Genomic DNA, 576,716 nt, shown 5'->3' on the forward strand with positions numbered 1-576,716 from the left:
TTGTCTATATTACACAACATATAAATTACTATTATCTGTTTTCGTCAACATTTATTTTGAAAGCTTATTTGTTTATCTGGTTATTTATTTATGTATTTAGTTAATAATTTTTTGCGCATGTGCCCGGGTCCTCGTGGGCTACAGAATGTAAAAAAAAAAAAAGCTATTCGTTTCACAAGAAGTGTAAGTGTTGTATTCTACTGTAGGTGCTGGGAATGATGAGTATATAAAACACCATAATGTGGACGGAATGCATTGGTGCTTGTGTGAAGTTTGTGCAGAAATTTGACTGTCTATTGCTGGAAAATTCGACATTTACACATTGCTGTAAGACGTTAATGAATGCAAATAAAACTGTAAATGCAAATAAATAAGTAAAAACCATGTTATACTTTTTCTTGAAGTAACTACATGTGTCCAGTAGGGGTCAGTACAGGCTTCTTTTTTAATACTTGGTAGCTGCTTTTAAATGTACCTCAAGTTTCTGTAAATCTATAATTACAATGTTTTGATATTGTGTAGGAATAATAATAATAATAATAATAATAATAATAAAAAGTGCCTTTCCCTACCAAAGTAATATAGCAATAAATTGACTAAAATATGCTAGGCTACAATAGACACAGTGTGAGGTAGGAATACACACAGCACAAGACATCACAGGGCACCAAGTAAACACACATACACACACATAATAAGCAAATATAGGGCAATTTAGATTAGCCACTTCAACTTTGTGGCACGTTTTTAGAAGTTGGGAGTCAACCAGAGAACTGGGAGTTAGTTCACTATGCCGAAATGGGTTGAACAGCAAAACAAATAAATGGTAACCCAGGAACCAGAGACCCTGAAAGTGTGAATGTTACCCCGTGTGCCACATTGCACATGTAAATTAGCAAATTATCAATTTAGCAATATTGCTCAGGCAAAACAGCTCCCAAAAAGGCACAGCTAGCAGAGAAGTGTGTGCATTTTGGTTTGCAACACTCAAACTAAATAGCAGCCTGTAGTAAGTATGTTATGAATTCAGTGTCACAAACTATTTTAAGTAGCAGACAAATAAAGTGATTCAGTAAAAGGTCCCAGTTCAATTATACTAAATATCAGCACTCAGGACTGCCACTTATCCAAGTGCAGCTTATCCAGCTGCATTTTTTTGTTTCCCTTCTTCTACCCATCCCGAGGCATACGGAGACTGTGCCGGCTCCAGTGGCATCCGGAGATGGACCAGCTCCAGCCGGGTTCTGCTTTGTGAGGATTGGGGTATTCAAAGCAGCGCTGTGGACGACAACAACCTCCTCATTGACTTACATAATATTCTACGCATGCTATATTGGCATCACACAATTGTCCCCCAAATGAGGATGGGTTCCCTTTTGAGTCTGGTTCCTCTCAAGGTTTCTTCCTCATACCATCTAAGGGAGTTTTTCCTTGCCACAGTCACCTCAGTCACCTCAGGCTTGCTCACTTGGGATAACATCTAGGACTGTTTGTCTGTTTGTCTGTTTATATGTTTGTTGTTTTCTTATGTTGTTTCTCATGTAAAGCTGCCTAAATGCTGTTTGTTAAAAGCGCTATACAAATAAAATAGAATAGAATTGAATTGAATTGAATTGAATTTTTTTTGGTAATGCACTGGTAAAATTTAATAAACTGAAAGTGACTCAAAGTCATATATTAAAAAGTAAATAAAAACTATTGTAAAATAATAATAATAATAATAATAATAATAATAATAATAATAATAATAATAATAGTGGTAAAGCCACTGGAACAAATTCTAAATATGGTGAGCAATCATGCAATACTCATGCTTAATATGTGCACTGTATTTTGTAATATCAGCTGCAGTGTTTTGTAGTGTAATCGATCTATTACATTTTAGGTATTCCATCAGACAAAACATTACATTATTGGAGAAAAGTCTGAAGAAAGTCCGCAAGCATGATTATGCCAGTCACTGGAATAGCCTTTATCAGCCCTTAACCCTTTACCAGCTTCAGGAAACTAAGTATCTTAACACCAGCATTATTTATTTTATTACATGGTCAAGACTGGTAAACCATTCATCTGATCAAAAGTAGTCACCAGGTGTATTTTTGTACCAATACATACAATCTACATTTAATGACTAAAGCTTTAATAATTAGGATGTCATTCTGAATATAATCATATAACACAAAAATATAATGCTTAAGCACCAAATAGCATGCAGCACAAAGGCCTGAATATGAACTAGATTTATAAATACAACTGATATGACATTATCATGTTTAGTGCCAAAGCAAAGGAGTCTAAGTACTGCACTTTGAAGTGCAGAGAGATTAAACAAGACAGGTTAAAAAACAGAGAGATAAACTTGTCCAGCTGGTGAGATAGATGAAGATCCTCCATTAATTAAACATTTTTCAATGATTATCTGCTTTGATAGCACTTATCTCACGAGTCCCTGGAGCAATAGTGCAAACAGAAGTACTTTAAAGATAGAACAACCGACATTTATGTATGGCTCAGTGTTCAGTGCTTGATCTGCTGAATGGAACATTTTCTTCTAATTCAGGAACAATTTTGATAACCTTAAACTAATTATTATTATGATCAACAACAATAACAACAACAACAACAACAACAATAATATTAAAGAGAAGAAGAAGAAGAAGAAGAAGAAGAAGAAGAAGAAGAAGAAGAAGAAGAATTGGTTCATCCACAAACTTGATAAGGTCAGGTATAAACACGCTGAGCAATACTTTACAAGCAGTGAGATCATGAAAGTCTCATTGTAAAGGGTGTATGTGAGATTAGGAACAAGTGTGCATGATTAAAAGTTCAGGGACTGTGAATGTAAGTTTTTGTGTTCTTGAAGGTGAAATTTGCAGTTTAATCCATTGCATTACAATGCAGGATCTCACAGTGAAACTTGTTGCTTATTGCTTTTCTTTTGGTGTCATGGGAGTAAGGATCTTTTGTGCTGATTAAAATTGGTAACTCAACAAAGATTTCTCCTTGTACAAATTGTCAGGAACAGCTGGACAGTGAACCTTGGAAGCCTGCTTCTTTGTGTGTCTTTTGTTACGCCCTTCCTATTGTTCCTATCCTGATTGTGTCACCTGTATCCCATTAGCCCTAATGTCTACCCCTATAAATAGGGATCCTTGTGTTTGTTTCCTTGTCCATGATTGTTATCTGTGCTGTGGTTTCTGTTGGGGTTTTTGTTTGCTAGGTTCCATGTCCAAGCTAAGGTCTAGGGTTTGGTTTGGTTTGGTTTGTTTAGTTTAGTTAACCACGCCATGTCTAGTGTTACGTTTGTTTCCCTATGGTGCGTCTTAAATGTAATAAAAGCAGTGCTTCGCTGAATCCTGCGCATGGGTCTCATTACACCGTGTGCTGGCGTGCGCACACACACCACGGGCGTCTGGGGTCGAGCCCCGCATAGGGCGGGGGTCCCAGACATTACACAAATACTGAAATGAAACCGTTATATAAAGAATGACCTGCAAAATATCAACTTCATTAACAGCAGTCAATAAGTAGGCATTATTTTCTTCTTGAAGTGCCTATAGTATCACTGCTGCTGAATCTGAAAATGATTTAAGTAGTAAAACCCACTAAAATGTATACATACGGTGGTTTAGGTTATTTTCCAGTCCAGGCTAGCACTACTTCTGTATGCAAGCAGCAGAGATACAGGTGATCTGGCTGAGAGTTCAAATCTGTGGTCCATTTGGGACAGCAGATCTTCTCTGGGAGGAAGCGTTCGGGCATGTATCCTCTAACGGTGAAAGCAGAAGTGCAGACTAAAATTTTGCTCATGCATCTTGAGGCCAAGTTACTGAAATCTGTCAAAGTGGGAAAAGAAGGTGAAAAGGAGATGGTGAGATCAGTTGTGCACTAGTGCCTCCTGTCCTAGCAGGCTGTCTGGCTTTGTGAGGGAGATCTGTAGTTGGCAATGTGCTGACTTGCCATTGGCAAAGAGGTCCACCTGCACCTTGCCAAACCTTTCCCAGAGAAAGCTGCTCAACCTTGTGCCACCCTGATGGTTGATGTAGTTGACAGTCAGAACTTTGTCTGTTAGAACCAGCATGCGGGGATGTCATAACTGGGAAGAAGAACTTGGGGCAGATGGACCACCAACATATTCAGCTAGTTGTTGTGCTCTGATTTTACACACATCTTGTGGCACAACACTGCTCCCTAGTCTGTATGTGAATGTCCATGATAGTAAAACACCCCCCATAACCTTTTTTTTTTAGATCTCCTCTGGCACCTTTTGATGTGATTAACATTTTCAGGGTATCTAAGACTTGCAGTGATGACTTGGTACGGCAACTTTTCAAGACAAATGTCTACACCTGTGTGTTGATTATGTTGCATTTATACACTTTATGCCTTGCACTGAGCTGGTGCTTTGCTGAGCATCCTGCTGGGTCTGTATGTGAAGAGTTATCATTAGTGAAATAAGCTTTAGTTTTTCTTATTGTTGTGAAATACCAAAGTCATAGTGGAAAATACAATTAGCCTTTTAACTTTACTGTAATTACATACATGTTTATGGATGCTTGACAATGCTTAATTCAACTTACTTTTGTTTAGTTTTACAGCAACTATATATATATTAATATGTTGATATTTGTATGTTTATTATTATTATTATTATTATTATTAAACATTTCTCAAGTACAGTTTTAAACTACACAGTCCTACACAGTTCACCTATGCAGATGAGCATCTGGACTTCAGAGGATCTGGATGGTGAAATAAAATTCTCCGATATTTTAACTTGTTCTTGCTGGATGCCCAGTGGGAGGTTGACGGTGGTGGCAAGTGATCAAAACGTGAGTGTTTGATCCACTTCTACAGCATCAGTCCAGTCTGTTGCTCAGGCCAGTAGTAAGCAGGCACAGTCTGTTGTTATTATATTATATTGATGTTAAATCACAAGTATTGTTTAAATCACAATACATTGATTAAACACATTTGATCAGATATCAACACAGTGCACACTAACACTAGTTATATTTGCTAGTAGCACAGGTGACCTGGCTTGAAGTACCAAATCCCGCCATTCCTCATGTCACTGTTGAGAAGTTGGTGCTTTTCTCTGAAAAAGGAAAAATCATCAAGTTCTTCATGTGGCACAAACTGGTGTTGTACTGAATGTTCAATGTTTAGAGAGTGAAAAGCAAGAGAGACAGGACAGTTCTGCAGTGTAGGGTGCTGCAGTGTTGCTCTCTAGCCTTCCAACTGTGCCTGGTGGTCAGACCAAAGAATGATAGAATCTATCTATCTATCTATCTATCTATCTATCTATCTATCTATCTATCTATCTATCTATCTATCTATCTATCTATCTATCTATCTATCTATTTACAATATCTATTACTTTTTTCCTGACTCTGATGTTTGACATGAATATAGGCTTTATGATTTTATGCATTTGGCTGCTGCCACGTAATTGGCTGATTAGATATTTGCATGAAACAGCAAGAGTACAAGTGATCCTTTTAGCACAGCTTGTGAGAGCATGTTATAACTCGTATATTAGTATATTTTTGTATATTTTGGGGTGAAGTTCCAGGATTAAATAACTTACCCAACTATGAGTTTTTCAAAGTACAGTCAAGATCATCCAAAGCCTCAGATATGCCAACTAGTGCATTACCATTCAGGAAAAAGACTGCATGAGCTTAGGCTGTGGAATATTTAGTCTGGAAATATCACATTGCAATTTGTTACAGATCATCATTGACCTGTCATTTAGTGATGAGGAACTAGATCCAATCAAATTTAATAAAGAAATACTTGGCAGAAAATTGTACACCAATTTTTGAAAGCTTTCACCTATGCGTACGCAACATTTTAGAAACAGCGTGAAATGCGGGCTATGTAAGAAATTACAACAACATGCTCTAGTCTCCACTTCAGCTCAAATTAAATTTGGTACATCAGATTTTCTTACACAGTTTGTGAAAAGGCCAACAGATGCTGAGTAAGAACAAATCTGCTATCCTAAATGAACACAACATTTTCATTCCCTAATGCACATAAAACAAAAGAGGTGTGTTGTCTCCGAGACTGCTGGAAAATGTCTAATGATTTGTTAGAGCATGTCCTGCACTGCTCAACAAGGCAGAGTAGAATGGTTTCTAATTAACCAGTTCATATCTTTACCCAGCAGATGAGCAGAACATTCACAACGTCATGCCTCAATAGTGTGAATAGCTGAGACCAGTAAAAGGATAGATTTTAGCAAGCTCTTTTAATGTTATTGGTATCAAGTTTCTCACATAACGTCCACTTTAAGTTCCACTAAATTCTTTTTTTTTTTCTCGGCACCTTTGTCGACCTTACTTATCATTGAATGTGGTACCTCATATTACCTCATGTTTAATAAGTATGAGGTCATTTACCTTGACCATTTATAGATAATTGTGGGTGGTATCTAGGTGAAAAGAAGGGGCTAATTTACCTTCTCGCATGTTCAAGAAGATGTGATTTATAGGCTAAAGTGGAAATGGAGTGCATGTGTGCATATGCAAGAATTTATTAATCTTTTGTGTACACATTATTTCTTGTTCTTTTTTTCTACTCACACACATTTTTTACTCTGGAATCGATGCAGGGTTTTATAAATGAGGCCCCAATTCTCCCAGGTTTAACCGGACAGTTCAGGATCTGTATGTGCTCCTGTTTTTATGCTTGATCAAAAAAGGAGCATTATATATATACACACGACTATATTATATATAAGAGTATGTGACATTCCCATGACTGTTTTGTGCAAAGCACAATTTTAAACAAATGTAAAATGTTCTATACTGTATATTCTTTACTACTTCTTTACTTTCATGTAAAAAACAAACAAAAAGTTACACAGTTCAGAGCATTTTATGTTAGGAACATTAATAATTAAATGTTCATTCTGTTAAAAAATGATTACCTGTACAAAAATAAAAAATTCACAGATTCACTGTCTGTTTCTTCACCATAATTTGAAAGTCTTACGATGTGTGTATGTAGAAATGTATATGACCTACATTGCAACTATTATTTAATTTTATATAGATCTCTTATGTTTTTTTGTTTGTAATTTGCATTTCATTTATTGCGCAACGTGCAGAGGGCACCATGCTCGTTTATTTAGTCAGATACTCATTCACATGTACCCATATCCACCTACTGGCATATTTTGAAAGTTGGAAGAAAAGAGATCCACATAGACACATAGAGAACATGTGAAACTCCATAAAGTAACCTGAGCTCAGGACTGAACTGGGACCATGGAGCTGTGCGGTAGCAATGCTGAGGTGAAACAGTGATGTCATTAAATGCTTTGGCATGTTTTGTCAGTGGCCTAAAGGGAGGAGAGAGGATGTATGTGTTGTCCCTGTTTGATCCATGCAATGCTGTCATGTGGAGGCAAGCTGGTCAAGCTCTTTTGGCACCCAGATTTCTTAATGCACACCTCACTGCTTCAGTGGCCCTCAGAAAGAAAGCAAGGCCACAGAACAGTGCCATCTGTCAAACAGACAACCAGAGAAATTAAATCATCTACTCTGCAAAAAGATGCAGAAAGGAGCTGTTTGAGTGATGAAAATGCCATTCAGCTCTCAGTGCATAAAGAGTGGATAGAAAATGTCGATACATCCTTGTTAAAATCACAGGTGTTTGTGAGGTAAACCAAGATCTGTTTCCATGTTTAATATTATTTAGCAACCAAGGTGAAAGACAATAATGTTTTTTGAGGAAAAAGAAAATAAAAAAACCCAACAAAACTAGTTGCACAAATGTACAGAACTCTTAACTAATACAGCACTCAGTGTTTTTAAGTATCAATCTACAAACCTAGCACATCTTCATTTGGCAGTTTTATTCCACTCTTAATTGCAAAACTGCTCCCGATCTATCAAACTGCAAGTTGATCTCCTCTGTGCACAGCTCTCAAGTCATTCCACAGGTCTTCAATAGAATTTAGACCTGGGCTCTGAACAAGCCATACCAAAACATTGTTTTCTTCCTGATCCATTCCATTGTTGACTTGGATTTGCAGTTTGAGTCATTATTACTTTAATGGATGTGGTAGCTTAGTGGTTATGGCATTGGATTACTGATCAGAAGGCTGTGAGTTTAAATCCCAGGTCCACCAAGCTGCCACTGCTGGGTCCTTGAGCAACCCTCAATTACTTGGTTGTATAAAAAATAAATAAATTGTAAGTTGTTCCTGATAAGGGCATCTTCCAAATGTTGTAAATTGTTCTTTATCTTCCTCTGTATACCATTGCAAGATTCATGCCAAAAATAAGCTGTTTGGAGCTATTCATGATTCCCCCATTTCCAGCTGAAGAGAAGAAGCTCCATAGCCTGATGCTGCCAACACCATGCTACCCTGTGGGTATTGTGTTCTGTGGCTGATAAGTTGCCTTGTTTTTGAAGCAAACATAAGTTTTAGAATTGCATCCAAAGAATTCTACCTCTGTCACATTTTACCACGTGGTTTGGGGTGATTTAGGTGGGCCTTGATGTTGTTTTTTGGATGGTTGTGTACAATGGTGTTAAGCCAAATCACTTCATTGGTGCCAGATTTGATAATAATTACTTTTAAACATGAGTTTGAATGTGATTGGTTAATTCTGAGTACAGTCACATGACAGCGTGTGCACACTTGTGCAACCAGGTTATTGTTTGCTATGTTACATTAAATGTGGAAAAAGATCTTGATTTCATTTTTTAACACTTTTTTAGCACCACAAAAAACCTGCAATTTTATCAGTTTTATCATTTTATATCCACTCTAAGGTTCTGAAAGCATGTGAACACAAGCAATAACAAGTCTGATGAAATGTCTGGTGTCTGGTGAAATGTTATGAGAGCGCATGGTTCAGGTTAAGACTGTGGTTTAGATCCCTTTCTGACATAAAAAATGTTTTTATTCTTATACAGAGGACTGATTTGCCTTATGCTTGTAGAGAACATTTCTGAAAAAGTAAATCTATATGTTCAACCAAAAAATGTGAAAATAGAAAATAAAATTATAATACTAGTTATAGTGTATAGTGTCTGTAATAAATACTGCTATCACACATCCATCTTTCCCTGGGACCATCTCACTGAGCTCTCATGGGATTGTCACTGGTTCTGGTTCATCTGGTTTTCAAAATAATGCAAATACATACACAGGTACAGTATCATTCTGTTTCACACCTTCTGATGGTGAAAATCACATGAATAAAGTACGTCACAGTGTCATGAGGAATCAACCCACTGTAGGACTGCTGCCACATGCATGCCATGTGGAGGCCAGTTTAATGTAGTAAAACCTCAAGAGGGTGCAAGGCAAGTGATGCCTTGGAAACAGCAGTGCAAACTACCAGGAGTTGGCATGTATTGGCCACTCCAGGAAATTTGCTTCATTGATTTTAAGGAGCAGAACAGCTTCAGAAAGTGGCAAGTCATGGTATGACCCAATTGGCAAACAGCTCTAGCTTCATGCCAGTGAACTATCAGGCCTGATTCAGTGCTAGCTCTTTTCTGCATTAATGAGTTCACCTTGAGGCTGAGCATCTAATGTGAGTGAGGACTATGCATGTGCCCTGAATGCCTTGCTCCCTGGTGAGGGCGCTTAGAAGGCAGTCATCTAAATAAGGCAATAATCCTTATGCCTCTGCTGAGCTCTGATCCCTTTTACTGACCCCATACTACTGCTAGGACTCCAATTCTCATGTAGGGGGATGTTGTAGCTTAGTGGTTAAGAAGTTGGACTACCAATTGGAAGGTTATAAGTTCACATCTCAGGTTCACCAAGCTGTCACTGCTGTGCCTTTAAACAAGGCCCTTAACCCTTTATTTCACAGTTGTGGATTAAATGTAAGTCACTCTGGATAAGGGCTTCTGACAGAAATCTAAAATGTAAATGTAAGAATAATGAAGATCTGGGGGATTTTGCAAATCTCTGGGGGAATCCAGTGCTCATGGTAAAAGTAGAGATTTCGTGGGTGTGGGTATGGGTGTGGGTGGCAGATCTCTGGGGAACTTCAATGCTTTTATTAGAATGGTGGAGGGGTATGATTTGGTTGAATGGCTTCCTGGATATGAACATGAACAGTAAGCGCCAATATGTGTATTTGTGACAGGCTCAGAGAGATTGTGTGTATGGTGAGGGAAACTCACTCAACCATGATATCAACACATATGCATTGCCTCACTAGTCAACTATTCAGTAATACTCAGAGATGTGATATCTGCCCATGGTGGAAGAATAAGTGGTGAGTGCTGACACTGTGGAATAACACAGAACAGTCATAGTTAACTCCTGAACTGCACAGTAAAAAAAATAATTAAGGAACAGCAATGTTAACAAGAGAAACAAACTGGGAAAGTTTATTATTATTTAAGTCTATCACCAGGATACCTGTAGCTCTGAGTCTCTTATGCATATACATATGATCCAACATGAATATGAGAGAAAAAAATGGACATTACAACTGACACCAACATTCTGCCTAACATTGAGGGTTTAGTTTATTTATTTTAAATGTGAAAGCTGGTGGTGATAGCATTGCGTAGCACTATTTGTCCTCTGTAAAAAAAATAAAAATAAAAAATAAAAAAATAAAAAAAATAAAAAGGGCAATAAATTACATGTCTCTGAGAAATGACAGTAGTTAAGATTCAGGAGCCTTAAAAATCTGTAACACATCAAATTAGTTTTGTAAATCCATGATTATTGCTTTTTTTATTGTTTTGCCGCATGTTGAACCATAGTGAACGAAACTGCAATGTAAATGAAAACTATTATTAACATCACCTGCAATTTAAATATGCTTAATATTTCAATAAATATTTTGTTTGTATGCAGTCTCATTATATTTCCTTCCCATCTCAGTGTCATTAGCTTCTTATCGCTGCTTTAACCATGATAAGTCAGTGATTTAATGTAGCCACATATTTCCTTTCTTCATTAAGATAGAGAGATTGGAAATAAGAGTCTGTAGGGCTCAATTAGCATAGCCTTTTATAATCTGCTTTTTCTTGTCCTCTCTTTATAGCCATGCAAGACCAGTTCCATCTATTTTTCCAGAGAATTCAGTCCTCCTTTAGTAGCTGAGTCCCCATTGCATGACGGCCCTCATACATCTGCTTATCCAATCTTGTGTCCTGGGAACTGGAATGTCTGTTCCAGTCACTGTTGCTTTTCGATTTTTCCTATTCTACTTGAGGCTGAGGAATTTGGCTTAGCCATGTCCTTAACTCTGGGCCGTTCTCCAAACTAATATAGATCAGTGTCGTTATGGCTTTAGCCACAACCAGAGTGACCCTGTTCAGTGGCTCCTGAGGCATTGTAATTAACTTGAATTCTGTCTGTTCCAGTACAGATTTAATATGATTCATGACTGAAAGTATATAGTTTATGCATGCTCATATTCAAATCCAAAATGTCAAAAAGAATTAAAAGTATTTTCTGTGTTTCTGGGTTAACAAAGCACAGAAACTTTAGCTTTTGTAGCAGTAATTAGAATTTGCCTGGAATATATTTTTGGGAAGGTTTTCTACTAAAATACACTTGACCAAACATCCACTGATTCATCTTGGGTCTCATCTTATTATAGTATTATGTAAGACTGTATTCTGAGTCCTTTCACTCTTGCTGTGTACTATTAATTTGAAATAAAACATAGTGCTAATGAGACACTTTATTTGCTAGCCTGTCCCTTGCAGGCAGTGTTAGATATATGTACAGTGTACTGGAATCCAATATTAATGTGCTATTTTAGCAGGGTCAGCCTTAGTGCCAAGAACTTTTTAAATGCTGCATTCTTGATTAATCATCTGATGCAAAAATATATTGAATCTTTCTTAACTGTATTGTCTCCCTGAGCTCTACCTCATTAATCTGTTTCAATTCAGATAAGATTATGTTTCTTCTTGTTCAGGTGTCCTTAAATGCTCCGCAATTTAAATGTAAACTCTTGGGCTATACATAACTAAACTAAATATTAAGTGATGCAGTGATTTTCAGAGTTTTATTGTTTTCAGTTATCTGTCTGAGTATTATTAATTAAAATGTCTGCACTTGGGGCAGCATGGTGGCTAAGTGGTTTGCACTGTTGCCTCACAGCAAGAAGGTCCTGGGTTTAAATCCTGGGTTTGAACAGGCAGGGGCCTTTCTTTGTGGATGGATGGATATCTGCACTTGCATATGCCTGAAATTTCTGACAGATTGTTACATTGCTTTATAGTAACTATGAACTGGTGAGTGGTATTAAATTCTCATCAGATCACATCCAAAGCACAGACCCCTGGCATTACAACTGGCATCATTCCCAGCCATAAGACAGCTTGTCAGCTTTTGCCTGTTGCTTTGATAAATTATAATCTTTCAGTATAGTAAATATTTGCTATGGATATTATGTGGGCCTCTGTGTAGGAACAAAAAATAAAATGTAAACAACTGTTATACCAGTGTGAAGACTTTTTTTTTTTGGTTTACAGTGTACCTTTCTATTATAACTAATATGTCCAGGTAATGTTGGAGAGTGGCACAAAACACTTTCACACAGAAGCAAAATAATATTTATACAAATATTCTGTGTTTATTTTTTACATTACCTTCAGTATGAGGTACATTTCATTAGTTACATTAACAACAGGGCTAGAAAAACTGCTGAGAAATTATATTTGAATTATATTACAAATTATTACACATCATTAGTTACATTAACAACAGGGGTAGAAATAGTGCTGAGAAATTATACCTGAGCTAAAATTTAGGCAAAGTGCCACATTTTTCTTAGTTAAATGTGGAAGTATCCAGCCAAAAAATTAACTCAATTGAAAGTCCAAAAGTTGCTCATTTAAAAAGTATTTAAGGGAAAAGGAAAAATGTTCCAGCTGATGAAATTAATACATTCAATCATTTCACTGGATGCTTTAAAATAAAATGCAAATAAAATGTGCGGAATCCCAGGATAGTCTCGAACACAGTGTTAGAAATGTACAGTGTAATGAAATCCAATATTAATGTGTGATGATCTACATTTTATCTAGTGTCCTTAAATGCTCCACAACTAAACTCTTGGGCAATACAAAACTAAATGTTAAGTGGTGTAGTGATTTTCACAGATGGACCTGGATTTCCGAGGCAGCAGGATAATGATGAAGATGAAGAGGTTTTTTAATGTAATTTGAAGAAAAATATTAATCCCATGAAACAATACTTAAAGTGGTAGATACTTTCACACCTTATGTTTTGGATATAGAATATGATTTGTCTTGAATATGATTTTTTTCTTGTGATGGAAAACCAGTGATAATTCATGTTTTATGAGAAGTAGCTTTTTAACATGACTTCAAGTACAGCTTTGCTGGTTCCTGGTTAAATGCTTGATATCTGATGTCCAACATTACCTGAATCCACTCTCATTTATTTTCACAAAGGCCATTCAGACTTTGTGAATGAATTTCGCTTTACGTGAAATAAATCATGAATGGGAACTAAAACAATGAATGAGCGCGTGCATAGGTGAGTGACCCTTGCACGTGAACAAACGTGAATGAGGGTGCGGGTCAAGGAAAAAGAAAAGAAAAGAAAAGAAAAGAAAAGAAAAGAAAAGAAAAGAAAAGAAAAGAAAAGAAAAGTGAATGTTCAGTTCTCGTCCACGGCGGGGCAGCGTTTCTACACATTGACGAGTCACGGCATTAAGAGAGAATTGAACTCGTCGCCCGAATTATCAAATGTGAATTCGCTCCAAAGCTATAAAAGTGCGTGCGCACGTGCTGCCTCGCGACCGACGCACCGGACGCAAGGAGGCTTAATTCACGCTCTTTTCCAGCCAGTCCAAACTAGACTACTCGAAAAGTTTTGCAATGGCGCCAACACCTGTAAGTGATGCTGAAAAGTGAGGTTTAAAATGAACACAAATGGCAGCATATTAGCGAACAGTTCCACGCTGCCCCCTCACGAGCTCACACTCGGCCGTCCTCGTTGGCTTTCTAGCACTCTGGGGAGCGTGCTCATCTTCACCATCGTGGTCGACATACTGGGCAACCTGCTGGTTATTTTCTCCGTGTACAGGAATAAGAAGCTCAGAAACGCAGGTAAGCCTTTTCTTCAAGGATGCTTTCCAAACATCTCCCTCACAGCATCACATTTCTGCACGTGCAACTTGCATGCATGGCAAGCCATAATTCGGATATATTTTATTACGCAAAAATACAACAGATGCACGTGAAATATTGCTAAGTATTAAGTATTGTAAATAAGTATTGTTTTTTGTTTTTTTTTATCTTGTGGGCTATATTTATAGTAAATTATCATTTTAATTCAGTTCTGTTGAATAGACGAGAAGCTCGAATTAAAAACGACAATTTGTGTTGCATTCAAATAAATGAAACTTAAAGTAGTGCACTGATAAAAATTGATGCACTAAACCATTTCCAGCCCATCAGCATGATTATTTTCAAAAGCAAGTGTGCTGAAAAGCAAAACTGTGCACGTCTTAACCTGTATATTTAATTCAGATGGAAATAATGCACACATTTGAACTAAGTAAATTTATTGCACACTATTAAAGGGTATCTAGCTCAGTGCTTGACTGTACTATAATTATTACACCAGACACACCAGTTACAAGCGGTGAAGCTGTGACTGTGATCAGAGGACTCTGACAGTGCCACTTTAAATATTAATGACGCCTTACCAAAGACAAGATCAGACAATCATTTGCTGTGATAATGCCATATAAACACTTATACACACTCTGTATGTTGCTATATATATATATATATATATATATATGTATTATATATGTATTATATATGTATTATATATACAAAATTAAAAAGTAAATTATTCAAAGTAAATTAAAATGGTAACACTTTGCAGTATGTGAACTGAAGATGCACTAATAATAATCACTCACCATTTCATCTCAACCAGTTGTTTTGTGTCATGCTCCATCTTTTTCTCTTCAATTCCCACTCTAGTACTAGTATGTGCTCTGGGGTCCTGCTCCTTTACCCACAAGGGTAACAGTGTTTTATAAGAATATTTTCTGGTGTTTTAGTCTTGGATAGAGCGTGTTTGATTTAATTTGTTTGATTTACATGTTAATCAATATATTAAATAACAATCATGAATTCAGAGGACTTGTCATAGTTAAGGTTAGCTGTTCAATTAGTAGAAGTAGCAATTAAAACATTACCTTAAAAACCTATACTGTAGTGAAAGTCCTTTTATTAACAAAGGAAAACATAATCTTAAATTAGATCTTAAATATAATATTATTTTTTAAACAATAGCATTCATTTCATAAAATGTGAAGGAAACACTAGGAATCGACTGCCTTGTGCTGCTTCTTTGTGCTTTCATTTATATCAAGATGTTTTTATTGTTGCATTTCATTTAATTTCACTGTATTGTTTGGGAGTCACACCCCACAGCTTAGAGGCTTCAGGTAATTGGCTCAATATCAAACAGAACTGAAATAGCCAGTTACTCTCCCACAAGTGGACAGAGTGCTTATCGCCAGTGACATACTGTCCCATATGCCACTATCATCTGCCAGGAGAGAGAACGCCGTATGCTGCTGCTGTACTTCAAAACTTAGTTGCACGAAAGTAAAGACTACCGAACACAGAATCCGTAAATGAAATTTTGCCCGTAATGTAACTCCATTAACTCCATTACTTGATCTGTGTGTGTGTGTGTGTGTGTGTGTGTAGTAAGTGATATCGTGAGAGGATCAGTGTGGAATCGTTCTCATTCGAAACTGACGCCAGTGACAATGTATTTAATGCATGAATGACTGCTTAATAGTGTATTGTTTACCATGTAGCATTGTTATGTCTGGGCATAAATTACCATTGGAACAGAATTTCTTGCATTTCTGTTAGTGTAAGTGCACAAAAGGAACCTTTTTGGAATGTATTCTGCAGTGTGACCTCCCACTGGGTGCAGTGCAATGCCTACTTTGATTAGTGGGTCACGGTTAACCCACTAATTGTTCTATTACCCTCCTACCATGTAATTCATTATGCTTCTCTCTACTGAGGAAATGTCCCATGGCCTAATGTATAGTCGTCTGACCCACTGGGAATTTCTTATGGCACGGCTGTTTCAAATAATTTCAAACACAGACCATAAAATACAATCACAACACACACATACTGTACTTGCACTGTACAGTAGACACTGAAAGTTCCAAAACATACCTACATACACAAAATATTTACAGTGCATTTTCCTTCAGTTGTGGAACACAGCAGTTTTCTCTCTCCCTCGACACAGATATTCCAATTCAACCAGAAAGACTCAATCCCCTGTGACATCACTGTCTGTTTGGATTATTCAGAGCAAGTGCTCCCTCCTGGCCTGTAGCACTGATTTAAACACACTCAGCATTCCCTGCAGCACCCTACAGCCAATACAACTCATGAGCAGTTAAACATGATGTTCATCTCCGTCGACGGCTTTGTATGTAGGCAGATTGTGGAACGTATGCTGTCCTGGATGAAGTGGGGTTTTTTTCCAAGAAAATTTGCTTCTGTAATTATTTTTGAAAATCTCTGGCGCACTGAATTTCTCTTACTCTTGTTCTCTCACTGTTTTATTCTCACTTAGTGGCCCTGACATGGCTTGCAAGCCCGAGGCAGTTTTATTAAGTCAAGCTCACTGTTCATTCAAGGGGAACTCTTTGCAGCACATTATGTATTATGTCAGTATTATGTTTGTAGCGGACATTACGTAGTTGGGATAAGAGTCAGAATATTCCTTTGTACATGCTTTATTTAAAATGATGCTGATTATTCAATATTGTTATGGAGACAATGAGTGCAGGTATTTGTGGCCTGCAAATAATCTATTGTATAAGAAGCACAATGGTTCATGTTGTAGGTTTATGCTGTTAAATTATAAAAAGAGAATATAGTTCATGTTTCTGTCCTCATTTCTTCTTATCTTGCCTTGTGGCTTGCCTTTGGCGTTCTTTCGTAGTAAAAGAAAAAAAAAAATCTTGCTGAATTTTGTCAACTCATACGTTGTGGTTTTGTGCACTGAGACATTCTGCTCTGTTGTGGTGCTGCTTGTTAACATCTTGTATGGAAACTTGTGGAAAAAGCTCCTGACTCTGCTAGAAAGTGCTAAGGCTAAGGGCCAAGAAACTTTCTCCTGTTGAATCCAGAGCTAATATGATACATCTTCCAGAGGCTGGTTTAAATTTATCTGACATCTGGTGAAGCTGTCTTTAAACTTGGTGCTATGAAAATTCACTAAAAATTACATGTCGCCTCTCTTTCCTGAAAAAGGTCCTAATTTCTACAGAGACAGTTTCATTTTGTTGGTTATTGCCTGGGTTCTCTATTTTTCACGATTGCCACAGTTGAAACTCCATATGATCAAGTCACAATAATTGTTACGATATTATTAGATCAGTTGAAATACACAGTTAGGGCACAGTATTAGGTTGCTGATAGGTTGGTTGTCCTCATGATGACTCCATCCGCAGGACTTTGCACATGCACGTCTTCCATGTCTTGTTTACTTTGCACTCTGTACACTTTATACTTGCACAGAATCTTTTCTTTCTTTCTGCATGTTCTTATAACTCATGTCATAGGCTGCTGGAAGGATTCACAGAGTAAGAATCTTATTGTATGGTGTAACAGACTGTTTCCTGTACATATGACAATAAACTCTTGAATCTTGAATAATTGAAGCTAGTGTCACAAAACTTTCCCAAACGGCATTCAGTTTATTTGCCTTGCAATATATAAAAAACCCTTCAAAATGTCACTGCTCAGGCTTAATTCTGGAAAACAGCCATGAACAAAAAAAAAAATCTGGTTTTGATCACAACTGTGTTTTTTCTTCTAGTAACATTCTTTGAAATCTCTTTATTAATAATGCATAAATGTATTTTACTAAAACGGTGTGGAAATGTTTTTATTTGTTTTTTTCATACCTTGCCTTAGCGTCTTCCTGCAGAGATAGCTTCAGGTTACAAACAGCAGTAAAAACAGTGTCTACTGCAAGATATCTGCAACCTTCCTAGCCAAGTGTGCTTTTCCCCTGATTTGATTAGAATGTAGGAGAAATACATGCTTATAGTGAAACAGAATTCGGTGTACGATCAGATCAGCTGCTGTCCAACTGCACCTGCTTCATCACATTGTCATCAAAACAGAAGGATGTTTAAATACACTGTACACAGACTAGGAAGCTTGAATATATGTTAAAAAGGTGTAACATTAATAGCGAGAAATAATGAACAAAACTGATAACAGAGACAGATAGAACCAGTGTTATTTCACCACCTACATGAGTGCAGAGATCAGTGCTGTAATGATACAGCTTGTGTCTATACATCAGGAGTGATGGTGGTGCTGGTGATGAGGCAGACACTGATGTGGATGATGGTAATAGTTGAAGTGATAATGAACATTTACTATTGTAAATCTTACACTGTGAAGGCCATCATCATCAAGTGGAGAAAATGTTACACCACAATGATATTACCATGAATAGACTGTCTCTCCAAACCTGATGAAAGAACAAGAAGGACTCTTAATCAGGGAGGCATGAAGAGACCAAGGGCAACATTACAGTTGCAGAACTATTCTTGTATTTACATGCTACAGTGGAAGGGCTGGAGTGCTAGATGGAAGCTGTTTCTTCCAAAAAAAAAAAAAAATGAACACCCCTCCACCCCCCTAATCCAAGCCCACCTACATTTGCCAAACCATGTGTCTGATGAGAACACAATAACATTGGGAAGTATAAAGCTGCTGTGACTGGACAGTCCACCAATACGCCATATTTGTAATTTACGTTCTGCTTTCTTACACTCTCGGCTAAGTGCCTGCATGCAGTCTTTCATCCATTTCAGGGATTTGGACCTAGTTTGTCCGGTCTTAAATAGAGCAACACAGTGTGTGATGCTAGAACAAAATGCAAAAGGGTTTCTGTTTCTCTGATGGTGAGAGGTGAGGAGATGCAGCTACAATAGAGACTGCCTGAGAAATGTTTAAGCTTTTTTTAATTATTATTCATCATAAGATTATTACTCATCAAGATGATCCCAATAAATTCTTGGCCAAATTCTATAACACCTAGTGTGATGACATGCTCTCAATATCAGTGTGAGTTACAATGCTGAAATTTTACTGTCAATTCATGTGATCCATGCTCATGTATAAAGTAGGGTCACACAAAAAAACAAACATTTCACATTGGACTGTATTTGTAGCTTCTGCTTGAATTTTGTGTGATCTTACTGTATGTTGTCCCCATACTGCTTTTAGGTGAGCAAAATTGTGCATCTTGCCTTTTATCTTCAGCTGTGTTTTATCACAGTAGCAGCTGGTGAGTTTTATGCATCCTAAGATCTCAGTTCTGAACTCATGACCAAAGAAATGTTTTACAGTGTATAATGTAACCTGGGAAGGATCTGATAAGCATGTTATGAGGGAATTATTCATTTACTAGTGGCATTCTAGGACTATAGGTTTTATTATCATGAACGTGATGAATTAATCAATGCATTTTTCACTGACATGCATTCCATGATTACTAACAGACTATAGTCCAGTGTCCAGATGTACTGAGTCAAGTGCATTAGACAGCATTAACATATAGAGCTTTTTGTATAAAATAGGATAGGAGCCCATTGAGATGTGTTTATATTATGCATACCTACTGGGTTATTGTTATTTAAAGAGTAGAGTGTATAAATGAATCCTTGTGATCTGCTGCTGAATTTTGACTCTTAAGGGCTTTTCACACAGGGCTTAATCCTGGGTTATCGTTCTTTCCACTTTTCTCAATTTCCCTTTTAACCCTGGGTAGAGAAACATTTTAAACTCGTAAATTTTTGGCTTGCCTTCTTCCCATAGTGCATCCTGGTGCCATGTATTCCCCAGGTAAGTGACACACATGCACCTAGCTGTGAAACTGATGTCAAAGAAAACATAATTCATCAGATCAGGCCATCTTCTTTCATTGATTCTATTCTGATGCTTTCTGTAGGTGCTTTTGGCTATGGACAGTGATCAGCATATTCACTCTGACAGGTCTGCGGCTATGCAACATCAACATTTACATCATTTGGCAGATGCCCTTATCCGTAGCACCTTACATTTATCTCATTTATACAACTGAGTAGTTGATGGTTAAGGACCTCAAACTCACAAGATTCCAAGCAGTGGTCCAACACCTTTGTCATTGAGCTACCTCAGCCCATACAGGACTTAAAGATCTGTTGCTAAAATCCTGGTGCAAGATCGCCCAGCACGCTTTCAGAGGTCTTGTGGAGTCTGTAACTCAGTGGGTCAGAGATATTTTAGCAGCACAAGGGGGACCTACACATATGTAGTATACAGTGTATATGTTGTATACAGTGGAGTCAGAGGAATTTTCTCTTATTAAAAGTGGAAAGTTTTAAAACGGTAACATTCAAAAAAAAGTAAATGTTTTTTTAGTTCTAGGTCACTATTTAAATGTAAGCAAATCAGTGATATTGAACATGTTAATTGCTTTGTACAGAAGGTCAGATTATCCTCATGATTGATCTCTTCTGTTGAAGCATGGGTTCAGACAACACTGATGGATTTGATCTAAAATGGATCATAAGGTTTTACACAAACTTGTGGAGTTCATACCAGCTCGGGTGCAAACTGTCATAAAAGCACAAAAGGGGACAAACCAAATACTAACTCTGAAATTCCTGTAAATATTCCAGAGATTCTACTTCTCACTTAAGTTCTTAGACGTATTTTCACTAATGGTATGGAGTATGGAACATCCCTTTCAAAAACCATAAGCATTAATACTGAGGTTTAATATTAGTAATGGGCTTTCCAATAGATTTTGGATGGGGATGTTCTGGAGATTTGCCCATTCAGCCACAAGATAGCAAGAGGTCAGACACTGATGTCATGTGAACAACCGTCATCCCAATTCATCCCATAGGTGTTCAGTGGGGTTGAGGTCAGGACACTGTGCAAACCACTGAGTTCATCCTCACTAGCCTTGTCAAACCATGTATTTGTCAGCTGGGTCTTCTAATTCCAGTAAGGGAAAATCTGTAATGCTATAGCCATACTGAGCAATTTAGGGAAGGTGTGAGGGTCAGCTGTCCACATACTTTTGGCCACAGAGTATATTGCAGTATTCTCAGCATGTCAAATGTCTAATGTAAAACTGGCTAGAAAACTTACAGGCCTGGTCAAAGAGCTTTTCTTTAAACATATTGTAAGTTCAGCAGGAAAGTAACTGACACCCTAATATGTAGCACTGGTGCTAAAAATGTACTGGTGTCATTATAACACATTTGAGAATTACCTTCAAGTATAAAAGATAAAAGTGACAGTTACTAGTGTTAGTTGCCTAACTAGAATTGGTAAGAATTATGGAGTAACCATTTCTAACCTTTCAACTACTCGGATTTAGATTTTTGCATTTTTCCTTAGTGTCCCGGTTATACCAAAACAATATGATATATTCAGTATATTCAGTGTTTTACTGAGAAAAACTGTTACAAAACATGCTGAACTTTACTTTAAACTTTTACTTTACTGAACTGAACTTTAAAAAAAAATGAACAGCGGCATAATTTTAGCAATTTAGGAAACTCCAATCGACATCTGTACAGACTGTTCCCAATGTAACTTAGCTGAAAATGTTTTTAAGGGTAAAAAAGGAAGGATACATATTTGTGGATACACACAGCTGTAGTTTGCAGTTACTTAAGGCCAGGGCCTAGGTTTTGCTGCATTTATACTACAAATTGTATGCTTTTTAAATAGTTCATTGTCAAGTAACAGAGAGTAGTCATTCCTTCGCAAGATAGTGATGTCCACAGAAAGGCTTTAGGGCCTTTTGGGTGTTCTAGACTGTTCATCCCTCTGGCTGAAGAGAGAACACTTCAGCCCAAAAGCAGAAGTTTGAGCTGCTGTTTTGTTCTTCTGCTCTAATAATTGCTTCCAGCGTCAAGCTAAATCCACAAAGTCATGAAGCCATTTACATACCATACCAGGAATCATATCATCCGATCTGCCATCTATCAGCAAGCTTTAGCTCAATCATCGTTTAAACCACCATAGCTCAATGCTTTAAAGCTCAGAATATAAAAATATTTTTTCTTCTTGTACAAAGAAAGCAGCAAGCGTGCCTTGAACTAGTGGAAAAAGCATGAATGATATTTTGAAATACTTGAAAGCTTGTGTTCCCCCTGTGCCTCCCGGCAATAAGATGCCGCACGCAGAGGACAGAGTCACGCAGGCTTAGTGCTAATGAGGGAAGACAGATGGGAGAAAGGGTTCCATGTCACTATTGCTCAGGTCATGCTACACGCTTCTCAGTCTAACTGACTGCAAAAATATTATTTTCAAAAGGATTTAAAATGAGTTAAATTTGTTGAATACATCCAAAGTGCTGTGAGGGTGAAAGAGCTGACAAAACGAGCACTGCAATGTTTCTAAATGAACCATATCACAACTCTCTCCTGAGACGGACCCCGAAGTTCAGAACGTTCCTCAAAGGAGAACGAAACATCACATGACAAAAGCAGGTGCAACCCAAATGCTTTTAATAGAGAAAGCAGCTGACAGACTTAGGAAAGGTATGACTTAATTAAAAAGTGGTGAAGGTCATTCTATTAAAATGCATTGGCATCATTGATGAAATAGACATCTATAACAAGTCTTAACCTTGAGTTTTGAAATATCTTTTTAGCTTTTTTTTTTTTTTTGCTAGCTCATATTTTTCATTGATGTGGTCATTTTTGGTCTCTTCTGTTTTTTGGGGTTTTTTTTTCTCTTTTTTATGTTTTTGCTTTTAAAATTTCAACCAACAGGTTTGTTTGTTTATTTATTTATTTATTTACTTGCTTATTAATTTACTTATTCATTTATTTGTTTATTCCCATTTTTGCATTTGCAGCTTCATTAATGTCAAATCATTACAATGTTTTTAAAGAGCACAAGGTAAAATAAGACAAAAAGCATGTATAACTATGAAATAGGGAACGATCTGAAATGAGATGTGATACTTGAAAAAATAAAACTATACTTAATCACTCATTCCTCCAGCGTAGTAAAACATTCAGATATCAGGTTTGTATATAAATCTCATTTCAAGCTATTCTCTTCTCTTATATAATAAAAATATTTTTATCTTTGTGCAAAGGCTTTAGAAAAGATTAAGTCTGTTTAAATATTAAAGTGTATTGCATTCTGTTTTACTATACTATTTTTCACAAATATTGCATAGGCATAATCATTTTACATATTTACATAATTTTCTCATACTTCTCTCAATGAGAAATCAGGCTGAAATTTCCCTATATTTGTTTTGCAGGGAATATATTTGTGGTGAGCCTGGCAGTGGCAGACCTAGTCGTGGCAGTTTATCCCTACCCACTGGTGCTGATGTCTATTTTCAACAATGGATGGAACCTGGGTTTTGTACATTGCCAAATCAGTGGCTTTCTGATGGGCCTAAGTGTCATTGGGTCCATATTTAATATCACCGGCATTGCTCTAAACCGGTACTGTTACATTTGTCACAGCCTCAAGTATGACAAGCTCTACAGCGACAAAAACTCCCTTTGCTACGTCATCCTAATATGGATCCTAACTGTTGTCGCTATTGTGCCAAACTTCTTCGTGGGCTCGCTGCAGTATGACCCCCGAGTGTACTCGTGCACATTCGCGCAATCAGCCAGTTCGGCCTATACCATTGCCGTGGTCTTCTTTCACTTCATCCTTCCCATACTGGTCGTCACCTATTGCTACATGAGGATCTGGATTCTGGTCATTCAGGTGCGGAGACGTGTCAAGCCCGAGTTCCGACCCAAACTTACGCCACATACAGTGAGGAATTTTGTCACCATGTTTGTAGTGTTCGTGCTTTTCGCCATCTGTTGGGCACCGCTTAACTTTATCGGCCTGGCCGTTGCCGTGAACCCTGAGCGGGTGGCGCCTCTCATCCCGGAGTGGCTCTTTGTATTCAGTTATTTCATGGCCTACTTTAACAGCTGCCTTAATGCCATTGTGTATGGACTTCTCAATCAGAACTTTAGACAAGAGTACAAAAAAATCATCATCTCATTTTGCACTGCTAGGATGTTCTACCCAGACAGCTCTAATGACGCTGTAGACAGGATGAAAAGCAAGCCATCCGCTTTAATGTCAAACAACAACCAAGTGAAAGTTGACTCAGTGTAAACACTTGAAGGTTTAAGTCAAGATGAGCAAGACATACTCCAAATACCCCTCTGCACCCCTTGGGACTGTAAATGGTACTATATACATATAATAAACCTATAAACAATGTATTCAGGCATACAGGGCGTATGGATTTTCTTTAACAGATTCTTTTTTAAATGGTGCATTGCAGATATCCTGTCTCATGTTTACATTTCATAATGGGGAAAGACGGATTTATTTATTGTGACAGTTTTTATTGATATTTTACGGCTATCATTTTGTTCCCAAATGTCACCTCAAAGTAACATAAAAAAAATTTTGATTTAACATATTATAATTGTACATATTGCATTTGACATTTGATAACGGTCTTTGCCCACGGTCAAAATACAAAGAGGTTGTCTACAGCACATGAAAACCCCCTTTTAAGCCCTGGAGCTTAATATATAATTGCTGTTTGGCACTAAACAGTCAGCAAGGTTATGTTACTTTGCGGAATACAAATATATTTTGACTCCATTGATGGATTGGTGAACAAATTGCACTGTATGTTTTTGATTGGGAATTTCTATATTTTTATAACCTTCTTGTATGTGGCATAGTATACAGGGTGATTCAAAAGTGTTAGTGCCATTTTTGTGGTGTCAGTGTCAAAAGACACTGTAATACTCTAGTCGAACCATCCATGTGCAAACTCAAGCTGGTAGCAACTTCACCAAAAATGACAACAGTACTGTAAAGAAAACTGTAAAGAAAACTGCTGCCAGTATGCTTTAACATTGTTTAATTTTTTTTTTTTTAATCAACCTGTACATGAAGAAGAACGTTTAAAAAATCGAAAGCTTGACAAGAGGATGAAGTAAAAGTGCTGGAAATATTTATCATGGAAGGCTGAATAGGTAATGCAAAATTTCAGGTCATATGGAGAATTGCTGTGAGCAAAATAAACCTGGTGATAATGATCTGTTTGTATTTGTGCATGCTCCAAATTCTGTGTGCAAAACACCTTTATTGTGTCACTTTGCTGTCAGACATTTTATACATCACTTTTGTTTTCAACATAAAGCAAAATGACTGAACATATTTGTTTGTCTGTCTTTGAGATGTCACATGAGTCTTTTACTGAAATAAGCCTAGTGCTGCCTGTACACACAGGGTATTTATTTTCATATTCTCTCTCAAGATTTTTTAAAAATACAATTGTGAATGTAGGATTACAAATTTATGACGATTATCCCATTTATTATGTTGCCACATTCTCGGGTATTGTCATATTTTCAGAAACTGCAATCCAGCTTTGCGGGTTTTTTTTGTTTTTGTTTTTTTGCTCCAAGTCTAATCTGGCAGACAAGAAAAACTTTAAAATACTTTGGATCATCTGAGGAGAAACCGATTTCTGGGCCAAATGATCTGTTTTACGTATTTTCTTATCACAATGATGCCTCCAGTAGGTTTGCCGGATATCTGTCAGCAATAGAATCAGACGTTGAGGTAGGTTTCTATCCATGCACGATTCTTTCATAGAATGATTCATCTTGTGCATCCTGACCATACACAGTGTACAATCGCTGAGCTATTTTTAAGTGCAAGTTGCTGTGTCCATGCCCACAGATGTTGTTTCTATGCTTAGAGCTGAATGTGTCTCTAAGTCTGTGGAAGCTGAAATAAATGCATTTTGTGTTTGAACAGCTCTGATAAATAATCCTGTTTCCTTTCATTGCCTACCCATTCACTCTTTTCTTCCCTTAGGCATCTAATGTACCTTGTCATCCTTTATCTTATTCCTAAAGAATATGAAAAAAAAAATGTAAATAGCGTCTAAAATGATGAGGTGCAGATACCAGGTAACACTGCTATTAATGGCCATGAGCTGTGCACAGTAAAAAAACATAAACCATTTTGCCCATGAGGTTAGGATACATTCCTCAGGTCTGCAAGCATGGATAAGAAAAATTGGTACTGTAACATTTCACCTAAATCAACAACATTGACATTTACAGTATTTGGCAGATGCCCTTATCCAGAGCGCTTTACATACATCTTATTTTATCCAACTGGGCAGTTAAGGGGTAAGGGCCTTGCTCAGGGACCCAGGGGTGGCAGCATGCAAGTGGAGAGATTTGAGCACACAACCTTCCGCTCTGTCGTTCAAGGTCCTTACCACCGAGATACTACCCCCAAGATACCACTGATCAACCCTACTGGTAGGTTCAGTTCAGAGCTTTATGTTTAAGTGTGACAAAGAAATAAACTGATTGGGCCCATCCACTGATAAATCAAATCCCCCTAGAATGTGCCTCAGAACTGAAATTGTGATAGAATGGGTGCATATGTCACCCAGATCCATTAAGAAGGTTAGTGGAAAAGCTTTGTTGGCAGTCCTTAGCACAAGTTGTGGAGAGATTTGTCAAAGCTTATCCTATCTGTGCCCTGTTTCGCACCACATGACAAGAACCCTTAGGTGTTCTAGAACCTCTACCCATCCCACATCAACCGTGGTCACACATTGCAGTAGATTTCATCACTGGAAATCTCCCAAGGTGATACCACAATACTAGCAATCGTTGATGAATTTTCTAAAGCATGCCATGTAATACCTCTCCTCCAAGCTCCCTACAACCATGGAGACAAAATTTTGTCCAATTCACCACACATGTATTGCAGACATTTTGCACACAATTAAATGTCAGTCTGTTGTCATGGTTCTATGCCTAATCCAATGTCCAAGTTATAAAAATTCCAAGTAAAAGAAGAAGCCTTTATTATAGTTACATATACATACAGCAGATTTCTTTGCAGATCAGAGTGCAGGATCAGCCATGATAAAGCACCCCTGGAGCAGAGAGAAAATTAAGGGCCTTGCTCAGGGGCCCTACACTGGCAGCTTGGCAGTCCTGGGGCTTCAACTCCAATCACTGCCCCAAAAGGATTTTTGCATATCCCATCTTATTAGGAAGGTAGGGTCAAAGCGCAGGGTCAGCCACTGTGCAGTATCCCGGGAGCAGGTAGGATTAAGGGCCTTGCTCAGGGGCCCAGCAACAGCAGCTCAGAGGCTTCAACCCAGACCTGCTGATCAGTGACCCAGCACCTTAACCGCTGAGCCACATCACTTACTTGTTCAATGTTTGACAAATTGGTCTGGAGAACTCTTGGATGTCCCACAGTGAATGAATGGATGGGAAGAAGCAACAGTGGAGAAGGAAGAAGGAAGCAGTGCATGTCTGCCTGCAGAGAGCCATCTGCACACAGAAGAACCAGACAGACAGACATCACTGCCTTCACCCACCCAACTGAAACCTGGACAAATGCTCTGCCTCTCCACATGAACATGAAACTGAAGTTATGTTCTCAAAATGTAAGTCCTTTGTCAGTTGTCCTTTTAATGAAAGACAAGTGAATTCAGTAGCATATAGGTTGGAACTGGTACCTGCAGGATAGCCCTCACTTTCCCAGTGCCTGCTGTTCCATCTACTGAAAACCAGATGACCGATAATGTGCCACATGTGTCTTGATTCAAGGCAATACTGCAACTGCCCCTTTGCAGAAGTGATCTGGCTCTTTGTTTTAATCCTCCACTGAGTCCTGTTCTTTGCAACAGCATGTTCTATTAGCTGAAGCAAGCTGGTTCAAGGTCTTTGTCAAAAATACCATAGCGATTCCTTTCCCAAACAGTGGAATACCAATTACCTAATTAAATAACAAATTACCAAAATAATAAGAGGTAAGTATTGCTCCCTTACCTTTGTGAGAAATCCAATACAATCAGAAAAGTTATTTTTATATCAGGTACTCTACATCGCTTTGCATAAGATGCTATTCAAATTATTCTAGCAAGCAGGTTTTATAGGATGGACTTCCTAAGTATTCATATACTGTAAAGGTGACTTTCTAAAGTAAGGGGTAAGGGATTTTATTTAATTATTTAGTCACAGGACTCAGCTTTAATAAATCACAGGACTTTAGAGTTAATAGATCACACTTAGCTTTGTCAGGTCAGAGAGTCATTTATAGTAAGAAAAAACGAATTAAACAGTTAAGATAATTTTTCATCCTCTAATTTCATCGCTCGTTTGCATCATTACCTAGGTGTGATGCTAGATGTTTAGCTAGAGAACTGGCCATTGGACTAGTGAACAGTTTGTAATGTATTTGTTATTGATGTAATGTAACTAGTTTATATTGAACAGCAGTGAGTTTTCCAAGGTGTCTGCTCACCCCGTGTGTGTTTATTGCTCTGTGGTTTAGCTAGCTTGTTAACACTCTCTGACACATACTTAATAACAGGCTGGAAAAAAAATTAGATAATACAATACACAGAGAACATAATTAAAATACAAGCCAGACATTTGTCTTGAACATTGTTTTGTTCTCTGCATTGAATTTTAGAAGATATACTTTATACTGTACACACGTGCTTTAGCAGTGCTAACATGAACAGCTGTTCACACATTCCCCTGTGCACCTTATGTACATCTCTATATATAGAGATATACTGTATACACTATATAGAACGTCAAAGCTTTATTTCCCGGTTCTGTAGGCTTCTATGTATATACTTGTAAATTATTTTATTAATTAATGGCAGAATTTCTGGGACATGTACAATATTTGTCACTGTACGTAGAGATGATAAACAGAAGGATGAGCCCTGTTAGTTTCTGGGTAAAATTTTTTTATTATTGTCATGATTGTTGTCATTATCTGTATCTCAAAACCAAAAACTATGACCATACACTAATCAGAAAGATCCTGAATATTGAAAACACTTTACGTTTAAATGCTACATAAGAGGGGTTTGAAGTACAGGCACTAAACATAACAGGGAAATCGGTTAGTTTTGATTCTCAAAGGTTTTGTGAAGAAGCTAGAAATATTAACCATTCAAAAAAGCTGAAGGTAAATTCAGATAAAACATCAACAAAAAAACCCAAACAAACAGATTGGAGTCACTTTTTGCTATTTCATATCCAATTTCATATCCAATTTCATGTCTAATTTCATATCTAATTGCTCTTATCTACCAGGTGTTAATGTGTGGTGCAGGAGTGATGGTGGCACAGCACAGCAGATTTGCAGCTGAGGTACACTGATTATAGTGGTTTCTATAAACCTGCACAGGATCTTTACTCAATGGTTTGACAAAGTCTGTTGTTTGTGTGTCTTGTGTGTGAGGGGAAATTAAGGTAGTGTATGTGTGTGGTCTGTTCATTTAAAAGAGATCTGTTAAAAAGTATGAAATTTCATACTCTAACTTTAAACCAAAAGACTTTGAAAAACAAAAGAAACAGTTTCCTAGTCTGCTTTAGAACTGAAAAACATTATTGTACCATCATATGATTTTGCATTTGGCCAGAGAGAGAGGTTTCATAATACGCAAGTCTGTTTTTATATACTTATTTAATCTCCTACTGAGTCTATGAAAGCAACAAACTGATAATCTGATATGACCTACGTTGTTGTTTCAGATTAGTACCAATTTACCATAATTCCTCCCTTTAGCACCTTATGTTTATCATCAAAACACACCCATCCTTTTCATTTTGCTCCTTCACTCCTTATTTCTGTGGTGTAAAGTCAGTAATATACATAATTTGTTTATATTGGCTTTGTACATTTTAATTGAAATGAGAGAAACCTGAATATTACATTTGACTAATATAAACAAAATTACATTTTGGATATAATAATATGTGTACAAAAATGGCATATAGACCTGAGGTTGTTCTATCAGTTTTCCCTTATCTCTAGTGTTTTCTCAGTAAACATGGCTTCCAGAGTGTGATAATATGATACATATTTGAGATGTTCTGCATATTTGCAATTCTGATCATGACAACAAAGCATCACCAAAGTGTCTAACATCCAGCAAGGCTGTATCTCAGATTCTTTTGACCTCTGATATGAAATGTGACATGAAAGGTTTGAGTAAATGCTATAATAAAGTTCTGCATTTAGGCTTATTCTATGCTCCTGTGTCATCTGCTTTGTAGAAAACTTCACACCTGAATTATACAGAGAGTCAGCATGTGAAGGGCAAATATAGCATGTGGCTTTTTGGGCAAAGCAGTGCCCCTGTAGTACCACTGCGCACACCTGCACCAATTACCTTACTCTCCTCAAGGCATTTTATACATGAATCATCTCATGGTTCAATCATCTCATGGTCTCATCTACAAACACTTAGCATGCTCAGATGTTTAGCAGGCTAATCATTCTCCACAAGGGAGAGCTATTACTCAGGTAGCATTTAGGTGTATCCTTATTAAACGTAAAGTAGTGCTATGCACCCTTCAGCACCATGATCTGCAAAATGCACTCACAAATATTTGCCCTCACAAAATGTTTATGTAGGCAAAAAAAGATGCAAAACTATCAATACGATATGATGACATGCTGTAATTGTTTTTCCTTTTCTCATTTTCTTCTTCTTCTTCTTGACTGATATTGCTCACTTTGCCTAACCAGTTACTTACAGCATTCGCTGAATGCATGCCTATACAGGGACCTTTGATATCATTAATGTTTCCAAAAGAGCTTTTTTGTTTAAAATTTTACATTTCTGGCATTTGGCAGATGCTGTTACCCAGAGCAACATACAAAAGTCTCTATCAATGAATACATTAACACTGGTTCAATAGATCACAGACTTAGGGTGCCATCAGCCTTAAAATTGTGTTGGGAGTTTTTTATATAACAATACATAAAGCAAACAGGGAAAATAAGAGCTAGTTTAAGTGTTTCAGGAAGAGGTAGGTCTTCATCCGTCGTTTGAAGACAGCCAGTGAGCTGTTTGGACATATAGGGGAAGTTCATTCCACCACCTCAGTGCCAGAACTGGCATGACAAGAGACTGAACTAAAAATGACAAAAGACTGAACAAGCACCTGAGCAGCCTATGTGTATAAAAATGGCTGAATCCTTCTGATGCTGTAGAGAAGAACCCGACACAACCATGTCACATTAGCAATATGGGAGAAAAAGAACAGTTGATTGTCTATGGATACCCCAAGGTTGTGAGCAGTAGCTGAAGGGGAGATCAGAGAGTTATGCTGGGATATTGCAAGATCCTGGCCTGGGGATGAATCACCTGGGGTGACCAGCTGTTTTGCTGGGAATGAGTTTCATCTGATGAGCCATTATTTATCATGATAGGTCCCCCAGACAAGCCGAGATCTGAGCAGAAGCCGTTGTATCTGAGGGAGGGAAGGAGAAGACAAGTTGAGTGTCATCAGCATAGCAGTGGTAAGAGAACAAATGTGAGGATATAACTTTGCCAAGAGAGTGAGTATAGATGGAGAAAAGGGAAAGGCCAAGTACCGAGCCTTGTGGGGCAGCAGTGGAGAGTCTGTGTGGAGCAGATGTCAATCCCCTCCATGTTACCTGATATGAGTGACCATCCAGGTAAGAAGCAAACCATTCCCATGCTGTTCCTCAAATTCCAAACCCCTGAAAGTGGACAAGAGAGTCTTGTGGTTGATTATGTCAGATATTGCCAAAAGGTCAAGGAGGATGAGGACAGATAACAGCTTTGCTGATCTAGCAGCATATAGTTTCTCAGTGACAGCCAAAAGGGTAGTCTTCTCTTCTTTGTGTACAGATACGCTTTGTTAACATGCAGAGAAAAATCTCATCTTAATTTTATACTGGTTTGCAGCAGTTATAGCTGCAGTGCACATCAGTCTGTGGTGTAAATGATGAAATCTAATGTCAGAATAACAGTATTTAAACACATTAACACTGCATATTAGTGGTTAAAGCCAGTTGTATGTGATATTAATGGAGGTTTGGCACAAGGTGCTGCTTCAGGTGTGCATTGACCCGGAGTTGCTTAGTGACCAGAGTGGAACTGCACACATCGCGTTCCCAGAGCAATATGTACACTTCTGTACTACACACCTGTATATACTGTACACTACACAACACACTAATCAAACCATTCCTCAACCACTGCAGAGTGGGAACATCCCACAATAGCTGCTGTTTTGGAGACATGTCAAGTTGCTCAGATCCGTACTCTTGTCCATTTTACATGTTTTTAACACATCAACTTCAAGAACTGACTATTCACATGCTGCCTAATGAAATAAATCCCACTTCTTGACAGGAGCCACTGTAACAAGATAATCACTGTTATTCAAGTTTCTGATATGGCTGATCAGTGTATAGCCTGTGTTTGTGTGTCTCTGTGTGTGTGTGTGTGTGTGAGTGTACAATCTCAGCTGTAAATGTGTAAATGAATATTTGCACCTGCAGTTTAAGAAGACATCAGAGGAAGAGACTGTGGGCAGTGGAGGTGTGATATGAGCTGATATAAGACAAAGATGAAGATTACCTAAGAGAAATTGTTGTTTAGATCAAATATAAATAAAGTAATATGTAGGTTAAGTATGCTGTTTAAACCAGTCAAACTTTCTGTATAGAAATTGTCTTTGTTATGTAGATCTATAGTTTCCATTTGTTGTTTGTTTTAGACAGGTCAAGCAGTAAGGATGGATAGACATCAGAATTCCACTGATAGTCTAAAAGTTGGTAAATAATGTATGTGAACAGAAGAACAAGATTTTTTTTTCGTTTATTGTGTAGTAATCAGCCTTATTAAAGAAAAAAAAAACATTGATTAATGTCCTTGTAATTGACTGTGCCAGACATCAGCTTTTAATATATGGTTACAATCTTCAAATTCTAGGAAATTCTATTGATCACAATCACAATCATACAAGATCCGGCATTTCGTTGCTATGTACCTGTACTTCGCAATACAATAAAGTTATCTATCTGTCTATGCAGTGACCTTTTTACGAGTGTCTGTTTTTATGAAAGATACAATCTTATAGAATAGGGTCAAAAAGGGGGGAATTAAAAAAATTAAAATACAATGGAATAAAATGAAATAAAATAGACACAAATAAAAAATGGGTAAAACAAGAGAAGATGAAGTGGAAATAGTTGTGCAGAATAGAGAACCAAGTGAAATAAAGTGGCATTAGCTGAACAGTGGAAAAATAAAAATACAAAATAATACACATAAAAAATGCAGCATATGAAACAATACAGTTTGAAATGTGGTGGTATGAATATAGGAGGATTGTTATGAGTAACTATTATGAATAAAGTGTATGCATATAATTATCTGCAGTTTTTTGTGGATGAAAGTGTAAAGCATGCTGTGCAAAAGAGCTAATTTATGCAAAAATACAATACTAGATGATAGCCAGTGTGAGACAATGTACAATGTTTCATGTACTCAAAACAGAGTTAGCCTTTTAGACACAAGTATTATTGATGTCTTTCTGTCATTTTTGTTCATTTTGAGCAGATCAGGCAGTGAGGCTGAACTCAGCAGATAGTCCACATCTAAAAAAAGAAACACAAGGTTACACTGGGACTTCCTGCCAAAGTAGCCTGACAGCCACCAAGGTCTATTCTGCCCTATTAAATATATGAAGTATTTTATTTAGTGTTAAATCTATAATGAACTCAGAAATTATGCTGACTTTTGTTCAGGAGCTCTTGGTTGCACAATTCCACTTGACTATAAACAGTTGTAGGAAGGACATTATTTATAATCACACTCTCCAGTGTCACCCAAATGAGGATGAGTCTGGTTCCTCTCAAGGTTTATTCCTCATCTCATCTCAGGGAGTTTTTCCTTGGCACTTGCCTCAGGCTTGCTCATTAGGGATAAATATACATTAAATTGTAAACTTTATCATGTAATGTTTATTCAATATTTTTATATTTCTGTACAGCTGCTTTGAGACAATGTCTGTTGTTAAAAGTACTATACAAATAAAATTGAATTTATTAAGCCATTTTGACAAACACAGAGAGGGAGGCAGGGTTGTAGTGAAAGTGGTGGCTGAGTAGATCTTCCCTGTCCTGGTGGCTGACTGTAGTAACGTCAAACTGACAAAAACAGCAGCAAGAGGAGGAGAAAAACCTAATAACTTTACTTCATTTGATATATTCACACTGGTTTTCTTAGTAATCAGCTAATCCTGAGATTAACTCAGATGTGTAGATTGTTATTAAACAATGAAGACACCAGTGTGAATATTTTCCATTCCATTCCATTGTCTGTACCACTTATCTGATCTATCCTCGGGTCACGGGGAGCCTGTGCCTATCTCAGGCATCATGGCAGGATACACACTGGACAGAGTGCCAACCTATCGCAGGGCACACACACATGAATTTGCTCACGCAATCACACACACTACGGGCAATTTAGAGACTCCAGTCAACCTAGTAGCATGTCTTGGGACTGTGGGAGGAAACCGGAGCACCCAGAGAAAACCCACCAAGCACGGGGAGAACATGCAAACTCCACACACACAGTGAGCAGGATTGAGACTCAAACCCAGGATGCTGGAGGTGTGAGTCAAATGTGCTAACCACTAAGCCACTAAGGACTCTTTGGGCTGAGCCGCTCATATCTTAAAATCCTAGTCAGGAAACTTTGAATGTAATGTAATTATTGGTATATTGTGTTGTGGTTATGAACATAAACGTATGGTTACATGTAGTTAGTAGATAGTGTAGTTAGTAGTAGAACATTTACTGTAGGATGAGGCAGGTGCCATTCTAAAGATTCATGGAATTAGATTTCTGGAAAATTCTGATCAAGAACATAGTGTATTAGGTATTAGGAATGTTTCATCACATAGAGTAGACACCTACATAACTAACATCAATCCAAATTCACACTGTAACCTTGACACCATGAGCGAACATCAACAGTGAACTAGCAATACTTTTATACTTCACAAGTTACACACCACACCTTACTTTTTATTTTTCACAAATTTTACTTTTCACACACCACACTTTACATTTAACTTTTCACAAATTTTACTTTCACACATCACATTACACCATTGAGTTTGGATAATGATAAGTTTCATGATTATAACTTTGTTGATAAGCAAATTTGATCATCAGGATCCACTCTATGGAACCACTCATATTGTAAAGTTCAATATTAAGGTTGCATAGTTTAATATTCATTTACAGTAATCTTAATTTCATTTTAATTGGTAAGACAAGTAGACTTTTATCTTAGAGAGTGCTAAAGCCTTAGACATGATCATTTAACACAGAAGCAGAAGATACAGTATAATAAGTATAAATCCAGCCCTGTTTTTGAAGACAAATGCCATTATTTTTTCATAAGCAGGCCTAGATATGAACCTGTTCATTTCTTTTTGATCTTCTGGAGGAATTTGTTTCTCTAAAAGCCAACTGTTTCTTCTTTCAGTTCCAGCCTGAGACAACGTTTTACTATGTGCCTGCCACAATTACACCTCACTTCATCCTCATCCCAGTCTACTTCTACCCTGTGTACAACCCTGTCCTGTCACCCTACTTCTACACTTAACTCATAAGAGACTGATGAAAAACAATGCTTCCTCCCATCTCCCCGACCTTCTTGACATGGCCAGACAATTCTGGCTGAAACAAAGCGCAGAATTATAAGGTACAAAAAACCCTACAGTAAATGCTTAACATTATTATAATGGCATTTTCACACATTATCTCTCAGAGCTCCACAATTTAACTCCAACTTTTCAACAGATTAGAATTTAGGATCCCAGTGATTATGGCCAAGGCATCACCATTGACAAGCTTCTGGGAGGAAAAGCCATGTCTCCACAGAAGACCATGTCTCCACCTGAAACTGTGGCTCTACCTGAGACTCTTCTCTCCCTTTACTCAAACAATGTAGATCTTATCTAATCAGATAAAACCCCCTCAGTTAAGAAATTCTAGCACATATTTATATTTTTCAGTTACTACTAGTGCTGTCTGAGACTTTTATCCAGATTTAAATGGTTTAAATGGTCCACCCTTCCGAAGCCTGCCTTTAATAAAGCACTCATTTAAAGTTCCACAATGAGTTTAGTTTCATAATTTAATTGCTGTTCTATGTTTGTCTGTGGCAATAACTGCAATTAAACTGTAATAAACCTTCAGTTGTTCATCTCAAAATATCTTATCCAACCACTACAATATCCATCCAACTATGTACATGGTGGTGTGTAAGAAAAACTGTGACTTTGTTAAAGCAGGCAACTCAAATTCTATTTTTTTGGCATCTATCATGTGAAACTGTCTAAACAGCACAAAAGCTGACTGAACAGCACAAGATCTGACTGAATGTCACAAGATCTGTCAAATCAGATTTCATGTTTTCTTTCCCTGTCATTTGGTGAATTGTGCTTTTTTTGTGAAATCTGTGACAAGAACAACTACGTTACCAAAAACCAGCCTTGAGGAAGGTCAGAGGAAGAGTGCAAATGAAATGGTGGCTTGAGTCCTTATTTAAGTGGTGATGCCATGTATCATTCTTCCTTTATGATTCCTCTTCTAACTGTTGTAGGCTACTTGTGTTAACAACAAACATGTCAAACATGCTTACTTCTGTTTTGGTTTTCAAGACTGCAGCAGATGTTATGCCATGTGCCTTCTCCAGCCTGTGTAGTGGAGCTTAATTCACTCTGTACTGAAGTAAATACACTAAAGGTTCATATGGTGGCTCTAACAAATACCTAAGACTGGATTCTTCTTTCTTCACCAAACACTTTAGAAGCCCCTGAATCACAGACATATGACTCCCATGACCAGCTACCTTGTTACAGTGACCCTTAGGCTTATGAGTTGATCCTGGCCCACCATCCATCTTCAGTGACCCATCAGCATGCAAGTTTCAGCTCTGGGTCTTTAACAGATGTTCCACGCCCAAAGGCTTCTTTTAGCATAGTATCTTAGAATTGTCTCTTATCATTGTCTCTTTTCCAACCTTTAATACAAACATAAGATTAGTGTAGATGACAAGTAAAAAAGAACCTAAAGAACTGCAAATACAAGCAGTTGGTTGGGTTTAGCATGGAGAAAATCAATAAAGTAGATGCACAATTTTGTTTTTGGTTTCATGGAATGAAAAAGTGCCACAAATGCAGTTGTGACATGAAAGTAAAGTGGCTTGCTATCTCAAGGGTACCTAGAAATGAGTCTATACTAGGGAGTGAATCTAAGAAACATGCTATATAATGCACCTTAATACTGAAGTCAGCAAGAACTCAAGCTTATCCCTTGAGAACCTTTGACATATACAATAAGAGAAAGTTTGTGATCTATAGTAAATCAATGTCTTATGGTAATATAGCATTTTTTAAAAATATTTCTGCTTGACTGAATAGGCATATAAAATGCTGTGAAACATGCATGTTGGATGCATATCACCTTCTAAACAGACAAGTACTGCATGATATATTAATTGGCTGTGTTAATAGGAACCCACACTCTGCCTGCAGGCGTATTCTATTTACATCTCTACTATATTTACAACCCTCTCTCACATCCAAAGCTCTTGACTTAAGATGGAAAACCCTGTACTGTTGTATGATCCTGCCCTGCTGACAGCAAAACATTTAAGACTTAAATTTGTTTAAAAAAAATTAATACAATTCTGTGAAAATGTGTGCCATTAGACATTATTTGAAGGGAATTATCACGAGCTATAAAATCAGGAAAAGCAGGAGCTTCAGGTAGTGACTCAGTTAGAGATTTTATCTTATCCACTAATCTGCACACTAGATAAAGATTATATTTTGGTACACTAATCACACAGAGCAGGGTTTTATCTTATCATGTTTCCTCTTCATTAAGAAGATTTGTGTCAACTTGATGCACCCTGAAGAATGAAAGTGATATCTGAGAATATGCCTCATGCCTCCGTGAGTGCTGTTAGCATACAGTATCCTATATGGTTGAACTGTATGTAGACACCTGACCATCATGTTTTTGTACATTACATTCCAGATTTAGTCATAGTTATAATAATTTCCAATCTTCCCAGAAGGTTTTCCATTAGGATTTGAAACATAGCTGTATGGTTTTGCCCAAATAGTCAGGTTTGAAAAGGAGTCATGCAGTGAAGTTGGCATTTCTGTTCACCCCAATAGGTGGGTTAAGGTTAGGGTTCTGTGCACCTACCTGTGTGTACATTAGCAATGTCATGCCAACAGGTTTGGGCCACAGTTCCAGTGAAGGCAAATTGTAGAACTTTAGCATGTAAAAGCATACAGTTGTGTGTTTACAACTTTGTGGCAACAGTTTGGGTAAGGCTTACATGTAGTCAAGATTCTACAAACTGCCATACAGTGTATCTGTATCTGTATTTTTATAATACAGTGTGAAATTAAACTCTGCACAACCTAATCTCGTTGCAAAGGTTTTTAAAGTAACAGTTGTTCTCTGTGAACCTATTATTCTTTGTTTTATTCTTTATTCTTAATCTGAATTAAACAAAATCAGACCTAGTGTTGTGGGGAAAATGCAAATTGTTTTGGAGGTATATCTGAAAAGTGTTCAAATTATGTTTTCAGGAATCCAGCATGTGGGAATCTTGGTAACAGAGAGTAGGAAAAAATATGTGTCTCACAGCAAGAACATTCAGCGTGTTTATTTGGGTGCTCCTATTTTTTTTTTTTTCCAAAGTCTTTAGATGCTGCATCACTTATGGGAGGTGTTTTCATGAGGTTAAAGCCATTCAGGAAAAGTAAGTTCAGTCAAGCATCAGATGTATGTGAATCACTGAGGGAGGAGAAATACAGAGTTAAGAGGGAGGAGGGTTAAAAAAAAAGGAGTGATGTAAAAGAGAAAGACACCAGAGGCAAACAGCTAAGAATAACGTGATTCTGGGCTGCTTGGCTGACATATTCCCGGCTGGAAGAAGAAGCATTTAGGTCTATGTGAAGTCAGCAAGCATTAACCTCACTAAACTCACAACGACAACTGCACCAGTGTGGGCGTTTAAAACATTGGGATCATTAGCTTGGACTGAAACCTAGCTGATTCCTCTATTACCTAAGAGAGAACAGATCTTGCCCTGGCTTAGCAGAGATTACAAAACAGCCCTTAAACATACTGTATAAAACTTACTCTGTAATATATATATATATATATATATGTATGTATCTTTATACATATCAATCATTTGAGTCCTGGAAATGTATAATCTAATACGATATAATATACATGTAGCTCTGATATTCAAAGAGTTACTGTAAGTTTTTTTAGTTTTTTTAGGGATCAAATCCATCACCCATGCTTTGCCTTCCACAAAGTCTGTATGTGTTTTGACCCTTACATGTGAACTGTGCTTTAATACCTTGCTTTATGCTTTAATGCTTTTAGTATTTAATCCCCTGCCTTTCCCAGATTGCTTTGTGTTCTTCTCATGTAGTGCAACATTTTATCACTGAAAATCCAATGCAATGGCATATGTGGAGTCAAAGAGGAGATTTAAATTTTCACAGACATGGATTTAACATATTATTTCCAGTCCTTCAAATGGCAGTATGCGGTGCTATTTATAACCACTGTTCATGGGATGCAGTGATGACACACGTGAGGCTTACATTTTTTTTTGCTGGAGAGAATGTCAGAAGTGATGAACTGGTTCCATAATTAAAAAAAACAAAACAAACTTTAAATATCCCCTACTTAGTGCCTTTCCAGATATTATTTAACAAATTGCCCCTTTTTAATACACAAGCCTGATAAAAAAAGGAAATTATTAATCTACCAGCTTGTGAGTGATCACCCATTAGAGTTTATTGTTCTACTTGGGAAAAAAATGTACTTGGGATAAAATGAGGGCACATATTGAAGATACTGCTCTTGGAAAATTGCTTTGTGTGATTACTGAAATGCACTTATGAAAACTCACAAAAGGATTTTAATTATGGTGGAAAATCACACTGATATTAAAGATGGAGGTTAAATGGGCACGCCTTCTCTTTCATCAATCATTGAAACGAGGGTGTCATGGGCTTGACCCTGTGATATCACTCTTTGCCTGGCCATAATGAGCCAAACTGGATCTGCACTGTGCTAACTAGGGCAAACAAAGTCTATAAGTCAGAGACAACTGCAGTCTTCTGGAGCTGATGCATTCAACTAGAAAGTAAATCGAACTGGTTTGTGGCAAAGTCAAGACATGAGGTTTTAAATTATGTGAATGAGTGAAATCCAGACTAGAAAATTGGTACAAAAATATAATGCTGATTAAACATAGTCTAATGCCTTGTATGCAGTTCTATCTCATAAAAGTAGCATTAGAATATTCAACTTTAAGTGAAGAATAAATAAAAGCATTGTTAAATTTCTCTAAAGCTATACAGTGGAGGAGTTCTACAGCTGTCAAAGCATATTCTTCAGCAATGCAGACTATTATATTTACATGGAGCAAAAAACCCCCAAAAAACATTAAACCCACTGACAGGTGAAGTGTATCACAATGATTATCTCATTACAACTGCACCTGTAAGGGGTGGAATATATTAAGCAGCATGTGAACAGGCAGTTCTCGAAGTTGATGTGTTGGAAGCAGGAAAAATAGGAAAGCAAAAAGATCTGAACAACTTTGACAAGCGCCAGATTGTGATAGCTAGTCAACCGGGTCAGAGCATCTGTCAAAACAGCAGGACTTGTGTGGTGTTCCAGCTATGCAGTGATTAGTACCTAACAACTTGGTTGCAGACCAGGTACACACCTTCATGGCAATGATATTCTCTAATGGCAGTGGCCTTTTTCAGCAGGATAATGAGCTCTGCCACATTGCAAAACATGTTCAAGAATGGTTTGAGGAACATGACAAGGTGTTGACCTCAAAATTCCCCAGAAATCAAGCTGATCCAACTTCTGACGGATGTGCTGGACAAACAAGTCCATGGAGGCCCCACGTCTCAACTTACAGACTTAAAGGATCTGTTGGTAACAAGAGCTGTTTGGAGGCAGATAATATAATATTAATAATATTAGACAGGTAGTTTTAAAGTTGTGGCTGATCTGTGTATAAATAGATTTTTGCTTTCTAAAATAATTAAATGAAATATATTGAGCTGTATACTCAGTTATCTTGTGCCACCAGCGAAGTGATCTATGCCAAACAGTAAGGAACTTGTATTTTTGGCTCGTACAAGATTATAGAAAATTATCTTTAGTGGAAAAAAAATGGAATTAATAACATGGATCATGAGGTGTTTTAGGATATTGTGTAATTCAGTATTTTGCATATTGGCAGCATGAACCAGAATGCATACTGGACATATTGGACAAAGTTCACAAATACACACATTAAAATATTTCTGTGCATTTATTTACTACATTTACTACATTACTACATGCTGCAGGGCGCTCAATGTGAGGACAGCATGTGTGAGAGCTGCGGGTTCATGGGACATGCACCAACTCATGGCATAAAGCCAGCCATGCTCACCCATGCAGGCTGATCGAACAGTTTACAAGAGTCCCAACTGCCATAAAGCCTCTAGGGGTTGCAACAAAATGAAAATACACGTTTCACATTGGATAGGCTGATGTAATGCCCTGTAAATTTATCATTTGTAATGGGGGAAAAAAATCTGTTTAGTCGATTGAGTTTCAGATAATGATTTTTCTGCTTGTTTTCAGTGCAGATTTCATACACTTAGCCCTTTAAGTCTTTATATTTCCTAGCTAATTTAAGTTTACCATGTTCACCCATGAATGTGAACCTTATGATCATTATGGAGCAAAATACACTGTCATGCAGAATTATCATAAAAAGTCAAATATTTCATCATTGTTTTATGTCCAAAATTCATGCAATGATTAGCATTGAAGAAAGCCTTTATTTGTCATATATACATTATTGCTCAGTGAATTTCTTTTCTTTGCATGTCCCAGCTTATGAAGTTGGGGTCAGAGCGCAGGGTTAAGAGGAGTAGAGAGTGTTAAGGGTCTTAGTCAAGGGCCCAACAGTGGCAGCTTGCTGTTTAGAATGTTGGGATCGTTAGCTTGGACTGAAAACTAGCTGATTCCTCTGTTACCTAGAGAGAACAGATCTTCCCTAGGCTTTGGCTTAGCATTGATTAAAATAATGTAGGGAAAAAAATATATAAATGAAAAGTCCTGGAAATCTATTGAATCGAATATAATACAGCTCTGATATTCAAAGAGATACTGGAAGCCGTGATCAACTTGAATAAGGCTGTAATTACACTCTTTAAGGTGTCAGATCAGAGTTAAGCAGTAACTATAAATGTTTTTTAAGGATTTAGTCCAATCCACAAAGTCTGTATTTGTTTTGACCCTTAAATGTGAACTGTGTATTACCTTGCTTTATGATTCAATACATTTTTTTTTAACTCTTCAGGATTCTCTTCAGAATTTTTTTGCTGAAGCCAAAATTATTCTATAGTGTAACATAATGTAATGACATTGGCATGGTGTTATATTGTTTATGGTAGTTGCAGTGTTTTATTGGTCTAATATCTGCCAACGAATATATGCATGCTCTCATGTCACTCCAAACAAAAGCAGGTTTTTGAAAGATTAAACATTTTATCACAAAACAAAATATACAAACATATATATATATGCTTGCAAAATGTGAAATGTCGTCATTGGGACATTACACATAAGCACTATGCATGTCTCTGCAATTGCAAAGCTTTAGTGCAAGCAAAGATACACAGATCAGAGAAGAAAACAGGTCTTCAGTTGATGTAGCAGTGAACACAGCCACACTGGCACTACTGGAAATCTGGAAAAAAAAATTGTGAACACATTAACTCTTAATTGCAGAGATATATTACCAGAAAAAAATATTAATCTCTACACAAATGTTACCAAATTCTTCCTTTTCCTTGGTCAGAAAACCTAGTATTCAGAGTGATATTCTTATTGTAGTCTGTTTGCTTCATTCTCAATGAACAGCCCTTCACCAGTGAGTCTTTCACAGCAGAGAGCACACTGTCTGTCACGTTTTCCCTAATCATTTGGAAAAGCCCTGGAGTCTCAACTGTGCTTTGCCTGCTTCCCGCTGGTGCATGTGTGTCCTTAACCTGCCACTACTGATTGTGTTTCATAAGAGGAGGCATGCACTTCCATTCTGTCAACTTCTGTGGTAAGGTTTGCTGAAGGCAAAAGACTGAACCCATTGAGATCTAATTATTAAAAATATGAATGTAAAAACCTGGGATATAAAATGGTAGATATTTTATTTTATTGTGTGTGCACATATTGCATTATGTGTTATAGTGATACTGACAGTGCATGTCCTAATGTAGAAAATTGGTTTAATGTGGGCTGCACAGACACACACACACACAAATGTGTGTGAACAGATTTAGCTGTAGAGGCAGGTGAAATGCTAACTTTATGTTGATTGCACTATATAGTGCCAGTGCCACTTAAAGGTTTTTCATCCACATTAAAGCATTCATAATCTAATTTCATAGTTAATTTCTTCTCCATTTCATCCCATATATGCTCTATAGGGTTTAAGTAAGGGCTCTGGGAGGGCCATTCTAAGACTTAATTTTTTTTTCTTAGCTATCTTTTCCTTTTTTCCCCAAATGGCAGCTGGTATGCTTTGGATCATTATCCTGCTGAAAAATCCACGTCTGTTGGTTGAATAATTTCCTTTCTGACTCCATCAAGTTTGCATTCTTAATGCCTTGTACACTTCTGAGTGAACATGTGGTGTGATATATGATGCCAATTGATAAAGATTTTGACCTTTTTTGAATAGATCTACATTGCTCCAATATAATTGTCATGTAATTGACTTATAATAAGCATATAACACAATAGTAATTGTTCAGTAAATATAAGTGTTAAAAATACAATTGAAGTCATAGTACCATTTATTTAAAAAAAAATTAGATAGGGTTATGACAGGAATGAATACAACAATCAATACCATGTGTATGATTTTATTCTTCTAAATTAAGCCATGTGGCTCTTGTATATCCCCTCACGTGAGCTGTCAGCCAGGTTTAATGTTATCATTACCTTTCCAGCATCTGTGATTAGACCTAGGTAAAGTATGCCTTGGGCACATATGCACTTTGACCTTCCCGACGGTGAGCATACATGATTTGGAGTTCCATGCATGCAATATAACACAGTCTTAATGCACATATTATGTAATTACACAAATTGTGAAAATATACTTACATACAATTAATCATCTTGGCACATATCATAAATTAAAATGTTTATTCATACATGTTTATTTTTAATAGCATGATGTATTATCACTGAAATACACACTGTAATGTTATGTGATGTGCTAGAAATCTTTCAGTGTGGGGTAATACTGGAGACTTTCTACTGAGCTGAAAGCACATTGTAAACACTAAATCCACATAAGTATCTTTTTCTAGAGAAGCAATACTTTCTTATTTCAATACTTTCAAGTATTTTATATAAGATGAAAGACTTCTTCCTAGCGTAATGCTAATAAGAGGGAGTTTATTTCCCTGTAATGTACATGGACATTGAGAAGGATCTGCATAACTTAGCATAGTCTCAGATTAGTTAAACCTTCTCCTTGTCAGGCAGCAGAAACGGAAGCATATGCAGGTAAACTTTAGCTTTATTTATCAACCTTGTCGGATAATCCAAAATGTAAGACAAGAATGCGGTCAAAAAACAGGTAAAGGTCAGGCAATGAACAAACAACATTAATTAGACTAGGCTAAGACAAAAAAAAAACATAAAAATCAAAACAAGAGACAGTGACAATAGCAATGCTTTGCGCTGACTGGATAAACACAGAGCATATATAGGGGTTGGACAATGAATCTGAAACGCCTGGTTTTAGACCACAATAATTCATTAGTATGGTGTAGGGCCTCCTTTCGCGGCCAATACAGCATCAATTCATCTTGGGAATGACAGATACAAGTCCTGCACAGTGGCCAGAGGGATTTTGAGCCATTCTTCTTGCAGAATAGTGGCCAGGTCACTACGTGATGCTGGTGGAGGAAAACGTTTCCTGACTCTCTCCTCCAAAACACCCCAAAGTGGCTCAATAATATTTAGATCTGGTGACTGTGCAGGCCATGGGAGATGTTCAACTTCACTTTCATGTTCATCAAACCACTCTGTCACCAGTCTTGCTGTGTGTATTGGTGCATTATCATCCTGATACACGGCACCGCCTTCAGGATACAATGTTTGATCCACTGGGTGCACATGGTCCTCCAGAATGGTTCGGTGGTCCTTGGCAGTGACGCGCCCATCTAGCACAAGTATTGGGCCTAGGGAATGCCATGATATTGCAGCCCAAACCATCACTGATCCACCCCCATGCTTCACTCTGGGCATGCAACAGTCTGGGTGGTACGCTTCTTTGGGGCTTCTCCACACCGTAACTCTCCCGGATGTGGGAAAGACAGTGAAGGTGGACTCATCAGAGAACAATACATGTTTCACATTGTCCACAGCCCAAGATTTTCGCTGCTGGCACCATTGAAACCGACGTTTGGCATTGGCACGAGTGACCAAAGGTTTGGCTATAGCAGCCTGGCCATGTACATTGACCCTGTGGAGCTCCCAATGGACAGTTTTGGTGGAAACAGGAGAATTGAGGTGCACGTTTAATTCTGCAGTGAGTTGGGCAGTTGTGGTTTTATGTTTTTTGGATACAATCCGGGTTAGCACCCGGACATCCCTTTCAGACAGCTTCCTCTTGCGTCCACAGTTACTCCTGTTGGATGTGGTTCGTCCTTCTTGGTGATATGCTGACATTACCCTGGATACCGTGGCTCTTGATACATCACAAAGACTTGCTGTCTTAGTCACAGATGCGCCAGCGAGACGTGCACCAACAATTTGTCCTCTTTTGAACTCTGATATGTCACCCATAATGTTGTGTACATTGCAATATTTTAAGCAAAACTGTGCTATTACTCTGCTAATTAAACCTTCACACTCTGCTCTTACTGGTGGAATGTGCAATCAATGAAGATTGGCCACCAGGCTGGTCAAATTTAGCCTTGAAACCTCCAACACTAAATTGGCCAGTGTTTCAGTTTCATTGTCCAACCCCTGTACTTCACAATGTGTCAGTATATACTGTGTGGCTGTGATAGTTTGATTGAGTTCAGGTGTGTGTGTGATCAGTGGTCTGGTGAACATGAACATGACAGTCTCTGTAATTGCTGGTTTACCTCTACCTTTGGGAGTTCTTCTTAGGTATCCTGTTAGGTTGTGTGCATGGAACTCTTGGCATAACATGGGATTGAACCTGTTGTAGGATCGAACTGCTGTCATAATTCTCTGTGCATGCAGTCAGTGCAGAAGCAGGTAAGGTGGTTGCAATCTGCTAGCCGAGCTGATATGTTGGTGCAGAGCTGAGCTAGCTAAGCACTAACCATAGCTATTTGCTGTTGCTGCTCTCCAATAATGCATCTCCATGCCACCAACGCCTGGAACCACTCCAGAACACCTGCTGCACCTGTGTGTAGGCGAAGTACTCTGTCAAGCAGCAGATACAGACGCAAATGCAGGTAAAAAGTGGTTTTGTTCGTCAACCTTGCAGGATAATCCAAAACAAAAGACAAGAGTGTGGACAAAAACAGGCCACGGTCAGGTGATGAACAGACAAAAACGTGAAAACCAAAACAAGATCTAAAAACCAGCTAGATAGTGACAATAGACTTGGTATCAACTTTAATGGTTGGGATGAAAGTCCTAATATACTGCTTAGCAGAGATTGTGCGGTAGATGTACAACTTCTATCCTAGACAACTTCACTGTTAAAGGTTAGAAAATCAATGCATGAATAAATATTTCATTGGTTTTAATAAATCAAAATTAATATTGTTCTATATGTGAGGGGTAAGTAATGTACCTCCTTGTACGTAGTGCAGTTATTTCTGGATGAAGTGACCTGGATTCTATATTTTAAATATAATTTAACAATGGGTGACTAAAATTACTTTATCCGCAGTAAATTGGCCCATAATGCTCTGGGGGTATGTAGAAAAAAAGAGACCAGAAAGAGATGGCCTAATGGACAACAGGAACAATATGTGTGAGACTGATTCATTGACTGGGAGTGACCGATAAGGAATTTAGGGAGACTGAAATTTTCATTTACTATAAATTTGTCTACTTCAGCTAAATGTGTCTACTTTAGCTATATATTATAACACTCACAGGCTTTTAAACCCTCTGAGAAGATTAGGAAAGGTGTTGGGTATTCAGTGCAGTGAGATAGCATGGCCTATAGAAGTTTCATTTAACTGTGCGATTCCTAGCAATTCAGGTTACTCTCTCTGTGGAGTTTAGCATATTTTCCCTGTGTCTATGTGGGTTTCCTTCCACTATCCAAAAACATGCTAGTAGATGGATTGGCTATTGGTAAATTCCCTCAGATGTAATAAAATATGAATTAATTAGAATGTCTGTGTGTGAATTAATTAGAATGTCCTCCAATGGACTGATAATCCATATCTGTCATACATAGAAGCACTTATAAAAACAGTATAAATAATAAAGTTTAGTGAGTTTTGAAAGACTGGCAAACAAATGAAACATGACCAAGACATTTTCTCTAATTCGACACTTTTCACACTAAAAAACTTAACTGGATATTATGAGAATGAATTATGTGCTCCATTTTTTTTTTCTAAAACTGAACTGTCTGAATCATCTTTCCCAGGAAGACTACTGTAATATTTTCTGCTGGTTTATGACCTGGCTTTATGTTTTCAAGCAAACATCTGATCAATCTCTTTCAATCTACATGAGTGCTGTGTTAGTATTATCATTAATCTCATGTAAGAGGCACTGACCTCTAACTAATGTATGAATGTCATTTACTATATTTCATTCTGTCATCAACATAGAGAGGTGATAAAGCAAGAATTTATTCATCAATAACCCAAAAAAAATCCTAGTATAAGAGCATTAAAACTGCCATTAGTGCAGTTGTGTCAGTTGTGTTTCAGGGTATTGTGAATGCGCCTTGCAGTAGGCTTGTTAAAAATGTAGGTTGCTTATATATTTGCATGATTTATTAATATGCATCAAGACAAAAGCAGTTGCACTTGCAGTTATGTCCAGTTTTCTGCTGCACAGGAGTGGGGACTATATTACTCTGACGGGATTATGTAACGTGGAAGCTGGAAACACTTACACATGACAATAAATAGAGCATATGCAAGATGAGTGCAAGAAACAGCTGTACATGTGGTGCTCTCTCTCAATTAGCTTGCATATCATGACCTCTGGCATGTTTGCCTTTGGGACCAGCCCCAGAATTTTACCAAACATGACATTCATGAGCTTCATCCGTATTTTTCTCTCCTGTTTTACCTCCATTAACTCCCTTTAGCTATCTCTCTTTATTACTCTCTCTCTCTCTGTTTCAAGCTTTCAACAAAGTCCTATTTTATATCTCTAGACACATCATTAGTGAGAACAAATACTGTGCACTCAGGCATCTTTAATACAGTTCTCTGTGTGTGTAGAGTAGATTATTCATAAAAATGCCTCATTTAAGTCCTGTGCTTAATTCTGCAGTCTTCTCATTTAAAGATGGATCAAGTTACCACATGATTAACCTAATTAAATTGCCTTTGTGTTAGTCAACATTGTAAGCTGAGTCAAAGAGTGGCATCTGAACCTAAATCTAAAATATAATATCCTTTCACACATGTGGCTTGGGGGTGTATAATTCTGGATGCTTGCAAAACTGAAACTCATGTAAGCAGATCCTGCGTAGTTCATCATATCTGCATGCCTTAATACAAATGATTTTTACATATTTGTAAGACGTTTGCTCCAGGCCTACAGATCGATTCCACCCCCAGTTTCATCCCAGTATTTGCTCTGTGCTAAACTGATATTTTCTCCATCCATCTGCACTAATCTGGCCAAAACATCTCAGAAGGAGTTCTCATCATACTGAATCATACTGAATCTTCATTCAGAAAATCACATTTAAAAAGATTAAAAGATTAAAGAGTTGAATGCTTCAAGTTGTAGCTTCTTGAATTTTTATACAAAATGACAAGGGAATGACACGACTAAATCTGTCAAAAGCTGTTACACCATAAAAAGACAACTGAGGACTGACCGGGAATTCCTCTGGCTGTAGGACTGGACTGAATGTATGATAATAATAATATACACACCCTAGTTACACAACAACACACATCTGCTGAAATGGATAGTTTTGGTTCTAAAATCAGATTATTAATATACTGTAAAATCCTTGAAGCATACATATTAAATGCATCAGGTTTTAAACCAACAAAACGGTTACACTTAAGCAATTGTTTTGTATATAGAATACCATGTGCAATGACTGTCTCTTACATTGCTTAGCAACCAAAGTACAATACCTTGCTATGCTTGTGCTTATATGTGTTAATCATGGGCAAGAGCATTCTTAGGCTCGACAAGAAGCAAAAGCTATGGGAAAGCCAAATGTGTGTGGTTGAAAGGGAGGCCTCCCATTCCTGTATTTTGCCTAGGACCCCTAAAGAACCTAATCCACTGCTGTCTAAGATAACACTTCTGTATATACTGTATAATTTACATTGATAACTGTATGTATTAATTCTCTATTTATTGGGGATATATTAGGATTTAGAATTCAGGACAGTCCTACAATATAGGTACAGTACTGTTCGTTTTCTGTGTTATTAGGTCGATAGCTCAACAAAGGTTTCCCCCACTCTTAAAAGTCAACAGATTCCTTGGGGATTGTAAATGACCCACAATATGTTGTGCTGTGTCATATTAGCATTATATAATTAAATTAATGTAGAATAATATTCGTTTTATGTATGAGAATATTCTCTGACCAAAAAACCCCCAAACCAAACAATGCTGTTTGCTTAAGTATAGCTCCTGTGCTCTGGAAGCATCAAGTTTAGAAGATATTCTCCAAGATATAGAACTAGCAAGGACACAACTGGCTTACAATGGGCCTCTACATGCAATCATTAAAAAAGTTGGATAAAAAATAAAAGATCTTTTCTGGCTAAAAGATAAATTAATCTATTTATCCTGTGAAGGTTTAATGATTAGATGGAGCTTTCTGGCCAATTTTCAAACTGTAGAATTAGTATAATAAGAACTTAGTACTGTAGAACTTAATAAAATCATTTTCTTCCCAGGAGTGAAGTATGGAGGTGGCAGCATCATGATGTGGGAGTGCTTTTCCTCAGTAGAGACTGAGCATCTTGTTAAAATTGAAGGATTGAAGCATGTTGCAAACTATAAGAAGATACTACTGCAAGACAACCTGTATTAGTCTGCTAAAAAACACACACACACAAGCTTGCGAGAAACTTCACCTTCCAGCAGAACAATGATCCCATGTACAAGGCTAAAACAACACAGGATTGGTTGAGCAACAAAAGTTGCCTGATGTAACTCTTTTCACTTCAGATTTAGATGGCAACAAGGGAGGTCCTATTTCACGTTTCTTATCTCTCACCATCCAGTCCCTTTAAATCTACTCTGCTGGGCAGAGGATTATCTCTTTGATCCGCTCTTTACTCCTTATCCGCCAAACTGACTCCTTCATACTAACCTTGCTCTATGTAATGCCTGTGGAATGAGTGCAGGAATGACAGAGCAAGTAGAAAATGCATAAATTAATAGCATTTCACTGTTGTTCTGCACACACCAACAGCATCTACACATTCACAGTAGCTCAAATTGATTGTTGCTGTTAAGTAAATTGAGAAATATGAATTGAAACAATCTACATTGCTAAGTTCACTCAGGGATATAGTCATGAGATCAGCCAAGAATGTTAACAAGCTGTAAAAAATAATATTACTGATGAAAGCTCCATAACTGAGGTATTGAATTAAAAAGATGATAAATGGCACTAACACATTTCTGCAACCCAGTATCAGGAACATGGTATGTGCATTTTTGGGTTCTGCAAAGTAGTACTGCAAATTTCTTTCTAACAGCTCTGTAGACTATCATACTTGACCAGGATGGACCAGCACAGCATGCAAACCTGGCATAAATATTAAATATCTTTTAAATATTTCGACATGTTTTAATGTTTATCATTTGTAGGTGCAAATTATGTTTATTGAGACCAAAGCTTAATTAAACAGATAAATTGGCAACAATTACCTGTACATTTGGGAGTTTTCTGGGATTTATATTTATGGCATTTGGTACCTTAGTGGTTATTACTGATAACTGGATTACTGATCAAAAGATTGTGAGTTTGAATTCCAGGTCCACCAAGCTGCCACTGCTGTGCCCTTGAGTAAGGCCGTTAACCCTCAATTGCTCAGTTGTATAAAATGTAAGTCACTCTGGATAAGGGTGTCTACCAAATGCCAAACATGTAAATGGTAGATTTCCCTTATCCAAAGGAACTTTCTGATTTTCTTGAAAATCTCTATCTATGAAAGAATATCATCAATCTAAAAAAATCTGTTGGGAGTTAATATAGCAAAAAAAATGACTGACAGAGTGTTTAAGTACTTCAGGAAGATGTAGGTCTTTAGACGTCATTTGAAGACAGCCAGTGACTAAGGTGTTCAGACATCTAGAGGTAGATCATTCCATGACCTAGGTACCAGAACAGAGAATAGTGCTGGTGCCTTCCTTGTACCCTAGTAGATGGTGGGACCAGTTGAACAGTGCTAGAAGAATGGAGGGAGTGTTGTGCAGTGCAGGGTGTGATAAGTGCATTGAGGCAAGTGGGTGCTGGTCTGTTTTTAGCTTTGTAGGCAAGCATCAGTGTTTTAAATCTAATGTGGGTAGCTACAAGAAGCCAGTGGAGGGAGCTTAGCAAAGGGGTGGTGTGGGAGAAGGATGAAAACAAGTCATGGAACTGCATTTTGGATAATTTGCAGAGGTTGAAAAGTGCACAGAAGTAGACCTGCCAAGAGTGAGTTGCTGTTGTCCAGTCTGTGTGGATAGCAACTGACAAATTCTTCTGATATTGTAAAGGAGAAATTGACATGAGTGTGTCAGATTAGCAAAATGTGAGAAAGACAGTTGATTGTCTTACCCCAAGGTAGGTTGAAGGTGAAATCAGTGAGTTGTCTAGGGGAGATCTGTCCTTTGAATTGTCCTTTACTTTATCAGAAGGATTTGTCCATTTCCATCCACATTCAGATAGAAAAACTTAGGACACACAGATCTTGTCATATTGGACAGAGGATATTTATGAATAGCAATTTTCAGGTCTTTCAACAGTTCATTGGGTTCACATCTGGGTTTTAACAGTGCCATTCTGTTCCTTGGTTTTGTATGCTTGGGATCATTGCCCTGTTGGATGGTAAACCTCCTCTCTAATCTCATGTCTCTTGAGATGACTGGAACATGTTTTAGGATTGTCCTGTATTTAACTCCATGCATAATGCCCTTAGCTGTATCCCGTTTCCCAGTCCCTGTTGCTCGAAAGCGTCACCACTTGAAGATTCTGGTTAACCTCTCATATTTCATACTGATGCCAGACTGCTTCAGTGGCTGCTCCTTTGTGCCAGCACCAACAGTGAAATTGAAAACAGAAATGGGGTATGATTTTATGTGTGTAGAAAATTATAAAATGTAATCAATTTAACCTCAACTCCTTACAATTTTTGCTATCAATTTAACTCTTCTTATTGTATAAGTAACTATATAAATAACCACTTACCTTATTGTATGCATCTAAACAGAGATACACTCATATTGGGCTCGGGTCTCTATCATTAAGCATTTAATGTCTTGGGCAGGAAGAAATTTATGTTAAATCTATAATGAATTCATAAATTATGCTGATGTCATACTAATAGGTTGCCCAAAAACTACTGCTTGCACAATTCCTCTTAACTATAAACAGTTGTAGAAATTATTTAACCTCAGATGAGGATGGGTTCCCTTTTGAGTCTGGTTCCTCTCAAAGTTTCTTCCTCATATTTTCTCAGGGAATTTTTCCTTGCCACTGTTACCTCAGACTTGCTCATTAGGGATAAATATTAACTTAAATTTAAAACTTTGTAATTTTTATTCAGAATTTCTTATATTTCTGTAAAGCTGCTTTGAGACAATGTCCATTAAAATTGATTTAAATTGAATTGAATTGATTACAAATATTTGCTTCAACCCCTGCACCATGTGTCATGAAATATCAGTAGTGGAAGCAACCAATACTAAAAGAAAATAACAGACAGCAGTGCTAAACAGAGCAGAACATTAAGGGCATCTCAGAGATCGATTGGCCTGGCAGAATTAAAATTCTTTGGTAAGTTTTAGGATGAAAGCTTTTAAAATTTGAAGTTCCACCAGAACTTTTTTTTTTTTCTAAGTCCTATTAAACCTTTTTCCAGCACGCTGGCATCCCATTCCATTGTCAGAATAGAAATCAACTCATCCGACATTTTCAATCAGTGCTAACGAATGAATTATTTTATAATCACAAGTCTGATATAAAATTTGTCAGGACACTGTTGGCTATCAAAGACGTTTTTACTTCTGTTAAGAAACCTTACACAGAATTTTAATTGCTGAAGATAAAGCCTTCAAATTTTACATGATTAAGTACATAGGGTATTTCGGTATACAATTGATTCAAACTCACCATTTACTTTAGAGACATACACTAACATTTGTTTTGGAACTTGTCTATGTATATATTACCCATAGTACACTAGATAAAACAGTAATACCTTTGGACTGTAAATTCCCACTTCAGTACCTCTGAGTGTGACATGGCTACGAAATCCAATGATGAATACTGGCACCTTGAAACATGTGGAATTTTCATTTATTTTTTTTTTTTTGTTTAACTTCTGGAAAAAAGAGCTGATTTCAGCAAAATAGTGAGTAAATGCTTGCCTTTTCTGCTATAAGTGTTAACATCTTTTGATTTCTCATACTGTACAAATCATTACAGATGAACCTTCCAGTAACTAGCATAAGTGACAGTAATAGCCAGTGTTGGAAAAAGGGTGTTTCCTGGCAGATTTGTTAAATTAATATTGTATAATTGTGCAAAGTGTGATATTTTATTACTGAACATACAGTGGAAATGTTATTATGGAGATTTGGGACAACTTGTGCCATTAATGGCTGTATTAACAATCAGGCTAATCTAAACCAGTGGCTGAAACTGCAGTGTTCTAAACACAGGCAAAACCAAAACAGGAATGCACCTATTTTTCTAACAGTTGTACAGTTTTCACTATCTACCGAAAGAGAATGAACAAAGAAGAACATGGGTGAGGAATTGAAAGTTAAAGAGCACTCCCAGAACTCTGCATGTGTGTTAATTTTTTTGGCAAGAAACCAAAACAAAATAATCCTACGCTCTGGGTAGGCTAGTGATGCTGGAAAGAAACAATGAGTCCCTTGAGAGGGTTTATGATGATGATGATGTTTTGAGATGAGTTTCAATATAAAGAATATGCCTGTACATGCGCTATGAGCTATTTTGTTTTAAAAGTCCTTTTTTGCTGCTGATACAGAGTGCCTAAGCTTTTATTCACGGTATGTGTAATGAAGCAGTTTTACATTCTGCTATTATTTCCTCTACAAATAAAATAATTGTACAGTTCAGTTGTGTGTGTGTATTGCATAATGAGAACACTTGCATTAAAGGTCGGAATCAACAGAATAAATGAAGAAGTTGTATATGTTACTGTGAAGCAAGGGGATGACTATATTATCCAATCTGAGATTTCAAACCCACGTTATTTACTTTCTTTAATACCATCCATCCATTGTCTATACCCATTTATTCCTAATTAGGGTCACAGAGGTCTGCTGGAGCCTATCCCAGTGAACATAGGCAGGGGTACACCCTGGACAGGTTGTCAGTCCATCGCAGGGCCACATATAGACAGACAACCTCACACATTCACTCCTATGGGCAATTTAGAATTACCAATCAACCTGATGTACATGTTTTTGGACTGTGGGAGGAAACCGGAGTACCCAGAGTAAACCCACACAGGCACGGGGAGAACATGCAAACTCCACACAGAAAGGCCCCTGCCTGTTCGAACCCGGGGCTCGAACCCAGGACCTTCTTGCGGCAAGGCAACAGTACTAACCACTAAGCCACCATACTGCCCCTCTTTAATACCAATCACCATTTAGCAACATTTAGCTTAGCGGTTATCTTTAATGGGGCCAACTGGATATCAACAAGCAATAGAAAATTGCACACATAATTCATGTAAAGAGGAGTGAGGTGGATAAATAAAATAAAAGTATGATTTGTTCATTAACAAACATAATAAAAGAATGACGTGTTGTTCATTAATTAAAAATCAGGATATGCAAGGGAAAGAGGCAACGATGCAACAGGGACAGGGACAAGACATGAATCAAAACAAAAGCACATGGATATGTAAACAAACAAAGAACACAGTGGAACAGAAGCTGGGGTGAAATAGGGCGCTGTAACGCTGTGGGCTGGTGTACATGCTGCGCAGCTTGGCTCACAGCACGAGGGGGAGATTTGTGACAGCTGCATTACCCCACTCTGTTGTTGATTTTTATGCTTGCATCTAGCATAAAATCTGTGCCAAATCAAATATGCAGACCAGATGATCCGCTGTGTTGACCCCTAACAGCGAGCAGTTCGAAAGAACAACAACAGCAACTTATTATAGCCTGGAGTAGAAAAAATCATTAAAGGTATAGTGCAATCATTTAAAAGGTATAAAATAAAATGTAGTGTCCTTTCATATATCTGAGTGGGGAAAAAGGTAGTTACTGATCAGCTATTAGATTAGTTAAGTTGTTGATGAGGTTTGTGGTAGTAGTGGGGAAACAACAATTAAATACAAATTCCTGCAGCGGCAAAAACATTGCTGACATTTCTGCTGAGAAGCCTGATGCTATAAACACTCACACTGTCTGAACAGCTGTTACTTTCCTGAGCCCTCAACATGAACCCAATAGCTCAGTTGGGGGAAATTAATATAAAGTGTTTTAATGGGTAATTTGATGACATCTTAATTTATTTGTTTTATAATCAAATACATGAACATACTAAGCATGAGTCTGCATGCAACATAAACTGATTAAGGTATTTCCATAGTAATTCCTAAAAAAAAAATTTATTAAAAAAATAAACTGATTGGCTTTTACTACACAAAAACAGCAGGACAATATGAAGAAAAGCTTGGTGACTTTGTTTTACCATAAAGAACTGCTATAACTTACTAAATGACAGACAGATTTGATCACAAAAGACTGCTTATATAACAGATCTGACATCAACACATTCTAATGAAAATAAATAAGTAGGGAAAATATGAGTTTATTATTCAGTCAAATTTCCTGTAGCCTGGTAGGTCCTTATTTTATCTAAATATTTTAAAATAAGAACATTAGTAAATCTTAAATCATTGTCAGTATATCAGAAGAGAATTAGGTTTTCTTTTCTCGACCTTAAAACGGGCATGTTATTAAAAGTAAGACTGATAAAGTTTTCTTTTCAAATGATCTATTGACTTGTTGTATTTACCATGAATATCACTGACATTTATAAACCTCAGTACAGAGTGTCCCAAAAGTCTAATAACATAGCATTTTTGCAAATTAAAATTTTGCAAAATAACATTCAAATTATTTATTAATTTTAGATAACCTTTACAATTTGATCTGTAATAAAACATTTATTTATTTGTTTGTTTGTTTGTTTGTTTGTTTGTTTGTTTGTTTGTTTGTTCGTTTCTTCCTTCCTTCCTTCCTTCCTTCATTTAAGAAGGTATTTGACATCATTCTCATGACTGGATCAGAAATCTGTTGCAAAATTGTAATGGACTTTAAAAGGAAACATGACAAATACATCACACACGACACTGCCGACAAACTGGGAGCCGAAGTTGAAAGAGACGACTCTGTGTGTGTTTAGAAATTGCAAGAAAGGGGGATGAGAAGGATGCTCTGTAAATAGTTACATTTTGCACAAAGTGTTTATTTTTTGAAACACTAAAAAATGGGACACCCTGTCGATACTGTATCTAACAACAATTAGACTCGCTTCATCATCAAAATTTATTTAGCTTGGTGTAGTAAATATATTTTTGAATGTAAACAGTTAACCACATGTTTCTTCAACAGTTTCTGTTTTCACCTCTGTATGTTCTCCTCTTCAGTATGTGACTCACTGCTCTGTACTGTAATGTGTTTGGCTTGACATAAAAATGAGACTAGACAACGGGAGTTGTGCAGATCTGAAACTTCTTTTTCGCATCCTGCTGCAAATTGAAACACAATACCTGATACCATGACAACTCAAGGGGAACAAATTGTATATAAGGTTATTCAGTTTTTATTTATTAGTATTTGGGGCAGTAGTGGCTCAAGTTGTTGAGGCTCTGGGTTGTTGAGCAGGGTTCAAGCCCCAGCATCACAAAGCTCCACTGTTGGGTAATTGAGCAAGGCCTTTAACCCTTCCTGCTCCAGGGGTGCTGTATCATAGCTGCCCCTGTGCTCTGACTCTAACTTCCTCAGCTGGGATATGTAAAGAAAATAATTCTACTATGCTGAATGATGTATGTGTGGTGATAGTAAAGGCTTCTTGCCCTCAGGTTCTTTATAAGGTGGAAACAACTAAAAATATAGTATTCATTTGTAATTTTTTAATTGAACCACCTAGCCTTTTATTCACAATATCTTAATGGCTAAAAAAAAACCCTTTTACAATAATACAAAAATATTTGCAATATTAAAATTCACAAAATACAGTGAATCTTTGGTCAAGATGTGTCCCCTCAACCCCCAGCCCAACAATCGGTCAAAAGATCTTTTTTCTTAAACCTTTTTAAAGCTTAAAATCTTATTTCATAAACCTTCATATAGCTTAAAATTTTATTTCTTAAACCTTCTTAAAGATTAGCAAACTTCTAAAATCATAGTTTTGCACACAAACAACTAGCAGACAAGTTGAGTATGTTAACCAAATCTCATAACATTATCATTCTGTATTGATCACTTCACTACAAGGACTAGCAATCATTGCAAACTATTCATTGATCATTACATTATGATGAAAACACTCCATCTTAAATCTCTGGTGTCTGCTTTTTGCAACAGAACCCTGGTGTTTACCAGGAAAGCAGTAGCATTTACACATACATCAATAAGGTGCTGATATTAAGGAGACAAAGGATGGAGATCTGTTTGGTGCTTACACACAGAGGCCTACTTTTAAAATCAAGGCAAGCCAGAGCCTCAAACTGTCTCAGCATGGATGTTGTAGGTATTATTTATTAATTAATTTTTTATTACTCCAAACAAGTCTTTACTAATTTATATGAAATTCTTCAGAAAATTAAGAAAGGCTGCATTCAAGTTGGGAACACGTACACTCATTTCACCTCTGAGAAAGCCAGCCTTTAATATGATTGAAATTGCTTTCCTTTATTTTGGTATGAAAAGGTTTAAGACCTTAGTGTCTATAGAGACTCAATTTGCTTAATTTGTCTGCCATTAACAGAACTCATGACAGTTTTGTACAGTTTGGATTCGGGCTTTACTTTCCAACACTTAATTTACTGTGATAATTTTCTACATAAGTAAGTACATGAGTAAGTGCAGCTTTGGAGAGGTCAAAGGCAGACATCAAACCATGATGCACAGATTCAACCAAGACAGAAAAAAGGAGCAAAGTGAGTTCACTTTTAAAAGATGACCCCTTCACATCTAATCTTTTTTCCCCCGTCTCTTTCAACAGTTCAGCTCCTTCAAAAAGATTCTATTTTTTGTTTCTGTATTTCTTTCTCTAAACTCACTGCCTTTTGGTCAAAACGGTTCAAGTGCTAAAGGAGAATGCAAGATATAACCTTTTCTCCACAGACGTCTGCTTCGTTTTGTTTCGATTTGTTCAGTGTTTAAGATAAATAATGATTTTTATATTTTATATTTTATATTATTCACCCCAATGCTAGGCCGTTTTTTAAAAATCTGTTATTCATTTTAATCAGTCCATAGATACTGCTATGAGTCATGAGTTTTGTATAAATGAATGCAAATGCAGGGAGTTTAATAATAAAAAAGTCACAAACATTGGAAGAGTCAAAATAATAAGTGCATTTAACAAAAAAAAAAACAGTTGGTTTGTACAAGCAAGTATTACTTATTATTAATATCATTTCTAATCCTAATTCTATTCTTTTTTTTATTTTATTTTCCACATTTGCATTGATTATCTTACAAATATTAGATCTAACATTTAAACTACACCACAGAAATACAGTGGCGAACAAAATTAGAGCTTGTAAACACTTGTTTTATTTTCCAAAATATAGATAATCTTCATCGATCAAAATTTGAAGGAATATTAGCTGTGGGTTATATCACTGTTCTACTAGCATCTTTTACAAAATACCAAGGTATGCCAACAAAAAACTTTATGATGTGGAAAATAAAGTATGGATATTAGTGAAGCATAACTATTGCAGCATGAAAGATGATCACAACAAAATATTTTGAGGGTTGCAGCTGTCAAAAATTAATAGGAAGCGTAGAGGCCCTTCCTTTGAATGACAGCTCATCTGCGACCACACACTGCTTTGGTGTTATCATGGTCCACTCTTCTTCCAGTCTTTTCCACAGGTCGCTTTCTTAGCAATAACTTTGTAGCCAAGGAATTTCCAGATTATTTTTGATCAGGTTTTAAATCAGGGCTGAACATTTCTTAAGGAACCGCTTTATCTGTTTTACTGTGTGACAGTAGCACTGTCTTAGATGAAAACTGCGGTGCTGATTGGGAGATGCTAGCAGGCTAGGAACTGCATGTTGCGGAAGGAAAAATCATCCCCCTAACCATGACACTTCCTTCTCCACCTTTCACTGACTACTTCTCACACTTTATCTTTCCCCAATTTCACGCCAAACATCTCACTGGATCCAAATAAATGAAACTTGCCCTCATCACTAAAGTGAACTTTGGAGCAGTTCTCCTCTGCATGGCAAGGTTAAAGCAAAATTCCTATTTCCCTATCAGCCCACAGTATTAATGCAAGACAATGCCCCTGTCATGCTAATAGAACAGTGGTTTACCTACAGCTAATATTCCTTTATTTTTTGAGCGATAGATTAACAAAATTTCAGAAAAAATCAGGTGTTCTCTAATTTTTATATCTACTTACTTCATCTATAAAGAAACAGATGATGGTACTTATACTTTATAAATATTCATTACTCATTCCAAATTTCGCACAGCTCTGTCAACATCTGAAAATGGAGTGTCAGCTTAGGACCCCAGCAACAAATAAATTGCTAAAAATTCTACTATATATAGTATGAGAGTCTTATTTGACTCTCTAGCAGAATAATGTTGGGGAAGACATGGCTGCATCTCCCTCCTTCAGAAGCCTGTCAGCTTCGCTCTACTCAAAATACTGATTGTAGTACGTATTTTTTTTTTTTAGAAGAAGGGGATTTGACATCTGCCCGTATTTATTAGATAACACTCAGCTCTCTTTCTGCCAGGGCAGGTGTCGGTACAGCCGTGTGATGAGGCACTCTATTTGAAGAATGGCACACTTAATACCTACCGTTATCTCTGGTAATCTCCTGTGTCTGTCACTTACCTATTGCAAATAAGAGCACATGGTCACCTTCCCACCACACATCATAGACAGCTGTCACTATCGGGCATGCTTGTGTGCATGCTGACTGTGTTTACTTGCCATAAATGACGACACTTTGTTGTCATTTTCAGATGATGTCAGTAACTGAGGATGTGCTGCAATGACAGGAAGAACATCAAAACAACCAGGAACCTAGAAATGTTCTGGATTTCAATAGGAAAGAATTTTATTTTAGTGTGTTTGTTTTCAAAGAAATTTTATACTAGACAACAAAGAATGCTTTGCAGCAGAAAAACAAAATTAATCCTGCATGTAGTGAGTGTAATTATTTCATTGCTTGATTTCTATCAGCGATTGTTTTCTTGTCAATGAAAACATGTTAGTAATATTGTGCATAAATGTCATCAGCTGGGGAGCTGCAACAACTGGCTTGCTTAATTTCATTTTTTTAATTTTATTTCCACTCTCATTAACAGACACATCCTATTTGGAACACCTTTATACCTACACATTCCTGCAATTATTCAATCAGTTAATCATGTGGCAATAGTGAGGCAATAGCCGGATGATTTAACAGGCAGAAATGCCTTGTTGTTGATGAAAAAGGACAGAGAAGAATAGTCATACTTATGGTCAAACACTGTCTTTATCCAGTTTTGTCCAAGAAACCTGGGCCGACTGTAGCCTCAGATTCCTGCTGACAGGAGAGGAATCTGATGTGGCCCATGAACCTCAAGGTTCAATATGTTCTGAGATGCTTTTCTGCTCATCACAGTTGTAAAGAGAGGTTATGTCACAAGCAAACAACCGTTTAAAAGACACATCTCTGCATCTTGTAAATAAATAAGTATATATATTGTACATGAATTTCACAATGAATGTATGCAGGTTGATTTGCGTTGGTATATGTGGGTATTTTATATTTGTATGGGGCAATATAAATAATGAGATCTTATCCCTGTGTCTGTGTCTTGATAAGGTGAGTGCATGCTTGAATTAAAATAGGCTAAAAATTCTCCCTGTATTAATGGATTTTGAGAGGAAGATGAAAGACCAACACGGTCACGGAAAAAAAGATCTTTTTCACTTTATTTTGCCTTGCATTTTGGATTGTTGTCTTTTTATTAGATACAGCCACATTTCATTTTTGACTTATTGAAATTATTTTAGTACATATTGTATGATCAATAATCTTGAGCTTTAGCAAACTTTATGAGAAAAAATAAGAAAACTCAAATAAAGAACTTCAGGCAGTTTGAAATTATATTACCTCTTCTCAATATTTTTATAGCAGGGGTGGTAAATATCACCTTAAGCCAATTTAATCAGTTTTTATTTACCAGTTTTTTAATTTTATTTTGTTTAGCTATTCTACTGTTGTTGTTGTTTTTTTTTTTAATTATCCATAGTGTAACTTTTACATATCAGGTACAGAAAACTTTATTCATCTTTTGAGTAGTGAGTTCAGGTTTATCTTGCTGACCTGCCCTCATATCATTAACCTGATCAGGGAGGTGACGAGGCGCAACACTGCCTCTGTGTGGAGGAGCTACCATGCCTGCTTTCCCTCAGCATCCTGAGCTCCAGCTACAGTATTTTTGTCTTATGATATGAAACTTAACTGAAGTTCTGTAGTATTTGATATTTGACTTTGTTGAGAGGGAAAAAAATCTGTTCGAACCTCTTACACACACTATACCAATCTTGTAATAATAATAATAATAATAATAATAATAGCTTAAAGCATGTTTTTTGTTAATTGTGTTTATCTCTAGGCATTGAAACTTGTTAATTGACAATTGTATGCAAGTTCCTTGTGCTGACCTACTCTAATGAATACACAGTGAATTCTGTGACTTTTGAGCTGAGCTTTTATTGTCCTGTTACCTTCTATCAATTTAATCCATTTATAGACTCATGCTTAAGGACATATTGAAGAGTAACAACAGCAAGAATATTCATGTTGAATTTGCTTTATTTTTTAAAATCTGTGGTATATTCAATATATATATATATATATATATATATATATATATATATATATATATATATATATATTACAGCTGACCTTCACAAAAAGATATTAAAATACACAGTGAATTATTTTAGAATGAAATCCACATGGAAAAAATGGAACTAATACTGGAAACTCTGCTATAGGAAAAGCAAAAGATGAATATCAGAATAGAAGGTAATACCCACAATCTATTTAGTCAAGATTTGCTCCTGCCAGACGTTTATTTTTATCTACAGAAAGCCAATCTTGCAACTGGACCAATAATGCCAATGCCAATTGCTAGATTGTTTGGCTCATACACAGCTGATCTAAGGAGGAGAGGAATTTAGAAGTTAGCAGTTTGTTTAGTATTGAAACTCTGCTGGAAATCATTCCCAGAAGTTATAACAGTGACAATACAGTGATTTGCCAGCACACTGAGCTAATAAACAGGTATCTCCGAATAAAATACTAAATTGACAGTTTATTCTGCACTATAGGATCGATGTCTGGAAGAGAAATCACAGATTTACATTAATGTGCTTGGTCTATATTAATTACTTAGTAACAGCTAATTCACAGGCACTTGAATGGTATAAACAATCTAAGACTAAGGATAAATAGATTTTGTGCTTTTATTTTAAAAAGAAATACATATAATTGCTGATATGGTGTTTTCTGCAGTGAGGTGTTTATAAAACGTTTATGGAAGCAGTTTCAGGAGTCAGCACTTTTGGAATGCTCAGTAAGCAATGCCTAAGACAGGAGAGTCTTAAGGACGACTCTGCACTTATATATATATTTTGGATTGTCTTGTCGTATTAACTTCAAAATAAATAAAAAGAAGACGAACTAACTTGTCTTGTGGCTATTTTAAAACATTAAATTAAAATATGACTTTTTTTTTTAAATTAATAGTAATAATAAAAATGACTAGGGGCATACTTTCCTGTGGGAGTGGGGTTGGGGCTTGTGCCGACCTCCCCCCAATAATCACACCTAACAATTACAACCTTATATTTATACCATGATCAACAGAAACATAAGTAGAAATCACTTACGTTTAAATAACATTATTGGTGTTTGGAATCAATTGTGAGGTAATAAATAAATCAGATAAAATACTAAATGTCCCTCTTCGTTGCACAACACAGTGCATGATTATGGCTGTTTGACTGGTGTAATCTAGCTAATGATACTCCATATATATTACCATATATATACTATATAGACTATCCATATAACAAGTTAGTGAAAAACTTATATAGTGTTAAAAATGTTATAGTGCCTAGTGTCATTTTTATTTTATAAACTTTTATTTTAGTAGTTCCCATTGTTATTAATAACAAAAAGGTTCACACTGGACATCATGCTGTCTTTTGTTCACAGATGACCCAGTGCCTTTTTTATGTTATTATTTGGATGGATGGATGGATGGATGGATGGATGGATGGATGGATGGATAGATAGATACTTTATAGATCCCATGAAGGAAATTCTTGTTCTTCTAAATGTTCTGAGGTAATGTGAAACTTCAATATAATCAATGCATCCAGTGTGAACCTCCTCAAATCACTGCTAGGCAACTCATCCCCCTATTCATTCTTTTTACTTCCTGTTTCCATCCTGGATTTTTCCACTGGTACTGGCCCAAGTGAAAATCTTTAATGGCTATGTTTGGACAAAGATAAATAGATAGATAGTTGGACAGATACCTAGAGAGATATGATGTAATGACACTGCAGATATAACAAAGGTGATTATTTTTCAAATTTATTTATTTATTTTATTTTATTAAAAAAAATTGGGAAGCATACCCATGCACGTCAACCCCGCCAATGTTCAAAACTAAGTATATGCCACGAAAATGGCCCACTCCTTCACACACTGTCAGTGAAAGTTTTGCTACAGTATAACAGATGTCCCCCAAATTCTTCATTTAGATAATAACAATGATATTGAACAAATGTTTACAATCTTTAATAGTATCATTTAGTATTATTAATTGTTATATTCATCTGATACATTCAATACTTTTTTTTTTTTAAAGAATTGTCTGTGTTAACTCATGGATATACAGTGTGCCATAGAAAAGAGTACACACTTCTCACTGTAGGATACTGAGAGCATGGAAACTGTAAATTTCTACTGGATGCAGTGAAGTACACAAAGAAGTGACCCCAAGTCTACAGAAGTACAAAAGATTTCCTATGACATACATTTTGTTTATGCAGACAAACAACAGGCAAAATCTCTGTACCTCATTCCCGAAGAACCAACCAAGTTTCATACAAGACAAGGCTCGGGTTTAGTTGGTCCTCTTGTCTAGTTGGATCCAGATGCCCTTCTCCGGACGGAGTATGAGCTCCCCCAGGGGTCTCAGCTCTTCCCGACTCTGACATGCCTTCACATCAAAGTGACGCAACACGGTGGCAAGAACCACCTTCTCTTCCATCATAGCAAAGCGCTGGCCTGGACACACACACACACACACAGGAGAAATGTGTCATGTGCTATATTTCTACTTCACATAATATACCACTGTAATCTTTGTATTCTGATCCAGTTCAGTGCCCGAAGGCAACAGACATAGGGCCAATGATTCATCTCTGATGGGATATCACATCTCTCTCTTTCTCTCTTATCTCCCTCTTTCTCTGTCTCTCTTGCACATGCAGTGATGCTTTTGAGTGGCCAGTGGGCTGAAACTGCCAGCACCACTTGATGAGAGACACTCTGTCTCAGTCAACAGTAGAAGACAGGTCAGTGGTCTCTGGAGATTAATGCAGGAGGGAAGTTAGCAGCTCCTCGGTTTGAGCCGGCCATGCTAAATGTGTGATTGATTCTGGGTGGGTTGTAGAACGCACGTCCATGAATTGCAGTGTAATGGTGCTGGGACACAATATCATAACAAGTGGTCTTGCTAATAGGATGTGACCTGCCCGATAAAACAAAATAACCCTGACCCAGAAATTTAGCACCCTGAAGTTTTTCAGTTCTTCATTAAGAGTTGTGGAAGTGGTTGACAAATCTGAGGGTCACACGCGTTTTTAATGTGATTGGATTATGCTTCAGCACATGTCTAATCTCTTACCAATGCAGTTCCGAGCACCGGCAGAGAATGGGATGTATGCGTATGGGTGTCTTCCTGTGCTGTTCTCTGGAAGGAAGCGCTCAGGTCTGAACTCCTCAGGCTCCGGAAAGAAACGAGGATCGCGATGGAGAGCATATGGGATGATCACAGCATTTACACCTTCTGGAACTTTGAAACCATCTACAGAAAAATAGTAGAACCATACATCAATCTGTGATTAAAACAAGTCAGCACTATGTGACAGTGAATAATTCCTAAATGTCAAAAAACACAAAATGTTTATACGATTTTTAAAAACCATGCTCATTAACTGTACTTCTATTTAGCTTCACACAGAGTGTGATGTAGCTGAAGCAGCTGAATGTTTTCCCTCAGGTAGATAAAAAGGTTGGAGTGGCTTACAATCTGACTCAGGAAGAGAGAACATCTGCTGCTGTGGCAGTGATTCAAATGATCCACATTTTCAGGGCACCAAATGATATGATGATAATGCAATATACACTATATTGCCAAAAGTATTCGCTCACCTGCCTTGACTCGCATATGAACTTAAGTGACATCCCATTCCTAATCCATAGGGTTCAATATGACGTTGGTCCACCCTTTGCAGCTATAACAGCTTCAACTCTTCTGGGGAGGCTGTCCACAAGGTTTAGGAGTGTGTTTATGGGAATTTTTGACCATTCTTCCAGAAGCGCATTTGTGAGGTCACACACTGATGTTGGACGAGAAGGCCTGGCTCTCAGTCTCCGCTCTAATTCATCCCAAAGGTGTTCTATCGGGTTGAGGTCAGGACTCTGTGCAGGCCAGGCAAGTTCATCCACACCAGACTCTGTCATCCATGTCTTTATGGACCTTGCTTTGTGCACTGGTGCACAGTCATGTTGGAAGAGGAAGGGGCCAGCTCCAAACTGTTCCCACAAAGTTGGGAGCATGGAATTGTCCAAAATGTCTTGGTATGCTGAAGCATTCAGAGTTCCTTTCACTGGAACTAAGGGGCCAAGCCCAGCTCCTGAAAAACAACCCCACACCATAATCCCCCCTCCACCAAACTTTACACTTGGCACAATGCAGTCAGACAAGTACCGTTCTGGCAACCGCCAAACCCAGACTCGTCCATCAGACTGCCAGATGGAGAAGCGCGATTCGTCACTCCAGAGAACGCATCTCCACTGCTCTAGAGTCCAGTGGCGGCGTGCTTTACATCACTGCATCCAACGCTTTGCATTGCACTTGGTGATGTATGGCTTGGATGCAGCTGTTCGGCCATGGAAACCCATTCCATGAAGCTCTCTGCGCACTGTTCTTGAGCTAATCTGAAGGCCAGTAGCGATTGACTCTGCAGAAAGTTGGCGACCTCTTCGCACTATGCGCCTCAGCATCCGCTGACCCCGCTCCGTCAGTTTACGTGGCCTACCACTTCGTGGCTGAGTTGCTGTCGTTCCCAAACATTTCCACGTTCTTATAATACTGCTGACAGTTGACTGTGGAATATTTAGGAGCGAGGAAATTTCACGACTGGATTTGTTGCACAGGTGGCATCCTATCACAGTTCCACGCTGGAATTCACTGAGCTCCTGAGAGCGACCCAGTCTTTCACAAATGTTTGTAAAAACAGTCTGCATGCCTAGGTGCTTGATTTTATACACCTGTGGCCATGGAAGTGATTGGAACACCTGATTCTGATTATTTGGATGGGTGAGCGAATACTTTTGGCAATATAGTGTAGCTTACTGATGTGACAGTCCTCGCAGATGCTGCGTGCAAACAGTGGCACTGCAGGGAAGATTCGCAGACTTTCCTTGATGACACACTCCAGGTACCGCAGTCTTTTTAGGTCCTCCACTCCCACGTGACGCTGTGATGAACCTGTCCGACAGTGCAGAGAGAGAGAGAGAGAGAGAGAGAGAGAGAGGCAAGTTTACAAATCAGTATCTTGTAAAGTAAAATCTTAGGGTTAGGGTATAAGCTGCAAAAGCTGAAAAAGGTCACAGTGCTTATATTCACCTTATTTGGATTAGCAAGTATAACAAGGCAAAATGTGTTAACATTCTTAATATTCCATCTTAAATTTTTAAACATTTCTTCTCTTATTTGAATTCTTTCCATCAGCATGTGAAGTGAGTTTGCATGTCACTGCCATAAATATATATTTTTTTATTTCTAATAATGATCTGTTCAATTATTACTACTACTACTATTACTACTACTAATAAACATTTATGATAGTTACCACACACTTTCCATCAACCTGTGATGGTTCTTCTGTGATAAGGTCTATGAACATTGTTTTTATAGCTACTAATGGAATAGAAGATAAATGTTTAAGCAGTGTTACCAAACACCTCCTGTAGCTCAGCCTGTACTTTCTTCTGGACCTCTGGATGAGAGCCTATCAGATGTAAAGCCCAGTTCATGGAAGCTGCAGTGGTGTCATGCCCCTATTGAAGGTACCAGAAATGGTTGGTATCAGGCACAAGCTTGTCCACTTCTAAGGTTTAGTGTAGAGTGTTTTGCTCACACCTCAAACATGAAGGTGTCCACTTCCTCCTGAATGTCCTCATGGCTCATCGCAGCACCAGCATCATCTCTTGTTTTCAACAGCATGTCCAAGAAGGCCCTTCTCTTTCTCAGGCCATGGTCAGACTCACTGTCAGATCCTTCACTCACATGCTCTGTTCTCTCTTTGATCACCTTCAAAACACAAACGACACAAAAGACTCGAAAACAGACCGAGATTTTGGGTCAAAGTCTCTCAGCTATATTTAAAAGGTTTCTAAAGCTTTGCTGCTTTGACTCCAAGAAATTGGTGTGATCTTATTTTATCATGTATCTTTATCATGTATTTGAGATATGTTGTATGAATAGATTGCTCAAATATATTATTTGAAAATATTATAATAATTATATTATAATAATATATAATTGCATTATTTGTAACGTGAGTGTGTTGGAACTGGTGTTCCCCCTACACTAATTCAGCCAGTCATGTGGCAGCAGAGCAAAGTAAAAAAAACAATTAAAAAAAAAACAATGCATGGGCTTTTCTCCATGTGTAGTCTGTTTAGATCTTAAACATGCTTTATTCTACAATACTGCCTTATTGGTTTTGTCAGATATATATCTGTTTGTATCTGTTGTATATACAATGATCACCTGGCCATACTGTTTTCTTGTCACTGGTTAAAAGACAAATCCCTGCACTTGCATCATCTTCTCTGTTAGTGAAACCCTACAGTAAAAGTCCATCCCACATGTTTTTAGTCATCACTCATTTTATATGTTTGTTTTTCAATTGTTTTTCCAATAGGTGGAAATGTTAGAAACTTGTATCAGTCTGCAGAACAGATCAGGAGCTGAGAGTGATACAAGAACACACTGACACAAGTTTCTGATGTTTCCACCTATTGAAAAGCAGTTGGAAAACAGACAGTATTACGAGCAAAATGTCTAAAAAATGTGGGGTGGAGTTGTATTGTTTGCGATGACTAGCAGACAATTTGATGCAAGTGCAGGGCTTCATCTAACCAGTAACAAGAAAACAGAATGTCTAGGTGATAACCATATATCGTGATACACAGATGTATATCTCAGAAATGATTTTATCACAGTAAATCATAACATGAGAAAGTCACTTACACCCACAGTGAAGGAGTGTAAAAGCTTGAGTCTTTTTGCATGCTCTTTACCCTCTCCAAAAATATTATAAATCCAGTCAGGCCACCACCATGGTGCTCTCTGTCTCCGGGTGATGATGTCACTCATCCTGCAGGAAGTTTAAGTAAAGTTTTGATTAAATTTTATGGAGTGTAAATATATACCCCCACTGAACGGTATGCATTTTTCTCCAGCATAATTCACTAATCATGTACTAATCTGCCATTCACACACTTCCTGAAATATCTTGGAATTCTCTCTCTCTCTCTCTCTCTCCTTTCTCACATGCATACTTAAGCAGTCTTGCTTGTGCAATTCCAAGTATAAACTCTTTACTTTCATTCATGAAAAATACAAGATTTTAAATACTGCTTAATCTTGTCTTTCTGATGATCACTATTTGTCTAGTTTTTATTATGATTTTGTATTAGCCCTTGTCTGCCTTGTCATTTTCATTAAACATCTTTCGCTTACATAGCCGCATCATTCTTTAGCTTGATTGTTATGAGTATGTTTCCTCAAAGACAGAATCTACTTTTGCTTATTCAGTCACGTCAACATTTGTATTGTGTCTGTAACTTATTTGTTTTCTTAAAAAAATGTCCACTGACCCTTGTTTGTGACAGGGTTTAGCCTGAACCAAAAGCTAAATAATTTTCTCTAAATTGGATGTATGGGAGATCCTAAAATTCTACATATTGTAGAGTTACACCTACAGTACAGGTGACACCCCCCCCCCCCAAAAAAAACAAAAAAACATTGCTACCACTATATCTAAAAACTGCAGCCTCGCCTTTACTCCATACATTCAAAAGACAGGGACCACTGAACAGATATAATCACTCCAGTGCTTAATACAGTCATACCATTTCTACACACTACAATGTCAGTATTATAATTAGTCAATAATCAGTAAATAATTTTATTTCTACAAAATACACCTATATAGTAGATGGTACGTATTAATGAATATAATTATGTGAATACTTACTTATACACAGTCTGGACATATTCTGAGTCAGCATTACTCTGTGCATAGATTCTTTTGCCCATTGCTGTTTCTGTTTTATGTGGAAAAATATACACATACAATATTAAATTTACTCTTATCTGTAATTAGCAGTTAAGAGTTTAATGTCAACAAAATGACTGGTGATTCAAAGGTATTAGAATGACAGACAGTAAACAAAAAAAAGTATATATATATACACCAACCGCATATAATATCCAAGGCACAAAGCGTAATGTAGCTGAAGCAGTTAAATGGTTCTCCGTCTACATGTTTCAGCATCTTCTGGATCAAAATTTCACTCTGTTCATTCATCACCTCGAGGAAGTCAGTGAGGATAGAGAAGTGAAATGTTGGGGTCAGCATTTTGCGTCGATTGCGCCACTTGTCTCCTGTGCTGTAACATGTGGTGAGCAAATCATAAAATTCTCATCAATATTTGGATCATTTTTAATGGTTGTTGATAATGGCTGTTGCGTTTTAGTTGTGACTATACAAGGATAGCAAGTTGTACAAGATTAATAAAACATCTAATACCACTTCACACTACTTATAGCATATCAGACCCTTTCCAAGAGATTTTGGTCTCAAAGTAAAGATCACTATAGAGGATAGACCCAGGTTCAGTTTCACCTCCCAGCCTTACTACTGGAGTTCAGTATGTGGTCTGGTTTCTCTCCGGTGGAATAAGTTTCTCTCCAATTTGACCGGCTCCACCCCTCTTTTTCTTTATAAAGTCTTTTCTCTGCACTTACTTTGTAATGGTTATGTTTTGAAATACTTTGTAAAACCTTGGGTATTTATAGGTTTAAAACCCTGCATTAGACTCTAGTCTTTTGTAACGTCATAGATGGCCATAGCATGTGTACAAACTAGCAACAGTGTCAGCATTAGTATCTCTGGATCAGAGACAAACTGAAATGTAAATTAACTGAGGTAAAACCATGATGGTAATGTCAGCCATGAATAAATGCATGCAATTCAAAGTGAACAGGTGCTTTTGTATCTGTACCTGGTGAGTAAGCCCGTGCCAAGCCAAGGGTGCAGAAATCTATAAGGATAAGATTTATCTAGATGCTTGGAATTGCTGAGGACAGCCTAGATGAAAAAATAAACAAAAAAAGCAACCTCATGTAAACAAGACAACAATGTTCTTGCCAAATGCTCCAACACTGGCACTTTCCCAGCATCACATAGAGTGACCCAATAAACATGAGTCATCATATTTTGTTGCCAGAAGAGCAGGTATTGTAACTATTGCTGTAATTATACACACCTCAATTGTCTCTGCATGAAATAAAACCAGGAAGGGGATGGGTCCCACCCAGACCTTCACGAGAGGCCTGTGTCTGTTTTCATTAGTCCCCTCAATAATCTGGTTGAAAAAATCTTTAAATAGCATACAAATATAAAAAATGCGATGCACCACTTCTTTGTATTGCATACAACAATAAAACTCTGTTCTGTAAGGAAACATAACAAAATAAAAACACGGTTACGACATGCTTACCTCCTGTATTGGCTTTGAACTGCAAAGCATTCCCAATGAATGGGAAAGCGCCTTCCATTCCAGGAATTGGCTTCATCTCCCTCCATTTATGTATGTAGCTTTTAATTGGAGAATGTAACGTATACATCAGAAGAATAAGCAGGATGATGAAGGTTATGCTCCCCAGAGTGTATAATCCGAACAGAATTTCCATTTTGCAGTAATGAAAATGGCATCAGTGAATGTTCAGAAAAGGTGGATGGATCCCTCTCACATGAACTTCAGACCTTCTCTGATTCACAAACAAAACAAAAGCTTATCGGGTCATGCTGGGGGTTTTTTTATGGCCTCCAGCTAAATCATTGACAGGAGAAGACCTGCTATGGCAGGCCAGAAACTGATAGGAATAAAAATACAGGAATATGGAGTACACTGCTTCTACTGTATGTTTGCTTATGAATGGTAAATATTGAAGTTACTGCCATTCTGCTAGAAACAGTCTAGATTTTATTTTATGGCTAACCAGTGAAAAAAGTACTATCTATCTATCTATCTATCTATCTATCTATCTATCTATCTATCTATCTATCTATCTATCTATCTATCTATCTATCTATCTATCTATCTATCTATCTATCTATCTGTCTATCTGTCTATCTATCTGTGATCTATAGTGATTTCTTCACTTTGTTCCAGGGGTTTATTTAACTAAGTATCTCTGAATAAAACAACATACAATAAACTGTTCCACAGCTACAGTAAAAATAGATTTATTGCTCTACATATCATACAGTCATTTTCATGTATACATTGACTTGGCATTTAACACAGGCAATATTTGTAATTCCTAATACAAAATAATTGAAAACATAAATGCTAAGCCATATGTTCATTTTTAATGTTGTCAGCATAATTTAGCAATAATCTGTGTATTTCCTATTTTATATAAAATTACTGTGAAAGTGGCCATGTAACAAGACATTCTGTTTGTGCAAGTAACATATACACTGTAAAGCACCAAAGTATTTTATTCTTCCACACTGTTACAGTCAGTGATGAGTTGCACTCTTTGCAGTGTCCTTCAACAGTGTAAACAACTGTTGAACTGTAAACATCTTTAACTGTGTTGTGGCATTACCACATGGAACTTCTTCCTCCCGTGTAGCGGAAACCGACTCAATGCCTTCCGGGCACCTGAGGAACGGTAAGACAAATTTGTATTTGTTTACTGATGAATCAAAGAACCATGCAGTGCTCTCGATTTGTTGTGTGTTTGTCCTTGAGCTCTCCTCATTACAAACATTAATTAATCCCAGGAACTCACAAACAAAGCAATATTTCATCTCATGCATTATTCCAAAAAGGTTTGTCATACTTACAAGGCCCTCTTGCATTTTGGATTACTTACGATTTGGTTGGAAAGAGTGCACTGTATAAATTATTTCTTTGGAGATTAAAATTCAGTCCTACTCCCCTCCTGCCTGAACTAGTTTGAGCTAAAACATTTACAATCAGGATCGCAAGAGACATGTCACATTAGATTTAACAGGATTTACTTATGCAACTAGCATAACAGTGTGATACGTGGCTCTGTTGTCCAGCATACTGAATTGGGTATTGACCTTAGCTGTGGGTAAGCCTGTTTAAATGGATCAAAATTAGAAATCAATATACTTAATGAATGTGGTTGATTTCCTCCCACAAACTGAAATCTTCCTGAATTTCAGGTGACCCCACAAACTGGTAAGCCATTTCAGGACAGGGAGAGGAGACCTCAACTGAAAAAGTGTGATACTGCAGATACTGCTGATCAATGATGGGACACTTTGAGGACCACTTTAACCCGATAAATATCTGTGGTGTTTTCAGGTCCATCTCATGGACTAAGGTTCCTAAGGAATTTTAAAGGCAGCCAGAGATTTTTAGAAAAGCCTAGTATCGTTATGTTACATCTCTTCATTGTTGCATGTAGATCTAGCCTCTAAAATCAGCACATCCTGGTCTGATCCCAAGATCCCAAGACCTGGTCTACTCAAAAAAAAAAAAAAGAATGGTGTATTTCCTTTAGGTGAGGGGAAAGACCTTGCTCTTATTGGAGAACCTGAGGATCTTATGAAGAAATAGATTGAGAGATTGACAAATGGATTGTATTCACAGCAGGAATGCTGGAGTCTCTTTACCGAGCTTTGGTGATGAAGATAATGCTCACGTGAGGTTTTCTGTTCATCTCTGTCTGCGCTTATTGTCATTGGCTAGGGTTAGTGACTGAATGAATAAATGAGGTTCTTCTACAGGGTTGCTGGGCATACTATCTATGATAGCATTAAGAGGCAATCTGGCAAAGCCTTGAGAAAGAAACCAAAAAACATGGTTCAGGTACCTTAAAAAAGGATGCCCCTGATCAGCTCCTGCTACAGCTGTATTAGGTATGTCACATTGGATGGATACAGCATCACATGACCCTAGTAATGACACTGATGAGAATATATCTCATGGCATTGAGAACATCTGGGGAACCCCCAGAAGGAGAAGCTGGAATCTGTGGCTATGAGTCTGGGCTGACCTTCTCAGTCTGTTTGTACTGCAACTCCCAGCAGGATAAGGAAGTACGAATGTACAAGGTAAACGTATAGGATGTACAACAAAAGTATAAGGAAAACGAATGAATGAACATCCCACAATTTATGCTGACCATCTGTAATTATAGACTGTTTGCATTACAGTCATTGCTTCCTATTATATCCAGAGTGTTGCTTTAGAAAACCAGAAACTGCCAACATCCAAATATGTGTTGCTTAACCATAAATAATAATTCATTAATTTTCAACGAATTATTATTGCTGTATATTTACCTATTGATCCAAGTACAGTAACGTTCCCCCCCTCCCCATCAGAGGAAGACAGAAGATGCGTGCGTCTCTTTGGTGGTGCGGCAGAGTCAGAAAAACCATTTGCTGTAGAAGAGGTAATTCCCATGCTGAAGCCTGTTACACCCATAGGTGTTCCTTCACCTGAGATACAAATTAAACATACAATTTAGTAATACTTCAGACATAATCTCTGATCACAATGACCGTAGAGACACATCTATTCTAAAAGATTTAAAAAATGAACAATAGTTCTTCATGAGTTATAATGTTAGAATGTGCATGGATTTGGGTTGTGATGAACTATTGTAAAATAATAAACTTGTTATAAAATGATAACCCTAGTATTACATAAGACTTTATAATACATCCGTGCATACACAATAAACACTTATAATACAATAAACTGTACAGTCCCTGTTTTTTTTTCTTTTTTCTATGTGTTATACACTGAAGAGATTTTGGTTTGAGATCAAATGATGAATATAATCACAATTTCAACTTTCATTTCTTTCATTTGCATCTAGATGTGTTAATCAGCTTAGAACTACTGACTGAGACCACCAATTTTTTTTAGGTGATCAAAAGTATTGGAAGAGTCATTTATCTTTTGGTCTACAACTTACATGTTTTCAGAGTATAGCAAAACCTAAAGTATTAGACTTGCCATCCCAATACTTTTGGAGAGGACTGTATGCATTTCATTTCATTGTTTGTACCACTTATCCGATCTATTCTCGGGTCATAGGCATCAAGACAGAGTGCCAACCCATCGCAGGGAACACACACACTCATTCACTATGGCAATTTAGAGACTTCAATCAGCCTAGTAGCATGTCTTTGGACTGTGGGAGGAAACCGGAGCACACCCACCAAGCACGGGAAGAACATGCAAACTCCACACACACACAGTGAGCGGGAACAAGACTCGAACCCAGGAGGTGTGAGGCAAACGTGCTAACCACTAAGCCACCGTGCCGTCCTTGTAAGCATTATTAATCTAAATTAACAGTAATACACATGTAACCTTACTCTCACTCAGTTACCTGTTTTGGAGAAGTTCCCTGTGAAAAGGCTTCTCCCTGTCCTCATACTAAAAGCAAAATCCATAGCTGTGTAAGAACTTTTCATGGGTGTGTCTGACTGCAGAATGTAAGAAGAAATAGATTGTTTATACAACAGCACTGTACTTTAACAACACACTAATGTAATGCCAGAGGATCAGTGAACACTTATACTGCTGCAATTATAAACGCTCTACAACAACTCATTGTGAGCCCATCTCCATAACACCTGCTATAACATTCTTATCTTTATCTCTCTCTTTACAGACAGTTGAGCAATTGCAGCTTTTGCAATGCTGTTCTGATTCAGCATTGTGAATATGTGAAAATGTGGAAAAAGAGGAGCTATAATTTTTCTTAACAATACATTATATGGCCAAAAGTGTGTGGACAATATGAGTGTTTGAACATTCTAGATTTAGTTTAGTTTAGACTTTCCCCTAGATTTTGGAGCATGTCTGTGGGGATTTTAGCCTAGGTCAATGTTCCAGTTCATCCCCAAGTTATTCATTGCTAAGTGCTAAGCAATGCTAAGTCAGGGCTAAGTGCAGGCAGCTCTTTTGCAGGTTTTTCCAATCTAACCTCTGCAAACCATGCGGTCATGGACCTCACTTTTTGAGTAGGGGCATAGTTATGCTGGGATAGGTTAAGCCCCTTAGTTCAAGTAAAGGGAAACTATAATGCTACAGCATAAAAAGACATACATAATTGTGTTCTTCTAACTTTGAGGCAGCAGTTTGGGGAAAGCCCACATATGGGTGTGATGGTCAGGTGTTCAGAAATATATTTGCCCATACAGTGTAACAGTAGAGTAAGAAATATATTTTGGACATATGGTGTTCCTCCCTACATTTCAGTATAAGACAGACTTACGCTAAAGGCAATAAAGTTGTTCTGGTGGCTCATGATGGCCCAACACCTTATTAAATGTGAGCTCTACAAACAGCTCCTTGAAGGACTCTTACTCTGAACGTGTGGTTAGTGTTGGGGCGGGATAGGGACTCCAGCAGTAAAGTAGGCTCTTTCAGAGGTGGAAGGCTGGACACTGGGTGCACTGCACCACCTTTAATGATACGACCCCTGAGCTAGAAAACATGAGTGTCATGTCACACTGTCATTCATGCCATTTCATAAACATTACTAAGCATTTAACTTTTTATTTGTACATAGAGTTATGTAGCATCAGCACTAAATACAATATATGCAAATTTAATGCATTTGGTAATTGGGAGATGTGTGTCACAGCATTTAAAAAAAACAAAAACAAGCAAGCAATTGGCCATCCCTGCCTATGTATGTTACCTGTGTATGTCTCAGAGCAGGAATGTTAGAATCTTGCTCTACAGAGTCAGAAGAATGGATGAGAGGAAGTCTGTGGTTCTGAACTGCACTCACAGGTGGAGTGAGCAGGTCCTCAGTGACGGTGGATCTGCAGCACAAATACAAAATCGCCAATTAACAGAAGTGTGCTTACTCCCGATATGTCTGAGGATGCTCCGAGCTAGCCCTATGATCATTCTGGGTGATGAAAAAGTAAAAAGTGTGACATTTAATAAAGGGCAATTGTTGTTTAAGGCGACAATTTATCAACCTTTGTCTGTGAATACACAGACCCTCAGAAGAGCCTCTACGGTGTAATTCTCACTGCCCTCACATTGCACATTTCATTATGTATTAAGCCTGCTTCTGACCACACAGACAAAAAATAAAATGGAGAGCCTAAATAAACACAAATATCTGCTACAGCAAAGTATTTTTGTTTGGTAACTTAAGCTCCCACTAGCTAGCAAACTTAAGAATTGATTAATATCTTCTGGTTTCGTAAGACTGTAGGTAAATCTGGGATTATGACTAACAGTCTGGTTCCTCGCAGGGAGCTTTGTGCTGGGAAGCTGTGACGCAAAAGAGCTCTGCCGGCGAGTCTGGGAAGAATCCGCTGGCCAGAGGGTTTGTGGGAGTGTGTGCTTATTCCACTCGGGGCCTTCAGGGTAGTGAGTGTTGTGCTTCCGTCGTCTGAGTCATATCTGAGTAACAGAATCAACACAAAGCAGAAAAAAATAACTAAAAATATGTGTTGGCAAAATGTAACTTTTGGTAAATATGAAATAAATAAATTGAATAGATTTGGTAAATATAGAATACCTAAATCTGAACCCCTCTGACTAAGTGAAATATAATACTGCAATTTTTAACTGAGTGCAGCTAGATTTTGAGTGTGGTATACCAGCTAGGTACAATATAGAATAGAATTTGTCCTAGAAATAATACAACACTGTACATATTAGGAGGCAATATGCATTATATAATTGCATCTGCTTATGAAATCAGAATAGTCCTAAAAGCATTACAGTCAGAGGTATACAGAAGAGCAGTGTTCAACTGTTATTATGCATTTGATTGGTTTTGAAAGTGCTGCAATGATTTTGTGTGACAGACTTACAGTGACCTTTCGCCATATCCTTGCTGTCTCTGCTGCAAAGGCTTTGCTTGGATTGTCATTACACCATTTAAATTGGACTTAAAGACATTTGAGTCCTAAAATGAGAGAGTGCATTTATAAGCACAGAACTGTATTGCTCACATGAGAGCATTATGTATTTCTGGTTTGTGTTTTGATGGAGGTTTTTTTGTTTTTTTACCTGCCCATTATAGGTGTTTGGCCACAGTAACATGCTCCTGCTATTAGGGCCTCTGCTCGGAGAAATGTGACTTCCCCTTGAAGGAAGATGTGATGAAGGTTCAATGAAGATTTGGCTTGAGCTCTCCAGCGTCCATCTTTGTATTGCGCCGTCTGACGCCAAAAGGATATAATGAAGAAGGGAAACCCTTTTACAGCAATCGTAAGTACTAACAAATAGTAATTTTGAATTCACAAAAAATAAAAAAATAAAAAAATAAATAAACATAAAAGATACAGCACAGATCCAAAGAAGTTCAAACAGACTGCTATATGTAATATTCACTTTGTGCGCACACATTACATCACTCAAGATCACTTGATCCTCTATATAATACTCTTGTTACACTGAGCCTTTGTAAATATTTAATCATGAGCGTAGTTGTCCTTAATTTCAAATAAATTACTTAATGCTTTTCTTTTCTTTCTTTCGGCTTGGATTGTGTCTTCTATTATTGTAAACGTGGTACCAAATTAAGGATGAATTAAGGATTGCCCTCGCTGTGCTTCCTGAAATTAATGGAAACGGAATGAATGAAGTACTAGCATACAAATGTGAACATGTCTGTCAGTTTGAATTAGAATTCTCAGACCCACCAGAATGTTGCTTCTCCCAGTGTTTGCGCAATAGCTCTTCCAGTAAGCTCACTACCTCCCGCCATACGTCATCAAACAGCTCGTCAGCCACGGCATCACGGATGCAGGCGTTGGGGGAAAGACACGGTACACCATCCCAGGAGGTAATGGCAGAGGTCCTCTTATGATCCGTTCCCTCGTTGTCCCTGACAAATAAGAGCCATGCAACACTCTTCATCCTCAATGTCTAACATACAATATGTTTGTAGGCAGTATTAATAATTCATTTTTAAATCATGCAATTTTAAAGTTTGACTCAGGTTATATCATTTATTTCATACAGTCATTGTTACAATCCTGTTGTCTTTAACTGCACAGACACCTGTCATCAGCAGGATTCCAAAGTGTAAAGGTTTTGCGTGTCTATGTTAAAAGCCAGTGGCATAGGTCAATGCCACATCTATTTCTATGTACACTATGAGGAAAAAAAACGTTCCTGTTATTTGGTCAATCACAACAACGCACTGAATGCATTAATAACAATTATAGTTTGATTTAATTACAGGAATTCTCCAAATCACACAATATTTTGGTACTTTTCTCCATATTAGATTTTACTGTATATTAGAAATCATTATTAAAGATTATTTCATAATATTATTCACATATTTAATGTAGTTCCTTGTTCAACTCAACACTCATCTTAGACTAAATTATCTGCTAATTGTATGATTAGGTGCTGGTTATTCTGTATGTTGAACACAGTAAGACCACTTTAGGTAGCTCTAATTCTTAACCATCCAAAGAACCCATCAGGAAGCTTTTTAAAAATGTATGCGCACGAATTTGATGTAGAAAAAAAGAGATCATCTATGATCATAAGGAATTTTTCAGTTGGTCCATGTGAAGAAACCGTCTGTTTATTTATTTATTTATTTATTTATTTATTTATTTATTTATTTATTTATTTATTTATTTAAAAGAACTTGATTTCACTTTAGGAAATGGCTTTCTTACTTACTTTTGCTTCTTTACTTACTTATTTTCTACAGAGTGCACAGTGAATGCATAAAAATGCATACATAAAGATAATGTGACAAAAACAAAACAAAACAAGAAGACAAGACTTTTGTTTGGCTTACGTTTCTCTCCAATCATAAGCTAGAAACTCTTCTATCCTGCCCTCTACCTCGTAGATCTCCTCTTCTTGTGGGATAAGAGAGCTTGATAGCTCAGAAATAGGCAACCCGGAGTAGACAGACTGATCAGACCAGGATCCCGGGGCGAGTCTGTGGCCTTCCACACATAGACTACAGAAAGTGAGAAAAAGAGGGAGCAGAATGAGACAAAGGATGAGAGAGAGAGAGCGCGAGAGAGAGAGAGAGAGAGAGAGAGAGAGAGAGAAAGAGAGAGAGAAAGAGAGAGAGAGAGAGAGAGAGAGATAGAGCACTCATAATAACTAGGCCAGACTGATAAATGCAGCACTTATAGGCATTTTTTTGCAATCTCATCCCATTACTCCAAAAAACACTGAATATTTTAAATCAGGTGTGGAACTTTCTGCTAGAGGGCCGGTATGTGCCAGTGCACGTAAAATAAAAACATGATTTACGTTGTAAATCATGGAGTCAGTTGATTCTAGGGATAGAGAAAACAGCCCTGAAACCAGTCAATAACCTGAATCCATGAATCAAAGGCTAACACATTAGAAATGAAATGAGTGAAATGAAAAGTCAAACAAAGAAATGTAAAGAATCTTTTTAAAAGTTTAGTAGCTTTAGTGGCAAAAGTTGAAGGCATACAGTGGCAAAGAGAATGGAATATTAAATACTAACACAGTGTTGATGGTATTTAGGTTAGTGTCATGGGGCACATGAGCATATTATTGTTTTCATGTAAATGGTGGCAGATAAACATATCATCAGATATACACTACCAGTCAAAAGTCTGGACACACCTTCTAATTTCATGGTCCTTTCCTGATGTTTATTTCTTTCTACATTGTAAAACAATGCTGAAGTCGGCCGAAATACACAATAATGTCCTTTGAACAGTTGATATTGAGATATGTTCTAATCTGAGGTGCTGTTAATTGGTGATTTCTGAGGCTGGTAACTCTAAATGAACTTCCCCTCTGCAGCAGAGGTAAGTTTTGGTCTTGCTTTACTGGGATGGTCTTCATGTGAGCCAGTTTCATCATGGTGCTTGATGGGTTTTGCAAATGCCCTTGACAATACTGTTCTTGCGGGAACTATTCCAGATCACCTGACCTTCGTGTCTTAAAATAACAACTGACTTTTTTGTTGTCATTACATATGGATTACTTAAGTCCATGTGTGTTATTTCATAGTTTTGAAATCTCCAGTATTGTTCTAGAATGTAGAAAATAAATCCCTAAACAAAAAACATTGCATTAAAAGGTGTGTCCAAACTTTTGACTGGTAGTGTACATTTACTTGAAGTCCTTTTGAATAGGCTCAACATGATGAAACTACATGATGAATAACTGGCATAAATTCAACCTAGAAGCAGCTTTTTAATCATTTTAATGTTGGTTCTGAGATACTAATTACAACAAACCATCATTTTTTTAACTAGCATAAATTTTGGGCGAATTGTCAAATTTGTAGAAATAAATAACAAAAGGCCTGAATGTAGAACTTCACATCACAAGAAGTCTGTGGCAAACTCTCCAAGCGTGGAAATGTCCAGGCTGTGTTCTTAATCTGGTCATTCCCCGCTCTGCAGCACGTGCCAGCCTGATCCATCTGTCTTATCTGTCTGCTAGTGGCCTTGTGCCTACCAGAGCCAGCCATCATTACTCTCTGCTATCACAATCTCCAACAGAGCCAGTCATCACTCTCATTCACTTAAACACAGTATGTCACTCTCCAACAACAACTCTGATGGGCCTTCTATACTGGAATCTGATACCAGTCAATTAGCACAGTGCCATTTAAAATTCACTGCTTATCCACAAGTTAAATAAACATTCATAACATATAACATTATATGCTTGGATTATTTTTTATAATAAACATGAATTAATTACATTCATCCAAACAAATGTTTTTTTTATATACATTTAGACACATATTTATGTTTACATTTTTATCATTTGGCAGACACCCTTATCCAGAGCAACTTACAATTTATTTATTTATATACCTGAGGCAAGGGAGGGGTTAAGGGCCTTGCTCAGGGGTCCAGAGGTGGCAGTAGGGTGGACCTGGGATTTGAACTCATAACCTTTCTATCAGTAGTCTAATACTTTATCCACTAAGCTACCTCATCCCCCATATGTCTTTCAAATTCAGCTCTCACTGACACTTTGCAGGGAAATAATCTAGCCACTGAGTGGAATCCTGTGTCAAAATCAAATATACAGATTGGATGATCCGCTGTGGTGACCACACACAAAGATTCTCAAGCATGTGCAAGCAAGCTTATTTTCTGAAAAAATAAGAAAGTAATATGTAAAGGATATTTTTCTTAAATGAATGTTAGAATAAATATTATTTAGGTGCTGAGGGTTATGGTGGATCCAGAGCATTCCAGCATCACTCAGTACAAAACACACATGCCAAAATATCAAAGGTTGCTCTCTCTCTCTCTCTCTGTCTCTCTCTCTCTCTGTCTCTCTCACACCCACACACACACACATTCATTTATTCATTCATTCATGCCTAGGAGCAATGTAGAGAAGCCATTTTAACTGCCATCTGGTTTTTAGTAGATTTGAGGAAATTCCTTTGAGGAACATTTCAGATAAATCACAAAAGTCCCAATAGTCTAGGGAAAGTGGACATGTGTCTGTAAGTCTTAATCAGTCTAATTTTACATGTTGTTAGCAAACATGTTGTCTTTCTCATTATAATAGTCTAGTGTGTTTGGACTAGTAGATAAGTGAGAGCTTACTCGCTATGGTTGTCTCTTGTATCCAGGCATGGAGGTGACACTGCTGTCCTAGTGCTTGTGGGTCTCCAGTGCACATACTGAATTCCCTCTTGCTTGGGAGGCTCCAACTGATTGCCTAAAATCCTGCGACAAAAACAAATACATAAATGTTTGTTTATCTAGCCACTGTAATTTTTTTTATTCTTAGGTTTGTGTACATGCACAGCTTCATTCATTTATTCATCTATAGTAACAGCTTTACAGCATTATCCTTTGGACAGTGGGACAGGAGGAAAACCTGGAAGAAACCTATATAGACATTTAAAAAACCTCAGACAGACAAAAGAGTTTAGAATCAAACCCTACAGTATATTTAGGTTGTGTCCCATAACCATTTCTGTGCTGATTTGAAAGTATGTTTGAGGACGTCATACTACTGACTATGGACAGGACAGAAACGTCTGACTATGGCATCCAGGTTTTGGATTGAAATATTCTACTAGTTATCAGAATAATGATTACCAATGATCCATCCTATTAAATTTCCTAATTTCTTATTTGCAGTTTACTTTCAGCAAACATTCCAATTTGATTCTGACCACAATATAATTCTTTTTTTCCTAAAAAAAATTATTTATTTATTTTAAATATACTTTATGGACATCAGTGATTCTGAGTTCACTAATTGTCATGATCTCGCAATGGGGTGCCAATAATTTTGGAGTTGACAGTATTTCTCTCAATTAGAGTGAGGCTTTTAAGAATACATACCATTAGTCATGTTATAAAGACAGAAAAACAGAAGCAGATACAGGTGCTGAGGTACTGAGGACATGTAGAGGTGTGTGTGTGTACCTGAGGTGGGGGGAGTGTGTGTTCCACTCCTCACACTCCTTGCGTAGAGACTCTGATTTACTGCACACTTTACCTTCATACAGCAGTTCATCCAGGGCACTAAAGAGCTGCCGTACATGCTGAGTATTCTCACGGTCAAACTCCTGCATGAACAGTGCAGAATATAACACACACCTTCAACCTAGTGGACTAGTAATATACTCATAATCAGTTCATATATATTCATTCAGTTATATTCAGTTCGTATATAGTCATATTCCCCACACAAAATGATTTCTTCAGCTGAGAATATTGCTATTGTTTTTGTCTTCCATTTGGTTGCAGGTTTTAGGGGTAGGGAGAAATTCTAGGCAATGTTGGTGCTCACCCAAGATAAAGAGTGTCCAATTTGGATGCCAGCATATGGACAGCTGTCTTCTACTTCAGAACTGTGTGTATTTTTCTTGGCAAAGACAATCGCGTAATGTTGTACTGGCAAGTGTTTCATGTTTGAGAAACAACTCTGTCTGCCTTTCAGTGATGCATGCATGACTAAAACTGATCTTTTTGTGACAGTGTTAATAATAAACTTGTCAATTATCTAGAAACGCTGCATACAGGAATGCTTTAAACTAGTAGACAAATCATGTACTTAGCTCTTGACATGTATAGTCGGACCCAGTGAAATGATGCGATCAAGATACGACTGAGATGTAAACTTTTAGCTTCAACTCAAAAGGTTTAACAAAAATAAGACCCTCCAGGATTTAGCGATTTTTTTTTGCAGAAATGAACACAAAATCATATAAACTCAGTGATATTCAAAAAAGCTTGTAATTTTTCAGAATTCCCTCAGATTTTCCTCAGATTTGGGCCAAGACATGTCATGTGACATCATTACACGTTATAATAGAAAGTAAGTACATGTGTCTTCACTGCTAGTAGTTAAAAGGATGAAGTCTGTGCTTGCAATTTCACCAATTCAAGCAATTTCCTGCACAAAAAAACTTTTAAAAGGTTTTAAAAAAGTTTAAACCATTTTTTTTGGTTTAAACAGTTAACATCCTGGAGAAATCAAGCCTGGCACTGAAAAGTATTAGCATTAAAACTTGAAACTTAATGGATTTTTGTTTTTGGACAAAATTAATTAGACCAATTAAAAGTAATTGGACAAAATTTCATTATTAAAAATATCAGGATCATTTTCTTGAATAAACCCTTGAATTGAAGCGGAAAGTCTACACTTCAATCACATCTTGACTGCTTCAATTCAGATGCACCGTGGTGGTGCACAGCAGCACAGTTACAAACAGTTGCATCACTGTCCAAATACTTATGAACCGGACTGTATATCCAGTTAATCGAAACGATCAACTGTGTAGCTGATATATAACAGGATCAAAACTAGCTTATATTTTAGAATAGCCTTTTGTTTTTGTGTTTAATATGCCTCAACCTCAAAACAAATATCCAGCTTATTAGCCTTTAGATCTACATGATGATGCTGGAATTGAATGCAGATCAGAGCTGCTTGATGGAGGAGAGGTGTTTACCCTTTTTGGTTGCTTACTAATTCACATATTGAACAGCGCTGGGATATACTGAGCAACAGATGCTATCAACATTCTTACATCGTATCTCCAGGAGTAGATGGAGCTGTGTTCAGTGGAGAAGCCTGTGGCATAGCCAGCGCTGCATGAGCACGTTGTGTGAAGGCTCATTGGGCTACAGTCGCCAATGAAGCTCTGAGAACACACTGAGACACTGAAACACAACAGGGCCATAAACGGCCTAATTACAGCACTGCTTGCTTGATGACATTTATTTGGGCATGAAGCTAAAACTGTATTACGCTAGTCATGAAAGAAACACAATATGTCTGTCTTCTACTCTGGTGAAAGCTGAGAGAATGCAAGTCTATTTAGACATGGACAAATTACCTTTGGTCATTCGATAGGCCTTTGTTAGCACCTCTGGTGAGTTGGACGGGGCCTGAACAACTGTATTTGTTTGGTTCTCTGAGAAGCTTTTTTCTAGAGCATAAAACACAGACAGGAACATAAATAATAATACATACAATGGATCAGGTTTATATCCAAGTGACAAAGTTAAGCATTGCTTTGCTAAAATTACAGCACAGAGTATAGTTTTCACTTAAAAATATAAATTGTTATGCCAATAATTTGGTATGGGTTACAGTGTTCTGCTCCAAGTTTTCACTCTGACAAAGCTACTTCTCACTCAGCTGATTGCTGTAACATGAATAATTCAGATATAAGAAGAACAAAATACAAAATGCTGACATGCGAGACATGGAGTGTTGCATGTTTCACAATGACATGTGGCTGCCAGTGAAACACATGGCATTAATGTTGTAAAAAAAAAAAAAAAGTAAATATCTAAAATGTAATGCCACACTAATCTCAAAGGAATTTCTTAAGCATTTGGAATTGTAAAAAAATAACTCCCCCGACTTTCCACAATTGAAGGTGCTCTGAAATTCCATAAATGCACCAACTTACCCGATAACAATGAGTCCTACATCCCTGCCAGACCGCTTTGTCCTGCAGCAGTCTGTGTAAACGTGAGTGGGCAGAGAGCGCAAACTGGGTACTGAAGTAGAATACCCAAAACTACCCAATGCTGCATTCATGGATGCCACTCACTATAATGCCAGGGGACAGAATGCATTTACAGGCAGCATCCTCACCAGTCCATCCACATCAACCCTCAGAGTCTGAAGGAGGATCCGTTTACCTGTCTGCTCTCTCGGCTTGAAAAGGTCAAAGCAAACCCTAGGGTTAAAGACAGTCTCATCCAGCTCAGAAACGTGTCTTTGCCCTGCTGTGCTGTCTCTCTATGTCAAAGTCCTTCCTCTTGTGTCCCAGCCTTCACACATGTCATCTGTGGTCCATTAACAAACAATGCTCTTTCCTGCTACTCTCAGTGCTGCTCTTTTATACTACAGCTGATCCAGGCTTAAATAATTTGACATGACTTTGTGGTTCTTTGGGAGTTTTCATCTGTCCACTCTTTCTCCCTCCCTCCCTCCCTTTCTATCTATCTATCTGCCCTCCCTCCCTCCCTCCCTCCATCCCTCCCTCCCGCCTTCTTTTTATATTTGCATCCCGGCATGACCCTAATACACTGCCATGAAATGCAGATATGTGGCCTCTGTTGTCACATAAAATACCTACTAAATTAGGTTAAACATTTTTTTAACTGATAAAGCAAAGCTAATTTATAGCATTGAACATACACCAAGGACACAAAGTAAGTCGAATAGCGGGCAAGTAAAAATCACAATGTGAACCTAGTGCAAAGACGGATGAATGAATCTCTATTGAATGCAGTTCTGTTGAGTTTAAGGGGATAAGGAATTCCAAAACCGGATAATACCTGAGTTTAAGATTTCATGTCCAAACTTTCGCCCAAAAGAATGCCTGATCACTCTGCTATTAAGACACTGAGAGCTGTCTCTCCTTGCTACTGACATTCAAGATAGCATTAGTTCACCCTATACCCCTAGACAAAAAGGGCTTGGAAATGTTTTCCGTTTTATGTTTAGCCATTTTAGATTATTTATTAGGCTCCAGTTTTTATATACAACAATTATATGTGTATAATTAATTAACCATTAATGGTTTTTGGCTTGTGCCTGTGCGAGATCCTTTAAATTATCCACTTTACAAAGCAACTATCCAAATGAGAAACCTTTTTCTTATTGTCTAATGATGACAAAAAACCATGGGAACTAAATGTTGGCAGATTGCTCACAGCCTACAAAATTATTAATCAATCTGCTGAACTTTCGCACTAAAACGTGACACAGAAGCAACATGGCAGCCAAGAAAGAGTGAAAAGAAAACTAATTAGCAGTAGAGTTCAGGCTTTAACGGGTGATGGAGGCTGAAGAGTAACCTTTGGTACTGGTGAGAGATCATGTTTCCCCTAGAGAGCAAACAGCAAATAATTTCAGCAGTTTGCTTGCCAGGCCTTTATGAAACATGCATGACCTTCAGGTAAGCCACAAGAGGCAGCTGACTGATGTGAATTCAGTTTATCATCAGCCTTTTACCACCAAAAACAAAGGTGCTGTGATTGAACAGAACAGATATGTTGTAAACTCTCAGCTTATTTTCAGAGACTCAGGTTTGACACGACTGAAAGAAAGCAAACAGGTTAATGTAGATTCTTTCTGTTGGTGCACTGTGGGCCATTCTAGATAGTGACTTCGATTTGTCTCATTCTGGGTCATTGTGGCTCAAATATTTGGGTCAAAAATAAAAACTCACCATTCAACATTCACACCATTAAAGGTTAAGTGAGTAGAATTAGACAATCATATGTATACATTTTATCAAAATCCTCTAAGCATCGACCAATTACTTATTCTGATTAAATCAAAGCACAACCAGCCACATTTTCCCCCAGAGCTGTGGCCCTCATTAACCACAGAAGAGCCTTGGGTTTTTAGCCTGAAATTACCACTCTCAATAATTCATCACCAATTAAAGCAAAAAACAAACATTTTGTACCATTATGTACCAATTATCATCACCATTCTGAATAATTCATCAACACATCAAACAAAATAAATCATCTATACTATTATGCACTAATTGTCACTATAAAAATGGAGTATGGATCAGAAGGTCATGAGTTCAAATCCCAGCATCACTAAGCTGCTATTGCTGGGCTGCTGAGCGATGTATAAAATGAGATAAATTTATCGGGATAACGGCATTTGCAAAATGCCATAAATGTAAATTTGTATATATAATGTATATAAAATGCATATTTTTTTCCTGTACGTGGACACATCACACATATGCGGACCTTCCTTAAACTGTTAACATTTATAATGTCTTTGCATTACAATTACAATTTTAGTTCCCTTTACTGGAAAGCTGTTCCAGTATAAAAATGCCCCTGTGCACAAAGCCAGGTCCATAAAGACTTTACTTTATTTGGGTTGGTGTGGAAGAACTTGAGTGTCATGTTGAACTGAAGTCCTGAACTTAACCTCGCTAAACACCTTTGGAAAGTAATGAAATGCCGACTGTATGCCAGGCCTCCTCTCCTGACATCGATGCCTGATCTCACTAATGATCTAGTGCCAGAATAAGCCCAAATATCCTCACAGCCATGTTCCAAGACCTTCTGGAAAGCCTTCCCAGAAGAGAGGAGGCTGTTAAATACAGCAAAAGATCTGGAATGGGATGTTTAACAAGCACATATGGGTGTAACAGTTAGGTCTCCATAACTTTGACCATATAGTGTATCTACATTATTTTTGTATTTCTATTCCATTGCTCTTTTTTTTTTCATTTAACCATTAAATTATACAATATATCTTAGTTTATTCCTGTCTCTTGTACCACACATTATATGTGAAAGCAGTATTTGTATGTGCAACAGACCAGGCAACAAAACAAACAAAGCAATTGATTCTAGATAACTCATTTAATACATATTGGTTTATGTAATATTTTACTTCTTTGGGCACTGACTTTATCACGCTCCTTTACGAAGTTTGATATGTTATGTATTGTTTTTAATAACTTACAAACATTTACTGACCCAGTGTGATGGAAATCGATCAAAGTTATGTGTTAAAGACGAACAACTTTGAGTTTGCAGATATAATCATGAACTCCTAATAAATGTGCTATGAAGCGTTGGATTTTTATGAAAGATTCAAACAAATATTTATTATTTACTTATCCTTGATTGAATCCTTGGCTCAAAGAAGCAGACTTGTGAAAGGATGTTCATATTCTTCATCTTCAACATATTAGTTATATAGAAAAATGATAACTGAAGCCTGCCCAGGTTTCCAAAGAAGGCCTTAATTTGGACCAAAGGTGAAACTAAATGCGGGTGTAGATGTAGCAATTAGATATGCTAGGAAAGACAATACGCACATTCACTCATTAGGCTTGCATGTGATGTGCAGAACTGCCCAGGAAAAGTCTTGGCTAAAATATAACAGAATTACAATAAGGAAAATATACAATATATAAAAGTTAGATTTTCTTCCTATCCGTTACGTCACAAGTCACTCAAACAAACAAAACATTTGGTTCAACTAATAAAGCACTTAATGCACATGATTCTTCTTCATCAACACCTTCTTTCAAAAAGTGTTTATTCTGTATATCTAACCTCAAGCTGCTGTCTTGGCTCGAGATCATGGTGTCTGGCTCCTTCCTCACTGTCTTCCCCGGAAATGTCCGGTTAAGCTGAAACTGATGCTTTTCCAAGTTGGAGCCGGAACTTCTGGCCAAGGAGCTAAAGCACTTGGAGGCAATAAAGGCGCTCTGTGGCGCTGGGATGTGCTCCACTGTCACTTGCATTTAAAAAGTTTCCACATGTAAAGATCTGTGGTCATGAGCCATAACAACCGACTGCCAAAGAAAAAAAAAAGGTAGCTAAGGACGCTTAAAGTCAGAACCTGCCCTCCATGCGTCACTCACCGAGTTCCTCAACGACCGAAGATGTTTCTGTGGAGCTGTAAATGGCGGTATCTGATTGGTTCTGCTGGTTTCCGTCGCCTGTCTGTCAAGAAATGTCCCTCCCAAACCTGTACAACTTGACACGCTCGATAAGCGCACGCCAGGGAATCGGTTCCTTTGAATCATCCAGGTGACTCGAGTTTCGATTCAGAGTAAAGGATCTGTGAACGATGTGGTCTTTTTTAAACGAGACACTAAAGTGACTCCAAAGCCAAAGCAATACATTTTCATAACTGACCTAACAAACAGTTATTTTACAGGTAGTTATTATTATTATTATTATTATTATTATTATTATCATAATGATACTCATGAAACTCATGACTGTTTGTAGTTATAGTAGTATTCTCTCTCTCTCTCTCTCTCTCTCTCTCTCTGGGGTTATTGTGCAAGAGTGGAGGGTGTTATAACAGCAAAGGGGTGATTATTAATGCAGATGGTTTTGGAATGGGATGTTCAAGGGCAGAATGGGGTATTCGCCATTGGCCTCCCTATTTAGCAAATATGGCATTGATATCAGCCACTGAAAAACCTACAGTATATCTGCCAAACACTAGCCTCAAGCTGCAAGGATATTTCCAGACTCTCCATGCAGTCCAGCAATGGGATCAGAGAGTAAATTAGCAAAAGTGATGGGATGTAAGGTATTCACAGGAAATACCGCTATGAATCGATTTACTTCTATATAATTTTAAGACATTGTTGCAGGCCTTGGCTTGATGAGCATGTGCATGAGAGCATAACACCACCCCTGGTCATTTTTACTGTTCATAACAACCATTTTGGCATGACGTGTCATTGCAGAGCCCCCAAATTAGGTGAGATCAGTGTATGCACCATAACACTGATTTTCTTCTTACTTGCGTGTGTACAGTACATTGATAAATACCAATAACTCGTAAACTAAGCATGCTTATAGCAAAGCATCTTTGTACAGATATACAGAATTACATGATGCCTCCCAAATTCTATGAAAGGCAAAGGTCACAGAGAGCTGAAAATGTAAATTGTGAGGAACTCCTTCTAAAGGTACAATAATGCAGCTCAACCATTGCAGCACTTTACCTCAGCTTTTCTTCCAATGTTTAGGTCATTGCCAGTTCCCATCCACTAGCTAGACACAGCTAAATTATTTATAATTTTGATTCTTCCAGTACACTAAGGACAATGTGTTGACGCATGTGTTGGATAGAACAACAAAGTTGCAGTGGCATTAAATCAATAATCAATAATGCCCAGCTGGTCAAAGCACAAATTTCACCAACAGAAGGAGCAAGCTGTTTGAACTGAGCTCTCAGCATGGTCTTCTATAATTAAACATATCAATCAACTATCTAATGGTGTAAATGAAGTGATGGAGCAGGCGTTCCCCTATGAGGAACTGCTCAAAATTGTGACAGAGCACATTCTTAAAGTCTAGTAATGCAGCTCAGCCACTGCACCATTTCTCTTATTGCAGTTAGATGTCTTACTATATTTGCTTTCATTTATGGATTTGTTTTGGATCACTTTCTTGCAAATCAATAATGTAAAATGATTGAGTAGCATAAAAGTTTAATTGAAATAAATAAAGGCAGCGTGATCCTTATGCAAAATTGCAGTTACTCATAAATGTTACATGATCTGAAGCTGATCAGTCACGAGAAAAACATTCTAAAGTTTTATAAAGGCATAAAGTAATGCAAACAACTCAGAAGACTTTATTTTCTCCTTTTAATCATCACATCTAAACCAAATATAACCCACACTGTGTGATGAAGTCTTCACAAATGAGACCAATGCTGACAAAAAAAAAATAGCCTACAGTAACTACCTACGGACTGTGCTTTTCAGCTTCTGTAAGATGAAGTGACAACAGCAGACATGCTCATGCTCAAAGTGCACTCATCACATCCAGACTGCTACAATATAATGACAATTTTTTTTCCAAAGTTGGACTGATCAATGGCTCTAAATCTGTATATGTATATCTACTGTGGTCCTCCTCATTAGTAGAATGTAGAAAGCAGTCAGAAAACCTCTCCCTCGCCAGCCAGATATTCTCATTACAAAGCTAAGAACACAACATTATAACACGCATTAAAATATGATACACAGCATACGGGATGTAATACCTAACATACGCCAGTAGTTACAAGATGTAATTAATTATACTGTAAATTTGGCTGGGTTGAAAATGCTCCATGCACCCTGTGTCACTTTAACCCAGGGTTAATCATGTGATGACTGATCATCTCATATTTAATGCTTTCTTGAAATATTGTCATTATTTCCAATCATTTTTCTTATAAGGAACTTTTGGGACACAAAAAGTACATTGTACTTCTTAAAGACTTTCATTTAGTCATTTGTTCTTTTTCTTAAATAAACTTGGAAGCAGAAGAAGGATTAAGTGATAATGTGGGGAAGAGTGCTTATTTGTTTCGTAGATACCAGGCCAATAATTAAACACAACCTTTGCAAAATCACAATATAATGGCTCAGATTGAAAGGTAGTGTTTCCACACCGCTGGCAGTCCATTTTACACAATATTTCCAGGAGAGCTTAGCATATTGATCGTTTAAGAGTAATTGTTATTATAAGACTGTATTATTGCAGGTGCTCTGTACTAATATTTATAGCACAAATCGAAATGTTTCACTCCTGAACATTGAAAATTGAGTCAGGAGAGAGTGTGATATCAGAGACAGCCATGTCCAGTTTTTTTTTTTTGTCTTTTTCTTTAAATTTTAATTTTCAAATAAAATAATTGTCAAATAAATGTAGATGTGTTAATCCACTGGTTTGAGGTCCATTTAGAACTAAAGGACAACAAACCTGGAGCATGGAGCTTTAGTCTCATAATTATGTGTGTGTGTGTGTGCGTGCATGTGCTTGTCTGTGCTAGATCAGTGTCTCCTTACTACTTCTCTTACACCTGTGCTTCAAATACAGTCTGCTGGTGTCATGTCACTCAGGAGATGAACAAAGCCTTTCAGGTGAAAATGACACTTGCTATATCTGTTTAAAACCGCTTAGGCGGTATTTTACATTTTCAGTTGGTTACACACTTGTTCATGTCACTGTTAAATTTTTAGGTTCTAAGACAATTATAGTGTGCATTATTGTACAGTTGAGGTCATGAGTTCACATCCCCCTTGCTGAATCTGCAAAATCATAATAATTTAAAAGAAATATGAGGCACCTGTCTGCTATTTCACATAACAGATGTTTACATATAGTCCACAAGACTATATGTTATATAAATAATAACTGAATTTACACAAATGAACCAGTTCGAAATTTACCCCTCAATTCTTAGTACTGTGTGTTGTTACCTGGATAATCGACGACTGTTGGTATGTTTTGTTATAATTCTTCATGAGTCCCTTGGTTGTTCTGAGCAGTTAACCTGCCCTCTGCCTCTTCAGAAAACTCCTCCAGATCCTACAAATTCTTTGTTTTTCCAGCATCTTCTGCATATTTGACCCCTTTCTACTTCTTTTTACACTGAGAACAACTGAGGGGCTCTTACACAACTATTACAAAAGGTACAAACATTCGCTGATGCTCAAGAAGCAACATAATACATATGAGCCAGGGGGGTGTAACTTATGAACTGTATTTTATTTAGGCTTGTCTTGTGGATAGACACTGTAACAACAAGAATTCTTTCTTTCCTTATTCTTTTTTCTTTATTTTTAGTGATATTGTGATAATGACTCATGAGTGACTTGCTTTGGAATTACAACCAAAATTCTAGATTGAAAATAAATTATTAATTTAAAATAAATATTTAAGTATAGCTTTAGAATTCCTTTAATGTCTTTAAGAATTTTATCAATTCTGTGAAGAAGAAAAAAAAACATAACCCGGTTATTTAGTAACAAAGGGCATTGCGGTACTTCTGCTGTAATATTTAAAGTAATGCCATGCAGTAGGTTTTAATGAGGCCATATTAAAAATACAAAACTTCCTCTGGCAGTGGTTTAACAGCTTCGAGCCCTCTCCAAGCCAAACCTATGGTGCAGAACGCCCTAGAAAGACGCACACTATGTTCTTTTTAATTATACAGCTTCATGCTGACTGAGATTTTAGTTATTCTGTCATTGAGAGTATACAACCTCAGAAGAAACCAAGACCAGAAGAGATACGCAAGAGGAATGTCATAATCTTCACATATATATCCCCCTTTTGCTGCCAAAACAGCCCTGACCCGTTGAGGCATAGACTCCACTAGATCCCTGAAGGTGCTGTGGTATCTGGCACCATGATGTTACCAGCAGATCCTTTAAGTCCTCTAAGTTGTGAGGTGTGGCCTCCATGGATCGGACTTCTTTGATCAGCACATCCCACAGATGCTCGATTAGATTGAGATCTGGGGGATTTGGAGGCCAAGAGCCACACCTTAACCTTGTTTTTGTCCTCATCAAACCATTCCTGAACCATTTTTGTTTTGTGGCACAGTGCATTATACTGCTAAAAGAGGCCACAGCCATCAGGGAATACCGTTTCCATGAAAGAGTGTACATTGTCTGCAACAATGCTTAGGTAAGTGGTACGTGTCAAAGTAACATCCACATGGATGGCAGGACCTAGGATTCCCAGCAGAACATTGCCCAAAGCATGACACAGCCTCTGCCGGCTTGCCTTCCTCCCATATTGCATCCTGGTGCCATGTGTTCCCCAGGTAAGTGATTACGGCAGTGCACAGGGGTCAGCTTGGGCACCCTGACTGGTCTGCAGCTATGCAACCTCATATGCAAGAAACTGTGATGCACTGTGTATTCTGACACCTTTCTATCAGAACCAGCATTAACTTCTTCAGCAATTTGAGCAACAGTAGCTTGTCTTGTGGATCGGACCACACGGGCCAGCCTTCACTCCCCATGTGCTTCAATGAGCCTTGGCCACCCATGGCCCTGTCGCTGGTTCACCACTGTTGTTTACTTGGACCACTTTTGATAGATACTGACCACTGCAGTCCGGGAAGAGCTGCAAGAGTTATGTGTGTCATTCTTCTCTTTCTTCTGGACCAGCATCTTATCACAGTGCTTGTATTTCAAATATAATTATTTCTATTTCTTTTTATTTCATAAGTCCTATGACATATGAACTTGCATTTGAAATACAAGAAATGTCTAAAACATTTAATACTGGTTAGTTATTTTTATTAACATTTGTCTGTACTCTGTCTTTGTGTGTGTGTGCGTGTGTGTGTGTGGCTGAATTTAGACCAGAGCTCATTCCCTATGTCCCCTCACACACCAATTTCACTACAAAGCACACATCTGAAGCTCCCTTGGTAGGAACTAAGGTCATGACTTAGCAGAAATTTCTTGTCTGCATGGATGCCCAAGTGGCTTTTTCTGAGCAGCCTGTTTAGAGAAGACATTGGATTACAGGATTATCTTTTATGCCTTCCATCCCACACACAGCTGCTGGAGACACTGTGAATGCAAAGCAAAATAAACCGTACTTTGGCCTCATGAGTTGGCATTCAACACTCTGACATGTAAGTCATGCCAATAATAGCTTGCAAATTTATTTGTTTAGTGATATCATTAACAACCAATAGCTTGAGGGTTTTTTTTGGGGGGGGATTGTTTAGAGCAATTATATGTGTCGGTGATGACTGATCTAAAGTAAAAACTACTCATTTAAACTCATTTAAAGTTATATTTTATTTACTGCTGATTGTGAGCTGTCATGTGGACATGATATCATGTGTTGAACTGGGGCTTAAGGACACCTCAAGTTTCCAAGAAGGAATTCCTGCTTGGGGGGGCATTTACATTTGGTGATGTGTTTAGTTGAAAACAGCAGTAGACATGGACAAGCAAGAAATTTTGCCTAACATGCATCTGTAGGAAGTCACCACTAGGGTGAGCCACAGTATCGGAAACATAAATCAAAACCTTCCTGCTGTGCATGAACCTAACAACTAACTTTAATGCTAACTAACAAGATCTAGTTTTCTGACTTCTAGTTTTCTGATATTTTTAGCTCATTTAAAATAATACAAAGGCAAATAATCTTCATTCAGCTTGCATTATTAGGAATAAATCCTCACACTGTAACAGTTGAGTATGTGTGTTGGCTTGGCTGACAGCATGACTGGGGTGTGAAACACACACACACACACACACACACAGATGTCCCTCAACACTGTGAACACGAAGTTACTACTTACACAAATGTGCAACATTGGTGTAAGTGATTCCTTCATCTGCTTGTCGTTGTAATGTGTTTACATTACACAGGCATTCACTTATTGCTACTTCAGCTGGGGTCTCAGAAGCGCCTGCAAGGGCCGTAACTGTTTATTTGGATGCAGAGTAAATCTAATGGATGCCTTGAAATATGCAATGTTTTCAATTGTCTGTATACATGATTCAGGGCTATATGTACTATGTGGTTGTTTGTGTGTTAATTAAAGCTGGCACTGTTACATCTTAAGTTATTGACTTGTAAAGTTATTACCTCAAGAGCTATATCTTAAACAACACACCAAGAAACAAATGTGCTATTCATTTGAGTTAATTACTGAAAAAAACTGCAATTCATAAATGTTTATATAAGGTAGCTTTTGATTTCGATAATTTGGATTCAAAATAACACAATACGCAAAAAAGAAAAAAGAAAAAAGCATGGTCCTCATATTGCGTAATACAGACACAACTATACAAAACCATTACCTTGATTTGTCTTGATGTGTAACAGTTTTGGTACAAGTTACCACCATGCACCTACGATATACAGATAAGTCTCTTAGGGCCATTACAGGGAGCTCTTGTGTTTAAGGTGCTTTGGTGCCAAGCTTATTTATGAAAGCAGGTATAAATAGAGCAAGAGGATAGAGTGTGCTTAGGGTTGTGGGTTAGGGGCTGTGAATCCTGGGAGATGGAGAGATGAGAGATCTGGCGTCGCCTTAGGAGGGCCTGTGTTGAGAGGTATTCAAAGGTCATGTTGAAAGTGATAGGGCCATAATTCAAGCCCCTCATCCAGACATCACCCAGCTCTCGGTTGATGCCACTTTACATCTTTGTTAAACATAGGCAGTAACCATGAGAGGTGTGATGTAATCCAAATGAATCAGATGAACCTATACTTAGCTTAACTGCTCTCAGGTCATTATGATGTATTGATATATATTTATTCTTTTGCCCGTATATCCTACTTGAATTTGGTGTTTATTATTCTGTTTATTATTTATTATTCTGTTAATTTAATACAGTATGTGCCATGTATTCAATTTGGTAATAATTTTAGGAAAAAATGTTTAAGGAAACTATTAATTAATCCACAGTGTTGTATTATTTGTCTAATTTTAATTAGCTTCAGTTTCATTTCTTTCATTTCTTTAATTTTAATTTCATGCTCATTTGCTTTAGAAGAATAGTTAGTGCAATTAAAATGAATTATTCCTGCCTGCAGACACTGAGCACTTATAACCTTCACAGATATATTCAGTCGGTCTGCTTTGATTTAATGCCGATTACCCAGCCTACCCTTCTACCTCTGAGCTGTGATTGGTCCGCTGCTGTGCTAATCCCAGACAGCTTATCGTATTTGTAAAACATGAGACACAAAGAGCACGTTTGTTCCATTGGCTGGAAGGCTCTGTCTGGTGCTGCATGCTAGAGGATGCTTCTCATGACTGAAAATCAACTCATCTCCAGCTTGCACTCAAATCTGTGTCAGACTGCAGCATCATAGAGCAGTCGGCAGGCAATTAGGTCTGTGTGGAAGCTTGGGGGAGCTTCGTCCTCAAGTGAAGGTTAAACACAAAGGAGAGAGATTGGCAGTGGCAGGGTAAGAAGGAAAAGACAAGCAGGCATCTCAGATTGGATAGATGGCCAAAGAGCACTTGAGGTGACAGACACGTGTTTGGGATAGCAGCAGAGAGGCTGATATGATTCCCCATGCAGAGAAGATAACCAGAGGGCTTTGGATTTATCTGTGACTTTGGGTTTGTGTCCATTTGTGTGTCCCTGTGCCAGAACTAACAGCTCTTAATGACATTACACAGCCAGAATGCCATCATATGAAGGTAAGTGCAAATTAAACGTGGGCTTTAAGTCTATAAGTTCTTTGATTATTTTTTTCCTTTTGTAATTTTATTATTAATTATAAAATTATTATTATTATTATTATTATTATTATTATTATTATTATTATTATTTAGAAATTAAGGATCATAATTATATCAAATAAGCTCATAATTTGTATAATTAAATTGTGATTCCCCACAATTTTCATAAAAAGCACAATGTAATAAACCAAATACATACTCTAAAATAGTAGACTTTATTTAAAAAAATGTAAATTTAACAGAAATTAATAGGAATTACTTATATAGCTTGTTAAAGAAATAATTTTTCCTTGTATATCACTTAATACAAATAAATTGACATATAAATTAACATAAATTGATAAAAAAAAGTAAGCATAATCCATACCATTTTCATTAAAATAATTGCTGAACTAATCAATGTTGTTGCCTACTGTATGTCACACACAGGGCCACATACTGGCTTTGTAATTTCTGAATTATTGTTCAGGCTAAAACATAATTACCAAGAGCTGCATTGACACAAGATTATCCTGTCAGCATAGATAATTATTGTTGCATGAATCAGTTGAGATATAGATTTCTGTTGGTTTAGCATTTATGTTTCTGGACAACTTAATTTACATTTCAAAGTAAATACCACTGAAGGATTCTCATTCCTTGTGCCAAGTTTAAGCTTACACTGTCTTTAAATAAGTACTGTTTAATACTGTGTAGTCATCAATAAACCAGTTCTGTATGATTATATGCTGACTGTTAACTTGCGTGAATAATGTTTTTATGATACATGACTTGAAGAAATTCTACCAGCACGAGTGCACAGGCAAGCTGTAGTGAGTGTATACAGATAAAGAAGTGTAGAAAGAGTGTAAGAATTTTTTGAGATTACAGATTATTGGGTTGCTAATACCAGGTTAGACAACGTTTCCTTTCTCCAAATAGGCACATTGTGAGTTGCTAGAACCTTGCTGTTACTGATGTCCTCTATAACAGCCATCCAAGCTTTTGTGTGCAGGTGTAGCCCACAGTAACCATATACCTACCTTTTGTTAAGTTTTCTGAATAGATAAATAGTTTAGGCTTAGAATGATCTGAAATAAAGCAGTCACATTGTGACCTATACATTTAATGTTTCACATTCGTGCTTTATACATTTATTTAAATTATTACCTGCACCAAATAATATCTATTAAGGAATAAGGCTACCTCTATGTGTCAGCCACACATCCTGTGTGTTTTATCCAGCTCCAAAAGTGAATTTTCCTAAATTTAGATTTTCTTGAATACCATTTTAGTGAATTGCCCACTCACTGTTTTGTCTCATTCATAGAACACAGCGTGAAACAGAGGCCTTTTTGTCACATTGACAAAATCCCAAAGTTTGAAGGACAAGCTCTTAACTTGTTTGTTTGCTCCTGCTGTGCTGATAACAATCGTACAGTACACAAAACTCTGTACTCTTGATATATTTCCTTTTAGGCTGCAAAATGTCATATTTATTTTGATTGCTGTGTCTTGAAGAAAAATTCACTGTATATGTGCCTTTTTATGGTGGGCACAAACAGTTCAGTTCCAATTTCTGCGCACACACACACACACACACACACACACAGAGTCTGGACCTCCTGTTCCAGCATTTTCTAGTTAACTTACACAATAAGTTTGTTTAGTTTTATTCTTTAGAATTTATTTTAAATTAGAATTATATATGATGTATTCTCTAGACAAAGTAAATACTATGTACTACATAGTTTTTCATTGTGCTACTTCAAACACTCTGAGGTCACATTAGAGTGACCTCAGCAATTTGTGCAGTTGCAAAAACATACTAATATTCATTTGATAACTTTGTAATAGGTCAGAAGCAGAGTGATGATGTGTGTGTAACTCAATAGCCTCCCCAGATACAATTACAAATTCACTCGGTCCTGATTCCTGTGAACTCTAGGGCTTGGTGTGTCTTTGCGACCATTGTGCAATAGGAGTATGGACAAATATGACCTGTTTTCCCCAGCCTGTGGCTTCAGAACAACTGTTCTTGTCTCCTGTGTCATTGTACTCAAGTAGATTCCAGTTTCGCCCAAGTGGGTGTGTTAGTGGGAAAATATAAAAGAAGAATGGCATGGAAGCCACTCTTTAGTAGACAGAGGCTTCTCTGTCCTCAGGTAAATCTATCCTTTTAGGGGGTCCCCCAGCGATCAGGAGCGACAGGCCTTCATTGGGTCAGGGTAGCAATGCTTTCCTGCACCTCTAATCAGAGATCCTTTTCTTACTGTGAACTCCAAAGAACAATGAATGGAATCCTGTTGGACGTGTTGGTTGATATTCTAGTTTTGGTTAACTGTGAAAGTGAACTTTAATGTGTCTCAATTCCATAGTACCTGTTTCAATATCAAAATAGTAAAAACAGGAAGTTGCAGTGGAATTTTTCCTGAGTGTCCTTACAGAATTCCAGGATAAGAAGGAAAAAAAAACAAGGTCCTGTACAATTTCCCTGTTCAATGACACTTGATTTACCAGTTAATTGCTTGTTTTATCAGGTGTGTTGGACCAGTGAATCTGTGCTGGACTTCAGAATCAATAACCTCTAGAATAGACCATTATGTTTTCTGGCAATGTAAAACTCGGTCAGTTACAGTTACACATATCTCTAATAGTTTGACACATTTGTGTATCTCAGGCATCATTAAGTAGTATTTCCCAAAGGAATAGAGCAAATGTAGGGCATCATACAAAAAAAAGAAGGATAAAAGGATACTATACATAGTGCTGGTAGTACTCTATATTTGGCCATAAGAGTCAAGGTGCTATTCACATAATAATGTGATGAGCTGCACACAAGTAGTATAATGCTGAGGTTGAACCCACCTGTACACAGACCAAAATATCTCTATGTTTATCCCTTATATGTATGTGATATTACATCAGGCTACTAAGTTGGCCTATTTGTCTCTACCAGGTGTTTGTGCTCCTCAGTAAATCCTAAAAAGAGAACAAATATTTCTTTTGAACCAGATTAAGAGTGGCATTCTTATGATCTTAAAGAGCTGAATAAAGCTTTTAAGCTGAATTCTGAGCACTAAGTAAACATGCTCTGCTTTGGGGAAATAACAATTTTATGGTTAACCACTTAAACTCACAGGACCTTTTTACATACCACCCTCTATCTACATACCTTTTCTATAGTTTCACTGTACTCACTATAGTTACGGCATAACTACTATGGAGACTTATTGATGCGAGTGAAATGCATATATGTGTTAAATCTCAGCTTTTTAACTTTATGTTTCATATTTATGATGATTGATTGTGCAGGTCTCACAAACCCTTAGCATAAACAAGTATGTTTCTAATACTGGCCATTATCCACCACTCAGTTTTCTTATCAGCCATGTCTAGTCTTCTTATCAACTGTGTCTCTTTGTGTAATTATGCCCCTCTTTGGTAGCACAGTGAAGTAGTAATGGGTTGTTGACAGTTATGTTAAATTTAGATATGCAGCTGAAATTATCGAGCCCAGAGTGCTCCTCTGTTAAATGCTGTGCAGTTTGTTTTTAGATGGAGTTCACAGTACTTTAACAAAGCACATATATGGATTTCATATATCAGTATTTGTGTGTTGCAGATGTGACAAAGTGAATTAACATTTAATTACATATTTAATTACAAAAGTTCTCTATTTGTTTAGCCTAATAATTTTTAATATCGATTACAATGCAGGAAATAAAAAAATCCACTGTAATAATAATACTTATGCCAAGATTAAGTTTAAAAAAGCCCTTCCTTGTACAATACTTACCAAATGAATAAATCTAAAGCCACTTGCTATTGATTTTCATCAATATTAAGTCATAAGTCATTCCTGACTGTAAATGGGTCAAGCTGCTTCCATTTAGATTAAGAATTTTTGATATGGCTTTTGATAAACCAAAAATATCTCATTTTAGCTAGTTTGAGTGAAAATTTCTCATTAATATAAATCAGTAGACATTGGTTGCTTCAGACAGGTCAAGCTTGTCAAAGCAATCTAGCCAATACCATTATACCAGCTACATATTTTGTACATGCATATTGTACATGAGTAACAAAGTTAAAATACACACTCATTTTACCTGGTGGATGGCAACGATAGGAATTAAAATATGGTGTAACCAGACAATATAATGTAAAGAGACATGACACAGATAATTATGAAGCCAAGGGGAAGAAACGAGTAGGTATGATATGACCTCCAAACAGTGGTGATGGTAGCTGAAGTGGTTAAGGCTCTGGGTCATTTCAGGGTCAGATCAGGGTTCCAGCCCCAGCACTGCCAAGTTGCCACTACTGGGCCCTTGAGCAACCCCCCCTGCTCCAGGGGCACTGCATCATGGCTGACCCTGCGCTCTGACCCCAACCCCTAAGGATGGGATATGTGAAAAAAGAATTTCCCTGTGCAGTAATGTATAGGTGACAAATAAAGACAACTTAACATTTCTGTAAGAATAGCCTTATTGGTTTCCAAATCTTGTTAAAAGTGGATCATTTATCCTTTAATATAAACCTCATTTTTTCCAGGTGCAGTAGTTGCTTATGTTTACCTTAATATTTACTGCTACACAGGAATAGAATTAAACAAGGATATTCTGAATCCTATGTTATACTAACAAACAAATATATACTGTATATTTAATAATATATTAAATATATTTAATAGATGTTTTATTTTAAAAAAAACAATATTAAACGCCTCTCATTTAATAAACGGCGTTCCAGCATACTAAATAACATAGGCATACCATTAGATGTGTACTATTCTTGCATACTGCTTAGTAGGCTCCTCGTGAGTACGCATTCCTGTGTGCGGTGTACTGCGCCATCTCCGAGCGCGCGACAAGCCAAGCGCGCTGTTGGACATCTCTATGGCAACCAGGATCCTCTTTACGCCAATGAGAATGTTTCTCAGTAGCGTTAAAGCCAGGCGGGGTCGCCATGCCGCCTCATTGATGCTCGTTTCTGCTCCTCAGCAGGAAAACACGCGGGAGACTGAATACTAATCAGAAGGAGGATGTTTCGGAGAGCTGTAGTCGGTTAGCTGTTAGCTCCAGCACCCGGACATTGTACATAAACGTGCTGAATCCCAGCTCCATTTGCGCGCGACGGTGTCAGTATTGCGCGTTTTAATTCTGATCAAACAAACAACAACAAAAAAAAAGATAGGAGACAGAAGTATCTGGAGGATATGGACCTGTGGGGTTACTCAGATTTTTTGGATCTTGTTTAAGGTAGGTGAAATAAATGAACGATGAAGATTTTTTTTTTCTTTCTGCAACACACCTGGTTATGCGTATAACGCTGCGTGTGAATGAGACAAGCATCCTGTCAACAAAACACAAACAAAAAGTGAATGACGAAAGCAGTTTATTTATACTGGATGTTTGTACAGATAAGCTCCAGCAGGGGTTGTTTAAACATTAACCAGCAAAAGGTTGCTGAGCAACTGTCATTAATGTGTAACAAACCGTGTAGATCATCCGGCTGCTGCAGGTTCCAGGAGTCTATAAAGCTCCAACATCAAGCACGAGGGGGATACAGTCATGCAGCTGAGTGACGTCACGAGCGAGCTGCATTGACAGCCGGTACATTTCGCTTATGTACTCGACACACAGCATGGGGAATTGAGGGGGATACTGTACAGATTTGCTTTAAAGTGCTGAAATATCTGAATATCGTATAAAATAACACATAACCTGATATTTTTGCTCTTTTGGCTGATGTAGGATCTAAAAGCCTTAACCAGTAAGCCACCACTAACTAACTTGCCCTGAGTTAACTTCATGAAAATATTGCATTGAATTACAGCAAGCTAGTGATGGTGTCTCATCTAAGTCACGGATGAGTACGTCGTGTCTTCAAATCCCTGCACCAAATGACTTTTTTGATCTTTGAGCAAGACCCTTCAATCGGTTGTATCCTGCGTCAACCAAATACACTGGGTGTATTTATTTTGCACTGGATGTGTTATTTTGCACTGTAAATATGTAAATATATATTGTACATTGCAAATATGTCTTACTGTCTGTTGTTACTCAGGTTGCCGGTAAATTTTTTTTGTAAAATCCACAGCAATTATTCTTCACAGTGAAGAGAAAAGCACGATAGTCAATGACGTGAACCACATGAACGTGTGGGTTTCCTCCAGTTCTCTGATTTCCTCCTCTCCTTAAAAACATGCCAGTGGATTGGCTACTCTAAATTGCCCTAGGTGTTAAATAGTGTGTGTGTCCATGGATATGCTCTGGATTTATTGCCGTCCCAAGCAGGATAGTAGCCAGCTGCTACTGAAGATAAATGAATAAATAATGTGAACATGTGGCTGCTAAAGTGCTTTAACACTGTTTAAACTGATAAGCTGATAATCCTTACAAAAACAACATAAGACATTTGTTTATGTATTTAGATAAAAGCGTGCAAAATCGTAATATTGTCATGGAAGAAAAATAGAACTCAGTGGGAAGTTTAGTTAAATCACTTATAATAAGAAGAAATCGAAAAACATTTTTAAAAAAACTTTCTAAAGCATGCAGTTGTAGTTATAGTTTTTTGGTGGGAAGAGTAATATCTTAAAAAGTGAGGTGTAAGAGGAGACACAATGTGGGATTCACTGACAAAATGCAAATCCGGGTAAACAATAGCAGATGTTTTGGGAGAACATATGAAGTTGACCTTGTGATGCAACACAAATGAGCCTGTTTAAGGAAACATTGTTTAAATGTTGTTTTTATTTGATTTATCAGTATATTTAATAATATTAATTTTAAAACGGCATAATTATGTTGGTGTTAGCATATGTTTATTATCCGTGTGTCTTTTTCAATCAACCGAGTGAATCTAGTTTCCTTCTAGTTACATGGGTGCATGTCCATTTTTGGACAGAGGCATAGGTGCGTATCAGACCCTATCGGTATCAGTTTTAAGGGATGGTCTGGCGTAACTCTGAAACTATCTCTGGTATGAGAATATGAGTGATGTTAGCTTTGCAGGATGGTTTTCTTTGGCTCAGGCTTGTGCTGACACCTTCAGTCATGTGCATTTTCTGAGCTCCTGTGGGATGCTTTCTTTTCTGTTTAATAGGTTACCAGGTGACTGATCTCCTCCGTAAATAGTTAAAATCCTTGTGTTACAAACTGCTTAATATGACATCATGCACCTTGCGATGAAGATCGATTCTCAAACATATCTAAGGAGTATGAGTTCAACATTTTCTTCAGGATTTCTCTGCAGACATTTGGAATTTTTACTTTGTTTTGAAATGTTTGCAGCATGACATGTGCATGATGGACACTCCTGTGACCGAAGGTTGACGCTTCCATGATAAATGAGAACTGTCATCGCAAACAAACTTTAGAAGCAAAAATAGAGTTCACGTCATAAATGGTACCAGAGCTGAGCACAGTTTCTCCTTGTTTTGCAAATGTGAGCCCTTGACTTTGTTTGCTTTTTTTCATATCTATTATTATGTTACACACTTTTCTGTGTTTGCTCCCTCAGAGGTTAAACTGGGAGATACTGTGATCAGAAAAAGAAAAAAAAAAAGCATTTTTGCCTTAGTATAAATGGGAACTCTTCATACTGTAGATGATGATTGATTTTGGCTAACTTGTCAGTTATCATTAGTGTTTTCAGCTCGTACACAGCATGTGGCATGCCGAGGCCCCAGCTGAGCTCAGATGTTTGTCCTCCTTCTGTGCACTTTAAGTGTTGTCACTTTCCCTTCCTGAGGCACGGAGTAACTTTCAAGCCTCCAGACATGCATGTCTCCATCTGAAAATAGCTCAAACCGCAGGGCTTGAGCTCTGGAGCGGGGGGCTTACTTTCTCACCTCTTCTGCCTCTAGAAACGGACAGCAGCCTACCAGTTTAACGCTGGAAATCTCAGAGTCCACCTAGGCTGAAGAGGAAGAAAGGGAAGTGAAGCTTGCTGCCTGGCAGCACTGATGTCTGTCAGCTCTAACGCATATCTTGGCTCGCTTTTAATGCCTGGTAAGCAGTTTGTCATCTCTGCCTTTCATACTGGCATGCAGGTGAATATGAGTGTTTAGAGGAGGCTGAAAGGATTCATAACAGTCTTATCCTCATATTGATTCCTTATTTATATTCTGTCATGGAATAAGAAAGAGCACTTCTTCATAGACAAGATCTGATATTTCTCAGACTTTAAGCAACTTATAATTTTTATTTGAACACAATAATAGTGTTAGTGTTGATAACAGGGTGTTAATCATTATTTTATCTTATTATGTGAAAACATTTTCCATGTTTTGTTTGTTTAGAACAAAAAAAAATTATTTAGTACTCATTCTAATTTTTAGCCAGAATAACATTTTTAGATCAGACCATCAAGATTTTAATTCACACCTTTAGTTTTTTCTTTCTTCATTTATTTTTGTTCTTGATAGACTTAAAGGGGTATTTAAGTCATTGCGATCTTTAAAATGTACCCTTTTAAAGCATGTCTGCAGAAAGCACAGCTGCTTCTTGCCACAAGTGGTGTAACTTCTTGTTTAGGGCGTGATTTTTACAACTTGACAACTGTTGGCGTTTTGCGGAAAGGTTTCTGTATCATATGTGGTGTGAAAAGAACAGAAATTGCAGTTTACGTAACTAAATTAGGCGACTAACTTCAGAAGATTGCAAAGATGTGGCTATATTTATCTGGAAAAAATGGTTCTGAAACACTGGTAAGAAGTGAAGTAATTTTATATCGTCAATTTTTTGTGTTTTCTTGCTTGTTGGGAAAAGTTGCTTGCCAGCTAGTTTATAGAGTAAGATATATAAGTCTAATGTCTGTTATGTTGCTCGATTATTACTACTAGCTTTGACAACAGAAGCCTGTTAACTAATCCAAGAAAAGAAAGTATTTTGTTCATTCTTGCATTTAAAGTAATATGTTTGGAGGGCCCATGAAAAAGGCCTCCATGTGTTCAGAAAAGTTACAGTAGAAAGCCAGATGCTCCAAAATTGCTTTAAACCCTAGTTTAACCTAAAATGAGTCATTTTGAGAATGCTGTTGTTATGTTTTCCAAAGGTTTTCTGTCCAAAAAGAAATATGAGGTTTGATTGGTTTGATTGAGGCAGTTCCACATATCAGTTTTTAGTAGCCATCAAGTCTTCTTCTCCTGATCAGAGGTTTGCATGAGATTTGGGCAGGGTTTGCCTGAAACAAAGGCATGTTTTAGTTAGAGTGATTCTGAAACACATTTTTCTTATAGCGCACAAGCTAACACAGGCTATATCTTTTTATATTTATTATTGCTTCTGTTGATGTTGTACCTGGTACTCATTTTTTTCATTAAAATTAGTAGCATGAAACAAGCTAACCCATGTGACTTTACGTGCATGTATACATATAGTGTGTACACAGATACCCTGTTTGAACTTGGTTGTTTCATGTGTTGTTTCATTTTATTAAGAATTGGTTTTACATTCATATTGGGATCATCCACATAAATATACAGGTTGAAATATACCAAAATGTATTTTTAACAAATCTAAATTTAGTTCAAACCACTTCAGGAGATCAGGTATTATACATCCAGCTTCCCAAGCCATGTAATAATGAACTTGGTGCATAACTACTGAAGACACCATTTACACCTGTTAAAGCATTAAAAACAGATGTTTTTGGTCTGGTAGCTATCATTTGAATAAAACAACTGGAAATGAACTCTACAGGAAGATGGTAGTCAAATTTAATGAGCTAATTTGCATATAGTCAAAAATATTTACAGGAGGCATACCATATACAAGGATATGGGAAGATAGTATAAATGGGGTCAAAGATCTGGAAGCATGACAGAATGTTTAAAGAATATTTTTTGCTAGAAGAACATTTTCTTTCAAAATGTTTTGATGTTCTCATTTCCCCAAACGATGTGCATTTTCAGATTTATATCTGAAACGTATGTCTTATTTCTGCAATTCAATTTGTATTTTCCACACTGAACTATAAAGCCCTAAATATTTGACTATCAATGTATTTATTACTCAGTCAGTTATACAGCTTTAGTAATGGATTTATTCTGGGCAGCAGAGTTAGTAGATCTGGAGTGTATTGTTCATGAGGCAGGAATATGGCCTGGATTGAACTGCAGTTTATTACAGGATACAATGCACACAACCGTTCACACATCAGGACAATTTAGAGCAGCCATGCATGTTTTTGAGAGTGGAGAAGTAGAGACAACAGAAGAAATTGCCACAGACACAAGGAGAACTGATTACATTGAGCTTATTTTACATTTTTGGTAGCTACTCAGGTCACTCAGTACATTGTTAACTGTGTGCAAATCAGCCAAAGTATAGAGAAAAAAGGACGGGTGTAGCTGGTAACTACTTTAAGATGCTAGCAACGTGTTAGCCAAACTCTCTGCTAGCCTGCTTAGCTGGTGGAGTATGTGGGATGAAGAGAAAAACATCCAGTGTAAAAATTGTGCAAAATGTGTCTCTCATCATATGATGAACACACAGTCAGATCCTTAAATATTAAGACATTGACAAAGTTTCATCTATTTGTCTAACACTGCATATTTGATTTGAAACTTAATGATGTATATGAGTTCAGTGCACATTTTCAGCCTTTAATTTGAGTATATTTCCATCCATTACTACTACTGAAGAACATTTCGTACACCCACAAGTGTTAAATATGTACATACAAAAGACCACAAGTGACTAACAGGCATTATGTACCCAGGTATCATTCCACATAATGCATGCAATGTTGAGATAAAGCATACTCATCAATTACACAACAGGTTACCAGTAGCTCAGATTGTGGACACAAACTTTTAGCAAGGGCTTTATCATTTATGACTTGTAAATCCATATTCTATAAATGTTTATCCATAGTTTTTGGCCTCTGTTCTTCCGTTAAGTCAGAGTCAGTGAATATTTTCGAGGAACTAGTGGCAATAGATAGAGAGAGAAATTTGTATTTCTTATCTCTTAGGAAACTTTTATTGCTTGTCTCCTATAATAATTCTGTGTCAGGGTAGCAAATAAGGCTTCAACAACATGAAGTATTTTTAAATATTTTAAATATAGTTTGTTTGACTGCCAGTCAGTCCAGTAACATTTCAGAATAGCTGCACACAAAATTCATTTGTAATATAAATTAACATTTATTTGCCAAACAAATGAGCAAGGCAAAAGAGGAGATTGTAACACTAATTAACTCATTTGTAATTTAAGCAATGCCACATTGGGGTCTCGACCCCCTAGTTTGGGACCCTGTGCTAAGGGCCATGTCATGTTCATGTAGTCTGAAATGCACACATTGAGAATGAGAAAGGGACTCATGCATGTTGGTGGTTGTTATATCAAGTACTGTGTTATTAGAATATATCTGCATGCTATAGTGCTGCAGTATGTAGGTGTTAGTAGGGTGAAATTTAACAATAGTGTTAGCAAAATTAGTGAGCAATAACTAGCTTCCTGTACCACTAACTAAGATAACATGCTTCTGATTGTTGACTGCTGGTAGGAGATGTACAGAACTACTTGGTATTCTTTGAATGCTGATATCATGCCATGTCTTGTCACTGGACTCGCTTCCAAAACAAAGGTCAGCTCTCCTCCAAAGATCAAATGTTTAGTGAATAGTTCATTTTATTTCTAGTTAATAGACTGTTCTTGATCATTCGACATCTGTTGCCAACCAAACAAAAGAAGCTGCAAATGTCAATTACATTTATTTTTATATATTTGCCACAAAGTACAGATCTGGAAGTGACACCTTTCATAAATGTTAAGTAGTTTGTAGGCATTTCTTCTTGCCTGTGTCTACTTGGTGGTTTAATTTATTCCTCATGTACAGCACCATCCTGAGCTTTTCTCTCAGAGGTAAATAACACCAAAGCCCAAAATTGATAGTTTAGTTTAATGTGATGTGTGAGCTGTGAAGCGTTTTGGGAATTTGTTCTACTATCTAAATGCCACAGTAATACTCTGGCAGTGCGCTCAGGTATATTAATGACCGCCCAAGTATACACATTTTATTTATTCATTCCTTCCAAGAAATTAATGATCCTTGTTTCTAATTTGGCAGAGCAGCAGTAACTGATGAGCTGACTCATCCACCACATTCAGGCATCATGTATAATTTATTCCAACATTTCCTTGTTCTAGTTGTTGGTGATTGAGTATGAGTTCTGTAGTAATGAACTAACACTCATTATATATGTGGTCAAATCCAAACCTCTGGTATTGTTTCAGCTCCTTTAGATAAGATGTCTGGGGGTGAGAGAGGGAAAGAGCTGAAAGGGATAGGAAGTAGTAGTTGTAAATGAAGTAGCCTTTCTCACTTCTAAAATTCATTGTATCTGTTCCGGATACATGGCCCTGTAATGGACTGGCGACCTGTCCAGGGTGTACCCCTGCCTTTCACCCTATGTGCACTGGGATAGGCTCCGGCAGATTCCCGTGACCCTAATTAGAAATAAAGTGGGTATAGAAGATGAATGAATGAATGTTCTGCATAGACCTTACCTGCAAAATATAAGTGTAAACAACACTCTAGGACATTTCCCCCTTCAGTCCACTGACCTCCAACCAAGTGTTTTTCAGATCTGTGGGAAACAGTGAATTCTGTAAGCATTAAATACCACAACCTAATGAGATTAAAGAAAGGCAGTGAAGTGGCACGAGAATCCAGTCATGTTTTTATCATGCTGCTAAATAAACAGCCAAATAAAGGAATGTCCCTGTTAGAAACATGTGCTTGAAAATGATAACATGTGCTCAAATTAACTCTCATGTGTTGCAGAGTGAACATACTTGAGCATGTAATAAAAATGCTACCCCAAGAAAGAATCCAGCAGACATCATATCACTTGCTTTGAATATCTTGTACATTTCAGGGAAGTGCTTGTTATGTGTGAAGAAATGTTTGCTTCACGTACTGCACAGACACTTTGTGCTGTTGATTAGTTTGGTAAAAAGCACAGCAGCAGAGCATAACATTTTCTTATTCATTTTAAAGTCACATGTTGTCCTGTCCTTAGTCTGTGTAACCTATGTTTTTTAAAAGTAGCACAGGAGCATCATCTTTAATCTAGTTACAATCTTCTGGGATCTGTTCTCAAGACACCTTTCCTTCTCTAACATGATAACTCAACCACTTCATACCCCGTACTAAGCTTCTGGCACATTTCTTTCCTTAATAATGCTGCTCCCACTTCCCAGAATCATTACTGAGACCGTAGTTACTTCAGAAGCACGTTTGTGTTTGAGATGAAGCTGGATCTGACCGTTCTGTTTATGAGAACAGGAGAACCTGTAAAATGTATGTAGCCAAATAAGTGACTTTGCATGTGACTCAGTAGGCTGCTTTTAATTAACCCCAAACCTATTTATAAAGTTCCTTAAAAGAAATCTTATCTGAGAGTGCTGCAATCAGCTTTCACAGTGGCCCAAACATAACTCAGTGTCGCGCCATGCTTTGAATTCCATACAGAAATAAATAACACTATCAGAGCCAAGCTTGACTTTTCTCAGAAGCTCTTGAGATCCATGTGTGCGGCTGTGTGTGATTGAGGCAGATTGTCGAGCTGAGGGAGGCTCAGTGACTTACACTCAAGCTGTTTGAATGTTAAGTGGCTGTCTCTGAGATTCCGAGGCTCTCCACGGTGTTGGCTAGTCCCGCACAGCCCTTCACTAGCACCTGCCCACTCTGCCAGCTGGACCTCTCAGACTTGGCATGTATACCCACCTTCTCCTAGCCCAGCAGCCAAACAGCGCCCAGCTGGAGCCGGGCTCTCACTTTCTCACCCAACCCTACAGACAGCAGTCATAGTGATATTTGCACAAAATCTGCTGCATCACGAGGAGAGGTTTCACAAGCCTCTATCTTAAGTAGCTGAATCAAAAGGCGTGTAGTTTGCAGGGTCACTTAACCCCTACAGCGAGACCGCAGACTGCCAGTCCACAAACACAATCATGCCATATTCGGATATTTACAGTTCCTGTGTATTAGAACTGTCTTCTAATAGTATATTGATGATCTTAAATAGCAGATTCAAGAATTTACAGCCGTTGTTTATGATAAAGCCGAGCGGAACATAATGTCACCTATTCTCTTAAAGCTTCTTTATTTGAAAACTCTTGTGTTTATTTACACGGTCAGAAAAAGGGTACCATATGAAGGCTATGATTTCCACTCTTGAGACAACCATTAGATGTTTATCAATATCATTAGATCTGCTACAATATGGTTTGATTTTATCGTCTATTTGATTTTAATTTTAACGAGGAAAGAGACCAACATTACTTATCTGTAATAACATGCTGTTAATCTGTGAATGATGATTCACAGCTCTATTTTAAGTACCAGAGTTATGGGCTACATCACCTTATTATCCTATTTCCTATAGGCTTCCAGTCCAAATCAGTTTAAAAAAAAGTACCAGAGTTTATTATTATTTTTTTGCACACTAGTCTTCTGTCCTTTGATATTTGATAATAATTGGTTAATAATTATTGTGGATAATAATCACTTTGTATTTATTGCCTCAAGTAATTCCAATCATTGCCTTTTAATTTGATTCATCGGTCCAAATCATGTTAAATCTACCCCATGTCGTAAGTCATTGTTTTTTACACAGAAAGGTGCATGTGCTGTATCTTTAAATCTTTACTTTAAAAGGCAGTTATGGTCCAATTATCTAACTTATTTTTTTCTTAAACGTTCATTACATCTGCTGATCCAGGTGAAAGTCTGGAAAGTTTGGAAGTCTGTAGAATTGAACAAATAGTCTTTTAGAGTTTTCTGTCCAAAGGCAAAATATGAATCATTTTATTTGTATGTGAATATTAAAACAATTATTCCTAAAAGTCTTGGTAACAGCTGCACAAATCACCCAGTATACAGAATAGCACAGAAAAAAAGCGATATTCTAGCTATTAAATCATTGCACAACAAATGTTTCTCAGAGTTTCTTTTAATATCATTTTGATTGAGAAGCTGCTTTTTTTTTAAAACCTCACAGGCCATCTCATGTCCTCGCAAAAATGTTAATATAAATAGCTCAACTCCAAATCCCAGATGAGAAGAAGATTCTTCCTATTTTGGCTTTAGTAAGCAACATGGCAAGGATGCTGAGCTCTTTTTGGCTTTTGACAGTGAGCACGGTTCGGTGTCTTGTGTTGTTTAACTGTGTTGTGTGATAGGCAACACTTTCTCATTGTAAACATTGCATATGTTTTCATGAGAACATCCCGGGCAAGGAATTTATTAAAACAGCAGTACCAGGTAGGACTATTTTGTGTTGCAGAACATATGATATGGCTAGAATTAGTTTATGAAGAATATAAAAAAAGGCTTGTAAATGCTACAGGATACATAACATGCATGCAAATATATTTGTCTTATTTGTTGTTTTAATTGATATTTGTTATCTGTATATAGTCTTTTGTTCTTGTAATACATAATAAAAGGGCATATCACCTTTATGGCAACATCTGCATAATCACACTAATAACATATACTGTAAGTATTATGGTCATCATATCAGCATTAACTGAGGTAGAGTCCATGTCTTATGTATATATTTACATATGCAAACACAGTTCTTGATAAGCACTGTTGGTAGATGGAATGATTAAGTCTTGCTAGTTGACTTGTTTTGTAGGATTTCAATACAGATATATGAAATATACAGCAGTCTGTAAGTTGTTATATGTATCAGTATGTTTTTGTTATTGCTTCTGTGTAATTAAGCCTAGGGACTGGTCATTTTTCCAAATGCCATCACAGCCCGTAGGGTAGTCTGTGAGGGAGTCTGGAGCTACAAATATTGTTGTTTGGGAAATAATAGGAAGTATACTTTTGTACTTAGCAAATAAAACATGTTTTAATGCTTGAGCATTGATGGTGCATGTTGTGATGTTGTAGATAGTGTGGCATGTCACCATGAGGTATTTAGTCCAGTATCAACACTTAGCTGATTGTCAATGAGGTGTGAGGTATGACTTTCACTCGTCTCCTGCCAAGAGCAATCAGGTCTGAGGGGGGTTCAGTTTCCTGTCTCTCCAATACACTGTAGTCATAAATCAGTCTAAACATAAGCTGCTCTCAACAAGAGACAATACTGCTTATGAGGAACCAGCTATGCTCGCAATGCTTTCTGCTACTGTAGCTCAGTAATCTCAATGCCTGCTCACGCCTGTCACAGTTATTACATAACAGTCTAATCTAATATCTGAGCCGGCTGGGATTATTTGATTTGACTGTGTAATTAATTGTATGTAGTCAGAAAACATGACACTCATTCTCAACAGATTTTCTGATCGAATCAAAGGGCTACAACGTTATATAGTAAGCATTATGAGCGATTTGTAACTGTCTTGTTATGCGACATGGGGATTTACTGCAGCTGTAAAGTAACCACTATGACTGAAGATGAAATAATTTATTACAGGTGTACAAAATAGGATATTATTTGTTTTTTATAGACAGAATTTTAGTGTTTATGTTTATCTTAGTCTTATACTAATGTTATAATTATTTTATTAAAATAGTAAAAAGTCAACAGAATATAGTTAATCACAATTATATGTAGGACAGTTAAGTGTCAGACAAAAGTGGTTTACATTTAATTATTGACTTTAATATCTTACCAGCGTACTTGGTGTCATGGTTTCTCACAAGGCATTCGAGTGTTTAAAAGAAGCCACAGCCGAGCGCTTTCGTCGCGGTCATACGTGTGGCTTCTTGGGTGGCTGTCCTCTTCCCATCCCAGCTGTTCTGTCGCCACAAGTCTGCCCTCTTGAAACCCAACTCCATAATCTCCTCTTCATTTATTGCTGACAGGCCCTTGCAACTTTTGATTTACCCCATGTCCGGCAGTGTGACAGGCAAATGTGTCCCCTGTGTTTTTCAGCTCCGATTTATGGGCCACGCCGGGTTGAAGATTTGTTTTGGGCTTGACATTCAAGCTCTCATTTAATGATCGAAAGATGAGACGGTGCCATATTTTTATTAAGGGTCAAAATAAATATATAGAGCTCTTTAATCCAAGATTGGAAATAGTACGTAAATTTGTTATCTAGGATGGTTTAACTTGACGATATGGATGAGGATGGTCATGCATCAGTGACTCTAAATATTTCATAATATCATCCTGTATGGCATTTGATCTCCACGATAACATGTGCAGTGCTGTTTCCTAGATAGACTGACAGGTTGGGCAGGTGCCTGTGTATACAGACACGCAGGTGTACGTATGAATTACTTACATATGGCTGTTTATTTATTAAGATTTACACTCACACTTTTTACCTCTGCGTGTGTTCGATGGTTAGGTAATAGTATAACGTAATGAAATGACTTCCCCACATAGACTCTCCTAGAAATATTACGCTTATACTAAAATAAACTAGATATTTTAGGAACAGGGTCATGAGAGCTGTCAATCTGTCACCCAAAAGTGATCAATCTAGGACAAACTGAATTGGAGTAATATTTCTCGAGGTCACTCAGCACTGAATGTGCCTATAGTGCATGTTTTTCACGTATTCAGTCAGGTGTTAAGCTGTAACATGCCAAAAGAGGTTATAAATGTCTTTCACAGTGTGTTTGTGTGCGTGTGTATTTTGAAACCGAGCAGCATGTTTCAGAGCAGAAATGCTGGGCTTGTATTACCTTTCACATGGGAGCTCACTGACAGGGGGACTGAACAGCCACATGGAGCGAGGACTTGCTGCCCCACCTCACAGTCATGAAACCGAGAGGCTCACAGAGCTCTTTATGATCAATGTCAAATTATCAATATCTACTGTGCGGCTGGTGCCATGTTTATTTGCTTAAACTTTTTATTATAGCACATTAATGGACTCTGTGGTTTTTTCAGGACCGTGTGATTTTAAGACCACACTAGAGGAAGATTTCTTCAACATGAATACAGGTATGATGAAGACTTCAGAAAGGATGTTAGCATGAAAATGAATAGCTTAAGGGTTATAATTGTTTACCAGCACTTAAGAGACCTTAGGCTTATAGGATCTCATATAATTGGGATCCATTTGTAGCATCTGTTAGGATTCTTTATGTAAAAAATATATAAATTTGTTAAAATTTCACAAACAATTACAAAAAATTATTTTCAAATTGTTTTTTTTGCCTAAAGAGAAAGGTTTTAGGAGAAAATAAAGCAGAGAGAAGTGCTTAATTCATCTGCCACCCATGTCATTATGCAGTGTTTCTGAGAATTGGTTTTCTAGCATGCTTTCGCACTTTCAGCTCAGGGTTGAGTGTGCAGTGCTCCTTGTTAATATGCAGGTTTATTTCTTTACTTTTTTAATAATAAAATAAAAGCTAAATAACTTCAGTGCTAGACTGACACTGAGCACCTAGCCCTTCATGAGATATAGAACCTGGTGTAGGATTCAGGAGGGAAACCGCCAGGCACTGTCTGGCACTGTTAGCACCCCACCCTGTCTCCCTCCAAAGCAACGTTTCTCACACTAGTCAGCCTGATGCCCTGCTTCAGTTTCTTTACGCAGACTCAATCACAAATCACTGACATATTGATCATTCATAGTAGGGATGCAATGCAATCATATTTTAATTGTGTTCATTAGTCAAGCATAATCTGTTGTGATATTGATGAGCTTTTAGCTAATTGTCTAGTGTTAGCAGTGTTTATTGTCTTTAGTGCATTTAATTACCATCTCCACACTCATATAATGCAATCATGTAATTGTCTTCAGGTATAGAACTTAAGTTACTTACATGCTAATGGTTTATACCTGTATGTTTCACAGTCATTCTAGCTAGCACGCAGCCGTATGTTCGGGGATCATAGCATTTAATCGGAGACCTTATCGGCAGCTGGACAGATCGGTTTTCTAAACCAGTGGACAGAAGTTTAAAGATTTTCGAAACATTTTGGGTCATAACTTATCTGTCACTTAATCAAAAGCTTTGCATGCAGATGCAGTTGAAGAAAACATATCATGCTTGCCTGTTGTTTCATTGTGATTTTTGTTTTTGATGCATGTGCTTTGGCTCCACACGACATATTTGTATGTGTGTGATGCCACGCTTCTCACAGACAGCGGAGGACGAGCGCACAAGAGCACCACGCTCTCACTCACACTAACCCCCATGAAGAGAATCCAGAGTTCCCCAAATCTGTGTGGGCTTGCAGGTACTCTTTTAACCCGCTGCAAACTCACACACACACACACACACACACCACTTTGCTTCAAAAACTAACAAATAGACATATATGGGATGAGTTTTCCTAAAACATTATATCACAATAATCTAAATCCACTCTTTAATCTTTAACCTTTAGAGGTAAATTATTACTTGTTTATAATGGAGAGGTTTCTCAATTCTGTCACTAGAAAAGAGATAAATTTCTGTATCACAGTCTAACAAGGGCATTCCCGAAGAGCTCCTGACCATGCTGTCTTATATAATTGCTGCCTTTTGGTCCCTTATATGTGAGATCAGTGTCTGCATATAAATTGACCACCTCTGGCCAAGAGTCAGTCTATGTTTAATCAACAGTCAGGAATTCCTCTTCACTCGATAAGCATCATTCACTCCTGTCTCCTGCTTTCTCTCACTCCATCTAACCAGCACTCAGCATGGTTTGTTTTTGGTTTCAGAAGCTGCAACTCTTCCTCCCCATTACTTAAAAGGAAACAGACTTTCACGGGAGCTGGATTGTTGCCATATTTGTGCCGCTCCATGGCAACAATTGTGCAGCCTGTTGCTTTTTTCCCTCCCTGTTTTTGCAGCCGTGTTTCATTTGTTGGTGACCCTTTTTGTTTAAGTGACTTTATGGACTATGACCTCACACACACAGTCTTCATTGTTTAATTATTCTGCCTGTAAGGCTGAGAGAAGAGTTAAGGGTCATGAATATGCTCGGTAGCCTAGCTTTAGATGAGAGCAAGTTAAGTTTAAAAAAGTATTTGGATGTGTAACCTCACCAAGATTAATGTCTTGGTTTGGCTTTACATTCTGATCTGAATATTTGTTTTACTTTACTCAGTTTTACTTGATCTGGAATAAGAATCATCACTTTATCCAGTCCATCTAAATATCTTCCTCTCGCATGTTCTCCTACTGTGAGCTGGGGCAGTGGTCTGGAACATAGCCAGTAATTATATCTGATGAGCTACACAATATTCACTCACAATGGACACTGATGACTGTTATAGAGCTTTAGCCATCTGTGCAGGTGCTGCATAACGTCTCATCTTTGACTGTAATTTATTGCCGTGTTCAATAAATGACAGGTAGAAGGTTTGTATGTGTATTTTACAAGCATCTCAGACACCTAATTGAGACTTTTTATTATGGTGTAGGCACAGAATCTCCAGTGACAGATTCAGGTAAAGCATTTTATCTATTTTATTTTCTTAATAACTATATTCATAACTCCAGAATAAACAACAATTAGTTTATATGTGCATCATGATGATTACAGCAAGCTAAAATGTACCTTTTGGTGCTAATATATTGTTTTTTTATGTGGAATCTTCCAGATATGTGGTGGAACTACAGTACTGGAGATGCTCTAAGAAATGGCAACATGGCCAGTTCCTCTTTGGCAGCTAAAGGGTACAGAAGTGTTAGGCCGAACCTGCAGGATAAGAAGTCGCCCACACCGGTAGGTTTCCACTCTCAACATGTACCAGGAAGTTGTTTTTTTTTTTCCTTCCGCAGGACATGCTTGTGGAAATGGAGCGGACAAGCGTCACTAAATTTATTGTTCTCATTTGGGCAAAGGTAGCAAACAGATACATGTCTCGACTTGCGCCTAACACCACGGTTAAATTTATACCGCTATTATTAATTACTGTTTTGCTCTCAGTTACGATGCACATTACATGAGAGATGGAGTTGCTTATTGGTGAATTGCAAATCTGGAATGATGAAGGCCCCTTTTTCATCATCACAGAAAGTAGGATTGTGGTGTTAGCTATATATTATATTTTAATAGATAAAATTCTGACCATTGGCACAAGCAGCAACCTGGTGATAGGAGAGAGGCATAGTTATAAAATGTGGTCAGCTTGAATGATGCATCATCAAAAAGTGTTATGTGATATTTGATCCAATCAACTTTTTTAATTCCTTTTAAAAACTTGATAATGATTGTTTTTATATTGTCTAAGTACTTATCATATTTACCCATTGTTCTATTTAATTTGTGGATTTTTTTTAGACATTTTATTGATCCAAGTTAAATGCATAATGTTTTGACTACCAACTGACAAATTTAATACACATTTAAGCTGTGTGTTTTAATTTGTTATGGATAAAATAATTTAACTAGAGGTTAAATACTATAATAATAATAATAATAATAATAATAATAATAATAATAATAATAAAAATAATTGAATAGTCTACTACTAATAATTAGATAATTATTCCAGCACATTGATGCACATACTGTATTCAAGCCATTTTCCCCACATAAGCAGGTTTTTTTTTTTACTGGAAATTCTTGTGAATAAATATGTTTACCTCATAATTTAGCTCATACTTTTTTTTCTGTTGTCTTATTTCTTGCTTGTTTGCATGTTTTTATGGCTATACAGGGCCTCGCTCCTCACAGAGAGAGCTCTCAGCTGCATCCTCCTGACTGTAATCCAGGAACATTTAGCCTCCATAATTATCCCACACAATGTCATGATGGCGCACTGCTCATAACACACAACTCATTCTCCAGGGGAGCGATATCTGCAAGCTCAGAGCAGAGCTACAGAGGCAACCAGTTCTCTGACTCTGACACCACTGCCTCGGGAGAGCCTCCCAGCTTTAGCAATTTCCCCAATGTATGTGGCCCTGAGAAACCTAACATGCATCCATCGCCCTTAGATCACCTTAACTCACACTCCCTGGATAGGCAGAAAAAGAGACATGTAGCCTCTCTGACCATTTGCATTACACCACGGCATCAGACAGAAGGCAGATACACACAGACTCTGTCTCTCAGCCCCCATACTCCACCCAAAAGGAAGGACCCTCTGGATTCCAGAACAGTCTTTTACTCTTCACTGCCCCCTGCAGTCCAACAAGTGGTATTCATCATGTTTATATTCATAGTTGCTGTTCCGCCATTATAACAACATCCAGCATATTTTTACTTCACCATGACAAAGTACTAATGTCATTCAGTTTTGTCAGTATCACACATCTGAAGTCATTTGGATTTTGTTTTATTTGTTTTTTATCTTTCATTTTGGTTCATGTTCACACAGCATGTACAAGGCATTTTCATACTTATAATAATTATTATCCTTATTTTATGTTCATGCCATTAATCACAAGTGCAAAATTCAAAACATATCTTTCCTAAGGCTGTAATATTATGGTCTGATTATTTTTTCTGCAATACGATGATTAAAATACATGTTCTTTTATCCATCTAGCAGTCAACTATTTTTGATTTTTCTCCTGAAGCAGATGACATTTCAGCTTCATTGTCTAATACACGGCAATCATCTCCATCAAACTACCACTTTCTTCCACTGTTTCTGCCACTAAATCTCACCTCCCACTATCCTCTGTGTCAGGCCTACCCAGGACCAGTGCTGGCCACCCGCTTGCCCTCTAACAGGCCACACTTCTCCACTGACTACACCTGCTCTCAGGCCTCTGAGCACCAGTCACATCCTCTTTCCCACGGGCTTGCCTATTCCAACTTGGATCCATATCCAGTTCCGAGTGTCTGTTCCTCTCGTGCTCAGAGCCTGTCTTCTATAGCCATGCTGGAGGAGCTGAGAACATGTGGAGTAGACTCGGAGGGAGGTTCTGAGACCCCTTCACCCACCCACTGCCAGCTGAGCAGTTCCACTGACAACATGGCGATAGACATCCCTACAGCTAGCACTGCGAATGTAACTATTCCCCGGGGCCTGGATCTCTGAACAGCTCTCTCAATCTGTCCTACAGCTTTCTTTCTGTTCTGTATTGGATCTCACTGCTTTTACCTACTCTGCTCAACCAATGTCTAAAGCTTCACTCACTTGACCATAGTGTTAAACAACGTGTTCCTATTTCAAACATTCTCAACATTACTACATTCTTTGCTTCCTTTGTGTCCTTTCCCCTCTTTTCTTCATCCCTTCCATTTGTTTTTCAGTTATTTTTTGTACTTTTCTCACACTTTCTCTTTGACCTTTCTCTCCATGTCTTATTCTTTTTGATTGGTTAGTGCCCTTCCTCCATCCATTGCTCTTTCTCCCTCCCCATTCACTCTCTACTGCCTTCTTTTATTCAGAATTCAAAGGCTTAATCCACAGACACCAACCACCCTGTGATTCACATTGACTGGTTTTACCGCCTTTGGCCTCTGGAATGTTTGTGTGTGGAACAATACTAATGATAGTCTAGTTCCAGACCCACATTTACTTTTTCTCAGAACTCTGGTAACTGCAATTGCCTTTCAGCTGCTACTAATCTCGTAGTTCACTCCAGTGCTAGGATTCTTAAGTGAAAGCGATTACTTTGTGGGGAGATCTTGGGTTTGGGTACAGGATGAGATCATGGTGGTATTGTGATTGTGCCTAAACAATGCCAGTGTAGGGGGAAATAGCTGTAGCAAAAGCATACCACACCCTGCTTCCTCTCTGCAGTCTTATTCTTTGTCTTTAACACTTTGTGTTTATCCCTTTGACGTAAATATTTCCTGATTACAGCCTTGACAACATATTAAACAATACAGCTAAAAGTAATTTGTTAAACCTTTTCATCTCCTAATTTTTTACACTTATTTCTCACACCACTGATAACCCAGTGTTTTGTTTCTTCTTTCTTACATCTGACTTTCTCATTTTTCACCTCAGGGTTTTGCTATTGATGTATTGAAACCTTCATACTTAAAACACATAATCACAATATGGTCCAGTAATGCTATAGTGATGAATGCCTTTTCATTGTGTTTCATTAATAAGATCTGGGTATTTTTTTTCTTTTTTCCCCCTCTATTACCCAGGGCCAAGGAACAGTAAATGGAAGTGTTGGTGTGACTGCAGGCCTAAAGAGTCACCTCCACAGACCCTTTTCCCCTTCCACATACCCTCCTCTTCCCTCTTTCAGCCCTACTCTCACAGCCATGCAGCAGGGCCGGAGCACTCGTAAGTACAAGCTACAGACAAACTGGAATTTGCTAAAGTGTTTAGAAATGTTTTTATCCCTGTAACACTGTTCAGCCATGTTTATCCTTTAATCCTGAAAATCTGAAACCGACTTTTAATCACATGAAAATATTTATCTGGCTAAAGTGAAAGTATCTGAGGGTTTTATATTAGAAATGTATGCAGCAAAGGAAAGGTGAAAGTTTCACCTCTCATACTCTTTATTAAGTCACGCGTGTAGCGTGTCAAGCTGTAATGCATAGCTAATGAGCGTGAGTCTGCCGCCACAGTTCAGTTTAGCGGCACAAGTGACACTTCCTTGTTCAGTTAAATTGGATGATCTCTCTAATCCCAAGTGGCAAGTGAGATCTGTGTTAGGAAGTGTTTGAAAGTAGATAAAGGAGGATTAACACGATTTCCATACATATTGAGGCTTCATCAAAAATGCAGTGAATTTGTTGTTTGTGAATGTCTTATATCTATTCCGGTAAATAAATTGTTGCACTGTTTGCATTGATTCCTGAGAATGACAGCTTGTCTGACCTCGTCTTTTCCCTTGCAGCCTCTGAGTCCATTTCTCCAGTCTATGCTACTGTGGGATTAGTAACTTCTATGAATGCACCAGATGATGAGAGGAGAGGTACAGTGGGCAAAGCTCCCAATTACTCAGGCTTTGGCCCTGTGGATGAGTCTGGAGATCCCATTGCAACCAGGACTGTAAGCACAACATAGCACATTAGTGTTATGTCTTGTGAATTTATAAACACATATATAGACAGATAGATATTATATAGTCAAATTTTTGCACCCTTACATTTTTGCATCATTGCCTCATATGAAAGTATTTCAGACTGGTAGGGAATCTTGTGTATATCCTCAGGGAAGCAGACAACAGCATTATTGAGCAGCCAGACAGTAGTGTTATTTTTCTCATCCCAACATAAAATTGGCATCTATATTTTTCATCAGACTCACATTTTATCACCAACCATTTTATTGAGTACAGAGCAAAAACATCTGAGAAACTTCTGTTTTGTTTGTTGTTACCCTAGACTGTGGACAGACCAAAAGACTGGTACAAGAATATGTTCAAGCAGATTCACATGGTGCATAAACCAGGTGGGGTGGAAACTTTTACAAACTGTATTCAATTACATTGATAGTTCTAATCAGAAAAATACCATGAAGCATTTATAGTGTTTACATAAACATATTGTAACTGTTAAGATTAGATTCTCCAGTGATTGTCCAGTGTCCGCTCTTAATCCAGCATTATCAGCTACTTTACTGTTTTCACGTGAAATAAAATCTGTATGATCCTATTAATATTTTAAAATATACTCTGTGACCTTTATTACGTCTATAATAAAGCATGCAATAGATGAATAAGCTTTAAGTGAATCCCAGTCAGTGTAGGGCATCTGCTCTTGCCATGTGTTTATGGCTCCAGCTTCTTAAAATCAGTCTGCAGTAAGAGGAATTGATAAAATTTTAAATGGTGCAACATGAAAAGAGCTTCACTCAGCAGACTGTGGATTAGAGCTGAATCATTCCAGGAGCCTGATTGTGCAGAATATTGTCCTGGGGATTACAGAGGTCAAAGGGGCATGACTACTGATCTCCCTGAGCTTTAAATTAGGTTTATGTTAAGTCTCGTAGTGCTAGAAAAATGGGAACATTTGCTTGAGTAATATTATTAAGATCTGACTAATCATCTTTGTTTCTCTCTGTTTTTACAGAGTTTGAATATTCTTCTTCCCATACGGTCACTCAACCTACTATAGACAACGGTGTGTGTCCTGTTCACTTTCTCTAAAATTATACAATCATAAGTAATTCTTCATGATTAGCAAGAGGTACTGCTAACACATTTTGTAATTATCAATAAAGAAGAATGACTACTTTTGTCCACAGCAAAATTCCTAGTGTTGCATTAATATGTGTATTTATTTATTTCAAAATTCATTCAGTTTGCTTATTTTAATATATTTTCAATTGGATTTTTATTTTTGCTATGTTTTTACAGAGAAGCATAGTCCAAATAATAATGTCCAGGCACACCCTGCACCTAAGAGCACTACATACAGACCCATAACTAAGAGCATCTCTGATAATGGCACATGCGGATTCAGAACATCCAGCTCCTCTTCCCTGCCAACTTCGTCATCAGCTCAGCCAATGTCTCACAACCGTAATATCCACCAGAGTGGCAGCAGCACTCCAGACATGTGAGATCCAGCCTCATTCTCTGTGTCTCATACTGTTCAACAGTATGTGTGGATTTGTCCAGTGTAATGTTGATTCTGGGATGAGACTAAGGCATAACTGTGGCTAGTCTCCAGAATGTGTATTATGCATCTAAGACATAAGCCTGAAGTAGTTGTAGCATATATACAATAGACACCTGCCAAAGTCTCAGGCTTTTACAAAACTGGGGTTGTTATATGATATCTTTTAAAAGCATTTTATTCTTCTCTTATGCTCTTAGAAATCAGTGGGGTCCTCCAGATAGAAAAGTGGACACTCGCAAATACAGAGCCGAGCCCAGGAGTATCTTTGACTACGAGCCAGGGAAATCCTCTATTCTAGATCAAGAGAAAGCAGTAAGTGTACTCTGTTTTTTTTCCTCTTTGTGTAGCACTGCAAACAATTTCAGTGGTGTTGCCAGTATTTTTATGTTATTATAGCTTTTAATGCAAGAGTGTATACAGACAATACAGAGCCCAGAAAAAGCTTGTAATATCTAGAAATTCTAATAATGTTAAGACACTGTGATCCTAACAGGTATTGTTAAATAAATCAACCTTAAATGTGTCAAATGCATCAACAGTGGCAGAGACCATTAGTAATGTTAATTTTACACCATCTGTTGGTAACATCTAATGGCAAATACTGAAATACATTTTCCATTAACCTTGATAAAGAGTATTTGGAGGGACACCATGAATAACAGAATACTTGAGCATTCCTTAGTTACATTGATAATTGTTTCTCTTTTTTGTTTGGAATCTCTCAATAAAACACCAAGTAGGCACTAAACAGTGGTTTCTTCACTCTCTCTAGTGTTCTATATGTTCAAATGGACAGGTGTTTAACTAATATGCAGTTAATTTTCTAAAACACTGTTTCTATTTGATAACTACTGATTAAACAGAATGTCAGACAGTCTATCAATATGTATCCCTGAGTCAGAGTTAGAATATCAGGAGACTCAAGCTGGATACGCAAGGTTAATACCTACACCCAGGGGCGGACTTAACCAATAAGCGAGGTAAGCAGCCGCTTAGGAATTAGGGAGCCCTGACCAATACCAATAAGCCTATATAAATCATATAGTACTTATTACTTTCCTATCATATATTGTATGGTCTGTCTATAACCATTAAGATTTTAACGTTATTATTACATCCCCCCCCACCCCCCAATATTCATGAATAGTGGAACGTTCCTATCGTACTGCACATGTGCGAGATTCCCATACCTGGAATCACTTAGGGCCCCCAAATCACTACATCCGCCCCTGCCTACACCCCTTAATTTTTTTCACCTGTCATTATAGCTCAGCGACTGAAACAAGTAAAAACAGGCTGTTGTTGTGTGAGACATTGTGATATTTCTCCAACTATCTAACACTGTTGGGGTTATTTCATATGAGCAGATGATTTCAGTTTATTTGCAGTGTAACCTATATCTACTATCAGTACATTGTTGCCATCTACTGGATATAATTGGATCTGCAATAACATATCCATAAAAATGATTCGTTTTTCTGTTTTTTTAAAGTGGTATTTGGGAACTTGATTAGAAACTTGCTTTTCAGGCCTGCCTTTATTATTTTAAATAATTTCTAATAGTTTTTTTAATACGTTTATGGGTTTGTATTATTAGTAAATTAATAACTTTCCAGTGGTTACTATTATTAAATGCAAAAGGAGGACAGTGTAGTTATTGGAAAAAGGTCTCTTACTGCTCTCTGTTGGAGTGGGAAGGTTACTGCAGCTGACTTAAACTACAACACATCATCCCATTTTTCGTTGTATTTTTGAAAATAATATTTAGGATATTGTTGAAATAATGCACTGGCCTGAAAAAAGTATTCATATTTCACTGTTTCTATCTTGTCAAAACCATTCCTTATGTTGACACTTGCATGTCTATGGCCATTACTCCTTGTCATTCCTGTTCCCTCTCTCATCCCTCTCCTCTTTTTTCCACTTTTATCCATTCTACAACCAGATGAATAACTTAACACCAGAAGAGCTAGCTTTAGAGAATGAGCCCTGGTATAAGTTCTTTTCAGAGCTGGAGTTTGGACGGCCGGTAAGTGAGGGGTGTAGTTGTGTGTGTTTCGTTTGATGCTGCTAGCATGGCACATACATTGGGAAGCTTGTTGGCTTCCACAGTAGTTGCCTTACTGCTGTGGTCAGGTCTGGAATGACTGGTTGGAATGAGCAGAAGCATTTAGGGAAGCTTCTTGATAATGAGTGAAAATTAACCCAAGGCTCGTTTAACTGTAACTTGACCAGTTCTGCTCCGACCTTCCAACATTTTAGCCTTGTGTCACCAAGTGCCTCTCGTTTTCACACATCCAGCTCTGCGGTCTTTAGCACATGCAAATGGAATGTTTGATTTTGAGACCACTTGCATGATGACATTGCTTTGGTGAAAGGTGTAAGGGCTAATTGTAGTGACCAGTAGTTAGTACTGTGTGTAGTGATGCTAATCGTGTGCTGATGTATAGTGGCATGCCATCTGATTCTTCTACTACAGTCAGATAATTACTTCCTCCTTTTTTTTCCTTTCATTTCTGGCTCACCTCAACTCCTTCTGCTCTTTCTTCCTCCTCTGGGTCAAGCCTCCTAAAAAACGCCTGGATTATGATCCGGAGAGTGCTCTCCGAATACGTAATGAGGTAATGAGGGTGTGGGGAAGAGAATGAGTGATAAAAAAATGATTGAAAGAAATAAGAGATGGGAAAATAAGTAGTGATGCAACAGAAAATCCTTCAACCTTTTGTTAGGAGCTCACTAGTTTAAATCCCAGTGATGCCACAGCTATTTGGGGCAGGGGGTTCAAGAAGGTAAAATTGGCCTTGCTTTCTGGGTGCGAGAGATGGAATTACTTTCCCCCCTGTCAATCAGTGTAACACTAACCACTCGTAGCTGTCTGTGAGCTCAAGTAAACCGAAGAGGCCAGGTAGAGCTTTCCTCCTGGTATGTTCAGCTCCCCTGTGATATAGCTTTTTGACCTTCATCTACCCTGGCTGGTAGCTGTCATATGATAGGAGAGAATAGAGATAATAGTTGGGAATGCAAAATGACCATGAAAATGAGGTAAAAAATTGTTTTAAAAAATAAGAAAGAGATTTCTGTATATATGAGAAAAAAAATCATACAGTAAGACATCAGTTCATGTTACATCATTTTTCATCACCAATTCATCGTTCTCTGTCAAAAACTTTTTTCTTTTCTTTTTGTTAAAACCATCTTATTAGAAACAAGATGTATAACAAATGAGCTTTGGTTATATACATAAAAATGTCTCAGTGTACATAGTTCATGACTTCCTGTGCTAGGTGTTTTGTTGTGAGACAAGAGAACTAGTTGGAGTAGTACTAGGATGTGGGCATGCTTCATTAAGGATCAAATGACATCCCATTTCACATAGGCTATGTGTATAAAATTAGCCTCTTGCCACTTCTATCAGTTAAAAATAGTCAGCCTGTTTATCTGTGTTTTCACTTATGTTTACAACTCACATATGTGTGTAGATAAGGCGAACTTTCTGAGTAATCTTATATCTTTATAATAAAAATTCTTAACAATTATTTAATACTGAATAGTGAGAAACATGTGAGACAATGGTACCGCTGTCTTGAGCAAAGTTCTTGGGTGCGCACAATTACACTTATGTTTGGAAGACTGCTCTAAACCTATACAGAGAGCTATTTAAAAAATTGTAGTAGGGCTTCACAGCCCTATTAAGAGCTTGTCTGCGAGATATCTGTCACTCGCTCCTGTTATTTATGTTGACTGGCCACAAATGTGTCATAGCAAGTGGACATTCCTACCACCACACAGAGGCTACTTTTAAAGCTTGTTAAAAAAATAGATGACCAGCTCCCACAGACAGAGAGAATTACTCCAGTTGCACCTCCTCAGAGCTTCAGTAGAAGGGAAAATGGTTATTTACTCCAGCCATGTGCACAAGGAATTCCCTGCATCATTTGACATTGAAACACTTGTAAGTTTTCTGCATTCAGCTGCTCTGCAAGTGGCTTTTCTTCTCACGCACAACTGTGCCTGATGTTCCCTTTTGGAAAGAAAGCAAATATGTCATTTGGGAAAGGACGGGAAATATGGCATTTGAGGCATCTTGTTCAGCTTTATTCAGTGTACTGGGAATTAATTGGATCTACGAGATTACACAATTAAAGGAATCCTTTTACTCTGTATTCTCTGTTTTAGACCTTTCTTTATCAGCCTTCTGCTGACAGGAGCTTTGAACGGCCCTCGAGGTAAGTCGTTTTTTCCACCTACTCTACACCTCAGATAAGAAATATGAAGACGTGTCTTTGCTTGGATTAAGATAAAAATGACTATGCTTTTACATGTAGTGTTGATTGTTTATATACAGGAATTGTAAAGTTCACTGTAATCATTCTGAAAGAGTAGGACAGCTAAAAAAGCTTTGTCCTTGTGGACTGTCAAGATGACATCAATCAGTGTCCCCTGACCCACCAACCACCCGTTCTGACCTGGCCACAACCTTTCCTCACTGTTTCCTCTATATATTATGTCTTAGAACAATAACTTTTGGTGACATTCTGGTTTCTGGTTATTTTATGGTTTCTGGTTTTGATTTGATTCTAGTGTTATTTTGAAGCTGGATGTTTAATGACTGCTAGGAGGATATTAAGCCAGGGTGTTATCTGGCTAGTGTAGTCTTACAGATGTTTAATGCTACAATTCATATTTCTGGTAAGAAACAATCAATCATCTAAGATTGAATCTCCCAGCATCTTCTTCACACCAGAATGCTATGATCTTTACCTAATATAATCAATATTGCACTGTTTCATGTGTAGTGTGAAAAATGAGAAATAGAATAAAAAATCTGCTTAATGGTTAATTTAAGGTAAAAAAAAAATTGCAAATTATTTACAATATTAGCAATTTAATAACAGTTACATGCATTTAAATACAATGTGTAAAGTTGACAAAACCTGTGACAACAGAAGCTATACATTTTTTTAAGAGCTAATCAACAAATTAGCTAACACAAGTAGCTAACAGAAAACAGTCTGTTTTGGGTGCCATTTGGATCCATGGTCAAGGAAAAAATGTATATTATAGCCTAAAATACTTTGGAAAAGTACCTATTTTAAGTACATGACCTTTTTCCTTACCATTTTTAGTTCTGCCAGCGATAACAGGACGAGAAGGAAGTCAGAGCCCACGGCCTCCCAGTCTCGGACTCAAAGCTCAATAAGCTCCACCCAGAGCATCGGAAAAACAGCTAAGATTCATCCTCCTGACCTTCCTGAACCAACCAGGACCAGGAGCACCCAGAGAAAGTCCTTAAACACCCCTTCCACTTCCTCCTTATCGAGGTCAAAAGGTAGACATCACAGACAGTACTAGGCAAAAGCTTAAGTTTCATTTTTGCCTCGTGTGAGTGCATTGCAAAAAAAATAATGATTGCATGAGTCAGATTTATTATGTCTTTTTGGTTAAAGTTTGCACTGTTTGAATTATGTTTGATATAGAAATGTAAGCCTTACAGCAGGAAACCTTTTGTTGCAGCAATGCATAGAGAATATGTTTGAAAGGTGTGCTGCTTTAGCAAGCACGCAACCATTCTACTCTGCTAAAAGTCATGTTACCTTCTTCTCATGTCTCCCTCTTGTCATGCTGCTCATGGTGGATATATAAAGGTGGGGATATTAGCACACTGCACTCAGCACATTTAAATGGTCAAAATCCAAGCCATGATACCTCATTTGAAGTAGTGGACAATGATACCTCACATGTTTCGGTAGCCACATTTCGAAATGATGCAAAAATTGAAGACAAAATCAATCTATTTGCCTCAGAAGACTTAAAGAATGGCTGGCAATCAGAATCAGAGAGTCTTGAGCTCTCTCCTAAGACTAGATCCTGGAGCTATGATGATCTCCTTTCTGAGGGTCAGGATAAAGGAATGGGAAAATGGCCCATTGTTTCTGTGATGCAAAATGGAGAACAAAAAGTTTTTCCTCCCAATGACAATGCGAATTCTGAGGAATGCCGAGAGCGCAGCCGGCACTACTCAGCCCATACTGCGTCAGGTTTCCTCAAACTGTACAAGAAGATGCACCACATCAACCGGCAAGAGCTTAGCAATTCACATGTTTGCTCGGTCAAAGCCAGGATTCAGAATTACGAGCGTGAGCAGCACAAGAACCATTGTTTGAGCAACAATGGTTCCAACAGTGAGATACCTCATGATATGGTACACAACAGGATCTCTGAATTTGAGAGTTTAATCCAAAAATCCAAATCCATGCCAAACCTAGAAAGTGATTGCCAGAACACAGGTCCTTTAAGGAGGATTACCAACCAAAACCGCAGCTACTCCATTGAGTCCTTGCTGGATGAAGAGTCACCAGCCAGAAAAACTCCAGAGGGAGAACCACAGTACCACAAGATTCTTGCTAATCTACCAATTCACATCCAAGGGTCCAACAACCACATGAAATGCACTGCTGTCCAGCAAGAGTTCTCAGATAGTGACCATGATGCTGTTGTGTCTGATGTTTCTGACTTTATACAAATTGAGGGCTCATCCAACTGCAGTGAGACTGAATTTGACCACTGCTCTTTCACATCCTCTGAAAGCTTCTGTGGATCAGGCCGTCATCAGCGCTACAACAGGCAACTAGTAAGCTCCTGCAAAGGCATGTGCCCAGCCTCCTTCACACGCTTTACTACCCTGATCAAACATGAGAGAGCCAAGAAAGACCAACGGCACTGCCTGCATATGGAGGAGTCTGACATTGGCCTCAGCAAACTGGCCTTTCTGGTAAGCCCAGTGCCTTTCCGTAGAAAGAAGAACTCCCACATACCAAAATCCAAGCGGTGCATGTACAGAGCTCTTGACTCAGCCCTGAAGGACATTTATGACCATATTTGCACTGAAAAACGCAAGGGCAGCCTTCCAGAAAACAGCATCCTCCACAGGCTTCTAGCAGAGCTGCTACCTGAAGTTCCTGAGAGGAAGTCCTCTCTTCAGGCTCTGGATCAATCCAGTCCAGCCCAGCTTTCCCCTTGTCATGCTCTGCCTGATGACATGTACATCCAGGACCAGCCAGAATACTCTTATGTGACCTGCAGTGCGTCCTGCCACAACACAGACAACAACCAGAAGAACCATAATACTCCAAGAAACACTCAAGGTGGATTCAATTGATCAGTCAATGTTCCCATATTCTCTTTTGTGTTTGGGCTGTCATTCCTCCAATCACCCTCCATGCCCCGCACTCAAATATTCTACGTGTTTTTGTGAATGTGTTCTGTAGTAAAAATCTTTTGTCATTTTTCATTGGATGTCTCATTAAACCATGATTTCACATGATTTAGATTTTTTTGTATAATAATTTACTTTGTGTGGTAGTAATGATATCTTTTCAATGGACCTCCTCTTTATATGGGCCTTTCCTGAAAAAATGGAAAGGTGAAGATTGTAGTATAAACTCTTTATGCTGGACTGCCACTGTCTAGCTGACCTGTGATTGGTTTCTTTTTCGTATGGCATGCATGCTATATAATATATTTACATTGGCACAGGGCAGAGTAAATCTTTCCACAGTCTTTAAATAAACCTAATGGACATGATGTCCTATTTACTTTTGAAAGGAGCCAAGAGCTTTTAAATGACTACTCCCCTGAGTATAGAGCCATGCAAGCATTTGGCAGTGAGAAATCCTTACCATGTGAGACATGCATAAATGCATTTGTTCCATGCATAGGATCTGTTTCCAGTGCTAGACTCTAAATCTGTCTGAGTTGACTGGTACAAGTTGTTCAAAGTAGATCAAAGAGATTAGAGCAATAAAGGAAGATCGGATTTATGTCTTTGTTTGTTTGTTTTTTTTGTCGTTTGTGTATTAGTGAATTAGCTTCTTTCTTTTAAATCATTTGTTATATCGTTTCTGTACTTATTCTATGGAAAAACACCAACTTCACCAGTCCATATATTCTGCATGGAATTGTAGTAAGTTTTCAGCCGGGCAGAACTGAATTTCGTCTTCCTCATTGTTTTGCTTCTCTCTTCTCTCAAGATCAAGACACATCCAGAGGTTATTCCTACCCTGACGTAGGCCGACAAACTCCACAGAGCAGGAGGCCTACACCTGAAGTCAGAGAGGTGAGTAGCTGAACATCAACTTCTGAAAACAGAAGCTCAAAGTCACCACCCTATAATTTTTGGTCTGATAATTTACTTATAATTTAATCTAGTTTAATCAGTTAGATTAATTACACTGCAACAAAAGCAATCAGCCAGCCTTACATTTGTTTCTCAGAAGTACAGCTGAATGCATTCCTGGAAAGAGTGAGTAAAAACAGCTCTTGTGGTGATATATGTGGAGTGATGAGACAAAACCAGTCCTTTAGAGCCTGTGACTTTAATAATTGTTTAAATAAATTTGCACACTGTAGGGTCTTTAAAGATGAATACTTATGGATGTGCCATACTTTCTTTTTTTTTTTTTTTAACAGATTACACTGATCATTTAGTTCACTCCTGTAAGGCATGTCGATGCTTTTCAATATCATCTGTAATGAATAAGCGGAGGTTCATACTGCAGGATTTGGACATTTTGAAGTATATTTTCTGGAACTGTTTTAGCAGGATAAGGTGAACAGTGGGATTATATGTGACCTAGAAGTGGAATCTTCCTCAGCAGTGGTGACCTGGGCCATAGGGTCATCTAGGACCACCTTAGAAAATCTACATTTATTATCACCATTAAAAAATAATCAACATTTCTTTACTTTTTATAAAGTAAATGTGTTTAAGTCTCAGAACAGATGCAGTGCTTGTGACAGGAGGAGTAACAATGGGAGTTCATTGGTTTATAATGGATGATGGTTTTAAAAAAGACAAATCTGCTGTCTTTACTGGCATGTCCAGAAGGGTTTTCTGGAGTTTCTAATATCAGTCATCTGTAAAATCAAACTGTTTCACCTCCTACAGCCTCAAACTGCAGAAGCAAATTGCTTGCATAACTGCTAAAGGACTTTTGTCCAAAACTTCCTGTTTCTCTGTATACTTTGCATGTCAACATTGAACTGTACTGCAGTTAATTAGAGAGATATTTGTATATGATAAACAAAAAATACCTGTAGCAGGTTTTGCCTAGATGCTTAAAACCAGACAATATTCTCATAAAACTGTATGAACTGTATGACTACAAAGCAAAGGGTCACACCAAATTTGCACTTTATTTAGTTAAGTGCTGTCTACCACTCTTTACAGTAGATTTACATCTTAGTTTTCATTCCTGAAGGCATATACAGACTAATGTACTGTAGATATAGAAAACTATACTTGCTATCCATGTATTTATGTAGTGTGAAAGGTTAAATTCGTAAGTCATGGATTACAGGAAATACACATCAGTATGTTAATCCATGTGCCTCTCTTATCTTACAGAAACTGCCAGCCAGAGCTATATACGATTTTAAGGCACTGACAGCGAAGTAAGAAATGTTCAGAATTCTGTGTTTTTACAAAATTTACATATTTAAGTTTACAAATTTAAGTTTACAAAAAACCAAAAGCAAAAATGATTTATTATGAACTATTTTACTATGACTTAATCCTCTCTATCATAAACTAACTTTGTTTATGTAAAATCTATACAGAGAGCTTTCATTCAATAAAGGAGAGATTGTATACATCACACGGCAGATAGATAATAACTGGTATGAAGGAGAACACCATGGGAAAGTGGGCATCTTTCCTATTTCTTATGTGGAGGTTTGTAAAATTCATGCAAAACCTGAGCCCATGTCAATACCTATTTTGAATTGTGCATGCAGATTAACTCTATGCTTCTTGTGCTGTCTTTGTGTGTTATAGAAAATCTCGCCATCAGACAGACAACAGCCTGTAAGGCCACCTCCTCCTGCCCAGAGTACAGAGATTGGAGAAGCTGTGGCTCGCTACAACTTCAGCGCAGACACTAATGTGGAGCTTTCTTTAAGAAAGGCAAGGCTCAGTCACTGTTGTAGAATATGAACTAGCTGTTTCTCAGCTAGTAAATATTGGAGAACTTCCAGATGGTTGTTTCTGATTTTTAGCCTGTTGAAAACCTGTGGTCTCATGTAAGGAGTACAGCTGCAGAAAATCAAAGAATATCAAGTCATCTCAAAAGTCCTGCCTGCATAGTGGAGTGTTTAAGATCCATATATAAGAGTATCCAACCTTTTTAGAAGTTCTAGGTAGAGGCTCAGTGCTGTTATTCTCTCTAGACAAGACTTCATCAAATATTAGTTGAGGGATTGCAGCTACTTTTAAAACCCATTATTTGCAGAAGTACCGTGTTTGCACTACTTAACACTAAATATCCCATTACATTTATTCTGGAAATATCATTTTTATGACGGGTGTCAGTAATTCAGCAGCCAGTTGTATTTAACATAACATTATGTAATGCACATATGAAGTTACTGCACAACATTTGTTTTATTCATTATTGTGTGCATCTATTAAGGAGATTAGATTTTCTACCCTTCCATATTCAGAATTTGTGTGGGAGTTCCATAATGAAAGCAATGTCTCTCAATTATTTGTGATTCTGACCTTGGACTTGGAGGAAATTTGTCTTGTGCGATATCTGAGCCAGGAGCAGTATTAAATCCAGCATCGCTGTCAGATACCTGACGGAACCCTGAAATTTATATTTTAGGCTGTAAATACACTATGGAAAAAAAGCATAGAATGCCATTCAAGGACAATATTAAAACATAAATATGACTATTAATTAATAAACCAAATATAAAAAAAACTAGTTATGGAAAAATTATAAACACTTACTTAACCTGTGTTATAAATAGAGGATTGCTTGGTAAGCTTATCCTTTATAGCGTGGATACATTTTCTTTACAAGTGAGCAGATCAAATGAGCCACAGTGCTGGCTTTATTTTATTCATTCAAGAACTCAAATAGTGAACGAAAAGAAAGATGAAACATCCCATATCCCATGCACGCATTATGACTTGCCAGAAGTCTAGTGGCCATGTTAAACTGTGCATGATATTTATTATAAGCTGACAAATAATAATGAATAATTTAAAGGCTTGCCATCTTTTTATTACATTGTATTGTCTCCAACTCTGAATTCAGCCTTATGTGAAGGCTGCCTCATTCTCTTCCAGGGTGAGCGTGTTATAGTGCTGCGCCAAGTGGACCAGAACTGGTTTGCAGGAAAGATCCCTGGGACAAACAAACATGGCATCTTTCCAGTGTCTTATGTAGACATCATCAAGAAATCACCTATAAAAAGTCCTAGCCAGTCACCAGGAGTTGCACATAGTTCCTCCAGCGACCGAATGAACAGCAGGGTAAGTATATGAGTAGACAACACATATGGGCTGTATGGGAACATTCAAAACTATGAACTGAGATAAGATAATGAGTAAAAAATATTTTCTCTTACTCATTAACTTTCAAAGCAGACAGCATTGGCAATGGTCACAATTCAAACGCCTGAAATTGTGACAAAAATAACAGGTCACAAAGTTGATTCAGTAGTGTTCTTATAACCAGAAATAATGGGACCTTGTTTGGCTGAGTGTCAAATACTTCTTTAAAGCAGTCCTGTAGATTAGCTCTGTGTTAACTGTTATTTAGCATAAAGCAGTGGACACTTGACCCTCTGCTCCCCTGACCTGTGTTAAGACAGGCTGAGCTTAGCCCAGATAAATTATCCAGCCTGTGCAATTATTATCTCAGGCTAGTTATGGGCTGCAAAGGTCAAGTGATACTTCTGCATGTAGGTTCTGATTTGGTTTCTGTATCTTTCACTTAGCTCTTTCTAAAGAAAGAGATGGTAGTGACACTGTCAGGGTACACGGTCTTCCCGAACTGAAAGTACAAATTCAGAGTAAAAAGCATCTCGGCTTTGGTGACATATTATATACATTTGTTCTAATGCCAAACACACTACCATAACAGTGTCAGTGCTGTGCTGACAATGATTCACTACCCAAATAATATCTCAGCGGTTGTGCACCAGTGGTTCCTTTCATTTGACAGGATAAAGAGGTTCTGACAAGTTGCACAAAGCAACAAATGGGCTGCAGTCCATCCATCAATGAAATGTCCTGGAAATGATCCACCATAAGACTGTATAAGACTACGCTGTAGCAGACAGACAGACAAAAGTGCAGGTTTTCTGCTTTTATGAACTCAGTGTAGCAGACAGACTACACACAGGCAATACTCAGGCCAGGCGATCATCAAACAGACTTAAACTAGACAAGTCTAAATCAGTAAGCAGGCACTAATCAAGACAGGCAGATAACAAATACTTGACCTTATCCCAGACATGATGCTGGAACGAGACTAAGCAAAGTAATGCTGAGAGTTCAGGTTATTTAAAGAGAGCAAATAGATGTCATTAGTAATCAGGTGCTATGGTGCTTGAATGACATGTGTTGGTATTATGGGAGCTGTCAGGAACATAAGGAGATGCAGATGTGTTGTATTATCATATTGTAATTTTTATTTGTTTGTTTTTTAGATAGGCTGTTTGTTTTACTGGTTTTGATGACTTTAACCTTTAAGCAAAGGGCATGCCTGGTGGTCATGTTTGACTGTTTTATTTTTTATTTTCCAATCACTCTTTATCACTCGGACAGCTGTTATCTATTAGCAGAGATTTCAAAGGCAGTGATGGTTGTTTTTGTTGGTCATGTCTTCTTATTTAAAATAGCAGGCAGCACATTTTTTCACATGAGGTAGAAACTATTGCATTTTTATAATCTAATGCTGGAGGGCACTATAATTTATTAATAGTGATGCAATGTGCATATACAGTAATGCAGTGTAAACATCACAGGGCCAGGAGGGTCACTCTGATGTGTTGACATGCTTTATTCCCTTCTGAATTCATGTTGTTTTCAGAAAAGAAAAAAAAAAAATGCTATTTTATGATTCATATTTCATCCATCCTTTACCTTTTCCTTTCTGCTACTTCAGTCTGTGCTTTCACTTTCCTCTTTCTCTCTCTGTTTTTTTCTAAGCCATCATCTGCACACCTCATGACCTGCTCTCCCTCGTCCACTACCCGCCAGCCCACATCACCCTCCCTCAGCTCCCAGAGAGCAGCTCATCTCCAGGCAGTGACTGGCGAGTGGCTCGCCCTCACCCTCGGTCTGTCTCCCTCAGGCACTCCTGCCCCTACACCTCCCCCTTTACCCTCTAATTTTCAGCTAGATTATGAAAGGCTGGACTCCCCTGCTGCCACTGCTCTGGGCCCCTTCCCTTCCCTCACGCCCCGCACCCTCACCTCTCCACTCAAAGAGGGTCACTTTGTTCCTATAAGCTCTCCAAAATCGTACATGTCACCTGAGCCCAGTCCCTCACCTCAGGCCTACCTCACTTCAGCCTCTTTTACCCCTTCCCCTATCTCCCCTACTTTTGACTCCAGCCCCAAGTGTGGCAGTGTAATTGAAGTGAACACAAGTCTCAAGCCTGGTCTGCTTGAGAAAGAGCTACGTTTTTTAGATAGCTGTGGCTTTGAGAAGTTGGACTCACCAAGATCTTGCTGCCCAATTGATCTGGTTGTGTATGAGCCTGATGATCAACCATCATCCTCAAAGTACCCCTTATCCTCCAGAGAAACTGAGGAGGATGTTTGTGAAGAGCTTGTGTCCATCATCCAGGCCTGTCAGGCAGAGCGCCCCATTGTGGAGACAGCAGATTTTTATAGGCAAGAGCTGACTGCTTCAGAAGATTTACCCAAACTGTTCATAGAGGAGGATCCAGGTGAAGACAGCAGGGCTTATTCAGACTCCCAGCCATCAAATACCTTCACTCCAGTTCGCCCGGTTTGTAGTCTGATGTCAGATCATGAGGTAGTGTCCAGTTTGGTTGTGTGATTTGGTTAGTGTGTCTGTACTAATAAGAGCAGAAAGTAATCTTGACTAACCCATACTTATTTGAAGTATTTACTTAATCAGTGATTGCTAGATGCTGGATTTTTCGCTTAATATTCCCTGAATTAAAGTTCATAGTTTCTTTCTGTTAGCAGGCCGAAAGTCCCCCTATGAGTCCATCATCCCCTATCTCTTCAAAGCCTTTGATTTCCACATCCCCTACATTTCCCAAGTTCTCCTCCCCCCGCTCCACCCCTCCACTCCCCGGGGTGTCTCATTCCCCTCCTCCTTCCTCCAAACAGCTCCGCTCCTCCAAGGTCAAGGTAAAGAGGAAATGCTCGACAGTAACTTTCATCAAAAACCTCCTCTACCCACAATGTCAATAACTCAGACACTAACAAGCCCCGATTAAAGTGTTGTATGTGTATCTACTCCTATGCAGTATATTGGAATTAAATTTATTGTTATAGGCTGCAGCTACTGTATGGTACGTCTGTACCACCAAACCAATTCCACACTAGTCATCACAAGTTTATGGTTTTCATTTCATATCCGTTTCGTTATTGGTTCAACTTGCCCCAGTACACCTTTATTAGCTTTATAGGCATCCTCCGTAAAAAAAAAAAGTGTTCACTTGCAAGGAAATTAACTGGCCATAGTGCACAGAGACTGTAGAGTATGATGTGGTAGACAGATGTGCACATAGGTGCACATAGAGCCTTATTCAGAGTTGGTGACTTAAGTCCAATAGCAATGTCAATATTTATAATATGGGTTCTGGGTTCTGCAGGTGATTCCATTAATTTTCTGGGTGGCCATTTCAGATAATTCAAATGACCTGGCTGTAATTTCCACACCTCTGAGGTTTCCAGATTTTTCTGAGTAGCCGTGTTCTGAGTAGCATTTGCCTTTAAGCCCCCCAAAATGAGGGAAAGCAGCTAAAAAATATTTAACTGAGTGCTAAATTGACTTCTGAAAAATGTGGCCTTCATTCTATTTGGAAGTAACAAAAATATAAAACATTAAAAAAAAAGCATAAGCCATTTGATTGGCAATTATTTTGCATTATATTTGTTTATATCGTCCACTGACAGCTAAATGTCCTCACAGTTTAATGTAGCCAATCAAAATAATATGTGTACAAGATGCAGGGAAATTTTTATGCTTTTGTACAATTCTGAGAGGTCAAATGAATAAAATGCGTAATTCATTTTTTATCAATTTCTTGAAGTGTTGTTCATAATTGTATCCATTAAAGAAAGGGATGTTTTTTTGTAATTAATTAATTAATAGTGTCATATGTATGTATTTCATATTGGCCTCCAATGGCATTCTATAGTTTGTTGAGTGCATTTACAGCCCAAAAATCTTCATGAATTTCAGCATTGTGTTTTGCACTTACATCAGTCTGCCAGAGAGTAGTGCAGGACTTTATGCTGTTTCTTAGTTGAGCTGGTATTGCGCAAGAAAAATGTGCTTAGAATTTCAGACACACATCTGTTTTTGGCTTATCAACAACCTGATCACTGAACTACTGAATAGGTTTTTTGTCTGTAGTTAGCTCTGAGGTCTGAGTGCTTATGTGAGCAATGTCAGTACTAACGTCTCACTATGCGTGCATAACTGAATATGGCTCATAATGTGTAAGCATTATGAAAAAAAGAAATGTACACAGATTACTTATTCAGTCTCTGCATGCACACTTACAATGATTACATAATCTACATAATGGCCATATACCAAAAACTGATTTGTTCTTTAATTTAAAATCGAGTGCATTTATTACGTAAAGTTTTCTAGTTAACCAGACCATTGCCCCTGCAATATGTACCGCATATTTCTCTCTCTGTTTATTTCTGTGTGGGTGGTGTGTGTGTGTCAACCCTGATGGAAGACTCTTCTGGCTCTGGTTCTTACAGCCTGTGTTAAGGCATGATGTTGTGGTTGTCGGTAAGCCCCCCCGTAGCCCTGTGATGTCTAGGAGGTCCTGTGGATCGCCTGTTAGAGGGCAAAACTATTCACCGTCCCATAGGGTACGAAAACATGTGCAAAGCCGTGTCTAAACCTACGCACAGTGCTTGTCATGTCAGACCATATACATGCAGTATACGTCTTCTAATATTTCTGTGTGTTATCTATAACTAATTGCATTGACTTGGGTTATTTCTATGAATCAAATTAACAAGTGTTGTGCACTGACACTGGATTTTGCTTTCATGCATGATAAAGAGAGCTATGTCTAGAATTAATTGCCCATCTGTTTCACTACAATTTAAAATACTAGCAAGTCTATAAATGCAGTAATATAAATAATATTTATTTGAAGGTTATTTGAACGTGTGCTTTCTACCCAACGTTGACAATAATAGCACAGTTCAGCAAGTTTCACAAAATGTGCTAAATAAAGATGTACCAGTTCTATTAGGCATGCACTTTTTTCCTTTTAATAAATTGTCAGGTTAAAAATATTGAATCAGGAGTAAATAAGCAATTACTACTGCAACAATATGTGTTTATTGCGCATGTTGTGTTTGTGTGTATGTAGATTTTGTTGCACGAGCATCAAGATGGTTGTATGGTCAGAAGATGCAAGCTGCTGCAGTCTGCCAGTGTGTGACCTGGATGTGTCTGCGCATTACAAATAGCCATAAGCTGAGCAGCTGAAATGTGCATAAGGGCCTCTTCTGCTGTGTAGTGAGATGAACAATGAGTACACGTGCTTAGCCTATCTGGGATTGCTTGTAGGAATGTCCAATGATTTTTCCTGTGTACACAGCTTAAGCAAGGTGTTCTCCCCAGAGCTAGACAAGTGGCTCATTCCCCCAAAGTCCAGCCAGACAAGGGGAGTACAGTCCTCATTTCTGGGATCTCAAACACGAGTGCAGAGGGTTGACTAGAAAAATCAGTGGATATGTTACCACAGTCTGGTGCAATGCTTAGAAACAACCCTGGTGGACCTCGATTTGATGTGTATATGAACTTTCAGTGCTGTTGTTCTTCTGTCTCTCCAAATGAATTGATAGAATGTTCATTCTTTGTATTCATATACACATTTAATCCAGGCAGGCCTTTCTATATGAGTTACTGTGCGCTCCAGTGCATTCCGTATTATCAGCTGGGAATATCATTCAGTAAAGTGTGCAACATGCATCATGTTTATATCAGGCCTGTTTTGTTTTTTTTTCTCAGCGTCCAACACAGGATTCTCTGGAAGGTGGTGGAGAACCGTAAGTGTTTTATTCTTTCATACTAATATCCGAGGATGCCTAATGGAAATATATCCATTTCTTGTTCTGTTTAATTTCCCTGAAGTCCAATTGTCTTATATCACTTTAATATCGTAATTGTTGACATTTTCTTACTAAATATAACTGTTTCAGGTTTCAGGCCCTGTATACTTACATGCCACGCAACGAGGATGAGCTGGAACTGAAAGAAGGAGACATTGTCGATGTGATGGAGAAATGTGATGATGGCTGGTTTGTAGGTATGAACACTGCACCACTAGATGGCACTGTTCTCTAAGTAATATGTACTGGCTTGAGACTCTGCTCTTTAAAGGAATAAAATAATAATCTGTTCGTCAAACTCTGTAGGTTATTTCCTTTCAACAAGGGCACTTCACACATTAATTTATAATGTTTTCAGGGACGTCCAGGAAGACCAATTTTTTTGGAACCTTCCCCGGAAACTATGTGAAGAAGCTCTAAGCTGAACTTCTCTCTCTGTTCGTCTGTACCCTTCTGCTGAAGCCACAAAGAGTAGATGGAGAATGTCGCCTGTTTGTCAGCATCATAATATTACCATCAGCCCAAAACTGCATGAGAAACGTGTGTGAAAACTAGTCTCATTGGTCTTGGAGTGGATTATTACACCTTGTACATTAGCTGAAGGACTGGAATCCCTCAGTTCTCAAACAATCATATATAAACATGGAATTGCATCAAAGACTTCAAAAGATGGCTTTTTGGATTGCCTATATTTTTAACATTATTTTTCATTAAAAAACAATCGGCATGCCGGCCTTTTAGTAAAGATGACGAATTTCAAAGGAAAGAATTAACAAAGTGCCCTATTTATCTTTATTTATTGAGAGGCATATATATTTTTTCTTGTTTTTGGGGTACATTGGAAGGTTTAGAAAATAGATTAGGAATGTTGTGTTGTTATGGAGACAAGGACGTGCCCCTGCTAATCTGAACCTGCAGTCTGATCTAATCTACATCTAGATTGACCAGTATTGCAGTGTCATGCTGAGTCTTCACTACACCTAGCACATGCACATACAACATGGTTCAGAATAAACGCCCTCACATTTTCGATGGTTTCTGTCCCTCCGGCATTCCTATAAATATATGAAGGATTTTCTAAATGCTTATCACATTTTTTAGGTCAGAGAATGTCATGTTTTATACAATGCAAAAGTCATTAACATTGATTTTTTTTTTTTTTTTTGAGAATAACAGTTCGCACTGCATAGCTGTTGTTTTTGCATTGTAATGGTATCATTTAATTGAACCACAATAATGCCTACTGCCTAATGCTAATATTTAATGCCATATGATCATGCACACTGTAATCTTTTATTTATAACTCAACATGATATAGCTTGTATGTAATATGGCCTTTTAATATATATGAATCTGAGTGAAATGTGTATTTTAAAAAAAAAAGAAATCTATTATTTTAATCCATTCATTCAATAAGTGCTATTCTCTTTCAAAAATTATTATATATTTTGTTAAATTTTATTCTTCAATACGTGTTTTGTTCAGGCTTTAAGAAATTACAATTCATTTTTTAATTTTTTTTTTTTTCCAAATTCTACCCAGAAGCTAAATCTCCCCATCACAGGACTGAGGAGGGTGGAGTAAACATGTACTTCCTCAGAGACACATGAATCCATCGTATCTTTTCAAACTGTTACTCATAGAGCATTAAAAGGTAGCTTAATACACTTTGGAGGAAAGCACTATCTACCTTGTAATCAATACATGAGCTCATAGATATCCACGATCACCTAGTGTCGCTCTGAATTACAGGAGAGAGACAGTAATGCCATCTCTTCCACCTTGAGAGCGTGGACAATTTGATTCTCTTGACTCACGAATAGCTGTGGTATCATAGGGAGCTGGAGGACAGGCAAAAGCTTTTCTGTTGCATCACTCTGGAGTCCCCCAAACCTTATGGTTTGTCTCAAGCACAAAATTCATCCAAAAGCACCTGCGTTATCTGTGTTGTCATGCATTAGTTTACCAGCTTCTTCATAAAGCATTAAACAATCAGTGCAAGATTCCAATCAAATCTACAGTATGTAAAAGTCTAAAAATGTCTCCAGTGACCTCATGAAAATAATAATGACACTGTTCTACTGTGGAGAGGAAGAGACTTAGCACTAAATGGAGCTATAGCTTCATGATCACTGACCTCAACAAGTATTAAAGTTACCCAGTAACCACTGCAGTGCTTTGTGTTGGTGTCTTAGTTACATGAGAACCGTGCGCTTATTTAAACTAGATCCCTAGTCTTCCACCTTTAAGTAGCAGAAGTGAGGTATAGTTGCTGTTATATTGTACTCGGTGAATAACTCTACCCATGTCCTTTATGCAATTCAGTGTAGAATATAACACAAAACTATGTATATCTGTCCAGGAAATGAAGTGTCCAAGTGTTAACTGTGTAAAAGATGGAAATATATAGAAGAATTAATTTGACACTATGTTTAAACGGACTGTAAGGCATAAAGATGCAAATCAACAATAACCAGATGAATCAAATCAATGTGATTGAATTATAAAGACTATCATGTTCAAGTTTTGTCATACTAATATTGATTAACTGAACACTTAACAAATGTGCAGTATTTTTTTCATACTGTGATTATCTGATGCTCAGTAAATTAAAAAGATGTAATTAGATCAGTGTTGAGATGCCAAATATGTACACTACAGGCCAACTGCGTGAAAGCAACACCAGCAATGTAAATCTTAAAACATTTCCTTTTACATGGTGAAAAAAATATGTGTATTAACTTGGATGAAAAGAGTTGGCTGGATGCCTGCAGCAGTTGTGTACGGCTGAATTCAAAAGGTTTTATATCTAGCAAAAAAAAATGGGCTCCTTTTGCTTGACTGATTTCAGACATCCTTTTATGAAGTTTCATCATGTATGTTGCTGGTATAACATTCCAAGCCTTTGTAAATCCTTTCTAAATCATTTTTGACATGTTTTTCTAACTGAGCAGTCGGACTGGAGGATACCTTAGTAAATGTATAATAAACATCATATTATGTTGGTTAAGAATTCATTAAAAAAAAAAAAAATCACAGCTTGTTTCCACACTTTTGGCCTGTAGTATGTATATATATATATGTGTGTGTGTATATACTGTAGTTAAAGATCACAGTGTCTTCCCATCTGTGGACAGTATATGCAGACGTCCACCAGGACATCATCTCTAAAAGCAATCTCTTCAACCCAAGGCCAATGTTTATTTTTATATTTCTTTCTTGTTTCTCTCTGTGGAACTGTACATTTAATAAATAGTCGCTAATCTAAAAATGTTCTCAGTGTGATTTCTTCACTTACAGCTTGAGCTCATATGAACAGCAGCTGCAGCTACACTGGGGTTTTTCGGTTAAAGGAAGACCTGCAGCAACTATGTAGTTTAGTGAACTTACAATCACAACTTCATTATAATTCACAGCCCAAGGCTTTTTCATCTGCTCAGGATGACTACACAGTTAATAAGGAAATGTCTAGACTGAAATATATAACTAAATGTTAATTCCGAACAGATTCATCTGAGGTCCAATCCAGGCTGAACAAATTAAAAATGTACATATGTATTTTTTAGTTAGAGCTCCAGTCATGCATTACCAGTATCTGGTAGTGTTGAGCGGTGTTTTAAGCCCTTGCTATTAATAGCCTCACTCCTTCCTATAGTTGTCCACTCACCACCATGGCAACCCCATAAACAGAGAGTTGTGGGGAGCAGCCTGGGTTTCCTCTTGCTGAGAAGGAATCAGAGGCATCTGTTGTCCCGATGGGATGCCAAAGCTTATATCCACACTTGGAGCTTTTTTACTGTAGGCTTTTTAATATGAAGCAAATCCTGCCAGCGTTCTATTCATCACTCAATAATGATAGCTGAGAAGTGAACTTTAGCTTAGCCTCACTGCTGCTTTAAACCCAAGCTAATACAGCTGAATGAAGGCATATGCAAACAGCAGAATGTCCAGAACAATTTTAGAGAGTGGAGGCACATAATTAGTCATGGGGGCCACCAATCACAGATTAAGAGCTCACTTAGGCTTAGCTATTTTGTATAGCAACAAAAACAAAATTAACTCAGCTTTGTAGAGCAACATTTCCTAAACTCTCTTGTGATACAAAATGAAACTTCTTACCAGGTTTCCTCTCTACTCAGTTATCACACAGCCTTCCGCCTACGTTTACAAGCCAATATTAAACATTTTATATGCAAGAACGTTAATTCTGCATAGCACATAAGACTAAATCTAGTGTTGCTAGTCATTGAATCTACAGGTTAAAATGCATTATATGTGGAATATTGTATTTTACTGAGCTCCAGTTGGCCATGTTTCAAATCATTCTTTTTCAAGCATTCATATTAGTGTCTCACTATGGGACATGTTGACTCATGTTGTCAACCAGAAGTAATATGTCCAGCAAAGAAATGTGCATTCCAGAGGCAGGACTTATGATGCAACATCATCTGTCCAGTCTAAAACCTGTTCTCACTCTCTGATGACGAGCGCAACATGTTGATTGGATAAATTGTTCAGAAGAGTGAAGCCAACCACTCAGTCAGTGAACGTTACCATTGTCATTTCCCAAGAGAGCATTCATCTGGTGTCCAAACAGTAGACTTAGCCAGCTTGCTACTACAATATGAAAGAAAAGCATGCTTGATGGAGGACATCTGTGTGTAAAACTTTGAAAGCTCCATGGGATTTAGCTTAGTGCTAGAGGAACTTTATTTAAATTTTTTATGCTTTTGCTGAAAATGGTTCTATTACTGGCACTGGTCTTAGCAGAGTGTGTCAGTAAGCATGTGTGATATTTCTTTTGGACAATGCTAAGCTTTTACTAAAATGTAATCCTTCATTGATACTAAAGTTGTCTGCATATGGCTGCTATTATAATGTATCATGGGCTGTGCCTCGTGAAATAACACTGTTCACAAAGAATATTGGAAGTTGTTGTTACACAGGGATGCAGCTCCCCATGTGTGTTTATGTGTATTCCACTTAGAGAATAACCCAAGTGGCCTTGAGCCTTGTGCCTTGTTTTGGGGAATATAGACAGAGAATATTTAGCAATGAGTACTGGACATCTAAGTAAGATTTTATAAATGTGATGTGACTAAGCACACAATGGTGCATTGTGTTTTGCGTGGGCTCACAAACAAACATGTTGGTTTGATCAGCTACATTTGGCATCAGTCTGTGAAAGAAGCCTGAACAGCAATTCACTGGTTTCAATATCTCATAGCAGGATACCGAAATTAATGTTTTCATTTTGTATTGTTACACTTCTTAACGGCTATTTAAACACCCAACCAAACAACTGTCTAGAATGTATCTGTATGCTGTGGAATGTCTTTCCCTCCAAGAAGCTCGAACCTGTTGCAGCATGCCAATGTCCCCATACACACAACAAGGACTATAAAGAAACAGTTTGCCAAGATTGGAGTGAAAGAACTCGAGTGGTCTGCACAGAACCCTGACCTCAACCACTTTGAATACTTTTGGGATTAACTGAGACTGCAACAGCAAACCAGGCCTCCTTGTCCAACACAAGCTACCAAGACTGAATAGATGACTTTGCAGCATACATGGCATGCTTTATTTCTTCTGAAGGACACTACAAAAGGGTGTGTCCCATACTGAGATACATCACTTACGTTATCAGAGAATCAGTGTTGTAATCAGTGGCTTATGGGAAATTTGCACTTACAAGTTGAACATGTGACTTCCCATTCTTTAGTTGCGCACTCTGCCAGGTCCTCATGGAAAAATCTGTCTAAATGTTTTCTGTTTCGTTCAGCAAAGTTTAGTTTTATGCAACTGCTGCATCCATGTTGCATTTAGCTAAATAGGCAAAGGTGATTCACAAAGGGACTGACTTAAAATTCATCATAACAAACGCGTTGTCAGTATGAGATGGTGACAGAAATGTTTAGAATATGTTGCATAAAAATGTTATTTTAGCATCTAATGGAATTTAAAAAAACAAACAAACAAACCCAACAACAACAACATACTTATCAGGCGAATAAAACTCAAAATTGTTTGTCCTAGCATCATCCTTCCTCAGAGAGAGGAATACACTTGTTCAGTACTATAGTCTGGAGGCTCAACCAAATAAGGAGTTGTTCAAGTCTGAAACACAATCAAGGAGATCTCTATTCATAAACAGAACAGCCACCCTTTAATGTTTCATACGCAGTAAAGATGGCCCTCTCTTGTCATAAAGTACAGAGCGACTCTTGATTTATTTTGTTGAAACTTGGGTTTCATTTGATGAGCTAAAGGGAGTTTTCCATGGATAATATCATTCAAACAGATTATATACATAAGGATGTCTTAAGATAAATGGCGAGTTTGAGGTCTTATGTGGTTGCTCCGGGATGGAAACCACATGTAAGATCATGCAGGAATGATGAATAGGTAAAAATGTCTCTCAGGTGCTATGTGATACCTGCATACTGTTACTGTGGCATGCAGCCTTTGAAAGAGGAGCTCATGCTTCGCTCCAGGTGTTCCATCTGCCAGTTCTGAACCCAGAGCAGTTGCATGATCCGTCTACTGAAAGCCAGTAGCTTCCTTATTTCTGACACTTTCAAGCTTGCGCTGAACAGCTGAGGTGGCAGGCTGATGCTTTGCCTGATCTTCTCTGTAGGCCAAGTCTCTGACTCATGCCATATCTTTGATATGGTGAGTGATGCATGAGTGATGTTCCTGTCAGTTCTACACAGATGTCTGTCTGAAAGAGAGAGAAGAAAACTCTAGTGTAGACGCTGGAGTGTCATGTAGTAGCGTGAGAGAGAGAGTAAGGGGAGTGAGTGGATGAGTAGCAAGATAAATTGGGAGAAAGAGAGGGAGAGTGTGTGTGAGAGAGAGAGGGAGAGTGTGAGAGAGAGGAGAGAGAACATGCTGTAGTGCACTACCTCAGACCTTCAGTTTGCTGCATGATCTCACTCTGAGAGGTGGGGCATCCTGGTATCCACCTCACACTGACTGACACACACATAAAAGGGATTTAGGCACAGGCACTGACTGCCAATCAGTGGTGGTGTGTCTAGATACAGAGAAACAGCTGATTCTTGCAGTCGTGCAGCTGCTTCTCCTGCTGCCCTGTCCTTGGGTAAAGAAGGTAAAGACAAGAACAAAAAGAGGAGCCAGAAAACAAGCAGAACAAAGTAGAGACATGCCGCAGAACGTGCTACTGCAAGGGCCTGCCCCATGGGGATTTCGACTGTGTGGTGGCAAAGATTTCAACCAACCTCTAACCATCACCAGGGTGAGTGATAATAAGCGGACACTTTGCTACAGTCTGAGCTTCATCACACACTCCAGCAGGGGTTGAGAGGCTTACAGAGATAGGAATGTCTTAGATGTGCTGGGCAGCAGAGGCACAGGCAGGAGAAATAAGTGGGTTGAACTGAAAAACAATACAGCTTTTCTCTTTAAGTCCTGGACATGACACAACTCAGGAGTGTGAAGCCAGAGGGATACATATGGAGTATATGAAATATGTTTATGTAACGCATTGTATATATGCTATATGTACTGTTAGATGTTTTTACAGACTATTAACTTTGTTTTATGGAGCAAAGGAATTTGCACTCTTACACTCGAGTGATGTCTGTGGCATTATAATATCCCACATTAGGGGAATGATAAAATACAGTATGGTAAAATAAGAATATCTAAAAGTTTAGATTATATTGAAAGAACAATCACAAAATGTTAAAATCTTCTAGCAGTTGCATCAGCCAGATGTTTGAATATATGGACAGCAGGGTTATGTCAATTTTTTTAAGCCTGCAGTGTTTAACATATGATACCTATATCATATAAAACCTATGTTGCTTAGATTTCAGCTGATGAATCAGTCACTGATGGCTCCACTAATTTATTTATTTTTTATAAATATAAGCTTTTCTGGTTGGTTTTCATAACATTTATTACCCTGGAAATGTGTGAATTGCCAACACTCATGGTACTGCTAAATATAGGAAAGAACTATATCACTGCACCAGAGTAATGCTCTCTCTCTCTCTCTCTCTCTCTCTCTATGAGAACCACTGACATCATTTTACTGTAGCTTATTAAATAATGAATTAATAATTGTGCCTTCATCTAAACTTAGCCCTACCTTTAACATCAATAATCAAAAGGGTTTTGTTTTTGCTTCACAAGGTCAGATATTCCTGTCCTATTCTTGAAGGCATATTTGGTCCCCACTAAAAAAAGTAAAATCATGCCTCGCACACACACCCACCCACCCACCCACCTACACACACACACACACACACACACACACACACACACACTCGTACAATCTGGCTCCAGTCTTCTTCTCCACACCTGTTGCTTGGTGATTTGTTGGTCCCTCAAACCCACAGCCTCTTAACCATCTGCTGAAGGAGGAAATCCATGAAAGGTCAAAGGTTAACTAAGTGGTAGTAGATACAGTTACTCCGGGGGAAAAAATAACGTCATCTTGTTCGTTCACTTGAGGAATTTACAGTTATTCCTGAGTAACTCCTTGCAGCTCTGAATCTGTATAACTGTGTAATCAGTCTTGGCATTCTGCAGTTGACAGACAATTGCTGTTACTCAATGTAGATTAGTAAGGTATTACATTTACATCAATTTAGTGTGAGTTGAATCATTCTGTTTAATATTGCAACATAAAGTTGCAGCATGCTGTTAGCACTGACATAATGTACATGCAATATGTTGTGAAATCTGCTATATAACCCTAATAAACTAAGTGGTACTGAACAGCAAACCTATATTTTGCTTGTTTCTAGCATTTTCTTTGTTGTTGTTGTTTAAACTAGCTTTATATCAGGCTCCTGGTCCTATTGGCCAGGGGTTACTTTATTATATCGCTATTTTTTTTCATCATCAACTGCTGCACTGAACTGAGCTACTATAGCAAATGATTGAATTCTGTGATAATTATTGTATGAGGCTGTGTAACCCTGTGTTCATGATGATAGAGCTTTATGTTTGAGGATAGCTGCAGTTTAATGGAATAGCTTAATAATTTGTCGCCATAGTTCAGACGCATTCTGTTAAAACTCTCATCTCATGTGTCAGCTGGTGATTTTTTTATACCTCCTACACAATGCACCATTCATAGGCTTTGATGGACTAACGGTGTATGAAGACTGCATAATGAATAGTATAATGAAAAGTGACTGAGGCAGCATGAGACCTGGTTTTCATTCATGCACTTTGTCCAAGTTTAGCATTGCTCTTGAATTATAGCTAGGGAATACTAATTATAGATCTCTGATTAAATCATAAACGATAAGCCCCGAACGGTGGCCCAGTTGCGACATTTTATAAACTGTGTACTGAAAAACAGCAGCAGGTAACCATAAGATTCTATTATGCGATAGAATAATAGAGTCTGTTTCTGTCTGCGGTTGGTTAGACTGACGCTTTCAGCAGACAGAATTAGTGATGTAATTCTTCCAGTCTAATGCTTTTCCTTGCAGTATTTACTGACAGTCAAGTGGAAGATCAGATTCAAAGAAAACAGTATTCAGAAGGATTACGATGCGAGTTAGCTGTGAGTCAGAACTGTAAGAAGCCGACTTAACATAATCACAGATATAATACTATAATACAAATGAAAGTCTAATTTACACAGCTGTGTTGCTTCTTTCTACAAAATACACCAAGCAAAGTGGTTTTTAACACTGATGCCTGTGTGATGACATCATGGCAACCCTCAACTGTGTGTAGGCAGCGACGTTACTGCTGCTTTCTTCCTATATCAACCTACACAAAAGACATTTTGTGCAAGGAAAGAAAAAAAAAGAGAGGAAATTATATGACAACCATAAGTCTGTGACAAATTCATCCTGTGCCATGATGACGGTTTAAAATGTAGCATGTTCTGAACCTTTATGTTGTATTTCCTTCATTGTTTTAGAAGTCTGAAGTCAGAACCCAGACAACAGGTGCTCCCTACAAACAAAATAGGCCCCTGTGTTTGTCTATGGTATTTACAGTCCAGCCTTGCTAGCAGCTGCTCTATATCCTCATTTGCATCTGAGAAATCTGTGTTGGTCATTTGCTAAAGTGGTGTCATGGGATCAATCTGATTTTCGTTGTTTGTTCTAAAGTGCTGTTGGTGCACATTTCTACTGCAATTATCCTTACTTTCAGCTAGCACAATAGAGCCAGGTGTTTGCAATAAAGTGTTTAACAATGGAGCATTCAGTCAACATCCTACCTTCAATACAGCAAAAGGCTTTGCTTATAACAGCCTGCCTCATCAAAATCTCTGGTCTGGTGAGCAGATGATGGTAGGCCTGTTTTACGTGATGCTGTCTTCAGCTAATAAATCAAGAGATCAAAATAAAAACCTCAAAAATGTTCAAGACATTAACACCAACAACAAGAAACCAAACCCTCTGGTCTTTAATAGTTGCCAAGATTTAAATCCCTCTGGGGAGAGGCACAGAGCTGAAAGATGATAGGGAGTAGGATCTTATCAATCCGGATTAGTCCTTGCCTCAGGTAGAAGCCCAACACATCAGACAAATGAGATAAATGTCTGCAGGGGGAGAAAAATACCTGGGAAATGAGCTGGTCAGGGATAAGAAGAGTGAAGGATGAGACAAGTAAGGAATGATGTCAGGATCCATTAATGAAGCAGAGACAGATCTGCTAGAGTGCAGTGAATGCCATAGAGGTTAGATCAGTGAGCCACCAATGGGCTGAGCTGTGGGTGATACTACACTTCAATTGACACATGCACTTCACTATTTATAGACGACTTTCTGCATGGAAGAGTCAAGTGATAACTATAGAATTCTGTTCATGAGTTCTTTCTTATAAGAACCTCATCAACAGAATCATGGCTTTTTCCCAGATTATAACCTGATGGTGAGGCTTTGCAACTTTTAAGTTCACCATTAAACACTGTTTTTAGGTGACTCCTGGCAGTAAGGCCTCGCAAGTCAACCTGTGCCCAGGAGATGTCATCCTGGCTATTGAAGGAGTCCCAACCGAGGGAATGACTCACGCTGAGGCTCAAAACAAGATAAAAGACTCCAGTAGTCAGCTCTGCCTCAAAATAGAGAGGTGAGGATGATAACAGCATTACATTAAAGACTTACTTTTTTTTTTTGAAGATACCATTATCACTTTGATTCAGAGCGAAACTCCAGGTTTGTGTCAGGTTACAATCTATACCTTTCCTGTTATTATTCCACACCTGTTTTATTGGATCATGTGCTAAAAGGTACCAAAAGTAAGAAAAGTTGATGATGGCTAATGTATGATGGTACAGTCAGGGTTTGATAGATATAATAAAGTCCTTGTTGCCCTTTTTGATGTTTGCTGATGCAGGTTAGAACCTGGAGGCTATTAAACTTCTTCCAAATTGATCAAATCGTGTCACATTTTTATCAGACTAGATATACACTGTATGTCTTGCAGGCCTGAAACCAAACTCTGGTCACCACAAGTGATGGAGGAAGGCAAAGCACACCCATTCAAAGTCAACCTGGAAGCAGATCAACAAGTAAGATTAACAAGAAAGGCCACATGCACAGTCATGCTTTTCTGCTTTCATGTGTAACAGAGGCTTCTCTGTGTATTTCTTCTTGAATATTTAAGTACATAGATTGATTGCCATTGCTCTGATTTATTTGATGGAAAGGAGTGCTTCTTGATTTACAAGCAGTGTAGTTTTACTCTTGGCTAAGAGAACCCACAAAAAAATCTTAACTGCCTGGATATTTCCTTCAACCATGGCTAACAATCTGCTTCTAGACAGATCCATACTTGTGTTGTGGATGCATGCTTTTTCTATCAATTTCTTTTTACAACCACTCATTTTCTCTCATTTCCAGACTTTTATCACCTCTAAGCAAAAACCTGACTTTTCCCCATCTTTTTGTCATTTCCCCTTCAATTTGTTTGGAAATTGCTTCAAAACTAAATCATAGATTAGAAACAGGTGAAAAAATGAGACTTTTTAAAGTGAACAGTATGTCTTTTGGGCTGTCAAAGCTGCACCAGCATGATTGCCCACCTCAGACTAATGAAATCCAGACACACACCATTGTGTATTGTCAGCGGCATATAAAACAAACATGGACCATACAAAATATTTAGAATTCCAGTCCAGTTTATAGCTATGGCTATCTTAGTGTTAGCAATGACAGCCATGGGGGGAAAAGAAAGCTGTATAGAGTACAGAAGCCACAGTAAGGCACAGTATGCAGCACTTGAGTTTTTCTTTATATCCCTGAGCATCAAATGTTCTGACATTTGATTGAATTTGCTGGGATGCCAACTCCTGGGAAGATTGTCAACTGTCTTGAAGGCTTTCCATTTGTAAACAGTCCTCACTGTAGAATGGTGAATTTCAAATAGTTTGGAGATGGCCTTATAACCCTCTCCAACAAAAATTCCTGAGGTCATGGCACACGTCCTTTTTATTGCGATAATGTACATACAGGAAAGCTCTAGAAATTGTCAGACGTTCTTCTATTATAGAGATAGTCACAGTTCTTTAATAAGAAATATTGGGCATTTCATTGATAACATTTCAGTGCTAATTACTCTCTTAATAATTGCAGAAGTTGGAAGGGAATACTTATTTTTCTCCACCTGGTTTCTGAATGGTGGTCTACTTTTTGTGAAAAAATGACTACATACTGAAAACTTTTGTTGATGTTGTCAACAGAAATTCTTAGTTTGTTTATAGAAGAAAAAAACAATTGCTAGAATTGAAGCAGGGTGTACTTTCTTTTTGCCATGACTGTATTTCTTTCTACTATAAAATGTATCACCAGGACTGTGTGTAATCTATAAGCTTTGCAAGTCTTTCTACTCATCAGAGAAAAATCAGATGAACGAGTTAAGTATTAATAATCTAAACTTCACTAACAATGTGATTACATTAGGTGATACTAAAATGATTTATTCAGACTAAGACTAAAAAAGAAATGAACATTCACAATGATTATATACCTTAGTGATTATGCACCATGCGTCATTATTTCTCATACATAAATGGTGGACAGAATAAGGGTTTATCCTTAATCGAAAAGGGAATAAAAGACAGGATGGTACAGTGGATAGCTCTTATTCTCTCCTTAAACTTAAGTACTGTCTTATACTGTAGCTCCAGTGTCCATAGATTTTAATAAGTATGTGAATGTGTGTGTATGGTACCGTAGCCAATTGGCTTCAGATCCATCATGACCATAAATGAATGAATGAATGAATAAGAGGTATGTGAAGAGAATTAATATCTTAAAGTGGAAGAAATATCAATTCTTATGTGGTTGTTATTCTAAAAGCTGAATAAAAAACAAAACATGATCATGAATATCAGCAAAAACTTGTAAAAGGAAACTGTGCACTGTTATGTTGTGATTTTGCCTTAAAAATGTATGGTCTGTTAAATGCTTCAGCATGCAGTGTGTGTATGTGTCCAAACGTACAGGAATTTAAGCCAATAGGCACAGGCCATAACAGAAAAGCACAGCCGTTTGTGGCTGCTGCCAACCTGGATGACAAAAGGCAGGTGGTGAGCTCTTCTTACAACAGTCCCATAGGCCTCTACTCTAAGGGCAACATCGAGGATGCCCTGCATGGACAAATCCGTGGCCTGGTGCATGACAGGCCCAATGGGTGAGTGACAGTCAGACTATCAGCAGCTATTGAAAGAACCTCACTAATCTGTCTTCATCCTGGATTAACCTGCTTGAACTCTAACACGTGTCTGTGTTATAATACATCTTCTGCTGGGACAGAAGTTCTCCTAGGTCCTGCTAGATAGCTGAGGTCCATCCAATCCAGGTTCACAGCAAATAAGCAATTCAAGGTGTGTCACATTTATGCTGTTTGGATTGGAGAGAGGAAAATAAAACAAAAAAGGAAGTGCATTTCATATCCAAGGTATAGCTCTGGTTTACCCAGTTAGCTTCAACTGAGTTTGCTTAGTAGAACAGTAGATCACTAAACCAGGTATGTCAATGTTAGACCTAGAAGGGCTTCTGCTCTCTTTCTGTCAACCTCTAACTGGCTCTCTAAACTCTCCTTCCTCCCTTCTTATGTCTTGCAGGACCTTGGCTATTTCGAACACAAGTTTAATGTCAGGCCAAAGCCCTTCACACCCGGGGGTCAAAGCAGGTTATTAGACTATTACTAGATTCATTCACCTGTTTCTGTAATGAGAAACAACATCAAATTCAAATATTCGGTTCAACTGTAATCCAACAATAGTTGTCAGATTCAGACACTGTATTATATTGAACAACATATTTACCAGTAGAAGTTAAAGCCTTCATTTTCTAACCTTCTTTTTCATTATTTCCTGTCATTTTGGTCCTTCTCCTCCTGCTGCTCCTTGCTGTCCCTTTGACCAACACTATTTCCAACTGGGCTTTCTATAACCTGACTTCAGAGATAACACATCTCAGAGGGTGACGCCAAATGTAGTTCAGGGGACTGCACCAGTTACTAAACGCAGTCAGATTGAAGCCCTGGCTCGTTCCACTCAGTATAACTCCCCCATTAACCTGTACTCAGATCCCAGTCTATCAGAAGCTCTACAGCACACTCAGTTATCTGCTGTAGCTGATAAACCAGCAACCAGGTAACCCATGCTTGGTTACACTTCCCATCACCACAACTTAACCAACTTACACATCAACAATAAACACCATACTGATAAATTCTATGCATTTTTGTACTTTAATGATGTGTTTTTGGAAACTAACATGTCTGTATTTAGTAGTGTTTGGGACACTGAATACATATTATTGAAGTCCCTTATACTGCAGTAGTCTCTACCTGAAACATTAGTGTGCTTTTTGTCCTTTTTGTTCTCAGTGGAAAACCCCTGACGTCCATTGAGGACTCTGATGTGTACCGAATGTTGCAGGAAGATCATGAAACTCCTCATGAGCCTCGCCAGTCCGGCTCCTTCAAGGCCCTGCAGGGCTACATAGAGAGTGACGGTCAGTTACTAGAACTATGTATGAATGATACAATCTATAATCTCTTGTTGCTTTTTCATCTCTTGGGTATATTGCTGCCTCACAGCTCCAGGGTTCCTGGTTCATTCCTGAGCTTGGGTTACTACCTGTGTAGGGTTTCTTCTGCATGTTCTCCATATGTCACAGTGTCGGTTTTTGTCCCACTGTCCAAAAGTCTAGTAGGTGGATTGTCTATTCTAAATTGCCTGAATATGTGAATGTGCGTACCTGGTGTCCTGCGATGGACAGGTGTCCCATTTGGGATGAATTGATGTCTCTTGCCCAGTGTTCAAGTTCCTCTGTGATCCTTACCAAGATAAAGTGGTCACTGAAGATAAATGAATGATATAAATGGATGAAATAAATGTTGAGTATCACCTGAGTGTGTCACAGATTGTGATATTTTAAAAGACTTATGTGAGATCTCATCATTCATAAAAACCTATGGGAATTTTTGACAGGTACAAAGCCTTTGGTAACAAGAAGTGTCAAAGCTCCAGTGACAAAGCCCCAAGCAGCTTCGGCCACGCTACAGAAACTGCCACTTTGTGACAAATGTGGCAATGGCATTGTGTGAGTCCAGCCTCAAATATTCCAGTATGAATCCAACCTAGTGCATGAAACCATAGAGTAATAAATACAAGGCTCTGTATAACCTCCAATCCCTCCATAGTACAACACCATTTTGAGATGCAGTTGTAAATTCTAAGCTGAGATGTAATTTCTAACATAAACCCAAACATATGGCTGTTTGACAGAGGTACAGTGGTCAAAGCCCGGGACAAGTTCCGCCACCCTGCGTGCTTCGTGTGTGCTGACTGTGGCATGAACCTGAAGCAGAAAGGATACTTCTTTGTGGAGAACCAGCTGTATTGTGAGACTCACGCTCGACTCCGAATGAGACCTCCAGAGGGACATGATCTGGTCACCGTGTACCCTAATGCTTAAAAGACACTACCGCTCCAGTCTTCACTGCCTATTGATGCTGCAACCCGTCAAAGCATGTAGGAAAGATTGTCGCTTGTTGAATGCTGGTCTGGCATGTCTGCTCTAAGGGAAATATTTACATTTTGTTGCTAGATGAGTTCTCTTTAACATAGAAGAGAATACTTGCTTGACAGATTCAGTGCCTCAGTTAGGTGCCTAATGAGAAACCAACATAGTGTCAATTTTTGCAGTTCTGTTAGAATGACAAACCTGCTTCTTTCAGGAGTAACATTATGATTTTGTTAAGATGATGTTATTTGTTCGAAAATCTGAGTGACACAAATTCAAAATATGGCATCAAATATTCACACGGTCTTATTTATTTGTTCCAGCTTTTTTTTTTAAACATTGTAACTAGTATTTATTACCATTAACATTAATAGATTCATGTAATTGCCAGAGTAAGAAAAACAAAACTCCACAATGACCTTCAAAAAGCCGGAGTTAAAAAGGTTTGATATGTGAAAATGGACTCTATACACTATCTTTGTAGCCATATTATCTTTTAATAATTACTTAAACATAAATGTCCTCTCTCCCATGTGCAACACCATTTAATAAATTCTTTCAGTTGAGACGGATTCTGCACCGCATCTGTTATTTTCATGACTATTACTATTTTATAATAAAGATACTGAGATTTGTTGTTACCACTTCCTTCAAATAATTATACCTAGCAGAGTTCATTTATAATCTAGTCTAATGGCTGTTTATATAACTGGAGGTTGCAAGCCCTTAAATAAGTTATTTAGCTACTAGACTTGCTGCACTACATAGCTCTGTCCAAATGGGAATTTCAGGTTTAATATGTTAATTAAATTCACCAAAACATTTAAGGTAGTTAATTGTAGTAGTCGTTTTTATTATATGATTGATGAAAGCATTGATGAGCATTTAGTCAAATGATAAACATAGACAAGGCAGGGCAATATTACACTCAGCTTCCTTGTACATGTTTTGCACATGAACATGTTATGGTATACAATCTAACTGCAGTGAGCTCTGTCCCCTTGCCCTGCTTTGTTGCCCTCTTTTTTAAACTGACGACATACTTCAGAATCTAATCATGATGAGAAGACAAATGAGGTTTGAAAGAAAGGTATGACAGGTATGGTTTATGGTACACCTGCAGCCACAATAACATTCTTGTCTGACATTAATTAAATTATACTTGCATTAGTACATTGCCAGAAGACTGAAGAATTTATATACAGATTCCAGTATCGTCATCAAATGGCTTGGACCAGACATTGCCACTTAATATGCCATTATAGAGGGGACTTGATTGTAGTTGGTGGAGTTCACAAACCTGTAAACAGAGTAGTAAAATTGTCTATAGTTTATGATCCTGCCTTAGGCTGACATCCGGCAAAGATCAGACTAGATAAGGAGCTAGTTTTACAGAATGCAGTGATTAAAACAGTCAATCTTCCTAACAATGCCTAAAAACTAGTCGAGTGTGAAGAATAAGTACATTTTCGCGTTTTAAAATTTAATGGCATGGGCTAAACTCATTTTTATTCTGCATATCATGCTTGTTTTAGCAGGAGTCTTACCTGTTCACATTGAGAGAGAGAATGCTCTTCACTGGAGTGCTCTTTGGGCCAGGCGATGGGTGAAAGATTTTCAATCCCTTATTTGCGCTCACAGGATCTAACTTCGACTTCTTAATGATGTAGGGGTCTGTGGAATGGGACGGGTAGGGATCGAATGTTCCCGCTTTCATTCCTCCAGTCTAATATAATGTGTAGAGAAATAAATTAATCTATCAGTAACCACTAAAAAGAATGTATTGGAGTTTGAACCTTGCATATATCATGTCTTACGCTTTTGCTGGGAGACGATGGTTTGAATGGCACAGCAAAGTGTGTCTTTTTTTCCCCTGGCATGTTTGAAAGTGGATGAGGTTTATTAAGCTTGTAAGGATTGCTATCGAAACATTCCTGTGGATGAAGGTTCAAACGAAATGGCCCCCCTTTCATCTTAGATTTGTGAGTTGCCATTTCACGCTGGAAAACAGATTATCCCTCTTTCATTCACAATGCAGAAGTATGCTGAACGGTTCTCAAAAAGCAACATTACATTAAAAAAAATGCATAATTGTATACCTTTAGCAGCTCTCTCACTCGGTCATAGGGGTCAGAAGAATACAATTCCAATTTGGACAGTGTAACATCAGGAAAGCTATTGAACAGATGGGAATATAACTCAGTCTCAGTTCCCGTTATGTCTGAATAGAAAGCACTCTCCTCAGGCTTTTACTGTAGTGGAATTAAAAATAGTTAAGCGAATGTCCCATGAGAGGAAACTCCCTAAGCAACAGCGCTGAGCTTTAACTCCCAGTCTTTCATCCTAAATCACATCCATGCAGTTATGAGAAAATGGTCTGTGCCTGAGATATCCTCAAGAGAAAAAATGTCATTTTAACAGTACATGGAGTCAAGACAGTATAAGAACACACAGAACAAGTAAATTTCTTTATATAAGTGCACACACACAAAAGTAAAATCATGCCAGTAGGAATGACAAAGTCATTACTGACCCATATCCACTTCCTTTCTTAGCTGGACTGGTGTATATGTTCTTGCCTGGAGATTTGTATGCCTTCTTGGGAATCTCCAGGGAACTCATAGCCTTTACAGGACCTCCAAGTGTTCCATAGTAGCTGCCAACACCTGAGCTGCACAGCATTAACAAATATAAATAACTTATTTGGATGAAACAATAAATTGTCCAATTAGAGGATTTTTTTTCTTAAAAACAAAAGACTGCACTATAGATTAATATTCATTTGTTCTAAAATGCACCTGATCTTTCAAGTTTAATTCTTTTTGTTTTAAGTATTATGTGGTAATGTGGTAGTATGAGAACATGGGCAGAATGTGGTTTATCCTCATTAAGATCATGACGATACCTTGGCTGGAGCTCAGTATTTGGGCCAGACTCCAGAGCCGTGAGGCCCATGATGGAATGGAAATTCTGAGTGTTGGATCTTCTCAGTGAAAATGACCATTACATCACATTGGCCTCTGAGGCCTCACATTCATGTCACTGTCATGAGTCTAACTGCTGCTTCGGGTAAACTTTTAATGAGTCTACCACCGTGAGGTAGTATGCATTTAAATGTCTAAGAGCCCCTTTTCCATCAGCCAATGCCAAAGGTGGCTGCTAAAACATTTTTATCTAATGAAATGTCTCACAAAAAGTGGAACGCAATCGGATCCTGTAGGTTACTTCAGCCTAATAGCTACATTATCCATTCTGCCCTCCAAACACTGAAAAGAAATTGGACAAACTTTTTTTTTTCTCTTACAATTTCTTTTCTCCGCTGCTGGGTAAAAACGCCTTCGCTAAGTTCTTCTTTGCCTGCTGAATCTGGTGCTGCCTCCGGATTTTGATAAGGTCCGTCAGTGCCTCATTCTCAAAGATCCGCTTGAACTGAGTGTCAAAGTAGCCAGCCTGGAGTGCTGATTTCTTCTTTGGCCCACTGACCAACATCTGTTTATTTTTATATGCAGCTTCATTAAATGGACCTTTCAAGAAAACATAAGTGGAATACAAACGGTTCCTCTAATAAAAAAAACCATGAATAAAAGTTCAAATTCAGGTCTAAGAAATATCACAATGTTTAGTCATATACAGTTCCAGCACGCAATTGTCTTACAGTGAGATTTATTGAAAGAGTATTTAGACCTACGATAAATTAAGGGTTTGTATTTGTCCCCAATAGAGACGTAACCCATTTCCTTGAAGAGCCCAACTCGCTCCATGTCAGACTTTGCATCAGGCATGTTTCCAAACTTCTGCAGGAATTTCCTGTAAAAAAAAGTGCTATATACATAGAAATGAAACATATTATAACATAGTAGTTAAAGCATTTTTAAAATAATCCAATTACATATTGAATTGAATGGCATACATACATTACTTGAAATCCCTACTCCCTGACTACCAATAGAAATAAAAAAGTTAGTCAAAACCTACTTTTAATGTCCACGAATCTTGTTTACTACGTTATATACCGTGTTGGTCGTCTGTATTAGGTTGTTACTTGTGTGTTTTCGTGGTTGTGAAGGTATTTGTGTACTTTTGTCTCCTTGGTACCGAGTGTAAGCTAACCGCTAGCCATCACCCTGAGCTGAGGTGTCACAGCGGTCAGATACTATAACACACACACACACACAAATGGCACCTGGAAACTAGCAATGGCGTTAAAAGTCCTTTAGTTAAGGCAAATAATACGGTGGGGCTGGTAGAGATCCTGGGTCTGGTAGTTACACAGTGGTTTAAAGCCACCATTAATTGTGGTGTACAAAACTATAGTCCTCTGGTCCAGATCTTTACAAAATAACTCATCACACTCCATATCTGGGTAAGGTTATTGAAAGTTTATTGAAAACCAGTAAACATGCACATGGGGAAACAAGATTGCATTGACCAAAAACCAAATGTAACGTTAATGTAACATTAACATTTCGCACACTATATAAGTTGTTAGAGCTGCTCTTGGTCAGTTGTTAGAACAGCTCTGATCAGGCGAATTCACCCCGTTCAGCTCATCCATAGTGACCGCGACCACCTGAAAAGAGAGTGACCAAAAGGCTATTTCTATTTCACTAAACACTAATATGCAACCAGATGAATGGATTTCTTCTGTTTACATTTTGATGTTGAGGGTCGTGATAGTTACAGATGTCCTCCGGGAAGGCGGCGCGGATCAGCTGCTTCACTTCAGCCGGATAAACATACGTGGGTTTGTTCAGCTTCCCGCATCCAACACCGTGATGCAGCTGACCGCGGAGTGGACACAAGTGTTTATTTAGGATCAGAAAAAAAAAAAAAGTAGCTCTTTGGTGTTGGGATAAACATCGCAGGATTTTAAGTTTGAGCTTATTGTCAATTGCGCATGCGTTGGTGGTTAACAGCAGACATACAGCGCATATAATTACTGTATATACAAGTCAAATCCTGCACAATAAATGCTCATGAATGAAGTTCAAACATTCTGGTAATCTTTAATATTAACAACAGAACATTATTTAATTAATAACATTTCATTGGCTAGCTGCTAACAGTCCATAAACAAGATTTTAATCAGTAAGAATGATGATTTTCATGTTTTACTGCTAGCTACATGTTCAGGTAAGAGCTAATGAAGGTTTATTGCAGGAATATGAAAAAAAGGAAGACAGATATTCGTTTTAGTAATTATGACAGGAATATCAGAGAGCTGCATTTTCTTTCCGACGCCTAATGGTAAAATTAGGTGCTACATATATCAGTAGGTTTATCATGTTATTGAAGCACATCCTCATCCACGCAGAAATTGATTGCTAGCTATTCCACTGGATGTAGTGTATTTGCAGAACCGCGTTGTAAAGCACTGTTGCTCCTTTTCTTACTAGTGTCCTGTGGATGAGGCGGTAGGCTCTCCTCCGCCTGGCCGGGTCACTCTTCAGCCTGGACGCGGCGTGCAGTAATGGCGCCACCCAGAGAGGAACACTGTGCAGTGAGCACACAAACCGACAACCACACCAAGCACAAAGCGTGAAGGACAGACTCCATGTTTAATTCATCTCCAAGGCTTTACACAAGTTTATGAGGCAACAGTTGCTTAATGACAGACAACATTCGTGTGTGTATAGAATTGACGTTAAAAGCAGCGTTCAGTGTCATAATAAAAAGTGATTTGTGACATGGTCATAGCCGGTTATTACCTGAAAGAAGAACACAGAGCAAAGTAAATGTCCATCTTTCTGATGTCCGTCATTGTGACAACAGAAATAAACAGCCGGCTTCTCCGAAAGCACTATATATCAGAGATTTTTAAGTGTTCCTCAGAGTAGACGTTTGTGCGCATGCGCGTTGACATACAAAATAATAATAATAATAATATTCTAATATAATATTCTTTTTAAACACCTGAATTTAAATGAATTTTACAGTCTGTATGGTTTGAGTACAAAGTCCGCAACTGAAAACATTAATTTATTATTACAAATTCCTGAGTTATTACAATTCAAGGATTTATTTATTTATTTATTTATGACTAGGTATAACTTTACTGATAAATAGCTACAGTTTGTCTAAGCTAAAAATGGATTACTCTCTTGTGAGAGGAATGTTGTCCAGTTGTCACTAAAACTACTTGATTAGATGTACTGGACAGCTGTGCTTTGTACTGGAGAGCAGCATCATTTCCCTTCCTTCTCTGACCATTCCTTATAACCTCCTGCATAGTTCCGTGCACTGTAGAGTAAACACAGACACACAGACACCAAATTAAAGAAGGAAATAAAAATTTCAGTTGAAATAAGGTTTTCTGCTATGACCCGACCCCTGTGTCTACACCCTGGCTGTATTAGCTGCAAAAACAATAACGTACTTGGTGAAGCCAAGGTTTCTGGCTTTCTCTGTAGCAACTCCTCCACGTCGCCCCATTTGACAGTGAAACACCAGATCATGGCTATCCAGCTGGGGCTTCGGGACACCAAATTTCTCCTGAAAATCCTGTGTGTCGAGAGAGAATTCCTTTTCCACATCTTCCACTGCAAGACACAGTAAGGACAATAAGGACATGGCAGAGTTATGGGTTAATAAGAGAATAACATCATATTATATTAAAGGACAAATCTACCCTGAAACGCATGAAATATGTTTACTTTGAAATGTTGTGATCGGTTCAGCTAGGGTGAAGGCTAACACGTGCGTCCTCCGAGACACGTGAAGCCAACTAACCGCACCTTCCAAGCTGCTGCTCATGTTGTGTCACGGGTGCGTAACACACTTGGAGGAAAGAACCTATCCAGGCCTGTTTGCATGCATGAACCTACAGTCACCCATGATTGGCTATTTCACAGATCTATGAAGGATAGGGTGAAAGAAGAACTAAAAACAGTCACCTCAGAATTGCATGACAAAATAAATCTTGGGCACCACTGAAGATCAGTGTTAAATTTAAAGCTTTTATTATTATATGCTTTTAACTTTCCTGTAATTATTAAAAGCAGTGGTGGTATTGTGCAGTGTTATAGGTCGTTGCTCTGTAACTCACCTGGGATATGGATAGAGCCTGGGATATATCCTCTGTCTACTTCATCTTTGGAGCGCACATCTACAAGCAGAAGGTCTTTATTCTTCTCTTTGAGGGCTTTGAGATCACAGTAGGAGATTTCCTTATCTAGAAACGTATAACAAAAGCATCACATGCCATGTCTTGCTTAGCTGCAGAGCAGTGGCTCTCAAAGCGATTTTTTATTTAATTTTGTTACAGTTGTGGATACTAAAACGACGATATTTATGATCATTGTTGACTTAACTAAATTGGTTTAATCCAAACTTCAATAACTCATTAACAAGCAGGTCGATAAATAATGTATTAATAATTGGATCTCTCTATAAATAACTGTTTTGTCTGTTTATAGTTCAAGAATAATAAGCTCTACATAATTGGCTAATAAATAGTCCAAATATACACCAACCAGGCACCCCACAAGAGCTGCAGTTTTGGAGATGCTCTGATCCAGTCGTCTAACCATCACAATTTGGCCCTTTATCAAACTCGCTCAAATCCTTACGCTTGTCCATTTTTCCTGCTTCTAACACATCAACTTTGAGGACAAAATGTTGACTTGCTGCCTAATATATCCCACCCACTAACAGGTGCCATGATGAGGAGATAATCAGTGTTATTCATTTCACCTGTCAGTGCTCATAATGTTATGCCTGATCGGTGTAATTAGGTACATTTAAACAACTGGCAAAAGACGTTTGTAATGTAAATCTGTATCAAAGCACATCCGGCTTTTGCTGTTGTTGTTTTGTTTTACAGTTAAAAGAGATCTTTGGCTGTTAAAAGTCTGCAAACGCCTGCTACTGTTTGGCATGACCAGCCTGAAAAACAGGAAACTTTTTAATAGACATTTGTTATACAATATTCAAAAATCTACACAGTGTCTCAGGTATGCGCTTATTATACCCAGCAGAAATCTGACTGAATGGTTATTCATCAGTTGATGAAACTTTAATGTGAGGAGTGCATTATAGTAAAAATAAATAAATAAGTAAGTAAATAAATAAATCAGTGATTTCACTACAAATATAAAACCGCATTCAAGAGCTGGTGGAAATGTGCAAGTCATTATTTAGTGACGTCACTAATCTTCAGGGATCTCTGTAACACCATGGGAAAACAACAGAAGAAAAACAATACTTACTGCAGAATAAAATAACCAACAAATAACCATTAAAAAGTAACACGGGCCATTAAAGCTACAATTGAACTAAAATCAATAATGTACACTAGATATAACCCTGAACAGACTGAAGGATACAGTCAGTATTCCGAAGATTTCATCTGAAGCCTTAATCATTAAACGAGTATCAGCGCCGGTAAAACACTGCGCTAATTTAATTCTCTGCACGGATTTACTTTACAAAAGTCAGATTTGTGCTGGTGAAAATAAAATCTATTCAAAGTTGTAGAATATACTGACCTGTATTTGCCATATTGACCCTCTAACTTGCTCGACAGCCAACAGTTGAATGTATGTACTATACTTCCTCGTTGCTGTATTCATATACGGGTAGGCGTGTCACAAACGGCGGCCGTCCAATAGCAAATGGCCTTATATTAATATGCAAAATTGTCACCGTCCTTCAACACCATACGCAGCTGTGTATAAAATAAAAGTCCCAGACGACAGTTTAGAGCTCTATACTACAAAAAATACACTCCAAAGTTTTAAAAATCTCAACTTCAGATATAAAGACAGGGCTTCAATATTATAAATGTCTCCAATCGGTCTTTTTTTTTTTTTTTTTTGCAAAATGATCTGATTGTGTGCTTTTATTAGACTTTGCGTGTAATTGTAGTGTAGGTACTGTGTCTATAGAGTGGAGCAACAAATTATTATTATTATTATTATTTATTTATTTTTTCAAATATAAGTCTATCATCATGTTTTTGAATGCTTTTACTTTCCCTCTTCAACAACTTTACCTTCACTTTCTTGAAAGGGAGAAAGCAATTAATTTTTCATGTCGAAGGACTTGTTGCACTTAGTATTTAATTTCATAAAAGTTTCCCCTAATAATTTCCTAGAGAGCCAAAGATATGGAGTATGTATGTATACACATTGTTATTATTATTATTATTATTATTATATACACCAACCAGGCATAACCTTATAACCACCTGCCTACTATTGTGTTGGTTCCCCTTTTGCTGCCAAAACAGCCCTGACCCATCATGCACTGTGTATTCTGACACCTTTCTATCAGAACCAGCATTAACTTCAGCAATTTGAGCAGCAGTAGCTCGTCTCTTGGATCGGATCACACGGGCCAGCCTTCGCTCCCCATGTGCATCAACGAGCTTTGGCTGCCCATGACCCTGTCACCGGTTCATCACTGTTCCTTCCTTGGACTACTTTTGATAGATACTGACCACTGCAGACCGGGAACACCCCACAAGAGCTGCAGTTTTGGCCCAATTAGGCCCTTGTCAAACTCGCTCAAATCCTTACGCTTGCCCATTTTTCCTGCTTCTAACACATCAGCTTTGAGGACAAAATGTTCACTTGCTGCCTAATATATCCCACCCACTAACAGGTGCCTTTATGAGGAGATAATCAGTGTTACTCACTTCACCTGTCAATGATCATAATGTTACGCCTGATCGGTGTAGATGATTTATACAACAGTTGCTTCTGGTCCACTAATTTGTTTCGTTTTGCAGCATTCCAAAAGTGCTTATATTTAGTACAACTGCACTGGGACATTTCACTGTTTCTATCACTCCACTCATCTGTGTTCGCCACATAAAATCCCAATAGCTAGTTCAGTAGTTTATAATGTTTATAACATTATACAACTTTATAATGTTGATCATACAGTGAGTTAGAAAGTGAGTGTAGCTACACGAGGATCTGTTACTGCTAGGGAAGCAAAAATATAACCAAAACATTATCCAAAATGTCAGTTACTCAATATTAATTTTTTTGCTTAACTGTTGTATAGAAGCAATATTGCACTCTCAACACCTTTCTATCAGAACCAGCAGTAACATCTTCGGCAATTTGAGCAACAGTAGCTCGTCTGTTGGATCAAACCACATGGGCCAGCCTTTGCTCCCTGCCGTGCACCAATGAGCCTTGGCCGCCCATGACCCTGTCGCCAGTTCATCAGTGTTCCTTCCTTGGACCACTTTTGATAGGTACTGACCACTGCAGACCGGGAACACCCCACAAGAGCTGAAGTTTTGGAGATGCTCTGATCCAGTGGTCTAACCATCACAATTTGACCCTTGTCAGACTCGCACAAATCCTTACACTAGTCCATTTTCCTGCTTCTAACACATCAACTTTGAGGACAAAATGTTGACTTGCTGCCTAATATATCCCACCCACTGACAGGTGCCACGATGAGGAGATCATCAGTGTTATTCACTTCACCTGTCAGTGCTCATAAAGTTATGCCTGATCGGTGTACACACAGTAACATTATGTTTATGCCATATAGACTGAAATTTCATTGTGCATTAAGCTTTAAGTGATTTAACTTCAACCAGAGTCAGATCAGACTACAATTATATCTACAATTAGGTTTATTCCACACCTTTTTAAATGCTATACCTAGGCATGCACCGCAATCAAATGTATTTATTTAATTGTTTGTTTGGTTTGGTTACAACTCTTCAGAGCTGGAGTAAATTCCAGTATACAGAAATGCAACAGACAAATCAAACTCACATGAAGTAAACCTTTTATTGATAAGGTCTCAGAGAAGACTTGCTTAAGTGTACGAATCCCTCAATACTGATTTGGTACATAATGACATCCATAATGAGTCTCTTCACAGTGGATAGAATCCATTTCTACGGTTTTGGGTTCTAGTACAGCAACTTTGCATAAAAACAAACCTAATCAAACAAAACATCAAACTGGGGATCAATACTGTTTATCTGGAATATTGGAGTGCCACAAATCCTAGCGTCTTTATACCAGCTATAGGTTTGCACATTACAAGCCACCTTTTGTTAGAAATATAAAATGTGATATTATGAACAATATTCTACTGCATAAAGGAAAATCTATACACTGTACATAGAGATATTTCGAAAAAAGCAAGTTTCACAGTTTTAAACTTTATTTAAAGTATAAACAATTTTGAACACTTTACATAAATTATTTTTGTCTATGACTAATTTGCTTAAGCAACTCAAAATTAATATAAAAACTTAATGAACATTTCATACATATTTTACAAAAGAAAATACTCTGTTTTCTTGGCTAAAAATGGTGACGTCTTCATGATTGTCGTAGAGTACTAAGAATAATAAATACATAAATAAAAAGAAGGAACATAAAATAAAAATAAATAATTTCTTACACTAGTTACAGTTAAGCAGTTAATCTTGATAGCATGAATGTTTCGTTCTTTTATTTTTTTTCTGATGTTTCTGTACAGAAGTGCCCAGGTGAGAGTCTCACAAATCTACTGCAACTGAGATGTACAAAACTATCTCGTCTAAAGCCCACTCGGAACATCAGTTTTATCCGACACATATCACAGATATTATTCTAATCTTCCAGTGACAAAACAAAACTATGCTGGACATTGACCTTATGCAAATATAGCCATAGTTTTTTCATTGTTTAAAAAACAAACAAAGAAAAAAAAAAAACCTCAAAATCAAACAAAACAAACAATTGTCCATTGTTGGAGATCTGCTTTCTTGAAGGAGCGTAAAGTAGTTTGTGGATGGGACTTGCCGCAGTCGCAGATGGCAGTCCTGTTATTGATAACGTGAGGCCTGAGACTGATATGACTGATAATCCACTTTGTGGATGTTGCTCAGTTCCAGTGTAGTGACTAGGCCTCGTAACAATGCGAGAGAAGCGTCCTCTCTGCAATCTGGATCACACAGGAACATGTAGTACCATCTGGCACCAATGTCCTCTCCGAACCCAAAAAATATGGGTAAAAATAGTATTTCTTTTTTAAAAAGGGGATTTTTTTCATATTAACAGCCGATCTGTTTTATTTGCAGTGCACAAAAACAAAGACAAAGTTCTTGCAAATTATTTTTTGCCCATGGCAGTAACAATAATATTCTTTTTAAAAGTCCCTGCAGCGTTCAGAGTTACCCCTTAAGTTTATTTATTCTCCGTGGGTAAAGGAGATATAGGTCAAAGGAGAATAGGGGTGAGACAAAGAGTGGTGCAGAGAAAGAGAGAATGAAGAATGCAGAAGATAAGAATGCGCTCTTAGTTCTGTTACCTCTTGCCCATCTCATTCTGTCTGAGGAACTGGATGTTGGTGCTGCTGTCAGCCAGTTCAGGGTATTGCTCCACGGGTAGCACATAGTAACCGTCATAGCCCTGAACTCTCCCTGTGGAGAGCAGCTGCTGCCTCTCACCCTCGGTCCACAGGCGACTCCCTTCTTTACCATCCCGTGTCCTCTGCTGCTCTCGCAGCCAGGCGCCTGCAAGTGCCCGCTGGCGTGCCAGCTCTAGCAGCCGGGCGCGCTCCTCGTCCAGGGTGTCCTGTGCCAGGCCGTAGCGCACGCTCAGGGACAGCGCCGATGACCGCAGCTCTACAGTGACGCCACGCCGTGAGCGTCCGCTCACAGTGACATTGATACCGGCTCCCTCCAGCACTCTGCGCCCGTTGTTGAGGCCAAGCGCAAGCAGGTCTGCATCAGCTGAGCCAATCTTCACAAAGAAGTGGCAGTCACGGCCGTCCTGCACATAATGCGTTCCCTCCAGGTACACGGCACTGTTGAGGACTAAAGCCACCTTCTTGCTGTCGTCACTGGCCGTACTAGAGACACCCGTCACTACACGACCCTCTTTCACAGCCAGCATCACGCCCCGCCCAATGATGGACGGCACTGTGCCAAACCAGTGACCGAGTTTATCACGCTTGCTCTGTCGATCTTTATTGAGCAGCTGACCTTCTAAAGCCATGAAAGCCTGGCTGTGCCTCTCAGCCTCCTGTTGAACTCCAGACATCAGCTGCAGGGAAAAGTAGATGGCTGGAGTTTAGTTGCAAGGATATGGATAATTACATAAAACAAGCATTCCAAACATCTAAGGACAGTTGTTCAAATAAATATTTATGAGAAACATTTCGTAGTATGCTTTCATTAATTAATCAAAGTGTGTACATAATAAATTTTCTAAATTTGTTTAACTTATCCTTGATGAAATAAGAGAATGTGTGCTTATCTGTTATTATGGTAGTCAGTATAGCTTAAAGTAAACATGGAGGTGCCTCAATATTCATTTACATTTATAAGACAGAGAAAATATTAATCACCAAAATAAGTTGTAGAATTTACATTTACTGATGGAATTTGTCATTGTGTGTGGGTTTTGCTTTGGCAGATCTCTACATATTTACAGGGAACACAGTGAAATGTGCTGAATCTGTTGTCTCCTATACATTACAAGTGCAGTGTAGGTTATGTTGAAGATCACTATAGCATTTTTCTCAGGGATATGATACTCATGTTTGACTGTGGCATTTACTTGAAAACTCACCTGGCCATTTTCACACTCCTGACTAGCTTGGAGCTCATATGGAGGATCCACAAAGTATAACATGTGTTTAGGAAACCCAGGGATGATGTTACTGAGCTGGAAACCGAACATCACCAGCCAACTCTTTACATCTGAGCAAGAAACATAAAAACCTTGTGATTTTAATTGACAAAAACTCAATTCAAAAGACTGATATTAAGCAAGTCTCATTTTGTGTCATCCCCATCAGTGAGTGTGAATCTCACCCTGCTGTCAGACCAGACACTTACCTGTGACATAATTTTTCACATCCAGCATATCGCTGAGAGGATTATTGTTCTTGAACATGTACATGTTAAACGGAGCCAGGTCCTTGCTGATCTTCTGCCACATGGTATAATCAGGTGATGTCCATCTGGCCGCTAATACATCATAGTCCCTCTGTGTGAAGTGCACTAGCTTGGTCAGCAAATCATAGAGGCCACCGTGGAATCCGATTACCAGCTGGAACTCAGGATTGGAGTCGTGGTACACCTCACCGTAGGCCGTGTACTGCACCTGCTTGATCATCTGCCCGTTGCTGCTAAAGACAGCCAGTGGTGTTCCTGTGTTGTCCGAGGCGATATAGTACTCTTCACCACTGCTCACCTCCATGGCGAACAGATGGCCTTGCAGGTCATAATAAAGTGAGGTGATTTCTGAGCTTGAGTGGTTGAACACATGTGTGACTCGTACCGGATTGTTCAGGTCAGCATAGAAAAACTGCAGGTGCTGGCCCAGACTGTTCTTGGTGGAAACTCGTCTTCCCAGGCCGTCATAGCGGTACTGCACACTCCATCCTCCTCCTACACGGCTATAAGCTCTCATCAACTGTCCTTTGGAATTATAGTCAAAGATGTCTGAGCCCCTCTGGCTGAGAAAGCCATCCTCGTCTACCTTGTACTGCACGTCGCCCAGGCGTGTGATTCGGTCACGCAGGTCGTAACGTAGTGGCATGAGACGGGCACTGTTGCCAGGGTTCAGTAGGTGTAGATTGCCATTAAGATCATAGCTATAGCGCCAGGTGGACCAGTCATTCACCTTGACCCCGCTGAGTTGCCCATCACCATCATACTCATAGCGGTATTGTGTTGTGTTGGCATATGGCCCAATCTTCAGCTCGCGTTTGATCACGCGACCCATGTTGTCATACTGCACCGTCATCCAGTACATGAGTGAGCGGAAGATTTCATACTGCACCTCTTTTATACGGCCATGTGCATCAAAGTGTTTGCTGAGTGTCATTACAGCTGTGGTGATGATCTGATTGATGTCGTAATAAATGACACCAAACTTGCCAAAATGCTCCACCTTGCCAGAAATCTCATCATAGCGGTACAAGTCCACAGGTAGTGGTGTCTCACTGATGACTGGCTTCATGCTGGCTATTCGGAAACTGTTGTCGTGGTAGGTGTAGTCAAAGCGGGCATTCACCATGCCTTCCTCAGAGAAGCGGTAGATCTGTTTGTCCACTAGAGGTCCCATCTTACGATATCTTATAGTGCAAGAGAAGCCTCCATTCTGCAGATTGACCATCTTGAGTACACCAGTTGTTTCATCATAGCCAAAAGTGACAGCAGTGCTGTCATACAAAATCTCAGAGAGCTTGGCCAGTTTACCATATTTGTAAAGGACACGGCGTCCCATACCCAGGAAGTATGTGGCCTGAGGGCGGCCATCTTCACTGAAGTCATAGATGATAGAGGCATTGCTTTCAGGGGGGTTATAAGTGTTTCGGATATAGCCTATAGAAACATGGGTAAACATTGTGTGACGAGCCACGCTAGGCATAGTGACCGCGGTGATACGATCAGATGGATCAAATTCGAAGATGTACTGCCTCTGACTCTGCAGGAGCAGCACCATGGACTGTATAAAGAAAAATACAAGATTTACTGAAATCATTATTTATATAAATAATATGAAATCTCAAAACAGTTTATAGCAACCATTTGAAATACCACAGTGCATCTAGTATACACTATTATAATATGTATACAATATGTAATTTGCCATTTGTTAACATAGAGCTGATCTGAAAATGCATTGAAGTGATTTGAAAATAAAGTGATTTGAAATTGCACTCTCAAGCCTGAGCAGCTACAGACACACTCACCTTGTCCAGGTAGCTGTAGCTCCACACCTTGCCATCAACAAATGTGCGGGAAAGGATGCGTCCTTGTTGGTCAAACTCCGTCCTCTCACTCATACTGCCGCGGTGCAGGCCCACCAGCCGTCCCGTGGAGGAATAGGACACGTTTACCACAGCAAGACTGCTGCTGGGCTGCCAAATAGCAGGTCTGCCCTGAGCATCATAAGTGATCCTTAGAGTGAATTTCCTGTGGTCATCATAAATCTTCTCTGTCCGTGTGTTCCTGTCAAAGTCGATGGAGAGCAGGTTGCGTCCATGGGCCTGAAAAACAGACATGGTAGCAATGGGTAATTCTTTGTTGCTGCTGACACATGCCTCTGGACATAGCTGTCCACATCAATTGAGCATGTTTGATGCAATCCAAGCAGTACATCAGCTTTACTCACTCTTAGTTTTCTGCCAAACACAGTGACCTTGCCCTTGGTTAGCTCCTTGCGCAGTCGCCACTCTATGGAGTTGAGTCCATTGTCAGTGGGCAGAGTGATGTTTCTGCGGCCGATGGTAGGGCTTACTGAACCGGCCAGAATGTGAGGTTCTGTGTGATAGCTGATACCCATCCCATTAGCATAGACCACTCTCAGCGTGCCGTTGTTACACAGCTGGTAGCTGTTCCGTACTTGATCTGCAGAGTAAACAGAGTACCACAGATTTCAGTCAAAGTAATGTGGCATTTCATTTCCCAATAAATAAATTGTTGACTATAAATAACATTTGTAAATGGATTTCCTATTTGGTTATGTTTGTTGAAATATTTTTTTTCATCTAATTGAAAATTCTAATAGTCTATTAGAAATACTCTTCTGTACATGAAATGCATTCATTAGACTGACTGAATGTTATATAAACATGCTGACTTTTGCTTATCTGTTTTACTCAGTTATTGAGTAAATTAAGAGGTGGAAGTAGGGTTTTAATGAGAAATCTGTGTGAACAGATGTCGAGCAGGAAACAGCTGGAGATTTTAATGATTCTCAACTTCAGGTAGCTGAAAGTTCTCATCTTTCTCTACCCTCTTGGGCTATCTCCTTAATTAAACTTGTACATTTTCCCTCTCCAAGCTCCTAGAATGCACTCTAATGGTATTACTTTAGGCTCTGTCTCATCTGGTGTATGGGTCAGGGAAAATTGGCCCAATTGCTCCTCTCGGTGTGAAACTCTTAATAATATATTGGTCTAGCAAGCCAGAGGCATAGGAGACAAAGGGCTTCTATTTTAACTGAGAGGTACAAAAGTTGTATGACACTGCAAATATACTGTCAGATAGTTTAGTGCATACTATCAATTGCATAATTTTTTATACAAATCTTATTTCAATCAAAGCTCACATATACTGCATGAAAAACAGGAGATTAAAGCATGTTACCTGGCTCATTTTACTTCACAAGAACATTATCAGTACACACACACCTTGGACTACAGTGTAGGATGCCTCTACCGATGAAAGATTGGTAATGACAGTGATGTCATCATCTCTGTTTGAGCTCTCAATGTCAATGTTAATGGATTTCTCGATCTCTCTATGTAGGCTTGTGACCATTCCGGTTGGATAGGTCATGTTGGTAAGCCTCCCCTCGCTGTCATACCTGCAGGCACAACAAGAAGTTCACAAACTAAACTTAACAAAAACAATTCTGAAATAAACAGTGGAACCACAATCAAACTCTGTGATTTTTTTATGACTTTGAAAGCTTCAGCAGGCTGTTTCTCATGTAAATGCATCATTGCATCATTTGGGTCTGACTGAAGCACAGCAGACCCTGTGTGAGTATGACTGTTCTGTCACATGAAAGCAGGCATCTGTTGCTCTCATGTGAACTTGTAGGGTAATATCAGAGATCAAAAGATTTGAAAGCATATCTTATGGCGAGGGTCTCTCTATTGGCTGACATGTCCCTAGCTTGCTCTCTCATTTTTTTTTCTCTCTCTCCATGTCTGTCTAGAATTCCACAGAGGCAGTGTTTAAAGCGTATCACAGATCTGTTCCAGACTAACTGATGTCTGTTTCAGTGGAGTGCAGTGGCGGCAACACAGTTTCCCTGTTCTTTTTTCTTTTCTTTTTTCTTTTTTTTTGTACGCATGTGCAATTACATAGGCAGACAGCAGATGGAAGCAGTGTTCCACATAATTCCCATTATGTAGGGACGATCCTGAATACAAATATTTACACATCCTGATTTCACACAGTCATAGGGGAATAGACACGTCATGCAAAACTCCACAACCCATTTTTATTCAGAGGAAATTTAATCCGGACCTTATTAAAATGCTCGAGTTCTTAGGTGTGTTTCTAAACACTATACTGAAAAGAAGATTTAAACTAAATGATGCTTTAGATGCTCACACACACTCACACACATTCACTCCCTCACTTACTCATAAAATGTGGTCCATCCTGTCTCGTCAGCCTTACTGGCCAGCAGGCCTGTGCTGCCACTGTAGCTGAGTTGTACAATCTCCTGGTCAGCAGTGGAGATGGAGCGCAGATTGCCTTCTATATCCAACCCCAGTGTTAACACCTTGTTGTCAGGCAGTAGCTGGAGTCTAACTGTGCTAGCTCCACCCAGACCACCACCCTCCCTGTGCACTAGCACAGTGTTGTTACAGTTATCCACCACAGCAGCAAGCTCTCCCTCAGGCGTGTAGCTGAAGTTGTAGAGACTCATTCCACTGACGAGACTGATGGTCTGCAGGTGAAGTCCCTCCTCACTGAACACATAGAGCTCCTGTTCTCGTGGTGATGCCACCTCATATTGGCCAACTGGGTTTGGGCCAGGGCGGTTAGCGTGCACAGCTCGAATGCGGATGTTGTTGAGGTCAGCGATGTAAAGTGTGCCGTCAGGAGCCACTGCTAGTGAAGTGGGAGCATTGAGGCTGGCATCAGTGGCGTAGCCTTCATCGCCAGCAAAGCAGTTGCAGTTGACGTCGTTCTTGCAGTCGCACTCAGAGGTGGCACCAGCCAGCAGTGAGATCTCACCATTGGCACTGACTTGGCGCACTCGGTTGATTTTTTTCTCATCGCTCTCAGCAATATACAGCACGCCAGAATGGGAGACAGCAATGGCAGTGGCACTCTCCAGTGCTGAGTGAATAGCCAGCCTGCTGAGGGAGTAGTCGATTCCTGGAACCTGGCAGTGCATGGGCCGCCCAGCCACAATGCTTACTTGATGGTTTTCAGTGATGCGTAGGATGACATTGTTCTCTAAAACGTATAAGGAATTGTCCATAGGGTTGACTGCCAGGTCAGTGGGCCACTCCAAACGCACCTGAAACAGAGCAGCAGTCAGGGTACAAATAGATACCCATTTTCAAACATTTTTCAGGACTTGCAGTTAGTAGCCTACCAACTAGAATTCATAATATGTCTTTTAGTCAAGCTTCAAATCAGATGCTTTCTGATCAGCTAAAACTGTTTCATTTTAAGCTCATTGAAAACCTAGAGCCAGTTCACTACTCAAAGGCGTAAGCAAGAAAAAAGGCACTTCTTCCTTGAGGATTTGTGTGATCCCCTAGCATGCAAGGATTAGTCCTTTTGCGCACCTGGCTGACGTCCATGCTGGTGTCACAGCTGAGTGGCCGTACAGCAGTGAGATCATTAGCCCCCAGCAGTGTGGAGATGATGCCATTCTGGTCCACCTTCCTGATCATGGTAGCATCCACAAAGAACATCAGCCCGTTTTTGTCAACTGCAATACCTAAGCCAGAGTAAAGAAGAGAAACGGTCTGCCAAAGATTCTTTTTTTTTTCCAAATGTGCCATCAGTCGTTTTAAATGTTAGACCCTCCTCTCCCATTTCCGCTCCAGCAATAATATCCATCCATCAAATGTCACCTTCATCGGAGCATATCGGTTCACATATGGGGGCGGAAGATGAAATAGACCAAAATAGCTTTCAGAGACATTGAGACAATGAGAAACAAATAGAGGAACCTGTGTAGGTGTCTGACGGAGGAGGTCAAAGCTGCTTTTTAGCAGTGTTATGACTGAACTGAGAGGCAGAATGACAGGAAGACAGACCCAAAGAGAGCAAATGCAGGGTACAGTAGATGCAAGAATGCCTCTGCAGATGCTTCACTGCTCACAGTCTTCTGGGAATCAGGAATCAGGCCTCTGTAGTCTGCTACCCTCTCTATTCATGATTCCATATCGAAGACGAAAAATGTGACAGTGTGACATTTCTGACAGTTTGGTGTCAAGTTTCCTTTTTTACAATCCATCACAGGATTTCACTATAAGGGCCGTATTCAGATTTGGCAATGCGAGTTCAACAAATATGTCAATATTTAAACGGAAAAATTCTCCCTGTTCGCTTACCCAGTGCATAGCTCAGGCCTGCATGGTTGCCAGATATTTTTTTTTTGTTGAGAGCTTTTGGGACATTTTATTGGCTGTGTCAAGCATACTGCCTTTCAGGACAAGCATTACACAATGTGGACTGACAAAGCAGATTGCATTAGGTCCTGTGCTGTCAATTGCAACAATGTGCCAAGCAAGAAATAATAAAATGAAGAGACAATACAAATACAGTTTACACTGTACTGTGTTAATATTGTGTTCATATACAAATGAGAAGAATCAATGATTCAAATAAACACCTAATAGCCTAATATACTGTGAATATATTAAGGCTGCTTGTCATCACCGGGACGAGGCAAAGATAGTAGTTTATCATGCAATCATCACGATATTTCAAATTTGACAATATGAGTTTCACGCACATTAATTGGCTGCAAGGCACTTAATAGCACTTGATACGGCACATCCTAATTTCTTCATGATGAACTAGAAATAGTTTCATATTTTGTAATTACAGCTGCATGAAGCAAGAAGCTAAGGCAGAAGTGAAAACGCACAAGTTTCTGAATCATTAATCGAATCAGGAGAAGAGTTATTAATTTCTTATTCCGTGTGTCACTGTTGTAATTTAGACACATTACTTAATATGACAACATGAAACTGAGCCCATGTGCATGAGGTGGTGTGTGTGTTTATTTCATGCTTGAATTATTATTCGGAATTATTATTATTATTATTATTATAATTAAAAATAAATTGTCCACATGGTGTGTGCAGATGTTAAAAGAAGCTTGATGTTCAAGCTTAAATGGATAAGCTGTAGTGAGATATGAGGTTTAAATAATGATGTGCACAGTTTCAGTGTTAACTCCTCACTATGTGCACATAGACTCTGCATATGGTACATAATGTAGTTATATTAACTGTGATTTAATATTTCATATTTCACAATCACTATTCTTTCCCACTTTATACTGTGATGGATTGTATTATTGTAACACACACTAAATTGTCCAGACTACCATCATTTCCTGTACCATACATGTAACATATGTTTCATAAAAAAAACTCCATGCAATTAGTGCATTTTAAATAAATAAATATGATGGGTATTCTAGTTTACTGCTCCTCCTCTTTAATATCTGTCTACAGCTCTTATTGTTAGTAAAATGGTTAAAGCCCAAGTTAGCGGGAAGATCAACTTATCCTCGAAAGGCGGCAAAACCTATGAGGCTGCACAGGCTGCTGATTCCCAACAGCCAGCCTAAAGTTGAATTAATAGCTTAAGCTTGAATGTTCACTTTCATTGAAACAAGGACTCTATTATACATGTTAGATGTCAGAGGCAAGAGAACCAAGATAAATGTATTATCACCTCTGCCTGCTGCGTAATTGAATTTACCGAGTTTTTCTTCTTTTCTTTACTCTTTACCTTTTGGGCTCATAAGAGTAGCCTCCACGGCTTTCCCTCCATCCCCGCAGCGCTCGTCAAAGGGAAGACACTGTTCTCCTGTTCCTGCTACCACCTCGGCATTGTCAGCCAGAAGCCGCCCCCCAGTGAGAGAGCGCACTTTGTAAATCCTTCGAGAGTTTGTGTCCGAGATGAACAGAGCCCCTGTAACTGGATCTACAGCCAGGAAGTACTTGTGTGTTGGATTGTTGCTATGGGAAATAATGAAGATAAGGTTAACAGCAGATTTAATTTATACAAATTATTCAAGGATCAGCATTTAAGTTAGAAGCCAAGGCTCACCTGTGTCGAAAATCCTTATTCCTTTGGGACAGAAAATGGAAGATGAGAAAATGAAATTCCGACATGTGCAACAGTATGGTATTAAAAACTATATGCAAGTAATAGATGAAATCCTCTTAGTATACCTGAGTTCTAGCACACGGGTAGTATTGAGAGACGGATACACCCTGCGCACAAAATTCAGGTCACCCACGTACAGGCTGCCGTCGATACCTGCTGCCAGTGCGACTGGTGCCAACAGTTTATTCCCATCTGCCAATCCGTTACAGCTCGGACACGAGATACTCCGCCGACGCCCATTACCCATAATGCTGGTTATGACTGGAGGCTGTTGGCAAACAAAGACATTCTCCCCACAGCCTTTATGAAGGATCCCTAGAATGTAAAAGAAAGCAGAATGTGTAAAAATTTAATAGTAAAAAGAAAAAAAAGTGTGTTCCGAAAGTCAGTTTCAATAAAAGCAGTTTATAAGCGTTGTGTTTTCACTGCTGCAGCCACGTTGTGAAAATGCGCATTAGGTTATTGATTGACTCAACATTGCACTCCACAAAAAAAGCACCCAGACTTATACATTTAACTCATACCATGTGGTGGTAGAAACAAATCTAATTTTGTACTGCCAGAATTCAAAGCAATTGCAATTATTTACTAGGTTAAATCATAGACCTAAGTACTACCCTAGATGTTAAAAACACAGAAGAATGTATGAGGAGTGAGCAGGATTGAACACAGTTAGAAAGTGTGCTAGAAAGCAGGGCATACCACTGCGCAGATTGAGGATGTGGTGTTTGTCAAAAGACCATCCTCCAAGGTTAGAGGGCTCAAGTTCATACCCCTGCAGCACCGCCGTCCTCTTCTCCCATAACACCAGACTAGGACATGTCTCGTACTCATAACCCACGGAGACTGCGAAGAGAATATATATAGAGAGGAAGAAAGCGATGGAGGGAGCAAAGAGGAGAGGAACATAGCCAGTGCATGTCACTCTTTAGACATTAAAACCACATTTAATTGATTAAGTGTCAAGGAGCACATTAAAGATGAATCATGTGAAAATGAAGCTAGCTGAAAGAGAGGGAGGGAAGACAAGTCCTACACTTTCAAATCCGCACAATGAGAAACGACATAAAAACAGGTAGCTATTTAAACTATTTAACCAGGTAAAATCTCAAGCAACAAGCAGATAAAGCAAACATAGAAAACATTCAACAAAGCATGAATAAAAAACCCAACAACTTACACTACATGGGTAAAAGATAATACTAGGTGAGGCACCCAGTCTCATCCTAAAAGCAATAATCCTTCTAAACTATATCTCATTGAAACATTATGATATAAAATTAAGAAACGTTTTGATTTCTACAGTAAGAATTTACACATTTTGAATCAAATATTCTATTTAAAGTCCTTTCATTAGTGTAAAATAAGATTTTCCATAACCCATTCCAGCTCCAGTGCAGTACTTCTTCTTCTCCTTCATTTTTTATTTTTTATTTTTGAAATGATTAGAATAAACGGATATTATCACTGATGGTGCCTGGATAATGCCTCGCTCTTTGAACACAGCCCACAGTCTGCCTCACTCACGGACTATTAGCTCACAATAGACTATTTGTATTCACCGGCATTCATGTGCATCTGATTGCGCCTACTGTATCTAATGTTCTTTCACATGACTGATTTTTTAAAAAGACTTTGGTTGTCCCACAATATTGATTCGAATACTGACACATACAGTTGTTTTGAAACAACTTTTTTTGTCTTTCTCCCGTAGTAGAGAGAAGATATTCCTGTCACCTCTTTCTGAGTCTATAACTGCGTCTGTTACCTGGCATGGGCGTGTGAGGGAGAGCAGAGAGACGAAATAAGGAAATAACAACTAATTAACTTTCTTAACCGTTTATGTAAATGATAAAAAATGATTAAATAAATGAACAGCTTGAATTATTTGTCAGAATTCATAATCAGAAATTCTAGGATTTTAAATATCTAAACCTCAGTATTGATCCATTAGATTCACATTTCTGGCATTTGGCATTTCTGGCATTAGGCCCAGCAGTGGCAGCTTAGTGGACCTAGGATTCGAACTCATGACTAGTCTTCCAACAACTTAACCACTAAGCTACCACATCCCTATCCACCCCTCCCCAATAAGAACCCAGCTGCACACACTGTAATAATAAGATGCCGAACACAACTGTAACATTTTAGATATGTTTATATAAATCTATTAAAGACATTTCTGCATGTGAATTTGCCATGATTTGGTATATAGCTACAATGAGATGATGGGAGAGGCAGAGTAAATAGAGCCAAGCAGATAAAGGGGGTGGAGTTGCTATCATGCACACCAAATCAGTGACGGAGTCCGATACTCAGCAATTTCCTCCCGGCACTGACAGCAGCATGGATACCTGAAGCCATTGCCCAAAGTCAGTGCTGACAAGAGCTATACACAGAGTGCTCTCTTATATCACACTGACTCCTCGGTTAACATGGCTGAGCATCGATCTTGTATATCTTATTTGTTAAAAAAAACACTCTATGTGAGCCAATATTAGATAGATATATTCTACTATATTTGAACCTAAATATTTACTCACCCACTGCCTCAGAAAGGCCATAGACTCGCTGGCCATAAGCATCTGTCTTATCCCATATGAAGGTGTAGGCCAAGTTGGGTGAGGCATGGAACCACTTTTGAAAGAGGTGACCTTCCACAGCCACCATCAAGTGCACCTTGATCAGACTGAGCGGCACCACCGCCTGGGTCATGGTGATCTTTAGCAGTGAGCGGTAGCCTGCTCCCCGTGAGCTCAGGTGACACAGTTTCAGATTGGTTCCTGGTATCTCAATCAGTTCATGAAGAACCTGGAGAACATAAAGGTCTGAGTTAGCAGTTAATAGAAATTGGTGGAATTTCTCCCTCAGGGATAATGAAAAATAGATTAAGCTCAGCAAAAATGGAAAAGCATGATGGAAAAGAAAACATGATAGGATAAAGGAAATGAAACTAGGAAGGAACTAAATTTTAATCAGATTCAGAAGTAGCTCATTTAGGAAAAAAAGTACTCTAGTTAAAATGTAATATCTGTACCCTGTAGTCTCTGCAATGTCATAAGCTGCTACTCGAGAGAAGCCTGGTTAACTGATGTGCAATGTAATGTCTGAATGAGTAAAGGGAAAGTAAAGAACAGAGAAAAACTCTGGAAGAAAAAAAACATGCTTTTATTCTATAACCTTGGCAAAAAAAAAATAGAGAACATGACCCAGAACATTTTGTGGAACCTTGTTCTGACCTGAGTTTCAGGGATAATGGACCTTTCTCCAGGTCGTGAGCTAAAGAACGAAGACAGGGGTGAAGCCACCACAACTGGATCGGGCCTCACAAAACCACTCAGGTCACAGCCTGGGATTGTGTTCTCCTCGGTTTTCATCATGAGCGTGTCCATGGCATAGAAGCTGTTCCATGGTAGCCACACTGTGCGCTCTTGGCTCAGGAACGGCGCACGCTCGAAATGCAGCGTGAGAGAAGCGCCTCCGTTAGCGATGAGGTCAAAACTGTGGGAAAGAGCCGAGAAGAGGAAAATGTGGAGCGAGAAGAAAAACATAATTACTTGTGCTGTACACATTATTGATAGCGCTATTATACTCGAAATGATTTTACAAGTCAAAACGCCAGTTTTCTGGGGGGAATAATTAATTTCATTGATAAATTACAGCCATTTCAGCAGAAAAGCTCTGGGTTTACATGACCCCAAATAAATGTAATAAACATTTGTTCTGTATTTGTTTTTAATGCAGTGGTATACATCAACAGCACTTCAAGCTGTAATAAACAACAGCGTAGACAGATTTAACAATGTCATAAGTGAGCTAAACTTCTAAAAATGAAGCGGGTGGAAGGAAACTATTAAAGCCAGTTTGTGGTTGCTGATGGAGAAGTTTAAGTGTTATGGCTTTGAAGTCACTCACGTTCCATCCTGGCGTGTTAGGGTATATCCATAGTGAGGGTACTTAACAAAGGACACATTGACCCCCACCAGGGGGGTTCCATCTGTTGTCAGAACCTGGCCTCTTATCAGGGATGCCAGACTAGAAAAGACAAAGTGCATCTAACTGGTAAACATCTTTAAACAAGAAAATATGAACAAAAAAAACCTCTGTCCATTGCAATAGGTCAAAATCGATCAATGACACAGAATCCCTCCTAAACAATACAATGCATTTAGAGTAAACCTGCTGACGTACCTGGCATTGAAAGGGTTTTCTCCCTGAATGATATGCGTGCTATCCCGACCCACCAGCATGTTGACACGTTCATAGAAGGATCGAACCTTCTGCACTGGCAGCTGGCTCTGCTGGATCACCTGCAATGGGTCTCGAGAGCCACGACACAGCGGGCTGTTCTGACATGGGCTCTGAATACAGCAATCTGGGTCCATGCAGTCTGTCAGACCGTCTACAAGAAGAGAGAACAAACGCAGAGAGTCACATGCATTATAATCATTCCTTGTTCCACCTTGTCCTTAAAAATATGAACGAATGATTACTTTTCTTCTGAGTCCTCCAAACACAATAGTACTAAAGCATTTTTTAAAAGATTTTCTGCTGCTCAGTTACAGCAGCTTTATATTCCATCATATAATCGGTGGTGTTTCTCTGATGTTTTTAGTTAACTTAATAAAGATGATAGCTAAAGTTATGCACTCGCAAACAATGTACATTTTCGGTTCCAGCAATCATTTTTTAAAGCCAGATGATTTTCTGTTGCCGTTTACCCTTCATGAATCAAGAGAGAGAGCGGGAGAGACAAAGGTGAATACATAAGGTGAGCCCAGAAAAAGGCACCTTGGGTCAGAGAAAACATTTATCTCTTTATCTGCATCCCACTGAGACAAGCTGTCCACTCAAAGTCACTCTGACCCTTGAGTGGGGAGACTTTCAAGGCCACCTTAACACACCCCTATATAACACAGTGCTACACCACAACCTACATGTAAATGATCTTAAATTTTCTTGTTTGACCTCTTTTACTCAAAGTGGAACTGTACAAAATTGTCAAAACAATGTCTGGAACTCTGTGTGCTTGGTTCAGTTTCTCTAACGTTGTTGTCCTTTGGCTGCTCCCTGTTTGGGGTCGCCACAGCGGATCATCCGATCCGTATATTTCATTTTGGCACAGGTTTTACATCAGATACCCTTCCTGACACAACCCTCACATTTTATTCGAGCTTGGGACTGGCACTTAGAGCTAACCCCTCAGTGAGTGGGTTGGTTCTCTGCCCAGGAATCGAACCCGGGCCACGGTGTTGAGAGTGTGGGATCGATTCAATTTCTTCAATAAAACATAAATACTATATATTAATGTGATTATGTTCAGGGCATCTCAGCCTAAGGGTTTACAAGGTGAAATAAAAGTGACTGAAAATGAAGGGCCCTGAAAAATCTAATGTTCAAATAGTTTTAGTTTCTGACTCCTTTATTAGTATAGTTTATTCCTCTACCATCTTTTATTCCTGCCTCCACACTGCCATGATTCCCAGGTGAAATCTGAAAATGTACAAAAAAATCTAAGCTAAATAAAATAAGGAAAAAGGTTAAATGTTTATCTTGTGTACACTGAGCTAAAATATTTTTTATACTGAAGAGCTTGGATTATTTCACTATTTATTTCCCAAATGATGGCTGCCACAATACATGACTCCGGTGTGATTGGTTTGGGACTAGACACAACATCAGTTTTGAAATTCTTGGATCCTGGATAATATGAAAACAGAGACCTGGAACTGAGAAAAGTGAAATGCCTATATAGCTTGTTTAAGACATTTTTATAATGCACATTTTACAGCCAATACTGCTCTGTTGCCAATTTTGTAATTCCTTTTGACATGTGCAAGTTTATAGAAAAGAACCTGACAGAGTACATTTTGGCTAGGGACCCTCAATGCTGGCACATAGCTCTGACATTTTCTTCAGAAGCATCTTCTTAAACCACGAAAGGTGTTAGGTCTTGGTGTTTTCTAATAAAGGCTGGCATGAATGCTCACTTGAGAGCTTTCAAGTCTTGATTAGCCTGTTTTGTCTAATCCAGTTTTTGGATGCACTCCACACAATCAGGTTGATGGGGTAAATATGGCACAAAAGTTTCTAAAAAGTAAGTAGGTGCAACCTAGAAAGCACTGAAGATTAGTTAGTTATTCTGGAACAGCACATCAGAGTTGTCCTTGTAGACTTCCTCTCTCTTGACGGTTTACTTCAGGGATGCAACTTGGGGTACATGGAGATGTATTTTTTAGCCTTCACTCCAAATGATTTTCCATTAACCTCTGCAAAACAAGTTGAATTTGTTCTTCTAGTGAACTGGATTATATAAAGATATTGTGCATCTAAGTGCTGAGAAATCTGCTGAATACATCTCTGAGGAAGACATTTATGAATGCATGGAATATAGAAGAAAATTGTGTGTGTGTCTTGTGGGGGTTCTGGTTTTGTGAATATGGTAGATATCTTCATTTGTTCTGTCGCAATCTGCTGTCTTGGCATTGCTGAGCTGCATGGGATCGGGGTTGAATATGTTGCTGGGACGTGAATAGGAGCATGCTTTCTTCTCCCCGGGGGCAGTTTATAAAGATTAATTGCAAAGTCAATGAGAAAGTGCAAAGACAAGTGATTGTCTCTATAGGCTACTTCAGTGACTACTTCTGAGACCTTGGCTAAAAATGATGATGAGAGCTGGGTTGTCCCACCACCTGCAGCCAGTATAGTGAACTCCAAGGTGAACTCTGCCATGGTGTACTGTCCCTGCTTGCAAGTTAATAGGTGCTCACCTGCCTCTTTGCCCTTGGGTGATGACTGAAGACATTGCAAAATAAGTTAACTAAACAATCCTATGAGACAGCTTGCCATGAATCTGTGTAACCTCCTGCATCCTTTCTTGCGGTGAAGTCGTCTGTCAGACAGAGGGATGCGAGCACTAAAGCTATTACTCTAGCTGGGAATCATGGTAGTGTAATTCGACTACTGAGTGAAGAGGCAAAGGTGCCACACGCATCTGCCGTCATCCAGGCATGCCTAATTCCAGTATCACTGCTTATAGTTTTAAAAAAATGGAAAAGCAGACAATGTATTTATATTTACTGTTAAAAATGACTTTTGTTAATATATATTTTGTAATGCTGGCTTGTTGGTGTTGTCTGACCTCCTTCGTTGTCTTTGTTGTCTGCACAGGAGGTTTCCATGGCGACATTGCACCCAGTGCCCCTCCAGCCTGTCTTGCACTCACAGTGCCAGCTGTTCTGTCCCATGGTGCACTGCCCGTTGCCATTGCACAGGTTAGGACATCCGTCTGCAAAAGAGGTAGGGCACAGGGAAAAGGAGAGAGGGAGGGACAGAGGGTACAGTTGGAGTAAGAGTAAAATAAGCCACTAAATGTTAAAAAATGTTAAGTCGGGTCACTGGTTGACATGTTCTATAGTGCCTAAGGGCATGCAGTAACATGCACACTCACACACATGCAATGTAGACATAAACACACTTGCAGCACTCCCTTGAGTTCGTGTTGATTTGGGAATATTTGATAAGAACACATATAGGAGCTCCCAGTGGGTTAATTTGGGGGAGATGATTTGATTCCAGTGGCTTGCGCACACAGCTCTCCATGTGCGAATGTGATTAGGAGAAGCTAGAGACAGATCAGATCAGATTAGAAGACTTGTGTGTATCTAGGTGAGAGTGTGTGCATGGTAGTAGGCAGATTTAGCAAGAGAGATGAGTGGGAGCGAGGTGACAGAGTAGGTGAGAGCCTTGGGTTATGTGATGAGCTACATGTAAGAGTGGGAATAAATTTGTGTGAGTGATTTTGTCAAATGTATGCCAGAGGCTGAGATATGCCTTAGAATTAAGTTTAGAGTTCCTACTTAATAACTTCATAAAACATTTATAAGATATATATATATATATATATATATATATATATATATATATATATATATATATATATATATATATATATATATATATATATATATATATATATATATGTATATATATATATGTATAACTTCATAACATGTGAAACTCCAATTGGTGTTTCCGTAAAGTGAGAAGAGATGCATTTTTTTATTTTGAGGGTTTATAAATAACTAAAACAAATTATATTTGAACGTTTGTAGGTGTGAGAAATAAAAGACACCAAAAGAAAGTCAGATAGGCAAGATATTTTCTTATTTTCTTTATGAAGGTCCAAAATTACCGTGAAAACAAACCTGTCACAGCTGTTTGATGTGAGGTCACTGCATGTATTTGTGGATACTCTGGGGAGAGTTTGTGTATATATATCTGACAGCTGAGCACACCGTCCCTTGAAAAGGGCAAACTCCATATTCCTGCTGCTTTACCAGGACATAATTAAGCACCCTGGAGTTAAGGCCTGTCATTTCCTCATAATCTGGCACTTTGGTAATTAAAACAAGAAATATTTTGCCCAACAGTGACAAGATTTAATGCTAAGAATGATGTATTACCAATTATATTCTAATATACACCAAAACATTCAGGCATGGAGGAAACTGATTCTCGGTTTTTATTACTGTAAGAGGATTATCACACATGTCAGTGTGAGTTCAACCATGCTTAGGCTAAAAGCCCAAAGATTAACCTTAAACTGTTAACACCTTAGCATGTCGGTGATTTCACTGTTGGTCACCATGAAGATATGGCCTTTTGCAACAGGCCAGTATCTTTTATCATATGGTCATTAGTTGTGCCTGATTTGGCACAGGTGACATTTCAATAGATTTGTGGTAAGGGAGGACATTATGTGCAAAAGAGCATGAAAAACCTTGAATGCACTAAAGCCCATTTACCCTTCATGAATCAAATGTGATGCGGCTTTAATTAATACAATTTTCGACATCTGTGGTCCTTGAGATGCCACATTAACAGCCCACTATGCATTGATTGTCACACAATATTCAGTTGAGAGAAAAGTCACTTAGAAATGATTGCTTTTTAAATTAAGTTGCCATTTTAGACAGCCAAATACTTATGAAGCACCAAGACAGCAGAATCTATAGTGGCCATTGATCTTTTTCCTTGGGCAGGACTCAGCATTGCCCCTCTTTTATGCCAAAGGCCAGTCAATTCTCCCCGCAGTACCTAGAATAAAGTGGGGCTTCACAAAGTATTAAGACACCAAGCTAAAGTAATGTGATTGGACATCATTGTAATCCCTTGAAAAAGGAGGTGAAATTGCCTTGGGTTATGGGTCAGTACACATTCTCAGAGAAGGAGAGATGAAGGTGGAGGCAAGGCAGAGAAAATCCCTGTATGTAGTTAGAAGCCAGGTAGACTATGATGTATACTACACAAAGTAACTAAAGGAAAGAAAGCAAGGGGAAGGGAAAGAAAGAAAGAAAGAAAGAAAGAAAGAAAGAAAGAAAGAAAGGAAAAAAAACAGAAACAAAGAACAGAAGGAAGAAAGAAAGAAAGAAAGAAAGAAAGAAAGAAAGAAAGAAAGAAAGAAAGAAAGAAAGAAAGAAAGAAAGAAAGAAAGGTCTGTGAATGTGTGGTGAAAGAAACAGACCGGGAGGGAAAACCTGTTCTCCACCACATTCCACAATCTGCTTGTGTGCAGCTCTATCCCCTTTAAAGGTCATAAAACTAAAGGTTAGATTCATAAATCCTTGAAACTATCCTTAGGATGGGACTGATAAAAATCAAATAGTGAGAGAACCTATAAAATACCTTCCACTAGGACTGGCCTCATGGTTGTACTACCACAAAGTCAAATTTCTCCCTAAACTTCTCATAGACGGATACTACCAGAAGGTTAGCTCATATAGTCTACTGCTTTAATGCCACATAGAAGAGAGGTATGGAGAAATGTATATCTGAGAGCTGTCTGTATTCATTAACACAGATATGAAACACTTCTGGGACAGCTAATAAATAACGGCACAGTGTAAATGATATTTTTCTTGTTCAATTGTCTTATGCATGTCAAATGTAAATCTAATTCCCGAGCTTCGATTAAACATTGATGGACAAATTGAGAAATGCACATTTGTCTTGCATGCCTCTTCATCCCCAGTGAGCATGGCTTACACATGTGGTCCAATCATGCATTTGATCAAGTGTAAGCCACGTTCCCCTGGAGTGCACCAGCATGTAAAGTCAATGTGCACACTGAACAAGTTACTGCAATCAGCCTTTTTCACACTATTTCCTCTTCCCATTCTTTTAATTAATTTTGCATTAGGGATGTGCTTTTATTTCTATTACAATTATATGGTAATGCATGATATTTTGGGATAATATACCAGGAAGAATTCAGCACAGCGTTTTCTCCTTTGTCTAATTTAAATATTAAAAGGCCCCACTGATGCATCCTAATGGGGTGATTACTAAAGGTCCATCCCATACCCCATAGATGATTCTTACACTCTGCTGGAGTGCAACACACTCCAGTCCCCCGATTAGTAGATGCTGAGACAAAGTCATTACAATGTCTTGCTATGGCCCTATGCCCTGCAAGCAAAAATATTGCAGAAAAATTCTGCACCATCTCCCTGCCCTCAAAACTCTGCACCAGTGGCTCATGAAATTCAACAATTACCTCAGGATCTTTGCTTTCCCTGGTGCCTTTAACCTCAGCTATAGTCCACCAATTCCAGCCGTTGCAAATCTGTGGCACATGTGCCAGCCCCACCTTGGTTTGTTTTCTCTAATTCAGCTGTTTTTGTTTGAGCTCTACTCTGTAGGGCAAATTTATAAAATAAAAGACTTGTCCTCTCATGTTTTTTATGAGAGAACACTATAGCAGGTTCACACAGACTGCTAAGAGTAGATGGACCCTGAAGAGACACATCATCTTTGATTTCTATTACTCTGCCAGAGATGAACTGTCAGTGACCGCTGAGTCCTTTTCTTGCACTTTGTCTTTTGATGAGTACCACGGGGAGACAAATATGAATCCTGGAATCCTGGAAACACTAATGGGTAGGTAGAAACTGTATTCTTTGGGCTTACACTACCATTGTCGATGTACCGGACCACTGGAAAGTCACCAGTGGTTATTTGAAAGGGATCTGAAGCTTCTATTGAATAAAAGCTTAAATCCATTTGCATTAGAAAATCTCACACATCACAGAAAGATAGAGAAAGAACTGAGACTTTATAATCTTCGTTGATATAATAAACTGGTACAAGAAAACACGGACGTGAAGAAACACACACACCTGTTCTACACAGCTAGGCGCTCTACTGTACACCACCAAAATCTAGTCTACAGGACACACTGTGAGAAGCACACAGTCTCTACACAGCCAAGCTGTCAGGAGAAGTGCTTGCGGCCAGTGCTACGGTGCAGCTAGCACTAGGACATAGTGCGGACGAGGTACAATACCTTCTTTAGTCTCATCCCAATAGTCTGCAATAGAGAGAGCACGCAAAGAGGGGGGAACAAGAGGGCGAAGTGAGAGGCAGGAGACATGCACACATGCAGTTATTTTGGAATATATGAGAGATTTCTGTAGCGATGCCACTTGGCTTTGAAAAGGATTTAAGGGACCATATATGGAACTTGATGGCTGACTGTTTCAGAGGAGGTATGATGACAATAGCCAGACAAGTTCTCTGTAAAACTGTAGGGGGGAATGAACTAAAATCAAGAGATGTTCAGACAGGTAAGTCTTCGTTTGAGACACTAGTGTCATCCTTCGAGTGACAGACTCTCTCTTTCTCTCTCTCTCTCTCTCTGTCTGGCTCAGACATGTATGCACACATACACACTCACATACAAACGTACACTCACACCGAGACTTCCAGACACTGACAGAAAGACATGCTCATGCTCATAGATTTTTTTTTTCTCTTTTCATGAGAGAGAAGTCAGAGGCAAGCTAAAGGTGTGATTGTTTTTTAGGAGAAGACATCTGGAGCTTCTATTATGTGACTCAACACACCTGTCTGCGTCGTTTGGCATGTAAAAGCAAATTCATCTCTCAATCAAACAAAACACAGTTTGAAAGCTTCCCAATTCCTCCAATCCAATTTTACCAAACTTCCAAATAGACTGGATGAAATACTCTGGAATATACCAGCAGACTTTGGATTGTGTCTCTTTTTTGGCATTAAAATGGCTTAAAGCAAACTCCCCTCAACATATTATATATCTTCCACTTTAAAACTCTGACTCTCTATTCTTTTTATGTAGGTTTTCTGTGTAAGTCTCAAATTGGACTGTGTAATTGGGCTGTTTTAATGTATTATTCCTTTTCATTTTGTTTGAGTCCTATTCCTACACAGATTCTCATTATGTATAAGAGAAAGTGAGAGACTCAACAGTATAACTTTTAATCCAGCTTTCTTCTATCAGTCAGAAACCCAGTGTACTGTACAACTTTAAACCTGTGGATTTCAATGTCAGATCTATGGGAACCATTTCTGTTTTCCATGCTCTGGCAGCCCTTATCCAGACCACAAGGGGCTTGCTATTGAGATGACGAGCTGCTTCAGATGAGCGCAAATGCTGGAGATTTTATGGCAATTACCTTTTTCTAGCTGATTACTGTGTTTCTTTTGTACTAAAGAAGGGCCTTGTCCCTCCCAATGCTCTGTTGCTTTGAATGAATGAGACAAGACAGGCACAGTGTCTAATGAGAGTGGATGTGTGTGTATAAATGGACAGAGGGAAGCTCTGACTATATACTTACCGATGGTGCAGTGCTCTCCATTCCATCCCTGGTGACACTCGCACTTGCCGTCCTTGCAGGTGCCATGTTTTACACACAGGGGACTGCAGACACGCTGATCACATGCATCCCCTGTCCAGCCCTCTTCACAGCGGCATGAGCCACCCATACACACGCCGTGAGTCCCGCAGTCCACTGAGCACACCTCTGTAGACACAGAAGACATATTATATTTATAAGTAAAAATACTTTAAACAGCCACAACAAAAAGCAATTTTCAACTCATTATTCGACAATGTCTTCTTTCTATGTCTGCGTAGATTCAACTGCTATTTATCAGGCCTCTCAGTCTTTACAAATGAAATACTAACTCCATTTATTTTTCATACTCATTTTCAAGGAGGTATTCAGCTAAATATCTCAACAATCTGATGACATATGTGTGGAAGTTGATCATGAGAACTTAGCATTTCTGGTCCAGCTCCTAATTAAGTTGAAATAAATACTACCTCAGACTGGGTACTTTAACATTTATGCAACATCCTGCAGAGACCCACAAGGCTAAATCATGAGACCCTCATTTCTTAATCTAAACATGCTGCCCAAAGCTAGTAGAATTAACAAGCAGATTTGCTTTCATCAGTATGCAGCTCTATCTGTCTTTAGCATCAAATGCTTACAGGATGATCAGCTTCTTGTTTGATCACATTATCCACTACAAGTTTGACCTATCAGTATCTAACCTTCCCTTTAATTCTGCTCCTAAGTCAAAATGTTCACATTTCTCATGCCAGAATCCTCACATGCTTGAGAATAAAGGATCACATTACACAAGTCTCTTTGTTGGTTAACTGTATGCTGATTTAAGAATTTCTAGACGATTCTTGTATTAGTTTTAAAAAGCTATTCATATTCTTGCCAACCTTCTTTTGAATATTATATAGACTGTATGCTTCCAAAAGATCAACAGGTAGAGCATGTGCAATTTGTAGATCATTCCAGAAAAGAAAAGCGGACATTGAGATTTTAGTTACCCCTGAAATAATCTCCCTGCAAATTTTCCCGCTGTCACTTCTCTTATTAATTCTTCAAATAAATTATTCTTATATTTCACTGTGATACACTTGCTCCACTTTGTAGGCTACATATAAGTAAATATCACTATTCAAAACTGCAATCCTAACACTGAGACAACCGAAATTTCAGATATTAAGAAAAATAGTATCATGGGTGGCTTATATATTATTAACGTCTTATTTTAATGCAAAAAAATGCAAAAGCAGAAGCTGATACTCACCAGTGGAGCAGTCTGGGCCCATCCAGTTAGAATCACAGCTACACAGGCCTGTGTCAGGAATGAAGGCACCGTGACCGTGACACTGATCAGGACACTGGGCTCTGGGCAGCTCACAGTGTGTTCCTCCCCAGCCTGGTTTACAGTGGCACTCACCACTCACACAGATCCCATTATTGGAGCAGGAAGGGTCCAGACAGTCCACTGCACACAAACACACCACAGAGTACTAATGTTGTAAAAGAGAATGACGCATTAGATTGTATCAACATTAAATGAGCATTGATTTGGAAAATACTATAAATGAGTCATGACCTGTATGCAGTAAGTAAAATACTAATAAGCACATGAGAAAGGCGTAGCGAAGTGGACTTGAGTCTGGGGGGTTTGTGACTATAACACGCACACACAAACACACACACAACCTTTCATCTGAGCATGAAAAATCAATATCCTTCACAGTGTAGGTCTGTGAATCAGCCTTTCCTCTCAAATGCTTTTCTCATCTCCCCCTCTTTCCTTCCCCAATCTATCTCCTTCACTAGTCCTTCTGAATGGTCTAGCCTGCTCTTTGCCCACTACCTTGGGATGTTCGAGAGAAACTGACACTGACTGCTAAGTTGCCAAGGTGATCAGACTGCTTAAATAGAGTGAAATTTATTTGACAATTTAGCTGCCCTTAGCCCCAGTTTGGTTGTATCACCTCCTGTCTTTACGACACCGTCTCACCCTTCACTTTCATACCACAAAGTCATTTGTGGAAGGCTGTTCTTTTTAGGCTGCAGAAATGGTGCATCACGTTTATTGATTTTTGTGCTTCTGCCACTCCAGATAAATTGTCTGAGCAACTATATTGTGATGAAAATCTGACATGAGGGAAGAAAGAGAGAGAAAAATGTGCTGTAAAAAAGGAATAAGTGCCAACCTTGTACTCGAAACAAACTCCAGCTCTTTTCATTGCTGATGTGCTCTCTCTGTCTCTAAGATGATGTGCCTGCCCTCCTCTCAACCCAATATTTCCTCTTACCTTCACCTATTTTTGTATGTAAGCCTCTCTGGCACAATTTTCTTGTCAAACACCTTGTTCTTCCGTTCCATCTCTCACCTATCCGCTCAACAAAAAATCATTCTCGTGAGAATTTCATTTTTGAAATTAATTGTGTTCGCAAACTAAGTGGTACACTTATAGAATATTTAAAATACTCATTGATGCCTTGGAGCGGATTTTGTGGCTAATGGTCCAGGTGTTCTTCTAAAGAGTTTTTAATGGCATAAACATACATGCCAATCAACCAAAAAAAAAAAAAAAAAAACGCTTGTGGGAAGACAAATCAATGTTTAGAGTGTGGATTTATGAACACCAATAAAAAAAATTGAGAGATTCATTCTCTGGGAATTTGTACCCTAGTGAAAACTTGTACTACTTATGAAAACACACACACACACACACACCTTCAGCACAGTTCTCTCCCTTGTAACCCAATGAACAAACACAGGTGCCTTCCTTGCAGGTTCCATGGCCGCCACACTGAGGATCAATGCACTGATTTATAGGAATGTCACACTCGGGTCCCTTCCATCCACTGTAGCACGTACATGAGCCTTTTTCATACTGTCCGTTACCACTGCAGAGCACTGGACATGCAGCTGTGAGAGAGAGAGAGAGAGAGAGAGAGAGAAAGAGAGAGAGAGAGAGAGAGATTACAACTGTAAATAGATTACAAAGAGCTCATAGACTCCATTGATGACAGATGGAGAAAAAGACTTGATTGCAGCATACATGTGTCTGTGGGAACAGAGGATATGAAGAACAAAGAAATAATGCGCATGAACAGCCTGCATGCATGACAGCAAAAGAACAGCAGGGAAGCATTCTGACACATTTTTATGGACTTGCTTATGATTGTGGCACACATTTATTTGAATTCATTCATCTTTAGTAACCGATGAGCCCAGTCAGGGTCACAGGGGTAGTGAGTACCAGGTGGGAATTCACCCTGCAGGAGACACCAGTCCATTACTCGACATCCTGTACAGTCCTGGTGTCACAAACCGATACACACAGACATGCTCTCTCACACACTCATTCACACCCAGGGACAATTTAGCATAGCCAATTCACCTAGCAGCATGCCTTTGGAAGGAAGCTGGTGTACCTAGAGAACATGTACAGAAACTCTACATAGACAGTAAATGTGGACCCTGTAGCTGTGCTGTCTTTATTTTAATTTCCCCTCTTAAATTATTAAGCACAATAGGCAAAAATGTACAACCAGATTCAGTCATTTCCACTCCTTCATTGCTATGTCCCTTCATGGTTCACCCCGTTCTCAGTTTGTTCCTGATTAATTAATGGATTTTAGCCTGATGTTACATTGTCTCTATGAAGAGTTTTATCACACCTTCTATGTCGCAAGTCCAAGATTTGTTTTGCTTTCTGGTTACGAGATCTATGTTTCCTGGCTATGACTCATGCTCCTGTTTCCTGTTCATGGATTACACCCAGGTTATTTCTGCCAGGCTGTACTTTTACCTGGCCTACAGACCTTGATGACGATGATGTATGGAAATGCCTAAATAATACACACGTGGAATACATGTGCTTATATCCTGCCTCATCTCACTGTATGTCATGGCTTCAAGAACAAAGAAAAACATGAATAATGTTTACTCTATAATCTACGAAATCTGAATAATCTCTTGTTAAAAGACAAAATGTAATAATGCAATATGAAGCACACTGCTTTTGTGTGTGGATGACTATAATTGGTTGGGACTTGTGAATAGTGTGTATGTAAGCGAATACGAGTCTCTCGCTATGTGTGTCAGTGTGTGCTCATTAATGAGTTGTGATGGATGAGTGTAGGGATGGGAGAACAGATGTGCTCATTGGTTTTTGTCTCATTTATAAGTCTGCAACCATAAAGAGTGAACTCCTTCATCTCAAACACCCCTGACGACAACACACACACACCCACACACATACACAGACACAATGCACAGTGCAGCGGTCCACCAGCCTGTTCCAAGCTGTGGCGTTGAGATGGTTGCCTCTGGTGATGCATTTGCAATTTACTTTAATGAATGCTGCTCAAACATGTCCCCCAGTGGCATTTGACAACAGCTGACTGTGGCAGATTCACCATCAGCTATGTCCCCCAACTACATTACCCTTAAACCCTGACTTAGATCTGTGCATCTCTCACTGGTGTAATCTCTAACTTTTTATTCGAGCATTCGGGGTGAAAGAGGAATCTGATAGCATACAATGTTATCACCACACACACTCACATGCAAATCTGCAAAGGCAGAGGGGAATGAAGAGAAATAGAGATGAATATATGTGTAGCTATGCAGTGAGAAGAGGAGGGAGGTCACTGCTTAGAAAGCAGAGCAGGAGATGGCAGGAGGGTTAAGATGAAGAAAACTGTAATGAAACAAAATGTAATCTAACAGTGAGGTAACTAAACTATTAATCACAAGGCTCCCAGGTGAACAATGGGAGATATTGGCTTGCATGAACTCACATCCATCATCGCAATGCCTTAGAGACGCCTGCGCACGCAACCATGCCCCCCCAACACACACACACACACAGAAAGAGATATGTCCGATAACAGGAACTGTTCTTAACACTAGTTGAAATAGAATGTGTTTATTACTTTTAGTAGCTGGTGTCAGTATACAAATTTTGTGAATGCACAGAAGAGATACTATCTAAAGAGATATGCTCTTTTTTTTTAAACAAACACACTTTCAGTGCTGCTCAGAAAGTTCCAAAGGTTGTAAGGGATGGAGCAGTGGGACCAATGCTCATCTGTGAGACATACAGTGAATTAAAAATCCTCTCAGGTCAGGGGTTAAATTAGGCAGTTGTACACAGGGGCAACATCCTGGCACTGTTGGTAAATGTAAATGCCAACCCTAGTTTATCGCTCTGAAAGGCAGTCCCTAGATACATTTTATCTATTTGATGGATGTGGGCTATGCTACTAACCCCAGTCCTTCCCCTGCTCATGTTCCATAATCGCTGCAGTCCCTGTTTACAGGCTTTGTATGCTTATAGCTATAATTGGAGTGAGGCATGAATACTCTATGGACAGGATAGCACTTCACCATAGGACACACACACACAATTTGAATTTGAGTCTCAAATCCACCTCCTGGCATGTTTTAAGAGGCAGGAGGAAACCCACACAGAGGCGGGGAAGAGCATGCAAAACTCTACACAGACAGTAAACACGAGATTGGGATCAAACTGAGAACCCTAGAGCTGTGAGGCGGCAATGCTACCCACTGCACAACAAGGCTGACAATTTACCTCAGATCAAGGTAATTCGTGATGTCTAAGCTATTGTTAACAGCTATGTATAGATTTGCTTATTGACGGAAAGTGTGCTCATTTTGCTGGTTTAAAAGCGTTACTGTATCATGTGTCATTGCCGGAATATAATCAGAAAATATTTCGATATTTTTTTGATGCCAGACTGAATAAAAAAACAAAATTGAACGCCTATGCTCTGGACATGCAACTGCAGTTTGTTAAATGAAACCCTTAGGAAAGAAAAAGATATATCAAGAACTTTAATATGATACCAGTGTTGAGAACCCCAAATAATAACATCCATGGCAGAAACACAGCTCCCCCTAATTTCCTCATGCTGACTGTGTTTTAATATAGGAAATGTTTCATCATGGTCTCCCTCTCTTATTTATAGCCCAAATCAACAAAACAAATGCTCACTTCTTTTTTCCTTTTATGATTATTAATGCTGCGTTCTACTTTATGTCTCAGCTCCTTTCTCCCCTCATGTTTCCTCCTTTTCACTGTCTTGCTCTAGTCTTTGTTATCGCAGGCCCTTATAAAAACCACTGAACACACTATTTCCTCTGTACATATCCTTGTTTCTTCTTTGACTCTAGCATGTACCAGGGGATTGGAAGCTTTCCCCTGCCAGTCTCCGTGTGTACACTTATGACAGAGGTCAGCACGTAAATTGGAAGGTCTCCTACCTTTCGAGCAGTCCATGCCATGGAAGCCGGGGAAGCAGTGACACACTCCTGACACACATTCGCCGTTTCCATGGCAATTCCTCGGGCACTCTTGCACAGAGTCTGTGAAAGGGAGGACACTTGTCTGAGAAATGGCGGTTATGACAGGAAAGACGACTGAGGTGGGTGAAAGGAACCGCCTATTACACTTATCCGGTTCTTGTTCATCTTTCCAACTCATCTCTACCTCGTCCTTCATAATCCGAAAATAGATAGAAACTAGTTTTATACTTTTATGTTCCAAGGTCACATATGTGCAGCTCTGAGCCTTCTTTGTTAAGTGAGCATCCCTGAAAATTCATGACACTGATAATATTCCATCGGGTTTTGATGAATCTTGGTGAGGTGGACTGAACAAAAAGAACGTGTCACGTGTGAGTGCATGCTTTAGGCCATGGACAATTATTCTGAAGTTGATTTGAAGACTGATTTCTCCAGTGTGTCTCAAATGTCATTTTAAGCCTCTGTCAGCATTTGTCTATGCTCTTGTACCCCAAGGGTCAAATAAACAAAGGGCCCAAGGCTGAAAATTAGATTGAATCACTCCCCCCCTCTCTATCTCTCAGGGCCCTGCATCATTATTGTTACATCCAATTCAAACCTCAAAGCATTTAATTAGCCATGTTCAGCAGCACAACTGATGTTCATAATGTTAATTGGTGTGATATCACTTATTACAGTTATCTATTCATGTGTGAATAATATTTCTGTGTGTGCAAGGTGTGCATCTCTCTCAAAGTTAAAAGGCTGTGAAGTATTTAATTTATTTAAATGCTTGACATTATCTTGGTATTAATGATGAAAAATGCATTAGAGGCATGCTCCTTACGCCAAGACTGCACTCCGAACAATGTGAGTGATATAATCTGTTAGTTTAAGATGTTTCTCCATCTACCTTATCACATTTCTTGATGATTTCTGTTTAGTCCTGATGGCTGAGCTCTGTTCATCCAAATCTACAACAATGTTTTATTACACCGTGATTTAAATGGCGGATGCTTAAATGGTGGATTTTTTTCTGTGAGGAAAAGTTTTCTTTGCATTTTTTATTTGTAACAGTCATAGGCAAAGTTTGAAGTTCAGGACAGAGGGCTTTGTGTTAACATTTAACTTCATTTTTTGTCTCTTATTAACTTTTGTCTTGTTAAGAAAGCTGCTCTAATGTCAGAAACTGTTAAAAACAGGGAAATAAATGAAACATATAAATCCCATTATTTATTTTATAATCATAGTCAGATACTGGGAATGTTATTCAAATGTCTACAATAATTTTCTGGTATTTCTTTAGTGCCTTAGTGTTTTTGTCACATCCATGGATGACACAGTCTCTGTTTCCCACAGCTCACCCCACCCTACAAGCCTGACCACACTGGATTCACCTTCCCAGCAATCACCTGCACTTCCTCGTTCCCACTCACCATCCTTCTAGTTGTTTTTTAAACCTGTGGTTTATTACTGTGTTCTGTTTAGCACTGTTTCAGTTTGTATTTTGAGTTAATCGTTTAGATTCATGCCTAGCCTGTGTTTATCTGTTTAGCCAACCTGTGCCTGTTCTAACCCAGCTTTTTTACATAATTTTGGATATTCCAGTGTAGCTGTACCTAATATAATGACCCATTTCTAATAAACTGACCTGCATTTTCCATGAAATTAAATGTAACTATAAACAAATAAAATGTGTGCCATTTATTAATTGATAAAAATGTAATCATTGTCATATTACTGTGGTATAAAGGGAATGATACTCTTGGGCTATGATGTTATTGGAAAAATAATTCCTTGCTCAAAATTGCTTCAACCCAAACAGGTGTGTTCTAAACTGACCGTTGTATTGGACATTCTTTCAGCCTTTCCCTGTAGCACTAAACCCCTGCGAGAAGGGTAGAAAATTCAGAGATGCAACACGCCTCTACCTCTTTGCCTTTCCTCTACTACTCTTCAAACCTCTCTGGACTCTCTAAATGGAAGTGGAAAACAACTCTGAGTGAATTTATTGGCCAGTGGGAGATAAAGGCACTAAGAGTGAGTGACTCTGTGTGCGTGTGTGTGAGTGAGTGAATGTGAGGCTGACTGACCTAATATAGCTGTGCTGAAGGACACAGACTCTTTCTCCTTGCCATCATTGTAAAAGGCCAGGTGCCATGTGCCTGGATCCAGATACTGCACAAACACGGCTTCGTTCAGAACCACCGTCTGGATACTGCGGCGCTCTCGAGGAGACTCCACCACGCTCCATTTCTCCTTCCCGTCTAAGCGCTCCATATAGTCATACTGCAGAGAGAGAGAGAGAGAGAGAGAGAGAGAGAGAGAGAATATAACCAAAGTTGGGAGCTATGGCTATATAGCAGCACTGTAAAGTGATGACTAATTATTTAATCAACTAAAAAAATGTAAAAAATCTGATCCAGACTTTAAATCCTTGAAACTTGTGTGTAAACCTGACACTATGACCTGTAGTGTGACCTGAGTGCACACACACACATCCATATACAAAAATCACTGAAAAGGCATTACCTGTGCGTGAGATGGGGGCAAACCTTTGCGGATATATACCCCGAAAAGTGCATCTTTTCCCAGGGAAATGTTGAATTTGAGAAACTGGGGCTGGCTGAGATGAAGCAGGGATCTCCAGAACACCCCTGGTGGCACCTCCTGGGTCACACGCCTGCCTACTTCCAGATTTCCTGTATCTATGCTGCTGTTTCGAAATGCACCGGGCCCTATGATAAACAGAAATGTGGAAAAATTAACCTTTCTCCTCCCTTATGGGAGAATAACAGAGAACAAAAAAGAGAGCTTTCTCTATTTTTCTCAGAAATAATGCAATCTCAGACTCAGATCTGACACAAAATGGATGAAAAAGAACAAGCTTCCACCCAGTGCTGGATGTCTGGAGCTCCGCCTCACCGTACAGTGAAAACAAAAACGTAAGAGATGAAGAAAGGAATGGGCTTATAGTTTATTTTAAAGGTTTTTTAAGTTAGCATAACAACTGCTGTGTTCTCTTGTACAGAGGATCAGGGCTACATCATGCATGGAGTATTTTTATAGGGAGTTTCATCATTATAGGAGATTAGAGCCAGAGCAGAATCTCCAGTGCACCATGATCCTGTACATAGTGTCACGCTAACTGATTTACTTAATCATAGCGCATTTCAAACTTTCAATATAGGCTGAAGGATATGGCTGAAGTCAATATGGTATAGCTAAGTGGGGATCATTTGTTCACTCACAACTACAAGATAAACTGATAAACTGATCAAAATCAACTCCAAAATGTTGGTGTACTTAAAACTACTGTGGTTTTTAGCATCGTTATTAAATGTGGCAATACACTGTGTATAAAAATCAAACCAAGAAAATGAATCAGTTTCAAACCAATCAGTTTTTGATGAATCCATAGAGAACAGCAGCTCCGGACAGGAAAAGCAGGAAACAGGAAATGACATACTCTGGAAACTACAGTATCTGCCTCTCAGTCCTCCCTCTATCGCTCTTGTCCATCTCCTCTGAGACTCCATCAAAGTTTAAAGAGAGCTCTGAGATGATAAGAGCATGTATATTCTCCAGCCTGAGGCCTGTAGCGCACGTCAACCAAACACCAAACACAGTCCCTGTTTACCCTCTTAATGACACATGCTGTTATCCACTTCTGGTTTAATGGAAAACTCTCTCTCTCTCTCTCTCTCTCTCTCTTTCTCTCTCTCTCTCTCTCTCTCTCTTTCTCTCGCTCAATCTATCACTCTTTTTGTTGCTCCCAATGATGGCTGAGTGTAAATGGATGCAGCATGCAGCCGACTCTCATTCTCTCTTTTGCTTTTGTGTGAGAGAGAACACACACACACACACACAATCCTGCTGTAATCAGGTCAGTTCGACGCAGGAGACCACTGGCCTGACAGAGTAAAGCTGTGAAAAATGGCAAAGGAATAAAGAACAATGAAAACACAATCAGGAAAAAGTGGCTATCACAAGAGTGGAGTGAGCCACTGCTCATTAATACAGGGCAGCAGAGAGCAGGGCGAGAAATGGAGCAATGGTGGGAGTAAAAAAAAAAAAAAGCCGGGAGTTGGGTCACGAAGAAGGAGACTCCTCGGGGATGGTTCGGTGGTGCTATGCTGGAACAATAGTCCAGCTCTATTTTCTAGGAAAGTATTCTTTAGTTAGGGCACAGTCAAATAACACAGAAGAGTTATCTCAGATCAGACATTAAAGTTGACTAGGAAAAAAGAAAATGAACAAAAGCACACAACATTGATTTACCCTGAACAAAGAGAAACATGAAAAGCCACAGTAATAGAGAAATCCAGCAAAGCAGAGAGAAACAGATTAAATACAGCATAGAGGAGAACAAAAGCATCGTTAAACAGCCTAGATCAATCAGAAAACAGAGAAATAAGAAATGCCTGAAATGCATATTCATAAAGTGCACATGTGCAGGTGTGAGTAGGCCTGATGCAACCATGTTGAAAGGTGGAGATTTGAAGCTCTTGAAATGGAGTGCATTTTTTCCAGCCCACACTTTAATCAGAGAGGAGAGCACTTCCAACTCATCACACACTCACTCGGATAGCAGTGTGTGGAGAGGGAGAATGAATGTACAGCTGAATAGAGGGGGGAAGAGAGAGATTCATGCTCGACACGGCTATGAAGTTAAGCGCTTGAAGATTATGATTGGGGAAACTGTTCAGCTGTCTTTTCGCATAAGAGGGAATGTATTGTGACGGAAAATGTGTGTGAGCGTGTGAAATGTGTGTGTGTGTGTGTGTGTGTGTGGGTGAGAGAGAGAGAGAGAGAGAGAGAGAGAGACTGTAAGACTGGGGTGCGATTGTAGAGCTCCAGGTGAGTGAGTGTCTGTTTGACTAAATCTTAGAGCAACACTATACTCTTCAATGTGTGATGTCTGTCAAGATCGGGAGATATTTTATAAGAGACTTGAAAGAAATTTTGAACCTGTGTGAACAGTCTGGGATTATCTCGAGCACACTGTACCAACACACCTCTGTTCTTCTCAGACAACCTGCAGATGTACCAGAGCCGAAGCTGAAGGAATTAAATATAAAAAAAGACAATGTGGATGAAAAGGATGAAAGAGAATGTGGCTTTGTGTGTGAGAAAGAGTGGCTGAGACAGGCAATGAGAAAGCTAGAGGGAACGTGAGAGAGAGAGAGAGAGAGAGAGAGAGAGAGAGAGAGAGAGCTTACTCGGTAGCTTCGATTAAATGCTTTGCAGGTCAGTATGAGAGTCTAAGAGAGCAGAAATTGTTAATAAAAGACATGTGCTGCACTGTCAAAGAAGTCCAAGTCTACTTGGTCACATGACAGAGCCTTTGGTCTGTTTACTCTCTAAACTCTTAAACGTACCACTCGTTCCCACCTAAATACTGCCTGGTTGAGTGTATGGACCACAATCCTGACACTTCAGAGACTGTGCTGCTTACCTCTGCCTCCAGAGGGCCCTGTGGTATCATCGTTGGTGCCAGGCATGCCTGCTGTGCCCAAGCCATGGCTCAGCACGGGAGCTTCCACAGGCTTCAGCTGCCAGGTCAACCCCAACAGGTTTAAAGCTGCAAGTTTGAGGGAAAGAAGAACAGAGCAAAAAAGAAAAGGAAACGTGTCAGTGAAAACAGGACTGAGGACAAAACTCCTACCCCAGGGGTGTCCGACTCCAGTCCTGGAGGGTAGCAAGCACTGCAGAGTTTAGCTTTCTTTCTACCTCATTTAACACATTTGATTCTACTCATAAGCTAATTCCCACAGCTTGCATGGTCTGAAGCTGCTGTGTTAGAAGGCAAACACAAACCTCTATAGGACCGATTCCCTCCAGGATGCGAGTTCGATACGCCTGGTCTGCGCCAATACTTTTTGTGAGTATTGCATTCTGAAGGTGTTCGTGAAAGATAGAAAGCAACACGAAGTGTGGAGCTTAATATCTGGAGGCTTGTGAATCAGATCTCAACAGAGACTGGATGACAAACACATGTGATGGTTGAACGACTTCTTGACAGAAACTTTTGATTATACATTTAGTGGGACTAATGGGACTGCTTTAGTCTCTGTTCAGACTTAAACACATTTGCTATTTCGCTAACTATTTTTAATTCTCCCAGCACAGTCTTGGCTTTTGTATGAAAATTCCTCCATGTTTTCCAGCACAATCTTTCCCATCAGCTCTACGTCTGGCATCTTCACTCAACATTTACGTTGAATTAGATTTAGTAATATATGGTTTGTAATATTGTATTTGTTAAACATTAAGTCAACAGGATTCAAGAAATAAGATATCTGAAACTTTTTTCTCAGAATCTGAGGTGGCAAGGTTGGCACCTGTGGCTCGGGCAATGGCGGAAGTTATGTTTCACACGTCTAATCCTCACCCATTTAGAAATCTTTGCAAATCTGTCTTTGTAAGGAGAATGACAATTATGACTCTCCGCTCTGTATTATTTTCCGCTTGCAGATGTTGGGAAAATAGACGGTAATTGGCACTTTTCACAAAATGCCTCAACGCTCATTTTTTTTGTGGAGGAAATCAGGGACCGGTGGGAGGCAGCGAGAGAGAGAGAGAGAGAGAGAGAGATGAGCAAAACAACAACTAAACCTAAAAAGAAACAAAGTATCTGAAAGACGGGAGATAAAAATAGACTTCCTCACACAACAAGAAACTTGAAGACACCTCTTTTTGTGTAAGAGCTGACACCATTTTGGGTACGCAGTAAGCGACAGGCAAAAAGCAGGCAGTTTCTCTTTCTTCCCTTTCCTTCATTACTCACTCTGAAGCCATTTGATTTGTTTGAGGCCCGAGTTCAGTCAGTAGCTCCGCATCTCCTCAGCTTCTTCTTTCAACTGCTGCCAAGTAACTTTAGCAGAAAGGCATGGAAAGACAAAGCTAACTTCCCTAAATGCACCAAAGCGCCACAGAAAGTAGACACACCGCCAGGCTGATTGTGGGTCTTTGGTCTGAATTTCTGTCTCCAGCTCCTCCTCCTTAATTAAAGCAGAATTGCTTCTGAGAAAATGTCCTTCAGCATCTCTGTCTTTCTCACTGTTGACATCATTCGCAATAATAATAAAAAAAAAAAACGTGTGGGTCTCAAGAAAAAAACGAAAACACAGCGAATGACGGTTTGTGTGTGTTTTACTGACAAATATCATGTAATGGGTAATAGGCGATGGAAATGCAGGGATACTCTACCAGCTGTGCCACACTGAGACAGCTCCACTGACAAATCTCTACAGAATACCAACAGGTTTTATTGTGACAGGGTTAGTAGAGTGAGGTGAAAGATTAAACCATTTTCTTGCAAATCTTTTTCCTTCTATTTGCTCAGTTAGTTGTTTGCTTTCACACACACACACACACACACACGCAAATACATGCACGCAAATACATGCACGCAAATACATGCACGAATCCAAGCTCCAGCCCCATCTCCCCCACAGTGATGGCATGGATAGCAGGCTGTGTGTTAATGACTCCCGCCCCTTTGCTCACCTTCATTCTGCTTGCCTATCACACCTAAATCTCATCCCAGAAAATCAATTTTCTCTCTTGTCAAATTCCATCTCTCCTCTGTCTGTGCCTCGGAGAGAACAGCCCCCCCCACACACACACACCACCCCCCCTTTGTCACTCTCAGCTGAAGGAAAGAGCTGACACACATAGAGAGTTTGCAGATATACTGCACAAGCTTTCTGCTTCTCGCTTCTCGGTCGTTCAGTCTCTCATTTCACTGATGCACTTTTCTCTTTCTCTTGCCCTTCTCTTCTCCCCCCCTCTTCCTGTATCACTCCATCATGCTCTTGTTCTGCTGAAGATACAGGTTAAATGGAAAATATATTATCAGTGGATGAATTAGGAAATGAATCAGTAACACGCGATGAGCTGCATCCGTGGCGGCATAGAGCGATCAGACACAGACGAATTAACTGCAGTTTAGACACTTTGGCTCTGTACTAAGTTAATATACACTGTAGTTAAGTTATATATCAGTTATATGTGTGTGCGCGTGTGTGTGTGTGTGCGTCTGCCTTTGCAGTGTCAGTAGATGGCAGTGTTGAGTTGAAGCCACGCTGTGGGATGCAACAGGCGATAGGTGAAAATTAGGGAGTGAAAATGATAAAAAAATAAATAAATAAAAATAATAGAAAGCTAGGAAAAGATAGTTTGAGGCACCCTTGTGTCAAGCTATAATGCACACACCCTCAGACACACACACACACACACATTTTGAGATAAATTGTTCTTGAACATATTACACGGCACGTCTTAACTATAAAATGTACCCTATTTAAAAATTTTGCACATTTTATGTAATCCTCATGTATAATTCAGTGAGTATAGTTCATGGGTGTGTGTATGTGTGTGTATGTGTGTATTAGACGATACAGCAGCAGATGGGAGACTTTACGAGTGTTGACTGTGAGCCGAATCCTGCGGTTTACCGAGCACACTCGCCATCAAGGATGTGAGAGGGAGAAACAGATATGCCGTGCGTGAGTGCATGAGAGTGTGTGTGTCTTGGCCGGATCGCCGTATGACAATGCCATGGCAGGTGTTTGCATCTGGAGTGAAAGACAAAGGCTGGCTGGATGGCTGGAAATCTGGCATCCTTTCCAAAAGGTTACAGTGGTCAGAGAGAGAGACACAGACAGACAGACAAACAGAGAGAGCGCGAGAGAGATCGATGTGGAAAGCGATAGAGAGAGGGAACTGTTGTGGTATTGTGTGGTTTGATACACATGAGATGACAGAGAGGGCTGCTTCCTGGAGAAGGCTCTCTGGATCTCCCTTTAGGAAAAGGGAGATTCAGAGTAACCTGCTGCCTGTAGCTGGGGTTATATATGTGTGTGTATGTGTGTGTGAGAGAGAGAGAGAGAGAGAGAGAGAATATGTACACATTGAGTGCTGAGAAAATGCCCATCTGTGATTGAACTGCACCTGTCATCGCCGGTTAGACCCCTATGTCCAGATCATGTAGCCACAAAAATGCAAACACACCCAGGTGGCTGGTGGCTAATAGTGGAACAGACCCATATGCCTGCGTCCAGTGCTGTTGTTGGCGGTCTGTTTCTATGCTGATGAGAGCAAATCATGTGCAAGAGGATCCCAGGGTCCAACTCCACACTGAGCGGGAGCTAAAAATAATAGCACGGAGAGCCAATGCTGGCCTCGCACTCTGCCACACACACACGTGCACATGCTGAAACCGTCAGGAGGCTCTTCTACTCAACCAACACCAGCTGGATGCATTTCGGAGAGTTAAACACAATGTGTTCACGATAAATGTTACAGTGAGGGGAAGGACAAATTCTTCAAATTTGCAATCTAATTTCTGCACTTAAATTTAGTACAGGGGGACCTGCGAGAGACCGGCACGTGTGACTGCTGAAGATGGATGAACGGATTCGCATTTTGTATTTGAATTATAATGAGCCTGTTAATGCATGAGGTGAAGTTTTTGTGATGCTTTTAACCAAAGAAAACCACAGAAAGGTAATACGTTAAAACATTATCATCCATTTCAATGATTCAGAGTCATTCTTGTATATTTACCCAGAGTAAAGTTTATTTCTATCTAATTCACAGTGAGACTGAATCTAAAAATATTTCCACTTCACTAACTATGCTCACTACATGTAGTATAATATAACATATATAAAGCCATTACAAGACTGATGGAGCTTCATCACAGTATCAGTGACTCTAATAACTGACTCTTTATTACTGTTACAATTTAAACTGTTTAATTAAATCAATAATTATAGTTATAATTAATTACAATTTATCCATAATTCGAATGCGGGAAAATATAGGATATGCCATACAGTACATATTTATTGAATCTTATTTTTTTCACACGAGGCAGAATGAGTCATTTGGCTGTTGTGAACTGCGGATGGAGGGGGACGGGGGGACGCATGACTTCAGAGACTATTCCGAGAACACTTGGTGTGAGGCGGGAATACATCCTGAAAGGGATGCCAGTATAACACAGGGCACAGACACACACTCACACACACAGAGCACACTTATTCACACCTAGGGGAAATTTAGAACAGCCAGTTCGCCTACAGGCATGTTTTAGGGAGGTGGGAAGAAACCAGAGACCCTGGAGGAAACCTACACAAACATGTGAAGCTCGATCTCCAGAAGATTGAACCGGGAACCCTGGAGGTGTGAGGAGGCAACGCTACCTCCTGAGACACCATGGCACCGTGGAAATATTATAAAATATTCTATTCAAATCTCAAACAGTGAAATTATTTATGACATCCCTACTGCACAATCTGTTGTCCTGAACTGAGCTGGAAATCAGGAACATTAGCGTTGTCGCTGTAATAGCTGACAAATTTATAATTAAAGAATATAATGATAGGAAAACGGACCTACTATTAATATATGAACAGAGAAGCTTGGAGATTTCTGCCATGAAACCTGCATACCATCACCACTTGCCTCAATCTGCCCTCATATCCACTCGTACACACACACACACACTGTGGTAAATGTGTCACTAGATTTAGCCCCCTGTCATATGTGTTGAATATGAGTACACATATCCTATCACTAAAAAAAAAAAAAATCACTTCATGTGCTCACGTCCCAGGAGAAAGAGGACGGGAATATGAGTTTTGGCAAGCATTTGCTATATGCATACATATCCATTATTCATAAAACACATCATCCCTCCCTTCCCTGTCTCAAGCTGTCTCACACAGAGCACACACTAACAGGTTTTCACTTCTACACCTGTGGTACACCCAGCATGCTTCCGTGAATTCTAGTGTGTGTGTGTGTGTGTGTGTGTGAGAGAGAGAGAAAGAGAGGTAGAGAAACAAAGAAGGAAGGTGTAATTGCTTCCCTTTTTTGTGTATGCACACATATCAAGCTTTGTGGGCCCTATTTTGCCCTCTTATGTGTCTCTATTTCTGTAAGTAAGTGTTCTGTGCAGCAAACAATCTGCCTATGTAGTGTAGGTGTGCAAGTGGGAGAAAAAAAAAAATCTGTTTGCCTGGGATGTGTGTGTGTGTGTGTGTGTGTGCCACAGATGAAGGACAGTGTTGGGTCGTCCTTCTCTATGACAGAAACCAGGACATCCCATCCATTCCTCCACTCCTCACTCCACCCATCACGCTGTTACAGTAGCGTAATTGGAGCAGGAAAAAGACCTTCGTAGTACTTAAAAGGTAATTTTCCCTTACCTTATTTTTACAATCTCCCTTGGCCTTCCTAATATATGCATATTAACTGTTCTAATTTACCACTAAATTAACAAGACTGACCTCAATTAGGGCAATAAATGTAAGCTGAGACTCACAGGATAGTGCACGCAACTGGTTTTTACGAATCTTGGCACACAAAAAGAAATTGCTCATTTAATCCATTGCCTTTACACAAAGGACTCACGTTTAATCAAGTGCTCTCACGCTTTCTCTCGTCGTCCCAAAGAGGCGCCTCTGTTTGGCACAAACAAACAGTCCTGCTTCTGCGGCTATTAGCATCTCCCAAACTGTCAAACTGAAAGCTAACGTTTTAATGACTGCTGGCTGACTGTTTTTCACTTTCATGTAGTGAGATACAGGCTCCAGGAAGCTGAATGCCTGAGATGGAGGTGGTTCATCTGAAACTACCAGACGCGGAGGAAAAAGCTTGGATGGGAATAGCATTTGCGATGTGTAGATTTGTGTGTGTGTGTGTGTGTGGAAAAGGGCAACACTGGAAGCAGATTCATCATAAATGAAGAGCCTAGTCATAGAGCTTTGAAGTTTGGTTCTTACAAAGCTTGGGAAATACCCAGGGGTACTGTGTCTTTGAATCTGAGAGTGTGTGTGTGTGTGTGTGTTGTGTGTGTGTGTGTGTGTGTGTGAGAACACAAGTCCTGGCCAGTGCCCCTAGGGAGAGGAGCAGCTTCAAATGCACAGTTAATGAGAGAAGCAATCAGTAGCATCCTAACCCATCAGCGCTCCAGCCGTAACACACACTCTCCTCCTGTGCCTCCAGGGATGAGCACAGCCTAATGATGAAACCAAAACCTCATTGACTGTAATTCAAAGGTTAGAGCAATTGTCCTTTGACTTTGTTAGCAACACACACATGCGTGAAAGCTGCAGTTGAATGTCACATGTCTGGCTTGAGCTTATATAAGAAAGTGTCACATATTTCATGTGATGTGTTCTGTAAGCCATGAGGAGCTGTTTGTATTGCCGGACATCACTGCGAGTTGATTGGTCTCAGATGCGCGCACACACACACACACACACACATATACACACAACTTATTTCCAGCTTAGATTGAGAGACAGAGAGTAGGGTCTATATTACAGTTTGTGTGTACGTGCGAGCGTGTGTGTGTGTGTGTCTGCCTCATGGCTCATCTATTCACATTAGTGACAGGAAATGAGAGGCAGCTGAAATCCTGAGCTAGATCAATGCTACAGTCAGGCAGCAGCATCCGCACCGTCTGCCTTTATTATCAGGTCCTAACTCATCACTCTCCCGCTCGTCACTCACTCCAAATAACAGCCCGAGAAATAAATACTACTCTCTCAATTTACATAGAATAAACACCAAACTACATAAATAGCAATAATTTTTGATTAGCGCCTATAGTTAGGATAAACTTATAGGCATACGCTCTGGACAAAGAACAGAAGAAAAACCTGATTACTTCAAAATGATTACTGTTTCATGTTATTATCTAAGATGGGGAAGACTTAACAAGTTTTTATGCTGATTTTTTACCAATATTTGGAAACTGGATCAATACACAAGAGTCATTCTGGTTAGCTGAATTATACAAATTTTATGCTTCTTCTGTGAATAATTTTGAGTGGTTTATTTACACATAGGACAAGGATTAGAATTGTTATTAGTATGATAACAATCATACTGTTCTACCACCCATCCATTTATATATATATATAAATATATTATATATATATATATATATGTATATTCTAAATAGTTTTTCCATTGGCTTGTAAAGATAATTCTCTTTCTATCATTTATTGTAGCTATTTTCTGTTCTTTTTATTCTCATGTCACAGACCATCAAAAAGCAATGACTATGTCAACTCTACTATGTAGAGTTATGAATATGGTTCCTACATACATGGGATTCCTTTTACACCAGGCCTTATATAGTTATTACAAATGAGTTTCAGTAAATGTCATTTCAGTTCTATTCAATTCACGGTGCAGAGGAACGTGTGAAAACTTCGCCTTTACTCTTGTATGCCTGTATACTTTTAATGATTTATAATCTCCTCTTCATTGTCACCCACAAGATGATAGGTTCACTTGTGAGTGCTTAATTTTTCCCTGGCCATGGCACCTCTGGCTTCCTCATTAGGGATCTAAAACTAGATCCGGATTCTGGTAAGCTGTTCTGTTAATAGTGATTTATAAATGAAACTGTAATTCATTTGAACTGAAATAATTGTGCACAGTCTTAATCTTCATTAAGAAACATTACACCGACCAAGCATAACATTATGACCGCCTGCCTAATATTGTGTTTGTGCCCCTTTTGCTTCCAAAACTGTCCTGAGCCATCATGCGCTGTGTATTCGGAAACCTTTCTATCAGAACCAGCATTAACTTCTTCAGCAATTTGAGCAACAGTATCTTGTCTGTTGGATCGGATCACACGGGCCAGGCTTCACTCCTCACGTCCATCAGTGAGCCTTGGCCTTCCATGACCCTGTCGCCGGTTCACCACTGTTTCTTCCTTGGAACACTTTTGATAGATACTGACCACTGCAGACCGGGAACATCCCCACAAGAGCTGCAGTTTGGGAGATGCTCTGATCCAGTGGTCTAGCCATCACAATTAGGCCCTTGTCAAACTCGCTCAAATCCTTACACTTGCCCATTTTTCCTGCTTCTAACACATCAACTTTGAGGACAAAATGTTCACTTGCTGCCTAATATATCCCACCCACTAACAGGTGCCTTTATAAGGAGATAATCAGTGTTACTCACTTCACCTGTCAATGATCATAATGTTATGGCTGATAGGTGTATGACGCTGTTATGAAGTATGAGTAAGTCTGTTGCTGTGTAGAATGAATGTATGTGTTTGGGTTTAAAAGTCTCAGCTCACACTGTGGTCTCAGTGATGCTTTTTGCATATCTCCTGCTCTCACTAGTTACACACAGATTTATTGGCACTGGAGAAAAATGCAATTTGACAGATATTTGTAAAAAAAAAAAAATAAAAATAAAAAATACTGTGCAACCTGAAGTGAGGAAAGTATAATATCTGCTTCTGGTTATGTGAACATAACTGCTATCAATCTTGCAAAATGTTGCAACAGACACAAAACTTGGTTATAGACAGAGAGTCAGACTGACAGGCAAGCAGACAGACGAAGCAGACCAACTGACACATGCAAACACCAATGCAGTACAAATCCAGAGCTCGCATGCAAAGTATGATTGATTGGAAACATCACTGGACCTGAAGAGGCTAAATTTCATCGCTGACTATTAACGGATTGGCACGGTGAGCCAGTAATCAATGTAACGGCCTCTGAAAGACTCATTAATTCTTTACAACGAGCCTCTGAGGTAATCTTTAGTGGGGCCTTTGGACCGGGAGTTTCACATGGGCCCTTGATCTGAAGGAAGCCACCAGTAAGTCAATGACAGACAGTAGGGGAGGGGGAAAAGATCAAAAAGCTTCTCTTTGGAGATGACACTCTCTGGTTTTGTTTTAGGGGAAGGGGTGGTGAGAGAAATGTGTAAAAAAAAAAAAGACCTGAAGCTGACACACAAAGGGTCAGTCAGAACATCAGGGAGCTCTTCACACAAAGCTTATATATCTGGATAATAATCGGTACTACTAGACACATCGGCCAAATCTGAGGAGAGAGAGAGAGAGAAAGAGAGAGAGAGAGGGAGAGAGAGGGAAAGAGAAAGAGGGGAAGAGAAAATAGCAAACGGTTGCATCCTTCCTAGTCCCTTTAGGGAAACAGGGATGTAATTTGAGTGCACTATCGTCCTTCCCTGGCCTGTTGTGTCCCTCCTGTTATTGTGCCCTTGACTCCTCTTGCCCTGCTGCATCTGTTAAATAGTGACCCGCTTAGCAACTGAAATTGAAACAGACACACTATACACAACATATGCTATCTGTTTCATATGCACCATATGCTAATCTCTCTCTCTCTCTCTCTCTCCTTTTCTGGCTTTTAGAGCCGTTATGATATGACATTCTAGTCTTGGGGTCAATACTACAATTTAACATATGCACAAACATTAACTTCTCACACACTCTTCACACATACCTTTTTGGAATAAAATGGAAAGTGCCGGTACTATCCAACACTTTGGAGTATTTTTGTTCTCCGCAGCCAGATCATGTTTTACATTTCATTCTACAGGAAGTGGCCAAAAGGCTGGTTCAATGTGGCTGCTGGGTTTTGTTTTTTTTTGACATTGGAGTGCTTCCAAAGGTGGAAAAAAGTTCAAAAGTACAGAGTGATATCATTTGGGTTTTTTTAACCTCCAGACCAATCAGGTCATAAGTTGGAGGGCAAGCCAAAAAAAAAAAAACCCAATGGAGGACGGAGAGCCAACAAAAAATGGATTTTGTTTGTGAATGAATATAAACACATACTGAAGGATTCATTGGCAGTATTCCAACACTCCAATCTAACTAAAATGGACAGTTTGGCCTGTTTTGGTATGTTACTGGTTACTGGTATGCAATGTAATATCACACTTTCGAGGCATATAGTAGAAAAACAGTGAAAATCAAATCAAACCTCCTTAGCACCAGAGTAATCTTTATTCATTTTAATCAAATAATATATAAATAATACACATTATATATATATAGAATACTAAATCTAATTTAAATAGACAGCTGGAGTTTGACTGTGTGTGTGTGTGTTGTGTGAGTGGGTTTTTCTCCCCATAGCAGTAGGTAATGCCCCCCGGATATTGCTATTTCTGTATAAAGACGACGCAAGTGTGAAAGCAACCTAAGACTGTAAAAAGATTTCAGTACTCATATATGATTGACCTTTTTATGACTTATACATTAGACCAAACCATCCTTCTGACACAATTTAGGAAAATAATGCTCTGACTAACCAATTTAAAATAAAAATTTTCTATAGTGCTACTGCTAATATTTGTTCTATCTCTGCTGGGGGAAAAAATATAGACTGATAAATTTTTACAAGCAATTAAATTTGACAATCGACGTACCATGCAGCTGCTATAAAGTGTGTGGGATCGGAGACGTGTGTGTTGTGCTCTAATCAGTAGTGAGCAGATAGGTTAAGCAGTGTAATAACACAGTGATGCTGGGTGCATGGCATTATGGATAGGGGAGAAAAAGCAACCTGGTGAGAAGGTTATGGAGCTACACAGAGTGCTCATGGAGTTTGCGATAAGTCATTGGTGGGCAGTGGGAAAAGTGATGATGAAGCTAAAAATATAGGTGGAAAGGGTAGAGACAGGGAGGAAGAAGGTAGGAGAAAGTGAGAGAGAGAGAGAGAGAGAGAGAGAGAGGGAGGAAAAAAAGGAAGCAGGGCAGGAAAGAAAGAGCTTTCATGACACTCGCCACATGGCCTGTCTCTATTGATGTATGAGGAGACACAATGTCCCAGCTTGCATAGAGGTGACACTGTACACACACACACACACACACACACACACACACACACACACACCCCTTTTCAGCCCAAGGGCACCAACACAGTCTGTAACAATGGTGGATAATTTATTTTGCACCTGTATGTGTGTCTGCATGTATGTGTGTGTGTGTTATACAGATTCCTGCCCTGGCCTTTGTTTTTATGCTGTTAAACCCTCCACGTCTGTGTTTGGACTCATTTTGATCCATAAGTATCGTGTGTGAACTGATCCTCGCCTTTCTGCCTGTCCGTCTGCCGTCTAGACGAGAGCACATCGAATCAGAGTGGAAGCCTGAAGGGGCCTAAACCTCGTTATAGCTATTACACGTTCCATCTGTCCCTGTCCTCCCTCTCTCTCTACCTCTCTCTCGCTATCTCTCTGTATGTTTGATCATGGTTGATCCCCAGGAATCAGGCAAGCTTTAGAGCAGACGCACCTCGCGGGAGCCGGATAACGTTTTGTCTCCTCCACAACACATGATGACAGACCTGCTCTTCTTTTGCATCAGGACCGCTCACCTGTATCCTAGCAACCGCCTCCCTGCTGTGGCAGCCACTCCATGCAGAGATAAGCGAGCGATCAGGAGGGCACAGAATGAGTTATATGCCTCTATTTTTTCTTTCACCTTTTTCTTTATGGGTCACCATTTCTTTACTTATTTATGTCACCCTTTTAGAACATTCTCTTACAACCAAATAAAATCGATGTGAATTTTTCTTTTACATATTAAAAAAAAAAGAATATTCTTTTCTGCACAGAATACCCACTTCTCTTTGATTCTGTTCAGTTCATTTCTTTGGTTCCCTCTTTTCGCTGTATGCATGTGTGTGATTATTGGCCATACGGGAGTGCACATATTACGATTCTCTCCGATCTCTTTCCTGACTGTAGTTTCTGCTGAAGTACCAAGGATTGTAATTCATCCCTGTAGAGAAGGTAAGGCAAAGCGCAATCTTTTAAGCATCTCCAAAGAATGAAAAAAAAGTCCTCTTCTCCTCTCCTCAATGCATTTTTGTCATCTCTCTGGTGCCAGGATTGCTGGGCCGGTCTCAGTGGAGCCGCACTCGGTGTCTGCGCTGAGCAAAGTGCTGCAGCAGCACATTTCACCATGTTCAGTTACACATGCTCACAGTCACTGAAGGCCAAAGACACTCAGTCGGCCTACAATTAAGGTCGCTAGTTCACAGCAGAGAAAATTCAAATTAGCAATCCATCTAACAAATCTGCATGTTGAATACTAAAATATTGCTTACTATCTCAACACAGTATGTGCTTTGTTACAGATATTTTCTTAAATTCAGCTACAATTGGGAAGGAAGTTTAACTAAATGCACTAAATACTAAATTAGCCCAAGGAGCTTTGCTGAAATAAAGTACTATTCAGACGGGATAAGATTTCCAAACATATGTCTGTTAACTAATGATGCCGGAGGATGTTTGTAGTAATTATAATCAATTCACACGGGATAACAGATCTCTGTATAAATCACACAGATGGATGTGTCTTCACTTCTACAAACCAAAAATTCCATATATATTACATCCACTTCAGTTTATTACATTTCTTCTTTTGTCCCTAAATCATAGGCACTTGTTTTAAGAGCTTGTGGCTGCTTCATAATAGGTCACATTACCACAGCATACACACGATATAGCCAAATGCTTGTGGACACCTGACTATCAAACTGATATGGAAGCTTTCCCTAAACTGCTGCCACAAATGTTGTATAGGATATCTTTGTATGCTGTACCATTATAAATGCCCTTAAGTGGAACGAAGACGCTCAAACCTGTTCCAGCATGACACAAAGTCCATGAACACCTGGTTTTCCAAGGTTGGTGGCCATCACAGAGCCTTGACCTCAACCCCACTGTACACCTTTTGGATGAAATGGAACTCTGACTGCATCCCAGACCTCATCAGATGACCTCATCACCTGACCTCACTAATGCTCTTGTGGCTAAATGCTCAAATCCCCACAGGCAAGCTTTTATTGTTATATGTATTCAATTCAGTCGATACATGCTTTCGGTTCTGTGGGAGCAGATAAAACAGACCAAAACGACGGCTCAATTTGTATGAGATCTACTGTATATTACACGGGGTAGTATCTACTGGCCATTTTACTTAAGGCATAATAGGGTGTATTCTTTCCAGATGTAGTCATGCAGTCTGTAAAAAATGACTGACTAAAATCCCAGAGGTAATAATTACATTAACCCACCACACCTTGTAAAACTAGTTCGGAATAAGGCTTAAAATAAAGTGATACACAACACAAAAGAAACACCCTTGTTTTTGTCCTGAAAGCTACAACAAGCCTTGTTCTTGTTCACAACATACTACCACCTGCTTCCCTCCGGCTATGATGGACAAATCTCAGGCATTGGTATTTGTGATTTGTTCACTGAGCCTTTCAGTTAAGCCGTCACTGCATGCAGCTAGGCAGGTAGGCGGCTCTGTAAAGCAGAGGGGGGCCGGGTGGAGCCTGAGGGACTGGCGGTGGATCCAGCACAACATTACACGGACAATTCAAGGACGAAGAAAAGATGTGCGGAAATTTGAATACAAGAGCAGAGACGGAGGGAGGGATCGGGGAGGGGACTTGTGCTGATTCCTGCACTTGCTGACTGGCCCATCTGTTGAGCGCAGTCTCCAGGGAGGGGGAGGGCAACGCAGGGCTACGTGACACATCTGCCTTTAACCGGGGGCTTTTAGAGAGGGACAGAAAGGGGACGGAGGTATGGACACCGGGTTCAGCTCCGGCTCAGGTGGAGGCTTCTAATAGGAGTCATTGAAATCTAATGTGTCTTTTGCATTCAGTCTCAATCTCTTTTTCCTTCTCTATCTGTCATTTCACTCCCTCATTCATTCCATTCATATTCTCAATCCCAGGCTCAGGACCCGAGCACTGTAGGGACATAATATTAAAAACTGCTTTACTATGAGCTATAACCATATGGTAATCTCAAACATAAAACCATGCCATAGAGGTGAAAGAGTGTTTGTAGTTCCATAAACATTTACACTCTTAAAGATGTCCTTCACGGCACCAGTCTGGAAGCCTTTTCTATGTTCCTGAGCTCTAATAAATTATACAATAACCATGAGTGAGTAAATGGCTAATGGAGCCTATCAAAGACTACTACCAGAGACAGATTGCTGGGCCAAATCACCTGTGTTAGACTATTAAATTATTAAGTAATTAAATTATTAAATCTGTTTAAAACTATGAAGTATTTTTTGCACACCAGATGTTTGTCCCTTTTTGATAATAATCTATTTATGATTGGTGCTTTTAAATCAGTGCATCATTCCAAATCATCAGGCTGCTACACCCCTACATGCATCTCAACAATTTTCACTTTCCATATCAGTTGTGTGGACCCATGACTCACATCTGCCAAGCCCATCTGTCCTGTGCATTTCTTCAGGCACCGAGTCTATCACTTGGATATCCAAATTGCACTCTCACATTTTTTATATGTGGTGTGCTAAATGAAATCATGAATGCATCCATAATCATGACTGTGAAGCCTGTAGTTGAGCAACAGTATTGATACACATTCCACAAACATATACCCTAGTCCTGCTAATATTACTATTTCTATTACTACTATTATTACTAATATTACACTCTGTGCTCCTTGTTTATTGTTCCACTTTCCTATCTTGTATCTTGGACCTATATTGTATTTTTCAGGTGATCCGAGTTGTGAATTTCTTTAACAAACCTCTTCAATTGAATCTTCAATTGAAAAAAAAAAAATTGACAGCTATTGACCTGGAAGGATGAAGGCTAACATGTGCTTCCTTTGAGACATGCGAAGCTGCACAGAGCAAGCTAAAGCACTCGGATGAACGCCCTCGCTCCCCTATTCTACATACATGAACTTACAGACACCTACAATGTGATTTACAGGGAAAAGACCGTAATGACATCCCTCCCACACTGGGAGCACAGACGCTTTTGCTCTGTTTGATATTCTGCCGTAGATGGCAGTGGCTTCACTGGGATTCGAACTTGCATTCGGATAAAATAGACCTTTAAAGCTGTACATTCTAATACACAAACCCCAAACTATTACCTGTGAAGGTATGCTGAAAGTGTGAATCCTCTAGACTAAACATACTCAAGGTTACTGCTGACCATTTATCAGTAACCACACTGAATATTCTTGGAGTTTCACCACACTGCAAACTCATGAAGCTACCTGTACTGTGTTTACAGGATGAAGATGCTCTACACTGCATGTGTGTTATGTGAGGCTTTAAATCACTGATCGAGTTAGGATAGAGTTAGGATGGTTACTAGGACGGTGTTTACCAATGAAGTAGGACAGCAGGATGGCCAGCAGGGTGGCGGCCGCGATGGCTGTAACAGCGGCACATTTCCAGCTGCAATACTTGGAGGGCTTCTTCAGTTTGAAGGCGCTTCGGGAGAAGGTGTTTCTGGGCAGGAGCCGTGGCGGGGGCGAGTACACTGTGCCCGACGTCAGTGGGTATCCAGGAGAGGAGCTGCTGAAGAGCGGCGTGGTTCCTGATGACGTCTTAAACAGGAAGTGCCTGTTGGAGGGGGAGGGAGAGAGAGAGAGAGAGAGAGAGAAAGAAAGAAAGAAAGAAAGAAAGAAAGAAAGAAAGAAAGAAAGAAAGAAAGAAAGAAAGAAAGAAAAAAAAGCATGTGAGTTAACTTTTTGAGTAAAAAGTATTTATGGTCTCAGTGAACAGGCAATAAGAGTAGTGGAGATAGAGGACACAGTGAAAGAGAGTCAGAGGTCAAATCAATCCCAGGTTCAGAATTGCCATCACTGTCTCTTGTGAGTAGGTTCGTATACACTGTGTGTGTGTGTGTGTGTGTGTGTGTGTGTGTGTGTGTGTGGGAGGGTGGACACAGGGGGCTGCAGAGTGCTGCAGGGATGCAGTAGGGTGAAGGATACTGTGTCCAAAGCTCCTCAGTGCGGCTCTGTGGACATATGGCAAGCGGACATACACTGCTGCAGGCTGCTGCTGGCCCAATGAGGGACACTTACACAACACAAACACTCAATAATTCAGAAGGCTTTGCTCTACGCATGTCCAGCACACTCACACATGCACACATCCACACACATACCCCTGCACAGCTCGTGTTCTGATGGGGACATTAGTGACAGTAAAGCTCGGAGGAAGATATCGGTACCACAGGACGCCAATGATAATGAACTGATCCAAAAAAAATGGTGTTTTAGAGAGCTAAATAATCATTGTTCCATTGAGACACACGTTAAAATAGAAAGCTGCTAAACACTCTTTTGTCCTTTCTCCCTTCTTGAGCATAAGAGCATTTAGTGCTTAAGGCGTTTTTAACTGCGAATTCAAAACAAAAACTGATCCAAAGAGAAAATGATTAAAGTTCGATGAACAAACAAAAGACAAAACAAAATTCAATTTAGCTTTCAGTGATGCCACTCTTAGGTTCTACATGAAAGAAGTGCCTGGATTAAGTATACACTTTTTTGATTGCTTGTTTAGTTAAAAAACACCATTTAATATGAACTAACTGTTGATGAAAGGATGGTGAAATTTTTGTTGTGCTTATAACCCATTTGATCAAAAACATTTTTTTGTTCCTGTACCAGCACTTTATTTGGAAAAATAAAACAGCACAGACATTGCTCTGCTTTGAAAGCACTAACATGTCATCCATGAACCTGCCCACTAAGATTTTTCATGTTTAATTTAGTGTGCTTAAAGTGTGACTGAATTTCGCACAACCAGTCAGCAACAAACATTGCTCCTAGGTCCGATGCCAAGTACCATTAGCGACTCTTGTTACCAGATTTGAGCAGGAATTAAAAGAAATACTGTTACTGAACCGGTGGGCGATGAAAACAGAACGGTTTTGTTGTATCAAAAGTTGTAGTAAATCATGCAGTCAAAAAAATGACATCTAATTTATTCATTTCCCCCCACTGATATAGTGGCAAACACTTGAAGTCAAGAGCAATAATTCAGTAATGATCGTGCCGGAGGAATGCATGCTATGTATCAGGGCAAAAGCTCTCACACGGTGTATGAACACTCTGGAAAAGAGAATTACTGTAAAAAAAAAAATCATTCCTCAACATATAAAGACATACTCCTCAAGATTCGTAAGTGCATTCAAACACATCTTTATATTGCAGTAATAAATAGAGAAACATCAGTGAATGAAGACCGGCGTTTCTGTATACTACACCAAAATTCCATAACACATTCAAGCTCCCCGCGCCTGTAAAGGCACGCAGGTGCAAACGGGTTTCTCCACAAAACGTTTAAATGATGCCTCTCAATCACTCAAAGCAGCATAACCACTTGAAAAACTGAATAGGATCCTGTATGGCATAGTCTGCGTAACTTCTGTGACACCTGCATGCAGAATGAACACTGGTGTCCGTGCTGCTCATCTGCTCTGCCCAGACAAAGCCGCACACCCATTAACACCCGCTCCCGAGCAGATTGCACACTACATTACTTTATAGATGGAACTTGTGCTTTTTTCGAGCTTTGTGCAGGAAAAAAAAAATCATTTAGCCTTTAATTACAGCACCCTGAGCAGCACCCCATGCCTTCACCTCAGTAAATGAAGGCTCTCAGATACTGGTGCCTTGGGGAAAGCAGCAGCAAAGAAGGCCGGTCTAAATATATTATCTGCAGCAATCAGCCAGGCTTGGGTCACTGGGTCCGTCAGTTTCATTAGGCCCCGGCCTCGATTAAGACTCTGATGGGAGCTAAAGTGAGAGGCTGAAAGCTTTCCTGGCCTCTGAGTGCCTGCCTGGAAGGTGTGTCCTGCCCTGGCCCTGGCACATAGATCTCTCTGGCCCCTTAACACTTAAACACCACGCAATCACACAAGCCTTAATAACAACTTTCCACAAGATGGATTCCAATATTTCCAAACATGATCCCATTTTCCAGAGCTGAGCTGTGGTGCTTTTGGCTCAAAGCCCAGCTGTCTTGTGTGGGTGTATGCACTCCTGTCGGTCCCACACCAATCCATCAACACGGATTCAGATCCCTCCATCCGAAGCCCCAGTGGGGTCAGAGCCCTAGGACCAGATCAGTCAGGTGTTCTTAGCCATTATCTCTGGCTGCACCTGCCCACTTGCAGCTCTGCTCCCTGAGTGCACACACACACACACACACACACACACACTGTACAGTGACACACAGGCCAAACCCTTGAACATCTAGGAAAATACACCTGCATAAAATTATGGTATGATAAGAGAAAGAGGAAAAGATTAGATGCTTTTGTCCTCTGTTCTGACCAACGAGGGGGAAGAGAGTGACTAATTCACTAATGAATGGTAATAAATGATAATAATGCAGTAGGAATAATGAAGGCGAGGCAGTGGAAGATTCCACGTGTGGCTTTACATAACAAAGCTATTTCTCACTGCTGTGTCTGAAATTTCTGCCACCTCAGGCATTACTAATCATGCACACACACACACACACACACACACACACACAAAGAGGGGGTTTGAAGGAGAATGGTAATTGTGTGTTTGAGCTGTTGTCGTGTGCCGAGCTGGGAGACTGGGTCACTGATGGAAAAAGCTAGCACTTACTCTCTCATTCTATTCATCTCCCTCTTTCTTGTGTCTTTTGCACTATTCTCCTCACATCTTCAATTGACAGTGTGCCACACACATACACTTCACCCTTTCCTCCTTCCCGTTCCTCTTATTTATCTCCCTCTCCCTCCTCTCCCTCGGTTCCTTCACCCTCCCCTACCGCTTCCCCTGTTAAGCAGAGTGAAACAGCCTCAACAGGCAGGAGGAGGAAGATCTGAAATCAGTCTCACACTGAAGGGCAGTACGATGGACAGGGTGTAAAGGTGCCTGTCCAAAAATACCACACTACTTCCTCCAGGCCTCCTCTCTCTGTCACCGCTCCTCTCGCCTCTCCGTGACGGAGTGACTTAACCGCCACCCAGGCACCACTCATGAGGTTGAACGAGTCATCTTGAAATGCCACAGTATTTTTACCAGCGCACAGGGCTGTGGCTACACATTTAGCCGCTGACAGGGGTGATGCCGAGAAATTAATTAAGGTGATTTTGGGGTGGGAGAGAGTTGGAGGCGGTCTGCATGTGCGTGTATATGTGTGTCAGGGAGTGCGTGTGCAATCTAGTGTGTGACACTTATTCCATTAGTTCAATGTCTGTCTGTGAAGTTCATTTAATTTCCATTTGCAAGGGAAAGTGAGAGTGTTGACTAGGTGTCGTAATTGTGAAATGAAATTAGAGAGCTTGATTTTTTTTTGCCTCCATGGCTAATTGACAGTGATTTATGTCGAGCATTGTTTGGGAGGAGTGTGGGAAGACATGTCAACACCAGCTGGGACAGGAAACAGAAAAAGAGAGAGAGAGAGAGAGAGAGATTCAGATTTAAGCATTCCAATGAGCAATAAAAGAAAAATTTGGCTTACAGTATTTAGATCAGTTATGTTCTGGCAGTAAAGTTAGGAGTGAGGGCCACTCACATATGTGTATACACAATGCATATTCAAAATAAATAAATAAATAAATAAATAAATAAATAAATAAATAAATAAATAAATAAATAAAAATCTACTAATGCTACAACAACAACAACAATAATAATAATAATAATAATAATAATAATAATAATAATAATAATAATAATAATAATAATAATAATAATAATAATTTCTTACATGCCGAGCAATATGTCTCAGTTATCAATATTCAAAGAGCATTTTTTGGCAGAAATTATTGACCCAGAATTAATATTTTGCTTTGAACCATAATTTCTAGGGAAAAGAAATTGGAATGGTATTTTATTTCTACTTAAAAAACATTTCTAAATATTATCATCATATCAAATGACTATGCACTGTTTTGATATAATAACTAAAGCTATTGTGTTATTATTTTGTATTTTGTCTTATCTCATGATTCTGATGCTCTATCAATAACAAAAAATACATTACATATTACCTTACACTATTATGCTACATGTTTCCCAGCTTCTGGTGCTTTAGTGAATTTATTTGACAGACATAAACTAATAATTGCTCATTCATTTCAAATATGTTCCAAGAAACAGCAAAAATGTCCACTATGGCCATTATGGAATTCTGTCAGCTTAAATGTTAGGAGTCAAAATAATGTCAGAATAATGAGATGAGAACTCAGTATAATGAGGTATTAAGTCAAAATAATGAGATGTTACTTCAAAATAAGGACGTACTTGCTGTTCATGGTTTCTATAACATGAGCCGCTCTCTAACAGCAAGAAGGAACTAAAAGCCGGAGAGTATTAATTCCCATTGTCATGAAGCTCACTAGCTCAATACCAGCAATATGTTAACCTCAACCTCAATTCCAGTCAACTGATTACTAAAGGATGGAAGAGAATAACACATCTGCCATCTTGTACATCACAGATATACAAGAAGAACACAGAGGTTTTTTTTGGTAAATGGTAAAGCACTGCTAATGGACACACCGGACAGGAAGGCTATGCTTATGTGAGCTGACAAAACCCCAAAATGATTCAGTTAGAAATGTTAGAAATCAGTTAGAATTTCTTCATATAATGTTCATCTTCTGTCTGAGAAGTAAAACTGCTTCCAGATCCTTTATTCATCCTGCCACTGCCAGAGGAAAAAAACACTGGAAAGAGGTATCAACATTTCTGATACAACTGTTTTTCTTTTTAGTTTCTAAGTCTAATCATCGTTGCCTCTCTTTTCCACCAGTATGTTCAATTTCAATCCTCTGTACTAACACATACAGCGACTCTTGAACTAGACAGATAAATACAAGCTAAAGGAGAGAGGGATGCCAGGAGAGAGAGGAGTGGAAAGATGAGTCCGGAAGAGATAGTGGACAAAGAGTAACTGGCATACAGCTAGGAGAGGCGGTGAGAATCAGGAAGAAAGGACAGGTCTGCCCAAAAAAGGATAGCTGACACCACAAGGGGAAGTGGAGGTCAGTGTCAAGGCTTTGGCAGTTTTGCAGTTTTAAAAACCCTGGGGAATTTCAAAAAAAGGAATAATGCTGGAAGCTGGAGGGAAGACTCACAAGGGAGCAGTAAATGTAAAGAGAGAAGAAGAAGCTTGGTGTGACACATCACCCTCCCTCTCTCTCTCTCTCTCTCTCTCGACCCTGATGGAGATGTAGGTGAGGTCATCCTGTCGTTCCTCTGAGCTGGTTGATTAATGACCTGTCTGAGTTGGACAAATGTGCTCTCTCTCTCTCTCTCTCTCTCTCTCTGTGTATCTGTATATATGCATGAGCGTATGAGACTGTCATCAAGTCCTGTTAAATAATGCAGCTCTCCAAACGTATCTCACCAGTCATTAGTTGTGACACAGGTGGTAAACCTCTCATCACCAAACATCCACTTAGTGTCAAACACTGGGCTGTTTACTTATTTACCCCTTAAGGTTTTCATTTGCACAGATTTCTCTCTCTGTCTCTCTCTCTCTCTCTCTTGACTCCGCTGACACTCTGTGCCGGCTTCCGGAGCATCACTTACTTGTCTTGTAATGAGAAACCAATTTAATCAGGAGCACGCTGAGGTGGTAATATACACTGTATATTTTGAGCAATACATTTTGTTTGCGTAGACACAGGCTAAAACAACAACAACTTGCGACGGGGTGGGGCGTGTTTTATGTGCTGATCCATGCACATACAAGCTCATTCCGTCAATAATGCATCAGGACTACAGTGATAATGGATCAGTACTTACAGGGTGCTTTTTAACCTGCTGAAAGGCTTCAGAGCTTTAGCCGAGCCCAAACTTACAACAGACTCTCAAAATTTCACTAAAAATCACTAAATTTAAAATTTCTCCAGAAACAGAAACATCTGCTCACCAGCTCAGGTGAACACACTCATTTTATAAGCCCATCTCAGTGCCCTTTTACTATAAATACACACGACTTCTGTGGATTCACAATTCACAGTCAGTGATTTTCTAAATACGCAAACAAAAGTCTCTTAAATGTTTTCTAATTACAGCAGATTCGGTTTGTTTGCCATGCCCAGCATTCAGTCTGTGTGCTGAACAAGGAGAGAAATAGCCCATAAATCTTTACTGAGTACTGAGCCACAGGCTCCTGCCTTGTGATTGGCTCCTGTTAGGATGTTAGGATAACAAATTGGCCTCGTTGTGCAGCAGAGAATGTAAATGTGCCCCACACAGATACCTTGGCAACAGCAAGAGAGAGAGAGAGAGAGAGAGAGAGATTGAGATTTCCCTGTAAATGCCTGGTGACTCTGAATTAAGGAACTACAGAGGGTTATAGATAATTACCAGATTGTAAACAGGGGTAGGCAATTCTTTCTTTCTTTCTTTCTTTTTCTTTCTTTCTTTCTTTCTTTCTTTCTTTTTCTTTCTTTCTTTCTTTCTTTCTTTCTTTCTTTCTTTCTTTCTTTCTTTCTTTCTTTCTTTCTTTCTTTCTTTCTTTCTTTCTTTCTTTCTTTCTTTCTTTCTTTTTGTACACAATTACATTTGCCTTTTCTCACATTATGATCATCATTACACCACAGTGTTGCTGAATTCTCAAATCTGATTGGTCAATAAGTGTTGATAAATTTTCTGAAAGAGCTGGGACTGACAGATACCTATATAATCTACCTATATACCTATATAAGTTTTCCCCCACAGTCGAGTCTCTTTGAGCTTTCTTGGCAACATGACATGACTTCTTTTTTTGTCTTACCATCTTTAAAAGCGAGAAAAAGAGATGGTGGTGACAGAACACTGTTTAAAGCTGCTTGTACAGTGGATGTTCCACATCATGTAACTACAGGGTGTCCCAAAATGTCTTTATACACTTTTTTTCCTTTTCCATTTCTTTGTAAACACACAGAGTAATCTCTCCCAACATTGACAAAAGTGTTGTGTGCTATTTTTCCTGTTCAAGTCCAAAGCTACTTTGTGACAGCTTCCCGATAGCCATGACCATGACAGCAAGACATTATTCTTGCATTATTCTTTTGTTGCTATCTCAATAAACAGATAAACAAATAAATAATAGACACACAAACATATATATATATATATATATATATATATATATACCGATATGGCACGACATTATGAACACTGCCAGTGAAGTGAATAACACCGATTATCTCCTCATCATGGCACCTGTTAGTGGGTGGGATATATTAGGCAGCAAGTGAACATTTTGTCCTCAAAGCTGATGTGTTAGAAGCAGAAAAATGGCCAAGTGTATGGTTTGACAACGGCCAAATTGTGATGGTTAGACAACTGGATCAGAGCATCTCCTGCTCCTGCAAGAACTGCAGCTCTTGTGGGGTGTTCCCGGTCTGCAGTGGTCAGTATCTATCAAAAGTGGTCCAAGGAAGGAACAGTGATGAACTGGTGACAGGGTCATGTGCGGCCAAGGCTCACTGATGCACGTGGGGAGTGAAGGCTGGCCCGTGTGGTCGGATCCAACAGACGAGCTACTGTTGCTCAAATTGCTGAAGAAGTATATATATATACATATTGCTAAAGAGTGTTAATTTCCCTTATGTATGGAAACTTTTGGGACACTCTGTACAAATCCATTTTCAGGCTACAGCACACCACCTCATTATCGATTTCCTAAAAACAGCATGCCACAAAGTGTTTTATTGTTCACTTAATAGACTAAATTGGCAAGTGTTATTGCATCTGATTAAATTCACTGTTCTAAAGAAGTTTATTCTTTTTTATTGCAATCGAAACGAGACTCAACTGAGAATCACAGCTGAGATTCAGGGCTCCCTGCTTTAAGAACTCAACAGTGGCAGCTTAGCAGTGCAGAAAGTTAAATTCATAGCAGTCCAAAGCCTTAACCACTGAACCACCGTTTCTCCACACTTCTTCAGTATCACATACTGATTCAATGTTTTGTCTTACTGTCATTAAAATCTAGTGAAATTTGGCTAGAATGTGTTCGTGTGACAGATCTGTGATTTATGTATTTAATTTATGTAGCAAAACATTCATCCAAATCCCCGACAGCTCTGTTGGCAGACATCCCCATTCAAAATATGAAATATGTCACACAAACAGTTTGTGTGCCTGAAGAGGAAGGGGGGAAAGTCTTCAGACACACACACACACACACCAACACCCACACACACATGAAGCCAAGCACACTATAATCTCTAAACTATCCCTGAAAGTATCTCATATGCTATGCATGTAAATGTGATTTTTTCTCACTGCCTAAACGGCAATGGTGCGACCCTCTCAGGGATCTTATATTGGAGCGTGTGTGTGTGTGTGTGTGTGTGTGTAAGTATTAACAGAGAGGGATAGCGAAGTGCACTGTGTACTGAGATGAGAGTGGAATTGAAACTGGCATCAGCTGGTGAAGAGGCTCCGCTCTGCGATTGGAAATCATCCGTTGCAGCCCTGCATGGCCTCAGCCATCTTTAGTCATTTATGCTGCTGCAAAATGATTCCTTTCCATTCCTGCTTCTCTGCCTGTCTCTCTCCCCGCCACCCCAGACGGCCCCAGTCTCTTTCACGTTATCGTTCTTTCAGCTCTCAAACCCAAGACGAGAGCCTTGATCCATCAAAATTTTGAATTTTTAGCACACACACAAATATCTCTCCTGTTTCCCATGACCAATGTAAATACACTTTACATATGAATATAAATCTTTCTCTATGTACAAAGCACGGGTCCCACTTTGAATGAGATTTTGAGGTTCCCGAATTTAACACGCACACTCCCTGTCTCTCTCCATCCCCCCTGTACAATTCACTGTTCACTCCAGAGACACTTTGCCTTCTATTTTCCTGAGATACATTTAATTTCAAAGTCTCTGAGCAGATATTGACTAAAGATAGCGATCAATCCAGAGAGAACGAGAGTGTGGGGAGGAGAAAAACCTTTCTTTAATAGGCCTACAGGGAGGCTGGATGCTCTAGAGCTCCCCTGTTCCTGCACCTTCACTCGGCTATTGGCTGTCCTGTTCGCCGTAATGGAGATTTCTCTCTCTTTTTTTCCTTGTGAAAGAGGAGGGGTTTGATGAATATCCCTTTTCTCTACAGTCTACAGTCTGAACCAGGGCACTGGTATGAATGTCCCCCTTCCCTACGACTGGAGATACTGTACAGAAATAAAAATAGATAACGTTAACTTTTGTGCAGTGTCTGCGTAACATTTGGCCTGGAGGGAATGAGAGATGGGGCCAAATCTGGAACTAGGAGCCTAACCTGGAAAAATTCAATACAATTTTATTTGCATAGACCTTTTAATAATGAACACTGTCTCAAAGCAGCTTTATAGAAATATAAAAAAATCAAAATAAAAATTTTAAATTCAAATTTATTTTTATCAGTAATGAGCAAGCTGGTGGCAACAGTGGCGAGAAAAAAACTCCTTAAAACGTTATGAGGAAGAAACCTTGAAAGGAACCAGAACTCATCAAATTGTAAATAATTTCCTTTCTCCAACTGCATATAGTCAGGTTGAGTTGTGTAACCAGGAGCATTTGAGTAACTCGTAAATCAGTGTAATTTCTGAGTCCATTATAGATTTAATACTAATTCCATCCTGCCGAAGCCATCAAATGTTCAATGAGGGAGTGCAAAACCAACAGCCAAAAAAAGTCTCACTATCTCAGATTGCCTTATACAACCCTAATGTGCCAGCCTGAGAGGAGTTATCATCAAGGCTCAGTAGCACAACACTCTTATTTGAGATACAATTAACAGCCTTGATCACCTTGAGGTCATTCAGGCATGTAAGATGCCTGTGATTACACCAGAGGCTTAAAAGCATGGGTTCATTAGAGGAAAATATTATTTTATTTTAATAGCTCTACTACTTCACTTGCTGCTTGTTATCAGTCTCATGCAGGTAAAATGAAGTCGACCTGCTCAGAAATGGACTAAGAGCTTTCACTGGAGTCTGGAGTCAGGAGATTTGTTTTTCCCAAAGACGAATTCATTAGGAACTTGCAGCTCGATTATGCTTGTCCTGTGTCATATTTTTGGCCAAAATGACAGCTCCATCACTTTATTTTTCTTAATCAATGATTATTTATTTTTTCTTTAATTTGTGCTTGAATTTGTGGTTCGGTTCAAGCCATTTTCCATGCCCTTTTTCACTCCATACATTTCGTACTGGCACTGAAAAAGGACAATAGATCGCGTTTCCTCTGCAGACCGCAAAAATTCTTTACTCTGTCAATGTAAAACTTGAAACAGGAACTAGCGTGACAAATACAACCAATCGTGTTATTTGCCACCCGGCCCTGTGAGAGGATCATTTTCACGCATGGTGCTTTCAACACCGGAGTTCACTTGAAGCATATCTGGAACCTCAGTTTTTCTGGGGGACTGACCAGTTTGCAACCAGGATGGAAACCAGCTCCCACACTTGGCCAAATAGAGCGAAGTGCAAGTGTGTCGGCCCTGTAAATATACGCAGGTGAGAAATCAACTATAGATGGAAGCATTCCATAATGGCCAGCATTAAGAGAGATTCCGGCTCGACTTATCAGTCCACTGCATCATCCCTGCATGCACTTCGTCCACCAATATAACCAGCTAATGAATTTGAATATAGGGAAAATAAATGAATTATGGGTGTGTGATGGTGCATCTGTGGTTTGTCAGGTGGTCCATTGGATAGATAAAATGCAGCTGAGATAAAAGTAGTGCTTGCTAGCAGTGAGTGCAGGGAGTAGCATAAGAGTTTAGTGCTGTTGGCTGGCACAGGGATCCGTTACGGGCAGTGGAGTCTCAACAGATGGAGGCTTGAGATTACGCAGGCTGCTCCCTTAACAATGTTTAAATGGGGAAGCTGTGGCTCGCAAATGAATGTGGACAGTCCTTTTCATTAAGAGCAGACGTTGGGTAATTCATATTGAACTTCATATTCTGTTTACCATTGCTCAGTGTCGTTTTGTTTGGCTTGACAACTTTAGGAACACCAGAGAGTTGAAAAATGGATTTCTATCGAAGATGATACAATAAAGTCCTAGACATATTTCCAAATACAGACAATAACGACAAGCTTGGCATTCAAAGCATGTTAGCAATACTGCTAATGAAACTTTGAGCCTCGGCAGTCATCTCTTAACTCCTTTTCTCAAATCTGATAAGACTAGTTGTCTACTTAATTTGATGTCTCATATCCAAAGGGAACAGTAATATACGCTGCACAGCAAATATAGATGAGGAACCCAGGCGCTTGTATTGTGTTCTGTAATGCCTAACATATCTACAATATAAGGCAGTAACATTGATCGCTTCAGAAAAAACAAAATAAGCTTAGACCCAAGTCACAACACAGCCGGATTTTCTTTTAATATATTTTTGGTATTTTGATAGCCCTTGAAATAATTCAAACTGGATTTTACACTTTGATTTTACATTTTCGTCTCAAACTGCCATCTTGTTGAAATATCTGCTAGCATATACATGTTATAAGAACGTGATTTGATCGAGTATTTATCTTATATTACTATATGACATTTTAACTCTATGACAGTCATGATAAAATGTTCCTACTGTAAGAAAGAAACTTTCTTGAGATATCATGCCAAAAAAATATTCAGTTCCTCTGGCAACATCCGCAGCCTTGGAAGTTACAAGTAAAAGAATTTGAAGTGCAATGACAGCTCTGGCTACACGGCTGCAAATAATGACAGGGTGAAAGAATGTGCCATTCAACCTCAATGGATAGTTAAGAGCAGAGAGTAGTGTGTGTGTGTGTGTGTGTGTGTGTGTGTGACACTCCTGCACATGCCCCTAAGCTCAATAAAGGCCTGCCACTCTCTGGCCCTGAACACAGAGAGCCCAGCAGTCCCACTGTATTCATGTCTGAGCTGTGGCTGGAACTGATGACATACAGTACAGACTATCAGGCCTGCTTTAATTACGTGCCAGTCAGGCACCTGCAGTTCCTACAGGCCTGAGCTCTGTCCAGCTGAATTAAACATGCCGCCCCGGGCTCATGAATACTGCAAGCACCACCCGCGTACTGCTCTGATCCAGGACCAGTGGGAGAGACCACTGACCAGCAGGGGACTATAACAAAGGACTGAGAGAGAGAGAGAGAGAGAGAGAGAGAGAGGCAAGCAGGATGTCTGTCAAGATATGAGTTAGAAGGCTATATACAAAATTTCTACACTTCAAACAGTGCATATATTGTGTGATGCTAAGGCCTAAGTCGGTTTCAAAAGTCGTTCATTTTAGTCACTGATCCGGAAAAAAAAAGGATTTTTTTTCCGCTTTCGAATTCTGAATGTAAACAAGCTTACATCTGTAAAATGACAGTTCTATCAGATCTGGGTCAGCTTGCTATTGTTCGTGAATGACCACTCTTGTCATGCAGGTTTTTTTTTGGTCGCATAACTGTCATCAATCCAATAGTCTAGGTAGAAAATAGCCCATGTGACAGTATTAGGCCATTTAAAAAAAAATATAACACTGCAAATATTAGAGTCATTATAGCGAGAGGAAGTCATTACTCATTTTGACTGTTTTTCATTTGACTGATTTTCTCTCATAAATTGAAAGCTGACTCTCATCTTCAGAGCCTGTAGGCATTTTACAATCCAGGAAATTAACTCCGAAATAATTTAAAGCTTTATAAGGGCAACACTTTTATTTATTTATTTATTTTTATTATTAAGGTTAACACTTAATAAATAGAACTAAAGTGAAAGAGATATGACACATAGTGAATGGCAACCATTACGTGTGTGTGTGTGTGTGTGTGTGTGTGAGAGAGAGAGAGAGAGAGAGAGAGAGCTTGGACCTCACCTGGTCTCTAGAGGAACATTGCTGTTGAGCACCCAGCTGTCCTGCAGCTGCACTGACTCAGGTGTGGTGGGTGCATCCCCCGGGGCGCTGGGTGGAGCATGGACAGGGTTGCGTCTGCTGCTTAGTGTGTTGCGGTTGAGAGAGTTGGCCGAGGTCTGATGGTGAGACAGAGACTGGGTGTTGTGTGGTGGAGGCAGTGGAGGCCGCAGTGTTGACTGGCTGTGGTGGTTTGGAGCTCCTGCACAAACACACAATCATAAACACTTCAGCACAGAGGAAACCTTTTCCATTTTATTCAATTGGCCCTGAGATATCCAAGCAAAGAAGCAGAAAAAAACACAGCCCTGGCATTTGCCATGATGGATAGAGGGAATATTCAGAAGTTGTTTTCCTCAGCAGGGAGGATAAATGCAATCAGAAAGGAGAGAATAAATCAGAGAGGGAAAGTGGTGGACATAGGATGCCTCTGCTGTTGCTATTTTGCACATAAATGGCTAGAAAGATGCAGTCCCGGAGTTCTAAATACGCACTGACACTTGGCCAGTTAAGACACTCATTAGAAGGGAAAGTCTTTGTTCTGCTGCTCTTAAGCTGTGCTAATGTTGCTGGAAGCAGCTCATGCATACTTTATGAGGCATCATTAACTGGCATGATTGTTTGCTTGGGTGTAATCCTTAATGTGACTAGAAATGGGAATGTGTGTGTGTGTGCCTGTTTGTGTACAGGTATAATTTCCTCCTGAATGTGATATTACACTCTATTATTCACTTGCACAGTGTCCAAAAACAGAGGAGGGCTGGCTCCTTTCTTCATGGTGTCATGGGTTGAGGGTTTGATTCCCGCCTCTGCCCTGTGTACTATAAGGTTACATGTTCTGTGCTTTACCTTTTTGTGCATTGTAAGCAGACTGGCCTCACTAAATTGCCCATAATATGTGAATGTGAGTGTGTGTGATTAAACCCTGTGATGGGCTATGTGCCCTGACTGCCCTGGGATAGAGTCCAGGCTCCCCATGACCCTGTGTAGGATAAGTGTATGTACATGATACTGTACATCTCATACCGTGCTTGTTTACTTGTGAAAAATGCTCTTATACCAACATCCAATACCATGTAACACTATGTGACATAAACCCAGTGCGCTGTGTCGCGCTAATGAACAGACTACACAAATTGACAGCGATCTGGAAGTATTTGACAATTAATGATGGCAATCAAAGCAAAGCAGCTAACAAACTGTGCTCTGTGAAAATATCAAGAGGAGGAGATCCGCAGCACTTGATTAAACATCTTAAACATCAAGCTCAGCACGAGGAGTTCAATGCTAGCAGCTCACAGCAGGAACCAGAACCCCAAGCAAACGCTGGCTAGGCGTGAAAATATGTCTACAGACAATGTAGGCGAGTAAAAAGAACACCTCGCATTTCGGGATATTGTATTTGACACATCAGCCATCAGTCATTGACAAAAGGAGATTTCGATATGATAAAAATAATAAAGCATGCTGTACAGAGGTATTTTTTCAAAGTGGAAAAAGAAGTAGAGCTCCTGCATTTTGAAATAAGTATCTGTATCTTTAACCATGACAAAAACGTTATGCTTGCTCTCTATTATGCTATGGATGCATCAATGATTTGAATGCATTATTAGACCTGAGAGAAAACACTCAAACTTATCCACATATTACATTTAATGCCTCTGACTGGTGCCAGAAAGAAATAGGGGGTGAGAGAATAAAGAGAGCAGATTTACAGTTCTAAATCCCACAGTAATGATGGTCATCACGCCAAATCCCCCTTGAAAAACAACACAATGCAACAAAGATGAACCTCACAGTCCATATCTATCCTACGCACAAACAAGCATTAATGGTCTCTCTCTATCTCCTCTCTCTCTCTCTCTCTCTCTCGCTCAATTCCCTTTCCCTGCTTATCTCCTGCTAGTTGATCCATGACAGCAGACAGAGGATGATATCCACTGCTTGATCCTGTCTGTCACAAGCAGACATCAGATTCTAACCGGCATCCGCAGTCTGAACAGCGGAGGTGTGCGGAAAGAGAACGAGATTTAAACCCTAACACAGCCGCACATCCCGGAGAAATTCGGCACATCACTGCATACGATAAAAGCCGACATGAAAGCGGTAATGTTGCAGACGAAGGGTATTGGAGACGAACAAAACTAGACTTATGAACTGCGATACCTCATTCAGTACATCAAACAGGAAAATAGGATTATAGGCTTAATAGTTGAACAACATAATTAATACACATAATTGCGTTCTCCGGAAACCTACATAGACTGGCCTTTGGCGATGCAATGATATTCATTTCCTGTTTTGCTCTGGAAAATGATATCACAAGTTGTTATTTATAGATAATTTCACAAGCCATGTTAAAGCTTCCTTTCGGTTTTTAATTTGAAGTTTTTTTGCTGCGAGTGTAAATCCATAGCACTAAGTAGACACTAAAATGAAGGCCTCTTCAATTATCTCGGCCTAAGAGTATTAAGGAAAGAAAATGTGCAAATGTGAAAATGTTTGAGAGAGCGGCAGTGAGCGAGAGAGAGAGAGAGAGAGAGAGAGAGAGAGAGAGAGAAGAAATATGGGATTAAAATGAATTTTCAGACAGGATCAATAAAAACTCAAGTCAATAGAATAATAACTAACTAAACAAAACAAACATAAAGAGGTCTTAATCCTACCAAAGCAAGAAAAATCCATTGTGTGTATGTGTGTGTGTCAGTAAAGCGGATCAGTGGTGAATTGTAATGGTCATTCCATGTAACAAGCTGAAAGCTACTTTAGAAAGCAAAGCCAGAGCTGGATCCGAGTGCGAATAAGCAGTAAGCTCATTGCAACCTGTAATGCACTGGTGGCTTAGAGTGATGAAAGTCCCTGAGGCTCAGTAGTCCTGGGCCATGACCTTATTACCTTGAAGAATAAAACACAACATACAACTGATCTGACTCGTCATCAGTGCCTGGTGAGCAGACAGGAAATGCTTCTCTTTTCAGCGTCGCTCTGATACGTCCAGACCCCAGCCCTGAGATTACGCACATTAAATCAAGGCTTTTAGGCAATAATGTTCTATACACAGCCAAATGATTCCATACACACATATACACATTTAGGACTGTTATTACAAGTTCTTGTGAAGGTATTGAGACATCGAGCGTATTTCGTCAGCCGCTTAGACCCGAAATAGGGCCAGACATCATTAACGCGTGTGCTAGTCTGTGTTTAAGTCTATGTGTGGCTCGTCTCCAGGTGGAAGATGAATGCATCCTGTCCTCTGAAGCCATGTTCCCAGTGGTAGGATTGTAGTGGAAGTGCATGTCAGCATGCTTCTATAATAGTAAAGCTGGTAGAAATGACCTGATTGTTGGGCCAGGTGCAAGGGGAAAAAAAAAGAGAGCAAGTTACAGATGATTCATTTAAAGGAGGAGAGTAAACAATAAGGAGGGAGATGAGTAAAGAGAGGAGAGGAAAATGAGCCTGAAGCCTTGTTTTCGCTTTGTTTGTTCACAAATGCTTTTGAGAATGAACAAACTTTTTAAAGCTAAGGAAGTTCATGGCATTTCGGAATACTGAACTCTTATGACAACAAGCAACACTTCCTTTCCTTGTCACTAGAGTGCTAGCATCAAGGGTACAGCTTTTGTATATTGTGTATGCATTTTCTGTGTGGAAATGTGGATATAGTCTAAAATAAGAGTTACATTATGTTCAACATACTAGTGTAAAGATACACATTACAAATGATGAACTATTGAGAGTACCACTCCAGCAACAGAAAAAGGTACATTTAGCAGGCATACTTATTGAGATAGATTTATAGTTTCTCATTTATACCACTGAGTAGCTGAGGGTTAAAGGCCTTTGTGCCCCTGGGATTTGAACTAATAACCTTCTAGTTAGTAGCCCAATGTCTTATCCACTTGGATGTCACTTGCCCTAATATGCACTTTAATACTGTCTTTTTTTGTGCTACGGATGTATGATAGGCGCTATCAAAAAAAAATAAAAAAATCTAAACACTTTCACTGAGAAACCTACTTTGAAAAGTTAAAAAAAAAAAAAAGTTAAACTGAAAAGTGCCTCAAATTGACAAGAACTATACAACTTGATTGAAATGTCCATCAACAGAGCCCTCCAGCCTCTCCAAGGTGCTTTTATAAACTTTCAAAATCTTCAGAAAGAACCATCTTTTACTACAGCTCTCCCAAAACAGAACCATCTTCCTCAGTACACCTTCAGGCTAGACATAACCACATTACCTCAGGTGACTTGCATCCCTTGACACTTCCTCCTCCCAGGCTTTCACAATTTCAGACCTTACTGAAACTCACACAACACGCACCATCAAAGAAAGAAGTCAGCCGGTTCTTCATTAACGGCGTAGATGTAGTAGCTGATGAGCGCCGTGACTTTGTGACCTGCTACCCTTCCGTCTGGGGAAAAGTGCTGCTTCACTTTGACAGAAAAGACTATTTAGAGCTCTCGCTGTTCTAAATTTCTCTGATATTTCTTTGTGAATATGCCCATTACGGTGTGCTTAATTTAAACGCACACAGTGGCTCATTCACATTACCAGCCTCAAGCAGCGAGTGTAATACGCATCGTTAAAATGATGAAGTGCGTTTACTTTCCTGGTTCGGCAGAAACGTGCCAGCGTTCAGGCAGAGAACCTTAAGGTGATGCTTTCAGGATCGCAGCAAAGACAAATCTTCTGTTTTCTCTAAGCCGGGCAAAAAGCTTGAGCAGGGCAGGCAAATAGAAAGAGAGGGAAACAGAGCAAAGAGAGGCAGGGAGGGTGATGCTTCACTGTATCCCATCAGCCCTTTCAAGACTGTTGAAAAAGTTGTTTTTATATTCATGAAGAAGCATTCTTCATATGCAATCTCTGCACGCATCATCAGCTTTCACCGCACAAGTGGCTGCATGTGAAATGGCTGTGTAGCCACTATTTGTGTGTTTGTGTGTGTGTGTGTGTGCGTAAAGTCTGACACCAGCGGCATACAGATAGCTTTCTGTCCTTCTTCACCTCCCTGCCTCTCTAGCAGAAAGAACACCTTTACCCACGAATGAAAAGCTTTACATTTTCACTGCGCAGACCTATAAAGAGACACGGAGGCTCATTAAGCCATCATGTACAAGGTAGATTTCAGTGACAATCTTGTAAAAATGTGACAAGATATACATTTCAATTGTCAAAGTCAGTTCCATTATACATATTTTAACGGATATTTTTCTTATACGCATTTGCCTTTATGAATAGGATGACATATAAATGACACATGACGATAAATCTGTGTCTAAATGAACAGCGTAATTGATGCTGCCACTGCTCAATTCTTTACATGTCATATGCGTGCAGCAATCTTTAACCTTCCATCAAATCTATCTAATTTACATGAAACTCACAGGTCTTGCAGCAGTGAGCCAACAATAAGAAGGTTTTCAGTAAGCTACAGTAATCCAGGATGCAAACAAACAAAAGGAAAGTATACTGGCTTCAAACAGTAAGGAAAGCTTTACTGGTTGCACGATTTCTCATGACTATAAAATATGTACATCATTTACTGTCCAGTGTCACCTAGATGAGGATGAGTTTCCTTCTGAGCCAGGTTCTTCTTAAGGTTTCTTCCTCATATCATCTCAGGGAGTTTTTCCTTGCCACTTTTGCCTCAGGCTTGAGCATTAGGGATGAATGTTAGGGATAAATAGTAACTTTCAACTTTATATTTTTATTCTATGTCTCTATACTTCTTTAAAGCTGCTTTAAAACTATGTCCATAAGTCTGGCTATTCACACTGAAAAATTCCTCTTGAACTGTGGCTCAATTGCTTAGCAGCTGTGTTGTGGGGTTGAGTCCCTGTTTGTGGAGTTTGTATGTTCTCCCTGTGTTTCGGGGTTTCCTCCGGGTATTCTGGTTTCCTCCTCTAATGTAAAGGAGTGTTGTAGACTGATTGGCATCTCTAAGTTGTCTTGAGTGTATGAATGGGTATGTGATTGTTCCCTGTGAATAGGGTGGCCCCTGCCCCATGACTTACAACCCTGTGTAGGATAAGCAGTACAGGACATGGATGGATGTCTGAACATCCTGTGGTCCAAACACACACGCAGAAAAGCACAGTGTTGTATAGAATGTCATTGTAATGGGGAGATCAAGGAGCTGCTCTTGTATAAGAAGTTGTGTGTATCTTGTGATGCTCTTGTGGTGCACTGGTAAAGTAAAGGTCAGTCCATTCCTATTAAAAAAATCTGTTTTTATATATCAATACCCATTCCTCGCCATCACAGTACTTGAAAGAGGAAGTAAAGTCACAAAATCACTTGGTATGTGAAGCCATGTGTAGATAGCTTCTACACCTGATAAAGAGCATGGAACCCCATACCCCCCAGGACCAGGGATCAGTTGCAGAGCTTGAAAACAGCTTTCACACTTCACTAATCATACTGAACTCTGAGCTTAAACGAGTGCGTGTCTGGAAAAAACAAAAAGGGTGAAAATGACCTAGAAGATAATAGCATATGTAAGCACAAAATAAAATTAACATGAACTGTTAACAGATAATGCGCATTTTACAATTCGATTTGATCATTTGCACTTGATGAATATGTTTCATTGTGTCAAAATATGGATTTCCTGTTTGATTTTTCTCTTTATCATTCCACTTGACAGAAGATGCAGACAGCCCACTCAGCAGCATTATGACAGCAGCACAATGGTCAGACAGGCAAACTGACAGCACTGCAGTAGAAGAGCTAAATGATGAGAATTAAACCCGAGTGTTTGCACTGCCCTTAACCACTAAGCCACATCTGATCCCAAATACCACCTGTCTCAACACCTTTATTCCTCCAAGATATTTCAATACGACACAAATGGCTGTACACTGAGGGCTGTCAGCCCCTGGGAATGTGCAATTTGGAATCTGAATACACAGCTGTTTATATCACGCAACTGTAATGTGAGAATACATTAGGCTGGTGTTTTAAATGCACCGTAACTTGACAGGATTTTGCATCTTTTTAACACATCAAGGCTGTACTAACACGTTCCGGTCCTTCTATCGCGACTACATAAACACTGAATATCTTCATATCAAGCTAGAAATATACTTAGGGACTTCAGAAAACACGGCAGAGACTGATGAGAAGAGCTACGGCTAGAAGGCAGAGAGTTGGAGAAGGCACTGTAGTTAGTGGAAAAGGTTATTGAGGAAAGATCATCTCTCTCTCTCTCTCTCTCTCTCTCTCTCTCCATTCTTCTGTGGCCGAACACTGGTGACGGAATGAGTGAGAAGTAGGGCATCATGGGACACTCGGCCAAGTGACACAAATGAAAACAAATCGTCAGTCGTGAGCTTCCCGAAACCGGAGAAACAATAGGAGTAAAAGCATAAATGTCAATTTGGGATGATGAAAGATCCAATCTAAAGGTAATGGGGAGAAGCCCCTCGACAGCGGGCGCTAATAGACACTGCGATTTCAGCAGGCCTCCGTCTGCTCCACAATAAATGAAAGAGCGTAATTAGAAAACAGCCACTGAGACCGTCCTCCGCACCGACACTCTCTCCGTCTCTGATAACGAGGTGTTTTTCTCATGGCAGGAAGTGAATATGGAGCCTCGCTCAGTGCTAGATAGGCACTGCAACATACCTTGCAATGCCGGGCCATTTACATTATGACCAGTGAATGAATAGGAACTAATTTTAATCCTATGCCGCCTCTTGAACCAGCTGAATGTAAGCTCTATGGTAGTCTAGTGTAGATAAAAATGGCCACAAGCTAAACTAAAAAAAACAGTTGTACACAGTTTCAGTATAACCTGGCAACGTAATTCTAACTTAAAATGTATCCTGAGTGAAAAAAAATAAAATATATATATATATATATATATATATATATATATATATACCAATCTATTTTTTCTTTATGTTTTGTTAGGGGGATTTCTTCATGTAGAGAGTTTACAGAAATATAATATAATATAATATAATATAATATAATATAATATAATATAATATAATATAATATAATATAATATAATATAATATAATATAATATAATATAATATAATATAATATAATAATAATAATATATATATTATAATATATTTCCAGAAAATTTCCATGGGAACTTCATCTCGGGAATTTTGGACATATTCCAAGTTGGAAACTTAACACAAATTTATGGGAATTTATGGGAATTAATGGGAATTTATTTAAATTATTTAGAATTTTGGGGGAAGTTATATAAACTGTATATACAAACATTTTGTTTAATCATAAGCTGACATGCAAGCAAACTAATGCATGAATAAGATTTTTTACTTTGATTTAATTGTAAGTAAAACTTTAATTAATTCTTTTACTGAAAAACACAAAAGCATAAATGATGAATATTTAAAAAAAAACATATTTCCTTATGTTTGCTGTAAAATAAAAGATCCATCCACCCTTTTTCCCTTCCAAAATAAGTCCCATTCAAAATTGTAATCTTTGGGTTCAAATGCAGATATGTGGCTTCAATATTCTTGTGATAGTCAGAGCCTGGAAAATAGGAGGCAATTCCCCTCTTAAGTGACTGAGGGGGATTGTGTGTGTGTGTGTGTGTGAGGGATGGTCTTTTTTAGTCTTTTTTTTTTATCTCACCTAAATGTTTGCTCAGTCAGTGTATTTATTTTTACAGTGGTAAAATTTTGTTTCACAATAGCTTACACACAGCACAAGAAAGTTTTAAATATAAATTTATGTAATATTTATGTCATTTACATGACTACTCACCAAGACATGTTTTTGAAATTATTTTGTGTGCAGGATTCAAGAAATGATCTGTGCATGTGATTGAGGAAAACACAGGGTAGAAATTCAACTGAAACTGCATTAAATTTGCTTGTTTTAACCAAGATTATGCTGCAAGATATTTTATTTTGCAAATTCCCTGTTTGTTCCCATTAATTCCCATGGAAAGTTTCCATCCTTGAAAATTCCCGGAATTTTTCAATCCTAACTCTAACTGAAAAATTTAACAAAAATATTATACCATTCTTAAATATCTTCATGCTGTAGTTTGTGATGTTGAAGAAGCATAAATTTTGAAGAAGCATTTTATTCTATTTCACAGTTAAAATATATCTAACATGCAGTAAATCTTTTCCACTATTAAAGGGGCCATTAACCGCTCTCCTGCATCTCAACACATTTTTATATTTCCTGTTAATGTTGGATTGCGTTTCTGATGGTGAAATTATATCACTATGTATGGTTTTGATCTCTAAACACTCTCTAAGCGGTGTGTATGTGCTGCTATTCTGTGATAGATAAAAACAAACAAAACAACCATCTTTACATCCTTTATGTTCAGCTGGTGCAACAGGCCCCTGAAGTCGAAATTATATTGTACATAGCAATAAAATAGACGGTAAAAAAAAAAAAGTGCAATCTGTCTCTGGCCTCATTTCTGTGCTGGCTTCTATGAGCTAGGAAATTACCACACACATTTCGCCAGCATCTCCTGACATCTCCTGACATCTCTTGATATTTCCTGTTTCAGAAAAGTTAAACGGGCATGACTTTAGGTTTTCTTTCAGGTGTATCTTGCGTACCTGCAGCAGAAAATGACGGTGGAATTTTTTTGAGGAGTGAAGAATTTTGCTGCAGTGTGACATGAAGGCTGTATCAGTGCCATTACAGAAAAATACCTAATGCATATATGCATGAGTATAGAGGTATTTATGGAAGATAGAAGATCACACACACACACATACACTTGAAGCCAATGTATACTGACAGACATCATGTTGAGATGGAAAGTGTGCAAACATGGCCACATTGCTGAGCTCAGGCCTCCAGCGGGAAACCATGCACAAGCAGACCACTAAAAGCCTGCTGGCTCACTATGCACATGTTTGTGTGTTTGCCTGTATGTGTGTACATGTGTGTGTGTGTGTTTGTGTTTGAGTGCATGTTCCACTGTTAAAAGCTACACAGAGCACTGAGCTATGTGGATGGATTTCCAGAGACAGCGCAAACGCAGTTCTAGACCTACATGTGTCTCGCTTTCAATAACTGGAGTTTCACACAGATCTGTAGTCTGCCTCAGGACAGCATTAAATAGCTCTCACCCCCCCCCCCCTCTCTCTCTATGTCTTTTCACCACCCTGCATTAATCTTGCTATGGTGCTTTCAAAGCCTACTGGCAACATGAACAAGGCTGAAGTTCTCGATCTTGGCTTGAGCTCAATAAACTGTTTATTGACATTTTCTGGAGTTCAACATGCGTAACACGGACGCAAGGCTAGAAACGATGCTCGCTCAGCGGGCAACCGACGGCCCCTCTCTCTTTCACACTCTGTAATTTTGTTATCTTTAAATATTTCTTTATCTCAGCTTCAACGGTATAAAAACCTGCACGTGTTTTCAGTGTATCTATAGCTGCATAAGTAGCTTTATATAAGAGAAGTCTGAAGGGCACAAACTTGTTTGCAAAGTGGCCTCCTTAACTCCATCTCCTTCATTTCTCCTTTTTCTCTGTAAGCTTTGGTTAAAACACTGGTTGTCATCGCAGCGATAGTGTGGAGGGACGGGAGCGGTGGCCGGCCTAAATATTCCACCCACAGCCGGCATCTGCCTGGCCTGCTCATCTGCTCTAATGAGCAATAATAGCCTGTCTGAGAGTGTCCTCAAAATCAGCCTAAAAATAAACAGCCTTTTAAAGCACCACTCCACAACTGAGCCAGTCACACACGTGCATAAACACACACCAGCACACACTCACGCATGCATGGCAATATACAATATTTGGCATACTGAGGCACGGCAAAACACTCGCACAGGCAATTACACAGCTACTGTAATTGTAAAGCTAGCGTTAGCTAGAAAAGGGGTTATGGAAAGACAATGAAGATGCGCTTCTCAAAATTAGATAAATAGTGTAAACATCAACACAAGATAATTTCCCTGGCAGAGTTCTACTACTTCACAGTTTGCAAAACAAACAAACAAACAAAAACACAATTCACATTTATAATGAATGACCAGAGACTCATGCCTGTGCTGCACTAACCCAAACCCCCAACCACCCTCACCCAATATCTCTCTCTCTCTCTCTCTCTCTCTCTCTCTGACACACACACATAGACACACACTTTTGAGCATTCTGATGTAGACAGAGCCCTGCAGTGACTCTTCTCTATTCCTGATAGCCTCTCTTGCCAAACTTCCTAGTCCGACTCACTTGTAGTCTCTAGTAGTAAAATCTCTTTCACCCCAGTTCTGGGATACTCCCTGACTGTAGCATGTTATTTCAGATAACAAATAATGACATTATTAAAATTCAGTCCATGCTCTCCACGCCATGGCTGAGAAAGCACAGCTGCATGATGCAACAAAACCCAGAGACCAGTGGGTGCATGCTATATACATATATATACACACGCACACACACACACACACACATTATATGTTTTGGTATTTACAACTAATGCAAGTCCAAAGAGAATAAACAATCCAAAGTATTTTTCATTGCACTGGAATGGTAGATTAAAATCTCTCTACTGAGTTTATAAGATTATTTAGTAACACTTTATTTGAGGAGAGCCTACACAGGGCCATCACAACACATTCAAAGCATTTCAGAAATATTTTATGAAGCACTACTTAAGGATTTATATAAGGCTTTTCAAAACCTTATTTCATGACTCAGTTCATGAGAGGAAAGTTATTTATTATTATTATTATTATTTTTATTATTTTTTCCTGAAGTGCTTTTGCTTTACAATTGCTTTTCGGTCCTCTTGAGTTGAAGTGTTGCTGGTACATTTGCATTAAAAACTATGGTAAAGCATCATTCCAATACAACTTCACTTTCTTTTCGGTCGTGAACGATTTGAACGCTCTCAAAACTAAGTGATAATCAAATCTGCATTCATAACATGAGAGGCATTGTGTATAGCGGCTACAGGTTTCTCAGCATCACAAAAATAGACAACTTCTCATAATCTGCAAGGGTAGTGCCTGTTAAAAACACACCTTTCTCGTTCATGTAAAGACAAAATCACATAAAACCTGTAATGTCACCTCATGAATTTTGACAAAAGCCTCTCATAAATTCTGCAACATTGCTTTATAAAAGATTTAAGCAGAGCTTATGAAAAGCCCTATGGAGATAGGCTTCAAACAAAGTACTACCCATTATTTTTTCATTCCATGTACCCTTACGACTTAAAGATATATTCAGTGATTTTTTTAGGCAGAAGGAGACATTTGGAGATATAAAATGTCATATAATGAGAGGCAGTGAGGATGCCAGCACAGGTAGAGTCATACCCCTAAATGTTCAAGCAAACAACACAAAACATTAGGCAACACTTAAAATCAGTAAACAGGCTCAGGCCAGGTGATCTACAGACAGAATATCAGAGAGCAAACAAAAGCAAGGTCAAAATCTGAACTAATAAATGCAATGCAAGAATCTCACAATGGAAACATGACCAATACTTCACTATACACAGAACACACACAGCAGTTTAAGTGAACCAACTAATCACAGAGAAAAACTGAAAATAGGTCCAGGCAATAAGGACATGTAAGTGACAGGACATGAGAGGAGATCAAAACAACACACATGGAGATAAACACAATGAGCAAGCGACACATGACTCAATATATACATCCGCTACATGTGCAATGTTTTTCATTTGCATGCCAGTGTACCTTTTGTACATATGGAGGATTAAGTACAAACCCTAGTAGAGGGCATGCCACGAGCTAAAACATCCCTGTCAGCCGATCTTATGGTTAATATTTAAGGAAACATGTTTAGGCCATGTTAATATGTGTTCTGATTGTAAGGGGACAGTACTAAGTACAGTTGTGAACAGGGTCCAGCATAATGAATGAAGCATCTCGATCCTCCCCAGCAACGGAGACCCACCTAATCATTACCGTAGCCCTAATCGTAGCCTAACAGTAGAATTCTCCATTACCGTAGCCCTTACCGTAGCCTAACAGTAGAGTTCTCCATTACCGTAGCCCTTACCGTAGCCTAACAGTAGAGCTCTCCATCACTGTAGCCCTTACCATAGCCTAAAAGTAAAGCTCTCCATTGCTTGGCTATTTAATAAAGACACAAAAGCTCTTCATTTGCTTTGCATAGCGTCCTCTATTTTCTCGTCTCATTCATTTACAGGTTTTGTTAGAAGACTATGCAGTTGAAATGGTTGAAACAGCTCACACAGGTCCAAGAGATTCACAAGATATCTTGGCCTGTAAATATATGCAGCGGAAGACAAGCGTGATAAATGTGTGCGATACCTGCAACCTATGAAATCCGATTACAAGTGGTCACTCGAGACGCATTCGTAATGCCAGGTGTAAATGTGTTTTCCTGTCCACTTGTGATTGGTTCACGTGAGATGGATGCCATAGCAGACTATGAGCAGCCATAGAGTGTTAATTTGTCTGTCTTTAAATCTCTCTCCGATTGTTGACCTTACTATTAGCTTACATTTAAAAATAAATGCTAATCCTAACTATTCAGAAGAGAACATGAAGGAGGTTTTAAGCCATTAGGCAACAATAGTCAATAGGCAAGACTGGATCTTAAAAAGGTGGAGTTGAATAAGGTCCTTAAGGTCCTTTTTTACTCCTTAAGCTCCCTCTCCATTTCCACACTTAAACACAAAGCTCCAACCCCACAACCTAAGTGTTTAGCATGGCAAGGAGAGTTAGTATTAGCAAAGACATCACTTTTAACTGCACTCACTTTCACACAACATTTACCTGCTCAACCTGAGTTATAACAATAAGCAAAATTAGGTTCATAGTGATTTATAACACTATTCACAAGCACAGGTTCTGTCCTTTATTTGCTATAACCACTTATGAGGGATGTGGTAGCTTAGTGGTTCAGTGTTGGCTTACTAATCAGAAGGTTATGAGTTCGAATTCCAGATCCACCAAGCTGCCCCTGCTAGGCCCCTGAGCAAGGCCATTAACCCTCAATTGCTCTGTTGTATAAAATGAGATAAAAAATGCAAGTTGCTCTGAATAAAGGGCATCTGCCAAATGCCGTAAATGTAAGCTACAAGCTTCGGTGTCAGAAAGGTTATGACACTATGAACATGCAAAAATTCCTCTTAATGATTTATAACGATGGTCTCTAGTCATCACTGTCCTTTTTTCTTTGTAATGGGGAAAAAAAAAAAAATCTTGTTTGATTTATTATGTTAAATTGTCCATTGAACAATTCCAAGCTTTAAACTAATTGCAGTGACATACCTGTCCAGGACCAGCATCGCTAATTCTGCATCTAGCTTTGTCTCCTTTATCAGTAATAAACTGCTCCATCATGGAAAAATGTTGCCAGTGTTTATTCTGGTTTTACTGAATTTCTTTTTATTGAGTTTCTTTCACAGCATTGATTTTTTTTGCGTACAGGAGAATGATCTGCCTGTGCTGGGCGCTTGCTGATTTCAGACTGAGATGTGGGTGGAGTAAAGGGGTTGGGGGTGTCTATAAAATGATACACTATATAAGGTATAAGAGACACAACCATACCCAAACAAATTCAGTTAGGCTAGGTAACACACTTTTGCTCATGAGATGTCTTATAACATTAATATTATTAAGTTCTGCATATATTTCCAGGTTATTTGTACACGTAAGAAATAAATCCAGTGACTGTTGCACCTTTAAACCAAACACTGCCCATGATAGGGAAATCATTTAGCGTTAATATTGTTAACTATAAACAGTAGGAGTAATGTATACTGTAGGGATGTAATAAATGTGTAAGACACAAACAGAGATGCCGTAATGATTTGTCTGTTCTTTTACATCAGAATCAACAAACAGGAGGATATATTAAACATAGAATATCAGCTCTATGCTTGATGATGCACAATGCATGTGACTGTGACCAATTAGGCCACTTTACTGAAATGATGAGATGCTCCTCATACTGGAGGAATCTGATTGTCTGATCACCCCCCCCATTGTTCACCTCATCCAGAGACAATTTATCAACAGGTTTGCCCTAATGTGCAGCATCTAAATGCAGATATTTCATTCAAGTGAATATGGCCTGGGCAACTCTCTGTGTTGTCAGAACCCGTGGAGAAAATCTTATTTGAGGCTGCAAAAAAGGGAGAGTAATTTATAATAAAAAGAAATACAACTAACACTACCAATAACAAAGGATTTACCATAAATATTCATTCGTGTTACTTAAAGAAAAACAGCACTGAAAAAGTAATGGAAATCTCCTTAATGCACAACAAATGCCATTAGTATCGATTTAGGATAAAAGCAGACATGGACAGAAAGACAGACACACACACACACACACACATATATATATATACACACTTTGTAGCACACTTCCTCTTTATAATCGTGTCTATCTTTCTGCCTCAGTGGGCTGGGTTATTGGGCAGAAACCTCATTTCCTGCACAGCGATCTCCCTCAAGAAGATCACAGGACATTTAATTGAACTTGGAAACACACACGCACACACGCGCTCGGCTACATACGTCACAACTTGCGCAGAAGTCACTCTCAAAATCATAAACAAAGGCACTTGCTAGGGCTACATGACAATACGCCAGTTACTGTATTTACTGTGCTATTTTGAAACCACGTGTAAGTGTTTAAGATGCTTTTGAGTGAGAACATTTTAATCAACTCAAAATAACGATTTTCATAAGCCAATGTTATAAAGTAAGAAAGATAAATTGCATAGCCGGAGAAAAAAGAAGAACAAGAAAAAAAAGTAAAAAGAAATAAAAAAGCAAGTCTAAGGTACTGTTATTATTGCAGCCTGTATGAGGAAACACACAAATGCAATATAACATTATATCTGTTATTATAAAATGTGCAAGCAAGACACATTTATACTGCAAAACTTTAATGAACTAAAGTGACACAGGTTATAATGCAGATGCTAGAGTCATTCCATATAGAAATGAGGCTATATATAAACGCAATATTATATGCAATTTCTTGTCTCACATCTGTCAAGGCTCTGATTCATTTTCCAGCCATTTTTTCCCCCAGAACTGTTACGCTGCTGATCCTGAAGTGAATTTATTTACAGCGTGGATTAGCCTGCCAGTGATTGATGTTACTCCACCAAACAGTAAACCAATTAGAGGCATGATGTAATGTCATTTTAAAAGGGTTATAATCGTGTTGCTCTTGAACTTGGGGCCCTGATCAGGCGTAATAAAGATTTATAGCAGATCAAAGGAGAGGCTAATACCATTAACAATAGATTATATTCCAACAGAAATTACATTAACAGCTTTTTCTCCCTCCCCTTTGCTAAATATATCGCCGGAATTGGAGATTTTGATGCAGGAGGAGAGTTTAGAGGACTGTGCAGCACAGAGAGGGCATTAATAACTCAAAATGAGTGCAGCTGTGCTCCGGCAACTCTTCGGCTCGTTCCATTTGGAGGAAATTAACCAAACCTTGTGCCAGAATCCAGGGCAGACTTTACACCAGGAATTCTTCAGCTTGTTTGCAATATTTCATTCACTGGATCACAGCAAGATTTAATTGTCTTCAAGTTACATGAGTTTTATTAGCCATATTCATGACCAAAGTAAGTTTTCTTTTTGAACTTTTCACATATCAAAGTTACGATGTATCCTACTACACTACCAGTCAAAAGTTTGGACACACCTTTTAATTCAATGTTTTTTGTTTAGGGATTTATTTTCTACATTCTAGAACAATACTGGAGATTTCAAAACTATGAAATAACACACATGGACTTAAGTAATCCATATTTAATGACAACAAAAAACAACAGTCAGTTGTTATTTTAAGACACGAAGGTCAGGTGTTCTGGAATAGTTCCTTGCAAGAACAGTATTGTCAAGTGCATTTGCAAAACCCATCAAGCACCATGATGAAACTGGCTCACATGAAGACCATCCCAGTAAAGCAAGACCAAAACTTACCTCTGCTGCAGAGGAGAAGTTCATTTAGAGTTACCAGCCTCAGAAATCACCAATTAACAGCACCTCAGATTAGAGCCGTTATGAAGGCTTTACAGAGCATCAGAAGCAGACATATCTCAATATCAACTGTTCAAAGGACATTATTGTGTATTTCGGCCGCCTTCAGCATTGTTTTACAATGTAGAAAGAAATAAATATCAGGAAAGACCATGGGATTAGAAGATGTGTCCAAACTTTTGATTGGTAGTGTGTGTGGAAAAAATTGAATTCCATGATTAATGACTGAACTCAGAGCAGCTATGTTTTGTGCGTTATGTACAAAACACTATACATCCGGGCTTTCATTTCTTGTTGAGGCTTCACAAAACACACGTCAGGCTAACTTCTGACAACCGTGGTCTTTTTATGTGATTGAGAGTGAATTTGGGTGGCAGCAGGACTGTTTCTGTTTCTGCTTTCATCTGTATTCCTGTTTGGGTGTGTAAAAAAACAAAAAAAAAACAAAACAGTGCTGTTAAGAGATCCAAGTGTACCTGTTGTCCAAACTGCACTGCACTCATCTGTCAATTACTCAAATTGTCTGCCATTGTTATGCCAGCTTTTTTCCTGCATGGGAGAATCATCAGAAGTGTGTGTGCCTGCACATGTGTGGCAGCATAGAGGGAACAGAGGCTACCATAAAATATGCAGATGATGGAACCACCCAAGAAGGTGGAGCTTACCTGTTGTGGTCTGGGCCCGTAGAAGGTACGAGTTGGGGGAGATTTGGTCCTCTGGGTGGGGCTCCAGCATGGTGTGGGCAGAGCTGCTGTCCAGCAGGGGCACCTGGCACTCTCTGATGGTGGGTGGAGCTTGGTGGAGCGGGGCAGTGGGAGGAGAGGGTGCCGGTGGTAGAAGGCTGGAGGTGGCAGTTGAGGGAGGAAGGGGACGACCTACAGAAGAGAGAGATAGAAAGAAAGGATGTAAACCTCGTGCCATGGGTACAGCTTTACATTTCGTCATACATCTTATCAGAAAAAACTTCACTGGAGTTAAACATGATTCTATGGACACTTCAACATGCATGCAAACCCGGGGAAATTAAAATGTCACAGCACTGAAAATGTACTTTATTTGGAGCCTCTTGAGACTTAAGCTGTACATAGGATCCCCTCAAGCAGCTGCATAAATCAACAGGGGAGACAGAAGAGTGCACAACAGTGCAGAATAAAAAAATGCTGCTCCTAGTATTTTTGTCCTGCACAACTCTCCATATACACATACACCCACATACCCACACAAACACACACACACACAGTGTCCCTTGACATTACTCTAATATAGATGTCCTGCATGTGATTTCCCTAAGGATCCCACACCAGACCTACATAATACACGACTGCAAGAACAGGCCGTCTCTCACAAACCCCACCATGTTGTTAAAGGCAGAAAACCACAAAAGGGACAAGTCATCATTTCTATTACAAGCACCTTTAGGTTTTGCTATAATTGCACTGATGTTAGAGGTAAAGCTGCGACCATATTCTCTTTCTCCATCTCTCTCTGTCTTTCTTTTTCTCTCTCTCTCTCTCTCTCTCTCTCTCTTTTTAAATAAGTACATTAAGTCATTTCTCATAAAAGCTGCTGAATTATGTGGCAATTACCTTTCTTAATTACTCAGAGAAAACAATTACGGCTCGAGACAAAGTAACAAGTCTGCTATATTTCCTATGCACCTCTTGATGCATGAGATTTTCCGGTGATTGATGTGTTTCTTTGAGATTTGTGGCAGTATAGCTAAGGACCTCAGAGTCCAGATGATAACATATTGTCCTTCATCTCCTTAATTAGAATTAAGAAGCGGAGAGGAATTATAACGCTTCTACAGTCCCTATGGTCTCTGTAAGTATTACGCTACCTAGAGGATTGATGAGTCACATGCACAGAGGTCTGCATTACACTTTCATGCATCTTTAAGCCTTTAAGTGTGTCAGTGCTTTTATGTACATCAGGACAGAAAAAAAGACAGCGCAGTGGCTTTAAAAGAGCGTAAAAGACCTTGAATGCTGAAGTACACTGAGACTATTTCGTTCTCGCATCCATGCGTCTCTCCCTCTCTCTCTCTCTCTCTCTCTCTCTCTCTCTGTGTAGAGAGCAGACTCATTGACAGTGTGACCAGCCAGTACACATGTGACTGTCAGCTGCTGTTATTGATTTAAGACCCCACTGCTCTATAGCTCAGACCCACATACCCAGTGTCAGACATTCCCAGTGACACCATTCTTTTCTACTTCTATCTAGTGTCCTTTACCACCAGACCCCCCACCCCCTATAAGACGTACTGTGACCTCAGATGTCTCCAGAAAAAGCACTGTTAATGCAAAGACTGAATTCCTGCTGTGTAAGGAAGTATATGCGGTACTAAGCAGACCCCAGGGACGCGGCTCTGCGCCCTGTTAGATAACGAAAGATGAGAAAAGGAGGAGAGCACTCTATGTTTACAGCCAGCGTACGATTACTGAGATCTAAGTAACTCAATCCTGAAACATATGGGAATTCAGAGAGTCAATTCAATAAGAGAGAGAGAGAGAGAGAGAGAGAGAGAGAGAGAGATGAATATTTTAGAATAATTCGTTTTAAAATAGGTTGAATAACTGAATAAAAATTGTAAAAAATATCGTAGTTGACATCAAAGAGACAGGGGTTCAGAGAGGGTAGACACCTTGGAACAGTCATTAAAATAATTGAACACATTATTAGGATAGAAAAAAAAATAATAGGAGAAAAATCTTATTAAGTGGAAAAGAATAACAAAAAATACTTGAGTGGAAGTCTAACATAAGAGCTAGTAGCAATCAGAAAATAAATCCCTCCAGTAAAGCTATTATATAACAGATTTCCTGATGCAAGGCGTCAGGTGGAGGGAGAGAAGCCCTCTGTTTTCCAGAACATCTTGTTTTTAGATTCCCAGAATGCACAGATTTTACACCAACCAGATACAAAGCTCGGCTGTGTGATCCTACTAAAGGTGATATACTGTAGCTGACTACTAGGCTTAGTCATTTTTTATTACACTCTCAAGGTGTAATTTTCATTCTGCCACCGCCATCTTTACCGTTTCATCAACAGGCAACCAAAAGAAACAATAATATATGTAAAATAAGTGTCGATAATATACACCAAAACAAAAACACCCACATTATTTACACAGTTTGAAGTGAAGCGACATTCAAGAAAAAATTCAAAAGATTTTTTGAGACCTAACAGTACAGAAGTTGGACATCTACTAGGTAAGAATATACTTTCTACTCATTTCTTTAAAGTATTTTATTAGTTCTCTTGTCTGTTGACTGACAGCTCAGGATTTCTGACAAGCATTTTCACAAAACACAAACCCTACTAAATGAAATTAACAAATTCTATACAGTTATATATAAATATGTAACCTTATTAATGAAAACATTTATTTATTTATTTATTTATTTAATGTTACATCACATTTATTATCAATCACAGGGAGATCCAAAAATCTGAGAATATTTTCTAATTTCTAACATTTTTTAGTTTCCAATTAAATACATAATTTTTAATTACAAAGTATATTATATTATTGACAACAATCTAATTGAAAAGTAGACTCTTCGAAATCTTTTTAAGCATGAATATATATATATATATATATATATATTATATTTATTATATTATATTTTTTTAACATCGTCATTATTACAGTATGATTTTTTTGCAGACTTTTTAGTAGATTTCTCCAATTAGCATCATATCCAATTGATCATGTCTCTATAATGTTCTTTACAGATAATCAAATGCAAAACAGAGGTGCTGTTTTGCCAGGCAGACACCTTTTGGCATGGCAGCAGGCACTGCAGGTCTTAAAGCGGTGGGGTGAAAAGTGTGATGTTTTTTTCACTCCCAGTGATTTAGATTCAGAGAGCAACAGACTTTCAGCCAGTAGGATTCCTTGCTCTTTTGGAAACATGGAAATTCAGGCAAGCACACTCATTTAGCATGTTCCACAGATCTAATTTTATTTTGACTTGGTGTTAGTTAACATCGAGGCTTGTTAACTACTCAAAATGGACTTAAATTGACTTGTAATTAAACTGCTAAAGCCAATACTGCCCAAACCAGTCATTCTACAGAGGTACAGAGTAGAGTAATCTTGAGCAGTGTACTCTGTTCCAGCTCTACACCATCCTATCCACTTGTCTCCTTGACTTATTTGGGAAAATACTTCCAACAATCTTCGAGATTATATTCTATCCCGCTGGACCTTGATCAGAAACTGAGTGTATAATAAGATTCACAGAGTAAGAGCAACAATTATAGTGATAGTAAACAAACAAACAAACAAACAAAAAATCGGGATGTATCAATGCAATTACGGTATTGGGTATTGACATGATACTGTGCTGATTTAATAGTAAACACTCAGAAAAGTCTGGGATTAATCAAATACTGTTTGAGTCTATGTTGCAGCGGTAATGCAAAGGCAACATAAAAATAGCACGGATTTTAATGACGGCAATCATAACATGGCATCTTCCTACAAGAAACCTGACAGCTTACGGTTTCTTTCAACTGAGCCGAGCTGCTGACCTGAGTGTGCAGACCAGGATCAGTAAGCGTAGCCACTTAACATAAGCGCTTGGTGCTGTGAATTGCGTGCACAGAAAGGTGTTCGCAAGCACGGGCATTTTAATTGAGCGCGCAGAGAAACCTTCACGCGTGAGAGCACTTCGGTTCTGCAAGCACTGAGCACTGAGACACGTGTGCTTCCAGGGTCTTCACTCTGCTCGTGAGTTAAGGTACAGTTAATTATTGATGGCTGTTCTCGCTGATACTCGAGTTGGCCGCTCTCTAGCTTTCTATTAATGATGCTGTTTAAATGCCGTAAAATCTTAACATAGCGTTCATTACTAGCAGCACATGCCAGTCACCAACATAGCAAAATAAAAAGTTCTGTGTTGCCCCAATGAATTATAAATACTTATTTCTGTATTAATATCAGGACTGCAAGAAACATGGCTGATCTAATACACATGGATGTGGATGTACAGTATGTGCACTGTATTGTGTGTGTTTGTGTGTACTGAATGAGGGTTATTAAATTTTTAAATCACCTTAATCACAAAAAAAACTCCGAAAAATTGCATTAGATGGCCGAAAGCAATTATGGGAAACTTAATCTCCTTTGCAATTAGGCTCAGGGGCATTTCTTAACTATTGTAATTTACTTTTGGTACATTTCTATAAAGGTCAGTGTAAATTGCTTTGTGTTATTAGAGCAAAAGGTTGGGAGGGGGACACATGATACTCAAGATGATTCTTCTTTTTTTTTTCCTGTCCTTTCCTACTTCCAATCTCTTCATCAAGAGAAGGCTGTTCCGGTTATTGAAAGCTCTGATGTGGATATGACCTTGGATGTCTCTTCAGATAGATGTGCTGTGGTGGAATCTCTGCTATGATGCTGTGACAAACGCAATTGAGCTCTGAAGAATTTCATGCTTCTGATTGGAAAATCATAGCTAAATAGAGCTGCCAGCCACACACTGACCTCTATCACTCTTCAGCCATGAGGACTCAACTATCCATTACGTTGGATGAACACTATTTTAGCCCAAGTTGATTTTGTAACCGACGGTGTTCGACTACAGGTACAACGCTTAATTTCACTCATGAACTAAGACTCAGGAGTAATATTATTATTATTATTATAGCAACGGCTGTGGGTGGTTCGGAAAATTCTGAATGCAAGGCTAGAATTTCTATTATGGGGTGTTTAATTCCTATTTCACACACAAACATCTCACACATCCTGGTCTGGTGCAAGGCCACAACGCTCCCTCTCTCTGCCCATCTGTCCAGTGTGGAGATGGAGAGCCAAAGAGGCCAAAAAGCACAAGGAGTGACAGCTGGAGCCCAGTCACATGGAAAGTGACAAATTACTACCTTAATGAGTGCAATTTATCATCTCTTCCCCATATTCTCGCTCCCTTTCTCTCATTTTCATTCTTTCTTTCCTCTTTCATCTACTTTCTCCAGTAAACGACATGACTACCTTGTGTTCTACTATAACAAATCAGCAGTGGACCAGAATGATTAAAGTAAAGAAACAAGTCACCTGAGACAACTGAAGAAAAAAAAAAGAAAGTGTACATCCAATGGCTAAACAATTGCCAAGGAAAATGAGAGAGACTGAGGGAGAGGAGAAACAGAGGGAGGAAAGAGAGGGAGGTGGATTCAGACCTGACAATTTCTCATTGCATTACTTCATCGGTGTACCACGGCATTAGTGTTGGATTGCAAAAGTCTCAATGCATTACTATCAGATCTAAAAATGCCTTCCTGTATCACTGCATCACTGTCAGACCTGCACCTGTCTCACTGTATACCTGCACCATTTAGACCTGGAAAGGTCATACTGTATTATTTCCAGACCTGGTAAAGGCTCAGTGCATCAGTGTATCCTTACATCATTGTATCACGGCACCTTTGACATATGTGACAATGTCTCTTTATGACACTGACTGCATCACTGACTCCCTACATCACTATGTCACCGCATCACTGTGTCATTGTCACTGCGTCACCATCATACAAACATCTCAGTGTATCACTGTGTCATTTCCTCATGGTTGCTAACAGCACTGCAACTATCTCACTGTAACCTTGCATAATTATTTCAATGCATTTGTCAGAGTTGTAAATATCTCACTGTGTTCCTGCATAACTGCATCACTGTCAGAACTGCATTTCACTATACTATTTTCAGACCTTACTGTGTCAATGTATTATTCATAGCACTTCGAATACCTCACTGTAGCCTGTATAAATGCATGACTGTACTTCTATATTGTTGTATAACAGCATCACTGGCAGAACTGGACATAGTTTACTGCATCCCTATATTTCTATATCATGATATAACTGTATCACTGTCAGAACTGCAGATATCTCATTATATTTCTACATCACCCTTTATACTGCACATATCTCACTACATTGCAAAACTGCAAATATTTTACTGTATCACTGGCAGAACTGCAGATAATCTCACTGTATCACAGCATCACTGTATAATTGCACACTTGTCAGTCTCACTGTGCCATTGCATCGGAAATCCCTGTATCACTACAACACGATCAGACCTCCAACCTCATGTACACTTTAAAGCAACCTTGCTGCTCCAAATGACTGCAAGAGCAGCCAGAATTTGTGTTTTGAGCCCACATGGGTTAGTGTGGTTACCACAGTACAGCCAGACTGTACACCCTGACTGCCAACACGGGCATCTATTTATGGAGGCATAGCAATCAGGCCTATTAAAACACACAAACACACACACACACACATTTCACAAGCCAGCACAAATCATGGAACACAGGACTGCTCACTCAGAAATGCACAAACGTTATATATTTCATTTCGTGTGTGTGTGTGTGTGTGTGTGTGTGTGTGTGATAGAATGAGGAAGCAGTGCTCTGACACTAGCACAGCTTGTGCATAAATTAACTGTCTGCTTTAACTAAAAAAACTGCGATTTTATTTGCTTAAAACATCTCTGCTCTTACCAGATCGTTTAAATACGATTCCCCGAACAATTTCTTCGTTATTTAACTTCCTTTACTCACAAAATTCAGCCTTTCTAGCTGACAACTCCGCCATAATCCTCCCAAAACAACTCTAAGATCAACTTGAGGAAATACAAATCAAATCCACTTATCTGAAGCTGTTTCGGAGCGCAGAGGCACTACTGTGACTCTTCAGATGGTTTATAGGTGGAAACAAAGAAAAAAGGAAATGTAAACATATGCAAATGTAATGGGAAAACCTGCACACTGTGCATGCTCACCGGAATTATTTTCAGTAATTTAACAGAACAACACATCTGAGGCTGCCAAGAATGCCTATGAAGGAATCTTGCAAACAAAGTCGGTCTTTTATAGGGAGGAAAAAAATGGAAATTTGAAATAATGTATGGCTTTACAGAGTACAAAAGCAAGAATGAATGAATTACACAAAGAAATAACATGATGATCTACTGTTCTGGTAGTACTGTATGTGTTTAAGAACTCCATATATTTACATGTACAGTATATATAAAATGTTTTATATTGAGCTTGTGCGTGCTGCTACGAAACGAATCCGGACAAATTTTCTTGAAGGAAGGACGATGTTATAACAAATAGAGACGTCTCTAAAATTTCTATTTATCCACACGTCTTTACACAGTTCCTTTTTTTTATTACTTTCGAAGAAAATCATGTCTAGGTAAAGCCTTGTGCAACAGCAAGACTCCTGGTCAAGGAGAAGAAGTCCTTGTAAGAGAATGGCCAAACATAGCTTCAGATCTCTAGAGATAAATAGATATCTAGGCTTACCAAGCAAGTATATAAATATACCTTTTTGACCATGCTGAAATCGTAGAACTGCTAATTGTGTTCCTTTTACTTTTAGATCCTTTTTGAGCCGTTTTTGAGCACACTCTTAAAAGTTTCTCCTTCAAAGCCTTACAGAGCTCAGAACTGTAACCGTAGCCTGGGATGACTATCCAGGAGTGTGTACTCAGGAGAAGACTCATATATTCACCATCATATGTTCACACTCACAGTGCTGCATATCAATTATACTCTCTCACTGTATTATCATATAAATTACATCACAAGGTGTTGATTTGGACTGTTGATATGAGAACGGATTCTCCACCTTTGATTGAAATGAATAGAAATAAATGTTTACCATCAAGCCTTTACATCAGAAGTGGGAGATACACATCCATCCATTCACTTACGAATTTAATGTTCTCTACAGTCTAAAATTGGGCTGTCTTAAAGCCTCACTAATTCTTTCTCTCTCTCTCTCTCTCTCTCTCTCTCTCTCTCTGTCTTACTCTCTTTCACACACACACTCACACTTGCTTGGCAACGGTTTACAGTTTCCTCTCAAGGCTGGATATGTTGCATCATATATTAGCAACAAAATGTTTACTTTTTAAACACTGTTGTGAAAGAGTTTTTAATAAAGCATTTTAATGGGCCATCCAGCTGTGCCCTCAAACTGTAAAATTTCTCATTTGTCTTTGTGTTACCACGACACTAAACATTTCTTTGTCAGCTACACCGAGGCTTCTCTGCAACTTTATTGTTTAAAAAAAAAGTGAGCAAATATGAGGAAACAAGAATGTGAGAACGGGACTATTTTAATCACGATCAATCACGGCTTTAATTATGAGTCTGAATTAAACATCATCAACTGATATAATGATCTCATATTAGAGGTTCAGGTAAGTTAACTGATCGCTCTTCGTATTTTGTATTAATTCTAGGAAATCGTAGCACATAGAGTCAAAATGTGTTGATATTGATTGTTGAATTTCATGCGCCTACAGTGCTGTCCTAGTCACCTTAAATGCTCATTAACCAGCCTAAAAGATGCATAAAGGATATGTTTTTTTGTTAAAAAAAAAAAAAGTTTATTTATTTATTTATCATTTAATTTTGGTGGACTTTCTGACTTTTGGATGCGCTACATTCCATTTTCCATTATATTCCATATTCCAGGATGTTCAAAGTTTACAATATGTTTTAATAACCAAATAAGAACCATTATCTGGATAGCTCTTTGGCCTTTATGATATTTCTTTTGGTACAAACTATAAGTACTATGGGGAGTACTTTTATATATAACAGGTCCATTTATATTGAGATCATGTGACACACAGGAGACTCAGGAGCATCATCAGAAAGCTTCATGTGCTGCTTGGGATAACTCATATTCTTCTTGCTGGTGTCTCTGAATCCCGGCGAGTGTGGAGGTCAAATGAAAGCTCCCCTCAGTCACATGTTATAATGCAGTTTCTCCCAGTGTGCATTATGCACAGTACAGAAGTTGCGAGCCAAGCTAGATGCCACAAACGTGTGTCTCCTAGCTGCAGTCACTACCATGCTGAGCTACAGTCAAACTCATTCTGACAGATCATGATATCACAGCTACAGCGCCACACCGCTGCTGAATACACCGAGCTCCGGCTCAAACTGCTGACTCCACTCTCACTGAGTCCTCTCACGGCACTATTTCTCTCCTCACTTCTATCCAGGCCCTTAAAATGTTTGCTTATGTCAGCCACTCATGAGAATGCATTGTGTATCTGAATTGCTAATTGCATTCTAGCCTGCTTTTATGTCTCTGGCGAACATCTCTATTTTTATGATTGCAAAAAAGAATGAAAAACTCTTCAGATTATTGCCTCTGTCTTCTTTTCTACATCTCTACAAACGTCCCTCGTCCCTAGAACCCTCTTCTGTCATTCTGAAAATCAAAGATATAAAACTCCTTTTTTTTTCAATTTTAGAAAATTCCAGTATGACTATTTCCTTAAAATCTCTCTCTGTTTACCTTTTCAAGGTGTGAGCATCTTAGCTCCTTGGTTTTCTTTTCCTTCCCACATCATCCTTTTTTCTTTCATTTCTCACTAGACCATTAGAATATTGGTTTTATTATTCAGAGTTTTTTTTTTCCCTCCTCTGTGACTACCGCCTCATGATAATAATCCACCAATACAGGAGTACTGAACTGAAGTGCTTGTGAAGTGTTTGGTCACGGGTGCAGCGCATCACTGAATTTGGGAGTCGGATCTCTGTAATATAATATTCAGAGGTAATAAGCTAGATGAAGAGAGTGGGTTGAGGAAAGCTTTGAGTCGGTGTGTCTTACTTTATGACTGTGGGAAGGATGGACATGCTCTACTTATTTAATATAATTAAAAAAAAAATATCTGAATGTAATGGGTAATAGATAAAGACGTAGCTTCGGTGCATTAAAGGAACACTTCAGGTTTTCCTTTTTTTTAGAGTAGTCCGTAATGTGTAGTTTACTGACAGAGAGAGAGAGAGAGAGAGAGAACACAGAAGACCCATTTACTAAAACTTAATGTTGGTTGTTGGGGCAGTCAATAAGCATTTACTCAAAACACATTTCTTTTTCTTTTTTTTCCCGAATGCTTTCATGAAGTCTTCAGTTAAAAGTATTTTGTGGTTCTGTGTTGCTGAATGTTGTGGTTGTCTGATTACACATCTACATCCCAAACCTTTAGGATATCTTAGATAAGTGGAATTAAAAGCCGTCTCTTTCGGATATTCTTTCTTGATCGTTCCATTATGTAGTTGGATATGTAAACATTTTAATGGGATTCAGCAACAGATTTCTCTTGTACGTATATAGACGCTTGCCATTCTTTTCTCAGTGTACAAATGAATCTCAGTGGAAACACAAAAATGGGATGAATTAGTAAGTTTATAGAGAACAAGTTCCTTTCTATGAAATTTTAATTTTGTTAAGAATGATAAAACGTCAGAGAATGTGAACTCTGTACTCTATGCTGATCAATCTATGTTCTTAACACACACACACACACACAAGACTTTAGTCATGATTTAAATGCAGCAGCTCTTTGCATCAGCTGACCCTGAGGAGAGATCCTGCTCCCTGTGCACAGATGTTTGTTTAATGGTGTACACCTGATGCAACATCCCTGATACGGTGCACTTGCACACAGACACACAAACAGACATAGCTGGTCGTCAGCAATGCGGTAATTAAGTAACCCGAGAGATTACAGAACAAATAAGAGATAAGACAACCTCTCCTGTCCCCTCCCCTTCCCGACCCCTGCAGTGCATGATATACGGTTAAGATGAAGGAGAGTCAGCGCCTTCTAAGCTCAGAGTTGAAAATGAGATTTTTAATTACCGCATGACCCGGGGTATATTAGCAACATATTAATGTGCGCCATTAACCTAGTGGTAACTAACCCCGTCTGCTGATTAACTACATGTGATTGGACCTGACTGAGGGGGGAAACTCGCACAGACAGAGCAGAGAGGCTCATTAGAGTGACCTGCCATGCCACAGCTTATCTCCTAATTACACAAGTCTTAATGTGCCTGTGAGTCATCATCAGCTTGTGGTGAATAATAATAATAATAATAATAATAATAATAATAATAATAATAATAATAAAGGTGCCCAGTGGTCTTTATTTACAATCAGGATAACTGGGCATCATTTGTCTTGTTTTTATGCAAAGGTGTAATTTGTGTTTAATCCCCCCCCCACACACACATGCATATCTAAAAGAAATCCTGATTGCAGAGCTTTGTGTTTACTTTGCGTTTCGAGGCATAATCAGACCTTTCCTGAGAAATGCTTTCTAGCACAATAGCACACATAGCACGCTGGAATCAATATCGTCTAAGCCTAGAATCAATCTCTGCAAACAAAACAGAAGGAGCATGGGGATGACTTAGAGCACAACACGCTGTTTTATCCCCTGCTGTTTATCAGCGACTACATATCCCACAATCCCACACCAATAACCACCATCATCTTGATCACGCTGCCTACCAAAACAATATCCAGCTTGTCTTTCCCCTCAACGTGTTACAATCAATAATTTCCCAGAATGCATCATTAACTCGAAATCAGTTTGAGGCGTACTTTGCAGAGTAGCAAACACGATCTGCAATTAGAGAAGCGCAAATCAAACTTCTGAACTATCAAACACTAAAAGTCTCTTACCATCTCGTGTCTTCATAGTGACTTTAGTTCACCCCTCCATCACAGGAGCAGAGGATGTGAGCCACGTGTCCCCTCGCTGCCTGTCTTTGTCTCACCGGTTTCCACTCTCACACTCTCGCACGCTGCCTCATCGGCATCTGTAATACACACTTGTCTCTTCATGTACTCCTTCTGTCAGCTAAGAGCTGAGTGTGAGAAAGCTGGAAACCCCCCCTTCTTCCATCTCTCTCTCTCTCTCTCTCTTTCCCTTTCTCTCTTGGGTGCAGCTCCGGTGTTGTGCTGCCATTAGCCGATACTCTGTGGGAATGGATGGATGCTTTTATCAGTGGTGTGTGTGTGTGTGTGTGTGTGTGAGAGAGTAGGGGGATTCACTTCATATATGTACTCTTAATAGACTTTCCCTTTTTCTCCATTGAAGCTGCGTAAATGTGGCTTAGACCGGCAAATCTAGTCACGTGCATGACTAGCAAACAATCTTGTTAGTTAGTCAACATAACCAGCACTAACTATCTGGAATTAGTTTAGAATTCATGCTGATCTAAGCAGGATTTGTCAGCTCGGTTGCTCAATGTACACTAGAGAATTTCTCACTTTCAATAAAACATGCTCCCTATTCCTTCATTTCAAATGCTCAATAGATCCAAACTGTTACATTCCCCCAAGAACTTGCTAGGATGTATTAAACATCTTCTTAGACGTTGTGAAACACTACTTGCAACGCATCTGTACTGCACCTTAACCAGAGCACTTAACAAGAAGCTGTGGCTGTGCTGGTGGCTTTCAGTTCTCCTCTTCCTCTCCACGGATCGACCGTTAGCTCTGTGTACGCTCTGTACTAGTCCTTTATATATCCCGAGTATTAGCAGGAAAAAAATAGAGATTTCAATCATCCTGTCTGTGTAGAATGACTGCAAAATGTCAAGGTCTTCCATCTTTTCAGGAGTTAAGGATAGCATGCAGGGCTTCGGATTAACGTTGTTGCACACCAGGCACCCTGAACGTAAACCTTATACAGGTGTAGAGTTTATAAGGTGTGTAAGCAATACATTTGTAAGATTCAAATGAATCGATTGTAGTATTTATTTATTCTGTGTGGCTGAAACAAACATACAGTTTATTATGGAAATAACATTTTGAGTTTATGCAGTTCTTCTCTCCAGCTAAATTAGCGAATTAATTTCATATTAAAAAATGTAATAACCACATGGCTAACACGGACAGCTTTATATTAGTTTGTAGTTGTAGTTTGCATACACGAAACTCCATGTTTTATTGGAGCGTCTTCATTGTATACTTCTTCCTGCTTTTTTATTTTTACTACATCTGTCTCCTAAGATGACATAAATAACATTAAGATAAGGAGGTGAGAGTACAGGTCAAGCCATATGGAAAACATTCTTCAGTAATGGTTTTATCCTGGTCAGGGACAAAGTGGATCCGGATCCTATCCCAGGAACTCTGGGTATGAGGCAGGAGCACACCATTACATTTACATACACACACACATGTTCATAAAACTTATCATAGTCAATCCATGCATGTTTTGTGATGTTTTGAAAATTTGATCTGAGCTCAAGATCCTGCAGCATGTGATGCAGCAACACTTTCCCGTGCCACTGTGTTGCCCATGCCTGAAGAGATATAACACCAAAACACACTTCATAATAAACATTGTTTCCATCTGATAAGCAGCACTGTAACATAACCACCTAAAGTTATATGACCACCCCATGCATTTACCTGCGTTGAGGGAGCGGGCAGGTGTTAATCTTATAGTGCTAATTCCAAACATTTTTAATGTGTATAGAAGTAGATGGTAGTGGGTGTTAATTGCCATTCCCATGTGTGTGTGACAGGCAATATAAAACCAGCAGGATGTCTGCACCTTCATTAGGTTCTGCTGATGATCCAGCTGCATGTTGCAAAAGAGACGCTTTCATTCGCTATTCTCTCTCTCTCTTTCTCTCTCTCTCTCTCTCTCTCTCTCTCTCTCTCTCTCTCTTTTCGCTATTCTCTTTCCCTATTCTCATTATTTTCTGGTATTAATTTCTCCAAGAGTGCCTTGGCGAGCACAATCCAGCTCAAAAGGCCTACCAAGGTTCCTTCCTGCCCAATCACCAGAGCAGTTCTCCAAGATAAAGTCTGCACTGCCTCTAAACAGCACCCTTAATGCTTTTCTCTTCTCTTCACTACTCTTCTCCTCTCCGATACCCCCCACTTCTCCAACAACCACCCCTATCACCACTGCCATACACACCCACCCCACCAGTCTTCCAGCAGCCAGCTGGAAGCTACACATACTATACCCAATTATGATGCTGTAGAGCCCCAAAAATCTGCTAATTAGTGCTAATTCAGAGACAGACAATTTATTCTCGAATAGCGCTCCTTGTTGAAATAGCTATAGAGAGTCGTACAGCAATATGCTGGTTACATTAAAGCAGCTGGTTTGGGGGAAAGAATGCTGTGAGGCAAGAAAAAAAAGAAAGAAAAAGCCTTCACAGCCAGGCACAAAGATGCTGGGTGGATGCCAAGAAGTGCAACACTCCACTCCACTCAAAGAAAAGATACATAACATTGGAACAAGCAAGAAAGAGACAGACAGAAACCGAGGCAGAGAACAGCAATAGGGTCAAGACGGCACAGAAGATCAAACAATTATAAAACTAACAACAATAATAAAATCACAGGACAGTGGCCGAGTGAAACATAAAAGTGTGATGAAGGGACAAAGTACCATGTTGCAGGATATTTAACAAAGCTGTGAATAGACTGATCTTCAGCTTCATCTCCAGAACGCAAGTGTCCCTGTAACTGGCACGAGATTTAATCGAGAGTGACAAATAGCGGTCAGTGCATCGCAGGGACACTTCTTCAACACAGCTTGGTTAATTTGACCATCATCTGCTCCAGACGTGATCGCATAAAGGACGCTGTATTCTCTCATGTCTCCGATGTCGCTGTAACGAGCGCTAAACGTCTGAAAAGACCACAGGGAATAGGTATAATGATTCATGTCTTGGAGAGTTAATGTCCAAATTTTCAAACACAGCAGTGACTGTTTAGCACCCTGACAGTTAGAGATGAGAAATCTACCAACCTGATAGGAATTTTCCAGCACTTTACTATACATCACAGCGAATTTTCTTTCGTACAACGTGAATCATAGCTCTTATTTAGGTAAAGTATTTCTATTCAGCAACCCACTACGTTATTCCTAATTCATATCGGCTTGCTGCCAGATGAGGCTGGGGGGAAGTGGTGAAGGAAAGTGTGAATAAGACAAAGAAATAAAGAAGAATAAAAGTGACACTTCCATAGCATGCACCACATTCGGCACTGTCTTCTCCATTTGTCTCGACTGGTCTAATTTTACATTTTACATGCTTGCCTCTACCTCTGCACATATTCCTTCTCTCTCTCTCTCTCTCTCTCTCTCTCTCTTTCTCTCCCTCTCTCTCTCTCTCTCTCTCTCTCAATCTCTTACTGTCTCTCCAACATTAATGTTGTTAATGCTGTTCCTAATGACAGTCAGCACTGAAGACATTAGACACAGAGAGAGGTGGATAAATTCCCCAAGGCTTGCTCTCTCTCTCTCTCTCTCTCTCTCTCTCACCCCCCCCCCCCCCACCACCAGATCCTACAGGAATGCAATCACGATCAGTTAGCACCGAGCTTTGGCATACTCAATCGTTCTCTATGCAGGGTGAGCCAAGCAGAAAATTGTTTTGGACATCGTGATGAGAAAGAGACTTTTTTTTTTTTTTTTTTTTTACATTTTTAATGCCAAAAAAAAAAAAAAAATCATTCAAAAAAAGGTAGATGTCAAAGTTATGCATTTCATTACAGTGCACTGATAAAATGCATATCTATTACCGGTAGCTTTATTGTAGCTTTTTTCCATCTACAACCTGTATGTTTTGCTCTCATTGGCACCTGCCCCCCCCACCTTTATTGCTTCCCTGAGAGCATCGGATGTATGGCAGTCAAAGCAGACATTACTAAATCATCCATTCTGCTGTGTTACACACATGTACCGCACACACACACACACACACACACTTGCACACATTATCTTCCCATTTTTCAAGTAGGTCAATTTGTGTAACTCTTTAAATGTAGCAGAAGAGCATTCTGTCTCACACACACACACCCACACACACACACACACACACCATCATGTCACACATGCTCAAGACACACATTCCTGTCTAGGGCTGCTGGCGGGAAACGTCTTGACGCCTCACTCCGATCTCCACGGATCTGCTGAGTGGAACCATTCGGAAGCTGACGTTAATTAACCTCTCAGGGCTTCACAGCAAATTAAAAGACTAATTAATAAAGTAAACAACATAGAGGAGATGTGGCGGCCTGTTTTAGATGAGTACACATGCAGACCACCTCTCTTTTACACAGCAAGGGACCTGTAGCAGATGCTCATGGAGAATTAACTTCTCTTCTAACCCCTAAGTAGCAGATGTGAAGGTCATGGCTTTGTTTAGGGGTCACCTAGTGCTGTCATATGAAACAAAGGGTGACTCTTTCACCATGGATGTGTGGGAACCGGAGTAAAAGACTTACATCAGCTGAAATTGGCCGCTTTGTACGTGTCTCAATCGAAAGGAAAGCGTTTTAATCTCTGCTTACCTACAAAAAAAGTGTGTTTTATTCTGATTCCACTTAACATTTCTAACTACTTATGTTAAAACAACTTTACTGAATTGTAGAAGTATGTGTTCACAATGAAAAATGAGTTTGAAGTTTGATTATCACCATCATCTACACCATCAGATAAAGGTCAAGAGCATGAGTTAATGTTCACATCAAACATTCAGTTTTTTTCGCTGACATTGTTGGGAAAATAATCACTGATTCATTCAGTCCCCTCTGTTCTGTTGGCTGTATTTCTTTTTATTAAGCCCTTATAGACCTGATTTTTCTTTCCACTGAACAAGAAAATATTTATCCACTAGATATTTAATCTTCTACAATCTTCTAGTCTTAAGAAATATTTGTGCCAACTCATGTTTTTATTAGAAAAAAAATTTAATTAACTGAATTATTTTTTTAATTTCCACTACAGTGAACGCCATAAGTCCTTCAGGAGGAATCCTCATACTATAAACATAGTTGTGAACACACACACACACACACACACAGACACACACATACAGTATATGAACAAGTCTGAAAAGAACACACACCAATCAGAAATGAAATTAAAACTACTTGCCTAATATTGTAGATCTCTCTTTTGCAACCAAAACAGCTCTGACACACTCAGGCATGAACTCCACATGACCTATGAAGGTGTGTTGAGGTATCTGGCACGAAGAAAATAGCAACAGATTCTTTACCACCATGGGGCCGACATGGATGGTCATTTAACATTTTTAAACCAGACACTCTTGTTTGGTGAGTGTGCATGTGCTCTTTTGATTAAGATGTGTCAGTATCACTATAAGAAATGCTCATATAGCTAAGGTTTTAGGCATCTACAAGCAGACTGTGTTTGATAAACCTTATAATATATTATAATATATATAAACAATATAATTTTTCCAGGCCAAGAAATGGCGAGAAAGTACTCCATTTAAAAACATTTCCACGTCACTTTGGAAAAATAGGTTTTTGTTTTCTGAAAAGTTCAATATAGACATTTAATTTTGGTCAAACACATTATTTCTTTTTTTTTGGAATTGATAAAATTATATTTAAAAAATCAGGTACATGGAAAGATATCCAACACTGGTTTCACAAATAAGGAAAGATGAGTGGGTTCAGTAGGTTTGCTCTAAACCCAAAGATGAGAATACTATCGTCATGTCCAAATAAGGAAATACACTATATTGCCAAAAGTTTTGGGACACCCCTCTAAATCATTGAATTCAGGTGTTGTTTTTCAGGGGTTGTTCTCGGCCCCTTAGTTCCAGGAACTCTTAATGCTTCAGCATATCAAGACATTTTGGACAATTTCATGCTTCTAACTTTGTGGGAACAGTTTGGGGATGACCCCTTCCTGATCCAACATGACTGCACACCAGTGCACAAAGCAAGGTCCATAATGACATGGATGAGTGAGTTTGGTGTGGAGGAACTTCACAGAGTCCTGACCTCAACCTGATAGAACACCTTTGGGATGAGTTAGAATGGAGACTGTGAGCCAGGCCTTCTCCTCCAACATCAGTGCTTGACCTCACAAATTCGCTTCTAGTGGAATGGTCAAAAATTCCCATAAACACACTCCTAAACCTTGTGGAAAGCCTTCCCAGAAGAGTTGAAGCTGTTATAGCTGCTAAGGGCGGGGCAACTCCATATTAAATTCATTTGCATGTAAAGGCAGGCATCACAGTTTTGGAATAGCTCGCAGTCTCCGCTCTAATTCATCCCAAAGGTGTTCTATCAGGATGAGGTCAGGACTCTGCACAGGCCAGTCAAGTTCCCCCACATTAAACTCACTTATCCATGTCTTTATGGACCTTGCTTTGTGCCCTGGTGTGCAGTCATGTTGGTACAGGAAGGGGTCATCCACAAATTGTTCCCACAATGTTGGGAGCATGAAATTGTCCAAAATGTCTTGGTATGCTGAAGCATTAAGAGTTCCTTTCACTGGAACTAAGTGGCCAAGCCCAACCCCTGAAAAACAACACCTGAATTCAATGATTTGGAGGAGTGTCCCAAAACTTTTGGCAATGTACTGTATTTAAGTATGAATGAAAGGAAGCTAGAAGCTTTTCACTGAGATTATTAAATCCTATCAATACTTGCTGATGAACTTTCAGTGCAATTATGACATTCTCTTTGAACAACAGACAACTCCTCAAGTGTTAGCGCGTGTATTTGAGTTCTCATATATGACTAAAAGGCACAGCCAATGATATGCAGATAGACCCTTCTCTGGGTCTCTCTCTCTCTCTCTCTCTCTCTCTCACACACACACACACACACACACACTCGAATAATCTACTAATACCCACAGACACTCCACTACCCACATTCAAGGCATTGATCTAGTGTGTAAAATGCTCCTAATGAATGGTTCTATAAGCCTGAAAGCACACGGTGTAGTTATGCTAAAAGCTCGGTGTTCATTTGTCCTCTTTCCACGGTTGAGTGAGATCAGGACCCGACACTGCTGGCTGTCAGATCCTCCTTTCTCAAGTTCTCCTTTCCTCTCTTTGTACTTTTACTCCTTTCTCCTTCTCTCATCTTTCTCTTTCCCTCCTTTCTCTCTTGTATCATTGGTTTTAGCTCGTCTGTTTCCTGAAATCGAGGCGCCATCACAGGAAGGTGATTGGTGTCCTGTTGTCTCAAGTGGTGACAGTGTAAAACACACACACACACACACACACACACTCACACACAGACACACACACTTTATTGGTATTACTTATTAAAACACACAAACACTAGCATCTTGTAAAGAGTTTTTCAAACTGATGTTCAACCCACACAGGATCCGACTTTCGAAGCGTTACTGACGGGAATCTTTTTTGGCAACTACTCAAATTTCAATTATCAGTAAACATGAGAAATTGTGAGACAGTAGGACAGTGAACAAACAGCATATTGTGTTTATTCCACTTCCCTATGTTGGTGTAATGAGTAACACTGCTGTACAAACACCTTGTGTTGAAGCTACACGGTGGAGATTGGAGATCTGGGCTTTTAATATGGTAATAGCATAAAGAATGTGTTCTGTGTGTGGATGACTTCAGGGTAACTCTTTGGTGTCTGTCATTTGGAGTGGAAAAAAAAGCAGAGGGATGGATATGGTGGACTTGTGATGGACACAAATTGTGCATATTGTTCCTCACACACTGATGTGGACTGAAATGTTAAAAGATCTCTTCTCTGAGATGTGTATAAGACAGGCAGAGTGTGATTTGCCTTTAAGATGGTGCTCTGTATGTGTGTGTCATGTCTATTAGTAGAGTGATCCTTTATTCTAGCTGCAGCAAATTTTACCTCTCTCTCTCTCTCTCATTCTGCCCCTTTCACACTCTCCTCCACCTCTCTATTGCTGTCTCCATCACTTTCTTCTCACGTCCCTCTGAATGCAACTTGCTGATGCTCCCTTTTTTTTATTTCCCTTTATTTTCTGCAGGTTGGTAGATATTTTGTGCTTTTTGGCTAGCTTTATGCTGAGCAATGGTGCCACATTTTTCTTTCTATCTGCAAACCCCTACATCTCCACACACACACACACACACACACACACCCATGCTCACACTCACCCTGACACCAAAGCATCATGCTTAATATATCCATGATCGTTTCAATATCTCCCGCCTACTCCAAGAGTGCTCCATTTTAGATAAACAACGGATGTGGCGGGATCATTAGCCATGCTAAGCTAATGGAGAAAAACCCATCTTGCCCAGTGCTTCTTTTTAATAGCCCCAGCTTCTTTCAGACAGAGGACTAAGGCCACTCTCAGATGCCATAATGTTTAATGAACGATGAACTGTGCATCTGCTGGAATACAGACAGCGAGCTTGATATGGCTTGGATTAGCTGTTGTTTAAGCAGCCCTACTGCAGAACCTGAGCTAAATATCTACAATAGACTTCATTAATATTTTTTCAGTATTGTTTCTAAATGTTTTATTAGGCCAAAAATAAATGCATAAATAAGTAAAATCCTTCCAGATTTACAAAGGTTTTGGAAACACTGATTTTTTCTTATAATTGCAAATGTTGATGACTGCTATTTGTCTGTAAAGAACCTAGCGCAGTCACTGCATGGCAGGGTTTCAGTCAGTGACTGCCACAAACCTCCATAAAAACAAACCTCAAGAGCTGAAAACTACAACATGGTGGCACAGCTACCTTGTGCAGACACCAACTCTTCCTCCTTTTATAGGATGCAATTTCTTTTGTCCTATTTGAATAGCTAATGTTGTTTGGCATCATTTATGGATTTGTTTCTCATTGCTTCCTTTTGATAATATGAAATGAGTCTGAGTGTATAACTGACATAAATAAACTTCACAAAATAATACCTGTATAAAATTGTATATAAAACTCATCAGCAATTAGCTAGTTTGAAGCCATTCAAGGTTTACATAATTGCATCTGAAAACAAATGTTTTATTTATTGTTATTATTTGTTTTTTTGTTTGTTTTTTTCTGAACAGGATATTCTTGAATAGCTTAGTGGTTATGGTGTTGGACTATGACTTGGATGGTTGTGAGTTCAAGTCCCAGGTACATCAAGCTACCTCTGCCAAATGCTAGAAATGTAATGTAAATGAATAAATCTATGTATGTCCAGCACACTGTGTAGCCAAAGGTCTGAGAATATGTGACCATCACACTTATATGTGCTTTTGAACATCCTATTCCAGATTTATTCCACCTTTGATGTGCAGGGATTTGCTCATTCAGCCACAAGAGCATTAGCGATGTCAGGTGCTGATGTCGGTTGAGGAGGCTTGGTGCCCAGTTAGTGTTCCAGTTCATCCCAAAGGTATTTATCGGGGTTGGAGGTCAGGGCTCTGTGCAGGACACTAGAGTACTTCCACACCCACCTTGGCAAACCATGCTTTCATGGAATATGAAGCATGGACCAGAGGGGAATTGTCATGTCATATTTGGGCCTCTTAGTTCCAGTGAAGGGAAATATTCAAGCAACAGCATACAAAGACATTCTAGACCATTCTGTGCTTCTATCTTTGTTGGAAATGTTTGGAGAAGACCCACATATGGGTCTGATGTTTAGGTCTTCACAGAGTTTTGGCCATATATATAGATATTTCTTTAATTTCCACTGCATTGCCATATAACACACACACACACACACACACACACAATAAATGATGCATCATCTGAAGGTGGCACTAAGGGACATCCCTTAGTCATCCAGCTCCTTATCACACACACACACACACACAGTAAGAAAGTGTAAGAAAAAGAATTTAGACTTAATTTAAACTCTGGTCTAGTTTTGGTGTGAGATTATACAGATGACTCAGAATCATGTTGTTTGGTAAAGTTAGGCAAGCTATTTAAAAATTAATTAAAACAAAAAACAAACAAACAAAAAAATAATAGTAAAAAAAACTTAATAAGAAACAGCTGCATTGCATGGACTTAAAAGAAATGCAACAGTAATTTAAATCTTTTTTATGTTCTTATATGTTGCATGATTTAAAAATAATTGCTTCTGCCACCTTGTTAGTGTAAAATGGAACTATACGAACCGCTCTGCTGCTGGTAGAGACGCTACTGTCCCACACTGAGTATTGAACAAACATTCATCACAGCAGCAAAATCAAAGCTCCCATCAATTCTCACCCCTCCTTCATACTGCCAGCCAATATCTGTAGAAGTGGGCGGTACATTCAGACATTTCTGTTCCAGAGGTTGACTTTTCTGAATTGCCTCAAATGCCCTTTCTCGGAAGTGCTTTATTGAGCTACTAGAGTTTCAGAAACCTGATTAAATGGAGCCACGGACCAGCATTTACATTGTTTACCCATGCAGTGGTCTCAATTCTGGTTAAGTGCAAGTGTTATTTGCGTTCACAAACTGAAAGCACAACAACAATACCAAACACAAGAGCAAATTAAGAAAGACGCTACATCAAATTCAAACACACATCAACATATACTTAAATGACTACGGGAAAGGTAGGTCTGAACTGAACATCACATGCTCGCTGCTGACAGGACACTATTTTTCAGCCTGTTAACAAGTTAAACTAGCAAAAACAATACATGTGATGCAAAGATACCGAGGTTACCTACGTATAATGAGTAATTCTTTCTTCTGGTTAACTAAATGACCACTTCCTTACTATGGGCTGAGCACAACCTGCTTGCTGAAATCTCACGTTCCTCCCTGATCTCCACTGAGGTGTCGAGAACTTGGAGGAATCCGTACTCGGGTTGCATCTCTTTTGGTTGGTAAGGTGTATGCAGCAGCAGGTCCTTGATCTGGGTGAGGGATTAGAACCTGAGGTAGTAAAAGACCTCAGCTGGGCCACAGATTTAACCCTCCAGGCCATTAAATATACAGACCCACACCATTGGCCATTCCATGGCTGCTATGCTTGTCAGCTTTAGCTCAACCTTACAGGGATAAAGGTGAAAGACAAAGCATTCCTCCTGCACTGCAGGAGCTAGCAGCTTTCACCATCCATTCCCAGCAAAGGCTTAGCTCCCACAAGGAGAAGCAGAAGGACAAAGTTGCTGCTTGCAGCCCCTCCCAAAGAAAGGTAGGAGGTTGGGCAGTGCACACAAACACAGCTGTCTAAAGGGAAGTCCGATCAGCGGACCATAATCTCCTTGAAGGCGACTTGGAAAAAGATCTAACACTTGTGAGTGCAGATACCTGAGGGCAGGCCCCCTTGGGGCAGGTCTGTGTACATCATTACATTTTGTATCCCACTTCCCTTGATGCCCTCAGGGGCTGTTTCTGCCAACCCTGCCACCTCTGATTATTCGGGAAGCGGGAATGCCCAGCGGTTTATTTCATCACTCACCAGCGATCTTTCTCTTTGGCAATTCTATCGAAAAAATTAAACCTATTTCAGATCATTTGGCATTATGGCAACCACTGCCAAGTGTATCTCAGGGGGTTCTGAATTGCATAAAAAAGGTTACAGAAGGAGGAGCGTAAGAATGGCATCAGGCTAGGCCAAGGTTTATCATTTGTTTAGACTCAAAGGCTATTGGGTTTCATAGTTAATATACATTCCAGGGCATGCAAACTTGGGAGTAGACATCCTGTCAAGGTAGGGGCTGAGGCTTGGGAATGGATACTTCACCTGCAGGTGGTAGAGTACAATATGGCAGCAGTATGCCTGAGTGGATGTGGATGTGGACAACCCGAGCAGTCGTCCCATTGTCCAGTCTGATTTACCTTCACACCTCCACGTGGCTGAGGCGTCGCCTGTATGCCTTTCCTCCAATATCTCTGCTCCCAGGAGTTCTAACTCCATCACTATTATTAGTGGCACTGTACTGACCAGGCCATGTCTGGTTCTTGGATCTAATGCCACTCCTGGATGGAACTCCTTGGGGGATTCCCATCTGGAGTGGCCTTCTGTCTGAAGTAAAGGTTGACCTATCACCTCAGCCAAAGATTTGGAAACGTTTGGTCTGGCCTCTGAAGGGCACCAGCTTATAGATTCCCGTTTGCCAACTGAGGATGTTGAGACAATTACAGGTTATTTCAGAGCTCTCCCAACATTTCCCTTGTCTGACCTCTTTGTGTCGTGGTGGGAACAATGTCACTTAAACCCAGTTCTCTATCCAGTTAGCACAGTGCTGGAGTTCTTATACGAATGCATCTCAGCAGGGTAAGCCCCTGCTACCCTTAAGTTGTATGTTGCCATTTTTTTCACTAGCCATGTACCTACTGTTTCAGCTTCTGTGGTGTGGCTTCCTTTAGTTTTTCAGTTTCTGGGTAGTGCCAGAGAGCTGAGTACTATCTGCAGACCACAAGTTTCTTCTTGGGACCTTTCTGTGCTCTGGAAGGGCTATCTAAGGCTCCCTTTGATCACTTCAGCCTCAGTCAGCCTCAGACAGGTTACTGACTCTAAAAATGATTCTTTTACTAGCATTATCTACAATCAAAATAGTGAAGGAGATCTGTAGACCCTCCTAGTAGCTTCCTCCTGCTTTGACTTTGCTCCTGGAATGGTCAAAGATATTCAGCAGGCTGGTCCTCTTCATACACATTCATCAACTTCAAGATCCCAGGTCCTTGATCCAGCCCTCTCTGCACTCAACAACTGTCTGTGCCAGTGCTACATAGCCTTGTTGGGCAGGCATTCTTCCACAGTGTAGCGGCGTCGTTACTGATGTTCCCATAGCACCAAAACCAGGATGCAGTGTTGATTGCATAGTGTTAAGGTTATGTATGCAATACAGTTCTCTGAGAAAGGGAACGAGATGCTGCATCGCTTTGCCACACATTAAGCATGCTTGAAACATCTTTCTTCAGACAGTTGGAGTCACCCCACTACGTCACCTGACCTTACGTTGGCCAATTGTTTCCACACTTGCTTTAGACACAGATCACGCAGCAGAATTCCCATAGTGTCAATGCAATGATGTAGCATCTTGTTCCCTTTTTCAGGAAACCAGGTTACTTATGGAACCTGAGGGGTTTTCTGCACACTCTGAGACTGACTCAAACTGTAGCCAATCAGGAATGAGCATGTGAAGGACCTATCTTTTACGTTTTGAGTTAAAGATAATGTGATTCTGCTGCTATGTTTGCCAAATTTGCTTCAGTGATCCAGAATTTTCTGCCATGTTGCTGAATTTGTTGTTGTGTTCAAATTTGCTGTCAATTTTTTCAAATTTACTGTCACATTTTTAATTTTTCTGTCACATTTGTCTGGATTTGTTGTTCTGTTTGCTGTCTGGATTTTAAATTTGCTGTCTTGTTTTTGGTTTGCATGTTTTCCCTTTTGGTTTTGTTATTGTTTTTTTCTTTTTTCTAATGTGGCATCTACATGTAGTGACGCAAATGACACAGTGTGGGCATTGACAGCATGACCTAACAAGTCATAAAGATATATCTGGAAGCAGCAACTTAAAACATAAGTGTTAACGCAGTTACGTTTTTCTCTGAACGCCACATTGTGGGTGTGCGTTTTTCCTAGCAGCCTTTATTTAATGTTAAAATTATCTGTGGAATTATTGAGTTAAAGGCTACAAAAAGTGTTTATTGCTAAATTGCTATGATGATAAATGGAATTATACTAAGTGCATCTAGAAAGATGCTTTTTAAAGTTTCACTTGCACTTGATGTGAGTTTGAATGAGTTTTTAAGTAAATGTTTGAGGTATTAGGCATGACTGCTGTAATTATGCTTAGCTCTATGAAGACCTTTATGGAATGCATACAAATCCATGTTTCAATCTTCATACATACTATATATTGCCAAAGGTATGTGGACACTTGACCACTACACCTAAATGTGGGTGTTCCCTAAATTTTTGCCACAAACTTGCCACAGAATTGTCTGTGAGGTCTTTGTATGCTGTAGCTGAAAGATGTTTCTTTCATTAGAAGTAGGGGGTTCAAACCTGTTCCAGGAGGACAATTCCCCTGTGCACAAAGCAAGGTTCTTGAAGACATGATAGTCCACACAGTGCCCTGACCTCAACCCCACTGAACACCTTTGGGAAGAGTTGAACTGACTACATGCAAGACCTCCTCACCCAACATCAATGCCTGACCTCACTAATGCTTTTGTGGCTGAATGATCACAAATCCCCACAGACACACTCCAAAATCTATTGGAAAGTCTCCCCTGAAGAATGGAGGCTGCTGTAAGAGCAAATGAGTGACTAAATATGGAATGGGATATGTAACAAGCACACATGACTGTGATGGTCAGCTGTCCACAAACTTTCAGCCATATGGTGTAATTACTTGATCGTGTCCCTGAAGGAGGTGAGCTGATTTCATGCTGATGGGGTCTCTGAATGCAGCAGATATTCTGTCACCTGCGATTCAAGGTGGTGAGTTGACTGGCTGTCTTTCAATGAAGTACAGCAGACAGAATCGGATTACTCCCTCTCCCCCTCGCTCTCTCTCCACTAGACCAGCTGGGGGAATAATCCCATTAAGACAACAGTATGGGCTGCTGAGCATCCTTTTTCTCAAGCAATTATAAAGCACCAGAGACAGGCACAAGCCCATTCCTTTCTACTCTCATCCCATCCATCATCTGTTTAGCTGCTGATGGAGGCTCACTGCTCTAAGCTTTGTTTGGGTTAGCCTTGCCGGTCTCACTATGTTTAGGAGTGTAGATTAAGTTCAGGCTACATGAGGAATTATACTTTTAAAAAGGGAAAGTAGTGACTGATTTCACTTCTACTGAGAGAAGCTAATGAGGGGAAAATTACTGTAAGTAGCTGCATGGTGATGCTTTTTAATAAGCATACTTAAGAAAGGCTGGGTGGATACAAATTCATCATTGTACCTGAAAAAAGAGAGACAGACAGAGTGAGAGAAAGAGAGATAGAGAGAGAGCTGGATGACATTGAGTAGCTGTGGCACTGATGAGATGAGATGTGATATGCCCACACCAGCAGTGGCACTTTAATTAAAACTGCCAGCCACACAGCCATTTCATTATAGACAGGGACAGAGAGAGAGAAAGCAGGGTGACACCACGGCAGTCTATGACCTTTGCTTTTGAAAACTATTCATATAGACAGACATATGAGGGTTAAGTGATTACAGCTACAGAGAACATGACCAACACTGCTAGAGTATAGCAATTTATCCTTGGCGCTTAGACAAGACACAAGAAATGGAGTTAGAGCACATGTGAGTGTTTGTTTTATTTGTACTGGTACCCTTGTCCTTGTAGAAAAACAGTAACTTATTTAAAACAAATCACTCATTATTGTGTCGCTCGTTGATTTCATTTTTTCTGTTCACGGCCACACACAAGCACAAACACATACACACACACAGAACTCACTACTACTAGAGAGAGAGAGAGAGAGAGAGAGAGAGAGAGAAAGAAAGAGAGAAAGAGAGAGAGAGGTTTCACATATCTATATGTGGGATAACAGGGCTCAGGGGTGCCATGTTAGACATCCACCCCCTCTCTAGCTCATCCCCAAACATCTCCACCCCAGTACAGGCCTGCTCTAAACCACTGCACGGCGTTATTATTACACAGCGACTTCACGACTGTTCCATCTCCATGCATACAGAGTATGCCATTTCTTCACATTTCTTTATCTCCGCCTCAACACCCTGCCCTGAAATAAGTGAGAGTCAGCCAAGGGACACCAATGAGGTGTTGCACAGCAAGTTACTCCATAGGGACATGCCAGATGTGAAGTCACAGCGGTTCTCTTTTAATCCCCTCTATCTCCATGGGTAACTCTTCAGTGCTATCTCTAAACCTCCAGCTCAAGCAGAGGAACAGATTAAAAGACAGATGCAACAAAAGCTTATTTTAATATAAAGGTGCAGATGAGTTGTCACTTATTTATTAGTACAAGTAATGAGGAAAACTATGTAGAACATGATAAAAAGTGGAAATAATAAATACTTAAAAAATAAATAATGGTTTAAGCCAAAGCCTCAATCAGAAGTGTATTACATGGTTGAGAAAACTTGATTGGAAAACTGGCTTCTGGACCAAAAGGCTTGTTTGTGTTGGATGGACACTCTCTGTTTTCAGGCTAAACTAAGCAAGTACCCAGCGCACCCTGTTAATTCACCTATGAGCAAAAATTCTATCAACCAACCAACCAACCAACCAACCAAACAATCAATCAAACAAACAAACAAACAAACAAAAACACTCTGTGCTTCAAAAGCAACAACATACAGGAAACACAGCAAAACTTTAATAAACAGTAGGGACATTTTTCCAAGATGGAGTCATTTGTTACTGGTTTAAGGAACGAAGCTAGATGCAGCATATCTTGTCAGTGAAAGGGCAATCTGAAGCTTTACATACAAGCTTTACTTACAAAATGGATGTTTTTTCCCCCCATCACAAAGAAAGAAAGGGCAATACTCTTATACATCCTCATAAATCATTATGTAAACAGTAGAAAGTGCTCAAGGAGTTCAATAATAAAAAAAAATAATATAAATCTGATCTTTTCCTATTCCAGTCTCACTTATTTAACCTGTAGAGGGCTGCTTGTGCCGAATTTTTAACTAATGCACCTTTAAAATAATAAACACACCATAACATTAAAAATATATTAAACACAGATTTCTCATTTTATACATTGTTCCAAAAGTCTCCATCAATAGGGGAAATCACGTTTTTTTATTTCTCTTCTATTCTATTCTTTTTATTTATTTGTTAACACACACACATAATCGTCTGGAAAAAGGATAAGTCTGGGATTTATTTATTTGCCCTATGTATTGAGCTTTATTGGACAAACTGTTCTTTCATTAGGAAACCATCAGAGTGCATTTTCTCTCCCTCAGTCTGCCAGTATGAGCATCAGAACCACACCCAAACATTAACAACACAAATAAACAAGCAAACAAACAAACAAATGAATAACTAGCCAAGGCTTTAGAACTTCTAGCAATCTAGTAATACAGTATACTGATAATAGTGATTATAGTGTGAGCAAAAGGAGTATGGAGGAGGGAAAAGCCCTAAACACCTCCGGGTAGACGTCATATACTTTGCAAACTGCAAACTATGCATTTAAGATTTAATACAATTAGACAGCTAACTGGCATTAAACTTCTGCAGGGCATGTGAGATAGCAGACGGTTTGATTTTTACATCAGCAAAAATGATGTCTTAGGTTTATACGGTAAGTGAGCTTAAAGTAGAGTAAAGTTAAAGGCTATGATAATATAGAAGGCAAATGAACTGTAATGGCCTGATTATGATTAAGAGTCTAGAAGAAGGTTATGTGCAAATATATATATATATATATATATATATATATATATATATATATATATATATATATACATATATATGTGTGTGTGTACAGTCCATCTTATTTTAAATTCTATTTATTTCCCTCCTAAAATTAATCTGTTTTGAAATCTGTCTAGATGTTGGCTTTGACATGATCTCAGCTCTGTTGTCAGTACAGCGCTAGAAATTAGTCTGCTCCTGTGTTTGAACAGAACTAAATGATGCAGATACACACTTAATAAATGTCAAACAGCTACTAATATATGTCATACAGTTACTAAGTGTAGCCATTATGAAACTCCAGAGGGACGTTATCACTTTTTAAATAGCTGGTGCAATGGGAAGGACTTGGCTGAGTACAAAACAGCTCTCTATTTAAAATTTAGTGCACTATTTAGGATGATCCATGCTGTGCACTACACAGGGCATAGGGGGCCATTATCTACCGAAATTGAAAGGCTCATTAGTTTTATTAAAAAAAAAAAAAAAAAAAAAAAAAGCCCATTTACAGTAAGTAACAGCACGGTTTCTGTAAAAACTGGCATGATCAGCCAAACTAATGCTTTTTAGCTGTATAAAAAAATCACCATCCCAAAGAACGTAGCAAGTGAAGAGACCTGATCAAAATTTCTCTTCTCTGTAAAGCATCATTTGAGCTGTCAAAAAAAAACAACCAAGGAAAAAACAAAAACAAAACAAAACAAAAAAACCCAGAACCCTTTTAATCTACTGTCTTCTAAACTCAGATTACATTTACAAGGCTGTAGAAAACATGCTGCTCAGCAAACCAATAATTTTCCTTTCCTACATGACAGAAAGAGAAGATAACACAGGCAGCAAATTGCAGTCAATCCAAAGCATGTATGTCAGGCTTCTCCTCATTATTTAAAACAAAGCTTTCTCTGTGCTCCTGTCCCTTATGCACAAGCTGCGGGTGTAAAAGCGGAGATTGCCTGTCATTCTTAGAAGATATACACATGGCTCACACAATCAACATCATGACAACTACACCCTTCAGGGAATGGCCAGGAAGAGCAGACATTTCTTTGACTTTCTTGAAGTAAAAGCTAGAGGATAAAAAAAAGAAAAAAAGAAAAAAGAAAATAGAGAACAATAATATGAATTCACAGAATGGAAATATTAAACATGTAGAGGAATGTAAGAAATGATTCAAACATGGCTAGGAGGGATGGGGATTGGGGTTAGGATGACTGCAAGACTGACAGAGCATCCAAACTAAAAAGTGAGGATGATGAGTGAGGTAAAGGCAGATATGAAATACAGTGGCAGAAGAACTTTCCTGGTGTGTGAGGACTGGGCACTGATGCGGCTCTGGGTGCATGACTGACAGGGAGTAATGAGATGGGTGACCTATCGATTGCCCGCTGGGTAAGAGAAGAAGAAGAGAAAAAAAAAACAGCCTGATGCTTTCAGCTGATATACACAAAGATGAGGATCCACAATAACACACAGACAGAGTCGGTCCAGCAGAAGATATTTGGCCATGATATCAGTCTTCTGCAACATACAGCAAACCTTCATATGGAGTGTAATGCTTTGCTATCATGTTTAGTACTCCAAATATCTGTATCTGTATTCTTTTCCATCTTCAACTATCCTGTTAAGGTGAACTCAGCTTCCTGTTCTTGGCTGACTGGAGTGGAAACCGATGTAGTCTTATTCTGTTGCAGTCCATCCGCCTCAAGGGTCAACATGTTGTGCATTCTGACATCTCATCTCAGTTGTTGTAGTTATCATAGAAATAGCAGCTCTGGAATCCTTTATCAGCAAGGCCTTCAACAGAAGTGACTTTCAGGGTTATTATTTTTATCATTCTGTGTAAACTCTTTAGACTGTTGTTTGTGAAAATCCCAGGAGATCAGCAGTTTCTTAAATACTCAGAACAGCACCAACAATCATGACGCAGTCAAAAGTACCAAGATCGCATTTTCCCTTTCTGCTGTTTGATGTTTACATTTACTTTTACAATGTAGCTGTGATCTGTGAGGGATCTCGGGAAGCATGTCTAAAAATCTGTTGACATCTGGCTTCTAATAACATCTTTTCTACACTGGTATCTTAAAGGCTTCCTCAGTGGTAATATACTAACACTCAGCTTTTTTTTTAGACTGTGGAACAGCGGCAAGTGGATTGGACTCGATTTGAAAGACAGGAGAGACAGCTGGAGCGTGAGCGAGAGTGCGGGCTACATATTAACAAGAGACAGACGTCCTTAGACTGACATTCTAATTAAAGGATTTTTCCTGTTGCAGCGGAGAATAAATTACTCCATTAGAGGAGAGAATTCCCCATCACCAATCCAAACACACACTCACACACACACAGACACACACACACACACACACATATACAGACCTGCCATCTATGCATGAAGACAGATGACGGATGTTATCGGTGTATGTTCACACAAGTACATATGTATAAAATAGACTTTTAGTGTATATAATTTAGATATTTAAAATTCAATTTACTCAAATTGAATTAATTTATTTAATTAAACTTTTTATAAGCATAGAGAAATGTGTTTAACAAAACTTATTTGGACACCACAAATTACCAACATTAATACTTTGCAAAAAAAAAATTATTGCCAATTACAGCTTTGGGATTTCTAGTATAAGAAGTAATAAGCTTTTTGCAGCATTTTAGTTCAATTTTGGCCCAGTCCTCTTTTCAAATTGTCTTCAACCGGCCAACAAGAGTCCCCCTGATAGACTCTGATGGACCTCAATACATTTTCAAGCTCTTTATGAGTTTCATGGCTGTATGTTTGTGATTGATATGCTCTTGAAACCTCCATCTTCTTCCAAGCTTTAATTTCTTGTCCAGTGAGATTAAATCCTCATCTAATATGGCTAAGAATCCAGGAACATTCCATCTGCATATTATTAAACCAATGTACTGACTGGGATGTTTCAGGCCTTTAATACGGCTCTCTAGCTTTTTCTATATGAGGGATAATCTTGTTCCTGAGAACATTTCCTTCATCTTCACCACGACTGCTACTTGTTACATGAATTCCCAACAACGCAAACATCCAACGCATACAGCCAACGATACTGCTATTGTTGGCTGTATCAGGAAGGGACAGGAGGAAGAGTACAGACAACTGATACAGGACTTCGTTGAATGGTGTGACGTTAACCATCTGCACCTCAACACTACAAAGACCAGGGAGATGGTGGTGGACTTTAGGAGGCCCAGGCCTCAACCTGAGCCTGTGACTATCAACGGGGACTGTGTGGAGTTCGTCAAGACCTACAAGTACCTTAGAGTACAGCTGGATGAAAGAATGGACTGGACTGCCAACACAGACGCTCTGTGCAGGAAAGGACAGAGCCGGCTGTACTTCCTAAGAAGGCTGGCTTCCTTTAATATCTGCATAAAGCTGCTGCAGATGTTCTATCAGACTGTTGTGGTGAGTGCCCTCTTCTATGCAGCAGTGTGCTGGGGAGGCAGCATAAAGAAGAAGGATGCCTCACGTCTGGACAAGCTGGTGAGGAAGGCGGGCTCGATTGTAGGCTCAGAACTAGAAAGCCTGACATCAGTGGCAGAGAAGAGGGCGCTGAGCAGGCTCCTGTCCATCATGGACAATCCACTGCATCCACTGTACAGCATCATCTCCAGACAGAGAAGCAGCTTCAGTGACAGGTTGCTGTCACTGCCCTGCTCCACTGACAAACTGAGGAGGTCGTTCCTCCCCCATGCCATGCGACTCTTTAATTCCACACGGGGTGGGAGGAGTCAGTGCTGACACTACTCTTCTCTCTGTACTGGACGGTACAATAAAACACACACTACACACAATACACTCCGGTTTATACAGAACTCTCAGTACACTCCGGTTTATACAGAACTCTCAATACACTCCGGTTTATACAGAACTCTCAGTACACTCCGGTTTATACAGAACTCTCAATACCTCCGGTTTATACAGAACTCTCAGTACACTCCGGTTTATACAGAACTCTCAGTACACTCCGGTTTATACAGAACTCTCAATACACTCCGGTTTATACAGAACTCTCAATACCTCCGGTTTATACAGAACTCTCAGTACACTCCGGTTTATACAGAACTCTCAATACACTCCGGTTTATACAGAACTCTCAGTACACTCCGGTTTATACAGAACTCTCAATACCTCCGGTTTATACAGAACTCTCAGTACACTCCGGTTTATACAGAACTCTCAGTACACTCCGGTTTATACAGAACTCTCAGTACACTCCGGTTTATACAGAACTCTCAGTACACTCCGGTTTATACAGAACTCTCAGTACACTCCGGTTTATACAGAACTCTCAATACCTCCGGTTTATACAGAACTCTCAATAAACTGAGATTTGCACAGGACTCATAAACATGCAGTTTTTGCATATAACAGTTTTTGCACATCGAATAGGTCTGTAAACTTAAACACTTGTTTTGCACATTACTTATCTTGTTTTTCATCTCATTCTCCATATTTATTCCAAAATCTCTGTATTTAGTATATTTTTCTGCTATATTTTCTTATATTGTTATATTCTGCTATATTCTGTAATATATTATATTTTGTTATTTGACATATTTTTGTTATATTTTATATTTTTTTATTTGATATATTTTTGTACCCTAATTTGGGTATTTTAGTATTTTTTTTTGCTATATTTTGTTATATTGTTATATTCTGCTATATTTGGTAATATTTTAAATTTTTGTTGTTTGATATATTTTTTTTTTATATTTTTGTACCCTAATTTGGGTATTTTAGTATTTTTGTTATATTCCTTCCTATTTTATCTATTACCTGTGTTTGTGGATACTGCTGGAAACTGTGAATTTCCCTTTGGGATGAATAAAGTATCTATCTATCTATCTATCTATCTATCTATCTATCTATCTATCTATCTATCTATCTATCTATCTATAATGACACCCGAAGCAATCTGCATCTATATGCACAGATCAGGCATAACATTATGAGCACTGAGAGGTGAAGTGAATAAGACTGATGATCTCCTCATCATGGCACCTGTTAGTGGGTGGGATATATTAGGCAGCAAGTGAACATTTGATCCTCAAAGTTGATGTGTTAGAAGCAGGAAAAATGGGCAAGAGTAAGGATTTGACAAGGACCAAATTGTGATGACTAGACGACTGGATCAGATCATCTCCAAAACTGCACTCTTGTGGGGTGTTCCCGGTCTGCAGTGGTCAGTATCTATCAAAAGTGATCCAAGGAAGGAACAGTGATGAACCGGTGACAGGGTCATGGACGGCCAAGGCTCACTGATGCACATGAGGAGTGAAGGCTGGCCCGTATCAGATCTAATAGACGAGCTACTGTTGCTCAAATTGCTGAAGAAGTTAATGCTGGTTCTGATAGAAAGGTGTCAGAATACACAGTGCATGATGGGTCAGGGCTGTTTTGTCAGCAAAAGGGGGACTAACACAATATTAGGCAGGTGGTCATAATGTTATGCCTGGATGGTGAATGTAGTGTCTGAATAGTATTTTTAAAATCTTTTTTTGTACTATGAATACATAGGTTCTATACATTCGATTTTACAGTATATACACTGGAAGTATATTACATAACAAAAGTGTCTAAATACTTATCTCTCCTCACTGTAACATTTTAAGTTAAGTATAACATTAAGTATAACACACACGCACACACACACACACACACACACACACTTCAACTATAGCTCACTAGAGCCCTGCCCACAGTCACAGTCATCATTTTGGATGACGGGTCTGACCTCCTGGTCATGCTGCTGGTGCTGGACTCACTTAGCACACATATTTAGCCAGTGGGCTCCTGCAGGCTCTTCTGCTCTAATCTATGTAAAATGCCCAGGAGCTTAACACTGCTGAGATGTGCAGAAATAGAGAGAGTGTGTGTTTGTGTGCGTGAGACTCATATGTGTGTGCATTTGTGACAAGGACCTTCCAGACTGCGAGTCAGTAGCAGCCAGCTCTCTAACTGATTAAGTCTGCGATGTCAAGGCCAAGCTTTCATGTTTGAAAAAGATTGATTCTGGCTGTCCTTGACGCGCGCTGATTGATGAACCATCGATAAACAAATGTGACTAACTGCGTTTATTTTGAAGAAAACTTCATTACAAGTGGAAATAGATGACACTTTGACATGCATCTTGAAAGACATAATAATAATAATAATAATAATAATAATAATAATAATCCTCCTCCTCATCATCATCATCATGCAGCTTAAAGTGCTTTTTACAGTGTGAAAGTAACTAGTAAAAAATATAAAACTGCAAAAAAGTGTAAATGAATATATAATTAAAATTCTAATAATTAAATAATAATTAAAATTCTTATAAAAGTAATGTGGCATTAAAGTGAAGGCAGATTAAAGTAATAATCATGGGGTAAACAATTAAGCATTACTCAGGAGATAAAAGTGTTGCCAAAGTTTGATGGGTGTATATACAATGTCTTGCCAAAAATAAGGGCCCCTTTATGGATGCTCGACTCTGTGACTGCCTAATGAATAATTGAGAGGGTGCTTGCTATTCGGAGATGGAGGTAGCGAGGGAATCAGTGTCTCGCTCTCTTTTCCCTTCTCCCTCACTCTATCCTTCTTTCCCCCTCTATTTGTCTTTCCCGCTCACTTCCGCTTGCTCTCTCTAACAAAGCTACAGATCGCTGTCTTTTCCTCACTAACCTTGTCCTCACTCTTCCTTCCTCTCTCGCTCGCCCATTCTCCAGTTACTCTGTTCCTTCTCTTTTAGTTTCTCTCTCTTACTCCCCCACACCTCCTCTCTCTCTCTCTCTCTCTCTCTCTCTTGAGTTCTATGATTAAAAGGAGTGCAATTTGAATAGATAACATTAGAGGTGTGCATCGGGACTGTGATCTCATGGGGAACCAATGGTTTTTACGATCGTGTTGAAGCGTGGGCGACCACACATGAAACTTACGGAACAAAGAACGGACACGATCATTAACATGGGAACATATTGGACATGGTGGATTGCACACGTGCTCGTTTACCGCATTTGTTCATTTATCTTCGGTAACTAGGGTTACTTTAGTTTAAATTACAAATCAGTTTGTATTTTGGGGAAAAGGACCACAAGTGTTCGACAGAAAATATCACAGATGGGTTTTTGCAAAAAAATTTAAAAAATAAATAAATAACTGTGGGAGTGGGCAGGTTTGGTCCTTCAGAAGTGTGCATTTAAAAAAACACACACACACATACCTCTTGATAGCATTTCTAAAATGGTAATAGGACTTTGTGATGATTCATAGGGCAAAGAAGGAACAAACAGAAGGAACAAATTTGAGCACTGCACCTCTTTTCAACACAGGTGTCTCTACTTGCAGAATCCTCAACTCTCTGTGTACGGACAGAATGTTGGGGCATCTCTGTCTCGGTTTATCTTCTTGGCACCAGCCACATCACCCAATACACATCATAGCTTGCTGCAGTGAGGAAGAAACCGTCCTGGTAAAATAAGCTGGCCAAAATAAAGGTCTGTTCTCTCTGCATCTCAGCCCAGACTTGCAGAGAAAAAAAAAAAAAAAAAATCAGAGGCCAGACAGAATTAAACAGATGTGCCTTGGCTATGGATATCTGGATGAGTCACACTCACCCACTAGTCATAAATTCACCAATACGTCCAAACCCATACACAGATCCGGGCACAACCATGGACCGAGCACAAGCAGAGAAAGCACTGGGCATCCGGTACAAAGGGAGGAAAGCCGCAGCCGAGCCAAAACAAAGAGGCCAAATCAGATGATAAATGACATGCTATTTCTGTGGTAAGATTTATGTACTGTCAACATTACCTGCTCTATTATAGAGAATGGAATTGTTCTGTGTTTTCCAAAGAGGAATAAAAAAAAAAAAAACTGATATCAAGAGAGAGAACTAGGAAGTATTTAAGAGAGAGAGAGAGAGAGAGAGAGAGGGAGGGGGTATTGCAAATTATGCAACTTAATTTAAATATGAAAAATGTTGAGGCAAGCACTATGAACCCTCAGAGATAAACAAGAAAACATATTCTAACATGTGTCATTACTTCTGCTCGAAAACCAAATTATTATTGGTCTTTTCATTAGAGTGCTTTAATACCAAAGCTAATAATATGCCATCTGTGATTGCTTGGGTTGTTAAGAAATGACTGCGTTTGGATTTAGCTTTAGCTTCTAAATGAGTCAAAGTGACCTTAATGAAGGTTTGGAGCAGACAGCTGTAAGCAGCCTGGCTATGCCTCTGCACACTGACACTCTCCATCTATCTCAGAGCAGAGATAAAGAGACCCTTCTTTCCGCCCAGCCGGCCTAATTGTGAGTAATAATGATTACTGAACTACATGAGACATTTGCATTCAGTCACCAAAAAAGAGAGAGAGAGAAAGAGAAAGAGCGAGAGAGAGAAAGAAGCTGAGACTCATCTTATTTTAGGTTTTGTGTGCCTCATCTGGTACAAAACAAGGTGAAGTCTTTAAGGTGACTGAAACATCACTGTAGCTGAGACGCGGACTCCTTTTCTTTTTTTTTGCCCTTCTCTTATCATCTTTTTCGCTCTAGCATTTTCTTTCACATTCACATCATATTACATCTGCTATATTACATTTTTATCTCCTCGTGCAGCTGCTTTACATTAATGACTGAGGATTTGGCTGGGTTTATATAATGTTTGATAAGTCACACATTATATATGATAGTGATGATTGTAGGACAAGCTCTATATTATACATTATACAGTGCCTCGCATAAAGCATGTAGACATTAGAGTAAATATAACCCAGAAGAACCCATAATACTAAAGGGGGTTATTCTATTTATACCATTTACCAGAAGTCACATAATTAGGTGAACGGCGTTCTCCTGAGTCACATGATGTCAGTTACACTAAATACACATGTTCCATCAATTGGTTAGAGAATATACTGAAGCAAACATCATCATCATCATCATGAAGAAGCTACTGAAACATGACAAAGCCTAAAGAACCATGACTACCAAAGTCAGTATGCAGGTAAGGAGGGATTTAATCAAAAATAATCAGCCAAGAAACCAAGGGTAAGTCTAAAGGAGTGGACGAGAGCGTAGTTTGAACACCATTAAGATTTATGGGAGAATGGTGAGAAGAAAGCAATCGTCGAAACTCCATCTTGGATTAGAATATCCAGAGGATGAGAATGATGTGGTGTAGCCTTTCATGGGGTACCATGAGGTGTCATAAGGTAATGACTTTACTATTAGTACCTGGCAAATAAATTAGCAAATGGAAATATTCTATTAATTTCAGTTCATTCTGGTGAACATCCATTCAGCATCATACTAAATTTTGTTGTTAAGGCACTTAATTTGGGCCAACAAATATTCTGTTTCAGTAACTGTGTCCCTCTCTTTTGCTGCTTCTCCTGAGCCAAGGTCATAACAGTGTGTGCACAGCAATGACATCCCCTTTAAGTAAGGTCATGTAAATTAAGTATTTAAATGAGTGAGAGTGACAGAGAGATGAAGAGAGGGTTAGAGATGACTATCTTGGCCTGGGGGAAATGCTTGATGGTTTCTCTGTTGTTTGATGTAGATGGAGTTCAGTGAAGTTCTCAGATTCATTCCCCTTGGATGGATTTTTATCTCAAAGTCGACATGTTCAAAGCCTGCTTAATAATGGAGCACATACTAAATTCTAGGCCACATTCATATGGAGGCCAATTTTTTCCAATTATAGCTGTTGGACTCCTACAGAGCAACACACTCTTGGGGAATGACACTTTTACAGAGACACATTCAACTGTGCAACACATTTCTGGTAGGTTACAATAAATGCTTCTGTCGTTTGTAATGTCTAAGATGTACAGTACTAGATAAGAACTGCTTCACAGAGCGTTGACATGAATTCTACAAGTTTGTAGAGTTGTACTGGAAGGATGAAATCCGTTCTTTCCAAAAAATATATACATTGCCTCCAGTGGTCTTTTGATGATGGTGGTGTCTGATGTGTGAGACACGCTATATGAGTTATGCTGGGTGAAGCACACCTGTTCAACATCTTCCACAGATGTTGTGGTTGGTGGCACTCTGCCCTGTAGACTTTGTCATCCTGGAAAAGACAATTTCCATCAGGATAGAAATGTTTCAAAACTGGAGGAAGGTTGATCAATTAGAATCGCTTTGTATTGATTTACAGTGAATTTCTAAGGAGAAAAATCGTCACCTGCCCAATGCATATTTTCCTGTATAGGTAAGAAATATAATATAAGCTGGATTCAATGCTAGCCTATATCAGGGCACCATGCACACACACACACACACACACACACATACACACTGTCATTCACACCTATGGGCAATTTACCTTGGTCATTCCACCTACTGCCATGTTTCTGAGAAGTAGAAGGAAACCTACACGGACACGGGAAGGACAGACATGGAAATTCCACAGTAACCTGAGCTCGGGATAAAAGTGAAGACCCGGAAGCTGTGAGGCGGCAACCGTGAGGCGGAGCTATGCTGTCTGAATTACATTATTTTCTTTTCTAACACTATTCCTGATTATTCCTTCATCCTACTTTGCTGGATGTTTTCTGCAGAATGTTCACATGTGGATCACACTCCACATGATGTTCTTGCTCATCAGGAACAAAGCACAGAAGAACCCTGGCCCGAACATTGTACTTGTCAGGAAACTCAAAAACAACTCGCCGTACATCTTTCTAGACTGCTCTGATAGGGGGTGCAGAATGCTTTTGACAGGACTGTGAACTGAGCAACCTTCATAACATCACAGTGTTGCTGGGTTGGTTTTTGCCCTAGACTACTTTTGTACTGCTGCCAAGAGTATGTCTGTATTTTTAACACCACCTTATTAAAATGTATTGCATGGCATTCCTTTTAAACATCACAATGCATTGTGCAGCGTTAACCATGTTGTTAGATGGTGTATGGTGTGAAAGGGCCATATTTGGAGTAGTGGGCTCATTTTGACCTGCTTCTTAAAACGACAGCCCTGTCAAATTGAACATATAAACAAAAAACAGCAGTGTCCTCTGTGAAAGACTCATGAAAGTTGTGCTGTTTAATGATAACAAGCAGAGAAGAAAGTTTGAGTCGTCCCTTGTGCGTGTTTCTGCTGATGCTTCCACAACCTGAAGCTAATGTGCGAACACAGACCTGGAAATCCACTGCTGTCTGCAGTGACACAAGCAACCATGTAATATTTAGATGAATCTTAAACAGCAGCAGGTCTCTAAATAACAGCATGGTGACTAGGAGATCCGTTTCAAAAGCTTGTGCTCACAACGGTGCAGAGACCATCTGAAAAAATGTCATTTGACGTATGCCTCCAGCTTATAAAACACTTATATCATGACCTCCTCCATTAGATGTATTCAACTCAGCGCATGATCTTTTATTCTGATGCCCCACATTCAGCATAACAACCCCCTGCTTGGCACAGAAATAAAGGTCAATTTCCTGCTAAGCCACTGTCCTAAAATCTGGAGTGATTGATTTGACACATTAGTCCACCGAGGCAACTCATGAGAAATAGGACTAGACTAAGGTAGACAAAGAGCATCATATTGTTAACGCTTGTTCTTCTGAGACATACATAGAAGTGTGATGTGTATAAAAGGTTTTGGATTGGAGAAGGAGAGACACAGCAGAGATTGACAGTCCAAGCACATCTTTCTCCTCAGAGGGAGCTCTCCATTATTAAACACTATGAGAAATGTGAGATATGTCTATACCACTCACACATCTCCACAGAGGGATCTGTTCACTCGCAAGATGTTTACTCCATTACAGGCTGTATCAGATCAATGCAGTATCACTCCTTCCTACCACTCTGGGTGAGATGTGTTCATTATTCACCAGATCACAGATGGAAAATGCAAAAAGAGGAGGGGAAAAAAGAAAGAAAGAAAGAAAGAAAGGAAGCAAAGCTAGAGTGAGGAGAATTGGGCCATTTGTGCACGCATTTTTATGGTTCATAGTTATGTAGGTCAGTTTTATACTCCAGAGAGAGGAATTTGTAAATCTGACATAATAATGCATTTAGCCCTTGGTGATGCCTTCATGGTGTTTCTCGTTTTGGTTTTCATTGTGCTGATCCTCCAGAATAAAGCAATATCTCAGCACCAGGCCACAGAATGAGGCCATGCAGGTGCTGCCGGCTGGGGAAGGTCCTACCAGGCACATCATGCATGTATGTATGTTTGTATGTCCTGTCTGAATGACTTTCCTAGTGGCTATCAGAAAAGCATCTGCATTACCTACTAACAACTAGCCAAAGGCGGAAAAAAAAAGTTTTACTTGGTGGAAGAGGAAACATTTCAGTCCTGATAGTCTGCTCATCCATCCGTCAGCTTTGGAAAAGACAGAGTGCTGTGCAAAAACCCAATTCATCAATAATTCACTGCTCATGCAGAACATCAAATCAGTGCTTTCTCCTGATGTAAATGCCTGGTGTGTTTTAAATTGAGACCATCTCTCCCTGCTCATGACCCAAAGCATCAAGATAATGGGGGGGGGGGGGTACTCCACAGCTCTGTAGACTGCTCTGTAGCTTTTACTTAAGTCTGAGACTAGGTTTTGCATGTGACCTTGGAAGTATAGAGAGCAACAACTGACTGGTAGAGAGGGCATGTGTGTTTGTGCCTCACTGTGTTTGTGTGTCCCAGAAGACTGAGCCTTTAGCTCTAAAGAAAGACCGGTGGTGGAGAGAGCTCGATCTCTCCTGAGTACGTCTAAAAGCTCTAAAACAAGACTGCTGAAAATGCATACCAAGAGAGGAGAGGAAATGGAAAGAGACTATGATGGAAGGAGTAAAAAAAACAATGGGAAGTTTGGAGACTTGTGATGAGTTTGGACATTTTCTGATTTTATAAATAATGCCCACATTACATTGATATATATATATTGTAGGTTTTTGTTTTTTGTTTTTTATATAATAAAGTTGAGTAAAATATCTCAACATCATAATACATAATGTTTCATTACACAAAAATGATTTACTCCATATGGTCCACAATTTTTCTTCTATATCCCAACTGACACAACAGGGGGAAAGAGCAAAAAACATGGAGCATCTGGAGGGCTCCGAGGACTGGTTTGAGAACCACTGTACTAAGAAAATTCCATGACAATGATCTTTATGGAAGTGGTATAACCATGACTGACATTCTCAATTGTGTGGAATTCCTAATTTGTTAAGATGTGTAGCTGATTTTGTTCCCACTGTCGTGAATATGTAGGATAAAGAAAATCTATCTGTGATCACCTTTTCTCAGAATTACAGAAGCACTAATGGGAATCATTGTGAATCTGCTGTCAGATCCTTCTATCTCTACAGCCACCACTGTGATTAGTTCAAACTCTTCAATCTGCCTAAGCCCCCCTCCAGTGCTTGGATCTAATTATCAGTGACATTCAGCTACAGAAGTGAATAGGACAGTAAAATCCATCACATTTCATAGCAGGGCAAGATCTATTAATCTCTAGAGTTATATCCAATCCTAAGTTAACACACCTATCCTAGCTAATCCAGGCCTTCATGAGCATCTAAGCATTAGAATAGGAGTGACCCGTAGCTTTGGCACGTTTTTTTGGAATGATATGAACTCCAAATGTCAATATGTACTCTGCTAACAGCCCCTTTGACAGAAGGGAGTGATGATATCAGCATATTCTGGGCATGCTCATCTCCACATACCTGACTCAGCTGCCACGCAAAGGCAGAGCCCATGTGTCGGGGGGTGGGGGTGGGTTCTAGATATTTCCCTTGGGCTTAGGACAAAATGTCTGTTACAAGTTGGACTGAACATGGTACAAACGGAACTAATCTGTTCTGACAGCACCACCCATATTTGTTTGTACCATTAGTTGGTAGGATCTGTCGTATCACACCATGTATGGGATGTCATCTCAAAACAGGAAACAGGGTACAGGCATCTAATAGTCATTTGGACACCTCCAAATATCTCAAGCGGTAACTTTTGGTAGCCGTATTTATACACATTTAAGATCGGTCCTGACAGCTGTCTCCATGCTTTGGAAGATCTAAATGAGATTTCTAACAAAGCAACAGTCTTTCTGATCCGGTCACGCTAATTTCCTTGCTGCTCCTGTCTCAGTGGGGAATTCAAATTACACCCGCCATCATGTTGCCCTCGGCTGCCTCGTACCTGCTTTGACTGCACCGAAAGCTCAGATAAACAAACTTTCAGCCCTGACTGGCAGCCTGATGAAGGTAAACAAGTCTCTTACGAAACCCAGCCAATAGTCTGTGTTGAAGAAGGCTGGAAGCCAGACTGACCCTCACTGCAGCCTCTCTCCACAAAGTGAGCTGCAGTACTTAAAGTGTTCTAGGATCCATAAAAAAGTCATCCATCCAGAAAGCACTGCTTTGTTCTTCTGACTGCGAGAGGGGAAAAAAAGGCAACGCTGAAATAAAACCAAGTTGAAGCCTACTCAATTCCCTATTTCCAAAAGAATAAATGGTGCATTATCAAGACTACATAGTGTCATACTCTACATTTCCTCGAGTGACAGTACCAAAGTGAAATGGGGATTTCTCTAGTGGTAGTACCATGGCACAGAAAAACGCATTTCACCCAGGATGCCCATGAGCAGACACTTCAAACAGACACTCTAAAGATTGCAGAGGGAGTTTCTCAGTGCGTACACTCCACCTGATCTGCTGTAGCTTTGCTCAGTTTGAACTTATCTACCTGCACCATCCTCTTAAGCCTCACAGCAAGTCTCACTGGTGGAGCACAGGGAGAGAGGAAAAAAAAATAGATGACTTTAGATGTCAGTGAAGCTTTAGTATATGGTTTGATTGGCAAGTGTCTTCACACACATGCACAAAAATACGTAGAATAGGAATGTAATGCAATGTCACTATTTCTTTTTAATGCTTCAAATATTCATAGTTACTCCACAAATGGGTGTGGCCTAAATTGAGAGGTAGATTACAGATAAAACCTCCAACAATGAACCCTGTTTTGTGAATTTTTCCTCACATAGTTCATACAAATTCACAGCTGCTATCAGTTAGAGAAGTGCATGGTACTGTTCATGCTGTCTTTATTTTTGTTTGTATCTGCATGTGATATTTTTAAAAACATTTAGCTGGTTGAATATGCCAAAATCTATGGCATATTGTTTATCTAGGGAAACAATTCATTTGTATTTTATTTGTTCCATCCATATTCAATTGTAGTTCTATTGTAGACAGAGACATGGACACACAACCTTTAAGAATAAGAGTGTGTGTGTCTTTGTGTGCGTGTGTGTGTGTGATAAACAATCCCAATCATCTAATCAAGGATTAGAATAATGCTATTGTGTGCTCCCCTTAGTGAGAGCTGATTCTCCAGGAGGGAATGTAGGAGCAGCAGGTGGAGGGAGGGGGAGGAATGTTGGGAGAAATGCCCAACCGATCTCTTGCTCTCTCTCCATAATCACCTGTACTGAGAAAACCTACCGAGATAAGCCTTTCACCACGGTTCTTTCACACACCTCCTTTCCACCTCTCACTGTTACAGCCTCCTCCAATCTCTCACACACTTATGCAGAAACGCACAAACTCACTAATGACATACTGCAACATGGGTCACGGCTCTGCCAATATCTGAGAAAGGGGGGATGGTTGGCATGGCAACAACAGGATGAAGGTACACCTCCTTCTCCCCCCGACCCCGAATGGTGCCTGACAAACTCGCTGCTTCCCAGAAAGCACTAGGAGACCTGGAATCTCAGCTACATGTATTTTCACACCTCCCACTCCTCATCGGGATCAATGCACGGGTGAGTATGGAGCAGGATGGAGGGGTAAATATGTGGAGCGCACACTCCGATGATACGGATGATATTAATCACTTGTTTGTCACCCACTAATTGTGCCAGCAGAGTTCTATCTGGAGACACAGCATGTGGGTAGTGTGTAGGAATGCTCAATGGAGTCATGTGTAATTATGTCCAGAAAAAAAAACAAAAAAAAAAAAACACTTTGTACAATATGGAAAACTTACTCGCTTGACTTAGAGCCTACAGAGATGAGGTTGCAACTTTAAAGTTTAGTAGCAGTAAATTTTGCTTATCCTCAATAAGACTGATTTAAAAAATTCAGTTATAAATTAATATTAGATTTAGAGTGTAATATACTCTGTACAGTTGGGCCATCACTCACTCGACCTCACTCAAGGAAAGAAACTTGCATCAGAAATGAATCAGAACCATAATGTAAATCATGTTGGTAACAAAACAGTTCCAGAGAGAGAGAGAGACAGAGAGAGAGAGAATGAAAGAAAAAGTACAAATGCAGGGATAAAGAGCAAATGAAAGCCTGTTGACTGTAAGCCTGTTACTCCCCCCTGATGACCCACTGATTACACAAACGCATTGCCGTATCATTTGCAATGTTTGAAAATCACAACACCCATCTGAGACTGAGAGAGGCCTTTGGAGGGAAATTACACAGCAGCAAGTGTGCTTACAGGCCATTATCAAGAGGGAATGTTGCAAAAGCCATAAATAACTTGCCTAGTGACATGTCAATGCAGCGAGCGCAATTATGGGAGTGTATGTGTTTGTGTGTGTGTGTATATGTGTGTATATGTGTTCTTATTTTCATGTGACCTCTCTCATGAAAAGAGCCTCGACGTTTTGACACTAAATACTGTCGTGGCAGTTACTTCTACTCTGTCTACTTTCTGATACTTACTCCTGCATACATTCCCGGGTATAGCTAGTTATAAAACTAGAGATTCTGGTAAATAAATACAAGTCGGCCATTTAGAATAATGATCTCTAATTTACTAATTCGTGCAACAGGATAAACTGTGTATGCAAACGAAGGATGTGTTTTGCAGGTGATTTACAATGAGCAACTGCCTAGATTACATCATAAAATGTATATGTGTGCTAAATCCCCAGGATTAGTTCAGATATCAGAGAGACTCGTGGAAGAGAGTCTCTCATCCTGAAGTGAACTTAAGATTCAAGCTCACTAAAAGCATTGCTCAAAATATGGAATAAATAACTGAATACATGTATGGAGACATAAGAATGCCAATATGATGCCAATATGAAAGGCATTGTGAAAGGCTCTGTTTAAAGCGTGCTGAGACTAGATGTCAAAATTTACAAATAAATATACAGTATAACTGGGGGAAAAAATATACTTCTCTAACTTCCTGTCTATCAGTTGTATTAATCTATGCATCCAAAAGGAATTTCCTTAGACACTTGGCCAATACCATTAAACTGTTGGCCTATGCTCTGTCACTTTGATCGTGTGAAAGACACATGGGATGATGTGGTAGCTTAGGTGTTGGACTTCTGATCGGAAGGTCTAACACTGCTGGACCCTTAAGCAAGGCCCTTAACCCTCAATTGCTTGGTTGTATAAAACGTAAGTTGCTCTGGATAAGTGAGTCTGCCAAATGCCGTAAAGGTAAAAGGCACAATCCTCTGTAAAACCTGACAGTAAATCTGCTCCCATATTGTTGAAGGTGTTCAGATTTGTACATGTGTTTTCCCATTCTAATCTTTAGTGAATCAGTGCCAGTGTATTGCACATCTATTCTTTATGTACAGCTGAAGAAGAAAACTGACTCAGGTGTACCACAAAAGCCAAGACTGGAACTGAAACATATATATATCTGATACATATATATATATATTTCTAGTGCACAAGCCTCTAATTAGTTGCGTGTTGACTCTCTGTGTGGTGGCGTATTTACAAGCAGATTTATTAAAGTCTGTTTTGTTTATGTTTAGCATTAACTGACATGTGACTGAAATATACAGGGAATATACAGTAATATGCAAGTCAAAGAATATTTTCTTCTTTCTGTACTGACTCAAATTGTGATGGAGTAACACTTAAATCAGTGTTGAGGGACACTATCGTGTGGCTGTAGTCTGGAACTATGAATATTATGTATTACATGTATGCATGTGTACGAATACAGTATCTAGACGTCTGCACACATTTAAATGTGTGTTTATGCGTATATTATGTGGGCTACAGAGTAAGAGACCAGAAGACAAGAGTAATGGGGTAGTGGGGTAGGCCAGGCTGTGCTTAATGAGACAGCAGGAGAATGATTCATCCCCATCAGCTGTGAGGCCTGTCACGGCCAACCCAGAGTGCTAATGCTCCTGATCTCAGTGGAGCACACATCTGCACCTCTCTCTCCCTCTCTCTATCTGTCCATCTATCTCTGTCTCTCTCGTGCCATCCTAGAGCTGCCTCTCATTTGAGCCGGCTTCATTCTCAATCTCTTTTTCCATTCATTTCCCCAGTCCCTGCCCCTCTCTCTCTCTGGCTTTTGTCTTGTTTTAGCACTAACACTAATGCCATTATCGTTCTTCTCTCGCTCCACCTCCTCTTTTATAACGCTCCACTCAGCTCCCGTCGTTCCTTTGTCCACGATTTTCTCCTCGGCTTTCTAGCTACCGCATTTAAAACATCCAGCAGGTTTCGCTGAGGTGCAATCCTTCTTTGTGTGTGTATGTGTTGCTTTCTGTGATTGTGTGTGTTTGTGTGTTTACACAGTGCCAGAGATCATCATCAGAGCAGGAGCCCATATGCGCTGCTGCCATCATTCTGCACATAGCTGCAGGACACAGTGCCTGCACAAGATGAATATGACATTCTGAGGTGAAGCCACCCCTAGCCATACAGATTTGCATTTGTCATTTTCCAGCATGAATTCTTTCTTTCTTTCTTTCTTTCTTTCTTTCTTTCTTTCTTTCTTTCTTTCTTTCTTTCTCTCGCTTCCCCCTTATTCCCCCTTTTCTCTTCCCCCCTGCTCTTTCTTTCTTTTACTCCACACCACGTTCCAAGCTGAAGAAGTGATGATTTGGGAGAAGCTGGCATATCTACCTGCAGGATTATCCAGCATTACACAGTTAATCCTCCTGTCCTTGTCCTCTGAAAGTGGCAAAGAGGGAAGGAGGGGAATGTTTAAGAGGAAATATTTAAATGATATTGAATGTGGATGATAACAGACCAAGGAACTGCCAAGTGTGTAGTATGATAATAGCTAAGGGATGCAACACACACACACACACACACACATACACAGAGGGCATATTTTTCCTAGGCCTTGTGCCATTTCCATCAAGATTTCATTAACTTTTTTTCAAACTTGGGTGTAGTGTAGAAAACAGAAGACTGATCTCTGGGCCAGCTAAAAACAGTGGTCTTGGGTTTCCATCAAGTGAATTCAAGTGTAGACCACACTGCACCGCTTACATATGTGTGTAGTGGTGTTCTTATATCAATTTGTGCTAGGCCTCGGCACTGAGACAGCTGTAAACACTCCTGCCGTGAGTTTCCCACCGATCAGGAACACTTTTCACCAAACATAACTACAGTCCTGGCTCATACACACACAATAAACCACAGCAGCTGACGTGCAGAATGTATGAAGCCTGCTGTTGTACACAGAGGCAGAGGGGAAAACCTCAGTCACCCGTCATGTTGCACAGAACTGGATGTGAGCCCCTGTGGCTGAAGCAGCACACAGCAAGCAGCACCCTGCACACCGCTTCAATGCCACGCAGCAATGTGAGAGAGCGTGCAGCTTAATAGGAACAGTGGGTTAGTAACGGCTCCAGCAGTAGTGCTTCAGGGTGTGCGTGTGTGTGTGTGTGTGTGTGTGTGTGTGTGTAGCTACAGACTCAGAGCCTGGCTTCCAACCATTGATCTGTTTGAAATGCAAAGCTCTGCCATTGACCTACTCTAGCTGAAAGAGTGACTTGTGCATGCGCATACACATGCAATCATGCACATACTGGAGAAGTAAAAAAAAAATAAAAAAATAGTCTTCTTTCACTATCACTAAAAGAAAAGGGGATGTCCTTCTTTTTTCACTAGATATTCCAGAGGTTTAAGCTACCTCTCTCAGGTTAAGGAAAGCGCATAATAGGACAAAACCCAAGTGCAAAGAAGCAATTCAGTGTGTTCAACTTGAAAATATTGCATCTCTTGGTGTCTGGGCTGCTCTGGTTCTATGTTTCAGATGACCGATAAGAGCAGAGTTAGCCCCTGTTTTCCGTATATGAAATTGAAATTCTTCTAAAAATGAAAAGATTCAATGTGAATTTGAATATTCAGATAACAGATTCTTTATGACTAATGGGAGTCATTTTCTTTGTGAGAACCTGTAAGGTGCAGGTTTTCGTTTTGTGTGTGTGTGTGTGTGTATGTGTGAGTCCTGGAATGAGCTTCCCAGACAATTGGCTATGAACAGATCCGATGGCAGATCAATAGCAATCTGGAGATGGTGTGAGCAATGCTAATCGCCCGCTCCTCCATCTGGCACTGGTTCTGCTCACTATACACACTCAATTCAACCAAAAAAGAGACCTCTTTATGTAAATCTAGTTACTTATAAAAGCACGGCTGTATACAGGTAGACAAAAGGACAGCGCGCAGGGTTTTTTTCCAGAGGGCATGTGTGTCTGGATGTGTTTATACGCTTGTATGTGTGAGAGTGAATGAAAGGCAGACGTGAGGGTGATATCACTGGGTAATCAGGAATGATGGATTGAATAGAGCCTTTCCCCGCCCATTTAAACGGAGAGCTATTCCTCAGAGTCACATGAACACAGATGCAGAGGACAGCACTTCATGCTGTTATTGTCCCCAAGGCAAGGTCACTTTTCTATCACACCACTTCCCTTTATTAGCTCCTGCTCCAATCATGGCTCTGTGGATCCACACACACACACACACACACACACACATACACACACACTTAAACACAATCTTTTTCTTCTTCCCCTGTCAATCTCTCACCAAAGTGGATGAGGAATGAAAAACAATTTTGCTCCATGTATGTCTCATTCACACACTCTCTGTGTGTGTATGTGTGTGTTTGACCTTTCTCTGTGATGCTGTTCTTCGGGCTCGCCAGCACTAATCTCACCTCATGTCCAGGCGTTGTGAGGAAGCTTGCAGCGGGATAACAAAGCTCCCTACAGCTAACTTTCTCCTTCAGCGCTGTCAGTGGCTGACAGGGTGGCAACGGCTCAGCCCGAGAGTCATTTTCACCTGCTCACTCTCTTTTAGGTGTGGCTTCGCACCTGCTTACCCTACCAAGGGAAGAACGTAGGAAGCGACATAAAGCTACTTTGGTGATTATCGAGAGCAGTTGTGCTTTTCCTTAAGAAGGAGGAAGGACATAAGGCTCCGCTGCCTGAATAGTGAAGGAGGCAGAATTTATAATAACTAACAAAACCGAGACAAAACTGTATATCATTGTACATAGTTACATCATCTTTACAGGTATATTTTTTCTTCAGTATTCAGAATATCTAGGACATTGTCCACTGAAAAAATGTAGATGCTTCTTTAAAATTACAGTGTAGCCTGTATCTGGACCTTTCCAGTGAAAAAGAATTCATTTCAGCACTAAATATAAACCTAATTGAATCTTCTTTCGGCTGCTCCCTACGTGTGTGAGGGGTCGCCACAGCGGACCAACTGGTCCGCACATCAACTTGGCGCAGGTTTTACGCCGGATGCCCTTCCTGACACAACCCTCCCATTTTATTTTTTTTTATCCGGGCTTGGGACCGGCACTACATCTAGTGGCTGGGGTCGGGCACTGGCTGGGAATCGAATCTGGGCCTTCCGCATGATAGGCGAGAAACCACTGAGCCACCAGTGCCTTACAAAATATTAACCTAATTAAACATTAAAAAATGTAATCTAAAGGTAATATAACATACCTAACATCACATGTAATGTCCTTGCTCTATAGCAAATAACTAAATAAATAAATAAATAAATAAATAAATAAATAGTATACTTTGCCAATAATAATGCACGGAATATTAGTTTAAATACTTAATTGGTAAACAATATAAATACCATTATTTCAGTATTTATTTGTTTTTGTTTTATTTATACTAAAATTATAAAATACCAGGTGACATTCAGACTTTCAGAATCTCTCTCTCTCTCTCTCTCTATATATATATATATATATACATATATATATATATATATATATATATATATATATATATATATATATATATATATATATATATGTGTGTGTGTGTGTGTGTGTGTGTGTGTGTGTGTGTGTGTATTACAAGATTTACAGATATTTGATTTAGAAATTTAGTCTACAGTTTGAGTCTAGAGTTATGGTTTATTCTAATAGCAATTTACAGCATAGCTAACAACAACAACAACAACAAAAAAAAACCTGCCCATCGGCCAAGCAGACTGATAGCCTTACTCAATTTCTAATACTTCTGTTATTAAAAGATACCTTGTTTAGGAATAACTGCAGGAAAAACAAATGGTATATTAAAGGTTTTTTTTCCTCCTTGCAGTTTACAGTGTAGCTGCTTCTGCTATTGTTTAAAAATCAATGTCTGGAGGATATCAAGTTCAAGATATTATTTTACCCATTTTAACCATCCAAAAACCTCAGTATATGATTTAGTGGAAATTTTATTCTGCTTCAAAAGGTTTACTTCATTTTGATTGATAAACAAGCATATTTCTTCCAATTGAGGAGTTTTATATAAATTTAGTTAATTTCTTTTTATTTACACTGATCAGGCATAACATTATAACTGCTGACAGGTGAAGTGAATAAGACTGATGATCTCCTCATCATGGCACCTGTTAGTGGGTGGGATATATTAGGCAGCAAGTGAACATTTTGTCCTCAAAGTTGATGTGTTAGAAGCAGGAAAAATGGGCAAGTGTAAGGATTTGAGCGAGTTTGACAAGGGCCAAATTGTGATGGTTAGACAACTGGATCAGAGCATCTCCAAAACTGCAGCTCTTGTGGGGTGTTCCCGGTCTGCAGTGGTCAATATCTATCAAAAGCGGTCCAAGGAAGGAACAGTGATGAACCGGTGACAGAGTCATGGGTGGCCAAGGCTCACTGATGCACATGGGGATTGAAGTCTGGCCCGTGTGATCCGGTCCAACAGACGAGCTACTGTTGCTCAAACTGCTGAAGAAGATAATGCTGGTTCTGATAGAAAGGTGTCCGAATACTCAGTGCAGGAAGGGTCAGGGCTTTGGAGGCAAAAGGGGGACCAACACAATATTAGGTCATAATGTTATGCCTGGTCTGTGTATTTATTTAATATAACCCAGAATATTAAATAAATATTACTAAACTATCGAGAGAAAAAACAAAGAGCTTGACTGTAACATCTGAATTTAGCAGGTAAAGAATTCTGTCTTACAACATTTGACCTTTTGATGCTGCCCCTTTCTTCAATACATGACTGTCCCACCAGCACCAGGACGTCTAGCAGAATGCCCTTTGATGTTGATATATCAGCAGTTCAGAATGGCAAAAAGTTTTTTTATGTAAAAAATGCTGAAAACTATATGTATAATATGCATAAAAGGTCAAAAATACTGAACACTGTAATCCAGATCACACAGCCATTACAGTGAAAGAAAGCGGAACCTGTAAAACGTTCCTGCACCAGATTCCTGCACTCACAACTCACTGAAAAATCCCCACTTGCATGCTCAATGACTATAAACTAGCTGCATCAGGAAGCTCTCTCCTAACCATCAGCCTGCAGCCACCTGTACAAGGAGGCACTGCGATATCGAAACACTCACTACATCTGGCCCACAGAGCAATAAATAACCTTTCTAAATCTGACCATATGCAACACAACTGAGCACATTACATCACCCACAGGGGAAAGAAGAGAAATGTAGGAATGGATGGAGAGAACAACAAACAAGAATAGAGAGGTTAATAGAGGACAGGGATGACGTCAGACAGGGCTGGACCGTTGCATAGGTGACAAAGCCACTTAAAAAATTAAAGTCGGGGTTTGCAAAAAGTTTCCGTACCATCTGTATCTCTGATGTTTTTTATTTTTTTATTACATATTACAACATAATAAAGTGCTATAACTGCAACTTAACCCAAACTAGTCTAACTATACAGCACTTAATATAAGGTCATTAAGAAATGTCATGTGACTCTACAGACCATGCATTTAGACTAGATTTAAATTTGGTTTCTTAAACCCCTTCAGGGAGTCTCAGACACATTTTAACCAGATGCAATAAAAATGCATCTCTTTTCAGGGGAAAGTAACCAATGTGTACCAGATGACATCACAGGTTCATTTGCATATTCATTGAATCACCATGTTCATTTGAATATCAAAGCATGAAGATTTTCAGACAATAGAATGAAATAGGGCTTTTTTTTACAGAATAGAAAATTAATAGATAAGAAATGATTTCTTAAGAATTATTTAATTGTGGCATCACAAACTGACTAACGGAGCCAAAATGATGAAATGGTAGTGAGTAGATGAGAAATAGACAATAGTTATGGATGGAATCATTTTTTATTACTTGAAGTACAAAGTACATGGGTGGGACAAACAATGGTGATCAGTCATTGATCATTGGGAACAATGAAGATCAGTGATTGGTCACTGGGAACACTGGTGATCAGTGATTGGTTGTTGGAAACATAGCCTTTTCCAGCTCGTATAACTAGCAGGTGGGATGTGAGATGCAGAGCTGTATCGAGTGCATGACTGTTGCTAACATCTGCTCAACACGTCAGAAGATTTGTTGCTAGGCTACTTTTTTAAGTAATGCCACTAAAGAGGATTTAAATGTCACCAAGTAGCTACACTGGCACCACTAATCCATCGCTCCATGTCACATTTAAAAACCAAAACTCCTCCCAAAACCCCAGAGTGCATGTGATTTCCAAAGCTACCTTTAAGGAAATTTAAGGAGACCCTGAGGATCTACAAGTGTAAATGGATGTGGTCAGAATCTTATCAAAACACAATCTAGACACAAGCCACAGGGTCTTTGTTTTTGTCAATACAGACAATCAGTGAGGAGGAATCAGACCAAGGTCAGGCCTGGCACAGAAATGACACAGGCAGAGCTGGAGGGAGTTTAAGAAGGAGGGATGGTAATGGCACGGCCAGAACTTTCATGCCCTGTCCACATGCAGCTGTGGTGATCGAGTGAGCATGAAGGCAAGCCAAACGCCTGAGACGGCCAACTGGCCCAAATCACCATGAGAAAATTAATACCTCCATCCATCCATCTTAACAAGCCAAGCCCAGCTAAACACACATTCTTAAACACACAGCCATTCATCAGCCTGCTTGCTATCAACACAACTAATCGGCTAAACACATTTCATGTGAGCAAACACACACATACGCATGGATGGCATCATAAATATCCTGCAGGAAGAAAGGACCACATCAACCTCCTTCATCTCTACATCTAAATTACTTTATATATACACCAGGCATAACATTATGACCACCTGCCTAATATTGTGTTGGTCTCCCTTTTGCAGTCAAAACAGCCCTGACCCGTCATGCACTGTGTATTCTGATACCTTTCTATCAGAACCAGCATTAACTTCTTCAGCAATTTGAGCAGCTTATCTGTTGGATCTGACCACATGGGTCAGCCTTCTCTACCCACATGCATCAATGAGCCTAGGCTGCCCATGACCCTGTCGCCGGTTCACGACTGTTCCTTCCTTGGATCACTTTTGATAGATACTGACCACTGCAGACTGGGAACATCCCACAAGTGCTGCAGTTTTGGAGATGCTCTGATCCAGTGGTCTAGCCATCACAATTTGGCCCTTGTCAAACTCACTCAAATCCTTACGCTTGCCCATTTTTCCTGCTTCTAACACATCAACTTTGAGGACAAAATGTTGACTTGCTGCCTAATATATCCCACCCACTAACAGGTGCCATGATGAGGAGATAATTGGTGTTATTCACTTCACCTATCAGGGGACATAATGTTATGCCTGATCAGTGTAGCTATAAAAATTTACAGAGTTGTCCATAATTTTCTATACCATGCTTTATTATTCAAGTGCATGATAACAACGATTTCAGAGTAACTGATGCTTTAAATCAGTTTTCTTGTGCTAAACACACACACACACACACACACCATATACCCAGATGTGATTAAGCGTGTGTGCTCTGAATCTGAGAAATTCACTCTGCTGTATCTCAAGGGCATATTAAGCAATGGAGAGCTTAATGGTTTTACTGAGCTAATGACTCAAGTGAGGAGTCACCTCACTTGACCGTGTGCTCCACATGCTAATCAATAGCACATTTACAGACTCTCCTACCCTTCTTCATTAAACGTGTCAACACCTGCATGTACAGTCGCTCCGCTCCACGTGGGAAGTCGAGAGAAGCTCTGCACAGAGTCAAAATCAGTAGAGAAGAATTTATGACGTGGCAGACAAACATACCGGAGCTGTAACGTAATGCCACCAGTATGTGTTTAGCTCTATTTATCTAGAGGTTCGAATGCCACTGTATGTATTTAAACGAAAACGAACCAAAAAGTGAATGTGGCCCAAGACTTAGCTTAGCTACAGTTGTGTTTACTTTATTAAATCCTGTTTGCAAAGTTATTCTTTTTGTTTAAACCTGCCCACAATATATTCTCACTAATTTAGCTGGCTTTATTTCCAACAATCTAGCATCCTTATTTAACCCACTGTAACCTAAACAGGTAGTTAATAAAGACATGCCACATGTTCATGTTAAAGTCTCCATGAAAGAGCCTCTTAGCTGTGATTGTATTCTGTATGTTGATGTATTTCCTCCTGAAAAAGGATGATGAACTGCTTGAGACTTGAGACAACAACCAACATTGCCCTTCCTGACGCAACCCTCCCATTTAACCCGGGCTTGGGACCGGCACTGAGAGTGAACTCTTCAGTGGCTAGGTTAGCACCCTGCCCAGGAATCGAACCCGAGCCGGGGCAATGAAAGTGCAGGATCCTGCCGCTGGACCACCAGGAGACAGAATGGTATAGAGATTAACGAGAGCCATTCACTTACTCTTAGTGATGTAGAAAATCAGTCTGAGGAAGTAACATTCCAGCATTAAAAAGCCACAATGTCACATCCTCAGACTATATGAGAACGAGAACCCCATGTACACTGAAAATAAAACCTCGGAAAAGCACTCTGTATACAGTCCTCGTTCCTCGGAAAGACACAACGTGCCGATAAACAGCGTTTGCTGCTAATGAGTTCTATTGAATTGGACGATCATAAACCATTTTTTATGAATCCTCAAAGCTTTTTGGTTTGTTTTCCAGGAAATAAAGCACTATAATTTATTTGATTTTAGATATACTATTATATTGGTGTTCATAACATCAAAGGACAGGAAAATAAAAATCTTAAACTCAGATTTTGATTTCTTGTCCTGTGGGATCCCCGTCTGAATGCTCACGTCTAGTTAGATGCTCTGTCATCCTTTCTTTAAAAAAAAAATCTAAATCATCTAAATCAGTTTCAACATTTTGTATAATATATGTTGTGTTTGGTTAAATCCTGGTCACATACACACACACACACACACACAAACAAATGCACATGTTCTGTAACAGGTACGAGCGCCTCCGCGTCGTGGCTATTTGGAAAACACAACATGCTTGCTCGATGTGTGTCAGTGCTCCTCAGCATCTGAGCTCCTGTTTCACATATGTAAACACACACACTGCTCTCACAGCACACATGCTCATGCATACTCTGCCACATACATCCAAAAAAAAAACAAACAAATAGCCATTTTTCATAATGATCTTTCGGTCATACTTGGGCAAAAAAAACCAAAACAAAACGAAACAGTACTGAAAACGAGGACTAGGACAGTGTCAACATGGACCAGATTTTGAATAGCTAAGAAAGATATTTGTTGTTTAAACACAACCATTAAGCTATTACTCTCCAATTACTAAGTGTCAAGTTAAAATGACAGTCCTAGCTAAAATATTGCTTGCGACGAAAAAAAAAAGAGGGTTTATGTGACCAGACATGAAATTAGAATGATGACAGGCTCCACAAAGCCTTATTGTGTGGAGAAACTAAAAGCAAGAGTGAGCAGGGAAATTGGACCCGATACATTCACGGCAGAGCAGAGGACTGAGGGGTGTGTGTATGTTGAAATCCGTACCGAAGAGCTGAGTGATCCTGCTTTATTGGAGAGGAAAAGAAAATGCCTCCCAGACTGGCCTTTTTACTAACAAAAACCTTTGTGTGTATGTGTGCCTTCTCTCTCTCTCTCTCTCTCTCTCTCTCTCACTTTGTAGATGAGCGCATGCTCAGACAAGAACGATTTACAACCTGACTCCAGGTCCACACCTACTGAAAGACACAGGGAGCTGAATCCAATCTTCCACTGACCTTGGACCTCAAGGACAGACAGAGTGTGACAGAAAGATGGAAGAGCTACAGGCAGAAAAGTGAGGAGAACAGAGTGAAAGTGCATCTGCCTCAACAAAAAAAATAAAAATAAATTGGTACATGTGCATGATACTTCAGCAACTCAGGTATTTTCATTCGGTGTACAATAAGCTGCAACCTGCTACAGGAAATGAAGATTGGCCAGCCTGGTAAGAGAAAGGCCGAGTGAGTGATGGAAAATGTCATATGTTTATGCACGGAGGGGACGTGTGACTCAGGAAGACAGAGACTCATAAAACACTTTCAGTGTTATAATTTGTGACCCAGTCTGGAACTCTCAGTCCTTGAAAAAAAAAGAAAGAAAGAAAGAAAGAAAGAAAGAAAATAAATAAAAAAAGATTGTTTGTGAGAAAGAGAGAGAGTGTATGAGTGTAAGTGTGTGAGGGGCTGTGGAGGCAGCACCGCGCTGAGATCCAAATGAAGTGGGCGCCCACATCACACAGAGTTTTATTACCATCTGCTCGTACACATGCTTATTAGCTTAGCCATGACATGCACGTCCCCTGCAAAAAAAAAAAAAAAAAAAAAAGGAACACAAAAGAAACACACCTACTCAAGCTTATGTCCTCTTCTTCAGCCGAACAGAAAACCTGCACGAGCTAATCACGCAGCCATGCAGGTCAAAATGCAGTGACTCATGAGAGGAATCAAAGCGTACAACACTGGAAAGTTGGATTTTGTATTAAAAATTATTAAGAGCTTGGAAAGCTTGTGTATGTGGGTGCTGTGCCTGTATGGTCCAGTAGGGGGGGCTGGTGTCTGGCTAAAGCCATGCAGGAAAAGCCATGGAAGAATATCAGAGGCCACAGATAAAGAAAAACGACCGGGGGTGAAGGAAAAAAGAAAGAAGAAAAAGTATTAAGACCTGAGATTGTTCTGAGACATCACATACAATGACTTCATGATCATATATATATATATATATATATATATATATATATATATATATATATATATACATATATATTTGTGTGTGTGTGTTTCATTACATTTTGAGATAAATGTTTGCTTTTACAAGAAAGAAATGAGTCAGCACTGTAATAATAATAATAAAAAAAGTCATCTGATCATAACCCTGATCTGCAAGGAGTCTGATTAAAACGGTTTAAGAGCATCAAGATTCATGTTTCACCGGAGGAATTACAGAGAATAAACAAAAACAAAATATTTCAACAAATGTATACAGTTCTTTTGGCCCAGAAGCTATTACATCCTTTAGATCGCTGTAAAGTATTTTTTGCTCATTTTCTAAAACAAATCGTTCAAACAAGCAGCATGTTGACAATCTAAAACTTATTATAATTATTATTTATTCAGCAAATACAGAAGAATTTACGTGACTGAGGAACGTGTGGACGTGAGACGGGTTGTGGAACCCCTGCAGCCTTATTTCCTCACGTCCATGTGGGCAAAGTGTCAGAAGAAGAGTGTATGAGGTATCAGTGCGTGTCTGAGCCTTGTCATTCTCCAGCATTAAGACCCAATAAGAAAGGATACAGGGCTTGAGCCATTTGAAGAGGGTTGAGTCTCTATCCTAGACAGAACTAGATTGTTAAGTTGATTTACTGAAAATAAAGATGGTTAGTCTTTAGAGCAGGGATATCAAACAAGACAGACAGACAAACAGACAGACAGATAGATAGATAGACAGACAGACAGACAGATAGACAGATAGATAGATAGATAGATAGATAGATAGATAGATAGATAGATAGATAGATAGATAGATAGACAGACAGACAGACAGACAGACAGACAGATAGATAGATAGATAGATAGATAGATAGATAGATAGATAGATAGATAGATAGATAGATAGACAAACAGACAGACAGATAGATAGATAAACAGACAGACAGACAGACAGACAGATAGACAGATAGATAGATAGAGCTGTGTGGCGGCCTAAAGAACACGGATTTTTTACTGTTACATATAAAAAAAAAAATTATTTTGCAAAACTATTCACCATCATTGCTGTAAATTGGCATCACATCATTTGTAACTTGCTAATGAAGAATTACATATCATTAGCACGTTTCGACAGTAGCTGAGTTTATGGCTCGGAGTTGATTGCTGTATTTTTAATCCCTGGTAGAATAAGAACAACTAGCTGTTTTATTTTTATCTTCCAATTAAATTACGGTCCATGAACGATTTCTATATTGAGCACAGATTGTAAATTCATTTAGTGGGCTGGGTTGGAACTGATATCTTTCCTGTGGACTATGTTTGACAACCCTGCTTCGGAGTGTTAAGCTATTTCAAATATATTATTATTATTATTATTATTATTATTATTATTATAGTAGTAGTAGAAGTAGAAGAAGGAGAAACAGATGCATAACTAAACTGACTAAATATCTAAATGCAGTGTGTGTGTGTGTGTGTGTGTGTGTGTGTGTGTGTGTGTGTATGTGCGCACCCATCTATCAGTGTTGTGTCACTGTGATATGATCCATAAAGAAGAGCAATCTGATTCATAAAGAAGCAACATTTACATTCTGGACCCTGTAAATGGAATGTGTGCTTCTTCTTCTCCTTGTTCTTCTTCTTTACTTCTGCTCTGCACTAATGAGATGCTAATTAGCCGCCCTGGGCTGCAGGGTTAATGGAATCCATATTTCCAATTAAAATCTCACCCCTTCCCTCTCACACAGGAGAGAACAACAGTGTCCCCATTGCCACAAACAGACCCTTGATCATTGAAGTAAACAGACCCAATTAATTGTGTCTCTCTATCTCTTTCTCCATCATGCTCTCATTCTCTCGCTCCGTCTCAATATGCAAAGGTTCATGTATCTTGGAGTCGCCCAGAAATGTGATCAAATGAGCTGGCATCTGAGTCACTGACTCCAGCACCGAGGCCCACTTATCAGCAACACGAACGGAGCCCATTAAAGAGACAGAGCGAGAGAAATGCAGGAAGAGAGTCTAATCCTTAAACGTATCAGTTCCAGCTGTGTTACACAGATCCTGTGCGCTCTAATTCTGGATCACAGCGGCTTCAAATAGCACCAGTCCCATCAGGCTGACTCGCAGCAGCTTTCTGATAGCAGAGGGGTGAATTGCGTTGTGTGTTTTTGCTGAGATCAGCTGCTAGAGTCTCCTGTGATGCTCTACCGTCTTCGCTTTACCTCGCTAAGTCGTGCTGTTTGCTTTTATAGCCAGCACTGCTCTGCCCACCTGAGCCGTCAGCGGCAAATTAAACGCTTTGCTACATCAAGATGGGAGTTTGCACTCTTTCTCAACTTGTATCTCTTGCTCTGAGACACACAAAAATAAAGATGGGTGACAAATTAAAGGTGTTGAACCACCATGAGCTGCCAGAACATGTCTCCGGAACCGTATTGGAAGCGTGAGCACCATTTTTCTTCAGTGATGATGGCAGTGAAGGACATGTTAGTGTTGGACTCGGTTGTGACTGCGAACACCACAGCATACATCATGAAATGATTCGGTAAGCCCTTGCACCCACTGTTACTTCTGAATCCGATCCGGTCAGAATGGAAATGTTTCATCGTGCGATAAAACTGATTCAGAAATCGTGGTATTGATTTGCAGTGAAGCGTCACTCTAAGGGGACGATCTCAGAAATAGAGACGCACCCCACCTGCTCACTGCAGGGGTTCTCTTGGTGTACACCATGTGTTTGGCCATTTAGATGGACTCTAATTGCTGACAGTCTGATCATGTTCTGATCACCTAAAGAACATCTCACTACTGCACAAGCAGTTCCAACTCGAATTACTGTCAGTCCCACGGATGAAGCCCTCTTTACTTATTATTTCTATTGAAACTTAGCAAGTTTTTGCAACTAAAGCTGCTGTGCTAATAATGAACCCTCTTCTTTCTAGGTTTCTTAGAATTCACATACATATTTTTTTCTTGAGTTAGGCCTCCTAACACTATACATTCCACTGCATGGCTGGATGTTAATTGCTTACCCGCGTATCTGTGTGCGTCAAACGTTTATTCAGTTAATAATACTACTACTACTAATAATAACAATAATAATAATTTTGCCCTGCGATGCGGTTGGTACCCCGTGTCTGCCATGTACCCCGGGTCCCCTGAATATTCTCCAGGTTCCCCGTGACCCTTGGTAGGATAAGCGGGACAGAAAACAGATAGAAGGATAGCCATAATAATAATAACAATAATAATAACACTAATAGTAACTTTTATAAAGGTTGGATGCAAATTGGCGACTTTTTAAGACAAAGCCACCCAGGACTCCGGTCCGTAATTGCCACCATGGGAACATGTGGCCACTGCAGACTGGATCATGCCAATCACATACCATCTGTGTAGTCAATGTGCTGCAGACACCCCTTGCTGTTCTCTAATTCTGCTCCACTTACACACTTACACACTCACACACTCCTACTCTACCCTCAGTCAGGCTCGCTGGGGCTTCATTCCCTCAGCATTATTCTGAATTCAGACTTTCTCACTTGAACAATCCCCATCCCCAGTGTGTACGTTTCTAAACACAAGCTTCACTATCACTCATGCGTTTCTTTAATTATTTATGATTCCGAAGCCTCAGACAGAACAAGCACTTAGTTTCTCCAGTGGAATGCAAATCTTATAAATATTGGCAATTTGGGCAATTTACTCAGGGAGGCAAATTAAGCTCAGCTGCGGGCTTGTAAATACTTAAATGCTCGCGCACACATGCATGTGATAAACAGGAATATGCATATGTGGGTGCACGCGCGCATACACACACACGCACACGCATACACAAACAAAAATGAATCAGTCATGAAGAGAAGACACACGGAACTGGTGACACATCTGGATGATGTCTGTGTCACTCATTGTAATCACCATTATCTCATGTCTCTGCCTCAAATGCCAGAGCTTTTTTGCGTGACCTTCAAGCAGCATGCAAACACATTTACATGAGAAGAGTGTTGCACAGCTTGGAGCTGATGGATTCAAGATATTGTCAGGCGTAATACCGTAGTTAAGTCTTAAACTAGCTCAATAAGCCTGGTCTTATTAACGCAATCTCCTGCGCTTCGGATGCCGCTGTCCCAGCATCTGACACATGCATTTCCAACCACACACACACACACACACACACAAATACTTGTGGTGACTCCACACTCCACACACTCTCTACAGGGTCTTACCTGTCTCCTGCGGCAGCATTTTAGCCCTGATGCCAATGCTGCCTGTGTGATGCATGGCTCCGTACATGCAATCTCCTCTCCTATCTTCTTTTCCTCTCCTCTCTGTCTGTCCTCTCCACAGAAGACAGCGGCACAGCAGTGGACAGCGGCAGCGAGCACGTGATAATGAGCCTCAGCGTTCAACAGTGAGCAGCAGTCCTGCTCTCTCTGCCTCTCCTGCTCAACTTCTCTCTCTCTCTCTCTCTCTCTCTCTCTCTCTTTCACTCTCTCTGGCACTCACACTTCCACACGCACACACACATGGAACGCACACACTCTTTTGTCTTCCCCCGGCACGCGATGTATGAGTGCTTCTCTGTAGTAGTCCACCGATTAAGAGGTTGCGCAGGGCTAGAGATGCAGATGAAAGGTGGGGAAGAGGAGGGAGGGATGGACTTGAAAGAAAAGGGAAAAAAAGGAGAGGGGAGTAAAAAAGAGCGCTGGCTCCTTTCAGCCTCTACAAGGCGGCGGGGAGGAAAGCAGAGACGAGTTCTCAGAGCTGTGGATGCACATGGCTGTGCCTATGAGCGCTGCCTGAGCCACAAGAATTATACAGGCTCTCCGCTGAGCGAGAGAGAGAAAGCAAGTGAAGGAGGGGTGAGTGAGAGAGTGGGAGTGTGAGGAGAGCAAAAAGGAGGAGGGTGACAGGGAGGCTGAGAGACCAAGCAGGAGAGAGAGAGAATGAAAAAGAGAATAAAAGAGAGAGAGAGGGGTAAATCAACCTAAATGTGACAAAACATGCTCATCAAAGGCGAAGGGATGAGGAGAATGAGAGAGAATATGAGACAGAAAACAAGTACTACTTTGTCCTGGTTAAAATACAGAGGTGCATTGCTAAAAGGAACATCAAGCAAAGTAAGAGCAAGGTTGATGCACGGCTCGGCTCCATGCTAACAGCGTAAATAATAAAATTTACTGGTTCAGCCGATATTTAACTGCAATTTGCAGAGATGTTTGGATTTACAAGCAGCCGGCTTAATGTGGACGCTTATATTATAAAATAAAAACATCCAAGCGCGTATCCAGTCTAATATTTGTAGACATTGTCAGTCAACAGTAAAATGTTTTTTTGCCCATTTATTACTGACATGAAAGGAAAACAGCCAAGCACATGAAGCAGCTTGTTTGCCCACTTCGAAAGCCAAAATATTAATGTTTAATCATATATTTAAAATAATGATAATTATGAAAAAAGAGAAACCTAGATCAAATATTAAATCCTATTCTGTTATTTTATTATTGAACATCTGTTCAATACTTGTTTATTATTATTATTATTTTAATAATAAAAGCAAAAAAAAACACATTCCACATTTATGCAACGGAGCAACCCGTCTCGCGGTGCTCTCGGAAAATATCCTACAGATATCTACTGTATTATATCTATGGTATATAACATACTGCTACATCTCCCAGTCCTATAAACACAACAGAAGTAAGTGAACTGCAATAAATCCATAGCTAGAACTGCTGAGGCTCTAGATTTATTTACCTCATTTGGTGTCAACTTACCTTTAACAGTCTAATGCATCAAAAAAACACTTAAACTAAATTCGAACAAATGACTGGATATACAGCTGCAGCCACATAAATCCCCACAATGTAAATAAAATAATAACAATAATGAAACAAATCAGCTGCAGTGATCTGGAGTAACAGAAATAAGGCTTGCTCTCAATTTAAAGCTTTGCTCTGAGGTGCGAAGTAGACTGCTGAAGCTTCTGAACCGAGCTCGAGCTGTCCAACAGAGGGCAGGCAATCTGATCAGTCAGAGACTGATGGCATCCCAGCTCAGCTCTACTCAGCTCAGCACTAGTCTGCTTCCTGTCTCAGCAGGAGCCAGACCACACACAGACAAAATCAGACACACAGACTGCATTCTTCAAACCTCCACAGAGCCATCTGACCATAACCTTCTATTCCCTCTTCGTTGATGGACAGCTGATTTCATGTCAGTCTCCGTTTCTTACGGCGAAAGTTATTCCAATTCCAGGGATAACCAGCATATAGAAATCCTGATAACTTTTAGATTGTACTCTATGTGAACCACAGTTCCTAGACAGATATAAAAATAACTCCCAGTGCCATTCCCAATGGCAGCCAGAGGAGACTTGGTGATTAGTCTTGGTTCCTCACAAGGTTTTTTTCCTCCCAGTTCCATCCTGGGGAGCTTTTACTTGTTGCCCTTGGCTGGATCGCTGGGGGTTAAAGCAATTGCTGCTTGAAGAAATAATAGCTGGGAAAATCTATTCTATGATGTGGTTAAGGTTAAGATCAGTTGTTACCAAATAATCCCGGAAATGGATTATTTTTTACATAATGATGTCATGTAGTGTTTTATTTCTATAAAACAACAATTTATATTATTTATTTTATGTCTATAAAACAACAATTTATATTATTTATTTTATGTCTATAAAACAGCAATTTATAAATGAACGACATACGCTCGACATTTTGTGGAAACTGACACGAGACAGGTTCATTCTTGTACTATTACAGCAGCTGTAAATGGTTCTTCCTGCATCAACCTCTTTTTTTTCTGTCTTTTGATTTTAATGAGAGGAAAAAATGGAGCTTGTCATGTTACTGAAAAGCCACAGTCATCCATCCTAAAGAGTCAATTCTATTTTATTCGTATAGCACTTTTAACGATTGACAAGACTGTCACGAAGCACAGAAATACAGAAATAAAAAAGGGTATATAAATGTATTCCCAGTGAACGAGCCAGATATGGCAAACTCCCTAAGGTAACAAGAGGAAGAAACCTTAAGAGAAACCAGACTCAAAAGGGAACCTAGGCTCATCTAGGTTACACCGGAATTGGAGATTTAGTCTCCTGTGGCTGGACACTTACTCGTGTGTCGACATTTGAGAATCCTTCCACAAGCTTAAGTACATGTCTACTTACAGAAAGCTTCAAAATATTAATGATTTTATATTTTTTAACCATTTATAATTAGCCTTATATTATGTAGATTGTCCACTATATACAGGAGCTGTTACTATAGCAACGATAATGTATTATAATGACCACGTTAATATGAACATATCATATGAATTACAGCTGGGACTCGTGTCAGAACTGCTGTTACAGAAAATCAATCAAAATCTCACCAATCGGATTCCAGAATTTAACTGTGGTGTGGTGTAAATTTTTTTTTTTTTTGCTGCAGCCGGTCTGAGTTAAATGGTTACTCAGGTTTGGAAAATAACAGCGGTTCCATGTAACAGTTCCATTTAAAACTGGATGTACGGTATGTATGAACATAAATGTGCTACTCAATCCACTCTGACTCTGAGGCATGATAAGTGAACAGTTTCAAAGCTCCACATACACCGACTGAAGTGCATTCAGCCGGAGCTTTGTGCAGCCTCCCGTGCCCTTGGCCTTTTGCACATGCATCACACTGGTCATTAATGTGTACAATAATGTGGAAATTACAGGAATGGTCACTGTGGCTTTTATTTTATGGTGCTTATTATAACGGATATTATCATGGCTATTATAACTTGTTGTCCACCCACTCATGTAATGAATCAGAACACACACACGCACACACGCGCACACACACACACACACACACACACACACGGTGCAAAGGAATATCAGCTGAAGCATATTTCCCTAGCTAAGCGTAGCTCCAGCACACACCATCGAATAGTGAGGAGGGAGATTTCTGGAGCTCTCCGGGGTCTCTCTAATCAGCATAAACTGAGTCTGGCTGTAGCATAAGAGGCTCTCATTACGGCTGCGGCAAGCACACAAGCAGACCAGACAGCAAATCTCTTGCATAGACACACCAGTGCAGACCACAGCACCGCAGTCTGAAGTCAGGGCAGACCACAGCACGGCTACACGACTCTCCATTCACTGGTTATGCAGTCATGCAGTACATGTGCATATACCTTTACAGGAAAGATATACATTTTACTGAGATAACATGCTTAATTATAAGGGCTCAAGCCTACTGTCAGGCATTGGAAGGCAGCAAACGCTGGAACTTTCCCATTACCTGCAGTTTGGTGTGTCACGCACAAATGGCACTAATTGTTCCTTCGAACACTGATTGAGCATGAAGAATTGATCAGCGAAAGAGCTCTTTGTCTAGCAATTCTACCACAGCCAGCTACAATGACTGAACACACTGTTAAAATAAAAAAAAAATTTGTAGGTTAAATTTCCCCTAACATCATCTACCCACATTAAATAGCAAAATATTTGCCCATTATATTTATTTAGTACAGTAATTATAAAGCTGATTTTGCTTTTAGTTATCCATTTGTTGAAAACAAATACACATATCTGCCACACAAAAAAGTTCTTTCGACTCATGCATGTGCCTCTATGATTTTTACCGGTCATTTTTTCCAGAAGCTGGAAAGCAATGGGAGACCATCATCACTCAGCTCTGATTGTGTCTTCAACATCAGCATGGTATCTCTTGAAACTTAGCCCTTAGGCTTCAGAATTATCAGATTAATAACTAATCATCAAGCACCATGAATTTAGAATATCTGTGTGATGCTGCACATGCACAGATCAACACACACACACACACACACAATAATTTGCATTTTCAAAAACGATGTAGAATATAAAAGTGACCTACAACCGTATAATGATCTCAGTAAACCTCCAGACACAGCAAACACCAGATCTCTTTTAGAGTATTTTTTAAACTTCTCCTTTGGCCTCTTTCTTTCAGTCACCTTTTCATTGTCCTCTCTCTCTCTCTTGCTCTCTGTCTCTGCCTCTCTCTCTCCCTCTCTCTCTCTCTCTTTCTCTCGCAGGAGAACAGTGGAATGAGGCAGTGGGGGAATAAGATGTGTGATGGGGGGGACCCATGAGGTGAGCATAGCGATTTGTCTTCCAGTGAAGGCTTAAGAAAAGACTAGTTAACCTTTACTGCAAAGACCTCAGGGAGAATTCTGGCTGGAAGAAAAAAAAAAAAAAACAACCAAGAAAAACATCTGTAGATTAATGGATGGCCAGCAGTGCTCTGAGACCCGTGTGCAAAGTGCTGCAATAGACACTTTTGACATCTGGGTCACCTGCACTTACCAACAAGGACGAGGTGACTCAATATATATATATATATATATATATATATATATATATATGGTGTTGTATCATGGTAAATAAATGGAATAAACAATAAGGCTGTCCTATACTACAGGAGAGCTTGATCAGTCATTTATCATGTTGTCAATTTTAAGCACGGTCCATGACAGCACCTAGGTGAAGACTTATTTGAGATGCATTGTGAGGACTATAGTTCTGAGGATGAGTCTTCATTCTTAGATTGACACTGGACTGCTCCATGATTGGATAATCGCTATGCAGTGGCTAGCTGCTGCTATCATTCACCTCAACCACCCCTGAACATGTCAATCAAGAGCATATCCCTGCGGCCACAAAAGGGAGCAGCCAATCAAGCTCCTGCAGTGCTGTGAAGTTTGCAGCTGCTTTGAGTGACAAAGGCATTCAGTTAAAGCAGATATTCAAAACAGTTCAGGAAACAGAGCTTTGTATGATATATATATGTATATATATATATATATATATATATATATATATATATATATATAGTAGACTGCTATGTGACTATGCCTATTTCGCAATGTTGTAGTAGTACTGACAGTACTACTGCATGAAGCATAAACAGACTGGAAGGAAGGTTTTGATAGGACAAAGTTTGGGGGAAGTGTCTAGTTTTAACAAGGAATGGGAGAAAACACTTGGGAAGGAACTCTCATAGCTACCTTTGATTCCTGCTCACTATTATCCATCCCTTCCATTCTCTTTTGTCTGTGTCTTGTAGACACAATCTGTATGGCTCTCCTTCACACTCCTTCTTCTCTCCAGAGAAAGTCATAATAAGGGAGGAAAAGCAGAGAAAGTGAGAGAGATACTGCAATACAGAGAAGGGGGTCTGGTTGAAGGAGGTATCAGGGGGTTCCAGCCTGGCCCTATCTCTGTGGTTCTGATTAAGGAGGAGTTGGCCAGACCTTTGTAGACTTGCTGATCAGGACTTTCTTAAAGGAACATTCGAACGACTAAAAGGACAGGCAGTGTAACTGTGAAAATATAATTGGACAAGGCTGGAAATGAATCAGAATGGTGTCTGTGCAACATCACTGCTTTTCTGTAAGCAACAGTATAACTTCAAATTTAACAACAAATGACTAATGAACAAATGAACATTATATATGCACATATAAGAACACACACTCATTATCCCACTCCATTTCCATCACACACATACACACACACACACACACACACATGCACATACATACACACACAACACAGCCTATCATCCACAACCTGAATGATTAATCACCTCATGCTAATGAGTTATTTACTAATTAGGGTCTGACGTGCAAGGGGAAGAGAAGAGCAGCCCTGGCGTGTTGACATGGGTGCCTGTGATGCTTAGCGTACACTCAGCCCAACTGTTCAGTGATTAGGAATGTGTGTACATGTGTGTTAATGTGTCGTGTGTTCATGTGTGGGAAGGTCTCCTTTAAAAACCCTCCATCCTCCTGTTCGGATAATACAAAGCAGTAGTATTTAGCATCTGCTCGTGATAGACATATGCTGAGATAAAGCCATAGCACTAGCTCTTTTATTGCAGTGGCTCTCTTGTATGCTAATATTTGGCATTTAATGTGGGGAGATGAGAGACAGCTGAATATGGGAATATAGCTGTCAATCAAGTGTGGCTGCAGCCGTGGCAGACAAAACTGATTCATCAGTTGAGCCGGTTGAGAACTCTCACGCACTGAAAGCATTAAAGCGGAGCTGGCCTCTCAACCCACAACCATAATGGCTCTCATACAGGTGCCATGCAACAGGTCAGAATCAATCTCCCACCTTCTATTTCTTGACACAAAGGCTGCCAGGATATGTGTGTGTGTGTGTGTGTGTGTGTGTACTCAAACTCTCACACTTGGTAGCTTTTCAGCACCAAGGACAGCACCAGTGACTTTGATCCCGGGTCTAATAGGAGCAAATGCTGTCTAGAATAAGCCCTCTTTTTATTCTTTTTAGTATTTGAAATTAGAAATCTAATGGTCTGAGGTGTGTGTGAGAGATAGAAAGAAAGATTTTGGCTGCCTTGTTGGTCTGAAAATTCTCTATAGAGTTAACCAGGGAGTCACAGCATGTTGCCAGTGCTCCAACAGTAGTGGGATACACCGGCATGCAGGTGTCTTCTATAAGCTTCCTTTCAGAGGTAGATAAAGGACAGATGATTGCTCTCTCTCTCTCATCAACAGGTGCTTCTAACTGTGGTTTGTGTAGCTGAAATCCAAGAGTAAATGAAGTTGCAAGCTGACTCTCACTTTGCTTAATGTGCCTTATGTATTGTCCAATGTTCTACATGCTTGATAAAAGTACAATGGTATGAGAGCGCGCAAAAAGAAAGAATGACAGAGTGACAGTTCGGACGGAAACTGAGGAACACAACATGGAAGGTAATAGTGAGGAGATAAATGCCTTCATGAAACATAGGCCTGGCAATGTCATGGCTCCATGTCAGGTGAATTTCTCTGGCCTGCAGCATCATTCAGACATGAGCTGTGCGATCCAGAGTGCCTCAGGGGAGCATGGAATACAGATGTGTGTCTGTGTCTGTCACTGAGCCATCTCCCTGTGCCTCAGGCCTAAACTCTGCCCCTCATGCATCTGGAACTAGGAAGAAGGCACCAGACTCCATGCTCCTCAGAGCCAGCACAGCCACCCACGGCCACCTGGGATCTGTCAAGCTCTGCTTTGCTTCACTCCAAACGTGCGCACACCTGCAGGCAGAGATGTTTCAGAATGATCAGTGTGCGTGCAAGGGTGAGTCGCAGAGCATTTTCCTCAATGTCAGTGCCGGCACAGATGTGTGAAGAGTGTGGGTGCGAATGAGGCCTGATTAGATTAGATTAGCTGGAGCAAAATGAAGACTTGGGTGATTAGGTTACTACTCATAAATGACCCAGCAAATCCGATCTGCACTGATCTTTCACATTCAGTCACGGAACAGATGTAAGAGCACACAGGGACTGAGAGGTGTAAGGAGCAGACCTGGAGGCTGATAACATATAGGCAGCAGAACTGGACTGACTGATGAGCTATAGAGTGAGTAGAGACAAAGCATGATCCCAGACTTGAGCTCAAGTGCTATCCGCTTTATCAATACACTTATAATCTGCTTCGTTAGCATCCGAGACCCTCTTGCATTTTCTCGCTTGGTACAGGAGCTCAAGTGCACTCAATCATTATGGTCTAATCAAAAGGAAGCCACACAGGTATGTGCCATTTTCTGACAGCATTTACATGCTTGAACTAGCGAGCAATAGTAAATGACAAAACTGAATTATTTTCTGGTAATGTCTAATGAAATAGATGCCTTTAAAGAATGTGGCCGCATCTATACTTAAAGCATTTAGCTGGAGATCTTTTCCAGACAGTCTTAGAAAAGTGCTTCATAGCAAAAAAAATTTTTTTTAACAAATATTGCATGCAAAAGCCCTCTTGTCTGTAACTCCTCTGATACTAGGTTACAGTAGCTTACCAAACAGAGTGGCTTTTATCTTGCATTGTCTTACAAAGTGATTCACTCACAGATAGGATGTTGGTCAAGAAGGTTAACTATTTAACACTCTGAAGTCGCAGGATGTAGTTTTTAATGTGCTTAAATAAAGAAGCTCTGCACCTCTCAAGGACAAAATCACCCATGCCACTTTGAAATTCACTTAGAATTAAATGGAGAAAAAAACCACACACACACACACTCAGTACACACACACATATACACACAGTCACAAATATACGCAAACAAATGCACATGTGCATATGCACACTCAGACATACAAAATTACACACATCACACAGTGGTGGCTCAAGGGGTTAAGGCTCTGGGTCATTGACCAGAAGATCAAGGGTTCCAACCCCAGCACTGCTACTGTTGTATCATGGCTGACCCTGTACTTTGACCCAACCTCCAAGGACGGGATATGTGAAGAAAGAATTTCATTGTGCTGTAATGTATATGTGACAAATAAAGGCTACTTCTATTTCACACACTCAGTGTTAAGTTGTGTTAACCACATCCACCCTGTGGTTCATGTATGTTACAGTAAAGTCTGTCATTATACCAAATGCACACCCTCAGTGACATCACCTGGGTCTGACATGCCAGCTTTAACACTTGTGACTCATGCTGTCATGTGTGTTTATCAAAATGTAGCCGCAATGAACTGTAATGCAGAACGAGTAGTGATACTGAAGCACACTAGACACGAGTTCTGTAAATGCAGAAGCAAGGGAGGTAGAGAAAGGTGACTGTGAGCCATGGGACAATGTGGCTGCCATAAACAGCAGCACATACAGGGGCATATTTATCAAGGGCAGTGCTAATTACAGACTTTTTAGCAATCATTTGCTGTGGTGCTGGTGGCTCATTTAGTGGGTGAGCTACTAAGAACTTGTATGCAAATGAACAAACACATGCATTTCAGGTAATTAACATATGACAGGCGCAATATAAATCGTTGTTTTGAGCATGTCATCGTGTCAGCAAACAAATCTGGGGTGTTTGAATCGCACACGTCCAATGGGGACTTGTAGAGTTAACATGAATTTGTTAATATGAATTGTGTATACTGAATCAAATACATTTGGAATAAAATAAATTCACCAACGATATATATACATATGTATATATATCGTTGGTGAATTTATTTTATTCCAAATGTATTTGATGACCCTGAAGTACAGGTGTTACATATATATATATATATATATATATATATATATATATATACGTAACACCTGTACATCAGGGTCATTCATGCTATTTTCCAATCATCTAATCATGTGGTGCAAGCACAATGCAAGAAAATCATCACCAACAGCTTCAAACACCACTATGGGAGGGAAAATGTGATGTCTGTGGCACTGTTGTTGTTAACAGACAGTTTGAGTATTTTAGAAATCACTGATCCACTGAGAGTTCCACGTAAAACCGTCATTAGAATTTACACAGAATGATGTAAAATACAAAAATAAATAAATAAATAAAAACATCCAGTGATCAGCATTTCTGCAGGCAGAGAGTTGATAGTGGTTTAAGCTGATAGGAAGTCTACAGTAACACCAAATTATCACTCTTTACAACCATGGTGAGCAGAAAGTGGTGGATGAGCTTGAGGTGGAACAGCAGAAGACCACTTCTGTCAGCTAAAAAGAGGAATCTGAGGCTACAGTGGGCACAGGCTCACCCAAGCTGGACATTTTTTTTTTAAACTCCCATTGAGTATATCCTTCTCTTTTGAGAAGTCTAAATTTATTCTGAATGTGGTGTGACCTCAGTAAACTAAGATACAGGTTCCCAACCTTTAATGGATTATAAAATACCTCAGCCCACTACTTTGGCATTTTTTTTTTTTTTTTTTTAAATGTATTTTGCTGTTGTTGAGTTTAACTTTTGAACTGGAACAAAAGCAATATGAAACATAAAATAATAGAAATAAAAAAAATGGTAAGAGTGAGACTTGGGTTTGCTTCCAAGGCACAAGATGGTTATAGCATGGTGTTTTGTCTATGAGTAACTAGTGTGGTATGGAGCCAATATTTTGGTCCAATAGTGCTGCAATATTTTACAAAGACATGTTTTGGTGTCTTTCAAAGCTATGCATGAAAATGGCAACTGCATCTTCATGTTATTCTGTATTCACTATGATCTGGAAAGATGGAATAGACTCAAGTCCAGTTTTTCGCTTGTAAGGCAGTTGACCAATGGAAACCGCGTCCAGAATAGAAACACTTTTAGTAGCCAGCTGTACAAAACAAAACAAGGTTTTTACTTGAGGTGTAAGGTTTTTACTTTAATGTTGAACTTTAAAAAACATATCATCGAAGAGTGTGGGTTGCCAGAAAAAATCAAAATCCCCACACCAACTACAACCACCAAACACTGAATCAAGCCCAAACTTTTCAGCCATAGGATAAGGTAGACATGATTATTCTTCTTGGCAGAAACAAGTGAACTATAGTGTACATTTCTGTATGTGCAATATGAGGACATTGGAGCAACCCGGAAACTATGATCCTACAGCTTAGAGCAAGAGCAACAAAGAGCTCCAAGTAAAACCATATTTCTACAATATTTCTGCTCAAAGCAAACAAATATGCTTTTATATATTATGACACCATTCCATATAGCTCATGCAGACCACGCACATAGTTTTTTTTTGTTGTTAATCTTAAATGACTATTGTCGAATGGTATTCAAAGAAAATGCTCTCTGAAAATCAGACAGAATAATGAAATTCTGCTTAAAAGCGTAATCACATTTTGACTAGCAGCAGCACTATAACTGCATCTCAGCTTTATGTTAGATTCTGATGAGAACTTTTCTGAAATTTAACAAACCCCTCCAAAAAGGTGAAGCTGACATTAATTTTAATTTTAAAGGCTATTGTTAGCTGAAGCATAAGTAACAGACTGGTGATTTAGCAAAGATGCTGTTTGAAACATAGTTAGCTTACAGACCATGCCCACTTCCGGGTGGATATGAATATTTTGTGTACTACACAGATACAGATAGCTATAACTACAGATAACGGCATTATCTTACACCTCTTATGTGCTAATTTGTTCGTTCAAACAAACGAGTGTGTACGCTTGGACAAAATCTTTCATAGGAACAACACAGTTCGGTACAGCGTTAAGCTCTGATGATAGCGTCTGGTTTGTCAGCATCTCATGATGAATAATACAGTGTGTGGGCTCTGAGTTGTATGTGCACTGTTTCACTCTGGTTATTGGTAACACAGAAAGCCCAGCTGAGATTTGCAGACATGTATTTATTCACAGCTTTAAATATCTATTCCCTTGCCATTTTAACTGGCGGTGTTTATGTACAAGGTAATTCGTCCTATAGACCTATCTCATGTAATAATATATGACGCAATCCATTCATTCGTTATACTATGATAAATATCTGACTTGTCAGGCGATACTGTGTTTTATTTTTATTAATACAACTACTACTGTGTTTCTAATAATTATGCAGAGCAACTTACATTTATACAATTTATGCAGAGTGTTTGATGGTTAAGGGCCTTGCTCAAGGACCCAGCAGTGGCAGGGATGTTGGTGGTGTTGAGATTTGATCTCACAACATTCTGAATATTAGTCCAAGGTCACGTCCCTAAAAATAATCAAGCTTGAAATATTGCGATTATGGGTATTAATTATAAAATAAATCAGTAATTAATATCATTCTTAATACATTTTACTATGTGATTAATTACAATAATCTCCACCCCTGATTCTGAGCTTTGCTTATGCTATGAGATAATATTAGTAAATATGCTGTGCAGTGGTGCATTCCCAGACATCAAGGCAATATGGCTTTATCACACCTTCACACCCCCTACTAACAAAGCTGTAGAGAGAAGAAATGGCTGGCCTGTACATTCCTTTCTCTCTTCTTGCTAATGGTGATAAATTTGACTGAGAAAAACTCAATTCCAATCTGATGCCTCCGAATCCTCAGCGGAGTCTGAACACATGCTCGCCGCCGTTCTGTGGCCGGTGTTTCTATCACGGCATCAGATATAGGCTCTCGCTTGGACATATTTACATGGCCATTGATTTCCCCTGCACTCCCCTCCTACATGCCTACAAACATAAGTCAAAGTCATTCATGAAATCTGCCTTTCTATAAAGTGGAATGCATTATGTTGCTTATCTTGCTTGGATCAATAAATGTAAGCAATGGACAAATTAATTGCTTGTGACATAAAAAGGTAGACCGCATATGTTATTTGGAGAGTAGATGGGCAAAAGGGAGAGAAAACGAAAGATGGAGACCATGAAGGAAGAAAAATGCAAAAATGAGTATTGTAAAAAACAATAAAAGAGATATAGCAAAAGCATGAGGACTGGATGAAGAAAGAAGGACTTTAGTTGAGTTACTTAACTCAACTTGAGATACTTTAAAGAACATCAGTGCTAAATTGACATGTTTGGCCTTGACATGAGATCAGACACAGAAACATAAATTCAACAGAACATCATTGATTGGTGGTTTGGTGGAAGAACAGACAACAGAAAAAAGATAAAGAAACATATACACCACATGCAAGCCTTCCCCAAACTGTAGTCACAAACGCACAGAATTGTATACAAGGTTTTATATGCTCAACAACTTCACTGGAACTAAGAGGCCCAAACCTGTTCCAGAATTACAATGCCCATGTACACAAATCCATGAAGACGTATAGATAAAGTGAGAAAGATGTAAGATGAAGTGGAAAAACTTGAGTGGCTTGCACAGAGCCTTGACATCAGCTCAAGTGAACACTTTGGAATGCAACCTGTGCCATTAATCTGGAAAAGGCTGTTCATATATCAAAAACATATATCTGTTATGGTCAGGTGTCCACATACTTTTGGACATACGGAGTGCAGGAATCATGCAGATTAATGAAATAAGAAGATCGGGGAAAAGAAGCATGGGAAGGAAGGTGAATGTGCATTTACAGAACGAGTACAACAGAAGAAATGACGGGAATGTGAAGAAGCATAATTTGTACAGAGCACACTCAAAAACAGGATCATGTCCAGGAGATTCTTGGCTCAAACAGTAATTGGGACGGAAATCATGATCATAGGTTTGCGTTCACGTTGAAGAATTCCTTCTGAACGGTGGATTGGTTGTACAATATCATACCTGAGCACATAGGAATGCAAAATGGTAAACAATTACCTGTTTTTTTTTTTATCATTATCAACAAAGATTTATGGATGGATGGATGGATGGATGGATAGAAGAATGTATGGATGGAAGGAGGGATGGATGGATGAATAGAAGAATGGATGGATTGATAGATGGATGAATAGAAGAATGGATGGATGGAAGGAGGGATGGATGGATGGATTGATGGATGGATGGATTGATAGATGGATGAAAAGAAGAATGGATGGATTGATAGATGGATGAATAGAAGAATGGATGGATTGATAGATGGATGAATAGAAGAATGGATGGATGGATGGATTGATGGAAGGATGAATAGGAGAATGGATGGATGGATGGATGGATTGATGGAAGGATGAATAGGAGAATGGATGGATGGATGGATGGATTGATGAATAGAAGAATGGATGGATGGATGGATTGATGGAAGGATGAATAGGAGAATGGATGGATGGATTGATGGAAGGATGAATAGGAGAATGGATGGATGGATGGATGGATTGATGAATAGAAGAATGGATGGATGGATGGATGGATAGATGAATGGATGGATGAATAAAAGAATGGATTGATTGATGGAAGAATGGATGGATGGATGGATGGATAGATGAATGGATGGATGAATGGATGGATTGATGGAAGAATGGATGGATGGATGGATGAATAAAAGAATGGATGGATGGATGGATGGATGGATGGATGGATGGATGGATGGAAGCTTGGATGGATGGCACTTCAATGCACAGGAACACCTGCAAATCTAGATGTTTTCATGTAAGGATGTATTTTTATTCATGCAGGTCAGCAGGAGACATGCGTTTTTCCATGATGCACCATAAAGGTGAGTTAATTACAGAGCTCCAAACTATGAAAGTCTAGTTTTATACAGCAATAGGGATAATAACCCTTATATGTAATATATATATATATATATAGCTGCAATAATAATCACATTATTGGCATGTAAATGTTATCCTAAAGGTATGCTTAACTTAATTGCAGCAAACACATGAGCTAATAATCACTCTAGAGAAAAACAGTGTAGGTTTACTTCAAAATTAGGTCACTATACTGATCTATCCTAACAGTGATATTTCTGAATAAACACAGCTGACAGTGTTTTACATGGTGAAGGGACACATCGGTTTCTCAAGTCATGGAGAATGACTCAGCTGCTTTAAAAGAGAAGCGTAGAGCATGTTTATTTGACATGTAGAAATACAAGCTGGGATTTATTTCATTTCATATTTTAATTATGAAATCCTAACATTTTGCTCTGCAAATGTTTGTAGTACCTGTTGTACGGCATGAACTGTAGTCTGTGACATGCAGCTGCATGGTGCAGCGAAAGAGCATTGCGATGCAGGAAAACTGGACGAGAGACGGACAGGAAAAGAGAAGAAAGGGAACAGAACAAAGGGACAGAGAGTAAGGAAATACAAATAGAGATGGTACATCTGCTTCATGTTGCTCGTGCTCACTCTCCCTCCCTCCATGGAGCATTAAGATGGATAACAGCATGCCAGAGGGGCTCCCAGCAGAGAGCGGCAAAAATAGCAACTCACTCCTCCTTCAACACTTCTTTTCCCCTCCATCTCTCTTTTTTCATTTCATCCCTCATTTTGCCTCTGTGTCTAACCTTTGCCCTTTCTTTTTGTTATCCTGATCTCTCTCTAGTCCCGGCTCTGGAAGCTCTGTGCTAACAGCTGTAAAAGACGTAGGTAGGCCGTGGCCTCTTGACCCTATCGATGGCCTTTTAAGTATGCACTCCTCTGTCCTGTCTTCATTTCATCAACACACACCTCGTTGTGCAGACCAGAAGGTACAAGAAGGTTAGACACAGCGAGGGTATGTGCTCAGATATGTTAGGTAAGACTCAGCCGTGTGTTTGTGTGTATGTGTGTGTGTGTGTGTGTGTGTGTGTGTGTGGGAAAGCTCAGCTCAGCACAGGTGTCTCAGACAGGAGTGAGAATCATACAGAGGGAATCAGAAGAAGAGAGAGAATCACTTCATGATCCTGCATGTCGGTATCTAACACCACCTTTACTCCTCTCTGTGGTTTGACTTGTTTTTAATTAACAGTAGAGAGATTTGGAGCTTTGTTTTTTTTCTTCTCTCTTTCCTGTTTGGTTTCTGTTGCCTGACATTTCTGTCTCTATTTATTTATTTATTTATTTCCCAATCCCTTTTTTCCCCCCATTGTTCGGGAGAGCTTCATTTCACTAAAGATAAAAAAAAAAAAAAAAAAAGTGCAAAGGAACACAGTAGGAAAAAAAAAGCCATTGTACGATACAATGGAAAAGGACAGCTGTGTGTCCATGATTTCAGACATGGGGCTGATTTGTAACATTAGAAAATAAAATAAATGATGCAGAAGGTGGCACGCAAATGAGTCTAGAAAATTTACACATAACAAACTCAAAAACAGAATCCTATCCAGGCATTTAGATGAGCTGATGTTATTTCAAAGTATTTCTTGAGTGTTTTCCAGTGCAGTAAACACATACAAGCTCATCAGTCTAGAGAGGAAGACTGTCAGTTTAGCAGGATGAGTTGCCACAAAATAACTTCACTCAATTCCCTTTGTAGTTCTAATGCAAAATGAGTGAAAAATGATTGAAACTAACGTAGCTTGATCTTTTTCCAGTCTAGTTTCGGTGAACCTGTGTCCAGTGTAGCCTCCAGTTCTCACTGTGGTCCTTTTCTATTCTGTATGATGGTGAAGATGGACTTTAATAGATTGTTATTTATGAACTGAATGTAGCTTTTGCTCAAACTAGTCTGGCCATTCTTCTCTGACATCTCTCATCAGCAAGGTCTTTGCTGAATCAAGTGCAGCTTGCACAATTTCTGTAGTGTACAGACTATAAAAATGAGAGCTTTGTGATTTCAGTGGATTTCTTTGGAGTTTACACTTCACTCTAATGCGCCTCTCACACAGCCTGTCTAGATTGAAACGCTTGTCAAAACGGAACTGAATGAGGTCTTGCTGTGATGCTTCCCTCAGTGGTTGATGCCTCGTGTCTAGTGTGAATTGGCGTTTAGAGCTGGAGTGGCAAACACCAATACTTCTGCATCCCTGCACGGGGACACTACAACGTTGTGTAGTGAAACAGATAAAGACCACAGATGGGCACTCTGTAGTGACAGTACTGTACATTTAGACACTACTAAATGCTCCCACCGCTTAGAAAAAAGAGTTTCTCTTGGGTTATGGGGATAGTTAATTCTTTTTAAGAGGTCTATTTTGAGACTACTGTACATTACTGCGCTATTAACTTCTACTTAAGGACACTTAAAATGAATGAATTTTTTAAAAAAAAAGTCACTAAAAGAACCCTTCATGGTTACGTGGACAGGCGAGTGTTCTTAGCTTTCTAAAAGGGTTACACTTGAAATATTTTCAGATACCAAAACACTCAGGTTTAGGGTTCTACAAAGAAGTGTTTTCACAAAGAGCTAACCAAAAACACACACACACACACACACACACAGGAAGGTTCCTGATTTAGAAACTATTGTGCATTAAAGTGTTACTTAAAAATAACACGGTGGTATTAGATTATCAGATTATTATACATTTATGCAGAAGTAATCACTACATAGTGACACTGCATAGGATGACTTTAGTGGAAGTGTGCGTGTGTGTGTGTTCAGGTGAGAGAGAGAGAGAGAGAGAGAGAGAGAGAGAGGACACCTGCACCAGATCAATAATGCATATGCAAAGATCATATCTCCACCCAGCCCTCTGTCAAGGTGAAAAGGGAACGGAACAAAAGAACGAGAGAGAGAGAGAGAGAGAGAGAGAGAGAAACGGGGGGTCGAGACATGGCCAAAGATGCAGACAGAAGGACCAGAGTAGAGAGGTGGAGATGAGTGTGATGGGGAGAACATTACAGACATCAGAAGTGTGGGTGACCTGTGCTGATGGCTGATGAGAATGGACCCTCACGTCTCCCTCCACACACTCACTCTCACACAGTAACACAACCAATCAAACTAAACCGACCGCAAAGTTGGAGAGGTTGCCATGGAGATGCGGGGACAAAGCTTTTTATTACTCTTTAAAGCATTAAACATGCAACAACAAAGAGAGAGAACGATACAGATAGACAGAGACAGACAGGCTGTCAGCAGCGCTGAATCCAGGCCACTCAAAACAATTTATTATAAAGAGCCACAGAAATGAGGCCAATACATAGCACATACTAATGTTGACTGATCTCTCTCTCTCTCTCTCTCTCTCTCAATCTCTCTCTCTCTCTTTCTCTCTCTCTCTCCTGTTTCTGTTTTATATCTTAAAAAGTAGACATTGTGTAATAAAAGACATTTTATTAACAGAGATCATTAGATTTCATCATTAATTTAGCGGGGAAATAAACTGTCAGTGCTGTGTGTGTGTGTGTGTGTGTGTAACACTTATATACAAACTGCCACGTCTCTCACAGGAATAAAACAGATAAAACACCTCTGACCTTACATTTCTTTGCCATTTCTTTTCCCCGTCTGTCCCTGACTCCTCTCATAATCTCCACGCAGATTTGCTCATATCTTTATCAAACGTCTGCATCATTCGTATTAAACGACGGGAGCTTACATTATTGAGATCCCAGCCAGTGCTTCCATGTTCAAACCTATTGTAATTTCCTCAAGGCGTGTGAGGAGAATGCCGGCCCTGAGCAGAATGGTTTAGAGGAATTGAAAAGCTGGAACTGAAATACACACACACACACACACAGATGAATGGAGTCTAGATGAGGGTAATTCTGAGCATAGAGAGATATTGTGCCTTTACTTTGATAAACTAGACGTAGGTACCATTGAGAAAATATTTTACCATTCAGTACCAAATATTCAGTCTATATAGACAGCACATAGACGGCAATCATGCACAAGATGAGGGATACTTTGCGTGTTAAAGCTTTAGCTGATTAAACTAAGTTTAGCTGGAGTTATTTTTGCTAATGCAGCTTCTACCTGAGTGGGTTGCCAGTAAAATCACTGATTCAACAATATGACATTCATTTTTGCCAGCAATAATTTCGAGGATGCCTGACTCACACAGTGGTCAGAAAAGTGTAATAGTTTGTAAACGGCTTTCTTTCTCAGACCTCTGTGATCTCCTAGGATCACCAGAAAAGCATGAAGAATCCAAACATTCCTGATGATTCAGAAAGATTCAGTACTTCTAGCTTAGTACTGTGGCTTTAAATGGAATACTAAAAAGAAAGAAAGCCTGCATTTATTCAAACGTTTGCATTTTCAGTATCAACTAACTACCTCCAAAGTCTTGGACTATACCTTTAATGGAAATCGTGTAACTAACCCAGTTAATATGGGTGCTAAAGTAACACCATGCGGAAATAAATCACATTTTATGATCCGGATTTTTGCCACCTGTATTTGTGTGTGTGTGTGTGTGTGTGTGTGTGTGTGTGTGTGTTGGAAACATGTCCAGCACTTGATCTGTAAAAAGGATGATAAGTGAAAGGGTTTCTGGATGAAGCACGGCTTGAGACTCCATTCTGTGATTCTGCTTTTATGTCATGCTCACAACAACAGCAACTTGCTGTTGGGTTTCCTGTTATGCTTCTGTGGGTAGGTGCATGTTAGTTTGAGGTTTGTGTATGTGTGTGTAAATCTTGCAACATGTCTCTGTGTCTGTGTGTGTTGGTGTGTGTGTTGGTGTGTGGGGGGGAATGTGTGTTTTGGCAGGCAGATCAAATAGAGTTTTTTGGGGGGAGAGAGACATGAAAGGGAAACGGCTGTGAGTGTGTTTGATGTGCAGGGAGAGCAGTCTGCTGAACGGCTGCCAGCTCTCTATCAACAGCGCAACACATTGCCAATCGTCTGGGAGGAGGAAGGAGCGCGCTGTTGTGTGCTAATGTGTCTGTTTGTGTGTGACCTGATTAACAGGAGAACTCCAAAAGGGCCAGCACAATCGGCCTCTCTGTCTCTGCGGGATTGGCTTCTCTCTGTCTCCGAGCGTGGATCTCTGTGTGTGTGTGTGTGTGTGTGTGTGCGTGTGTGTTTGATTTTCATTTCTTTGGGGATGGTTTTAATTCATTTTGAAGAGCATACTTCCAGCGGAGGCAAATGCGTACACAGACTAAATAAAAGTGTCACAACCTCGGCGCAGAAACCTCATCGATGTCAGAAAGTTAATAACTTCATGTCACTCTGCATCTTGAAATTATATACAGTTTATGAACTTCTAATCAGCATTTTTACAGCATATGAACTCCTGTTCATCCAGCTAGTGGGCAGCATAGTCACGGTGATGTCTCTGGATTCTGCATGTTTTATAGATATGTATAATACGTGCAATTAAGGGTATCGATCCTGTGAAAGTCACAGTGACACAGTGCATCTAATCACACATTCTCTGTAGAGTTAAAGACTAGCTAAAAGATCCTAAACGTACGTGTGGGAGAAACTGGTTCAGTGGACTGATAGACACAACTAACACAAGATACACAAATGCACATGCGTTGGTTTCTTTTCTTGGTCTCAAGATAGAATCTCACATGCTGTTGTGTGACAGCAAAAATGATGTGTGTGTGTCTGTGTGTATAGTGTGTGTGTGTGTGAGAGAGAGAGAGAGAGAGAGAGAGCAAAGAAAGATGGTGAAATCCTTAGGGAAATGCATCTCTCAGATCACTCAGACATTGGTTGGCTGGCTTGTGGAGGCTAGCACAGACGGGGATCATTAAGCCCCAATTTTCTAATCTGTCTCTTTACACCATTATTACACATTACCCATCTCTCTCTCTTTCTCTCTCTCTCTCTCTCTCTCTCTCTATTCCACCACACACACAGTCACATACACACACACACCACAGTCCGCTCTATAAATCATCATTGGAGGCAAACCACTGGCCTTCTATCAGCTGAACAGCATCAGCACACTGACCAATTAGCAAAGCTTTCTGACCAATACACTTCAACTTCATGCCACAAACTAATACAGCATGATTGATGAGGCTAGTCTCTTGGGAGACACATTCCCTTGCTAGACATGTACACACACACACAGAGAGAGAGAGAGAGAGAGAGAGAGTGTCAGCATAGCTTTCAGATCTGTCTTTCTTAGTCATAGGCCAACATTCCACAAAGTAGCTGTCCCATGAGTCCTTTTTACAAATGCATACAATCCATCTGCATGGTTCAAGATCATTTTTTTCTAGATTATATATCACATATATTTAACAACATTTAACAACACCAGCTACCAAAAGTATGTCTTAGATACTAAAATTCTGGATCCTCTAAACTCTAAACTTTTATGCAGTAAATAAGTTGATATGAGATTTTGAAGTTTTGAGGGAATACAGGAAAATGTCTACATTTGTAACGGACGTTAAAAGGGATTGAGATTACTTTTAATTATCCAGATGCATACAACAGCTGGATGCCCACATGTATGCACAGTTACACTTTAATTATAACACACACACCATACACATGGCTGAGAAATAAGTAGCTTTTTATATCCTGTAACACATCCTGTTTGTGTCTCTGCCACTCATAAACACATACTCTCTCTCTCTCTCTCTCTCTCTCTGTTGTCTTTTTCCTACATTCCCCAAGAGCTCCTCTAAAGAGCATAGTGTGTATCTGCATGTGAGAGAGAGAGTGTGTGTATGTGTATGTGTGTGTGTTAGACTGCCTGGCACAGGCGGAGGTGGGATGTTGCACTGAAAGTCTGCTTCCTCTCTAGTGCATTCGCGCTGCGCTGTAACCTGAGCCTCCACACCTCAGCGCCTCTCCACAAACGCTTAACACACAGAGTCAAGCACACTTATTAGCAATTACCTTTTTCCCCATGTGTATGCATGTTTTTTTTTCCTGTGCTTCAGCATTTCTATTCCGCTGCAATTCCAGACTATGTACAATCTGCAGAAACCAATGTTACTAATTAAATGCTTAAGTCAGGTATTAATGAAAAGGTAAACAGCTACAGAGCTGCCTAATAACTCACAGAGCTATTTAAAAGCAAGAATTAAGTTAATTCTTATGATCGTTGTAGCTCATTAAGCCAAAATTTTGAAAGTAGAAGTGGGGCTTTTAATTAGATTTTTTTGTTTGTGAATTATTATTATTATTATTATTATTATTATTATTATTATTATTATTATTATTATTATTATTATTTGATTTGAGGAACTGGTTTCTGTGAAACAACTGCACTGAATAAAAGTGTGTGTGTGTGTGTGTGTGTGTGCAGATCAAAGGTTTGTCTTTCTGTTCACAATCAAATTCTCTCTTCCTTTTTCTCTTTTACCCACAAAAGTTCTTCACAGAGCAGGGCACAAAAAAGAGAATAAAATATAAGGTCTTATTTGGTTTCAAAAGCCTTTGTAACAGCAGAGGACATTTGCTTCATTTCAGTTCTTTGCCTGTTTTACTACACTTCACTATGTCTGTAGCAACATACTATCAGTGTTAATACAAAGAAAAGAATTATTTCAGGGGGGAAAAAAATGACTGCACACAGAAAGCACTAATTTCTCTTACTTCTATTCATTTCTGTTTAAAATTCTGTATAAAAAAAAAGCCAAGTTACATACCGAATGCAAGTGTGAGGGTATGAACAGGGACAATATATCATATATCACCCGGAATATTTTGTAGTGTTTGCATGCAGATGCTTCAATAGTGGTATAAAGTTTAATAGTATAAAGTTACTGAATGACATTTTATTTCATATAAATACTGCTGTCAAATAGCCATCGTTTCCTTGTAACCTTCTTGCCGAGTGTCTATCGGGTCGGTCCTGCTTCTGAATGACAGCGAACCCTGACGCTTACTTTACCCCTCGTATTTGCCAGGCGTGAAAAATGCCATCTGGATAACATATGCCACAATGTCATTAAAAAAACGAACTAAATCTAGGACTGACTGGAAAGGTGTCGGAAGATGACTGCTGCACTCACACCGCTGTCGAACCTGGAAAAGGAGCAAAGTGACATCTGGAATGGAGTAGAATTTTCTGGTAAGGGACAGGAAGACCGATGTGCTGTTGTCTATTTTCCCAAAGGAGCTCCTTATGGATTGCCTTTGTGGCATCTATCTAGTACAAACAGAATCTGCATGTTATTAACCAGGAATTGTCAGCAGGTTCCCTGCTCATGAAAGCTGAAAGGTCAATTGATTAATTAACTGATTTGACTTTGGTCAGGAACCCTGAGTTCAACCAGCAGGTAACTCTTTAAGGAGCCCTATTTCAGTTTACTATCATGCATGGGCTCAAAAGGGGAGGTCTTAGGTTTAAAGGGGTGAGATCCCACACCAGACTCTTGGAAGAGCATGGTGGTCAAAGGCACCTTGATCCATTTTTGAGGTAGTGAGTTTTTTATGAGCCCCCACTGAGACTTTATCAAAGGCACTTGCATTCAAAAGTGTCTGCCGGACTTCTGGTTACAGTCCACAATCTTCACTTCATTCCCAACCTAGCGATAGAGGTAAGCTAGCCAAGGGTGCCAAATCCTCTCATCCATATGTGACAACTGATCTTTTCAAGTATGAAGCTACAAAGGTGTTCTGAGCCGCAGTGGAAACCAAGGTGTAGCAGACCTAAAGCAGAACTGTTTAGTTTGACTGATTTTGATTGCAGAACAATCAGCATGCAGAGACATCTGAACACGAGACTCATCTCTAGGATGACCAATGCTGAGGCAGCGTTGAGACATATAGCTGGTGTTCTTCCAGGGTTTGTAGGGACTTTAAACACTGGCTGCGTAAACACGTTTCCTGCACCAAGGCTCATTAGTCACTCAGAGCCAAAACTGGCGTCTGTGGTGATTGTCTCAGATGGAACACGGCTTCCATGCAGTCCCCTCTCCTAAGAAATGCCTTGCATATCTGACGAGCTAGTTCTTATCTCTCTCTAGCTGAGATGAGGCTGTGTCTGTGATATTTGAGAGAACTAACTTCTAAAATTCCAGCAGGTCCTAGGAATTGACAGTTGTAGTGGTGGTTAGCAATTCTAGTATCCTAGAAACCTGCACCAATTGGTAATGGTAAGCATCAAAATGTTTGCTAGAACTGGGGTGACCGGGTGACTAGCATTCTCAACAAATCAGGTGAGTTGTATGACCGGTATTAGGGACCATAGTACCTAGAGTAGACATAGACCAGAGTTCATAGTAAGACTGAGAACAGTAATATGTGTGAGAAAGGTGGATGTCCCTGATGGCCTGCAACATGGCGTGGGTACATAGGAACCAGTCAATATCCTGATGCCTTTGACCATCTGAAGCAACAGGGCTGGCTGAATACATCTTGAGAACACCTAGAGAGAGAGACTGAAGGGTTAGAACTTTGAATTGGGAACGCTGTGGGAATGCTAACCTTAAAAAGTATGTCTGCAGACCAGGGGGGACTTAAAAATATGCACTGAGTAGATCCACAGACATAAACCATTCTTGTGGCTGCTCAGTATAAAAGAATATATATATATATATATATATATATATATATATATATATATATATATATATATATATATATATATATATGCTGGACTTAACATCAGGAACGGGAGAGTTTGGGGAAAGTGTTGAAAAGTACAACATGAATTTTTTAGGTTAGGATACAGTTCATGGTTAGTGTTCACGCCTTCTCTTACAAATGTATTCATATGAAGCAGAATAGCGACTTTCCCTATTCTTGCTCCTTTGAATATTTGTGTGAATTTTTCATAAGTTCAGGTTCAGTTTATTATCATTTTGTTATATGGCAGATGCTTTGATCCAGAGTGACTGATAAAAGTGCAGGTCTCAAAGGTAACTGCATTGCAGCTCACTTCTTGATAATGCTTACTTAATGAATCTTTATGTACCACAGATTGCATAACTGTTTGACATGGCACATAAAACTGCCACATAAGGTCAGGTAAAAAGAAGAAGAAGCAAAATGCGAGGTTCACATATAAAAGCAGGAAAGTCACATTTATATGCAGAAAACAATGTGCACCTTTAGCAGAAAAGCCTTGAGGTTTGAATCACACTCTTGCTGGTTGTAAATTCAGAACAACTTTTAATGCGGCGGGCTAGAGAGAACGGTACAGTGAAGGAGAGATACGGATAGACAGACAGAAAGAGAGAAAGTGAGAGGGATGACCCATGAAATGAAAAGCTTTTTGGTATTGTAACTGCAAGCAAGCAAGAGCGAGAGAAAGGTCTTTGCTGGATGTTGTTATTGCTCATGTATTACATACTTTGCTTGTTCTCCTGCATTGCTGGCAAAGGTCATTCCATTTTACAGGGAGAGCTGATGCATGGACCAAGAGAGCCATGCTACATTTTTAGACTTCTGTTTTTGAAAGGCCCTGATTCAATTAAGCCGCAAGTACGGAAAGCCAAATCGGTGTGGCTCAAAATATCTGCTCTCACTTTGGCATGCCCGGCTAGTCCAGGTTGAACAGATGGAGGGAATATGATTAGACGCATTTATCAAAGACTCTCATGTTATTAATGAGCAACCAGAAAGGGATATGAGCAACCAGAAAGGGGGCCAAGAAAAAAAACAACAACAAAATAAAAAAAACCAGGATGCCTTTAGCATGATCTGTGACGTGAAAGCAGAGATGCAAACCCATAAAAGTAGGCTTCAAGCTTTCTAAAATTCACTGGGATAGACACACAGACACTCACACACACACACACACACACACACAAATACAAACAACACATAGGAGAAGTACTTTATCTTCTGCATTTCCATGCGTTTGTGAAGTGTTCGGGCCACATGCCAGCTTTAGGTGTGAAACTGGAACTTTAGTGCCTTTGAAAGGTCCTCCTTTAGTCACATCAGCCACTGCCACATTCTGAACTTCACAGACTTGTGTGTGTATTATGTGTTATGTCACAAAGCACTGCCTAACTGCTCTGCCATAACAAAGACAACCTGTTCGCATTTTTGCTCTGTTTTCACTTTCACTCAGCTTTAAAAAAAAAAAAAGTCTTTTCTGACCCATTTCCATCATCTCAGTAAGACTCAGTAAGTCTCTCTCTCTCTCTCTCACACACAAACACACACACACACAGGATATGTCTCCTGGCCAAAGGCAGGTGAGAGACCCGATAATGTCAGAGAGAACAGCAATGGCTCAGATTGCAGTGAAAAGTTAGACCAATGCCTCATAGTACACTTAATTAGTTCTAGGAAATATGGTCACTATATATGCCACACCACCAAATGAATATTTGGCTCGACTACACATGGCTCCTCTTATCTTACGTAAAGCCTTATGCTTTTCGTTGGTTTCACTAATAATTTATGTCCTAGTGGTTGCTTCTATTGGCATTTCTAGTTAAATTTTTAGCTGACTGGGGACTATGGTTACACGAGGAGCGTTTATTAAGTCTCACCAATTTAATCAGCAGTGCACAGTCCTGTACACATTACAAGTGGTCCTCTGCACAGGTGGTAATACAGTGTAACCCCATCCACAATCGGCTACGGTTATGGGAATTACTTTGATCAAGTGAATGTGTGGAGAATTAAACCTGTCCTTGCCAGATGACGCATTGCACTTGGGCTAAAATTAGAGAAAATGGGGTCATTTCAATGAGGCTGGATAGATTGAAATATGCTCTGAAAGTGAGGTGGCACAGGACTGTTACCATTCTTTTCATATATGTTTACAATTATATATTTTTTTTTTTATTGCAGACTTTTTTAGGGTTGGCAGTTAGTTTTTTTTTTTCTTAATCAGTCGAGTATTTCTGCTCTTTCGATATAATTAGAGACGTTCAAAGTGACGTTGAGGTGAAAAATTTCAATCATGACAAATTCGACAGCCTTCCTGAATAATAACCTGAGTCACTTAACCTGCACTATTTTAGAGGTTTGATTTCTGCATGCCTTAGGGTACAATATGCATATTATGGATGTGCTTTAATTGTAAATTAATAGAAGTTACAGCTTTAGCCTGTGCTCTTAGTTAATTATGAAAGTTCTCAATTAATTAATGTAATTTTATAATAAAGTACTTAATCACAGTCAAGAATTCCTAGTTATGATCAGCATTAGAATATAATCAGTCACAGTTATTTTAGTGTACCGTGTCAAAACACTCCCCATTTGCTAATATTCTATTCTTTAAGGGCTTTTTTTGTGGCTGGTTTCAAGTGCAATTACCATGCATTTTGCCCGTAAACTATGAGTGTTCTGTACAAAAGCAGCATACGAGCCTTGCAAGCGTGCCATTTACAAGGCAACCTGCAGAATAGTTGCTCTCCCTCATACATATTAATTTTAGAAAAAGTAAAAGCCACTGGAAAATGATAAAGATACTGCATACCACGTGCTGATTGCATATTTCTTTAGCTTCGACAGCTAGCGGCAGCCAGTTTGGCATGTGATTTTCTGTTCTTTTTAACACCAGACGTATAGTAGCAGCATGAGTGTTGATGGGGAAGTTATAGCAACTAGAGGTGGCACAGATCTTGAGGACATGCTGAAGAAATGTTCACTGACAGAATAATGCTTATTTAGCTCTCAGAAAAAAAAAGAAAAAAAAATCAACCTAAAACCTGCTACACAATGTCTCTATTCCATACCTGCACAAACTGGTATCCGGATTATTATAACCATCAATACCTGCTGCAGGAATAGCACAGATATTAATTCCATACCAAGAAAATAACATACAAATTAGGTTAACAGTCCTCTTTAAAAAATGTACCCATCAATCCATGCTCTCCCAAAGGTTTTTTTTTTTTTTTCTCAACATAGCAACGTGCTGCTAAACAAAAGACCTGACAAACGACATCTGTCTTGTCATTCTATTTCTTCTTACCTACAGGGACCATAAGTCATTCTTATTCATAAGTCAAACTTTTAATGCAATGTTTCAAATTTGAACAAGTGAAAGTTTACGAATGAAATTCGAAAGAAAAAATAGCAAGCCCTAACTTTTTTCAAGCTTAAACTTGTGAGATTATGTGTGTGAGATTATGGTGATGTATACAGTTCACACAGCTCAGCAAATATTTAAGAAACCATGTGTGGGCCCCATCGGGTTGCGGCAGCCATCTTGAACTCTATAACAGATGCATTTGATACATTTTTATGACTCAGTCCCTTCATGTTTTATTGACTAGACCCCAAGACAAATAGCAGATGGTTGGGTCTTTTTGTTTATTGAGAGTGTAATGTGTCTTGTGATGGTGTGTATTGAATGAGACACCTCGAACAGCTGGATCTAAAAACAGTATAGTAAATTATATGCTTGCTTCTGATGCTGCAAAATCAACAGAAGAGCAGTAGGGAACAGTGTGTGATATATTTGTGTGTCCTTGACATTTACGCAGGCCAGAGCAAGGGTCACTGCATCATGCTGAACACTGCTATTTCAGTTCCTGTGTGTGTGTGTGTGTGTGTGTGTGTGTAAGAAAGATGGTGTCAGAACTGACCATTCACCTTTAATGGTAGCGTAAATGACTCATTGATTGGTGAAAAGGTGGAAAGGTGAAAAAGCTAATTCACTGATTAACTATAAGGTGAGTAGAGGCAACCATTGATTGGGGATTTGCGAGACTAACCCATTAATTTGAGACAGGGGTCAGTGGAGCAACCCATTGATTCAAAGGAGTACTGTATAGAATGATGAACAGAGAGAGTTGAACTTCATCGTTTATCATCAGTGTTCAGTATGCAAAATAAAAGTTGTTAGCTATGGGTTAAGACATCAAATGGAAGTTCACTGGGCTACTATTAAATGGAACTTCTTCTTATATATACTATATAGCCAAAGGTTGGTGGATACCTGTCTATCATACCCATATGTGCTTATTGAACATCCCTTTCTGGATTTAGACCATCTTTTCTGTTATTATAACCTCCACTCTTCTGCAAAGGTTTTCCACTTCGCATTTTTGGAGCGTGACTGTGGGGATTTGTCCATTCAGCCACAAGAGCATTAGTGAGGTCAGGGCCAGATGCTGGGTGAGGAGGACTGGGGTGCAGTCGGCATTCTGGTTCATTCCAAAGGTGTACAGTGGGGTGGAGGTTGGGGCTCTGTGCAGGCCACTTGAATTATTCCATGTGAACCATGGCATGCTATGTCTTATTGTAGCTAGCTTTGGGCACTTGTTAATGCTGGAACATGTTTGGGCCCCCTGGTTCCAGCAAAGGGAAAGTGTAGTGCTACAGCATATAAAGGCATCCAGGCAACTGTGTGCTTTCAACATTGTAGGAACCGTTTATGGAAGAACCAAATAAGGGTCAGCACAAAGTTCTGGCTTCACAAAGATCATCCTATAACAGACAAAGTGATACAGAAGAAGAGTTAAAATCTATACAGTGAGCATCAAGCATATCTAAGTCATATTCAAGCCTGGCTATCAGGCTCCAGTTAATGATGCAACACTACCAATCTGGCAGCCTGGTACAGAAACCTTATAAAGAGATAAACCTTTTAAAAGAGAACTGAGCTTACTTTTAAACAACTGCCTCCCTTCTTATTCCACATGAGCTCTGCAGAGTCAGCATTTCAATTTGCCATATAAGTACCCAAGTTTATTTGTTTGGAGAACAGTTGAATTTCATGATCTATTGATTCCTAAAAGGCAGGAAGCAACCCGTGGCAAAGGGGTGTCTCCTGGATTTCCACGCATGAGTAGGTGCATAGGGCAGTAATCAGGGATTGGGATTGATTGTGGTTGCTGTAATGGAGGCTCTGGAATCTGTCAGTGGATGAGAGAAATTCCCTGGCCTTCAATGCAAAATAATAATAATAAAAAAAAAACATGGTGCACTTTTATGTAGCATGACTGAAGCTTTCAGAACCAGAACCTTGCTGTTTAAACTAAACCATATATAAGATAATGGCGATGAGGGCGTAGAAATCTATATGAGTAAAACAGTGGTATCTTTCAATAACAGATTTGTGTACATTTATTATGATTAAAATACTAATTTTGTCAGGGATTTCAGAGTTTCAGTATCCTGATAAGTATGAAGTTTCTAGCTCGCATGCCATGTTTGACTGTTTTAAAGCAAGACTCTAGACAGTCTATTGATTAAGACCCATGCCATTTAAACAGCAGCTTTTCTGCTGAACGATGTCTTCCTTGACAATGTTGCGTTCCATCTGTTATCCATATATTGATGGTGATTTGTCTGCCAAGTTTGAATGTGCAAATGAATGTGCATTGGATTCTGCTGTTGTTTCAATTACAAGTCCCTCTAGCACCAGAGGTAATGCATTAGATCCAGTTCTGGGTGAGAATTAAAATGGATTCGTGGATTTTCAGTGTAGTCAAGCTTTCCTCAAGTAAACAAAAGTCAAGAGACAAGAGTAGAGCAGTTGGAAATGCGAGACAGAAAACTTTGAGAAGGGTGTATTGATCAAAGAGAGAGGTAATACACCTTTATGTGTCAGCACTTGTCTTGGGAGGGTTGTACTTTATCCTAGAGGTGTGAGGTTTGGGATTTTGTGGAATTCAATTTAGGTTTAAAAAAGTTTTTGTACTATATACCGCATTGGTCCTACTGATTATGAGTCCATCGTGCCTTCAGACAAGTGCACAGGGGTGACAAGAGTGAATACTTCCTCTTTTCTTTTTCAAAACATATAGTCTCAAAAGAAACAAAATGAAATATGCCTTTCCACCTGGTTTATGAGTCAGAAAGATCACTAAACCCAATAAGGTAACAAATCGCTTATTGACTGAGCATGATGGGCTTAGATTAGCCTGAACATGAGCCCCAGTGGGCTTGGCCTCTTGCCCTCTTCATACTGAGATAAAGTGTTTATGTCAGGGGTGAGTGCAGGGGTCATTCTTATCACCCACACAAAAATAATACAAAAAAACACAAATGCATACCTCAGGAGGTCAGGAAGCAGTACAAAAATCTAAGTGGAAATAACTTGAATATAATGAAAATGATTTCCTTTTATAAAATGACCATAAACCAAATACAAGATAACAAACGACTCACTATATTAAAGATATATTCACTTGATAAGACATAATCATTCGCAGTGCATGGACTGCAAGACCTCTGACAGAACGCCTCAGTGGAGGACTGATCGATGAGACAGCATGCCACGCCGATCAATCTGGATTAGGGTGCTGCCAGGAGGCACATCAACTCCCACTACCTCAGTGCAGTGACAGGAGCCGACCAGCAGGAGACCTCAGGCTAAGGCCTTGGGAAGAGAGCGGTGATAAAATGCCAAAATGTTGTGACATTCCTTAAAAAAGAAAGCTCACAACATGGAAGTCGGTTGTGTAGGTTGTAACTGAAATTACAGAAGGCAGAACTGTGTGGTTCAGCATGCTGATAGGAGATGTCCATCTCCAAGCTGCAGAAGGAGCCTGACTAGAAATAAAATGTAAAAAAATAAGGGAAAAAAAGCCATAGGAAAAACAGAGCCATGTTTTCATGCAATGTGGTGGTTTAATGCTCTCCTCCTGCTAATTTGGTTGGGAGTAAGCCATTTTTTTCTCAATCTCAGCCAGTTGCTATTTTGTGACCATAAATGAACATGCTGACGAGCAGAGCGACATGGATGTGACATCCAAAATCTGCTGGCACAGTGATATTTTTCAAATCTGCCAAAATAATCCAAATTGGCATGTCATTAGAAAATGTCACTATGCTTAGCCACTGGTGCACAATTGGTTTTTAAACAGATAAAGAGGAAGTTAATTGATTTTATATGAAAGTAGCTTGCCTAATTATTACTTGAAATAATGTAAGTTATTAAGTCATTAAGTGCCTTAACGTTCATTCAAGGCTTATACTGTATCCTGCGTCACTCCTGAGAACAGTGGGTGGGACACCTGTCCATTCCAGGTGCCTTATTTTTACATTGGCATTTTAATCTTGATACTAGAACCCATACACTATGTGGCTGAAAAACAAGTGTTGTAGTAGATGAGGATTTTAGTAGCTAAGCCTGATCCAGTAAAGTACACCTGCCTGTCCCAGCGGGTGGCAATGGAGAGCAAAAAAAAAGCTAGTGGGCGAGGGGAGTATGTCACTTTGCCCCATAAATGGCAGGTGATCCGATGAGGTTTGAATACTAATCTAGGCCCTAGAGCAGAACCTTTATAATTCTGTAGTCAGTGTATCACAGGCCCAGGCCTTTGCACTGTTTGCTGATTTACTCCTGCATGGCCCGGCAAGCTAAGCAGATCAGATGCTAGATTCTTGCTGCTGGAGCTAAACTGATTGAGAGACCTTAGGGCTTTTGGTAGACTTGCTCAAGGCAGTGTTGGAATTCCAATTGTCTTGTTAGGTTTTAAGAAGAAAAAAAGACCAAACAGATACGGCTATGTGTAAAAGACTGTAACCCCATTTCTGTAATATGTAATGGAGGAATTGTTTGTGTGATTAGCTCATGTAGCCTTATAATACTAGCCAGACCAAACACCTGTGATCATTATCCTTTCATTGCTCCATTAATTAACACAGCCTGAGCCTCTGGCTGTGGCAAACAAAGCCAAGTCATTAGATGCATGGGAGAAAGAAAAAAAAAATCTCATTGACAACAAATTAAGGCGTAGCACTTAGAAATCAAGCTTTTACAATATTAACCAGGATGCTGACATAATACTTGCTAGTGATAACATTTCAGAAAACTGTAACCCTAAAATAACATAATGGCAATAGCTGGCTGAAATTGTGACTGTACAATGGTAGCCAGATGGCTTTGACACTGTAATTAGTCAGTAGCGATGGTACTGAGAGATCCTTTAGAGGTTAGAACAAAATGGAACATGAGGGCTTGGTCTCGGTTAACCGCAGTCATCCTATCTACATTTTTATAGCCACCATATTTCCTGCTGATGTTTAGCCAACTGATAGAAGTCTGAGATGTATTACGAAGTTACAAAAAGTGCACATTATTACTGACTGTTCCTTCGCAATCAAAATGCAATACACAAATTAAGCTGTCACTGTGGTTCCATTCATAACAAAAACCATGACCCTTTTATATCCCTGATGGAAGGCAGGAATACAATACGCTCTGCCAAGGAAGTAATTGTACTAATAATTGTACAATGCCCATGATAAATGAATGGAAAACACAGTCTTTACCACAAAAAAAAAAGTCGGAGACTAATTGACTATGAAGCTGTTTAAAGAATTGTGATTAATGAAGTACATAACATGCAGGCTTTCCTTGAAATCCCATCTGTCATAAAAAAGAGAGAGAGGAGCACACATAATGCCATATAATGTTTTAGTGACATTTACTGCAAGTCTTTGTGAGTGTGATTCATGTTTGAGTTTCTCTTATTGCATAACAAATGTCTGAGAGTTAAGTGTCATTGCATATCGCCAAGGCAGACCATGTGACTGTCTGAATCAGTCCACACTCACCATGTAACTGGGAACAAATGTAAACTTGAGAATGCAATAAGAAATACTTCCCCATGAATCTCTGCTTCAGGACAACACAAATAAGATTTGGATTCGAAGGCAAAGGAAGGAAAGGGAAAACCTGGAGGGAAATTTTCTTCAAATGACTGAAAACAAATATGTAATAGAATTGGAGTGGATAAGTTGAAGAATGACATGACCACTGCTTCAACACAACATGGCAGGGAAAATAAAGTTAAATCCCACACATTCAAACAAACACAGATTTTTATCACAGAATGCACCTTTTCAAACGACACAAAATAGAGCATGGGGTTCTTTCATGCAAGGTCCACAGAAAAGGATTACCAACATAAAAGTCCAAGAAAACGGAAGACTGTTGACTGGCAAGGACTACAAAGCACCGGACTGAACAGCACACTGTAGGTTCATTTATGGCAGAGTCTGTCTTGTGGACAGTTAGGAGGGCTAGTGTGCACAGAAGCAGATGGTTTGAGTTAATAGAGGTGACTGATGTGTTGAACCTTATTTATTTCTTCCTTGAATAAAATGCTTCAGAGCTATCAAATAGTCAGGGATTCTCCTGTGCACACATTCCATAGGTTTTTTGATGGGATTTAGATCTCGATTCTGACTGGAATGTTCAAAATGCTGATCGAGATATTCCATTGCTGACTTGGATGTGTGCTTTGGGCCCATATTGTGCTGGAAAGTGGAATCTTCCAGAGGTCTGAACTATTTTTGTGTCAAAATAGATTGAAGCTATCCATGATTCCCTATATCTAGGCTCCAGCCGCAGTCCCAGCTGAAGAGAAGCATCCCGATAGTACAATGCTACCACTACCATGCTTGCTGTTCTCTGACTGATAAGCTCTCTTGTCTTCACACCAAACATAACATTTTCTCTCAGTTTCAGTGAAAGCATTAACAGTTTTCAATCGTACATCTAATATTTTTTAATTATTTTGTACACCTTTTTTAAACAGGGTGAATTCTGAGCACAGTCACATGCCCCATTGCTACATAGAGGTATGCAAGGGTTGCTATATCACATTAAAGTTGGACAATGATCTGGTATGAATTCTCTTGGTTTAATTTTTTACATCACAAAAACCTGCAATTTTAAAAGGATTTAAATGAAATACCACCGTATGGGTCAGGTTCATCTCCATCATCATTAAAGTATGCATAAGAGGAGGCATAAGATAAAGCAAAGTATAAAGTAATAATAATGGCATAAATAGAGTCCACAGTTTAGCACATGATATCTGGTCACCCTTTAAAGAAGGGTGACCACTTGTCTGCCTAGGTTCTCAATGCACAAGTGCACTCAGTGTCCTGTTGCTTGCTTGACTGCCTCTGCTCTTCTCCTCTCGTAAATGATCAGAGATTCCTGACTTTGTCACTTAGACGTTTGGCAATACCTCTAATTTAAGGCTGATGAAGAGCTGCTTGCTCTCACCTCCTAACACAGGCCCTGTCTCGATTAACTGGCTCCATTTGCTGCAATGAGAACAGTACTCAATGTGCATCTTGTTATCCAGGCAGTGAGAGTTAGGTCTCTGCTGAAGCAGCATTCTAAATGGAGTTTAGCTCTCACAGTGTCATTGTACCACACCCTCTTAAGTGCAGTGAATGTATTTCTCTACAGCCTTAGGGAAGGAAGTACATTTTACAGTAGGGTCAGGACAAGGTAATGCAACAAATAAGCATTTAACCATTGCATGTGTGGTGATCTGATTTTAGGTCCTAGATCCTAATTATTGCCGTGAGAATTAACACGTATGCAGACTGGAGAAAAGTGCCGTTGATCGGTAGATTTATCAATACGTTGCGTTTGATCAAAAGCCTCCCAAGGAGGCTAGTTAAAGGAGGTGTGAAAACCCTTTGAGACAGCATCTAACCCCCCCACAAAAAATAATTAGAGCATCACCACAGCTATCCATCTATGTCAGCCCGGCTCAGTGCACACTGACATGGAGCAGGAGCCACCATCACACAGCTTATACCACAGAGACAGGAAACACACCATGCAGGACAATTACCCAAGCCCCATAACCCATGGAAGATCAGAAACACAGAGCGCACATATGGGAGAATGAAAGGGGACATAAATCACATTTACAGCATTATTAGCTGCCCATCACGTTAAACATACCACTGTTAGACATACCACTGCTTTTCGAACCCTACTTGGCAATACTCAGATGGTCTGCAGAGGATTAAAAATATGCTGATTTAAGTCATTTAAGTGTTTCTATAAATAATAATAAAACATACTGCAAAATGTGTGTAGCTGCCATGTTAAAGCTTGCTGAGAAGGGACACAAGAAATGTATACTTTCCTACTTTCTTTGGAGGACAGGCTTGTTTTTCTTTTTGTTAGGCTTAAATAAGAATTAATACAACCTTAAATAAAATGATGCAGTTTCCAAAAGCCCCAAAACAGTATGAGGCTGTAAACTAACTAGTAGGAAATTTCCTAGTAGGAAATGATTCTCTAGGCAGAAACCAAGCAGTATTGCAATGCTCACTCATTCTAAAGCGATACATAACCTTAACTCTTATATTAAAGAGTGGTCACATAAGTTCCTTTGACCCGTGCATAACAAATTGAGACATACGAATGAAAGTCAGCTGCCTTCGCCTGTACTCCACCCGTCATGAGGACGTGAATCTAAAAAGTCCAATATAGCCTAACATGACTAAATCCTGATGCACACTCTGTCTGCCATTCTCTGACATTTACAGACTTCATTAAGGCCAAACTACTGCTTGCGAAATGAGGCTGGCTGCATCAGTGCTGCTGTAAGCAGAGTATGATAAGTCATTATTGCCCAGTAAATTCTCAATTAGCCGGGTGCTGTTGCAGTCAGCATGTTTTGGATAAATGTTGGGTAATATTTTACTACTGTTACTGCTCCCAAGGAGGCAGCCATAAAAGAGCCACAATGCAAAGCACCCTCCCTTACACTGCTGAAGCTTCCGGAGGCCTGTATTGCTTGTGTAGTCATAATTGCACTCTGTAACGGGTGGGGTGATGCTATGAGACTGAGAGAATGTTCAGCTGTGGTCCTGTTAGCCTGGTATTGCTGTCACCCTGGGCTTTTCTAGGATGGAGGAGCTCATATTGTCGTGGTGCTGATGGCTTGTTATCTTGCCCATCTAATAGAGAGTTGATGAAACTTGCATTGATGAGCAAATGCGGCTCAGTCCCCTCAAGGTCACTAACGGATGCTATGAATACCTATAATAGAGAACTTTCAAAAAATTAATACAAGAAACAGTATGCGCACTAGAGTCACGATTTCTAAATAGCGCTTAAGTAAGCAGGCATTTAGTGTCTTGAGGCATTTGTGTATGCTCAAGCAGCAGGGAGAGAAGAACCCATGCTGTTTTTTTTTTTCCTCGAGTTTGCTCTCTCTCTCTCTCTCTCTCTCTCTCTCTCTCTCAGCATGATTCTGATATTGTGACCTTGCATGGACTTCCTCTTTCTACAAACACAAGTCACGCCTTACTTATTTGTTTGTTTGTTTGCTTGTTTATTTATTTATTTATTATATTGTTTATGGCATTTCCAGCATTTCTCTAGAGAACAGACTAGGTAATAAGGAAATATGCTTTTGCAGAGAACAGTTGTAATGTAATGCTACCTAACATAGCCTAATGTAAAAAAAAATGTGGAAATATTATTATTTTTTATTTTACAATTAAACCCAGAAGTACATAAAGTGCCGTGGAAGGTAGCATTGCTGTCAATTCGGAGCTGGGTTTAATGTCTGTGTGGAGTTTTGCATTCTCTCCTTGTGTCTCACTGTGTCCCTGTTCTCTGCTTTCCTCCCACGTAGCAAAAACATGTCTGTACATGGATTGGCTCTGCTAATGTCATGACAGCGCCGGATTCAACCGTGAACGCTGATTCTCAGAATCTACCAGAGTATCGCAACATGGCCAACCCAGACACAATTTTTCAGTCACCCACAGCCAAAATCACGTTTACATTTACCTGAATACTGATTACACACCTGGAGACCTGGAATCAAGCAAACACACACACACATGCTAAATGTAAACTCTCTTTGATTCTACCTCATAACAATTCCAAGCCTTTGTATTTTGTTTATGTTATCTGTTTTTGATTTTGTTCTGGTTCTTGCCCTTGAAGAAAAATTACTCAAACCTGATTTTTTACACTGTTTTTTTATATTGTCCATTTGGGTTTCTCTGCCTCTTGCAATAAAGCCTATCTGCAATTCTCCTAGGTGTGAATGAGTGTGTATGTACATGATGTCCCTTCTAGGATGTATTCCTGCCTCATGTCCCACATACCCCTGGATTGGCCCCACATCCACAATGACCCTAACCAGGATAATGCACCTATTGAAGATGAATGAATGAATAATTTGACCTGACTTGATTCCTAGTTACTTTAATGTATATGTATATGCTTTGATTGATTGATTGATTGATTGATTGATTGATTGATTGATTGATTGATTTATTTATTTATTTATTTATTTATTTATTTATTTATTCATTCTTTCATAGAAATTGCTTTGCCAGTGAGTAATGTTACCACATATGTGTGCTATTTTATCTATGTTAGCCTTTATTTTAAGTAGGGCTTTCTTTATCCAGCAGAACATTGTTGTATATAACCTTCTGAGTTTTTTTTTTTCTTTTTCATTTGGTCAATGGTATATAGAGAGAACATTTTTTCATGAAAGGGCAATAAAATAAAGCAAGAACTACAAGGTTAGAGCAACAAAAGACCTTATGTCCTTCATTGCATCTTAGAACTCAACAAATAACTTGCACCACTGCAGGAGGGAAATGGTATAAACAGGCCAGACCATCAGGACTGATCAATGGTAATGGTTTGTGAAAACACATCTGGCAAAAGAGAAGGAAATGCATGGCTTTCCTTATAAGCCATGTAAAGTCTAACAAATAAACTACTCGTTTTAATTTATAGGTTGTGTTTTTACTCAGTCAAGGCCTTTAATATAGCAGCATCTCCTCTATCACCTACAACTCTTGCTCTATAGTCTGCTCTATAGTCACTATGGTACAATGTGGTTCAGAAAACACAAAATGGTATCAAACACAATGCTCAGCTAACTTTCATATGCTTATAGACACAATTCACTGTGATGGTTGACTCTAATCTGTCGAATTTCTGGAGCAGTCAAAGCAGCTGGTATGGAAAATTAAGAACTGTTTGAAAAACACATCTCATTCTTGCTCCCCAATCTAGTTTCAGGCCAATCCGGGCCAGTTTTTAGTCAGCTCGGGACATATTCTTTTATTAAATCACCTACATGCTCTCTTCACTGGGAGATATTAGATAGAAAATAAAAGTAAACCATAAAGAGTGTGATCCCACATGCTGATTAAACTGGGAGTCAGTATAAAACCTCACAAATATTTAGAATTGGGAAAATACTCTGATTTCTATCTATCTATCTATCTATCTATCTATCTATCTATCTATCTATCTATCTATCTATCTATCTATCTATCTATCTATCTATCTATCTATCTATCTATCTATCTCTCTATCTATCTATCTATTTTACATTTATAAACTGATGAGCTATACCACAGAACAGAAGTAAATAGCCATAAAACAGCCATAGACTGAGTGACTGCCTAGACTGTGATATAAGCAGCGAGACTATCAGTTGCACTGAGAGGGATAATGATGGGTACCAGCTCTGATGCCAGAACCACACCAGTCCACTGGCTCTTTATGACAAGACTCAAGCAGGAAATGGCAGCCACGATCAATAATATCCTCTACTAAATTATAGCAGCCCAAGCAAACCCATTAAAGAGTGCTTTGTGCATGTAATACGTTCAGCCCAGTAGGTTTTCTCCAACATTATCTCTTCTGCATCCTTATTGAATTTGAAATTGCAATTGTATTTATGCTCACATTTGTCCTTACAGCTCTTATTGTTCTCTTGTCTGTTGTACATTTATCTGTGCTTCTATCTTTTATTCTAACCAGTGGAGAGCTGGGTTTCCTCCTGTCTTGTACCTCTGTACCTTTTCTTTTTTTCTTTCCACGGTTGCCAAAATCCATCATCTCAGTAAAGATAGTCAGGAAAGCCACAACTGAAGCTACAAGCACAATAATGTTGAAAGTACATCCACCCTAAAGTCACTATCTCAGATCATACTCTCAGGAGGATCAAACAAGAACAACAACAAAGAACAGTAAGAGGATATTTATTAAAGTCTTCACCTGAAATACAATAGTAGCTTTTTTTGTGTGTCCATTTTGAACATACTGCATGGGACTAAGAAAAAAGCACAAATTCTAACCTGAATATAATAAAAGAAAAGTTCTTAACTTCCAAATGAGTTCAGGCGGCATAAAGCTACAGACCTGTCAGTGTAATATTTCGGCATAATTCATCATGGTGCATTAATTCTATAATAACATTACATAACCCTTCACACAACACACTGCACCACTGGCAAACTTAATCAGTTTGTTTAGGTCCTGACTCCAAACAACACACACACTCCTCAGGGTGTCCTCAATAGGCAGTCAAAAACAATCCAACAATCGCTGTTTGGGATTTGATCACAGTTGACGATCAGATGTAATATTAATCATTCTTCAGTATCTATTCCATCAAGAGTGGCTTCACAGCATGGAGTTCCACAGCACTGTGTTCAGGAAATCTTTACTGAGATGTTTGTTAATTTGACCTTTAGTTCTAATACAAGCAACAAAACAGCTAACATTTGTACGAATTGATTTAGTAAAGTAAATCAATTTTATTTGTGAAGCACACGTAACAATGAGATGTATTTAAGCAAATATTTTCCACCAGCTTCTCTCGACTGCTTCAGACACATACACATACACTATAACACATGCTCAAACATTTCCAATAGCTATGGAATAAAAGTATGCTGAGTTTTGCTTAAAAAAAGGACAAAGTAGCAACATGTCTGATGTTTACTGGTAGAATTGTTCACCTTTTTGTTTTAGCAGAGATAGAAGAAAGGTCAGCAGTAATTGTGCGGTGGCCTTAAAAGGTCTAGTAGCAACAAGTATACAAAGCATATCTCCAATGCTGGTGGTGGTGGAGGGGTGGGGGGGGGGGGCAGGGAGTCGGTTTACAGATGAGGCCAAAAGCTAAAGATATTCAATCTCTCACAATATACAACATACATTCACATTAGAATCAAAAAAGCTCATTGGACACACATAAATGCGTCCCTGTGTTTGGGTGGGATATATTGGGCAGCAAGTCCTCAAAGTTGATGTGTTAGAAGCAGGAAAATGGGCAAGTGTAAGGATTTGAAGTGGTCCAAAGAAGGAATTGTGTTGAACCAGTGACAGGGTCATAGACAGCCAAGGCTCATTGATGCACATGGGGAGTGAAGGCTGGCCTGTTTGATCCAACAGATGAGATACTGTTGCACCAACTCAAGACAACATCCAGAACGTTTAAACTTGGTCACAACTGGATCTTCCAGCAGGACAATGGTCCTAAGCATACCTCCAAAATAGCTAAAGAAATCACATTGGGGTGGCCGCCACAAACACACTGTGGACTGAACTGAAAAAGCAAGAAGGCATACGAACCTGCCTGAGTTACAGAAGATCAGGAGGAATGGGCAAAAAATTCCCACATATGTTGTGATAATCTTGTGGAAGGTTACCCCAAGCTTTTGATTCATGTTAAACACCAAATACTAACATACTATATGTAGACCCACCCATTGAAAATCTGATATAGTGAATAAAAGTCTGTCAATTAGGTAGATTGTTCTGAAATGGCCTCTTACGCAAAGAGTCATCATTATTTACGTAACACAGGAAAACTGATTTTCATTTTAACACTGTATCACTATTCCAAGATTGGTTTTACTTTTAATTAATGATCCGCATGAGCCGATTACTTGGCCAAACCTACTTTAACCAATGTTCATGGAATCAGTTAGGAATATGAAGCCCACAATGAGCATTATAAATCACAAGCTTAATTAACAACATAATTATGCAGTTCGTTGGCATAATTAAGAACTGAGGCTAGGTTTAAGACAAGAGTTGTGTATATTATCAGCATTTATTTATTCATTTATTTAATCAACATACGTGTGTTTTGTGAAGATTTAAACAAAGACCATGTTTCACTGCTGCAGAGGATAATGTTAACTTGTATAACTGTATAAGCCTCAATATAAAGAGTTATCAGAAAATTTGCAGAGCATCACTGTAGTGAGTAATATAAATACGCACAGTAATTACAGTAACATTGTCCTCACACACTTCAGACATCAGACAGGAACAGAATGTTAAAGAAATAGATTTACTTTTGACTCTGAGCAGTGGGCATCGGGTGTCTGAGAAGCACTGGCTAAAGCTAAATCACAGTCTTTTGTCACAAATCAAAAGGTGAGAATTAGTACTGATGAATCTATTATTAAACAGCACATTGTAGCCAGCGAATGTTCCGCTAAGTAATCCCATTCGGAGGCCGTCCACACCGCTCTCGCACAATGAATACTTCTGTTTCACCGCTGCTTCTATCGAGCGTGATAAATGAACTATGACTTGCTGTGGCCGTGTGTGTTTTGTAATTAGTGCAAATAAGTGCTGCTCTTGAATCGGGTTAATTCATAACATTTGAAATGTCTTGTCATCTATGACCAGTGTCTTTGGAGCATGATGCATTGAATTGTTTCAGATATGAAAAAACATGCCATTAAAACTAATTCACTACAGAAACACAGCAGGACCATTGTGTGCTTGAGTGGGTAAGTGTGTATTTTTTTCCATCAGAGATGTTGATGGAACACAGCATGAACAGTGATTGTTCATACTTTAGTCACCTGTAAGCTTATCTAATAAAAATTATGATTAAATAGATCTAGAAACTAGAGGGTTGTGTGTGTATGGTTGGGAATTGCCTTGCACCTCCAGGGATGGGGGTTCAGTTGTTCTCCCCATGCTTCAGGGGTTCCTATGGGCACCACAATTTCCTCCCCAATCTTTGCATCGTTGGGTGATTGGCATCTCTAAATTGTCCGTAGTGGATGAATTGGTGTGTGAGTGTCCATGTAATTGTGCCCTGCGATGGGTTGCTACCCTGTTCAGAGTTGTTCCCCACTTTGTACTCTGAATCCCCAGGGATAGATTCCAGGCTCTTGATGATCCAGTGTAGGATAAGCGGTACAGAAAATGGATGGAGGGATATAAATAAGCTAACAAAAAAAAAAAAAAATTCAAAGGTCTCATGAGGAAAACTGTTACAAAAAAAAAACACCAACAACATGTAGCTCTTAGTTATAGAAATTAAAAGACGCAACAGGTTGCTAAGCTTACAATTAGGTTAAGACATAACATTAATTAGCTACATTAATATTTATGTCGTTGCAAGGTTTTCGCAAGGAGAGTAAGACGATCGTGCTTGTGCATTATTATTATTTCAATGGATTAACTCAGCATGACTCAGTTTGACAGTGGACTCTCTTTTCGAAAAAGAGATTTTTTAGTGCATGGTAATCAGAGAAGCCACATAGAGAGGGACGGGCGGGCAAAATTAAAAGCAGATAGACAGGAGGAAAGAAAAAAAAAAAAGCCCCACATCTTCCCTGTGATTGCAACATTAATCCATTACGATATCCAAGTCAGGACCCTTACTATGAAGTATTATTCCTCTATGGCAGTGGGTTAGTGGACAGTTGCCCCCATGGTCCTTCAGATGAGATAGAATGAAGGCTGCTTTAAGATTTATTCAGAATCCAATTGATCTGTGCACATTAAAAACCCCCCCTGACTTGGACAGGGCTTGTTTCATTAACTAAAGCTGGCCTTTAATGAACAGCTATAGCAGTTCTGACTTTTAGCAGGAAGGAGAGCTCAGTGGGACAGGCAGACAGACACAGAGAGAGAGAGAGAGAGAGAGCACGAAAAGGCTCGAGAGTGTAAAAGCCAGAGACATTTTATGCCTAAATCAATGCCCAAGCTGGCTCTTATTCCATCAAATGCATGTTCATTTTTTTTTCCCCCGAGATCAATGTTATTTGGATTTGGGAAGCCGGCGTAGCCACAAAAATTTACAAGCTCTCCTTTTGGTTGAGAAAGGCGACAAGATTGACAGTTTTACAAGCACATCCAATAAGCAAGCATAAATCTGCTGAACGCTTTGGGATAATGAAAAAGAGCTTCCTCTTTTATTTATTGCTTTAGGTCTGTATTATTACTGGTGGTTAAACAGAGAAAAATAAAATCTACATCACCTTCTATACGATGACAATCAATGTTCTGTCACAAGCATTCATTGCATAGCAACATATCAAATGTTCACTCCAATGCTCTCTAAGCTACATTCTGCACCACTGTAATTTAACCAAACTCTACCTCAATATGATTGACATGTAATGATAATTTAATCTCTTTTTAAAAACAAATGAGGTGTAGGGTTTCAGAGAAAAGCACAAGTTAGGCTTATTACAAGTTTAATCATATCATTCTTAAAAGCACGTATTTGGTATTCAGTATGTTAAAAAAAAAGAGGTAAAATTACTAATTACATATTGATCTGAGTTAAATAGAGCAGTGGTAGAGGTGGGTGTTGTTAATCACACTATATAGAGCCTTCTTCAAACTTGTTGAATGTTGAAAACACAACTATTTCCAATGTTTTTGTACTGCTGTAACATTAAGATTTTGCTTCACTGGAACTAAAGAAGCCCAAACATGTTCCAGCATGACAATGTGTACAAAGTGAGGTCCATGGAGACATGGTTTGAATGGAGGTTGGAGTGGAAGCGTGGCTGAACACTGAACACTTATGGGATGAACTGGAACACCGACTGCCTTCTCACCCGACCTCAATACCTGACTTCACTAATCCTCTTGCGGCTGAATGAGCTCCAGAGCCACACTCTGAAAAAGAGCAGGAGTGCTGTTTAAGAAGCAAATGAGGGCACAGACTCTAGAACTAGTTGTTCAACAAGTATGCATGATTGTAATGGTTAGGTGTCCACATATTTTTGGCCATATATTGTACACTGGTCCGGAACAAAACATACTACAGAACACTGATACACTGATATGATGGCCTTTTTTATTTAGACTGGGTTGAAATACACTGACCAGGCATAACATTATGACCACCTGTCTAATATTGTGTTGGTCCCCCTTTTGCTGCCAAAACAGGCATGACCTGTTATGCACTGTGTATTCTAACACCTTTTTATCAGAACCAGCATTAATTTATTCAGCAATTTGAGCAACAGTATCTTGTCTGTTGGATCGGATCACACGGGCCAAGCTTCGCTCACAACGTGCATCAATGAGTGTTATTCACTTCACCTGTCAGTGGTCATAATGTTATGCCTGATCGGTGAATGGTACAATTGTTAGAAGAACTGTTTAAAGGAATAATTGTTTCGCATTTTTTCTCCTTTTGAATCTAAATTAACAATCAATAAAATGTGAATACGACTTGTTCCAAATTGACAGTCGATAGCACTCCAGCGTATGTTGTTTTCATGACAACGGTGAGTTTTGTCGTGTGTGTGTGTGTGTGTGTGTGTGTGTCTGTGCATGCTTGCACTCTCATCTGCTTTAATATTGACATTCATGCAGTTAAACAGAAGACCAGAAAGGTTTAACTACGTGAAAGAACCTATCATTGGCTGTCCTTTGCTAAATGTACCAAAGAAAAGAGCTTCCTGCCTTCCTTACACAAACCGTTTCCTTTTCTTCCCTTTCATGGTTTTAGAGGAGGAAGTCAATATGACCTTTGTGAAACTCAAAAACAGCTTTTGGTTGTTTCCCTCTCCAACCTCTCACTCTGAGAGAAAGACACAGGCGGGAGAGGAGAGGGGAGGTCATGAGTAAACGCCTGAATGCTGGGGAAAAGTGCCACCTCGACTCTCCATTATTGATGTCTAAATAGGTGCATGCCATTGACTCATTCTGTCAAGACTCGTCATGTGAATACGCGGAAGTGTGAAGGTTGTTGAAGGTCGTCCACGTTAATTGCAGAATGTGAAAAGCCGGTTTGTTTCATAAACAAGGAATCACTGCATCCTGGCAGAAACTGCCTTACGTTTGGAAACGTGTCTTCAACTTCAACAGGTTCTGGATTGTACCTGAATGAAGATAAATTAATGAAAGGTGGAAGGTGTGTTGTCTCTCCATGTGTGAGCAGTATGTGGGTGAGAAATATAACACACAGTACCTTTAATGAATACTCCAAGGAGGGGAAAGGGCGACACCGTCAATCAGAGTTGACAGTGGAAAAAAAAAAAAAAAACACTCCGCAGGGATACACCTCAAATCCTTATTAAGGGTTTATTCAACACACTCCTAGATAATACCTCAAACAAAGTAAAACAAACTAGCACCACACCGAACCATCGATAAGTCCCTTTTCTCCTCCATGTGTAGCTTTACACAGACCTGACTTCACTTATTTAATGAGACTTATTCATTCATCTTCCTTAAGCAACATAATTGACTGTATTAAATCTTGTTGATTTAATGTATCTACCTCATCAATGCGAGCTAAAATTACACAAAGCATGATTTATGGTTATCCAAATGTTTTCCACCAACTCCTGGTACATGACTGTAACTGATTTATTACTGTTTGCTTAATGCAAGTTTAGCAGTACAGATTTACACAAAGTCGCATGGCTATGTGATTCTTCTACCTCGTTATGCACATGTTTCAAACCGCACACGAACCCAGACAAACCGAGTGATCTGTCTGTGTCTGTACTATTTTAACGGACAAAAATACAATAATAAAGGGCATCATTATCCCATTATTGTTTTATAAAATGACTGAAAATTAAACAAATTAAAAGGAAGGAGGAACAAAAAAAAAAAAAAACAGACACATTTTTTTTCTCCAACAAAGCTTCTTAAATGCTCAGTGACACAGATCAGGGACGGAGAATACAAATAATCCAGCAGGCAAAATCTCCCCACTCTCTTCTCAGCATGAGGCGCTTGGGCCTCTTTGTTTGCTGAACGTGATGTGCAATGCTGATCGTCCACCGCCGTCCGTTGCCAGTCATGTGGGACTGCAATTGAATGATGGGATAATTTCTTATCTCTTGTTTGTGTACACCTATGCAAACAAACATGTGTGACAGAGTGTGTCAATGACGCACACATTCTTATATGGTCTGCTCTGGGCCTGAGGGAGTGACTACACCTCAGCATAGCCGCAAATAAGACGGTAAACTAAAACGCAGCAGACGTGCTGGCAGAGAGCTTGTTTTAAAAGTCCTGTCAGACTCCAACTGTTTTGATGCATGTACTTGTGTCCAATAAAATCCTTGCAAACGTGATGGCTTAGACTCATTAAAGTGCAACACGGGGTGCTGGAACATTGTTGGAGCTTTAAACAGAAAGCACGCAGTTTGAGGCGGAGAGCGAGCACAAAAGGAGCAGCAGTGTCGGAGACGCGGGCGTCTGTGCCCTTGTGAGGTGAGGACATCTGAGTCATTTCTTTGAGTGGAATAGTTGGCCTTAATCAATCACTCAGGAGCAGGCAGCTCAGAAGCAAAGGCCAAGAGAACCAGTATCCACGCTGGTTAATTAGACAATCAGCCAGACATGAGGCCTCATTACCAACCTCCTCTCTGCCCTGTCTACTCTCTCGCCTCTGCAGATGATACAAGCTGCAGGAATATACTTCCATGATATACAACAAAAATATACAATAGAGGAAATAAATAAATAGACATTAATTAGAGAGTTGGCTTCACCCTTGGCATGCATAGTTTTGAAAGTGATTAAAAAGTAATATTCAATAATTATACACTTATATATATATTTCAATAAATAGTTACTAGTTTTTAAATGATTGTCTCTGTGTGCTGCTCGGTTTACCTCGCTATTCTCACCTTATTGTCACAAACTGTGGGTAGTAACTAAAATCTGAGAGATCCTCCGATTTGAGTTGCTGCTCCTCCAAATCATGTTGAGATACGTGGGTAACTTATAACCTGCAACTTCCAACCAAGTGGGAAAAAATCACCATGGTTTGCCAAATTAACTGCTTTGTCCTGGTCACAGTGGATCTCAGGAACACTGGGTGCGAGCCAGGAATACACCCTGGATGGGATGCCAGCCCATGGCAGGATACCATGTACACACACTCACACACTCATTCACACCTAGGGACAATTTAGCATAGCTAGTCCACCTACATGAATGTGTTTGGGAAGTATTTCCCATTTGTCTGGGAAAGTTATCAGAGCTACAAGGAAACCAGATTGTGTAAGTATGCTGTAAAACCCCGACATGTATGTCATGTGATCTCAATATATATATATATATATATATATATATATATATATATATATATATATATATATTTTTTTTTTTTTTTCAAAATGTTGAAGCTTATAGTCACTAAGTGTTTATGAAAGCAGGCAAAAAGGAGATAAGGAATGGAAATCTTTACTTGACCCCATTCATGCAACCACATCCTAAAACCACTGTGAGCGACAGTCGTCAATCAAAATGACTGGCAGTGCCGACACATCCATATCGAGGAGATAGTAGGAGATGACAGAGTGAGAGAAAGACAGTTTTTGCATTTCTATGCACAGACAAAGAGACAATGAGAGGATGATATAAATCTTAAAGCATCTTTATGGGGGAAAAAAAGGAGAAGAAGAGGCAGGTTCACTCTCATTCTGTATTTTCTCTCCACTCTTCAGGACAAATAACCTGCATTTCCATATTCAGCGTACTGTTTTAAAAATTTGTCTTTCAGTAGCACACATATTGTCGATATAATAAAATTAAAAAACAGTTTTTAATAAATAATCTACAATATGAATAGCCTCGGTAAAGGTTGGGCAGTGTGGTGGCTGGTACATTGCATGTCCTTGCACGATCCTGAGCTACAGAACAAGAATCATGCTAATAAACCGTGGATAAGAGATTAGCATGGCAATTAGCCGAGACGCAATTATCAGCTAGTGAGATGAAAGTGACTTCTCTTCCAAGGTGTTTTTTATACATTCAATAGCTGTTGAGGAGTTTGATAAATTGGGTGAGTTTTTTTTCTGATGTTGGAGTTCACAGCTGACGGAACTGCTACAGTTGTGTGTGAATCTTGCTAATTAGACGGGGATTTTTTTGTCTTTTCATTAACCTCGTTTGACACCTACTGCAAGCCATGCAAGGGTTTAGGGTGGCACCGAATTAACACGGAAACATGCAATCGGAGGATGTGATGCACAAGAACTGCCTGGGGAAACACTAGAGAGAAAATATAAACAGCAGCCATGAATCGAAATGTAACAGATGTGTAAATGACAACTTTTAAAGAAAACAATATTCCAGTTCTGTATCACTTAATAAGAGCATCCTGTCAGGCAGGCCACCAGTCATTATACACTGCATTATCAACGGTAACTATGCTTTTTCACTGACAGTTGACACTAACAAGTCCAAATATTTAAATCTAGTACAATCTGCACTATACTATCAAAAGTTTGTGGACACCTCACCCATATGTGGCCCGTCCCCAAACTATTACCCTATACTGAATGCACAAAACTGTATTAGGTGCCTTGGTGTGTTTCAGCATTACAGTCTCCCTTCACTGGAACCAAGCACAGAGCCCTGACCTCAACCTCACTGGACACCACTGGGATGGATAGAAATGCTGACTGCATCCGGGTCCTTAGTCAGTGTCTGACCTCACTAATGCTTTTGTGGCTGAATGAGCAAATCCCTACAGCCACTTTCCAAAATTTAGTAGAGAACCTTCCCAGAAGATTGAAGGTTATTATAAGAGCAAAAGGTGACTATATCTATATAACAGAATTCTCAAAAAGCACATGTGGGTGTCCAGATGTTTTGTTTTGCTGAATGAAGAGGCATGAACAGGCAGTGATAACGTCACTTACACTGTCATCAAAGTAAACATCCAGCTGTCTTTCACAGTGGAGGAAAATCAAATAAAATCTGTGCACAACTGAATTGTATTGTCAATTCAATTTAATAATACTTTTAGAGCACAATAGGTGTAGATCAGACGTAGCTCTCCAATAAGCAAGCGACAGGTAAAAGTGGAGGCAAGGGAAAAAAAAACAAAAAAAAAAACTGAAAGCACTTGAAGCAAGAAACTATGAAAGGAACCAGGCTCAAAAGTTAACCTCTTCTGCCTGACTGTCTGCCTCAAGATTTCTACAACTGCATAAAGCTAAACAATAAAAGCATGTTCAGTATTAATGAATTGTGAAGAAGAGCCCTGGGATGAGAACAGAACATTATTAATGATTATAGCAGCAGTTTTTGGGAACAAATCTACAGTATCCAGGTAAGACTGACCTCTGAAGAAAAGATAATACTTTAGCATACTTGAACTGTTTTTTGGAAGTAGAAATCTTTAGGGTATCTATGTGGGACGGAATGTATCTATGTTAAGACGATCCAGCCGGATCCAGAGGGAGGTTCTGTCTAAACGTGTGGTGTAAAAACACCTTTACCTACTCTTATCATCCTCTAAATTTAGTTAACATAAAAAGACCACTTCATATATTTATGAGTCACTTAGTGTAGTGTACAATTCATATGAAAGTGCTGCTGTTGCAATACATTGTGCTCCTGAGACGTATTTCATATGTGTGAAACAGTGAATGACAAAAGAATGAAAAATAAAACCAAGAACCTTGAATTTCAAAAACAAGTTACGCAGGTTTCTGAAAATAAATCTAGGAGAGCCTCGATCACTTTTCTCTACTCTGTCTAAGTCTCTCGCTTACTCCTATCCTCATTCACACCCACCTACCTGACTCGTCATCAGACTTGTTCTCGTTTTCAGAATCAGTGAGGGTCAGGGCCGAATTCTCGTGACTGGACTGACCGGAGCTGTGGCGGGACTTGACGTTGCGGGTGCTCCACAGCTGCATGGCTCTTTCTGGAGAGATGGGGCCTTCAGGATCTGAGTCAGCATCAGAGCCTGCGCTCAGAGCATAGCCGTGCAGTAGCCCGAGGTTGGGGCAGTAGGTGTTCTGGTGGGAGGTGGGCTCGCAGATTCCTAACTCTGCCAGAGTGAAGTTTCCTAAAAACACAAAGGGAGAGAGGCAACTCAGTCACTGGTAAGTTGAACTGTCTCTCAGGTGAGCTGGATACACAACCTAAAACCAGACATCTTTCATCTAACTACTAGTTGCATCATGATTATTTCTCTTCCAGATGTTATCTGATACAATAGATTATCTGCAATCCATTTTCTGTCACCTAATAGAGCAAGGAACATAATGAGGCCTGAAGTTGGCACTTCAGTTCATCCCAAATGTGTTTCAGTGGGGTTTGAGGTCAGGGTTCTTTGTGCAGTCTACTTCAACCCTGGGAAACCATGTCTTCATGTACCTCACTTTATGCACAGGGGCTCAGATTTGGGCTCTACATCATATTTCCAGGGAAAGGAAATCTTAAAGCTACAGTATACAAAGACAGTTGTGAGAGTTCAATTTTGAGGCAGAACTTTTGGGAAGACCCACATAAGTGTGGTTATCCTATACTTTCCTATACTTTTGGCCATATGGTGTACATACTCAAGTCTATAGAGCCAGTGAAAAGAAAAATAAGAAGAAAATGAGCAGATCCGAATGCTCTGAGACCATTTAAAATGCAAGGGTTACCTGGTTGGTCTGTTCTGCCCCCAGACCCCATTACCAGATAAATATACAGTATAACATCTTCCAGATTAAAGCACATCAAACTAAATCAATAGACACAATGGAGGCTCAATTACAGCCAAGCCAAGGGAAAAGCAATTAAGAGAAAAAGGCATGCACAGCGACTTTCTCCTCTCTAGTAATTAAAAGAGCATTGTCAGTGCAATCCCTCACAATCAGCTAAGAAAAAAAAATGCATAATTTTAATTGTTAGTAGTGTTCAGTCTTAGCCCACAAGAATTTTGAAGATTATACTCTATGATTACTCTGGGTACTCTGCTAAAATTTCTTCAATAGTGTAGACTGTTAAACAATAATTAAACAATTTGCTTTAAGAAATCCTAATCGAAAAAAAAAAAAAAATAATCGAACGTAGTTAATGTAAGTGAAAAGAAGGCTAATGGTCATTGAAAATAAAATCAACTAGACTATTACATTCAGATACAGAGCAAGTACAATTGAGAGCTCGGATTGAAATGCCATTTGCAGCTATTTGCAATGCTAGAGTAAAATGAAAAGCAGAGTGGTTACAGCCTTACAGGCTGTAGAGCTGAGGCACCTGATATGTGTTCATTGCAGGTTGAGTTTTAATGGACTCGAGCTAAAACGTATCTCTCTTTTACCGTACAAGATTCATATCTGTCCGCCTCCTCCCACCTGCATGAGGGTAAAACTCATCTCTTGTGGACATACAGCAGGAAATAATAGCAGCAAGATACCCAGATAGTAATTTTACAGGGGCATAGCAATTCACAATAGCTTAATATGTGCCTTAGTTTCCAGTTCTCGATTGATTAAAACATTCAACATGATTAAAATATTCAATTACAATAGCTGAAACTTAATAAAGGTGTTTATCCATTCAGACATTTAGTGGTATGAAACAAACCTTTGCATATAACATCACTAAATTAAACATGGCTAAGCTGTTAGCATGGTTCAGAAGGGGAGGCATGAAGCATGGGGAATCTCTTTTTCTGACGTTACTTAGTTGTGTTCTCACAACTCACACAGCCCTCGGTGGCACTAGGTTTGTTTTTTGAGTCCGTGATCGAATATGAAATCCCCAATTACCTCTGTGATTTCTTTAGCCTGGACTGAATCAGAGCCTGAATGAGTTTGCTGTAGGAATGCAGCTCTTTAAAAGTGTGTGTGTGTGTTTGAGAGGGTGTGTACATATATCATTTTAGCCTGTATGTCTGTCTGTAAATGTAAACAAATGCAAATGTCTGGCTGCAGGTGTAAACATGCTAGAAAGTTTCAGTACACTGTAATGTAATATTCCAGTCCACGTTTCACTAGCTATCAACATCATAACTTTCCAGAAAGCCAAAGTGCTCCTAAACACCAGACATTAAAGAATCGTGGGGAACTTCCAGCACCTGTTTTCTAGTTTGCTAGATGTGAAAACAGCATGAGAAAGAGATGCATACATTTTTTTTTATACCTATAGACCCTCCAGATTTGTGATAGGAATAAGAAGATACTGTTTCAGAGGAGAAGTGTGGGCTTGATTAAGTTTCTATGTTTATTACACCTCAGGTGATAAAAGTGTTATTTTGTAATGAATAGCCTACTTTATTTTGCAGTCTGTTGAACGTGCAAGTACGTAAATATGTAAGAAATATCGATTTAAGTATCCTGGTATCAACTCTGCCTCTTATCGACCGAAACAATGTGATATATCGTTACTGCAATATGATTTTTTTTTTTTGAGATTACTGGCATTAATTAAACACCCATGTGCACCCTGATACATGATAAGAAGCAGTGCACAAGCACAGGAGAGAGATTCAGCTAGGCTGAAAAACAGAAAAAAAAATATTTGTCACTTGTATTTACATTTCTGGCATTTGGTGGATGGATACCTTTCTCCAGAGCAACTTACATTTCACCTCATTTTTTAAACAATTGAGGGTTAAGGGCCTTGCCCATGGGCCCAACAGTGGAACCTTGGTGGACCTGGGACTTGGGGGACCTGGGACTCACAACCTTCCAAGCAGTACCTTCCAACACCACTAAGCTACCACATGCCCCACACTATTGACACATAGACCTGTAGAGAAAATGGTTCTGTTTACATTGAAGCGTCTTTATTTTTTTGTATTTCCAATGCTTCCTGAATAAAGTTAAAAGTTAGACTCATAAAAGAGTCAATTTCATTACATCAGTCTCATTAGCTCATCAGGCTCATCCCCTTTTTAACGTTTAGAATTTGAAGTCGAATTTAAAAGTACCAGCCTTTAAATAAATCAAAATGATCGAAACCTCAATTATAGTTATTATAAACAATAATAATCAGTAACTTCGTTTCTGAAGCCCCAGTTCCGAATAGTTCAGCTTCCTGCGAAATCAGAGTAATAAGTAATAGCCACAGCAAAGCAATACAAGTCTAAAAATATATAACGTTTATCGGAAAAAAAAACCCACGAATCAACTGCATGAATCTTATTCTAAACAGGGACATATAAAGAAGAGTTTTGTGTGTGTGTGTATGTATTCTGTAAATAAAGAGTGCATGTGTCTGTGTGTGGACATGTACTCTATAGAGCTATACAGCTTGTGTGTTTGTGTGGATGTTCACACTGAGCTTATGAAAACATACAACCATAACTGCAGCTCAAGCCTTTGAAGCGTGATTGTGCGCACTGAATGAACACTGATGCCTTCAGAAGAGTTTGTCCTTGCACAGTGCAGTGCAGTTTGTTCTGTGCTGATTCCGGTGTGGGTAAAAGGCGATGCAGCATGTTAGAGTCTGTCTTCGTGCATGCGTGCGAATTGCAGTGATCCGTCCCTGTATTAGCTTTACTAAGCTTTATAACTTGCAGAACTTAAATGCGGCTGTTAAGTGAAAGCAAAAAAAAAAATCCCAAAAACCAAGACCAAAACCATTTGCAATGCTATTGGGTAGCACTGATTTTACACTAGTGAGCAGGTCAAATCAGAGAGATAACTGGGAACCGTCTCTTTACAGTCAGACTGCATGGGGATTAGCCTAAAAGAGATGAGATTTCTGGTCCAGTCCATCCTGTGAGGTTAAACCAGGAGAGGCTGAACAAAGCCTTTTGTCCTTTTGAGGTGATGTATACTTGTCTTATGTACTTCCAGTAGCTGTAAAATGTGCACCTCCTATCTTTTCATGATGATGTTTGGAACCTACAAACCTATGGCTCTACATTTTAGTTGATTTTGACTTGGTTTTCCATCTCCATTCTAACAAAGCAATCTACTTTTTCCTAAAAAAAAAAAAAAAAAAAGAGTATAACTATAATTTACAAAAGAATGTGACCGTATCTTGTACGCCACAGGGGCAATGCCCGGTCCTGCTGTGCTTTTAATCTCTTTTCTGCAGTTCTGAGAGAAGTCGAGCCACAGCAGAGCACCCTCGCCTACGGATCGTCTAAAGGTTGCTTTGAGATCCTACATTAGAAATAACCATAACACCAGTCTGACACAGGGTTTTATTTTAGCCGTGACTTTGCCACAGGCAGTCTCTCTGCAACGTTGCTTTGTAAGTGTGTTCATAAATTTTCAATGAGTTAAATTCTAGTCCCTCTTTTATAAGGAAGTATCCCTGATATCATCTTGAATGCAACTGCTATAAATCAATCTTGATTCATTCTGCTAATATTCAGCTTAACAATAAAAGATTCACCAACTGGGACCGGAATGTAGCATTGCGTAAATCTTTGTGGACTATAATATTCTTTTCTTTCAGACTTTTGAACATTTACAGCCATTTATATGTATTTAATAAGTAAATAAATAAATAAATGAAATGAAAATAAAATAAATTCAAATCAGTGCATATTTTTCCTTTACATAATGCTTATGCTTTATACATAATGTGAGTAAATGTAACTGTTAATAATAAATTAGGTTTATATATGTTAAATGTAAATATTAAATATAAATGTTAAACACTGAATGTAAATGCAATAAAAAACATTAAATGTTACTGTAATTAATTATACATATTAAATATAATTATGTGTAGTAAAACTTATCACTTAAACCTAAAACTGTTAATGATAATAAGGGCAATTGTCAATGAATGTCAATTAAAACAACAAAACAAACAAACAAACAAGACCCTGTGGCCTAAAATGTTTCATTACAATGAATTTACATTCATAGAATTTACATACCCACATCTGTTTTGTTTTTTTTTGTTGTTGTTTTTTTTTATCTTCTGTCTGTTCTGCCTCAGTCTTTTCTCGTCTCAGTGTTCATGACAGCCTCAGTTATGATTCACTATGATTTTTGAGATACACTGCACTTTCATGTCACAGCTCCCTGCTGAATGGCAGTGTGACGTGGAGCGTGGTGACTGTTAACTCTACTGCAGGAGTCAGAAGAGATGAAGTACTGGGAGATGTTGGTGGAGACAGTTCGATATAGGTGAGCTCCTCACAGCTCTGGGGAGCCTGGAAGAGCCATAAAGATAAGTGCAAGTAGTGGCTGATGATGGCAAATGAAAAGAGTGGCACTGAACCCTTGCTGTAATTGAGTAAACACCAACAAGGACTCACAAGAAAGCCTCTCTCCACCTGAGACTTGTCACAGCAGTTTTGAGTGGAGTAGGCAGGTGGGAAGGGAAAGAGAAAGGAGGTGGAGGGGAAAGAAGCTGGTGGTAGATTTTCGTGCTAAAGCTAAACAATTTGATTAAGACGTGGAATAATATTAGGCTTCAGAGTGATAAAATTATAGGTGCTACAATTATCTCACAGTGCTTGCGGATGTGTTTTAGAGGTGGGATATGTCTGTTGGTAATCATCACATCTGTATGACTGAGCAGGAGCCAGCTGTGCAGAATGGGATTTTGTCAGACATGACTTTGTTATTATACTGCTTGTGGCTCTTTTTTTTTTTTTTTAACAGACAGTGTTGGCTGTCTGCTGGATGGTTTATCAGGATTATCTGACCCGTATATTCCCTCTCAGACAAGCACAAATACTGTCATGTGCTCTTACAATAAATCACTCAAACAGATCGAAGTGGCTATAAGCAGCCGTGTAAAAAGTCAGGAACTGGTCTTCTCTTATTTTTTGTGTGTCTTTCTTCATCTTAATGAAAGCCTACTTGATTATTTAATTTGTCTTTGAGAATAATTTTTAAAATGCCTCATATCCCATAACCCTAAAAAACACTTTAGAAAAGAAACTAATTGGTAAAATGTGATTTGCATGCCCAAACAGCATCTGAACAAATGCATTTTAAAATACATTTGACTCATGATTTTCTAGCCCATGGCAGAGCTGCCTTTTAGTCATGCTCGCCTGCAATGGTATCTTACTCTGGAGCCGGAACACACACTGAGGTAATATGCCACCGCAGCTTAGCCTTGAAGCCTGGGTAAAGCTCATTGTAGGCCCCAGGGGTGGAAATTGCCCATCATTATGCTTCATCAGACTCATTAAAGAGCCATTTGGAGAGACTGTGAGAGGTAGGCAGACTGGCCAATCGGATAGAATAAAATACCACCTGCTCCAGCGGGGGGAGGAGCTGGCTTCTAGTCAGAGATCAGTAGAACCCTCAAGCCACCTGGAACCCCTGAGGCCCTGCTGCTGATTGATAATGCCTGATAATGCCCATGTTCAATTTGTTCCATTTGTTAGCTGCACTGTACACTTTACAAAGGTCTAAAAGCCCAACTGGCCCCATGGAATGCTGAGAACTGTGAAAACGTGTCATTGAAAACATTGCACTTTCAAATCAAAAGTTGCATTTATGGCAGAGCAAACTTTTGGGAACATAAGGTACACAGAATGTAAGTATAACGTCTATATCCTTCACTGTAACAAGTGCAGGGAAAGAAAAAAAAAAAAGGTTTCACCCCTTAAGCAACTGAGAATTGCCTTAAGCATCATGGAACTGGAATTGGATGGATGCTGAAAAGGCAAAACAGAGCAAAACATAATGCTATTAGAAGAGTGACATTGTAAATGATGCAACATGCCATTCATGCAAGGCAAAGAGGAAATGCATGTGAGAGTGGTTTAGGGAAGAAGTGAAGTCCCAGCACAGGGCAGTAATACAATCACATGAGAAAAGAGCCATATAAACCCATGAATGTTCTCTTGGGCTACATCCTCTGGAGTTTGTAGGCGTCACCTGATAAACATTTCAATGTGACAGACTTCTACATAGGAAATGAATATCATCAGTCTGGATCATAGAGAGTTATTGCTGCTTTTTTTTTTTTTTTTAGAGAGAGAGAAGCAAGGAGGCTGCTCTTAAGAGAGCACTTTTCTTTGCTTTGGAGGCACCAGTGAGGATCTAACGCCTACCTGTAATGTGGCTTTGAGGTATATACAAGGCCTTGATCATAGACAGTTGTTACTGCCGCTATAACACCCTTCTTTTCTTTGTGCCTCTTTTATGCTTCTCTCTCTTTCTGTCTCCATGTATAGTGAATTTATTAGCAGGAAGCTAAATTCTATACATAATATAGGAATACGTGTATGGAATTGCTTGGTTTATGGCTCAGTGTGTGCAGCTGAAGATTTCCCTCTGAGAGTGACTGACTGAGAGTGTCATTGAGCAATGATAGAAAGTTGAATGAGTAATTGCCTATGAACTATGACCTATATGGAGTTCTTTCCCAATTAATTTCCTATACAAATTGCAGGACAAATTGCCTGAAACAGTTTTATCATGAATCAAAAATATCTGTACACTTAAAAAGTGAATGATAAGATCTCAGTTTTACTCTGTTGACCCCTAATCCCCCACCCCCACCACTCCCAGTCAGCCAACTGGTATCAAACTATCAGACCAGTAGTTGTTGATAATTCAAATGAAATAATGAGACACATACTTTCAATCTCGTGTTTGTAATTACAGGGCTTCACTGAACAACGTCCATTAGGATATTGATGGATTTTCAAGTTTACTTCATATCTCTTTAGATAGAATCATCATTTCCATGCAATTTCCACAAAATTCTGCAATCTGATTAGAATGAAGTATAACACAATGATCTCCCTCTGTCTCTATTGACATCTATTGATATAGATGACTACGACACTCAGACAAATGATTCACTACAGATGCTTCGATCATATTGTGATGAAACAACAATGATACACAATGATATAAGTTTTATACGCGTTTCATGCTATATTTTTTACAAAAAATAAAGGATGCTTATATGAGAAATCCTACACAGCTATAGTATTTAGCCTAATATTGAAAGTCACAATTAATATATTCATAATCATCATCATTATATGAACAGAATTTTGATGGCAAAATTAGAAGTTATTAAAAAAGTGATCATAAAAGTATCAATCTAATAAATTGTTGTGTGTAGCTTTAAGCTAATTCTAGCTATTAATAACAGTCTGAGTAATTCGGAGTCTTTAAAAAGTGTCAGCTTTCGAAGGATACCATGGTTATGTGTGTAGTCGCAACGACTCGTGAGCAGCAACCTTTTCTCCTTAACCCCAAACAGTTTGCTACTAATGCACTGTTTCTTTTCATTCATTCAGCTAATTGTAGTTACCTTCATTTTTCATGTTAAATCAGACCTTCGTAACAGGCTGCAAGGAGAGGACCTGGCTGGCTGCCTGAGCATCTCCATCAACGAGCCCGAGCCAACTACAAAATGACATTAGAACCATTTTTCTCAAAGCCCATAAAAATTAAATGTTCAAATTCGGGGTGCAAAGTTTGCCAATAGAGAGTAGATCAATACCATGCCCTCCTCCCGCGGAATATTTTATTAATTTATAAAAAAACATAAATCCATTCAACATAGCAAACCATTTCTTTAATGGCTCAGACGTATTTTCTAGTCAATTTTGTGTTTTGCCCATTTGTGTACCACATTAAACTCTGTCTCATTTACTATGCTTTGCAGGTGCTCTTATCTATGCAGTCTTATCTACCATATCTATCTTTCATATCTATGGAAGCAGTGTGTTTATGTTTAATTAAACTGTTTAGAAGAGCACACAGTTCTTCATAGACCGACCCTTTTAACTTTGCTCTCAAAGTGCACTAGATCTATGCATTTAACTGTAAAAGGTATAAACTGTTCTTTTAGTGGAGCATGCCCCTGGGTCCCTTAAAGCAGGGGTGTCCAATCTTATCCGGAAAAGACTTGTAGATGCAGGTTTTCGTTCCAACCAAGCAGAAGCCACATCTCAGTCTATTAAAAGCCAAGATCAACTGGATCAGCAGGTGGAATCAGGTGCGGCTACTGCTTGATTGGCATGAAAACCTGCATCTACACCGGCCCTTTGTGTATAAGACTGGACACCACTGCCCTAGAGGGTCAGGGATCGACCTGCCACAATTTCTGGTGAGAAACACCGCTAACTGAAGCTTCACTTAAATGTAGCACAGTGTTATTTTCGATGCCATGGTCCCAAATCACAAGTCTAAACTAAAATGCCTGAATGCTAGTGCAGGGCAGAGGACTTTCTAAACAGACAGGCAACTAGAAATACCTCCTGCTGACTGTCTGTTGGTGGTTCAACTCATTTGTGGTTCCACAGATTCAAGAGCAACCAGTGGACATTTTACAGATGGTAACGATGCACCTTCCAATGATCCTCTGCCCATGACCACGACACATGATTATTCATCAAGCGTCAATCCACATTCACTATCACTTGATTACTGATTGGAATAACCTGTTCACAATCACCTCCACTCCCTAAAAAAACTTGTATTCTGCTTGCATTCTTGTGTAGTCTAGTCTTTGTGGTATGTCTGCGAAGCGGCCAAGTGTTTGTGGTCTGCTTGCTTTGCCTTGTTTACTATTTGCTTACTGCTTACTCATTAGTCTCAATGAGTTTATTACTAAGTTACCCCTTTTTCTCCTATTTTGAGCATGTCTAATCACATTGTTTCTCTGTTATACTTCTTAACAGTTATTTTTTGTTTGCATTTACAACCAGTTTCATTGCATTTACAACCAATTCCCAACCACTATCTAGCTCTCCTTGCTAGCAAACAGGGAGTTGAGGGCTAATATGTGTTTCCTCCGAGGCACATGAAGTCACCTACTGCATCGCTTGAACCTTGTGTTCATGCTATATGCCAGGCCAGATGCGCACTTGCTATCTACCCTCTTCCACATATATGAGCTCAGAGGCAGCTAGGATTGTTGTAGAGTTCTTTGAAGTAACTTTTTTCTTTAAATATAAAAATGACTGACGTTTCGTTTAATAAAAATTGTTAAACATGCCAATGGAGAGGATAAAACCTAATGTGCTTATGGATTTCAGGTGTAGTTTCCAGATGTTTACAAAGCCAGTTTCGGAAGTTTCAGTGTTTTTGAGGAAAAAACTTGCTTGAACAAATTAGAAAAAAAAAGGTGACCAGGCTGCTCCGAAAAGAAAAATGAGAGAGTGTTGCAACTAGTAGGAAAATAGTCTGAACAGTTGGGGACAGAATGAGAGAGGAATAAAGAGGAAAGAATAAATCAAGGTCAACCTGCTGAGTTTCCCACCATGATGTAACGCTGTGAAAAAGATTGTGTTATTGTGGGTTTGTGGTTCCATTAATAAAATTATACAGCTGTTTGCATGTCTTTTTGGATCTCCTAACGCTCTGATCCTTTTCTGTAGCCACAAATCAAGCAGCACACGTACGCGTACACACACACACACACACACACACAATGAGCACCGTCAGCATTAGTCTGCTATCCAACAATTACTAACAAGTACTCTGCAATTACATCTCAGTGGAGACCCCACTTGGGTTCTTCATCACCTACTCCTGACAGCTACAGCTGCATGAAATGGAGATGCACATTCCCTGATTCACTGTCATTGACAGATGCGCAGTGATATTTATGAGATAATAACTTGTGGACTGCACAGTCTTCGCTAAATCTGTATGGACTCAACATTTGAACCTCCCATCTAATATACTGCAGAGAACTTTCTTCCTGTCGGTGTGACATCGCTTCCTGTGCAGGACATGTCAGGACTGTGGGTGGTGTGTTGTCACTAGTGGACTCAGGAGGGCCGGGTGTTAATTGCTAGCACTAACACTCTGGGGTGGGTGTCCGACTTCCATACAACACACCAGTCCCGAGACACATGGAACATCATTAGGGTCCCCATTAGAGCTGGGCCGTGGAGTTAAAAGCATGTCTAGAACATGGTCCTGTCACTGTCAAACGTACCAGCACTGATGAGCCACCTGCACTACACGGTCACTCAACACCTTTTAATTGGGCCTCCAAAATAGATCTGACTCTATGGGGAATGGTGTCACCTCTGAAATACCACCTGACTTCAAGTAATGTTTACATAAACTCATGGAATCGATGTGACTTAAGACCAAAATAAAAAAAGATAAAATATGACAAGATAAAGTGTGTGTTAAAACATTTGCAAAACTTTGGAAAGATGAAGATACTGATGCTTAATAATTGCAGACTTCTTGACAGCTGGCAAGGTAAAGATAACCCAAACATTTGACCATAGTCTAAGCATTAGCATGTTTAATCATCATGCATTATTTATTAAACATCACACAACAATAAAACACTTAAACTTATTGATAAGTACTTTCATAATTTTTTATGCACTAATGGCTCTTCTGTAGTTCTAATAGAGAGTACTGTCTCCATCAGATCCTGAGCAATAGCCCTCCGGGCAATCCTGCTAAAGAGGCCGCCATTTTAGGAGACAGAATAGATTTGACAAAGTATTAAATACCCTGCACTCAGCAACCCCTTATAGTAATTGAACCCAAGGGCAAGTTCCTTCAAATGGGCCCACGCTCACTACCACTCAGTCTCTCTGCCTTATAACAAATGGCTTTAATCAAACTAATTATTTCCACTGGAGAAGAACCAATGACAGGGGCAGTATATTAGACGGCATCTATGATTAGGCATTGATTTGCATGGAGTGTGTCAGAAAAGGTGACGCAGATGCCACACTGACTACGAGTCTTGTCAGCGTTTCAGGAAAATTAACAAAACAACTCTGGACAGGTCCAAAATCTTCATATACTATGCCACAGTGGCAGGTGTTAGGGAATCAAGAGGTAAGAGGTATCCAAGCTTTCCTTTTAGTCTCATCCAGTTAGTTAGACCCCTGAACCATGGGCTGCTCTCCACATATAAGCACTAGGGCTCAGGAGTCCTGACTAACACAGGCAACCTCTCTTAAGGGGCAAAATATAACAGCCATGGTCCACTGGATCACACACATCAGTCTCTGATGTGGCTTGCTAAGTGGAAAGCTTCCTTCTGCTGTTGATAGTGAGGTAAAAAAAATGTATATAAGTTAATCTGAGGAGAGAAATTGTATCTGCAGAACCGGATGTCTGCGATGCCAGAGTAATATGAAGGTTAAGTGCTAAATTGTAATGCCTTTTCATCCTCTATATATAAGATCAAACATATGATCCTTGATCATTTAGTCTGCTCGAGACATGGTCTGAAGAGGAACTGTGCCTAGTTTTCTTGTTTGATTTAACAAATAGAGATATGGGACGGATAGATAGATACAGAGACAGAAAACTCCCTAACAAACCAATCTCAATTCCTAAGATACCAACCAGCTAACTAGATACCTCTCAGCTGTCACCTACTTGATGCAACAAATGGCTTCTGGGTGTTTTAAAAGTGTTGACTCAAATTAGGGTACAAGAGCAATAGGAAGAAATCAGGAAAGGGAAAAGAGGGACAGAAAGAGTGAGAATCTGTGTCAGGGAGAGTGCATTTAATCTCAGAGTCATTTATTTTTAATACCCACCAGCTTCCATGTTCTTTCTTTGATCTTCAGCTGCCTGGATTTATTGCAATGCACAAAGCACAGAATCAACAAAATAAAAATGATGAATAAAACGTGTGACTTGACAGCTAATTTCACATCAAAACACCAATTGTGGGAAGAAATAAATGAGGGTGCGATTAAGAACAAGAGGAGGACTAAGTGAAGTCAAGCACATGGTCCTTGATTAAGTGCTGCGAGGTGTCTCAGAAGCTTCAGACAGATATACCTTAAGAGCAGTTTTTTTTTTCCCAAGGAAACCTCATTACTCATAGCTAGCATAAAGCTGATTATGGTTTAAGACGTACCTGAGTCACAAGCAGTATAGAGATCAAACATTTCAGAAGTGAAACAATGGACTAATTCACTGGTTGATCCTCTTGATATTATCAAGAATGATAACCAACTCATAAATCTTCCACCTGAATGAAGTTATGTATAAAAGCCACTTTGATACGGCTAGGCATGTCAGGAAGCATACATGAAAGCCTGTATTCTTCTGAGGAAAGAACGAAAGAGGAACAGATCAGTGCAGCAGACTTTAAACACAGCGTGATGCGATCAATGCAGAGAGCCGGGTCTACCCTGGCTCTGCAGGAGGGTCGAGTGAAGGCCTGCATATAGGCAGGCCCAGACAAGCCTCTGATCTGTGGGGCGGTAGCTACATTCGATCTACCAACCTCCTCTTAGTGGCCTTGTTTTTTTTTTTTTTTTACCCTGCCTCACAACTTTGGAGTGCGAGCGATAACTGGGAATGCAACGTTCAATTTTCTTTTGCACCTGTGGAAGAGTGAGCATGGGGATGTCTGACACATCCAGATCAGCAGAGGGGAGGTCAGGTCAATATGCATTCTGGTGCCGAATAACAGGGAGTCATATTGTTATGTTGTTTAAAATGGGAAGACCTTTTAGATAAACAGGTTAATAGCTAGAGCAGAAAAGAAAAGTGGGAAAATGACAATGTTTTAGCCTTGTTGCTGGGATATTACAGGTTCAAGTCAGTGCAAGACTAGCCAATTGGGCTCATGTATGTAGAAGAGAGCAAATCACATTTTCCTTCGACTGTGTTCAGTTGCTCTGTTTGACTGATTAAGCAGAGGTTAAAAAAAAGATGCCGTATATGGCCAGCAGTTTGTTAACACCAGACCCTGACACTTTTTCTATTGCTTTTTTTTCTATTATTCTTTTGCTGTTATAGTAATCTTCTGGGAAGGCTTTCCACTAGATTCTGTAGCTGTGGGGATTTGCCTATTCAGCCACAACAGTATAAGTGAGGTCTGGCTTGGGATGCTGGTGTTCCAATTCATCCAAAAGGTGTTCAGCGGGGAGGAGGTCAGGGCTCTGTGCAGGTCATGTGAGTTTTTTTAAAAATCCACCTAGGCAAACCATGTCTTGATTTGTGCAGGGTGTTGTTCATGAAAATGTTTGGGAATGTTCTGGACAATTGTGTGCTTTTAACTTTGAAGCAACAGTTTAGAAAATGCCCATTATGGGTGTGATGGTTTCCACAAACTATCAGCTATAAAGTGTATCTTCTTATGAACAACGTGCTAACTTTCACAGTCTTAGTTTGGCAGCTGCTGTGTGATGGGGAACCAATAGACAAAATATTTATTCAAGACCAGAAGTAACAAAAGATTTAATAAACACAAAAATCCGATCTTCTCAGATGCAGGTTGTGGTCACTACTGTATGTGACAGAGAGGGAGATCTCCCCATGACCTTTGAGCGCCATTACATATGGTCTCTGCACACTGTTAGTCTCCCGTGGCAACACTTCCTACAGATGTGTCTGTGGTGGCTGAGCTATGAAACCATCAAGTGACTGATCAAAGAATGCATCAAGCTGACAACCTGTAGTTCTGTACCTGACTACTCTTCCTTCGTTTTTCCCCACTAACCCCTGCACCATCACCCCACCCCCCACCCCCCCTCCAAAGCCAAGTCCATTTCAGCGACCTGGAATATCTTGGCTACTACTTTGTGCCATTCACCCTGTGCTGAGAGAAAAAAAAAAACAACATCCACATCACTTTCAGTTGGCTGAACCCTGGGTCATCTGTCATGGACACTGAGATCAGATGCAGTGAGAAAAAGGAAGAGAAAACAGACTCCATCTGTAGTGAAAACAGGGTTCAACTCCGAGCATGATGTTATCGACTAGAAATCCACTTCAGGCAAGAGGATCAATGCGGGATGGGGCAGATGAGGTCTAACAACTGGATGGCACCTTTTCAAGATGACATATTTACGCCATCGCTCTGGATCATTTATGGTCAACTCATTAGGCTGTTGTATTAGGTTGTACAGCATTTTACCAGAACACAGAACTCTCTCTTTTCTCTTGATTCATCTCTAAAGCTCCGTGCCTCTTTTATTTTTCCTGTCACAAGGCAAAGTGCTTGACTGTCCTCATTAGTGTGATCAAATACACTGGGGAAAAAAAAAAAGCATATAAGGTATATGGAATGAAAAAAGAGAGTAAGAGTAGTAAGGAGGCAGTGCCCCCTATGGCTGTTCACTTTACTGAAAGGATTCCTGATTCTGAAAGCAGTAGACGGGAAACCTAGACGGATTTTCATAAAAACCTGTTGCCAGTATCAAAAAGCGGAAGGGAATCTATTTCTGTATTTCTTTTATGGTGAGACACAATAAGTCAGTAAGAATGGAATAGCCTGCAAGAAAGGAAATCATATTCCACGAGCAGTAATGCTGATATAAATGTCAGGCGTTTTAAATGAAGACTCTAAAGACAGAAACAACAATTTTGGTCACGTCAATCACATTTTTTGGATAAGCTGCATATAAAACCCAAGATAAAAAAAAAAAGTTTTCTTTTCGGTGTTTTTTATCCACTTTTGACCAGATAAGAAATGATACTTAAGTGCAGGTATATATCAAAATCTAACTCAATTTAAAAGTTTGAATAAGTAAAAAATACATTTTTTAACTGATTACATTCATTCAGATCATGTTTTTTAGGTGAAAAGTTGCGGTTCATTTTTGTATTAAAGTAACTGTGATGTTTAACGACGTTGAATCTCAACATTCAATCACATTGTGTGTTGAACAGCAGCAGATATAAAGCAGATATTCCTCAATGTTTTACAGCACAGTAACTGTAATAAACAGCATCCAGTTTCTGTTTCTTCAACAAATTTATTTCTTCCTGTTTTGAGAGTGAAACAGTTCACGCCTTTATCTGTTCAGCAACTCGGACAGGGGAAGCTAAGATGTGGCAACGAAAGGCCGAAAGGAAACATATACACTAAATTGGCAAACGTTTTGGGATACCCCTCCAAATCATGGAATTCAGGTGTTGATTTTCAGGGGTTGGGGTTGGCCCCTTGGTTCCAGTGAAAGGAACTCTTCGTGCTTCAGCATACCAAGACATTTTGGAAAATTTCATGCTCCCAAATTTGTGGGAACAGTTTGGGGATGATGCCTTCCTGTTCCAACATGACTGCACACCAGTGCACAAAGCAAGGTTCATAAAGGCATGGATGGAGTGTGTTTATGGAAATCTTTGACCATTCCTCTAGAAGCGCATTTGTGAGGTCAGGCACTGATGTTGGACGAGAAAGTCTGGCTCACAGTCTCCGCTCTAATTCATGCCAAAGATGTTCTATCAGGTTGAGGTCAGGACTCTGTTCAGGCCAGTCAAGTTCCTCCACACCAAACTCTCTCATCCATGTCTTTATGGACCTTGCTTTGTGCCCTGGTGTGCAGTCATTATGGAACAGGAAGGGGCCATCACCAAACTGTTCCCACAAAGTTGGAGCATTACATTGTCCAAAATGTCTTGGTATGCTGAAGCATTAAGAGTTCCTTTCACTGGAACTAATGGGCCAGGCCCAACCCCTGAAGAACAACACCTGAATTCAATGATTTGGAGGGGTGTCCCAAAACATTTGCCAATATAGTGTATTATAGAATACAACATACTTTATTTCTGTTGCTTAGCTTTATTTAAAAGCTGCAGACATTTTTCTCTGACAGATATTTTAAATTGTCTAACCTTTTTAGCTGTCATGACAGATGGAATCTATTCAAATCCTGCTACTATTGTGCACTCAATTGTATGCTAAACTGAACCCATTTACTTGATATATGGCATACACTCGTTCACTCAATGAGGGAAGAAAAGACCTCTGACTATGCTGAAGGTCTAAATAAAAATAAAATGAGTATATCTTTTGCTTGGAAATGTAATTAAAAACAATACCAGAATTAAAAAGCAATACTCAAAAAGAAAATCACATCGTTGTATATGTCCATAAAAGCCTGCTTCCTGTTACTCACATTTTATTTATTATAATATTTCCTAATATTTTCCATTTTCAGAACCAAAATATTTAGTTCACTGATTACATGCATTCATGAAATTCACTTGTTTACTCATATCCCTAATTAATAAGATATATTAATGTTAGGTTTTTTGTATATAAAATGGCATAAGGTAAAGAAATAACAGACAACAAACCTTTCTGTCTTTGAGAGTGCCTTCGTTGGTAAATAAGTATTTGAATTCTTACAATATCACAAGACTAGATTTTTGCCTTTTATATAATCAGACAAAGCTTCATTTGGTAATACATTTTTGTTATTTAAGTTGCAATATAACAAATACTTGTAGGAATATCTGCGATCAACTGGCAAAGAATGATTTTGTTCTACTCACCTGTAGTGTCTTGCCTTACAGATACCTTCATCTCCAGCTTATATTCTGTCCTAATATATTGATACATGTAAAGGTCTATAACTAAAGACACAAACAGAGGACCTGACTGTCCTGTGATTGAGACACAGCTCTAAATGAGGGCTGAGGTAAAGCAACAGGTGACAGCTAATCAGTGGCATCGAGTAGGAGGATGTCTGATAAACAGGTGACATATTCAGAGCAGCACTAGGTTCAATGAAAGGTGTCTACTGTAACTCAAGAGTGTCTACGGAGATCAGCTTACACGCCTTTCCTGTAGCATGCCGGAGCACAGATCTCAGAGATTAGCTACAGTGAGCTAACATTACAAGAACAGTGGAACAAGTCTGTTATGAGCGTATGTTTTACACCTTTACTATTGAACACACTGGCACCTGAGTTCGGCTGCCGTTCAGGGCATTGGAAAAAATAAAAACTGTTTCGGGAATTAGAAAAGTAGTAACATTTATTCATAAAGACTTTACAATCTAAGCATACAGGCTTAGCAACTGAGAGAGGCCCAGCATCAGTCCTGGGATTTGATCTCACAATCCTCTGCATCTGTCTGAAATTTATTGGACACACTCATCTTCAAAGCCTGATGAATATTGGCAGCACAGTCGCTGTCAGATGAAAGTAAGATAAATCATAATATATAAACGTAAATAATGCGTGTACAAAATGCTAAATGAAAAGATAAATCTCAGTCACAAGATGCTTGGCAGAAAATATTCAATGCAATAATACTAAACACAATGCAAAACAGACACACGAGTTTTTTTGAATCTTAAACTGATTCCTATTGAACACCTTTGGGCAATCATACAGCGGGAAATAGAGAAGTGTAACTCCACAAGCGAAGAGGAGCTGAAAAGAATGATCTGTGAACAATGGCAAAATGTCTCTCCACATCTGTGTGCTAGACTGTCATCCATACCAAGCAGGCTTCAACACACAAAATGATTAAAACACAAGTGAACATCCACTAGAGTAGGGTGTGCTAACGTTTGCTGCAGTTTCTTTTACTATATGAACCATTCATTATAACTGCTATCCATTTTAACATTTACGTATGTATATAATTTTAATGATATTCAGAAGTGGTGTACTCACTGGTGTTACATACTGTAAATATTTATAAAACCTTAACAACACAATATAAAGTTTTAGAATACAATTCTAATATTTCACCCATTAGCAATAATGCAGTGTGCTAACTGTAGCCACCTTTTCTTTTTGGCTCAGAACAGGTTCCAAAAATAGCATGCTTAAATCGTAAAGTGTAAAACTATGAAACAGAGACAAAAGGTACTATATTTTACACAGAAGTCCTTTTCTTTACTACTGATGCAGATGTAGCACTAAACAATTCTGAGAACAATGAAGTGTGGCACCGTGTGCAATAAACATTGGGGTATGAGGAGAATGGTCTTTGAGCAGTTTGTTCTGTTAGACCAAAAGACACAATCTAAAAGTTTGGTACTTGTTTTTTTCCATGAAATTTAGCAAAATAAAAACAACTATAATGGACTTATCAAGACATTTTTCTCTTTTCTCTCACTGAACCATAAGAATAGTGTGTATGCACAGAACATGAGGGATGTAACCAAATACAACACATTATAGTGGAATCTCAGCATACGACTACCCTCCTATACGAATGTTCGCCTTAACAATTGAAATTTTGCAAGTAATTTGCATTGGCATATGATGTGCATACATCTGGGAGCCGTTCAAAACTTGTTTGCGTCAGTGGAAAGCCAATCGAAGCCAACTGAAGCGAGGTTATGAATTTTAGGTTAAGTAAGTTAAGTCAGTAAGCTGCTTGAAAAGAGTCAACCCACGATACCAACATTGCCTTCTCCATGTGTTCAAAGGCTATTTGATTTTTCGCATGTTTTTTTGTTGACAGATTGGTGTGTGGGTGATCTGTTCTATTTTTAGCCCAAGCTTGGTGACGCAACTTCCTGTGAGGACCCTTGACATGGAATTTACATACGCTCTGTATTGGTAATATTGCTAATATTTTTGGGTGGCTGGAATGGATTATCTGCATTTACATTATTTCTTATAGGAAGATTTGTTTCGCAATACAAATTTTCGCCTTAAGAACTTGCCTCCAGAAAGAATTAATGCCGAGGTTCCACTGTATTTGGATTAAACAGATGGGTTCTAACAGAACCCAAACACAAATATGAAGTGAAGGTGCACTATTCCTATTTTTAGAAAGCATGCAGGGACTACTGTGCAATATTGGAGTTACAAAGTTCATTCTTAGTAACTGCTTGGGCATTGCTGGAAACTAGAACGAACTGAATTTGCTAGAAAGTGTCTTGTACAAACAAAAATAATAACTGGTATTAAAAAAAAAACAAGTAGACAGATCAAGCTGAGACCAATTATGAATTATCAGCGCTGGAATTCACAGACTATGCTGATAGGACTGGCATTTCTAATTATGGGTTCTTTTTCCAAGGTTCAGTGAAAAAAATAATAAATCAGGCTATGCTTACAAATAAAGCTGCAGATAGTAGTATTGTCTTACACTCCTAATGTACAAGTAAGTAGAGTAGATGCATGTGTACGCACATTAGCAGAAAGATAAACTTACCCATTCCTTGTCTGGAGTATTCATCTGCTTCATGGTGTACTAAGTCAGTCACACAGCCTCCGTAAGGCAGACGAGCCTCGTGCTCAAACACCTTGAGTGTCTCACTGGAGCTGTAAGATTTCTGGGTGGGCACATCCAGAGTCGAAGTAGTGAACTGGAGCTCTTTGGCACAGCGGTTGCGGGTCAGAGAGCGGTGTCTGCGCTCCTTCAGGTCCATGGCTGCAGCAGCCACTTCTAGAAGTGAAGCACCAAGCAAACTGGCTACTCCTTCACCTACAGGAAACATGTAAGAGATGAAAATCATAAATGGTCTACACCTGCAGTACTTGCGGAACACCATTACCATACTGCTGACAGTCAGTGGGATTGCGCTTTTATCGGAGGGGATCCATGTGTTGAGAGTCATGGCTTGATGCTAACAAGGGACTAGCGGCAAAAGTAGAGGAAACACAGGATGGTAGAGGAAATGACTTTCGGGCATTACATGTCTCTCATTCATTATTGGGAGCACAATGAGGGGAGCTCCCTCGGAGGCCAGGAGCGGATAATCACACATGCCTGAGTGTTCTGTAGACAGAAGGGCCCCAGCACAACCCTCACACTCTCCCCATGCTAATCTAAGGGCGTCTCTAACACAGTGCCACTGATATACCTGGGGCAGCGATGCTGTGTTATTGACAAAAAGTCAGTCCTGCATTTGTCCTCCAAAAGCCATAAACCATGAAGCAGTCCAGTGCTGACAGTAATTAGACGATAATTAAAAGCAACTTGAACTACACCAGTACAGCTTTAGGCATGACAGGTGGTGCAAACCCACACAAATACGCAAACAGACCCACACACTCTCTCTTACACACACACACAGACACACACTATTCTTAGCAGAGAACTTTTCGATAAGACTGATCTCAGTAAAATTATGTAACATTGATTTGGAGGGGTGTTCCAAATACAGTGTATGTAACATTTATTTCATCTGAATAGAACATAGGAATGTTTACTCCCTCAGTGTGGCTCATTCCAGCAGGTCAGAACTGCTATTGCACTTAGAGGCCAATCAAAACAACAATTCAAATCTACCTTAAAAAAGAGAAGTGCTCTCAGTCCACTTCCAAGTGAACTGTAGCCTGGTGGGATTGCAGTGACAAACTGATTAAACTAGAATTCTTCCAAATTGCAGGAACTAAACCAAACCTGCTGTATGTTTTATATCTAAAAAGACAAAACACAACTTCCACACATCCAAGATCCGTGGTCCTGTGCAGTTTTGCAGGTTCTTCTTGTGTCAGTGTGGCTTTCATAAGCGGCTACTACACTTCCTACACTAAGTGGCCACTAGGTGTGAATGAATGTGTGAATGTGTGTATGTGTAATGTATGTGTTGCTCTGAAATGGACTGCTAGGGTGTACTCCTACCACCTAGTCATCCACCATGACCCTGACTAGGACAATGTGCTTACTTTATATGAATGGATGAATGCAAACCACACTGGAAAAACTAAACTAAAACATCGAGTGTGCAGTCCATACTGAATATTGATTCTTTATACTGTGTGGATGTGTTGTCCTTTCTAACGCATATACAGTAAGGGTGGTTCAAAGCAGCTACGTTTGTCCTAAACCCCTTTTCAACAGACAGCTTGCAGTTGCTTCCATGGCCAGCATTTGATATCAAACCTTTTTGAACTTTGCCCCCCAAAAACAAGCCACAATCTCTCAGCCAGCAAAACTGCCACTGAAAAGCAATAAAACCATGTAACTGTTATACTGCATGCAATTGTTGTCTATGATAATGTTGCTGTGCTGTTAAGAGACAGATTATTTGACATAAAACAATTTACAGTAAACTATTAGATGCTCCCAAAGATTAGTATTATATATACATATATTATTTTATGGTACATTAGAAAAAGTCTGCATCTGATTATGTTATGTTTAGGCTCTTACTGTATAAGGTGCTGTTATGTGAGACAGACCAGTACCTTATAAAGAGAATCACTGCTCAAAAAAGAACAATAATGTGCAGAAACGTACATTAGGTCAGTAGCAAAAAGCAAGAGAGAGAGAGAGAGAGAGAGAGAGAGAGAGAAAGTGAGCAGATTGTAGTCAACACAATGCAGCAGATGATGCTTTTAATAAGGATACATTACAGGAATACTCCAAGGTCAGTTTGAGATCTGCTGGCAACGGCCATTGATTAACTGCTGGCATTAATGTGTAAAAGATGCCATTAAGGAATGAAATATGGCATTCATCAACAAGGTCACTAATTATCCAACACAAATATAATTTCTGTAATGAATAAAAAGAGGCAAAAAAACACAGATGATTACACTGGACTCCAGAATGTATTGGTGTTTCTTCAGACAAATAGACAAATAAACCGTGTCTGTGGGGCAGTGAGGAGCACCGAGATGTTGAAGCCGAGGGCCCTTTAAAACTCCAGTTGAAAGAGAGCGTGATGACATACTGGGTCTCTGTGAGTGCAGTAGGAGGGTTCTGGAGTGGAGAAACAGCACAGCTGTGGTGACAAGGCGCTAAGATGATGTGGGATGGCTTGGAGGAGAACCAAATCAGCACACACCAAAACTGCAGCATAACCAGGTCACTTCTCCAATCCACTCCAGACAGAGGAAGAAAAGACAGAGCCTAGGGGTAGGAGTGAATTGGAGCAGTCCTGCATGCTTTCCCATTCTGCTGATCCAGCCCAGAAGAACAGGACAGGAGAGCCAGAGAGAGGGAGAGATGGTAAAAATTTAGGACAGCAGATCAATCATTGAGCTCTCACACAAGTGAGCACTACAAGGTTAATGGTAACTGCCTTCTGGCATGAGGAATGCATGTGCACACACACACACACACACACACACAAACATAATCCATTACCACATCCTACATCTGCTAGTAAAATTCTTCATGAAACACGAGAGCTCATATTCTCAAATGGCAGCAAATATAAATTATTTTTGGGATTACACGATACAGTAGATGCAAATTCCCCAGAATGAGAACTCTGCTCATTATCCACTCACCACAGCTGACTGGATGGAATAACTGCAAAATGAGTGCAAATTAATCAAAAAAAATTACTGCACAAAAGTTGGCATGAAGACTCTCTTGAAAGACTAAAACATATCCAAAGCTAAAAGTATCATTGTTGCAGTATATGTATATAAATATAACACTGATGATCCCCTCATCATGGCACCTGTTAGTGGGTGGGATATATTAGGCAGCAAGTGAACATTTTGTCCTCAAAGTTGATGTGTTAGAAGCAGGAAAAATGGGCAAGCGTAAGGATTTGAGCGAGTTTGACAAGGGACAAATTGTGATGGCTAGACCACTGGATCAGAGCATCTCCAAAACTGCAGCTCTTGTGGGGTGTTCCCGGTCTGCAGTGGTCAGTATCTATCAAAAGTGGTCCAAGGAAGGAACAGTGGTGAACCGGTGACAGGGTCATGGGAGGCCAAGGTTCACTGACGCATGTGGGGAGCGAAGGCTGGCCTGTGTGATCCGATCCAACAGACGAGCTACTGTTGCTCAAATTGCTGAAGAAGTTAATGCTGGTTCTGATAGAAAGGTGTCCGAATACACAGTGCATGATGGGTCAGGGCTGTTTTGGCAGCAAAAGGGGGACCAACACAATATTAGGCAGGTGGTCATAATGTTACAGTTTAAAATTTCTATTGTTGCTAACAGTTAAAAACAGCACTGTTTTGCAATATCATGGAATTAATTGACCTTTTAGACACACACACAAGCAGGAAGTAAAATTATAGATATCTTTTCATTTCTAACAAAAAAAACAAACCAAAACAAGATCAAGACGTTTAACTATTTATGATATTAACAAGATATGTATGAGAACTTTTCCACAAAATGGATTATACTGAATCTCATTCATCAATCTTATTGCAAAATGTTTAAATGTAAGCCACAAAGAACTAGACTAATTTCAGAAATCTTTTTATTATTTATTTTATTATTTACTTGGTATCTGTGGGCATATGTTGATCAGCCATAAGCACGTTCCTGACACAGCTCATTTCCATTTCGCAATAACACCCATAAAAATCCATAAAAGTTCAAGTGTACAGACAGCTGGATACATGAAATGAACAGTCGGGGTAATGGCTGAAAAGAGGAAGTGGAAGTTTATTTACTCACTTCTATGCCAATAAAAATATTAAACAATATATAATATTAATAATAATAGACCGACCGACCCGTCCTCCTTTGCTACACCACCATTTCTTTTGTCATAATTAAATGATTAGTTTTATTTGTCTTAATTTATTGGATAATGTTGGCTCAGTTTCTACATGTTTGAATATTTTTAATTAATGCCATTAATATAAATCAAGTGGCTTTCTCCAAATTTCCTTTGACGGTATTCTTAGTCCTAGTAGGAGGATGTTTTAGATTCTATAACCTTCTATAAACTTCTATAATAAGGTCTTAATAAGGTTGACGCTAAATGAATAATCTATATATAAAAGTGCAGTAATGCATGCAAATTATATGATCTGAAGTTGATCAAGTCAAGGCTTATATTAGTTAGTCTACTTATGCATCATTTTACGCCCACTCAGAAGCACAAGTGGGACACAAACGTTTCTGAATAAGGTTTAATGTCAGTATCAGTAATTTTCTTTCATCAATCCTGCATGGAGAAATATCCAGAGCTTTCAGAGGGAGAAACTTTGCCTAACAGCCAGACACAAAACAAATAACTTTATCAGGTTAAAATAAAATGGCAACAGATGCAAAAAAAAAAAAAAAAAAAGCTTGTGACACCACAAGAAGTCTAGTAATGAAAGATGTATTAAAAACAGTTAGCTGTAGGATTCGTACTTGAGTGATGCTGAGACGCATTAAACACCTGTGGTGCCTGTGTTCCATCCCTCTCCAGACATTTTGACCAAAAACAAGCCTGAAATGAGAAACAATCAGGAACAGACCTAGCCTTGGTGCGAACACTCTGACTCAGCTCTCTAGTCTGCTGCACTAAATAACCTTTGGACATCTACTTCTCTAATCACACCAGCTCAAAAACACCTATTACCTGAGTCATCTAATTTAATAATGACAAAATTAACAACCCACAACGGAAGCCATGACTGCTAGCACATCAGTGTGTTCATGCAGCAAAAAAAAAAATGGTGTTTTGTCTGAGCTCACTTTATTCCCTGCATGTGGGCCTGCATACACCATATAATTCTAATACTGAATTTGAGCTGAATTTGAATAATATATCAATCAGCATACAAAGGCTGTTATCACAAACTGCAGAGCTTAAGAATAAACAATTTCGTTTTGGTCCTTTGTGGCACTGTAAAATTACAGGCTTGCTGACATGTTGCCTGCTATGGGAAACTATTTTGTTACACTGGTGATGGATATGCTTTTGAGGTTAGCACTCTGAATTATCACATTGATATGTTTTGGCTGACGGCTTTGCACTGGGCTCATTTTAATGATAACATATATTTTGGCTTGTGGTGTAGGTTTGCAGCGGGCAAAGACAGCACTTTTTGTTTCTGTTTACACATTTTGGCTCCAGCGCAGATCCCTTTCAATGAACAGCATAATGCACTCTTCAATTAGTCAACACACTGACTATGACATGGATATATAGGGATATAAAGAATATACTTTGTTCACATAGGGTGACAAATAAACACTTCGATTCCTGCCTTTTTCTTTGCATGTTCTTCCTGTGCTTTGGGTTTCCAAAGACGTGTGTTGTAGACAATGTGTGTGTGTACACAGATCAGCCATAACATTCTGAGCAGTGAGAGGTGAAGTGAATAACACTGATTATCTCCTCATCATGGCACCTGTTAGTGGGTGGGATATATTAGGCAGCAAGTGAACATTTTCTCCTCAAAGTTGATGTGTTAGAAGCAAGAAAAATGGGCAAGAAGTAAGGGTTTGACAAGGGACAAATTGTGATGGCTAGACGACTGGATCAGAGCATCTCCAAAACTGCAGCTCTTGTGGGGTGTTCCCGGTCTGCAGTGGTCAGTATCTATCAAAAGTGGTCCAAGGAAGGAACAGTCGTGAACCAGCGACAGGGTCATGGGCAGCCAAGGCTCATTGGTGCACGTGGGGAGGGAAGGCTGGTCTGATCCAACAGACAAGGTACTGTTGCTCAAATTGCTGTAGAAGTTTAATGCTGGTTCTGATAGAAAGGTGTCAGAATACACAGTGCATGACGGGTCAGGGCTGTTTTGGCAGCAAAAGGGGGACCAACACAATATTAGGCAAGTGGTCATAATGTTATGCCTGCTCGTTGTACGTGTGTGTGATTGTGCTCTGCAATGTGTTGGTACCACACCCTGGGTGTCCTCTGCCTTGTGACTACACTCTCCTGGGATAGTAGATACATGTAGACAGAGCAGGATGGAATATTTATTAACATGTCCAGATTTGTCCGTCTGAAAGGTCCCAGGCCACCACACATGACCTTATTATAATTTTATGCTTTAATACTGTATTCAATAATTGAGTTGAATAAAATTGCTGTTTGTGCCAGAAATTGGGCAAATCCAAGTATATTAAAAATGCAACACCGAAAATGTCTCTTAATTCATAATCCATTATAAAATAACTAATGCTACTACTTGTGTCTTGTTTCTTGTAACGTCCTTAATGTGCCAAAAAATAAAGAGAAATAAAATAAAATAGTATTTATGTACTGCATTGTAATTCTGCATTCTTATTAAACCAAAAATACTATGTGTGTGTACATGTAAAATATATATATATATTTTGCTGCTGTTTTCTCCACTTTTTCTTTGGTGCACTTTCTGTTTGCAAGTTATCTAGCATCAGAAGCACAGGTAAAGGCTTGTGCATTAATTTTAGCAGGGAGGACACACAGATTTATCTTAAGAGGAATTAGCTGTCCAGACTGCACACAAAAAAACACTAAGGCAACTAATGCCTAATTGCATCCTACTGGGACAAAGCGCTCACTCGCCTTTCAAGAGGGAAAAATAGAGGGTGGTAGGTGTCTTTCCAGCATAGAAGACTACAAGATGGGGTTATTTGCCAGCGTGCTCATCTGCTGTCATTCTTACATCTGATATTAATTACCCTACTTCCCTCTGGCTTAGACCACAAGAACAAATGTGAAATTGTGTCACAGCATTGGTGGTGAGCAGAGGCAGAACACAGAAGCATTGTGTGGCCTTCGATTGAGATTTTAATGAGTGAATCCTCTCCCGGGCAGGGGTCATTAATCACACCCAATATGGAGGTGCAGTCGATGGGGCAGAGTCTGGCCATGGCACTCCTTCAGCTGGAACAAGGCGGCCATTTTGAGTCCAAACAAAGAGCAGTGCCAAGCCATAACCAGCTCACAATGTGCAGCTCTACAGTGTGATTAGGCTTCATCTATCTCACTCATTCTGCCTTTCTCTCTCTTTCTGGATCGTTCTCTTTTTCCCCCCTCTCTGTCTCTTTCTACCTGCTGACAGCTCCCCAGGGAATCTGCTTTGTGTCATGTATTGTTCAAACAGACATTACAAGAGCCAGCAAATACATCCAGTCTGGATCATATTATAAAACAACAGAGCCGCCAATTAAAGTGATATGGTCTGAGCAGAACACGTACAACTCTGTGAGTAAATTGATGTGCTTTCACAACTATTAGTTTGTCTGCTAAGTCTGAATCACAGATCCTTTTTTTTGAAACTGCACATAATTAAAAAACAAAACAAAACAGAAAAGCAAAACAGTGACTGAAGGGTGTGTAGAGCTCGATTTTTGTCAGTTCTTTTGCTATGAACCCGAATGCAATTGTGTTGTTTGCTGCTTGAAGAACCACACTGAGGGGAAAAACTCATCAGGTTTCAATTCAACCACACTAAACATATATATTTGGCTCAGTTTTTTCTCTAGGTCTGGCAGCTCAGTAGTTAGGAGGAAGAGGCTCATTTGACTTTGCCTGGTTGTTTTTCTCATCTCTTCTCTTCTCACTTCTTGCAAAGAAGGACGGCGAAAGTGTCTGTTTTTAGACTAATCTCCATATCCACATTCATCCCGAGCTATGAACTCCCTAATCTGGCGAAAAGAAAGGGATTTGAGGCAGTCATATGTCCCATGCAGACACACTGATGATCTGAAACCAGCTGTCACAGAATGACACTGTGTAAGGACCATGATGCAACTACACACAGTAATTAAGAGAGGAACAGCCATAGGAACAGGCTTCTAACGCCTCTAGAGATTACACACAACTGGATGAAGCGGAAGGAGATTGATTTCCTGTTGTTTTAAATAGGGGTAAAAATAGTGTCGCTCGAGCTCTTCCTGACATAACAGAGCCAACAGCGTTTTCTCGCCTTTAGACTTCAGCGTGAGAGCACGTGTTGCGGCTGGGTGGGAACGTTCCGGAGTCAAGAGAGGATCACGAGTCCTACAAGTCGCAACCTTGAAAAAAGTCTAAAAGGTGCAGGGCTTTCACAGCACTGATGGGATTATGGAGAAGAGAAGGTGTTACGACCTCCAGGTGGTAGCAGCAGTGCTACCAAAAAAATCCAGACGAATCAGCATGGAATGCAGTATTATTAAAACAATACAGCACTGACAGGCTCATAGCTTCCACCCGGGGGAAAAGGGTAAAGATAAATAAATCAGTGTCACTGCTTGACAGTCTTACCATCTGCTAGGTGAATTATTCAAATTTGCAATAAATGCTAGCACAGAAAGTGACGATGCAGAGTAATTAGCTCCCTGACAGAGGTGACGCGTGACAGCTCGTTATGAATTTTCCTAGCTGATGTTTTTTTGACTTTTGTTAAAGCATCAGGGCCACATAGACCACTACAGAGCTCCTGCTACAGTATTTAAACCCCTGTTCCCCCTGGGGGTAAATGACAACTGTGATCAGGTTCTGTTACCTCGATGCGCTGATTAAATGCCAAACCCCCCCAAAAAAATGTCAGTACCAGTGCCAAGAGGAAGTCAGTTCATATCTAACCTTCATCAGGTGAAAAGGACATGGCTCTCTATCATCCAAACTTGATAAAAAAAAAGAAAAAGAAAAGATAGGACAGTATACAGACATTGAGCTGCAAAAGTTGTAACGTCATTGAATCTCGGCTCAAATCAGAAATCCAATAAAAAATCATTTTAATTAAATTAATCCCAAAAGTAGTACTTTAAAAGAAAGCGGGGTCTTCCGCTGCTTAATTTGGTTCGTGCAGACATTAATAAGTGTCTCAGGGGCACTGGAAGAAATGGAGCAGGGCTTTTGGTCAACAGGTGATCTTTTTTAAGAATGCATTGCTAAAAAAAAATACCAAGGCATTGAAATAGCTTTAAATATAAAACAAATTCCATAATTTAATTAAAATAATTAAGCCGTTTAGATATAATGGAAATGTATACAACAATATTTGGAGTATTTAACATTCCATTTTTAACATGTGTAAAGTTTATTTAAATAAAATATATAATGTAAAGTGGTCCAAGATTATGTAATTTAGAGGTCTAATTTTATTTTTTTGAGGTTTTATTTTATTGTATTTATTTATTTATTTTTTGGAAGGGTTAGGGTTAGGATTAGATTACCGCTATTAGATTACAGCAATTTAAGTGAGCAGTCAAACAGTCAAATAACTATAAGAACTTAATAATAAACATGCTAACTTTGATAGTGATGGGTTGTAATCTTCAGCACTGTCATAAAATAATAATAATAATAATAATAATAATAATAATAATAATAATAATAATAATAATAATAATAATAATTATTATTATTATTATTATTATTATAATAATAATAAAACGCAGAGCTATGCTTTATGGCCTCCTGTGTATCTCTGGGCCCAATTTGAGTACCTCTGAATACACAATACATTCATGTCCACACTCCGGGGTGTACAAGAGGCTGTTGTTTGGACATGGCTCTAATTATTACTCTATAAAAGCAAAGAGTAACATGTTGTTGGGGATGCTGCAGGTTGGCGTTGTTTCTGAAGGGCACTCCACTCTTCCCATAGTATGGGTGTCAATTACTTTATGTAGTTACACTCTGTATAAAAAAAACAAGTCATGGAGGCTGAAGAGCATGCTCTATAGACCTGCACATTAATATGTTCATTCAATTCTATTGTCTTTCTCTCTCTTTTTTCTCTCTCTCCCTCTCTCTCTCTCTCTCTTCCTTTCTCTCTCTCTGCTAGGTGCCACTGGACCAAGACTGCTCCAGGCACCAATAGAAATTCAGTTCCAGCTCTAATGATATAGTTCACTGGTCGAATTAAGCATGGTAGATTTAGTATCATTAAAACAAGCATCTTTGGGAAGGAGCGGAATCAGGATTAAATGAAGGGTAAGTGAGAACGATTCCCCATCCATATGTGAAGAATGGGAAAGAACTGCAGGCCTTCCCCAAATCAGACCACATTAGTTCACACTCCAATAAAACAAGATCTAAAAATGAAGAGAGCCACAGACAAAATATCTAAGATACAAGAATGAAAATGTAAAATTTAACAAAGAAAATCCGTTAAAGAGGTAAAGAGGCCCTTGTTCTGTTTTAAATTTGATTTTTTTTAAAATATGTATTATATATTTTTTGGATTTTCTTGGTACACACTAAAATGGGAAATTAATACATTAATTAATTTTTTTAAATTAAATACTCACTTCTTTTTTTTCTTGTTTTACCAAAGTCTACACATCAAATATTTATTTATATATTTTATTTAACAATCCACTCCAGATCTGAAAAATGTCCACCGCACTACATTTCAACGTGAACAGTTGACCTTGAAGTACAAGCAAAGTATTCTACAGGCTTTAATTTTGAAACCTTATTCTGTTTTCCAAAAAATTAAGATAAAAGGGATCAATATGAACAAATACATTTGGGGTGATTAAAGTCCGTACCTGGAAAACCCTGCTGATTTTTTCAGCCTTCATTAATCGTTATCAGGCGTCCTCCTTTGTCATCACCTTCTTGCTATTTTTAAAAAGCACGTAGTGTTCCACATGAACATCAGGCACTAACAGCAATCTGTAATTTAGCCTTCTCTCTATTAGGCATCTGGATCGTTCAATTTTGTTCAGCTTTTTATACTATTTATTGTTTTAAAACGTGAATGCAGCATACATGGGCTTACAATAAGAGCAATACAAGCCAATTTCTGTGGACCACACGTGATGTCCTATTTTTCTGTCCAGCTCTAAGCACAGTGGGATACGATGACAATGGAAATTTAACCTTGACTAGGACCTTGAGAGAGGCCTGACTGCATGAGTGTAAAAGCATTTGACCCCTAGCTATTAGAAGGAGGTGGACACTACAGGGACCTCCATTGTCCCAGATCAGTGTAATTTAGTCCTATAGTGGAAAACAAATGTGCATGCTTCTTTTGGAAAGTGAAGTGACCAGGTGACACATTAGAGAATATTGCAGCCCGTAAGCCCAATAAAGTCACATCAAAACTCCATAACATGAGTCCCTACTGATGAAAAGCAACATCGGAAGTTCTCTGGTAACAATGTTCGCAACTGCTTTAGTGATTTAAAGTGTTTTAAAAGCAGCTGTAGTGTCAGCAGCAGTTATTTTGAACGCGCCGGTGGAGTGCTAGAACAAGTGGTTCTAACAGTAAAAGTACTACTGCAACAAGTCTGGGCAACACATATTGATGGAAATGGTTGCAAAAATGCCTCTTGCCTCCTTTTTCCTCCACATAGGGATCTGTTGGATTTTTATGGTCATTGCACACCCACCAGTCACAGGAGTGCATTAGTTTGCCACTAGAGCCTGCAGGCAATAGTGCTTTTTTTATTTGTTTATAATGTCAAAGCATTCCACAAATGGCGGAGGCTGTGGCGTAAATTGTGCATACTTACATTTAGGCAATTGACAAAGCTCGTTACAACAAAACAGGGCCTCAATTCATTCTGAATGGACAGAAAATCCAATGTCGGGAGAGGTGCAGGAAGGGGGGAGGACGAGGCCAAGAGAGCGAGGCAGTTAAGGCCGATGCTGCGAAGGTAAATTGAAAAAGAAAATGAGGATTGAATGTTCCGTGTTAGGTTTGTTGCATTACAAAGGCAAAACATAGGGTATATGAGACTATATAGTGGTGAAAGATAGGATGGTCTAATTTTAGAATAAATGTTAAAATACTCTTCACTCTTCACAAATACTATTAATATTAACCTGTTATTACTCATGTTAATAATACATTAGGCAGCAAATATATGCTTGCTTCAATTTCCTTACTAAATGTTTTGTTTTAAATAAAAGTGGATGTTTCTGATGCAGCTAAGCTTCTTGCCTTCATCGCTGTTCTGCTTTAGTATCGGCGCATGCTGTGCTGTTCCTCAGATACGAGGCGGACGGCGCAGGTGTGAGACACAAAGGAAACATCACATTCTGTCTTTATGATCTAAGACCCTGCTGTATATTCTGTAAAGGGGTTGATGGCTCAACAACGGCCAACAAAGACTGATGATATGATTAACACCGTTGCCGTTATGATTTTTTTATGGACAATGGGGTTATCTGGGAGATGAAGCACGACTAGAGATTGTGTCGGTGTATAATATCAGCATAATCAGCAGAATCGCTATCTGCACATGCGAAGCCTAAGATCTCTCCTCTTCTTTCTTAACCATCTGTCATTTTCACTCCGTTTGTTCCAGACGCCACTCACATCTGTTACTATGATCTCTCTCATCTATCTCTCAATATCAGCATATTCCAGTGATATTTAATCTTCTCTGAGTTTTACCAATACAGTATCTCCCTACACACAGTTTTTGATTGACTGAAAGTTGTTGGGTTTTTTTCACGTTCATGTTCATTTTCCCTTTTTTTCATGTTGTATATCATTGGCAGCCTGGGAAAAAAAACCCTTGTGATTATAGTTATATACTGACATTTTTAAGTTATAGTGTTTTATCTGGCAACCCAGAAAATTTTAAAAAGAAAACCGCATTCAGATGTTTGATTCTCATTCCACAGAAGGACATCCTGTCCAGCTCTACACATATAACCTCTACGCTTACATTTTAATCTCCTTTACTGCCAAAAAAAACAATGAGTTATCACTGATTATCAGCATCATCCGTGTCAGACTCTGTCTCATCACCTGAGCTAAAAGTCGCTCTCGGCATTTAAACACAGTTAAACAAAGTCTCATCATCGTCTCTTCACTCCACTGATCCCTATTCAGCCTTTATGTTTTTGTTAGGTCTTTTACACATTTTAAAACCTTGCCTGCTATTATCTGCACAGAGCGTGTAAAGTGCTCCTCTCTGCAGGAGCATCGTGGACATTTTGAATACAAACTGAAGTGATAGGCTTATGTCTGTTTCACTATCACACTGTACGTAATTGTCCTAAAACACAATCTGAGCGGCAGAAGAGTACATGTCCTACCGACACAGAAATTATACCACTGCCATCTGTGGCTGAGAGTCAGAAAAGCAACATTGTCCATCCCCTCTAAGCAGGAGAAATGGCATTACAGTCTCTCAGAGTGCCACAAACCAATCGCGATCAACCACAAGCTCCTGGGCAGATAACATTGTTAAGCTGCTCTTTTACGTTAATGTGTAGCATTTTGAAAGGATGTGGAAGCTTAACATGTCTTGGAGGCGTTTGCTTCACCCTCCCAGGCTGGCAGCTATCATGTAATTGTAGTTATTGATCTCCAATTGGCAACACCAGATTGGGGAGAAAAATATGGGTTGGGGGGAGAATGGAAAGCACTCTCTAGATATCTTTAGGCAGACTGATTTTCCAGAATTCAGCCACATCAGGATTTTCCAGACTGCCACACGTGTCAAATACACTCACAAACACAATTACATTAGAATCTGATGGCATTATCTATCTTTATTTTTGTTCTTACGGCTGCTCCGTGTTTGGCGCCGCCACAGCGGATCATTTGGTCCGCATGTTTTGATTTGGTGCAGCCTCCATTCCTGACACAACCCTCCCATTTAATCCGGGACCGGCACTGAGGTTAACTCTTTAGTGGCTGGGTTAGCACCCTGCCTGGGGATCGAACCCGAGCCGCAACAACCAGAGCGTTGGATCCTGCTGCCGGACCACCAGGAGGCACCTATTATCTATCTTTATAGTGTATATTGTCCTATAAACATTACATTTTTCAGAACCTCAATCTAATTACCTTTTTAAATTGATCTCATTCTCACTCTTACTTGTCTTTGTGTAAATTTCCATCAATGTACCACCACTTCACTTTTCAAGTGAAGGATACAATACAGGCGAGCAATATTCATAAGAAAGTAGAGAAAGAACATTTCTTGTTAAGTAATGTCAGCACAGATGAAGAATATAAAGTAGGATTTCAGCTAATTATTCTTATATCCTACTCCCAAGTGAATCCGCACCACATTCTTATTAGTGTAACAGAATGTCCTTGCAAAGTCAGTATCTGGCGTCTTGGGAACTAAGCGTCTGAAAGGGCCAATTGCAATTTTAAGAAATAAAACCTCAAGCATCTCTGAGGTCTTAGGGAGATGACTGATGTAAAGAGAGCTTAAAAAGGGAAAGAGGAGAGAAAGGTAGACAGAAGTGTTTGATGGCATCTCCAGAGTGTGCTTACTTAGGGAGCAAGTGTCCTCTAAAAAATTAGCAAAGATTAAAAGATTCTTTTGTTGGAAGTTCAGGTTCACTGTTTATGTGATGCTCACTTTCCTTTAACCTCAAATGCAAATATACAATACATACCCTGGTTCTTTCATGGACAATGAATATAAAATGAATTAAAACGAGGATGGAACTTGCTTTTTGTGCAGAATGTAAAGCATTCTTTAAATGCTCTTGAGAAAACGTGCTTTAGCCTTGGCTTTAACAATGAAAAGAAACTGCCAGAGTGTGTTCATGGAAAAGTACATCTTCAAACAACATTATTGTTATCATTATTATTAATAACATTCATAATAATGATAATGATAATAATATTGAATGTCAAGGTCCACAGAGCACCACCAGTGTATCTCCACACACCACTGTCGTCTTATCATTATTCTTAAGGTGTGTAATCTCACCCCTCTCGTGTTGTCCCTGTGGTTAGAGGATCTTGTCCTCCAGTGGTAATTACCTCCACCTTTTCCTCATGAGAAAGGCTAGCTCTAGTGTGTGTGTGAGATTCATACTAATCGGAGTTTACATAAATTAATCAAAACCGTCCGGAACAAAACAAACATGACTTCAGCTTAAAGCAGAGGAATCAAAAGTGAATGTGACAAATATCTAAATAAATAAATGAAGAGGAGGAAGGAAGGAAGGAAGGAAGGAAGGAAGGAAGGATCTAAGTGATTATTATAAAAGCATCTACATCTTTTGTAATGAATCTTCACAATTTGAGAGTTGGCAGTAATTTGTGACCTCACTATACAAGGTTCTATATTGCATTTTGCTTGAAAATGAGTTACGCGCATAAATCTCATTACTAGGGGGGATGCTTTATTTTTGTATTGTGTTATTATTGTGCAAGGTTTTTTGTGTAATATTTGAAAATGATATAATTCTCCTCGCTAATAAGTAAGGAATAACACACAGCAGGCTATGCTGTTATACAAAAATAATACACACCGGGTTTGTGTGATAGCATTACCACCCTGAAGTGAATTATTTTCACGTAACAGTCACAGTCTCCAGTGTGTTATTCTCCTTAAACCACAGTGATTTGCCAACGAGTACAATGATTCATTTATTAATGAACAACATGCTGCGCTTTTTTCCAGTTTATAGTTTAGATTTAATGATGTGGAATGTCCATGAGACAAATTAGTTCCTCTTTCTGTTCACTTATATAACAACAGCTATAACAGTCAATCTATCACCGGCATCATCATCTCTCTCTCTCTCTCTCTCTCTCTATCTCTCTCTCTCTCTCAAATATGCCTTACAAATATGTTTGTCATTCTACCTAGAAACTCATCTGTCTTAAAGTCTTTCCTATGCAGGGGAACTTTTAAAAAAAACTAACTGTAACTGTTAATAAGTCATGATACCTGGACGTCTTTTCGTAACTTGTATGTTACATAAATATAAAATTTATCAACGCCTTCTGACCAATCAGATTCAAGAATTCAGTGGTATCAAATATTTTATAATGTTCTATCTGCCCCTTAATATTCAGCCAGGAAGAAAAGAAGTTAAATGCAGTATTGATGGCTTTGGCCAATCCACGTCCACATACTATTTACACTATATACATAAAGATTAGGACATTGCACCTGAGGGAAATGTGATTTTGAGCTGTAGATGTCCTCCATAAAAGTGATAGCCTTCCCAGTATCACTGGGGACTTAAGGTCAGCTAGTAGGACAGGTTTGTGTGGTTGTATTTCTTGTTACATTTTAACATTGGCAATTGTTTCACAGATCCATTCAGAATCCTTCGAGATTAATAACTCTCTTTGTGTGTTTAGCCATTGTTAAAACTTCTGATGTCTCAAAATTTTATTAAGGTTTATTTCAAGTCATCTTATATCGACCTTGCTGAGCTGTGAATGTACATTTCAGCACTTTAAAGTTATGCTAGCTGGAAGGTCAATGAGGTCCTATATCTCAAAACTTCACCCAGATACAACCTTATAACACAAATGTCACAAATTACTGCTGTTCTATTTCAGCTAGCTGCTATAGATGCATTTTATTTTAACTTCTTTGATCCAGTCCTCGCCGTCTAACAAGGATTCAGTCAGTGACAGAGAAAGAGCAGAGAAGGAAAGACTTGTTTTGCTGAGTGGGAAGGGACTCCTCGGAATGTCAGACAGAATACACCAGTAAAACTATGGCGTAAATATTGAACTGGACTCATAAAGCGATGAATGGCTCAATCTACTTTTCTATTGAGAAATGCAATTACAAATGAATAGTGAATAAAATGATGTTGTGCTCTTCACACCCCCAAGTAAAGACGGTCAATAGAAATTTTTGCTGCACTGAGTAATTTGTTCACATTGGGGAAAGATTATTACCTTGCTAGTCATAAAGACACCCACTCACACACACACACTCTCTCTCATACACACATACACACACACACACAAACACACACACACACGCTAGCTATCCTTTTCATACTTCTTGCTGTCAGGACCCTACATGTCTTTCAGTCTCAGTCTCTGTATCAGCATAATACACAGCTTCATAAATACTGACCATACCATGCTACCACACTATAGCACACCAAATATCACATTACAAGTACATAATCACTCAAGCTACACAAAGAATAACATCTAACAGATGTATTGAGGCACCAGTAGTGTAGTGGTTAAGGTGTTGTACTACTGATCAGAAGGTCATGAAGTCCCAAGTCCACCAAGCAGCCACTGCTGGGCCCCTGAGCTGGGCCCCTTCAATTGCGTAAAATGTAAATCGCTCTGGATATGGGTACCTGCCAAATACAGTAAATGTAAAATGAGGACATGTGAGTGAAACAAGGTGTACAAAGATAATATACTCCTCATGGTGTTTTTAGTCTTGTAGTAACTCCCAGAAATCAACACTTTGCACTTTAAAAATTAATATCAACAACACTTGTGCATATGCAGTGTGTATGTGGGTTGCCAAAAGCTAAATTAAGCATACAGCCTATGGGTTATATGAAGCCCCCAATGCGGTGCGGCGGAAAGGAAACTAGCGGAATATCTGCAGGTTTGATGTATGGACATACGGCTAAGTAAGACATTGAGACGTAGCAAAAGCTGTTGTTAAGTGAATGCTAATCAGGTGCTGGCGCAGTGAAGGCAGGCCATACAAGGAGGTGGGAGCTAATGGCAGACATTAGTTTTAAGATCCAGACACTAATGCACCTCGTGTCAGATTAAAGAGAAATTTATCAGCACAGGTAGCTATCAGTAGATGGGGAATATAGAGATCTCCCATTAGACAGTTATTGTGGGTGTCCTGCATTGTCTCGGGGTAATATTACCATCTACTTAGTTATAGATTTAAAAGTGTACTGGACAGGCATTACTCCAAAATGACTCACCTGAAATAGAACCCTTGTCCAGCTTTTTAAGCATTGCTGAAGCTGTACTTGAACATGGTGATTATAGAATATTTGCAGTCTTTCAGTAAGGCTCAGAGACTGTGACTAATCATTAGACTATAAGCAGGGCAGTTGGACGGCAAACTCTGAGGAGAAGCCTTTTAGGTTTGGTTTCTCTGCTCCTTATTGTGTGTATAAGTTGACGCAGGATGTGACTGAGCTGTTTCAGATTCTACTGTATATCAGATTTTAAATCTGCCAGCATACCAGGTTGGCATAGTGATCACCATGCAGTCAGTGCAGAGGTCATTCAAGCCACTGTGTCCTTTAGAAGCAGAGGCAGTGAGCACATAGCTCACACTTGTCTTCAGTTTCCAGGAGTTGTTCAGCATGGCTTGATTAAACTTTTGTGTCTAGCTACCTCAGCAGATTAAACCAAGAACAGTTAATGGTATGGCACTTGGACCATTTCAGAACAATACCGGTTTGGAGCCCCAGCCAGTGGAGGGACCTGGTACTGCTGGAGGAAGTTAGAGAAATCTAGCTAACTTAGCTTCTCATGACTGAAAGTGTATGGCATGGAAAGGATTAACAACTAAGCCATGCTAGCAGGACATAGTCACATCCCCACAGGATGGCTGAACGGTGGAAGGATTTGAAATCGTCGGCTGATACTGAGCCAAGGGACATCTGAACCTAGCAAGCTAATGAACAGAGTGACGAATGCTATCTATTAAAGCTAATAATTCTAACTCTATGCTAATTACTGCCATAGAGTTTTCACTTAAAAACCATTACTAAAAATATACTCACCATGGCAGAATAGATAAGAGAATCACCAGATTTGGAGGAGAGGTTACCTGTAGTTCAGACCATAGTCACATACTGATAAGCTGACAGCTCCATATGGTGTACATGTGGTTGAACAGACAAGGAAAGATGGCTGTATAGTGGTGGAATTTATAGCAAATCCTACATCATGCCTCTGTAGGAAGGTTTTGTTATGCAAAGAAGTCAGTATCCAGATGATTCTCACCACCACTGGCAGTTAGGAAATCTGTGCTACCGATATATGATAAAGAAGGCTCATTTTCTGGCAACAGTACCATTAAACATGGCCATGTACAGAATAATTGTACAAAGAGAACCATGCTTTGTCTTCCATGAAGAATTGCATACATTTTTTCCTGCAGGGAGGTGCGTCACACTACTCTGAATGTTTGCTAAAGAATTGCTGCGTCTTTGTTGATGATGCCAAAAGGTGATGTTACATCAGACATATTATCATTCTTTCTATTATCATTCCTACATTAGACGTTCCTCATTTCTTACCTGATAAGTGAAGTACTCACTTATTTCCTTCACTGTACATGAATGTATTTCTCCCATTGTTGGCATGGGTTCTCTCTAGGTTATCAGGTTCCTCCCATCATCCCAAAAAATATGATAAGTTATCTTTATTTGTCACCTATACATTACTGCACAGTGAATTTTTTTTTTTCACATATCCCATCCTTGGGGGTTGGGGTCAGATCACAGGGTCAGCCATGATGCAGTGGCTCTAGAGCAAGGTGGACTGAGGGCCAGATAGTTGCTCTTCCGATCAACGACCCAGAGCCTTACCCACTTGAGCTACCACCGCCCTAGCAGATACTCTAAGCTTAATTATGTGCGCATGGTGCTCGATGATGAATTTGCATTTCATTCAGGGTGTATTCCCACCTTGTCTCTATAATCCAGACTCTAGATCAGGGGTGTCCAATCTTATCCAGAAAGGGCCGGTGTGGGTGCAGGTTTTCATTCCAACCAAGCGGAAGCTACACCTGATTCCACCTGGCTAATCAACTGATCTTGGCTTTCAGAAGACTCAGGTGTGGCTTCTGCTCAGTTGGAATGAAAACCTGCACCCACACCTGCACCCTTTGCAGATAAGATTGGACACCCCTGCTCTAGATCTACCACAACCCTGACCTGGAAAATGTGGGCACCGAAGATGAGCTAATGACAGGATGGACGGATGGATGGACTGACAGAGGGATAAGTACTTTGCCAGTTCCAGTTTGCCATCATTTTAGTTGAAACGTGATTAATATATGCAACTAGGTGGTCCAGTTTTTTTTATCAACTTTATATAAAGCAGAAATAAACAGCAGTAGCAGTAACAGGGGAGAAAATTGTATCTTGATGCTGAAAGAAGACTGGAAGTCTGGAAGGTGCAGCATGCAGGACATGCTGTAAGCGGGGTACCTTTGGTTTATGTAGAACACACTGTTTTATAGTGAGCGCATATAGAAGTTCCCCTGCAGCTTGGCTAAGCGTACATGGATCTGAGATGAGACATGAGTTTGTATGTGTTGTATTCTTGACAGGAAAACAATGTGCTCGATCATCTCTTTTTCATGCAGCCTAGGGAGTGATGGGGGAGGATGCAGCAGAAAACAAAAGCTGAGTGAGCATGCTGATAGAAGATATCACCAAGCCCAATCATTAACTGGACCTGGGAGAGAGTGTAGGACAACAGCTATTTTACAAGATGTCTTTCTCAGAATAACAACATGTCATTGGATGAATTGCAGTTGCTGTTGTTGATTTCCACACTTTTTTTTTTAGGTACAATTCTTGAAAATAATGCATGTAGAAAGACCCAAAGACTTTTTGTATTACTTTTAAAATATCAAAATATCAAGAACATAATACTTTCTGTCATTTAATTTATTAGCAGTATCAGTATACTTGTTTACTTTTTCCATTTGAAAGCCGCTGGGCCGTTAGGATTGTAAAGGTAAATGTTTTGACTAGGTGTCTGCATCTTTTTAGTAAAATGTCAACACACAGTCTGCACTATTACTGAGACTGTTAGAGCCTCATAACCTGAATTCATTGTTGTGCCTCATTATCATTCAGCCTAAATAAAGCCATAAGATTGCTGATTTGCAGTGAGTTTCTCTCAGGCATGAATAACAACCTGTTTTATAACGCCAGTCCTCCCTGGTGAAGAGAGATGGAGCCTGCTAGTGATGTAAAGTGTGATGCACACATAATTGTAGTGAATCTTTTATATGACTTTTCTTTCACACAGAAACAGTAACGTTCATGGACAAAGCTGCATGATTGAATACTTCTGGTTATAAAACATGACAGTCCAAGGATGGACACTTAGAACTCTCTAACCTCCAGAAAACAGAAAAAAAAAAAAAAACACTGGTTGACTGCAGTGAGTATTAGGGGTGTAACACAGTGCTATTATCCATTATCTCTATCTGTATTTATTTAATATATTCAGAGTTAAACCCAAGTGGGTGCCAGGAGGATTTTTTTTTTTGCTTTATGAATATTTTTAATGAATGCTACCAATATGCCCCTGCCACTGGAAGTCACTGGGAGAAAAACACAGACAGAAATGGCAGCACTATCAGCCTGGTCTGTGGATTCTGGTTCAACCTCAGCTACATCAAGTTCGTAATTGGTCTCGACTAGATCAGATGTGTTTTATTTTTAAAAAATAAAAACAAATAAAATAAAATAATAATAATAAAAAGAAGAAGAAGAAGAATTACTATTATTATTATTAATATTTTTATTAATATCAGCATTATCTTCGGTTGTACCTGTTTGCAATATTTTCTAACAAATTTAGCTGGTTCTGTATCCGCTTTTTTTTTATTTTTTATTTTTATTTCTATTATTTTGCCTCATGTGGGATCCCAGTCCCAATGCACCAGAAGCTGAACCTTTCTAGCTTTCTAAAAATAAATAGTTCACCTCCTATACATGTCTGTATTTGTACTCAGTTACATTATCTACATTCAACATGACATAAAACGCCAAATATTATGTAAAATTAATTCATGAATTATAAAACTTTCAAGTTTTTTTGTTGTTGATTCCAGCAGTACTTTCTTTAATTGTTGTTACAGTTTATAAAACACACATTCCCACACAAAGGATATATTGTAGGCTTGTTCAGACCACACATGGAGCAGATGGTGCTACTGCACATGGATTTACTCCACTGTTACACATTTGAGAAAAATAAAGACAAATAAAACACTCGTCTATGCCATTCTTAACATATGGCACACTAATATGCTTTCAAAACAATCTTTTTAAAAAAAAAAACAAATAGGAGTTAACACAAGCTTTGGTGTTAAAATATCGCTACATGAAGCAAAGTCCAACATCTATGCTGACAAATTCTCCAGGCAGATAGAAAAGCCCAGCGGAAGCCTTCAGCTCAATGTTCCATCCACAACACGCAATTCAAGCTGCGCTAAAGCCTCCCACAGCAACCCTGCTGTCAGTATGTATCCACATGCCTCATTCTACCTAGTACTATACACTGCCTAAACTGATTCACTCTGAATCATCTAGCCTTGGTGTTCTTGGGAAGCTGTCCTTTGCCACATGCTGACTCATTCCGCACGCTACTTGTAACATGACCCAGTTGAGACTGATTTATTTGCAAGGAGAACATTACAGAAACACCTCTGAAACACATGCTCAGATGGCCTCCATGCCCTCATTGTGCAGTTCGTTTTGATTCAAGCTGGCACTTCACATACGACAAATTGAAGCAGCGCTGGGAAACATGACTTTAGGAGTTAGACCTGTAGTCCTACTGGGAGCTGAGACAAGAGGCTCGACTCGGGAACAGCAGTGGCGCGCTCCAATTACTGACGTTCCCCTGCAAAGATCAACAGGGAGTGCTCCTGATACAAGACTGATCTGACAGATGCTCAGAAGGAAAGTGAGAGGCCAGAGAGAGTCACGCCACACTCAGATTCCTTTGCCTCCCTACAGACCTGCTGCTCCCAACTCTACCCAAAATTATTCTCTCAGGAGTGGATGACAGAAAAAAAAAACCCAAACCCAACAAAACAAAACAGACAAAGCATTTCAGCATGGATGAGCAGAACTTGGCACTTACTTTATAGCGATGATTTATGATAAAACACAGAAGACAGACGCTGAGGGGCTACAATGTCGTCCGAATAGTACATAAGATTTCCAGACATACTGTGTCTCTGTTAAGTAATGTTGCTGGAGCACATCTGTAGTAATTCTTATAAATTCTTATATATTCTTATATATTTATTACAGTCACTTGTTGTAAGGTTTTCGTCTGCAAAGGTTACCGCATATATTTGTAACATTATGACCACCTGCCTTATATTGTGTTGGTCCCCCTTTTGCTGCCAAAACGAGCCCTGACCCATCATGCACTGTGTATTCTGACACCTTTCTATCAGAACCAGCATTAACTTCTTCAGCAATTCGAGCAACAGTAGCTCGTCTGTTGGATCAGTGACCCTTGGCCGCCGGTTCATCACTGTTCCTTCCTTGGACCACTTTTGATAGATACTGACCACTGCAGACCGGGAACACCCCACAAGAGCTGCAGTTTTGGAGATGCTCTGATCCAGTCTTCTAGCCATCACAATTTGGCCCTTGTCAAATTTGCTCAAATCCTTACGCTTGCCCATTTTTCCTGCTTCTAACACATCAACTTTGAGGAAAAATGTTCACTTGCTGTCTAATATATCCCACCCACTAACAGGTGCCACGATGAGGAGATTATCAGTGTTATATGAAATAGATAGATAGATAGATAGATAGATAGATAGATAGATAGATAGATAGATAGATAGATAGATAGATAGATAGATAGATAGATAGATAGATTATTTCTATTTATATAAAGAATATGGTTTACTCTTTGTAGACACTTCACAAAAAATGTCTGACATTACATATTTAAACAAAATCCTACAGGATATAATTACATTACCCTACTTTCCATTGAAAAACTAGTTCTATTCAAACAGGGCACTTTTTAGGTTTTCAAACCTGCACAAGCAACAACCACAAGAAACAGCTACTTTATTGTAAATGTCAAGTGAACCTAAATTAGACTTATTGGACTAACTCAGCCAAAGCCAGGGCTTGTCCACCCTTACTCCAGTCTATGTGCAGCCCCAGTTAGAAGAATATTTCTCAGTATTATGTGCTCATGGCTCTTACTCATGCAAATGGTTAGTCCCACAGTAAGGAGAGCAGCACACTGAAGTAAGAGCTGTATTTTTAGCATGTGGCCTTGAGCATTGCAAAGACCCAACATGTCAGATACCTGTGAGTAATCCAAATGTACTGGTTGAGGTTCTCCAAAAAAAAAATAAATAAAAAATCTGCCAGAGATATATGAGGGCTGGTTGTTGTTGCTGTCTGGAATATATTATCACATAAGTCATGTGCTATAGATTTTTCTCTGTGGTAGTGTGTCAGAATAAATGGTAGTAGACTGTTCATGAGACTTACACACAGCAGACTGGATTAAATACGTAAAGCTCAGGCAAGGGCATGAACACAGTATGTTGCACATATTATAGGGGAGCAAAGATCAGGTCCGAGTTCAATACACATACGTACTATTGCTGTAACTACATTCTCTCTCTCTCACTAATTTGTGACCAAAAAATAATTGCTGAACTCCAGATTCCTGTGCTCTTACAACAAAGGCAATGCAGCAGCACAGTGTGCCTGACCTCCCTTTGTAACCCTTAAACGGAAAAAAAGGCCCTAGCTAAGTTTCACCTGCTCTAAAATATTTATCTGTGCTGAAAAAAAAGAAAAACACTTTTAATGCTCATGAAACTGAATGCTGCTTGCTTTGTTGGTGCTCTCAGTTTATATCTTCCGCTCTCTCTCTCTCTCTCTCTCTCTCTCTCTCTCTCTCTCTCTCTCAGTGTTCTCATTCTCTCTCTCTCTCTCTCTCTCTCTTTCTTCCACTTCATGAATAATGAAGGGAAAACATCCAGCTTGTCTGTGTAGAAGAATACATGGCTCTCAGTAGTTGATCAAATAAGGTATACTAAATAATTGAAGGCAGCCCTTTTATCATGCAAATAAATGGACTATAAGGAAGTCTGGGTCGGATGCGAATGCCCTGAGTGTTTGTTTGTTAGGTTCGGAGAAAGCTTTTACAGAGACATTCAAGAATTGCTTGTGTGTTTCCTCGTACGGCCTCTTTCCTGCTTCTCCGGAAAGTTACTACGACTTAACTAACTCTGACTATGACTTTACTACTTTTATTACTACTATCTACTATTAATTCTGTTCAAGAACACGGCAGCTACTTCCTTGATTCCTCAGGTGTATATACTGAAAGTGTGCATTCATGCAATTATACATTTAGCCAATCATGTGACAGCAGTGCAATGCATAAAAATAAGATGTGTAGATAGAGGTCAGGAGCTTTAGTTATTATTCATATCATAGATCGGGATGAGGAAAATATGACCATAGAACGGTTGTTGTTGCCAGATGGTTTTAAGTCTTTTAGAAACTGCTGATGTCCTGGGATTTTTGCGAACAGCAGTTTTTAGAGCAGGGGCCTTCAATCTTATCCGTAAAAGGGTCGGTGTGGCTGCAGGCTTATGTTCCAGCCAAATTGAAGGCACACTTAATAGATGATTGGAGACCAAGATGAACTCATTAAACAAGTGGAATCAGGTGTAGCTCCGACTTGGTTGGAATGAAAGCATGCAGCCACATCGGCACTTCATGGAAAAGACTGAAGGCCACTGCTCTAGATCTTACACTGAAGGGTACAGGAAAAAAAATCCAAAGAGTGTCAGTTCTGAATAGGTCTTTTAAAAAAGGGAGGTCAGAGAAAAATGATCAAATTTGGTTCAAGCTAACAGGAAGTAACTCCAACAACCATGCTCAGCAAAAAAGCATATCAGAAAGCAGAGCACACTGAACCATTCTGCAGCAATCAACCAAGATCCACCATCAATACCTGTATCTGCATGATTTTATGCACCGCTCTGCTGCCACGTGATTGGATGATTAGATGATTGACCGAAGAAACAGCTACTAAAGTTTTTTTTAAAATGCTGAACAAACTATCTGTTCATCTGTGATACATAACAGATGATAAAATAAGATTTGGGAATGGTAAGAGGACATGGTGCCAATTTAAATTGACATAGTAATACATATACATAGATTGTTGCTCTTATTATGAGGCTAAAAGTGTGTAGAGATGATTTCAGGCCATTTTTAGTAGTTTCCTGAACATCAAAAAAAATATATAAAAGAATTTACTTTCTAGTAGAAGTGACTTTAAAATGACATAATCAGAGACCTTTCCATTTTTACAGAAAGGATAGCATGATCCTATGCTGAATAGCAATCATAGACACCATCATCACACATTTCTGATCATATCCATGCCCACCTGTGCCAGTCTGGATCCTTCTAGCGGGTCACGACACATTCTAAGTATAGTGGAGACTGCTCTGACATTAGGCAGGCCAGTAATTAATCAGAGAGTGAACGAACATGAGCCAACATGAACAGAGCAATTATACCAGCAGATAAAAGCTCATTACACAATCAATGAGCTGCTTTGTTTCAGAGACCTACTAAACCCTGTTATCCTTTGCTGGAAGCTCTCTCTTCCTCCCTCCTTTTTATTTACTCCACTTGTCTCTGTCCCCGGCGATGTCAGACGAACGATAAATAAATGAAATGGTGTAGTGAAAGGGAAAGAAAACAATACAACAAGCAGGGCGAGACAAAATTCTTCCACAAACACAGCCTATGCTAACAGATCTGATCGAACCGTCCCTTTGAAAGAAAAATGGCTTAGAGAAGATGTGATTGAACATCGATATTCCTTTTTTACCCATTTGCTAACTCTGCTTCTCTCTCTCACACACACACACACCCTCTCTCACACACACACACACACACAAATGTGTGTTAGTGTCCTTGTGAGGACCTCCTGTTGACAATTATTAACACAGTTAATTAATGTTATGTCTAAATCTTTTTTTCAAAGATGTTTTCCTCGTGGGGATTGGCCAAAGGTCAAACTGATAGGTATGAAAGACATACCTATACACTCAGACATGCACACTATATACACACAGTGCAATGGGCAAACAAATACAGACAGATGTTTGTCATCAGCATCTCATCCACAGAAACAAGTATGTGCACAAAAACTATAATCACGGAAACGGAAAAGCAGTGAAGCTGTGCATGCAATAAAACAATATTGGGTATGTGGTGTACTCAGTTCAGAAAGCTGTGACAGTAATGTTTCTGAGATTATTCAATCATGGCTTGTATGCATATGCCCTTGAGCCACCAAGTGTGACTGGCCTTATGTGTCCTCTTCCTGGAAAAGGCACTCTGATTACACTGAGATACAGTAAATAACTCTCTCTCTCTCTCTCTCTCTCTCTCTCACTCACTAACTCACACACTCACACACACAAAGTCATCAGCCTTTTCTCCACAGCCCGCTGAGCAATACTGATTTATGAGGTTAGACCTAAAGATGCACCCATAAGAATAGAAACACACACACACACACACACACACAAACACGCTGAAAAACAGACTATGACTGTCTCATAGCTCATGCTACAAAGCATCATGAATGTTACAGGCTGTGTCTCTCCTGCACATTACCCTCATCTCAGCAACCAGTGGTTTCTTCATTTTCTGCGTCCTCCTCGATTTCATTATGCTAATTAAAATCCATTGTGTGGATTACAGCAACAGAGCTTTCTGTTCCGCTGATCATTTCATCACCGCACTGGTTCTCGAGAGGCGCTGCGGAGAGTTCACAAGCTGCTTAAGCGTGACTCCAGAGCACACAGTCCTCTTGTGTCAAAACTCTTGTAGCATTGGTCCATGTGACCAATACCCAAGTCTCCTCTCCAGCTCTCTCCTTCTCATTTTCTCTAGCCCCGGTTAACAATTTAAAGAAGCTCAGTTCTACCAGCTAAGCTTGTTGCTTACAGCACATGTTGCTCCCCATTGCCGGCTTTATGTGAGCGTGTGTGGTGTGTGTGTGTGTGTCTGTGGGGACCACAGCTCTAAGAGGCTTTCATTAGTCCAGCTCCTGTGTGTATGGCCCATATGTGTGCACTCATTTGACAGAATGTCTGAGATGAGCTGCACTTTCACACCACTTAACCATGCCAACAACACACACACACACACACAGATAAACATAGAAAATAAACATGCACACCGCATAACCAGGACTGCTTCTTGTTAATTACTTGTTAAGAACCATTTTGTCTGACAAATGCATTACATTCATTCATTCATTCATTCATCCTTAGTAAGTGCGCTATACTGGTCAGGGTTTTGGTGGATCTGGAGCTTATTTCTGGACACTGGGCACATAACACAGGATTGCAGGTTCACCATGTGTGCACATAAGTACAATTAAGTGCATTAATACAGACAAAGGCAAGCATATGTGTGCATCTCTCTACTCTAACAGCCCAGACACAAAATCTGCTTGTCCCAGGCGACCAGGCTTGTCCATTTGTCATCACTTATATTAGATCTATGTCTTCCAGTGGACAGCAGCAGGCATACATTGTGATTTCTGAAGAGTGAAAGTAGATAAATATAACTTAACCGTCAATAGAGTAGTGGCACTTCTCGGCACTGCAGAGCATCGGGGGTGTGGTTTTCCAGACAGGAATGTTTATCTGTTAAATCGTAGAGTGAAATCCCACAAAGTGCCTATTGTTATATGTTGACATGGAACTCCAGTAAATGTTTGCGGAAAAAAAAAAAAAATGCTGCAGCACTCCCAGCCCACCTCAGTAGGATTATTAGTTAACAGCGGGGCTGGGGTGGTGCTGCTGCCAGCTTGGCCATTATTGTAAAATCAGCAGGGAGCTGGCAGTTATTTGTTACCTGACTGGTGTATCTAATAAACTCTACACAGGATGTATTTGTGCAATCCATAGACATGTTAATTCTTAAGTCATACCCAGTCTCCTCCAGTGTGACTCCAACAGAAAAGGCAAAATCTGCTGGAGCCCAGAGATCTGTGGTTTTAAAGATGACAGGATACCACAAATAAAATGCAGTCTTACAAACAAACAAATAAAAAAAAAAGATTCTCCTATGCCATGGTATTGCCAATAAACCACTATTCCAGTCTTATCCACAAATCAACTGTAACATACAGTGAGATGAGGCAGGACGCAAGTGTTGGAACTCGGCATTATATTTATTGCAGGCAATCCAGAAATGATAGTGTCCACAGCAGACAGAACAATAGGACAATCTGTGATCATAAAACAGACATGGGTCTAAACCAGAAACCAGGAACAAGGATCAAGGAAGAAGGAAGACTTAAGGAGACAAATACACACAAAACAAGAGAAAGCAAGCAGAGGCTATTTCAAAGCAAATGAATGAAATCCAAAATGAACAGGACAAGGGGAGAGAGACCAAAATAAAAGCACATGTCAGTTGCCACCACAAGTTCATGATGTGAACAGGAATTTGTATCATTAATCTTGTAAAGATATAAAGGGAGACTGGGAAAGTACACTGACCACTCAACAGCCGTACTATAAATACTTACTCACTTTCAGTAACCACTTTATCTTGGTCATGCAGTGGTTACAGTGGATCCATGGGCCTATCCTGGGAACATGGGCAGGGGTACACCCTGGATGCGTGCACGCACACATTCACACCTCAGAGTCGTTTATCTTAGCCAATCCACCCACCGGCTATGTTTTTGTAAGGTAGAAGGAAAATTGAGAACCTTTCTCTTACCGAAAAAAATAATATTACTTTAAAATATACCTGAAGCAGGATTGGACCAATGCCAAAATGTAATCTGTTCATCTAGTGGTAGGAAAGATAAGTCTATATAAATCCTACATTTAACCACTTTAAAAATTATTAAAAAAAAAAAAAATCATAGATATTCAGAAAATGGGCCTTGAAAAAGATCTTGCTGTGACTGTGATTCCCTTTAGATCAATTCCAAAATTTAATCTATCACTGGTTACAGAGATAATTCCATTTAAATCCTACAAATATTCAACCACTTATTCTTAAGCTAGCAAGAATAATGAGAATAATATGCTAAGGATAATCTTGGCCTGACACACGGATGGAATCACGGACATAGCCACAACCTGAAAATGTACTACCTGTACGACCTAGTGGCAGAGGCATACGCTCTTAATCATCTGTGACTTCGTATGCTGCTATATGCATGTGCATTCACTAAGCATTGTTAACAGCATGCAGAGATGTGAGAGCTGAACAAATCAGGCAACACAGGATTTTTAATGCAATGCTAACAAGGGTGCTTGGCCTCTGTGTGTGAGGAGCCCCTTCGTTTGGCTGAGGTTCCTTGGCCCGGCTCACCATTGAGACTGCAGCAGTCGAGGTCAGGCTTTTCACGTGCGCTCTAATTGAGCTGATACGGAGTGAGCACTGCCACAGGGCCTTCCCTGTAAATAAACACCATCCTGGGACCAGAGTGCAGCATGTTAATGCGAGCCTGCTCCATATCTCTGTCTTTCACTCACTCTTTCTCGCCCCTCCGGCTTTAGCTCACCTCTCACAACCTATACCATCCAACAGCGTTTAATATTAGTGAGGCATTGAGATTGTGACCGTAACATTGCTTACTTTATAGAAACGCACAATTATTAAACTACAAGGTAGTAAAAAATACCCATAAAATCATAAACCCACAATACACTGAGCAAATAGTTTAAAATGCCAAATCATTGTCTATCCTCTGTGCCACTGAGCTGTTAACTGTTTTTTTTTTTTCTAAACAGTTCATTAAGCAACATGCTGTCTTATTGCTATTGTCACGCCTATTTTGACATGAAAGCAGCGTGATATTTTCATCCCAGATTAGCGCTTTGAGCAAGCAAACAGATGCACAGGCTACAGTCCACGCTTAAACATGCCTTTTTTTGCGGCTATAATCCACACATTTCCGCCATCCTAAAAATAAACTCTTACTAATCATAAGACATCTTGAACAGGCCTAATGTCTTAATCTTTTGACAGATGATGATATGGCTCGTTTTGGAACTAATGTTACACAAACATTACCATTAATATTACATGCACTTATCATACAAATAAGAAAACAGCAGCTTACCAAAATACCCTGGGGTTTATTTTTAATGAAAAGATATCATTCTAATGATTTTTAGATATCTCCTAGCTCTGGTTTGTTATCACATGGTAGAGAACGTCTCTGGCGCTGTGTTGCCTGTTTGTACAGCTAATCAATAACCGGAGAAGAGCAGTGAAAATATATTTGACCAAAATATTCAGCATCATTACGGTTATAAACAAATACTTTCTGTATCGAAAAAAATATATGTCCATTGCACCCATATATACTGGCCTTACATAACTGTCTTGAAGTTGGAACTGAGAAGCCCAAACCTGTTACAGCATGACAATGTCCCTGTGCACAAAGCGAGCACCATGAACTAATTGTTTGCCGAGTCTGGATGAAATTAAGAGCCTGGAAGAGAGCCCTGACACCAGCACCTAATGCTTTTGTGGATGAAAGAACAAATTCTCATAATCGCTCTGTAAAATCTGCTGGAAATCCTTTCTCAGAGGTATGTAGGTTATTATAATGGCAAAAGGGGACTAAAGCTGGAATAGGAAGTTCAGAAAGTGCATGACAATGACTATGCATGACTGTAAAAAGGACATTGTTCATAATCACACTCTTCGGTGTTTATAATAATTCATAATCACACTCTCTGCTGTCACCCAAATAAGGATGGGATCTCTTTTGAGTCTGGTTCCTCTCAAGGTTTCTTCCTCATACCCTCTAAGGGAAGTTTTTTCTTGTCACAATTGCCTCAGTCTTGCTCTACGACAATGGGCATTGTTAAAAGTGCTATACGAACATAATTGAATTGAACATAGTGCTATGATCACCATGATATAGATCAGTGCTATATCATGTATGTGTATACATCCGTCAGATCTATCAGAGGCTGAATTCGGAGAGATCTGAGCCACCTGCTTCTAAAAGAGCCATTGCTTATATAAAACACTGTCCAGATTCCTCCATAACTGCCTGCATGCAACGAACGGATTCTCTCACACTCCACATATCTGCTTACTGTACTGACAAACATCAGTCAGAGATCAAGTACACAGTAACCTGATATCACAGGCACCTGCATCAATACTGTCTGCTGCTCTGTACTACAGAATACTGGTCAGACTGAATATTGCACACAATGTCTATTCTTTACTCACACTTTCAGCCTCCTAGTGTTGTTATGTATAAATACTGCTGTTACTTTTCATATCCTAACTGCACTTCTTACTTAATTATACAAATGCAGTTGTCTACATTGTTTGCGTTACCGTACAGGAATGTAGACTGTTTATGCTATATTTATATATTTATATCTCTCAGCACTGTTAATGACCTTAAAGCAGATTTGTTAATGGATAATAATAGCATTCAGTAAGGAAGTAGAAAGATGTTAAAAACTAGAAACAACCAGAAGTCACTGAATTAATCAGACGATCGACTTGATTACACATTTCCTATAGTGAACTTAGAATTCTTTCATGAAGTGTTTGACATACAATACAAATTTTATATCTCATTTCTTGCATATGAAAAGCAAATTAAATCAAGAACTAGTTTTCTCCATTTCACTTAAACAGATGTTACAGTGCGGTTTATATGACCGTTTATGGTTTCTCAGACCGTCACACTTATATTCTGGGTAACATCCTGTGCAGAATTGTTTATAATTTGTAGGACAGATACATACATTGGCCAGTTTGACATTCTTTCAATCAATAGGTCCCTCTGTCCGGCTGGAATCCCCAGAGTAAAATGATCATTTGATTTTGACTTTAATTATAAATTAATAGCAGACTCCACTGTCAGTCAGCTGTTTTTCTGTCATAATTTTCAACCTTGAGGCAGCTGGTGAATTACAGAGTACAAGCATCAACGTGAATCTTCATGAAAGAGGTGTCACGTCTATGGACTCCACTCGCCACTCAACACTTCCTCATTTCTGTCACCTCTTCTTAATTGTGCTGTCAGTGAGGAGCATGCCAATTTGGTCACTAAGTATTGATTTACCTTTGAATATCATGTTTGCCCTACTTGATTTGGACCATGATTCCTGGAACATCCCGAAATAAAACTCTGCTAGTCTCTCCTCTAATCTCTAATCCCAGTCTTTTTCCAGAAAGCTGTGAAATTTTTCTGATATATTCATTGCTTAATTGAAAGGTTGAATGCAGTAGTGTGTCTCGCTCCAGGGCCCTCATGTTGTCCGCAGTGATGAGCTGAAGTTGCCCGTGACCTTCAAACATTAGCGGACAACCTCTCAAGTGGCAAACAGCCTGATAGCCTGTGTGTGTTTGTCTCAAACATCTGTGTGAAGTGTGAAAACTCAAGGTGTGATCTCATTAGCCTTGACAGCCCCACCCATACACAGAAAAAACAGTGTCCACTCTAGCGGTACCTGCTGATGCCTGACCGCGGGCTCCACAAATTCCCCATCAACCGCACACCTGCTCTGCTCACAGTGGGTTTGCGTTGCAAAGCTGCAGAGCGTGTACGTCTTTGGTGTGCTCGATGTATGCCATTTGTGAACCAGAACGGAGATAGAAAAGACTCTCCCCAGCCACTGCTAAGGTTTGAGTGTAGACATTCTTTATCTGGTCATCTATTGCTTTCTCTCTCTATCTTTTTCTTTCTCTCTCTTCCAACAACCTGGGAATGAAGTGGAGAAGAAAACAGCCAGAGGGAAACATAAAACACCTGCAGGGCATTTGCTACCCTTAAGGCTGAAACTAGCAAGCAAATAAATAAATAAAAGAGTAAATAAATCAGAAAAGAAAAAAAGGGGGAAAAAATAAGGTTTAATAATAACAGTATTAAAAGACAGTTGTACAGAGTGGGGCTATAGGTATATACAGTACACAATATGTCTTGCCACAGGCATATGCACACAAAGCATTAAAATATCTACCCTGCTCCCAGCTACCATAATAAACCCCATTGCTCTAACGTTTGCTTGAACGAGAATATCAATATTAGCCAAGTGCACAGAATGGCGATTTAAAGCGAAATGCCAAACTTACATGGGAATGCAAAAACTTTCTGATTGCTATGGCAACCATGGGATTTTGTGGGATTTAAAAAAAACAACAACAACAACAAAGTGAATTAAGCTGCACTGTTACACCTGTAATCGACAGCGCTAATGGATATTGATGGAGTTACTCAGTTAAACAGGGGAACAATTATATTTCTTTCTAGTCCAGACAAAGCTGTCCAGCTTTTAGCACATTCTTCATCATCGAGTCTCCGCATCCTGCTGTAAGTGCACTTCCTCTCTCACTAGGGCTTAAAAGGAGGGCTGAAACGCATTATAGGAATAGCGAGAAAAGACAGCACTGCCTCAGGGGCTTAAATGACTACACGCCAGAGGTGTTCTCCACGCTGCAGTGCCCTGTGTTTTACTACACTTCATATGTGGCCTGTGCTAGCCACTGCATTTCAAAGGCAGTGTGAGGACGGGTACTGAATAATCGTTTGCATGAAAGATAAAAACAAACTGGACATAGAGCAAATGAGTGGTCAGGAGGTTCATTGCTATGTGAAGCACAAGAGAGAGAGATAGAGAGAGAGAGAGAGAGAGAGAGAACAGGTGTTTTATAAGATGCTGCTGCAACAGTAACAGGAGGAGACAAAGGCTCTGTCTTGTGTTGTGTTATATAGCCTGGAGCTAAGGCTAAGGTTTGTCTGTATTTCAGCACACACACACACAGTCTGGAGAACCTGTGGAACGTCCTGACGTGACACTGCTTTCTCTGTAGGACGTGTTTCATGTCAGATGTTTACACTCGGGTGCCTGAAGCCCCCAAAGAAAAGGTCCTCGTGTATAATCCTGATCTAGTGAGACGGAAAAGTTCCCCGTGAAAATTCCCCTGTCTGCTTTATTCCTAAGCCCACCACTTACTAAGCACACACTGCGTTCATAATTGGTACCATTCTGGTGCCACAGCTTGTGCCCCTTCTCTGCAAAAGAGATGCTGTGAGCCTGCTCTTAGGACCAGAGCCAAAACCTGCCAAACACTCAGCGCGAGCTTTAGATGTCCCAATTTAGCTGTTTTCTCATCTGGTGAGCGGAATGGGGACAGAGGGACATTGTGATTGGGATAAAAACAGAGTAAAAAGAAATGAAAACAATCTAGCTAGGCTTTCATGGGTTTACCTGTTGCAGTGTAGTAAAGATATTCGGAGGAATGGAAGATTGAGTCGTTTTGTGCCTTCAGTAAAGAAAATGACACGACATGTTTATCAGCGACTTCACTAAACAGTAACACTGTTTAGGGACACATACACGTGTCTCTCATATGCTGTTATCTAAATTTTATAATAAACTTAATTACAGCTAATAACGTTTTTACAGTCCTGACTTTTGCAGCATTCCTGACCTACATTAACCAACTTCCTGTATTTTTTTGTCCACAGCAATGGCATAATGCACACACGTTACATATTTTTGGCCACACCTCCTTGCTTCCTCTTATCAGAGCCGCAGACGGTACTAATGTCAATCAGCAACAGTTGATTGGTGTATATTCATATTACCCATAGTCTCACAAACTCATCTAATTTATAGTTTTTTTGGATTTGTTTTTTCTTTTTTTATGCCAGGTCACTATATGCAGCATGCTATAAATAGAAAAAAACACATTTTTGGCTTGCTAGCCTTATCCACTGACCACCTGCAACCCACAATGAGAATTATTTCTTTCTAATATACATCAAAATGCCTTAAAGATTAATATGCTAGGAAGCACCATCCTGCCAACTGAGAAGGTTAAGGCAGTAACACAAGGTCAGAATTAAACCAAGGCTGCTGGAGTTGTGAAGCAACACCACTACCCACTGCACCACCATGCCACACATGGCTACCTCCATCCAGTTCTTCATGATCTAGTGAATTGCCTTGACTCCTAGGGTTGCCATGATTGTAAAAGGATAGAGCAGGTGCTCTGCTGGGAATTCAAATAACAATATCTTCAATATGTAATACTCAGATAAATCAAAGCCTCAGTGAGAAAGCTAAAATGGCATCAGGGTGGATATAATTAAGGAGCCAGTGCACAGGTGGCAAAGGAAGCTAGGCCCTGCCTCAGGGAGATTGGTTTGACTGACACTTTCCTCATATTTAATGGTTGACTATAAATTACGAGAGCTTCACTGAAACGACTCGGTTTTGGACGACTTTATTTGAGCTGCGCTGAAGGAACAACTCCAGCATCAGCTCATCTGCCGATAAATCATTATTTTAATCAGGAAGAAAACTTTTACGGCACATCTAACCCAGCAGACCATGACTCTTTCTACACACACAAACACAAACATAGGCTTCACAAAATTCCAGCAGGCCTCAGTTTGTCCACTTAACCTTCTGGGAGTCAGAAGTGGCGTCTGAGGACACGGGCTGTTTAAACAAAGCAGCACTATGCATTTGTAATGAGCTTTTGCATCCTGGACTTGGTGTAGTTCAAAAAGCTAACATTTTCTTGTTCGAGTGGTCAGGAGTGCATGCTTGCTGGGTGCTCATGTGCTTTGTTAAGCAAGAAATAAAAGCACTGAGCCTTGCGCTCACTGGCTTCAGTACATATTTTAAACTGAGAGCTTCTCAGGTTCTTCAGAGGAAATTTCGTACTGCACAGAAACCGCACGCGCTATAGCGCGCACTGCTAATGCATGCTAGCAAGTCTTTCGCCTCTCCAGTAAGCAGTCAGTGGAGCATATAGCTTGCAGTACAGAAAGCACAAATTACTGAAACAGCGTAAAAAAATAAATAAATAAATGAATCCTTACATATATTCCTTATGTACATATCCTTCCTAATAGTTTCATTGTTACTGAATAATTCATATTTATTATTCAGTTTACAGAATATTATGCTTTAAATGGTTTAAGAGGTTTAAAATATAAATATACTGTCGAGTGTGTGTTGTTAATGTCCTCTGGAATGCTACTTCAGCGTTTAGGAGAGATTTAGAAGTGCAATTCAGGCTCGGTATTCTGATGAATCTCTCTATGGAGCTTTACCTTGTATGCTGAGGCAGCGTGATATAAGCTATAGTGATGTGCAGGGAAAGAAAAAGCATTGCACAAGCACACATAATGATATGATTGGACATGGGGTAATATAATGTAGCTCTTACTCTGCCCAAATCAAATATTCTCAACTGAAGGGAGCCAATTGGTGCTGTATGATGCTTCTGTTTTTAAATGAAACATAACCTTCGAAATTTAATTACATCAAGGGCAGGCCAGTTCAGCAGACGATGTGGATGTAGTAAAGGATTAACATCATAAGGATCCTGATACTTAGGGCTGCAGTAGCATGCTTAACACCAACATGCAAATATAAACATATCCTTTTATCTGGACAGACAGAAAGACAGACAGACGCAGACACACAGGAGTTGACACAAGGGTTGTCACTGCACACCTCCTAACTTTTCACTCTCGTTTTATTTAGCGTCACTTCTCTTTATTAGCAACAATATCACCTGATCTTTTCCAGTCTTCAGCTGTTCAGTTTCAGTGAACCTGTGATCCCAGTTCTTGGCTAAATGTGGTTTTCTGCTATTGTAGCCTGTCTGCCTCAAAGTGTGACGTGTTGTACATTATAAGCCGCTTTTCCGCTCACCACGGTTATAATGAGTGTTTGTGTAAATTACTGTAGCATTTCAGCAGTCAGATCAAACCTGTCTCAGCAAGCCATTTCCACCAGTAGAACTACCTCTACCGCTTACTGGAGAGGTTTTTTTTTTTCTCCCAGCATTCTGTGTTAACTCTGAAAATAGCAGATTCTGAAATACTCAAAGCAGCCTGTCTGGCACCAACAAGCATGCTGCAATAAATCATTGAGTTTACATTCAGACATTTGATGTGAACATGAACATGAAGCTCTTCAGCATTATCTGCAGGACCTTTTACACTGTGCTGCTGCCACAAGATTGGCTAAACGGATAACTGCAAAAAAAACAAAAGTTGATCATGTGCATCCTTGTGTTCTTAATAAAGTGGCCAGTAAGTAATAATATCCATAGGGAAAAAATAAACTCACGTTCGTTTGATCTTCATAGAGTCCTGATAAGCCTGCTACGAACAATACCGCTTAATTCTTGCCGTTTATACTGACAAGCCTGAGGAAAAATGTATCAGTCTGTTGTGTAGTAAATCACAGCACCTTGCTTCACCTGAACTGGCTACTCCTTCCCATCCTCTCAAAGTAGATTCACAAAATGTCAGGCCTTGGATAGTGCTGCTTCCCCATCAATGTCTTAATGAAAGCTTAACTACAGACCTCTGTTCCCATCCATTCTGCTAATCTAATGTTAATTTGAAATCTGATTTAATGTGTATAAAAGGATGCAACTGAACTAAGCCTGAAAAGCTTGTTTTTAGTAATAGGGATGAGAATATTACCTGGGTTTTAATTGCTATGTAGCTAATATCTAATTGCATATCCTAAACGCCAGTCAGTTCTATGATATGATTTGATCCGTGTGCAATCATCAATAACAGCCTCATGTGATAGCTTTCAAAAAAAAACAACAACCCTCTTTTCTCTTTGTTGTTGTATAAATCAATAGATTTTGTCCAAACAGTGTTGTGGTGTAGCATGCTAGGTTGTGGAGGAGAGTGCTGAGTGAATATTGCAGGAGTTTGCCGTGACTTTACTAAAGTCGACAGTCTTGTTGACCTCTCCGGCACTTACCCTGGAGGCACCATTAGTCATAGGTCAAAGATTACAATTCAAGTTTGGACTAAGAGTGGTCCCTCTCACCTCAGATGACTAGCCTGACTTAGAATAGGTTTCTCTGCCAACCCTGAGATAGACTCTAATGTAGCAGCCCTCTGGCACTTCTCAGAATACCATGTTTAAGAAAACTGCCATGAGCATGTTCGCACATTGTCAGACACTTCGGCGAAAGCCCTGGCTAAATCATTATGCAAAAAATTTCAGTGCGACTGCTAAGGAGCTATGTAAAGCCTGCTTTGGACTACTCTTCTTTAAACTAATGAAAACTGTCATATGTAATAAATTGTATCTGTAAATGCTTGGTCCTGTGGGTGTACCTGCACACTCTTGATGTCCTCAGTGCTCTTTTCTCCTTTATGAAAGCATAGTTTTTGAAATTGTCCTTGTACTAAAGCACAACCAACGACCTTACATCTACACTCAGATTAGCAATATGGAGATTTTTATTGAGTTTAACCAGTTACCAAGTCGGAATCAGAATCATTTGATATTTAGAAGAAAAGTATAAGTGCATGTATAAACCACAAAAATCACAAAACACACTTGAGCATGGAGGACACTGGGTTGGTGCTCAATACATGATTAGCTAATTATATAAATAAATACTTGAAAACATTTTCCAGCCCACATCTACAGAAAAACGTCCCCTACAACCCAAAATACGTAAACGTCAAGCAGGTTTGAATCACTTTCAGGCGATGCATCGGAGTGAGGCGGGCTCAGACCGGTTGTTTAGGTCCACAGAACACTGTAATTGCTCTGTTCTCACCTCTCCAGATGTGTATCAGTACCAGTGTTACACCGGTGTCATTGTTACGCTTTACTGGGAAATGTTGTGGACGAGCCAAGATCATGCACCCTCAAGATGGGCGCACACAATTCGGTTTGTAAAGAATGCATCAGAACCACAAAACTACACTTCGGATACGCTGTGAAGCTTATTTAAAGTCATAATTTACAAAATGTCATGACTGCAAATTCTTTGTGCAGTTGTGCAATTCTTGCATATTGAGCTGTGCTGTAATTACCTCCGCCAAAATCTGCTGTCCCCAGTGTATCATTTACACCGTTGGCCATTTGTATTCTTGATGGTGGTTTTACTGTGTTCTTATCTTCACTAGGGTTTTAACCATGTCTCGTAGGTAACCTTTGAGCAGTCCTTTTCATTCCGGTGTGACCGCTGTGTTACTGTGAATGCAACGTTACTGAGATTCTAAAATATCTCAGTGGCGCTTGCTGGATTGAGAACAGTCCACCAACCTAAAAGCTTCTGACCACTGATGAAAAGCTAGAGGATGTCTAACATGAATGTTCTAAGAATAAGAAGAATATTCTATAAGTGTTCAATTATAAAAGTCCAAGGAGGAACATATTTTTGAATAAAGTTGTTATCATTGCTTCATTCACACTGCAGCAAAATAAAACCCGTTTCCCTGCCTGTATTTGGTCACTTTGGGCTTGTGTTGCTAAAAAAACAAGCGATTAATGTGAATGCAGAGTCGCAGGGTAGATATGTGCTCCAGTAAAGTTCTTGGCTGTTCTGCAGCTTTGAAACATCTTTGTTCATTTTTCTTAGCCCTCCTAAGTGTACTGAACATTCCAACACTTCCTTTAATTAATGTATCTATCTCCCAGTCGGTGTGCATTCTAGTACTGAATAAACTGAAAGACAAACCGTATGTAGTTATTTCTTTTTGTGTTCGATACTGGGCTATAAAAGTTAACTTTCAACCACTGTGCTGCTTTTCATTTTTTCTGGATATGGATGGATGTTTGCTACTTTGCTGCATCTTGTTTCTTGCACTGATTTCAGCTCTACACAATGCTGTAAACCGTGCTGCTTAGTCTAAAACACTCGGACCAGCACCACACACATGACACACCACATGTCAGTGTCACTGGTGTTCTGAGAATGATTTATCGGCCATACAATATCGCATCAGATTATAAACTGACCTGAATTTATAACAACAGATGAGTTTAATCAGTGTAGTACATCATATGTGTGTACCCACTGGCATACACTGATGAAAGCTCAGAAAATCTGTTCATTTCTGATTACACTTTCTTTACACTGTATTTACCTGAGCTTACAGTAAACTATAATACAGTTGCTTGCTGGAAAGCTCATTCACACTGTCAGTGAAGGCCTACGGCACCTCTTCAGGCCAAGCCAATACACACAGTGCAGAGCCACACAAACACTAATGCAGCCTGGCGGGCTCCGCAGCATGAAGCCGGACACGTTGTCAGTGATTGGATCTGATCCAATCTGATGTGACGGGCTCTGGCACTGCAGCCCTCCTGTTTTTGTCTCTCATGCCCCTGACAGCTGCAGAAAAGCATGCTATCAAAGATCACAAACACACACACACAAACACACACACACACACACAGTGCAACATGCTTCCTTATTAACCTGATCTTTGGTCTGCTCAGGTTCATGTAAAACAAAAAATCACAAACAGGAGCATCCACATGTGTGGCCTGATGATGAGGTAGAACTACTGCTTAATGTTACACTTGGGTCTTATCCAGAATCTCCATTCAGAGTCCAGTTTCAGGAGCAGCTCTGTGCATATCATATTCTTCCACAGGAGGGTGTACTAATAGCAAACACATTATCAAATCAAGAGATTTCACAGCACAAATTAACAACCTGAACAGAACAGAGTCCTTACATGATCATAATATGCACGAAAAGTTAAAACATTTCTTGGCCTTGAATGATGCTTTTGAAAAGCTTCATTTTCAGCAACCTAAAATACAGCTTTCTTGTGGGTCGGAGGCCAAAACACAGAGAAATAAACAACAATGTCTTCTTCTTTCTTCTTCAAAGTACTGATGTCAGCTATTATAGGACTAGCTGAGCTATATGGATTACGTACCTAATGCTAAGGGCAGTGGCATCACGATAGCATTTAGCAGCAAGTGTATGTGTGCATTTAGACATGCATAAACAATCATTTCTGCACTCAGTGAGGTCTGATGTAATCTAAACAAGCAAAAAAACATAATTAACAGGCACACTAAGATGTTCTGAAGCAATGAATAAATAGTAGGGCTACATGAATTTTCATGTCTGGTGCCGTGACAAATCTAAATGTAATAGAATAGCATGAAAAACAACAGAATAAATAATTGTGTTTTAAGTGCACATGTACAGAAATATGTATGGTGTATTTTACATAGATCTACAAAGAAAATCTTAGTTTTGTCAACACTATATTGCCAAAGGTTTTGGGACATCTGCCTTTACATGCACATGAATGTTATATGGAGTTGGCCCGCCTTTGCAGCTTCAAATCTTCTGGGAAGGCTTACCACAAGATTTAGGAGTGTGTTTATGGGAATGTTTGACCATTCCTCTAGAAGCACATTTGTGGGGTCAGGCACTGATGCTGGACAAGAAGGTCTGGCTCCGTTCTAATTCATCCCAAAGATGTTCTCTCGGGGTTGCGGTCAGGACCAGACAAGTTCCTCCACACCAAACTCGCTCATCCATGTCTTTATGGACCTTGCTTTGTGCACTGGTGTGCAGTCATGTTGGTACAGGAAGGACTCATCCCCAAACTGGTCCCACAAAGTTGGAGCATTAATTGTCCAAAATGTCTTGGTATGCTGAAGCATTAAGAGTTCCTTTCACTGGAACTAATGGGCCAGGCCCAACCCCTGAAAAACAACACCTGAATTCATTATTTTGGAGGGGTGTCCCAAAACTTTTGGCAATATAGTGTATATTGGGTGTTTGAATTCTGTTTAAAAAAGTAGTACCAACATAGAGCCATGTATGAATCAGCCTGGCCTGATTTTAAATGCCCTCTACATATTTGAGGCTATATTATATCTGACATATTCTATATATAACCACGGCTGTGTCCAGTTTTTTAATTATAATTTTTAAAAAAAGAGGGGGAAAAAAAATCAAACCCAGCTTACCGTTAACACACGGCACTTCACTGAAAGAGCACTTTCCATGTCTTTGTGCAAAGATGTGTAAAGTGCTGATTAAAGTGTAAATGATAAATCTCAACCAAGTGGCAAGTGGCGAGGGCATGCATGTGCTGATGTATTATCATACACACACCCATTTCCTACCATTTATGATAAACACAATTATAATTCCTGGCATAATACACTGTTAAGGATGTTTACAGAGTTATAACTACATCATAAAGAAAAAAAAAAATAATGTATAGAACATAAGTAACTGTATTGTACATAAATTCACATAGATTCCCTACTGACAACTTCTTTTCTATTCACAAATCAGTTCTGCTTTACAACTCCGTAGTCTGATCAAATTCATAATGTATAGTATGTGTAATGCATTTGTGGTTTACTGAACTGTCTCCGTTTGGGAAGGATAACTGCTTTCAAATGCAAATATATTCTTCACACAGCGAAATTTATGCATATATGTCAGGAATGGTACTCTAATTCCATTTTCCTCACTTATGTAGGTTCTTTATTCAACCTGTTTGCGTTGCAGTGTAGCAATTATATGCAGAATATGCCACAGCTATCTCTCTTGTCAGCAAGCGCACGGAATCAAAAACACTTTTCACTGAGATCACTCACCAACGCTCGGCTCGCGCTGATACGATTTGACAAGGTCATTATTGAAATGTGGAGAAATATTAAATTAAATTTGCAATTACTGAACCAACACAATCATGCACAGCACCACCACCACCACCACCATCCATATGCTCAAGACTAGCATAAAGCAGTGAAAGCAAAATATGATGCTATTTCCTCTGCGTACATTTCATGCCACCTATTCATTCATTAATCTTAGGGATGAATTGATCCCAGTCAGATTAGCTTTGGATCCAGAACCTCGTCATCACGGGAATACCGGGCAGGTTGTGAGAGGCGGCAAATTGGGGATAGAAATTCTGAGAATCAAAATGATTCTGACTTTCAGATATTCTTGACACTTTGCATTCCTCAAATGGTTACTTAGGAACAGTAAGACAAGTGATGTTGCTAGGTTGAAAGAATAACCATGCACCTAAACATAGAACGGCTATTTCTATTCACTTATATAAGCAAGATGATCGAATATGCCACATAAATGCCGTGTGTTATTAGAGAAATTCACTTGCCATTTCATTCAAATATACATTTGTCTTCTATGCACTGTAATGAACTAATATTAGAGATATCAGAGTTTTGGAACAAACCCTGTCAGCTGCGAAAGTAACTTCTGTGACACCCCGTCATCTGAACGTGAAATTAACCTGAAATAGAACATTCATTATGTAATTTATTTAAAATGTCTGTAACCAGAGCCTTTTCAGAATATTTGGGGGCCCTAAGTGGCATCTTACTCAACACCCACACTATTGTTATTATTATTATTATTATTATTATTATAATTTTTTTTTTTTTTTTTTTATAATATTGTTGTTGTTGTTGTTGTTGTTATTATTATTTTATCATCTTGGGACTCCTGATGGTCCAGCAGGATCGATTCCCAAGCAGGGAGCTAACCCAGCCACTGAAGAGTTAATATCAGTCCCCCAAGCCCGGATAAAATGGGAGGGTTGCATCAGGAAGAGCATCCGGGGTAAAACCTGTACCAAATCAAAACATGTGGACCAAATGATCCACTGTGGCGACCCTGAACAGCGAGCAGGCAAAAAAACATTATTATTTTATCATCTGTACATATTATTGAATATTAAGAATAAGCAGAATGTATTTATAACCTTGGATGAAGGTAATAACAGTTTAATAAACAATACTGAATCAAAACAACTGCACAAGAATTATATACACAAGCAAGTTTGATGCTGTTCAAACTGATACTCCAAAATATTTCCTCATCGCACTGGAACATGACTATTAGTGCATTACGATGGACACCATTTAGCATAGTTAATGTGAGTGCAGGAAATTCATTTCTTCATTGTCTGTGCTCATCAGTTTTCCTGTAGTTTGTCCATTTCCATTACATCGACAAGCAAAATCAAAAAGAAAACAAAATGGACTAAATCACATTAATTGGGTTTCTCCTTTTCATTTGTCTGCCCCAGATAGATATAAACGCTTCATTATTGTTGCTTCTTCGTAATCTTCTGGCATTAGTTATCTAATTTAAAGACATAAACTCCAGTTTCTATTCTTTTCATACCAAAAGGGAGCCCCTCATGACCCCCTGATACATATTTTTTTAAGCAAATGATAGTAAAGTGAGTATTTTTGCATATCAATTTGAAAAATCATGAAGTCACCCTGAGCAGCCATGTACTACTTACAGAAAGGAACAGTGGTACCTGTAACCGGAGTAAAGGTGTCATATATAGATATTACAAACCTGATTTCAGTCAGAAAATACTAACATAAAATGCAGACTGGAAAGTGTCATGACCGTTCTGAGCGTTACAGGTGATGTTCGCAGTGACATTGTTTGAAGAGTCCTCTCAGGAAAATTGTATGCGAAAGGACGGCTAAGCGTTGCTGTCTGAGACTATTTTGAGGCACGGAGTCACAAAGTGTGAGCATTTAAATTGATGAGAGAAAGCCCATGCAGTGAGTGGGATCAAGGTAAGATTAAAGTCTGGAGGCAGAGACCAAACGGCGATTATAGTAGAGGACAAAAAAAGACAGCGGAGAAACTGGACCGGTGCTATTGCGTTGGTCTGCTGGGTAAAGAGACGAAAAAAAATGCCTGGAAGCAGCAGATCAATACAGACACTAAACTCGGTCTGGCTCATGTCTGTATATGTACTCATCTCATATCCACACATTCTGTAATGAAGAGGCCACAGACAATAAACACACAGGCCCATTCTATATGCAATGAAAATACAGAGATAGACGGGTGATCTGCTTTATAAAGCATATAGCACAGGTATTCAGCTACAAAAAAAAAAAGTTACTGTCAGCGAATATTGAAATTGATCAGCATGAAAATTCAATAGGACCCGTTCACAAATAGCCATTTTGTGCACAGCCAAGCAGCCCATGCTTTGAAAGAAGTCTAGTGGTCCATCAGTTTTAATACTATTTATACAAATCAATATATTGAACCAGCATATAGTATATTACTACTTACAGCCTCATTCCCAAACAAGCAAATTAAAATCTTGATTGAATACAATTAAGTTATGCAGATATGAGCACAGGCACACAAACACTTCAACAGCCAGTGCCTATTTATTTATTAAAATCCAGGCTATTAAACGTTTTGTTAAACAACAGGCAGTATTTGTGCACTTACACACAGCATAATATTGCACTGAAAATCCTGTAATGGAAAGCCATGTGGGGGAAGAAAAAGGGGTCTAGGGCTTTTTGGTTGCTTTTCTATAAAGATTAAAAACGAATAGCACGTCTTTACAGAGGATAGGAATATAATCACGCGTTATTTAATCTATTCAGTCCCTGACAGACTGATGCAATTGTGCAAGGCTGCAATGATACCACAGGGCTTTCGTGATGGATTAAATTACGCCTTATGATTCCGAAATGTCTAAATTTACCAATGGAATCTTAGTTAGTTAGTAAGTTTGTTAGGTAGTTGGTTAGTTTACTGCATTGAGAGATTGAAAAGGAGACATTTAACACAGGAATTCTAATAAATAGCATAGCAATATGGCCTCCCGAGCGGCCCAATACAACCCAATCGTCCAGAGATCAAGAGTTTGACTCCACAGCCGTCCATGGCTGGAAGTACAAGACAGCTAAAGCTGGTTGTGCTCTCAGGATGGGAGGGGTTGCATAAACCTCTCTCTCCTGTCAATCTCAGCCACACTAAGACTCATGGGTACGAAAACTCTTGCATGTCAAAGGGGGCGGAGACTTTCCTCCAACAGTGTTACACAGCGTGTGCACCAGTTTGAAAAGATGCGGTTGATTGGATTCACGTGTTTACAGAAAAAAGCATGTGATATCTGTCATCTGACAGGGGAGACTTGTAGACGGGAACTGACCAGAATTATTTTAGGGTGAAAATATGGGAGAAGAAATTCTTTGATATTGATAAACAAACTAAAGAGTAATTTTCGATATTTAACTTTTGCTAAATTAAACAATGTCAATCTTTACCCTGTTGCTGCATTCAGTGTAAGAGGTTTCTTAATGTGCTGCTCAAGGGAAATTTGCCTACAAATAATAAAAATTTTATGTTTATTAATTCATATACTTTTATTATTAAGTTGTACAAGGAATACTATGAATTGTAATATGGCACAAATATGGAGATTTGTCATGGAAGCATGTGGTCTAACAGTACAATTAGCTAATCAGTGATTAATGGAGAAAAGTGAAGCATTCATAATAAAAGTGAAAGTTAAAGCCATCTGGGTTTGTTTTTGCATTCAGTCATAAAAGGGTTGAGGCAGGGTGCTTCTAAGGTGATATACCTATCAGCTTGTACAGTTATCAGAAGGTGAAATTTTCATACCATTTCAACCCTAATCATAAGAGAAAGGATAATACCAGCTGAGCTGGACGACATGATAAGGAACAAAAACAAGAAAAAAACCAACAAAAAATATATTCCCATGTTGTCATTAGAGATAATAGAGGCATTAACATTCAGCAATGTTCCTCTGTGACTCTTTGAAACGCACTTTACCTTTTTTCAGCACCAAAATCAAACCGCCACATGCTTCCCGTATCAATTTTTACAGCCTGCTTAATGTGAATTTAATGATACCAATCTCCTATTTAGCATCGGTGTGTTCTGTAATGGAAGAATGGTAGTGGGAGGTCACTGCAGGATGGGGAGACAGTGACGAGAGGAGCCGGATCCTGAAAAAGGTGGAGCTACTCAAACCCAGTGCTGTAATTATTCAGCTTTCTGAGTCAGTCAGCCATGAAAGCAGCCACTAAGCAACCTAGGAGGTGATGAAGACCAGCTTTCAGCTAAACTAATGGGGATTGCTTAGGTCGCCTATACAAGGTATGGGGAGTGAAAGTGTATGCATAATGTGTATACATAATGCACATGCATTGCATAAATATGTACAATGTTTAATAATATTAGATTATTATTGTATTAATAATATTATTATAACAATGGTTAAAAATATTGCATAATAATAGATTACAATCTCTCTCTCTCTCTCTCTCAAAATTTTGTTACGATAAATTGTGATAAAATGGCATTGTGATAAAATTTTGTTACGAGAAGACAATAAGACGAAACACTTCAACAAAACGTATTTATCACAAGATGTGACAAGATTATGTTAAGAGACATTGTGATAAGACGGTGCGACAAGACAATGCAATGAGATGTTGCAACAAGGCATTACAACAAAATGCTGTGACGAGACATTGTGACAAGATGCTGCGAAGAGATGCTGTGGAGAGGCACTGTGACGAGACGCTGGGACGAGACATCGTGATGAGACACTGTGACGAGGCGCTGTGAGGGGACGTTTTCATGAGGCATTGTGACTCCTCTTCCACAGGTTATCTAAAGGCCATTATAATTCTTTAATCGGACTGCAAAGCTGCCATTGCTCCAGTGCGGTGCAATAATGAGCACAAAGCTCTGTGCTGATGTGCTCACCTTTAATACCTGATAGCATGCTAGCGGTAACTTTACCCTGAAAGTAGGTAGTCGGTTTTCGTGCTATCACATGCACTACTTCCCTTTTTCTCCATTTATTCTGCAGTGAAACCTGAAACTTTCATTTCATGTCCCCCAGTCTGTCCTCGACTAAGCACAGGCTCAGTGACCACAGTCTGGTATAGAAATGCATTAACTAGATGTATGAGTATTTGTTTGCACAAGCTCATGTACATAGAAACTGGGTGAAAGAAAGACAGACTGACAGAAAGAAGGAAGGAAGGAAGAAGGGAAGGAACGAGACACGCTCTCTTTTTACAGTGAACATTTTCAAAAGAATAAAAATATTTAGAAATATATTCTCACACAAACTCAGCTGTGAGGATGAGAAGATAAGGGGCTGTTGATTATTTTGGGAGAGAAGCACACAGTAATGTTTTCTGCTCAAGAGTAATAACGAGCGTTCTGCATCTTTGCTCCCTTCGTAATATTTTCTACCAGTGTTTGTGTGTAAGTGTTTTTATACAGGCTATTGAAAAAGAACAAATGTCAATGATACTGTGAATATTATAGTTTTATTACAGTAATAGCAGTTTGCTGGCATTCTTTTGTTTGTTTGTATGCTGATAATCTTATAATTGGCTTGGCAATACTGTAAAGAAAAGTGGTGCCAGTTGTGTTAGTAATGCCGAAAATGAAACAAATTGAGAGAGAGAGAGAGAGAGAGAGAGAGTAGGCAATGTCCTGGCAAAAAGAAGTGTAGGATGAGATGAAGCGAGTGTGAGAAACAGAGAAATCTTAGTGCGATTGAGAAACTGAAGGGAATATACTGGATGGATATCAAAGCTCTTCCCACAAGACCAACAACACAAAATAAAGAGACACTTTTCCTTTCACCTCTTTTCTGTGGGGGTGGATGACAAAATAGACAAAAAGGTGAAAGTATCTAGACTCCGTAAAACTAGGAAATACATTACTTTAATCCAAACTGATTCTGGTCTCGTTTTTTAATGCTTTTCTTTTCATGAAGTTTAAGGCTGGAGAGGCAGAGTCGTACGCTGCTAGTCCAAGCCCCCAGTCAGGCTGATGCTCTTCTCCGCTCTGTAAAACATCGCATTAAGGCTTTTAGCACCTCGAACCCACAGAGCAGATCAGGCACACCACCGCTGACTGCTGCTCTCATCAAAGTCTCTGTGTGTGCGGTACTAGACAAATCATAGTGGATAAGCTTCAGAAGCTCCATGGTAGAGAAAAGCCATTAGAGCTTCGCGGCAACACACACACACACACACACACTGAGTGTATTCAAGACAAGGATGTTTACAACAGCGAAAACCTACAGTTATTAATACGGAACTCTAGCACACTGGTATTTATACCAAATATCAAATAACAACAGACTTATGTTATACTTGAACAGCTGGGCGGGATTTATGTGTATAGACCTGACTACGCATTTCTTGACTCAACTGTCAAGACTGGACATCAGAACGGGATTAGAAAAAAGATATTCAGCCCATGATAGCCTCAGATTCTTGTTCTTGGCAGACAGGAGTAGATACTAATTATGTCTTTTGCTCTTGTAGACCATTTACTTCAGTTATGATGTCTTGTGTATCCTTTTGATGCTTTTCTGTTCACCACTGTTGCAAAGAGTGCTTCTTTGAGTTACTCCAGCATGCCTGTCAGATCAACCAGTCCGTTTCCCCTCCGCTGATCTCTCTCATAAATAAGGTGTTTCAGCCTGCAGACCCTTCCAACACAGGGTGTTTTCTGTTTTTCACACCATTCTGTGAAAATGTTAAAATCAGGAGATTAGCAGTTCCTAAAATGCTAAATGCAAAAAAAAAATCCATCTCGTACCAACCGTGCCATGATTAAAAAAGTCAATTGGATCACAATTTTTCTTCACATCTGATGTTTGATGTGAACATGAACTGAAGCTTTTGACCTTTATCTGTATGATTTTGTGCATTGCGCTGTTCCCAAATGATTGGATGATTAGTATGAAGGTGTAGGTGTGCAGGTGCTCCCGAAAAGTAGATGGTGGGAGTTCATAATTTATAACAGTAATGTCCAAAGCAACTGAATGTTCTTAAATGGCAGAAGTCAGTCACCTGACCTCAATCCAAATTGAGCGTTGCCTCTTAATGGAGGAAATTTGGTGATTTCAAACCTCAGGGGCATCGACTGTAAAGGATCTGCATCAAAGTATTAAAACTAATCTCTATATTTATAATTATTTTAGCTCACCCATCATAACTTTTGAACCTGTAATGGAACCATATAAAAATTGGACTAAAGCTGAAAGCTTGCACTTCAATCACATCTTGATTTCTTCGTTTCACACAACAATCCCAAACTGTTTTGTTGTCCCAATACTTATGGAACTGGCTGGATAAATACACAGGTTAGTTGTGTTTTTAACAATCCTCAAATAACTTTCATCTATGCCTGTGCATGTATATGTGTGTGTGTGTGTGTGTGTATATGTGTTTGTGGGGGAGGGAGGCAGAGGTTAAATTTGTACTCCTGAAGTGTTCCCAGCAGAGATTAATCATTGTGTGCTGAAATGCAGCATCACAGCCATAAATCATCAAAGCTGACCTCTCTCTCTCTCTCTCTCTCTCTCTCTCCCAAACAGGACAAACCAGACAGAGGTCTTACCTCAGTTTTGAACGTCAAGTAGTGAAGTAAACCCTTGGCTCTCCTTACATTAAATATATATATATATATATATATTCATTTTAATAGATGAATGAATCAGATTTGAAGCCCCATCTATGGTTGTTAAACAACAGCATAATTAACCCTAACCAATCACTCAACTACTTTATATCAGAGCTCATGAGATCTCACTCTGGATAGATCTTAACCTATGACCTACGGAGCAATCATTACTCACTTTGAAACAAAGAGCTGAAATCGAGCTAATATACGTAAGGGCTTAAGTCTTCCTCATGAAGTGAGTGTCGGTCTTTATTTAATTATCTTTATGAAAAGCCCCCTGATGTTATCTGATCCTGGTGTTCTATCTCAAGTGCATGGCCCTTCCTCCTCCTTTCCATCTGAACCTTCTGACACACACCAACACAAATATACCTCATTTCACGTAAGAAAAAAAATAAATAAATACTGCTACACTACTGTGACAGTTTAATATTGGCAGTCATGTACTGGCAGTCAAAATGTGTACGTCTCAGCAGAGTGGGATAAGACCAGATGTTTATGGTGTTTAGGATGCCGAGTTAAAGTGCTCCTGTCAGCTGCTAGGCAGATATGTTTAAATGTGACCACCCACTCCGCTCTCTTCTCCCGCAGAAATGACAAAAAAGCGCAAGCGTGATTGAAGGTGAAGTGCGAGGCCCTAAGCACTGCAATTACCACCGAGCCCTCTACTGAGTCTGTGCATCCTAACACAAGGGCACAGGAATAGTGGGAGGGCTAAATCACATCACTAACGCACAACTGGCTGGCGGAAATAAAGGGTGGAGAAAACGGCAGAAATGGACTCAATGTCATTACACACATGTGAATTTGTTGTAGCAGTACCTGATAAAATGCTTCCTGCATACAGTATATGGTGAGATTGTTAAAAGAAGAAATAGCTTCATTTCTACAAATTTTTAAATGATATTTTTAAAAAATATTAATTTCAGGGACACCAATCATCATGAAAACATCGTATCATGTGGCAGCAGCACAATGCATAAAAACATTCAGATATACATTCAGGCATAACATTATGACCACCTACCTAATATTGTGTTGGTCTCTGTTTTGCTGCCAAAACAGCCCTGACCCATCATGCAATGTGTATTCGGACATCTTTCTATCAGAACCAGCATTAACTTCTTCAGCAATTTGAGCAACAGTAGCTCGTCTGTTGGATCGGATCACACGGGCCAGCCTTCGCGCATCAATGAGCCTTGGCCATTCATGACCCTGTCGCCGGTTCACCACTGTTCCTTCCTTGGAACACTTTTGATAGATACTGACCACTGCAGACCGGGAACACCCCACAAGAGCTGCAGTTTTGGAGATGCTCTGATCCAGTCGTCTAACCATCACAATTTGGCCCTTGTCAAACTCGCTCAAATCCTTACACTTGCCCATTTTTCCTGCTTCTAACACATCAACTTTGAGGACAAAATGTTCACTTGCTGCCTAATATATCCCACCCACTAACAGGTGCCATGATGAGGAGATAATCAGTCTTATTCACTTCACCTCTCAGTGCTCATAATTTTATGCCTGATCGGTGTAAGTTAAGAGTTTCGGTTAAGGTTTGCATGAAACATCAGAATGGGGAACGCCTGTTGTTGCCAGACAAAATCTGATGATCTTCTGGTAACTTCAAGAATGGCAGTTTCTACAATTTTTACAGAATGGCGCAAAAACAAAAACAAAAACAATCTACTTAGCAGCAGGTCTGCAGACTATGGTAATACAAATAACCCCTCTTTACAAACCATAAAGAACAGAACACACAAACATGTCAAACCTTAGGAAGGATGGACTACAACAGAATGCGACTACACTGTCACTACTGTGCACGGCTGTGACGAATCAAAAGATGCAGTGGACACAGACTCACTACACCGGACAGATTGGAAAAAAGACCAGGCAACATTTTTTCAATCTTCAACCATCCGCTATAGCCTCGGATTCCTGTTCTTGGCTCACAGGAACGTGGTTTTCTGCTGCTACACAAGACTTCCATCAAATTATCTTAAATAAGCAAGAATTTCCAGTGAAAATATTTTAATAAGGCTAATATAGCAAATGAACAAATCAGAGTTGCAGCTGCTTTGCAACATATGGATAAAAAAACTGAAATAATCCAGGTCTCACAACTAAGAAGTAGTCTAAAGTCTAAGAAGTTATACTAAAAATAAAGGCGTTGAAGTAGGAAAAAAAAACATAGATCTGCAGATTTATCTTTGTTCAGCCCCCGATAAAGAAGAGAGCTAAGCCACAGCTCCTCACTATCTGCTCAAATGATGTTCGGTTATAAGCAGTTTGAGGCAGCTGAAAGAGCATTCAAAGTGCCACCTCAAGACCTATTTATCTATCAGTCAGATTCTGCTATGAATATGTTTTTGTATGACTTCACAAAGGTGGCTTTTTCCACTGGGAGGGGTAATAAGGGAGCTGGAGTCCTACTTCAACAAGGCAGACTTTGGATCTGATTAAAATCCAAACCTCAAGAAACTTCTGACATCCATGAAGCAGTTAGAGCAGTTTACAATCATCTGATAGTCCGTATTTGCAGGTTATATTGACTAAACCGTTGCAAAAAAGCCCAGAAACTCTCTGTGCAGGCTACTTGATGCCCATAAGATGTAACTCAGTATACAGCTATAGCCATCTGGGATTGGGGGAGTGGGACGTTCTGGTAACCAATGACTGTTCGGTTGTGTCTCTCTGATTCAGGGTGAATATAGACTTCTGGGCCAGAGCCAGCCTGGCATTGAGTTTAGCCTCACCATAAGACTCCATCAATCAGGTACTGCCTCCTTTCTTGCTCTAAATACACACACATAAACACAGAAACACACTCGCACACACAGTGCTCAGATCTGAAAGGTCAGCGCAATCGCCTGGCTCCTCCAATCAGCATGAGGGCCTGTTTAAGCCAAGTGCTCCCTTGTGGTATGCTGTTCTCCATTATATCACACTGCAATATAGGTCTGTCTCTGCTCTGAAACGCTGGCCAGGTGAGTGCCTGATGGAGCTCTGAGGTACTTAATGGGGGGAAAATGCGGAGAAAGCTGCCCGTGTAGAGTAGGATTACACAGATCTTAGGGCTAAACCATGCAGGCCTGTGCTTTCACACCTTCACTGAGTTAATGAGAATTAATGTATTATGTTAATGCATGTTGTTGGGAATTTGTGTATTATAGCTGTGTTGACGTGCAATGATTTCGGTAGGAACTGGCGGGGGCTTTAACTTTTTTTTGTCGTGATGAGATTAATATGCTTGAGAAGGCGATAGTGCTGTGAAGGAGCTTTATCTTTTCAAATAAATTAGTAAGCAAACAGCTGAACTATTTCCAAATGATTAGATCGACAGGGATTGATAAACACTACATTAGCTTAAGATGTTCATTTTTCTTGTGGGTTGCTGGTTTTCTATCATGTCAACATGATGGGTTAAGATCTGATTGTATATTAATTTGTAACATAGCTGACAACACTGTTAAAGTAGAGAAGATCTGAAAAGCCAAAAACATGTGCTTTCACCATGCCTGATACTCACTACCCCGTTTGCACATAGCTACTGGTCTAAACATACACGAACATTTGAGGATTTTAGAAGTCTTAGGGTGGTTTTCAAAAGCATTCTGAAGAAACGTAAACCAGGTTTTACTTTCTCTCTGTCGTTCACACATGCACACACTCACTGATATATAAACACCTCAGCATTTCGTGAACTGCCACAATGTGCATTTGAGGAAAGAGAGGTGATACATTGGAGTTGGCAGCCTTTGGCAACCAAGTCCACAGCACTGACCGACACACACACACACACACACACACACACGCGTGCAGAAAAACAAATTGCCTTGCACGTTCACCATCTATTATTTTGTTTCAACACCTCCCCTCCCCTTCTCTAACCTACAAACAACACACCAAGAGCCTTACACTCCCCAGCTATCATATCTCCCCGTTCTCCTTCACACACAGCTGGTGTGGCTGAAGGACGCAGGGGCTTGAGCGGGAGCAGGATATTGATGCAGCTGTTCTGCGTGCTGCAAATGGGCTCGTGCTCCAGAAGCTACAGCTATACAGTACAGCAGGGCCGTACACGCCAGCCTGAATTTTGCCTAACAATGATAATTTGTTGAATGGAGTCAGGCTTCTGTGACACTAATGAAGATTGATGGCTTTTATGTGCACTTACAGACGCTGGAGGGGTGTGTATAAATGCGCACTGCGGGCTAACCCAGATCCTGTGTTCTTTGTGTGAGGAGGTAGAGACAACTGCCTCTCTCTCGCTCGCTCTCTCTCTCTCTCTCTCTCTCTCACTCTCTCTCACGTGCACGTATATATTTGCAGGCGTACACTTACTCCATGTGCAATACTGAATGTCTGCCAGTTGCCTTGAAAACAGTGTGATGCATGACATAAAGCTGTGCAATATAAGAAAGAGAAAAATGATTGATTTCTGACAAGCTTTGATGAAATGGATTGCTGAAATGGATCAGGCGAGACCCCTGTGGTACACAGCTTTATGGAAAAAACGACAATTTAGAATAAATTTCCTGATATGAGCGCTTAATCATATTAGCTTTTACACAAAGACGTTCAAACTCATTAAACTTCCCAACTCCACACATGTCATGTTAGCATACACTTTCTGTGTCAGTGAGTTTCTGCTGTATTTCCATAACGGGTCATTTTTGAAATAATAGCAAAGTGACAGATTTGTTTCAGCTTTTATTTACTTTATCAGATTTTAAGTGGGATAAAAGTTTACATATACTTTATTAGAATTTGGTGGCATTATCTTTTATTAACTCAAACTTAGGCTCTATATAATACATTGTTGTAATTTTTGCTCATTCCTCAGGACATACACTATATTGCCAAAAGTATTCGCTCACCCATCCAAATAATCAGAATCAGGTGTTCCAATCAATTCCATGGCCACAGGTGTATAAAATCAAGCACCTAGGCATGCAGACTGTTTTTACAAACATTTGTGAAAGAATGGGTCGCTCTCAGGAGCTTCCAGCGTGGAGCTTCATGGAATGGGTTTCCATGGCCGAGCAGCTGCATCCAAGCCATACATCACCAAGTGCAATGCAAAGTGTCGGATGCAGTGGTGTAAAGCACGCCGCCACTGGACTCTAGAGCAGTGGAGACGCGTTCTCTGGAGTGACGAATCGCACTTCTCAATCTGGCAATCTGATGGACGAGTCTGGGTTTGGCGGTTGCCAGGAGAACGGTACTTGTCTGACTGCATTGTGCCAAGTGTAAAGTTTGGTGGAGGGGGGATTATGGTGTGGGGTTGTTTTTCAGGAGCTGGGCTTGGCCCCTTAGTTCCAGTGAAAGGAACTCTGAATGCTTCAGCATACCAAGACATTTTGGACAATTCCATGCTCCCAACTTTGTGGGAACAGTTTGGAGCTGGCCCCTTCCTCTTCCAACATGACTGTGCACCAGTGCACAAAGCAAGGTCCATAAAGACATGGATGACAGAGTCTGGTGTGGATGAACTTGACTGGCCTGCACAGAGTCCTGACCTCAACCCGAAAGAACACCTTTGGGATGAATTAGAGCGGAGACTGAGAGCCAGGCCTTCTCGTCCAACATCAGTGTGTGACCTCACAAATGCGCTTCTGGAAGAATGGTCAAAAATTCCCATAAACACACTCCTAAACCTTGTGGACAGCCTTCCCAGAAGAGTTGAAGCTGTTATAGCTGCAAAGGGTGGACCGACGTCATATTGAACCCTATGGATTAGGAATGGGATGTCACTTAAGTTCATATGCGAGTCAAGGCAGGTGAGCGAATACTTTTGGCAATATAGTGTATCTGGTGTAACACAGTCAGGTGTGTGTGTGTGGGTCTCCTTGCTCGGACAGGCTTTTTTTAGTTCATTCAATAAATTTAATATGGGATCCAGGTCAGGACTTTGTTATGGCCGCTGCAATACTTTCACTTAAGCCATTTTGCTTAAAGGTATGCTTAGGATCATTGCCCTGATTAAAGACCAAACATTCTGGCTGATGTTTTATTGTGTGGCTTCAGCATTTAGATAAAGATAAACTTCCCTCCTTGTGATGGAATATATTTTCTGAAGTGCATCAGTTCTTACAACACGATATGCTCCCACTGCTATACTAATCCCCCCCCCCATTTTTCTCTATATATAGCACTGATCATTATGGCCAAATACTTGATTTCTTGTTTCATCTGACCAGAGAACACTTTTCTAAACGGCTAGGTTTTAGTCCTGGAACTCACTTGCAAACTGCAGCTGTTTTATTTGCCTGTCTTTCCTGCACAAGATCCTTTCAGGCCATGGCAATGTAGAACTCCCTTACTGGTGGATATACTGTACATACATCCTCATTAGTTTTTTGGGATTCAATTGAACCTTTCAGGTTGGAGTTTCTTCATCTCTGGTATTAATTTGTGAACAGTTAATTTGTGATCATTCCTGAACAGACTGAGTGGTTCCAGGATTTTTAGATTTACATACAGTTCTGTGTACAAGCCTCCTGGTGGTCCAGCAGCAGGATCCCGTGCTCTCGTTGCCGTGGCTCAGGTTTGATTCCCAGGCAGGGTGCTAACCCAGCTACTGAAGAGTTAACGCTCAGTGCCGGTTCCAAGCCCGGATTAAATGGGAGGGGTGCATCAGAAGGGCATCCGGTGTAAAACCTATGCCAAATCGAAATGTGTGGACTACATGATCTGCTGTGGCGACCCCAAAACAGGGAGCAGCTGAAAGAACAACAACAACAAAATACAGTTCTGTGTACAGATGTTCATGGTCCCTTCAATTATTTGGAAATTGGTCAAAGATTTGGTGCGTAAATACAGCCACATGTGAACTCATATTCATAACAATTGGGCAATCAGAAGCTGCTAAAATGTATTACAGTAATTTCTGGAATCTTCCAAATTGTTTAGAGAGAGATGGTCAGCTTTGTGCATGTAAACTTTTGACCCACTGGAATTCTGTTATAGTAAATTAAACCTGAAATAAATCTGACTGTAATTTTTTTTTAAATGAGTTGCAGTCTTTAGCCTTGGTGTATGTACACTTCTGGGCTCATATATAACATGAGTAATGTTGATGGCAGTTCATGTAAGGACTGCTTCTTCTCATGTTTGAAGATCCCTTAGAGAAACATTGTGTTAGAGAGGCAGAGATGCCCATGAGACATTGTATGAGCTTAAGGGGCTTAGGGCCACACACATGCACAGTGAGGCCAGCTTGCTCTTCTAGGCTGGTTGGAGCCATGAAGTGCCAGCTGGGCTAGGCTGAGGGATTGTATGTGACATGCACGACTGTCCAGCACTAAATCTCCTCTGCTGTTAGGGCTGAGGTACCGTGCATGTGTGGTCATGTGAGTTATCCAAGTTGGAGAGTGTCCAAATCCACCACCTCAAGCAGTTTTCTCACAGACGTATGCATACCTGCTGACAGCAGGCCAAGAAGCAGGTCGGGTAGGTGTCAATAGGATTGTAGGCTTATCTGTGAAATCTTCAGACTATCACAGTGTGCCTGCCCGTTTATACGGCTATTTGTGTGCTAGAATTGGTAATGAGGAAAAGACATGTTGCTGATCCTATTGAAGCTTTTTTCCACTTATTTATTTGCCTGTTTCCATCATCATGGAAATTAGCTCTAACTGAAGAGTGCATTGTGAGCTGGTGCATGAGCGAGGGATCGGAAATCTATGGTGGGATAAAAGTGTGTGGCCCAGCAGGGAACCGTCTCTCTTCATCGGTCGTCCTTTCTCCAGCTTGAGCCATCGCCTCATCTGTGAGTGACAGTTTGCACACGCCGTTCATGTCAATAAACGGCCCGGTCTTCTGCAGATTTACCAAAGCATAGCGCATGTTTTACACACACATGAAAGAAACTTTGAGAGGGAGTGACCTGGGCAGACAGAAAAAAAAAAAAGCTTTGCAGCCATCAAAATCAGGGAAGAGCATAGACAGAAACATAAAGGATGTGACGGAGGTGAGTTTTCTCCATCACTATGAAAAATTCCATGACAATAGTCATATACTTTAATGGCTAGCGAAATAGTAAACTTCCTACACTCTAACTGAGGAGAGCAAATTATTGGTTCTTTAAGAGCAACACACTGCTGCTATTGCTGAACTGATTCAAAGCCAAAGAAATGTGAGCAATTGATTATTTTCTGTCAGCATTCTGCCCGATCTCAGTCTTTCCTGATATGAGTTTCTGCTGGAATTTTGATTCATTGATACATTGGCAGTGATCAAAAAATGAATCATTAAAAAAAATAAATCAGCGCAGGGTATATAGTAATCACATACTATAGTGAAAAACTGTATGCTTACTACATATTAGGCAGTGGTTTTTTTAATATCATTGTTGTAATACTGTATACATATTAAGTTCATTCCATCCTGTATAACAAGCAGGATCCCAAATCTACTTAGATGATGCACACATACTTTGTAAGCAGTTATACACACACGTGAGTATTTTTAACAATTGAGGTAATTAAGAACATCTGTGAACCATGATTAATGGATTAAAGATCTTGCTGTTACTAATGACTTTGTATAAGGGTAGAACTTGTTCTACAGTATTTACAGTAACATAAATATTGTTTCATAAATATTGTTGTTATTCTGCATATATTTCATAACTCTGACCTTCTACTGCAGGTCCAAGGGTTTAAAGCCATGCAGTATCTTCACTATTGGTTGAGGTCGAGAATCTCCTTGAGCTACTTCTCCAGTCCTGTCACTAATACTACAGCCTTGATCGGCATTTTCTCTAGTTCCTCTCTGTCACCGCTATGTCTCTGGCTTCTCAGTGTCCATCCTTTGCATGATACCTGTCCCTTGGTAGAGCCGCTTCTCTCATGTGCTCATTATTTATTATTACTCCGTCTGCTCGGTATCTGTTTCTTGTTTATTTGTCTTGTGTCACAGAATATTTTCCTGATCCTCTACTACTCAAACTTGGATAACGTTACTGTCCAGCCATGTAGAGACTACATATAGGAAATATACAGTAGGTACATTAGAGAGAACTGGGTCGAAAAATGAGCCGTGTGAGAGACAATGAGATAAACAGGCAGAAGAGAGAGAGAAAGGGAGAGAGAGCAAGAGAGATGACGGTGTCAGCATGTCGCCCTGAGCGTGTTTGCCCTCTCGCCGTTGGTAAATTGATATGTTTGTTATGATTATTGGAAGCCGCTGCAGGAACAAGGCTAAACGCGCGCGCCGTTACTCCTGTACATAGTGACCGAGTGCGCCTGCAAGTTCCCGGGATAAACTGGAGCTAATGGGAGACCTGGGGGGGAACACAGCAGGGAGAAACGATATAAACCAAACGAGAGCACGCCGAAATGCACATCCCTATTAAAGCATACCTCTCACACTGGTCTACTGTACGCATTTACTCAACACCTCCTGACCACAGAGAAACCGTCGTAACGCTAATTGGCGTCATGTTCGGCCATGTCACTGACAAGTGCTTCTTATAGGCTGCAGTCTGGACGGCACGCTGGGCTAGACTGAATCAAATAATATAAGACTCCCTAACTAACCGAATAACAAGAGTCATTAAATCATATTTTGTTTCAGACAAATAAATGTGCGCCCTGTGAAGTACAGATACAAACGGGACACGTTTCTGTCATAAACGCGCGCGCGCGCGCACACGCACCGAAGCCTTACCAAGCTGCAGGGTTTATACCAACCAGTACACCAGAAAACCATTAACTCTTACCTGTACAGGAGACCGGAGGTTCTTTACAGGGCATTCATTTCCCGGAGGAAACTTTTTCTGTCCCTCGGGGAACGCCTCTCCGTACACAGAATCGATCTGTGGCTACTTTTCTTCTCTGCTCACAACAAATTTCAGCGCGTGCTTCAGATGCGCTCGCGAAAGCAAACGCGCGCGCCGGTGAACTGCGGAAATATAAAGCGACCGCGAAGTGTGAGGGACTGGGGTCCCGGTTTAAAGAGTCATACGTGTCTAAGAAGCTTGTATTAAAGCTAACTGTGTCTAAAGGCTAGCTGTCTGTTTGTGGGAATAAAACCCAAAACAGGGAGAGCGTCGGAATGAGCGCGATGTCTGCTCCCCGAGCGGCGTGAGGTGACGGAGACTGGAAGCTACCACTGGCAGCGCGGGAAATTGGCCACAGCAGGTTGCGCGCGTGCGTGCGTGTGCCGTGTGTGCACGGGCGTGTCTATTCGACTCATCTTCTTACGATTATGTATCGGACCTTGAACCTGGGAAATTGCGCGCGCACACTCATACACATATATATATATATATATATATATATATATATATATATATATATATATATATATATATATATATATACACACACACACGCACATACACACACACACACACACACACACACTCATACACACATATATATATATATATATATATATATATATATATATATATATATATATATACACACACGCACATACACACACACACACACACACATATATATATATATTTAGAGAGAGAGAGAGATTTAAAACGTAAAGATTAAAGAATATTTACAAATATATATATTCAATATATTTGTAAAAATTCTCTCCAATGTCCTTATTTAAATATTACAAACACTTACAACTGAATGATATTGACCATGTTAAGTGTTTTGAAAAATGGAAAAATGTCGTATTCTTCATGTCTTATCTCTTCTACTGAAGCTTGTTTTGTTTTGTTTTTTTGTTTGTTTGTTTTATTTTAGTGTAAATGTAAATGCATACAGTTGTGGAGTGCACACTGGCACTGAAACTAAAAAGGAGATATTACACATACGAAGAAACTCTAAAAAGATGTAAAGATTCTACTTTCCATCTGGTTGTTGTCAGTTATATAATTAGTAATGAAAATTAGTACATTCGATCAGAAATGCATGTAAGCTAGACACATTTTAACTGATGCTCTCAGACTTTATTAGGAACACCGTGCACATATTTATACGTGCAATTATCTAAATCAATCATGTAGCTGCAGTGCAGTGTAAACAATTGTGGTGATACAGGCCGACAGCTTCAAGTTATGTTCACATCAACCATCTGAATGGTGAACAACGTGATCTCAATGATTGACCATGGCATGATTGTTGGTGCCAGACAGGCTGTTTTGAAACAACAGTCTCTAGAGTTTACTTAGAATGGTTCAGTAAAGAAAAATATCCAGTGAGCAGCAGTGATGTGGGCAGAAATGCCTTGGTGATGAGAAAGGACAACAGAAAGCCAACAGTTCCCCAGATAACAACTCTATACGATTGTGATAAAAAATAAAGCATGTAAGAATGCCCAACACAAAACATTGGGGTAGATGGGCTACAACAGTAGAAGACCACATCAGGTTCCATTTCTTTCAGCCAGAAACAGAAAGCTGACACTGCAGTAAGCATAGGCTCACTAAAACTGGACAGTTGGACTGGAAAACATAGCATGGTCTAAAGAATCTTGATTTCTGCTGAGATACACAGATGGTAGGGTCAGGATTTGGTACTAACAGCATGACATGAATCCTTGGACCCAACCTGCCTTGTGTCAACAGTTCAGGCTGGTAGGGGTAGTGTAATAGGGGGTGGAATGTTTTTGGCACACTTGGGCCTATTAAAACCAATCAATCTTTGCTTGAAGCCACAGTCTATTCAAGTGTTTTTTCTGACCATGTGCATCCATTCCTGGCCACAATTTACCAACCTTCTTATGGCTACATCCACCTTGATAATGCACCATGTCATAAAGCAAAAGTCACCTCACAATGGACTCATAACAATGAGTTTAATCTTCAGTGGCCTTTCCAGTCACTGGTTCTGAACTCAGTAGAACCACTTTGGGATGTAGTACAACAGAAGATTTACAGATTGAAAGTGCACCTGAAAAATCTACAGGAACTGCGTGATGCAATCATGTCAGAATCACATAAGAATGTTTCCTACATCTTGTGGAATCTTTGCCATGAAGAATTGAAGCAGCAGAGGCCCAACTCAGTATTAGTATAGTGTTCCTCTGAGTGTATGTACATATACACCGATCAGCCATAACATTATGAGCACTGACAAGTGAAGTGAATAAGACTGATTATCTCCTCATCTCCACTGTTAGTGGGTGGGATATATTAGACAGCAAGTGAACATTTTGTCCTCAAAGTTGATGTGTTAGAAGCAGAAAAATGGGCAAGCGTAAAGATTTGAGCGAGTTTGACAAGGGCCAAATTGTGATGGCTAGACAACTGGATCAGAGCATCTCCAAAACTGCAGCTCTTGTGGGGGGTTCCCGGTCTGCAGTGGTCAGTATCTATCAAAAGTGCGTCAAGGAAGGAACAGTGGTGAACCGGCGACAGGGTCATGGGCAGCCAAGGCTCATTGATGCACGTGGGGAGTGAAGGCTGGCCCGTGTGATCCAACAGACGAGCTACTGTTGCTCAAATTGCTGAAGAAGTTAATGCTGGTTCTGATAGAAAGGTGTCCGAATACACAGTGCATGACGGGTCAGGGCTGTTTTGGCAGCAAAAGGGGGGCCAACACAATATTAGGCAGGTAGTTATAATGTTATGCCTGGTCGGTGTACATGTACAACTGCTAGACCCGCCTGATTTTTTAACAGATAATTAATTGTGATGAATGTAAAATATAATATGCTAATTAAGACCAGAAATACACTGAAAAAGTAGAGTACAAACTTTTCCTTTTCTTGCCCTCAAGGGTAGCCTACATCCCTGGACCTTTAGTGTGTATTTGTGACATGGTAATGTTGTTGCACTTTACCTTTAGAAGTTTTTCAATTTTACAAAGTTTACCTTCAAGGTACATAATTGGAACACAAGGACGTGAACTTTTAGTTGGATTTCAGAGTAATACACTAATTAGTTGTAGGTTAACTTTAATTAGTTTTAGAGTACACTAAATGTTTATTTCCCAGAAAAAAAATACTCACTAAACCTAGTCGAGGCTACCTCATTTAAGAGTCTAGTGACAAGGAAGGTACAGTGTAGTGCCCTTGTTCTGAGAGTGCATGATGTTCCATGCATTGTAATATCTCTGCAGTTTCTATGAAACTTAATCAAAGGATGTGCCCAACATGGTCTGCAAACTGCCACTGTGGTCTATTTTTAAATGATAAACTCTATGCCACAAAGGGCTACCAGCCATGGGAGAAATTTTAGGGTCATTCCAAAATAAAAAGATGAAAAGCGTTTACTTTGAAGGTTCTTCAAAAGTCTTGTTTTAGAAGGAAACTATTGACCGGCACTTTTTTACCCAAACCATTTTCATGCTTATGAAGCTGAAAAGAAATAAAACAAAAAATGGCCATAGCAACAGGTAGGCAAGTTACGGTTTATACAAGAAGTCCATGTAAGAAATATTATTCAATCATCTTTGGTAACATCTTTATCCTTGCGAGGGTCAAGAAGGACCCAGAACATTCATCATTGGAACACAGGGTGCGAGGTGTGATTGCACCCTTGATTGTATTAATGTACATTTAATAATAAATTGTAAATAATATGAATACTGCAAGGTGAAATTATGGATGGGATTACTTTTACAAGAGTTTTAAAAGGTGTGTGTACTTTTACAGTTTGAAAGCAGTTGAGGCAGCTTGGTGAGGCAACTTGGTGTTAAGGGATCAGATCTCTTCCCTATTTTTAATTTTCTATTGGATATTTTATCATAACACCATAACTCGTGCACTGATTTGCCACTGTGTATTTACAAAGTCAGGCCAAGTGAACACCAGCTCTTAAATATAACTGGTGGCAGACAGGTGAAATGTTTGTAGCTTAGTCAATTTGTTCATTGTTAAATTGCAGTACCTGTTTTTTTTGTTTACATAAGTGTCTGATTGCATTAAAATAAACACCGGCCTTTAAAAAGTGCTTTCTAAATGGCCTTTAATTTGAACCCCTACAGAGGTGACCCTGCAGAATCCCCACTGTGAAGGGTGGACGATGATCACTTCAGAGTAGTTCATAGCTGGCATTGTTTGAACACTAACTCAATGCATTGTGGGACATTAGCAGAGCTTTGTAAATACTACCCTATACTTCCAGGCATATTTATTAAATGGGGGAAAAAAAAATCCCTAAACAGTGCGTTTTCTATGCAGGAATATCTCTAAATAAAAGGGATATCACAGGAATATCTCTAAATAAAAGGCAGGCTATCTTAGTGAAAGTGAAACACAGCTCTACTTATATTAGGACATAGAAACAAGACAATCGAGGAAAAGCTGATGTACTCAGATGAGTACCAATGATATACTGTGTATGCATGTGCCTACTTGAAAGATTGCATTCATCGATCTTATTTCCAACAGTTGCCATCATATACAGAGAAAGAAAAATTAGCTTTACTCAAATATGCAGTCTCAAAATGATGTAGGTTTATTTAGGAATGTGTTAGTTACGGCAATGCATGTTTGCCTAATAAGTCTGCATGACAACACAGTCTGTTAGGTATTCTATACCGTATTTTGCAACAATTAAATTTGCTATTTAAAAGTAACAATAGCTCAGTGCATCATTTAGTGAAAGTTATATTACATAGAAAGTGAGCTGCCTCCATGACAAGGATAGAAATCCTGAAGGCCTGCTGACTATAAGCAGAATAATATATTAAACCTCAGTGTTTACTTGTTTCCCTAGTTTTCATTTAGTGTAAGTTCAAAGGACTTTTTGTGTATCTGAAGATTTGCCACCTTTTGATTTTGTTCACAGCATCATCTTTTCCAATTATGTGTGCTAATGCATCTGTAATGATGCCTCTTTAATAGGCCTGAGGAGGAGGCATAATGGAAATGAGATGCAATTACAGACTATAAGTAGGGTGTTATTTTTGAGGGTTTCCCCATTGCTCTCGGTCAAGCTAAGGTTCGATTGCCTTGTCCAGTATCTGGAATGCTTTAGATAGTCTATAACTCAGAAATATTCAAACTCAGGATATCAGCCGTTTAATAAATATGCATTAGACAGCATCTCTGTTTTTAATGGACTTTTTTAGTTAAACGAACTTTTAAACAGTGCCTAATCCAGACAGCCAAATTGTATTCTTTAAAAAAAATGAAAAATTTAAAGGGGAATTCTTAGAGCTGCTATGTAGACCTCAAACAACAGATTATTTCTGAAAAGTAAAACCTTTTAAGGAGTCTCAGAAACCTTAAATATTCTATGAACCATTAAAGAGTTCTTGAATAACATGTTTTGTGCATGCATTTTCAGATTTAACAGGAAACTGTTGGTGGCAAGAAGTACTTGTTGGTATTTTTGGTGTAAAGCATGATGCCAGTTTGTAGATTTGCATGATCCCGCTGTGTTCGCCTGGGAGTTCTCTGGTTTCCCTTTCTACTGTCCAATACATACATCTTGGCAGATTGACAATGTTAAATTGTCCCTAGATTTGAATGTGTGTGTGTGTGTGTGTGTTAATGTCTATGTGCATGTTACCCTGAGATGGACTGGTGTACCATCCAAGGTGAATTCTCCCATCTTGCGCTCAGTGTTCCTAGGATACGCTCCATATCCACTGTGACCTGTTTCTGCTAGTGTGCTTTAATGATTGGGTTGAAGTTTGACAACGTATGGATCTCTATAACAATGGGCACTTATGTCATGCAGTCTGTTGAAGTGGGACTGTCTCACAGATAGAGACAGAAAGAGACAGGCGGGAGGTATTCATTAGAGACAAGGTCAGAGGGTGCCAGCTGGCAGTTTTACAGTCTGGAGACAGAACTGCTTCCACACCCACTCTGCACATGCTCTCTACATGCTCTGTACAACACAGTCTATTCCTTTGTCCTTTCAGAGCAAATCAAAGAACATATTAAATTACCTGTGCTACAATGTAAATCAGTTACTTCATACAAACAATTTAGAATTAGGAAACTAACCTTCAAATAAATTGTTTTAGTTTCAGAAAACGTGGATAAGAGCAGCAGTTATTCGTATGCATATTAGTGTTTATTTGTTAATACACAGTAATGCTTCCATGAATATATGGACTCCAGAGTAGAGTACAAAACACAGCTACTTTGCCTCTCGACAGAACTTCAACCAAGATATCAACTAGTAAACTGTGAAAGAAAACAAAGGCAAAAGCAATACAAAGCTGGTATTACGAGGAGCCATGAAATATTACACACTGTTTGGGTGCAGGTTGTTCAATATTTCACCCTCAGTCCTATTCCGGTTCCAGTGCCAAATGCTGTATATTTATGAGCTGAAGGTTGTCCTCTGACTCTCAATGAGAAAGGCAACGTGATCCTCTCCCTGCATCTGTGCTCTCTACTATTAGATTTCCACTGATGCTCTTAGAGAGTGAGTGAGCACCGGTCTGCTCATAAGCAGATGGAGCACATACAAGGTGTATCAGTAAAGGTATGGAAAGGAGAGGCACAGCAACTTCTGAGACTTTATATTCTGTAGAGTTTATGAGAGTACGATATCAAGGTGGTGCAGAGATTCAGTAGCTCACAACCCCCTGCTTCCCCTTTCTGAAAAACAAGCGCTAGCGTCAGCAGTAATAAACCTGCCTTCTGAACATATTACAGCTAAGGACATTTTATGAAGGTTCTCAGGTCTTACATCACAACACTAATTCACCACAGAGCTATTTAACAATCATGGGTGCTAGTATTCTGCTGACATTTTGTAAATGCATTGTTACAATTCTGAGCTTTTTATTGTACATTTAGGTTCAGTTCATTTTTCAAGTAGAACAGTGAATAATGTGTGTAACATAAATTTATTAGTGTAATATACTGCAGTAAAGGATAGGACAGGACAGGACAGGACAGGATAGGATAGGATAGGATAGGATAGGATATAGGAAGTGATTCAGGATTTTGGATGTTGGCACACCAGACCTAACTTAGTCGCAGTTTATGATGAGAGAATGGGGGGGGGGGTCAAAGGCTCATCTGCTGCATTTTTGATTGAACTGATTACATATTCAATCGTATTCACCAGACCTTCATGATAAATGGTGTCACTGAACTAAATGCAGATGACCTTTGTTTTTATCATCCCGGTCCCTATTAACAACAGCTGAGAGGAAGATGCATTATACAGTTAATTGTTTAATCAAATGTGATTAAATCTCAGAATTCAAATTAGCTCATTGTTGAACCAGATTTTATTGAATTCTAAGTGATTAGCTTGCTACCTTATGAATAGGGCAGATTAGTCGAATTCAACCTTTTTCTTCTTAGCACTTACACATTTAATTTAGTTTTAAAAGGTGTGACACATTTTGGGGAGGTTGTGAGGGGCTGAACTTTAGCATTTAACAGTCGTATTGTGAGAGGTTTTGTGGCAGAAATGAGATTCTCTCTATGTGCAAAAATAATTTGGTGAAAATGGACATAACCATTTTTAACTGATGTGAGGTAGCTAAGGATTATGATGCATCATAATTTGACAGTTTTTTTCTTCTAATGGGTCTAGCAATTATATTTCTTATTTAATTGAAATCTTAATTTATAGCCAAAATGTATTTACCTCTCTCTCTCTCTCTCTCTCTCTCTCTCTCTCCACTTTTGTCAATCACTCTGACACATAGCCATTAATGGGCATCTGTGAGCTCATGTATGCAACAATTCCTATAGGTCTTTCCTCCAAGAGTGTTTAGCTGCCCTGTGACGCAGTAGCAGTAGATTGAAAAAGATCTGGATTGGCTGCCTTTGGGTGTCTTGGAGGAAAGTCATACCCCACCCTCCATGTTGGCATTTTACCTGTTAGGTGGGTTTTGGCAAGTCTAATTTTTCAGAGTAAAAATATGTCAATGTAAGACGTTTAGTTTGCGAATTGAAGCTAATTCTAATTTACAATCATGAAGTAAATGAAAAATGTTCCAGCCATTTAGATTGGTGTTCAAGCCATAACTCATATATTTCTACATATGTCCTGTAAACTCTACCAAAACACTTTCTTAGAAACACTATACTTACACTGGGTTGAGCCTCCATTTTCTCTGAAAAGAGCCCCAGTTCTTCATTGCATTGATTCAACAAGATGTTGGAAACATTCCTATATGATTATGATCCATGTTGACATTCATGAAACCAGTTTCAGTAGGCAGAGGAAGATGGGAAAACTGGCCATGAAGGAGTGCACATTGTCAGCAACAATATTGAAATAGTCTGCAGCTTTCAACGATTGATTAATATTAACAGGCCCAGTGTTTACCAAGAAAACATTCCCTACACCATTACACCACCTCCACCAACCTGAACCGTTGACACAAGGCCTACCATCTGTGTGCTTCAGCAGAAATCAAGATTCACCACAATAGGCTACATTCCATTCTTCAACTATCCAGAGTTTGGTGAGTCTGTGGTCACTGCAGCCTTAGCTTCCTTTCTGACAGAAGTAGAAGCTGACATGATCTTCTACACTTATAGAACATCCACCTCAAGGTTCGATGTGTTGTGCATCCAGAGATGCTTTTGTGCTCACCACAATTTTAGAGTGTTTATCTGGGTTACTGTAGCCTTCCTGTCAGCTTGTACCAGTCTGGCTATTCTCTGTTGACCTCTCTCATCATCAAAATGTTTTTGTCCACAGAACTGCTGCTCACATTGGACATTTTTCCGTAATTGCAACATTCTGTGTAATCTCAGGAGATTGTTGTGTGTGAATATCCCAGGAGATCAGCAGTTACACAATAGAAATACTCAAACCAGCCTGTCTGGCACCAACAAACGTGCCACGGTTAATATAACTGAGCTCCTATTCATCCCCATTCTGATAGCTGATGTGAACATTAAAGCTGTAAAGATGCAAGCTGCTCCTCTGTATCTGCATGATTTTAACACATTACACTCCTGCCACATTATTGTTTGATTATGTAATTGCATGTACAGTGTTCCTTAGGTGTTCCTAATAAGTGCTCCAAAAGTGTTTTTTTTTTTTTTTTATGTAAATGCATTTACATATATATTTATGGCAGAGCAAATACAAATCCATAGCTTCATTACTGTGGTATTATCTTAGTGGTTAAGACATTTTATCCACGAACAACCTTGATGGTTTAACAAAGATATGGATATGTAAAATGTTTAGTTTGTTTTATGTATAATTAAAGCTAATCCTTTTTAAATTTACTAGTAAGATTTAGATGAAGGCTCCTGAGTGGTGTAATAGAAAAGCATTTGCCCTATTGTCGGGTGATCATGAATTTGAATCCTGAGAGCGTTAAATTGGCCGTTCTTCTCTGGTGGGGAGGGGTGGCATTACTCTCTCTCTCTCTCTCTCTCTCTCTCTCTCTCTCTCTCACTCTCACCTTGTACAGAACAGCTTATATAGGGCTTTCTTTCATGAGAGTTAAACTGCCCTGTGATGAAGAGTAACAGTTCAAAAAAGATCTCGGGTTGGTTAGCTTCATGTGTCATGGATGAGGTTCATGTTTGCCCCACCCTTCATGTATGTAGTTATCACCTGAAAGGGAAGTATTAACTATTAGGTAAGAAAAGTCCAAATTGGGCAGAAAATGGAGGAAATAAAAAAAATTTGGGCGATTGCCAAAATTCAGGCCATTCCAGATGCTTTAACATCCTTTTCTCATATATTGCTATATAAAAGTGGCATCCAAAAATTTACTTGTACCATGTTTAAGCAATGTACCAGCACTATAACAATAATGTACATAAAGAATACAAAACAGTCCATAGGCATTTTAGAGATGTGTTGGCAGGTCAGTTATGCCCTATGGTAATAGGTAAATGTCTCTTTCAGTAAGAAGTAGAAGTGACTGGCAGGTAGAAGGAGGGTACAAGGTGAGAGAAGGGTGACAGAATGAGAAAGAGAGAGCAGAGTGACAGGAAGAGCTAGAAAAAGGAAGATATGAGGCAAACTGCACAGCTGGCTCTTAATTGAGTTTTCTTTCCCTTTTTTTAGTCAGCATTTTTGCAGATGTTTTACTAAGATGAATTAAATGCTGATATCCAGTGTGTTTCCCTATAGATGCAAATGCACAGCCTTCCCCCAGCCGCATGCTTTCACTCAGCTTAAACCAAGCTCCGAAACTTTTGGCTCCCTTAAGCTAATCAGTCTTCGAGTGATTATTATGGCCGGTTCATTTGAACAAGCCTGTTCAAAGCACACCTCTGATTAGCTATTAGACAAAACCCAGAGGAAAAGTGTAATTGCTTTACAATTTAATACAGTTCTATGGTCTCTCACAGACAAACGATATGTAAATAATCAAATGATTCCCATGTGAAATTCCCATGTTTTTTAGACACAATATATTTCCCAAGCAATTTTTTTGTTATCATGTAAAAATGTGATTATTTTTATATAATAAAGTATCACATGCTGTTTTTTTGTTGTTTTTTTTTCGGGTGTAATTTTCTAACACTAAATCTCTCTCTCTCTCTCTCTCTCTCTCTCTCTCTCTCTCTCTCTATATATATATATATATATATATAGTGTATATATATATATATATATATATATACACTATATTGCCAAAAGTATTCGCTCACCTGCCTTGACTCACATATGAACTTAAGTGACATCCCATTCCTAATCCATAGGGTTCAATATGACGTCGGTCCACCCTTTGCAGCTATAACAGCTTCAACTCTTCTGGGAAGGCTGTCCACAAGGTTTAGGAGTGTGTTTGTGGGAATTTTTGACCATTCTTCCAGAAGCGCATTTGTGAGGTCACACACTGATGTTGGACGAGAAGGCCTGGCTCTCAGTCTCCGCTCTAATTCATCCCAAAAGTGTTCTATCGGGTTGAGGTCAAGTTCATCCACACCAGACTCTGTCATCCATGTCTTTATGGACCTTGCTTTGTGCACTGGTGCACAGTCATGTTGGAAGAGGAAGGGGCCAGCTCCAAACTGTTCCCACAAAGTTGGGAGCATGGAATTGTCCAAAATGTCTTGGTATGCTGAAGCATTCAGAGTTCCTTTCACTGGAACTAAGGGGCCAAGCCCAGCTCCTGAAAATCAACCCCACACCATAATCCCCCCTCCACCAAACTTTACACTTGGCACAATGCAGTCAGACAAGTACCGTTCTCCTGGCAACCGCCAAACCCAGACTCGTCCATCAGATTGCCAGATGGAGAAGCGCGATTCGTCACTCCAGAGAACGTGTCTCCACTGCTCTAGACTCCAGTGGCGGCGTGCTTTACACCACTGCATCCGACGCTTTGCATTGCACTTGGTGATGTATGGCTTGGATGCAGCTGCTCGGCCATGGAAACCCATTCCATGAAGCTCTCTGCGCACTGTTCTTGAGCTAATCTGAAGGCCACATGAAGTTTGGAGGTCTGTAGCGATTGACTCTGCAGAAAGTTGGCGACCTCTTCGCACTATGCGCCTCAGCATCCGCTGACCCCGCTCCGTCAGTTTACGTGGCCTACCACTTTGTGGCTGAGTTGCTGTCTATACACTATATTGCCAAAAGTATTCATATATAGTGTATATATATATATATATATATATATATATATATATATATATATATATATATATATATATATATATATATATATATATGTATATATATACACTATATTGCCAAAAGTATTCGCTCACCCATCCAAATAATCAGAATCAGGTGTTCCAATCACTTCCATGGCCACAGGTGTATAAAATCAAGCACCTAGGCATGCAGACTGTTTTTACAAACATTTGTGAAAGAATGGGTCGCTCTCAGGAGCTCAGTGAATTCCAGCGTGGAACTGTGATAGGATGCCACCTGTGCAACAAATCCAGTCGTGAAATTTCCTCGCTCCTAAATATTCCACAGTCAACTGTCAGCTGTATTATAAGAACGTGGAAGTGTTTGGGAACGACAGCAACTCAGCCACAAAGTGGTAGGCCACGTAAACTGACGGAGCGGGGTCAGCGGATGCTGAGGCGCATAGTGCGAAGAGGTCGCCAACTTTCTGCAGAGTCAATCGCTACAGACCTCCAAACTTCATGTGGCCTTCAGATTAGCTCAAGAACAGTGCGCAGAGAGCTTCATGGAATGGGTTTCCATGGCCGAGCAGCTGCATCCAAGCCATACATCACCAAGTGCAATGCAAAGCGTCGGATGCAGTGGTGTAAAGCACGCCGCCACTGGACTCTAGAGCAGTGGAGACACGTTCTCTGGAGTGACGAATCGCGCTTCTCCATCTGGCAATCTGATGGACGAGTCTGGGTTTGGCGGTTGCCAGGAGAACGGTACTTGTCTGACTGCATTGTGCCAAGTGTAAAGTTTGGTGGAGGGGGGATTATGGTGTGGGGTTGTTTTTCAGGAGCTGGGCTTGGCCCCTTAGTTCCAGTGAAAGGAACTCTGAATGCTTCAGCATACCAAGACATTTTGGACAATTCCATGCTCCCAACTTTGTGGGAACAGTTTGGAGCTGGTCCCTTCCTCTTCCAACATGACTGTGCACCAGTGACCAAAGCAAGGTCCATGAAGACATGGATGACAGAGTCTGGTGTGGATGAACTTGACTGGCCTGCACAGAGTCTTGACCTCAACCCGATAGAACACCTTTGGGATGAATTAGAGCAGAGACTGAGAGCCAGGCCTTCTTGTCCAACATCAGTGTGTGACCTCACAAATGCGCTTCTGGAAGAATGGTAAAAAATTCCCATAAACACACTCCTAAACCTTGTGGACAGCCTTCCCAGAAGAGTTGAAGCTGTTATAGCTGCAAAGGGTGGACCGACGTCATATTGAACCCTATGGATTAGGAATGGGATGTCACTTAAGTTCATATGCGAGTCAAGGCAGGTGAGCGAATACTTTTGGCAATATAGTGCATATATATATATATATATATATATATATATATATATATATATATATATATATATATATAGCTCTGGAAAAAAATAAGAGACCACTGCCCAATCTCCTGATTTGAACCCTATTGAAAACCTCTGGAATGTCATCAAGAGGAAGATGGATGGTCACAAACCATCAAACAAAGCTGAGCTGTTTTTTTTTGTACAAAAAGAGTGGTATAAAGTTCCCCAACAGCAATGTGAAAAACTGGTGGAGAGCATGGAGCCAAAACACATGCAAATCAGGGTTATTCCACCAAATACTGATTTCTTAATGTTATTTAGCCAAAGCATTAACACAATTTGTTTACAAATTATTTTCATTTTGTTTTATTAAAGCTCTGCAAATACTGCATGATCTTGGGTTATTTTGATGTGTTGTCATTTCCTTTAAATATACACTCTAAATAACAATAGTTATATTTGGAATTTAGGAGAAATATTGTCAGCAGTTCACAAAAATGAAACAAAACATACACGTGTAAGAAAAAAACATAAGAAACTGACTATTTTGTAGTGGTCTATTATATATATATTTATCTTTACATGTTCACATATTATTCACTTATCACATATGTATTTAAGTTCTCGTGCAAGTTCATCAACATTTTTCACATTTTTTATGCATGTTCACATATTATTCATTAATTCAAAAATGTAAAACACATCTGAAATGCATAGAATTTTTCGGTAGGGAATCTCAATACTAAAAAGTGGTTGAAATGCATAAAAAAATTAGAGCAAAAGATAGTAATAGATTTATTTGGCCTAAAACTCTAAGAGCTAGTAACTACAAAATGTCACAAAGCACAGAGTTTAAAAAAACCCCCAAAAAACATGTTTCCCAAATGAGTTATGAAGTCAATTTGTTTCTGTCTACTGTCAGGTATAAAATTTAATTTGCACAGTACCATGTGCAAAACAATACTTTCTGAGCTTCAAGCTTATTTCATTGCTAGCCTCTCATGCTTTTGTGTGTTGAGGCAGAAAAAAATCACATTCAAGACAAAATTCATGAACTGTGAAAATATCACATTTACCCCTATTATAATCCCCAACGTCTTTTGTCAGGGTTTACTGGCTTTAGATGTACTCCTAGTCCTGCAGTGTTATATGCCCCAATGTGTGCATTATTTTGGGTTGTATCACTGATCCGTCATGCCATGCTTGGCTATTCTTGATCTAAGTCCTGTCAGCCTCTCCTCTGGACATCCCAAATGAGAACCAATTCTGCTTCATTTGAGTGATTCCTTCACAGTATAGCTGACATGAAAGAGAAGGCTGCCTATTAGTTTCTTTAGCCCTGAAGGTAAGCGGATACCAAGAAACTGCTTTGGCTTCATCTGCTAATTATTATAACAACATTACCTTGGGATCCATGGGAAGCTATTTGCTTTGCCTTTCAATTAATTTCATTAGCATCCCTTGAGAACACAGCCAGGAAATGTGTGCTAGGTAATTCTGTACATGTACTGAGCAAGGCCTTTTTGAGAACGCTTGTATGTCAAAGGACTTGGCCTTAGCACTTAAGGAGTGCTGTTGATCAGCCAGTGTAGCTCGTATGTCCAGGAGAGGCAAAAATATAAAGTCTGATAGCAGCAGCAGTGAGAGACAAGAAGAGGAGATAGATAAACAACACAGATTGACACATACCCCTGAGACAAGACCCACAGAGAGGAGGAGCACTAACATTAGCCTCTTATCTCTCCCTTTCCTCTCCTTCCTGCTCTCAGGGTCTCACGCTGTGTATTTAAACACTCGGTCAAGCTCCAGAGGACGTTCTTGAATAAGACACAGGGGGAATCTGTAGACATGTTTATTTCTGTGTGTGATCTGTGCATAACATGGGTTTATGTTTCACTGCTCAACTATTTAATTACTCTCGCTCACCAGCAGTGACTTTTTGCTTCCGAGCTTTATTTTTTTATGATGCAAATAATGAAGAACAAATAACTACAATGGTGTGTGACATAAAAAAGTGGAGAAATATACTTGGGTGTGCTTTTGTTATGTGTTTTTATTCATTTTTTTATTTTAAGGAGTGAGAGATTAAAACAAGCAGTATCAATGGGACTGCGTCCCTCTGGTGCTGTGAATCCGCTGTTTATTATAAACAAAGAAATTAATTCTTGTCTCGTCCAATTGAATTGTATTGAAGCAATCTATTAAAAACATCATATTAAAAAAAATTATTTGCTTTTTATTTTGCTCCATTTTGTACAGAAACTATATTTTCATACTCCTGCTTTAGTGTTACGTACCCCCTCTTTAGTTGAAAACTGGTTAGAATGAAAAAAATAAAAATAAATAACCTACTGCTTATAGGAAGTCTAGGATATAAATCAAGTAAATAAATTGGATTATTTAAACTGCATTTAACCAGAAATGTTTATTAATGTTTATTGTTTAATATTTATTGGTAAGATTGTCAACATTGTGTTTAACTTTACCACTTACATCATTTTTACTAGTTTGGTTTGTCAGAAAATTATTTCTACACAGATTTTCCTGTGACCTTGTTTTACAAAACCCAGTTATAACATATAATATACACAGGAATGGAAAATTATTATTTAAATTATTATTACCACTTAAATGCTGTAAAAAAAGCATTTTGACTCTGAAGTGCAAGTGTTCATATTTTTGATGATGAAAAAAAAATGTCATTTGCTTTTGTTCTCTGTAATGCTTCTAGTGCAAGGAAAAAAATAACATACATATAAGAAACATAGTAAAAAATTACTAAATACTAAAAAAAGTTCACCAATCACATATCAATATGTGTGCTGTTACTACTGTAGCACTGAAAATTCACAATCACCTTTGGATTAAATCTTATATTTACAAAAATAATGTAATTTCTATATGAAAACACTCTGTGTATAAAATATATGTGTTCCTGAGTTTGTAGCTCCTCTGTAATGTGATTCTGCGGTTTAACACATTTCATCTGTTTTTTGTAGTTATAAATAAAACTTCTGGACATGCCTGTGATTATCCTATCTGCCACTATGATGAATCTGTCTGCCCATGTTAATGACGCATTGCGAGGTTCCCGTATAAAACTTTCCCTTATACGGCTTATAGAGGTTGTAGTGCATTACAGAGCTACAGGTTATTGCGTGCCTCAGTAGTATTGGGTATCGGAGAGGAACATTAAGATGGAGTTTCAGGCCAGCTTAATTCACCTCCAGAAAAAAAAAAGTAGGCTGTGCTCATATTGATGTCAGGATGAAATAGATACCTCCAAGATTGGATTTCCGTAATGAATTCGGTGATGGTGTGGATTTATTTGAAACAGTGTCATTTATTTTGTCACAGGTGCCAGATATATTTCAGCACACATAGCACATTTGAGGAATGTTTTTCTCACAGTTTGAAGATGGCGTTATATCCAAACAACGAAAAGTCTAACATGTCTACAATGCCACTTCTTTTTAACATGAACTTTACATATATATATATATATATATATATATATATATATATATATATATATATATATATCTATCTATATAGAGAGAGAGAGAGAGAGAAAGAGAGAGAGAGAGTAATCAAAACTGTTTATATATATATAAACAGTATATATAATTGCATATTTGCATATGCATATTTGTTATGCCTTGTCTTATTTACTGATATATATATATATATATATATATATATATATATAAAGTTTTGATTACTCTCTCTATCTATCTATCTATCTATCTATCTATCTATCTATCTATCTATCTATCTATCTATCTATACATACATAGCTTCTTATATTTTTTCTAATCACTTCAGAATCAATTATTACGAATACTATGTTAATAAAAGTTTGATTTTGGATGTTATTTCAACACAAACACAATGATATACAGATATTTGCTACAAATTAAAGAATAATTATGTCCATACAAAGACAAATGATTCCGTTTACATTTTTTGAACATTTTGTCACCCCTATTAATCTTTCAGTACAGAATAGAAATCAGCTCTATTTATCATAGTGAAATTGGTTGCCAAAACTTAATAAGAAAAAGCACACATCTATCACACAGCACTTTTATAAATAAAAATATGTACATAATCTCTTTTATTTAATCATGTTTGGGCTAGTGAGCAGGCGGTACTCTTTTGCAATGGCTTGTTGAAAGGCTGCGAAGGACAAGGTTGCCATGTTGCTGCAACCCTGGACCAAGTGAAGATTAAGTGCCTTGCTCAGGGGCATAATGCCAATGGTCAGCAGGAAAAAACCCCAGAGAAAATAGAATCTGCCATCCGGGAATGTAAGTCCATATTTGTTATGCCTTGTCTTATTTACTGATTCAGTGCAGCAATACAACAAATCAGACCTCCGATCCATTCAGATATATAAATATTCTCAATTTTAAAATATAGCACCCTTTTTTTGGAGGGAATACATAAACCAAGGTGTGTATATTAAGGAGACTGTGAGAAATGAATCAGAAAATGGATATAAGGAAGTTACAAACTATCATCTCATAATTTTTCCTGGCAATGTTCATGGCAGGTGCAGCAGCATAATTTGTTTTCTCTAATAACGGTCTGAATCAGCTGAGATAAGGAATACGGGCAGCCTAGCAATCCTGCAGCCAGCACACAGGCATCTCTATAAGATCGTTTAAAGAAAAATTCATCAATCCTGAATTAGTATTTTAATAACGTTTGACTGATGATATTATTTTCTTATTATTCTTTTTACAACTATACCATCTCAAACTAAAGCAGAAATTCTGAATACACATTGGTCTATGTATAATATTTTTTAGTTTGTAGTCCATCAAATATATTGCATCGTAAACAACCTGAAGTTTCTTGAATGTCATCTTCTGCTATTTCTACACAGAGCTGGTACAACTATGAAAAAATGTTTTTGCTTTGAATTAAATTACTCCACTATGAATAAATTCTCCCTACTTCCCATACAACTTCATAGACTTGTTTAGTTCTTTTATCAGGTGCAAGGTTTTCCTCATTATCAACACGAGTTGTACATTTTCACTGAAACCAAATGAGCGTTCATGTTACAACTGCATCTGCAAAGTGACATGATTGTGTAAAACTACATGAATTAATTGCAACACCACTGAAAAAATTTTTTTCAATTCCTAATTTAGATCAGGAAAACTGTCAATCAATGTAAAATCAATTTTACGTATTCATCAGCTTGAAGAATGCATTCATACACAAATAAAATGTATTTATAAAAGATATCCATTATGCACGTGCAGAGAAGCTCACACAGAACAATCAGATGTAGTTGGTTGTCATTTATTGTAAGTTAAATTATTTCATAATTATTATATCATGAATACTTTGGTATACTGTATGCTCATTCGGGTTTAACTAGCATTCTATGATTTGAGAAAAAAAGGCAACATATGTTTGCGCTCTACATAAATTACAATTCATTCTCACGTGGGTTTTTGTCTCAGTGCTTTCACCTTTTGCTACTCTTAACAGTCTGAGACCCTCTGATGCAAGATTCTGTATAATTAGAACAGGTGTCACAATTATACCGCATTCTGCACCCATGGTTTCTCACAGTCCTGCAGACAGAAGCAGCATGCACAAACAGTGTATCACTTTAGTTTCTGAGCAGATAAGGAAAATTATTGCATTATTTTTACCTATATATATTTTTTTTTTCATGCATGTAATGGATTTTAGAGGAATATGCATGTTACATATGTGACAGGTTACAGTTGTGCCTACTCTTATCTATTCAGACACCATTAGGGTTCCATGGGGCAAGCGTGCTGGTCATATACTAACCATTCACTTTAATATGAACACTTGCTTATTTGTGCCGTTATCCAATTAGTCAATCATCTGGAAAGCGCAATGCACAAAATCATGCAGATGCAGGTCAAGGAGCTTCAGTTAGTCTTCACATCGAACATCAGAATGAGGAAAGAAAATGTGATCTCTGTGACTTTAACCATACCATGATTGTTTGTGCCAGATGGGCTGGTTTGAGTGTTTCACATACTAATGATCTCCTGAAATTTTCACACACCATAGTCTGTAGAGTTTACACAGAATGGAGCAAAAACAAAACAAAACAAAAAACTTTGAACAACAGTTCTGTAGGTGGAGATGAAAATGGCCAGATTGGTTTGAGCTGCCGGGAAGGATACTGGAAGAACACATATAATCACTCATTCCTACCATGGTGACCAGAAAAGCCTCTCAGCATGCACAGAAGATCAAACTTTGAGGTGGATGGACTGGAAACCACAGCAGAAGACAACATCAGGTTCCACTTCTGCCTCCTTTCTGGTCTGGAAGGTTTAAATTCATGCTGTGAATGAGGTTCTGTGACAATCATGTTGATGTTTCATGAAATGGGTATTATCATTTTCTTTTCTTTTTTTTTTTTACCCGAAAAAATATCAACAGTTCAATTCAATTTATATAAAGTGCACCATCTATGTAGAGACTGCTCAGCCAATCAATAGTTCCTCTTTACTCTTTCCCTTCTACCTAATATATTGAAAATGAAGTTAGAAATATTGATTCAGTACATAGTTATACAGGCCAATGGGAAATTACATAAAAATGTAAATGAAGGCTGCTTCTCTCAGGTTGCCCTGGGGAGGCCTTTGCTGTTCTCAGTTTGCATAATTTGTTATTTGCGACCATTCGCAGATAGAGCATGACGCTTTATGAGTTGGTCTTGATCACAATTGACTTTCCGGCTAATGCACAGCCAAGCTCTTGTGTGAATACAATGTGAAGACAAAAAGCAGGGCAGATACATGAAATTCAATTATATTATAGTCGAGTGCTATGCAGATTTGTTCACCTGCATTGTTCTGTAATTTCTTTCACTATGTGCTGGCTAGGACCTGCTGAACGATGTACTGTTTGGAGTAGCTGATTTTATAAGAGAAATTAACTTGACGTCTGTACTGATAATATTATATATTAATATATTATAACATAATATTCAGTGCTAGCAGGTCTGGAGCCTGGCAAATGAAAATCGACATCACATCTTTTTTTGGTTTCAAAACGTTTAACTTTGGCTACTGCCTGTTGTTTATGAACTTAAAGATGTTAGTTACTGTAGTGTAATATGTAGGAAGGGGCAAAGTGTATTTCTAATAAGCCTTAAATGTAGCAAGGGGCAATCTTTATTTAGACTAAACACCTGCTTTCTGTCACGCTCTTTCAATTAAGCAGAAGAAAGAAAGAAATCTGACATAATTCCCCAAAAGTAAGAGTGAAAACGTTGAATCCCTGGATTAAAACATTTGAGGAAATGCAGAAGCAAGTCTGCCATTAAACCCTATTTAATCCACTCCAGGACATGACAGGATTGTTACACTGCAAAGACTACAAGAGATATGATGCAATAAGGAATTCCTCTGTGTCATTTTCAAGTTAATTTCAAAGAGGACTAAATCCTTTGCCCTTTGTTAATCTGTTTCATTCTGGTTGGAATTTATCTCTTCCTTTGCCTGCATGCCCATGTTCAGATCTAATTTGGAAAGTATGCGTGGATACCAGTGCGAGAGTAAAACCAGTCAATTATTCCAGCTTGGTCATCTTAGTCCAGCCCACATTCAGGACATTCAGATCAGCAATCCTGTTGAAAAGCCCAAAACAGTTAACAACACAGCCTTCTCTCGTCTGCGTAACCTAATTTCTCAGTTCTACAATTGCAGTAGGCAATGTTCAGCAACCTTGAGTGCAGTGCTTAGGGAGACTGGCTCATGCACAGTGTTTAGCATAACTGTTATGGAGAATTTCTTTAACCGGATTTATCCTGTTCTTTTGCCTCACCAAGCGCTTCAATGATCAGTCTGATCCTTTTTTCCCCAAGACTTGCACAAGTCAGTGTCTGACATTCAAAAACAAGTGCCTTGATTCATTTGGATTTATTTTATCCAAGGTGAAAATGTGAAGATGTTCACAGTTTATGTTTGAAGGAGAGAGCGAGCAGGGTTATGTACACTTTCTATAAGCAGTGTATATACAGAACAGGAAAGTAGAGACAAAACAAACAAACAAAAAAAAAACCATTTACCCATTTGTCTTATCAATTCCTTTATCCTTGAATGCAATATTCAAACATCGTACGGATGACTAAGACATGTTCAGCAGAGTGAAGAGAAGAACAGCTTATGGAAATGTTCAGTGGTTTAAAGTCTCATGTCAACCATGTGCATTCAGTTTATCAAGGAACGCATGCATTAAAGCAGACCACAGCAGGCTTTTAGAAATAGATTTGCTTTGACTTTGCATTGCTTGTTTTAGTCATTGGTTTGCCAAACCTGTTTCCTACATCAACATTTGAATTTGCAAAATTTCTAAAGTCAAATATTATGGTTCTTCCCTTACAATAGGTATTGCTTAATTTACATTTTTCAACAAAATGTACACAAGGTATAATAGTAAATCAGGATTTTCCTTACTTGAGCCAAACATGAAGTTATGAAACTATGAAAGATCAGACAGCCATAACATTTTTCAGTTTTCTGAATATGGGACACTTATTGGTCATAGACTGAACCACAGAATCTTCTTCTTCTTCTTCTTCTTCTTTCTTCTTCTTTCGGCTTTTTCCTTCAGGGGTCGCCACAGCGAATCATCTCTCTCCACCTATCCCTATCTTCTGCATCCTCAACACTTGCAGCCACTAGCTTTATTACATCCATATACCTCCTCTTTGGCCTTCCTCTTTGCCTCCTTCCTGGCAGCTCCATGTTCAACATTCTCTTACCAATATAAGACTGGACCACAGAATCCTATACATTAAAGCTAAAAAAAATCTTACATCATCACTTTACACAACCCCAACAAAAAATTGATGAATGGAAACTGACATACACAAAAGTACCACAACAGGACAAACTGTCCATTTACAACATTTGACTTATCCAGAATGACTTTCATGCATCTGATTTATACAAGTGAGCAGTTGTGGGTTAGGGGCCTTGCTTAAGTTCCCAGTTGAACACATGACCTTCTGTTCAGTAGTTCATCGTCTTACCTGTTGAGCTACCAATATCACTACTTGTTCCTCCATGGACGGTGAATACTTCTTAAAGTAGTGATGCTATATAGACAACGCAGACTTCCTCCAGTACTTGATTGTTGCATGCAACAGATCTACTACCAGTCCAAAAGTATTCAAACACTCTATATTATAACATTTTGTTGTAACCAAGTAAAAGAAATAAGTCAGAAGCATTTATTAGTAAACTTGAGAAATGACTTAAGTGGAAAAATCTATATCTAATTTAATCTAAGGCCAAAATCTCTATCAGTGCAATTAGGAACTTAAAAGATATTTATGTTATATAGTTTATACTAGTGCTGTCAATGTCTGTAGGCTTAATAGTTTTACCCTCCCAGTGTGTATGTCTTTTATAAAGCGCTGTTATAGTTCCATTAGGATCCATTAGAGCAACTACATATTTGGGTTTCATCATTTAATTGCTGTTCAGTATAATTCTCTTTGGCCTGTGGCAATAATGGTGATTAAAGTGAAATAAAACTTAAGAAACGGCAGGGTTCCAAAATATCTCACTAGCAGTCTATGTATGTACACATCATATCCTGTTGTTGCATTACACAGTCTTCCTATTGGCTTAAAAACTTTCTCTACGGTGTGTTGCTCTCCTCTGTCGAGATTTTGCTAGTCTGTTACTGTATTTATGAGAACGGATTATCCAGAATGTTTTATTATCTGCCCAGATTTATGAGTTTGTCTATCTGTAAACCGAGGGAAAATCCAGAATAAAGCCTTTTTGTATTACTGCTTCATCATTACACTCAAACATTTAAGCTTGTATGTTTTCTGGATTACTAGCAAAATTTGTGATTTGCCGAGGAGTACACACAAGCTATGAGAGTTTTGTATAAATGTTGAGTGTACTGTATGAGGTTCTGTTGTGTTTGTAGGTGCATTATGAAGCTGAGAGCTGGGCCTAGCTGTCTCCTGGCTTCTGAGAAAAAGATCCCTAGACACTGCCTTAATCTTCAGCATGAGAAGCTGTTCATAAAAAGGACTAACTGGAGTTAACTGCCTCCTGCTATGGAAGGAAGCTCTTCTTGCAGATGGTGTGAGAAACCTGCTTAGTGAACTCACTGTGTTTTCCTGCTGCATGCTATCAGCAGCTACTTCAGACACAAACAAAGTAATATTTATAGCACTCAAGCAATCAAAATCTTTGTGAAGATGCTGTGAACTTGCAAAGAAAGTAAACTTGCAAAGAAAGGACATTTGAAAGACAGAGAGAGAGAGAGAGAGAGAGAGAGAGAGAGAAGAAAATGGATCCATGGTGCTATTATACCAACCTACTCTCTCTAATTCTGAAAAGAAATTAACAGCAAACAGTAATGTTAATATATGCATTGATTTGGTAGCATTTTTCTCATGCGTGTAAATGAACGGTTATTAAATCAGGCCAGCTGCAAAATGATATGAAAGACTTTGCTAAAGCCTATTAAAGTTAAGTAAATTGAGGGAGAGAAAGTAAAACTGTAGAAGCTGCTGGATGGATGCAAAAGTTTCTGACCTATTTTTGAGAAAGGCAAGAGTGCGCCAAAGGAACATCAAAATACATCAAAGGCTTTCTTTGAATGTCTTGTTATTCCTGTGTTGGAAACACACACACACCCACAGTCTCACACACACACACAGGCACACACACACACTTACGCACACACAGAAGAGTTTAATTTGACAATAGTGTGAAGAGGTGAAAGCACAGTACAAGAAAGTGTTGAGGGTGGGTGAATGAGAGATGATGATCAGTTAATACTGGTGAGAACTGAAGTCCACTGAGTGACAGAGATGGTAGTTAAAGGACAGAACAGTATAACACATTTTGCAGATCTAACTAATGCTGACTGACTTCATTCCAAAGCGTGTGTGTCGCATGAGCTAAAAAACCCTCAACCTTATCTGAATTCTGTAAGCTGTAAACCTTTTTTTTTTAAGATATTTACTTATCCAGTGATTTAAATAAAATAATGTACTTACATTGCATTTACATTTATTCATCTACCATTAGATAGGGCTGTACTCAGGACCACCATTTTCAAGTCTATGATAAATCCAAGACCAGGAGGTCAAAGCCAAGTCAAGACTGAGTCCAAATGAAAGCTTTTTCTAGAAGAATGAAAAAAAAAATGTTGTCAGACAATGTTTCAGGCATGTGGAAAAAAAAGATAACAACAGTTCTAGACTGAGACCACTACCATTTTTAGAGAGACAAATGGCCAAAAGTCTAAATACAAATGCCAGTAAGTTTGAAACAAATACAAATCAATACTGTAAATGTACCGAGACCTGAGCCCGAGAAGGTCTGGTGTCTACTCTAGGGTGTATTCGTGCATCATGCCCAGTATTCCAGGGAGAGTCGTCAGATTCACTGTGACCCTGACATCAGTTACTGAAGATATAAATGAACTATTTTATCCAAAGAAATGACATCAAATTAGCTCAAGATCAGCCCAAGGACACAGCAGTGGCTCTCTGGCTGTCTCAAAGTTTTACTTACAATGTTCACTCACTAGCTCAGATCCATATTTCCTGTGATCCTTCCCCACACATCAGTGCAATAACTAATAAACTGGGAATGTAGTGTAGGTATGATGTATAAAAGCAATCAAGTCTCATTCATGCTGCTCTTTTAATGCATTCCTCTCCCTTTAGTGAATAATTCCATGCTCTTACATCATTAAAAATCCCCTTGTTCAAATGTATTATTAATGTTAGTGCTGTTTTCTCATATTTCTCAGCAGAAAACAAATTAAAACCTATCCTGCTAGCTCTCTGTGATATTCATCACCACTCAAAAGTTTTTGATCACAGCTCTAAATAGTCAGAAGTTGAGCTGCTATGAGCACCACTGAGAGCTCCTGTGGTGCTGTGGGTGGTGTGATACAGCACCTTGGACAGCTACAGCGGCCAGCAGAGCGACATGTGTGCATGTGTCAGTTTCACACGGGTGAATGAGCTGTCAGGCCAAGTTTAGGGCGGCTGTGATATGTTTTACAGCTTTTATGTTTTGCAGCTCATCTAAAAATTTCAGCACCAAATCAAATCACATTAACAGGCCAAGCTGACCTGTGAAAGAACAGGTCTGTGGGCAGATGCTTTGCTTGGTCTGCGTAATACCACAGCTTCATGTTTGTCAATTCTTTGATCTTAGTAGAGAGCAAGTACTCATTATAGCTGAAAAAAACCCTGAATGTTTTTTTTTCCCTTGATGATCAGTGCAGAATTCTTAGTGCACCTGAGTACAATGATGTGTATGTGTGTGTGTGTGTGGTGTGTGTGTGCTGCTCTTTAGCATCCTGTTCTTTATAGTATACATACACTCTCTGTCAAAGTCCAATTTTGATTTTGCTCTGTTCAGACAAATAGTGTCAAATATGGTTGTATTTCTATGTTTTCTTTTAGTTTTTTATGGTTTTTCAGTCATGGTGAAAATAAAATACTATGCATACACTGTATACAGTCAATATGTATAATGAGATATAAGGAGATGACCTTTTCTTCTGTTCCCAACCACTCATTAACCACCACCACCAACGACAATAATATTCGGTACAGTTTAAATCAGGGACCAATGTTACTGGAAAAAAAACAATGATTTAACTCTGAATAAAGAAAACCTGCCAAAACAGAGTCCAAAATTGGAGTGCAAATGACCTTGAGATTGTATTGAAGAGCCATAAATCGCAGATATGTTGTGACTAGTTTGTCATGTTTTGCTGTTGTCATGCAGAACTCCATTTCTCACCCATCACTGTCTGGAGTCTGTTTGGTTCAGATTTAATAAATAATAGATTTGAACTATTATGCTAACACTGCAGTAAAACACCAAACACCAAAGCAGTAGCACAGCTTACACATGCTGAAAGAAAGAAACCCCCTCTGAGTGCTGTAAGCTGCAAACCTTCTTTTATGCATTAAGATATCCAATGATTTATATATTGAAGTTGAGCTTTTATCCTACATTTAAAAGGCCTGTTTCTCTTAAGGTTCATACAGCCTGTCATATGTAAAGTGTCCTGTGAAATAGGGGTTGAAAGCACAGCTCTACACTTCTTTTCACTAAGTATATTTTCACCTTGAAATTCGCATCCCTCGTTCATACCACTGTTCATATTTCACTTTCTAGAACTAAAAAAAAAACAACAAAACAGCACAGCCTGCCTGTACTCCCCTGGAAAATGTAGCTCCTGCTCTGCTCTTGCATATGTTTTAAAGTGTAATGAAGTACACTACATATATCTATTCCTGAGCATGCTGTAAAAGACCTATATACACCAGTATTAGTCCCTTATTCACTGCCTCAGGTTGGATAATAATACCTTTTCCAACTTATTCTACTTAAATGCATAGTCTATTTAATCAGAATCACTGAACATGTGAAAGAGTGTCAATATTCATTAAATGCATACATCCAGCAATTTATGTGAAATGAAATGCTATGAGAGTAATCATGATTATACATCATGAGGTAACATAGCTTTTGATGTTTCTTGTGTTTAAAGCAAATGCCAAGTCCTAAACTTTAAGTTAGATGAGGATTCTTTCTATCAGAGAGCATAATATCAGAGAGCAAGGAAGGATTGCAAAAGGGGTCAAAAATAAGAGAAGTATTAGAATGGTTTAATAACTGCAAATGGTACAGCTTGAAAAACAGGCTCAGAGTTCACTGCACAGATGTTTTTAGTGATACCAGCAACAGTAAGTAAGTGCTGAAAATGAGACAGAGAAAACAAAATGCCTGAGTAGAATCTAGTTTATTACAGTGAAGGCAGTCCGTGAAACAGCACACTTATATTGTCACTGAATTCCTAAATCTGACTGGTCAGAAGGTGTTGATGGTTTTATTTATTTATTTATCCATCCACCCATCCATTGTCTATACCTGCTTTATTCCTAATTAGGGTCACAGGGGTCTTCTGGAGCTTATCCCAACACACACTGAGTGAAAGGCAGGGGTACACCCTGGACAGGTCGCCAGTCCATCGCAGGACCACATATAGACAGACAACCACCCTGGACAGGTCGCCAGTCCATCGCAGGACCACATATAGACAGACAACCACCCTGGACAGGTCGCCAGTCCATCGCAGGACCACATATAGACAGACAACCACCCTGGACAGGTCACCAGTCCATCGCAGGACCACATATAGACAGTGGTGGCTCAAGTGGTTAAGGCTCTGGGTCGTTGACCGGAAGATCAGGGGTTCAAGCCCCAGCACTGCCAAGTTGCCACTGTTGGGCCCTTGAGCAAGGCCCTTAACCCTCTCTGCTCCAGGGGTGCCGTATCATGGCTGACCCTGGGCTCTGACCCCAACCTCCAAGGATGGGATATGCGAAGAAAGAATTTCACTGTGCTGTAATGTATATGTGACAAATAAAGGCTGTTTCATATAGACAGACAACCACCCTGGACAGGTCGCCAGTCCATCGCAGGACCACATATAGACAGACAACCACCCTGGACAGGTCGCCAGGACCACATATAGACAGACAACCACACACACTCACACTCACTCCTACGGGCAATTTAGAATTACCAATCAACCTATTGTACATCTGTGAGTGTGAGAGGAAACCAGAGTACCCAGAGTAAACCCACGCAGGCACGGGGAGCACATGCAAACCCAGCACAGAAAACCCCCTGCCTGTTCAAACCCGGGATTCAAACCCATGACCTTCTTGCTGTGAGGCAACAGTGCTAACCATTAAGCCACCACGCTGCCCTTATTTATTTATTTATTTATTTATTTATTTATTTATTTATTTATTTATTTATTTATCCCAGCAGCTCTGACAGTACTTCTGGTAGTAATTCAAATGATATGTATATAAAAATGTGTGCATTCTAGTACATTACCATTCTACTGTACAGTAAGCTTATGCACAGGAACTTTTATGTTGGCTAATCTACAAATTTAATAGTAAAAGATGTTTTAACAATAGTTTTTAAATGTTTATAGCTGCTATAATGTAAGTGATAACAATAAAATAACTTCTTCCAGTTATACTAGACCTTCAACAGCATTTAATGTAACTAAACTGTTAAAAAGTGTTATTAAAGTGTTAATCATGAATAAATTCAAATTGCAGTGTTGGCAAATCTCTGTGATATAATAGGAATAATACTTCAGGACAATGCAGTTATACTGGAGGAAAATAATCCACTTTGGTTTGGGTCTGGCTCCATTATACCACTATGTTTTAGACTTAGAAGGAAAACTTAGAAGGAAAGCAGTGCAGCTGGTGACTGGCATTTGAATTCTCTCCTATAGTCTTGGTCATTTTTCCGATTTGGACAAAGCTATTTCTTTTGCACTCGCTTTAAACATCTGTGAGCTCCTCTTGCAGGCAAAATCAATGAATACGACAAACCTGTTTTCAAAGTGCAAAAAAGGTACAATAAAGATGAGTTTCAGACAAAATTAGAATTTTTGCTTGACCCACTTGGGTAACATTATGAACTATTTGAGACCGTGAGATTATACACCAAGTTCTCTTCAGAGCATTGCTGCTTCTCAGAAGTGAGAGACAGATTTTTGCGAAAATAGATTAGTAAGCCTAAAAGACAAGCCTCAGTTTATCAATGTCAGTTTTCACTTTCTCATCAAATTATCAGCTAGATTTAAAGAGAAATTGGATGGTGTGCTATTTTCCCTCGCACTTATGGATCAATTCCCATCCATCATCTCTGATGATGTAACATGTAACGATCACATTTCTGAATAGATTGTCTCCAGAATGCTGTGCCTCAATAAATCTGAGTGCTTGATTTGGAGATTTTAAAAATGACAGATACATTTTGTCGGCAGAGCTTAATGAACAAAAAGAAAAAAAGAAAGAAAGAAAGAAAGAATGTGGTGTGTGACGAAACACTGAAGCACTTAGAAAGTGAGTTTCATGAGCCCAAAAAAAAAAAAAAAGCTTTTGGCATTGCTGCCAGTGAGAATCATCACCTGCCCTCATACACTGAATCAAAAAATCAACCGAGGGGGATTTTCAGCTGGGGGAGTGTGTTGTTCATGCCTTTGCCATGTCTGGAGCCTGATGGGATGAGACTGGAAATAGCAAGGCCAGTTTGAGCTGTAGCAAGTCGATAAAAAGCCTGGCTCTGACAGAGTCCATCCTAAGGCTACTGCACCCTGTGTCTGCTGCCCTCCAGTCCTGCATACTAGCTTCTCTGCCTCCAACCCCATTATTTCACTTCACACACATTCTCACACGCATGTCACACACAGGGACTGCTCGTGCTGTAATGACAGGCCTGGCTCCTCAGGATGCTCTGATGCTGGCAGGGAGAATGAGCCAGGCACACAGACACCTCAGCCTTCCCTAGACAGTCTGAGAGAGATAATGAGTTGGGTGAAGATGCCTGTGGGCTGTTTGAGCGCCATCTCCTCATACCAGAACACAGTGGGGCACTCACACAGAGTGTGTAAACGCTCTGTTACACCCCATCTGTGTCTTGTACACATTCGGAAAAAATGAACCGAAGGATATATAATCATGGCAGAGAGACACATTGGAGGAGAAAAGATTTGGATGTGTGCATGAAGAAAGTGTATATTATAAGAATGAAACAGAGAAAATAAAAAGTAAAATTACCTCTCCCTCTCTCCGTGTGTGTGTGTGTGTGTGTGTTTGTGTGTATTTGTGTGTGTTTATATCTTGTCAGGACTGAATGTTCCAACAAGCATAGGAATATCAGACAAGTTTGACCTGATATGGACATTTGACTGGTCCTCAGCCAATAAAACTTATTATAAAAAGAAGATACTTACAAGGACAGCTAGACAAGTCTCTCTCTCTCTCTCTCTGTGTGTGTGTGTGTGTGTGTGTGTGTATTAGTGATGGAAATGCTGGGTGAGTCTTGAACCTCCACACACATCCCTCACTGTTTCCCCTTATTTTGCTTCTGTTCAATCATCCTGCTCATCTCTCTCTCTCTCTCTCTCTCTCTCTCTCACACACACACACACACACACACACACACAGGTACATTGAATAATAAATGCACATGCACATTTATGTACACACAAATACACACACCCACGTACACACCCACCTACACACACACACACACTTACATTTACCTGCATGCATAATACATAAGTGCAATTTTATGTTATTTCTTTCTGCAAGCTGAAAAGAAGTGGTTGAGGTAAGTAAAGTAAAAAAGAAAAAAAAAGCAAGCTTGTGTCAGTAGTGTTTTAGTTACTGTTAAATTTCTAATGCAGACTTTTAGTATTAAAAACACAGTACTCGTTATTTGCCACATGAATTGTCAGTTGATTAGCGATCCATGGCAATGCCACAAAACAAACAAAACAAAACAAAACAACAAAACTATACCTTTCTAAACCTCCATATTTGACCCTATGAAATTGTACCGAATTCTTTGTAAGTACAGCCACAGCAGTTCATTTATTTATTTATTTATTTATTAGTTTTTTGGTGGTTTAAATAGCATATATCTAACAATATTGTTATAGCAACAAACCATGACCAACAATTTTACTTTTTTTTTTTTTTAAATCACAAAATAGATTTCAAATAATATAAAAGATATCATTCAATCCAACATAAATATCAAACAAAACACTTAAAATTATTTTATTATCATTTAGGTAACATCAAGCAACCTCCAAGCAAGATGGAGAACGACATAACAACATTAATAATATTAACAAAATTACTTTATTATTTTCTATTTTAGTGTTAATGAAAACAGAGAGTTTACACTGAGGGGAAATACATATTTCACTATGATACTATTGTTTTGTCATTTGCCTCCTGGTGGTCCAGCAGTGTTCATTGGGCTCGCAGCCTGGGTTTGATTCCCAGGCAGGAAGCTAACCCAGCCACTGAAGAGTTAACCCTCAGTGCCGGTACCTAGCCTGGATAAAATTGGAGAGTTGCGTCAGGAAGTGCATCCTGTCCCGAATCAAATATGCGAACCAGATGATCCACTGTGGCGACCCCAAACAGGGAGCAGCCAAAAGAACAACTACTGTTTTGTTATTTAATGTACTTCCAGTTCATATACCAGCTTTTTACACATAATATCATTTAACAACACTCAAGTGAAAGAAAAAAAAAAATACAGCCATAGCAAAGACCTTACACATCCTTACCAGCACAAATGCTTTGATAATATCCAACTAATCATCCTGGTACGTGTGTGCCATGCAAATTTCACAATACACTCTCCGACGTTAAGGAAGGTAAGAGATGAGCCAACTAATCATGTTTGAAGAAAGAAAGCTCGTGCATATGATCCCAAAAACAGCATAGTGACATAGCATCATAACAAGGGGCTTTTCTGCAAACATGGATCGATAGATACATGTACTAGAGCATCTTAGAGTAGAATTGCCTACGAAACTGAATCTGAGCAGAAGATGGACATTTCTATAAGACAACATCCCCCAAGATACAGGCAATATAATCCAAGAAGGGCTTGTATGATCTAGACAATCTCCTGACATGAATCCTATTAAAAATGTATGGAGGATTTTGATGAAAGTATCCTTGCACTCTTGACTGAATTGAAAATGATATGGCCAAAGGAAACGGCCAAAATTAAACCCTAATGCTGAGAAAAGCTTATTAGATTAACTGTAGACATCTTGAAGCTATAATTATAATACTTTTATTGATGGTTAAGATGTTATTTTAAACATAATTGTTTATGATATACAAATATATATATATCTCATTCATATACAAAGTATACTGTATGTGTTTTGGATAGTGATGTGAATATATGCACTGGATGTATATTAACGTACAAAAACAAGTTTCTAACCTCTTATTTACCCCTCGCTGTATCTATGATTAGTGTTGAGAGAATTCTGTAATTGACTCTAAATTCTTCAGTGGAAATAAATAGCCACTAAACAATGACGTAAAATGAAGATATAAGCTATAAACTCTACTTATTCATAATTCTAGTCTTTGGCCATTTTGGTTTTTTTTTTCAAAACCGTACTCAACAAAACTATATTCAGCTGCTTGCTCAAAATCTCTTTAATACATATCATTTTGTATTCTTACTGCCCGAATTTGATTTCCCCCCCTTGAGGGACAGGAAATTTGTGAACCTTGACCATGGCATAATCATTGTAGTGTGGGTCTTTTCAAGAAAGCAAAAAAAAAAAAAAGGAACTCAATCAGCATCACCAATATAATTATTACAGCATCCATGATTGCAGTTCCATGAAATAGCCACCTGATTGTATGATGAATGCTTGATTTTTTATTATTAGTATTTTTTTTTTGGAATCTTTTGATAAATAAATAAATAAATAAATAAATAAATAAATAAATAAATAAATAAATAAATAAATAAATAAATAAGGTTCCAGCGAAGCAATTTTCAGTAAAATGACATTTTAAAAAAAAAAAAAAAAAAAGGAAAAAGAAAAAGAAAAAAAGACATTCAAGACTTGGTCATATGAAAGCACTATTAAGGCAAATTTGCATGTGCAGACAAAAATATTCAATATGCAGTTTGTTTTGTACTTGCTGTCAGTCCACTATAATGGTGTTTAAAATAGCATCTGCAAAGAGGCAGATTTGCATATTGAATTGTACCTGTAGCTGGTAAAGCAGTCTGAAATAAATTACCTTTTTTTTACTGCAAGGAAAATATATATATATATATATATATATATATATATATATATATATATATATATATATATATATATATATATATATATATATATATAAACAGAACCTGTGGTTCCTGTGTTGATGTGCAGATAATCAAAGACATGGATAACATTGAAATAGAGTCTTAGTGAAAGAACAACACAATGTTGTGAGCTGAACTTACTGCTGCTTCAGTTAATGAATGATCTACAGTCTGATTTTCTGAATAATGTGGTTTTATTATTTATTATAATAAAACGACTTTAGTTCATATTACATAAAGTGGGGAAACAACTAAAACAAGGAACTGTTAAAACATCAAACCAGTATAAAAACAAATACTGTCAACAAATACCCCTGTTTTAAGTTTCTGATTTACTTTTGTTTACAAATGCCTTTGTTTTCTCCTGGTAGTCCAGTGGCAGGATCCCGTGTTCTCACTGCTGTGGCCTGGGTTTGATTCCTGGGCAGGGTGCAGACCCAGCTACTGACGAGTTATCTGTCAGTACTGGTCTCTAGCCTGGATTTAATGGGAGGGTTGCGTCAGAAAGGGCAAACCTGTGCCAAATCGAAACATGCTTACCAAATGATCTGCTGTGGCGACCCAGAACAGATAGATAGATAGATAGATAGATAGATAGATAGATAGATAGATAGATAGATAGATAGATAGATAGATAGATAGATAGATAGATAGATAGATAGATAGATACTTTATTCATCTATCTATCTATCATCAAATTCAGAACAGGGAGCAGCCGAAAGAACAACGTATGACTTTGTTTTAATATTAGATCTTTTTCTGCTTCTGTCTAGTCATTGGTTTGTTACCTGACAGATTTCACCTGTTCTGTTAGTCCATCCTTCAGTTCATGTATGTAAACACCAGTTGTGCCATTATTTGTTATTAAATCAACTCATGAATTTGGTCACAGCTTTGTTTTCTTATCTCCAGTCCATTATTATTTGTGATTTATGCGTGTGTAACCCCTTTGGACTTTAATTACAATGAATGTATTTGTCCAAATAAAGTCTCTCCTGAATTTATGTCCTCATATTCTGCCTCCCAGTGCACTTTACATATATAAGTTTGAGTGTTCTTCTTGAAAATTTCAATTTCAGTATATTTGCTGGCAGGAGGTTTTTTCAGCTGTAGTGATAAGGTAGAATCATGCATTCAGGGAAAGGAAGGACCTCTCTGGGTGAGATACACTAGGTGGCCCAAATTTATGTTGGTGACTACAGAGCTTGAATATTTCTTTGCTGCTGGCATTACATCAAAGTTTGAATATATTTGCCTTGGGCTTGACATCTAAAAACAGTGTCTGAAAGAAGATATGAATCTGCATGATAGACTAGACTTCTCTGCCATCTAGACTCCCATGATTCTTTGCAAACACCAACAGACTTACCAACTAAGAACTCAGTCCTCGGGAAGCTGAAGCGCTCTCTGTTGTAAACTTCCGACCTATAACATCTGTTTGATTTTTGTCCATATATGGGATGTCTATGCATGTTTTCTTGTTGGTAGGGGACCAAATTCTCCCGTATGAATAAGGATATCAGACAGTTTTGACAGTTAAAAAATTAAAAGAGCCATTGTTTTTCCTGTGGGGTACTGAGGTTATGGTTAGGGTTAGAGCTAGGTGTATAGCATTAATCAGCTGAATTAATAATTTTGGCAGTGGAGGGTCCTGGAAAGGACAAGGATTGTGTGTGTGTGTGTGTGCATATGTTTCAAGGTGACACTGCTGGAGGTCAGACTGAGCAGTGCATTTGTTCCATGATATAAAGGGTTTCATTTTTTGGTCTGAAGTCCAGATGCTGGAAAACCCACAGGGGAAACACACACATGCACACACACACACACACACACATCAAAACCATCAAGAAAAGAAATCAGAAAGAGGGTGGGTTTGTAAATAGTAATATACATTTCTTTTAACCTTCCAACCAACCATGATGTGCCTTGATGTGATTGTGTTTGTGTGTGCATTATGTTGATAATAGTGTTAATGTCAATGCCAAAGATTCAGAAGATTATTTCCCGGGATTGGTCTGTATCTGCAGCCCCCTACCCCCACCCCCTCCTTTAATATGAGCCAAGCAGACTGTTATCACTCTAGACACCCACACAGCAGAAATACCCCCTCCCTTGTGTGTGTTAGGTGTCACAGAGGATGAGGAAAAACCTAGGTGTCTCCGACCTTGAATGGCTAATCTCTGGCTGTGTGTGGGCAGTTCAAGGACACGGTGAAGAAAGCAGTTTTCAGGTACCAGCGTGACAGATAACACACATAAAGCAGGAATGACAGAGCATAGCCTGCAGTAAATCATTCTTTGCACACACACATACACACACCTTTCCTCAAACGCATCTTAAATAACCTTAAATCATTCATCTGAAAAAAACAACCTGTGTGTTCAACCTCAGCAAAGGAACGAATGTATTCAGATCATCCATCCTGTCTACCAAAACAGCAGAGGGAAAGACAGAGAAAATATAGAATAATATAGAATATTATGTTACAATTCAGTCACTGACACTGTCTCTACATGACTAAGAGGATAAGAAAAGGAGCTATTGTTCCAGGTTGCTGTTAGTACTGCAGCTCCTTTAGCTTCTCAGCCAGACACCCTCATTACCAAATTTCGGCAGTGATGAAAGACACAGGAAGAACTGAAGCACCATGTTGCCTATAAATAGACTGGTCATGCCTTTAAACAATGCACTGGGTCATGCTGGCAAGGTAACGGAAAAGGGAAGATGTATCTCATTATAAAGCCATAAAGATGACATCATACACACTATAAAGACCACATGAGAGTGTGAGATGATGGTGATGGGCTGTCACTGGCGCAACCAATCAAACACTGCTAAATCAGTGATTGGCTGATGCTCCTGTAGCAACAGGTACAGGATCCGCTCATTAAATTTTAGTTACTTTGATCTAAAGTTTTATGCTTGAAATGTAAATAATCAGATTGATGCATATGTATGAATTTGCTTCCAGACAAATTCCACTGAGCTGAAAAGCTTAACAGGTCTCTACCTCATTAATCTAGTTGTAAAAATGCCAAAAGCTGCATCAAGACTTAAAGAATCTGAATTCAAATCCAAATAGAAGTTCCATCTACCTTAATGTGTATAATAATATATAATATAATAATAATATATAATATATTAAGAACTTAACATTATGCTTATTTCAAATAATCTACTCGATCCACTCCTTGATTACTGCTTAATGTTGGAAATAAGAGTCACAGAAAAGAAGGGAGAGACTTTAATTCCCTCGTCTTAATTATGTCACTGCAACAATGTGACATTATGCACATAACACAGCGGGGGTATGGCAGTCTTAATCTCACACACTGTTAGTATGTACAGTACATTTGGTATACTGTATGCACAGGCGCACACACACACACACACACACACACAGTTCTTTCGCTCTCAGGCAGCCCATGAGGAATGTTTTGACCTGCTCTCATTAGACATGCTCAGGTGAGGAGATAAAATGACAGGCCCACAGGAGAGTGTAAAGGCTCAGCAAGAGCAAGATGGCTGCAGTCTCTCAAGGCAGTGAAAAGCCAGGTTGTAAAAGTGAGGTCACCTACTACTAATACTCTACACCCTATAAATGTAGGTCTATTATGTGCTATTATACCACACAGCACTATTGAATTCGCAAAGCAGAAGGTGTGGATTAATTTTCCACACTTTTATAACAGCAAAGCCCTGAGTAGTTCCGTCCTTAACATTAATAAAAGACTTCTATTAATGCACTCTTTCTAATAGCTCATATATAGGGACTTACATACATAGGGGACAGACATTGTTGCACATAATCTCAGGCAAATAATAATGTTGTTATTTAACAAAGAAAATCCAACTCCAAAAGAATGAAAATAACAAATTATTGATATGGAAGCTTTTATTGAAGGAGTCTTCAGGGTACCAGCATGTTGTAACAGTCAGTAAGAGACAGAGAAAAAAAATCTCAGTGATTATTATTATTTAAATGACATTTATTTAAAAAAAAAAATCTACATTGTTAGTAAATTACTGTAATGTATACTGTAAGTATATGAGGAATACCACACCCCTGGATATGCTTTACTTATTACACCAAGCAATAATACTTTCCCTGTAACATCATGGCCATCATGTGTCACTCCTTACTGAACAAATATTTCCCTCTGTGTTACTGTGTGTTACATGATAATGTTGGTGTAGCATGAAGATGGTAAAATGGCATTTCACATGACCTTTAAGTGTCCTTTAATTGGTCACCAGTACAATGGCATGCGTAGAAAAATCTAGAGAAGTTTAATTAATATTCATTTTTGCCTTTCTGTACACTATTCACTTTTCCAAATATTTTGGTAGAGAAAAAAAATTGGTGTTTATTCATTTGGAAGAGGTTGGATTTTGTGCACATTTGCAGCTATGTGATAGGCACTTTTCGTAGTCGGGGCTGTTCAGTGCCAGAATGTTGTTCTACTGCAGACTGATAGAGAATAACATTCTGGCTTTATACAACAGCTGTGCTTCTCCATCACTGAGTAAGTAACATCGTTTTATAAACCATTAAGATGAGTCAGATGCCTTCTGTTGATGACCCTATGGCCCTCCATCACCAGTGGTATCGCTGACGATAGGCTTCAGCTTAAAGACGTACACCATAACTTCAAAATATACAGCATCTTGTCCTCATTAAAGTCAACAGGCATGGGTGAAAGTGACAGTGAGATCCCCCGCAGTTGAAAATAAACTCTCATTAAACTCTTTTCTATTCTCTATATTGAGCTATTCAGCTAAGTTACTGTCAGGTTTGCTTAGATTTGGCGTGGGTGTGGTGTGATCTGAAATGCTATTGGCTGTTGCGTAAATCACGGCATCGAGGGAAATACATCTACATAATAAATCAAATCAGAGCTCAATCCATTTCAGGTGCAAATTAGTAAGATAATGACTGTTGTTAACATGTTTGGTGAAAGGCACACTATAGAAAATTGACTGTAGATTTCACGGTAATTTACTGACAGCAGGGTTGTTAATAAAGTAGGGAAAATAGATGTATTACATAATATGAAATAACACATAATCGAGGGTAAGTGCTAGAATTTAAAGCCACAACATTCTGAGCTGCAATTCAAAGCTTTTAATGCGGAGCAAATCCAACAAACTCAACTAGTTTGCACAGATTTAACCATTTAAACCTTTGAATTAACTTAGTTAGTTGTGGTTATTCAGTGGTTAAGGCTTTGAGCTACAGTGAATTTGTTGGATTTGTTGCCCAAATCCAGGCACTGTTAAACTACTATGCTTGGGTCCTTGAAAAAATGTTCAGCAGTATCTGTAATCCGCTGTCTTAAATGCATCAGGAAAATGGCCAAATACACTTTCCTAATTAGGGATATATATACAGTATATAACTTTTTTATGTTTTACTAACATTTTTATTCTAAATTTTTATATTTCTGTAAAGCTGCATTGAGACCATATTTCCATATGTCCATATTTAAAAGTGCTTTTCAAATAAAACGGAGTTGAGCTGAATTATTTTTTATTATGCAAGATGTTATAGTGCTCTATTATACATACCAATTTTTTTTTTTTTTCAAATGTTTTGTACAAAAAAAATATAGTATAGCGGCAAGCATGTCAATTTTACAGTATAAAGTATAACACTATATATATATAGCTAAGGTTATTTTTTGTAACCTTTCATTTATGGCTAGTTGGCGTCTTGGTGGAGGTCTGGTGGGGTCAAACCCCTGAGTAGAAATGGCTTGTTAGTTTAATGAAAGGTTTGTGAATGACCCTGAAGAGTTATAATGGTGCATCAGCATAAGTAAAATGAATCAAGATCATATGCAGCTTGTGTCCAGTTCCCAGCTGTGGCTTTTTGCAATTCAAAATCTGATCAGATGAGTACTAAGCATCTGTGAATAATGAAAGAATGACTTAAATACAAATGAATGAATTTTAATTATTGGGTTGAAAAACTAATTGAATGTTTCCTGATTTGAAATACACACTACTATTTCCTACTATTTTTTAAATAGGCAATGCCAGCTCTTACATTAGTTTGTTATAAATAATGCTGCCCTATTTTTCTTTTTCGACTGATTTTTATGAGCAACAGATTATTTACATGTTGTTGTTAGTCCGTTCGCTATGTATATAATTTAGAGCTCGAACATACTGATTATATGTTTAAAAACTATAATTATACCCACAAAACTAATCTCTTTATTCTAATTAGTTAGATCATGTGAACCTCTCATTTCAACATCTTATTCATTGCTCAAGCCAGAAATTCATCCCATTTCCATTTATTACTATTAGCCGAACGACAGGATAGAATAGATCTGAGAACCGCTGTGAAAGGATATTAGAGTAATCTATCTTTGTTTACACCCCTGCAATATTGAGTAGATTAATGTTGTAAGAGAGAAAGATCAATTATGCTTTGTAATCACAGTAAAATCATAAAAGTATGATTTGAGCTGTTCGTGCTTTTAACCTTATTTAATATGTTTCATTTGCTGCGTTTAAGAACCTTGCCAAAGCGGCTGAGAAAATACATTATAAGCAAGAACATGTGTCCCATAAACACCACATGTGAATGTACTCTACATATTTTAATCTATCTATCTATCTATCTATCTATCTATCTATCTATCTATCTATCTATCTATCTATCTATCTATCTATCTATCTATCTATCTATCTATCTGTCTCTCTGTCTGTCTGTCTGTCTGTCTGTCTGTTGTTGATTGGTTGGGATTCAAGCCCCAGCACTACCATGCTGCCACTGTTGGACCCTTGAGCAAAGCCCTTAACCCTCTCTGCTCCAGGGGCACTGCATCATGGCTGATCCTGCTCTTTGTTTCAACTTCCAAAGTTTCCCTGTGCGTGTCTATGTTCCGAAAATAAAGGCTTCTTCTTCTTTTATATTTTCCTGTTATCTTGTTTATTCCATTAAACGGAGCCATAGCTCTCATTGTGTGTAAATATCTGTGTATCACTTTCTGTGCACATGTATACAGTAAAACTGATCTGTCTGAGCTCCTTAGAAAGGGCTGTCAGACTCACTGGAGTGGCATGCGCTTTCACACCCACCACTCTTATCTCTAAAGGAATGGGACCCGCTTCTTCCAGCTAACAGTTATCTAAAGCTCATTGTTGCTGCTACACAGCCTGTTCCTTACAACAAAGTGATATTCATTTCCAGATGTATGACCCTGTAATTGCCACCAGTCTGATATTCACTAAGCCCTTCCCTTCTAAACCATTACTGTGATTTTTTATTTGGACTCCATCAATATGCATAAGGAATATGAAAACCATAAATTAGTCAATCAATGTATAATGAGCTAAAATATTACAGTTTTAAGCACAAAATCTGCATAAAACTTTCTACATTTATTAGTGAAAATTATTGATTAGTTTTTTGTGTTTTTAGTCCACATAAATTTTCAGCTAGACCTACTGGGGGAAAAAAAACCCAGCTATTTTTAAGTCTGTCATAATTCACAGACTTTATCTATGACACACTAGAGAGCTGTGCCTTGTCCATACAGCGCTAGAGGCTATGTCCAAAATGCCATAATATTGCTTTGAATGAAGTAAGAAATAGTGGCATTGATTTTTGAGATGTCATTTATTTAGCAGTATGCATTTTATGCAGACATTCTATAGTATGCTAATGCAAGCTGGTGAACTCAACAAGAGCTTCAAGAAATGCAATGTTCAGGCTGGGTATTTGAAATAATATCCTTCATTTCTTTTCTTCCCTCAAACACCGAACTCTGATTTATTGATTGACAAAAATGATTTTTTGTGATTGTAGTTGAATATCTTGCCCCCCTTCCTTCTCATATTCTTCATCAGACAGGCTACAGACAAACACAACATACTTGTGTCAACTAATGAATACTGATGAACACTGTGGGTCTTCTTATGAATACTCATGACTGGCGGGTGCTCGGGTGAAAATAATAAGATATAGCACCTTTAATATTTGCTAAGGAGACATGCATGGCTTTATTTCTGAAGAGTAAACACATTACAATATATTCTAAATATTCTAACTATTTCAGTTATTATTTCATTTAAGTGGCACGGTGACACAGCAGGTAGCGTTGCCTCCTCACAGAGTCCTAGAGCTAGCTTCGGTTCTGTCTGTGTGGCTATGTGGAATTTTATGTGTTCTCTTAGTGTTTATGTGGGTTTCCTTTGGATTCTCAAAAGAACATGCTGATAGGTGGATTAGCAATAATGATTTGCCCCTAGGAGTGAATAAATGGGTAAAGGATCCCTTGGCATCCACCCCATTTAGGGTATATTCCCAGCTAGTGTTCCTAGGATAAATTCCAGACTCAATTACAGCATTTGGCAGACACCCTTATCCACAGCAACTACACAGTTATACAACTGAGCAGTTAAGGGCCTTACTCAAGGGCCCAGCAGGGGAAGCTTGGCAGTTTTTTGATTTAAAGACTGGGCCTTCGAATTATCAGTCCAGTGGAAGCAGCGTAACCACTGAGCTACCCCAGCCCAGACCCACCAAGATGCTGACGAATATAAATGATCACTAAAGAAAAATGAATTATTTTATCCCCAGAGCAATGTTACTTCCTCTTTGTTACTTCTCCAGATCACTTCCTGTTTCTGTGACATACTGTTTATCGCTGGCTAGGTTTAGTGGTCTGGAACTTTCCATATTCAGACCGTGACATTCGGGTCACACCTGTCTACTGCCACAGACACCTGACAGACATGCCGTGACACTGTAACAACAGCAACCTGGGAAGTGCACAGGAAGAGGGGGTCAAGGCTAAGAGGCCCACTCACCTGGAGTCCATCACTCACATGGGAGGTGACATTCCTTAGCTGTCGAAGTGAACAGGTGCTTAAACGTGAGTGTTTCAAGAGACTAATACTTGCAGAGGACAGGTGGGATGAATGCAGAGCATAGTTAGGCATAGTTAGGAAAATCAAATGTTGGGGAATGTTGTTAAAAATTCAAGAAATCCCAAAGAGCTGGCACCTATACTTTTTCAGCTCATTCAGACAATCACCAAAATGAGAAAATCTACACTATATACATAATAGCACTTGAACAGACAATGCATTTTATCTCCAATTGGCCCCTCGGTCCAAGTGCAGGTGCAGAATGAGAAATCAGAGCTCATTGAAGCTCACTTAACAGGGCAATCACATAGTATCCTTAAATCTTAATTACACTGCAAGTCAATAGTAATGCTCTCTTGTGAGAAACAGACAGATGTTTCATGGACTTCATTCTTATTTATCCTCTTTATCTCCCTTTTGGGTGATGAGATTTGCCTTCTCTTGAGAAGCATTAGAATCTAACTGTTGTGCAGTATAACTATATCTTCTTTCTAAACGTATTATTCAGTTTTTCCTCAGTCTGTCTAAGCCACACAAAGCAGAGCTATAGTATTCATTTCAGACCAATTTTCTCATTTTATTTAGATATATTAATTTAGCTCCGTATTACAGCTGTTGATGCATTTAAAGCATCTTACTGCAGTTACGTTCCTTTTGATAATTATAATCTACTGAATTTCACTGAACTATTTTAGTGAAAACCAGAGACAGCTAACTGAATTTGGATCTAAATCTTTAGACATCACTTTCTGAGATAAGACTTGATAAACAAAATATTCCTGGAGCACAGTAAGTGAAGCAGAATGACTGTGAGAAATGGATTTATTTCCGTTTTGACAACTTCCTCTTCAGGGTGACTAATTGAGCCGAAGTGTGATTTTATTTTATTTATTTCATTAATTTATTTATTTTACATCTATTCAATTTCCTGCTTTTTTTTCCTGCAGTTAATGAGAGTGTGAGTTGGAAACATACTGATCACACCCGATTCTCTGAAAAAGCATCAAAAATCTTTTTTTCTTTTTTTAATAAAACTTTCTAAAATAATTGCAATGGTACTGAGATGAAACTGAAGATAAAGAGTAAAACAACAGTGCGGAGTGTGGCAGAAGATAGGAAACATGCTGCAGGAGTCTGGAGGACATCACAGTTTGTAAGAGAGAAAGATACCAAAAAGGCATAGAAAAAAAAATCAAGGATGAAGGCAGTAGGGGAAGGAGAAGCACAACTGTCAGGAAGACATCCCCTGGGCTGGGGAACGCAGAGTGTTCGGGTAAAGCATGTCTGACAGCCTGGATCAGAACTGCTGACAAACGTCCAGCATGACACATGTTCCCTTTCTAGGAATACACACATACACAAGTAACCCATGTTTCCTTTTTTTCATGATGCTACACTAGTTGGAAAAGTAATCTTGTTAAATCTGGTGTATCTTAAGGACATCACCAAATTTGTGGACACAAATTGGAAATGGAGAGCAGTATAACAAACCACTAACACGGACGGATCTCAGAGGGATTTTTTTTTTTTAGTATGTGAATGTACAATCTGCAGTCTTTTGTCAGACTTCTAAACAGAATTCCATTCCGCAGAGCAAAATACGTAATCCCAGTCACTCCCTGTAACCTAAACTCTTTTCTCTTATTGTAAAGACTATACTGAAAATAGTTCTGGTTTTTATTTGTCCAGTTGTTTTCATCCATCTTGTATACTTTGATTTCAATCTCTCTGAACATGCAGGGACTTGCTTTGGGCTGGAATTGCACACATCTCTTGCGCATAGTCAAAGCAAACCTGACTTGTTCCGGGGGGTCATTTGGACAAAGCAAGATTGGAACTCAGGTTTAATACTGATCCTGTATTCTGAAGAAAAGAAAAAAATCCTGTATCCCAAGCTTAATGCAAGCTATAGTATATGAGATTAAATTAGCTGTTGTTGACTTATCATAGATGAATTAAATTAGGTAGCAGTATAGAAAGGAGATGTTAGCTTCTTAGGTAAGATAAAGTACTGAATGAAATGAAACATCTATGTCAAATGTAGAATAAAAGATGAATGAATCTGTGAAATTGCAGAAAATAAATAAATGAAAATAAATAAATAAATAAATAGATTTTTTTTTATTAGCGTTTGTCCCGCACACTTGCAGGGTCCGCTGTTTGTAGTGGATCAATCGACCCATGTGATTCGGCACAGGTTCTACGCCGGATGCCCTTCCTGTCACAACCGTCCCATTTTTATCTAGGCTTGGGACTGGCACTGAGAGTCAACTCTTCAGCGGCTGGGGTGGCGCCCTGCCTGGGAATCGAACCCAGGCCATGGCAATGAGAATGCGGGATCCTGCGGCTGGACCACCAGGAGGCCAAATAAATAAATAAATAAATAAAAATAATGTTACACCAGTTGAAATAGTGAATATGTCTGTGAAACAATCAATCAATCAATCAGTATACACATATGAAGAAATATTACATCTTGTAGGAACAGGAGGGCAGTGGGAATAGTAAAAAAATAGAAAAAGAATATGGAATGAATAACTGAAAGTATATAAATACAAAATGTGGCTTAAGGCAAAACAGCTTGGGACTCAGGGCTTGTAGTTTTTAGGCTGAAGGAGAGGGCAAAAAGAAAACCGATATCTAATAATGAACTTTCTCTTCTCCCCTTGAAGCAAACTTAATAAATGAACATAATTTTAGACATTTTAAATTTCCTATCCTAGACACAGGACAGTGTGGCCTTTCACTAAGAATGAGAGTGTGTAATTTGCACCACATATCACAGGCCCTCTTTTTTCTTTAAATTACGTTTGTTAAATCGACTAGTGAATAATTTAAGCTTTGAAATCTGCTCCATATCTCTGACAAGCAGGCCTATTATAATTACAGGCCGCTATTTTATTATGATTACCAATTGAGTAAGGAGCAAAGGATGAAAAAAAAAGAGAAAGAAAACTACTTGCTGTATAACTGCGAGATGATATGCAGAATTAAAGAAATATTCACTGAATTTCCAATGCCGGTTCCTGCGATGCCAATCAGTGAGAGTACCAGACAATTTATTCATCTGACAAAGCGAAGAATGTAAGATGCATATCATCTGTGGTAATGAGACTGAAGTACCCAGAACATCAGCACAATCAGAAGGAATATCAAACCATTTAGTCAGGTTTGTTGGTGGCGATTAAAAGCAACTTCATTCCTTTAGGTGATTTGAAATGCTTCTGGTATTTGGAGTGTCTCTCCTCTTCCTTTGGTACACTTTGTTTCACATGATGAATCATGCCACATAGATAGAAATGAGGATGCCTTTCATAATATATCATTAGCTATTAAATGGAGACTTGACATGAACAGAAAATTGCGGTGATTACTAGCAATATGATGCTTTTTGAAAAAATAAATAAATAAATAAAAAATCAATCAATTGCACTGTGGGGAAGACACTAAACACTGAAATCATTTCAGTTGTAATGGCGATGTTATAACCCTAGGAGGTATTCTTCATGTTGCAAGAAAGATCTTTGTTCGGTTGATGAGGCAAAGTCTCAGAGTAGGATAGCAGAGGACTATCACATGCTGGTTAAAGCTGAGGAGGCGTGTATGCAGCTGAACTTTCTCTGATCAATAGAGACTAATTACACCGGAGATTGATCCGCACCACTCGCTAATTTACATTCAAAAACACAGTCATAAACTCAGTTTTTTTTTTTTTTTTTTAAGGCGAGCTTGACAAAATAGCAGTCACAGCCTGTCTTACTTTCTTTTTGCTGTTTTCTGTAAGACTCAACCATTGTATATTGAAAGTAAATTCTAATAAAGTTATGAAGAGTCATACAACATTGTTGTCTTGGATCTCCGTGGCACTGGATGTGAAATAAAGCAACTGAAGTTAACTTGCATGAATTGTGGAATAAATCTTAAAGCCTTAGCTGTTAGATAAATGACAGTTTATTGAATTAGCCAAAAAAAACAAAACAAAACAAAAAAAAAACACTTTTTGGCCATGAAAATCTGGCAAATGCTTTATCAGTAAGATTCAGGACATTGCCTTAATGCACGGTAAATTGCATTCCATTGGCTTTTGAGGCATTTTGTATTATAAGCTTATATCTTCTTATTCATTATTAATTTAAATGGAATATTAGAATATAATAGATCATAATTTATTATTATTTTTATTATTATTATTATTATTATTATTATTATTATTATCATCATCATCATCATCATCATCATCATCATCATCATCATCATCATTATTATTATTATTATTACACTGAAAAAAATGATTCATCGAATTTACTCAATTTCTCAATTAATCAATCAATTAATCAATTTATTTTAGCTACATTTAAATAAATAAATTTAGTTCAAAGTCAGTGAACTAAATGTATTTATTTAAATGTAGCTAAAATAAATTGATTGCAACCACTTAACTTAAAACAATTGAGTAAATTCAATGAATCATTTTTTTCAGTAGTAGTAGTAGTAATAGTAATAGTATTTGCAATCAACTTGCATGTTAATTTGCTATATTTTTACATTGTTAATTAATAGAAACAATCTTTGTACAACAAAATGAATACACCACAAGTAACAACAACAAATTAGTTAATGTTTGTTACCCTCACTGCAAACCCCGGCAAGTTAAGATAACTCAAAAGTTTTGAGGTAATAAGTTTCCTCAATTTTTTATAAGTAGATAAGCTTAATTGTTTTAAATTAAGTACACTTAATACATAAGAACAGATTAACTCAAAATTATTTATTTGAATAAACTTTTTTTGTTCATAATAAATAAGCTCAATTAATTAAATTTATCGAAAATTAAAGATATTACATGTTTGTTATATATTTTTAAGTATTCAATACTTAAAGGTTTTAATTCCCTAAAAATAAAATTTTCATTCATTAAAAATAAAAAAAAAAACTTAAGAAATATTACCTCAAAATTTACATTCAATAACAAAATCTCATTCTTAAACATTAGAAATGAAGAGACTTTTCAACTCCATATGCAGAAGCAAATGTTTTACTTTGCAATAGGAATTCAATATTTCAATCAAAAGGAGCATTCAATCTTCATGAATTAACATCTTGTCATTAGCTTTTGAAAAAAATTAAATAAATAAAGTGACACAATATGTAGAAATTCTGGAAATATACAACAGAATAGTTTTCTGCCCTTAAACAAAAATAAATACACATGAACACAAAAACATCTGTTTTCTGAAAACTTTGAAAACCTGAGCTCAGTTACAATATACCGTAACTGTATTAGTCAAAACAAGTGAAATAATAATCGATGAGTAAAAATCTCTTACTCAGTTTTTTTTCCTGTGTCATGGAATATTTCAAAACTTCTATATTTCAAATCTTCAAATATTTAAACAGAACATTACCATATTAGTCACAACTGGAAAAAAGAAAAAGAAAGAAAGAAAATGAAGCGTACAGGGATCGTACATTCACATCTCTTACTCCTTTATCAGTAGATCATTTTTAAGGCTTAGCAATCGGGGTGCTAGTGGCTTTGAGTCATCTAAGCCCAGTAACACTTTTTGAATGAAGTTGAAGGTGTGAGTCAGCTCTTTTGGATAATCCAGATGTAATGCATATATCATGCCAAATATCAAAAGAAAAGCATCAGACATCCTGGAAATGTCCCTCAGAATAATGTCACCTTCCAGCACAATAGCGATCCCAGCAGGGTCAAACTGAACAGTGGACCTTGAGTCTCCATTCACCATGCTTAGAAGAGCTACAGCTGAATCTGCAATGTCTGGCTCTTCCATCTCTTCAGTCTAAAAAAACATGAGGGAACTTCATATAAAAATAATTTTATAAGTCATTTGAGATATATAAAACCTACATTCCACGTCTTGAAAAAGACAGAGTCATCTTCACGCAAGTAAACAGGGAGAGCTCGAAGTGCAGCTGTGCGTCTGTTATTGATATCAAAGTGCTCCTGTAAAATAAGTATTAGAGGTGCAAAAGAACAGAGAAAAAATAGTGATAAAGGACAGGTGACAATGGGAAATACATTTAAAGTGACAGAATTCAAAGCTTGCAGTGTTTCTTTATGAAGTGAAACTTGTGACCATTAACCAATTAACATACTATGATTGTAATTAACATGTAAATTTACCAGAAGATCATAGGCATTAAATATGCTTCTCAATGCTTCTGCTATCTTGCCAGTGCAGGCAGCCTTCTGCCTGTAGACAGCCATGAGTCGAGGAGTATGTTTGTCCAGCTCTGCATAGAACCTGTTCTTCAAGTTGATATTTGTTATTCTATGAAATTCTGCAGAAATCTGCAAGCAAGCATAGAGACAAAAACAATTCTTATATGGGCATATCACCATTTCATGAGTTTTCAAATGCCCTCTTAAATGGCCGAAGAGAGTTTTCTCTGAAAAAGGTTGCTTGCACCCACATAAAGGACATTTGTACACCAGCTGGACTCCTGGACATGCATGCATCTTATCCTTCTCATTATGAAATCGTGATACATGAATTTTCAGTGCACTGAATGAAACAAATGTGCAAATGCATGAGTCATAGAGACAAGGTAAAGGGCTAAGCTTTGAAAAGTGGCTATGTTGCAAGCCACAATGCCTAAGTAACTGTGCTCGGGTAAGTGACGAGTAATCACATAACTTGCATTTCCAATCCATCATTCAAATCCAAATCATGAAAATGACCAGAGACAAGAACACAATAAGTTATGCCAACCTCAGAAATCAACTGGAGTTTTATAATTTGCTTTTGGTCGTTAGCAATATATATTCACCGACAAATTTTAATTTTACTCAGTATGCTCTGGCCTTACAACCCGAACATAAATTAATATAATGTCAAAGACATACAAAAACGAGGTACATTTGGCATGATTACAACTAATTTAATTCCAAACCGGTAAAAGTAGGAGTGAACAAAATCATTTTCCTGGAACTGAAAAGCTTCAAGACAAGTAACCGCGATAACCAACAGGGCCACAATGTCAGCAAATATAACAAGTCTACCCCTAAATCATGGTTAAATTTAGTTCACCCATAATACACAGCTAACAAAAATAACATTACAACATGTAAACTGTTCCTGATAATACAAATAATCTAGGTCTATTAGTAAGAATGTTTTGTAAAGTAATTACCACATTATAACTGCTAAACCACCCGCAGCAACCACGGCAACGATGGCCAATATTATTTCCAGAGAAACGTGTTGAGGCAATGACTCCTGCAGGACCGACCGTTAAAAAATGGCGGGTTTCCAAATTCAAATACGCGTGCGCGTTTTCAAATGTAAATCCGCTGTTAATTATAGTACTTTATGTAAAACAATAAATAATCTGACACGGCACGATAGTATAAATGTTTCTCTCTTTCTATAGTACTATAGAGATTTTTTTACCTATATGTTTTAAAATTGAAATAAATTGCATTTGCAATTCAAGACTCTTCTTCTTCGCATTATTTTATTAAATAGAATGGCATAATGCAACCCGTGGATTAAAGACAATTATTCTCTGTTTTTAATAATAATAATAATAATAATAATAATAATAATAATAATAATAATAATAACAAGTCTGGTAATGAGATTACATCATTTCAAAGTTATAATTAAAATTTTTGAGTTGAATGACTTCAACTATTTTATTTGAGTTATTGGAGGTCAAAACACTTAAAAGTTTTGAGATGAATATCATCATGTTCATATCATCAATGACCAACAAAAAAACAAAATCCTTATTAAGGATATAAATTGACAAAATTCAAACATTTTTGCTCATTTATATGGACTTAGTAGGTGGTCATGGGCAAATTAAACAGGTGTTTTTAACAGTTGAACAAACACCAATTAATACATTTTGTCAATTAAAATAAACTTAGTTCAATGCAGTATATAATGTTAGTTATGGGGCTCTTAATGTAAAGCATTACCATTAATGTTCTGTTGCTAAGCTCACCAGTGTGTTCTTGTTCTTTCATAATGTACAAAACACACTCACATAATGTTTTGGCTAACATCTCTAATTAATTTATTCAGATTTTCCCAGCTTCAAGAAGCCCTGCTTTAATGGCTTTGGCATTTCATTGGTCTTCATTTTCAGTGAAAACAGCATGGACTCCAGATGGAGAGATTTAGCATAGCTTTTCTCACATAATGATTGGTCATGATGAATGATTACATTTCAAATGCAGGGTTGTGGTATGGAATTTACATCTATAAATTTTCCTGTCTCTTCACTGGCAGCAACGATGATGTCCATAGATTCTATTTATCTGCTTTCTGTCAATCAGAGCAATACTAATTAGCACTGTTAACTTGTCTGTGTACTGTGTGTGGGCAGTGTCTGTGTCTGAATGGAGCAACACTGTTCTGAATGGATCTGAACGAATCGAGTCCTCACTTATAGAGGCTAGTCTTTAACTAGCTTCTCAACCTTTGATATTATTGAGCCCTGAGAGAGGGACCTTGAGAAATATCTTAACTCATAAGACATGCCTTCATTTCTATACATTTATCAAGTCATTATGCTCAAGATAAATGAAAAGTAAGAAGGGTTTAAGGTTTATTTCAAAATTATAATGATCATTTTCACAATTTAATCTTTGGGGTCACAGTGATCACAAACAACAAGGAAATAAAGCCAATCTCAACAGAACATGAGGGTTAATGTGTCTGTTCAGTGCTGCATGAAGTTAGTGCCCTTGGACTGGGAAAGTAGGATGATGGTCCCTATTTTTCAAAAAGGGGAACAGAGGCCCAGAGAACTATGTCCCAATTATGAGGGTATCACACTACTCAATCTCCCAGGAAAAGTGTATGCAAGGGTTCTGGAGAGCAGAATTTGTCAAACCTAAGATTCAGAAAGAACGGGTCCCATCCAGGCTTTAGAAAAGTGGAACAGCTCCTTCTTTGCACACCTTATACATCTAGACTGGATTATCAGAGTATGCTAATCTAGTCTACATATATATTAATGGATTTGGAGAAGGCCTATGATCATGTGACTTGAGATTTGTCTTGAGTACTTGAGTACTGCAGTCTGCATTCCTAAACTTATGTCAACATGATATAAAGTGGGTGTCTGATGAAATATTAAATTTTTTTGCCATGTATTCACTCCTGTTTGAGGTTTTCATGGACTGGATATCAAGAGGGGGCCAAGGATGGGGGGCTAAAAGTAACATCCCTGTTATTTGCAGAACCTACCCACTGCTTTTTCAAATTGAAGGGACCCGTTTGAAATAGTTGGCGGACTTTAGAAGAATGCCCTCTGGTCAGGTATGTCCCACAGAGACCCAGGACCTGCCTGACCCAGGACCTCCCAGGAGTTTCTATCTCACAGTTGGCTTGGGAATGTTTGGGGACCCCCCAGGAGGAGCTATGACTGAGTTATATAGAAGTCTGACTGAACTCACCGTGTTGCCACTGCAATCCATCCATCCATCCATCCATCCATGCATCCATCCCTTAAATCACTCCACTATTTCTTCCCTTTTTTCTTTACTCTTACTAGCCCATCTTCTGCCTCAGCTCTTCCCTAAGTTTGTGCTGTAAGTGAGAGTGGTTCAAGCAGAAAGCTCTGATACAGACAGTTAAGCTCCAGTCCAGGCTTTGGCTAAGTGCTTCTGTGCTCCATTAATGGCTGCTCATTTAGCCTGTCTTATCCTACCCTGCACACACTGACACTGCTGCTGCACACTACTGCCACCCCAAAGGTAATTCTAACCATCTTGTTACACCCACTGTATGTATGGCCAGTGATGAAATTTTTACGACATTAAAGAGAATTGTTCATATGGGTACATGGTACCTTTAGAATCACTTTATGACAACTGACATCTGACATTAAACCTAAATAAACATTTATGGAGGTGTCAGCTGTCATGAAGACTTCACTGATTTTGATGTCAAGTTGATATAACACCTGTCTGAGGTGACAGATTTTGTTGACATAAAGTGGTATGACACTTTCTCTCCATAGCACTGGGTACTTCTGTTATGTCAGAAACATATAATGGTGATGCAGCTTGCCAAGGAAAGAAAAAATTATAGAAGCTTAGCTAACAATTTGCTGTATAACACTTTAACTAAATGAAGGTTTTAACAGTGATTACAATCACTGTTGTGTACTGTTTGCTATGTGAATTAACCATTACTAAATAATATTTAACAAATAAATCTTACAATATCAGAATGTCAGTATATTTTCTCTGTATGTAAATTGATAAACTAGAAGTGAATTGAGATGCGATGTCATTTTGTATGATATTCTAACTAAAGTCAACAGAGAAAGTCTTTTAAACACAAGGTTTCCTTTTTGATTTCATCAAAAATCTATAAATTGACTTACATGCTATCTATATTTATGAATATTTATGTTTGTGGATGTTAAGATGGATCTATAACGTTAATGGGTATGACATATTTATTATAAACATTGATTAACTTTAAATGAATTTATTATAAAATGTAACAGTAATAAATAAAAAATAACTAAAAGCTTGTTAACACATTTCTAGCACTTTTTTTTTTTTTTTAAAAAAACTGAATTTATTACAATAACATTTGGGATATCGTGTTTTATATTTCTTGTCAAACAGGACAAGAAATTCTTTCAAAGGAGCAACATGTCCAGCTATTGTTGAATTTATTTCCACATGCAGTTTATTTCCCTATGAAATTCTCTGTTAACCTGCAATGGGACTGAGATCTGATAGCACCCAAGTTGCAGAAGCATACATTTTTGCAGGTGTATACAAACAAAATTCATAAGCTTTAATGCAGTCCACCTGACCCAATCAAGGGTGAGAGTTTTACCCAGAACCCGAGCCTTTTATTGCGGTCGTTCAAAATTTTTGAATTAATTTTAATTATTTTAAGTGCTTGAAGTGCTTGACCTGCTTTATAGTTCAGTATAAATGCAATCACCAGTGAGCTTCAATGCCAAGAGACAGTGTTTAAAAAGTATTACAGATTTGTCAAAAAAAATAAAAAATAGACCTACACTGACTTTTGCTAGTTTACAAAAGTCATGTTTTTTAATCTTCTTCCGTGGGTTCTCATTATTGTTTAAGTAAAAACATCTATTACTTTAAATAAAAAAATAAAAAAAACCCTGTCTTTTCTGACAGCTCTTTTCCAGCTCTATGAAGCCCAACTCTCAGAATCTCCATGTCACTGAAGCAATGTTGATATGCTTGGCATTTAACCTCCATAGGATAGATTACAGTCCTCCAGCTGGCTGTCATGCACCCAGCAATCAGCTCTGATTATTTGCCCATTTTCTTCTCATAGGTTTCTTGCTTCCTTTTCCTAAGAGACTATAGGTCTATAAAAAACACTGTTTTGGCTGAGGTGGATAATGCTATATCATATGGATGGGATATAATATCATATGGGAGTGATTTTGGGTTGATCTCTTGGGGGAAATTATGGCTGCTAAATTTGTCCCTTATTTTCCATTACTTTTGAGGGGTAAGGATTCATGACATGGCTCTGGGTTCAACGTCTTGACCATGACAACATATATGATGATCTTTGTAATAGTGGTGAAACCCTTCTGTTTCTCCAACACTTCTACCAGCTTCCTCAGAACCTGGTTGCGTCTCCATTTGTACTGGCTCTGAGCTAGTGCAGTCTTGCAGCCTGTAAGAATGTGCTGGAGACATTCAACTCTCCTATGTGACAAACCAACAGAGGTGGATGCAGAGACATTGTAGGGTATCGTAAGCGGATCAAATCAGGAAGCTGAGCCAAGCTTGTGGAATTCTCCATGTCACACCAAATAAGTGGCCTATTAACTATAGTCTCTCACATTGCCTATTGTACCTGGCACCATTGAGACACAGGCTTGATCCTGTAATGTTCTTTCTCCACCCTTACCACCACTATCATGATCAACTTTGCCCTCTGTTTTTTTGTTGCTTTTGGATGAGAACTGCAGAACTTCCTCTATCCAGCCAAGTGCTATTCTTGGCACTGAAGTCTGCTGTCTGCCTATTGGGTCTGCCACTTGTTGGCATTGTGCATCAGGGCATCTATGCACTTAAGTAGCAGATCAGTGGACTCTGAAGCATGTTACTGCCACATTTTTGGTCATTTTCAAATGTGTAAGATGACTTCTTGCTATTGTTACAGTGTTTTCAGTGGCCATTATACCCAGTGGTCATTATTGTTAAAACTGGTTGCATCAGACTTTGTCCTTCCTGGGAGCTGCTTTGGTCAATTCTTTTCAGGTCATCTGAGAGTTGCATCATTGCCACGTTTCCCATCTGCATGTCAGAAAGTTTTGTGGTATGTTGCCTCCCCAAGCTTTGGATGAGCTGTACTGACAGCAGTGGAATCTCCCCTAATCTGTGAAGAAGGTTGTCTTGTTGCTTCTGACACCTTTCCTGAGGGACAAGCTCCATGACATGGAGGGCTTGATTTTCATTCTTGTCCAGGCGGGTAGCCTCTTCCCCACTGGCAATTTCACCTCATCGACCATCTGCTTTGTGCCAATGAGGATGATTTCAAAGGCTGCCACAAACAAGATTGGAGAAATTGAGTATCTCATAGCAATTCCCACCTCCAGCTGCTGCCACCTAGTTGTGAAATCTTGCATGGTGCAACATATATTTGCAGGTAGTTTCTTTCTTACTTCAGTGTCTGGATCGATTCACATATTACTGAAGAGTGTTCTATACATCACGGGTAACCTGGAAGTCACCCAGTTCTGGCAGCATGTGTCATTCTAATTGTTCTCCAGTAACCAGTAATTTTTGTGTGATGACAGCAAAGGAACTCTTCCCTTCTACATATAGCAGCACAGTATTTTATAACTGGTTAAAATCTTTGTAAGTTTCTTCTCTGGGAATGCACTGCAAGCACTACAAGCACTGCTTTCTGCTACTCAAGTGGGATATTTTGTTGCTTCCAGCCAGTTCTCATTAGAGTTCACAAGAGCTTCACTACCCCAGGGAAGTACTTGTATATCTTGTATGGTATTCTGTTTACTCCTGGCACTGATGGTTGGGTCTGGTATTGAACTGGTACATGCCCTCAAATTTTTGTTGGGTCAGTGTAGGAGCTGCCAAGTGTACCTAAAAGGTTTTTGGAGAAGCTGTTTCCTTTCCATTTCTTTCCTTTTGCTTATCAATGCGATCTGTTCTTCACAAGGTACTTTTAGCCCAACCTAGACAAGCTGGTCATTTCTTTCTTTCTTTTTCTTTCCCAATATAGGCTATAGGCTATTTGCTGGTTTTCTTGCTGAATCTGTATTTGCACATCTGACATAAGATGTCCCTGACCTGGTTAAGCTTAGTCACCATGCTTCCATATAGCATATTCTCTAGCAGTGTGCTGAGATCATTGTCCAGCTTCTTCCATGCCTCAGTCTCACATTCATGGCTTGGATCTTGGGGTGTTGGTTGCGGTGTGTCCATGATCACCTAGTAGGTTGCTTACTCCTAATTCGTGTCCTTGTTCTATGTTAAGCATGATTGTGCCCCTCACTACTGTGGTTTTCCTCCTAGCTTTGGGTCCTTCTTGTCTGCCCTATCATTGAAATGCAAGGTTGCTGATGGCTTTTCTGGCTACCCCTCACTCGTCCTTGGTCTTCTGAATGTAGTCACATACCTCCAGCTTCAATCTAATCTTCTCAGAATCCTTGATTCATTATTGTTGCTCATTTCTATATGATCCTTTGTCTGGGTTCATCTTTCGTGAGAGCATATTACATATATTAATTACATATATTATCAATCGGATTTCTTTTGTTTAATAAGCTTTTTATTCTTAATTACCTTCAATTATTAAGGAATCGTCTCCACTTTAGTTTGTGGGCTGCATGCAGACAATTCTTAGCAATTTAATAATTGGTTAATAGGTTTTGAGTGTTTTTAAATAGCTTTTAAATGTTAACACAAATGCTAATTATTTCCACTTTATTATAGTTACTGCAGTATAATTTTATAACCGTTCCTTAATTGTATTTTTAAAAAACTGAAAACAATTATTTAAAACTCTCCTTCTCGATGAGCCCCATTTAGATAAATACTACGTTCATTCTTTTATGTCTGTTTAACTAAATCATGGTTCTGTTTTATTTTTTAATAATATTGATATGTTTTACAAGTATACCATTTTCATACTGGTGTACTAATTGTGCAATATTACTTGAATGAATTTAAGGCTATGTCGATATAGGGTGGCATGCATGATATATTTTTCATATACAAACTTCAAGTCTTGATTAGTGTGTGTGGCGTATAGAATTACAGCTGAACGTTTTGCTATTGATTGATGTAATGAGTATGTGAACATTATATTAAATATGTACATAATCATCCAAAATGAATTATTAAACATAATTAGCAGACTACACATTGCTAAGATTCTTAGCAAACCATAACATGATACTGATTTCAGTTGTCATAAGGGCTTACACAGGTGGCTTGTAGCCATAGGAACACAACCCTTAAATAATTTAACACCAAGTTGTATATAGTCTCCAAATGCAGTAAATAAATGTTAAAAGGTTCAAAACATTAATGTAATTAAACTAATACCATTATCTTCTAACATTAAAGGTCAGATACATGTCTTATTAATTCTATTCTAATCTTTTTTGAAAACTTTGAATACTGGAGTAACACAGTCTCATTGTCTCATGTTTGACCAAAAGCAGTTAGGTAAAACCTGAGACACTTACATTTTTACTTTCAGCTACAATAATATTACTGATAAACATAATTTCTTTCCTTTACTATTTTTGACAAACTGCACAGATTTCAATTATTTTTCTTAATATACATATCTAGTTCACTTTAAAGCAGTCTGCTTGAAAAAAAAAAAATCTCTTAGCAGGGACTGAACAAATACCCTAAGATATCAGGTAATGAAATGTGTTCACTTGTTGGGAAGCAAATCAAATCTAGGAGTCGATTTATATCCTCATAGACTACTTCATCTCCTTTCATCTCTGGCATCCAAGAATCTTTGCAAATCATGTTACAGAAGACAAAACCATGCATTGTTAGACTTTAAACATCATAAAATGTAAAGGTCACTGATCAGAACAGGGGTTTATTTTACCCTTTCTGAAGTCCTTGCAGAAAGGATGTGTGACAGGATGTGTGCAGTCTATGGGTTGTTCCTGGAACTCTTCGGGAAATAGTACTGCACTCTGAACAACTCTTAAGACATCTTCTCATAGGGGTCATTTGCTGTCTAGTTACTCTCTCTCTCTCTCTCTCTCTCTCTCTCACACACACACAATCTTCATGCTTTTATGCTCACTATTGTTTTAGGTTTTTGAGGGGTGCACTTTAGCAGTCTATCCTAACCTATATCTCTCTTACTTGAACACTGGGTTGCATTTCCACATAAAAGCAGAAGGGAAATGAAGGTCTACTGGAGTGTCATGCTCCTCTCTGTTACCATGGAAATCAAGATTTCTGTGAACATGGCCTAGTCCATCGAATAACTACACTGTTCATGTCTTTTTTTTTTTTTTTTTTTTTTTTTAAATATGAGATAATCTCTATAATGGGTTATTTATTTAAATATGAATACATTATTTAGAATGAACGGATAATGCCCTCTCAATAAATACAAACATCAACAGTTTACAACAATTGCCAGAAAGGTTCACGGTCTATCCGAGAGACCTTGTTTTTTTTTTTTGTTTTTTTTTTTACAGCTTTTCTTCGTTCATCCTTAGTAACTGGCTTCTCAGGGTCATGGTGGCTTAAATTAAGTTAAATTTGAGAAATAGAGTCAGAATTAGTTAGAAAATATTGTGGGCAAAGCACCCACACTGGGATAAATATAGATGCAGATATGAAGATTTGGATTAATAACCAGGTACAGATAGTGTCATTGTGCTGTAAACCCACTTCCATGAATAAAGCTGCTGAAGAATCCTAAGTATTTAGAAGAAACAAGCCACAACCCCTATGGTGGTGAGAGCCTCTTCCTGGGGCTCAAATACCTCCTGGTCAAGTGGACGTTTGTAATTACCAATTCTGACAAAGTGTCATTACTATGTCAAGTATCATTTGAATGATTAATCAAAAGTAATTAAAGAAGGAAACCAGTAAAAACTATCCGGATGGTTTTTTGATAAGATTTTGATATAGAGGACATAGCCATCCTTTGTCAAACTCACAGGCTGGAAAACTGAAAATATTCAAATATTCTTTCAGCACAAAGAATTTCTTTCAAATTGCACTATTTTTGTAATCAGTGTAAATTTGTGTCAAGAGCACATAGACCATTTCTCATTGTATTAGGTCCAATATGCTATAATAATAATAATAATAATAATAATAATAATAAACACATGTTCTCACTCCCAACTTATCAAATATAGAAGCCCAGACAGAAGCATTTAGTGTCATTTAACACCTTTGGCTTCATTGTGACTTGCTCAGAGCCCATTTGCTTTGTCAGTCAGAAGCAAAAGGCAAATTCAATTACTGGCTTTTCCAATGGTCCTTATGCCTGATGCAAATCAATGAATGAACAAAACACGGACCATAATAAAGGATAATGCTTTTGTGATTTTCTGTTCATTTTGATCTGCAGTGCTGAACCTATTAATTATGATATTTATCAGTAGGCAAATGCTTAGTGGCCTCCTCATTACTGTCATTACGTATTCAACATGATGGTTACTATATACAACCAACACATAAATATGCAGATTATTACTTAAAAACAACAATGGACATAGATTTTTTTTTTCTCATTAACTACTATGACTTTGATTGTCTCTTCAGCTGGGATGGTGAGAGACAGTTATTAGAGTGGTGAGTACTGGGTAGAACTCTGAGCTAAAAAGACTAACAACAAAGACTGAAACCTCACTTGCTTATGTCTTGCAAAGTTGTGTTAGCAGGCTGAGTCCCTTCCTTGGTGCAGAAAGAGCACATTTAAAATGGAAATTGAGCTCTACTGAACTCTGTCTCCCTCCTGTCTCTCAATGATACTTCCGTAAGTAATTATCGCCATTCTCCAATCTGTACTCTTGCACCAGAGACAGAACATGGCTTTGGTGTGCTCTGTGTCCAGTACAAGGCCTTTCTCTTGAGCTTTGCATTAGCAAATCCTTTGCTCCCTCCCAGATCTAAGGTCAGTCTGTCTGGCAAATTACACCCTCGTTACAAATGGCGGCACTGCATGAGAACACACACTCTGTGTGTATGTGTGTGTATTAATAGGAACAGAACACTAGACTGTGCATCAGTGCATGACTCTATCAAATTATGAATTCAAATTACGAAATAAAAACAACCAGTTTTATAACTACATCATTAGTCACTTTGAGGTCATTTTATAGTAATTATTTTAGGAATAAAACATGATGGGACATGCTGTCAACTTCTCGACTTCACCTCAGGCCTAGAATAGCACAACAAACTGTTGTGTTCTCCATTGACTAAAATGTTTTATTTATGAATGAATGAGATTTCATAGTGTTTAACAATTAAGTGTTATATTTAATGTTGTGAAATGCTTGTGAAAAATTTGTTCCCGTTATCATATATGCTATAGCCAGCACCAAGTGTGGTTATAACAGTGTACTTAACAGGAGATCTATATATATTAGCCCTGTAAAATTTGCCTTTTGTGTTAGGGTCTGCCACGCTAAGGCCCTTAAGAAGCGAAGCAAGTTTTGGAAGAGTTGCATGGTCAAATGGACTATCCATGCCGACTGTTCACAGAAGCCTAGAATTCTGTTCCAAATCCTAGTTCAGTCTACCCTATGTCAAAGCCTCACGCCTTTAAAAGGCATATGAGTAACCCCCATCCATCCCATGGGACATACCCTAAAAAAATGCGTCTTAACCACTAAAGGATCCTACGGAGCATGCCACAAAGCATTACTAATTGGGGAGCAAATACATCAGATGTTGATATCAAATCTCAATAAGTTTGCTTAAGCCCTCACTTTCTGTAGCGCACACAATGGCAGCAAGGAGCCAAGGAGTTCACATTCCTCATATACATTGCAGTGCTCAGAAACATGCTCCCTGAAATGCTGAAACATACCTCACTATTCATTGAAGTGAAACTGTATTCACTGAGAATGCTATCCACTGTGTCAACAAAACCTGTAGCAGAAATTATTGCGCTGCCACTCAAGTTAAGATGCTATGTACAGTACAGCTCCTGTTGAAGATACTGGGAGATTTCCTGACAGCCACAAGGGTATTTCCCTGGGCTTGCTACAACAAAGTGGTTTTCAGAAATGTGTTGCCAGGCAAGATCTGGACCCTAAATGCTGCAGATACATGTTCTTATCTTAATGAGACTTGCACAGTAGCTTACTGGCAAAAGAAGACTTTCTTTTGAACTGTAGGAGAAAGCTGGATTGCCACTTTTATTTAGCTAAGGGAACAGTGTTGTGCCACAGGTGCACAAGGGTATATGTGTGTGGACCACCAGTCAGACACATTGACAGCTAGAATTGAGGGAGGTTCATCTGGCCCTTCATCTAGTCGCTGACACTATGAGATGTTTGTCTACTTGGACAATATTGTGAGAGTCAGACTGGTCTCTGCCATGGACCCATCTATGCTTAGCCTTAATGACAGCAACTGTGCAGCGGGCAGTGTGTCCACCGGGGATAGTAATGTCTGCAAAACAAGTGGTGTCCCAGAACTGGCAAAGGTTTAGTAGGACACTATGCTGTCAACTCAGCATATTGTCTATTGTGGTTCTCCATGGCAGATACAGACAGCCAACTGAAACAGGATGCCTTTCAGAACCTGGAGAACCTAAAAGAAACCCACAGTGGACATATGGACAGCATGTGAACTTCAGGGACCAGGGACCAGAGTGGTCTAGTGAAAGTTTGATCTGCTGATATATATTAGATCCAGGAGGTGGATGCAAGTTCAAGCTCTTTATTAATAGAAAAAGAAGCAAAAAAAAAAAAGTACAAACAAAAATAATGCTAAATTCAATTCAACAAGAAGTAGAATCTAGGGGAAAAAGTATACAAAGGTATATAGAATTGATACAGGAGCCAGCAGGCTACACACAACAAAAGCTTGACAATTAAACACAGATAAACCAAAGCTTAATTAGGGAAACACAAAATAGGGGGTGAGTTGATGCGAGGTGTAGGTCACTACCAGTAGTGACAATAACTTCTATTTGTAACAAAATGTTGATATTCATCATATAAAATATGCTGCAGTTAAGTTGTATGCATAACAATGTATAATAATATTAGCAATTTCTTTGAGTGTTTTTTTATTATGTGACTGTCAATTATATCGACAATATAACAGTTATGAAGTCACAAAAACACACATTCCACACTATTGCATTATACATTAACATACTTAGTACAATTACTATATAAGATAATCTGTTGTGACAGGACCTTATGACACCCATTGTGATAATTAATGATAATTGTAACGTAATACATATAATTAGACATAAAATTGTATAACAACTTACGACTGTATATATATATGTGTAAATTACAAATCTATCGCTTTATATGAAACAACTGAACAATTGAATCTATAGCTTCATATGAAATGATAAACAATTGTCATTGCTTAAAGCACAGCAATCAGTGGAAGTAGAGAAGAAGGCTTTAATGTACCTTCAGAAAACTTTGACTTTAAAAATACATCAGAATCCATCAAAACCTGTAGGACCCCTTTAAAAAGGAAAGAGCTAGTGGCCATCTAAATGAAAAAGTATGCACTGTTTAGGCATTAACATCACACACAATACAATATAGCAAACATACTGTATTTATAATGTCTTATATGGCATTACTTACATTACATTACATTTATGTATCTCATGCAATGTTAAAAAATATCTAGAGTGCTAGAGTTTATGTTCTAAATTGAACCATATACATATCAGAAAGTATACAAAGTAGACCTAGTTTCTGGAAGACATTCAGAACCCTTGGAAAACTCTTGAAGGGTATTTCTAAGAGTTTACAAAGTAAGAGTTATGACTCTGATAAATTAACGCAAATGTTAGCCACTGTAATTATGCATAAAACATTTTTTTTTTTCTTTTAAATTGTAAATGTGGGACTTATGAATGTGTATTTAGGGAGAAGTTTCAAATAATTTATCATGGCCTAAAAATATGTATTAGTGTCTTTGAATATGCTGTGAATATAAATAAAGCTAAAATTATTCTTTGCTGTTGTGCTGTGCTCTGACATGTGTCAGTGCATTCCTTGAAAAGTAATTACTGTTTGTCCACACTTTCAGCTGTTCAGAAAAGGACAGACCGTCTATACTTGCATGCATGCATAATTCAGAGATGGTGAAAGCTGCTCTCTCACACACACACAGATATTTGCACATTCTTTTATTTTTGAGTTTTGTTAAGTGAAAACAAAGCTATAAAACGCACAATAAATCCAACAATAATCCACATGATAAAAGGGGAACCAGGCATAGCTTACACATAGGAATAGAATAGGGCATGGTAAAAACAGCCACACTTGGAGGTGCAAACATGTTTCACATAAAGTCCTGTGTTAAAATTGATCATTCATTCATTCATTCTTTCATCCATCCATCCATCCATCCATCCATCGTCCCGAAGGGGAGGCACATGGATGTATTATGAAAATTGTTAGGATCAAGAGGCAGGTCAATTAATTGGGAAAACAGAATGCAAAAATGTATGGTGAGTGGTTTTAGTAAGTAGAATGGATCAGGTAAGTGTTAGAGTCTTGAAATCCAAACCGAAGAAGAACCTGTAGTAGTGGCTCCTGGCTCGGTTGTGGAATCTGTCATGTTCGTCATCAATAACCATGTTATCCTGGGTCATTGTGGATTTTGAGCTTATCAAAGAAGAAGACCTGATGTGAAACAAAAACACACCCTGGATAAAATGTCAGTCTATCACACACACAATCACATACTCCTTCACAACCAGGGCAATTTATTATACCCAGTTCACCTACTAGAATGAAGAAAAGCAAGAAAATCTGGAGAAAACCCACCTAGCCATGGGGAGAACATGAACAGAACGCTGAGCTCAGGATTGAAGCAAGAATGCTGGAGCTGTGAGGCAGCAATGCTATCTACTGTACCAGTGTGGAACAATGTTTGATAAGTAAACAAGTAGAGGAAAGTTTGTTCAGGAGATATTTCAAATTAGATGTCGGTTATGTGTGATAACAGTGGTAACTCTTATCAGTGTGAATGCTGCAGAGAACTTCGGTTTAAAACTGGGTACTGACCCTAATAGTTAGCTTTTGTATCTTTTTTTTTATCTCTTTGTACCTTTTATCTCTTAGAATGATAATGAGAATTTGGAAATTTGGGGTGGAAAAATAAATGTACACAACATAGCAAACAGTAAAGAAATGTGCCTATCAAAGTAAAAGAAAACAAAAAGAAGTGTTTCTTCAGAAAGGAAGTGTACATTCCAAACAATATTGTACTATAATATTATATATTTACTTTTGTTAAGCATGGATGTTGGATGATGATTGGGTAAGATTAGAGAGGAGGCTTTATCCAGTCTAATGGCTGCTAGCAACAAAAGACCCACAATAATGATTCCTAGCCCACTGCACTACAATAAGTCAGTGTAATGCAAGTAATATTTTTCTAGAGGAGAAAAAAAAGATACATTTATCTGTTAGAATCATTTAGAACCTTGAAAAATGGGAAAATGCCCAGAATTAATAATGCTGCTGAATCGAGAAAACAGACAAACAGAATGTGGAATAATGGAAAAACAATGGGAATGATCCTTAATGTAGTCTTAATGGACTTGAACGGCATCGAGAGCTATTTGCCAGTTTGGCTATTGAATGTTGTTATCATCTATGAGACATGATTATGCATTGTATATGAAAAATGTAGTCATCTTTTTGACAAACGGTGCCGCAGCATATTTTTTGGAAGACAATTATTTTGCATATTCATGATCATGTATTTAAGGTTAATGAGCATCGATTACTGTGTCTTTGGCTCTATGGTCTTGTGTTTGCTCATGCTTTCAAAAGTTAAAGTTACTGTTTATGTGTGAACACTTTTGTTTTTAAAATGCTTTCCAACACCCTCGTTCAACTTGATCCTAACACACCCACACTAAAGGTGATATTATGCTTTGTGTAAAGGTTCATTATGCTTTGTGTATGCTTGATGACTGCATGCCACAGGTGCTACACTGCTCATTATGGCCCAGTGCTTTAGCACATCCACACAAAAGCACAAGATCATTCCGTACGGCACAAATACACAGATAATTAATGAAAGTTCCTCTTTTAAATACAGTAGGACAAAGGATTCCATTGGTCTCTTGAGAGGATAGGTGAAGAGTCATTTGGCCAGAAGAAAAAATATTGCATGCAAACATATAATTGCAAGGCTAATTAAATTCAGTCTCACTATACCGAGTCATTTATTTTGGCTGTAACATATTTCACTTGTTTTTTGCAGCATGGTGCATGCGTTAATGGCCGCAAGGGTGTTTGGGAGCACAGAGGATAAAAAGGTTCTGCTCTCTGCTCTCTATGGGCTGCAGACTGAGCAGAGATAATTAAGACACTGGTGTTCCCCCATCAAGTTTCTACACTAATGGCGCTACACGGAACACCATATGGCTCCACCGCCTTAGTCCAGCATGGATCATTGTGCTGTCACCCTGCAATAACAGGGCAAGGCATGTACAAACCCAGATATGGCAAGCAGATGAGGAACATCACATTTTATTCCTCTCACTTGCATCCGGAGAAGTGCCTGGATTCACATATACACTTCAGTTATAATTGTATCTATACTCTATTACTGCTTACTTCCAGTGCATTGACATGTGCAGAATACACAATTGCTTCTAGATGTGCAAAACTGTTTGGTGACAGCGGCTGAAAAACAATGGAATGGTTCCAGGCAATCGGTGTGTCAGTATATGACTTATGGCAGGCCAGCCAAGTGCCCCTCACTGTCTAATTTACTGTGCGTATGCTGTAGCCTGTAGCCTGGTCAGTATTAATAATAGAGCAATTTAAGCCAGTGGGTATTTGAGTGCTTCTCCGCCAATCATATCAGCCAACGTCTGAGGTCATTAATGCTTAATTAAACATAAAATGATTGATTTGAATGTTAATGTCTGATTAAACAAGAGTGCAGAGCTTTAAAGCATCGAGTCTGATTAAAGAGTGATTACAGGGCCTGTAGATATAGCCTCAGTAATTCATAGCTAAGGCCCTATTTCACAGTGCAAGTGCAAAAAAAAATAAGGCATGTGTTATAAGCTTGACCTGGAGAAGAGCAGCTGAAGTGGGAAAAAAGGTGGGAAGGAATGCTTAGAAATACTGTAAAATCCAAATCAGCTCACTTGCTTAAATAAAATACCTTGGCATCTCAGTGCAGTGACATTCTCATGATGACATTTGTTTAGATTTCATTTATAGCATTCCTGTTAATATTTTTGCAATAAAAACGACTGTCTGGTTTACATAACTCCAGGATATTGCATTTATATTGCCTAATTCCTCGTCTCTACAAGGCAATACATTACGGTATTTAATTAGTTATGTTAGAAATTATATTGATACTAATTATATGCTGTTGTGTGTGTGTGTGTGTGTGTGTGTGGGTTTGCAAAGGATCAGCACTCTTAGTCACATTCCTAATGGTTTGTTCTAATTTGTGAGTAAATAATTTAGCTAATTTGTATTTGTATTAATTTGTATTTTGTATTCATTTATTGTGTTCATTTGGATTTAGTAGATAGAGAGCATATTTATGTTAAAGTGACACATCCATAAAACAGAAATAGAATCATACGACACCCACTATTAGCAAAATGTTAGCTTTCCGGAAGTGAATTACTTTTGCATTAAACATATACTCATTAATAACTTAAAGAAACAATTGATATTTTCATTTTCATCAGTGCTAGTGCAATACATCATGGACAGTGATTTCATGAATTCAATTCCCCTTCACAACAGATGCCTAATGCAAACATTTATATTTCATTCAAATTCAACAAGAAACATGAGCTGGATCCTTCAAGCAGAGACTAGCTCAAGCTAAGTAAATGTTTTACATTCTCTTCAAAGCAGCAAATATGTGCCTATACTTTCCACTTTCTGGTCTCAAGGTTGTGTCAGAATTTTATCTTAATGGCTGAATTGGGATTAAGTGAAAATGTTGGAACAAAAGCCTGAAAAGGTAATGAATCATTCTGCCAATAAAGTGGACAGATTTGAACACCAGACATCTGGCCAGTCAATAGAACAGGAGACAGAAAAGGGGATCTGTTCTGATTTCAAAGTGCTCTGAAGAACATGCTATTAATAGCGACATGCTTGGCAATGGGCTACACACACATGCTACTGTATTGTTTCATATTTAGTAAGTGCTCAATTAAATCCTGGAGTGTAATTTCATGCATTCAGACGAGCCGAATATTTCTCACTTTAAGTTCTTGTCAAACGAGGCACTGAGGAGCCCCCCCTCAATTTGTACTAAATGGCTCCGAGCGTGCCCCCATTTCTCACGTGCCCATTTCATTGCTCATTTGCCGACAGATAATAAGAACGTCATTACTGTGTCCACGCTGGGCAGACATAGGTGTAATTGAGCGACATGAATGGCATCAGAGGTTGGATGGGTAATTCAAAAGCAAACTAAAGAAAAATGGGTGGTGAGGTAGGAAGGGAGGGAGGGAAGGAGGGAAGGAGAAGGTCAGACTGAGCGACAGATGAGACGTGCCACGCTGATCAGGTAGCTTTGTCACTGTCAGGCCGCTCCTCCATCTCATGTCGCCATCATTTGCAGCAGGGTCAGTTACACAAAGCCATCTGTTGGTGTAGCCTTTAAAAAAGGTCAATGACAGGACCAACCTTCATAATCACTTTCCTCACCACAGGTACCATACATAATGCAGCGGACTGTGGACCCCAATTATCAACAATAACAATAAGACCTGTCTTCAGTATCTCCGCTTGGGATTGAATTTCCTGTGTCTAGAAGCATATCGTATCAACTGTCATACTCGACCCTTTGGTCAGTTTTGAGCCAACCTAACTCTTTAATGTATGTGATTAGAATGGAGGGATCGCTTGTTGACTGTGTGTGACGTTATTTATAGTTAAGATTGCTCTGTTGGGCTGTGCCACAGCCTTCCCACGTGCCCGTCTGGAGCAAAGCCAGGGCTCGGAACGCCAGAGCCACATTTCCATCTCATTCATCATGGACGGACAGATAATCTGAAAGTCATTACAGTAGCCTGACACCGGTGCTCACTCCGGGAAGACAGAGTAATTGAAGAGTGCGGAAAGAGAGGAGAGCGGCACGAGCCAAGCCCAGCAGATAATGAATGCAAGATGTCGGCTGCAATGCAGCTGCAGGAAGGGAGGGATGAGGAAAATAAATAAATAAATAAATAAATAAATAAATAAATAAATAAATAAATAAAAAATTATTCATGGAGCACATTTCAAACAAATTATGTAGTGATTTGTTTTAAATGTACACAGTATATACAAGTATTTGCAAACTGCTGTATTTGAATTAAAATAATAAGAAATGAAACAATTTATAAATAAAGTGAATAAAACATTTAAATAACACACAAAGCTGCTAAACACAACTAATTTTTTTTTCTTTCCACTTTAGTCATCTCTCACCCTCCAGCCAGCTCTCTCCTATCAGACAACATCTACCAGTTTGGAATGGTGAGAAAAACCAATGCTGCCTCAAACTGCCCTGTTCCACATACATGAGCTCAGAGATGCCCGTGACAGGCTCTTACTGTTTGATAGAGGAGAAAGTGATGCCATCCCTCCTACTCAGAGACCATGGCCAGTTTTGCTCTTTAGAACTCCTGGCCACTGATGACTGTGGAACTGTTGAGATATCTCTGTTCTTCAGATAATTTTTTTTGCACCTCTCAGGCATTAAAACTTGCATTCTGAACTGAAGGGAGTTTATTGAATATCCGGGGGTAGTCTAAGGATATAGACAACGAATTCATTGGCACGCTTGTGTGACCTTCGAATAGCTTTTGTGAGGAAGACCTCAAGCATCTTTGCAGTCAGAGGTGATTGTAACCCAACAATATAAAGAGGCAGCAGACAGTTATAAGCTTTATACAGAAATAGCTTTAATAAAATATTGTTGAAATTGAAGTGGGGAGTGGGCTTGGGTGTTGCCTGTGAAGAAAACTAAGCATGGGACAATCAGCTGTAGGATATTTCTTGTGGAGATTGCAGGCATCTACTCCAAATCAAATTCCATTTGTATTTCTCCATCTCTTCCTTTCACATGATGCTTTTGTGTTGCCTTCGTCTGTCAATTCTATCCATCTCCAATCATCCCCCAACACTGGTGCCACAGTATAAACCCAGTGACTATCACTTCTACTCTTTTATTGGAGATTATTTTATAGATAAAGGTAAATCTACTCTGTGAAAGCAGTAAGGTACTTCTTCAATCTTCAAAGAAAATATTGTTTTGAGATGTGTTTTGTTGTCTTGATTGGCTTGTATGCCCACCAGCATTCCTAAAGAAGTGATAGATCCAATATGATTATTGTAACAGTTTGAATTTGGTATTCTGTAATACTATGATATATTCTTTCTGCAGGTTGATAAAAAATAAAAAAAAATAAAAAAGAATATAAGAGAAAAAAGAAATCCTACCTATAGCTTTCCAAAGAAAATTCCCTGCAAAAAAATAAAAAAATAAAATAAAATAAATTAATAAAAATGTATTAATGTTTTTTTTTTTCATTTATGGGAATAGTGAAAACACTATACTAAATACATTATTAACTATTTTAAAATAATACACAGTAGCCCTATTTCATGTACGCTTTAAGTTTCAAAATGTTTGGAACATGATAGCAGTTTTGTGGGAGTTTGTTTTTTTTCTGCCTTTGGCTTTTTTAGGGGATTTGGTTATAGAGGAAAGAAAGTTGACTGCCTACTCCTTTTGCACATCCTACTATTGCTCCTATTTCTGCTTTTCAGTTTGACACATAGAGTGATTCTTCTTCTTCTTCTTCTTTTCCTTCCTTTATTTTTTAAGATGCTAGGAAGGTTGTTATGTCACTGCTCTTGAAAGGACATCACAGTCCTTTCAGCTGAACAGCTGTATTTGACAGAAATGCACTATAGGAATGAAGAATAAAGCAGGAATGCAGGAAATAAATCAATAAGAAGGGATGCTAAATGGTTAAAAGCAGTCGTGCCAGGATAAGACTTCACATCTTCACAAGTCTGTTATGTTTTATCTTTCCGGGCCAGTGCTTTTTGTTCTTTGGTTTTTGAAAAAAATAAATACATAAATACTTACAAAAAATTAAAAAAAAAACCAACCCTTTTTTAGGCAATCTATGATGTATCATCACCATCATCTCTCTAAACCTTCAAAAGCATGTAATTTTGCTAAGTGCTTTGAAGGCATGCTAAGTCTTTTTTTTTTTTTGTTTCTGTGTGTTAAGCACTGATTGAAGCAGCGGGTTCCAAAAGCATTCTTCACAGTGAAAATGTGAAAGTTAAGACACTGGCATTTTCTTGAAATGCCCCCAGCTGGGGTTGTGGAAATGGGTGCGGTGTGTTTTTATTTATTTATTTTTGTGCTCGGAGAACACCCACCGGGATAAATCGTCCCCACCATCTCTCATACTTCTTATCAGACAAGACAGATGTAGGTGTGTCTTTCGTGCGTCCATCTGTCCATCACTCCCTTTCCTCTGTGAGCATCTGAAGAAAAAAAACAAAACAAAAAAAAAAACAAAGCCACTCAACACCACTCAGTGCAAACATCTGTTCTCACTGCATTTGCACTCCCACAGTGCTCTCATGGTGCTTTCAACTGCCTTAAGACATGTGCATCGTACCTGAAAACAATGCATTCTTTTGATAAAAAGAGTTCTTTTGAAAATGTTGCTTGAAAAAGGGAACATTGATCTGTGCCTAATTACTCAAGTACTTGACTTAATGTACACTGCAATCATGTATGCAGAATATGATATTAAATCACATACAGGTAGAGTAGTTACCTTGACTTAATGTACACTGCAATCATGTATGCAGAATATGATATTAAATCACATACAGGTAGAGTAGTTACCTTGACTTTTTCATGATGATTTACACATGTCCAAATCAAGTCTGTTCTGTATTAAGAGTGGGCCTTTATTTGCCTTTAAGTTATAGTTCATCATAATATATATGATTTTCTGGAATTATGGAATTATAACACCAAAAAACTGCAAAAGTAAAAATGTTCAAATATCTGATTTTTTTTAAAGAGAGATTCAGCCTTGTGCATAGTTTGCTTGAGCTGTATGAAGTTGCATCTCTTTTAGAAAGGGACATTTGAAAAAGAATATATTAATCTGAAATCAGTCAAATAAATAAAAGCCTGTTTTGAAAGCCATATTTCAACTATTATGGGAGAAATGTGCTTTATTTTGGAACTCATTAAGGCAGTGTTTAGATCAGAGGTCACTTGGAAGTAGCCAGTATTTAAAAGGTAAGCTGGTGATAGTTGAAAGCAATGTCTGGTACACAAAATGATCGTGAGAGGTACTTGTTGCTCAGATAGCAGACATTTTTACTATAATGAATCCACTTCTATAGCTGAATGATTGCCAAAAGAGCTATCACTTAAAACTATTAAGTTGTTTTCTTGCACATATGCTAATGTTAATATCAGAACAGACTGGTAATAGTGACAATATTTTTGCTCTCAATGAATGGAAATCCACAAAATACATTTCCCATATTATTATTTATTATTATTTTGTGTTGGTTTGTTTAAGATTGTTTTTAAGGCTGCATTATAAGTTTTAACTTATTTAATCTACCTTTACAAATATGACAAATAAGGGGGAGGAAGACATAATGACTAATGCACATAGAAAACAAATTCTTAGGGTAAATGTTTAGCAGGCATGTAAGTATACTTAAATAGTGATTCATGAAGCTAGACAGTCCATTGCTCTAGAACAATCTCTACTGTGAAACAGCAGCGTCAGGTTTTTTAGGTTGTTTACTGACTGTAGTGTAGCTCTGACTGGCAGCAGCCACACACCTTTCATCACACCTATCCAATTACAGAGCAGCCTCATTGGCAGGTGGTTTCTTGATGGACTGGTGAATCTGACGTGTGTGTGTGTGTGTGTGTGTGCAGAGGGTAAGGTAGAAAAAGATGAAATAGATTAAATAGGATGATACATTGTTGATGTGCTATGTCAGAAAAAGCACAAGCACACACACACACACACACACACAGAGTTCCATCTCTATCTATCTTAGTGACCCTTGGAATGCTCACCTGAGCCCTGCTCTAGTATATTCTACTTGTTAATCCTCCTATTGTAGAATACCTTGAATGTATTATGTATGTTCAACACATTTGGAACATTGCACTTGCAGGCTCATAACACTAACATAGCAAGACCTGATATATTGTTATTTCATTTACGTTTATATTTATGGCATTTGACATATGTCCTTATCAACAGCGACTTACAGAAGAGCTTCGAAGTCTCTATTAATAAAGGTCATGCACTAAATAGGTCAAGCACTAACAATGCAATTCGTCTAAAAAACTCTGTAGGGGAGGTAGCAAGAAAAACACACAGACAACACGATTCTTTTTCAAGTGAAGTGCTAATATACGATGCAGGACGTTGTTTGAAGACAGCCAGAGACTCTGGACATCTAGGAGAAGTTAATTCCATGACCTAGGTGCCAGAACAGAGAAGAGTCTTGATGCATATCTTGCTCGTACCTCTGAGATTGTGGGAATAGTCGAGCAGTGCTAGAAGATCAGAGGGAGCATGGTGCTGTGCAGGGTGTGATAAGTGCTTAAAGATAGGTGGGTGCTGGACCGTTTTTTTGGCTTTTTAGACAAGCATCAGTGTTTTAAATCTAAAGTGGTGTGGGAGAACTTAGGAAGGTTGAAAACAAGTCATGCACCTATATCTAGATCAGTAGCAGAGGTTGAATGGTGCTCAGAGGCAGAACTGCCTGGGGCATATTGCAGTAGTCCAGTCTCGATTTAACAAGGGACTGAACAAGCACCTGAGTGGCCTGTGTGGATAGAAATGGACAAATCCTTCTGAGGCTGTAAAGGATAAATCAGACTGAGGGTGTAAGATTAGCAATGTGAGAGAAAAAGGACAGTTGATTGCCCAGGGTTACTCCAAGGCTACATGTGGTGACTGAAGGTAAGAGCTGAGAGTTCTCCAGGGAGCTCACAACACCCTGGTGTATGGATTAATCACCTGGGATAAACAGCAGTTTTGCTGGATTAAGTCTCATCTGACGAGTTGCCTTCTGTGATGAATCAGCTGCCATCCACGATGAGACGTATGCTAGACATGCTGAGATCTGAGTGGAAACATAAGTGTCTGAGGCGGGAAAGAGAGGATGAGTTGAGTGTTATCTTCATAGCAGTGGTATAACAGGCCAAGTGAGGACATTACCTCACCAAGAGCCTGAGTATAGAGGGAGAACAGAAGAGGATGAAATACTAAGCCTTGTGGGACACCAGTGTGTGAAGCAGATTTGGACCTCTCCATGTCAACTGATAAAACTGACGCTCCAAATAGGAAGCAAACCATTGCCATGCTGTGCCAGGAATTCATGAGGATGGACAAGAGATTCTTGTGTTTGACTGTGTTAAATGCTGCTGAGAGGTCCAGAAGGATGAGCTCTGATGAGAGTTTGAGTGATTTAGCAGCATGGAGATTTCCAGTTACGGCAAAAGGGGACATTTGTGTGGAATGCACCGCTTTGAAGGCAGACTAGTTAGGTTCTTGGAGGTTGTTCTGTGAGAGATAGAGAGACAGATGATTGTAGATTGTATTTTCAAGGATTTTAGAAAGAAAGAAAAAAAAACAAGCGATACCGGTCAGTACTTGCTGATGTCTGATGGTTCAACATTTGGTTTCCTCAGGTGGACAATAACCCCTGATCTCTTGAATGCAGTTGCTACATGACCAGATGTTATGGAGGCATTAATGATAGTAGTGATTAAGGGGGAGGAGGTCTCGTGAGATGGTCTGGAAGGGATTGGATCCAAAGGACAGGTGGTAGGATTGAAGGGCGAGATGACTTCCTGGAACTCTTCTGTTGCTAGATTAGAAGGATGTGCCAGTGGAAGAGAAAGGGGATCCTGACTGTGTACTCTAGGACTTGGGTAGAAGTGAAGGTCTGGCAGATTTTTTCAATCTTCCCATCCTGAAAGATGGCAAAGTCTTCAGCAGTTAGGGAATAGAGAGCAGGAGGAGCTGGCAAAATTAAGTAGTGAAGAAAAGATGGCATGGAACTTGCAAGAAGTTTTCAGCTTTTCCTGTAGAAGAGAGTCCCTTCATATGAATTTAGAAAGGAGAGTGCATCGTAAGACACAAGATCTTTCAATTATTGGAAGGTCATACACTGCTTTGAGACTTCATTACAGTTTATGCCCAGTGATGTTGGATGCAATATTGATTGACTTACCTTCACAGCATATCATGGTCATTGAAAAAATAAGTTCTTGGTTGACATAGTGGTTGTTCTTTTCTTGCACAGGATTGTCTCTAATGTAGATTTGCTCAACGACATAAAGCTACACCATAAAATGGGTTTAAATAGAAATATTTGTTTTGTGCTTATTAATTCTGGTGCTAATTTGTTTTTTTTTGGAGCTGCAATTTCATTATTGCCATGAGTAGTTATCAGTTGTGTTGTAACAAAACCTGGTAAACCAGCAGTTACTTAGCTACTTTAAAGGTCTGTAAACTCACAATGCATAACAAACACAAAGGCAAAGGTGAGCAGATAAACATACTAAATATAATTATATCAAAATCCAAACAGAAAAATAAATACTTATCCAAAAAAAAAAAAGCCTTGGTCAAACATTCCATGCGTGGGATGCATTGTCCTTCTGTACAAGTCCTTACTCCTGTAACCCAAAAATGAAAAACAGTCCAGGAAAAAAACACTGCCTAAACTGTATAAAAGTACCATAAACACAGATCCCCAGGTATCTCCTGGAACTGGATGGCCAAGTGATTCAAAAGCAACTCCAAAAGGAATGATTAGAACCAACCATCCTCTTAACATAGATCCTTCCTAACGTCTTTTCTTGGCATCTCCATCCTTTTTACTTCAATAGGCCTTACTGTTTCACGGTGCCTTGAAGTTAAAATAAAAGTCCCCTTTCCCCACTCTAGAAAGTTTCCGCCCCAAACATAAATGTGTCACTTCAAATGAAACCACAAATTACCAGAAAATAAATGAATGAAAGAATAACATAAAGACATATTAAAGTCAACCAGATTTATCCGATTACAAAAGACAGAGAACATCAATTAGGGCCTGAAACCAAATGACATATAAATACAGTTTTCCACAAGAGTTTACCTTCTTTCTCATTTGTAAAATAAAGCATCGCATATTTATCTTAGCCCTAATATTGTGGTGTCACAGTGTGTCACACTAATGTCACAGCAGGATATTGTTGGCATATTTACAATGGGGTTTAATAGGAGAAAACATCAAATATCTCAAACATAAGATGGAACAGTCAGGTTTCTCTGTTAGCTCCTAAGAAAACAAAAAAGCAATGTCAGTGTCATATCAGTGAGAAGTTCCAGAATAGTGTAGTAGTGCAGTCATTTAGCACAGTGTCACTGATTTACAGCAGAGACTGAACTTGGCTTGGTAGTGATCTTGTGAGATGACATGCACAGTGGTGTTGATGGTGATGATTTTTGAAGCTTTCGATATGTATCTGCATGATACCGATGAGAACTAACTTTGTGGTTCATTAAGAAATAAGTCTTTTATGCCCCTAAAGATCATACATTAATTATGAAGATTAATATGCAAGTCATTCAGGTTGAATTTTTACTTTAAGGACATAAATAATGGTTAGAAAATGAAAAACGAACAAAACAAATGAACTGGGATGAAAAGGAATGATGGATCGTCACAGAGCATAAAAATGCTTTAATTAAAAAGGACAAGAGCAAGTCCAGATAATGCACACTGAGATAATGCTATAATAACAATTGTATTATTCTACCTAATGATATATGTGAAGCAATATTGGAAAGTTGGCGAAAAAGGACGGATTGTTATTTCACTTATGAGAAAGACTGCTTTTTAAACACTAATTAAGCAGACTTGTGTGTTAAATGAGATAATGTATGCCGATCTAAAAAAAAAAAAAAATGAAATGAATTCTTTGCTATTATTTTCTTTGTAATTTTATTGGAAATTATTTGGTTATTATCTTGTGCATACATGCATCCCTTGCAAACGCAGCATATTTAAAAAAAACAATGACACCAGACATGCTACAGATTTCGCAATAACATACTCATTGGTCCCATTTCCATTATCATAAAACATAAATAAAAACAAAAATATGCAATAAGATCATTTGTAATATCGATTTCAGTGGTAGAAAAATCAGGAGAATGACAGAATTCACAGCAAATATAATTTGTTTTCTCTCTCACTAGACTGTTTTGTGAATATTTTTGTATTCATGTAAATAAATAGCAAAATAGCATGTTTTTTTTTCTTGCCATCATCTAAAATTCACAATCATTCAGAGACATCCAAGTGGTTAAATGTACAGACATCAGGCTAATGCAGAGACTAAAAGGCATTAAAAAGAAAAGATGCTCAAGGTCAGTGATGAATATAGACAGAATTTCATAGCGATCTCCAGCCTTGTATGTATTTTATGATCAGCAAGTTTTCCCATGAACAAGATTTCTGTCATATTGCACAAGCTAGGTCTGCAATCAAAACTAACTACATGTATTAGTTTTCCTAATTTACAGTTCAAATCAATGCATGTATTAATATTAATCATGCCTGATTGGATTACAAGCAGCACATGTTGTTTATAATGAATTGAAAGGTGAATATCTCTGTAAAATATCAATCAAAGAACAGCATTATTATGTGAATTGAGTTAGTTGTAGTGGTTGAGTGGTTTTGGCTTTGAGTTATAGATCCGAAGGTCTGCCATGGTTGGGTCCTTGAGCAAGACCTTTAACCTTCAGCTCAGTTGTATCCTGCATCAATTGTAAACCACATTTATTTAAAATCATTAGCCAAATAAACCATTGTACTGGATTATGTGTTATTTCAATTGAATATAAAATACTAGATAAATCTCTCTATATTCAAAATATTTTCATTTGCTAAGTCATTCTTTGGAGCACAGAAACATTGCACAAACATCAAATAATTGCCTTGGACCCATCAAAATGTTAGCGTTAACCATGAAATTACACTTTTACACTTGCGGCTAACCTTTTATTAGGAATTATATCTGACAAATAATACATTTTGGGGTAATGCTGTTTCTATCCATTAGTCCAGATGGTTTGAAGAACATGCTGTACCATTTCTTTTAGAAAATGTTATAAATTGTTCATTAACAAAAATGTTTTTGTTTTGTCTTATGTTGCTGGTTATGTTGTGTTCTTTCCCATTCTTCCGTCTATAAATGGTTTAGAGTAGCTGGAGATAACGTAGTAGTGCAAAAATGCTTTAATGGCAGCACAACCACTCAACATGAGGATAGCTACATCAGCCTGATTTCATTACTCACCACTTAGACCAACAACAAACAACCCTGGGCTACTAGCTCTAATGACTACCCACTTAGTTTCAACCCTCTTGTTCTCTCTCGCTCTGTCTTTTAAGATGGACTTAAGTATGGCACAGGCCAACTATAATGCTATAATGCTCATTGGTATCTCCTACTTCATCTTCCACTGCTAATGTGACTTCTGCATGTAGTCATTCATCAGAGCTTCAATCTATCTCCTCCACTTCTCATTTTTCTTCTAAGAATTAGCTCTGGTTGTGTTTGTGTCTTTCTGTATGCGAACCAAACAAACCCAAGTTCCCATAGTAATAGTAATGTGTAACATTTTGTCTTTTTGATGAGTTGTGTATGGTCCAAATGAAAGAATTAAGGTTAGCTGAAGATCTTTACTTGATCATTTACAAGCCAAGTGAAGTACAAGGTTTATTGAACAATTAGAACAATCAAGTGAGCCATTTTTAGCATTTGATAGGTTAAAAACAGATTTGTTCTGGGCTGCTTGGCATGTTATGTTATGGGAGTTTAAAGGCTACTTCTTACAATGTTAAGGCCAACAGACTTTTTTATAATCTTGACATCAGTCAGAAATCTAAGGGCCCTGCTTGACGAATGTGAACAAAGTTCACATACAGAATATGAAATCCAAAATCCACTTCAAATTTCTGCATTTTTATGTAGTCACATGCACTCATTTACATAGAATGAACAAAACATGCTGATAAGAAATGTTGTGCATGATTTGAAAATTTTCACAATGTTTTAAATTGTACCTGCTAGGCTATAGTCTGCATATCACACCTCAACTGGCTTGCACCTGGATTGCAAATGAGTTCTGTATTTTTTAAGCAATCTGACAAGCTTCATAGTCATACAATGACATTTTCAGGATAGGATGCCTTAGGGTGTAACTTAATTAATGCTTTACATTGACGTTCTCAGTAAGCCAGAGTTCAGAAAGTTATTGACATTTGGGCACATGCTGAATTTTAAGTTAGTGCAGGCATATTTAATTAACATTTAAACAAACGTCAATTATTAAATGCAAAAAGTAAGTAGTAAAATAAGTTTGGGGCAAACTATTATCATCAGTATCAATATATACTGTATATATAAAAAATAATTGATGGCAGAAATGCTGCTAGTGTACTGTATCCAAAAACATACAAAAACAGCAAAGTTTTTGATTACATTTTTTTAAATATCATTTTTGTCATAAAGATTTTAACCTTTTATAGTTACACTTAAGTTACTATTGTGGAAGGCCTACAAAACATATCTAAACAATTATCTCTTCGCTTTCTCTTGAAGTTAATAAGGCAGAAAAAAATTCAGCTTTCCTGTGTTGGAAAACGGATAGCATCGGCTTTATCGATGAGTGTCAAAAACAATTCTTCTTATATAAACATATCCTTACAGACAGCTTTGTGAAATTTATTTTATTCATAGCAAGTAAAAACAATCAGATAATTATTAGGCTTAGATTATATGGAGTGTCTGCCATAGAAGTCTCTGAGAATACATCAAAATAAACCTTGCAGCTGAACTATTGTAGTAACACCTTTTATAATACTTCAGCAGCTCTATTGTATGTTAGATTGCGCTGTTAGTTGGTTAAATTCACTCATTTGTTTTATTTACACTTAAGGTTGCTAATGTTAACTAATGCAATTAAGGTGACCGGAGATTATTTCATTACTTCCAGGGACTATATCATAAGATGTTTTGGGGAAAGATGACTTCTTTAACTATATCAGTGGCTTTTTCCCCAGCTCTGTCTAGCTCTACTTGTTTTTAATCCTGTAGACAGGATGCGGCACAATGTTTCAGGCAGCAACCGTGCAGAGATATTATCATAGATATAAGTCATTGCTTCAAATGAAAAATGTTACTTCAGTGGTCATCATCATAAACTATATGCAGCCTGCCACATCGATGATGTCTGTATGTAAGCAAATTTCATCAGGGCTGCGAGCATCACATTTTGGTTAAGCTCATAATATACACAATGTTACAGAGTCCTTGTCGTCTTTCATCCATCAAACATACATGAAAAGAGACTTTTTCTTTCTTGCACGGTCTGATGAACAATAGTGGGATGTGTATGTGTGTGTGTGTGTGTGTATGTGCAGATATGTACATGACACATACATATGCACATACATATGTGCAGGAGAAACAGAACACACATGACCTCTTTTGGCATTGTGCTGCATTACATTGCTCCAGTCTGTCAGTCACTGTCTGCTTCTGCTAATGCTAAGAGAAATGCAGCACAGCTTCAGTACACACCAGACACTTTGACCAAACCAAAGGCTCCATAGAAAATGCAGTTTGTCTCTAATCTAGATAAATCCCCTCCAAATGCTGACCAAACAAAAGAGAGAGTTCTTGTGGATTAGAACCCAGAGAGGACAAAACCTAAATATAGGCTCTGTAATGCTTCGGGTGAATGGAGCTAAGGCTTAGTCTGAGTTTAATGTGATTTTGCCGGAGATGTATTTGGAAGTGAGAAATGCTGGTAGGTGTTTCAGTGGGTGTAAAGCAGTCAGTGCCAAACAAAGCCCTGTATCCCTCTTTGTCCTCTCGTGTTCCCTGTTCCTCAGCCTGCCAATGACATCAGCTGCTGCGCTGTGATACAGGACTCAACCAGCCTCCTTGCGTACAATCTCCCAGAGGCAAAGCTTTTTCTCACTGCACATCTGCTTCACTCTCAAAATCTATAGTACCACACGATAGCTATTATTTCACAGCAACATGTAGCATCACCCCTCTCACTCCTAGCTCAGATTTGACACTGAACTAAGATATTAACACACACACACACATAGCCACCATCTGAAGACACATAGTCTCTACAGATGTTTCTCTGAAGCTGTAAACAAAGTCTGCTAACCAGTATCAGGTGCCTTAAATTGAGCACAGTTTTTTTAATTGCTTGGTTACTTTGTTATCCTTGGCCAAATGTGTTTAGACAATTTTTTTTTACAAGCTAACAGAATCAAGCAGCCATATGGTCCAGTGGTCCAGCAAGGAAAGAAATAAAGGAACCTCATAAAGAACGGTAACATGCAGGCTTCCAGGTGGTCGAGGTTTAGACCGTAAAATATAAAAGAACCCATAAAAAATTACTGTGCAGGAGAAAAGTCTCAAAAAATGTGCCTGGTGTAATGTAAAGAGATTTAAGTTTTATCTTTTCAAAAAAAAAAAGAAGAAAAAAAGAATAAATGGTAAAATTCTGACAATATATGCCATTAAAAATATATTACAGGTTTTACACCTGAATACAAAACATTACATAAACTGAATAAAACTGTGTGGTGATCTGTACAAATCTTTAACATGGTCAAATTTTGATGTTTTATACATTAGCTCTATAAAAAATTACAGCCGTTCCTGATCAGGCAGATGTTTCTCTTTTCTGCTTCTACATCTATAACCTGATGTACAGAAAAACATCACTCCTACTGTATATGTTGATAATGGGAACTGTTTTATCACTCTGATTATCCACATCAGTCTCTGTCTCATCACTTGAGGTAAAAGTCACTTGTGGCACTTAAACACCAGCCTCAGTGTCATCTCTTCACCACGCTGATTACTGTTCAACACAAATGTGGAAATAATTGCTGATTAATTCAGTCAGTTCCATTATGTTCACAAAATTTCTTTTTGTAATTCATGTGTTAATGTTAGGTAAATTAAAGATTTTAAAAATGTGTCTGGTGTCTTCACACAGTGTAAGCTCTTTTCTGTTTTGATGCTGGTATCTGATAAACTGAATAGATTAAGCTCACATATAAAAAGCTAACAAAAATAAAAAAGGATGGTGTATATATATAAAAAACGTGATAAAATCACAACCCCTCAATTAACCAAAAAAATAAAAATAATAAAACAAATAAAGTAATTAATAGCAATAATAATAATAATATTTTTAGTAAAATATATTTATTTTTATGTTTTTAAAAAGTTACATACTACTACTACTACTACTACTACTACTACTAATAATAATAATATAATAATTTACCATCCACATGTTAAAGTAAAAAATTGCATCTACTTAAGAACCTTTTTGAACTAAAAAAGTTATTGTTCCATATCTAGAAATCTCAGAAATGCTAAGTAGAATCTAAACGTCTGATAAGCTGAAAGGTCCCAATTGATTCCACCTCAATTATATCCTCATTAACAGAATTTTGCCTGAAACACCTCATGTTACTGTACTGTTTACTGTGTAAAAGATTTGCAGGTCCATAAACCCCAGTACTTTTAAGAAAGTTAGTCTATAAGGGTGAGATGTGAGACCATAAAAGGTGTGCTTTTTTATTTATTTATTTTCTTATTTTTCTCTACCCCATCAAACAATAACTATCCACAGGAAGCAATATCAATGCTTGTTATGCTTCCAACCATATCCACAAGACAAAATCTCATTTTCAACAAAGCATGAGGATACAAATGTCTGTATTTGAGAGGAGACAAATCAATGATAAAGCATCATCTGGGTTATTTTAGTGATGTCTTACTCTGAACTCGGTGTGTGTGTGTGTGTGTGTGTAAACGCTGGAGTTTCACATTGTGCAGAGGTGTGTGTTCTGAGGTGAAACTGCTCAAGATGGTGTTTAAAAAAAGACTTTTTTTTGGGACAAGTGATCAAATGTAGCCTTCTGGTGACTGCTGCTTCAGGATATATAAGTGTGATGACAGTGACTTTCTAAAAGTGTAGAAGATTGCTGATGGGCCATGCAGGTGTGGAAGGACACATGCACTTTCTCTTTCTTTCTCTTTATATAGATACATATTGCAAGGCAGTAATATTTTGGACTATCCATCAGCAAAAAAAAAAAAAGAGTGATGGAATGTTTTTAACTTTGCCTGAAGAGATACATTTTTTTGTTTGTGTGACTACTATTACATCAACATGCACAAGCGCCAGTATTACTTGTAGCCCCATCGATCATAGGCGAACTTCAGCTTAGCACTGCTCCAGCAACTGCTGATGCGAAGCCCAGGCATCATTAGAGACAGGGCAGCGTAATGCGAGCCGTGGATCATTATACTGGCCGTCGTAATGGGATTTACACTTTTTTTTGTGGGGGGGTGGGGGGGGTGTGGTGGCAGGGGTCTGAACAAAACACCTTTTATGTTCACTCAGCTCCTGGATGCATGCAGTGGGGACAGTGTGACATTTATTGCACTCTGATTTTCCTTTAATCCTTAATCTGCTAAATACTTAATGCCAAATTGACAATCATTATGAGGGGCTTAGCTGGCAAGGGTTTTGGAGGGAAAATCCAATACCATTGTCAGGAAAAGATTAAACACACAATTAGCTTGGAGGCATAAGAGGTGACATGCAAACAAGCACAACAGTGTAATCACAGAAAAATTCAGTTATCCTTCCTTCTTGCTTTCCTTTCGGTTGTTTTTGCATCCTAGCTTTCTCTTTAATAATAATTGTTTGAATGAAAGAATATTTGTGATCGTCTCTAAAGTAACTGGGCTTTGGCCCCCTCTCCAGGGAAAAGCTGTCCTTAATTATGCCTGCACGGATCATCAGTCTCCTGCCTGCTCTCTGCACAGAGGGCCACAGCCCTTGTCAAGTGTGTGTGTGTGTGTGTGTGCATGTGTGTGTGTGCATGTGTGTGTGCATGTGTGTGTGTGTTCCACTGATGGATTAACTGTTAAACAGCTACAAATCTCATCATGCACTCTCTTGGGATCACAGTCCATCTGGGTGAATGCTCATTGGAGACATTTTGCAAATGCACACACACACACACACACACACACACACACACATTACAACGAGAGTAGTGAAGCACAGTAAGGCAGTTTTAAAAACGATCTTGATATAATTGGTTCTAATGACTCAAAATCCAGTCGCTGATTTGATTCTGATTGTACAATTAGACCTTCTCTAATCAGGAAGCATTTCCTTTTTTTTCCCCATCTTCTTCTTCTTCTTCTTCTTCTTCTTCTTTTTTCTTTTTTTTTTTGAACTGTCAAACTTTAAAACCCTAGAGTGAGCCTACACAAATGATCTGTACACTGTATAAATCCTGTTAAACTATTCCAGACATCATCCCTAAAGATATTCGTCTACCAAAAAACCCTTTTATTAAATGTAGTATAATTTCGATTTTTTTTTTTGTTTCACATGCTAATTATTCATATTTTATCTAGGACAAAAGCATATATTTTCTCATTTAAAAGAAATTCAATTTTCTCTCCTAAAAATACATGCACATGATGCATATTTAAAATAAATTCATTAAGTTTTAAGTTTCTTAAACATTTGAATCAGTGCAGCTCCATCTTAAATATCTTGGTCAGCTCTAATCTTTCATTAAAATGTATAACATGCCACTCTATGCTTTTCTTCCTTGCATGCTACAGTTCTTTGAGTGTCACATTTTTTATGTTTAATGCTTTATGTTTCTTTTAAAGCTTTAAACAGAAGGAAAATGCATGTGCATTGTCTCACCTTAAACTACTTTTTCAAAAACTTTTAAAGTAGATCAGTGATAAATGACCTCTTTAGATGTCTGTGATTAATCATCAGTGACCTGATTTAGAAGTTTCAAGTGTTAAGTGAAAGTAGGCATGATGTTAGGATACACATTGAACATGTGAGACATTTAAAATAATCAGAATGCTTTAAAGAATCAATACATGAAGAAATGACGTGAATGCAAACAGTGCACACCATTATATTTTCATATTCATTTACCATAATATTTAACTTCTACTATTATTAGTACTACAATAACCGTTACTACACCTCTTCAAATAAATAGATAAATAGATAAATAAATAAACACTAATACTTATTCTAATTAATTAGCATTAATTAGTATTAGTTACTAATTAATACAAAACTTTTTTAGGGTGTTGGTGGTATAGTGGTGAGCATAGCTGCCCTCCAAGCTGTTGACCCGGGTTCATTTTCCGGCCCACGCACAACCTTTGCCATTGTATTTAGACTTCAGCCTTTTTGGAGGCATGGGTTCAAATCCCACCCCTACCAGCAGAGTCTTTTGTAACAATTTCCACCTGGGATTAATAACGTTCTTTGAATACTGAATAATAATAATAATAATAATAATAATAATAATAATAATAATAATAATAATAATAATAATAATAATAATAATAATAATAATGTATGTAGGGATTTTTGAAGATCATGATGTTGCAGGACAGCTGATTTATCCATTTGTATATTTACAGTTTGGAATAAAAAAAAATATATGAAAAATAAAGCATGGAAGGAACTAAGACCCTTATATAAAATCTGGTGATTTTATATAGCTACTACACTTATTCTTCTTTACTGATCTGTTAATGATGTTATTATCAAGCTGAGTAACATGTAAATCAAATAATCTTTTCACACTGTGCTTTCATTCATTTGTGTAATAAATCACGAATAAATAAATAAAGCTGGAATGCCGCTACCTGCACAAAGCAACAACAGTTTCAGCCTCTAAAACACACCAGAGAAAAACAACATGCGACAAAATATTTTTAAAAAAAGTGTTAAAGAGAAATACTTCCTTAATACATTATAAAATATATTTCATATTTCAGTCAGGGTAAATATTAACTGCTGGTTGATAATTAAAGCAAACTATTTTAATTATGCTACTTTTAAAAAAACAAAAACAAACAAAAAACATATTTTAATCAGTTTCCAAGTTATTGAGTTATTGTTGTTGTCCTTAATGCAAAATCATTTGTTCTGAGAAAACAATAGTAGAAATCAGGGAGTCTGGGAAAAATAGAAACTAGACCATGTGAGACTTGTGTAGCTGAAAAGGTATGGGAGTGATATGTGAGTCCAGAGAGATCACAGACTGGGGCAGCTGTGTCCAGCCCACAGGTCACCTGTTGCCCCCTGTTTCCTGAGTGTAATTGAGTATTAATGAAGCCCTGACCCAGCTGGTGTGAGTGTTGCTATCACCAGGCCACGACTGTGTTTTAGAAGATCCAGTAATCTATTATTTATGAGAGATTATTCTCTCTCCACTGTGCAATATCAAGGTGTGCATTGGGCCGATTTGCTGGCAAGTACACACTTCCATATATTCTGAAGAGTGCTGTTTTATTTTAACCTTTAAGGTGAGCCCATTATGAATACACACACTGTCTCTGACTGTCTCTCCATCTCTCTCTCCCTCTCTCTCTCTCTCACACACACACACACCTCTCTTTACTACTCTGACAATGTGAGGAGGTTCCACGCTACTTGTAGCATTCAGAATCTTTGCCATATCAACCATGCAGAGCGCTCTGCTTATGCAACCCAGCCAGGAGGAGGTGCACCAGCTGCTCTCTCACATCAAGCCTGGCATGTTTTATATGCATATTAAATATTAATAGAAAAAAAAAACCTTCTCTTTGGGACTTAGTCTTGCCATGCTTCAGTAATCTCACTCAAATGAAAGGCTGGCTTCCAGGATCCTGGAGAAGAAGGGAGCTCCTTTGTGATTCATCACTTGTCTTCAACGTGGATAGGATCTGTAATCCATCACAATCTCCTTTCTTATTAAATTCTTAAGGATACACTTTTCTACTCACTCTGTGTGCTCCTCCGTCCTTTCCCATTTGAGGAATAAATAGGGAACGAAAGAAAAGGGCAGATCAATTCCCCTCTCTCTCTCCCAAGCCCTACTTTCTGCCATGGCGGTATGTCCACTGCTGTTTAAGTTTGGACAAGTGTCTCACTGGAGGTCCAGTCAGAATGAGTGAGTATGTATAGCTTTTCAAAGAGGCCAGAGTGGGTTTGTTTTCAAATCTGACATATATACACCTTAGGCTTTGTTAGCCAGACAGCCAAGCTCACAAGTATCTCTTAAAAAACTGTTAGCTCAGTGAATTCGAAGTTTTAAGTTGTAAAAGCAGTCCCTTAAGCGAAATTGCTTAATAAAGCTTGTTCTTTTGGCTGCTTTGTGATGATAGAAATAGGAAAGCCAGCCTTCTGAGAGTTGCTTACATAACAGCAAGCTGCATTAAGACTGAAAGAGTCGGAGAGAGAGAGAGTGAGAGAGAGAGTCAGACAGTTGGGAGAACAAGCAAAGCAGATGTTTTCTCATTAATTGAGGAGAAGAGGGATGGAGAGAGTGGATTTAAGTGCCAAGCTGTAATGAGTCATGGAGTGCAATGACCTGGGACATCGTGCTGAAGACAAAAGATGCACGCGCAAGATGCTGGGAGGTGCATCACAGATGGAAAAACTGGAAAGAGAATCAGTGAATATCTCTGGAAATGAGAGAAGTGACTCTGTGAATAGATTTGCACATTTGAAAATGACAAAAGGCAAGTAGAACATTTCAGGAGATGACACATTAGTGTGTGGAGAAAAAACTTTCAGCTTCCAGAAGAAAAAAAAACAAAAAAAAAAAGAAAAGTCCAGCAATCAGGTGAGAGGAGACTTATTAATCCCTAAAACTTTGCTAGGTTAACAGTGAAAAATGGAACGGTGGAGCTGACCCAGTAACAAAGCGCATGTATCTATCGTATGTGCTCCCTCTTGAACTCTCTCTCCTTTTTTAGCTGATGGTTTACTACAGGTTCCATGGCAAGGTCAAGCTGCATTACCATCAGCTTTTATCTTGAATCACAGATCCCTGGAGTCTACCAGGTCAGACCTGATAGCTCCTGCTCATCTAATGACCTCTGAGCATGGACAAACCCTTTTATACCTCACCCTTCTGTCAGGTTTATCTTTCTAGTGAACAGGGGAGGGAAAACCATTACGATAAGGCATTGTGCTGGATACAGGGGTGAAATCTATCTTGTACCAGGAGGATTGAGATTAATGGCATAGTCTTTGTTATAAACTCTGTGTTGTGAAACATTCGGTGTCCTCTAAAACTACGAGGATAAAATTAGCATATATACAAATGCAAGAGAGCGAAAACAACAATAATACACAGACCAGAATCAGTGTCATGAGGTGATATTGCTAAGTGTGTCCATGTGTCTATGTGTTATTCTCATTTTCGGGTGTAGTTTTAGTCATTTTCTAGTCTTTGAGTCGTCTGGTCCCTCTGATGGACCTATCCATATTAGAGCCTCTCTTCAGCAGCTCTCTTTTCTAGTGAGCCAAAACAAACCCAGCAGTCTTTCTCTGTGCTTTCCAATAGCAGCTAATTCAATAAAGGCTCTTCTGCTTCTTGGCTGGTCTTGTGGGAGACACACAGCTACGAATCAACAAATGTGAAAGGCAGAACACTTGCAGATATGTTGGGGCAGAAGGGCCCCTAAAACATCCTGACAATCTCATTTTTATGTAATCATGACAGAAAAGGCAACTCTTCTGGATATATGGCTGGCTATACAACAATTTTCTGCATGCTTTACTGTACATTTTGCACAACAGCTAAAAAGAAAACAAAACAAGCCTGCACCTCGGCAACATTTGGGTACGTACAGAATTCACATTTTGCCAAGCACTGATGTCAGTCCCTCAACATGTCAGCACATTCCCTGCCATGTTACAGTCTTTTCATTTAGTATCCTGAAGCTCAACCGAGACATATTCACTATATCATCCTGTCAGGCCCGGGTTCATAAAACAAGTGATCATGCTGTCACGTACAAGTTCCGTGTCAATAACCGTCTGACGCACAACAGCTGGCTTTGTGCTAATACGATGCTAATTGATTCATAGTTCCTCCTCTCCTACAGCAGTCTGTATCAAAGGAAGCTTAGACTCAAAATCAATTTACAGCTGCTGCCAATTATCAATCAAAGAACATATACTGAAATGTACTGAGCATGCAGTCATAAGCGTAACCTAGCCTTAGGAAGCAATCAAGTAGAAAAAGCTATTGATTACAATGAATAGAGACAATGATAGGCATTAAGCACTCACGCTACAAGCTAAGCTGTTGGAGGCAGCAATAAGAAACAAGCAATTACTATTACATCAAGAGATAAGGTAAAGACAGGTAATATATGAATATGAATGAATATTTTTTCACAGTATTATCTGTATCTATAGCATTTTATCATGGTCAGGGTCTGGGTGGATCTGGAGCCTATCCCAGAAACACAGGGCATGAGCCAGGAATACGCCCTGGATGGGACACCATGGGTAATTTATCAGAGCCAATCCACCTAGCAGCATGTTTTTGGAATGTGCCAGGAAACTAGAGAGCCTGAAGGAAACCCATGTGGACATGTGGAGAAGATGTGCAACTCCAAACAGACAGGAGCACAAATGTAAAAGAGACTCAGGGAAGTTTCTCTTCACACAGTTTATTACAGGGAATAACCAGGAAATGACCCAGAAGCACAGATGATCAGCAGATGGCCTTGATCACTGCTCCGGGTGGCATTTTAACTGTTTATTGCACTAATGGATTTGTACACTTCCTCTTAGTCTCCATTGTCTTACCCGAGCTCAAGCAGGGACCCTTAAGCTGTGAAAGACATATTAAATAGTTTGTTTATTCCTGCTGCAATGGTGTCCAACTTATTTCTGCCTCGTGCACAGTGTTCCCATAGGTAGGCTCAGCATCCACTGTGTCTCTAACTTGTATACAGATGTTATTGAAGATGGTGTGATGTACAACTGACCGATTCTAGATTTGATTTCGCATTTAGCTTCGGATTTATTTAAAAGAAATGTTTTTATTTATTTTATTTATCCTGGATAATCACTTAACTACTGATCAGGTGTGTATAAGAGATTGTTAATAATCAAATACTAGTCAGTGTTGGAATTAAGATCATAAATAACATAAAATAATCTAGAATGCATTTGAGTAAATACAGTTGAGTGTGAAAAGCACATCTTTGCTTGAAGTACCTGTCAGTAATCATGTTACTGTATGTGCACTGGGTTTAGTGTTAGAAAATTCATTTAACCCTTAATAAATAAAAGAGAACTGAAGCAAAAAAAAGTATAATCTAAAATACGTTTTAAAAATAAACGTGAAGTAACAGGGCAATTGTGTAGTTGCAATCTTCTGAAAACGTAATCGGAATGAAGAATTGGTCTCATTATCAAGGTACCTTACCAAAAGTCTTAAGTGATGTCATATGGTCATTCTTTTGTGCCTAATATCAAAGCTGGACACAAAACTAACACTGTCCCATTCATCGTCAAATCTGTGTGACCTGTTCGATGAGCATGACGGAATACAGGGACACTTTTACTGGCTTGAAATATCACTGGAGCTCAGAGAAATGCTGAAATAAGCACCACAAACTGGAGAAAACTGGTAAAATCATTATCTGACAGGAACACACACACACACACTGTGCTAATCTCCTCCACCCATGTTCACAGTAAGATAGTAGAGAAGCAGCCTAAATCTGGCTTTTTTTTTTTTTAAATGTCAGTTAATGTCACCATCATCACTTTATTACACAGAGAGGATTAATCTCGGGGCTGTGCACTGGCAGAGTAAATCTAAAGGATAAGGATGGAGAGCATTGAAACAAATTGGATTTTCCCTCTGTTATATTATTAGATATAAATTTATTACCCATGACTGTACAATAACATGCTGTACTTCTTTTAAGTCAAGGAAATTAAGAGTGTTTTCTTATATATATGTATATATATATATATAAAACTTTCTACAGACTTTATCTTTTCATTATAATAATTATGTTCTTATGTTTATTTTTTTCCTTTATTTCCCAAATATAATGTGTAAATTTAAACCTAAATATAATACTCAGGGAATATGGAATTGTATTAAATCGTGCCCATATCCTCTAAGCAGGGAAGGGTTTGTAGCATGCTTACGTAAATAAAATTATAAAAATGTTTTTCTGGCAGCCAGTTTCATTTGATCTCTGGAACATACTGTGTATATAAGTGTATTTACTTTGAGTTATTGGGTTTATTCTTAGGAACTCCACTTCTATGATTGATATACAGCAACAACTTTTATAATTAAATTACCTCAACCCACTAAAAAAAAAAAAAAACTAGCCAACTTTTCTGAATTTGCTTTTCTAAAGCACCAGCACTACCATCACTGCCTCCACATCCAAGTCTGGTAGAAACTGCTGGACCCATGCACTGAGATAAAATGCAGCAGGAAGCTTCTGAAAGGAGACTGGGGCAGGAAAGAGCAAATAAGGGAAAGCACAGCCACAGAAATGATCTGAGAGCTGTCTAAGCCTGCCAGAGCATTGTCTCTGGAGCTTTGGGCTCGGCTGCACCTGCTGGTGCTAAGGGAACTGCTGCCGCTAATCCCCAGGAGCCTTGTTTGGCAGCTGCACACCACAGCTTTATCACCAATATTTACAGAGAGATATAACTCTGTGTAAAGTCTAATGCTGCCTCTTAAATACTAAAAGAGCATAGCCTGAGTCCAAAGTTGAAAATGAAATACTGATGTTAGAAGAGAAATTCTGTAACTGTATTCCTTATTTATATCACACAGATTCAGCATAAAAAAAGGAACTTCACCTGGACACAAACTAAATACAGCAGAGTTAATTATTTTGGGTCATAGTTAGAGATGTAAGCTCACAAGTTACTCCAATTTTTATGCAGGTAAAGTTACTTGTATTTACTTGCAGTTCATTCACATTACTAAAATCACCTGTGTGCAGTTCACACAGAGAAGGTTGCCAGATTTCCTGCCAGAGTCCAGCTTGAGTTTTCAGACTAAATCACCACTTTTAGACACAAGTACTTTCCTATAAGCCTGAAAAAGGAGACTTTTTCGATCATTTACATGTAAATGTACAGTATAGTACCATATAACAAAAATAAAATAAATAAAATAAATAAACATTAAATAAATAAATAAATAAATAAATAAATAAATAAATAAATAAATAAATAAATATTTTTTTTTTTAACAAAAACAAAAACGAATACTTTTTATTTTTTTTTTTTATTTTTTTTTAGAAATTAGAAAATGGCAAGCCTTCACAAGAAACATATCTAGCATATTGCTGGATGAGTAGTCCTAATTATAATTATAATATAATTTACTGCAAATATGCCTTACTTTTCTTCCATCCTTTTTATTTGCTATTTGCATTATTGTTACCATCTCATGGTGACACACACAAAATATATACATTATTGTTGTTTGATAATCATGAAAATAGAGCTGAAATTTTTCAGTAAATAGCTATTTAATCAGTTATTTTCTCCTGGTACGGCCTGAAATGAGAGCAACAAGGTCAATCTAGTCATCATTTTAGCAAAGAATAAATATGGAAATTACAGACCAAAAATGATTTCTTATTATAACCAATAAAGTTGAAAAAAAAAAAAAAAACAGCTTTATTTATGTGATGCAAGACCAAAAGATTTACAGACACATGTTAGATAAAATCAAATATAATAGAAGATTAAACCAAAAACTTAGGAGATTTTACCAGGTGATTTATAAACCCATTGGCCAAAACTTCAAAATCCATGTCCTTATAAACAGTATAAGATGCTACAGAGAGGTGATTAATAATACTAGACTAGTTTAAGTTGACTTGCTGAATGTCTATGAACATTTTTTGTTCATATGTATCCTTCAAACTCAAGCACCATTATCAGAATCACCCCATGGCTTATTCTTCTGTGTTTATTCCTCATCACTCCTTTACTGAGCTCTCAGCACAAAACTATGTCATTTTGAAAAAAGCCTCTCGCTATCTACCCTCTCTTTATTTCCTTTTTCTATTCCTTGTTACTTTGCATCCCATTATGTTGTCTTTTTCTTTCCATCTCTATTTCTTGTATAAGAGCTCTCAAGTATTTACAGTGTGGACCTTGACGTGGTTATCATACCATCCTAATAAAAATACACAAACTCCATACAGTCCACACACACACACGCGGTTTTGATGGTGTCTAACTGCTGACTTGCACTTCTTGCAAAGTACTGTATACTCATAATAAAACAGGGGACATAAAAAAGGAGCCTCTATGGATTACATAGGTGAAGAAGGTCCCTAGATTCAAATGATTGATTTCTTCTCCAAGAGATCAGACAGTAATGGCCCTCAACTAAAAAGGCTCAGGGAGCGTTGTGCTCTTGTTGGGGCTGGGCAGAGTGCTCTGAAAGCTCTCAGGATCTCTATAGTCTAGAAGCTATGTGAATTTAGGTCAGTCACTCAAGCCATTTTCCAGAAGTAGGATTTCTGAATGTAAAGTATGTTTCATGCATCCATGCACAAAGTGGAGGACAAGCAAAGACAGAAAGAACAGAAGAAGACAGAAAGAGTGACTGCAGGAAATTACTTGTAGTCTGTATAGAAATCTGCCAGACTGATAGATTAAAGTGAGCCTGAAAACATGCACACGAATTCACCCTTAAATCTAAATCTGTATCTAACACTTATGATTGAATCACTGGGCGTGAAAACATCTGTGATATGACAGAAAAACACACGGGATTCCCTGCACATTAAACTCTTTGCCTTTAAGGTGCTGATCGACAGGGTTATTGCTGAGATATGTAGGGAGAAACAAACGTGTTCGCATTTATAACATCACTAAAACACAATTATTATGAACTTGGCCCTGGTGCAAAACGTGAAGGAATCTGTCTAGTATTGCCATCTGGAGTAGCACTGGGTTAGGAATGAGCAACTTGTAATGAATTGGTCAAGATTAACATGCCACATGTTCTTTTAATCAAATTTCCAAATTCAAGAGACAATAAGTTAATTCAGTGGATAATCACTGCCAGTTATATTATATTAACTATATAATAAAGCTATATTATATTAACTGACTGCCTTTATTAAAGTTTACGATATTCCACATATTCCGATCCGTGCTATTGAAAGCAGCAGAATCTGTGTAATATCTGAAAATGGAAATGCCATACATGTTGTACAATTTGCAAATTCAAAAGTTAATTAATGTCATCTGTTATGTAAGACGTAGCCCTGGGATCCATTCAGGAGCCATGTTTTTTTTCCATAAGACATGTCTAATCCTATTCTGCTGAGAAAATCTGTAGGAACTGGCAGAGGAAATTATAAAGAAAAGAAAGTGGCAGCTTAGCAAGGAAGCTTACGGACCAGATGATTGCTTTGGAACTGACCACAGATTAGCAACTGACTGTTAAGATGACCAATTCAGAGCTTGTTTAACTATCTGTGTGTCTGTCTGCATGGGTCCTCTGGTTTCCTCCATCATCCAGAAACATGTACATAGATGAACTATCTACTAAAGCTCTCTTTAGTGATTAAAGTGATTTACTTTTGTATCATTTAATAGACAGCAGACAGAAAACTATATTATATACTATAAGATTCTATATTAATACATTCTATATTAATAACAGAGTGCCTTTCAAGCAACATCTACATTAATATTGAAATTCTGACCTAGCATTAGCATTATTATATTAGTCATAATATAATATAATATAATATAATATAATATAATATAATATAATATAATATAATATAATATAATATAATATAATATAATATAATATAATATAATATAATATAATATAATAAGCTGGCTTTGTTGAAATTGTAAACCTCTAATTATCACAGTTATTCACACATGATGTAGCTTTTCACTGATAACACCCTAGGTCAGGGATTTTATTGTGAAACTGGTGGAGAGTTTCAAATTTGGTACCAATTAGCAATAAAATGCTAGTAATTAATAATGATTAAATTATTTAAGTCAGCCTGTGCTAAGCTATGATTGACCCATGTTGAAAATAAAAATAAAAATACCATGCTCCCATACCTAAGTCGATAAGGAACACATAATGTTTCATCATACAGTACATACACTGATTCTGCTAAGTCATGAGAAAAATAGTCAAAATGAATAAAATCAAAACAGCAGAGACTCAGACACACGGTTCTTAAAACATTTCCTTTATTTTTCCTCATTGAAGGACGCAACCCTCACTGTTACAGCTAAAACACCAGTTTGCAATTGTCTAACATTAGTTAAGTTAGCTAGCAGACTAAGGGTTTAGTAGAGTAGAATAGAATACTATAGTACTTTATTAATCCCCATGGAGAAATTTGGTGTCACAACAACAAGAGCAATGTAAGACTAGGGATTAAATGCAAGAGCAGCACGTAAAGTACACAATGAACTCAAAAATAACAAGAATGAATGCACATATACTGTACATAGCTCTAAAGTTATTTAAAGACTGAAACTGTACAGTACTTTGAGGTTGCAGTTCTAAACTTTACAGTAAACCTGCTAACATTGAGGTTAGATGACTGTGCATTTCGCAAGAAGTGCAGAAGTCCAGAAGTGCAAATAGTACAAATTGTGCAAATGCAGATATCAAGTGCAGATAAATATGTAAATATGTACATCAATTAATAAGGCTATGTCAATATGTGTATAGCAAAGTATGTATGTAGGACAATTCCTAGATATTTTTTAGAAGATTAGCTGTTATTACATAATTATGTTTTAAATGACATCATTTGTAAGCCTGGACCAATGAATGTGTCGTGTCAGTTCTGGTGTCGGACCATGATCCCTGTGTCCACTGCCATCTCACAAAATGGCTGAACTAGACTCCATTTCCCATCAGACTCACTGCATAAATAACCAGACAATCTAACAGTCATTGTGACGTCTGTGTTACCTGTTGCATGTTGTTATTTTGTGAATGTAGTATTGACTTTCTTTGCTTTATTTACATTAAATATCCTGCACTGTTATCTGCTTCTGCCTCTTCTGGCTGAATGACTCAATGTATTAATTTGGTTAAATTAAAATCCGTCATTGGATGTGTGTTAGCTGGCTTAGTCATATTAGATTAGTCACATGAAAGCTGCTTTAATTTTTGAAAGAAATTGCTAAGCACAAGCAGATCACATTCTTAGAGTTCACTACAGTAAGAAAGCTGTAGAAAGGGTTGCTACTAAAAAAAGAGCTTTACTAGGACTGTGAGTGTATGTCATCCGGTGCTTAAGCCGTACATCTTGGATTTTTGTGTGACTTTATTAGAATTCAGCAGTGAACTTTTTAAAACTTTTTACTACATATAGTTAATCTATCCCAAAAGCTGCTGGGAAAACCAGACACCCATAACTCTGGGTTTCTTTAAAAATAAAAGTGTGCTCTTTTGTGTTGATTAAAAGAATTTATTTAAAATCAAATAACTTGGAATATTTGGATTTGATCAATTTCCTTTCCTGAAATTGATATTTCATTAAGTCTAGGTTAGTGTTGAGTTTTTCTGCATGTTCTCCATGTTTTCATGTGGATTCTCTATGGTCTCCTACCACCTCCACAACACATGCTGGTAGGTGGATTGGCTACACTAAATTACCCCAGGTTTAAATTAGTGCATAAATGTATTTATGTTATTGAGTTTATGTGTTTGTGCATGATGTCTTATAGAATAAAGTCTGAAATCATCTCCAGGATGAAGTGGTTACTAAAGATGAATTAGGAACATATTAATAAATGAATCTTTTTACTAGAAGGAAAAGTAAAAATTCAAGTTTTAATATGAAAAGGAAATATCTCGGAACATTTGACAGTGTGGTTAAACTTTTACTCGAATCATTTCTTGGGTTTTTATGTTGAAATGTAAATTTTCGTGCAGGGAAAACGACTTAAATGCTGCTCACAACTTTTGTGGTTTAGTGACTGTTTTGAGCACAAATAACTTTCTGTTTTAAGCACTCAGAGCTTAGTAATAATCTCCTTTAATAATCTGCTTAGCACAATTGTGATGCTCCGGAATGTTTTTTTAAAAAATAATTATCTCTGTTTTAAGTGCTCTCCTTGCATCAGAAATGTACCTTTTTTTTTAATCGCTGCCTTTCAAGCGACTTCTACTATTCTGATTCTAATAAATTCTGATGTAGTATAAGCATTATTAAAAGAAATCATAATATAATATAATATAATATAATATAATATAATATAATATAATATAATATAATATAATATAATATAATATAATATAATATAATATAATAATATATAACAAGCTTTGTTGAGATTGTAAACCTCTGATTATCAGAGTTATTCAAACATGATGTAGCTTTTCACTGATAACACCCCAGGTCAGGGATTTTATTGAAAAACTAGTGGAGAGTTTCAAATTTTGTCCAATTAGCAATAACATGCTAGTAATCAATGAAAGAACACCTCATGATTAAAGTATCAAAGTATCAGGCTGTGCTAAGCTATGATTGACCCATGTTGAAAAAAAGACAGTGCTCCTGTAATAAGTCAATAAGGGACACATAATGTTTCATACATACACTGATTCTGGGTAGTCATGAGAAAAATGGTCATAATGAATAAAACAAACCTGTTTCACAAGAAATAGCAGAGAAAGTGTTATAGGCTAAGGAATGACACACACACACTGTATCAGATTGTATGTCAAAACCATTGTTGTCCTGGTTGTGGAGACTTAAAACATCTCCATTATTTTTCCTCATTGAAAGAGGCAACCCTAAATGTTACAGACACAAAATACTAATTTGCAATTGGCTAACATTAGCTATGTTAGATTGCAGACTAAGGTTTGAGTAAAGTTGAATAGATTAGAGTAGAAAACAGTCACAACTCAACATGGAGATCTACGACTTAACACATGACTTAAAATGCACAATAAACTCACAAGTAAGAAAAATGAATATACATATTCATATTCTACAGAAAATCTCTGTACAGATGAATACACTAAGCTATGGTCATTTACCACTTACAAAAAGTAAGGGGGCAGAGGTAAGATGAGAGTGCAGAAGGGGTGTGGGATGCCACCTCCAGGACATGAAGAATGTGTCAGGGTAGAGCATCTTGGTGGTCACCGTGGGCGAGGCAGAGTGGTGCAGGCTGGCAGCAGGATGCTGAAGCACTGTTTGATCCATGACTCTTCTGTGGGTAGCCGGGGTGAAGTGTCTAGCCCACGGTGCACAGCAGCAGGAGAGGGTCGATTGTGAAAAATAAAGAGCAGAAAGTGTCAGCATAAGAAAGTAGACAGTAGTGCGGAAATGGCGCTGTCCCTTCAGCACCCCACCAGCGGTAGTGTAAAGAGTGTGCAGCAGTTTGTACGTGTTGTCCGGAGATAGTATTTGTTTCATTTAGATACAAACTACATGTCAAAGCCTACACTAAAGAAACTGCATCATTGCTAATTCATTACTAAAGTATCATATCACTCTACTAATGTAGACATTTACTATGATGTCCAGGGTTTAGAATCTCAGAATGTGAGGAGAGAATGCAGTTTGGATGAGATAGCAGTCCATTCATAGTCTTCCCCAATTAGAGGTTTACCTTATTTATACCTTATTCTGTTGTCTCAACCGATTTTTGTCTGTTTGCTGATTAATTTCACTATACAATTCAAGGTGAGGGTTTACAAATCCTACACAATCTGCTGAAGAGATCCAGCCAGTGTCTTTGTCTATTTGTGTCTAAGTTTCAATTATGCATTTATGAGGCTTGTTTTCTGGCTTGCTTCTTGCTTCTATTCACGCTTATCACAGCTTGATGTTGTCTACCTATCTTTTGAGCCCTACCAAGGACCAATGACTATGATTGTTGAATTAACCCAAATAAAGCAGACACTGATTTTACATACTTGTGTCCTGTCTCCAACACTTTACATAGTACTAAGTGGAAAGCTACTCATCTAATAAAACCTTGGCATGTCATTAGCATGAAAAATGTGTTACTATTGACCCATTAACAGCAATATTAATGTCTGAGTCTCCTAGTGTAGAGTGGGAACTCTTTATTCCACTCCCTTTAAGCTGCCTGTTTCTCCATTTCTGCAATCTATCTCCACTTGGCAGACTCTAATTATGCCAATGTCTAAAGCCCATACACACACACACACACACACACACATTTATTTGCACAAATACATATAGACATACATTTCAAAACTTCTTTTTAGAAATCTCATCAAAGAAAGCTTTTTTCATTTTTTCGTTCACTTCACAGAAAGACCACACATGCCACACATACAGTGATCCCAGTCCATCAAATCCCTGTGTGGCAGGTCTCTCCTGCAATATACACTACCAAATTGGATATTTCGGAGACTGAATCATTCCTATTTTTGATGATATGATGAAGAACACAACTCCCTAAAATCTTGCCCAGAACTTGACTAATACCCTTGAATTAAATATAAGTTTCTTTAAGAGTCCAATAAAACAATGGACATGTTGGTAAAGACATTAACCTTGTATCCACACAACATTAATGCACCCATTCCCCTTTCTTCACATCAATCCTTAATTGTTTGTAATTGATGTAACAATTAGATTGTGACCTGTAGTACAGAATCAATTTCCCCCTCTGCTTGGGTTCTCTCTATCTTCATTAGCATGGCACCAATGCAGTGGTTATTATTTGTTGAATAGGATCCCAGTCTCCTGAAGGATTGATTTACAAACTACAACCAGCGACAAACAGTCCTTTCTACTACTACTTCTTACAGGCCAATGTAGAAGGTTTATGAACATAGGTTATGAAGTGTGTATAGGTTTATAAAGTACATAAATATACATCAACTAATTAATAAGTTTAGTAACACTTTTTTGAAACCGACCACACAAGATCTACCTATCTACACCGAACAGGACTAACATTATGAGCACTGATAGGTGAAGTGAGTAACACTGATTATCTCCTCATCATGACACCTGTTAGTGGGTGGGATATATTAGGCAGCAAGTGAACATTTTGTCCAACAAGTTGATGTGTTAGAAGCAGGAAAAATGGGCAAGTGTAAGGATTTTAGAGAGTTTGACAAGGGCCACATTTAGATGGCTAGAAGACAGGATCAAAGCATCTCCAAAACTGCAGCTCTTGTGGGATGTTCCCAGTCTGCAGTGGTCAGTATGGAAGTGGTCCAAGGAAGGAACAGTGGTGAACCGGCGACAGGGTCATGGGCGGCCAAGTCTCATTGATGCACATGGGGAGTGAAGGCTGGCCCGTGTGATCCGATCCAACAGACGAGATACTGTTGCTCAAATTGCTGAAGAAGTTAATGCTGGTTCTGACAGAAAGCGGTCAGAATACACAGTGCATGATGGGTCAGGGCTGTTTATGAACTCTTTATTCCACTCCCTTTAAGCTGCCTGTTTCTCCATTTCCGCAATCTATCTCCTGTTGGCAGAATCTAATTATGCCAATGTCTGATCAACACACACACACACATTTACATGCACAAATACGTATAGACATACATTTCCAAACTTCTTTTTAGAAATCTCATCAAAGAAAGCTTTTTAATTGTTTCGTTCACTTCAAAGAAAGACCACACACGCGACACGTAACAGTGATCCCAGCCCATTAAATCCCAGTGTGGCCGGTCTCTCCTGCAATATACACTACCAAATTGGATATTTGGGAGACTGAATCATTCCTCCAGTGTGCATGACATCTATAATGTCTAGAAACTGAGCATTGCCAAATGCATCAACACCCATATAGGAACGCCATAAGCCACTTAGTTAGAGAGATCAGAGGGGCTCTGTCATTCTTCACAGAGAGATTGCAGTGAATTGCAACTTTATAAAAAATCCATATGTAGATTTAGTTTTAGATCCCTAATGAGCAATCTAGAGGCGACCGTGGCAAGAAAAACCTCCCTGAGCTGACAGGAGAACTAAACCTTGAGATGAACCAGACTCAAAAAAGAAACTCTTCTGGGACAGCGGATAGTGGGATTATAAATCATTACTCTATAGTATACTACAAAGTCAAACAGCACTAAGTGTATTGAAAAAAATGTTTAGTATGAGTGTCATAGTCATTATTAATATAGCAGCAGTCCTTAGGTACAAGTCTACAGATACTTTGACAAAAACTTTTCTTTAGCAAAAGAGGAACTGTCATTGTACTATATAGTTGTGATTACATTCAATACAAGGAGAGGGAAGACAACTAAAAAAATCTTTAATAAAAATATCACGTGATAATATCTAATAATTATATTTCCAGTTAAGTTGTCTTAGCATTTTTTTTGCCTGCACCTTGTAAATAATCTTTATTGAAAAGTAATGATTTATATAAAATGTGATGTTATCTATATATTCAAGCATATATGTATATATATATATATATATATATATATATATATATATATATATATATATATATATATATATATATATATATACATACACACACTATATTGCCAAAAGTATTCACTCACCTGCCTTGACTCGCATATGAACTTAAGTGACATCCCATTCCTAATCCATAGGGTTCAATATGACGTCGGTCCACCCTTTGCAGCTATAACAGCTTCAACTCTTCTGGGGAGGCTGTCCACAAGGTTTAGGAGTGTGTTTATGGGAATTTTTGACCATTCTTCCAGAAGCGCATTTGTGAGGTCACACACTGATGTTGGACGAGAAGGCCTGGCTCTCAGTCTCTGCTCTAATTCATCCCAAAGGTGTTCTATCGGGTTGAGGTCAGGACTCTGTGCAGGCCAGTCAAGTTCATCCACACCAGACTCTGTCATCCATGTCTTTATGGACCTTGCTTTGTGCACTGGTGCACAGTCATGTTGGAAGAGGAAGGGGCCAGCTCCAAACTGTTCCCACAAAGTTGGGAGCATGGAATTGTCCAAAATGTCTTGGTATGCTGAAGCATTCAGAGTTCCTTTCACTGGAACTAAGGGGCCAAGCCCAGCTCCTGAAAAACAACCCCACACCATAATCCCCCCTCCACCAAACTTTACACTTGGCACAATGCAGTCAGACAAGTACCGTTCTCCTGGCAACCGCCAAACCCAGACTCGTCCATCAGATTGCCAGATGGAGAAGCGCGATTCGTCACTCCAGAGAACGTGTCTCCACTGCTCTAGAGTCCAGTGGCGGCGTGCTTTACACCACTGCATCCGACGCATTGCATTGCACTTGGTGATGTATGGCTTGGATGCAGCTGCTCGGCCATGGAAACCCATTCCATGAAGCTCTCTGCGCACTGTTCTTGAGCTAATCTGAAGGCCACATGAAGTTTGGAGGTCTGTAGCGATTGACTCTGCAGAAAGTTGGCGACCTCTTCGCACTATGCACCTCAGCATCCGCTGACCCCGCTCCGTCAGTTTACGTGGCCTACCACTTCGTGGCTGAGTTGCTGTCGTTCCCAAACACTTCCACGTTCTTATAATACAGCTGACAGTTGACTGTGGAATATTTAGGAGCGAGGAAATTTCACGACTGGATTTGTTGCACAGGTGGCATCCTATCACAGTTCCACGCTGGAATTCACTGAGCTCCTGAGAGCGACCCATTCTTTCACAAATGTTTGTAAAAACAGTCTGCATGCCTAGGTGCTTGATTTTATACACCTGTGGCCATGGAAGTGATTGGAACACCTGATTCTGATTATTTGGATGGGTGAGCGAATACTTTTGGCAATATAGTGTATATATATACATACATATATATATATATACATACATAAAACATTAAAATTGGAAAGCCTAAAAAATGTCATCCCAAGCGAAATGAGTCTCAGCATTATAGCGAGTAGTAATTTGCTCTTGTACATTTTACATTGCACATTTTTGAAGCAATGATGCCTTGCAGTGCAATTGACTTCCATAAACAAACAGCTTCAAAATGTTTTCTACCTAATCACCTTCAAGTCTTTATCCTAGCTGCCTGTTTACTCATCATACATGTGCATTTGCTTTTCTTAATGGACATTTTACTCTTAATGATGGTCACTTTACTTTGTTTATCTTCCAACTCTTTGCATATTAATTGAAGACGGCTGGATGTTGCCGCCCTACTGAAAGAGGTTAAAAGGGTTGCCATAGCAGAGTGAATGATACAGAGCCAAAAAGCACTTCTTTTCCTATTTAAAAAATGTAAAAACAATTAATGAGTTGGTATTGATTAGGACTACAGTGGTGCAGCTTAAAATGAGGTCTTTGTGGGGAAAAAAAAATAGCAGTTGATTAAAACACTAGTGGTAGGATGATCATAGATATCCTTCTGTCTGTATAAGGTTTGGAAATTCTCCTTTCTCCATCTTGCTCTTCCCGCAGAGACAGCGAGTTCAAGAGTTGCACCTTTGCTTTTATATCTTTATCTAACTGACTGTCGGAGGGCAGCACCCCCTTTGCTTAGAAACCTCTCATATGGAGTTTTAATTAGCATGCTGCAGCTCGGCTCCTGCGCCTGGAGAAAGTTTGGGTTCGGTAAAAGCTGAGCAGGTGGAGTTTTCTGTACCTCTGTTTCAGTAGACGAGTCCTCTTTCTGTCTCTTTTTACATCTGTGCTGCTAAAACAAAGCACATGCCAAATTATCCTGGTGTGTCTCGTTTCTTGTGGGCAGAAAGACTTTATGGAAGAGTAATCCCCAAGAAAACCAGGAGATTGTTATAATTAAAAAGACAAGGCATATCACTGTGAGCCTTAGGCTGCTTGAATGAGCAGAAACGTTAGAAATGGTTTATCTTTAGAAACTAAGAAGCAGGTGCAGGTGGCTGTACCAGTGGCCAAACTGAGTTTGTCAATAACACATCCTAACGCAATAATGCACAAAAATAAAAAGAAATAGTACTTCATATATGCAGAGTAACAAATAATAATAATAATAATAATAATAATAATAATAATAATAATAATAATAATAATAATAATAATAAATAACCCATAACTTGTAATCATGTCATGCATACATTGTTGTCAATTTCTTCAGCTATCATCTATCATCTGTCAGCTACTTTATTATCAGAAGACTTAGACCTATATGCTGATAAAGAGCACAACTCCCTTAAATCTTGCCCAGAACTTCTTTCCACTTGACTAATACCCTTGAATTAAATATAAGTTTCTTTAAGAGTCCAATAAAACAATGGACATGTTGGTAAAGACATTAACCTTGTATCCACACAACATTAATGCACCCATTCCCCTTTCTTCACATCAATCCTTAATTGTTTGTAATTGATGTAACAATTAGATTGTGACCTGTAGTACAGAATCAATTTCCCCCTCTGCTTGGGTTCTCTCTATCTTCATTAGCATGGCACCAATGCAGTGGTTATTATTTGTTGAATAGGATCCCAGTCTCCTGAAGGATTGATTTACAAACTACAACCAGCGACAAACAGTCCTTTCTACTACTACTTCTTACAGGCCAATGTAGAAGGTTTATGAACATAGGTTATGAAGTGTGCATAGGTTTATAAAGTACATAAATATACATCAACTAAATAATAAGTTTAGTAACACTTTTTTGAAACCTGCTACACAAGATCTACCTATCTACACCAAACAGGACTAACATTATGAGCACTGATAGGTGAAGTGAATAAGACTGATTATCTCCTCATCATGGCACCTGTTAGTGGGTGGGATATATTAGGCAGCAAGTGAACATTTTGTCCAACAAGTTGATGTGTTAGAAGCAGGAAAAATGGATGGATTTGAGCAAGTTTGACTCAAAAGGGCCAAACTGAGATGGCTAGCTCTTGTGGGGTGTTCCCGGTCTGCAGTGGTCAGTATCTATAAAAAGTGGTCCAAGGAAGGAACAGTGGTGAACCGGCGACAGGGTCATGGGTGGCCAAGGCTCATTGATGCACATGGAGAGTGAAGGCTGGCCCGTGCAATCCGGTCCAACAGATGAGCTACTGTTGCTCAAATTGGTGAAGAAGTTAATGCTGGTTCTGATAGAAAGGTGTCAGAATATGCAGTGCATGATGGGTCAGGGCTGTTTTCGCAGCTAAATGGGGACCAACAATGCCTGGTCCATGTATATTTTAATAGGTTAAGAAATATTACTTATGGTAATATGAATTTAGAGAAAAATATACATCCAGGGATGATACTACAAGCAGTAACTGGATAGCATGGGGGTACAGTGGGTAGTACTACCACCTCACATTTTCAGGGTTCCCTGGTTCAACAACAATGTGACCCTAATAAGGATAAAGCCATTACTTGAGATGATTTATGAAATAAATGAATTATTTTCTGGTAACAACAGCTTCCAAAATAGTTGAAGACATAAATAGTGTATGTTATTATTTATGTTGTGTGGATTTCAGCATATGTTTATTAAATGTTATGATACTTATTGAAGACTAGTTTATTAAACCCATGGCCTGTGGAAATGTAGTGACACTTTATTTGAAAGCTACTTTTCAAAGAAATCACTGAATAGCCTTATGTAATTTTTTTTGTTTTGACATTAAATGTAACCCTTAATTACCATTGTGATCTAGTTTAATACTGTGGCTCTTTATCATTATTTTGCAAGTTATCTGTTTGTTTTTCACTAATAGCACTTTTTTTTTTATTTTTGAAAGGTATAGAAGACATATATAGTGCTTGATAAAATAAGTAGACTTTCCAGAAGTACCCATAAAAAGGTGTATACTTCTAAAAGAGTTTTTAATAATTCCTAAATGTTCTGCTCAAGATTAAAAAGCTTAAGATTAAAAATCACCATAAACCCAGAGGAATAACTGAGTTCTTTTCTCTCTTCTTTCTTTTATGCAAATACAAAGCAATGCTCTTCACAAACACTTTTGTCATCTCACAGGTTTTGACATGAGCCTTACATAAAACACCCACCAAAATATTTATGCAATGCTAATTAATGTACTGTGAAGGCCCACTCTTCAAATCAAGTGTTAATGAAAATACACATTTCTGATTGGCTTCCAGGTGTCCAGTCTTATATCAAGAATTCTCAGAAAAATGTCACTTCGAGGTGCTATAGTTTTAAACCACATCATAGGACACAGACTCAAGTCGTTATTCTCTTTTCCAGGAATTTATGAGCCTCTGTTTGTGTGAGTCTTTCTTACAATTAGATTTGAATTTATTTCTTAGCTAACTTGTTTGTCATATCAAACTTCCTATTATTTTTTTCACTGGATTGTGTTCACATGAAATCCCTTCCCAGTAAAAGAAATGCAGGTATGATTATTTTCTCAAAGCAGCTGAATTTAGTAATGCTGTGTTTTCATGCATGGCTGCAGTTTGACAGTAGGACTTGAGCTTCTTAGCTCAACATGAGCTAGACAATAGAATTAAATTAATCACTCGAATGCAGAAACGCATTGCTTATTCATTATCAGTCATCCAAACAAAAGATAAGTAATTTGTATTATAGTTAAAAAAAAATCACTATGGTTTATTGTTTTTGTTACTGGTTCATAAGTTTATTGGTTTGATGGTGCAATTTCTAATCGTTGCAACTGGGATGAACACTTATAGAGTTCAATCTTGCTATAAATAACATCACTTCATCTTGCACTACATAAATAGAAAGATGGTTAATTACAGAAATAACCTTTAAAGCATTATATTTGGCCATGTTCAGCACAATCCCCAGAAAAGATACAGGTAAATGTCATCTAGAAGACATCTAAAATAGAACCTTAATTGTCCCGGAACATAATTATTTTTCTCAGTGGATATAACCTTTATGACACTGTGTTACTCCCTTATTCATTACATACACGCCTTCCTTTTCTTTTAAAAGACACACACAGATGCACACAAACACACAGGTGTTTAAGGATGACCTGGATGGTAGGGGACGGAGGTCAGCAAAGCAGTGAAGCTTCTGGTTGGCTCAGTGAGGCAGTAAGTGTTGCGAGTCCCTGCTGGCTGTAATGCAGAGTCTGCTCAGCCCACTCTAGTATCCGGCCCCTTCATTAGCTGCTTTTAATTGCTTATTTAATGGCCTCTCCTTGAGCTCAGACACCATGCTGTGAGAGCTAGACTTCAACACTACATGCCAACAGAAACACAGCAGGGATTCTACAGACTTGGCCATCACCACCATCAGACCACCACCACCACCATCATTGTCATCATATTTGAAGGATGTGAGTCACTTCTCTGACAAACATTTTAAGAATAAAAATAATAATGTGTTCTATTTGTACGTGGCACAGGATGTAAAAATAAGTGAGAACAGGGAAGCGTAAAAAACAATCTTGTAGATTAGTTACAATACAAAAACACACAACATGGCAAAGCAATCGCACATAACATGTCAGGTGATGGTAGTCACAGCAATCAGAGGGGGTGCTATCTATTGGTGTTAAAGGCATTTATATCAATGTGGGTTTTAAAAAGTTTCTTAAAACAAGAGAATTTTGCTGCATTTGTTCAGCCACCATCAAAATGAGAATTGATTTTCTTTTCGTTGTTCAAATGCTGCTTATAATGCTTACTGGCTCTCCAATTCTCTACAAAAAAGTTCTCAAGATGGAGTAACTGAAGCCATTTTAAGTTACTAGCAAATTAAAGTTAGTTCAATGTAAAACCCTCAGTGGTAATTTCAGGATCACAGTCATAAAACACCTGCTGGGTCATAAATTAAAGAGATCTAATCCTGCAGTTGTGCAGGTTTGTCACATTGGATAAGAAAGTGGCTGCTTACTGCGGCTGAGCTTACTGCAGTGGTCATGTGCTGATTGAAATGCTATGCACCAGTGGAGGCCATAAATGCCAAACTGCTCATCATGTTTCTGCACGCTGCAGCATGCCAGAGGTGACCTTTCCACCGTTCTGCTCCATCATGTCACCCTCTTAACCGCAGGACAATGCCAGTTGCCCTACCATGCCAACCACAGTCACTATATCAAACCTTGTACTAGAATCTACTCTGCAGGTACACATACAGTGTAGAATGAAAGAATGAAGGTACAGTATAAACAGGTGGAAAGCTGATGATAATTTATAAATATACATAGATACAATTTCAGCTGTATTTTGTGTGGCCTTATGTTAATGTTTACAGAAAAAATAAATGAGATAAAAACAAATTTAGCTAATAAATCTGTCATTTTTGTCAGATTAACAAACCATATTACAATTCCAAGAACAAATGTTTAAAAAAAAAACAAAAAAAGTCAGAATAAACATACAATCTCTATGGTTTTATTATCCATCCTTTCTTTATACAACTTATCCTACTGGGCTGTCAGGAAACTGGAGTCTATCCCAGGAGACTTGGGGCACAAGGCAGGGCACCCTGGGCAGGATGCCATTCTATTACGGGGCACAATCACACACACACTCACACACATTACGGATAATTCAGAGATACCAGTCAGCCTACAAGGCATGTTTGGAATGGGAGAGGAAACCAGAGTACCCAAGGGAAGCCCTCGGGGCACAGGGAGTACATGCAAACATCACATGCACATGGCAGAGGTTGGAATTGAACCCCCAGCCATGGAGGCAAATGTGCTAACTAACAAGCCAGCCATTTTTATAATAATAATAATTTTTGTTCTTGTTTCTCTTCTTCTTCTTCTTCTTATATTATTATTATTATTATTATTATTATTATTATTATTAATGTGAGTCATGAGGACACTGAGTTGGACAAGTCTTACTTTACCTCTATCCTATTCTCTATACAGCATTACAGCAATACCTTTATTAAAATTAAGATCCATTACTGAATATAGTGACAGTAAAAAATTAAAATGCAGAGTACATGGTTTAATTGAGCTCTTCATTGAGCCCCTGCAAGTTTGAAAACAATTCAGCACTACAGAGAGATTATGTGAGAATGTGAAGTCTATTGCACTATGCTCTATGGATAAATTTCTTTCATCAAGTGCTTCTCAGGCTGTAAATTCACTGTTTTGATAGAAAAACCTTTGCAATGCAATGCATAAAATCATACAGATACAGGTCAAGAGCTTGAGTTCACATCAAATTTCTGATGTGATCTCAGATCTTCATTTATATTTATCACATTTAGCAGAGGCCCTCATCCAGGGTGACTTATATTTATCTAATTTTATACAACAGAGCAGTTGAAAGCCTTGCTCATGGGCCCAGCAGTTGCAGGTTGGCATTCATGGGATTCTCATGACCTCATGTTTGATAGTCCAACATTTTAACCACTGGGCTATCACTTCTCTTCAGAAGGGTTTTCACGCAAACAGAGTTACATAGAATGATGTAACTGAATGTAAAACATTCAGTAAGCATTAGTACACGGTGGAAATGCTTCATTGATGAGAGTTTAGAGGATAAGGTTTGATCTGACAAGAGGTCTGCAGTACCTCAAATCCACTAATGACACTTTACAACCCCAGTGAACATAAAAGCAACTCAGAAGGCCACATCACCCAGTCTTTTCCCAATCTCCAATTGTCTAGCTTGAGTGGGCCTGTGTCCTGTGTAGTTAAGCTGTTTCTGACACCAGGAGACAACTGAAGATTACTATACCCCTTACAATTCAGTCACCAGGGAGATGTGGAAAGAAATGGCCATTGGTCTAGATTCCAAGTAAGCCCTAAAACTGCACTGGATGTACTGCAAATCTGCTAGAGGCTAATGAGTGTGGTATAGCAGAAACAGGATCCTAATATCGTGGAGTATATCATGGAGTAGAGCAGCTACATCAGACTACATCAGTCAGTAAATCCAAATCAGTATTTTTAATATTGAAGGCAAAATATTATTCAGCATCATGGCATACCGGCTGTCAGAGCACCTGGAATAAAACCACTTTATTGACTTCCCTTGTAGAGAATGAAGGAATTCCAGGATTTTCTGGGTGGCTCAAACACATAACCATGAATCATACCAAATGGGAGGAAACAGCACCGAACCCTTTGTACATGTACTGTGCTCATTGGAGAAACATTAAAGGAAGTTAATCCAGAGGTTTTACAGAAGCAATTCACTGGTGTGTACAAACACAGGGATTGTAATAATTCAGTATACGTATCTGTATCTTGGTCATTGTGGACTTCCTATTATTCATTAGTATTAATGGAACATTGTGTTGATTATGTGGCTTATTTGGTCTGCTATTAAAAATAAATTAATCCTAGATTTAATTTCATCATGTTACTCATGATTTTACTTATTAATGCTGAAGGTTTTTCATGTTAACCCATGCTGCATAATTTCAGTCAAGAGAACTTTTAATGTGAAATATTAGTAGAAAAACTACAAGAATTTTGGAAAAACAAGGAAATAAAAAACTTTTGATCAGTAAGTCTGGGCTCAATATTATTTTTAATGATTCAGCTATAGCAGTTTAGCTGTGGAAACCCCTCTTAAAGATAAACAGTTTGAGAGCGTTTATGTGATTATTGAAAGTAGGAGGAAGGATTTCAGAAAAACTGCTTGCAGGATTACAGAGTAAGCTTTCATTTCTCTTTCAATTATGGATCATTTAGACATTGGTTTATCTAAATCCAACAGAAATGCTATGATACATAATGAAAAAAATAATTTAAAAAACCCCACAACGAATTCAAGTGTGTGTTTGGGTGCAGGGGTGGGTGGGGGAGGAGGGTGGGGCAGTGCATGTGAACATGCCCGTGTGAATGCATGCACATGTGTGCATGTAGAACTGTAATTGTACTAAGGAGTAGCAGGTGCTCTCGCTTGGGTGTGGATGAAGACAGATGAGCTTCTGATATCCTCTTTATTAAGAAGATGATCTTTCATAATTCTACCCACCTGCACCTTCACAGATTTTGGAAGAGGCATCCCAACTGGCCTTCATAGTCAAACATGTTTATTCACTTGCTTTCAGAAGTGTGGGACTGATATCGTGATGTGGTACTGCACTTTTGATCTCAGTGGGAGCTCTGAGTTGGGATGATTGTGTCTATGGAAAGGGGTGAGGTATGATGTTTGAGAAGCTCGAGATGCTGAGAAGCAGAGATAAATAGCAGCATTGCAGCAAGGAGTTGGGTTGATCAGAGGACCAGCAGTGGGAAAAGCACAAGCTCACATACACATTGCCTTACCACATGTGGTGCATTCAACTCAGACTTTGGATGGCACACAGTGGTATTCAACCGTACTGGAGGCAGTGAAACAGTGTTCAGTCATTAGTAAGATAGTGATAGAAAAGAGAGTGATAAGAAGCACAAATCAAAGGCCATTTAGATGTGATCAGCAAGCAGGGAGTCTGAATCCTCATGAGGTCTGTCTCCTGGGAATATCTCAGTCTTTTATTCTCTTTTTCAGTGTTTCTGATTTAATGAAACACTTTGATTCATCTTTATCAAATTAGATAGGGATGCTAGGGAGTCGGACTGACTGTATCCTAGTGTTTTAGTCATGTGATTCTATTGAAGTCACCATAATAGGGACTGAATTCTTGTCTTTGCTGCACAGCACATTAAATATATGTGAACAAAGACAGAAATTATGTTAATCAAGTTATATTTAAAATATGAATGATCTTTATATATTCCCCTCATACTGTTGATTCCACTTAAACAGGAGAAAAACCCACTTATTATGAGGGCACAATGTCTCTCACTTCCTTTATGGTTATTGCAGCGAATAACTGTCAGTCCTTTATTTGGTCTTCACAATGACAGCAATTACATGGTGTGACATCACAGGAAATATTAGGATAAGTATATATGACTATGGCTAATTGTGTCCAGTTATTGTCTATAGAATATGCCAAATGTGTGTGGTGATTCAGGTGAACTAATATAAGATAACCAAATTAGAGTGTCACTGTAAACCCGAATGCCGACGCTTTGTGAATGTGTGTTTCTCCCTGGTTATAGAATGTGTTTGGGCAGGATTATTAGAGTGAGATCACAGCCTTGAGCTCAGAGAGAGGACGAGTTGCATGTGCTGAATGAGCAAACCCCTCACTGCCTGCTTAACTATGGCCACAGAATGGCAATGTGTTATAGTTATTCTTTAAAGATTTCTCCAAGGTCATAGTAAGGGCTCTGGCAGCTGCAAGGCTAACTCTGAGTGCTATCTCTCCAGGTGCTGATGCACAAGGTGACAGAAATTAGACATTCTTCTCTGCCAGTGTAAGGAGAATTGGGACAGCAAGAGCACATCTCTAATTCAACTCAAAACTGCAGTCCATGTAGAAATCCTAGGTGAAGTGTCTTTGTCTGTCCATGTGCATGTCCATGTGCCCAAATATGTACAGTCCTCTTCAACAGTATTCAAATGACAAGGCTGGTTCTTTTGTTTTTGCTGTACGACATTTGGGTTTGCCACCAACAACAACAGTTTTAAAGCATTTTTTCCGCTCATATTTATTCTAGATATATCTAGATATGTTAAAGAACTTGGCACATTTGGTGGAAGACCACCCAATTTTTAGGTAAGCTAAAAGTATTGGAACAGGTAGTGAAAGTTAAATACAAGTAAATAATCCTCAATATTTGATTGCATATGCCTTGCTTAGAATGACTGCATCAACTCGGTGACCCACTGACTTCACCAAAACATTTATTCTTCTTTTTTGATGCTTTTCCATGCCTTCAGACTTCTTTAAGTTGTTGTTTGTTTCTCTCTTCAGTCTCCTCTTTGGGAGGTGAAATGCTGCTCTGCTGGATTGAGGTCTGGTGAATTGTGATATCTTCACCTCTGCCCTGTGGAGGTTGATATCACAATGTTTCTGTCAACTGATGCCACAGACATCCATTGCTGAGAATTAAGGTAGCAAGATTGACTGTGATCTCTGGGTGGAAGAGAAGGTATACACTCTCTTCCCTGTCAATCACAGCAATGCTAGCTAGTCTGTGAGCTCATATATGCAGAAGAGAGCAGACAGCATCTTCTACTGACTGTCCTGTGACGCAGCATGAGCAGCAGTTGGCTGGCTTCATGTGTCTCAGCAGAAACATGTTAGCTTTCAGTCTTTTTAGTGGGTTGGTTGGTAAGGATTATCAGATGCATTGAAGTAAAAAGTAATGTTAGTAATGTACTTTATATGGTATTTACATGTAACAGTGCAATGTATGAATTCATGTATTTAAGAAACGTGCATTAATGATTTGAATGTTCTTAATACCCTTAAGTGGTAATCAATTTTTACATTTATGACATTGTTATAGACCTTTTATGGATATGGACATGGATATGGATATATGTGTGTGTCTTATCTGCCTATCATAATTCAGTATGTGAAATTCAGTCCAGGTTTTCACCCTCTTCATCGTTTCTCATTTATTCATATTTATTCAAGAGTGAATGCAGAAGGAGCCATGGCCCTAACTAATGGAAGTGGTTCTTTATAGCACTGAAGTCTTTATCAATCAATGAGGTTTAAGGATCTTTCAGGGACCTAAGCCAAACAAAATGCTTGCCAGAAAGAACCACGTTAATAAGCCTCCATTAAGAAATTATCACTGGTGTTTTCAGGCTTTTGCCATTGCAGAATCCAACTGCCAATTACACAGTTGTATATCTGGAGGCTCCATTTGCTACAATGATGAGAACTTTTTTTTCCACATGATTTTTGTTTCATGACTGTAAAATCTAAGAGGAGACACTCAGGACTCAGCTAGTTCGGTTCAATGCTTATCTGATTCCCAGAAGACAGAGGTGAAGACAAAGCTGTAAGGACTTTTCCTCAACTGGCAGCTTTCTTTTTCAAACCGAGAGAACAAGGAGATGATGTTATTGACCCAGTGGATGCCCTTTGTACATTGCTTCAAGAAAGGGGTTTCAACCTGGAAGCCAGCAGACAATGTCTTGCAGGAAGACAGGTTAGTGAATGGTGAATTACTACCGTCTTCAATGCAGTGTAAATGCTTTTTGTTGGTATGGCATGGCCAATGTCTATGGTGACAAAACATGGATTTCTTTCAAGGGGTTTCGAAGGTGCCATTTCAAAGGACTTTCTAGGGAGCCATTAAGAAAGGACAATTGATTTTAGAGATACTTTGTGGTGATTAGACACATCAGTCAGTGTCAGGATTATCTGTGTCATCAGTTCGTCTGAGCTGCTGTTCTCTCATCTCCTTTTAAATGGGGCAAAATCAGCAGCATCTCTGCACTGTCTGTTCCTTTTCCAATTACTAAACCTAATTGAATATATGCAAATCATCACAGAAATTAAAAGCCACCTCCCAGGCGACCCCCTGGAGACGACCTACCCTCGCAAAAAATCCTACAGACAACCTCAAGCCACCCAACTGTTGTTTCAGTGATACAACTTTGTACAACTTGATGTTTATAGGAGCTGCTGAATGAATGCCAATCAGTACAGCTCTGCACCTAATCTGCAGAGAGTAACAAATCCATATTGAAGCACCATGAATCCCCAGCAGTCTCCTTTCATCTGTTGTCTTCCTTGCTCCATCCTTCTTTTCTCTCAGCCCTTATACTGCTGCCCTTCTGTGAGCCCACCATCTTTGATCTTCTTTCTTCTGTTCTCACACTCACCCCCACCTTTAATCCCTTGCATCCACCCCTATCTTCTGTCCTTCCCTAAAGTCCCGTATCTTTTGCTCTAAATGTCCTCCCTATAGCTACACCTCTTCAGGGCCTGAAGGCGCCATCTTCCAAATTTACTACACAGACCTGATGGGGCTTGCCCATGAAGGGTGTAAGCTGAATCTTTTCATCTCAGGAAGAGATACATAAGCAGGCTCTCTAAAGCGCCATGGTTTAAGATGGCTCCAGAAGGACAGAGAGATAGAAGAGCGCTCTAAAGGTCAGCAGGCGGATCTGTGCCTCTGCCCTTCCAGCTGTGTGCTGGAGACATTGCCACATCTCTGTGTGCCTTTACCTGCTTTATTGACTGTGATTATCCGCTTCTTCACGCAGTGCCATGGGCCCTCTGCTCATATCTCTGCCTGCTAATGATGGAGCCGGTCTAGCCTGACTCTCCTTATTACAGATATATGTGCAACCGAAGATATATGTCTTGTGTCAAGCATTAAATGGCATTTTCAGCTTTTCTGTCCTCTCTGAGGGGCTCAGGGGTGCTGTTAGGGCTGCAAAAATGAGGAGAGTCTAATGGTTTTGAGCTGTGAAGGTGGAAAAAGCCTCACTCCTTCAGGTGAAAGGGTAATACTATTACTATCTCTTGGGAACTCTTAGACTCTTTTATATCATTGTGTGCTGCATTGTAGCTCTTATTATCCCTTTGTATTGCATAGACTGATACTCAAAGGTTCCATCTATTAAGCATGGGGAGAGAGGACAAAAGAACAGTGAGGTCTAACTGCAGAGGAGTCAGCGAGTGTGCATGCATCACATGGCCAAGCTTATGGCACTTGGATCACCTGATCTTGGGGAATGATTCTTTTAACTGCCTTGAAATAACTCCCCTGATAGCCAGCAACATGAGCCTGTGTGGAATCAGCAAATTTTCTAGCATCAGCTGCTTAAGGGACTTAACTAGGAAATTATACGTCCATACACTTTCATGGGTATAAATTGACAACTGACCTCTAATTTGTTTAAGTAAAGGAATAAAATATAGTGGATACGTGTTCATACTGTTCTACAAAGGCATTAATGTTGTTTTCCAATAACAGCATGTCCTGAAGTGTTTTATATCCTCTTCCACAGCAATTTTACAAGGCTAGCATTTTTATTGATTAACAAATGACATGTCGTACATTTTATCTATCTATAGTTAAGTTTAATGTTGTGGAATTTTCACAAATCAAGTTAATTCCTGGTATAATATATAACAGCTATAAACAACTGATCCCTCACCAACCTCTTTATTCTCTCAATCTTGATTTATTTTTTCTCTAAACACAAAGCTCTCTGTCCTGGAGACTTTACTGTGTTGAGGAACGTTTCAGCTTTTCCTCTTTCCTCACAGAAAGCATCACCATATTAAAAATTACACATTTCTAAATCAGTTTACATGACTTGTCCGCCATACTAGTTCCTGTGCAATGTTCATATATCATAGAAAAGATAACCTATTAAAATGAGGGGTCAGGGATTGGTCAGGATGGATTCCATCCAGATAATTGCAAAACTTCTGTCCGACTGAATTTTCCAAATGGCCCCCATGCAAGTACTACATGCCATTTTGATACTTAATTTATTTTCATTTGCTTATTTTCTTTCTTTCTTTTTTTTTTAAAATCAAACTCATAATATTTTAGAGATATGGGATGATTTAGTCTTTGTAGGGCTGGTAATTACATAGAGAAGGAGTATGATTGAAAAATGTGAAATTCACACCCCCCTCAATCTACTCCAGACATTTATACACCTGTCTATTCTTTGACAGATTAATTTAGATGACAAAGTAATTAATACCTTATTCGAATGACAGATTTTAATTTGTAGCCAAACCCTCATAGACATCCCTATAATGAGCTAAGTTCCTCTATTTTCAGCTCAAATTTAATGTTATTTTCTGAGGTGCTTGTTAAATCTCAGTACACTTTAATCTCATGTGGAAGATGCCAATTTTAGCTTTCATTCATGTGAATCATTCCATGTCTTTTAAAGTAAGTCTATGCATGTTGTATGTCGTATTTTAAACGGCACAATTTCTTACTTTGTCTTTTTTTTCCTGTTCTTGTCCTCATCTGGACGGCCAAAGGAAAAGTTCATTAAGAACTTTTTTTCCTGTGTCATTAAAGGTCACACACCACAAGAGACCTTAACGGACAACCTTTAAGGCAAATGATTTTGCATTCTCTATATGTCAGAACTGAATTAGTACCTTATTATAGGGAGGATGGGTATTAATCTAATGAGTCTGATTAACAGCAGGTCTCAATCCACAGATTAAACCAAGAGGTCATCCAGTGTCACAGTGTGGTCACTCATTGTGGTTTAATGTGTGTCACTAGATAATTACTATTGGAAGACAGAGAGGGAAACACATTGTGTTACATGATAATTACAATGAGTCTTCAAGACATTTTAATAAACATTCCATAAAACTTTAATACATTTCATCTGGGTTCCTCTCACTCCCCAGCTAGGCTACACTAAATTAGTCAAAGGAGTGAATAAGTGTATAAATGTGTATGCAGGGTGGCCTGTGATGGACTGCTGTCTAACTCAGCATGAATTATCTTACCGTGTGCCCAATGTTACTGAGATCGGACCCACCACAACCTTGACTGGTAAAAAAAACTTTAAGCATTACGGCTGGATAGTTCAAGACTGTGGATTGTTCAGGAACCAGTATCAGGATGTAATAATTGATAGAGACTTCTAAAATCTACTGTAAGTCACTCTGGATAAGTTGCTTCGGACAAAGGCATCTCCCAAATGCCCTAAATGTCAATTTAAATGATGACTGCCATAATTGAAACAATTGGTAAAATGACCTTGTATCTGAATCTAGCAATCTAATTAGACTTTTTCTGTGGAGTGTTTTTACTAGTGTGTGTATATACTGTATATAGGAGTGTAAAAGGGGACTGGGTACCAGCTGTGGGGTTTAATATATTTTAGAGAAAATATTGCTGTTGGTAATCAAAGTGAATCCTGTACATGGATTCTCTGTTTGAATAACAATAAACATCTCAGTCTGCAGAAACCAATTAATGGCAACCTGTTCCCTAATTCATTTTGAGAAATGTGAGATCTTCAGTGGCTTTCTGTTTGCCAAGTTAGCCCCCTCCACGCACACAAATACTGCTATGCTCTAACAGAGCCACATATTGGCCCTCAGCTCGGGTGGAGAGACCTGATAATAATCGCTCAAACAGGCTCCTCTGCAGATCTTGGATTGTATGAGAGCTTAGGTGCAGTCCTGTGGGAGCCAAACAGCGAAAAAAGGATCTTTGTTCAGAAACAAAAGCAAACTTGTACTTTTTTTTAAACAAATAATAAGGATTGCTGTCCACCAGTGTGTGTTCCCATGGCAATGAAGTGTGGGAGAAGACAAGGTTGAAGCACCATCTTCTTATGTATTCAACCATAGCTGTTGTAACTATAACAAATTTTATCAGTATCTAGCAGGTTGTACAGTAGATATACACACATACACACCATGACCACCACAAACAACAACTAAAACAACAACAAAATCTGGTGTGCAAATAAAGCTGGATTCTATTTTGTTATATTGCCAGTGGTCAAACACAGGTCTTGATAGATACCAGTTTGCTGTTTATGAATACTCCACTGTATGTAGAAATGTAGGGAAAAAAAGCCCTTTTTTATGATAATTTATGGCTTTTGGTTTTTGCTTTCCCAGAATTTAACATCTAATGATCTTTCCCAGGACAACACAGATATCTAAAATCGCACAGAAAAACAGAACAAGTCCTACTTGTTGTTCTATATATTGATATATAATGATACTAACTTATATCACATTACTTTTTGAAAAGAATCAGGGGTAATTTCCTATCAAACATCATCTTCCCACAGCGATGCATGGATTAGAGTCTGCGGCTGGACTGACCCAAACACTGAAACCAGTGAAACCAGAGCAGTGCTGGGATGAGAAAGAGAACGAGCCATAAAACATTAGCATAACTCATCTCAAGGTGCCATTGTCGACCATGCCGTCTTGTGGTTTGAATTTCCTTTTGATGTATCCCTTTACAGCCAGCCTTTTCCCTCAGAGAGTAGGAGTGGCCTTACTTTCAGCCCGGACTTACTGGAAAAAAGTGAATATGAGCTATCAAAGCTGTCAAGCATGTCTGTATTTAGAGATTTGATAAATGCAAAGATTAAAACGTAGTTAATTCCTTTTGATGACTTTTTCCTCAGATAACTTTGAATTTAAAAGCAGAATTATGATATTTCCAGTGGAGCAGACACATGTAGTAGATATCTCGACATTCACCAATATACAATAATCATCCACTCACATTCTGTACTGCTTATCCTACACAGGGTCTCAGGGACCTCAGGGCATAAGTCAAGGGACACACTAGAGGGGATACCAATCCATCTCAGTGCACAAATGGACATACACTCTCTCATACTCCAATTTACATTTACAGCATTTGGCAGATGCCCTTTATCCAGAGTGTCATACAACTGAGCAACAAGGGCCTTGCTCAGGGGCCCAGCAGTGGCAGCTTGGTGGCTCTGGGAGTTGAACTCACAACCTTTCGATCAGAAGTTCTACATTTTAACCACTAAGCTACCAAATTTACAATTTAGAAGCTTCAGAGATGCTAATCATGTGTCATGGAAGAAATTGGACTACCTGGAGGAAGCACCTGAAGCACAGGGAGAACAGGCAAACTCCACACACACACTCACTCACAATGAGAAGGCAGGAATCAAACCCTATGATGTGAAGAAAACCTGCTAAGCTACTAATCCACAGTGCCACTAGTACACAATAATGACTCTTGATATTTTACGGTCTGTGTGCTTTCTGTTTGTTTTTCCTCTTTTGAAATGAAAATGAAAAAAAAAATTGAAGCATTTTTAGTTTTTAGCTCTTTATTAGCAGATGTGTCACACACACAGCAGGGCAGCTCTTCAGAGACTCTCTCTGTGGGGTCTTACACCTACACACATGCTTGTTGCATTGTTGTGGCAGTATCTTGTCTGCTACGTTTTCTCTTTACTGATGTATGATTAGCACTAGTATGTAGCCCAGATGTTTAGTTTTGTTTTATCCTCCATTGTCTTTTCCCCAAACGATTTGCATGAGCGTTTAGTCTAGCAATTAGATTTGTCTTGTTTCACACTGTCTAGTGTTTAGCTTAGCTAAGCCTAGCATTGTCATTCCCTTTTGCCATGTTGGTGGTTTGTCTTTTTTTTTCTTGTGTTTGCCTGTTTATTTATTTAAAATCCTCTACACTAGTGTCCATGACTGCCTCTGCCTCTGGGTCATTACAGCATGATTGATTTTGCTAACAAATGGCCTCTCTGGAGTCCTGCCCTCTTACCTCCTATAACCTCTACAGCTAATCCAGTTTCTTCCCATGGGGGATCCCTTCCAGTTTATGCACAACAGATATAGTGTGAAAGCATGTATGCTTGCCTCTTGAGGGTTGTATCTGTCCACAACAAAGTCTGAAGAGGAACTGTTTCAAAGTTATCCTTAATGGTTAGATGAAGAACCATACAACAGAGGTGTGAACGTACCTGTTTAGGAAATTAAGGCACTTTTGATAAAAAAAAAGAGCTGTGAATGTATGTGAATATGTATAAGACATGTCAAGAAATTTACTAGGGTTAAGTCCTCCCAAAGAGGAGCAAGCATTTACAAATTAGTAGTAGAGTTTTAAATATAGGCTGGATAAACTACCAAGCCAACAGCCACAAATCAACAACTCTGTGTTTGTCCTGCTAGTCACATCCAAGTGTACCGACGTTAAGAACACTTAACTATTGAGGAATGACATTTTTCTAAGGATTTGATAACAAGTGTGAGGCAGGGATCAAACCATGTTCAAGGACTTTGTTAGCACTGCCTCGAAAGAGGTCTGATAAGATGTTGTAGCCTTATAGTTCGACTCAAGGACCTGACTGAGAATGTTTGCGACAGCCAAGAGGTGGGAGAAAATGAACTCCTTAGGCCCCTTGATTGGAAACAGAGATATGATAAGGTATAATGTCTACAGCTGTGATTAGAATAGGTCCTCTGTGAATTTGCATAAATATCAACACCTGGCCTTGACAAGCTGAGAATCCTTGACCAGCACTTAACCTTGGATTGCAGACTGTCTTTCACAAAACAGGTCTCTATAATTACCCTTTCATCTGAGAGAGAAAAGGAACAGGGATAGAAACAGAACACAGAATGAGTGTATGGATATATTGTGCTTCTGCTTTTGTTCAAGTTGCATGTGTTTATATGCTTTCAGCCTTGTCCAGATATGGCACCCATGGTGAGTATAAAGAATTACAGCATTTTAATTCCCATTTGTTCATGGCACTTGTATGGGTTCTTTTTAAAAGGGAACATGTATCCTTGACATATCGATCTGTAGACATTTGAAAAAGAAGCTTTTGAAAGAACTTACTCTACAATGGGATTTATACTTTCATGTTACTTAATACTTATTGTATCTATCTATCTATCTATCTATCTATCTATCTATCTATCTATCTATCTATCTATCTATCTATCTATCTATCTATCTATCTATCTATCTATCTATCTATTTTTTGGTATTTATTTTATTCTGAAATATACATTTTATGTGTACTGTATGTTGTATATCCAAATACATTCATTTAGTACTACAAGGTAATTACCTGTGATTCATCTCACATTTTCAGAATATAATAATGGAGAAATAACACAATCAATTGATTTTTTTTTTACATTTATATAAAGTCCTAACTGGTAACTCTACAGGATGCATAAATTGCATAATCATGAACTAAAATAAATATTGTCTAACTGTGAATGAAATAAACTGATTTGTAATTGCTCAGCTTCTAAATCTAATGAAGACATGGTTTACGCTTCTTGATTTGAATAAGAATATTACAGTCTTATTTCAATGCAAATTTATTGGTATGAAGCAGAATAGAGTACAGCGAAAGCTACATGAGGTCAGGCATGTGAGCTCCATTACATTTCTCTAATCACATTCAACTCATCTTATACGCTTCCAGTCTCATTAATCTTACAAACGTCCCGACCTAATCCTAGGGTTAGAAAACACATTGATTTTCAGACCAAGTTAGATGTTAGACCATGTTAGACCTTGGATTTCTCTTAAAGTGCTCTTTCTCTCTTCATCAAACCCAACTGGTAAAAAGTACCAAGTTAACACATGCTGTCAGGTCTTTGGGGATTTAGCCCACTTAAATGAATGAGAAAGGTTGTGTGCCTTCTATTTCTCTGTAAAGTCAGTCATGTCTTGTTTGATTTATGTGGATTTCAATTTGAATTTGGTTACTCTGTATGGGGTCTCTTCCCTTCTTTCTTTCTTTCTTTCTTTCTTTCTTTCTTTCTTTCTTTCTTTCTTTCTTTCTTTCTTTCTTTCTTTCTTTCTTTCTTTCTTTCTTTCTTTCTTTCTTTCTTTCTTTCTTTGCTCATGTTAGTCTTGGTCTGTGCTCCAAATACCTTCATAAAAATAAAACACAATTCATTCTCATCAGCAAAGCAGAACATTGCACTCTCCTGGAAGTTCTGCCATTGCGGCTTATCCCCTATCATGAAAAAACAACACGTTTCATTGGCTCTTTCTCATGTTATGGATGGGACTGGGATATGGAAGGTCTGTTTTCCCCCATGCTGTCAAAATCTAGGTCTGTGATTCCATGGGGAAGTGCTGTCCATTAGGAGCTATCTACCCAAGGCACAGAAAGTATAAAGGTGCCTTGACTATCGACTGAGATGCAGTTCCACCTGTAAGGCTGCATCTATAATGAGTACAGCCACCTGCAAGGCAATGTAGGGTTTCCAAGAGTACAGCTTATCTGGTAACTACGTTTAACGCCATCAGAACACAACCAGCCCGAATGTTTTTAAAACACTCTGCTCAGATGCCAGCAGAAAGGTAAGATTTTAAGACAATATTGTTCTGTCAATCAAAAAGAGCTTTGTGTAATTAAAGAAAAAATGTAAAATATCAATGGTTCTTAGCAAAGGATATAAATGTTAGCTAACAAATGTGAAACAGTGACATCTAATCAGGCCAAAAGACAGCCTGAACAGTCTCAAATAGATAAATATAGTGTGTTCCTTATAACTAAATTGTTTATTTCAGCACAGGCTTTAAGTCTGATGTGAGTTCTTCTGACCTTTAAAGCTTTAAGCATCTTGTGCAAACATTATTTGAGTTGTTGCCTCTAAGGATCATGGATTAAGGAAACATCATAATTCTGCTTTGGGCTCCTTATTGGGAACACTTTAAATGAAGTTTAAATATATTTAAAGTTTATATACTTTTATATTTAGAAACAAACACATACTTTATTCATCCTCAGTGACCATTTTGTCCTGGATAAGGTCATTGTGGATGTGAAGAAGATCTGAATTTCAGAATCACTGGGCAGGAGGCAGGAATAAACTCTGGAAAGTTTTCTAGTCTATCACAGGGCACCTTCACACACACACACTCATGCCTAGGGGCAATTTAAAATCTACTGGGCATGATTTTGGGAGCTGGAAGAAAACCTAAGAACAAGAAGGAAACCAAAGAGTCACAGGGAGAACAGGTAACACTCCACACAAACAGAAACCTGGGCTCACGATCGAACCAGGAACCCTGGGGTTATAAGTGGGCAATGTTACAAACTGCACTGAATTCTTATTTGACAATATTGTTCTAATAATTTGACTCAGCTTCAATACAGCACACAGTCTTAAATAATCATATGTATTTATTTATTTATTTATTTATTTGTCTAGCTCTAAGTGCACAGTAAACAGGACATCCATTGTAAAACAAACATTATAACGAATGTCTACCCATTCTTTTCACGATTCCCCAAACTCCATTTATCTCTTGAATAATCTTTGACAACCAAAAGTCTCCTTAAATCATCAAAGTGGCGCAAACACCCTGGAGCTAGATTAGAATATATTTTCCCCTTCTGTAGTGAAGTGTTTTTGTCTCTCAATCAATCATCTCCTATTTAGGAACAGACACGTTTGCAAATGCCTGAAGAGATACACATTAAAGCTTCCCAAATCAAATTTGTGGTAGTTATATTCCCTGTGGTGGTTTCTAAGTGGCTATAGACTTATTGAGCATGATGCAGATGCATCTATAGTGAATTGTGGTATTTACAAACTACTAGGTGCCTGGGGTAGTATATGCTTGAGTTCTTGTTTAGACAAGCTGTCTATTTTCCCTTTTTTTTTCACATCACTTTGCTTATGTCTGTTTAGGAAAGAGACCTTCTCTCCTTTTATTTATGTTGTGCTTATTTTCAGAAAATTGCCTTAAGCTACAATCTAGGAAAATCTGTCTATCATGAGATTGATGTGCCACCTCCATGCACTCTGAATGCAGCTTTATAAATACATTTCTCTTTTGCAGCCTCAACTTTTACAGCATTTATTTGTTCCGCTCGAATGTGGCACAGCTTGCCCTGCTTTTCCCAGGAGCGCCTGTCATACCAAACATTGAAGGGGAGATGTAAAGGTACTTCTGTGCATGTTTTTTTATATGATTACACAGCTTTTACTCTTGCCTAGTCAGGTCTCATCATCTAACTGTTATGATGAATCGTTTCTGAGTTGAGCACTTTATTAAATGTAAGCGCACTTTTTAAAATTGAACAATGTGGCGGTTTTCTTGGCTGCCACCCTCTGCTCTCCAAGTGCCTCTTGATCTGATCTACACCTCTCTCTCTTTCTTGTTTTCTCTCTAGCACTCTGTCTTTTATTCACATGCCAACATTCTCTAGAGCTCTAGTTTACTGAATATATGAATCCAAAAATGCTATAAAAAAAAAAAAAAACAACCCAAATGGCAAATGGATTTCTTTGGAAACTCTCAGACTGAAACAGATCGATAAATGTGTCCATAGACCTATGAAAGAGGATGTCTGCTGTTCTGAGACCATTATGGGCACCTGTGAATCCCCTGACTGCTATTCATGGGTTTAAGGGGTGCTCAAGAATGGGTGTCCTATCATTATGATGCACTTCCTCTCAGTCAGTCCTTGGAAATTTTTCTTTCCTCAGGACTCTAGACAGGCCATAGGGAGCAAAAGCCAATACTGGAAGATTTATGTCAAAACAAATGAGACTTCTTTCGTCTGTGTTCAAGACAAATGATGCAATTTTAAGAATTGTTGTCTTGTTTTAGAATGAAAACTGATCAATGATCTATTTGCATTGATAAAAACTCCACCCCAAAACAAGTAATTGTTTTGTTTTTACTTACAGAACATTTCGTTCCCTTTCAATGTTAGAAATAAAATTTGGTTAATGACTTTAGCTTGAGGGCAGTGCAATGGCGCAATGGTAGTAGTTATGAATGCAACTGGACCAGCAGCAGTACAGTTTAAGAGCACCGGATTTCATCTTGTGTGTACAATGAATGCATCATCCCAAAAGGTGAAGTGACAGGTGGACACTTTATATAAGATTTCTCAGAAACTTCTTGAAGGTCTGGTTAGTGAGGACAAACAATAACTTCCAGGTTATGGTTTAGAGGTAGTAAAACTCTTTCCATAATTGTAATAAGTCGTCTCTGGGAATACTCTCCCTTCTATCTTTATGTGACTTCAAAGCAACATACTCATCATAACTTTATGACTTCATCTCACTATTTTTTATTTTTATAATCTTACAGAATTTCTTAAAACCCCCCCAAAAAACCCACTTACCTTACCAAATTTCTTCTATCTCATTAAACTGGCAAAAGGAAATTTCCAAAACCTTAAGGGTACATGTTTCCCATTAGCCTTAATTGAAAAGTATACATGGAATAATATAACCTGGCATAATGCCATAAATGGGTTTCCATATGATGGCATTATTTGTCACAATTGTGTTCTGTTAGCCATATGTGTCGTGTCAACTAATGTCACACAACAGCACATGCAATAGATAATGATTATAAATCATAAACACCCTTTATAATTCTGTTTTAGGCTTGCTTATGGCATGTTTTTAAAGGTACTAAATAGCTAAGATACAAGATGATCAGCACAAAAATGAAAATAATATGAAACTAAAAAGAAAGTATTAATATAGTACCATAAAGATTGCTATGGTAGGTTTAGCAGATACGTCTAAATAAATACAGATGAACAAATTTGTGTGTACCTATATTTACCAAATATGTACCACTTAACATATTAAAGTGATACAGTGCAGTTGAACACACTAAAAAAATTCACACTGAAAATTATAAAGTGCCACTCAAATACCAGGAAGATGCACTTGTTCAATTGAAAGAAATAAAACAAGGCGTTAGTGTGTAGTACTTCATTTAGGGTGCAGCTTGAGAAAGGGCTTCTTCTGCACTGAAACAGGAGTCGCCTGCTGCTATTGTGTTTTGTTGTGAATTGATTGTTAGGAGTGGATCCTCATGGTGGCAGAAAGCTTGGCCAGTGTCCTCTCCATTGCTGTTTTTATCAAGTTTGAATCAAACTGAATCCAAGGACAGAGGCAGCCTTCTTTGAATGCCTTCTCATAGACTGTGTTCAGTTCTTTTGAAACGAGCCCTGGTGAGTTTTCCTCTTTTGTTCAATTCTTTTAAGAAAGGAAGAACACAGTAATCACACTCAGGTGAGGACCAAAACAACCAGTGAGAGAATGTCTGAGTGAAATGTTTTTGGTCTGGTTCCAAGTGTACTCTACTGCAGTTTGATTGTGGTGAGAAAGTGATTTGACTCTGAGTTGACTTTGAATTTCCAGGACGTGAAACAAGCTTGATGTGCATTATGGGTTCCAGGTGCAAACTTACAAATCTGAGCTGCTAAACTGCCCTGCAATGTGCTGAGCCAAAAGACAAAGGTGCAGTGTGACCTGAATATAAACTCACATCAACAGAAACACATCTGAGCATTTAAGCAGTTATCCAACCATGTAGCAGTAGTATAATGTATAAAATCATGCACATACAGGTCAAGAGCTTTTGTTAATGCTTATATCAAACAGCATAATGAGGAAAATGTGATCTCAGTGGCTTTAACTGTGGCATGGTTGTTGGTGCCAGATGGGCTTGTTCGAGTATTTCATAAACTGCTGATCTGCTGGGATTTTCACATACAGCAGTCTCTAGAGTTTACAGCAGAATGGTGCCAAAAGCAAGAGCCATCCTGTGAGCAGACACCTTGTTGATGAAGAGATCAGAGAAGAATGACCAGACAGGTTTAAGCTGACAGGAAGTCTACAGTAACTCAAATAAGCAATCTTTACAACCATGGTGAACAGAAAAGCATCTCAGCATGCACAGCACATCAAATCTTGTGCTGAATGAGTCTCAGCAGCAGGAGGCCACATTAAGTTCCACTCCTTTCAGCCAAGAACAAGAATCTGAGGCTATCATGGGCACAGACTCACAGACACTGCACAGAAGACTGGAAAAAGACCAGATGATTTTTTTTTCTGCATTTGTGCCCATAATTGAAACATTTGGCTAAATATGAGCAGATAATATAGCCCTCTACACTGGATTCATCCTGCTGATTTTGTCAGTATTCACATCATGAATAAATACAAAGGAAGCAGTTCCACTGGCAGTCGTACATATCCACAACATAAGATGTGGTATTCTTCAGATCATGTGCAGTTCCTGGGTTGCCACTGTTGCCACCAAGCTGCCACTGTTGGGGCCTTGAGCAAGGCCCTTAACCCTCTCTGTTCCAGGGGTCCTGTGTCATGGCTGACCCTGCTCCCTGACCCCAACTTACTAAGCAGGGATATGCAAAGAAAAGAATTTCACTGTGCTCTGTCTGTGACAAAATAAAGGCTTTTTCAGTTCCATCCCTTTTCTATATTCATCTCTTTTTGTTCTGAACAAGTTGACCTTTGTTGCTATGGAATATCTGTCTATGGAATGTTATTTCAGAACTATACAGGCAATTCTATGTGTTTTGGCCAACTCTGATCTTTTTGTTTTTTGAGCTTAGGCATGTGTTGCATCTTGTGTTTAAACCTCTCTATGCACTATTATTTTTCTTCTTTTGACTGTTGGTATTCTATTATCTGGCAAACTGTGAGAGAGAGAGACAGAGAGAGAGCGAGAGAAAGAATCCTACTGTCATCCATCACAGTGAGTTGAGATGCACCTTTATTAATATTAATTTACTGTAGGGTAAATTCAAGTTGTTTCCATTGTCTTTTGGGCCTTTTGGTGTTCCACAGTGAGTTCACTAGTGAGTGCTTTCTTGTTAAAAATGTACCAAACAGTTGATTTGGGTACATCTAATATTGTTGCTATCTCTCTGGTGGGTTTTTTTTTTATTATTATTATTTTTCAGCCTATTGATGGCTTACTTCACAGGCAGTGACAACACTTTGGAATTCATATTGAGAGTTAACAGAAACAGATTTCAGAAGCAAATGGAACACATAAAATCAGCTCTAGAGCTTACCTCTGTTTACTGTTAAATGAAATATTGACAGAATAACACACCCCTTGCCTTTCATGAGCAGTTAATTGTCCATATACTTTTGGTTCTGTAAGAGTGTGTGTGGGAGGGTTGGGGGGGATGGAGCAAATTGCTATAATCTGTACACTATTCACATGGTTGTATGGTTGTAAATACCCCACAAATTAAAGCAGAAATATTCATTATTTAATTTCTAATTAGAGTATTTAGCAGGGGCATATAAGAACCTGCATACATTATTTAAAATAAATGCATGTGTTCTGAACAGACACAAATTGGAGCTGTACTACTAAGGATGACACATCAGGTAATCAGTGATCCAGGACACCAAGACCATGTCCACCTGTGCTGCACTTAGCCATGCTTTCAGGTCAAAGAACATGACTCTCTCACAGTGGTATCCATCAGATGCAGCTGAGTGTAAACTCACAGCATCCTCTTGTCTCACATGCGGTCCAAGTATTTCCAAGGGATTTTATCAGTTGGGATGTCAATCAAGGAATATAGTTGTGTAGGGTCTTGAGTACTGGAACTGTGCAGGTTATCTTCCAAAACTACTGGACCATTTCAAATCTAAGAATCAGTAGTAGATGTACTGTAAAGGACAATTTATGCATATTTGTGTCTTTGCTTTGCGACGCAGTTAGGAGTAAACATGGCACACAGAGATGTGCTAGCACACAGTCCTTCCACAAACTCCATGCTGTAGGTACCTGTGGTGCTATGTTGGGTGAATGCTGATTGGTGGAGAGGTGTGTGTGTTAAGAAAACAAAAATGGTTGATATGTCTGTGACATTCCTTTCATGCATTTAATCAAATTCAGATTAATATTGTTTACAGTTTTTTTTTTTCTGACACATTTCTTAATACTCTATGGGTGAAAACTTGAGCACTCAGTTGGCTTTACCAACATGTAGCTCAGCACAGCAGTTACCCTTACATCCAAAATGCATTAAAACTACTGAAATGCTTTATACACACCCCAAAAGCAACTAATTCTCCTGGAACATTAACAAAGGTTATCTATCCACAAAAACACTTTATCATTCACAACAAAACCCAAAAAACACTAGCATCAAGTAATATTAGCAGATTCAACATTTTGTTTAAGACTTTTACACATAAACCCACATTCTATTACCAAACAAGAACATGGTTTATTATTATGACAGCAGCAGGCATAAAAAATCTGCAGTAAAATTATATATATATATATATATATATATATATATATATATATATATATATATATATATATATATATATATATATATATATATGTATGTATATGCTCTTTTATCTAAAGTCTCTAGGCTCTTAAGGTGCAGGAAGGTGAGATGGAGGTGAAAAGTGTTGTCTTCAGCAGTGTGCTCTGTGGCAGTGGCTTCCAGGCAGAGGCAGGAGGCAGAACTCAGGGAGCTTCATGGGGTGCAGAAGCCTCTGCTCTGTTTGGCTGCCTGCTGTAGGTGCTTCTATTGGCCCACCCTGCAGCCATGTGCCTTCTCACTGTCCACAGCATTGGTGGTGCTGAAATGGTGCCATCCTTTCAGCACCCAGCCAGCAGTTGTGTGCAGAGCATGTTTAGACTGCATCTGGGCAGAGGTGTGAGCACCTTTGTCACATTTTGCTGTGAATAATACATAGACATACATAAATATGTGAGATATTACATATCACCAAGAGCTAAAGATATCCATTTTGTGTACAGCACAAAAAGTCATGCCCCGAATTGATTCAGTTGAGTACATCATTCACACATGACCAAACTGTCCATAGTGCTAGTGATAGCTCAGTGGTTAAGGCATTGGGCTTTTGCTCATATCCCAGTATTGCTAAGCAGACCATTATCCTTTTTGAACTGCTCAGTTGTTCCCCATTGCTTGAGCATCAGGTAGGTGTGAGGAGACATGGGGCTCATAGGTCCAAAGATTTACTCTTTGGTGTAGCTAGTAGCTAAGTGAAAAACAAAATACCTGAGTAGGGCTAAATTAGATATTAGCTATGTTTGACTGATTGATTTAATGAATTTTTGACCTGTAGATATACAATGGTTTGTTGGCAGGTGAGTTTGAGTGATAATTCATGAATTTTGAAAGCCAAGGTTATTCAGTGTGTGTTGGGTCAAAGCAATGGACATTAAAATACAGTTTAGGCTTTACAGACTATTGTTGCGCTAACTGTGTGAAGAATTTTGAAAACCTGAATATAATAAATGAATGCAAATACATGTAAAAATCTGTAATTTAGAGTAATACAGTTAAAAGCACATCTGAAGTGCAAATTACAAAATACTAAAAAAAAAAAAAAATAGTGTAAATTGTAAACAGTAGAGTAAACAACTACAGCCCCCTCACATCCAGAACTTCCTATCTTCCTTAGAAACTGCTTCCTGAAAGTAAAGTTAAAAACCATAAAACAGCTCACGGCAGAAATGAATGAAACATGAGCTGTAAAAAATTGCAGTTTAAATATATTCACTCAGATAGTTTCTAGGAGTTTTTAATAAAAAATAAATCTATGATAAAATTCTCACACTGAACAGCTAGTATAAATGAACACAAGCGGGTTTCCTCCCATATTTGTTGTTAGATTTATACACTGCGTTATGATCACAATATTTAATAATGACATTATTTACAGTAAATTACATGCATGATATTGTTGTTTTAATTTAAATATATAAAGAGTAAGGCTATATAAAAGCTCTAGTTCATGCAGCATCACGCACATTTTCCTTTCTTTTTCTGGACTCCCAATAAACACACAACGCAGGTGATGTAAACCTCAGCAACCCAATATAAAAGCTAACGCATGGCCAATCAGTGATTTGTGGATTTAACACTAGTTAAATTCGAGTGCTTTGACACAAAATCTGCTCAAACTACTGCTCATGAATACTGATAAGTTAAAACACTTCATAGGTGTTTAAAGTGAGAATTCACCTGGTTTATATTTAATCAAGGTCTCTTTTTTTCCCCCAGCACTTTTGTTTCAAAACTAAATCCTGCCTGTGTTATATTCTATTTATAATTCCGACAGCGAAACATGGAGCTTGCATTGTTTTTCAGCTCTTTGTTGTGTAAATCAGTAAATTCTTGTGTGGATCATGCAACAGCACCTCCAGGATGACACGCTCACATTACATGCAAGTATGAATACTTCACCATGTGAGAGACTCTGTACATGATGTCTTTATGTGCTCTCAGAGATTATGATTGACCTTAAGCACAATGGGACTGACACCATCAGGATTTGCTGCATTCCTGCACGTAATTTCCTTTGATGGGGAGTGTGTGTGTGTGTGTGAGAGAGGGTACTGATGGTCATTGTCATATAGAGGTGATAGAGTGGATGTGATGAGAAGGTGCACTGGGAGATGGGTGAGTTAATGGGTTAGTTGATAGTCCATCATGAGTTGATAGCCCATTGTCAACCCTGTTGAAGAAATAATTCAACTCGTTTGACCTCCATACTCTTTCCTGCTCTTGATGGTCTCTAAGCAGTTTGTATCCTATGATTTACCTTACTGTGTTCCATACCTCTGTAACCTTACACATCTGTAGATTGTTCTCCATTTTCTTCCTGTACACCTCCTTGCACTCTTTGGTTCTGTCCTTCATCTCCTTTTGCAATCATTTCACTTTATCCCTAGTGGCATCTCTGAAGGCCCACGTCATCTTGTTCAGAAGAACTTTCAGTCCCTTGTGACTGAAAAGTCACATATGGCACAATGGAATATATGTAGCAAAGAACACAAACGTAATGTCTGCACACTAATACTGCTCCATAAAAGTATTTATGGCAACGTATTTAAAGTATAAATCCAAAAACATTCCCATTGTAAAAGTTTCCTCTCAAAATCTCTCTCCCCCCTTGACGGTTTTTGGACATTCTCTATGCCAATATACTGTAAGGCACTAACATTGTGGCACACTGAAGTTAACTATGCGGTATAAATTGCATGTATAATATAATCATGTATGCTTTGTGGATCTAGACAAATAGTGGACATTGTCTTTAGAAGCCAAGCAGGTTAAACTAACAAACCAAAATACCAAAAAGATTAACTAACCTATCAAAACTCTAGTTATTTAGTTCACTGAATTTGTTAAATTTGTTCACTAGATTTGTTATATCTGACAAATTAATGAGAAGTTTTTAAAACTGCTAATACCATTTACAATATACACTACCAGTCAAAAGTTTGGACACACCTTCTAATTCAATGTTTTTTGTTTAGTGACTTATTTTCTACATTCTAGAAAAATACTGGAGATTTCAAAACTATGAAATAACACACATGGACTTAAGTAATCCATATTTAATGACAACAAACAACAGTCAGTTTAAGACACGAAGGTCAGGTGTTCTGGAATAGTTCTTGCAAGAACAGTATTGTCAAGTGCATTTGCAAAACCCATCAAGCACCATGATGAAACTGGCTCACATGAAGACCATCCCAGTAAAGCAAGACCAAAACTTACCTCTGCTGCAGAGGGGAAGTTCATTTAGAGTTACCAGCCTCAGAAATCACCAATTAACAGCACCTCAGATTAGAGCCGTTATGAAGGCTTTACAGAGCTTCAGAAGCAGACATATCTCAATATCAACTGTTCAAACGACATTATTGTGTATTTTGGCCGCCTTCAGCATTGTTTTACAATGTAGAAAGAAATAAACATCAGGAAAGACCATGGAATTAGAAGATGTGTCCAAACTTTTGACTGGTAGTGTATATTTGCTATGTGTATAAGTATAATGCAGTATAAGGCTATATACAAAAAAAAAATTAAAGGTCATTGAATGCAAAACACATGTCAAGACTGAATGAGAGGGAAAAACACTGGCAATAATGAGAAACAACACAACACACAATACAACAACACTCCAGAGAGTTTTACCTAAGCAGCCCACAAGAAAATCCATAACTTCCGAACACCACCTCCTGACCAACATCGTGGCTACTGGTTGTCTCAATACTGAAAGTTTGTACAGAGAGGTAACGGTTCTTTATAGTCAAAGAGAAGTGTCTAAATGTGGGTAGAGTTCAGGAAAGGTTGTCATGATTAAAATCCTGAGATGACAAGCAGAGTAGTGGATGCCAAGTCTGCAGTCCGTCAGTCACATTGTGAATGATGAGACATATGGAGACCATGTTGGCAGATGGCAAGGCGTACACTACCATTGTGATAACATGGGCAGGCAGTATGGCCTTAAGGTAACTGCAAGTATCTGAATGTCTGGAGTGCCCAGTTGTTCCTTTAAAGTGACATGACAGGATTACACCATCTGTTGTTTACAAACATTGCCAGTACCTCTCCTTTCTTCTATTACTTTTATTCTCCATTGTTACAATATGCACTTATGAAATGGAAGCTTACAATATTAATATTAGCATCGGAAATCACTTTAGTTTAGTTTGGTTTAGTTAAAGCTCATAATACTGCACTGCTGGCTCCATGACAAAGCTGTTAAAGTTTTGATTTTGTTGGCGACAGATCTTACATTGCCCATCATAAAACAGGGTGATGCAGAGTTATCTTTTTGTACTGATGCTTACTCGAGTCCTATAGCTCTTGTGTGGCATCCTAAGTTCCACAGGACTTTCTAGTTGCTTGCCTAAGGACACTGTCGATTTCCACAGCGAGAGCAGCTGCTCACTGGTGTAAACAAAGCAATTGAGTTCCTCTGGCATGCAAACCACAGTGAAAAGAAGGCCAACCAGTATCTTTATGAGATGTAAACTGTTAACAGTCTGTGCTACAAGTCTATCAAATATGGCTGTCGATTGGACAAACTAGACAGAGCATATCAACATCCCTTTAAAATATTTACAAAATGAATTAGCAAAAGCTACCATGATAATTGTTATGGTAAATTAACACAGGTGACAGAAAATCTCATGGCAGTTCATGACAGCACATAACATCTGTCATGATGTGTTTATGATATGACAAAAATATCACACGCATAACATTTCTTACTCACTAAAGAATATCCATCCATCCTTCTATCCATTCTCTACACCACCTATCCTAGTGGCTGGCAGTGAACCTCGAGCCTATCCCAGGAGACTCAGAGCAGAAGGCAGGGCACACCCTAGACAGGATGCCAGCCTATCGCAGGGCACAATCACACACACACACACATTCACACACTATGGAGAATTTAGAGATGCAAATTAGCATACAATGCGTGTCTTTGGACTGTGAGAAGAAACTGACGTACCTGGAGGAAACCCCTGATGCACAGTGTGAACATGCAACCTCTACACACATGGTGGAGGCAAGAATCAACCCCCCAACCCTGGAGTTGTTAGGCAAACACGTTACCACTAAGCCACTGTGCCCTCTAACATAACTATAATATTTTCTGCAAAATTCTGCGAAAAACTCTTCAAGCCTATTTGATATCTCCAACACTGATAAATTATACACATATCTGCAATATGTGAATTATATGTATATGTAAATTTTTAATATCCAGGAGCTTTCTTAAAGGTCACATAACAAGACATGCACACTGATTTACTGCTGTGCTTGTCCAGGTAATGAGTCACTATGTTAATCAATATGAAAACATTGCCCCATAATACGGAAAGCGTCAGCGCGTAGAATTTTTCTCTTTTGGTCTTTTGTTGGAGCCAGGGGACAACAAAGTCTATAATATGATCAGCTTCTGTGAGTCACTGTGACAGTCCTATAATAGAAATTCACAGTCAGTGCTGTTATGGAGGTGTTG

At 38.8% G+C, this 576,716-nt stretch overlaps 9 protein-coding genes and 2 long non-coding RNA genes across 24 annotated transcripts; 5 read left to right on the forward strand and 6 right to left on the reverse strand.

Moving 5' to 3' along the window:
- Window positions 1-13,703: 13,703 nt before the first annotated feature.
- mtnr1ab (melatonin receptor 1A b) lies at window positions 13,704-25,801 on the forward strand. The gene is made up of 2 exons (XM_058396450.1): window positions 13,704-14,091; window positions 23,348-25,801. Exons 1-2 carry the CDS (start codon window positions 13,905-13,907, stop codon window positions 24,214-24,216), a joined length of 1,056 nt encoding a protein of 351 aa, XP_058252433.1. The 5' UTR covers window positions 13,704-13,904; the 3' UTR covers window positions 24,217-25,801.
- A 36,888-nt stretch (window positions 25,802-62,689) lies between these two features.
- Window positions 62,690-72,130, reverse strand: LOC131358294 (cytochrome P450 4V2). 2 transcript variants are annotated; one of them, XM_058397955.1, is made up of 11 exons: window positions 71,839-72,008; window positions 71,605-71,703; window positions 71,341-71,426; window positions 70,535-70,725; window positions 70,311-70,380; window positions 69,302-69,428; window positions 68,186-68,356; window positions 68,001-68,103; window positions 67,397-67,531; window positions 65,663-65,842; window positions 62,690-65,040 (listed from the first exon to the last, which is right to left on the reverse strand). In XM_058397955.1, exons 1-11 carry the CDS (start codon window positions 71,866-71,868, stop codon window positions 64,877-64,879), a joined length of 1,356 nt encoding a protein of 451 aa, XP_058253938.1. In that variant the 5' UTR covers window positions 71,869-72,008; the 3' UTR covers window positions 62,690-64,876. The 2 variants fall into 2 exon arrangements, with proteins under 2 accessions (XP_058253938.1, XP_058253937.1); XM_058397954.1 differs by having other exon boundaries at window positions 62,697-65,040; window positions 71,605-71,717; window positions 71,839-72,130.
- A 723-nt stretch (window positions 72,131-72,853) lies between these two features.
- On the reverse strand, window positions 72,854-90,252 carry fam149a (family with sequence similarity 149 member A). Of its 4 annotated transcripts, none has more exons than XM_058397949.1 (15): window positions 89,901-90,252; window positions 85,673-85,765; window positions 85,364-85,496; window positions 83,754-83,896; window positions 82,920-83,042; window positions 80,144-80,311; window positions 79,023-79,207; window positions 78,388-78,539; window positions 78,189-78,283; window positions 77,605-77,772; window positions 77,051-77,177; window positions 76,714-76,833; window positions 75,731-75,827; window positions 74,670-74,828; window positions 72,854-73,011 (listed from the first exon to the last, which is right to left on the reverse strand). In XM_058397949.1, exons 1-15 carry the CDS (start codon window positions 90,089-90,091, stop codon window positions 72,935-72,937), a joined length of 2,031 nt encoding a protein of 676 aa, XP_058253932.1. In that variant the 5' UTR covers window positions 90,092-90,252; the 3' UTR covers window positions 72,854-72,934. The 4 variants fall into 4 exon arrangements, with proteins under 4 accessions (XP_058253932.1, XP_058253933.1, XP_058253934.1 ...); XM_058397950.1 differs by lacking the exon at window positions 89,901-90,252 and adding an exon at window positions 86,255-86,755; XM_058397951.1 differs by lacking the exon at window positions 76,714-76,833 and having other exon boundaries at window positions 89,901-90,251.
- A 13,032-nt stretch (window positions 90,253-103,284) lies between these two features.
- Window positions 103,285-145,151, forward strand: sorbs2b (sorbin and SH3 domain containing 2b). The gene is made up of 29 exons (XM_058397063.1): window positions 103,285-103,568; window positions 106,181-106,325; window positions 116,192-116,245; window positions 117,395-117,490; window positions 118,665-118,691; window positions 118,845-118,969; window positions 119,907-120,389; window positions 120,885-121,208; window positions 122,306-122,447; window positions 123,010-123,164; window positions 123,500-123,566; window positions 124,187-124,237; window positions 124,474-124,675; window positions 124,936-125,050; window positions 126,684-126,767; window positions 127,303-127,359; window positions 128,915-128,964; window positions 129,865-130,067; window positions 132,769-132,854; window positions 134,145-134,191; window positions 134,357-134,471; window positions 134,574-134,702; window positions 135,873-136,058; window positions 137,742-138,575; window positions 138,749-138,919; window positions 140,516-140,629; window positions 141,786-141,823; window positions 141,977-142,083; window positions 142,245-145,151. Exons 2-29 carry the CDS (start codon window positions 106,280-106,282, stop codon window positions 142,304-142,306), a joined length of 4,170 nt encoding a protein of 1,389 aa, XP_058253046.1. The 5' UTR covers window positions 103,285-103,568; window positions 106,181-106,279; the 3' UTR covers window positions 142,307-145,151.
- Window positions 107,364-115,126, reverse strand: LOC131357775 (uncharacterized). Its single transcript, XR_009205316.1, has 3 exons — window positions 114,960-115,126; window positions 110,832-110,911; window positions 107,364-107,499 (listed from the first exon to the last, which is right to left on the reverse strand). It is a non-coding gene; the product is annotated as an uncharacterized LOC131357775 (long non-coding RNA).
- On the forward strand, window positions 130,083-132,750 carry LOC131357774 (sorbin and SH3 domain-containing protein 2-like). Its single transcript, XM_058397064.1, has one exon. The coding sequence runs from the start codon at window positions 130,326-130,328 to the stop codon at window positions 131,895-131,897; it is 1,572 nt and encodes a 523-aa protein (XP_058253047.1). The 5' UTR covers window positions 130,083-130,325; the 3' UTR covers window positions 131,898-132,750.
- A 3,659-nt stretch (window positions 145,152-148,810) lies between the features above and the next one.
- pdlim3b (PDZ and LIM domain 3b) lies at window positions 148,811-158,438 on the forward strand. 3 transcript variants are annotated; one of them, XM_058396866.1, is made up of 8 exons: window positions 148,811-149,144; window positions 152,805-152,956; window positions 153,314-153,398; window positions 155,955-156,022; window positions 156,297-156,488; window positions 156,725-156,852; window positions 157,332-157,443; window positions 157,629-158,438. In XM_058396866.1, exons 1-8 carry the CDS (start codon window positions 149,052-149,054, stop codon window positions 157,816-157,818), a joined length of 1,020 nt encoding a protein of 339 aa, XP_058252849.1. In that variant the 5' UTR covers window positions 148,811-149,051; the 3' UTR covers window positions 157,819-158,438. The 3 variants fall into 3 exon arrangements, with proteins under 3 accessions (XP_058252849.1, XP_058252851.1, XP_058252850.1); XM_058396868.1 differs by lacking the exon at window positions 155,955-156,022 and adding an exon at window positions 155,334-155,521 and having other exon boundaries at window positions 148,812-149,144; XM_058396867.1 differs by lacking the exons at window positions 155,955-156,022; window positions 156,297-156,488 and adding an exon at window positions 155,334-155,521 and having other exon boundaries at window positions 148,822-149,144.
- Window positions 158,439-158,585: 147 nt separating this feature from the next.
- Window positions 158,586-161,942, reverse strand: cfap96 (cilia and flagella associated protein 96). Of its 3 annotated transcripts, none has more exons than XM_058396869.1 (8): window positions 161,842-161,942; window positions 161,555-161,688; window positions 161,171-161,390; window positions 160,400-160,537; window positions 159,966-160,041; window positions 159,684-159,866; window positions 159,414-159,592; window positions 158,586-159,166 (listed from the first exon to the last, which is right to left on the reverse strand). In XM_058396869.1, exons 2-8 carry the CDS (start codon window positions 161,646-161,648, stop codon window positions 159,115-159,117), a joined length of 942 nt encoding a protein of 313 aa, XP_058252852.1. In that variant the 5' UTR covers window positions 161,649-161,688; window positions 161,842-161,942; the 3' UTR covers window positions 158,586-159,114. The 3 variants fall into 3 exon arrangements, with proteins under 3 accessions (XP_058252852.1, XP_058252853.1, XP_058252854.1); XM_058396870.1 differs by having other exon boundaries at window positions 161,781-161,919; XM_058396871.1 differs by lacking the exon at window positions 159,684-159,866.
- Window positions 161,943-163,405: 1,463 nt separating this feature from the next.
- tstd1 (thiosulfate sulfurtransferase like domain containing 1) lies at window positions 163,406-166,453 on the reverse strand. Its single transcript, XM_058396872.1, has 4 exons — window positions 166,353-166,453; window positions 164,912-165,037; window positions 164,243-164,405; window positions 163,406-164,106 (listed from the first exon to the last, which is right to left on the reverse strand). The coding sequence occupies exons 1-4, from the start codon at window positions 166,363-166,365 to the stop codon at window positions 164,052-164,054; spliced, it is 357 nt and encodes a 118-aa protein (XP_058252855.1). The 5' UTR covers window positions 166,366-166,453; the 3' UTR covers window positions 163,406-164,051.
- A 2,534-nt stretch (window positions 166,454-168,987) lies between these two features.
- On the reverse strand, window positions 168,988-444,472 carry tenm2a (teneurin transmembrane protein 2a). 5 transcript variants are annotated; one of them, XM_058396863.1, is made up of 31 exons: window positions 444,088-444,472; window positions 383,408-383,680; window positions 363,531-363,728; window positions 250,798-251,007; window positions 233,099-233,336; window positions 219,640-219,878; window positions 204,102-204,227; window positions 201,176-201,381; window positions 200,737-200,932; window positions 198,623-198,724; window positions 195,062-195,256; window positions 193,613-193,813; window positions 192,337-192,522; window positions 191,028-191,051; window positions 186,822-186,968; window positions 183,872-184,082; window positions 183,596-183,715; window positions 182,920-183,181; window positions 182,224-182,491; window positions 180,383-180,526; window positions 179,746-179,995; window positions 179,621-179,641; window positions 179,300-179,529; window positions 177,112-177,266; window positions 175,948-176,837; window positions 174,982-175,157; window positions 173,961-174,196; window positions 173,539-173,835; window positions 171,674-173,291; window positions 171,405-171,535; window positions 168,988-170,876 (listed from the first exon to the last, which is right to left on the reverse strand). In XM_058396863.1, exons 1-31 carry the CDS (start codon window positions 444,119-444,121, stop codon window positions 170,136-170,138), a joined length of 8,325 nt encoding a protein of 2,774 aa, XP_058252846.1. In that variant the 5' UTR covers window positions 444,122-444,472; the 3' UTR covers window positions 168,988-170,135. The 5 variants fall into 5 exon arrangements, with proteins under 5 accessions (XP_058252846.1, XP_058252844.1, XP_058252845.1 ...); XM_058396861.1 differs by having other exon boundaries at window positions 363,456-363,728; XM_058396862.1 differs by lacking the exon at window positions 191,028-191,051 and having other exon boundaries at window positions 363,456-363,728.
- Window positions 190,641-200,334, forward strand: LOC131357683 (uncharacterized). Of its 2 annotated transcripts, none has more exons than XR_009205306.1 (3): window positions 190,641-191,307; window positions 198,533-198,783; window positions 200,003-200,334. It is a non-coding gene; the product is annotated as an uncharacterized LOC131357683 (long non-coding RNA). The 2 variants fall into 2 exon arrangements; XR_009205307.1 differs by lacking the exon at window positions 190,641-191,307 and adding an exon at window positions 195,351-197,941.
- Window positions 444,473-576,716: the final 132,244 nt, after the last annotated feature.

Source organism: Hemibagrus wyckioides, linkage group LG08, assembly GCF_019097595.1.
Source record: "Hemibagrus wyckioides isolate EC202008001 linkage group LG08, SWU_Hwy_1.0, whole genome shotgun sequence".
Lineage (NCBI taxonomy): Eukaryota > Metazoa > Chordata > Actinopteri > Siluriformes > Bagridae > Hemibagrus > Hemibagrus wyckioides.

Excerpts from the sequence above, each read along its gene's own strand:
- mtnr1ab (XM_058396450.1), top strand. The coding sequence starts at position 13,905 with ATGAACACAAATGGCAGCATATTAGCGAACAGTTCCACGCTGCCCCCT. Across the intron at positions 14,092-23,347 it reads TAAGAAGCTCAGAAACGCAG|GGAATATATTTGTGGTGAGC; the intron begins GTAAGCCTTTTC and ends TTTGTTTTGCAG.
- LOC131358294 (XM_058397954.1), bottom strand. The coding sequence starts at position 72,031 with ATGGAAATTCTGTTCGGATTATACACTCTGGGGAGCATAACCTTCATC. Across the intron at positions 70,381-70,534 it reads TGCCTTGGATATTATATGCG|AAACAGCAATGGGCAAAAGA; the intron begins GTTGGTGTATAT and ends CACATAAAACAG. Across the intron at positions 69,429-70,310 it reads TATGTCCAGACTGTGTATAA|GATGAGTGACATCATCACCC; the intron begins GTAAGTATTCAC and ends AACTTCCTGCAG.
- fam149a (XM_058397949.1), bottom strand. The coding sequence starts at position 90,091 with ATGCAAGTGACAGTGGAGCACATCCCAGCGCCACAGAGCGCCTTTATT. Across the intron at positions 79,208-80,143 it reads GCTTATGATTGGAGAGAAAC|GGACAACGAGGGAACGGATC; the intron begins GTAAGCCAAACA and ends CTTATTTGTCAG. Across the intron at positions 76,834-77,050 it reads CTGCTCTGAGACATACACAG|CTCAGGGGTCGTATCATTAA; the intron begins GTAACATACATA and ends CATGTTTTCTAG.
- sorbs2b (XM_058397063.1), top strand. The coding sequence starts at position 106,280 with ATGTCTGTCAGCTCTAACGCATATCTTGGCTCGCTTTTAATGCCTG. Across the intron at positions 118,692-118,844 it reads ATCTCCAGTGACAGATTCAG|ATATGTGGTGGAACTACAGT; the intron begins GTAAAGCATTTT and ends GGAATCTTCCAG. Across the intron at positions 123,567-124,186 it reads TCACATGGTGCATAAACCAG|AGTTTGAATATTCTTCTTCC; the intron begins GTGGGGTGGAAA and ends CTGTTTTTACAG.
- LOC131357774 (XM_058397064.1), top strand. The coding sequence starts at position 130,326 with ATGTTACCTTCTTCTCATGTCTCCCTCTTGTCATGCTGCTCATGGTGG.
- pdlim3b (XM_058396868.1), top strand. The coding sequence starts at position 149,052 with ATGCCGCAGAACGTGCTACTGCAAGGGCCTGCCCCATGGGGATTTCGA. Across the intron at positions 155,522-156,296 it reads GTGCATGACAGGCCCAATGG|AGATAACACATCTCAGAGGG; the intron begins GTGAGTGACAGT and ends ACCTGACTTCAG. Across the intron at positions 156,853-157,331 it reads GGGCTACATAGAGAGTGACG|GTACAAAGCCTTTGGTAACA; the intron begins GTCAGTTACTAG and ends AATTTTTGACAG.
- cfap96 (XM_058396869.1), bottom strand. The coding sequence starts at position 161,648 with ATGCCTGATGCAAAGTCTGACATGGAGCGAGTTGGGCTCTTCAAGGAA. Across the intron at positions 161,391-161,554 it reads ATACAAACCCTTAATTTATC|GTCCATTTAATGAAGCTGCA; the intron begins GTAGGTCTAAAT and ends TTTTCTTGAAAG. Across the intron at positions 159,593-159,683 it reads CATCGTCTCCCAGCAAAAGC|ACTGGAGGAATGAAAGCGGG; the intron begins GTAAGACATGAT and ends ACATTATATTAG.
- tstd1 (XM_058396872.1), bottom strand. Across the intron at positions 164,406-164,911 it reads AGGCTCTATCCATATCCCAG|TGGAAGATGTGGAAAAGGAA; the intron begins GTGAGTTACAGA and ends TGTGTCTTGCAG. Across the intron at positions 164,107-164,242 it reads AGAAACCTTGGCTTCACCAA|TGCACGGAACTATGCAGGAG; the intron begins GTACGTTATTGT and ends TTTACTCTACAG.
- tenm2a (XM_058396861.1), bottom strand. The coding sequence starts at position 444,121 with ATGCCCTGTAAAGAACCTCCGGTCTCCTGTACAG. Across the intron at positions 219,879-233,098 it reads AATGTTCCTCTAGAGACCAG|GCACTTCCTGTTTAAGACGT; the intron begins GTGAGGTCCAAG and ends CCCCTCCAACAG. Across the intron at positions 174,197-174,981 it reads ATCCTACACTGTAGTCCAAG|ATCAAGTACGGAACAGCTAC; the intron begins GTGTGTGTGTAC and ends TTTACTCTGCAG.